At 43.9% G+C, this 576,716-nt stretch overlaps 1 protein-coding gene across 1 annotated transcript; it reads right to left on the reverse strand.

Moving 5' to 3' along the window:
• Positions 1–1,083: 1,083 nt before the first annotated feature.
• Positions 1,084–366,796, reverse strand: ADARB2 (adenosine deaminase RNA specific B2 (inactive)). The gene is made up of 10 exons (XM_036910803.2): positions 366,188–366,796; positions 125,127–125,213; positions 113,329–114,236; positions 57,578–57,692; positions 38,874–39,042; positions 36,647–36,798; positions 29,190–29,358; positions 14,432–14,613; positions 3,102–3,280; positions 1,084–1,392 (listed from the first exon to the last, which is right to left on the reverse strand). Exons 1-10 carry the CDS (start codon positions 366,285–366,287, stop codon positions 1,216–1,218), a joined length of 2,238 nt encoding a protein of 745 aa, XP_036766698.2. The 5' UTR covers positions 366,288–366,796; the 3' UTR covers positions 1,084–1,215.
• Positions 366,797–576,716: the final 209,920 nt, after the last annotated feature.

The following is a 576,716-nucleotide window of genomic DNA, read 5'->3' on the forward strand; positions in this document are numbered from 1 at the left end:
GGTGAGCCTGTGTGCCCGTCAGGACATATGCCCAGGCAGTCAGCAAGTGTCGTGTCAGGAGACCATAGTGAGCCAGCTGCTCCTGAGCCTTCTGTGGAGCAAATGACTTCCAGATATGGATCTTTCAGTGGGAGAAACTGGAGCCCTGCTACCTGGCATTATGGGTTAGGAGCAAGCTCTCAGTGGTGAGAGTCACATGATCCAGGTTGTGGATGGCCCAAGGGCCCTGCCCGTGTGAAGAGGATGCATGGAACAACGCATGGTGTGCGTGAACCAGGCCTGTGTCCAGCGAGCCCTGGAGCCTGGCTGCCTGGTGCCTGTGCAGGTGACAGAGACCTGCCTCCTGCATTCCTGCAGCTGTTATTTTGTCATGCAAGATGAGACTGAGAACGTGAAAGAATGGAGGGCTGGTGGCTTGAGCCCAAAGTGAAGGTTATTTTGGATGTTTTTTGTGCTTGCTTTCTAATAAAATAACCTTTTCTTTTTTTCCAAAAAGTCAGAATTTTGTATAGGACTCGGTTTCCTTGTTCCCTGTTGGGGAGGTTGTAGGGTCTTGCTCAGACTTCCTCAGTGGCTGTGGTTGTCGGCTGCTGGGCAGGTAGGTGGGCGGAGAACCTGGGCCCTGGAGTCTGAGACAGCCTCTGCATGTGGCACCTAGCTCATCCCAGCTCTTCCAGCTGCCCCTTTGTGCTGCAAGAGCGGCCTTCATTTCTCTGGTTCTTTGATGCTGTACATCTTAAGTCCCTTTGAAAGGAGGTGGAATAAAAACTTAAAAATATGATGAAAACAGTAGAGCATTCTTACCGGCCTCTTTGGGGAAGAGCCCATGGCTTTTCTCCTCACTCATGGCTCATCTGACATATATGAGCTTGTGCTAGGGAGAACCGAATGCATCACTTGAGAGCACGGGCTGCAGGGACACTCAGGGGATGCGTAGGCTGCAAGGACCCTCTAGCCTGAGTGACTCCCCTTTGGCCTGGGGAGAGAGAGCTGCTGCAGGTACCAGCGTGTCCTTGCAGCCGGCCACCTGGGAGCTGCTATCTGGGACGCGGTGCATGCTCAAGTCTAACTGCTCACCTGAACATTGAACACGCGTGCATTTCTGAAACACCAAAGGAAAATGAACGCAGAGCGCCCTGCCACATCCCTGCACACACACACACTCCACCCGCCTGCCGGGTGCTTCACTTCGGTCCATGAGCAGAGTCTGGTGACTCATAGAGTTAGTGGAAACTGGTCTTGCTCAGGGGGCTTCCTCACCCAGGTGCCCAGACCAGCCTTCTGAAACGCTTTGAACAGCTGCTGTTTGACAGACTGGTAGGTGCGTGCCCCCAGCTTGGCCTCACAATACAGGGATGGTGTGTCTCCCAGGCGTGGTATCCGTGGGCTCAGCTGTGGGACAGGAATGAAAAAGAATGTGAGCATGGCAGACGGGCAGGGCCGCTGTGAGAGCACAGGCATGGCGAGCTCCTGCCACTTTCTGCTTTCCTTGAAACAAGGGCACCTGGAGGGGACTGGTGTCCTGGGAAAGCACCAGGAGCACTCCTAACAGGGCTCTCACCAACATGCAGCAAGAGCAGGGTGCGGTGGGGGAGATGGGCACTCAGGATGCATGTTTTGCTGATCAGTGTGTACTTTGTGCAGTCCAACTGTGTGCACTTAGTGTGTGCAGTCCTTAGTGTGTGCAGTCCTTAGCATGTACAGTCCTTGGCATGTACAGTCCTTGGTGTGTGCAGTCTTTAGTGTGTGCACTTACTATGTGCAGTGTGTACATACTGATTTACAGCAGTAAGACTGGTATCTAAAGAGAAATATCTATTCTCTGTGAAATTGACCTATTGATAAAATAAAGCCTCATATAAAATTAGAAGACAAGGGATGAGACAGCTGCAGCCCTGAGCTTTCATGGCAGGCAGTTCTGTAATTCCAAGGGGACTCTGGCTGTGGGGGAACTGCTTCACAAGAGGAGTAAGTAGTGAACAAAGTGAACATATAAGGAGCTTACTGGTAAAAATATAAACACTGTGTTTTTTTTCTTTGGAGGAGGATTGGGACTCAAACGGGGATGTCGTGGGGGCCAGGGTGACAGTGGGGCTGAAGCCTCATCCTGGGAGGCAGGACCCAGAGGGTGGAGTTTACTGCTAGCCAACCAGATGACGGAGGTGGGTGTTCCCTCTGCCCGGGGTCTGGCCATACCAGGCAAAGCAGGCTGGACCAGCCCGGCTTCACTGCTCCCCTCAGTGGGAGGTAGGGGTGGCAGGTCTGAATCTCACTGCAGGGCCTCTTGCAGACCAATCTGCCCACTTGCTGGCTGGCATTACCTTGCCTGTGTGTGGAGGGCCCCTTCTGTTCAGCAGGACAAAAAGGGTGTTGTGCTCTGACTGTGCAGTCTCAGTGTGGCCCACACTGTGTGGGAGCAAGAAGCGTAGGAAGTGCCCTGGCACAGGTGGGAAGGGATTGGGGCCTCACAGAGCAGCCCCAGGCCCTGTACCTGGCTGCTGGCTGGGCAGAAGTCACTGCCAGCCAGGAGCACGATGTGAAGCTACTGGTGTCCTCTCAGTTGACATGTGTTTATTCTAAGCATTGGTATGTCTATCCTGTTCTACTGCCTGCTGAATGAACCACATCATTCCTACTCCTGCCTGCATAAAGCATGGGGAAATGGGCGTGGCAGCGTTAAGGTCTTTCTTTGTTTTTCTGTTTCTGTTATGGTGGTGTTTTTTTTTTTTTGGTCACGACTGCTATGGTTTAGAAACATGGAAATGTATATCAAGTTAAAATCTGAGTTATTATGCCTATTTATAGAGGAGAAAGTAAGCTCAGACTCGTGGTAGAATGAACCAAACCCTCTTGACATTCACTACCTGTGTCATTCAGGGAATCACTCAGTTTCCTTATGTCTAAACTGGGGTAACCCACTCCAGGAGGTGCCTGGACTTTGCTCCACGTATCACTGTTGGTGCCCCGCCCAAGCCTTGTGGAGCCGCTGCTGTCCTGGGCCCTGCTTGGTGTAGCCACAGCTGGTCTGTGGGGAGTTGGGAACAGGAGACAGAGGGGCACTGCCGCATGGCTCAGATCAACCCAATGCAGGGTCTTGTTACCTTCTCATAAAGCCGTGCCCACCGCGCTGACAGCATGTGCTTGCAGAGCCTGGAGGGGCGCCCGCAGCTCCTCTTCCCGGTTGTGGCATCGATGACCTCCACGTCTGCACTGCCCAAGACCCAGTTCAAGCTGAAGTGGGGAGGCTTCCCAGGCTGGCGCGCCTCCATATGACTCACGCCTGCCACAAGAGAAAGGGAAGCCGGCAGACATCAGTGTTTCTGGCCCCTAGCATCCAGGGTCCTGTGAGACCAGCTGGTGGGCCCTGGAGAGGGCAGGCCTGTCCTTCCTCCCATCTCCACGTTCACGCGTTGGCCAGACCCCCCCAACCTCAGGGATGGAGAAAGTGAAGCACCTTCTTCCTGGAAGCCTTGCAGGAGGGGGCCTGAGGCTTGTTTTCACCTTTTAATTGGAAGCATTTTTATTGAAGGCAGTGTTGTAATAATAAAGCTCTGCTCACATTGTTTTTCTCTTTCTACAAACATTTGTTGAGTGGGTTATGAACAAATGTGACCTTGTGAAAGCCATCTGACAATGTGCATTTATTGGGTACCTGCTGCATGCCCAGCTCTGCACAAGAGAAGACATCAGCAGATAGTCTGATGCGGACAGCCTGTTCCATGTGCTATGGGCTCCCATGGCACCAGACAGGCCCTGAGGTTTATAGTTCGGCTAATGAGATAAAAAGCAATGAAAATGAGAGAACTGAGAGTGTAGGATACCTAATCAAGCGATGTGGTCCAGAAACAGCTCTGGCTACAGAATTTTCCAGACATAGTGCTTGGTGGCTTAAGGAAAACAACAGAAAGGCATTCCCTGTAGCTGTGTAGTCCTTAAGACTGCGGCCGAAGCCCATGCCGTGGGCAGGGCCATCCCCTCCTGAGGTGCTAAGGGGGGAACTGCCTTGTCCCCTCTCCCTCTGGGCCCAGCATTCTGGGATCCTAGGTGCATCCCTCCCACCATCTCAGCCTCCTTCCTGTGGCTACTTGTGTTTCCATGCCATGCCGCCTCCACCTCATCTGTTTTTCTCTCCCTTTCTGTCTCTCTATCTCTGTCTTTCTGTGTCTCTTTCTTTTTGTCTGCTTCTGTCTCCCTGTCTCTCTGTCTGTACTTCTGTCTGTCTCCCTCTCTCTCTCTGTTTCTCTCTGTCTCCCTTTCTGTCTCTGTCTCCGCCTCAGCCTCTCTCTTGTAAGGACACTTGTGATGCATATGGGACTCACTGACATAATGCAGTATCATCTCCTCATCTCAAATCCTTAATCACACCTACAAGGACCCTTTTTCCAAACAAGGTAATGCACAGGCTTCAGAGATTAGGATTTGGTATCTTGGTGGCCATTATCAGCCTACTACCAGAACTAATTTTGAATTTTGGAAGTGGTCTATAAACCAAGTGGTAAGACTTTCTGGGGAGGGTGTGATCTGACCCTCAGTGGCACATGCACACACACATCACACACACATACCATGTACACACCCACACCACACACACACCCCTAACGGAATTGGAACTAGTGATTTTTATGTGGACTTGTGGATTTGGAGTAAATACTAAGGCTGCATTAATGTCGTTTTATTCATTTTCATTAGCATGAACATCATTATAATTGACAGTAATTTTATAGCTACTGTCTTGTGTTAATAGAACACATTCCAGGGAGAGTGTGTGGAATATACCAGAGGTGGGAGCTGGTGTATGAGAAGTTAGTGCTCTGCGGGGAGGGGAGGGATTCATGGCATGTCCCATGGGTCGTACAAGCCCATGGGAGCCCATAGCACATGGAACAGGCTGTCCGCATCAGACTGGGTTATGGTGGCCGCACCATCCTCGGTGCTCTGTGAGGCGCAGGGGATGGTGGCAGCATCGCCAGCGTGCGTGGGGGCAGGAGGCCTCCCTTCCAGGGAGTGTTTCCCTGGGCCTGCCTTCCTAGAGTCATAGGAACGAGACCTCACTTGTGACCATAATGACTGGGGTTTGTAGTCCTCATGGTTTAAAATGTACGGGATCACAGGACTCCCCTAAAGATGTGAAATCTCCATGGCAGGAAGAAACTGGAATATTTCATTTTATAACCTGGTAGTTCTAGGTTCTGGTAAAGATTGTCATTATTTCAGAAGATATGGGACAAAGGAACAGTGGCAGGATATGGTCATTTTTGCTTTAAATTATGTGTTTTTCACTGGCATAGTGTTCAAACTGTAGTAATAAGCTGAGTTTTACACTGGGTAAAAATATGGGTGATTGCCACTGCTTTTTGTTCTGCCTATCCACCTTGGTCATTTTTCTAGTGCCCAGATGGCACAGGTAGTGCCCCTTTCGTGTGAGTCTGCTGGAGTCAATTAGCCCATGTCTTTCTCTTTGGGATGCTGTGTTGACCTCATTTTTAAAGGATACTTTTCCTGGATCTAAGTTTTAGGTCGAGATTAATTTTCTATCATCATTTTAAAGATATTGTTTCTTTGTTTTCTGTCTTCCAAAAATCAGCTATCAGTCTGATTTGGCTCCTTTTAAGTTGCTCTGTTTTTTATTTTCTGACTGCTTTTAGTATTTTCTTTCTTTGTTTCTTTGTCTTCTCTTTTTGGCAATTTTACCAATAAAAACTCTGCTCCAGATTCTGTCCTCCATTCCCCTCTGTCTACCCCCTTTGCACATCACTGTTTTCCTTCAGGATTTTGCTCTGACACCACCCTTTCAGTGAGGTCTTTCCTGATCCTCTGATTTAGAATTGAAGGTCCCTTTTAAATCCCTTCTTTGCTTTGTTTTTCTACAAAGCATTTATATTTTGTCTGTCTTCCCATTGCAGGTAGTCCCTGGGGTATGGATTTTTTCACTGCTCTTTTCCCAGTGCAGAATTATCCCTGGCATTGTAAGTAATCAATACACATTTGTTGAATGATTAAACATGCACCTGGATTATGTGGGCCAACTTTCATGATGTTTGGTTAAATGAAATGTATTGACAATAAAGTATTTTCCTTAAATGGTAAAATTTCAAGAGCAATGTAATAAAGTTTGCTGTTCAAATCCTTTTGTGAAACAATTCCTTAAAATCATGGTAGCAAATAAAGGAAACCTAACTAATATGCAAGTATTTTTAGAAGCACTCCCAGAAGAATAAAACAAGGTTTTTCTATAATTAAAAACTATAAAAATTTTTTTAAATTAAGGTATGATTGATATACACTCTTCTGAAGGTTTCACATGAAAAAACAATGTGGTTACTACATTTACCCATATTATCAAGTCCCCGCCCATACCCCAATGCAGTCACTGTCCATCAGTGCAGCAAGTTGCCAGAGATCGACTATGTCCCTTCTCTGTGATACACTGTTCTCCCTGTGATCCCCGACACCATGTGTACTAAACATAGTACCCCTCAATCCCCTTCTCCCTCCCTCCCCACCCACCCTCCCACACCCCTCCCCTTTGGTAACCACTAGTTCATTCTTGGAGTCTCTGAGTCTGCTGCCATTTTGTTTCTTCAATTTTGCTTCATTGTTATACTCCACAAATAAGGGAAATCATTTGGCATTTGTCTTTCTCCACCTGGCTTATTTCACTGAGCATAATATCCTCCAGCTCCATCCATGTTGTTGCAAATGGTAGGATTTGTTTCTTTCTTATGGTGGAATAGTATTCCATTGTGTATATGTACCACATCTTCTTTATCCATTCATCTACTGATGGACATTTAGGTTACTTCCATATCTTGGCTATTGTAAAAAATGCTGCGATAAACATAGGGGTGCATATGTCTTTTTGAATCTGAGTAGTTGTGTTCTTTGGGTAATTCCAAGGAGTGGGATTCTGGGTCAAATGGTATTTCTATTTTTAGTTTTTTGAGGAACCTCCATATTGCTTTCCACAATGGTTGAACTAGCTTACATTCCCACCAGCAGTGTAGGAGGGTTCCCCTTTCTCCGCATTCTTGCCAGCATTTGTTGTTCTTAGTCTTTTCCATGCTGGTCATCCTTACTGGTGTGAGGTGATATCTCATTGTGGTTTTAATTTGCATTTCCCTGATGATTAGTGACGAGGAACATCTTTTCATGTGTCTGTTGGCCATGTGAATTTCTTCTTTGGAGAACTGTCTCTTCATATCCTCTGCCCATTTGTTAATCGGGTTATTTGCTTTTTGGGTGTTGAGGCACCTAAGTTCTTTATATATTTTGGATGTTAACCCCTTGTCAGATATGTCATTTACAAATATATTCTCCCATACTGTAGGATGCCTTTTTGTTCTGTTGATGGTGTCCTTTGCCCTACAGAAACTTTTTAGTTTGATGTAGTCTCATGAGTTCATTTTTGCTTTTGTTTCCCTTACTCGAGGCAATGCGTTCAGGAAGAAGCTGCTCATGCTTACATTCAGGAGATGTTTGCCTCTGTTGTCTTCTAAGAGTTTTATGGTTTCATGACTTACATTTAAGTCTTTAATCCATTTTGAGTTTACTTTTGTGTATGGGGTTAAACAATAATCCAGTTTCATTCTCTTGCATGTAGCTGTCCAGTTTTGCCAACACCAGCTGTTGAAGAGGCTGTCATTTCCCTGTTGGCTCCCTTATTGTATATTAATTGACCATATATGGTTGGATTTATATCAGGGCTCTCTAGTCTGTTCCATTGGTCTGTTCTTGTACCAGTGCCAAATTGTCTTGATTACTGTGGCTTTGTAGTAGAGCTTGAAGTCGGGGAGTGTAATGCCACCAGCTTTATTCTTCCTTCTCAGGATTGCTTTGGCCATTTGAGGTCTTTTGTGGTTCCATATGAATTTTAGAATGATTTTCTCTACTTTGTTGAAGAATGCTGTTGGTATTTTGATAGGAATTGCATTGAATCTATAGATTGCTTTAGGCAGGATGGCCATTTTGACAATATTAATTCTTCCTATCCATGAGCATGGGATGTGTTTCCATTTATTGGTATCTTCTTTAATTTCTCTTAGGAGTGTCTTGTAGTTTTCAAGGTATAGGTCTTTCACATCCTTGGTTAGGTTTATTCCTAGGTATTTTACTCTTTTTGATGCAACTGTGAATGGAATTGTTTTCCTGATTTCTCTCTCTGCTAGTTCATTGTTAGTGTATAGGAAAGGAACAGATTTCTGTGTATTAATTTTGTATCCTGCAACTTCGCTGAATTCAGATATTAGATCTAGTAGTTTTGGAGTGGATTCTTTAGGGTTTTTTTAATGTACAGTATCATGTAATTTGCAAACAGGGCCAGATTAACTTCTTCCTTGCCAATCTGGATGCCTTTTATTTCTGTGTGTTGTCTGATTGCCATGGCTAGGACCTCCAGTACTATGTTGAACAGAAGTGGGGAAAGTGGGCATCCTTGTCTTGTTCCCAATCTTAAAGGAAAAGCGTTCAGCTTCTCCCTGTTAAGTATGATATTGGCCGTGGGTTTGTCATATATGGCCTTTATTATGTTGAGGTACTTGCCCTGTATACCCATTTTGTTGAGAATTTTTACCATGAATGGATGTTGTATTTTGTCGAATGCTTTTTCAGAATCTATGGAGATGATCATGTGGCTTTTGTCCTTCTTTTTGTTGATGTGATGGTTGATGTTGATGGATTTTCGAATGTTGTACCATCCTTGCATCCCTGGAATAAATCCTACTTGATCATGATGGATGACCTTTTTGATGTATTTCTGAATTTGGTTTGCTAATATTTTGTTGGCTATTTTTGCATCTATGTTCATCAGGGATATTGGTCTGTAATTTTCTTTTTTTGTGTGTGTGTTGTCTTTGCCTGGTTTTGGTTTTAGAGTGATGCTGGCCTCATAGAATGAGTTTGGAAGTATTCCCTCTTCTTCTACTCTTTGGAAAACTTTAAGGAGGATCGGTGTTAGGTATTCACTAAATACTTGATAAAATTCAGTGGTGAAGCCATCTGGTCCAGGGCTTTTGTTCTTGAGTAGTTTCTTGATTACCAGTTCAATTTTGTTGCTGGTATTTGGTCTGTTCAGATTTTCTGTTTCTTCCTGGGTCAGCCTTGGAAGGTTGTATTTTTCTAGAAAGTTGTCCATTTCTTCTGAGTTATCCAGTTTGTTAGCATATAATTTTTCATAGTATTCTCTAATAATTCTTTGTATTTCTGTGGTGTCCGTAGTGATTTTTCCTTTCTCATTTCTGATTCTGTTTATGTGTGTAGAGTTTCTTTTTTTCTTGATAAGTCTGGCTAGGGGTTTATCTATTTTATTTTCTCAAAGAACCTGCTCTTGCTTTCACTGATTCTTTCTATTGTTTTACTCTTCTCAATTTTATTTATTTCTGTTCTAATCTTTATTATGTCCCTTCTTCTACTGACTTTGGGCCTCATTTGTTCTTCTTTTTCTAGTTTCGTTAATTGTGAGTTTAGACTGCTTATATGGGATTTCTCTTCTTTCCTGAGGTAGGCCTGTATTGCAATACATTTTCCTCTTAGCATGGCCTTGGCTGCATCCCACAGATTTTGTGGTGTTGAATTATTGTTGTTATTTGTCTCCATATATTGCTTGATCTCTGTTTTTATTTGGTCATTGATCCATTGGTTATTTAGGAGCATATTGCAAAACCTCCATGTGTTTATGGGATTTTTCATTTTCTTTGAGTAATTTATTTCTAGTTTCATACCTTTGTGGTCTGAGAAACTGGTTGGTACAATTTCAATCTTTTTAAATTTACTGAGGCTCTTTTTGTGGCCTAGTATATGATCTATTCTTGGAAATGTTCCATGTACACTTGAGAAGAATGTATTTTGCTGCTTTTGGGTGTATAGTTCTGTAGATGCCTGTTAAGTCCATCTGTTCTAATGTGTTGTTCAATGCCTCTGTCTCCTTACTTATTTTCTGTCTGGTTGTCCTGAGTGAGTGGAGTGTTGAAGTCTCCTAGAATGAATGCATTGCATTCTATTTCCCCTTTTAATTCAGTTAGTATTTGTTTCACATATGTAGGTGCTCCTGTGTTGGGAGCATAGATATTTATCATGGTTATATTTTCTTGTTGGATTGACCCCTTTATCATTATGTAATGTCCTTCTTTGTCTCTTGTGACTTTCTTTGTTTTGAAGTCTATTTTGTCTGATACAAGTACTATAACTCCTGCTTTTTTCTCTTTTAGTTGTATGAAATATCTTTTTCCATCCCTTCACTTTTAGTCTGTGTATGTCTTTGGGTTTAAAGTGAGTCCCTTGTAGGCAGTATATAGATGGGTCTTGTTTTTTTATCCATTCAGTGAGTCTATGTCTTTTGATTGGTGCATTCAGTCCATTTACATTTCGTGTGATTATTGATAGGTATGTACTTATTGCCATTGGAGACTTTAGATTCGTCGTTACCAAAGGTTCAAGGTTAACTTCCTTACTATCTAAGAGTCTAACTTAACTCACTTAATATACTATTACAAACACAATCTAAGGGTTCTTTTCTTTTACTCCTCCTTTTTCTTCCTCCTCCATTCTTTATATATTAGGTATCATATTCTGTACTCTTTGTCTATCCCTTGATTGACTTTGGGGATAGTTAATGTAATTTTGCATTTGCTTAGTAATTAGCTGTTCTACTTTCTTTACTGTGGTTTTATTACCTCTGGTGATGGCTCTTAAACCTTAGGAACATGTCCATCTATAGCAGTCCCTCCAAAATCGACTGAGATGGTTTGTGGGAGGTAAATTATCTCAGCTTTTGCTTATTTGGAAATTGTTTAATCCTTCCTTCAAATTTGAATGAAAATCTTGCCAGATAAAGTAATCTTGGTTCCAGGCCCTTCTACTTCATTGCATTAAATACATTATGCCACTCCCTTCTGGCCTGTAAGGTTTCTGCTGAGAAGTCTGATGTTAGCCTGATGGGCTTTCCTTTGTATGTGATCTTATTTCTCTCCCTGGCTGCTTTTAATAGTCTGTCCTTATCCTTGATCTTTGCCATTTTAATTGCTATATGTCTTGGTTTTGTCTTCCTTGGGTCCCTTGTGTTCTGAGATCTGTGGATCTCTATGGCCTGAGAGACTATCTTCTTCCCCAGACTGGGGAAGTTTTCAGCAATTACCTCCTCAAAGACACTTTCTATCCCTTTCTCTCTCTCTTCTTCTTCTGGTACCCCTATAATGCGAATATTGTTCCATTTCGATTGGTCACAGTTTTCTCAATATTCTTTCATTCTTAGAGATCCTTTTTTCTCTCTGTGCCGCAGCTTCTTTGTATTCCTCTTCTCTAGTTTCTGTTTCATTTTTCATCTCCTCCACCATATTCAATCTGGTTCTAATACCCTCCATTGTACTCTTCAATGATTGGATCTCCGACTGGAATTCATTTCTAAGTTTTTGAATATCTTTCCTTACCTCTATTAGCATGTTAATGATTTTTATTTTGAACTCCCTTTCAGGAAGAGTCATGAGGTCCATGTCATCTTTCTCAGGAGTTTTATTAATTTTACTCTGTACCAGGTCCCTTTGGCGTTTCATATTTGTGTATGGCGCCCTCTAGTGTCCAGAAGCTCTACTCTCTGGAGCTGCTCAGCCCCTGAAGCAGGGGAGTGGAATTCGTTCTGGGGGGAGGAAAAAGCTGTTCCCTGCCTCCCAGCTGCTGTGCCTGTCTCCACTGCCTGAACCAGTGGGCCGATCACACAGGTATAAACTTTTGTCCCAGAGCATCTGGATATGGATCCCTGCTTTCCACAAGTGACTAGAATCTCAGTCTCTCCAAGAATTCTGCCTGTCTTAGCTTTCCAACCCTGTAATCACAAAATAGTTTTCCAATCACGTAATCATGAAATTACCATGAAGTGCAGGTTTGTGCTCCCAGAGCAGATCTCGGGAGTTAGGTATTCAGCAGTCCCAGGCCTCCATTCCTTACCTGCTCCATTTCTCTTCCTCTTGCCTGTGAGCTGGGGTGGGGGAAGGACTTGGGTCTGACCGGGCCACAGCTTTGGTACATTACCCTGTTCCGTGAGGTCTGTTCTTTTCTCCAGGTATATGCAGTCTGGTGCAGTCCTCTTTCCTGTTGCTCTCTCAGAATTAGTTGTATTAATTATATTTTCATATTATATGTGGTTTTAGGAGGAAGCCTCTGTCTCACCTCTCATGCTGCCATCTTTAATCCTTCTATAATTTTAAATTTACCATAAGCTATGTGCCATCTAATTTGCTTAAGGAGATCAGTGCTAATCTATAGAAATGTCTTATTAAATATTTCATTTTGTATTTAACCTAACTTTTTTGATCTTCATGCAAAATTTAGGGTTATTTTTAGATATTATTCTAGCAGGATTTATAATAATTTTTTTCTACCAAAAATTCATTCAAGAGCACAGGAGGATAAATTCCTACTTAATGACTCCAGGACAAAGACCCAGGTCAGATATTTTTTTTGAAGCTCATGTGTGTTCTTAAAATCTGTGAGAATTTTATACGTTACACATTTGTCATGAGGAGAATGCACTAGTCATTGGTGCGATGGGACAACGTGCCATGTACCTGACAAGGAGACACTGTCAGCGTCATTTGCTTCTCCAGGTGATAAGCTGTGCATTGTGTAACCTCTGTACCATGCAGAGGAGCCCCTGGGTGCACATGCCCAGGAAGACCACCTCAGGCCATTTGCTGCCCACAGTCTGTTATGGTTTAGTTACAGGCCCTGCACAGTTTTAGGCTAGGTCACCAGGCAGCATTCACAGTGGAGTTGGTGGTACAAAGATCCTGTCTGCTGTTTTACTAGCTCAGCCCTTAGGATTGTGGTAAAGAATTGATCAGCCCTGGGTAACAGTAAAGAAAGGTGAAATCGTAGCAAGATAATGGGTATTTTGTGTTCCTGGACAGACTCTTTGACATGCCCCTGCAACCAGGATAGCCTTGATGAGGCTAACTAGCTTTTATGCTGCCTTGACTAGACATAGGAAGCCTCCAGAGTCTAAGCTGGCCATGGATGTGAGGGTGGGGAAAAGCAGGTCCTGCAGGCAAGTAGGTTCTGGATCATCATCTGTGTGCCACAGATGTCCCTCCTGAAGAGGAAAGGGCTGTTCTTGGCACACGGTCCTAGGATCTTAGCAACAGGGTCTCAAGTGTATAAAATAAATTCGGGAATGTAGCATTTAAAGGGCAGGGTTGAGAGGGCCCTCTGCTGGCCTGTTTGTGCCATTGGGCCTGTGATGTGTCCAGTCCACCTGGAAGGCGGTCAGTCTGTAGGTGGTGAATCCAGAGGATTGAGAGTGAGGTGTCTTCTGTTGAATACTTGCTTAGCGCCTTAAGTGCTTTTCATGGATTTCTTCTGGCTGTCATTACCCTCTGGGGCACTATTATTACCCCTCATTCTGTAATTTAGGACAATTTTAGATCCTGGGAATAAATCTTCAGCCACAACACTAAGGAGCACCATGTCTTATTTTCTTTCAGATGATCTGGAGGAAGACCTAAACCAGTCAGCTGCTGAAGCTGGGAGGCACAGACGCTCTGAGGGGGCCTGTGCCGTGGGGCCCCTCCTGCCATCCCCAGGGAGAGAGAACCTACTGGAGCAAGGAGACGCCTCTCATGGTAGGTTTTTCTCCAGGCCCCTGGATGAGGCTCATGGGATGTAATTAAAGCCTACATGCTCCTTCCCTTTGCTTCTGGTTCGTTCCCAGAAATGGGAAAGGGCCACAGTGTGGAAGACCGTGGCCACTAGGTAGGTATTACCATCCATGGCTCAGGATTTAGGACTCAATCCTTCCCATGTGCGTGGAACTTGGCTGCTTCCAGAGCGCTTCGAGGCCACATGACTTGGTCCCCACTATGGGGTGTGCCAGGCAGCCTCAGGCCGTCGCCTTGGCTCATTGGCGCTTGCCTAAGGACACGGCTTGGAAAGTGAGGAGCAGATTCAGGAGCATGCTCCTGGCTCAGTGCTCACTGAGTGGCTTCATTGTCCCCTAAATGTGCTTCCTGAGTGTGTGCTCACCTCTGAGCCCTGCACAGAGCCCAGATTCCTGAGTCCCACCCCATCTTGCTCCTCTTCATCCACCTGGGCCTCCCTCAAAACCGCCTACGGAGCAGCCATGGGCTGGTAAGTTGTCCTGTGGACAAGCGCATGATTATTACCCTTTCTATCCTGAGCCCTATAGACCCTACAGCTACAGTGACTCCATGAAGTGCTGATGTCCATGTCCTGTGATGCTTTTGCTCTAAAATGTTACTGTTCCTATCTTCAGAGATGCACTGTGACCTTTGCTCTTTTTTTTTAAGCCTTGGATTGCTGTAATTTTGTTCGCTAAGTCTTAAGTAACCACTGGCCAAAATGGGTGAAATCTGCCCTGAGTTGGTACGTTTGGGTCCCGCTGACAGGAGCAGGGCCTGAGCATGTGTCTTGGGTGGAGCTGTCTTACCGCTGAGGAGGGGCCGGTTGTGCCGGTAGGATGTCGGCAGCTGGCCTATGTCCTCGGTCCTGTGGCTCATTACCCGGGAGAGGTGGCCTGTGTGGTGCAGGCTGCCCACGATGATACTGTGCAGGTACACGGGCTCAATGAAATGGCAGAGGAGGGCACCCTGCAGGCCCAGCACGTTCCACCTGGAAGGAGAGGGGAGGAGTCAACACTCACCTGGGTGGAGGGCAGGGGGCAGCCTCAGGTGCCCAGTAGGCTCTGCCTGGACTTGTGCAGAGGACTCAAGCCCCTTCCCTCTACTGCCAGCTGCAGTGTCACTGTCCCCAGCATGCAGACTGATGGGGTGGGTGTGGCTGGGTGCTGCAGACACAAAGAGCTGTCACCAGTTTGGCTGCTGCTGGTTCTGAGCCCCTGACTGCTCATGCTGAGTGGATAGTGGATGCACGTTTGAATAAACATGACTTCCTTTCCTGTGAAATGAGCTACATATTCTCTCAGGAACTTGAAATTAGATTAAAAAAAACCCTGTCACCAATGCGAATATGAATTTTTCTTTATATTGGCTGGGAAATATCAGAAATCAAATTTGTTAATTTCAGTTTGGGGAAAAATACTTTCTTCCCTCCCTTTGTCCTCTGCAGTCAGGACGACCTGTTGTGTGGAAATTAAATGACATTAATGAATGACCCTGTTTTGCTCTGGGGAAGAGTTTGATCTTAGAAGCCTAGATTAGGAATGAAGGACAAACCTGTTTTTTTTTTCTGAAATAAAGAAATAAAGATCTCTCTGGGTGAGTGTTTTTGCTTCTGCAAGCAAAGATGCTGCAAGCAAAGAGCAGTATGAGATTGTCCCCCAACATTTGGGTGGTACAAGGTTGCATTTGTCTGTCACTTAAGGCAAATCTTGTGGTTTCCACTCCTAAGTAGCATGTTTAAAATCCAAGCTCCATGGGTATGAGCATTATGATGCCAATTTCTGTATCATTGTTCTTTTCATTAATCAACATTTCTCCACTGCTGAGGCAGTCATTGTCCTGCCTCCGCGCTGTACACTACTTTTCATGATTAATAAGGAGTCATTATATTTCCGTTTTCGGAAGCAGTCAATTAACACAGAATTCTTTCCATTAATTACCGAATGTTTAAAGCCAGCATGCTCTACCTGGAGAGCAATCTGCCCTGAGAACCTGTGACACCAATTGCTTTAAAAAGTTCTCTTTAAATTTTATTCCAAAAACACAAGCAATTTAGCTGGCGATATTAATTTGCCTCAGAAGCATCGCTGTGAATGAGAAACATCTTTTAATCTCATGCAAGAAAAGGCAGCCATCTGGCTGGTGAGCATCGAGAGAGCCTCTCTCCTCTCTCCCTCCATAAATGCAGGTCATTAAAGTAATGTGTTCATCTACATAAAACTCAGATGGAATATAAAAGGTAATATTTATATACAAACAGTTTAGTCCTACAATTTAAACAGTCATTGGTTTTATGAAACATTTGCTTTACTCTATCAGATCTGCATAACTTCACTTAAAAAAAAATAACCATGGTCATTTCTGTAAGTCACATAGTTTCTCTCAGAATGGAATGAAAAGGCTGTCCTTTGCAGTATAGCTCAGAGAAGACAAATAGGGACTTTGTGGCATCTTACTACACTGATGGATAGTGACTGCAGTGGGATATGTGTGAGGGGACGCGATAATAAGGGTGAATGTAATAACCACGTTGTTTTTCTTGTGAAACCTTCATAAGAGTGTATATCAATGATAACTTAGTAAAAAAAAGAATAAAAAAAAAACCTAAAAAAAAAAGAAAAGAAAAGGCTGTCCTTTGGAGATATATAATTTTACAAAGGAGTGGATGTCAAGAAGTTATAAGGAGACCTTTCTGAAAGCAGTGCAGATACTGGTCTTGGATTTTTGGGGACCCGCTTGCTGGCCCAGAGCTGTTTCCACCTGACAAGCCAACATGGAGCTCATGGGCAGTGGGATTTCCTCACATTTCCCTGACAAAATTTCAACAATGTCACAAAGTATTTTAGTATCTGAGCTCGTCCTGCAAGGAACCCCAATGTTGCTGAGTGGTGTTCAGGGCTTGGGCTCCCTCTCTTCAGTCTGAGACCAGTATTTCCAGTTAGTACAAAAGACAGACCAAAAACTTAGGAAGAATTCCATAAAATCACCACAAAGTCATTCAGTATTTGAACACCTTTTCGGATTTGAAGAAGCTGGAAGGTTTGTGAAGGAAAATTAAGGACAAAGTTATCAATATGTCTGTTTCACTGTAAAAGTTCTTGGTGTTTGTTTTTTAAGTGTACACTTTATTCTCAACCCAAATACAAGCTTTACTGTGTTTGCATGTCTCGATGAGAGGAGGTTTTCTTGCGTGAAGGGTCTCGCTGTAACAGAATTGCAGGTGATCAGTTACCATTCATGGCCAAGGATTCTGGGAGGCAGACAACCTAAGTGGCATCTGTTACTTCTCTGACCATTAGTGAAGTTTTAACATTACTTATCAGTTAGAAGCAGGGAAATAGACACTTTCCCCATTGATAGAAGAACACCTTCTTGAAGGAACTTAGTTGTGAAGAATAAAGTGGTCTTCCCAGCAGAGACATCACTGTGTTTCAGGCTGTCCAAGTATTGGCTTTGCACAAAACTTCTGGAATATACTTGAGTGGTTCTGAGTCTATGGGATTGTCTAAAGACTAATAACCTCTATATCTGGTTTCTTCTTAATAACCTTTACAATGAAGAGAAAAATCAACCTTCTCCTTGCCTGGCTATAGGAGTTTAAACTTACTCAGCTTTCATGATCGATAAAACCAAATGTTTTCTTGAATATAAACCAAAGAATTTTCAGCATTCAGGATTGAATGGAAAAATACCTCTCCTTTTTGTTCAAACAGCTGATATTACTGCTATGTTGACAGAGAAAAAAATCCCATGTCTAGTTTTCAATATAGATAATCCCTAAATAAATATGTTTTTGTCTGTTTGTCAGTCACTGAAATACCAAAGATAAGTGGAGCAGAGATCTTAGAAAAAAGCTGCTGTTCTTTAGCCAACAGATAAAATCTCCTAGCTCAGTTCAAATCTTGGCCTCCAGGTATCAGTGGGAGCAATCACAGGGATGGGCCCTGTCTGAGATGGTCAATACTGGTGTACACCTGAGACAAAACAATAGCACTTACCGGTGTATGTTTTGGACAGTTGGGGTTCTGGCCTATTGTTTTTGCCACCTTGATGTGGCCGCAAAGGAAGATGTAATTCTCTAAAATGACAGTGAAGTCTGTGGTGCAGTCTTCAGTGCCATCAAAAATACACACTTACTTGTCATAAAAACAGCCACATAGTTCAGTGAAACAGAATAGAGAGCCCAGAAATAAACCCACACATGTGTGGTCAATTAGTTTATGACAGAGGGGCAAAGAATATACAGGGGGGAAAGGACGGTCTCACCAATAAGTGGTACTGGGAAAACTGGACCATTATGTTACACTATTCACAAAAATCAACTCAAAATACATTAAAGACTTAATTGTATGACCTGCAGCCATAAAACTCCTAGAAGAAAACCTAAGGGGTAAACTTGACATCAGTCTTAGCAAAGATTTTTTTGGATTTGACATTAAATCACAGGCAACAAAAGCAAAAATAAGCAAATGGATCACATCAAACTAAGAGCTTCTGCCCAGCAAAGGAGCCATCAGCAAAATGAACAAGCAGCCTGTGGAGTGGGAGAAAAAATTGCAGATCATACATTAGAGAAGGGATTAATATCCACAATATAGAAAGAAGCCACACAACTCAATAGCAAAAAACCAAGCAATATGATGAAAAATGGGCAGAGGACCTGAATTGACATTTTTCCAAAGAAGATGCCCAAATGGCCAATCGGTACATGAAAAGGGACTCAGCATCACTAATCCTCAGGGAAACATAAATCAAAACCAGTGAGGCATCACCTCCCACCAGTCAGAATGGTCGCCACCAAAAGACAAGAAATAACAGGTGTTGGTGAGGATGTGGGGGAAAGAGAGCCCTTGTGCACTGTTGGTGCTGTTAGTATGGACAGCAGTATGGTGGCTCCTCAAAAAATTAAAAATGCAACTACCATTATGAACCAGCAATTGCAATAGCCAAAGGAAAAGAAATCTAGGAGATATCTCTACTCCAGTGGTCTCTGCAGCATTACTCGCAGTAGCCAAGACATGGAAACAAATGTCTGTGGAGGGATGAGTGGATGAAGAAGGATCGGATGGTACATATGTAGTGGAACTCAGCCATGGCAAAGAAGGAAATCCTGCCACGTGTGGCAACAGGATGGACCTGGAGGGCCTCATGCTAAGTGAAATAAGTCAGACAGAGAACAAGAAATACTGTGTGATCTCACTTATTTGTGGAATATAGAAAAGCTGAGCTCATGGAACTAGAGAGAAGAAACAGGCTGGGGAGTGAGGAAAATGGGGTCAGACAGCACACAGTTTCAGTTATGAGACTGGGGATCTAGTTCTGGGGATCTAGTGTGTGGCATGGCGACTCTAGTGAACAACACTCTATTATGTACTTGAAATTGCCAGGAGAGTCATCTTAAATGTTCCCACGTCAAAAAAGAAATAATAATATGTGACATGATGGGTGTGTTAGCTATGGCTATGTGGTAATTATATTGCAATATGTAAGTGTATCAAATCAACAGGTTCTACACCTTAAGCTTACACAGTTATATCTCAGTAAATCTGGGAAAAAATACATACTTACTTCACTCTCTTCTTCATTTTGGGCAGATTTGCCCATTATCTAAAAGTAAAACCATACAAACTGGGAAAAGCCCTAGGCTATGGGCAGACCCATGAAGTCCAAATAGAGGGGCGGGCAGCGTGATAAGGACCCAGGGCTCTGTGTGCACCAGCTTTGGCCCACATTGGTCTCTTTTGGGTAGTGTGGGCAATCTGTGGAGCTGGGTGCCCCCAAAGACTGGTCTCATTGGTCTGGGCAGCCCAGGCATCAGCTTTCCCAGTGCTCCAGGTAATTCTGATGTGAGTGGGGCTGAGAATTTTGGCAGCAAAGCTGTGAGCACAGATGTTGGAGTCAAAACAGGTCAAATTCAAGTTCCACCACCAGTGAGCTGGGTAGCATTTGACCCTGTGGCTGCCTGAGCAGCAGCTATGGCAGTGGTCAGTCAGGCATGATGCCCGTACCAGCTGTGCCAGCATCACTGGACCTTGACAGGAATGCACTGGCAGGCCTGCCTGAGATCCCTGAGCTGGAAAATCAAGTGGGGCCGCCTCCTCCAACATGGGCGTGGTCACAAGCCCTCTAGGCAACTCTGCTGGTAATAAGGTCCTAAAAGTAATACCTACTTCTCAGCTCCTTGCAAAGCCTTCAGGAGAGCATTTGATCTACCTGGGGGCTGACAGTTCTCCTCCAGGCCCCCCACCCCAGTCTCACACTATCTTCCTCCTGCGTACAGGTAGTGATGCCAAGTTGTGGACATTTGTGCATGAATGCCTGCCTGTTTCCAATCTGCCTTTCTAAGCAAGAGGACGGGGGGCCCTCAGCCTCAGTAATGTTGCTGTCACTCCACCCCAGGATATACACTCCATAGGACAACAAGGTGTCTGTGCAAGCTCAAGTCATGAGAGGACTCTGCAGCTGTGCAGCAAACAAGCAAAACAAAGAGCTGGAAATAATCAAATAGCGTCTTAGTGGGGATTCTTAAGTAGGTTACACACACACATGGAGTGTGATGACAGCCAAGTTCCCAGTGCACCCACTGCCCTCCTGACCCTGAGCTGGACCCTCTCCCATCTGGACTGCTTCTCTGGCCCGATTGTGGCCTCTCCTTTTCATAGGCCAAGAGCTTAGGATTCTGGGTATGCCGTAGAAACATGCTGTGCCTCCCCTTGGTCCCTGTCACCCAGGAAGGGGACCCTGTTCTGAGCCCACAGCCTGTCCATGCTCCCAGCTGATGGTCAGCACCACCTGCTCACCATGTGATGCCACTTGCATGCCATGTGACACCATGTGCCTGGCTTGTGAATGCGCTGTCCTGAGGGCAGCTGTGTTCCTGGGACTGTCGGCTGGGCTGGCGTGGGGCAGCTCCGTCAAGCCTGCACACTTTGGGATGTACAAGCAGATAAGGACTGTTTCAGGCTGCTAGTCCTGGGGTGGTCTGTGGCACACATGGTAGAGGGTGTGGAGCCCACTGCATTTTCTGAGGGGACCCACGGCTCTGAGGAATGTGTTCATGTCACTGAAAGCAAGGCTGTCTGAGTGCAGGAAGGAGTGGAGGCTGTCAGGTGGAGTCAGGCAGGTTGGCTACTTTGAGCTGAATGAACTTCCTTCTCCTTGCACAGAGGCCTGCCCAGCAATGTGCTTCCTCCTGACGAGCATCTAGGGCTTGGTCTGCCCCCGAGCTACGTGGTGGGAGGTGAACGCCTGAAGGCCAGCAGCTGCCCTGTGACTTGATGGCTGCCAGCCCTCCTCTCTACCCTAGGTTCTCACAGCACCTGCTGCTTGCAGGTGTATCGTTGGCTGAGGACAGCACCTCGGGGAGTCAGAAAGGGTGTTTGCTGCCAGCCCACATGTGCAAGTCCCAGGACGGGCTCCTCCCGCCATCCACATCCCTGCCAAGATGTTATGCTGGGCCTTTTGGTTCTGGTGAATGAAGGGCAACTTTCACTTGCTCTGGGGAACACCCACCCTTTCTTCCTTCTGTGACGATGGGACCCCCAAAGTGAGGTCTTGGCCATTGTGTGTGTGCCGCATGCACCAGGCTCTCTGCTGCATTCTGGGTGTCCATAGCTGGTCTTCCCCACGACCAGGCACCATGGCGCACCCGTCTGTTGGCACCCGTACTGCTGCAAAGCGTCCAGGGCCTTGTCCCGTGTTGTCACTGAGCTTCACGTCTGTCCTCCTTTGGCCATGGTGTCTTGCTCCCCTAGTGGGATGCATGGCTTGTTTGCAGACTTGGCGCTTGTCAGCCCTCTGCAGGGCCTGGAGTTGGGTGAGGGCTGCTGCCTGCTGGCAGTGTGATGTCACGGTGGTGTTGTGAGGTAGCAGAGGAGCAGGGAGGTGAACTGGCCATTGTTGCTACTTTTATATTGATAAGTATTGAGTTTCTCACTCACTGCTTCCGTCATCAGATATTACGTAGGATTTCACCTAAAAGCTGTGGTAAGATCGCCAGCAGCCCTCAGTGGAGGAGCTCACTCTGTGAACACTGCACGGTGTCAGGAAGAGCAGTTACTTTAAAAGGACCTATATCCCAAGATTGGAAAAATTAGCAACAGTCTCCCTTGGTTACTCTAGAGCTGGTAACACCTTAGAGATGAGGTGACTGCCAGCAAGTTGGGGAGGAAAGGTGTCAGAGTTCCCCAGGCTGGCTGGGCAGCAGAGAGGAGGGGAGACCACTTTGAGGGGACGCTGAGCAGCAGCCTGTCCAATCGGGAGACACTCTTCCCTTAAAGTCTGGAATCTAAGGTTAGAAATCACACAGCCCTTATCCCCAGAGAGCAGCTGTAGTTTTTTTACAGTTCATTTTTACGGGGAAAGTCTTAATCTGTTCATTTAAAGACACACTGCAATCAATAATCAAGCTCAGGTACTTAAAATTAGAAACCATATCTAAAGGAACATTAGTTCCAGGAGATTTAGATTTTTATATGCCGCTCAACTTTCAATTCTCAGAGGCAAAGGCAAAAGGCACTTCTGTGGTTTCCCCGTTCTTTCAGGAGAGTGGAGTCTGCCTGTTCGCACCGATCAGGGCCGCACAGTAAAAAAACAGGCTGGTCACACGGACAGGATCAGGCTTTGACAAGTGTACTCACTGTCCTGTCTCCTGTCTGGCAGGGGTGTGGGATCCCGTCTATGTTATAAGGAAAACGCACCTACCCTCTGGTGCGGGATTTGTGGTTCTGAAGGTCGCTTTTCTCTGAGGGGGTGAAGCTCTGCCTTCCATCTCTGTCACCCTTCACGGGGCCATGCTAACACTGGTATCTTAGGATAGATTTTACCATGACTGTGTCTAGTTCTGTAATTTCCTGGAGGCCAAATGAGTGGAACTGGATGAGTAACCTCTCACCTAGCTATACTGGTTTCCCTGGGCTGCAGGATGCCACAGATACCACAAACAGGGCTGAAAACAACAGAAACCTGCCCTCTCAGTCCTAGAGGCCACACGTCTGAAATCCAGGTGCCATCACACCATGCTTCCCTGGGAGGCTCTGGGAATATATGGTCCTGGCCTCTCCCATCGTCTAGGCTGCCAGCCATCAGGAGCACCCCCTGCAGCCTCTGCCTCTGTGTCCATGTCCACATGGCCTTCCCCTGTGGTGTGTCTCCTCCTGCCGCCTGTGGCCAAGCCCCCTGACACCCCCACCCTGGAATGTTGTAAGGACATGTGAAATTGCATTTAGAGCCCACCTGAACCATCTGGGATAAAGCACTTCTGTCAGCATCGTTAACTGAGCCCCACCATGTGAGGGCATGTTCACAGGTTCTGGGTGGGAAGATATGGACTTATCTTTTGGGGGCCCCTGTTCAGAGCAGTCCACCGCTGTGGCCTATCTGGAGATCCCACCCCGCCTCTCGTTTATGAGAACTTAGCATTTACCCCTACCATGGGCAGGCCCCACGCTGCACTTAGGAAGCATGTCCTGAGAATGTACTTGGAGATTTGGACGAAAGGTTTTGTAGAAAGACGTGATGGGAAATGTTTCCCCGTGTGGCAATCACTGGGAAGCACCCCTGGTGTCTGGGGACAGGGAGTGATGCTGATAGCACAGCTGTGAGACGTGACACTGTACCTGCATCAAGGTGCTTGCTGCTTAAAGGGGCTGTGACTATAGTGTTGCATCGTGGATTGGCAACTGCCATAGCAGCAAAACGAACTATGGGACAAAATGTAAGTCAGGAAAAAAGAGTAATGAAAGGGTGACTGCTATTTCCTGCACCTCTCAGGACATTGCGTAGTTGTTTCTTTTCGCCTTTTCACCCATTTCTGATCTTTCTTGAGCCCAGGATGTTCTGATTCGCATGGTGTTGGGCCCTCCTGCTTTGGGTGGTGGTCCGTCAGATGCCTCCAGCCTCCCACTGCGTGGTGTCGGCCCAACATTGCTTCCGGCGGAGCCAAGGCATGCTCAGGCTGGGGCCCACGTGCACCCTGCAGGAAGCCTTCAAGGAGGTGGGCTCACTAGCTGTGCTAAGGTTTCTGAACTCTGGTCCCGTGTCCTTGAAATGAGTTTAATAACGGTGACATTAACATAACAGCAGCTGCCTTCCTCACCTCCGAGGGTCTGTGGGAACACTGGACTTAATTAGGGAGACTGAAAACCCTGACAAGGTCTGAGTCTGCAGGTGTGGCCTTGGTCCACGCTCGTGGTGTCTGGTCAGGCAGCCAGCGCGCTGTGAGGCCTGTGTGATTTCTGCTCCCTCAGCATGGCCAGGCACCTGCCACCCATCTCAGTCCAGGAAAGCCCAACCACCAGTGCTGTGAGCCATCACTCCCACTCCCCATACAGGCACCTTCTCAGAAGAAGATCTCGTGATCCTTCTGCCAGGCGTGTCCCTCAGCCCCACTTGGGCTTTGCCCAGACATTTGCGTCCTTTCCTTGGTCTGCCTTTGGCTGTTCTGATGGGCATGGGTGAGTGAGGGAGTCAGCTCCACTCCTGGGGGAGTGGGGGGCCTCTCGGCACCCAAATCATAGGTGTACGTCAGGCCATTGCTTTGGGGATGAGCTCTCAGCTGGCACCCCTTCTTGCTAAATGCCCCTTTGTGTCTCAGCATGGTTATGTGAGTGACTCTTGGGGCAAATGCCAGCCCTGCAGTGTGTTCAGAGCCTGGGAAGGGTGCACACAATTCCTGCTCTTCCTCAGAGCAGGTGGCTGTTAGCGGCCAAGAGGTGAAACAGGAGCACAAGTGAAGACAAGATTCAGTGAGGTGGGATGGTCCTCGTGGCCTGCAAGCACCCTGTGCAGGGTGTGCCATCCACAGCATGCTGGTCCTGGATCCCAGCATTTCAGGTGGATCAGGGGAACAGCTCAGAGCTCTCCTGAGGGGGGAACAAAAGTTGCCTGAGGATAGATGGAGGTATACAAGAATCCCCCATCTCCACAGGGACTGAGCCTCTTATGGAGAGAGTTCATTCTGTGAGAGCCAAAGAAGCATAAAGGTCCCAAGAGCAGTGACAGCACATGTCCCTTCGCTGTGAGGGTCCTTGGAGAACCAGGGCGGAGGGAGACCAGCGTACCCCCACCCCTCCTTGCACACCTGCTCCATGGGCTCAGTGCCACCCTCAGGGTTAGGGAAGGTCCAGCCACCACAGAGCATCAGCAGTGTTCAAGGAGGTGTGAGCAACCGCCTGCAGCTGGAGCGCTGGTGAGTCTGCCCTGTTTGTGGCTTATTTTAAACCAATGTGAAAATGAGCTTCCTCTGACGGTTTGCTGTGAACCATCTTGCCACTGAGGCTGCGAAGTGCTCTCAGTGATTACTCAGAGAACTCACACTCGGAAGAACGCCGCCAAGGCCTAATTATGGCCTTACTTAGATATCGCTGCCCCAAAAGTGACCCTGTGCCCAGCTGTGGTCATGCAACTGTTGGTTGTTTATGTCTTTTCATATAATGGCTCCATTCATTTTTCACTGATATCAAAGGGTTTTTGCAAAGAGAAGATAAATTTGTCTAGTGGATGCATTTTCACTACCTTAATTAAAGATTCAATTTTATTATTTATTTCACTTTAATACATAAAAGGCACATGAAATAGGGGATGAAAGAAGTCAGCGAACAAATAAAGCCTCCCTTTTACAGAAATTTCTGAGTTACTGAGTAGATAAGGCTGTGGTGCCAAGTGGCCTCTGGGGTAAGACTCCCTTGGAAAGAAAACCAGTAGTTGTAGTTGGGTATGGACACATCCCCAAGGTTTATGGGTGCCACAGGTCGCTTCAGCTCTTGCACCTTAGAGGAGAGAACTTGGGGCGGGGGTGGGCAGATGACGTCATCATCTTTCCGTGTCACATGTGGGGCTGGAAAGATGCAGCCTCAGGATTCAGCTTCTAGACGGGTGCTGTGGTGCCGCCACTCACCGTCACTCAGTGGCCATTCTGACAGAGCAGAATGTGCTTCTTGCCTGCCACCTCTGTGTCCAGAACAGCCAGTGCTCTGGCAGGCAGGTGGTGGCCCAGTCTTAGGTGACCTCTTGCTTTCCCCAGTCTCCCCATGGTGACCGGCCCGAGTTTTCCATGTGGGTCTCTGTTTTGTGTATCCACTAGTTCTTGAGTCCGTGAAGGTGGTGTTGTGAGCAACCTGGAGTGCTCAGCAGCTGCTCATGTGTCACCCAGCTGACGGTCCCTCCTTGGGTGTCCTCCTGCCTGGGGACAGTGAGGTGGTGGTCGCTGGGGGAGAATCCCCAGTGGAAAGTGGGGTGGGGCTGTGGCCATCGGCAGGGAGGTCCAGCGAGAGCAGGGCTCCACGCAGACACAACAGTGTAAGAGAGCGGTGGAGTGGGCAGGGAGTTCCAAATGTTCGCTGCGTTTATTTTAACATGACTTACTTAGGGGTAAGTTTATGTAATTTGACTTTTGGCAACAACTGTGTTTGGCTACAATCAGCTCTCATGGGCTGTGCTGGCCCAGCAGGCCATGACCTGCATGCCAGGTGTCACAGTTAGAGGTTTCAGCGCTGAGAGCATCCTGCCACCATTGCACAGACTCCTTGAAAGAGGATGGTGTCCACCACTCCTTTGTGTCCTCAGAGCTGCCTTCCCCACAGAGCTTGATCCTGTCATCCATTCTCTGAGTGAGAGTGTTTTGTCCGTATCTGTAGGCAAAGGGTCCAAACTTTGAGTGTCATGTATGCCCCTGGTTTAGTTTTGTTTCTGTGCAGGATAGAGAAGAGCACACGCCTTCTCAGATGGTCTCTTCACAAAGCCTTTGCACAAACAATGCGTGTTGTAGATGCTCACAATCTTGAATTGTTACATAACATATGCTCCCACTCAAAAAGGCAACTGTGGCTCCCGTGTAAACCAGCTCATGCCTTCGCGCCAATGCCCTCATCCTGTGTGTGGGTGGGTGATGGTGGGCACACAGACACTTTCCCACCCCGGCCTGTGTGGGCCAGCTGCCTTGGCCTGACCCAGGCAGAGCGTGCAAGGCTGGGGCTGTTCCTTCTTCACCACAGGTATCATTGTCCCCCCATCCTCATCACCAAGCATAATTTATCAAGAGCTACATAGGCAACTCCCATGACAGAAATAACTCCTGAGGTCAGACCTTAGATGCAGAAGCAAACACAGCCCTGAGGAGACAGGACAGAGGGCAGGACAGAAGGGGATCATGAGCAGGACAGGACAGGAGGAGACAGGGTGGCAGGCCTGACAGGAGAGAAGGAAATGGGGTAGGAGACAGGACCAAAGAATGAAGAGACCGGATGGGACAGGATGGGACAGGAGGGGAGAGGGTGGTGGGCAGGACAGGAGGGGAGGCAGGATGGCAGGCATGCCCAGAGATGGAATGGGGCAGGGGGCAGGGACGGAGAGACAGAGATAGAGAAGCAAAGAGAGAGACAGACAGAGAAAGAGATAGAGAGACAAGGAGAGACAGAGAGGGAGGGAGAGGCAGACACTGTGAGGGAGAGAGGAAGAGGGAGAGGAGACAGGGAGAAGTGACAGCAAGTGCCCAGGAAGCCGTAGGGGCAGGGGTAGCTTGGGGTTGATTGGCCGGGGATTTGGCATCCATGCCCTTTGCAGGGCTCCTCCCTGAGCTACTGTGCCCCTCAGAGGCCTCACCACCAGGTTTGGGAACCAGAGTGTGGTGAATGAGAAAGACCCATTGATCTGAGGTCTGCCTGGCTCTTGTGGATCCACTGCAGGATCCAGTCAAGGAGAGAGCCAGGCAGATCTCAGGATCCCCGAATGCACCCTCTGGTCCTCTGAAGCAGCCCAGATTCCATCTCCATCCCAGACACTCTCTGAAGTGGAGAGAGATGCGTGTTGTGTTGAGCTTTTGTTATTTACAGTAGATTTTATTAGAGCGATGCCTGATCTGTGGCAGCCATGGTACCACTGGCAGACTGTCAACACAGGCGACCCTGGGTCATGGCTTGCCTTGAAACTGCTGTCTGTTTGGGTGTGCGATCCCTGAGACAATGAGGTTTCAGTTCTGCTGTGTTAATTCCCTTCCTTTGTCCAGGGAGTCAGTTACTTTAGAGACGCCCTGTGATCTCAGGGCACCAGAGAATTTTGATTAATTAAAATTGCTCCTGTTTTCCCTGCTTCATAGATAGGTGGAAATATGCTAAGGCAGAGTATGTTTTCTTCTGTAAGGTGAGCTGATGGGAGACTCCAGAAGTCCCTGATTTGGCTTATTGTCCTAGGCCGTGGCTGTGTCTGCTGATCCAGGAGCAATCTCAGAGAGGAAGCAAGTGGCCCCACGCCTCTGCAGACTTGGGTGATTCCCTGGGAGAGTTCCGCTGTGCTGCTGAGCACAGAGATGGACCACAGGCCCTGAGGAGCCTGGGAGGCGGGGCCCTGTGCACAGGCTCCCACCGTCCTGGCCCCAGGCCCCTGAGGGCCGCCTCCTGGGACTCCACCCTTCCACCCTTGCCTTCCCTGCTGGTTGCCCACTCCAGGGAGAGAGGCCAGTGTTGCATCCTTTGAGTCATGTGGTCAGCAAGAATGCAGAGCAGCGGGATGTGCCAAGTGGTTGGCGCTGCTTGGGCTGCACTCAAGCAGAGCTGGGAACTGCATCCTCTGTGGCGGGTGTGGGTACTGTGTGCCGGCCCACCCTCTGGTTCCCACAGCATGTGCGGACTCGCACCCTCTCCACAGCTGTGAGAACAGCCTTGTCCCATCCTGACCGATGGGTTTCAGCCCCAAACTCCACGTGGAGGATCTCGGGGCAACCTGGTGGCTGGAATGGGGGGTGGGTGGGCTGCCCCAGAGAGACACTGCTTTCACTTGTTCATAGATTATGGGTTAATAAATATAGCCAAGTTTCCAAAAGACACTCTGATTGACCCTTCGTTCAGGTTTTCACGGACACCTGTTCTGGCTATTGCCACTGGTGGCTGTGGGGCCATTTTCACCTGTTAGAATTCAGGCTGCTTGCCAGCAAGCCCTTTTTTTCCCAGCTGCAGTCGTGGATGCTTCCCAGGGGGGACTGCCGCTGTGGGCATGGGGAGGGGGTGGGGAAAGGGTCCCTCTCTGAGGACCAGGCACCTTTCAGGGACATTGGGGCACCCTTTCCACACACCCTCTTTCTCCTGCACCCTGAGGAGGACCCTCAGGTAGGGACCGTTGAGGTCCTCAGAGGAGACTGTCCTATGGTGTGGGGGGCTTCTGCCTGGCCAGCACCATGGGGAACGTGTTCTGGGAAGCTTGTCAGGTGTCGGGAGGAGGAAGGGGCCTGTAGGGGCACCCACACCGTGAAGGTCAGGTGTGGGGCCCAGGATGGCTGCCGTGTGTGGGAGCGGGTGGCCCCGGGGGCAGTGCCATGTGGGAGGCACAGTTCCCTCCCAGTCAATCCCGAGTCAGCCAGCAGTGCCCACACCCTGAATGGTAGACCCAAACCAGTGCTCTGCCTGTTGCAGGCAGTTTAGAATTGCCAGGTATTTTAAGCACATGAAACCGAGTGTGATCTGGGAAGTGGGGAAGGCACAAGGCCTGCCCAGAGGATGTTTTCCTGGTTCCCGCTCTCACTGGGAGCCAACAGAAAGCCTGCTGAGGGAGATGGGACTGGGGGACGGGGGCCCTTACCTGGCGATCTTATCCGTGCAGGACATGGTGACAAGCTGCTCACCCAGCAGGATGCCGTCCCACGTCTGTTCTGAGCTTGGGCCCCGGACGGGGACAGTCCCCTCCCTGGATTCAATCTTGGTGCGCAGGTGCCCACGGAACTTCCTGATGATGTGCTTGCTGCTGCTCACTAGGAGATAAGAGGCAGCCGTGAGAGGCAGCTGGGGCCTGCCTGTCCAGAGATACATGGTTCTCCAGCTTGGTGGGGGAGCCCAGAAGCCTCTCCAGGACCTGTGCCATGGCCGGTGGGCTGGGACAGGAAGTGTGAATCAGGGCCAAGGCAGGAAGGACCGTCACTTCTTCAGCAGAGTGGTGGTGGTGAAACGGGCACCACTTCCAGACCGTGGTCAGCCAATGGCTCATCAAGAGCAGGTTGTAAATATTTAACCTCTGCAGCCATTTGGTCTCTGTCACAGCCACTCAACAGCCAGTAGCACAGAGCAGCGCAGGACTGTGGTTGGGTTCCCTAATACTTTGTGGACAGTCAAATTGAATTCCATATAACTTTCATGTGACATGAAATGCTCATTTTTTCACTTTTTTCAGCCATCTAAAAATGTAAAAATCATGCTTAGTTTGCGGGCTATACAGAAACAAGTAGTGGGTGGATTGGCCCAAGAACCCCCTCTTGATTTTAATCCTGACTATATCATTTCCTAGCTTCATAACAACTTCCTTTGGCAAGTTACTCAAAACCACTGTGACACAGTTATTGCATCTTAAAGTAGGGACAGTAATGGTGCCTCCCTCCTAGGCTTGGGGACCAGATAAGGCCCTGTGAGTGGTGCACAGTGTGGTGTTGCTGAGGGCCTGCATGAAGCAGTCACCCTGCTATGCCCAGAAATGACATGGCCTATGGGTAGGTCCCCATGGGTCCCTGAACACCTCCGTTCCATTCTCCTTTCCTGTCCAGAGCCCTCTGGACGCAGGTGCACACAGGCATGCTCACACACACACTGCACACCAACATGGTTATTTGGAGAACTAGCATGAACAAAGAGAAGTTCAGTTTTTCTTTCTTTAAAACAGTTCTGTACATCAAGTCTGGATTATATTATAATATGGAAATGGTTAACTGCTTTGCATACAAATTATATATAAAATAGCACAGTGATTCCAACATTACATACATATGATGACATGGATGGATATTAGACGCTTTTCTTTAAAGTTTCTATTTAAGTTTTAGAAATTGTCGAAATGGGATTTCTCTCTCATTTACCCTTTCTGAAAGTAGTAAATAATAAATAACAGGTGGGTTTGCCGTGTTATTTATTGCTCTACTCCTAGGAGAAAGTAAGCTTTTGAGAGGTTTCAGATGCTTTTTGATCCTGCTCCTAACCAGGTACTTGAAGAGATCCAGTTTGAACTGGTGTTTAAATCATCCACAGAAGGAAGAACCATGGCGAGAAGCTGAGCCTGGGTGGGCAGAGGCAAGGAACGCCTAGCCCTCTCCCAGGTGGAGTGTGAATTGCTTTGTAGCTCTAAATGGCACCACGAATCAGATGACAATGATGGTGATTGATGATAATGATGGTGGTGGTGGTGATGATGGGGATGGTAGGGATGGTGGGGATGATGGTGGGGATGGTGATGATAGTGGGGATGATGGTGATGATGGTGATGATGATAGGGATGGTGGGGCTGATGGGGCTGGTAGGGCTGGTGGGGCTGGTGGGGATGATGGGGATGGTGGGGATGGTGGGCCTGATGGGGATGGTGAGGATGATGATGGTGGTGGTGGGGATGGTGGGGATGGTGGGGTGATGGGATGGTGAGGATGATGATGGTGGTGGTGGGGATGGTGGGGATGATGATGGTGGTCGTGGGGCTGGTGGGAATGGTGGGGATGGTGGGGATGATGATGGGGATGGTGGGGATGATGGTGATGGTGGTGGTGGTGGTGGGGATGGTGTAATGATGGTGATGATGATAAATTGAACATAATAACATGGTTCATATGACTCAAAAACACTTGAGCAAACCCTTAGTTTGACTTGACTTTGTGCATTGTCCTGCTGGGGTCTTCATCACATCAACTTCCTATGGTAGGGCTAGCATACCTCATTTCTGCAGTTTACCCCAATCTTAGAGACTTGACTCTTCTGTGGGGTTACTTTTTCAGGAAATGAGGTACTTGCTTCCCCTTTCTGGTAATTACAGTACCCTCATTCTTTCAGTGCCCTGACAATTATGTCATTTTTCCAGAACTTGGAAGTTGCCTATTATACGGTAAGGCTTTGCTAAATTCTTACCTACTGCTTCTGCACAACTAACTCTCCATGAGGTAAACTTCATAGTCTGTTAATGCCATCACAACAGGGAGGCCTGGCTTGTATTAACAACTGGTTTCTAGGAGTTAACCAACCCAGAGTTTTCAGGTAGATTAATTTTGCCTGCAGAGCCAGGTGCACGAGATACTCCTGAGAAGTGTTTACTTTGTGTGGTGTTAAATCTTAGGCTCCCTTTTCTAGCTTGCTCCCTGATGAGCTTGATCAGTCCTGGGGGTTCTGAGTGTCAGCTATCTTGTTGAGCCCCTTCTTCTGGTTCTTTCTTGCCTAATTGCATGTGGCAGGAGCGAGTTGAAGATGCCACTTCAAGCAGAACAAAATGTCAATCCAACCAGAAACTGCAGGGAGCTGAACTCAGAAAATCCATCATGGAGACACTGGAGGTGTGAAATGTTCGAGTCCTGCCTGCCCTGTACTCATAACACTGCAAATCATGAGACTATTCTAATTCTGATATTCCACATCATCAGACTCTTCATTATAGTGTTTATAAATCCAGAACCCTTACCTCTGAAGATTGATGTCAATATAAAGTTGAAGTGGTAATATGGTTTAGAAAATTGTTCAAGTTAATACTCTACTCTTAGGAGAGAATCAGAAGGAGATGGAGATAAATGGCAATTGAGAAGTCCACCTAGGGAGCAAAGACCTACCTAAAAAGTGATCTGTGATTGCTGCAGTGCTGCAGGAGAGAGAAAGAGCCAGAAATGGGAGGAAAAGGGATAGGAAAGGAAGACAATGTTTTTAAACACCAAATAAACTTTTAATTTGCAGGCATCTTCAGAAGGTATACCCCAGAAGGCACACCATCTTTTCATTGTAATCATCCCTGCCATTTGCCAGGTGGCCATGAGAGGGTCCTTTGTCTTGAGGAAGGCAGCATGAGTGACAATGGGATACATGAGGCCACTCAATCCCGTGGACCCTGCAACCTGAGACTGCACCCTTCTGTCACTCAGCAGGCAGGTCTGAAGGCAGGGACCTCAGGAAGTGGTTTTGAATTCCTTGGTCTCCTTGATGAATTTGGTGCCTCTTCTGAACTGGCTTGCTGTGCAGTGAGTGGACCTGGCCTGAAACTTGCCTTCAGATTTGACATAGTCACACTATTTCCTGTCTGGTGGAAGATGGATCAGAGAAGTTAACCAAGATGTTAAATTCTTGGGAAAGATTAGTAAGAACCAAATTTGCCAGGTTATTTAAAGAGCAGGCCAAGGAGCAGAAATTTGTGTTAAGGATGCTGGTGAGGTAGGGTGGTGCTGCCCAGCTATGGTGTGGTGTTATATATCTTTTCATTACTCTAGCCATTTAGGTTCTTATCAGAGCCACCTTGTGTCTGGCCCAGGTCCAGTCCAGAGCCACTCATGAAGTGGAATCATCCCTGTGGGTCTGGCCTCCTCCCACAGAGCAGTTAAGGGCAGGTAAGTGCCAAGCCTTGGTTTGCAGAGCCTATGGCTTGAGTGGCTCCTTTGCTGTAGCACAGGCTCCAGCCCTACCTGCTCACTGTGGCTGCCTGGCCCCTGCAGAGGCTTACTGGACCCTCCTCAGCCCACACTCCTTCCCATGACACCAGCAAGGAGATACATCCCCAACATGGGCAGGAGACAGTTTAGGGGCGTTCGAATTGGGTGGCTCAACGCATGGCTGACCCTTGGAATCCCTGGGGAAGTTTGAGAGTACAGATCCTTGGAGCCACTCTGTCCCAGAAGCATTAGCAGCAGAACCTCCATGTAGGAGCTTCCTGAGGTGAGCAATGCCTCCTGGACGTCTCAGACCAATTGGGTTCATTTTTAATGGCTCCAGGGAGGGAGAATTTACCATCTGCCCAGATGAGCATTTTTGAGGAAAGCAATAAAATTGAGGCATTTAGAATTTTTTGAGCCACTAATGTCCCTGGGAGGTGGGCGGTCCCAGCCAGGGCTGTGTTCTTTCTGCAGCTGGGGAATTCGCTGTGCCTCTAGAGCTGCTGGGAGGGCCTGCTGTAGCGCTCTGCAGCCTGGGGAATGTGGGCCTTGTTCCTAGAAGTCCCACCAGGCCCTCTATTGTGTGATCTTGGTTTTAGTGATTGTTCAGACCTGTTTGCCAGAATTTCTTGCTCTTCTGTGTGTTCCTCTTCTCTTTAAGGGATGGGACAATCTGGGCAACTCTCCAGAACAGGTCAAATGATAGGCATGATTGCAGATCCTGATGGCAGCACACAGCTGCAGGGGTATGCACACTCGTGTGTGTACCTGTGTGTATGTGCATATGCTCTTGTGCATGTGTGTGCATGTGTGTGACAGGGAGAAGATGCAGGAAAGGGGGCAGTGTCCTGACACACCTGCAGGCCAGGGGGAGATGCATAGCAGCTCCTTGGGGACAAACGAATGAGAACAAATGAACCACAGTGACAGCAGAGACCCTTAAGGCAAAATGCTGGCAGGGGAGTGGCATAGGGGCTTCGCCCTGGTGCTGAGCTCCTGGATCCTCAGAGTCAAGTACAACATGGGAGTGGACTGGCCTGGCTGCTGCCATATACTTTTGTAGACACGGTGATGTCACTGTGACCTTTGGGGTCATTCTCCCTGGCACCATCCAGGACAGCTTGAGGCTGTGCTGCAGTGAGGCTTGTCTTTCCACGGGTTTCCTCATGGGAGAGCGGCCAATGGCAAATGGTCTCTTTCCATTCCAGGATTTCCCTCGGGCTGGTTGCCGTTGGCTCTGCCTGGTAGGAGCTGCTCAGAGCAGAGGTCCTGCAGCCGTCCCACAGCCCAGCCCTCAGCAAAGTACAGCAGCTCCTGTGGAGGCATCTGCCTGGAAGCTGAGGTCCCTCTAAAATGGAGACATCCTGAGTGCCAACCCTTCCTCGGGAGCATGGGGAACAAACGCAGCAAGAGTCTCTGGGAGGCCCTTCCAGGCAGGAGCTTGGGATTCTTGCCCTTCCTGTGTGACTCAGGGCAAGGTGGTGTGTGATCTGTGCTGACAAGTGCAGAGCACACACTCGCGGTCCTGGGGAGTTACTGGGTGAAACCAGCCCAAGCCTCTTGGTGCATCTAGGCTCTGCCTGGTAAATCTGCAGCAATAATGTGAGGAAAATACCTTACATTTTCCCCACCAGCACCTGCCACTTCTTAAAAGCATTGTGAAACAGAAGACATCTGTGTCTGGAAGTGAGCCCCAAATATCTGAGAATGTATTTGTATTTCTAAACCACCAGCTTTGCAAGTTGGAATCCAGGGCTGGGAGGTGGCAATGGTACCCACTGAGCTTGAACTGCTCCTCTGGAGAGGCCAGGGGTCTCTGGCACGACTGAGACTCCTACCTGGCTCACTCAGTGGCCCAGCTCTTGCCAGGAGAAGTTGGGCAAGTTAGGGCAGCCAGGGTGTCCCACAAAACTTCTTCTAGGCCTGAGGGCTCCTGGTCTGGGTCTTCATGGTGCCAAGCTTTGGAGGGGAGATGGAAAGGCAGTTTCCATAGCTGTCTAACGGGCTGCATCTCAGTCCCGAGTAGGAAGTGGGGATCGTGTGGGTTCAGCTTGATGAGTAACTCCATGGTGTTTACTGCATGCCAGTGAAGAGAGTCCCTGTATGGCCCATGCCCTCCTGCCATGAGCCCTTCCCTCCCAGCGGGGTGTGCCCTCTGCTGGGTCCACCCCAGCCCTCCTGCTCCTGGGGCAGCTCCCTGAAAGGCCTGGTGTTCAGGGGTTACCCCTCTGACTCAGTTTGACTTGATTCTTCCATTTTCTCTAGTGGGGGGGTGTTATGCGCAGAATTTGTCCCGCAGATTCAGTGCTGATACTGACTGCCAGGTGATTGTCAGGAGGCGTGCTTTGGGGGTGATGAGGTCATGAGGGTGGAGCCCCCTGATGGGATCAGTGTCCTCATGAAGGAGGACCCAGAGGCCCTCCCTCTCCCAGGTGAGGACTCAGTGAGGAGATGCATCTGTGAACCAGGAAGTGGCCTCAGCAGAGTCACCTATGCAGTCCTTTGGGCCCTGGCCCTCCAGCCCCTGAGCTGAGGTGAGGGGTGAATGTCTGTTGTTTAGAAGCTGTGTCTATTCTAGTGCTGGGCCGACTGGAACAGTGATGAAAATAGTACTCGGAAACTCGCAGTGGTGGGTTCTGTCCAGTCACCCTCCAGGGGGAGGGCAGGAAAGAGTGAATTTCTGGGCCAGCCTGCAATATGAGTCTTAGAGAAATGGGTTAAATAAGGCTAGAGTTTTCAGAAGATGCCAGTTTCCCCTGCACCTTCCTTATCTTCGGTGGAGGCCATTGGCATAAGCCTGGGCCATAGCAGGCAGTCAGCAAATGCTCATATTCCCTCTGTTGGTGATCAGAGCACAAATGTAGCTCTCATGGTGGGAAATATGGAGGCCAGAAATAAGCCTTCCTAGGTGTACAACTGTAGTGTTTCTACTGTAGGGTCTTTGGTGCTCCAATCACTTTATTAGGACCCAGTCCCTTGTCATATGGATGCGGTTTCACAGCCTACATGGGAAAACGTGCCTCCTACTTCTGGGAAGGGTTTGCGTGTGTGTGCATGTGTGGTATGTACACAGGTGCATGCATGACACACACATTAGTAATAGGATGGCTCAATGACTGCTTCTCTTTCATCTCAGGGACACTGACACCATCACATCATCACTCAGGAAAGCCGCTGGTGTCCATCACTTGGGCATGCCCACTTTGCTTTGATGGTGGGGACACAGAGGGTGAAGGCAGCCCTCTGAGGTGTGCAGCACAACCTCTGAGGTGGCGCCAGTTCTGGGAGGTGTGTGCTGGGTGCCCCTGCCCCGGTGGCTTAGTTATGAAGCTGAGTTCTCTGCTCCCAGAGCTGCAAATGAAGGCAAGCAAAGCCTGAGCCTGCTCCCCTGTTCTCCATTCTGCCCTGGACAGATGGACTGGTTGCCTGTGAAGATGAAGTGCAGAACCCTGGAGGTTAAGTAGCTAATTCCAGGTCTCAAGCTACTCTGCTCCCAGAGACCTGGACATTCCAGATTAGGATTTTAGAAGGCCAATTGTCCAGGTAACTGCAGACATAGCCCACACCTAAGGCCTGGCTGCCACACACGTTGGACCGGGGGACAGTCCCAGGGGAGGAGGAGGGTGAGGGCTGTTGGCATGAAATGGCTAAAAGCGTGGTGTCTTACGGTCTGTTGTGATTTCGTAGGGTGAGTTGAGACGCGCATCTCCGCAGGGGGATGCGCTCACGTAGAGATGGAATAGGATGTTGTCCCTCAGCCGGTAGCCTCCGTCCTTTGACTGCATGAATATCGACCGTTCTGTATCCTCGCGCTGCTTGCTAGGGCCAGAAAGGGGTGCCAGTCACTCATTGGGTCAACTACACATCCTCTGACCCGCTGCACATTTGCCTTGCCTGGGTGGTATCCCCTCCCCTGTGTCTGGAGATATTTACATTCTGTTTCCCCACTCCCAGCTCTGGCTGCCCCTTCATGAGGCCTGGACGCATGACCCATGAGGGGCTGTGTGTCTGGCTGCTGCTCATGCTGGGGCTCAGATGAATCTAACTGAGTGTGTTAGGTGTTGCTTGTAGGTGGCATGTGTGAGCCGCTCCTTGAGCCCTGAGGTCTGATTACTAGCAGCTGAAGGAACACAACTGGATGATGTGATGGCCATTTCTGGCAAAGACACTCAGTCAAGTCACTGTGACCAAGCACTCGCATCCACCCGTGGTCCTGCACCTATTTAGCATGTGGTAGAGACAAACGCCTGTGCAGTGACACTGGCATCCTGACTGCCCAGGACACCAGGCCTGCCAGCATCAGAGCACACTGTTCTGGGCTCAGTGGCCCTTTGGTGACAGAATGCCCCCCATTGTTTGCTTGGAGGGGGTGCAGGAAATCTCCAAGCCCATCATTGGCCACTGGGGTCAGGGCACTGGGGTCAAGGCCTGGAAGTGGGACACATTTGGGAACCTGGACAGGGTCCTCTCCTGCTCAGAGGAGGGGACTGAGGCCCACCCAGCTGTGCTTTAGGTTTGCTGAGAGCTGCTGACTGTGAAGAGAAGCCAGCAGCTGGGGATTGCCCCAGTCACTGGAGCCCAGTGCCCAAGACAAGGGAAACTAAGCAGCAGGCTGTTCCAGCCCATGTCTGGGAGTGGGCCGTGTGTCTTGCAGAACTTGTGCCTGTGAGGATTTTCCACGGCTGGAGGTTCAGGACCAGGTTTGCACAGGGAGAGGAGGCAACCAGGATCAGATGCTCCCAGCCTGGCAGAAATGCAGTCCTGATCCCTTTGAAAGGCCATAACCTTACCAGAGTTGAGCAGAGGTGTCAGTGGGACAGAGTTCACCAGGCAGCAGGGACTCTGGTGTGGTCACACCACACTGTCTCAACCCCTCTCAGCTCCCAGTGCCATGGGGTGTTTGGAGGGATGGTCCCCTGGGGGCCAGAGGGGCTCCTTGGCTCAGCCTGTTTCTTTAATTTGAAAAACTGAGGCTGGTTCTGGGATTAACAGCAGAGACCTGGCTGTGGAGACTGTGGCCTTCACCTGGCCCCCAGGAGAGGGGCAGTTTGAGCCTGTGCTGGGTGGGCGGCCCTCATCCCAGACCTGAGCCGGGAGTGGGAGAAACAGTGAGAGGGTTCAGTGTGAGCCGCGGACCACCACCCTCCTTGTGAATGGGCCCCCGCCTCGGGAACAGAGCACTGCCCAGCTGCTCTGACCTTGTTTCTGGGGTGCCAGTCTCAGGAGGGCTGTCCTTTAGTGACCCCCTTTATGGGCTGAGTGTCTTTGTCCCCAAATTCACATGCTGACACCTGACCTCCAGGTGATGGTGTCAGGAGGTTGGGGGATGGGAAGCAATGAGGTCATGGGGGTAGAGCTCTTGTGATGGGATCGGTGTCCTTATAAAGGACACCCCAGAGTGCCCTCCTGCCCTGAGGTGAGGACACAGGAGATGTATCTGACCCAGGAAGTGGCCTCACTGGACGTGGGATCTGCCAGCACCTTGACCCTGGACTCCAGCCCTCAGAGCTGTGAGGACTCGGGACCTGTGGTTGAAGCCCCCATCGTGGTATCTCTTAGGGCTGCCTGAACTGAGACACCCCCGAGCGTCCCACAGAACCGTTATCAGATGGAATAGGCACATGACAAGGCATGTCCACATATGTGGGCAGGTGGGAAGGGGATGGATGCATGCACATTGGAAACCATCTGCCTGGTCAGTCCTGGAGGGAGGCCTGAGGGTACGGGGAAGATGCCTGGAATTTCAGTGCTTGACCAGCCCTTACAGCAACATGGCCAGTGCTCAAAGGTGCCACTGTCTGAGCAAGAGCATATGCCTTCAGCAGCAAGACTGCCAGCTCACGAGGGGCTCTGCCGCTTGAACCACCTGTTCTGGAGCCTGGGGCCCCACTCACCTAGCATGCAGCTCCAGCTGCACGTACAGGAAGTGCAGCAGCGCCCTCCTAGCCACGACCTCTGCATGGCAGTCATTAACCACCAGACCCTGGTCACTGATGTACTCGCCGCTGATACACCTGGTGCCTGAGGACAGGACGATGACCTGTGCTTGCCTGGCATCCAAACCTGAGGGACAGAGAAAGTTTCAGAGCTGCTGTCCCCCTTTGTGAGTGTGCCCGCCTGCCCACTCCCCCTATAGCGACTCTAAGGTCACCTTCAAAGGGACAGGGAAGGCACAGGGCCCCCCACAGCTCACTGCACTGGGGCCCCTTGACGCAGGTACTTGGAGACCTCCCTGCCCCCCTTTGTGGGGACTGTGCTGCCAGGGACGGGGGGACCTCATCTGCAGATCTCTACTTCTCAGAGCCAAGATGAGCAGGGCACCCAAGGGTCCACAAGCCGAGTCACTCCTTGAGAGCACGGGACTTCATGCAGTAGAGTCCTGGGAGAGGTGGGTGTGGTGGAGGCCATGTGAGCCTGCTGCCAAATGAGGCCTGCCTCCAGATGTCCCAAAGTGGGAGAGCCCTTAGCCTGGCTGCACCACAACTGGCCAGCTAGCCCCAGATCCTGCCACTGCCTCCCCCATCCTTCAGGATGAGAACTGCTTCATAACTGAAAGGCTCACTACTGGGAACATGTTGTGCAGGATGGGGTGGGGGCCTGAACCAGGTGGGTACTCCCTTGACAGCAGCTCCCATGGGCACCTCCATCATGTTGGCCATCGAGGCAGTGCTCTGAATGGGGCACACAAGGTTGGAACCGTCCTGCAAAGTGCCAGCTGTCCCTCAGAGCCACTGTATGTGGGGGCAGGCTGGGCCAGCTGCCTCCACATCACCTGGGGCTGGTCCATTACCCTACATGCAGACTACTGCCCAGGGCTTTGCCCCTTGTGGAAGGCAGGCCCAGCAGCCTTGGGGGGCTGTGATCTGGGGCCAAGAGCATGTGTGAGTCATGCAACCTGGCCACTGGGGTTGCCGTCAGGGCAGCTGACCCCATGGTAGAGCCAGCCCCACTGAGTGGCAGCCTGGACCAGTGCATCCCCTTCCAGGATTGCATTTCACGTGTGAATGGGTGCAGGGACACACAGGAATCTCTGGTGGGGTGCTGCCCCTTCCCCTGGGCTCCACATGGGAGTACAGGACCTGGCCTCGCCCTGTCCCTATTTCTGGGACCACAGTTCAGAGGTGACATCTACACTATGGATTGTCCGCTTCCAGAGACTTATACACAACCAGAACAATGCACATTGCAAATTGAAACCAGCAGTGAAAAGGTGCTGTGCTTTCTGATTCTGCCACATGGCTTTCCATTTTCCCTAAAGAGCCCCTACAGATGGGAGATGGCAGCAGGTAGTCATGCCTCTGTTCCATCCCGCATGGCCCGTTTCCACGCGGCCGGCCCCTTACAGCTCCACGGGGAGCACAGAAGGAGTGCCCGCGCCATTTCCTCCCTGTCTTTGGGGTTGTGCGGCGTCTGTTTCCAGGAATCAGCACACCCGCCACATGTTTTCTTGGGTTCGTGGTGGCCACCAGCAAGGAAAACAACTTGATTTTTCTGAGACTCTCCCCGTCCAGATTTGGCCCTCAGGAGAGGACCTGAGCTTTCCCTGGGGTGCCTTTTAAATGATCACTTAGAGCTGAAAGGTCAGTGACCATGCCCAACCCCCTTGTAACAGACGCCACTGTGTGCTCTAGCGCTGGGGTGGGGGGCTACCCTTCCCAGCTCACTGCGCCCCATTTCTGCAAGTAATAAGCCTTGTGACTCACTTCCTACAGGGACACTGAAACTGTGTCTCTGATCAAAACAACCCTGGGGTTTTCACTCCCCCAGGGGCAGCTGCCTGCTGGGTGGCTGTGCCTCCTTCAGGCTCATGTCTGTTTATTCTTAATACACCTGCTCCAGCTTCTCGACACAGTGACCCAGTGGGCCTGTGGGTCTGGGAGCATAGCTGTACTGTCTCCTCGTATAGACTGTGAGTTCCTCAGGGGCAGGAATGAGAATTCCCACAGATATTCTGGGAAGGGGCTCATGGAGAGCCCGTGTAATCAGATGCATCGCCTGAGATCCTGCCAGTGGTCCTGGGTCACTATGGCAACTGGAAGTCAAGAGGATGGTGTTGCGGGTCCTTAGCGCGGCTGGACCATGACACTCCTGTGGCCCCTGGGTTGTGGAACCAATGCTGCGTGTGGTTGTATGTTCGCCACTCCGCTGAGATCTCCAGGAATGTTCCTGTGGTCACTTTTCTAAAGAGATGATGTGCAGGTTGAGGGACCACTGGAGGGAACCTTATGATTTCAATGACATTCACCCCCCAGCACCAGGTGCTGGCATGTGGTAAGTTCTCTATGCATGTGCATCACTCTGATGTGGGACTGTCCATCTAGAGGACTAGTCTAAGGCCTGACCACCTCCACGCCTGCTCCACACACAGCTGGGCCTTTCTAGTGAGACAAAACAGAGGAGCAGAGAGGAGGGAAGTGAGCAGGGGAGACCCGCAGGACCAACTGTCCTCAGCCCTCCTTCCTCCCTGTTTCTGTGGCCTGACAACTGCCCGGGTCTGGCCTGGTTAGGCATCACTGTCCCCCTCTGCTGAGATTTGACTGCATGAAGATCCTAGGAAAGGACTAGACACTGTCTTACATTGTGGTCACAACACCAGCAGCTACACCACTTTAAGAAATGAGAAAAAACCCACAACTAACCCCCTTGTGGTTTCTTCCCCAGGACCGACCAAAACACTTAAAAGCTGCTCAAGGTGCAGCTGCTCCCCTTTCACAGGGTCCCTGGAATGCTCACTGGGATGTTTCTGTGGGGTGTGGGTTTCCAGCCCAGCCTGAGAAAGGCTATGAGCAGGACCTCACTGCACTGGGGGAGCCACGCTGGCCGCTGGGGACCACGAGCTAACTTGTCATCAGGTGGCAGGCAGTGTAGAGAAACAGCTTGAGAGGGAGCCATTGGGGTTGAGACGTTATTTTGTAGATCTCAGCTTAATTAAAGCAGGTATTTAGAGTAAAGTAAAATAACATTTATAATTGTTTCATATGGTTCTTCGATATTCAGATGCCTGGTGCACAGCGATGCAGCATAGCAACAATTATTTGACTGCTGGCACTGCTTCTCCTGAGGCTGGTCTGGTGGTCTTTTTTGATTCCATGGAAATTAGAGCTGTGGAAAAGAGAAACTGCTTTCCTTTACCCCTCATTACTTCTAAGCCCCACTTGGACCCAGGCTCTGCCATATTCAGTACAATTATGTGGCCCCAGAAATGCATGATTTGCTGATTCACTTTTTGTTACTTCCACTTCCTGTGTGTCAGTGCCATGCTAAGTGACGGGACACTAAGACAGCCAAGACACAGTGCTATACTTCAAAGGGTTTATCATGAATTTAGGGAGATGACACAGAAATGTCCACAAAATAAGGTACTGAGAGATAAATGTCATGTGAGGGCTCACAGGTTGTTACTAGAATGGGGTGAGGTGGGGGGTAGCATTCCAGATGCAGGCTTCCAGGAGCAGCCACTGAGTCAGGGGTCCTTGGGGACTGATTTATGGAGAGAGTTCCCTCAGGAGGAACTTGGAAGAAAGTCATGGAAATGGGCTTGGATGGGAAGAAGCCAGGCAAAGGGCAGTCCCTCTTGAGTCTCGTCTTGGGCTGATCTGATACAAGACTGAAAAATGTAGGGTGCTGGAGAGCCAGTCTGCTTGGAGGGAAGGAGCTGAGCTGCTCCCCCAGCTGGGGAGAGGGGCCACTGGTGGGCATTCTGAGGAGCCTGGGTGTGGCATCACTAGCATCCATTGCAATGACACCAATGAGTACACACCAGTGTAGATGCCCGGCTCAGTCCACACTGCCTCCTGGTCATGTCCTTTCCCATAAAGTGGCTATCAAGAGTGAAACCATTATGCCATGTCATAGAAAATATAAACGCACGAATTCTATGGAATAAATAGCAAAAGTGATCAAAATGTACCCCAGAGCACCAAACCCAGTTAGATTTTCAGGAGAATTCTACGAACCTTTAAATAGCAGATGATTTTAAGGCTATTTAAAATGCATCTGGAGGTAAAGAAAACCCTCACAGTGCCTTTATTATGAAATACCTGTATTATTGATCTATCTACCAGAAACTGTGTAGAAAGACTACAGATGCCCTCAGTTGTGGATATTAAAAATTCTAAATAAAATATAACCACAAAGCATCAGAGGAAAATAGCAATATAGTAATCATTACAGTGGGTTTATTCCAGAAAAGCAAAAATGGATTATATTAAAAATTTAAACTATGATTATAAGCATAGACAGTAAGAAGCCACCTGACAAAATCCAGCAACTTCTTTTGATAAAAACTCAGTAAATGGCTTCAATCTGTTGTTTTAATATGATTATGATTATGTATATATATGCACATACATATATGTATGTGTGTGTGTACACATAATATACAGGTACACACATAAATGTTAGAGGTATGCACACATATACATACACACATGCACACACACATATATAGATGTATATACATGTACATATGTATTACAGAGAAATATATATACATACAAACACACACACCAAGCATCATGCTTTGTGGGAAAACACTGGTGGGATTTCTAGTGTACTCAGGAACATGACAAGAATGCCCACTCTAGCCCCATTATTTAACATCTACTGAAGTTTTTGGCCAACACAAGCGAAAAATGAGAGAAAGAAATGAAATAAACAGTGATTAGGAGGGAGCAGGGACACTGCTGTCTGAGTTTCCTACGAATGCATATGTGGAAACTTCCAGAGAATCCAGGTGCAATACCTCTGGAAACAATAAGACAGTCACTAAGGTGGCAGGGCAAAGTTAATACACTGAAATCAATAGCTTTCATATATACGCACCATAACCAGTGAGAAACTATAATGGAGAAATGACTCCATTTATAGCAGCAGCAAATGAGATAATAGGAGTAAGTCTAACAATAATGAATAAAATATTAAAACCCTACTGAAAAATACTGACAAAGTTTGAACAAATAGGAAGACATGTCACACTTTTGGACAGAAGACCTGATGTCATGCATGCTCTCCAGGGATTGTTCAGGTCATTGTGATTCCAGTAGGACCAGAAAAGAGCTTTGTTTTTGGCAAGGGCAACCTGGTTCAAAAGCATAGTTTTATTTTGTAATTTATTTTTGAACCATACCAGTTGATTCTAATAGTAGCCCAAGAGATTCTGAAACAGAAGGCCAGTGCTAGGAGACAAACCCTGCAGACGTCCAGCAGATCATAAAGGCTCAGCAGGAGTCGCCACGGTACTGATGCATGACATCTGACAAGCAAACAAAGCAAGAGTCCGATTGTTCCAGCTGCTTCAAACTCATGCAGGAATTCAGTGCAGGATAAAGGCAACATCACCTCAACCCTGTGGGGCTAAGAGACTCTTACATTAGGGAATCTAGCCAAAGAGCCATCTGAACAGTCGAGTCTTTACCACGCACCAGGATAGATTTCAAGTCAACCACATATTTAGGAGCAAAAAAATGGAGACCCGCACACAGAGGTTTATAGCAACTTCATTCGTAACTGCCAAAACTTGGAGGTAACCAAGGAGTTCTGCAGCAGGTGGTGGGTAAGCAAACTCTGGCCCATCCCGACCACGGGGTGTCATTCAGCACTAAGAGGAAATGAGCCACCAGTCAAGAAAAGGCATGGAGGGACCTTGAATGCACATCCCTGGAAAGAAGCCAATCTGTGAAGGCACACACTGTGTGATTCCATCTATGACACTGGAAAAGGCACAACTGTGGGGACAGTGAGCAGATCAGTGGCTGTGGGTGTGGGGGAGGGGTGAGCAGGGGCACACACCGAGGACTCTAGGGCTGTGATCTACTCTGTGTCACACTGTAATGGTGGATCCGTGTCCTTACTCATTTGTTGAAAGCCACAGAATCACCACCAAGAGTGACCCTAATGTCAACTGTGGACTCTGGGTGATTTTTTAAAAAGGTATAAATGTTCTAGAAGAAAAGATAGGATAATCCCTTTATCAATTTGGCAGGTGGAAGACCTCTTATAAACCAAAGTCCCAAAGCAGTGAAAATTGTTAAATTCAAATGCATAAAAATTAAAAAACTCTGAATGGAAAGACATCCTAAGGGTAGTAAAAAGACAATCAAAACTGGGAAAAATTGCAACTAATAGAACAAGCAAAGTACTATCTCTAGTACTATTAAGGACTTTTAGAAAAAGAAAAACCTCAATAGAATAATGGAAAAGGTTAAGTAAAAAGTTCACAGAAAATATAAAGGTTCTTAAATATATGGAAAAATATTCAAGTTCACTGATAAAGATATATAATCAAAAATACAGTGAAACTCAATTCATCTATCAGGCTGGTAAACATTCAAAAGTTTATTAATGTACAGTTGCAAGGCTGTGGGGAGACAGCTGCTATTAGAAATAGTGGGATGGAATCTACACGGATAGAGAACATTTGAAGGGTAATTTAACAATACCAGATCACAAATGCATATGCCCTTTGACCCAGCAATTTTATTTCTGGGAATTTATCTCACCCAGATATCTGCACATGTGTGAAATGATGTATGTATAAAGCTATTTACTGCAGCAGTGTTTGTAATAGCAAAATAATGTGAGTGAGCTAAGTGTCCATCCATAGAGGACTGGTTGCGGTACAGCACACACGCACACTGGGCCCTGCGGAGCCATCAGGCGGTGGAGAGAAACCCTTCTCAGATGTAGGAAGATGTACATGAGAAAAGCGAGGTGCAGAGCAATGTGTGTAATCCCCGACCTTTTGTGTTGAAAGGGGGAGGTAAGAACACAAGTGCATTCCCTTGCACATGTGTAAGGAAACTGGAGGTTCTGTCACGGTCTGCAACTCTATCGCACGTGCACGTTGCTTCCTCGGCCTGTGTCTGTTTCATGGATCCAGGTGGGTCAGAATCAAGGGCGTCAGCGTGAGGGCCACTGTTTTTGCATTGGTGCTCTGTCTCATGCAGTGTGTGCAGGAGTCCTGGGGGTGCTGCACATGCAGTAGGTTTCATTTGCAGCTGTTGAGTTCTGTTAATTATAGGTGGGAAGCAAGCATGCCTGCAGGGACTTCATCCCTCAGCTGCTGCGTGACCCTAGCAAAAACTGTGTCCCTGGGGAGAGCTGGTCTGCATTGCCCTCCTCAGCCCTGAAAGAGCTCGCTTGTTCTCCCTCCAGAGGAATCAGGCCCCCACCCAGCCTCACCCACCTGGCTGCTGCTTAGGAGGTGTGGGAGTGGCTGGGCTGGCTTGCTCATGTCAGCTGCCTGCATCTGATGCACCAACCCCAAGTCAGTGGGCTTCTCCCCAGGGCTCCTGCCCCCAGCTCTAGGCAATCTTGGGAATCTACTGTCATTTGTTTAACTGGGACTGAGCAATTCTTAGTCTGTTGAAACACTCTGAGTAGATTTTTCACAATACTACATATGATTTTGGAGGAAAATGATTACCAAATTTCTAAGAATAAAACTGCAGGTAAAACATACCAACCAGCATCAAAGACATAAATACCAAGACTGTTGAAATTAGAGAACGGAATGGTGTTTTTCCCACATGCAGACTGCCCACGGGTATGGTGTATAATCAGCTGTGACTCCCTGTTTTCTAGCATTTAATCACTCTAGGAATTAGGTCTGCACACTCCCCCTGAGGAAGGCTGTCTCTTCCAGGACATATGAGTGCAGTGTCAGGAAGCCCTTTTCCACAGTTGGCCCAAACTGACATGATCTCCTTCCCTCATGCAGGTTATAAACTTAAGGCCCCCAGCCTCCTTGTGGTTGGCATCCTGGGATGTTTGCAGAACACCTATTCTCAAGATGTTTGCAGAATACCCTGTGGTCCGTGTCCAGTCATTATTTGGTTAAAGTTCATGTTGGACTCTCAGTCTTTTTTTTTTCTGTGAATTACATTTCTATTTCTGTTCTCTAAATTTCCTTTGATTAGTCTGGAATCAAGTGGATGTAAATATGCCAACTCAGGCATATCTGGTCTGGGAGGGACATAACAGGGTTCAGATGGAAGGAAGATGTTTTTACTTTTGATGGAGGTTTTTCTCCCACTCAGGTCTTGATTCACAGCCATCTGCACAAATTGGAGGACACCCCAGGATATCCTCTAAATATTGCAAATTCATTGACTTCAGGAGAAAATAGGTTGTGTGTAAGTTTTGTGTGTTGCCTTACAAAAGGACACTTTCAGGGTTATGGTGCTGGCTGTCAGTCTCTCCTGCTCCAGGGCTCACATTCTGGCTTCAAGAGAATCCCCCACCTTTGCTCCTTACTTGAGACTTTGGTCAAGTGAGTTTATCTGTTACCTCATCTGGAAAATGGGGATAAAACTAGTGCTATCAAGTTCTTGAGGGTTAAAGAAAATGGTATAAAGTATTTAACAGAAAGGTGCTTTTCCGAATCTCATAAAAATGCCGTAATTTCTAGCTATAGTGTTATGTATATTTGTTTCTCTTATCTGCAGCCAGACCTTTTTCTATGACTTCCATTGCTGGAATGACACTGAAAACCACATGACTTTATTGACTGCAAAGCATGGGCTGTTTGTGTGAGAACAAGAGCCTTGTCTGGAGCAGCCAATAAACAGCGTGTTTGAGGACATCCTAAAAGTAAAACTGGCCACGGCACTGGGCAAAGGGAAAACCAGCTTTCACCACTGACACAAAGTAAAACTCCTGCCTCATACTCTCAAGGGCACACCTTGATCGAGTTCATCCATCCATTCAATGTGTACTGAGCATCTAGCTTATTGAAGGGAGTGGGGATGCCACACTGTGATGTCACCTTGTCCTGATGGTGGGACAGGAGGTGGACATGCTACAAGGGCATCCCCACCCTGGGATGGAGGCTGCTGGATGTTGGGATACCCGAGGCCACAGGGTGGTGAAGAAGTCGTGGCGGAACTTGGTACACCTGGGAACCAGAGGTGGTCTGAAGGTCTCTGAATGACCAAGTGGAGTTGGAGGATGACCTGGGTGTCTGCCTGTCTCCCAGCATCTCCACCCTGTGAGGAGGCTATGGGAGCCCGTCCTGAGTCTGCCTTCATGGCGCTGAAACCCGCTCTGTGTGTGAGACACAGAGCCAGTCATTGGCTGTGTTTCTAAATTTACCTGATAGAGGAATCTGCTGGATGCTGTTAGAAACTTGGGCATGGACACCAGCCCTTAGCCACACAAACTCCAGGGCTTTTGAATGGAAACCTTTTGGGAAGTTCCTGAAAATCTGTCTTCAAACATGATTCTAGGTCATTCTTAGGACCAGATAAATTTGGGTGCTTGGCTTTGTGAAAAAGCAGGTGGGGAATGTTCATTCTGTCGACTGGAGGGTGACATCCTGTGGCCACAGTCTGGGGATAGGTAGTCTCAACTGAAGGGAGAGTCTTTGGTTAAGCAGTTTGAGAGGAGAAACCACTGGCCATCAGTCAGTTTCTGGTTTGCAGATGTGGCCCAGTGTGTTGGCCACCTTTGGGGTGCCTGCCCGAGGCCTCACTGTGTGGGCACTGTGCCCACTGTTGTGCATGCTGCAGGGGCAGAAGGCACATTGGTCAGTGAGCCCACGGCAGCTGTGAGTTCTGCGTGTGAGCCATGCAGCCCTGGCTCTGAGCGCCAGCTCTGGGTGGTGAGCAAACAGGGATTGCATGCTCAGAAGCATCCTTCAGAGACGCTCTCAATTGGCCTGCTTCACTTTGCTTGGATTGCCTGACTGTGGTGTCACATCAGCTGGAGCGGCCCTGGCAAGGTAGGAGGGTGGACCACTTCCTAGGCCTTATTGGGGTCAGAACAAGGTGGGACTTGGCTCTGCTTAAGGCTAAAACAAGTGATTCAGCGGTTTCAGCACCATTCACCCTTTTCCCTCCCAGAGATGATGCAGGCTTGCTTGTGGACATTCACGGGGAAGCCTGATGGGGAATGGTGGCTGCTGAATGGCACCTGTGAGGCTCAGTGGGCACTGGCCAAGAGTGCTGGGACTGGGTGAGGCTGGAGCTCCTAGAGGAAGAGCTGGCAGCAGGGACTGAGATGGCCCCCCGGGGTGGGGATGAGACCCCAGAGAAGCCCCCTGGCTCAGTGGCCACAGGCAGGCTGGAGGGGAGCCTGGAGGAGGCATGAGGGCAGGTGGCCCAGCAGGGGGGCACCACTGTCCTGGGTTTCAGGGCAGACCACCCTACAACACGCATGTGTCCATGACTCACGGGGTCACGTGCTCAGCCTGGTGGCAGGGCAGGTGAGGTGGAGTGAGGATGTGGGGTGTGAGCCAGCATGGTGCATGTGAGGACGTCCAGCCATCCAGTGACACCGATCCTGACACCTCTTCCCAGATAGACTTCCTCAACTTGCCCAGATTTGACTTGGGGCTGGGCTAGGGCAGGCCCGTGTTGTTTCCTGCCCCTCAGGAGCCTCTGCTCCCCATCCCAGCGGGTCAGGCAGGCCCTGCTGAGCCCCTGATGCATAGTAAGGGATCTGAGGGTGGAGTGGGCCAGTGCCTGGAGGCTGGAAGGTGGAGTCCTGACCAGCAAGGGTCTGTGCTGCCTCCTCTCCTGCCCTGGTTCTGTGAGGGCAGCACAATGGGATTTGCTGAGAACTGCCTATCAGCTGTCTTGTTTCTAACTGATAAACTAGGGGTGCATGATACCCAGGTATGAGATGCACATCACAGATATCAAGTGGCAGGCTCGCTTCCAGGGAGGCTGTTGGCCATGTCCCCGAATGCCCAGATCACTCATGATGTGAACATTTAGGGAGCCTCATGCTGCCCCTGGAGCCAGAGGATGGGGACCTTCCCAGTCACTAGACTCTCACTGCCCGTTGGGTGGGCCACTCGCCGCTATTCTTCTAGATCAAAGAACCAAATACAAATACTGGATCTGAGCTATGGTCAATCTTTCTTGTTTCTCTGATGGTGATGGACACCATGTCCTCAAGTCAAGGCCAAGCTTGCTTGATTCAGGGCTGCGCCCAGGCCATGCTAGCCAGTCTGGAGCCTGCCTGGAGCCTTGGGGGCGCACTGGCCTGTGTCTCCCTCCCTGCTTCAGAGAGCAGGATGTGGGGCTTATGGGACGTTTCAGAGGGGAAGTCTCAGGCCTGCGAATTTGGCTGCCTCTTTGCTAGCCTGCCCTCATGCTCGACCCTCCCTGACCCACGTGGGTTCATTTGGCTCATGGCTGCTGGCCTCTGGTGGGCTAATATCCCATTACACAGGTGGCCCCTGAGGTCCAGACCTTTGTGACTCCATGGCCCCTTCAGTGAACTTGGGAGCGACTGGAAAGAGTGCCCAGGTGGCCGAGACATTGCTTCCGTTCTCGCCTCCAGCCCCAGGGATGTGGACCTGGGAGCAAGGCCCCTGCTGCGTCCCCCTGCCCACCCAGGGTGCCCTTCCTATCCTATGCTCCTGTCCCTCCTGGAGGCTGTCAGAAGCCAGCCACAATGGGAGGAGGGGACAGAGACTGGGAGCGGTGTGGGGAAGCCAAAGCTGCTGCTAAAGGTGCGGGTGAGCAGCCCGAATACCTGTTTCTCCTTTAAACCAGGGCCCCTGCATCTCCTTAGTGTGTCACCCCCATTCCCTTGAGCAGGTGTCAATGCCCAGAGCAGAGCTGCCTGACCACAGGCAGATGGGTACACCTTGAAAATTTGATGATAGGGTCAGCTGGACAGAAGGGAACACACACCATGGCCCAAGTGCACGTCTGAAAACCCAGAGTACTTCACGTGGTTAATTAGCACAGACCCTTGAGAATGTTTTCATTACACCTCCAGCCAAGCAGGGGGCCGATCAGAGAAACTAACTCCTGCTAGCAGGCCCATCCCTCCCTCCCTCCTGGCTTCCTGCTTTTTTTTCTCCTTGTTCCTTGCTCTCCCTCTTTCTGTCTCCAACTCTGTCCCTCCCTCCCTCTCTCTCTCACAAGTTAGGCATAGTCAGTGTGTACAACCCGGTGCTCACAATTAGGGAGAACATAGCTTAAACACCCCAAACCATCCCTACCACATAGATAGTCACTGGACATCAGGACCCTTTCTTTCTATTGTAACACCAACAAGCTTAATCTATGTTTCCATTAAAAAAAAGATAGTGGTTTAAGAGACTAGAATAAGATGAGGTTGGTTTTATTGCCATGAGATAAAATGCAGTGTTTCCCCAGTGAACTCTACTGGGCAGTTAAATGCTGGGTTACGACATAATAATGGGAAAAATGCAGAAGTATTGAACAACTTTGGGTACCTGATCTGAAAGAGCATGCGAAGTAGCACCTTGTTGCTCTGTGTGTGTCTTTTCCGGCTTCTCCTTCCTGAGGAGCAGGGTGTCCTGTGAGGAGCTGCCCACCTGATGGATGCTTGGGATCCGCCTCCCACTGGAGCCAGGAGGGGCCCAGTGTATGATCAGAGGCTGATTTCTTTGCTCTCCATTTTAAGGAGGGATGTTCAGTATAAACTAGTCACATTCCTGCCCCACGGGTCAGGGGAAAAGCCATCATGCTCTTGTGGTTTAAGCCTAACAGTTGAAAACAAAGATTTGAAGTCAACTGTCTATCATATGCCTTATTGTGCAAGATCTTGCCCCCGTGAATCTAAATGTGCCTGAACACATCACGGGGATGTTTCTTCATGACCACTTAGCAGTTCTGAAGGTCAGGTCCTGAAATCCAGATGATAATTTGCTTGAGGTTTCTGTTCAGGGGTTTTGTCCAGTTCCTCTGTTCCCTCTGTCTCCCATGCCCCCCTGGGTCCAGATGAAAAGACTCTGCTTTTAATTTTACGATCAGAGTAACTGCCAGTCTTTTGGGGGGAGCGAGCTCCTGGTGCTCCATCTGTGAAGCCTCTGGGCTGGTGAACTTTCACAAGCACTGAGGCTGGATTGAGTCCTCATTCCCATACACTGCCGGGAACTGTCAAGAGCAAATGAGAGTGTGGTGGAATACCTGCTTTCTCCGGCTTGACACAATGGCACAATTCTGTGCTTCAGACAAGCATGGTGCCCACAGCAAAGGCAGGTATCTGTTCCTTGTGGAGCCGCCTTAGGCTCAGAGCAAAATGGGTATAGAAAATTCAGACTGCAAGTCACAATTTGGGACTGTTTGCTGATATTCCACTGTTGAATTAATTGGTACTTTGAGATTTTTTTCCCAACATGACAGGCCTTTCCATTTTGCCCAGAAGGGTCTGACATTCTGATCTGAGTTTTTCGAGGCTGGTTTTGCCTCCCACCTTATCTTGAAGAGATGTTCATTTTTTCCGGGCAGTTAGAAGCCCCAGACATTTGTGGAGAGATTAAAGCTGCACGTTAGCTTAAATGGGAAAGAATGTTGTCAAAGCCATAGCTTCTGAGGATGTTTTGCAGGCCTCACTAGCAAAAGATGGGTTTAAATGTAAACTTCTGAAAATAAAGCAGGAACTCTTCTTCTGATTATTTAATAAGCAGAAATAATGTTACATACAAAGATCAGGTGTCTTCAGTGCCATGCCTTGATCACACTTCTAAAGGGCATGGGAGCCAGAAGGAATCTGTGACCTGTATTTTAGCCCTCCTCCCCACCCTTGACTGCAGGAGCCCCCTGGCCTCTTAACCCTGGTGTTTTTATTTCTTAAAAGTGATAATAGAGACCCCTACTGTTCCCCCTTCCAGGGTTGTAGCAATTAAGATGACTAGTGTATGTGAAGGCTATCAAAATTACAAATGTGCATATCAAATGAAAGTCGCCATTACTAACAGCCCCTTCAAAAATTGCTCTTTCTTGGAAACACCAGACTTTCCTAATAAAGGAGAAGACACAGCCATCACTAGACAACAATGCTCAATAATGTGCAGACCCCACAGAAGCAGAAGGCTCTGGGCGGTGGTGTAGACATGGAGAGATGGGGCAGAGTGGGCCCCAGGCCTAGTGCTGTTGGGAAGGGCTGCCACCTCCAGGCTGAACCCCAGAACATGGCCCCAGTCAGCAGCACTGAGAAGTGAGCCGCAAGCCCCGTGGGGTCATTCGATTCCTCCTTAGCTGAGTGGCCTGCCATAGCACCCCCCTGCTTCAGGAGAGACCAGCTGTGAAGGAGGCCTGTCAGGACAAGGGTCTCAGCTGTCGGGCTGGAGTCACTGCCTGAGGGGCTCAGGGCCAGGTCAGAGCAGGGAGCGACCAGCAGTCTGTGCTTCTGAGAGCAGTGGCCCGCCCAGCGCCCACAGGGAATCGGGGCTCAGCACCCACTACCGCCCCCAGTACTTTACACAGAGGTGAATGTCCAGGCACAAATTGAAGCCAGATAAACAGACAGGCTGGGAATAAAAAGAGAGCCTTGGCTGTGGAGGAGGCCCCCCAGCAGGTGCAGAAGGCTCAGGAATTTGTGGGTGAGTTGCCCAGAGAAACTTGAGGAGATGCCACTTCTGTAAAACAAGAGAAAGCAGGGACCTCAGGACATGGGGGACGTCCCAACAGTGGAACAACTGTGAAGGTAAGAGGGCAGGCGACGAGACACGCTGCGAGCCCGGGTCTCCAAGAAACAGGGGAAGACCCACCAGTGTGTGTGAAGGGCTGATTCGCAGAGGGAGGGCGCCAGCATGTCTGAAGGTGCATGGCCTCAGCGTGGTGGGCTGGCTACACCTAAGCATGTTCTTAGGAAACCACACAACATTGTGGTCTAAAAGCTCCTTCCCCTCTTCGGGCAGCTGGAGCTGGTCCTGCTGAGAAAACAGCTGGAGGAGACATTAGATGAGAGGGAATGGAAACCCCTCAGAAGGCTGGGCAGCATCACCAGCCTGGAACAGGCCCTGCAGGACCACTGCAGTGCATGGGACCAGTGGAGACACTGGTTTCCATCCCATGTGCTCTGCCACTTTTCCTGAGAAGGCACCGTCAGACTAGGGGGCAAGGAGAAGGTTGCGTCCAGGTGTGGGTCTGGGTCTCTGCTGGGTTGTGGGGCACATAGGCCAGGGTCAGAACTCCATGGGAAGGGAGAGGCTGCGCTGTAGACAGGATGATTCAGAGGCTCCACAAATCGGCATGATGCCCAAGCACATTCCTCTTTTTATCAGGAACACGAAGATTGGGTATTCTGGAAAACATACAGAGTATGCTCAAAGCTATCTGAGAGCATCTAGCTACCGCTTTGCATCAGCCTGATGTGCCTTGGTTTGAGCTAGGATGGGACATGTGGCCCTGGCTCTGGGGCCTCTGCAGGGAGGCATGGTGTCAATGGGATTCCCGGGAGCCGGCTGCCGCTCCCCTCGGTGATAGTGATAGTTAGGGGGTCCTGCCCATGTGGTGCTGGTTGGTGGCTGTCAACCTTCAGATTCACCGGATGGACAAATGTAGAAGACTTAATTAGGGCAGGGATAGGATGATCATACCGGAATAACTTTATAGTAGCTGGATGTTGGTGGGGGGATGAGGCTGAGGGCACCGCCTTACAGGATGGGAGGTGAGGGTGCAGCACCGCACTTGGTCATGTAGAAGATATTACCTAAAGTTACAAACACTTCAAGTACAACAAAGAAAAATAAAAAAAATTCACATCTGAACAGTGTGACTCCATAGGTATTGTTTAGGATTGGAAATACAGAAATACAGAACCAATGTAGTATTTATTGTCAGAACAAAAAAGTGACGGGAGGTGGCTGCATCTGAGGAACAAAGGGAAGCAAGGAAGTAGTTTTCATTTGTAAGTTCTTTTGTGCTTTTTACCGGAGACTGCGTTATTTTGACAAAAGTAAGACCTGTTCATGAGCATTTATTTTTCTGTCATATATCTTGTAATGGTTACAAAACAGCCTTTGCCTCATAAATGAAAAGACTTCATCAGAGCTACTTGATGTGGATGAACTGGCACCCCACCTAAGATGGGGGGCCATGAATCAGGGCTCACTTTAAGACCTGTTTGACCTCATCACCTGTGATATAGGTAGCAATTGGAATAAGGCACATCCTTCCCTCTTAGAGTTTCTTGGGCATTTATAACTGAACCAGAATTAAGATTAGATGGCACATCAACTGTAAGGGAACGAACATTTAAAAATATTTCTATTAGTAATTTCGCACTTTTCTCCCTAATCTCTTTTTAATCAACATGTTTATTAAATCTCCTCTTTGTAACAGGAAGGTAAATTTCAGCAATTTTTCTCTGATGTTTGTAAGTTACTAACAAGTGAACTTGCCTGCATGTAAATCTGTGCCTTCCCTGGCTGCTTTTAAGTACCATTTCTCCACAAGTCTTTGTTAAACACTCCTGTTTTCCAGGGAAAGTCTGAGGGTAGCTTTCAAGATTTCCCAGAATTGAGTTTCCCAGGAAAGAGGAGAGGTATTAGGTAATCACAGCTCTGGAGCTGAGAAATGCTGGCGAACCACTCACCAAATCATACTGTCTATAGTCTTGGGGAGGGAATACATTGCACAGTGAAGAAGAAACATGGGGTCCCCCTACCCAGTCCTACCAGTCATGGGTCAGACCAAGACACTAACTTAAATACAATATCCTGGAATCTGTGGCAGAAAAATCCTTGTGACACTCCAAATTTTAAAGTTTGCTGAAGTTCTGCTTATGTGATCCTTCAGCTCTGCAGGCAACTCTTTGTAGTTCTGCTCACATTGGATTTAAGTTGGTCTCTATGGCCTCTTCCTCTCTGGGCATAAGGTCCACACAGGCAGGCACCTGGTCTGTTTTGTGGCCTGCTCTTTTGCCAGAACCTGGGTGGGCTCTAGGATGTGGAAGGCGTTGGGTGAATAGTTCATGAATAAGGCGGCTGTTATGAAGGAGAGCACTTGTGTGGCACATCCTGTGGGCATGGCATCTCCCAGAGTGTTGCTTGTGCACATTTAACCTTGACCCTCCTTGGTGGGCTTGGCTGTTATTCCCATTTTAAAGGTGGGAAACGGAGTCCTGGAGAAGCTGGTTGGCCTGAGATCACACTGCTTACTGCAGGCAGAGCTGGGATGCCAACCTGCATGGTTATTCCCACCATACCACCTGGCATGTGTCCTTGATTGTTACATCCTCTGGTGGGAGCTGCATTTTTCTTGGCACCCTCATGGAATGGTACCAGAATGGTGGTGTCTTGCCAATAGGTTTCAGCCCCGGGCAAGTTCACTATGGATTCAATGTAACCAAAGAAATGACAGTAGAACATTCTTGGGGAGAAAGGGTTATACCCAACTTTATTTCCATGGTGGCAGGTCAGTCACTAGAATCCCGTTCACTCAGAGCGAGTCTGCATGCAGCAAGCCGGTCTCTGCCTCTGGGCCTCTCTGCCCACATAGCTGTCCCAGTCTCTGTCCTCAGCACTGCCACCACTTCAGCCTCTGTTCTGCTCTCCTGCAGCCTTGCAGCTATGCCACTGTGTCACCCAAAGCACTGGGTGGAGCTCTTTATATAGAGTCAATAACAATGTATTGCCCACACCTGTGTAGTGAGCTAGCCAACCAGGGTCAGGTGAGAATCCTGGCCACAGGAACCTTCATTTTATACACAGGTGGCCAATGTGAGGACATGTCCAAGTCGTTGCTGCTGGCTGGCTGGGTAGAGGAAAGCCACATCCTGTGGTAAGGATCTTGGTTGAGGTGAATTCAGCCGTCATTTTAGAATATTTCATACCCTACAGAGAGCTGGATGTTCTCGAATGTGTGAGGCATGCCCACAAACAGCCATGTCATTGATGAAATTGAATTACCTCTGACCTAGGACATTATCCTTATGAAGTAATTTTTGCCTTCCCGAGCATTTCATACACTTTATCCTTCTCAGGATTACACAGGGGAAAGCATTTCCATTTTACTAAGGTGCCAAATATGGAAAGTTTAGGTGACAGATCCCAATGCTAAACCCAAGACAGTGCCCTGAGCGGTTTTGCTGGAGGGGACCCCTGGAGCCTAAAATGATGCAAAAGTGTGCCTGTTGTCTGGTTTTTAACTGATTTTAACATAAATATGTTTGGACATCAGATGCTCTTCTTCAGGTCTTAGACTTTGTCTGCATGTGTAGAGCAAAGTCTGTGTGGGAACTTAAATAACCCAAAGCCAATTATTTTTCACAACTCTTCTCCAGTGCATCATTACCAACTCATACCAAATGCTGGAGACAGTTGAATTCGAATAGCCAGCTAGTTAGTTATTAGTACTAGGTTTGTAATGAGATGTTTTCACCAAAACCATCCACTTGAAATTGACCACCATTTCCCCCAATCTGGCTCATAACAGGCCTGGCCTGGGCTATGGGCACCCTGCGGACCTCAGGTCTGGGCCAGAACTCTGTGTCTGCAGCAGCTGGGCATGCAGGGAGGAGCCCCTGGTCCCCTAAGCCCCGCTCACTGCGGAAGTGCAGGGGAACAGGGGGAGGGCAGGAGGCCTCGCCTGCCACCAGCTGCAGCTGATCAGTGGCCAGCCAACATGGATTCCAGCTTTTACAAACACTGGCTGTGCAACGTCCTTCCTGACGGCAGGGTGGGGATGGAGAGAGGGGCACAATTACACAACTAGGTCAGTGTGGCTTCGCTGATGGTCTACTTTGGTCACTGACCTCTCTGTGTCCTGCTTTTGTTTTCCTCGTCACATCTTCGTACCAAGGAGAGATTCCTTTGGTCCCCAAGATCAAACACTAAATTTCCTCTCCTTGTAGATGAGATTCCCATGGAAACACAAGAGGCAGTTACCTTTGGTCATGATGACCCCTGCCAGTGCTTTGTGGCGGGTGTGCACGGACGTCAGGCCCACGGTCAGCTCGCGGAACTTCTGCGTGACCAGCTGGGACACAGCATCTGCGAATTCCTGAAAGACACAAGCACCAGGCCTCTTTGATGCTGAGCAGTCAGCTCAGGGCCTCTTCCCCTGCACAGTGTGCTGAAGTCACCCTGTCACAGCACCTTCCAGCACGTGCACAATCCCCAGGCTCCATGGCCTCATTCTGAAGAGGTCTTCTGTTGCCCCTGCCCAGCCTCTTCCAGGGGCAACTGGCAGACCCCAGGGCTGGGGTTTACATGTCAACATCAGCTCCCACATCCCCCTAGATATTGAGGACCCCCTTCTAAAACCCCGGGTGTGTCCTATGGCTCACCCCCCACCACCTCCTGCCTTCATGTGTCCACACACACGTGCATGCACATGGACACGCAGAGATATATATACACATGTGCATGTGCACACAGCGCACACACAATGCACATGTGTACACACACATGCATGCCCACATAAAGACACATATGCACATGCACACACATCAAGTTGATGTAAGCCCGGGTGTTGCATTTCCCTGGCATGCCAGGTGTCTGTCAGAGCAGTGTGTGAAGTAACAAGGTCGCATGGCCTAGAGGTGTCACCATCTCCATTCCTGGTTGGAGGCGGACCAAGCTTGCTCTAGCTTTTTGCTGGGAGGCAGGCTGGTGGCAGTGACCCTTACAGGCCTTGGAGTCAGCTCAGCCCGTTTTCCTAACTTTTAAGGTAATCCTCTTTATTTCCACCTGGCAACGGTGCTTTGTGAGGACTGAACACACTGATACGTCTTACATGCTTGAGCATGTGCCTGCTTCTTTCATTACTGTCACTGTTTTTCCCTGTCGCTGCAGCACCAACTGCATCTTTCTATTGCCAGATCAAAACGTCCACTTATCCACAGGGTGAGCAGGTGGGTCCTTCTTGTGTTGGAATGGATTTCCACTTTCCCACAAGGTGTTTGGATTTTGTGCCACAGATGAGAACAGGTCTCAGATAAGGGAGGCAGTTTCTAAAACGACAGCTCTTGGAGGCAGCCCACCAGACAGCAGGACGGAGAGAGTGGGCCAACTACGCGGGACTGCTGGGGTGCGGTTGCTGTGGGTGGTCCCCGCTCAGCCCAGAGGAACCCACGCTACCTGGTGAGATGCCTTGCCTCCAGGAGGAGCTATGGAGTCATGGAGTGGAGGTGGATCCTGGAGGCAGCCCTGTCCTTTTGTGACCTGGAGGCTGAGGTCCCAAGAGAATGGGCATGTGTTCCTGGGTGTGCCGTGAATGAGTTTCCTGGGGCTGCCGAACAAGCAGCCCACACCAGGGTGGACATTGGAGCTCCCTTCTCTCATGGGCTCAGATGGGGCAGGGCCGTACTCCCTCTCCAGGCTCCAGGGGAGGCTCCTTCCAACCTCTTTGTAGCTTTTGGAGGCTCCAGGTGGACCTAGGCTTGTGGCTGTGTCTCTCCCATCTCTGCCTCCATCTCTGCATGGCTGCTTCTTTGTGTCTCTCCTCCTGTGTCTCTTACAAGGACACCTGTCATTGCATTTAGGGCCACTTCAATCCAGGATGAGCTCCTCTCAATCCTTAACTTTATTAATCTACAAAGACCTCTTCCTGGCTGGGAAAGGGCCCCCTGGGCATGCACCCAGGGCTCCCACCAGGCAGAGGACCTTATCAGAGCTGATGCCTGAGATGGGCCAGGAGGAACGTGGGGCTCAGGGTCTCTTTCTTAAGCCCTCAGGCCTGCTGCACTCCCTGTCTCCTATGACCCTGGGGACCCATTTGTTTTGTTGCACGCTTACTAACCATTTTATGTTTTTAAGGACATGACTATTCTGGTAGGGGCAAGGCTGGTATTTGCTATGCGTCTCCCTGGTCCTGCGCGGCATTTTGTGTGACCCCACATGGAAGTGGGGCACGTCTCCTTGTCTGGCCTGGAGGTGCAGCCCGCTGTGCTGGTTCTGAGACCCACCCTCCTGCCATCTGCTGGTGACTGGGCACAGAGCATGCGGCTCTCCGGCCTCCTGTCAGGCAGGCTTTTTGGCTTTGGGGAGGCCAGAGACACCTGGGCTTGGGGCTGGCCTGCTCTGCAACCTCCTGCCTCCTCAGCAAAGCCCCTCACGGCACCTCCGCCCCACAGCCACGGCACATGACTGCGTTTAAATTAAATCACATATGTGATTGCAGCCATCTGTAGCTGCTCACAGTTGAATTTGTGTATGTTAATGACACTGTTGATTACACAGGGTGGTAGCTAGACAGGAGCTTAGAACTCACGTGGGGAGGCATGCTTACCGTCTAATTTAACAGTAGGGATTTTTATGTTTTAATCACTCGGGATTTAATATGTACAGTCAACTTTGGTTACTGCAAACCCAACTAATCAGGCCCTACTGTAATCTGATTTTCCTCCCCACCTGGTCCCTGGTTTGCTGTGGAAGCTCAGAAACAACTCACATTGCTGGTTGTTTCATAAACTCAAATTCCATGGTGTGGATGTGGGGCTGCCAGGAGTACACAACCCTGCCAGGGGAAGAGTATCCAGAGTGACAGCTCACTGCTTAACTGAAGAGCCTGTTTGGGCATGTGAGCCAGGCTATGTTGTATGACTGCTTTGTAAATCGGTGTAAGACATTTGCCTTGGCCAGGAGCACACGGACAGCTCATTGTATGTATGAGCAACCACATCCTCACTTAACGCGGGGCCTGTGCCCTGGGCTTGGTGGTAGTGACCATGGAGCTGACCAGCTCGTGTCTCTCGCCTTTGTCCCCTGGGGCATCGCAGCAGGTGGACAGGAGCACCTGCTCCCTTCTGTACAGTGCTCCAGTTCCTGGAGAGGCACATGGTGATCACATCTTTCCTCAAGACCCCAGAAGCTCTTAGGAGCTGTGTCCTTGTTTAGCACAACTGAAAAAGTAGTTTTTCTTCCTCCTGTATGTGTCATACATGGACAGTATACTTTAGCTCTCCTTGTGGACAAGAGGTCAATATTTTTATTGACGTCACTGGTAATGGTAACTAGCTAGTGTTGGTCACTACTTGTCAAGTACTTTCTAAATGCTTTAAGTGTTTTATTATGGTTGATCTTCACAGACTGCTCCATGGTTAAGGGGCTGTCATGTTGCTGTCTTTGTTAATGATCATGTGAATTACTTACAGTGTAGACAGCTTGTGATAAGTATCCTCCAAGTGGCTCAAGGTGGAGTTGTATGGACATTTATGGGAGGGAGAGGCCACACCTAGGCAGTGAGTGACTGGAGTGGGGCAGTCAGGGAAGGCTCCCTGGAAGAGACAGGCTTGATCTCCTGTCTATTACAGACTGAAGGCATCATGTAATTAAATTATCAGGGTCAGAGAGCAGGAAAGTCTTAGGAAGTCATGGCTGGAGAAATTCAGGGGTGGAATAATCCATTTCTGGTGGTAAGGATGAGTAGTTCAGTCTGGCCTGGGTGAGGGATTTGTGCAGGGTTGAGGAATTAAACTAACCAAAGGTGGAACAGAGACCTGGATTCTGGACCAAGAAGTCCATCCAAATTCTGCCGGATGCTGCCTCAGCCTGGGCACAGCCAGGCAGTGGGGATGCCTGGTGCAGGGAGGCCCGTGCCCTGCATGTGGGGTTCATGCCACCAGCAATGCAACCAGGCTGGCACGGAGCCCAGGTCTTAGCACTGGGGGGTCCATCCTGAGATGGGGGACAGAGCCTGGCTGGAAACTGCTATAGCCCAGTGCAGTGGATGACTCCTCAGGGCCTGTGGTGTGCTGTGAACTTGCTTCGTTTCACGGCTGCAGAGACAGAGGCTCACCTAGAAGGACTTGGGAACTTGGCCACAGTTTTAAAGCAAGCAGGGGTTTGGGCATGCCACGGTGTGAGCACAGTGAGTGACCTGGTGGAGAGGCCCCATCCAGACAGCCTCAGGTCAGCTGGTGTGGCCATCCAGACACCATCTCCTGCCGTGGATGGTGAGGGTCTGGGTGGGACCAGGGAGGCTGGGCCCAGGGACTGGAGGCCAGCTTTGCCAGTAGAGAGCCCACACAGAGAGGCTCCAAAGACCTACTCCAAAAACCCTGGGTAATGAACCAAAATTCTGAGAATCAAGAAAAGGACAACCCAGTGTCCTCGATTTTTGGTGATTCAGCAGCACAGAAAGTGCCTGGGAAGGTCCCTTGGTAGAGCCGGGAGAGGCTCAGTCATGGCCTCTGGGGGCACGTTCATGGTGGGAGGATGGTCCTGCAAGGCTGCTCCCCCAGGAAGTCTCCTTCAGTCAGCTGGGGTGGAGGGCTGCAGAATATGAAGGGAGGCCCGGTCCCTTGTAAAGCCCCTGAGGCCCTGCCTGGGATCCATGGCTGCTGCCAGCAGGGCTTGGGTCAGCTGGGCTAGGCTTTGGAACAGAAATGACTGGAGGGGCGGATTCAGCTTCTGGCTAAATGATAGTGACAATCAGGTGCTTCTGGTCCCAAAGGGCACACGGATGGACGTCAGCCCCATGTCTAATGAGCTGTGTGTTAGTTACAGTACTTAAAGAAAAGCAGAGGCCAAGTGCTGCCTTAGCGCCTGCTCAGGGCTGTCCACACTTTGCCTGTTGGCCCTGATTAGCATGGTGAATTACCAGCGTAGGAAAAACAGACTTTAAATAGAAACACCAGAAGACTCAGTCCTTACTCATTGCCAACACTAGTATTTTGAATGCCATAAATAAATAAAATGTGTTCACATTTGCAATAGCAGCCCTCAGGGTAACACTGGCATTCAACTAAGTGGTAAGGGTATTGAGACTGGAGAGATTATGAAGGAGAGAGCCCTAAGTAAACACTTCTCTGTTGAAATCCTGTCTTCGGGTTTATGATGCTGGAATATCAAAAAGGTTAAATTTGCATATGGGTGGGCAAGGTAGACTCTGGTCTCCAGCACCAACTGTGGCCCCTGTCCCTTCCTTGGACGTGGGCTTACAGCACATGGTGGTGTCTGTGATGGTGTGCCTGATGAGATGGGGCGGCACACAGTGGGTTCACATGCCACACTTGTCGGAATCCATCCCCCAGGACATGCAGGGGACAAGGGGCTGCAGCCAGCATCAGCCAGCTGCCGGGAAGGCCTTGGCCTCAGACTTATCTCAGGAGAGGGGTGGCCCTCTGGCGCCCATCCATCATCCATCTGTTTCTGCAGGTCTTGGTATGGATTCCCACCTGCCATCAATGGCAATGAATCTTCATTAATTCCAAGGCCAGGACTGGTGGAAATCACTGTCTAACCAAGTAATTCAAATTATCTGACTATTCAGTTATACTGTATCTCAAATTATGTAGAGGCCAATATCAAATTTGAAGGAAGGCATGAAAGATTAAAGTCCCCTCACTGTGGCCACAGCACAGTAGGAAAGCTGAACTCTGGACCAGGTGAGCTGGGCTTGCATTCTGCTGTCATCTTCTCCTGACCACATAGCTGCCAGCGGGCAGTTAGCATCCTTCGCCTGTAAAGGAGGTGTGATAGTATCTCCCTATAGGCCATGGCTGATTCCCAGCACAGGGACATCTGCCTGTGGCATCCAAAGAACGTTCTGGATAATACACTTCTGGTAAGGGGCAGAGTCTGCAATCCCCAGGAGCAACTGTGTGCCCAGGGGCTGCATGCAAGGAGCAGACGGGTACGGAAGGGCCTTGCTTTGGGTTAGCACTTTGGTCTAGTGACAGGGAACTCAGTGATGGACACCCCTAGATCCAGGGGTGCATTGAGGCTTGGAAAGTGATGACAGTCCAGCTGTGATTGATGGCACCGGTATGAAGCTGACAGCCGGAGGCTTCTCAAAGGTCTTCCTGTGGCTGTGGTCCAGGCTCTGGTATTTCACTGGGTGTGGCACAGGCCCCAAGGCCAGCAGTTGCTGCATTTTGACAGATTGCATTTTCTCAGCACCGCTGTGCCAACCTCACCCATCCTATTGCCTCCTCTCACCAGAGCCTCCACATGCCTCCCATCCAGTGGCTGGCTTGTGTCCTCTCCTCAGAGACTGTCCTCACTGGCAGAGCAAGGAGGGGATGGTGGTGTGACCTCTGAGCCGTCCTAAGTGCCACACACCTGGGTCTTGTGTCTGGGGTGCTCCTCCTTGGAACCCCGCTGGGAGGAATCCCCTGGAGAGGAGTTGAAGTCCAGAGAGGGGTTCTTTACCCACAGCCAGGCTGCCCACCCTGCCCCTCTGAGCCTGCCCAAACAGCAGGCGTGAACAATGATTCTGTGCTGTTTTGAGCCAGGGTTTTGTGTGATGCATTGCACAGTAGTAGGGGCTGCCACAGGTGGAGCTAGGGAGTGACCAGCCCACAAGGGCTTATGAGGCGAGGGCCTACACATGGGTGCCTGAAGTCACACTGACCCAGATGCCAGTCCTGGCATTGCTACATAACAGTGGTGCGGCTCTGTGAATGTTATTGAGGTCTCGGTTTCCTCTGAGACAGGAGCATCCTAGGTTTACTGTGGAGAGCTATGAGGTAGTGGTCAGAAGGTACTCAGCAGTCCACCTGGCATGGAACCCTCAGTATCTAGGACTCGGTAGGAAGTGTTGTCATTATTATCATCCAAACTTCTGCAAACACAAACCTTCTCAGAAATAATATAGAAATACTTCCCATTGCCTGTGCCATTAGCAAAATCAGTTTTCTCAGCGGTTAGCTGTTTAGGGGGTATATTTTGATATAGTTAGAAAGCACATGCAGTGTTCGGGGGTGTATGTTATATTTCTGAATTAATGTCTCTGAAGTTGAGTGGTGTCTGAGCCCTCCGACCCCCAGCCTGGCTAACTGATCACGTTGGACATACCACCTGGCAGCTGTTTTCACAGTGCTATGTGCTTTTAAGGAAACTGGCAGCCAGCTGTGGTGACCTCAGAAAGCTCATATTTGACTTTAGATCTACACCTCTGAGCACAGGTGCTGATATTCTGAATGCAAAGCTGACCTTAAGGAGAGACCACCTGCAGGTCAATTATTTGGTGTGGTCATTTTTGGTGAAAACATCAGTCAGTCTGGGGCAAGGAAATGCTCACCAGTTAAACTCTTTGCTGGATCTTTTATCACCTTTAAATTTATTACTGTTTTGTAATATGGAAGATAGTATCTTTGGCAACAATGGGTTCGAGCATTAATAAGTGCTTGGAGTTACACTGACCTAGCTCATGTATACATGGTTCTGATATCAGAGCCTTCCGCTCTGATTTCATCCTTAGGCTACATTATTCTGCAGATATTGACATGAATGTCACCCTCATTAGCCTGGACGCCTGGGGACAAAAGCTACACCTCATTCACCTTGGCAACTGAAGTGTCAGTGCACATGCAGTGTGCCCTAAAGTGTGCAGTTGCCTTTGCAGAGTCTTTCAAAGTGCACATGCCCAGACGTACCCCCGTGGGTAAGTTGGAACAGAATTGGGAAGGTGTTTGTCGGAGCTGTTGCTGCGGTGGACTTGGTGTATGCAGAATGGCCTAGAGACAGTTTCTCAAGCATTTCCACTTTTATTTCACCCCTGTGCCTGTCTCTGGGAGAAAAGAATCAATCAAAATTTATTGGGCAAGACACTAGTGAAATACAGAGGCCAGTAAGACAAGGTTTTCTATATACAAATGCCCATAATACAGAGCAGGAAATACAGAATGTAGTGTGGTAGCTGGCCACCCACGTTTCTCAGGGCTTAGTGTGTGCCAGGAGCTAGTGCCCAGTGTGCCCTGCCCCCTTCCTGCCTTATCCCAGGAGGAGGTTACCACCACCTCTGCCTTACAGACAAGAAGCCAAGACTTCAAGAAGGAAGCCCCCTCGCTGGGGTGCATGGGGACTAAGCTGGGGGCCCAGGGCCCACATGAGTCTGCTGAGGGGGCATGTGCTCACCCACTGTCTGCCTCGAGAGGGGCACTGAAGGGAGCAAGGACAGTGAGCATTACAGGAGTGTTATACTCACAGATCCCACAGGCATGGCCAGCCTGATGCATACAAATGCAGCCACAGGGACAAGAGGCAGAGATGGGAGTTCTGCCTCTCACACAAGCCTGGGTTTTATGACTGTCTTCACAGTAGAAATTGGGGCAGTATGTGACCCCTGGTAATTGGAGACTGAGGACTTCCTTGTGGAGACAGGTGAATAACTCCTAGCAGGAGAGCCACCTGTGGACTGTCTGTAAGCCCCTTCCCAGATCCCCTGAGTCAGAATTCTGGCTGTGTAGCTTGCATTGGTTTGTCCCCCAAGCTGCTCAGGTAACTCTAACACACACAGAGGTTTGACAGCTATAGTGACCAAGATTTTCTCCTTGGCCAGACTCTACTTGGGCTCCCCTGAACTGTTTTCAGCGGGCCTGTCTTTTGGACTTCAGTGTTTCTCTCTGCATTGTCCAGTTTTAGCAAGAATGCAGAACCTCCACCTGACCAAGCCCTGATCTGCACCACCTGGGAGAAACCTGACCACCTGGCCTGCTTCTGTATGAGTCCTGTCAGGAGACCCCGGTGTTTCCACAGAAGCTGGGGAAGTTAATATTCCTTTGTGGAGCAACTACTTTAATCCATTGGGAATCTTTTTCTCTTGATACTGAAAGGGTTCTTCTTTATGTCTCTTAAAACCCAGATGAACTCAAACAACCATGAATCAACTTCAAACAGAGGACCATGTCATCTATTGGCACCTTCATTTTAGCACACTAATGATAATTTAAAGATTATAAATAAACACAGATGCAAAATATCTCATGGAGTATATCAGAAAACACCAGTTTAACAAAGACAGAAATATTACATTTTTCCAATGCAGTTTTTGTTTATTTTCTACCTATTTATTGCATTCAGATTTGAAGTTGATTGTTAAAGCAATAACTTCAATATGGTAAACAGATTTGTAGATATATAACAATTTAGGTACTTTTGAATAAGTTAAAATTTAATTAATCAATAGATAGATATATAGATATCTGTGCACATAACTCAATTCTCAGTTATTGAAGATAATGAACATGGATCTTTCATTTTGGGTTTTTCTGAAATCCTCAATTAGTAAAAAGGGCTGGGAAGGCCCTTCTCACATTGTGGTCAAGAGGCCAGATGTTGGAGCTAGAATTCAAACATTTGGATTCAAATTCTAATCCCATCACCAATTGGCTGGGTCAACTTTGGTGAGGCAGTTTGCGTCTCAGCCTTGGTGCCTCAACATAAATGCTGATCTCACTGGTGCCCAGGGTCATTCTCCTTCCCACCTGTAAGACTTGCCTTATAAGAAATGCTTGAGAATTCTTCAAATTGAAATGAAAACACTCTAAACATAAAGCTTATGAAGAATAAATCTCACTTGTGAAGGTAAATATATAGACAAATACAGAATAATCTAACACTGTGATGGTGGTTTAAAAGATAAAAATTTGTTAATGGATATATAATATAATAAAAGGAAACTCAGACTGCAAGAACATAATGTGTCTGGGAAGGTGCAAAACTAGTTTTTTGTGGTTGAGGTTAAATTGTTATCAACTTAAAATGGATGGATATTATGACAAGATATTTTATGTAGGCCTTGAGGTAACCACAAAAATATCTATAATAGACATACAAAAGATAAAGGGGAAGTAAAGCATACCACTACAAAAAAAGTCATCAAGTAACAAAGGCCAACTGCAAGAGAGGAAGAAAACAGACTGAAAACAAGAAAATGGCTACAGTAAGCTCTGAGCTACCAATAATTACCTTAAATGTAAATGGATTAAATTCCCCAAACAAAAGGTGTAGAGTGGCTGCATGGATTAAACAAACTATTAAAATCTGGTGATATGCTACCAATAAGAGACTCACCTTAGATTTAAGAACACAGATAGGCAGAAAGGGGAAAAAGATAGTCCATGCAAATGGTGTCCAAAGGAAAAAAAGGAGAGGTGGTTATACGTACATTAGACAAAATAATGGTAAACTACTAAAAAGCATAGCAAGAGACAAGATCATTACTGAATAATAAAGGAGTCAACTTAATAGAAGGATGTAACAATTATATATACCTAAATATGTAAATCAAATATTGACAGATCTGAAAGAGGAAATCGACAGCAAATTCATAAAAATGTGAAGACTGAACAACACACTCTTGAACAACCATTGGGTAAAAGAGGAAATCAAAACAATTAAAAAATTATTTCAAGACAAATGAAAACAAAAACAGCATACCAAAGTTTATGGGATGCAGCAAAACCTGTTCTAAGAGAGAAGTTTCTAGCAATAAACACCAACACTGAAAAAGAAGAAAGATCTCAAGTATGTAACCTAAATGTACACCACAAGGATCTAGGATGGAAGAGATGAAGCCCGAAGTCATGCTCAATGGCAAAAACCTGAATGCTGTTCCTTTAAGAGCAGGACAAGGGGAGGATGTCTACTCTTTTTCTTTCCGTTTTATTGAGATATAATTGACCTATGAGGATGACCACTCACCTCTCCTATTCAACATGGTGCTTAAAGTCCCAGAGAGAACAATTATACAAGAAAGAGAAATAAAAGCCATCCCAACTGGGAAGGAGGAAGTAAGATTGTCTCTAGCTGACACGATTGCATGTCAAAAACCTCAGAGGTTTTCCTGCTGTCTCTTTATTTATATTGTGTCTGTACCAGATGGCCCCTTTGGAGTGGAAGCCCCTGGGGGTCTGCAGTTTGTCTCTGGGCCCCTGGACCTAGCAGCAGGCTGCCGGGTCTTAGAGCTGCATGTATAACTGCTAAAGTTGGAGGCCTTGTCTGTTCAGTTGGGCAATATCTCAAATTTGTTTGGAACAGATCTAAGTTAAGATGGTTGCTTTGGTGTGCTCTGGTGGAGGCATGAGATAAACTCTTTGGAGTGAATGGTGAGTAGGATTTTATTAGGTTTAGGTCTGGAGGTGAAAGGTGAAGGGGGCAGCAACCAGGGGCTGGTGCTTGCTGGGGGGTGAAGAAGAGGAACACCATGGGGCAGACCCCCTCCCTGTGGCTGTGCCTGATCCTGCCGCCTCCCCAGCGAGCAGCCTGGGCATCCCTTGTGTTACAAATGCAGGCTGTGACCCCTGGCACCCTCCTTGTGTCTGCCCAAGGCTCGGGTGTGGTCCACACTCTCAAGAAACATTTTGTGGTCACAGGTGCCCAGGTGTTAAATTGACCTGAATATATCTGCATTAGGCAACATGTGTCCAGCAGGTTAGTTGAGGGGAACGGAGGGGGTGACATCCTAGAGCCCTGTGACCTTTCTTGTGATGGTTGTTTTAAGGTGATCAGCTCAGCTGCCTCTGGCACGGCTGTCCTGCCGGGTGCCGGGGGTGCTGGCTCCCCCTTAGGAAAGCTCTGTGACAGAGACACCTGGTGCCTGAGGCAAAGTCTGAGTTAGCATTACCACCAGGGCCTTTTATCTGTAGCTGGAAGAGTTGTTTTGTCCCCTCAGACGTGGTGCCTCACGTCCCCTTGCTTCCCGGCAGGCAGTTGCGAATATTCTTCAGGACTGGGGGAGGAATGCAGCACCCTTGTGCAGATAACACACCACTTTCTCCTTCGGGCTCTGAGCAGCACAGACAGGCTTGGAGCTGCTCCGGAAAAACATGCCAAGGGGCACACACCCCAGGCCCCAACCCCGGTCCCCGGGCCCCTGGTCACTGGTGTCCTGCTCCCAGGATGCCCTGTCTACCGACAGCCTTTCCAAACACTCCCCTGGGAATGGCGCCTCCTTGCAAAATGTGCCAAAGCACTGGGTGTCTGTGCCACATGTTAGGAAGTGAGGCCACGTTCAGCTTCTACACTGATATGCGAGATCTGTCCTGTGATTTCCACTCTGTCCGAAAGGGACTTTCAGCTGCATAAAGGGAAGGTTGAGGGCCGGGGGCATTTGGTTTTAGTTCCCACAGAGCACAGGTGCTGAGTAGACACAAAATGAATATTTGTTGATGTGAAATGTTTAGAAAGATGGAAAACATTCTCTAAATCACTCTTTTCAGGATCAGTAACCATCACTGTACTATGAGGCCTGCTTATCCCCATAATTAGATAAAATGCCTTTGATCTGAGGCCTAGCTGTGAAGACATCTTCTTCCCAAGTCATGGCACACTTAGAGAGCCATAGTTTTTTCTCTGGTACGATTCGTAGGTATTTTGTTTGCACAACTTTGCATGGGGGTCGAAGCTGGCTCATGTGGCTGTCCTGTGGCCTCTTTGCCTGCTACCCTGTGATTGCTCCACAGGCAGTGGAATTGTCTCGATAGGGATGCTGTGCTTCCAGGGATGGAGGGAGTACTTAGCTTGAGGCTTGCAGCCATCGCCTTCTCTCCACCCACTGCAGCAAGTCTGCAACCCGCGGGCAGCAGGCAGTCACTGAGCCACCCAGGCGCATGCCGACATCGTCACCTGTCCTCCAACAGGAACACACACCAGCTTTCCCTCCATAACTTGTGGGATAGAAAACCAAAGCCTTGTGGCAGGAACTGAATGGCTAAGATACCAACATTCTTTGACTGAAAAAGTTGAACCTTTTTAGAAAATTCTGTGTCACATCCAGAGAGTGAGAGAGATTTCAAAGTAGTTTTATTCTCTCCCCGCTCTCTCTTCTTGTGTGCATTTTAAAACTGTTAATAGGTTTCTGGAAAGCAAATCTTGCCTTTGTTGTGAGCATCTCAGATTTTCCTTTGCATTTTAAGGGCACTCCATGGGAAGGCTTAGAACTGCCAGACAAACTATTATACTGATGGAAGTCTGTCCAGTTTCTGATAAAACCACAGTTAATTTATTTTTGCTTACACTCCACTACTTTGACAAAGCTTCCTCTGAGAGGTATGTCTTCATTCTCAGCCCCTTGGGTTTGTCATCTTTTCTTGCTTTGTTTTGCAACTGACAAGGAAAAAGAAAATCTGACATCAGCTTTGGAAGGTGGCAATGCATTTAAGACTGTCTTTTCCTCTCAGAGCTGATAAAAATCTTGCCTAAAACCATGTCCAACCTTTTTTAGCAGGAAGTCCAGATGGATTTGCAGCCTGTATAACAGACTTTACTCACTGATGCTTCTTAGAGTGTCAGCAGGGCAATGTCTTTCTCACAACATAAATGCAAAGCAAAAGACAGCATCTGTGTGATTTAGGCAGGGTTGGGGGCTGTCTGGAGAAGGAAGTGCAAAAGAAAAAGCCATGGAGCTCCCTCAAAAGACAGTCTCACCAATGAGAATTCCATCAGGTGGGATGGTGGGGTGGAGGCTGGCTTGCAATTAACCGCAGTAGTTCAAAACGGATTCTTTGAGATGAGGAGGAATTTAATTGTCCTACAGGTGTTTGCCACCCCTCGATCCCGTGTTCTCACAGCCTCTGTTGCAGGAGACATCACCTGATGCATTGTGAAACTTGCTCAGCAGTGTGTGCAAGCAAGGACAAAGCCCAGGAACTGCAGAAGTGGCCGCGGGAGCTCGCAGGAATGTAGCCCTGACCACTTGTTCTCACTCATTATCAGAATGGCCAAAACCCTTGTTACTCCTTTGCTAGCCATAGCTGGGTGGATGAGACCATTTGCAAACATAGCTGATGAGGCCTTCAGCTTTCTGGAGAGATGTGTGTGTAGACTGACATTCTATTTTACAGCCATAGAAGTTGGGGCTCAAAGGTGGCTGCAGCCTCCACAAGTTGCTCCCATGGATGGCCAGATGCTCCCATGGCTGGCTGGCTACTCCCGTGGATGGTCAGCTGCTTCCATGGATGGCCAGCTGCTCCCACCAGTGGCCAGGTCCCTGGGTACTTTATCCTGGGGTCATTCCCCAGTCTCCATGCTCCTCTTTCCATGAGTTGCACTCTATGCATCCAGAGATGGCATCACAGGATAAAGCCTCCAGCCTTCCCTTCTCCCACTCCCACTCCCGAAGTGCTGTTGGACTTGCTGTCGTATCTTGATGGATCCCAGGCAAGCCAAACCTTTTGCTTGGTCAGGCTGTTCCTCTCCGATACAGCCATCTCTAATTAGCTCGACCCATTTCTGACCACTGTGTGTCATGTGTGAAGGAGGGGGTCTCAACACTGTCTGCAGATTATATTGTCCTGGGGAGATTTAAGGACATCCCAGTGCCAAGGCCCCAGCCTGGGCCAATGATAACTGGATGCAGGGTGGGGGGCGGGAGGTTTCACCCTCTGTGCAGCGAGAGTGGGGTCACTGTGTGGAGGTGAGTAGCTAGCTCTTGCTGGAATAGCCTTCACTCTCTTCTGGTGAAAACATTGCGAACGTGTTCTTTATCTGTGCTCTTAACACCTGTGTTCCTGGAAGGCAGCCTCTTCCTATTTGGGGTTATGCCATAGTGTGTAGAGCTCTGCACAGTGATGTTGCTCTATGTTACTGGCTGCTGGGAACATATGTGACATGGCAGTGACAAAAGTCAGAAGAGTGACAAGACACGAGCTTTAAGTGTCTGCAAAGCCTTGGCATGAAGTGAGGCAGCATGGTCCAGGAAGAGCTGGAGACTCACGTTCACAGACACCAGTCAGACCAGATCAATGCCAAGTTGGTGTGCACTGTTTGGCCTCTTAAAGCCATTTGGGTAACAAATGGCACAATTTCATGAAAACAATACGGACGATAGCATAGCTCTCTGATGCAATTTTGGAGGCAGAAGAGCCCAAGGATCGGGGAAGAGAGGATTTTCAACTCAGTTTCACTAGTGCGGGGTGGCTGCTGCCTCTGTTCCTCCACCTACTCAGTGTGCCCAGGGGACTGGCTCAGTCTGCAGTTTGGGATAACAGAGTATATGAAGGAATACATGAAGAATTTTTGATTTTTAGCATTATCTAAATCTGAAATATGGAATAATGGTAAGTGGTTTCTTCTTGTACTTGCTTCAAAATATTCTTCAGAGAAATAATCTCCAGGATCATCTAATATGGGAGAATAGAAGTTTCTTTGAAACTGCTAGCTCACAGACTGTAGAGTGTGGCCTTTCCTGTGGTGCGTCAGTGAGCACTTTGTGTGACAGGCTGTCCCAAGCCAGCAGCTAACCGATAGGCATTTTTGCTGCAGCATCTTTAGTCTGGCCGATGGAGCTGGGCTCTGGTAGGTCTGGCTTCACTCGGTTAGGCATCGGGTCTGACTCACCCGAACCGTGTCTGCCTCGGATGAGCAGCTCGAGACATGTCTTGTCGCCCTGGTGGCTGGTGAGCTGGAGTCCAGTGCAGCTGCCTAAGCACAAATGAGCTTCAGGCCGCACCTGTCAGGCCCCCTCCATCCCGCTGGCCTCGGCAACACCCGTAACACAAGGCCAGCATGTGGAGTGAGAAAGCACATTCCTTCCGTGGTCGGAGGGGTCGGAGCAGGTGGTCACCGACATGTCACGCAGTGCATCTCACAGTACCCAGCACAGCATGAGGGCAGGCAGAAGCTCTGGAATGGCAGGCTCCGCACCTTCCATCCTGTGGCTGGTCTCTGGTTGCAAATGTTGGCTCATTTGTTGATTGGAAGTGTACAGTCATCTCCACCTGAAACCACTGGCTCCCAGGTCCCGGGAAGCACTGGTAGTTGGTGGAAAGCCCCTCACCCCCCATGGGAGAGACAGGAGGGGTCAGAGGCCATGGACGCCTCACAGGTGGCAGATTTATGGGTGCTGCACAGACGTTAAAGAGAGGACAAATGTGCTGAGCTATTTATTTAATTGCATTAGAAATCTAGCAGAGAGGAATTATGCACATTTGTAGAGATGAACAAAACTAAGTGGCCAAGCAGCAGTTATGTGCTCTGGCTCCCACCAAGACAGTGATGGTAGTTAGAAGTGAGTGGATGGATTTCAGAAATAAACTGGTGATAAATAGAAGAGCTTTGGTATGTTACCAAAAACAAAACCCACTAGAATACAGAATGCTAGCATCTACACAAAATCGTCAGAACAGGAACCCTAGAACATCTTTTCTTGATGTGTCTCTGTCTCTGTCTCTATCTGGTCCCGTCTCTGACCCTGTCTCTGTCTCTCCCCCTCTCTCTTCCCAGAGCTCATTGCTTTGGCTGATTATATACCAGGATAACTAATTAGAATCTAGAGTGAATAATATCACGTGTCTCTAAAATCAATTTATGATCCTTGTGGCTTATTTCCTGTCATTGAGTTTTGTGCTGACAGCTCTAGTATAATCCTGTCAGATAACTAATATTTTTTTAATGGACTTCATTTTTCAGAGAAGTTTTAAGGGCAAAGCAATATTGAGGAGAAGGGACAGAGATTCCCACGTCCCCCATGCCCCATAGCCTTCCCCATCAGCACCCCCACTGCGTGGTATGTTTGTTACAGTTGAAGAACCACAGGGACACGTCACCATTGTCAGAGTCCAGTCCACATCAGGGTCGCTCTTGCTGGTGCACGTTCTGTGGTCTTGGATAAATGGACAAGGACATGTGTGCACCACTGTGGGGTCCCACAGCAGCTTCACAGCCCTAGACTCCTCTGGGCTCCCCTGTTCATCCCTCCCCCAACCCCCTGGCAACCACTGATCTGCTCACTGTCCCCACAGCTGTACTTTTTCCACAGTGCCACTGAGTTGGAATCACACAGTGTGTGCCTTTCCAGACTGGCTTCTTTCACTCAGTGATGTGCGTTCAAGGTCCCTCCATGTCCCTCCATGGCTGGTGGCTCATTTCCTCTTAGTGCTGAATGACACCCCATGGTCAGGCTGCACCAGAGTTTGTTTATCCATCACCTACTGAAGGGCATCTTGGTTGTTTCCAAGTTTTGTCAATTATGGATAAAGCTGCTGTAAACCTCCGTGTGCAGGTTTCTGGATGGAGGTAAATTTTCAGCTCCTCTCAATGAGCAGAAATTCTGGATCACGTGGTAAGAGTGTGTTTAGTTCTGGGAGAAACACCCAAGCTGTCTGTCTCCCACAGCAGCTGCCCCAGCTGCACCCCCACCAGCGGTGACGCGAGCTCCTGCTGCTCCATGTCCTCGCCAGCATGTGGCATCAGTGTTCTGGCTTTTGGCCACCTCAGGTGTGCAGTAGAATCTCAGTGTTCTGATTTGTATTTCCAGGACACTAATTTTTGATCAACAGTTTACTTTTGTGGGTGAGTGGCAGATCAGGGGACTCTTGTTAAGTCCAGATTGCCTCCTTTTAATTTTCTCTTTGGAAAGAGCAGGAGGAGAGAGCATGGAATGCACATCTTTTCCACCATTTTATTTCTTGGCATCAGATAGTCATAAGGTAGTCTTCTAGGATAAGTAGATGTGATTTCTTCTAAGTTGATTTGGCAAGGAGCATATTTATGAGACCCATGACTGAAATTTCCTGTGGGAAAACAAACAGGCAATGATTCTTCCATAAAACTGGGCTCTCCCTGACAGAGACTTATGCTGGCTTACACCCGTTGCCCTCAGCAAACACTGGTGTTCCATGTAGGAGTTTGCACTGGAGACTGTGGTGCTTTGGGGAATCTCTGAAGTCCTCCAGGAAGTTCAGTGCTCTATGCCCAGAGGTAGTCCATCAACTCAACCGTTACTTTGAAGGTTTCTGAGCAATGAGCTTGAGGAGAAATGGCGCTGTTGCTCAAACACCCTGTGGCCCATTGCTGCTGGACCCCAACTGTCCACCTTCTCTCTGCCCACAGACCACCTGCCTTTCCATATGTATGACCACCAACATATGCTTATCTGGTGCTCGCTAGCAGGATCTCTGTGGGCACAAGGCCCCTTTGGGGGCCAGGGTCTGCTTGTGTCTGGTTGGTAAGACTTGTGGTTGTTGCCCTGGGGTCAGTGGTACATTGAGCTGCAATTAGTGGTGATTATTTGTTTGTTTCTGGCTTAGTGTTAAGATTTGAGAAGTTCGATGACTGTCACTCCAGCCTCACATGCATTCACACGCACGATGTGTGTGGCAGGGCAGGTAGAGTGGCTGGTCCTAGTCTCCTGGCAGACTGTGTCCCAGAAGTGACCTTGGGGTTTGCACAGCTGGGGCCCTTGGCCGCTGTCCCTTGTCTGCAGTTCTCATGGCCCTCCATGGACCCGCCATGCTCCGCAGTCATCCTCTGGCGTCTGCCTCCCCAAGAGGTGTGGACGTTCCTACTGGTCTCACTTAAGGTCTGCTGTCACCTGGCATTTCGAGTGTTGGCATCCCCTGTCCTCTGCATTCTGGCTTGACTGCTGCCCTTCTGTCTTGTTTTGTCATGACTCGGACCCCTTGGTTAGCTTCCACTCTTCATTCTCTATTTTTACTGCTTCTCATCCTTGACCTGCTAACCCTCTGTGATTTCTTGCTGCTTTATTTCATTCTTTCAGCAGATGTTTGTTGGGGCCGTTTTGGACCAAGTGTTATTCCAGGTACAAAGAGAAATAAAGTGACATTTACTTCACAGGCAGAATGACCTTCTGATGTCTGCCACAGCTGCAGTGAGAAGCCGCCAGTGGGGCCTGGTCAGCTGTGGGGGAGGGGCACTGATGTTGCAGGAGAAGAAACTCCTCTGTGGCCCTTGGGTGGCCCCTAATGACTCTCCTTGAAAGAAAGAGAAGAAGAAGGAGAAAAGAACCAACCTAAATCCCCCTGCAAACCTCCAGGCCACAGAAATAAGACGACCCATTGCCAACCTAATAATGTAATTGGCAGATTTGACTGAGGGCCCCAGATGCCAGATGTCCTGGCCGGGGGAAAAAGTGATGCTGCACACGGATGGGCTTTCTCTGTGTCCTTTGGGACTAGGTCTCCTGGGCTCCTGGGTATGTGCCTTGTGGTAGGAAGGTGGGAAGGGGAGCTGGGGAAGACGAGGATGCGGTGGGGGGGCCCTCCAAGCCCCAGCTCTCCTTTTCCCTTGACCCTGCCTCTTCCTTTCTCTGAAGGAAGTGGCAGGGAAATGGAGAAACAGGGTCATAAAGACTGTGAACAGAGTTCGGTCACTTGGATTTAAAATATGGAAGTTAAAGGTTGAATTTATTTAGTGTTAAGTTGAACCACATGAAATTGCCATATTCTGACTTAAAGAATGGCAATTTCATGTATTCCAAACTAACAGCTCAAATGAGTGCCTTGGAGTAAATGTGGATTTTAGTTACTCAGGTGGTGTCTACATGGGTTGCTAACAGTTTTGGCGTGGCTGTACACAAAGCAAATGGAAAGTGAGGCAATTGTCCTAGAACCTGATCAAGGCGGCGTGGCCATCTTGGGACTAGTCAGGGGAACCCAGCTTAAATCTAGGCTTGTCCTTTATGCTGTGTGAGCTTGTGAAAAAATTAAATGTCATTGAAGAGACAGTGTTGGCAATGCCAAGCATTCAGGCGGTGGATGGTGGCACCACTTTGTTTCTGGTGTCCATGCGATTTGGCTTTGCGGCAGACACAGCGGTGTGGGACTCCTGGTGGGGAATGGCATTGGGATTCCCCCTGGGTCTCTGGTCCTGCCTCCAGGGGTGCAGGGGTGCTGGGGTGACCTCATCCTTTAGCTGCTCCCCAAAAGCATGTCTTTTGGAAAATGAAGAAAATGACATTTTTGTTCTGTAATGAAGGTCTCACCTTCTGAGCACAGCACACCTTCCACACTGGGGTACATGGAGCTGAGTGCTTGTGGTACCTGTCTGTACCACCTGCCCTGCCCCTGATCCCAGTGGGTGAATGCTGATGGAGAGCCCCAGCCTGGTGCTTCGTGATGCTGCCTACTCCCCAACAGCCCCGGAGTTCAGGCCTCTGCCAGAAATAGGCACTGATGCTCACGGGCAAGCCCCCAGGTGGGGTGGGGGCCCATCTGGGTTCCTGCTGGGTAGATCGAGCTGTAAGCCAACACCCACGGGAGCCAATGTCTGTGAGGCCCACATGGACACCCCTCAGGCAGGGGTCAGCCTGAGCACCTCCCTGAAAGCTGAGGAAGCAGGGAGCTGTGCAGCCAGGTCAGCCACTCAGTGGGAAAGGGAATGGGCCCTCTCCTCTCCCCCGCCCTTCCCCAGCACTCACAGGGCCCTGCAAGGGACTGGCTCTTCAGGCGCCCAGGCCCCCGGCCCCGCTCTGAAATGATGGAAGCGTTGTTAAATGAATTTCTTTCTGGAACCAATGGGCCGGATCTTAAGCCTTCCTGAGAATTGAAGTGTAATTTAAGGAACTGGAAGAAATTATCGAGTCAGTGTCCTAATCCCCTGAGAGTCTTGTGCGCACTCTGGTGAGCAGCTAATCCAGCAGCCGGGACCCGGGGTGGAATCCTTAATTACCAGAGTTGCATTTCTTCTCTGTAGGCGCCACCTGAGTAGCATCTGTCGCTCAAATAAACTCACGTGAAAATAGAGTGTTAGGATCAATAATTCAACTTGCAGGTGAAATAGAACAGAAAAATAGCTCCTGTTTGCCTGCTCTGCATTTCTGGGCAGCTGGTTTTTGCTGATGTGCTAATCTCCACTTTCTGGGGCACAAAGCGCATCAAGGCCGCGGTGTGCAGGGGCACACTCAGCCCCCAGGTGTGGGGTCTGCATTCCAGCTTCTGTGCCCTGTGGAGAGGAGGGCAAGAGCCCTGCTAACTACAGAAGCCAGGCTGCTCTCACCGCCGGGTTGACATGCAGCTTTGTGCTCACATTCCTGTCCCTTCCTGGTGGGGTTTAAAAGCTCAGCTGAAGTCCGGCCGCCTCCAGTGCATCTTCCGAAGCAGGCATTTCCCTGGTGGTCGTGAAGCATTCTGCTGCTGCTGTTTTGTTTTGAGCCCCTTTGCCCTGCGATGGACCCCCATGGAGTGTGATGCACCCAGCAGCCTTCCTGCCTTCCCGCTGACGGAGGCGAGGATCGCCCAGAGTCAGGGCCCAACCCAGGCACCTGCCCTTCCGCCTTCGTCTGAAGCCTTAAGCAAAGCCTCCAGCAGCGTCCTGGGTGCAGCTGGGCCTGTTCCCGCCTGCCTGGATGCGTGGGCGGGGCGTCTCCAGGGTCCCCTGAGTGCCACTGGCCGGCGCTGGGACGGTCCTGGCTCGTCCTAAAAGGCGCCACCTGCAGAGGGAGGAACTGTTGCGGCTTAGGCACCTCCGTCTGGGACCGCGTGAGAAAGGAAACATGACTGGCGAGAGCTGCCCCGACAGCGGCAACACCCTGGTGGGGAAGCAGCAGCCGGCTCCATCCAGGCCTCCGTTGTGCAGGCCAGGCCTCCACACTCGTCACTGTCGTTCAGCCGTACCAGGATTTGTCGGTATTCCAGGGTGTTCCCGGTTGCCTCCCAACCCTTCTCCACCCAGCTGGTTGCAGTGGGGCTGGGGCATGCCTGGAAAGCCGTCTTGGGATTGTCCCGCGAGCGGCTCTGGCGTCAGGTTGTGACAGGAGACAGTCTGGTTGCCCGCGCGGAGGGGTGGGAGGAGAGGCAGGGTCACCAGGTCTTCACATTGGGCCCTGCCAGGCAGTTCTCCTTGCCGCCCCCTGTAACATCGCACCAAGGCCGCCCTCGCAGGTGTCCACGTGACTCCCTCCCCAGTGCAGCTGAGAAACTGCCTGAGCAAGGATGCCTCCCCTCCACAGTTCTGCCTCTGCCTGCAGCTGGGCCCCCTTCCTGAGGGGAGGCGTTATACTGAGGAAGAAGCAGCTGCTGTTGTCCCACTGCACTGCCCAGCCTCCCACCAGGCTCCCCGCCATGCCCCGCCATGCCCCACAGGCCTCCTGTTGGCTCCTGTGCCTCTGGGGCCCCTCCCCAGCCCGCCTAGCCAGGCCCCCAGTCAGGCCTGTAACTTCTGTGCAGCCAGTGGTGGGCGATTGCCCCTTATTTGATCTGAGGTTCCACCTGCCCCAAAACCTTTGCGACCACAAACAAAAAGGGGAATGGTGGAAATTCCTTCCATATATTTGAAAGCCAGCCTCATGGGCCGCCTTTGCCCCAGGCCTGCTGCTGGCACAACCTCTACTGGAACAGGTTTCATCCTCTTGGTGATGACAGCAGGGGAAAGAAATGTCCCCCAAGGAAAGCCTGGGCAGGCAGGGGCCTCAGAATACCTGGGTTCCTTAGAGGGCGAGGTCCTGCCTGTCAAGATCACCTTCCCTGGGAGAAACAGCCTCTGCCACATGGAATATCCCAGAGCCGCCCTCTCAGCCATACCACGCGCACATGCAGCTTCTGCCCAGAGGCCTTCTGGGGCTCAGGGAGGCCTCTGTAGTGGGTACTAGTACCTGAGCACAGCAGGTGAGCTGGCCATAGCAGTTGTGGAGGAAAACCTGCAGGGCCGGGTGCCTGTGTCCAGCCCAGCTGGAGTGAGGCTTCCACGGGATCCACGTTCAAGGGCTGTTGCACCGGCCCAGCATGACTGAGTGAGTGCAAAGCACCCCGCATGCCACCACTGACATATGGTCCTGCTGGCGTCATGGAGGACTGACATGGGTCTGCTAGGCTTCTGCACCTGGCATTCAGTTTATAGCTTTAGGTGTTCCATTCTAATTCTCAACAGTCATGGCAGATCAAAGGAAAGGTCACATTTGCACGTTCAAGCCCAGAGTGACACTGCAAAAGCTGGGAAGGGGGTTGCCCCAGGTGGCTCCCACCAATAGTCTCTTCCATGTCTGCCGTGGGTACAGCTCAGAGGGACCATGGCCCCCACATCTCAAATATTTATCACATTAAATATCAACCTCCAGAATATTGCCTTCCTTTAAGCTGTTCACATCCCAATGATTTTTTTATTATTTCCATCGACCAAAATAAATGAAGAAATGTTTTAGACTCCACTTGAAAGCATGTAAAAATCAATAACTGGATTTTAAAAGATTTAAAATGTCTTGTATACATTCATTTTCAAACATTGTCCTCTGATCTTTAAATAGCTTTTCTTGGAGCATAACATTTTTTTGAGAAGTCAAATATGGAGCATTAAGGGTATAATTACCATTTTAATTATAACTCAATCATCCTATCTGCTTTGCATAGAAATTAAAGCTTTTATGCCAGGATTTTGGGCACTCACAAATGTTCAGGAGCAATTAATGTTAAAAGTTTAATTTTTTAAATCTGGTATGAACTTTTTATAGTCTTAATTTTATTCTTGCCCAGACTGAAAAGCATTGATGCCCCCATTTATCTTTTATTTTTAAAGTAAATCTATTTCCCCTCATGAGTTAGTTCCCATATCCCCTTGAGAGGTTAAGGAATCCTGGAGCCAGGCTTCTGGGTTGAATCCCAGCTCTGCCCCTGGGCTAAGGGATGTGCCCTCTGACCTCGAGTCCTCACCCGTGAAATGCACCCCAGCCACCCTTGTCATGTAGGATTGCAGTAATGCATTCATGAGGGACATAGGCAGTGCTGAGGATAGCCAGGTGTCACCATTCTTGGGATCCTCCCTTGGCTAGTCTAATCTAATCTTAATCCAAACCATTCTGAGAATTATTGATTTTCCTCCTACCCCAAATGAGACTGTTTAAAAAGTGGTAGTACCTTGGTTTAGATTAAAGATGGCGGCGTGAGAGGAGAGACAGAGGCTTCCTCCTAAAACTGGATAGAACTAGAAAATTTAATTGGTGCAACTAATCCTGAGAGAGCAACAGGAAAGAGGACGTGTCAGACTGCACACACCTGGAGAAAAGAGCAGACCTCAGGGAACGGGGTAACGTACCAGAGCTGTGGCTCCGTGGGACCCGAGCCCCTCCCCCACCCCAGCTCACCAGCGGGAGGAAGACAAATGGAGCAGGGAGGGAGTGGAAGGCTTGGGACTGCTGAATATCTATCTCCGGAGATCTGCTCTGGGAGCACAAACCTACATTTCATGGTGCTTTCATGAGACTCGCATGACTACCGGGTTGGAAAGTTAATACAGGCAGAGTTCCTGGGGAGACTGGGATTCTGGCTGCTTGTGGAAAGCAGGGATCCATACCTGGCTGCTCTGGGACAAAAACTTATACCTGTGTGCCCGGCCCACTGGCTCAGGCACTGGAGACAGGCACAGCAGCCAGGAGGCTGGGAACAGCTCTTTCCTCCCCCCAGTACTGCTCCCCTGTGACCCCTGGCATTGCTTCAGGGGCTCAGCAGCTCCAGAGACTACAGCTTCTGGACACTACAGGGCGCCATATACAAATATGAAACGCCAAAGGAACCTTGTCCAGAGTAAAAATATTAATACAACTCCCAAGAAAGATTTAAATGATATGGACCTCGTGACTCTTCCTGAAAGGGAGTTCAAAATAAAAATAATCAACATCCTAATGGAGGTAAGGAAAGACATCCAAGAACTCAGGAATGAATTCAGGTCAGAGATGCAATCATTAAAGAAAACGATGGAGGGTATTAAAAGCAGGTTGGATACGGTGGAGGAGACAATAAATGAAATAGAAACTAGAGAAGAGGAATACAAAGGTGCTGAGGCACGGAGAGTAAAAAGGATCTCTAAAAATGAAAGAATATTGAGAGAACTGTGTGACCAACCAAGCGGAACAATATTCGCATTATAGGGATACCAGAAGAAGAAGAGAGAGGGAAAGGGATTGAAAGTGTCTTTGAGGAGGTAGTTGCTGAAAACTTGCCCAATCTGGGGAAGGAGATAGTCTCTCAGGCCGTGGAGATCCACAGATCCCCCTACACAAGGGACCCAAGGAAGACAACAGCAAGACACATAGTAATTAAAATGGGAAAGATCAAGGATAAGGACAGACTGTTAAAAGCAGCCAGAGGCAGAAATAAGATCACGTACAAAGGAAAACCCATCAGACTAACAACAGACTTCTCAGCAGAAACCTTACAGGCCAGAAGGCAGTGGCACGATATATTTAATGCCATGAAGCAGAAGGGCCTGGAACCAAGATTACTTTATCCAGCGAGATTATCATTTAAATTTGAAGGAGGAATTAAACAATTTCCAGATAAGCAAAAGCTGAGAGAATTTACCTCCCACAAACCATCTCTGCAGTCTATTTTGGAAGGACTGCTATAGATGGAAGTGTTCCTAGGGTGGGATAGCTGTCACCAGAGGTAGTAAAATCATGGTAGGGAGGGTGGAGCAGCTGATTGCGAGGCAAATGCAAAATAAAATTGACTATCCCAAAAGCCAATCAAGGGATAGAGAAAAAGTATAGAATCTGATACCTAATATATAAAGAATGAAGGAGGAAGAAAAAGGAGGAGAAATAGAAAAGAACCTTTAGATTGTGTTTGTAACAGCATATTAAGTGAGTTAAATTAGACTCTTAGATAGTAAGGAAAGTAACCTGGAACCTTTGGTAACCACGAATTTAAAGCCTGAAATGGCAATAAGTACATACCTATCGATAATCACCCTAAATGTAAATGGACTGAATGTACCAATCAAAAGACATAAAGTCACTGAATGTATAAAAAAACAAGACCCATTTTATCTGCTGCTTACAAGAGACTCACCTCAAACCCAAAGACATGCACAAACTAAAATTCAAGGGATGGAAAAAGATATTTCATGCGAACAATAGGGAGAAAAAAGCAGGAGTTGCAGTACTAGTATCAGACAAAATAGACTTCAAAACAAAGAAAGTAACAAGAGATAAAGAAGGACATTACATAATGATAAAGGGCTCAGTCAAACAAGAGGAAATAACCATTATAAATATATATGCACCCAACACAGGAGCACCAGCATATGTGAAACAAATACTAACAGAACTAAAGGAGGAAATAGACTGCAATGCATTCATTTTAGGAGACTTCAACACACTATTCACTACAAAGGACAGATCCAGCAGACAGAAAATAAGTAAGGACACAGAGGCACTGAACAACACACTAGAACAGATGGACCTAATAGACATCTATAGAACTCTACACCCAAAAGCAACAGGATACACATTCTTCTCAAGTGCACATGGAACATTCACCAGAATAGACCACATACTAGGCCAAAAAAAGAGCCTCAGTAAATTCCAAAAGATTGAAATCCTGCCAACCGACTTTTCAGACCACAAAGGTATAAAACTAGAAATAAATTGTACCAAGAAAGCAAAAAGGCTCACAAACACATGGAGGCTTAACAACACACTTCTAAATAGTCAATGGATCAATGACCAAATTAAAATGGAGATCCAGCAATATATGGAAATAAATGACAACAACACAAAGTGCCAACTTCTGTGGGATGCAGAGAAAGCAGTCTTAAGAGGAAAGTATGTAGCAATCCAGGCATATTTAAAGAAGGAAGAACAGACCCAAATGAATAGTCTAACATCACAGTTATCAAAATTGGAAAAAGAAGAACAAATGAGTCCTAAAGTCAGCAGAAGGAGGGACATAATAAAGATCAGAGAAGAAATAGACAAAATTGAGAAGAATAAAACAATAGAAAAAAAATCAATGAAACCAAGAGCTGGTTCTTTGAGAAAATAAACAAAATAGATAAGCCTCTAGCCAGACTTATTAAGAGAAAAAGAGAATCAACACACATCAACAGAATCAGAAATGAGAAAGGAAACATCATGACAGACCCAACAGAAATACAAAGAATTATTAGAGAATACTATGAAAACCTATATGCTAAGAAGCTGGAAAACCTAGAAGAAATGGACAACTTCCTAGAAAAATAAAACCTTCCAAAAAAACTGACCAAGGAAGAAACACAAAATCTAAACAAACCAATTACCAGCAAAGAAATTGAAGTGGTAATCAAAAAACTACCTAAGAACAAAACCCCTGGGCCAGGTGGATTTACCTTGGAATTTTATCAGACATACAGAGAAGACATAATACCCATTCTCCTTAAAGTTTTCCAAAATATAGAAGAGGAGGGAATACTCCCAAACTCATTCTATGAAGCCAACATCACCCTAATACCAAAACCAGGCAAAGACCCCACCAAAAAAGAAAATTACAGACCAATATCTCTGATGAATGTAGATGCAAAAATACTCAGTAAAATATTAGCAAACCGAATTGAAAAATGTATCAAAAGGATCGTACACCATGACCAAGTGGGATCCATCCCAGGGATGCAAGGATGGTACAACATTCAAAAATCCATCAACATCATCCACCACATCAACAAAATGAAAGACAAAAACCACATGATAATCTCCATAGATGCTGAAAAAGCATTCGACAAAATTCAACATCCATTCATGATAAAAACTCTCAGCAAAATGGGTATAGAGGGCAAGTACCTCAACATAATAAAGGCCATATACGATAAACCCGCAGCCAACATCATACTTAACAGCAAGAAGCTGAAAGCTTTTCCTCTGAGATCAGGAACAAGACAGGGATGCCCACTCTCCCCACTGTTATTTAACATAGTACTGGAGGTCCTAGCCACTGCAATTAGACAAAACAAAGAAATACAAGGAATCCAGATTGGTAAAGAAGAAGTTAAACTGTCACTATTTGCAGATGACATGATATTGTACTTAAAAACCCCTAAAGACTCCACTCCAAAACTACTAGAACTGATATCGGAATACAGCAAAGTTGCAGGATACAAAATTAACACACAGAAATCTGTGGCTTTCCTATACACTAACAATGAGCCAATAGAAAGAGAAACCAGGAAAACAATTCCATTCACAATTGCATCAAAAAGAATAAAATACCTAGGAATAAACCTAACCAAAGGAGTGAAAGACCTATACCCTGAAATCTATAAGACACTCTTAAGAGAAATTAAAGAGGACACTAACAAATGGAAACTCATCCCATGCTCCTGGCTAGGAAGAATTAATATTGTCAAAATGGCCATCCTGCCCAAAGCAATATACAGATTTGATGCAATCCCTATCAAATTACCAACAACATTCTTCAATGAACTGGAACAAATAGTTCAAAAAATTCATATGGAAACACCAAAGACCCCGAATAGCCAAAGCAATCCTGAGAAAGAAGAATAAAGTGGTGGGGATCTCACTCCCCAACTTCAAGCTCTACTACAAAGGCATAGTAATCAAGACAATTTTGTACTGGCACAAGAACAGAGCCACAGACCAGTGGAATAGATCAGAGACTCCAGACATTAACCCAAACATATATGGTCAATTAATATTCAATAAAGGAGCCATGGACATACAATGGGGAAATGACAGTCTCTTCAACAGATGGTGCTGGCAAAACTGGACAGCTACATGTAAGAGAATGAAACTGGATCACTGTCTAACCCATACACAAAAGTAAATTCAAAATGGATCAAAGACCTGAATGTAAGTCATGAAACCATAAAACTCTTAGGAAAAAACATAGGCAAAAATCTCTTGGATGTGAACATTAGCGACTTCTTCATGAATATATCTCCCCAGGCAAGGAAAACAAAAGCAAAAATGAACAAGTGGGACTATATCAAGCTGAAAAGCTTCTGTACATCAAAGGACACCATCAATAGAACAAAAAGGTACCCTACAGTATGGGAGAATATTTTTGTAAATGACAGATCCGATAAAGGCTTGACATACAAAATATATAAAGAACTCATGCTCCTCAACAAACAAAAAGCAAATAATCCAATTAAAAAATGGGCAAAGGAGCTGAACAGACAGTTCTCCAAAAAAGAAATTCAGATGACCAACAGACACATGAAAAGATGCTCCACATCGCTAGTTATCAGAGAAATGCAAATTAAAACCACAATGAGATATCCCCTCACACCAGTACGGATGGCCACCATCCAAAAGACAAACAACAACAAATGTTGGCGAGGTTGTGGAGAAAGGGGAACCCTCCTACACTGCTGGTGGGGATGTAAATTAGTTCAACCATTGTGGAAAGCAGTATGGAGGTTCCTCAAAATGATCAAAATAGAAATACCATTTGACCCAGGAATTCCACTTCTAGGAATTTACTCTAAGGATGCAGCACCCAGTTTGAAAAAGACAGATGCAGCCAAGAAATGGAAGCAACCTAAGTGTCCATCAGTAGATGAATGGATAAAGAAGATGTGGTACATATACACAATGGAATATTATTCAGCCATAAGAAGAAAACAGATCCTACCATTTGCAACAACATGGATGGAGCTAGAGGGTATTATGCTCAGTGAAATAAGCAAAGCGGAGAAAAACAAATACCAAATGATTTCACTCATCTGTGGAGTACAAGAACAAAAGAAGAACTGAAGGAACAAAGCAGCAGCTGAATCACAGAACCCAAGAATGGACTAACAGTTACCAAAGGGAAAGAGACTGGGGAGAATGGGAGGGTAGGGAGGGATAAGGGCGGGGAAGAAGAAAGGGCATATTATGATTAGAATGTATAATGTGGGGGTGGGGGAAAGGGGAGAGCTTTGCAACAGAGAAGACAAGTAGTGATTCTACAACATCTTACTATGCTGGTGGACAGTGACTGTAATGGGGTTTGTGGGGGGGACTTGGGGTAGGGGAGAGCCTAGTAAACATAAATATAATAAAAAAAAGTGGTAGTACCTTTAAATCCTTCATGTTCAAGACGTAGAGAGAGAGCTCCATTTATTAAATAACAGAACAGTTCAAAGCCCGATGACCTTGTGACCGGTGGCACCCCAGTGTTCTTCCTGTTTGCTTCCCCGTGGGTGCTGATCTCACAGAGGGTGATGGGTGGGAGTTTATTGTGCAGCCATGAAAACATTGTTTGGCTAAAACTCAGATTTTTATTGCATTTAGCCCTGAAAACAAAATATTAAAATGATAGATTTCCCATCATTTTGCTGCAAATGAGTGATGCATTCTGCTCCTTGCCTCTGGAGCCCAGGGTGCAAATGTGTGTGTGTGTTTGTGTGCCTGTGTGTGCATGTGGGCATGTCTGTGTGTTCCTGTGTGTGCATGTTTCTGTGTGTGCATGTGAGTGCCAAATGCAGCCTCCCCCTTTTTTTCCTAGTTAAGTCCCCAGCCTGGATTTGGTCCGTTTCCTCCTTTGCTGCAGCTGCCCAGGCTCGAAGGAAAATCATTCCTGTGGGCATTGCTGTGCAAAACGAAATCTGTCCATTTTTAGCAAGTCTGTGGAACAGGCCCCCTTCTTCCAGCATTTTTTGCTGCCTGCTTATCTCCATTTTACTTTTTATTGTAGCCTATTTTTGTGGTTTGCAGTTTTCTTCTTTGATACTTTGTAAAAGTATCTTACTTTTCTGCTTCATTAGGAAAAATGAAGATGGAGGCAGGCAGACATAATTCTAAAATGATTGTACTGTGTCTTCTGCACCTTGACTGAGGTGACCCTATCTGAGACTGTCCCTGAGCCCCTGACTGTCACATCCACACCCACGTAGCCCCATCATGGTCACGGGACACACATGATCACTCCCAGCTAGACATGGGGCATCAGCCTGTTTTGTAAGGGGTCACATAGCCAGATTCTTCCAGGGTAGTTGGGATTTCACACAATTTTACTATTTCTGGGGAAGGAAAACTTTGAAAATCTGAGTAAATATGACTTAGGTTTAACTGCTCTGAAAGTTCACCCCTCAGAAATGTCCCTTTCTTGGCTGTGTGTTGGGACTGGCCTGATACAGTGTTTTTTGGGTAAGTCGAGTCCGAGAGCATATTACCTGGGCTTCAGGATGTGCTTCCTGCCCTTCCCCAGACTTGGCTGCTCTGGGCGAGGGCCCCGCACCCCAAGCTCCTTCACCAGCCGGTGTGGGAGTGTGGGGCTCCTGCTACCCCAACCCGCGGAACAGTACTGGAGAGCCCACCCCATCTGGGTGGGTTGGGGATGTCTGCTGCTGTGTATCCACATTCCGCCTGGCTGGCTGGTCTAAGACGGTGGAGAAAGTCCTGTAAGTTGGATAAAGTAAAATGTGTGCCACCTGCCATGATATGAGTGTCATAGAACACAGACACAGAACAGAAACGAAACCCACAGAGAAGGCGTCATTGGTGATGCACGTGGTAGCATTGGCCCAGCGCAGCATGTGCAGCCCCTCCCCGGGGGACATAGGTGTTCCCTGCCCAGCTCCAGAGCCACCCCCAGCGGAGGAGGGTGACCATACTGCTGGGGTGCCGTGGGAGGGGCCTCTCTCTGGGAAGCAGCAGCCCATGTGCGCCCCCTGGGGGAGCTTTCAGTGGAGAGCTGGGTCCCGCCAGCTTGTTCATCCATTCACTTAGCAATGTATCCACTCCACACAGTCATCAGGTGCTGAATCCGGCTGTGGGGACCTGCCAGGTGAGCCCTTGCTCCAGGGAGCCCATCTGAGAACCAGTCTGCTCTCTTTTATGATGGGGTAACAATGCTTGCTCATCCGATGCAGTCTACTGGAGGTTTGGGGATACTAACGTGTTGTCAAGTGTAATTTGTCTTCGTCAGAAAAAATAACTGAATGGGATCCTCATGTTACTGTGTCAGTGACTGACATGAGAGGACAAGCCAGCTCCCCCCCTGATCACAGAAGAGTGTCCCCTTGGTCACACACTGCAAATTCCAGTGGGGTCTAAGGGCACTACAGTCTCCAACAAATGTCTGTTTCATAGAAAGTTATTCGCAATGGACAGGACCACTTCCAACAGCTTATAAAAATGGCTAGTGACCCTGACTTGTGATGTCTACCATATGGCTCCTTCCAAAACCTTGGCTGAAGAATATATTTTAAAAAATCTTAGAAACTGAGAAGAAAGAGGGAATCTAACCTGCTCAGATATTGGTACACCCCATAAATTACCAGCTATTAAAACACTGTGTAGTTGGTACCATAAGCCCAGAATTAGTAAGACAGGACTGTTTTCCCAGAGCCAAATGCCATCTATGATGTGGGAGGGCGCATCCTAAAACAGGAAGGAGATGACCATTTGGTAAAGGTCTTTAGCATGACTGGTAAGCAAGCATAATGTTGCCTTGGATTGCACCTCAAAATATATTACGGGGGGGTGGAGCAAAATATAAAAATAGCAGAAGAAAACCAAAAGGAATGTTTACAAAGCTTCCTGGGGGTGGGTGGAGATCTTTCAAAGCATATAAGCAGAAGAAAAGATCATATATTCAAAGGATTGATTATTGATTACATAGAAATTAAAAATTTCCCTGTATTAAAAGCCTCCATCATAATCAAGATGCATGCAGCCAGCAGTGATGAGTCAGCAGGTTCCAGAAGGATGGTGACAGTTTCTGTCTGCGTCCCTCCCATGCCTGAATTGATGAGTGGGTGATGAGCATTTTCCTTCTCAGGGAGCCCCAGGGATTGCCTGGCTCACATTTCCCTCTTTGCCTTAAATGCCAGGGCGCTCCATGCTGGAATGTACCACCTGTCTTTAGCTTGTTGTCCTTCCTGGGTGGACAGGAAACATCCCTCTGGGAACCAGACTGTGAACACATCAAGCAGTTGGATTCCTGGTGAGCTAGACAGACACCACCTTTCCTCGCCAGCACACACTATTTCCTTTGGTAGGATTCCTAGAGGGTGGTTGCTACATGATGTGTGTGGGTCTTCCTGCAGTTGTCAGTGTGTGCTGACCACACAGCCTCTTACCCTTAGGAGGCTTGGCCTCTTTTTGGCCTCCATATGCCTTTCTCACCATCTCAGACCCTCCACTCACTCAGAATGTGAACTGTGTGTGGAGGCGCCACTCGTCCCAATCTTGGGTGCCACGAGTGTGTCCTGGGGCTCCGGCGTCTGGCAGTGTGCCGTGGGGATCAGAGCAGGTTTCACTTACTGTTGTTAATGCAGCAAAGTGGGGCTCCTGAGAGTATTTGAGCTTTTTGAGAGAGAAGGCAGTGTCCAACAAATAGATCAGCCAGAACTGGTCTGGAGCCTGCATCTCTCAGTGACAGCTTACTGGTGTTGTTTTAATGTGGGGTGAGCTGGCCTCATGAGGAGGCCCAGCAGAGCCCAGAAAAGGCTGACCTTTCATCTGCAATACCCCCTTAGGGAAGGCAGGGAGCCCTTTCTCAGGCTGAGAAAAATGGCCACCCCTGGTATAGCTCTTAGTTGCAATATTCACAGTTTAACCACTGTCTGCAAAGAGGGAGTTTTCTCAGTGAGTTATTTAGGCACTTTGGTGTTGACTTAATAACTGTCATTCTTCCAGATAAGATGACATTTGCTGACAGGCTGCTGGGTCCTATAAATTCATTCATTTTTCCATAATGGGAGTAGATGATATGGTCAACTATAAAATAAGAGACAGATGATAACACAGTTCCCTAAGGAAAAACATCAGGACAGAAGGGCTGGCAGGCAAATGATGAAATGTGTGTTTTCTGGTCTTGCGCACTCTGATAGAACATTCCGGAGGGCGGGCAGAGCAAATGTGAGGTGTGGTATTGCAACCATAAACAGAATGGAACTGGCCTGAAACTGAAACTCCATGACAGTGTAGGATTATTGAGGTTAGTTCTTCGGTGGGGACATAGTTTATTATTAAATATGTTGATTACACCAAAAAATATAGAATTCCCATTCCCTAGACAACAGGTTTCATTTTGACTTCCATCTGTCAGACTGATGTGTCATATGACTTTGTGGTTAAAAACCAGTGTAAGTCATTTGGAACGGAAATCCATCCCATTGACGTTTTATAGGGGCCCCGCGTGATGGTGTGCATGCGGGGCAGGGTCCAATGCCTCCTGCTGCATAGTTGGCTTGGTCGTATGGTGAACAAGCCTGGGGACATTTCCTTATTTCAGACACACCCCCAGCTGCACTGTGAAAAAGTCCCATTGTGAGCAGAGACTGTCATCCGCCGCCATTCTCAGATGCAGGATAAACTACACTTTTCATGCCTCCTTGTAAATAAAAACATAATGCTCTGTTCTCTGGAGAATTTCCTGGCTACAAGGGTTGAAGCAGTGCAGAGCCAGGAGCCCCTGAATCCAGCATGAGGGGAAGCAGGTCAAGGATACACCATGGACCCCAGCACTAACTGTGGGGAGGACATCTGGCATGGGGGGCGTGGGGAGAGCACATGTGGTGGGAACAGGGAGGTGCCGAGTCCTCTTAGCAGTGGGATGAAAGCTTGGAGCAGAAACAGACCCCCTGCCTTGTTTTTCTGCCATCCTGTCCTCAGAGCGGCCCGAGCATGAGGCTCAGGAGATACAGATTGGTCCCTGGTGACATTTCTAAATAACTCAGCACCAGAGAAAAGTGCAGGTCTCAACATTCCTCACTATCTCCTTAATGAAAGTCTCTGAAGCTTGGTGAGAGGCAATGGGAGAGATGGAAATCATTAAGGATGGGCCATAAACTTGATTTCCTGAGTTTGGTGCTAAATCTCACTTTCTGTTGGTAGAAAGAACTCAAACCCAATTGATAAAAACTTTGGTAGGCACTGCTTATGTTGGAAACTATTTTGTCTTTTTCAGAAATTTAAAACATGTAGCCATATTTGGGACCATTTAATGAAGGGACTATAGAAAATGGTCAAGCAGATCATAACAGCCTTTGAGAGTTTCACCCTACTGTAATAGAATATAATCTTCTAAGTCCAAAATAAGGGAAGACCTAGGAAAAATATACTTGGTACACTCTCTTTAAGAAGAAAAGGCATTGTATTTATAATGATTCTATCTGAATTAACGAAAAATGGCATTAAAAATATAATTTAAACTATTTCAAAATTCAGTTTTAAATTCATCCATTTCGTTTTTCATAATATAGTTAAATAAGTGGCATAAGTAGCATGGAACTGAGGGAGACTTGATTCAAGTCTGCTTACCACATTGGTCCCAAGGAGAAAGAGTTAAAAGTGGCTGAACTCATTACAACAGTGCCAGAAGCAAGAAAATAATGTGTCTGCAGTTTTTATAAAGTAAGTCAGGGCTTCAAAACGTATTGGAGGTCACTAAAGGAAGAATGTCCTATTGCAGAAGCTCTGTTTTTTTCAAATGAATTAATTAATACACTGATACATTTACAACAGTGCTTAGCACCTAGTGAGTGCCCTATAAACTTCAGTTAATATGGTCAGCTGCATCTTCATCATGCTTCTCAGATTCTTTTCGATATTTTGAATTTGTGAAAATACACTGTTAGGATCTGTATGTTGAAAATTACAAAGTGCTAAAGAAAGAAATCAGGGAAAATCTAAATTAATGGAGAGACACACTGTGTTCACAGAATGGAAGACTTAGGTGGTGAAAAGTATAAATTCTCATGAAACTGGCCTATAGTTTAATGCAATTCTTATCAAAATACCAACAAACATTTTTGTAGTTATACACAAACTTATTCTAAAATTTATGGGTAAAGGCACAAGTTCTTGGATGATTAAAACATCCATTTCATGAAAAGTGGAAAGAATCACTCTATCCAATATTGAGGTTTACTAGGAAGCTAGTAATCAAGACTGCGCAGAAACAGAAGATCAGTGGAGAAGAACAGAGAGCCCAGAAACAGACCCCTGCAAATATGCCTGACTGCTTTTTGAGGAAAGTGCAAGAGCGATTTAGTGAGGAACAACCGTCTATTCAACAAATTGTGCTGGGGCACCTGGGCCTCTGTGGGCAACCCCCTCACCACAAAACCCCCACAAAACCCATCAGTGTAGATCGCACATCTTACATAAAAAAACCAACAAACCTAAAAGTAGATCATAGATTTAAACTTTTAGAAAAAATACAGGAGAAAATTTTCAGGGTCTCACCGCAAGGCAAATAACACTTAGAGTTGACACCAAAGGCACAATCCATAAAAGGAAAAATGGAAGACTTACATTTCATCAAAGTCGAAAGCCTTTGTCCTGTGAGAGACCCTCCTGAGAGGATGGAACACAATATAATATCATATATCAAGTATACTTCAATAAAATAAAAGGACGGAGGACAAGCTACAGAGAAAATATTTGCAAATGAGTATCTGTGAGGACTTGTATTCAGTTTACAAAGGACTCTCAGGCCATTGGTAAAGATCAATGACTGAGTTAGAAAATGGGCAGAAGACACGGGAGACATTTCTGCGAAGAGGGTGTGCACACTGGGGAACGCAGACTGAACCACAGGAGGCGTGGCACACCTAACCTAAAAAACGATGGCACCACACAATGCTAGGAGGCCAGGTAGAGGCTGCTCACACTGCAAGTGCAGACAGCACGGCCCCTCTGAGAAGCAGTTTGGCAGCTTCTCATTAAGCTAAGTGTGTGATTACCGTGTGACCCAGGAGGTGCATTCTCGGGCATGAGTTACGAGTTAGCGCAGCTAAGGAGATGAGAAAGGGCAGACCCGCCAATGGCGCTGGCCTTGAAGAGGCTCTGAGTGGGGGTACGTGGAGTCCAGAGGTCATAGCACGGGTCTGCATGTTCCTGATCCTTTCATACCCTTTCAGTAGTTGGATAAACTGAGCCACCTGCGCTACAAACGCTAGCTCGAAATAAACCAAGGAAGGTCAGCTGTCCAACCCAAGCCCACTGAAGGTTGGTCTGTTGAGTAGTTCAAACATTATGGCATATGTCAGTTACTATTACTGCTGTGCTTTGCAGATATGGCTCCCCAATTGTTTAGAAAGTGGAGGGGAACATCCTGCCACCTTCTCCTGGGTTATGTCTGTGTCAAGACCACTCCATAGGGCTGTGGCACCTAAAACTCTTATTTCGCTTTGCATAGTAGGAAACAATGCAAGAGAAAGGGACTGCTGACGTTTGTCACTGTGCTAACTTATGATACATCGAGTTCAAACACGTTGCTCTGATTCAGTGCAAAGTTCACACTCTACCGCACGCAGCCTGTGGCAGCTATGTAGATAAAGGGTTTAACAAAAAACTGCAATATTACACTTCAGCATGACAGAGAGCTTCATGGCAGCTCTCTCATATTTTGTGCCTGCCGCCAGTTCTAATGTAAAAATTGTCAGACTGCTTATTTTTAAATGAAAATCCTGGCATGAACAATAATGAAAATGTGAATAAAATTACAAGAAAAACCTCTGCTATTAAATTTGTTCCAGTGAATCCTAAGAGTTTGAATAATTAAATCTGTTAAAATCTATCACTTGTTCAAAATCTTTCAGACTGGAAACAGAATGCCCTGACATTTTAAAATGTTAAAGTGATGTCTGTCTGGTGAGGGTGGCCAGGCCTGGTTGGCATCCTTTCTAGCACCTTTGGTGACTACACCCCAGGCACCAGGATTTTATATGAAGGTTCCCAGGGCTGACCATTGCCAGCTTGTTCCCTCCCCACTTTCTACTTCACACCTTTAATTTCCCTCTGGTCATGGTTTCTGCCCCATTAGCTTCCACCTGATTTTGCTGCTCTGCACAGTTGCTTCAGAAGCTGAACGTGCTTATGGACAGCCTGCCTAGACATCTTATTAACTGCTCTCTGAAACACTGCCTCTTTGCCCTTTTAAGATCCATGTACGGCAACTTGGGGCAAACAGCATCTTAGCCACACACTGGCCCCAGACTCCGAGGGCCCTGGACCATCCTGGGCACTGGATCTGCCCCCAGGGAGCAGGACCCGCAGAAGTGGCCCTACGTGCTGTGCAGCAGGGTGCTGGCAAGGGCTGGGTATTTGGTTCGCAGCTGCTTGTTGGGAAGCTCCAGAATGGATGACTGCTTCAGCATCCTGGCTTGGTGCAGCCAAGTAGAAGAAATGACTTTTTTCTTTTGCTCTTCCTAATACATGGTGGAAGCACATTCCCAGACTGAAGAAACATGTTCAGTGTTCAAAGGTCTCTTCCCTTGAGTGGTACTTTTTTTGGATTTTTCCATGAAATTAGGGAATAGCTGAATAACTATTGGATTTTATCCATGTTCCTTTAGGCATCTAAAGCTGGGAATAGGGACTCTTTCAGCAAGAGGGATATTAGGGTCATTTAGCCACACACTCACTTGGTTTCCTCTCAGGCATTTGAACAGAAGTCACAGGGCCCACAGTGTGTTGTGTGACTGTGACGTGGCCTTCCTGTTATGGGCTTGTCATGGTCCTGGCCTTGAAGATGCCATGCTTGAATCCAGGGGCCTTCAGACTTTTTGATTGAATGCTATTATGCCTAAAAGGAGCTTGGAGCATTCATTCCACATGTGCATAATATTTCATTTGCAGATGAAATAAACCACTTTACTCATGCAATTTGTAGAACATTCCCCAAAGTAGAAATTAGAAAATAATGAGACCCACTCCACAAATGAGGGTTAGAAGGGAACATCTTCAACTTGATCAATAATATCTACCAAAACCTGCAGCTGACATTGTCCTCAGTGGTGAAAGGCTGAGAGCATCCTTGTAAGACCAGGAACATCAAGGTTCCTACAACCCTATTCATTATACTGGAGGGTCCAGCCAAAGTTATAAAACCCTAGAAGAAAACAGGGATAAATCTCCATGACCTTGGTTAGGCAATGATTTAACTCTGACACCAAAAGCACAAATCACAAAATGAAAAACAGAGAAATTGGGCTTCATTAAGATTAAAAGATTTCTGTACTTGAAAGGACATCATCAGGAAAGTGAAAAGACAATCATCAGAATGAGAGAAAATATTTTTAAGTCATACATTTGATAAGGGGCTTGTATCCAGAATCTATAGAAGAATCTTATAACTCAGAAGGAAAAGACCCAAATAAAAACAGTCCAAGAATCTGAGTAGGTATTTCTCCAAAGAAGAAATACACATTCAAATGGTACATTAAAACATGCTCAACATCATTAGTCATTAGGGAAATGCAAGTCAAAATGACTGAGGTGCCATTTCACACCTACTAGGATGGCTGAAGCAAAGAAGACATAATAACAGGTGTTGACAAGGATGTTGAGAAATTGGAGCCCTCAGACATTTCTGGTGGGATTGTAAAACAATGCACTCATTTTGGGTAAGAGTTTGGGAGTTTGTCAAGATATTAAATACATTTTGAAACAGCAATTCCACTGCTAGGCATATACCCAGGAGAAATGAAAGCAGGCTTCCACACAGCATGTGTACTCAAATGTTCACAGCAGCATTATTCATAATAGCCAAAAGTGGGAGAAACCCAAATGGTGAATGGATCATCTAACAAATGGTTAAATAAAATGTGATATATCCTTAAAAATGGTATGTTATTTGGCCATAAAATGAAGGAGAAATACTGATGCCCTCTACAACGTAGACAGACCTTGAGGACACTCTGCTAAGTGAAAGAAGCCAGACACAAAGGTCATATATTGTGTGATTCCATTTCAATGAAATAGGCAGAATAAGTGAATTCTTAGACACAGAAAACTGATGAGCGGTTGCCAATGTCTGGGAGAGGGGAAAATACTAATAGGTTTTTCTAAGGGTGATGAAAATATTCTGAATTTAGCTAGTGGTGATGGTTGTACAACTCTGAAGACACTAAAACCATTGAATTATACACTTTAAAAAGAAGGTATCTGATTTACATCTCAATATAGTTATTATAAAAATAATGAGACTAAAACACAAAGTCTAGGTTTTCTCCTTTCACCCAGATGAATCATCTACTCACTCCACACTTTGGAGAGTTTAACACACTAGGCCAGTTTTGGACCCGCGCATTTGGAATTCCTAGCAAGCTTGTAGGTTTTTTTTTCAGAAATCTCTGTGACCCATGATGTGGTGGTAGTTCCTTGTGCATTTGGGAAAGCTTTCAGAAAAGCTGCTTTTAAAACTGTCAGGCTACAAGATGTGGGTGTTATTGGGTTTGATTTGACTGAGTTACCTGCTGTTTTCTCTGGTTATGTATGTTTGAACATTAGGCTTAGTGAGACTGAGAATTAAAATCCTAAATCTGCAAACAAACAAGACTGGAATTGCTTGTTAACCAGCATAGTTTTTTTTTTTTTCCCTTGGGGGTTATCTAATAGATGTTACATATTTTTTGCTGATCAGTGAAAAACATTCCAATGAAGAATGGGTATTTTTGATACTTTGACATGAGAATTCAAAGGACTTCGGTACTACAGAAGTTTACCACCTGAGTGGAGGACAGATGCCAGAGGGAACTCTCCAAGTTAGGGGAATGCCTCCCCCCACCCCTGCCCCTCTTTTATGAAGCTTTGTAAGTTTGGCTTTTTGATGATACTGGTTTAATATGGAAACAACTAACCGGTTAATTCAGACACCATGTATCAATATATTTGGTCAAAGATCCCAATTTTCAAAATGATTTGTTTGACTAAATGGAATAATTCATTAAGCAAAAGGAATGTACCTGACTACAATGGGAAGCACCATCACTGTTTCCATCTCTCTAGATTTTAGGTGACCCACTCTCCCTGTCCTTAGAGAAAGACAGAAGACAAGCCCATGAGTTCAACCAGCAGACCTGCTCGTTGACAGCAGCAGCCATCGCCTGCACTTGCCTGTTTTTCGTGTCTCGAGCCCATTTTGTGATTCCTAGCTTCAGCTACAAGTGACCGTCTCGGAACACAGTCCCAAAGCTCATTAAAGGAAGGCGCCTGATCACTTCTCATTTGACTGCTAAGCTCATTAGCACTGCCCCAGAATTAGCTGAGTTTACTCAATTTTTGCCAGCTTTCCCCTTGCTTCTGATTAACTTTGGTGCCATAATTTCTTCCTTTGGAGTCACCCTATGTCACACAATACTTAGGTGACCAGCATTGTGCTGCTGGGAGGGACGTGGTATCTAGCCTGTGCCTGGCACTGTATTATCCTTGTCACGGCCCCATAAAGTGGGGACTCCTGTTTCCCGATTTGATGGAATGGGGTGAGCAGGCAGTGTGCCCAAAGGCATGTGGAGCATTACAGGGCAGAGCCAAGATTCAGGCTGGGTCCATGGTCTTTACCACCACACTAACCTACCTCTGCAGGGGTCTGTTGAGACCAGAGTAATTTTTATGACCTTAATAGATGAATCCTCAAAATCTCAGGGTGGATTTTCTGTGATTTTGAAGCTTTCCTTTTATAAGAAAAGTTATTTCACAAAGCCAAATGTACTTGTATAGAGTTAAAATTAACTTCTTATTTTACTGTTTGATTTTATGGGAGTTTCTCTGTGCAGCCCCTGAGGGCTGTCGCCAACAGTCTTTACTTCATGGGATCCGAGTTTGCCCTCCTTCCTCAGCTTCTACCAAATCCCTAGCACATCTTTACAACAGCACAGTAAAAGGTATTACAATTATTTGTTCTCATTAAAACCCTTCTCTGAGTTTAGTTCTGAAGTTTTAGCATGACTAAGAATCGTTTGGGTACTTGTTGAAAATACAGCCAAGATACTCTGATATGTGAAGTGCACGGTGGGTGCCCAGTAGCCTCATTTTCAAGTGTGACATCCAGGCAGATCTTATGCTGGGAGTTACTGGGCCACAATTTGGGAAATGCATCCACCAGCTGTGAGCAATCCTCAGGGGCTGGGGCTTTGTCTGCTCCCCTCTGTTTCCTCCTTGCACCTGGCACATTGCCTGGGGCAGAGTATTGCTAAATATGTAATGAGCACATTAGATATTTGTGAAATGGTTGGACAGATAAATGGATGGATGGATGCATGGGTGGGTGAATAGATGGATGGGTGGATGGAGGATGGGTGGTGGGTGAATGGATGGAGGATTGGGTGGGTGGGTGAATGGATGGATGGATGGATGTGTAGGTAGATGGACAGAGGGGTGAATGGGTTGATGGGTGGATGGACAGATGGGTGAGTGAATGGATGGATGGATGGAGGGGTGGGTGGGTGGATGGATAGAAGGGTGGGCAGTTTGATGGGTGGATGGACAGATGGAATGGGTGAATGAATGGATGGATGGATGCATAGAAACCCATTTGCTAGTTGGCTAGTTGGGCTAAACCTTGGCAGTCATTTATGGCTTTTCTAAACCTTAAGGAGCATTTTGATATGTCTTAAATAAGAATAAGTAAGTCACTGCCTGAATAGGATATACTCTATAATTTTTCTCTAATTTCAAAAGTCACCCAAGCAGAATTTGCACAGCCTGATTATCTCATTGTTTTTGCAACCAGCTTGTGGCTTGTTTTATCTATTTAGTGCATACAAGTCAGAGATATGTTTGCATCACAAATAAACTGCCTTCCAAATGCCTTAACACTGAATTTGGATTTGAATAGTGCTAAATGGGTCTCCACATTTGGCTGTTGTGGTTAATATGACCATTCATAGCATGTTTCCATCTATCTTCATAACAAATGTAAACATAATTAGTGCTTATTCAAAAATAATTTGGTTGTGAAATCCAGTGATTTCTAAATGTGTCCCCCATTTTAAGAAACTCCAGTACACAAACATTCAAGTTTGTGGAATGCATAAATTCAGTGCCAATTCATTTCAGAGTTACTCTTTGCTTTACCATGCGAATCAGGATTCCCTAACCCATTTAAAGTGGTACTCATTTGGCGGTAATGCCCCGACCCTGCAGAAGGCAGCGCACTTCCGTTAAGGCAGTTAACTTGTGTGGTTATTTTGTGTCTGTCTCTCATGCTCACTGTGACCCTCTTGATGCATTTATCATATTTACTGTTGTTTCCTTGGTGTCTTAAATTCTGGGTGCCTAATCAATATTCTAAGCATTTGGACACTCTTGGATTTTTGCACATCTCTTTACCCCTGGAGATTCCTAATACACTGTAGGACCCTCCAAAATAGTCATTGAAGGATGTCCTTGATGTCACACAGATAATTCTGTGTTATGACATATGAGCACCACATGCCTGTGGAAGGAAAAAGAAGGATTTGCAGGATCTTTGGCAATTTCTTCTTGTTACAAAATAAGAATGACCTTTGCAACTCCATTTAGGTCCAGCTGCTTATGAATTATGAGGTGTTCCTTGAGGAAAAGACATTTCCTATAGCCTGTTCTCCTGCCGAAGACCACAAATTTCTCTGTAGAAAAAAATCACACTTTCTTAGTCCACCGAGGGCTCCCCATGTCAGTGAAGGTCTATGATTGTCCTCAGTGCAGAGGAATGACTTCCCGGGAGTTGCAGCTCATCACTCCAGCCCTCGCTGGCTCTACTCGGTGGCCGTGGCCTTTATTCTGTGTGCGCGGTCTTGCTCTCTGCTGGCTTCCCTCCCATGGCAAAGAGCCTGTCAGCAGAGACTGATTCCAGACACCCAGAAATCTGCAGACAGGACATTATGGGACTGTGCCATTTTAGAATTAAAGAGAAGTTTCCTCTCTTTTTAATTTAAAGATTTGTTGGTGAGTTTTATATATAAAACCAAGGATTGAGTTTTACAAAGTCAGTTAAGAGAGAAATGTAGAGTAGACCCATAGAGAACATGTTTATGAGCAGGCGGTGTAGGGCTGTGTGTATGACCTTGTTTCCAAATTAAATTCCAACACTCCACCAAATTGCCAAGTATTGGGAAAGACAAGATGCCCAGAGTGATTTCCACTCACACGCAGGCTCTAACTTTAACTGTAATGGCCCAGCCGTGTCCACCAAAGTGACACTTTATAGACTTGTTTCATGTGACAGGGGATCTAGGTGTCTGGTAATGAATTTCCCAGGGTTTGGTGAGTGCTTTGGGTCCTTTGAACTATAAGTTTAGGCAGGCTGCTGGACTGTGCATGCCTGCTGGGGTTTACTGCCCCCCTCCCAGGCCCTCCCAGACATGCCTGCTGATGAGTGCTGGGTGGGACACCACCTCAGCCGCTCAGCCTGAAGTCCAGCTGGCCCAGGCTCTCCCAGTTGGCTGCTGGGCTCTCTGATAACTGCATTGCAGATAAACTTCACTCTGTCCTTCTTCACCCATTTCCAACTTCTGTTCTTTAGATCCTTGTCAAATGGAATGTTCAGTTGAAGCCATTACCTCCTTCCTGCTACCTCCCCCAAAAACCCTACACTGGGAAAGTACCGAAAACAAGAAAATCAGGTCCAACCAGTCATCTTAGATATCGTCTAGACTGATGCAGAATTTTAAAATCACGTTAATTTTCCATTTGAATGGCCCACCATGGAAGTGGCTCCTCCTGAGAGCCAGCTGCCTGCCTCTGTGGGGGGCTCTCCAGGGTTTGCTTCCTTTCCTCCAGCTCTGAAGGGGTGTGATGGATCCTGTCCACAGGGTTTGGGGCTCCCCTGCCTGTCCCCCGGATGCCTACCTGGACCCTCACCCATCTCTACATTCTCGTTACCAGCCGTGTCTGCAGGATTCCACATTCATCTCCCCGTGGAGGTCCTTCTCGACCCTGGGTTGGGGCGCCCATGACTGCCCTTGTCCACTGAAGCCTCTCTTCCTGGCAGCCCCGATGCCAGCCCACAGCGGCCTCTCTTCAAGGCTGACCATGGGGGTCCCCCCAGATCCACCAGGGTTGGCTGTGTGGTGATGGGGCTTTCATGCCTGCGGGGCACCCACCTGCACCTTCTGCTGACCCCACTGGAGGAGTAGATGGACGACACGCTTTTGGGTCCCCGTGCTGCTGCCTTTCCTACGGGGGTGTCTCACAGCCTTCTTCATTTGTTCATCAGCCTGTGCTGATGCTCTTCCAGGGCCCACGCTTACTCTTCCCTCTCTTCCCTGCTTGCCATTCCCTCCCTTTGTTTTGATTTCAAAAGGGATTAAAAACAGACAAAACTAAGCAAAGCAAAAATATCCATCAGCCCAGGTATAGTGGGTTTGTGCCAAACTTTAAATATTTTCCAAGTTGGTACTTCCATTAAGAGAGTGCCCTTCTGGCACTGGGCAACTGAGCAAGTGCTGCCTGCAGAGGTTGTCCTGGTGCCCGCCCGCACAGGGGAGGCACCTGTCCCCGAGATCAGGCGCAGACTGGAAGAAGGTTCCTAACAATAAAATGCAAAGGTTTGCAGTGATCCGCTTTCTGTAGGGACTGTGGCTGTTCCGAAGTTACTCTTACAGCATCCCTTTGCTGTCACACATGTTGGTGTGGTTTCCTGGGAGAGTGGGGATGTCATTGGCCAAGGAGAAAGGGAACACATCACATGTGTGATCACCGACCTTCATGTGTTCTGTGGCCCAAAACGGGTTGAGAACCGCATTGGTCTGGAATTCAGTCAGCATGAACCAGAAAGAACTTGGCTTGCTGCACTGTTTCCCTCGGGCTAAATATCACTCTTCCACGACCATTTTCCCTGTGACCCTTTTACCCTCTAGTTGTTCTTGCTGAGGTTTACATCCTAGACCCTATTGGTCAAGGTGGTCCTACACATTTCTGTTAGCTGGAGTTCAGCTCAAGTTTAGCCGGAACTACACCACCAGCCATCAGGAAGGTGCTATTTGCCAAGGATGCCACACAGCCTGGGGGCTGCCCACTGGGCCCTGCTCACTGCGTGCCTTCTCTCCTTCTCACTCTCAAATACAGTCATTAGAGCAAAATTATAGAGTCACTGTCTACCATGTCATGCATGTTCCCCTTTGGCAGCATGTCTCATTTAACCATTAAATGGCCCTATGATGTCGCCCTTTATCTACCTGCCCCCATCACAGAAAGGTCAAGGGACTTGTTCTGTCATACGAATGTTCCCTGCAGGATCAGGCCTGGAACTCATGACTTCAGGGCTCCTGCTTGTCCCCACACTGCCTTACTCCATGTCCTGCTCATCAAATATTGTGGCATTAAAGGGTTTCAAGGCCTGATTGCTCCTGGTTTCTCCTCGTGGTGGGGCTGCACTGTTAAAGCTGACGCCCTCCAGCGAAGGAGACATCTGGTCGGGGGTCTTAGTGGCCGGTTGTCCGAGATGCCAGCCCTGCAGACACCAGTGCTGCCAGCTGCCCTAGGACCTGGGCTGGGCTGGTGGAAGGGCACCTGCATTGCCCAGCCCAGCTGGGGTCTGGCAGGCACCTGGGGAAGGCCTCAGCCTAGGCTCCACATGGGAAGCCATGCTGTCCATCAGCAACCAGTGACCATCCCACCTCTGTCTCCCTGGCTCCCCATCTAGCTGGGTGAGAAGTTGTTTGGAAAAGAGGTCTTTGCCATTAGTAATCCCTTCCTCCCACCATTATTCTGACTTTTCAGTTAGGTTATTTTTATCTTTTCTTAAACTCTATATCAATAACAGGAGTTTTGGCTGTGTTCATGAAAGGGAATGATCTCCAATTCAGGGAATCCACAAAGCTATACATTCCAATAGAGGAGGAAATATCAGAACTTTAAAAGGTGTGTGTGATTTAAAACATTGTTTTTCAGTTTTTGCAAACAAAGATTTCAGTTGGATGTGTTCTCATCATGGGCCAGAGTTTTGTTTTATTTTATATATCTTGGGCTGGACAGAGAAGTTACGTGCTCGGTCTGCATGGCGTCCAAAGCCAGGGTGCAGTCATGGTCCCCCTGGAGCCCGGCAGTACTAAGAAAGATACTTCTGGGATGGACAGACATGATAGCTGCACACAAGACACGAGGCTGGCTCAGAGCTTTCCTTACCACAGGCCATCAGAAGCCACCTTCGAAGACCTCACTTCCAGGCCCCCATCATGACCCACCGCCCAAGCTAGCTTGAGTCCTGGGGCAGTTCTCACTTCTGCAGCATCTGGTGGCCATTTCTATAAAATAAGGGCTGGTTAGTGCTTCTAAATTCTACAGTCATCTGATTTACTGGACAAACCAAAGACCAAGCATGAGACACAGAAATGGTTCAGCACTTAGAGGGTTCAGCTGGAGTCATGAGGAACTCTGGGACCTGGGGGCTTGCAAGGGCCTGGAATGCATCCTATGGTGCATGGCCCCAGGCTCCCGGAGGAGGAGGATGGATGTGAGGGGGGTCTTCATGGGTTCACATAGGACTTCTCAGGAGGTGTGGCATGGAGGGCCCCTTCTACAGATGGGGAAACTCAGAGATTTTGAGCGAGTTTCCCAAGGCACCCAGCTGTGAAGGGTGGACCTGACTTAAATTCAAGGCTGCCAACCCCAGTGGGCTCTGGGGACAGCAGGAAGCCCCACAGTGTCCCATAGGTGCCTCTGATCGCCTCAAACCAATACCTGCTGCTCATGTGGCTCTCCTCCTTTGCACATGAGCCCTCAGGGCCCGCACAGCCTCGAGACGCCTGTTGTCTGCCACCCCCCACTGCACACAGCAAGGTCAGCCTTTTGGCTACAACACACGCTTTCCTCAGCCTTCCTAGACTGCTCCCCTCTTCTGCAGGGGGTTTCCAGACCTGGAAGCCAAAACCTCCCTCTGTGAAAGCTTTCCTTCCGGATTCGGCAGAATTAATCTACCGTTGGTTGGTTCAACACTCCATTTCCAGGTCCTTTGCATCGGGGCTCAGAGCCAGGCCATTGTAGCTACTGCCACGCTATCCTGAGGGGTGCTTGTTCCCAGCCTGGGGTTGTTCCCAGCATGGAGATCCTAATCTGACAGCCTCCAGTGGCCGGTCGCTTGGACACCCCATGGGAGCTGCCTTCCTTTTCTAGGAAGACAGCTGGGGGTGGGTGGTGTGTTTCCCATGGGGGACACGAGTTTATGGCTGGTTAGGAGGCCACTGCCTCACATCTCTGTGCCTTTAGCACTTCAAACCCATCTGTTGTCACTGAAACCCAAAACAGTGTTCCACAGATGCTACAGGCCAACGTGTGTGTTTTATGGAAGCACAGTCACCCCAGTTTCTCAGCTTAGGTAACTGAATAAACCTCTACCCAAAACCATGTGACCTGGGAGTCATTTCACTGAGTACTTTTCCTTTCCTGACACTGTAACAAAGGGAACATGATAAGACATGGGGACATCGCAGGGTAGCAGAAGACAGCTTTCACTGTGTTTATTACTATCACCACCAGAGGGAAAATGCCCTGTCATAAAAAGTCTCTCACACCTGGTGTTCATACAGTATTTTTGTTCTGTAGGCTTATAATTTTGAGTACTTGAGTGAATTCCCAATTCCATTGAGTACATGAATTAAGAAAAATGCATTTAAAAATGTTTAATTATGGTGCTCCTGTTACAAATTACTGTTCCATTTTCCATGCATGGTTGAGCTCAGACAGGCGCAGTTGAGGGATGAGGGGAAGGGGTGGGTGGGCACTTGCGAAAATGAGCTTGTCTGTTCCCAGCCAAGAGGCTCTGTCCACCTCATTGTGAGCACAGTGTTCGCTCCTGCCCTGGAGAACTGGGGCAGACACTGCAGTTTACTAAAAACACGGCCACGTGAGGAAGGAGTTGGTCATAAGGGGCGTAGGCTGGATGGGACGGCAGTCCTGGCTCCGGGCGCCCACTGGAGCCCAGCCTGCGCTCTGCAGCACTGTCACTGGACGCTGTTGGCTGGGCTACAGGCAACACCCCAGGAAGCCCGCAGGGCAGAGGGGCTTCCCCTCCATCCTGGCGTCTCTGCCTGTGCATGAGCCCTGGGGCTGCGGGAGAGCTAATCTGGCACAGATGGAAGCAGCGAGGGTGCCTGCCTGAGCAGACAGCACGGTCGTGGCCACAGCGGGGCTCCTCCCAGCGTTGTTGGGCAGCAGAGGGATACAGAAGCCGAAGACCCTCGCTCCCTCCGTCTGCCCCAGCTCCTCTTCACGGAGACTGCTGTGCTCCCTGGAGACTCCTCTGGGCCTTCTCCGGCTCATGTACAGCTGGTGCACTCCCACGGGCTGTCTCCTTCCACTGTCCTGTCCTTCCCACTGCAACAGTGCATCCCACAGCGGGGCGCAGGCTCTCTGCCCGCCAGGGTGGTCTTCTGTGAGTTTCCCAGGGCGAGCTCCTGGCGTCCCACCAACAGGTATCTCCCTGCTGGGCCCTGAGCACCTGGCCAGCTACGGCCACACGCCACAGTGGGCTGGGGAGTGGGGGTGGCTCCCTCGCCCTGGGAGTCCCTTTCCCTCTGTGGCCGAGCCCCACTGTCCCTCCCGCTTCGTGCCCACAAGGAATGAACAATGTGCACCCTTGTATCATTGCCACTGAGCTCTCACACCGCCGCCTTTGACTGAGTGTGCTGGGGCTCACAGGGGAGGCGGGCTGGTGCCTGATGGCTTCTTCTCATTCTGGGGAGGGTCTCTGCCCTTTCTGGGGTCCTCCTCACAGCTGCACCACTCACCAGCCAGACTTTGGGCGAGGGAGTGCACTCTCCTGGGCCCTCAGTGCCTTCGTCTGTACAAGGAGGACACAAACAGCACCACCTGCACAGGCTCATGCCACCCAATGTGCTGTCATACATACCATGGTGAGGACAATACATGACATGGAGCAACTGCCTGGTGCCACCACCAGGTCATTGTCACCACTGCTAATCGCGGTGTGGAATAATGAGGCACGCAGGAAGCCTGGCTGACAGACTCTGCTTAATTGATCAACAGTCCTATAAACGATTTTTGAAAATGCCAAACACATTATTGGGAACAAATAGGCTTAAAAATATATTTAACTCTTACTTAAATTGCACCAAACTTGTTTTGGTAGGAAGTGAGATGGCAGTGGCTGTTGGGTCAGTGTATATTGTACATTGTAGCACATCTGTGAGAGGATATTTAAAGTGCAGTTGTCTGTCCTTTGAACATTGCATACACATTGTATAAATGCATGCACATATTGTTAAGCTTCTGCAAAGGCTTCAGCACTCTCCCTGAAGAGGGATTCTCAGATTTTTCATGTGTAATGACAGTGCAGTGACCCGTCACTGGGCTTCTGGCCATCAGTGCCTCTTCTGTGAGCACAAGGAAATGCAGAAGGTCTGGGGAGGTTCAGGGTCACCAGGACATACAGGGGGTGTCTTCCTTCCATAAAAGGCCGCCTTTCTCTCCTAGTGAACCACAAGAGTGTGTGTGGTCACAAAACCCAGGTGGAGTGGAGCTGTTGAGAGGAAGAGGCCACTTGAATAATTTTGACTTCGGCCTGGGCAGAGTGGTTACAGGCCAGAGCGAGGCAGGCAGGCGTCCTGGAGGGCAGAGCACCCCGAGGACCCTGACTGCTGGAGGTTTAGATCCAGAGCTGCAGTTCTGATCAGTGCTGGGCATACTGGTGGAAAACAGCAGCTTCACACAGATGTGTGCTGAGCGGGGACCTGAGCGCAGGAATCTCAGCCTGAACGAGGTGTTTGCAGCATCTGCCCAGGGCATCCACCTGAGCCAGGGGGTCAGCCAGGGAGAGTCGGGGCTTGACTGTGTTTTGGGGGGACTCTTAGGTGGTCTGCTCCTAGGAAGGCACCAGCATGGTTCTGGATAAAACAGCCACGTGCTTTCCCTCCTCTTTCTTCCCCCAGCCCTTCCCAAACAACGTACTGACAAAATGACCTTCCATAGTTCCTGAGCAGGGAGAATTGACTTCAGACAAGCCACTTCCACCAATCGGGAGAATTTTCTCCCTCTCTCCCTTAGAATTATTGGGCAGGGACTAGTTCCTGTGTGACTCTTTCCCCATGTTACATACTGAGGTCATTGTGGCCAGATAAACCTCATACTTTTTCCCTGTGCAGTTTTATGCAAGTGACACTGGGCAGCAAATGTTAGCACATATGAGTAAAGGAGTTGGTGGCAGCAATGGACAGGGGACCCTGCAGTACTCTCTCAAGGCCTACCCCACTTCACCACTGGTCACCTGCTGGACGTCCTCACAGCAATGGGCTTGCACAGCTGGTTCTTGGTGGAGGGCATCATGGCGCCCATGGTGTCTGGGGGCCAATGGAAGTGTCTCCTGCCCAGGACATTGGCATACTGGGACTTGTGTGCTCTGAGGACAAGGGGGCTGTAAGATAGCAGCCAGTCACAGACCTGCCCTCTGCCCATCGTGAGCCCGTTTTCACAACACTGCTATAGACCGTGACTTCCTGATGCATCTCCAGATGGACCAAATCTCAAATAATGGAATTTGACACAGACATGGCCATCATTTCTGCCTGACCCTTATCCCTTCCTTTCCTGGAATCTGGAGTTGGGGGTGAGAGAGTGAATCATGCCTGCAGATGAAATGACAGTTTGATCAGTTGATGACTAAAAGGGTCCTGTGTAGGGGCTCTTGCTCAGACGGAGCCCGCACGAACACGGAAAAGCACTCTTGCATTTCGTGACAATACAGAGTATTTCTGACCTATGCAAAGGCTCCAGAGGAGTCCAGAGCTGCTCCTTACTGCTTGTAGTCTGCAGACCCCTAGGTGTCTGCCCAGACGTGGTTCTGGAATTGCCCTCGGCTGGATATGTGGCTCACTGCAGTCAGCACTGGCTGTCCCTTCCTGTGTCTGGGAAGAGTGACAGGTAACCCCCAGAGCTAAGTAAGGAGGACGTGTCGGCATTTGCTGCTGTTTCAGGGTGCCCTGGGGTAAACCAGTATCTTCGTCAGTGTTCAGCCCTTTCAAAGCCGAGTGAATGTGATTTCCATAGCTATTTGTTTTTATTTTAAGCCTATTTAAAATCTGAGGACCCCTATATTGCTAATTATCGACAATATTAATTAAGTTTTAGGTTACAATAGTTAGGACACTGCCTCTGTTGAGTAAGATAGATTAGAAGTAGTGTGAGATGGCCAGAGGCAGCTGGGGATCACCTTGGCATTTGGGAGGACAGTGCCTTTGCGCAAACATCCCATTAGTATCCCATGGTGCAGCTGTTGAGAAAGCAGTCAGTCAGTCCCCCTGGTCTAATTCTGCAGCTAATTCTGTGGGCAGATTCCATGAAATGGGATCATGTATGGGAGCTCTGATCCAAATTTACTACAAAATGCTGAGACTTTAAAAAAATTCTTCATTTCCATTATGCCGTATTCCCATGGATATCCCCTCCTTGTGCTGCCTGCATAAACAGGGAGCAGAGCAGGAAGTGGGCCAGCCGCTCTCTGGGCTGTGGCAAATGCCAGGACCAAGGCTGGGGGCGTCAGTTCCCTTGAGGACCTCGGAAAGGCTGGGTGAAGTGCTAATTTCTATGGGTTTGAAGGTTTCCTTTCTTACTCCAAGGGATGGAAGTGCTCTGATCACTTTGACTTACATCTGTGAGACACTGTTAATAACCACTGCAGCCTGGGATGAAAAGTTAAGAGAACAAAACAAAAAACATGATAAAGTGGATAACCGAGTGAAAGATGCAAACAAGTCAGCAGATGTGCTTGCTTCAGACGAGGGCCGCGATAGCATGCCCTCTGCAGGGTGCCCCAGCATCCCCCTTTACCCTGGCGGCACCTGGCGCGGTGTTCTCTTCTCAGCCAGCTTCCATGGGAAGGAAATGTTGGCAGATATGCCCTCCTGGGTGAATGTAATGCTTTTATGAATTCATGTCATTTCACACTGTGGGTGGGAAGTGAGGACCGAAGGGAGATGGAGGTGCTGCGGTTTCGGCATGCGCTACGATGATGCTTCCACGTGATGAGAATTCTTCCTCTGCACGTGAGGTGAGGCATCAAATCTCAATAAACCATCCGTGTAGAAAATACTGTACGTTACAGCACATTTAGTACACGTAACCTTTTGCACATCATAGACTAGCCTAGCCACCTAAGCTGTGCTCAGAACACTCACATGAGTTTACATTTGGGCAAAGTCACTTAACACAAAGCCTATTTGAAAATCAAGTTGACTGTCATGTAATGCGTTGAATACTGTGCTGAAGTGAAAACAGAATAGTTGTCTGGGTGCAGAATTGTGGTCAGTGTATTGCCTGTTGACCCTTGTGATTTCAGGGCTGACTGGAAGCTGCCTCGCTGCCCTGCCCAGCATCACAAAAGGGAATCAGATCACATATCTAGCCAGGAAAAACTCAAAATCCAAGTGCAGTTTCTACTCAATGCGCATCACTTTCACACAGTTGTAAAATCAAAAAATCTCAAATCAAACCATTGTTAAGTCAGGACTGTCTGCATATTCTGACATGGCCTTGTTAGTGCCTTCAAGTATCTTGTTACCCTAGAGGAGTCCCACACCAGAGCATGTGCCAACCACAGGCCAAGAGAGCATGCCAGGGGCTGGGTCTCCCAGCACCTCTTGGTCTGCACTGGTAACCCTCATCCCTAGGAGCTGCCTGTAGACTCTCCTCATTAGGTCTGTGCTATGTTTCAAAGAATTTAATAAAGTCTTGGTCTCAGCATTTTGGTTAAGAGAACTGATGTCCAATTTTCTGAAACTGAAGGAATGAAACTAGCCTGATTCTGAGGAACACTGTAGGTATAGTAAAGGGTGAAAATGACACCTGTGATTTTAATTTTTATTGAGAACATTATTCTTCAGAGCTTAATCTTTCAAAGTCAGGGCTGGAAACAGGTCTCTTCTACTCTACCTTTCCTGTTGGAAGAAGACACTGGTGTGGAGTAGAGACTCTGCCCTTTCAGCACAGTTGGTGTTTGAGTGACGCATGCCATGGTAGCGGTCACTGGGGACATGTCCTCAGCTGGTCTGAGGACATGGTGCTTACCCAGAATGTCTGGCAGCTGTGTAGACATCCAGCTGGGCTTTGGTCCTGCTGTGGAACTGCTCTCTAGGCTGAGGCAAAGAGCAGAGCCGCCTCATGCAAATCAGAACACAGGTCACGGTCCTCATCCAGCATCAACTGGGTTTCTGGAGCAGGACTCTGGAGCAGGACCCACACAGCATTTTAACCTGCTCCCCATGACCCTACACACTGTTCTTTTAAGCTACTCTGGAGAGGTTCTGAAGCTTCCTTCATACAAGACCAAGCCTTTAGTTAAGAGCATTGAATAGACACCGCCTCTCAGTTCACCTCTGCAGAAGTGACCTGACGTGTGTTTTAGAACTAGACTCTTGGCTTGTTATGTCACACACCTAAGATTGCTCTGTGCAGGTGGCCACTGGGACTTTGGGCAGAGAACATTCGGTGCTGATGTTGGTGCCCACATTGCAGAGACTGTGGTGCTCTGGCATTGGGTGCTGTGGCCACCCTCCCCAAGGACTCAGCAGGGTCTCCATACTCAGTGGTGGGGGAACCTGCCTTTCCCAGGAGCATGGATGGGGGCTCTGGGCACCCTGGCTGGGGCAGAGTTTGCCTGTCTGCTCTTCCAGAACAGGTCCTGATGGCACAGCTAGGATGTGAAGGGCCCTGTCTTTGGGGGCTTAGTGCTCTGAGGCCTGGTGCCAAGGGGACCAGGCATCTGTGTGAGTGTGAAATGTGCCGTATGCACAAGGCCTGGGGCAGAGAGGAAAGCAGAGCATTACAAGGAACCTTGGAGTCTTTTTAACAGATGGGTGCCTGAATCCAGATGTGCAATTTAAGAAGGTCACTGGTGGTGCCTGGTCCAGAGCCCCTGACCTGGTGGGCCTCAGCCAGCCCTGGGGACAGGGGCGAGGAGACCAGGCAGGGAGCCCTCAGGACGGCACGGCCTTGGTGTAATGGATGGCCTGCAGCCCTCGCGCTGCTCAGCACCCTCCATCATCCAGCCAGGTGGTTAGCTGGCTGTCAGAGAGAAATAATTTAGCGGCCATTGCTTAACTGATGCTCTCCCTTCTGGGGTCAAATGACTGCTCCAAAGCTGAGGTGCTGGCTTGCTCTCCATTGTGAGAGCTCAGGACTGACAACATGAGAGGACAAGGCCTCATGGCCGGGACCCACTGACACCCCTGGCTCTCAGCAAGGCGTGTGGGGAGGGCGGGGCAGAAGGGGCTGTCCTCACTGCCCAGGCCTGGTGGAAGGCCTGCCAAGGGGCAGTCAGGCTGGAAGACAAGACACAGCCCCGGGGAGGGGACCTCAGGGAAGACATGGGTGACTTTGAGGGCTGTGGTTGGCCTGGGAGCCCATCAAGCTGCAGAGGCCCCACTGGCTCCTTGGTTCATTGGCACAACAAGATAATGGAGGAAAGGACAGGAAGGAGGGAAACGAAGTGAGGGGGCGGTATCAGAGAAGGCTGACTGTGGGGTAGCTGGGAGGTGCTCAGGGACCCATGTGCACCTGGATCTGCTTTGCAAACCTGTTTTCACTTGGCTTGTGTGTTATTTGAAGACCTGTCCAAAGGCAAGATGGATGGATATTATACATAAACCCTTCCACACACAACTTAAAAGATTCAGCAAATGTTTAAAAACAAATAAAGGAGTTGGGGGCAGAGAGAGAGAGAAAGGGATCCTCTGCTCAGATGCCCCTCCTGCCTGGCCACTGTCTGCCCTGCCCATCCTGTGCTCTGCACCTGCTATCTACCGAGTGAATGGAGGCTCGTGCCCAGTGGTGACCCAGCGCCAGGGCCCATCCTTGTGTGTTTTGTTTGCACGGCTGCAGAGGTCAGTGGCACCCATGCTCTTTAGCAGATGCTGATTGCCGAGGCAATAGTTGATTCTGTTCTAGGTGCAGTGTGGAGTCTGTGGTGATCCTGGCAAACACCGACAAGCCCTGGAGCCCTGAGAGTTCATCAACCACACCACCCACCTCTCCTCAACTGATGCCAGAAGTGTATAAACATACTGTCCTGTATCTAACATGTTAGGGAGCCTTCAAATCATTCTCAGAATGGCAAGAGAAGAGGTAACTACTTGCATAAATAAGCATTTTCAAGACTGGAAGGATGAGGCTTTTTCAAATGGTAGAAAAATTGCTGACACACAGGCAGAGCTACAGAAATGTTTCCTAAATGAGCGAAGGTGAATGGCCATGAGAAACCAGCCCATTGTCATGCATGTAAAGACCCGAGGGGTCATGCTTAAGCCAGGCCCCTTCCCCTGCTCCCATTTCTGATCCTATGCTTCCAGACAAATGCTCTCCCTGGCCCTCCACCTCCATGCAGCCCAGCGCGACGACACCTGGGCCCCACATAGTCACCTCCCTCCAGCTGAAATCACTGACATGGAAGGAGGCACATTCACAGGCTCTCTGCAGCCTCCCTAGCTAGACACCACCCAAGCCGTTAGCTGGCAGGCATAACCTGTCTGGTTTGCAGGATGCTCAGTGACCGAGTCACCATCAGGCCTGGTGCAGGGAGCTGCCCACCTGTACCCCTCTCTTCAGGATCAGGCCCCTGCAGCTTGCTAAGTCAGAGTGTTGATGCTTTCTTTACATTCACATGGGTCTCTCTGAAATCCTAAAAGCCCCTGGTGATCTGGGCAGGGGCCTTGCCTGGGTGTCGGGCAGAGCTTGGCTTTTCTGGGAGGGGTGCAAGGGGGCTGCTCCCTACTTACAGTGATGGGAGTAGAGGGGCCAGCCTGCTGCCCCATCATTGTGCTCGGGTCAGTCTAGCATCCTGAGGAATGCCACCTGCCAGCAGCTACCTGGGGAGTCTCACCTGGGACAAGAGGTGACTTCTATTCCTGCTGGGGGTGTGACCAGGCAGCCGGATGCCGAAGAGGGCCTGCAGGGCAGCCTGTGCAGCCTGGCTCTTGGCCAGCTTCTTGCTGCGTCCTGAGCCCTCAAACGTCCTGCCATCCACGCACACAGCCATGATGAAGCTCCTGGCCCGCCGCTTCTCAGCTTGCTCTGCAAGGCAAACGTACCGCAGGCCGGAGCGCAGCTGGTTCAGCACCACCACGGGGTTCCTGTCGCCTGGGGCTGCAGGGACCGACCTGGGCCTGTCCGGCCGCGCCTGACCCACCAGGTCCAGTGTGTGGCAAAGCAGCCGCCCGTGCCGGCAGGCTGAGGAAAGCAGCTCGGGGTCGGCAGGGCGGCGGCCTGGGAAGCCTCCACTGGGTGCCGCTGGCTCAAACTCCTTGAACAGCGTGTCGGGGAAGTCAGCCTGGTCAGAGGTGAAGTCCGTGGATGGGCTGGCACAGCTGCCCATGGCCAGGTGGGCCTGGCAGGCGTTGGGGAACTGCACAAAGGACCTCAGGGCCAGCTCAGCCGCCCGCATCTTGGCTTTCTTCTTGGTGGGCCCTGTTCCCTCAAACGTGAGCCCGTTCACCTCCACAGCCACAGAGAAGACAGGGGCATGCACAGGGCCAGTCTGGGACACCATGCGGTACTGCAGGCCTGGCCGCAACTCGTGCAGCTGGACCAGTGCATTCTTGGGTGTCACAGACCACGACAGCCTCCTCCAGACCAGCTGCAGCTTGCAGACATGGCCCCCATTGCCCTCCTCCAGGGGCCTTTTCCTCTTCACACCAGGTGTGCCACCTCGGGCCCTGCTGCCCGGGGACAGGGGCCTGGCCTCCAGGTTGCTCACGTTGCGGTTTTCCTTCACGTCTGTGCTGCTGGAACCTGGAGATGAGAACAGACAGCCATGACCCAGGGCACCAGCAGCCATGATGGCAGATGGGCTGCCCGGGACTGCCCTGTGCCTTGAGCTCTGTACCATGGGCCCAGGCACCAGCACGCAAGCCAGGCCTGGGAGATCCATGGAAAGGGCCTGCAGGGGCACCTGTGAAGCAGTGCCTGCCTCTAGCTGACCAGGGTGAGCATGTGCCCCTGAGAATGGGGTTGGAGGCCTGGAGGAGCAGGTGTGAGAAGTAAGTGGGCATGGACGTGGGCAAGGAGCGTGGCCAAGCTCATGGCTGCTGCATGTGGGCTCTGACATGCAGGGCTGAGATCTGCCACTGGCTCCATGCACAGCACGCTCCCTCTGCCCCTCAAAGTGGCCCCCAAAACTGAATGAACATAATACTCTTCCTTTCTGTTAGCATGGGGTCTGTTAGCAATGCTGAGGGTTGGGGGTACTTTCCTGTAGTGTGGAATGTAAATGCATGTGGATCTTGCGTGGTCTGCAGCGTGGCACCATTTAATGAACTAGGTCCACATTCAACGAGATGGTCTCAGACATATAATGTTAGATAAGAGCAACTTGCAAAATAACACATGGGCTGGGATGTCCTTACTACAAATGAGGAGGCAGATTGTGCCATCACACAGAAGGCAGGAAGCTTAGGTCCCAGCTTCCTGGGGAGACAGGAGGAAGAAGCAGTGCTGGCTCAGAGGGTGGCTTCATCTGTGTCTGTGATGTTTTATTTCTTTTGCAAGAAGTGATATGAAGTAAATTTGGCAAAGCCATCATTTCTGGCTGTAGGTGGTGGATATATAGCATATAACCCAACTTCCCTGGACTGGCCGCCTTCAACCATCCTTTGCCAATAAAGCCATTCCATTTAGAGAATCTCAGCTGTGTGTTGCCACAGGGCCACAGGACGAGTCCCTTTCACCTCTGCTGGAACATATACTTCTGATCTCAAAACCACAGGTTTCCTGGGAAGTACCCTGGAACTGGCAATGGTAGGTGGGTACCTGTCACTGTCACCGAGGCTTCCTCAAGCCTCTCATGCTCAAGTCCTCTCCTGGCATCACAGCTGTGTCCCAGGAGAGTGATCTGAGACTCATGAGAGGCGCAGCCCTGGGCCCTGTGGCCGGCTCACTGGTGGGGATGAGACTGCATCTTGCTGCTGTTCATGTAGGAGTTCATGGTAAGAGAGTCTTGGACCCTCCAGGGGATGCCCTTTCCTGGGCTCTGCAGGGCCATGAGGATGCTGAGCATCACCAGCCTTCAGCTTGGACAGCTCAGAGTGACTATGCAGGGCAGGCCCCATGCAGGGCAGGCCACACACAGATGTCCTTCTGTGTCCTTGGATTTTTCCCATAGGAGCCATAAGTTGTGAATGAGTTTATTCTCACTTAGTGAGTGGGGATAAGTATTTCTCCAGCCAGACCCCAGTTATCAACAGATGTTGAGAATTGTTTTTGAACTGTGTCCTAGAAGCGGGTCCTAATGGCCATGTGCTTTCTCTGTGAAATCTCTGCTGTGAGTAGGAGGCCCCTCTCTCCTGCCTTGGAAGCTGAGCAGCTATGAGACCCTCTGACTCAGTGGCCCGTGTTCTGGCCCTGCAGTTGGAGCGTAATGAGAAGAGTCCAGTTGAACAGGTACAGAAGCTGCCTTTGAAGAGCAGGTGTCTCTGAGAGGTGCCCCCACACTGGGGATGCTCCGTCAGGTCCTGCACTGTGTGCACCCCTGTGAAGGAGCGAGCCTGTTTGCTAAGACCTCAACTGCCCATGAGCTTAGTTTCCTAAGTCATGAGGTGTTTCTATTAGTATTTTCTCCAGTGGTTTCCCCCTATAAAATACTAGGTTGTAGAGGTAATCTGTTCAGAGGAGGGAGCCAGAGCATTTCTAAGTCAGAGGGGGATGATGTTCACTACAGTCTGTTTCTGTGGAAGTGATTGCCATCCAGACAGCAAGCCCAGAACCCCAGCCCCTTCTGTTAGGCATTATGCACCTTGGGTGTCATGCAGAAGGACCTCTGCCAGCTGGGCATCTCTGTCCAGGGGAGAGTAGACTGGATTGGCTACGCAGTTTCCCCAGTTGAATGAAAAGATGGAACGTCAAGCACACCACCAAAAAGCTCCATGAGCACTCTAATTTCTTATATTTCTCACAAGCAGGATCCAGTGAGATGGTTAGTGTGATTAGAGGGGTTGGCATATCAGATGACCTCTGCTGCCTCGTGAGGTACAAAGGCTTCCCTTGAAGTGACAGCCCTGAGATGGGCACTTCCCTCCACCTGTGCTGAACTGCTGAACTGGTCCCATACTCAGCTCCATGGCATGAAGTGTCTATGACCTTGTAACTATCATTATTAAAGTTTCCTGTGGTGAACGAGGGGCGGAGCCAAGATGGCGGCGTGAGTAGGACAGTGGGAATCTCCTCCCAAAAACATATATATTTTTGAAAATACAACAAATACAGCTATCCTTAAAAGAGAGCCCAGAAGACACAGGACAACAGCCAGACTACATCCATACCTGCGAGAACCCAGCGCCTGGTGAAAGGGGTAAGATACAAGCCCCGGCCCGGTGGGACCCGAGCACCCCACATCCCAGCTCCCGGCGGGAGGAGAGGAGTCGGATCAGGGAGGGAGAGGGAGCCCAGGACTGCTGAACACCCAGCCCCAGCCACCCCCACCAGAGCGCAGACACAGTGCGTGCATGGGGTGCTGGATACTAGGGAAACAGGACAGCAAGACCTGTGAGAGGGTCCCGAAGCCAGTGCCCCTGTGACAAAGAAAAGCGAGTGCTTTTTGAAAGTCTTAAAGGGACAGGGATGCCACAGCTGGACAGAAGCTTCCCAGGTCACAGTCCAACAGCTGGAAATTCCAGGGCACCCCTGGCACACTAACCCCCTGGGCAACAGCTCTGAGACCCCTCATGGAGGTAAACAGCCAAACAGCCCCCCGTCCATTACCCCTACAGGGCCCCGCCATAGCAGAGCAGCCGCCTGAGGCTGGCCACACCCACAGCAATGGAGCTTCCTCCATAGTGGCCGGGCAAGATACAGAGAACCAGTCTACACAAAATTGCCCAACACAAGCCACTAGGAGTCGCAGTTGTCCCAGTAAAGAAAGGCCAGGAGCTAGTGGAAAGCCTTGGCCCTCCCAGCTGACAGAAAGTAAATAGCTCACCATTGCACCTATCAACATGAAAAGGCAAAAAAATTTGATCCAGACAAGACTAACCCAGACAGCTTTGACATCTGCTACATCTTCCCCTGAGAAGGAACCTGGGGAGATAGATTTAACTGGTCTTCCTGAAAAAGAATTCAAAACAAAAGTCATAACCATGCTGATGGACTTGCGGAGAAATATGCAAGAACTAAGGAGGGAGAATACAGAAATAAAACAAGCTCTGGAAGGACTTCAAAGCAGAATGGACGAGATGCAAGACACCATTAATGGACTAGAAAACAGAGAACAGGAACGCAGAGAAGCTGATGCAGAGAGAGATAAAAGGATCTCCAGGAATGAAAGAATTTTAAGAGAACTGAGTGACCAATCGAAATGGAACAATATCCGCATTATAGGGGTACCAGAAGAAGAGAGAGAAAAAGGGATAGAAAGTGTCTTTGAAGAAATAATTGCTTAAAACTTCCCCAAACTAGGGGAGGAAATGGCCTCTCAGACCACAGAGGTACGCAGAACTCTCATGACAAGGGATCTAAGGAGGGCAACACCAAGACACATAATAATTAAAATGGCAAAGATCAAAGACAAGGACAAAGTATTAAAGGAAGCCAGAGAGAAAAAAAAGGTCACCTACAAAGGAAAACCCATCAGGTTATCATCAGACTTTTCAACAGAAACCCTACAGGCCAGAAGAGAATGGCATGATATACTTAATGCAATGAAACAGAAGGGCCTCGAACCAAGATTACTGTATCCAGCATGATTATCATTTAAATATGAAGGAGGGATTAAACAATTCCCAGACAAGCAAAAGTTGAGGGAATTTGCCTCCCACAAACCACCTCAACAGGGCATCTTACAGGGACTGCTCTAGATGGGAGCACTCCTAAAAAGAGCACAGAACAAAACACCCAACATATGAAGAACGGAGGAGGAGGGATAAGAAGGGAGAGAAAGAATCATCAGACAGTGTTTATTATAGCTCAATAAGCGAATTAAGTTAGACAGTAAGATAGTAAAGAAGCTAACCTTGAACCTTTGGTAACCACAAACTTAAAGCCTGCAATGGCAATAAGTACATACCTTTCAATAATCACCCTAAATGTAAATGGACTGAATGCACCAATCAAAAGACACAGAGTAATAGAATGGATAAAAAAGCAAGACCAATCCATATGCTGCTTACAAGAGACTCACCTCAAACCCAAAGACATGCACAGACTTAAAGTCAAGGGATGGAAAAAGATATTTCATGCAAACAACAGAGAGAAAAAAGCAGGTGTTGCAATACTAGTATCAGACAAAATAGACTTCAAAATAAAGAAAGTAATAAAGTTTCCTGTGGCAAAGGCCACAATTATCAGCCTGTGGCATGAAAACACCTTCCATAACAATCAATAATTAATAATAATTGATAGAAACCCAGGCTTCTGGGACCTAGCCTGGGTGTGCTAGCTAGACTCTCTGGGGTGCTGTCACCTGCTGGCTTTTGTGAAGGAGCAGATGAGGGATTTGGCTCCCTTCAATGAGGCCCAGACACTCTGTTCAGCAGGCTGGCTGAGTCCAAGGTGCAGGAACCTGGTTGGGACAGGTGGATCCACAGGATCCACAGTCAAGCAGACGAGACAGCAAAGTCCCTTCCGCCCTCTGGGTGTGACCTTGGGCAAGTCCCTCAACCTGTCTGAGCCTCATACCCTTAAGATAGAAGACATGGGTTTGAACAGCACCAGATCTGAGATTCTTCTGAGATTGAGCTAAAGATTGAGTAGGCCCCACTAGAACCCGGACCCCCAGGAACCTCCAGTACATTTTTTGACAGTACCAGGAAAGAAGGAGAGAAGCTGCTAAGCTCTTCGTGAGGGATTTCCCAGGAAATCAGGCCCTCGGGGGAGCAGTCCTCCCTGCACAGTGTGCCTGGCCCAAGGCCCAGGACCCTCTGAGGGGGCTGGGCACCTCCTGCTGCGCCGTGGAAGCTGGCCTCAGCAGTTCACACAAAATGCGCCCCGTTGAGCCTTTGGCTGGTGAGGCAAACTAGCTCTTAGAGACTCACCAGGACTCACTGGTGTCAGTGGGCTTCAGTTCCTGAGGCGAGGGGACAACAGCTTTGCCTTGTGGGTCGCTTGGTCCAGTGGGAGAGGCAGGCAGACCCTGTGATGCCCACGTGGCCAGGGCAGAGGGAGGCAGCCTTGCAGGGACACTCTATCTGCTGGTTCCAGGCTGGGAAGGCTGAGCCCAGAAGCAGGGTCCCTGAAGAATTTGTGCAGCTATTCCCTGTGCACCTCCTGTGGGACGCCAGTGCCGATTCCATGAATCCATGTTTCTTTCTACCACATGAAGAGGTCACATACATTGCAGTGCCCTCCCTGACCCACAAAATGAGTCTCATTTTCTTCTCAATTTGTTAATGAGTTTCACAGACAGAATAACCCAGAGATGAAGAGTCAGGAGGCCAAGAGAGCTCTTGTCCCTAACATGGACGTGGTCTGGCTGCCTGCTTCCCGGGTCTGGGCACACGGGCTCCTTCCCCAGCCCAGGGCTCTGCACCCTGGCCCCGTGGGCCTGGAGCCTTGGGTCACCCCTAAGGTGGGAGATGAGGCATCGTCTCCTCCAAGAGGAGCAGGGCCTGGTCTCTGAATGTGCTCCTGTCCAGGCCGCCCTGTGGCAATTCCCCCCTTAACCTTTAACCCTGTACATTTGGGGACCCGGCGCTGATTTGGTGTCTATTCAGCCAACGCAGAAGGGAATTGGATGCAGCTTTACCCACCAGGTTAGACCAACAGACCTGTGCTTTCTCATGTACATATGGGTGACAGGCTCACTTCCTGGGCTTTTGCGATAATGCACGAGAATGCTTAACAGCTGTCCGTGTCACAGGCTCCCAGACTGTGTTTTTTGTTGTTTGGTGATGACTGATCACAGCACCAAAGAGGTGACAGTTGCCATTGCCTCAGGGCAGGAGAGAAGCATGGTGGCCCACTGCTGGGGTTCTCACGGGGTTCTGGGGTACAGGACTTGGTTATACAATGTTTATTATGTGAGAAAAGCGACTGGATTCTGAAATGTATTTTTTGTACACTTGGAACAGTTCAAATGGTTGGTTCACACTAGGATGTGAGAATTAGTGTGTCCTTTAACTCTGCTCTGGAATTCACTCTCCCAAATAATTGCTTTTCTTGCCAGTCATGACTCAGAGATGTGCCGTGTGTTAGAGCTGGGGTAACTCTGCAAGAAACTCCTTCACTATGAGGGGGAGGCAGGGGAGTCATCTGCCGAAAGCCTGCTGAACACTGAGGGTCGTGCAAGGGCTGCCCTGTCCCCCGTGTGTGTATGCCAGCTCGGGGGTGGGGGACGTCTGCCTTGTAGAAGGATGCAGAGGCAGAGATGGGGGGCATGTGGTCGACAGACCTTGGGCTGGGGCATCTCCTATCACCCATCCTGGGTCTCACACCACTTGCTCTCCTCCTTGGGAAATTTCTGACTCGGATTCCCTCCACAAAGCCTACCCACTCCCATGTGCGAGCATCCCAGGTGCCCTCGCTGGTGTGTTACTACAGCAGGACACATGCATATTCTCTCACCCTTGAGCATCTGACACGAACCCTGTGAACTGAGGCACTGCATGGTCTTCGTGGGGGGCGGGCATCGTATTTTCAGATAGCTCCGTGTCCTTCCATTGCGGAAGTTAGAGGGGAAGTGGGCAGATAACTCTGACGGACAAGAGGCAGGCCCAGAGCAATCGCCACAGTCTGGAGACTGCGAGGCACTAAAGGAGGTGTCTGAGCCAGGGGGACTCATAGGGAAGGCATGGAGTGAAGTGCTCCTCACACACACACCATCTCCTGAGCCCTGCAAGTATATTCTCTTTTTGACAAAAGTGTCAGCAATGCAGTGCTACTTCTAAAGGTCCATCACATCAAATAATTGCATTTTGGGGAGAAAGAGCAGAATTTCACATTGGCATACCTGTAGCTAAACTTCTTTTCCAGGTGAAATACATTCTCCCAGAGTTAAGTGCAACACCAGGCTGCATCTGGACATTGGCTGCGTCTGGGCACTGGCTGCCTTTCTTCACATGTGGACAGGCCGTGTGGAGGGTGAGGTCCTCGGCTGCCATCTCGAGGCACTTAGCTCTCCGTGTGACTGTGGCACCTGTCTGTTTTCCTTGTACTATATTGCCCCCTCCCTCTTCCACTGTCCCTTCTGGATCGCATCTGTCTGCCTGTTATGCAGGCCAGATTCTCGGGTAGGAACATCACTGGGAGCGTTTCCATGCCACATCACTAATAATGACACTGCTGGGACTGTGGGTGGGAAGCTGCTAGAGAACCAGCCATCGTGTCCGCCCTGCCTCTATCAGACAGCATGGCTGCCAGGAGCGAGTCCTGAGGCCAGAAGTCTGCAACCTCACTGGAAGGAGGTCCTGGTGTTTTTGGGGTGAGAAGATGTGTGAACTGGGGTGCACAGTGGCACATCCATGTGCTGGGCCTACTGACTTGGGTTCTGGAATGTGCCCAGTTCTGGTGTCGCCAGCTGTGCATGGGCCTGACACTGATGGCTCCTGGGTCAGGCTAGGCAGCAGGCAGAAGATGGCCTTTCAAGGCCTTGTCACATGTGCCCTGAAAGCTGCCTGACACACATCTGGGTGAGGACTAGATATGTGGTGGCTCACCCCTCTCCAGACTCCAGGGCACAGAGTATGGACTTTGCAATCCTATGACTCTGGCCAGGAGTGGGCATTGCAGCCCCTCCATGTGGGACCCAGGCAGTCACCCCCCAATGACTGTGGTAGGCATGGAGGTGATGGGGCCAAGAGCAGTGATTTGCTGCTTCTCAGTGTTCAGAGAAGAGAGCTTTCAGTTACCCATGTAGGCAAGAAGTCTTAAAAATGTGGCATCTAAGCCAAAACCAACCTTGATGGCTGGCCTCCGTCTCCCGGGCTTGAGGGTTCACCACTGACCCACAACTCCAGCTTGACCCATGACATTGGAACTCAAGCTGCAGGGAACAGTGGAGGTGACTGCCAGGGCACCAGGGACAGAGGGGACATGGGAAGTATGCAGGGTGGTCCTGAGTGGTGAAAGGGCACAGATGGGAGGTGGGTACCTTGCCCTATGTTAAGCCAACTCAGACATGCCACTCATGGCCTTTAAAGTGAAGCAGGAGAGCCGGAGCAAGTCAGAGAAAGTTTGTGTTTGCTGCACGGCCCCCACTTCATCCCTGCACACACACGTACATGGGCTACACCCATGGAAAGCATACTCCACACATACCACACATGGGGAATACATGCCACACACACGACATACCACACACTCCAAGGCACACTCCCCCCCCACACCGCCGACTCACACAGCCCTCTGGGGTCTGCCTCCCTCTGGCGTTTGGATGGCAAGCTGGTAAGACTGTGTTGGCAGAGCTGGCAGGAGCATGAACACAGTGCATTAATTTGGAAGTTTGCCTTGATCAGTGTGTGAAAACAGGGTTTTCTAAGTAAATTAACAGCATATGTTACAAATGGGATGACTGGTCCACTGATAGAAATAAAATTTTCCAAGCTTTTGAAAGGCATTTTACATTATAAACAAATACCTTTTTATCTATCAGTTCCTGGCTGATGGGGAGCATCAGGCAAATGGCCTCAGCTACCATGTCAGCCAACTTCAACGGCACATCTCCCAAGTTCTGGGTCCTGCCTAAGACATCTTCATGCAGTATCTCACTCACACTGCCTCCCTCCATGACTCCGGTCATGTTCCTACTCCATCTTACGAACAGGCCCTGAGGCTCTCAGCGGTAAACTCACAGCCCAGGTCCATGTGGCAGTGATTAAAGAGCGCAAGATGGCACTGGGGGCCTTGCCCTCACTCTGGGCTTATTTTCCTAACTGTCCTGAATCGTCATCAGAGGTCATGAGGCTGCCAAGCTCCCACATGGAGAATAGATGGGCCATCCCACAGCTGGACACGAGGAGGGGCAGGAGACAGAGCTCTTCCTGAGGTGTTCATCCCACACATGCCATCCAGCAGCTGTGTGCACATGTCAGTGCAGCTGTGTGTGTGTGTGTGTGTGTGCTTGTGCATGCTTCAAATGTGCTTTGGCATACATGTATGCACACATGTGGGTATAGGTGTCTATGTACACACACATTATATGTACTTGCATGCACACATATTGGTTGTATATGCATGTGCATATGTACACACAGGTGTCAGTATATGCACATGCACACACAAACAGATGTGTTGTATGTGCAATGTATGTGTGTATGCACACATGCATGTGTATATGTATGTGTCTATATATGCATGTGTATGCACACGTGTGTACGTGTATATGTATTTGTGTATGCATTTGTATGTGTGTGCATATACATGTGTATGTATGCACATATATGTGTATGTGTATGTATTCCAAATTTCTGAAGTAACTTGATTATGTCCTAGGAATTTTCCAACTTAGACCATGAGAGAACAGAAATGGCCATTTTATCAAAGTGTTGCTTGGATCCGTGTGTTCCGCTCAGGCGCTTGCGAGCCCTGACCAGGAGTCAGAGTTCTGATCTGCGTGGTGCTTCCCCAATCCTCTGTGTGTGCTTTACTCCTCATCCAGAAAATGTAAAGGTCAAGCTGGGTCCCAGTAAAACTCGTCTGGTCCTGCCATGTGGTGGCTCTGTGACTTTGCCTCTGTGGAATAATCCATGGCAACAAACTCAGTTTCCCGTCTTGCTGGTAATGTTTTTTCTGGGAAAATGGTTCTTGTGCAAAGTGTTGTTTCTAAAAGGATGATGGCAAAATGGACAACATTTCCATGCAAGTCCTTCCTGCTGTTGCTTCGAGGTCAGATTTATAACGTAGCAGTCACCTGTAAGCATCCCACCTCCTCCCCACCCCGTGACAACAAGCATGCTCTTGACTCTTTATGGCAGAGGAGGTAACCCATCTGTTAGGTAATATTGAAATGCAAGAGCTGTTCATACGGTTTGGAACATTTCATCCCCTTATTTAAATGCCTGCCAATATGCTACAAACGAGGACAGCATTCTGCATGCCTGGCATGCCCGGCATGCCCGGGGCTCTCCCTCCCTCATGTGTTCCCCCACGTGCACACGCACCAGCCCTGTTTCTGCTGTCTCCTCAGTGGTCTGAGCGGGGAGACTCAGATCCTGCCGCACACATGCTGGGGTGTCTCTCCAGGTTCACGTGCCTGAGTGGTTCACAGGCAGGCCTCCCTCTAGCTCTTTCCCTGTTAAGTCATTGTACAAACTGTGCTCAAAGACACTGCATTCATTTTTCTTTCCCATTTTTGGTTTGGAGGAGCAAAACAAAGGAAAGAGAGGAAGGATGGTCCAAAATAACTGTTTTTTCCCTATAATTCCCAGAGTTCTCAATCACATGGTCACTGCTATTATTTTCTTACCATGCAGGTGGGGATGGGATTCTGGGTGCGGATGGAACCAGGTGGGGACAAGATTCCCAATGGGGATGGAACCAGGTGGCAATGGGATTCCAGGTGTGGAGGGAATCCAGGTGGGGATGTGGTTCCAGCTGAAGATGGATTTTCTGGTGGGGACTGGAACAGGGCCTCCTGCTCCAGGAAGCCTAGACAGTGCCCCCACCCCACACCAAGGGCCCCAGCCTTTCAAGACCATGGCAGACCCCCTCTGCACATCGGCCGGGGCCCCTGCATTCTTTAGGAAGGGAGCTGCTTACTCAGATTGTCGTCATCCTCCTTGTTTGCGGCCCCAGGACTTAGGTGCTTGAAGGGAGTCATGAAGGCTGATGACATGCTTACTTTGTCTGGAAAGAAAAGAACAGGAAAGGCACTTTGACATCCCATGTCAGAAAAAACCCGTATTTTGTGTTCTTATTACTGAGGGTTTAGACAAAAGAGGTTGACAATGCGTTTGGTTTCAGCCACTTCATTCTAGCTCAGTCTTATATTGAATTTCTGACAACATTTTATCAAATTCCTCTCTCCATTCAATTTTTTTTTTTTAGATAATTATTTTTAATTGAAGGGTAGCTGACGCACAGTATTACATTACATTAGTTTCAAGTGTACAACACAGTGATAAAACATTTATATACATAATTCTAGGTTCCAGCTATCACCCTACCAAGCTGTTACAATATCTTGACTATATTCCTTATGCTATACATTACATCCCGGTTACTTATTTATTTTACCATTGGAAGTCTGTCCTTTTTTTTTTTTTTTTTGTGAGGGCATCTCTCATATTTATTGATCAAATGGTTGTTAACGACAGTAAAATTCTGTATAGGGGAGTCAATGCTCAATGCACAATCATTAATCCACCCCAAGCCTAATTTTCGTCAGTCTCCAATCTTCTGAGGCATAACAAACAAGTTCTTACATGGAGAACAAATTCTTACATAATGAATAAGTTACATAGTGAACAGTACAAGGGCAGTCATCACAGAAACTTTCGGTTTTGCTCATGCATTATGAACTATAAACAGTCAGTTCAAATATGAATACTGATTTGGTTTTTATACTTGATTTATATGTGGATACCACATTTCTCTCTTTATTATTATTATTTTTAATAGAATGCTGAAGTGGTAGGTAGCTACAAGATAAAGGTAGAAAACATAGTTTAGTGTTGTAAGAGAGCAAATGTAGATGATCAGGTGTGTGCCTGTAGACTATGTGTTAATCCAAGCTAGACAAGGGCAATAAAACATCCACGTATGCAGAAGATTTCTCTCAGAACGGGGGGGTGAGGTTCTAAGCCTCACCTCTGTTGATCCACAATTTCTCACCTGATGACCCCCCTGCGACTGTGCCTGTCTTAGGTTGTTCCTCCCTTGAGGAATCTTACCCGTCTCTGGCTAACCAGTCATCTTCCGGGGCCATACAGGGAAATGTAAAGTTGGTAAGTGAGAGAGAAGCCTTATTGTTTGAAATGGTTAGCTTTTTATTTCTTTGCATATTTATGCCCTGTAGCTTCTATGCCCAGCATTTGTCTTGAGGTATCTTTACCACTTGGAAGAATTATGATACTCGGTAAATTTGATATGAGGCACAAATTCTATTTAAGGGTTGTAATTAGGAAGGAAGAAGAAAAGCTATAGAAGTAGCAGGCGGAAGAAAACATGGGAAGATTGATTATTTCTTTGACATATCTTCTTGTAGAGTAACTTCAGCATGTATAGGTTTTAAGCTACTACTTAAATTGCGCACAAACATTAACATAATAGGAGTATAGTTACATAACCAAAGCAGACCTGTAATCTCTTCAACAGATGGTGCTGGCAGCCATCTCCAGTGAAACCAAGAAAACCAGTTAGGCACCTTAGGCATTTGTAAAAACTTATCTATGATATGGTGGATATTGTCCAACTGAACTTGAACAGTCTGAGAGAAATCAGACAAATTAAAACAACCCATTCCTGGGGAATGTTCACATCCCTTATGTTCTTTTAACAGTAAATAGTCTGTAGTTGTAAGATTTTGGAGCGCTACAATTTGCACTTCTCCTAATTCTTGGTTGAGTTCCAACAGTATAGATCCAGTCAAATTTGTTGTTTTACTGTATGCACAGGCCAGCTTAGATATCTCCTTCATTCCCATGGCAAGTCCAGGAGCTGGTGGGATGAGTGCATCTACAGCTGTAGCAGTGCGTGGATCTTTGTTGGGGTTTTTTGATGATCATCTTCTGGCATGAGTCTTCCTGAGAGTGCTGATGTTGGAAGTTCTCTTTCATATCGTATCTTAGTTCATTTTCGGGGTAGCCCAATTAGGCTTTGATCTTCTGTATAAACGCAAACAGACCCTTTGCCTACACTTTTATATGCCCTTTATACCCTTGTGTAGAACTCATTGGAGGTTACCACACAGGAACTGCCCTTTCTTTTTTGTTATGTTTCATTTTGTTTTGTTTTTGGTATCACTAATCTACACTTACATGACAAATATTATGTTTACTAGGCTCTCCCCTATACCAGGTCTCCCCCGTAAACCCCTTTACAGTCACTGTCCATCAGCATAGCAAAATGTTGTAGAATCACTACTTGCCTTCTCTGTGTTGTACAGCCCTCCCTTTTCTCCTACCCCCCATGCATGTTAATCTTAATACCCCCCCACTTCTCCCCCCCTTATCCCTCCCCACCCACCTATCCTCCCCAGTCCCTTTCCCTTTGGTACCTGTTAGTCCATTCTTGAGATCTGTGATTCTGCTGCTGTTTTGTTCCTTCAGTTTTTCCTTTGTTCTTATATTCCACAGATAAGTGAAATCATTTGGTATTTCTCTTTCTCCGCTTGGCTTGTTTCACTGAGCATAATACCCTCCAGCTCCATCCATGTTGCTGCAAATGATTGGATTTGCCCTTTTCTTATGGCTGAATAGTATTCCATTGTGTATATGTACCACATCTTCTTTATCCATTCATCTATCGATGGACATTTAGGTTGCTTCCAATTCTTGGCTATTGTAAATAGTGCTGCGATAAACATAGGGGTGCACTGATCTTTCTCATACTTGATTGCTGCATTCTTAGGGTAAATTCCTAGGAGTGCAATTCCTGGGTCAAATGGTAGGTCTGTTTTGAGCATTTTGATGTACCTCCATACTGCTTTCCACAATGGTTGAACTAACTTACATTCGCACCAGCAGTGTAGGAGGGTTCCCCTTTCTCCACAGCCTTGCCAACATTTGTTGTTGTTTGTCTTTTGGATGGCAGCCATCCTTACTGGTGTGAGGTGATACCTCATTGTAGTTTTAATTTGCATTTCTCTGATAATTAGCGATGTGGAGCATCTTTTCATGTGTCTGTTGGCCATCTGTATTTCTTTTTTGGAGAACTGTCTGTTCAGTTCCTCTGCCCATTTTTTAATTGGGTTATTTGTTTTTTGTTTGTTGAGGCGTGTGAGCTCTTTATATATTCTGGACGTCAAGCCTTTATCGGATGTGTCATTTTCAAATATATTCTCCCATACTGTAGGGTTCCTTTTTGTTCTATTGATGGTGTCTTTTGCTGTACAGAAGCTTTTCAGCTTAATATAGTCCCACTTACTCATTTTTGCTGTTGTTTTCCTTGCCCGGGGAGATATGTTCAAGAAGAGGTCACTCATGTTTATGTCTAAGAGGTTTTCGCCTATGTTTTCTTCCAAGAGTTTAATGGTTTCATGACTTACATTCAGGTCTTTGATCCATTTTGAGTTTACTTTTGTATATGGGGTTAGACAATGGTCCAGTTTCATTCTCCTACATGTAGCTGTCCAGTTTTGCCAGCACCACCTGTTGAAGAGACTGTCATTTCGCCATTGTATGTCCATGGCTCCTTTATCAAATATTAATTGACCATATATGTCTGGGTTAATGTCTGGATTCTCTAGTCTGTTCCATTGGTCTGTGGCTCTGCTCTTGTGCCAGTACCAAATTGTCTTGATTACTATGGCTTTATAGTAGAGCTTGAAGTTGGGGAGTGAGATCCCCCCTACTTTATTCTTCTTTCTCAGGATTGCTTTGGCTATTCGGGGTCTTTGGTGTTTCCATATGAATTTTTGAATTATTTGTTCCAGTTCATTGAAGAATGTTGCTGGTAGTTTCATAGGGATTGCATCAAATCTGTATATTGCTTTGGGCAGGATGGCCATTTTGACGATATTAATTCTTCCTAGCCACGAGCATGGGATGAGTTTCCATCTGTTAGTGTCCCCTTTAATTTCTCTTAAGAGTGACTTGTAGTTTTCAGAGTATAAGTCTTTCACTTCTTTGGTTAGGTATATTCCTAGGTATTTTATTTTTTTTGATGCAATTGTGAATGGAGTTGTTTTCCTGATTTCTCTTTCTGTTGGTTCATTGTTAGTATATAGGAAAGCCACAGATTTCTGTGTGTTGATTTTGTATCCTGCAACTTTGCTGTATTCCAATATCAGTTCTAGTAGTTTTGGGGTGGAGTCTTTAGGGTTTTTTATGTACAGTATCATGTCATCTGCAAATAGTGACAGTTTAACTTCTTCTTTACCAATCTGGATTCCTTGTATTTCTTTATTTTGTCTGATTGCCATGGCTAGGACCTCCAGTACTATGTTAAATAACAGTGGAGAGAGTGGGCATCCCTGTCTAGTTCCCGATCTCAGAGGAAATGCTTTCAGCTTCTCGCTGTTCAATATAATGTTGGCTGTGGGTTTATCATAGATGGCCTTTATTATGTTGAGGTACTTGCCCTCTATTCCCATTTTGCTGAGAGTTTTTATCATGAATGGATGTTGAACTTTGTCAAATGCTTTTTCAGCATCTATGGAGATGATCATGTGGTTTTTGTCTTTTTTTTTGTTGATGTGGTGGATGATGTTGATGGACTTTCGAATGTTGTACCATCCTTGCATCCCTGGGATGAATCCCACTTGGTCATGGTGTATGATCCTTTTGATGTATTTTTGAATTCGGTTTGCTAATATTTTGTTGAGTATTTTTGCATCTACGTTCATCAGGGATATTGGTCTGTAGTTTTCTTTTTTGGTGGGGTCTTTGCCTGGTTTTGGTATTAGGGTGATGTTAGCTTCATAGAATGAGTTTGGAAGTATTGCTCCTCCTCTATTTTTTGGAAAACTTTAAGGAGAATGGGTATTATGTCTTCCCTGTATGTCTGATAAAATTCTGAGGTAAATCCATCTGGCCCGGGGGTTTTGTTATTGGGTACTTTTTTGATTACCGCTTCAATTTCGTTGCTGGTATTTGGTCTGTTTAGATTTTCTGTTTCTTCCTGGGTCAATCTTGGAAGGTTGTATTTTTCTAGGAAGTTGTCCATTTCTCCTAGGTTTTCCAGCTTGTTAGCATATAGGTTTTCATAGTATTCTCTAATAATTCTTTGTATTTCTGTGGGGTCCGTCGTAATTTTTCCTTTCTCGTTTCTGATACTGTTGATTTGTGTTGACTCTCTTTTCTTCTTAATAAGTCTGGCTAGAGGCTTATCTATTTTGTTTATTTTCTCAAAGAACCAGCTCTTGGTTTCATTGATTTTTGCTATTGTTTTATTCTTCTCAATTTTATTTATTTCTTCTCTGATCTTTATTATGTCCCTCCTTCTGCTGACCTTAGGCCTCATCTGTTCTTCTTTTTCCAATTTCGATAATTGTGACATTAGACCATTCATTTGGGATTGTTCTTCCTTTTTTAAATATGCCTGGATTGCTATATACTTTCCTCTTAAGACTGCTTTTGCTGTGTCCCATAGTAGTTGGGGCTTTGTGTTGTTGTTGTCATTTGTTTCCATATATTGCTGGATCTCCATTTTGATTTGGTCATTGATCCATTGATTATTTAGGAGCGTGTTGTTAAGCCTCCATGTGTTTGTGAGCCTTTTTGCTTTCTTTATACAGTTTATTTCTAGTTTTATGCCTTTGTGGTCTGAAAAGTTGGTTGGTAGGATTTCAATCTTTTGGAATTTTCTGAGGCTCTTTTTGTGGCCTAGTATGTGGTCTATTCTGGAGAATGTTCCATGTGCACTTGAGAAGAATGTATATCCTGTTGCTTTTGGATGTAGAGTTCTATAGATGTCTATTAGGTCCATCTGCTCTACTGTGTTGTTCAGTGCTTCCGTGTCCTTACTTATTTTCTGCCCAGTGGATCTATCCTTTGGGGTGAGTGGTGTGTTGAAGTCTCCTAGAATGAATGCATTGCAGTCTATATCCCCCTTTAGTTCTGTTAGTATTTGTTTCACATATGCTGGTGCTCCTGTGTTGGGTGCATATATATTTAGAATGGTTATATCCTCTTGTTTGACTGAGCCCTTTATCATTATGTAATGTCCTTCTCTATCTCTTGTTACTTTCTTTGTTTTGAAGTCTATTTTGTCTGATATTAGTACTGCAACCCCTGCTTTCTTCTCACTGTTGTTTGCTTGAAATATGTTTTTCCATCCCTTGACTTTTAGTCTGTACATGTCTTTGGGTTTGAGGTGAGTTTCTTGTAAGCAGCATATAGATGGGTCTTGCTTTTTTATCCATTCTGTTACTCTGTGTCTTTTGATTGGTGCATTCAACCCATTAACATTTAGGTTGACTATTGAAAGATATGTACTTATTGCCATTGCAGGCTTTAGATTCGTGGTTACCAAAGGTTCTAGGTTAGCCTCTTTAGTATCTTACTGCCTAACTTAGCTTGCTTATTGAGCTGTTATATACACTGTCTGGAGATTCTTTTCTCCTCTCCCTTCTTGTTCCTCCTCCTCGATTCTTCATATGTTGGGTGTTTTGTGCTGTGCTCTTTCTAGGAGTGCTCCCATCTAGAGCAGTCCCTGTAAGATGTTCTGTAGAGGTGGTTTGTGGAAAGCAAATTCCCTCAGCTTTTGTTTGTCTGGGAATTGTTTAATCCCACCGTCATATTTGAATGATAGTCGTGCTGGATACAGTATCCTTGGTTCAAGGCCCTTCTGTTTCATTGTATTAAATATATCATGCCATTCTCTTCTGGCCTGTAGGATTTCTGTTGAGAAATCTGATGTTAGCCTGATGGGTTTCCCTTTATAGGTGACCTTTTTCTCTCTAGCTGCCTTTAACACTCTTTCCTTGTCCTTGATCTTTGCCATTTTAAGTATTATGTGTCTTGGTGTTGTCCTTCTTGGATCCTTTCTGTTGGGGGTTCTGTGTATTTCCGTGGTCTGTTCGATTATTTCCTCCCCCAGCTTGGGGAAGTTTTCAGCAATTATTTCTTCTAAGATACTTTCCAACTCTTTTCCTCTCTCTTCTTCTTCTGGGACCCCTATAATACGGATATTGTTCCTTTTGGATTGGTCACACAGTTCTCTTAATATTGTTTCATTCCTGGAGATCCTTTTGTCTCTCTCTATGTCAGCTTCTATGCGTTCCTGTTCTCTGATTTCAATTCCATCAATGGCCTCTTGCATTCTATCCATTCTGCTTATAAACCCTTCCAGAGTTTGTTTCATTTCTGTGATCTCCTTTCTGGCATCTGTGATCTCCCTCCGGACTTCATCCCATTTCTCTTGCGTATTTCTCTGCATCTCTGTCAGCATGTTTATGATTCTTATTTTGAATTCTTTGTCAGGAAGACTGGTTAGGTCTGTCTCCTTCTCTGGTGTTGTCTCTGTGATCTTTGTCTGCCTGTAGCTTTGCGTTTTCATGGTGATAGGAATAGTTTGCAGAGCTGGGACGAGTGACGGCTGGAAGGACTTCCTTTCTTGTTGGTTTGTGGCCCTCCTCTCCTGGGAGAACAGCGGCCTCTAGTGGCTTGTGCTGCGCAGCTGCGCGCAGACAGGGCTTCTGCTTCCTGCCCGGCTGCTATGGAGTTAATCTCCGCTGTTGCTGTGGGCGTGGCCTGGCTCGGGCAGCTACTCCAAAATGGTGGAGTCGCGTTGGAGCAGGAGCTGCTGGGAGGCTATTTATCTCCGTAAGGGGCCTCCCTGCTCCCTGCAGCCCAGGGGTTAGGGTGCCCAGAGATCCCTCGATTCCCTACCACTGGATTAAGTGTCCCGCCCTGCCCCTTTAAGACTTCCATAAAGCCCCCGCCAAAACAAAACAACGACCACCGAAAAAAAAAAAAAAAAAAGAAAAAATTTTTAAATTAAAAAAAAAAAATTTTTTTTTAATTAAAAAAAAAAGGTGGTCACTCGGTTTTCTTTATTCTCCGGTGCCAGCCTCGGACCTCTGCTCACTGGTCTTGCTGCCCTGTTTCCCTAGTATTGGGGTCCCTATCCCTTTAAGACTTCCAAAAAGCGCTCGCCAAAACAAAACAGCAAAAAAACAAAACAAAACAACAAAAAAAAATGGTCGCGCGCTTTTCTTATGTCCTCCAACACCCGGCCTCCAGTGCCTGCTCACTGTTCTTGCTGCCCTGTTTTCCTAGTATCGAGCGCCCTGCACTCTGGCCCGGATGGCTGGGGCTGGGTGTTCGGCAGCCCTGGGCTTCGTCTCCCTCCCGCTCTGCCTATTCTTCTCCCGCCGGGAGCTGGGGGGAGGGGCGCTCGGCTCCCGCCGGGTCGGGGCTTGTATCTTACCCCCTTCATGAGGCGCTGGGTTCTCGCAGGTGTGGATGTGGTCTGGATATTGTCCTGTGTCCTCTGGTCTTTATTCTAGGAAGAGTTGTCTTTGTTATATTTTCATAGATATACGTTGTTTTGGGAGGAGATTTCCGCTGTTCTACTCACGCCGCCATCTTCCACCCCTCTCCACGTCCAATACCCTCTCCATTCAATTTTAAACTTTCCAAGTTCCCTCCTTCTTGTCTTTGGCCTCTCTGCCCCTCTTGTGCATTGCCCCTCAGGCTTTGCTGGAGCGTCCCCGTGGCGGTGCCCTTGCGAGCCTGCGGGCTGCTGGGTGGCCTGGGAGCAGGTGGGGAGGCTGCGGGGCAGCAAGACTCAGGTGGGTAAGCACGCTGCTGCCCTCCTGGTGGAGAGCTGCTCCGTGGGCCTGGAGTGCGTGAACAGAGGGGACTCTGAGCAGCTGGACATTTGGCTGTTCTCCGTGCATTTGGGCAGGTGGAGCAGGAGTCCTCTCAGGAATGCATGATCCCTGGATGCCCACAGCCTGCAGTCCGGGGGTACCTGAGGGCCAGACCCAGACGTGTCTTGGGCCCCAGACACCCCCCAGCCCAGCACAGCGGGGACCTACTGCTCAGGACCTCTCCTGCATAATTGCTGCCTCTAGTCTCAGCAATTTCTCCCTCACACAGAGCAGTTAAGGTGATTAGAGGTTGGAAGTACAATTGGGAGGAATGGAAAGTTGACTAGTGAAGGTGCAGAGGAGCAGCTCCTGATTTTAGCGGGCCCACCAGTGAAGTCAGGGTGCCTGTCCACAGAGGGGCCTCTCAGGGCAGGACGGGTGGCTGGACACCCAGGAGCCTGCCTCCGCCCACACTCCTGCCTTCACAGTCCCTCCTGCCACCTGGCGGTGAGTCCCCATGAACTGATCACGTTAGGGTGCTGTCACCACCACTGACTGAGGGTGCTGCAAGGGGCCACGGCCCTTTCCTGCTCCCCCTCTTGGCGGGCCCAGTGCCCTGCTCCTTGGGTGCTGAGTTTCCTTGCTGTGCAGGGTCTCCCCATCTCCCAAGGGCAGCGTTTTAGTGTGCTCTCTGCCTCTGCTGCCTCTTGTTGGCATCTGCTGCCAGTCAGCAGAGCTGTTCCCACCCTCGAAGGTGACTTCCCACAGGAACATTAATGAGTGGCTGAACATGCCCTTCGCTTTCGGGTGTCCAGACCTGGGCGGGAGGCTTGCTCTTTCCCTTCCAGTTCTGAGCCTCTGCTCTCTTTAGCCTACCTTCCCAGAGGCCAGCGGAGTTCACACTAAAATTCATTCAGGTGCCTGTTAACAGCATAACGATGTAATGTTCTTTGAAAGAGAACAATAAATAACTCAAATGTAAAGCATCTGCCCCTTCTTCATTCTGCTGTGCAAGAAAATCAGGCCAGGGAAGGCAAGGCTCTCCCAGATACTTTCAGCCCAAGCTAATTCACTACAAGACAGTGACATCTCCTGCTTGAGCTGTGATTTCATTAAGGGAGCCCCAAAACACCACACAGAGTGTGGGGCTCAGATGATTTAGTTTGGAGCATCTCAAAATGAAATTACAGTTTTCCAATAAAGCAGGGTTACCAGCCATTGTTTACTCACAAAAATACACTAAACCATTTTAGACCTCACCTTAGCAAAACTGTGAAATATTTAAAGATTGTTTAGATTCATCAAAAGTCTTGTCTTCTGGGGTTGCCAGATTTATCACATAAAAACACAAGACACCAAGTTAAAATTGGGTTGCAGATAAACAACAGACATTAAAAACATATATATATATATATATATATATATATATATATATATATATATATATATATAAACCTCCAATATTGTGTGGGACATACATATACTGAAAAAATTATTCATTGTTTATCTGAAATTCAGATTTAAGGCAAAGGACCTGAATAGACATTTCTCCAAAGAAGACACGCAGATGGCCAACAGACACATGAAAAGACGCTCAACATCCTTAATCCTCAGGGAAATGCAAATCAAAACCACAGTGAGATAAGCCTCACACCCATTAGGATGGATATTGTTGAAAAAAGACAACTAGAAAATAACAAGTACTGTGAGATGTAGAGCAACTGGGCCCCTTGTGCACTGCTGGTGGGAATGCAAAATCATGCTTCACGATGAAACCATCAATCCTGCTTCTGGGTACACACCCAAAAGAATTGGAATGAGAGACTCAAAGAGACATTTGCACACCATGTGCAGAGTAGCAATGTTCACAATGGCCGAAAGCTGGGAGCAACCAGGGTGTCCAATAGATGAATGGATAGACAAAATGTGGTCCATCCACATGGTGGAATATTATTCAGCTGTAAGAAGGAAGGAACTTCTGCAATATACTCCAACATGGATGAACCTTGAGGACATTATGTTAAGTGAAATAAGCAAAAGACAAATACTGTGTGATTCCACTTATGTGAGGTCCCTGGGGAGTCAGAATCATAGAGGCAGGAGGTAGCATGGTGGGGACCAGGCTGGGGTCAGGTGGGGAGTTGGTGTTTTATGGGGACAGTTTCAGTTTGGGAAAATAAAGTTCTGGAGGTGGGTGAACATGGAAAGCAAGTGAAATCCATGTGAGAAACAGCTGTTCCAGACAAAGCATGGACAGTGTGCTTAGAGTGTTGTCAGAGAGGGTGGGGGCTACATCTCTTGTGTAGGATGGTCACCATGACAGTCATGCCTTTCCTCACATTGCTTCCCCAGAGTCTGTCAGCTGGCGTCTCTGTTCAGTTGGTTCAGTATGAGCAGGACTCTGATGTCTGGCTGGTTTTACTGTGGCCATTACAGCTGCCTTCTCAACATCTGGCTTCATACAGGTTACTGATGTGAAATGGAGGCCACTCTTTCATTTTGCTCAGTTCTGGACAATTTGGGCCCTCCGAGAGAAGCTGGTGAAGGGAATTCCCATACTTGGGCTGCCTCCCCACCTCCCACTGCAAAATCTGCAAGAAGGAGAAGGAAGGCGGCTGGCAGGGGTGGCCGGGCAGTCCCACAGTTCAGCCATTCGTGCCTTTGGCTGCCCAGCTCAGGCCCAGGGCGTCTGATGTCAACCAACTGGAAATCAACCTGAGAGCAATGCAGCCACCAGGATTGGCCCTGGTGTAGAGTGCCTGGTACAGACAGTGCCTAATATAGATAGCACCTAGTGTAGACAGCATCTGGTGCTGTCCTCCAATCAAGGACCATTCTGGGGGGAAGGCCTAGTCATTGTTAGTTATCTTCCAGCTGTTTTTAATGCATTACTTCAAATGACCCAGGACATTTGCATAATAAACCATGTTACTCATTGCAAAATAAATGGCTTTGTTGAAATGATTTCATATATTTTAGGTCATGTGGGGAAGCATTTTCAGAAGGCAGAAGCCCTTTCCTGGAGCCATATGAGGTCAGTTTGGTTGAGAATATTGATAATGAAGAGCAAATAAAAAGTGGTAATGGCCTAGAGACAGATACATAGGCCAAGACAAGAAAACAGAGAATTAGGAAATAGAGTCACACCTATATGATCAATTGATTTCCAGCAAAGATCTCAAAGTAGTTCAATGGGGTGGAGAAGTCTTTTTAATAAGTTGTGCTGAAAATCCGTGCATCATGTGGGAAAAAATGAACTTTGAGCTCTCATACCATATATGAAAATTATCACAAAATGGATCATAAATCCTAAATGTGAAATCTAAAACTATAAAGCTTGCAGAAGAAAATATAGGAGATTGCTTTCATGGTTTTCATGTGGGCAGATTTCTTAGGACATAGAAAGCACTAATCATAAAAAGATTGTTTTCATCAAAATAAAAAGTTTCAGCTTATTGAAATACACTGTTGAGAAAAGAAAAAGCAAGCCACAGATTGGGATAATATATTTACAATCAAGACAGCTGATTTGTACCCAGAATATAAGAACTCTTGTAATTTAGTAATAAAGGACAAAAAAAAAAATCCAAGTTTTAAAAAATTGGGCAAAATACTCGAAGAGAAACTCGATAATGGAAAATATACAAATAGCCAATAGCCATATCGAAACATGCTCAACAGGGAGACACAAATTAAAACCAAAAAGAGATATCAATACGCAACCATTAGAACGGCTAAAATTAGGAAGACTGATGATGCAAAAAGTGGGCTAAGATGCAGGAAATCAGAGCTCTCATCCACTAGGACAGTAGTTTTGGACAATGTTTTGGCTATTAATATATACCAGTTCCACTTCTAGATAATTACCCAAGATAAATGAAATATGTATGTTCAAGAAAAGAGATTAGGTCAAGAATGTCTAGAGGAATGTCATTCATACAGCTCAGAATCAGAAACGTACAGATGCCCATTGCCAGCAGAATGGATAGTCGGGTTTTGCCCCACGTGTACAATAGGAGAGAATCGGCAATGGACAGCTGAAGTGTTAAAATGCATTATGATCTGGACGAATCTCTGAAACACTTAGTTGAGCAAAAAAATCTAGGCAGAAAGGAGAATGTGCTGTATGATCCCATTTATATGAGGGTCCAGGACAGGCAGCAGAGCTCTGGTGGGGGAAGACAGACAGTGAACTGCCCTGGGATTGGTGCAGATTGGCAGGGAAGGGATTCAGGGACTCTGCCTTGATGACAAAGTGTGTGGAGTGTGCACAGTGGCATGCATGTCACACGTGTGGATGAATTTGTTATGAAACGTAACACATGCAGTTTGTGCACTTCTCCATATGTAAATTCTAGTTCAATCATTTAGATATACTAAAAGGTGAAAAACATAACTGGCAGGAAAAAATAAATGATGTAAGCAAACACCCAACTATTATTTAGCTTGGAAAGGGGATGTGGAAGGTGCAGGCATGAAAGGAAGGTGTCGCCAGGAAGCATTGACCTGCTTACATAGTCACACTCCTCACAAGGAACTTGGAGTGGTTTTTCCCACTTTTTAAAAAGAGATTTGAAAGCATCAGTGTATTAAAAGGGCTTTTGTGTTGCAACAAGAAAAACGACCACCTCAAAGATAAACCCTTTGGAGCCACCCCAGGATTCACATGAAGACGATCGCGTGTATGAGAACCATGGGGGAAACAGCCAGTGGAGGTCGCAGAGAGATGAGTGGGTACTATGAACATCAGGACCAGCCGCGCAGCCCAAGACTCAGTTTACCCATGAAAACCAGGAAGTGTGAGAAGGGCTCCTTTTTTGGAGGCTGCTCTGTGGAAGTAATGTTTACTTTCACAAGCTGATTGGTATATGAACAATTTATGAAACAATTTTTACCAAGTAAGGTGAAAAAATTTAAAAGCCCTCTGGTGCCTGAGCACATCAGTTACTGGGAAAAATCCACTCATGTGAAACAGCTAACACATTTGCTGGAACTTTCAATAAATCTGTCATGCTGAAATATCTAAGGATTCCATCTTACACTCTGCCTCCTGGAAAGCACTAAATATTTCATGGTGTAGGTTATTTTTAAAAGACACATAAACTGAGCACATTGGTTCTGCTCTTCTGTCAACAATTTAAAGTGAGGCCTGCACTGGTGTCCTCGGCTTTTGTAGGCCATGGCACCCCGATCTCGCTGAGCTCAGCTGTCTTGGACAATCGGGTGCCCACAGAAGAAAGTGGCAGTTGGAAGTCACAGAACTCTGTCAGTGCCTTTGGGCTACAAACCTCAGCCTCTTCCAAGTCCCCTTCTTCTGTGTTCTTGTTGCCAAAACACACTCTGACAGATGGCCTGCCTCAAGCCTGACCCACTTTCCTTCATAACTGTGTATCCTAATTGAATACAGGTACATCCTAATGGATGCTGCTTCTGTCTAAACACAAACGCAAATCAGTTTGAGCAGGTGGGCTACCCCGGGAAGCAAGAAAATAATTAACCTCCGTGCAGGCAGGAGAAAGGAAACACATTTCAGAATAGAAGCAAAGCCTTTCTCACAGATTTTCAGGAACATGTATCTTAAAACACCATTTTCAAGCTGCCATCCTATGACCAACACAAGGGAATTCAGGCAACATTTTTTTTTAAGAGAAGATACTGGGTCTGCGCTGAGTTTTGTGACACATAGAAGGTTTGAACTCAAGAGAGCGTGGAGTGTCTTCTAGTAACTTCCAGATGGATAAAGTCATGAGTGGCCTTGAATGGGTCCACGTGAACTGGTGGCTGGCCCCACAGTGACTCATTCACTGCATGACTGGACTGTGTCCTCCCCCAGAATTTATGTTGGAGTCCTAACCCCAGGGCTTCAGAATGGGCTGTGATCCGAGGTGGGGTCTTTACAGAGGTGAGCAGGGTACCCTGAGGTCATGGGGCGGGCCCTGTCCCCAGCTGACTGGTGTCCTCATAGAGGAGGAGATCAGCACACAGACACATACACACACTGTGATGACTGACTGAGGTCACAGGAGGAGACGGTGTCTACATGCCTAAGAGGGAGGCTCAGGAGAGCAGCCCTGCACACACCTGGATCCCAGATCAGCCAGCAAATCTTTATAGTATCAAATAGTTGCACACCTAATCAATAATTTCAAATATGATGTTGAGAAGGAACAATGCCTAAAGACCTGGCCTGGTGGGGGTCTAATGGAGGCCTACTCAGGAGGTACTTGGTCAGCTGGGCCCTACAAGCCAGTTACCATGTGCACTGTGTCCTCACCCATGAGTCAGTTACAATGTCCACCATGTACTAGGCACAGGGACAGCACTTGAGCAGGGGCCTGGCTCCAAGCACACCCTCTGGAAGGATGAGTCAGGCCTTAGCCAAGTTAAGGGGGAGCCGCTCCGGGCAGAAGGAGGCACACGTGGGGCTCTGAGTTGTAGGCCAGGGTGCCACTAGGTGTCCAGAACCTGGTGGCTCTGTGTGGGTGGCTCCCCATTGCCATGGGCACGGGGCCTTGATTCTGCCTTGGGGGCCCCGGGGACTAGGGCCAGCAAAGTGAAGTTCTGGGTTGTGAGAGATCAGCAGAGGGGCATGAGGGATGGGAGAGAGAGAGAGAACAGAGAGACAGAGATAAAGGGAGGAGAGGCAGGGACAGGGAACAAGAACCCTCCTTCAGGATGAGTCTGAAACCTGACATGGGTCCTTGGGTGGCCCTGCACTTGTCCCACATGATAACCATCATTTGGATGCCTGTCCCTGAAGGGTGGGATGGCTTCCTGGTGGCCTGGGCTGGCTGGTTCACATACTGACTGTGACTAGAGCTGTGGCTCTGTGGGGGACTCTAAGGGATAGAGGGGCAGGGAGCAGGGGTGGTGAAAGGGAACGTAGGAAAGCACAAAACCACATATGTTTCTACTGGAGCCGGAACTTCTGCGTGAGGACACAGGTGTGGTCCCCTGTGGGAACTGGAAAGAAGCTGGAGTGTGTGGTTGTGGGGAGTGGAGCCCTTTCACCCTTTAGGGTCTCAAAAGAAGTCAGAGGGTAAATGTCAGCCCCAAATGTTGATCCTAAAAGAACATCTCCCTGTGTCATTATGTCCACCGACACCATAGCAGCCATCCCACAGCCAGCTGTTTGTGGGAGGCGACAGTGCTCTCGGCCAGAGGGGGTAGGTGACCGAGGGCTCCAGCGGTAGGTTAAGTCGAGGGCAGGGTGGAGCTGAGATCAGGTGCCTGTGTGGCTCACCAGCTCCGAGAGCCAGGGAGTGGGGGGAAGTCTACACGGGTGATCGGGCGAGGCTCCAGTCGGCAGTCCTATCAGATGATTACCTTCAACCTGGGAATCCTCACAAACAACCCCACAGGTTTACATTGGCACCCCAAGGACTCTAGTGACCCCCAGAGATAATCTATTATTCTGCTGGTTCTCTTTCTCTGAAGAACCCTGAGTGAACAGTGTTCATATCCTGAAATACGGTTGTTTTCTATATGGGCCATCATAGATTAGTAGAACCCAAATTAGCAGCCATATCTGTTTCCTACCTCCTCATAACTGGTCCTGCCCCCACCCCACAGAGGTGCAATACCGTCCAGGTCCAGGAACTTGCAGACTCGCTTTCTCAGATGGTGGCTGGTATCTTTAAGTTTTTCTCAGAATGTAGTGCGGGGCTCACGCTTCCTCATTTGGGTGTGGATTTCAGGCTGGGATTTCACAGTGAGAATGAGGTGGTGGTGAACATTTCCATGATATTTCTGTTGACTTGTCTGGGTTTACAATCCTCTGCCAGTCTGCCCTGGTATGCCCTGGGCTGTTGTCCAGTGTAATTATTAGCAGCATTTGCTCACTCACAGGAGTGTCCAGGTTTGGATGACATAGCCTAAGGTCATCCTGCTTACGAAGCTCTCCTCCAGAGGTGGGCAGCCTGAAGGCAGCTGAGCTTCCTTCTGATTCTAAAACAAATTGCTCACTTCCTACTGGACGTTATACCCAATTGTTTTACAGGCATTTCTGAGTCCATCTGCTCAAAACTGGTAAGGAAAGTAGCATTCCCAGTGTTCCTCTGGCCCATTTTGTACTATCCATCCAGGGTCCAAACTAGAGACTCCGAGTCACTCCGACCTCTGTCCTTACCCCATGTGTCAATGGGTTTCCCAGCTCCTCAGACTGCATCTTCTGGCATTTCTTGTTTCTCACCCCTGCTCTCGCCACATCTGCTCTTACCTGGGTTCCTGCAATGATCTCCCCTCTATCACGTTTACCCTTTAAAAGTTGTTGCCAAAACATCTTTTCTGGGATGTAAGTGTGCAAAGGTCCAGGAAGTAAAAGCATGGGACCTCTTGGAGTCACACGGTCTGCATGGCCAGAGTGCAGCCCCGGGGCAGGTGAGAGAGTGTAGGGTGGGCGGCAAGTGGGAGAAACAGGACCAGCCCACAGGCTCCATTTGCTACCAATGCTGCTGAGAACTACCCTGGAGGCATGGTACTTCTGAGGGTGAGGCCAGGTGCTGTGACGAGACTGTGTTCTACAGAGACCACCATACGGGGCTCACAAGGGGATGGTGCCCACGTGAACAGAGGTCTTCACTCTCTGAGACAGAGTTCCACTGAACCCACTGCTCAGAGGTCTCAAACAACAGCCAATGGAAGCTGACACAGAAGATGGATGTAAACCCCACTGTGGTGAGTGTGTGACCTTGTCTACGCCAAATGCCTCCTACCTGATGCCCTTTGATGATCCTCAGTGCACTTTGTTGCAGTCTGCATGTCATGGGGAGTTGCTTGGTGACAGCGGCAAGGTCAGAACTCGCCTCATTTGCTGCCTCCCCTGTGCACCCTTTCCTGCATGGCTGGGCCCCTGTCCTCTGCCTGCCTCCAGTACTTACCACCCCTGCCCCACGCGTGACTGTCATCATGCATCTCCAGTAGAGCCCCTTCTTTACCTATGCATGCTTATCTCACCAGCTGGACTGCCACCTCCCTGGCAGAGCCCGATTGTCCAAGACAGCTGCCTTGTCAGGATCCACCTACAAGCTGTGGGATCCTCTTCCAATGCCAGCCATTCTTGGGCATCTGTTTCCTCTTCTCTGAAATGTGTATCATTATCGACATCATCACCTATGTTATGCGGCTGTCATGAGAATTAAATGAGAAGGGAGCTGACACGAGGCACACCCAATACATGCGAGCCATGGTTAGTTTAAACATGGTGACCACATCAGTCTGTCAAGTAGGATACAGTCTCTATCAGCTTTCAGTACATACTTAATGACTCTTGCATTCCTGAGGTCAGTTGGATCTAGTATTATTTTTATTTTCTAATGTTACTTTTATTAATTAAGGCATTGACCTGAGCTCATTTGAAAACTAGAAATAAGATATTAAGACACCTCCCAGCAGGTCACCCTCTCCTCCACTGACTTTGTTTAGCCCCACTGTCAACACTAAGGTCTACCTCAACACTTCGAAATGTGGCTAATTTCTCATCTCTTATATGAATTACATATTCTAAAAATGGAAAATAGAACACTGAGTACATAAGTAATTGTTTAGAGAGTGGGTCAAAGTGTTAGTATCGGGATTTGCAAGTCTAAATTTATTTCCGTTTAGACTGGAGAACCTGGGTAATGTATGAAAATGATATTTATTATTTTTAAGTTCCCCAATGGACTTGTCCTTTCATGCAGCCCATCTTAGGCTAAGTGCATGCTGCTAAATTGTCATTCCAGAGGCTGGCCTAGCATGCCCACAAGATCAAAGCAGGCTTTTTCTGTTTGACATGTGATAATCTATGACACCCACATGTCCTATGGAGTGTCGTGGTGACTCTCTCACTCTTGCTCAGATCCACCTCGCCTCTGTGCCACACTGTCCTTCACATCAAGTACTGTCCCTGGTGAGTCAAGGCTACTTGAACCCAGGGGGCACAGAGCCTGCCATTCATTGACTCCATCATTTGTTTAGTCCACAAAGTTGAATGGCACACTTACATGTCCCAGGATCTAGAATACTCTGGAACAGTCTAGAATAATCCAGAGCTTCCTGTTCTTGCTTTGTTTTCTGCAGAGCCTTTATTGCCCTCTTCAGTACTATGTAACATACTTGCCTAACTGTCTCTCTCCCAACTAGAATGCACACTTCCTGTGGGCAGGCAGTTCCATCTGTCTTCATGATAAGACCCTGCAATTTGCAGACAAGCCCTTTTTAAGGGATGGGTGGGCACTAGCCAGTGGGATTTGAACAGAATTTTGGCCACAATGTCCTTTCTCTTTGTCCCTGTTTTCATTACACTGTGGCATTTCCTTCCTTTCAGACTGAATTCCACTGATGGCAAGGTCACCAAACCCATTACTTGGGTCTCTGCCTCTCAGCCTCTTGCTAATGAAGGCCCAGAAGTCACAGGAGGCATGTTACAGACATTCTGCAGGAATCACCATGTGGTTTGGAAAATCTTGCCCTGAGATTATTCTGTAAGATGGACTCTCGTATGTTTGGAGGTTTTCTGGTATTGTCTGAAGATCCCGTCATGGAGAGGGATGCTGGGGAATAACCGACCAGATGAGAATGTTCCCACATCATGTAATCAGAACAATGACAGCTCAGTGATAATGTGGCACAGAGACAGAACTGGACAGTTACCTGCCCTCAGGGAGGGCAGGCAAGGAGGCACACTGCAGGACGCTGGGTGGGGCAGCTCTGGGTGACGTGTCACGTTCTGTGGCAGGCCTGGACCTGCCCGTGTTTGCAGCAGGCCTGGATAAAGGAGGAAGGAATGGAGGAGAGCATGTGGTGGACAGCATGCGGAGCCTGAGCGTGGACAGCAGGAGCCGACTCAGGGTCCCCACGCTCTCCAGGAAGAGCCACGCGGCAGCATTCACACTGTCAGAGCCACCAGTTGTCTGTGCACACCCACTATGAGGCGCTGCCCGCTCAGCTGTCCAGGTGCCTTAAGAAAAGGCCGTTTACAGAGAGAAGCATGCTGCCTTGTGAAGTCTTGGGTTCTTATTACTGCCAGTGAGCAGCAAAGTAAGTCGAAGGCTGTGCGGGAGATGGATTTTCTGTTGGATGGGCAACATGTGTGTTCTTCGCTATTAGATTCCATGAAAATCACTCTGCAACCTAGTTCAGCCTGGTAAAATTAGATCTGAGACTATTTAATTTTGTTTCAAGAGTGTTTTTCCCATCTGATGCCTAGCCTGAGGACACACCGTGATAAAATACCTTGAGTTATTACCAGCTCTGAGCACCTCTGTCTAGGCGAGACTCACACAGTATTATGTATTTTCTCAGTGGTCTGGTGCCTGGGATAAAACGCAAGCCTGCCCATTACTGAGAGGCTCATTTTTTATGCTCCTAGTTTGCATTCCACATGGTTTGGTAATCAGATGTGGCAAATGGATGTTTTTAATTTGCCTGAGTGTGTGTTTCATGCATTTTGGAGTCAGAGCCTCTGAACGACCGAATGCTCTAGGGAGTAACTGGGCGGGCAGGCGGCTGAGTGGGTCAGGCCCAGGGGTGACTTAAAAGCAGGAGGCAGGGGTTTGAATTGTTTCATCTTTGCCTGGAAGCCTCTCCATTTCGGAGCTCTGATGAGAACTGAAGAATTGGAGTGTTCCAAGCACCCCTTGCACGGCCACCAACCACAGCAACAAACACCTCTATTTACTCACCTTCCTGCTGAGGTTAACGCCATCCTGCTGGGGTCCTGTGCTTCCCGGGGCTTTGGTATCTCACCAGCAGGGGGCTCAGCAGCCCTGATGCTCCCCTCCTACAGGTGAGGCCCAAGCCGGCCTCGGGCCCATGGTGTCAGCTTCCCGAGGAGGAAGGAGGCATGGGAGCACCGAGCTGGGGCACTGAGCCCTGTGGGGGCCTCAGCTCTAACAGTGGGACTGTGGAGGCGAGACTCCCACCTGCACAGCTGCGAGGCTGGCGCTGACGTACTCACGATGCGAGTTCACTCTTGTTTGTTCCGAGGAGAGGCGGTGCACAGAGGCGGCAAGACTGGGGTTGCGTGGTTGACAGTGGGCCACCACTTCTTCAGCGCTGACCGACGGTGGGTGCCTGCCATCCTGGGTGCCCTCACTAATTGCCACAGTGTCCTTTCTGTGCAGCCTCAGAATCTTCAACACAAGGGCTTGCAGAGCCAACACCAACTGGCTGGAGCTGGCATGGGGTTCAGACCATGTCAGGAAACAGACTGTTATTTAGCTTTGGGTCCCCAGCTTCTACCTAGGTAGAAGTTTCGTAATGATTTGCAGGACTGGCTGGGGCCATCCCAGATGCAACCTGCTCTGCTCCTTATCTCTCTTTACTTGTCCACCTGCTCTTAGAGCTGAGAGATCCACTCAGTCCAGTTGGGTTTTCTTGTCTGTCTTTAGAAACTGCAGAAGACCTGGGACAGCAGTTCCACCAAACCAAGAGAGGTGTCATTGCCAAAAAGTTTCCATGAGCAAACACTCTTGGGGGAATGCTACTATGCTCTAGAAAATCAGGCAGATTTCTCTTCTGCAGGCTTATAAACTTGGGGTCTCCCAGACAGGGTAAGCACAAACCCTGTAGCTCGTTTTCATGGGCATCTCATGGAACTTCTGCTCCTCAAGGTGTGGCTTGAGGAGTGCAGACCAAAGAGGCATCTTGGCATTCCCTGCAGGTGTTTCCTGCATCAGCTGAGCATCTATGGCAGGGATGGGATGCCTAAGTTTTATTTGGCATGAAAGCCTGTGCATGTATGTAGGCCAGTGTCTCATTAGGGCATGGGGGCATCTCAACTCTTATTTCCCAGTGCTTCATTCATCAACGTTCCAGTGTGTTTCTTGAGAGCCTGCTATGTGCTAGACGTTGTTCTGCACAGTGGAGGGTCAGCAGAGAACTTAGACGCCTCTCTGTCTAAGCTCCAGGCACATTTCCCTTCATGACCGAGCAGTGCAGATTTTGGTCCAAAGTAAGTCACCCACACAACCTGGAAAGTTATCCTAATTTGGTGAAGTCCATCACATCTAACCCTTAGTGTAAAATAGTCATTCCTAGACATCTGCTGAAATGGGATAAATCAGAGGCGCCCACCCAGGAGTCAGATGTGGGCCCCTGAGTGGGGGCTTATTGCCATGGGGCCCCCATTTTCCTCCCAGTGCCTAGAAGCCCCACTTCCTGACTCCCAGATGGCTGAGTGAGGCTGACCCCCTCAGCTCTGTGGGAGGCCCAAGTGGCCCCATCAGCCTAACCCACTCTCCTGGCCAGGTGGACCCCAGGATTTATGTGGCCCACAGCAAAATGAAATCATGGGGTTCCTTATCCAAAGAGCACAAGGAATTTCCAGGGGAGACCGTGCAGTGGTGAGCCAAGGAGAAGCTGCTTTGTGGGTGGGCCCCTGGCTCCACTCAGAGATGAGAGCTGTGCCTGGAACTCTGGGCTCTTTGACGGCCAGAGCAGCTCCCTCCCCGAGTTCTGAGGTAAGATTGTGAGTTGGGAGCTGATGCCTCACTGTCCTAGGAGTGCCTGGCCTTCCAGGCCACTGGCGCAGCTCACATGGGAAGAAGGCCTGGGATGGAGGGATGCGCGTCCTGTTCGGTGTGCGGTGCTGGGTCCAGCCCTTGGCAGCCCATGAACCACCAAATACATTTTCTGACACTTGCAATCAAATGCCTCCCAACTTCCATAACCACTCATTACTACAAACCTGCACCTTTCCTGTCAGCTGTGCATTCCTTATTCGAATGGGAATTATAGCATGTCCCTGGGCCACTGTAGTTTCCCAATGACAAGCACATTGAAAGAGCTCTAAATCAGGTTAAGTGGCACCATGTCCACCCGGTTATCATCACCCAGGAGCATTGGCCTCACTGTATCTGAGCCTAGCCATCACTCCCCACCTGTTCTGGGTGAGGGCAGGAACCCCAAATGACACTCAGGAGTAATTGCTAGGCCCAGCTACCACCCTTGAAATTGCGAGGTAATTTTTGAAGAAGTTCCTGCTACAACAGTCAGTAAGAGGCATGATCCTTCATTCCCACCATCTCTGGGAGCTCCTTTGAGCCAGTGAGGAGACAGGCAGCAATGGGGGCAGAGCACCCCTGAAATCCACGTAGGACTGAATGGCTGCCTCGGGCATGAACCAGTCTGGAGATGGCGGGTACTGTGTTCAGATGGCCCCCAGTGCTTCCTCTCTGATCCCCACATACCTCTTCACACGGCGCAGCCTTTGGGAGTGTGTCCCTGCCCCAGCTCCTGCCACATACACATGTCGGTGGGCTTGTTGTGGCATCTGTGTTGCAGAGATGACTTGGGCCAGCTCACTGTGATCCCAGTGCCCTGGCAGGGGGAGGCTGATGCCTGCGTGGGTCTGGGTGTTAGCACAGCCATCCCAGTGATATTAATCAGAGACAGTGTCTCGGCCCCAGTTGCTTGTGAGTCGGGGTGCTCACAGAGAACCAGAGCTGCCATCCTCCTTCCAAAGCTGGGCAGCTGCCAGATGAGCAGAAGTACCTGCCAGTCACAAGCTCATGTCCATCAGTGTCATCTCAGTGACAGCCTCTAGAGTGCCCTGTGTCTTTAAATTAAAACATAAGCTTTGTGGTCCAGAAGGAGGAGGAGTGGGAGGCAAATCCTTTCTCTGAGAAGAAAGTGTTCCAGGAGCTGCCTGTGAGGATGGCCGAGCATCTCGGGAGGGCGGTGGAGGTTCATGGGGAGAGCTCGGCTACAGAGCCTTCCTTGAGCTGCCAAGCTTCTGGGGGAGCATTTCCGAGTGTATCTCCTGGCCCTGCCTCTCTGTGATGCCCACTAGAAGCAGCAAGGAGGCCATGTGGATGGGTCCCCAGCAGTGAGCTGAACAGCTCGGCCAGTAACTCTGTGTAGCTGGGGCTGTCATTGCTTTGCTGTTGTTTATTGGCATGGGTGCTGTTGGTACCATGCATGGGTGTCAGAGTAGCCAGGCCAAGGACAGCCGCATGTGGGCAATTTGGGAGGTTCATATGTTTGAGAGCACAGACTGCTCCTGCTGCCTGGGCACCTGGTCAATCACACACCTCAGCCGTCTGTTCCTTACGCACCCCAGGGCAGGGCTTTGCAGGCAGCAAGGTCACTCTGCACACCCACTCGGGCCTGATTGTGGTTACTCGGTACTGCCCAGAACCCAGCCTGGCCCCAGCCACTGAGAAAGCCTTGCATTGCTCAGTGAAATCTGTGGGCTAAATGGGTGCTGACCAGACCCCCAAAGGCAGAGTGAGGAAAAGCTGCTTTGAAATCCCCAAAATGTGTACTGTAACAAAATGTGCTAGGACTGTGTTTCTCAACCCCATGGAAATAGTAGGTCTGTTTCTCTTCAGCTTTTGGTTGAATTAAGGACACATAGCTTGCTTAAGCAGCAGACACCCCGCCCTCTTTGCCCACATTAAGTCTCAGGTAGAAGCCTTGCACAGGCAATCCCGGGTGTCGAAGCCAAGGAGGCCTGAGCCTCCACCCAGAGCCCCGAGGTGACACCGACAGGGGTGAGTGGAGTGGGGAGAGGGAGAGACCCATCCCTGCGGGTGAGTGGAGAGCCATTGGCAGGGGTGAGTGGAGTGGGGAGAGGGAGAGACCCATCCCTGCGGACACATTTCTACCATGCTCCATGCCTGTGAAGCTTGGTGTGGTGTGCCGGTAATAGGTGGTTATGCATTATGGACTGTGTACCAAGAAGAAAGTGTAAATGCATAACCTCAACAAACCTCACAACAGCTGTACCTTAACTGCTTGCGGTCAGTGATGTGGGTGGGGGTGAGGGGTACTTAGCAACTTGCTCAAATGCCAGCTGTCTGAGTCCTGGGTCTCGTAGAGAAAGCCGCTCTGCAGAGATGCACCCTGACCAGGAGTCTGTGTGCCAGGGAAACACAGTGCCCCACATGCATGTGCTCACGGTGCTGACTGGCACTCAGTGCCTCTGAGAAGCCTCATACCCAAATGAACCTGTTTAGCAAACTCTCTGATTACTACTGTACTGTTCAGAATTGCTGCCTTGATGCAGGCACAGGTGTTTATCTTGATGAATGGACTGAGCATGCCGGCTGGACCCCGGTCCTCCTCTGCATTTCAGCCCCTTCCTCATTGCAGGGCTGGGTAGCCAGCTGCCCGCTGCAATTGACCTCTCACCCCACCTCCTTCAGCTACTGGGACCTGGGACGGACAGATGCCCTTGCCTCAGGACACACCTTCTTTCCATTTAGCCCTGTGGCTGCAAGTACAGCTGCCTGGGGTGGACAGGGGCAAGAGGGACCACTTGGCAAGTGTGGTGAGGGTGATGGAAGTGACAGGTAATTGTGCTCCTCCAGGGTCTGCTTTCCTCCTCTCTGCCACTTCCTTATGTCAACCCCATGGGCTCCTAGAAGTAGACATGCCTTGACTTTTTCCCGATGGATTGGGCCAGTTCATGCTCCTGCCACTAGGGTACACCTCCACTGGCTGCTCCTCCACCTGCAGAGGTGGTGCTCAGCTTAGAGCTCCCCACAGCAGGACTGATGCCCACCTGTGCCATGCAGGCATCAGTGAGAGGCCTGCTGGGGCCTCAGTGGCTCTTCCTTCACTGGCCTTGGTCAGGCCGTTCCTGACTGGCCATGCCTGCCTTTCCACTCCCAGCCACCCAGGCGACTGAGCACAGTGTCTGGGAGGCCCCTCGTGGGCAGAGCACCTGCTCCTGCAGGCATACTGGGGCTCCAGTACCAGCTGGCCTCTATCTACCAGCCTAGCAGGACCAGGGCCCTAACAATACCAGCTCCGTCTCTAGGCCAGCAGATGACAGGGGGTGGTCAAGCAAAATCCTCCCTGCCTTTTGCCTGGGCCCAAGAACTTTTTTAACCTAGAGCCAAGAATTTGGTGCTGTTCCTCCTCTCGTAACTGTCTGTTGGTGTCCCCAAAGACAGGACAGCTTCCCAAAGCTACAGGTACCGTGGATCTGATCCTAGGCTGAAGGATAGGTCAGTGCCACCCCGCCACACTGTGTTCATCATTGGTAAGATTGGAGTACAGTCTGACTTACAGCTGCTGTGTGTGGCGAGGACCTCTGCCAGGCCCCCCCACCCTCCTGGCCCTGCCTGGGCTGACTTATACATTGGCACAGCTGAGCAGGGGTCCTGAAAGGGAAAGGTGGCTGTCCAGGACCCTGGACAGACACCACCCCACCACTTGTGCTGGGACCCAGTTCCTGCAGAGAGGAAACTCCCTCCTCAGCTCATGTGCCCTGGTGGTGGGCCAGGCAGAGAGCCACAGGGTGGGCCTCACCAAGGCCTGTGGCAGTCCCAGGGTTCACTGAAGAATAACCATGTGGGCCCAGTGCAGGGTGGGGACTGAGCTCCATGCCCTGCTTAGCAGACATCCACCAGCTGCCCCCTTGGGGACCCATCCCTGGCCCTTCCACAGGGTGGTGGTAAATAAAAAGAGATGCCACCAGGGAGCAGAGTGACACCCACAGGCACTGGTGGACAACTGATGGCTGGCTTGCCACCAGCCAATTCAAGGACTTGGGGGGGCTTCCTTAGACAGTGTCAGCAATATGGCCCCAGTCTTGGTTGGGGAGGACCCTCAGATTCTCCAGGTCTGCATGAGAGTCACTAAGCTTCAGGAAAACTTCTAGACGCAGACCCAGGGCTCACATTTTAAAATAAATCAAGGCCTTTATAGTTTGTTCTTATCCCATTCCAGCTGGATCTGCCTTTCTTGGATGCATGGGAGCCAGCTCGCCTGTGGAACCCTCAGCCAGTGGCCCCCTCCCTCGGGCCATGACCCTGCATGGCGTTCGGCACTGGGAAGAACTGCCATGCCATTGGCCACCTCTCCAGGGTGTTGGCAGGACCAGTGAAGGAGTGCCTAGAAGGAAAAAGCCATTGTCGGCGGTAAAAGGCAGTCCTCTAAAGCATCTGCTGCCTCGAGGAAGTCATCTCCATGCTGTGCTGCATTTGGACCTGAGAATGTAGGGTCTGTGTCCAGGGAGAGCAGCTGCAGTGTGGTTCCACGAATGCCCATGGCTTCCCCCTTGGGAAGGCGAAACAACACTATCAAATAGTTTGGGAGAAAGCACACCGAGCATCCTACCTTTCTGTAAATATATCAAGTCTTCCAAATATATGTAAGTATATATGTGTACATTGTATACAAATATACTATATATGAATCTGGCAAGTTTCTGAAAACACTGTAAAACCTGACAGGATGCTGGCATTGTGAAGCAGTGCATCATTTCAGTCATTTTATTTTCCAGTATAATTTGGACACTGGGGCAAAATCCATGCCTCAATTTTTTAATTTTCTTGGAAATATTAGAATTGGGGAAATGGCCCTGCAGACGAAGCTGGTTGTAAGAAAATAAGACAGAAGCAGGGGCTTATCTGTACACAGATGTGAGGTGCCATGCCATTTGGCTCTTGGCCATTCAGCTTTTTGGTGTCTAGGAATCTACTCTGGATTTAACACATAATTTGAATTTGAATCTAGGATATGGAGAGTAGAACCTCACCATTACACACTTAAGAAAACCAAGTGGGAGTCAGGATACAAGAGGCTTATCTTGCTGAGACCTGAGGGGGCTGAGTCCCTGGGAGACACAGCTTCGCCACATGAAGGTGCTGCGGCACATGCAGGGGAGTGGGGGCTGCCGGCCAGGCTTTATTAACTTCTCGTCATGCCTCTAAGCAGCTCTCGTTACATAACCCAGTGAGTCATACTGTCCAAGTTCATTGCTCAGATAACCTAAGGAAAATGGTGGTTTTATTCTTTTGTGGCGTGGACTGAAATGTTAAATAAGTGTCGTCAGCATTTTATATGTCAGAGGGACTCATCTGCCCTCATGTTACCCAGTGCATGCTGTGAAGGTCTTCAGATTAAAGATGAATCAAAGTGAGCCAGTTCTGTAAGTTTTGGACTAGAAATCAGTGTCTCTCTGGACATCATCCAAGTGCAAAATGTAGCACAAATTGCCTTTAAAAATTAATAAGTCACAAAATCTATGGGCTAAGCCTACGCTGCCTTGAGAAGATAAGTAATATAAATATTGTAGAGTCAATTTTTAATAATCTGTGGTGTGGGATTTAAGCACAAGAGAAAACATTTAGCAATTAGGGCAGGAGCATTTGGTGCATGATTAAATGTGAATAATAATATTTAAAGGCCTAGAACCTTACATGCTGGCAGGAAACATCATCTTAGGTTCTAATCTCACACATGGCACTGCTCACACCATTTCTTTGTCTAATGAGCTGCTGCCTTGAGATGTTCATGTCTGAGCAGTTACTTTTATAAGTGTTCTTACATTGACAGCTATGTGTAAGGCTGACAAAAGGTAGCAGACAGATGTTTGATGAGGGATTGTCAGACCAGCACAGTCATGGAAAATAATATAATTAGACCCGTCACTAGGCTGGTAACCAGCAGTCGGGCATATTTATCTCATTATTGAAACAGCACATTTACATCTGAGGGGATTTTATTATAAGAGGTTTGTAAGATTTGGAGTTAAGGCTAATCTCATGACTCTATCTACCAAATAGAAGCCAGCCTCTGGGCTATGGTTTTTCACGATGAAGAATAAAATCACTGATGGTTGATGGCAGGTCCTCATCTTCCAGAAAGCGGCATCAACATAAAAGGCAGGGGTAATGAAATAGTCTGACTGAAAAACAGAGAGGACACTGGGTTCTCAGATGCGAGGGTCGGCCACTGCAGAGAACAGATGCTCAGCACCTAGGATGGGGATTCTGCAAAGGGAAGATGCCCAAGGCGAAGCAATTCTGGAGGATTGTGCCAGTTAGCAGCAGCCAGGGCCAAAGGCCAAGGAGAATCCAGTCCTGCAGACCAGGATCCGAGTGTTCTTCCCCGTGTGGACATCGAAGTTAAAGTTTTCCCTGGAGTTTGCATTATGCCTCTGCGCGAGTGAGTCTGTCCGTAGAGAAGAGGTGGAGATGGAAGACTCACAGTCTCTGGATTACCCAGCTCTCCTGTCTCCAACCTGAGCTTGTTTCTAGCCCCAGCTTAGGGGAGGCCCTGGCCTCCAGGAGGAGCAGAGATGTCCCCACCCCCCACCTCCCATCAGAGTGCTGAAGCCATGGTGCCTGGTCCCTAGGGCAGGGGGGCACTGGGTACTGGGCTCAGAGAAACTTCTTTGGACCTGCCCTGATTAATCCTGACAAAGGGAACCTTCCACATTGGGGTGGGAGCCAAAGTTTCTGCTAGGTCTGAATGTGTGTATCCCCCAAATCTGTGTGCTGTCACCTGACCCCTGTGTGATGGTGTCAGAATGTGGGGCTTTGGCGAGGAGATTAGGTCATGAGGGTGGGGCCCCTATAGTGGGATCAATGTCCATATATTTGAGACCACATGGATGCCCTTGTCCCTTCCCTGAGGTGAAGACACAGCAAAAGACACTGCCCATTAACTAGGAAGCTCTCACTAGATACCAGATCTCCTGGCGTTTTGGGCTTGGACTTCCCAGCCTCCAGACAGCAAGAAATCAGTGCTGCTGTTTGTGCCCCCGTGTTTTGTTCTACTACAACAGCTTCAGCAGCCGAAGACCACTTCACAGTCAGACACGGCTCACGCCTGCCTTGAGTGCACGCCGTATTCGGTCTCCCTCAGATTCCTGAGCGATGCCAGCTGCCAGGCTGGTTTGCTTCTTAGGATGTAGGGCTTGGAACCCCAGCTGCACTCAACACAGCTAAGATAGCGGATCTCAGGTGATCCGGGCTCTAGTGTCAGGGCTGCTTCCTTGGGGTGGCACAGAAGCCACTGAATCCTGCTGGGTAACAGCTGGCAATTTCTGAAAGCTGTGGGAGTTTGGGGTCAGAGAGGGGTTTGAACTTAGCTTCTCTAGGTTCTTTGTTACTATAGAATTTTATTCACTTGTTGAATACATATTTATTGACATCCACTATTCCAGGCCCTGTGCACACAGCAATGAACAAAATGGGCAAAGTTCCTCCATGTGAGCTCATCCACCAGCCCAGGCACGGACACACTGAGAGTGAGGACGTGTGATGTCCAGGTAGGAGAGCTTGTGGCTGGGACGCAGGCTCCAGAGCAGCCCTGCCCACCACTCAGTGCTGGTTGAGGGCTTGTTTTCTCTTCCTCCCCACTGTCAGACCCACCTGACTGCCACTGAAAGTGAACCCAGGACAGGGGTCTGTTGATGGAAGTGGTCGGAGGGCAGGGGGTCACTGCCTAACCCTAAATCCAGTCAGAGCGCCCCTCTTGGGATGTGGGGGGTGAGGCACAGGAGAGTTCCTAGGCTGGCAAGGGGGAGTGAGGGTTTTGTGTAACTACATGTCCCTGGCTCTGCTGCTGTCATTGGTCTGCCCAGATGGGTGGGTGTTCTGGACATTGGCTTTCCTTAAGTTATGTAGGAACAATACCATTGAGGAGGGAACCTGGGGCATTATGTGCTAAACATGGAGTTTCAGGCTCCAGGCATCTGGATTGACAGGTCTTCTGAGTTAAGTAACACCCTAGTCAAGAAGCCTGGTGAGTGGCTGGCTCTCCCACCAAAGCTCTGGGCCATTTCACGGAAACAAACGCTAGGTTCCCGACCTGCAGTCTTGACAGCCAAGGTCAGCAGGAGTGGAACATGGATATCAGGGCGCACAGAAGAGTGATAGAAGATCCATGGGGTCGTTAGAACAGGAAGGATGGCCTCCATCTGCTTCTCCACACGGCCAGCTGTCAGAGGTGCTCTGACACTCACACTCACTCACAACCGCCTCCTGCCATCGTGAGTGCTTGTGGCGAGGTGGGAGCCACTGTGCTCCTTCAGGCCGAACGAGCACAGATGCTTCAGGGTAGGAGCTTCAGCCCTGCGGCACCTGCAGACTAGACCCAACCCAGGGCAGTCCCTGGAGCTGGCATGTGCCTGACCTGTAGGCGGGCATCTGGGGACACAGAGCCTCCCACACTGTGCTTGTGATGCTGGTGAGGAGGCCAGTGCAGCTGCAAGCCGCTGAACACATATACCTCCTACAAGTGGCATAATTCACCTGTTATCTGGTTAAAGATGACCAGTGACCCCTGACAGACTGCAATAACAGTGACACTAACCCATCAATGTGCACCAAAGGACACAGGCTACACGGTCAGGCAGACTGGGAAGAACACCAGGCTTTCCTGAGGCTTCAAATCCAGGCGGTACCTGGAGGACAAAGGGCATTGGTACACATTCCATGGCCAGACACCAAGCTCTGCCTGTACTCCATCCCCTTAGTCTGTCCACAGCGGAAAACGACTGAGACTTCCCAGAAATGACCACTGGCACATGGAAACAGGAACACGCCCCTTTCTGCTGTACAGCTGGCCAGCCCTGGAGCTGAGCCACCCTGGGAGATGGGCAGAGTAAGTGTGTTCCCCTCTCACAGGGCCTCAGGGAGGCTCCGGGAGTGTCAGTTTGTTCTGGAGCCCCCAGCCAGCAAAGGGACATGAGGACAAGCCCCCTTTCTGCTCACAGTCCCTGCATCCGGCTCTGGCTCACCTCTTCAGCTATGACCCCGCCGTCTCCTCTGGTCTCCACCAAAGTTAGAGTTCCCAGTGCGCAGCCACGGGCTCCCAGCTTCACTCTGTGGTGCACATCCTGGTCTCCTCCCCTCCAAGGACTGCTGCCTTCCTTCTCTTCTCCTCTAATCTGAACCCCCTCACCCTCAAACCTGTCCAATTCCTGCGTGCCCCCGTGAGGAACCCCAGGAGCTTTACAGCTACCTCTCCATCCTCTCCACTCCTGGAACACTCACGGTCTGCAGCCCCAAGCCAGCCTCACGTGGCGCTCCGAGATGGTGGCATCTCACGGGCGCTCACTGTACTCAAGGTGACACTGCTTCTTGAGGGGAGTCTGGCTCTTCTTGACTTGCCTTTACCTCCTTCCTTGGGCTGGGTGGGGTCCTAAGTATACAGTAGGTCCTCAAAGGCTTTGTTGATTGATCTTAACTGAGAAGTGCATCAGAATAATGAACGTTTCCATGTGACTTTAAGAGTAAGAGGAGACTAGGAGGTAGCTGAACACCTTGTCCACCTAGTGGACACCATTGTCTGTCCAGGACAAGTATAAATGCCATGCATCCCAAATGGGAGTCTATGTTAGAGCCGTGCTTCCAAAGCTCAGGAGAGGCAGAGCTCCCTGCAGCCTCTTCCTGGGGTGCACTGGCTTGTGACAAAGCTCCAGGTTCTAGTGGGGTGTTTACAAATGACCTTCATGTGCCACTGGGGAGTTCCACCAAGGTTGGTCTGATTTTCCTGGATCATATCCTAGAAAGTTCCAGACGTCCCAATGAGGCCAGCTCCTCAACTTGTTCACTTAGTGCATATGGAGCTCAGCGCTTTATATTTCATAGCAGTGCATCAGGAGATTGAAAACAAGAGAGAGATACAAAAATAAATAAATAAATAAATAAACAAAAGGCACAGATGGGGCATGGACAGTTTCTCATTGCTTGTTCCATATGATAGAACTCAACACATCTGGTCTGCTACGAAAAGCATCTTTCTACTAATTTGTTTGTCAGTATCCATTGAGAGGACGATCTGTCATCCTGTCATATTTCGGTCGCCCCGAGATGTTTGAAGACAAGGCTAGCCACAAATTGGAACTGTGGCTGCCCGGGAGATGGTGGTGGAAATCACCAGCTGTTCTGAGTAACATCAACTGTGATATTTTTAAAGCTGAGATTTCCACCTAACCTCTCCAAAGGCATACCAGCGGCATGAAGAAAGCTAATCACTGTAGCAGGAGAATGAATCTGCTCCTCCTCTGTCCTGGTATGTGAGTGTGCACGTGTGCGTGACTGTGCACGTGCATGTCTAACCCTTATTACTGGCTGGAAAAACAACAGAATGGGAGGCAGACAGCAAAGAGAATGGGACTCCTGTCTTGCTCCTGGGTACCATAAGGCTTTCTGGTCAAGGGGAACAGTGTCACTCTGTCATTTGTCTTGGTTTGCAGAGGCAAGAATTGAGATTTCACTGTGTCGCTTCATTTGCTCTCATGACAGTGGGTGATGTGGTCACAGCTGCCCCTCCTCCACCTCCTTTGTACCTCGTTCACCACCTGCTTCATTTATTACACTAAATGCCATTCATTTGTTAACATTTCCATCTTCCTGAATAAGTTCCGATCTTCCCAGAGACTTTGCTGTGGACACAATAGATGCTCAAAAAATGTTATTTGGATTGAATTAATTTAACTTCATATCTTCTGAAGCAATGTGTGAAGTATGCCAGTCTGTTAAGCCTAATGTGCTGCCCCTCAGTGTTCCGAGCCTGTTGCGTGTCCCTGTCTGCTGACTTACCCAGTAGGCCATGCAGCAGCCAGCATGGGCAATCCTAAGTTCTTTCTCCTGTGTGTCTCCTGTGAACGATCAGGGTCTCTTAGAAGGACAGCCTCCTGTGTTGGCCTCTTCTGAGGTCCGGTAAGTTGTTGACCAGTGGAGGTTCACTTTGCTCTTGATTTGGTGCCCATTCACTGCCTCCGTCTCCCCTACTTCTCCACTTGTGGGTGGATTTTTCTGTAACCCGAGTTGTGTGACTAAGCTGGATATTTCAGTGTCCACGAAGACCTCATGGGCATGTAGCATGCATGTTGGCATAGACTAGCAAGTACTGACTGCTGCCCAAATCAGAGCCTTCCGACACAACTCAGCTCTCAGCGAAAGGTGTGTAAAGGAGCAAAGGGGGCAGCGAGGGTGCAGGCGAACCCCTGGACTGGTGCTACTTGGAAGTGCTGAAGCAGGGCTTAAAGCCACTACATGTTCCTTCCCCATGTTCCAGTCCTTTTGAGTGGTGCTGATTTTTCAGAAGGTTGTGTTGATGTTTTGTACTTGGTCCAAAATGACAATCAAAACTAATACAGAGAATGGGAGTCAAGATCTGATGTGTAGAAGTCTGTGGCTTACAAAAGGGTGGCATTTGGGACCCCGGGTCAGTGGTACAAGGTCAAGCCCTGGGCAGGCCATGACCACCACTGGCCATGGATCTCCAGGATGTGGTCATCAGGAGCGACTGCATAATTCCCTGGAATGTGCGCTCCCTCATCTCTAATGAAGGAGGAGTTTTCACAGCAGAAAATAAACAAGGAAAAATCTACCATACTCTGGGCATCCGCCTTTTAAAATCCTTTCCTTGTTCATTTTATTTCTATTTGCCATTCTTCTCCTACAGGATGATTGAGGGAACTGATAAGATCAACAGGCACACGTACTCATTCTTACAGGTTGGGATGAAGATGGAGGTTGTCTCCTGCCCCCAAACCCTGAGAGTCCTTCAATTTGTCTTGCTCTCCAATTGCAGGGGCTCAGCTCCACGCCGACACCCAAGCAGGAGGGGCACTTTGTTAAATTTAATACATGGAGGCAGGATGAGCTCACGGGCCCTCGGTGCTGAGGCTGGGGGCCCAGTGCACTGGCTATCAGGGTGGGAAGCCACCGGAAGCAGCGAGGCAGGGTGTGCAGATACGTCGTTCCTGGCTGACACTCGTCTGCCCGTACTGTGCCCACCTGTACTTGACACATCCTGGTTCTCCCAGAAGACGAGAGCAGAATCTTAAGTAGGTGGTTTGGTATGGACAACATACAGAGGTGGCCAGCAATCTAAGGCACTGCTCAGTCCTCCAGCTCTCCTGTCCCCATACCCTGCATTCCCAGGAGGCCTCTCACAACGGTGCCACCTCTGCTCTCCCATGCACACAGTCAGTCATTCACTGTTGCGGGTTCCAGAAGCCCAGCCCCACTGGGGATGTCCACACATGTAATAGCAATAAGGGGGACCAGCAAGCAGAGAAATGCTCCTAGCAACCCTGCGGGGGAGGCACTGTTACTCCCATTTTGCAGATGAGACACTGAGACGGTGTTATTTGCTGAGTGCTGCCCAGCTACCAGCTGCCTGCTGGGAGAAAAACCAGGCTGCTTGAATCCAAAGCCTGTTCTTTGTCTATTGTACCTCACTCACTCTAACATAAAGGGTATTCTGACCCTTACTTGAATTTTCTTCTAGAAATGAAGTTCTGTCCTGTACAGAGCTCCTAATTTCTGCATTCTTCTTCAGCATGCCATGGCTCACATTTGCCACGGAAGCTAAGACCCTATCCTGGGGTGTTGTCTGTGTCTTTGTGTGTAGTCAGAGGGGTGTGTTTTGTGGATGACGATTTGCTTATGGCCTTATTTCATCAAAAAAAAAAAATAACTTTTTGCTTACCCTGATATGGTCCTTTCTCTATAGAGGTGGAGCCCAGGTCAGTTATAATGGAATCATAATAAAATAGCAGATCTAAGTCCCAACATATCAATAATTACCTTAAGTGTAAATGGCCTAAAACATAACTTAAACACAGTGACTGACAGAGTGGATTTAAATGCAAAATAAAACTGTGACCTAACACTATGCTGTTTATATGAAATTCACTTAAATCACAATGGCATAGACAGGTTAAAAGTAAGAGGATAGGAAGAGGCACCATGTGACTATTAATTACAATATAAGGAGTGGCTAGAGTAAGATCAGATAAAGTAGACTCCATAGCAAAGAAAGTCACTAGAGACAGAGGGAAATTACATGACGGTAATGCGATCAGTCCCCTGGGAGGTTGTGATTATCCCAGATGTGTGTATGCCAAATGCAAAGTATCAAGATATATGAAGTAAAAACGAATAGATAGACTTGAAGTGAGAAATAGACAAATTCAGTTACAGCTGGGGACTTCCATACTCCATTGTCGGCTATTGATGGAACTACCAGCCTGAAAGTCATCAAGGACACAGGAGGGCTGAACCGCACCATCGGCCAAGAAGAGCTGATTGACATTTCTACACTTCACCCAACAGCACAGAACATGCGTATTTTTCAAGTGTCCATGGAACAATCACAATAGACCATAAAACAAATCTGAACAAATTTCAAAGAGTTGAAATCAAAGAAGAGTGTGTTTTCTGATCATAATGAAATTGAGTTAGAAATCAGTAACATAAAGACACCAGGGAACTCTGCAAATACATGGAAATTAAACAGCACATGTTTTAGCAATCCATGCATAAAAGGGGAAGTCTTGAAGGAAATACATTGAACTAAATAAAAATGAAAATATGACATAGGCTTCAGCTAGAGCCATGCTAACAGGGAACTTTTTAGTCCTAAATGCTTACATTAGAAACGAAGGAAGGTCTCAGATCAATAGTTAGGTTCCTATTTTAATAAACCAGAAAAAGAAGAGAAGAATAAACCCAAAGCAGAAGGAATGAAATAATAAACAGAAGAAATTGGTACAATTAAAAATAAAACAATCTATGAAACAAAATGGTTCTTCAAAACATATATGTAAAACTGATAAACATCATGCAACACTGAGAGATAAAAAGAGAGAAAATGCAAATCACCAATCTCAGTTGGATTTTGTTAATTGATTATTGGCCTTACTGAGTTGTCTGGGGTGGAGGCCCGGGCCCACCAGGCAGACCCTTGAGGGCAAGGATGGGTCTTTATGCTCACTCTCTTTATCAGAACCCAGCCCAGCAATAGGGTGTCCATAGCAATTTTTTGAATGAATGAAGAAATGGTTGAGTGAACAATTTTAAAGATGGTTCTAGGTAGAGATGAACCTGGAAACAAAGAAACAGGCAAACGCCCCCAAGTCCCTGCCATCTGAGGACTTCTACATATTCAGCACAACCTTAACAGTGTATTATTTATCCTCCATCTGGTCCATAAAGAATTCAAGTCGGCATTTCAACTACAAGGTAAGCTTTTGAGACAGCAATTAGCCTAGTCAAAGAGGGAATAAAACAGGAGACAGGCGGTGTGAGAGAGGCGGGCGCCAGCCGGGGCGCAGCAGGTGACCACGTACGGCTCTCTTGAGTTGCCGCAGTTTGAGCTGCGATGGGCCGTGTCTCAGGTACCCTGGCATGTCTTCCACAGAGGGCAGTGCAGGACTTGAAAACATCTAAAACACCTGCTCTTATTGCTCAGTGAGCCCAGCTGGAGACCATGTGGTTTGTGATTGGTTTTAAAGAGGGAAGGGCAGCAACTAATGTTCCCCGGATGTGGATTAAAATACTACTGCATCTAGGACTCTCTTCAAGAACCTCATCCAGATTCTTATAACGATGCTGTGTGGAAAATTATTCCTGCTTTCCAGATGTGGAAACTGAGGCAACAGCGAGGTTCATTTGACCAAGTTCACATGGCTAGGTAGCTGGTAAGGTGAGGGTCCTGATCCAGCTTTGTCCACCTCTATGGCTCAGGACCTTTCCCCAGGACCATCTCCCACCAACCGTGAGTTGGGGTTAGTACAGCTGCCCCATCACACCAATGGGGAATTTTCCAGAAGAAGAGTCCAGAAAGCTTGAAATACAGCATAGACATAATTTAAAGGATGGGTAGTGGGCAGCTGTATTACCATGTACAGAATGTCTGAACAATTTAAATGATCCTTTGGGAACTTTAATAAGTCTATAAATACATGTGTAAGTGCATTTGGAAAATGCATAGCATTTCCACACAGATGGGCCTCGGTCTACCTACATTACAACTAACTGTTATTCTGGTTGTTGTTTTCTTGACTGAATGTGCAGTTATTTAACACTTGATAGGTTGGTGCATGTTGGACAGATATTAACGGGTGTAGCTGTTTTACTATTTAGGTACTGATGTTTTTGTAGTCAGAAGGAAAACAATGTTAAGAAGATGTTGGGTTTGGATTAAACTTTGGTTGAAAGCTGATAATGAGAGAAATTTTAAGATGACATAAGCAGGTGAGTTAACAGAGACTGGTATCAGAAACTCCCACTTAAGTGTAGTTTGGAAATATTTTACTTGTTGCTATTTTTATCTTTTTGAATGAATATATTCTGCAATTGTTCACCCCAGGTTTGCTCTGTGCCAGGGTTCTGCTCCTGCTGCAGGCAAGGGAGACACAGCTCTGCCTGCTGGGCTTGTGGCCAGATAGGGGTGACAGTGAGGACAGTGTCCCATGCTCCTGGAGTCATGGGGAGGAATTGAGAGTACAGAGGGTTGGTGGGCGGCATGTAAGCCCCCCTGGCTGGAGGACCAGGGGTGCCTCCCACAGGAGGGGTGTCCTGAGGGGTGGAAGGGCAGGGCCGGCAGCGCTGGCTGGGAGCAGAGGCCCTGGAGGGACCAACGAGAGGGGGCATCCAAGTCATGGCCCTCACGTGAAAGTGATTTGAGGAGCTTTCGAAACTTTGATGTTCTCAGGTTATTTCTGCCAAAAAAAGCTCAGTAAAGGGAACAGAATCTCTGCAGAGAGCTCCCTGCATCTCTGAGCTCTTCCTCAGCCGACTGTGGAGCTGCTCATGCACCTGCACTTGCGAGCTGCCTTCCTCTGGTCTGGCCACAGCACTGCCTTCACTCAGGAGTGATCCAGTCTCCCTGCTTCCAGCACAGATGTGGAGACACACCACAAGGATGGGCTTTGGAGAAGGTTCACAGTAGGAACTGTAGTAAAATATGCAATAATGTCTTGAAGAAATGCCATTTCATAGGAAGGGGAGGAAGAGCCTTTATACTGAACCCACTCCAGCCAGGGCATGCTGCTAATGATGACACCGCTGTCTCCCCTTGGCGATGTGACTTAATAGCAGACAGATGTTAGCCGAGTTGAACACAATTATCTACAAACTAGAGATGTCAGGAGGGTATTTTAGGTTCAAATCCCAGTCATCACCTTTTGTGATATAACTTCATTTTATAATAGAAACGACTCTTCTAGGGTTCCCACTGTGTGCATGTGCTCACAACGAATAACAGTGCATATACAGCAACTCCTCAGAGCAATGCTTTCATTTTTTTCAACTGCTATTCATTTTCTAAAATTTTATAATACAGAGACTAATAATATGGCAAACCAGTGATTTCCTGACAGCTATTATTTTTTTAGTCCTTTGTAATTAGTCCAGATCACTTTTTGTCTTAAAGGAACCCTTTACTGATATTTAGCAGTCACATTTATTTCTTGTGCTCTAAAGCTGGTAATGTTGGCTTAAAAGGCAATTATGTCTGGGTTTTCATTCAAAAGCTACTTGATATCACAAAAGATAGTATGTGACAACGTTAGTATTGGAGCTAGTTTATTCTTAATAGAATACTTTGTAGTAGCATAAATAACTTTAAAATAAAAAAGAGCACTTACATTTTGAACACTTAATTTTTGTTTTCTAAAATTGCCACCTTCCAAAGCTTTTAGGGAATAGAACATTAAAAGGTGTTAATGCACACAGATGCAACTAAATTTCCCTTGGAGAGAAGCTACTCTAACTGCCATTTCAAGTTTTACATTTCTCCAAGTGAATGATTTCATTTAAATAGAAAGGTCTTATTTTCCATGATGAAAATTCATCTGCTTCATGTAACTCTGGAGCACCTTGATTTATTATTGACTCTGTTCTCTTTCAATGAGAATATTCTTCTAAAGGCATTATGCAAGAATCCTTGTATTTCTTACTCTTTGGCATTTTCTATTAATCTTACTATACCTGTGTTCATGCTATTTGATTAAAACATTAGAAATATATAGTACTTACATATTTGTATAAATACAATTGCCAGAATTAATACATTCTGTTCACCTGGGTGAGCTGTCTATCTCATGCCATTAGCTGTGTTAGGGACCCTTAGAGGGTGGAGAAGCATTTTTTGCTGGAGCAAAGGAGGATACTGGGAAAATTCTTTGTCAGTTCTCAAGGAAAAATGCATAAAGCTTGTTAAAATAAATTTTAGAAATTGTTTTTGTAAAAGATTAAGGAAGGACAATTTTTACTGTATATGCACCATATATGTATATCTAGTTGTAATTTATATATATATACATAGTGGGGGTTTATATACAGGGCAGCACACATATATTTATGGTACATATCTATATGGTTATAGCTCATATTTACATTTACAGTGCACATGCTGTACTTCAGAATTTGCCCTCAAGCAAAGACATTTATAGACAGACACACAGCCACCGGTTTATAAGCAACAGAAATCTGACAGTCTCCTCTGAACATCATTTGTGTGCCCGGCATTGGGATGATGTAAAAGATGCTGATCTAAAATATGTGTTGAAATAAAGAGCTGTGCCTGCCTGGGGTGCCTTGTCAGCAGGTGGAAACTTAGATACTTTCGTGTCCCTGTGAATCTCTGCATGGCTAGAAGCACAGTCTGCCAAGTCAACATGTCCCCAAACACCAAGCCAGCTCTCGCTTCTCACCTAGATAAGGGTGACAGTGGCTTCAGTCAACTGGATATTTTCTATCGGTCTCTTCCTTGTTCTTTATTCTTCATCCTATAAAAGCTTCCTGCCTCTGGCCCCATTATGTTCTCCAAATGGAAACCATCCACTTCATGAAATGTTCAGTTTGTATCACCTGAATTGTTTTCTTCAATCATTTTTTCAACAGATTTATGAAATATCTCCTGCCTTTAAGAAATTTGAACTTGGAAAGAAGATGACTCAGTTGAGCAAGTTGGAAAATTGCTAATGGCAAGAGAAATGTGAAGAAGCAGGAGATCTGAGTGCACTGAGCACTGGGAAAGACGTCAGAGAGGCCGTGGGGGAGGCAGGAGGTTTGGACAAAGGCGGTGTGTCCTGTGGGCAGGCAGGCAGCATTTCAGGCCCAAGCAGAACCAGGAACAAAGACTTGGGGGCAGAAATTGACATGGAATGTGCAGGGAAATGGAAAAAGATTAAAATGGACCAAAGGTAAGATGCATGCTTTGATTTGAATAAAAAAGAACCAAAATAATCCTATTTAGCTATCCTGAACAAAATTTCTTTCCTTACTTTTTAATGTGAGATTTTTGACTTGAGACCTTCTTTCTTATACATTTATGTGTCAATAGCCTAGGGAAATCCAACTCACTCATGAGACCAGATTTCCATGTTTATAGAAATGGATTGGATTTTGGTAAAATTATGCACTTTAACTTTCAATTTTAACTTTTAGTTTCCCACAGCCTAACTTATTTGTAGCCCATCCTAGGGGGGCTGCTCTGTAGTAGTTTCCTAAGAAATGGCTAACGTCTAATGTGAATCAACCAAGATCATGCAGCACTCCAGCCCTAGGCAAACCATGAACCACATACTAATGGCAAAACAATCCCTGGTGAGTTTTCCAGAGTCCAATAGAAGAAATAGGTGGAATACCAGGGAATGGGAGTCTCTTTTAAACCAAGAAATGGGGTCTTCAGGGGAACAGGAGCTGAGAGGATCAGGTGTCACACTGTTTCTCGTGCTGCAGTTGGCCACGGAAGACCCAGCAATGAAGGTTCCTGTGCGCACCCTGCAGAGGCGCTCTGTGATCACCTTTCTGCATACGGTCAGTGGCAGACCAGTTTTCAGCTCTCTTGACACTATCAGCTGAATCATGTCCCTACGCACAGCTGTCAGATAGACCAGATGCCAGCTTTTGGATCTGTGCATTAGATGCCTGGTTTCATTTGCTGATGAGTAAGTAGTTAATCACTTCTGCCTCTGACTTGCCTTTTTTCATTCTGTTAGAGAAGAATACTTAGGGGAAAAACAGTAGGAAAAGAAATATATCTAGAAAATCTTTTTCCTCCAATAAGCTAAGTGGTCTGAAAAAAAATTGTTTTCTGGGAAAGCAATGTTCCTCTTTGCTACTTTCATTATTTCTCTTCATATGCCCTCCCTGTAACATGTACTTTCAGCATGTGAAAAACAGAAGCATTTGTGGGATTAATCTTTCAAAATAAAGAAGTAATGCTCCCAAGACAGGTGGTTCAGAGAGTTCATTGTTTTCATGCAGCTCTTATTTTTGAGGACAATTCTATGAATGACCATAATAGCTGACATCGTTTTCCTAAGACCTGTGCCCAGATCTCAGTGAGCTCTTCATTCAGTCCTTGTTATCTGGTGTTACTCCTCATGTGTGCAAAATCACACAGGAAGTAAAGCCAGTCATTTTTATTTATTTCCATGAAATTTTAGGTTGTACTTTTCCCCTCCAATCTATTACTGTTGTAATAATCAAAAACGATTTTAATATTTGCTGGGGTGTTGATGCTTCATTAATACTAAGTAACTTATATGGATGGTTTTCTTTAACTTTCAGAGTTGACACTGATAACAGCATTTTATTCTCTGCTTTATGCAAATGAGGGAATTGAGCTCAGAGAAATTAAGTATCTTGTGCTAATTCTGTTATTCTGAATTCCCTTTTTATACTGTGGAAATAACAAGATACATTCCTTTGACTTTTTGTTGTGACTCAGTTCATCAGTGAATGGCTTGGATACTCAACATATTGTCCCTGGTTAATGGTGCAAAAACAAGAACAAGCAAGAATAAATGGCAGGTTGAGTTTTAAGCAACGCATGCTAAAAAAATTCTTGAAATAGGATCTTTCTATAGCTTTCTCCTAACTATGTAGTTAAGTACTCCATGGAGATATGTTACACTGATGAAATTTAAATCATACAATTGAAAAATATCTAGGTTATTTAAATTTTCTGGAACAGCTTTTCTCCTTACTGTTGTGACCACCAGGTTCTCCTGTCTTCCACGAAGCCTTGGGTGATCAGAAAAGGGCTGAGCGCTCCTCTCTCGGCAGGTGAGGTCTCCTAATACCCTCCCGTCAGATTTCATCCCAGGAGCATGTTGTCTGCACCACCCCAGCCAAGCACTGCCTGGTGGTTTCATGGTTTACTCTAAATTTTAGCATTTCTCCATGTCAGTGTGTGTTAACATTTCTTGTTTTAGTACTAAGCTCATAGCATAGGGCTGGGGAAGAGGGCCTGGCAGTGCTTGAGGCTGATCTGAAAAAAGAACACAGAAAACCAACCATTTCCATCTAATAGCTGCTCTGTCGGTTCAAATAATGACAGTATTATTCTGGGCTTCCGCCTTTGCTGGCCTACTGACAATAAACATTTTCATAAAATGAAAGACTCAGTAGCTACCCTTTTGAGAATAAGGCCTCCTGCTTATGAAATTAAATGAAAAGATCAATAAGAACCCAGTCAAACATTATATTGTATGTGATAAAAACAGAAAGTAGAAAAAGTTCAATTTAACACTTTATTTTTTTTTCTTACAAAACTTGGAAGGGTAACAGAATTCTGACCTCACATAAAATAGAAATGGACCAAGAGAGGCCCAAGGGGGCATCTTCATGAACTGAGTGGGCAGCCATGAGGAAAACAGATGGGAACGTGGGCCAGTGCCACCAGCCGGCTGAACAGCACTTTGACGGTGCTGAGATAGCGGTACACAGGGGGCAGCGCCTGAAGCTGGGCAGGCGGTGGGCAGGCGGGGAGGTGTGGGGAGCCGAGAAAGGAGCCCTTCCTAGGGGAAGCCAGTGAGGATGGATCCGGGGTTCCCTGAGGAAGTGGAGGCCAAGGGCAGGCATCCCCTGCTGAGTTCCCTGGGCCCTGCTTGGGACGCACCTTTGTGAATGGGAGACTGTCCCCAGAGCTGGTAGGGCACTGGTGCTGCTGAGCCTTCTTGCCATTTGGTGTCCCTCTAACCTGCCTGCCATGCTCCTTCCCTAGGGCAAGAGCTAGTCAGTCCCTGTGTGTTCACGGTATACTCCATTTGTCAGCCCAGCACCCTCTCTGGTCTGCCATAGGTAGCCGCTCCTTAGGGTCCTCTGGCACACAGACTCTGCATTTGTTCCGCATCCTGCAGGACGTGCTGTCCAGCTCTCGGAGGAACTTTGTGTGGCAGAGAGAAATAAGGCTGGCTGTTGGATGGGACAGTGTGGAACATGACTGACATGACTCCACAGTGGGTGTTTGGTGCTGGAGGGGAAAGATAACACAGGTGATGACTCTCATTAGCCTTTTTTGGATACCAGCCCCAGGTCAACCGTGCCATGCCTCTTGTCACACGTGGCCTGTGCATAGGAAGGCCAGTTTTTCAGTGGACATTGTCCCTGCGCTTCTGGCTCCTCCATGCTGTTCACCAAGAGTTTGACTGTAGGATGGGGTGACAGGGGCAAATGTGAAACACTAAACTAATAACGCCTCCTGCTGTCCTGGAGCAGGACAAGAGGCCAAGAATAAGGCTGTGGCCTGCTCTCCCACATCCTGGACAGAATTCCTTGGCTGAGTCATTTAATCTTTTTGAGGCTTTGGTTTTCCATTTCTGGAATGGAAATATTATTATTGTTATTAATTTTATTGTTATTATTGCTTCTGATGGTTGTGAGGATGACTTTTACAACTGTCCAGGTAGTACACACATGCGGTACCGTTGTGACAAGAACGCGTGGGCAGGGCCGGCAGCAGCCAGAGGAAGACCCGTGCCTTCACTGGGCACTTATGCAGTCGGAGCTGCTGCTGCAAGCCTGTCGCATGTCTTTATGTGAGGTGGATGTTGCTGCTATTACCCCACTTTACAAATGAACAAACAAGCAAACAAAACACTTTACAAAAGCCAGAAGTGAGTGATGCGCCCAAGGTCACACAGCTAGTGAGTGGCACCGGGTGGCCTGGCCCTGGCCTTCCTGGAAGCCTGCGGGACTTGGGGGTGTGGCAGCGGAAGATCCCGGCTCCCTCCTGCTATCAGTTAATAGTTGTAACTCCAGGGAACATAACTTAGCTGGGCTAGAGTTTGTCCATTTGTTTAAAAAAAAACATATTTTCTGTCTTACAGCGTTCTCCTGAGGGTTAAGCATTACTGTGTGTGAGTTCACCTCTCTGTGCCCAGTATCAGTAGATTTTGGTGAATGGAGCTTTCTCCTGTGTTACGCCCTCATTTTTGTTCACTCCCTAATACTCCATCAGAGTACTTGACTGACACCCAGGGAGGGTTGTTTGTCTTGGAATAGTTTCCACCTATGCAATTGTAAGTGTTCTGTTTCATTCCTCCCTTTAATTTCATTATAACACTTGGTTTCTTGAACCTTATGATTTCATTAAGGAAATATTTGAAAATTGATTATTTAATCACTAAATTGTAAAACTCAAATGGAACTTCTTAGTTAATTAAAGCTAGTGGGCAAGAGTTTAATTACAATTTTATGTGCCAGCTTGACTCGGAGCACGTTGATGGTGGAACTGAAGCAGATGCCTTTGGGGGAGCAGGCAGGTCAAAGGGCACAGGGCAGAGCGCAGTGTGGAGCAAGCCAGAAGCCAGGCGGTGCAGAGGGGATGCCTCATCTCATCTTAGAGGACAGCAGGGCACCTGTTCTCTCCCTGTGTATTGAGGTTATCCTGGAAAAAGTAATGGAGACTGTCTGGGAGTTAATCTTCTCTTCTATAAAATGGGATTTTTACACCTCTTTCCAGAAGGTGTTGAGAATCCAAGGATTTTCTCTGAGGTGACTCACAGGCAATAATCAACCCAGCCCTCAGAGGCTACAGATGTGCTGCAGGCCACTTGTGCCCCAAATTTAGGTGCTCACACCTGATCCCAGAGTGATGGGAGTGAGCTAGGCTTTAGGGAGGGAGGGAGAGGGCCTGAGGGTGGGGCTCCGAGAGCAGGACTAGTGCCCTTATAGACACACAGACCTCTCTCTTTGCTCCTTCCTAGGTGAGAACACAGCGAGGAGAAGCCATCTGTGAGCAGGAAGTGGCCTCACCAGACACCGGCCAAGCTGCCGGTGCCTCAGTCCCAGGCTCCAGCCTGCAGAGCTGTGAGCGAAGCCCAGCCGAGACAAGGCAGGATGTCACCACTGTCCCAACAGAGCAGGGCAAGAATGTGCATGCCCAGTTGTGCAGCTTCCACATTTTGAATAAAAAGAAGTCATGTTAGTTTGCTTTAAAGAGAGTGAAAGTTAAGAAAATGCAGGCTAAAAGTGATGTTCTCCATCTGTCAGAGGGGAAAGGTGATCATATGCTCTCTGACATTGGATGCAGAAAATATAGATGTTTGAAGCAAACATGAGCTGTGTTGCAGAACATGTATGAACATGTATGACATTCCCTGGGAAGAGGTGAGGGAAGGCCAGCTCGGGGTTGACACTCTACCTCTGTAACACAACTGTGAACAGGACATGGGGCATGGCTCCCTTTGATTTAAGTGATTGGGGATGGGAAAGAATCGAGGTCTCTGGTTGCTACTGAGCCACCCAGGGTCCCTGGAACCAGGAGAGCAAATGCTGGCGGCAGGTCCCAAGCCCAGAGCAGTGCCAGCTGAAGGGTCTGCACAGAATCCCTGGGGAGCCACAGTGGCAGCACCTGGTCATCCAGGCATTTCAGGGGAACTAAGAACCACTGTGAGGGATAAAGGAGAGCTTTTGATTGAACTTTCTGGGGCTATATAAGGTGTAGTGTTCCAATTAAGTAGCTGGAATGTGTAAGACATACAAACAGCACAACCGGGCTTTCCAGTTTCCGTCTGCTGGAGCAGGGATGTTAAACGTGGGAAGCTGTTGGAGACTAGCTTGTCTCAACCCCCGTGACCATGCTGGTGGTCTGTGCAAACTTTCACACGAAAATACCCAGTGGAGGCATTTGCTCAGGTAGAATGAAAAAGAGGCTGTGGTTGTCTTGATGACACGTGTACCATGTATATCAGTATTTATAAATTGTGCTATTACAGATGTGCTGCATTATCATAGGTCATCAGACCTCAGTTCAGCTCTTGAATGCACACACATTATAGAATGAGATAACACATTGACTCACTGGAGTGGCCAAAGAAGGAAAGAATGAATGAGTTGACCAGGAGAAGAGCAGTGGGCATCCTCAGTCTGGCAGGTGCCTGGGAAGCCACTTAGGAAGAGAGTCATGGCCCTGCCAGTCCACATGTCACTTGAGTATGTCCTCTACAGAGTCTCTCATTTCTGTGGTGGGGTATTCTGAATATTAACATAAAACTGGATGCAATATAAATATCCATCATATGTAGAAGGGATACACAAGCTTCCACATAATTTGGGGTCTATTATCTACCATCTGTATGAAATAATTCCATGTATATATAGGTCAAAACCATGTGAAACTAAAGATGCCCTTTAGGGCAGTGGTGGTCAGAGCACTGACCCTGGAGATGTGCTGAGGCTCAGGTCATGGATTGCGTCCCCAGGGTTTCTGACTCAGTAGGCCTGGGGTGAAGCCCAAGGATTGCCTTTCATATAAAAAAATTATCAGGTGATTTTGATGACTCAGGTCTGAGGACCACAGTTTGAGAAGTTCTGGCATAGGAACAGATAAAATAAGCAGCAGAAATATTAGCCCGAATTCAAGATAGTGCTCATCTCTGGGGCGAAAGAAGTCGTGTTATCGGGATGGGCAAGCAAGGCAGAAGCCAGTGTTCTGTTTCTCAACCTAGTGGCAGGTTTCCTCTGTATTAATTTTTAAGGGAAAATATTCTTTCGCAAACTCTATTGCACCAACGTTTTACTTCTCAATTAAGATTAAAAGTTGACTAAGTAGATACTGCAAAAGATAGGAAAATTAGTAATATATTAGAAAGGAGGAAGCAGGGCCAGAAAAGCATTCACTTAATTTTATTATCCCATTCTTCATTTTATTTATCTATTATTGCCTCTAATAGAATGTGTACTTTCACAGGTGGGAATTTTTTTTTAAGCACCTTAAAATGATCAGTAAAATTTAATCAGAAGGCAGCTTGTCAAAGTAAGTGGAAAACGGAATAAACAGAAACAGCTTAAATTGATAAAAGAACGTACACCAAGTGCTGTCAATGTTGACTCTGGGTGCGTTGTGTACACTTGAACATGTATGACCGTAATTGCCTTTTCTGCGACAAACCTTCTGGGAACCCAGATGAGAAGACACCTGGAAACAGAAGGTAGAACCACGGAATTGGAAGGGTGTGGACCAAGAACGAAGCTGCTCTTTGAGGTAGCTCCACCTGGTGCTGCCTGGCTGGGACCAGCGCCCCCACCCCCCGCCTGGGTGCAGGGTGGTCGGGCTGACGTGTGTCTGGTGATGCCCAGGAGAGGCTAAGTCACCTTCCTGAAGGGCACATTCCACCCAAATATTTGGAAAGTGTGTCTTGAGTAATTTAACTACTATGGAATTTAAAATCTTAGCTGGATAATACAATCAATATGGATGTAACATGGAGTGGAATGAAAAATTCACATGGATTTTTAGGAGGCAGCATGAGATCTCAAGGAAACTTTACATTTGCAGCCACCTGGTTGTGGCCCTGGCTCCAGTTCAGGAGAGTTCTGAACTTGCTTTCCTCTGCTGTTCAGAGTCCTTAAATGGAGGATCCCCACAGACGGAGGACCCAGACGTGCACCAGCCGGGCCGCTGGGCACTGTCTTAGCTCTTGGGAGCTCCTGCCTGATGGGTGAAAGGGAGGGCCTGCCTTCTACCTGGTCGCATTTGGGCTTAAGGATGTGACTGGCAGACGGCAACAATATTTTGTTGAGATGGGGGACCATGAATCGACCTGGGCAGCCTCAAAGATGACAGTGAGGTAATTCTCATTTCCTACCAGAAAGATTCACTAATGTTATGTTACTGGCAACTCTACAGGCTCAATTTTTAAGCCCAGTTGGTGACAAAGATTGTTTTTTAGTGAAGATGACAGCAAATAGTAAAGACTAAGAACTGAACTATTCTGTGATCACATGGCTTTTTACTTTCTTTCTCTATTTTAAGAATCTAGAGCCTGTCCTTAGAGTTCTGAAAATTAAGATTAACACAATGGAAATATAATTTGTCAAGTGACAGAGTATCATGAGACACAATGTGGTCTCTGTGTATCCTTATTGGTTAGACTTACTTTCCAGGTGAACTTTACACACCCCTGGACCAGCATGAGCAATTATCAGCCTCGTGGGGGTAGCTACATGCTTTACTTACAAACAAAACAACAATGGGAAAGAAGAACATAAAAAGCAAGCAGGAAAAAAATGGTGGTACCCCCAGCATACAAGTAAATTGCATCCCAGTAAAGCACGCAAACCTCATCTTTCCCACAGTCCTCCCAGGAGAGGGTGCTCCTGCAAGAAGAAAGCTTTGGATGTGTGCTGTCCCTCACGATGGGCAAGGCAGGGGGCTTTCAGGCCTTGATAGCTGGCTCTGGTCTGGATAAGACAGAGCCTGTCTGTGTCATCTGAAGTGACCTCCCCTTGGCTTTGTTTCCAAGGACAATTAGCCCCATATGTTGTTATGAGGATCAGTTGCTTCCCACACTTGACGAGCTCTCTGCCCTTACTCATCATTTCCTTCTGGCCAGTATTCCTTAAATTCTTAATTTTCATACTGGGATCCTGTGCCCCTTCAGACATTGGCATCTTTCCTTTACAATCTACATTATACAGCTATCTGGATATCTACATTATCCAGCCTCCTTCACATGTTTAAGCACACTCAATTTATCCTTAAAGTAAAAATTTAAAGTCACATATCCATGGATCTTATCCACTGTCTCCCTACCTATGACAAACTCCTCCTGAGACCACTTTTCTTCTCATTTAACTCCTTCCATGATTCTCTCCCGCAGCAGATCATACAGCTTTATGAAGAATTCTTAGAGCAGAAATCAGATTCTTATCCCAAGAGAATTCCCAAAGGAGAAGCCTAATGGAGCATAAATAAAATAGGTCATTGTTAGCAAAAATTAAAGATATTATGTAGAAAGAGAAGATTTCTTAGTCACTTAGATATGTGTGCTTTGTGAAAAGTAGTTCCTGCAAGATTGAAATATGGTCAGCATCTCCAGGTCCAATTTCATTTCTATTAGGCACTCAGCAGCTAAATTAAGAACTTTATGGGTACCTAATTTAGATAAACCCTTAACTGTTAATCTCCAATAATGTCATCATTTCACTGAGTAGGAAAGAAAACATCTGGGTGCGATCAATTAGCCAAGGGCGTGGATGTGGAGCCCTCTGCATTCTAATTGTGTCTCACTGACCTTGATGGACCACTTCAACCAGGAAGGAGGGCTCACGGTTGTAATGTCCATTGTGGAATGGATGGAGCCCTGCCTTTCTGGAGAGCTTTGTGAGAACCTCTGTACTGAGTGCATAGGAGAGCAGAGAGCCCTGCTCTTCACTGAGAGGGAGGAATTCTTTACGCATAGCCTCCATCCTCAGCTATGAGCCCATTTCTTTTTCTGCTAACTTACATAAAAGACTTAACACAAGCTCTGGGGAATTAGTATTAAGGTTTCTGACCTCTTTTTTCCTGCTTAACTGGTGCCCCTTTCTTAATAGCTGCACTTGCATTTTGGTGCAGGAGGCATGGAAACGGTGTATTGGATCTCTGCCTCCAATGCTCCTGCCTTGGTAATTATTTGACACCAATGGACTCGTCTGGCCCCTCAGAGCATGCCTCACATGCTGGCTGGGTGCCCCTGCCCAGTCTTCTTGGACCTGTCTTTGACACTGATTTTCTTGGGTACTTCTGGCTTTCCCCCATTTGAATTTGATCACAAAGAGAACTGAACAAGAATGGGCTATCTTAAATATTTTTCTCCAAAAGCAAATTCTGAGATGAGTATCTGAGTGCAGGTGGGTTTATTCTGAGGTAATGTCAGGAGGCTTTGATGGGAAGATGGAGGAGAGACAGAGCCGATACCTGGATGTGACCCCCGGGGCTCAGCTCACTGGGACCCCTGGCAGGTGGCACAGAACTTGCCTCAGAAGTCCCACCTGGCAGACCAGGAAGTGGGGTGGTCATCTGCCACTCCAGCCATCATTGGTTGAGGGCAGCTGCCAGGGGGCAGTCTGATTATCTAGCTGGTCTGTCCGAAGTTGCCAGGTCAGGTTCATACAGAGTCAGAAGTTTTTATAGAGGGAGGCTCCTGAGCACCGAGCAGGAGGCAGGACTGATGACGTCTGCTAGGTTTCTCCTAAGACTCTTCAAGAAAAAAGATTTGTGTTCAAATAAAATTTGGAAAATGACTGTATTCTCCCTTCTCAGATAGTCTCAACATTTTCTTATTAAATAAGACTCTGAGAAGTCCTATAGTGAAGAAAGAGAAGCCTCACCTGTTTAACTTTATTTAACTAACATTTTCTAGAAAAAGTTCATGTTAAAACACACTTTCCACAGGTAAAACCTAGTAATATTATAAAACACTTTATGAAATGATAACCTAGTGATACAGGTAGGTATCTACCTCCTACCTGTACCTACCCCCACTCTCTTTGTGCAAAAGATGGCAGAGCACATCTCACCTGGGGTGTGTTAGGAATATTCATCCTCCGGGAATGGAGAAAAGCAAATGTGGGCTTTACTTGGTACTCAACATCACCTGTCACCCTGATGTCCTGGAAGTCACTATTCACAGGACCACATGCAGTTCACAGTCTGACTAGAAATGGAGTGGACTCCTAGGTCCATACACATGGAGGCTGGGATCCATGATTGTGCCTGGAGAGGATGCACATGCTGGAAGAGGGAGCTGCAGATGTGGATGGATGGCCCCTTGGGACATACGGTCATCACAGGAGGACACGCTGCAGAACCAGTGCTCATTCCTCTTCCATGGCTGGTAGGGATGGGCATTTGGGCATTTTGCTTGCACACTGATGGAAAAGAATGACTCTGGATTTTTTATTTTTCAGAGAGAGATCACAGATGATCTCAGCTATTTCATAAAGGACAGAAACATGAAAAATTTAACGAAATAATAAGTCTGGCATGGTAGACAATGGGGGACCTGAGGTCCAGGCTCCCCCTGTTGGATGTTGGCCCCTGGCTGTTTGAGGCAGCACCTGGCCTGCAGGCGATGAGTCTTCTTCAAAGTCAGAATCTCTGCCTCTGTCAGACAACAAGGTTTGCTTTAATCTGTGATGATAACTTTTCAGCTGCAGAAATATGATGGTATGATGACTTAGCATATCCAGGCAGAGAGTAAATTTGAAAGCACTGGTCCATAGTGACACATATTATAAATCTAAGTTCTTGGTTCAGAGAAATCATGTCTGTGTTCCATGTTTGAATAATTGGGAAAAAAAAGGTCTGGCTTTCTAGTTCTTTTTTTCTACCAAAAGAATAGCTCAGAAGTGAAAGTTGATAACAGTGGTTCTTAAATGTTAACCTGCTTCAGAATCACAAGGAAGGTTTGCTTACCTCCCCCAGAGTATCTGAATCAGTAGGGCTGAGGTGTATCTGAGAATATGCATTTCTACAAGTCCAGGTGATGCTGATATTGATGTTCAGGACCACACCTTGAGAAATACTGGTCTTACTATCTTGGCCCTTTCCCTGGAGGAATAATGTCAGCACAATAGTGGACCAAGTGGATGGATGGACAGACATGGAAGGATGGCCCTGTGGGGCATGTAATCATCACAGGAGGTCACACACAGAACTGGTGCTCTTTTCTCTTCCATGGCTGATGGGGATGGACATTTGGGCATTTTGCTTACACACTTATGGAGAAGAATGACTCTGGATTTTTTATTTTTCAGAGAGAGAGTTCACAGATAATCTCAGCTGTTTGATAAAGGACAAAAGCATGAAAAATAGTATGAAATAATAAGCCTGACATTGTAGACAGTGGGGGAGCTGAGGTCGAGGCACAGCTTGTTTCCCCACAGAAACACCAAGTAAACAATGGTGACCTGACTGAAACAGCTCTGTGGGAGCCCTAGAAAGCAATTAAGGTCCACAACAACCAGAAAATGTCCAATCCAGAAAAAGCCACACTCACAGAAGTAGGAAATTTTGTGGTGGTTTTGTTCACCGTCATCCCTCCCCACCCTGGTGCAGCATGGCAGGGATGGGAAGAAGCAACTCAACTCCTAGTTCCTCCTTCAGACAGAAGAAACAGAATGGAGCTTGACTGCAATGTTTGAGCCTGTATGGGGGCTGCCCAAGATTAATTTCTGTCTCACCTGAACCAGAACAACTGTCAACCAGTAATTCTATATCCAGCAAAATTGTCCTTCAAAAAGAGGGAGAAGATAAGATGTTTTCAGATAAACAAATGCTGATAGAGTTCTTTATCACTAGGCCTGCCCTGCATAAATGGTGAAAGGAGTTCTTTCAAGTTCAAATAAAAAGATGCTAGACATAGAAAAAAACATAGGCAAAAATCTCTTGGACATAAACATGAGCAACTTCTTCGTGAACATATCTCCCTGGGCAAGGGAAACAAAAGCAAAAATGAACAAGTGGGACTATTATGAAACTAAAAACCTTCTGTACAGCAAAGGACACCATCAGTCAAACCAAAAGACATCCTACAGTATGGGGGAATATATTCATAAATGATATATCTGGTAAGGAATTGACATCCAAAATATATAAACAGCTCATGCACCTCAACAAAAAAAAAAGCAAATAATCCAATTAAAAAATGGGCAGAGGATCTGAACAGATATTTCTGCAAAGAAGAAATTCAGATGGCCAACAGACACATGAAAAGATGCTCCACATCCCTAATCATTAGAGAAATGCAAATTAAAACCACAATGAGATATCACCTCACACCAGTTAGGATGGCCACCATCCAAAAGACAAACAACAACAAATGTTGGCGAGGGTGTGAAGAAAGGGGAACCCTTCTACACTGCTGGTGGGAATGTAAATTAGTTCAACCATTGTGGAAAGCAGTATGGAGGTTCCTCAAAAAACTCAAAATAGAAATACCATTTGACCCAGGAATTCCACTTGTAGGAATTTACCCTAAGAATGCAGCAGCCCAGTTTGAAAAAGACATATGCACCCCCATGTTTATCACAGCACTATTTACAATAGCCAAGTAACGGAAGCAACCTAAGCGTCCATCAGTAGATGAATAGATAAAGAAGAGGTGGTACATAGACACAATGAAATATTATTAAGCCATAACAAGAAAACAAATCCTACCCTTTGCAACAACATGGATGGAGCTAGAGGGTATTATGCTCAGTGAAATAAGCTAGATGGAGAAAGACAAGTATCAAATGATTTCACTCATCTGTGGAGTATAAGAACAAAGGAAAAACTGAAGGAATAAACAGCATCAGACTCACAGAACCCAAGAAGAGACTAATAGTTACCAAAGGGAAAGGGACTGGGGAGGATGGGTGGGAAAGGAGGGATAAGGGGGAAAAAGGGGCATTATGATTAGCACACATAATGTAGGGGGGGCGCACAAGGAGGGCAGTACAACACAGAGAAGAGAAGTAGTGATTCTATAGCATCTTACTATGCTGATGGACAGGAACTGTAATGGGGTATGTGGTGGGAACATGGGGGGAGTCTAGTAATTGTAATGTTGCTCATGTAATTGTACATTATTAATGATACCAAAAAAAAAAGATGCTAGACAGTAACTTAAAGTCATATGGAAAATATAAATTTCCCTACTAAAGATAACTATGTGAACAAATATAAAACTCAGAATTATGTAATTTTGGTTTGTTAAGTCCACTTTTTATTCTTTCACAGGATTTAATTTATTGTAATGGATACACAATGAATAAAGATGTAATTTGTGGCATTAATAACATATATAATATGTGGAGGTGGAGCAATAAGGGTAGAGTTTTTGTATGCTATTGAGGCTGAGTTGTTATTAGCTTAAAATACATTGTTACTACTTTAGGATGTTATATGTAATCCCCATGGTAACCACAAAGAAAGTATTTGTAAAATATAAAATACAGTAAAGGAAGTGCACAGGGAATCCAAACATGTCACCAAAAAAAAGTCAACTGAGCACAAAGGAATGTAGTAAAGTAGGAAATGAGGAAAAAAAAAGTAAAAGATATACAGAAAACAAATACAAAATAGCAGAAATAACTTCCCTATAAGTACTTTAATGTAAATGGATTAAACTTCCCAATTAAAAGACACAGATTAGCTTAATGGATTAAAGAAACAGGATTCAACTATATTCTGTCTTCAAGAGACTCTCATTAGATTTGAGGACACAAATAAGCTAAAAGTAAAATAACTGGAGGAGATATTCCATGCCAAAAGTAAAAGAAATAAAAGAGATACTCCCTTTCAAGAATGGATAGAACAACCAGACAGAAGATCAATAAGGAAAAAGAGGACTTGCATAATCTTCTTGACTAATTGGACCTAACAGACATGTTCAGAAACTCCAACCCAACAATAATAACCTCAACACTTCCAGGATAGATCATATGTTAGACCACAAAACAAATATTATTAAATTTAAAAGATTGAAATCATGAAAAGTTCTTTTTTGATCACAAAGGTATGAAACTAGAAGTCAATAGCAGATGGAAACTGGAAAATTCACAAATATATGGAAGTTAAACAACATGCTATAAAAACAACCAAGGGTCAAAAAGGAAGTCACAAGGGAAATTAGAATTATTAGAGATAAGTGAAAATAAAACACAGCATAGCAACAAGTATGGGATGCTGAGAAAGCAGTACTAGGAGGGAAATGGATAGCTGCAAACATGCACATTAAAAAGGGGAAAGCTCTCAAATTAACAATCTAACTTTACACCATAAGGAATGGAAAAAGAACAAACTAAACTCAAGGGTAGCAGAAAGAAGGAAATAAATGAAGATTGGAGCAAGATAAAATAGAGAAATAAAAAAATCAGTAAAGAAAATCAACAAAACCAAGAGTTGGTTCTTCTAAAAGATCAAAAAAATTGACAAGTATTTAGCTAGACTGCCTAGAAAAAAGATAGAAGAATGCAATAACTAAGATCAGGAATGGAAAGGGGACATTATTACTGATTTTACAGAAATAAAAGAGATTATGAACCAAGTACCATGAACAATACCAACAGTTTGGAAAATCTATATGAAATGGGAAAATTCCTAGAAACACCTAACCTACCAAGACCAAATTATGAAGAAATAGAAAGTTTGAGCAGATCTATAATTAGTAAGGAGATTAAATCTGTAATCAAAAACCTACCAACAAAGAAAACTCCAGGACCAAATGGTTTCACTGTTGAATTCTACCAAACATTTAAAGAAAAAATAGTACTAGTCCTTCTCAAACTCTTCCAAAAAATTAAAGAGCAGGGAATATTTCTTTAATCCATCGTATGAGGCCAGTATCATCCTGACACCAAAGCCAGATAATGACACCACAAGAAAAGAAAACTACAGATCAATATTGCTGATGGATATTAATGTAAACATCCTCAACAAAATACTAGGGAACACAATTCAATCACACATTAAAAAGATAGGATACCGTGACCAAGTGGAATTTATTACTGGAATACAGTGATGATTCCGTGTTGAAAATCAATTGGTAAAATATACCACATCAGCAAGTGAAGGTAGAAAAAACATTATCATTTCAATTGATGCAGAAAAATCATTTGACAAAACCTCTTCCTGATAAAAACACTTAGTAAACTAGGAATAGAAGGAAACTACATAAAATAATAAAGGCCACATATAGGCCCCCAGCTAACATCATACTCTATGGTGAAAGACTGAAAGCTTTTCCTCTAATATTAGAAACAAGACAATGATACCTGCTTTCGCCACATCTATTCTACATAGTACTAGAAGTCCTAGCTAGAGCAATTAGGTAAGACAAGCAAATAAAAGTCATCTATACTGGAAGGGAAAAAGTGAAATACTTCTGTTCATAGATGACATTTTACATGCAGTGAAGCTACATATGCAGGTGTCTACAAACGCAGATGGTCTTACGTGTAGAAAACTCCAATGATTGCACAAACACTGTTAGAACTAAAAGTGAATTTAGCAAAGTTGCAGGAAACAAAATCAGTACTTTAAAATTCAGTTGCATTTATATAAACTAATAAGAAACAATCCAAAAAGGAGAAAACAACTCAATTTACAATAGCAGCAAACAGAATAAAATACATAGGATAAACTAAGCAAGGAGCAAACACTTGTACACTAAAAACTATAAAACATTGTTGAAAGAAATTAAAGAAGATGACATAAATGGAATGATATCCCATATTGTGGATTGGAAAACTTAATGCTGTTAAGAGGTTAATACTGCCAAAAACAATTAAAAGATTCAATGCAATCCCTATCTAAATTCCACAGACATATATATTTTTTGCACAATTAGGAAAATTCATCCTAAAATTCATATGGAATCTCAAGGGGCTCTAATATTCAAAACAATCCTGAAAAAGAGCAAAGGTGGAAGTCTCACACTTACTGAATTCAAAACTTCTGACAAAGCTATAGTAATCAAAATAGTGCAGAAAAGGCATAAAGACAAACATATAGACTAATGGAATAGACAAGAGAGCCCAGAAATAAGCCTTCAAATATATGGTCAAGTTATTTTCAACAAGAGTGTCAAGACTGTTCAGTGGGGAGACAACTGTCTTTTTAAATAAATGGTGTTGGGAAAATTGTATGTTGACATGCCAGAGAATGAAGTTGAACCCTTACCTCACACCACATACAAAATCAACTCAATATGGATCAGTGACCTAAATATAAGAGCTAACACTATTATACTCTTGGGAGAAAAAATATGGGGAAAGCTTCATTATATGGGATGGACAATGATTTCCTGGGTATGACACCAAACGTGCAGGAAACAAAAGAAAAAAGCAGATAAATTGAACTCAATCAAAATTAGAATCTTGTACATCAAAAGACAAATAACCGAGTGAAAGCTAATAGAATGGGAGAAAACACCTGCAAATCATACATGTGGCTAGGAGCTAATATCCAAAATATATAAAGAACTCCTATAACTGAGCACCAAAAAAACCAAAGAATCAGATTCATGTAAAGGACATGAACAAACATTTCTCCAAGCAGGAGATACAAATGGCCATTTAGCACATGAAAGGATGCTCAACATCACTGCTCATCAGGGAAACGCAAACCAAAACCACAGTGAGATATCACCTCATATCTGTTAAAATGGTTACTATCAAACAAAGAAAGTAAACAGTGTTGGTGAGGATGTAGGAAATTGGAACCCTTGTGCACCCCTGGCAGGAATGTAAGACAGTGCAACTACTGTGGAAAATGATAAGGCTGTTCCTCAAGAAAAGAAAGAATCACCATATGACCCAGCAATTCCACTTTCGGGTATATACTCAGCAGAACTAAAAGCCGGACTTTAAGAGATATTTGCACACCCATGTTCACAGCAGCATTATTTGCACTAGCCAAAGCTGAAAGCTACCCTTATATCCATCAGTAGATAAATACATAAATGAAATGTGGTATGTGCATACATGGAATGTTATTCAACCTTAAAATGGAAGGGAATTCTGACATACAGTACACAGATGGACCCAAGGACATTATGTGAAATGAAAAAAGCTGTAACAAAAAGATAAATGCTGTATGGGTCCACTCCTATGAGGACCCTAGAGTAGTCACATTCATAGGGAGAGAAAGAATGGTGGTGGCCAAGGGCTAAGGAGAGGGTGGGGAGTTACTGTTTAATGGGGACAGAGTTTCAGTTTGAGAAGATGAGAAAGTTCTGATAATGGATGTTGGGGGTGGCTGCACAACCAGGAAAGTACTTAATGCCATGGAACTGCACACTTAAAGATGGTTAAGATGGTAAATTTCATTTTGTATTTTACTACAATTTAAAAAAAAGAGAAAAGAGTGCAGACCCTTGTAAAGCCAAGTTTAAGGGCCTGGCTTTAAATATTCTTTGTCTTCTTGTCTTTGAATATTTTATAGGAATTTAGATTTTTCTATGTTCCTGTTTTAGTCTCAACCAGCTATAGAGGAAGTTCTAAATGAATTTATTCACATGGTAGAAATTTACTTACAAAACCCAGTACTGGAATTAGCTTCCTCAAGGGCTTTTTCCCTCCATGCAGAGAGCAAGTACATTGTCACTGAACTATGTGATTTTTGCAGGCACACTTTATTGACAAGCAAACGCTGAGTCCTTCCTCCAATCACAAGCAGGCAGCAGATGTTTGCTGCAAGGGTGGCAGGTGAGAGGAGGGCAGTGTCTTAGGGAGCAGATGCTCCCTGTTTTTTCTCCAGATGCAAGCCAAACACCACCTGGAAGTTTAATCATTTGATAAGTATTTTAAAATAGTCGCTCTGAATTTAAAATGTTAATTTATAATGATTATGATGAGCAAAATAATTAGGAAATACAGATTTACTAACTGAGGGTGCCAGGCCAATTCAGACTATGGTAATATTGAATAGTTGTGTGTCTGGATTAAGCAGCTAGACCTAAGTAAACACACAAACAAAAACAACTTAAAAAAAAAAACGAAAACAGAAGCAATGATTGAATAATAATGCACAGACAGAAGCAATTTGACATTTTTTAATGGAAATTTAAGCTCTGGTCAGAGCTAACACTATGTTTGGGGTCTTAACTTTTTATTCTCAAAAAAGGCTTAACGTGTCAAATTCAACTTTTCCATAGCATCAGAGAAGCTCTCTTGTTGGGATTATTAATGTTTTAAAAAAATCAACATTCTTACTACTACCATTTTCAAGGGAACTCACTCATTTATGATTGTCAATTTCTGAATTTCTTAATGGATACAAACCCACCTCATTCATATAACTACAGACATTTTTTATGGTAAAAAGTTTACCAAAAAGAAAGAAGTTTTTGTATACAAGTTACTCCCTATAGCTGTCACCACGTAAATGTGTTTACATCAAAGCAAATGAGATAACACATACCTCTTAAACTAGAAGAATTCTTTTCTTGAGTATGTGCCATCTAAGGGATTATACCAGTTCACAAGCTGAACAAATCTTTCATAAATGAGTGGTTGCAGTTTCCTTCATAATAGGACATTTAGGACAAATAATTTGGTCATACTTTTTTGTACGCCTTTTCTGGGCAAATTAACAACTGAGCTGAACTAAATATATAATTACACGCATAACTAAATATTTCAAATCAGTGGGACATACCCTTTATCTAATTTCCCCTAGGGACATCAACTGGAGAGAAAGCGTAGAGACCTTTTTAGATCCTATCTACTGGTGAGACCAGAAGCCAATCTAATTTCTGGTCCCCATGTTAAACAATACCTGGACGAGCACAGCTAACCTTTCTGCCTCCTCCAGGAAATATCTGATCCTGAAGGATAAGCCTCAAACCAACTAAATAGTTTGCTTATCAGTACCGACAGCTCGAGACTCATTTCCAGACCATCACCTCTCAGTGCCACCGGTCTAAAGTCATGTCATGAACTCTGCCTCTTTACACGAGTTCTCTGCCTGCAGGCCCTGCTTGAAAAGTGTCTCCCATCCCAGACCCAAACTCCACAAATGCCCTGCCCTGATTTTCCACCCTGAGACAGAGTTGGGGCTCTGTGGAGGAGGCATCCTTCCCTGCAGCACCAAGCCTAACAAACCAGGCTTCGCTGGATCACAGAGCACCTGTCTTTCTGGGGCATTGACACTTGGTGCTGTTAGTCAGCAGGTGACCTCAAGACACACAGAAGTGGTAAAAAGGTCACTAGTGCCTTTTCCTGCCCCACCCTCAACACGAACTGATTTAATAATTTACTTTGGGTGAATGGAAATTGAGACTTTTTTTTTAAGGAAAAATAGCACCTTTTGATTGGCTGAGAAGACTCAATTCCTTTTCCTAAAAAGAGATGGCATCTCATTGTCTCCTAGGGCAGCTTTCCCCCCCAAACAATGTATTTTGCCGGAATAACATAAAACCAATCAAAACCACAAAAGAATCTTAAGAGAATAATTTTCTGGCAACTGAAATAGAAAACAAATTTAGAGAGATGTAAGACTTATCTTTGTTGCAGAAGGTTGATAACCAAAAGGACTGGTTAGAGTTGTGGAAATAAATGACCATTATGAGTGTTGCACCCACAAACCCAATTCTAGAGGTTTTGAGTTAGTTAGGATGAGCAATCATGGCTTTGAGCTGACTGCTCATGTCAGGTTCTTTTCTGAGGCTGCCACTGTGAAGCTTCCTCCAGTCAGGGTGGAAGATACACTTCATTAAGCCACACACATTAAAGCATCTTGCTGCCTCTTGGGGGTCTGTTCTGCCTCATATACATAGTATGTATCCGAATCTCGGCAGATCTCCACAGGAAGAATGGCTCACATCTACATTAAATTTTTTGCAAATACTTTCCGTCTGCAGAGCATGCACTCTAGCTCCGACTTGGAGTTGCCACACACATTCTGGCAGCAGTGACTTGCTAAGTAAAGGAATAAAAGTCCCTCTGGAGAACAAGCCTGCAGAGACTCCACAGACCCATCTCCTCCCTGATTTAAGAATGAGTCTAGAAATTATGGTTCTCTGCTTTTTGGTATTATATGCACATCTTTATTAATTACTGGAAGCAGTGAAAAAAAAAGCCACAAAGCCAGTCCTGCTCAGGACCGATGGTGGCTCTTTGTTATCCCATGTCCCCAAGAGAAACCCTCCCACTCAGGGGAGAGGGCTCTGCTGTGACACCTGCTGTGCGGAATGGGCTGCCCTCCTTCCCTGGCGCCAGCAGCTTTCCAGGGCGCTGGGTCACAGTGGTGCTCTGGTCCCCTCCTCAGGCTGAGGCTCGGTTCCGCCTGCTTGCTTTATGACCTCATTTTATTCCAGATCATGGAATGAATTGTATTCGTCCCAGATTTTATGCTGTGGTCTCAGCTCCTGGCACCTCACAATGTACTTGAGGTGGGGTGTTTACCGGGGTGATTAGGGTGCCCTGAGGTTATGGGGTGGGCCCTGACACCAGCTGACTGGTTCCTCCTAAGGAGAGATCAGGACACAGACCTGCACACACAGGGACAATCGTGTGAGGTCACAGGAGGAGATGGCATCTACACCTGAGAGGGCCAGCTCACCAGCTCTGCCCACACCTGGATCTCGACTTCCTGCCACCAGAAGATAAGCCACCCCATCTGCAGTATTTGTTACTGCCGAGCTGACAAAGGTACTGCAGGAAAACTTTCTGATGCATGGTCCTGGCGGCCAGCCTTCTGCAAACATTTTCTGAATGATTCTTCCCCATTTGCCACCGCACAGAACTTCCTCTGTGCTCAGAGTACTTGGCCCATCGGAGTGACAGCAGCCACTCATCTCCTGCCTGCCTGAAAATCCTCAACCGCCCTGCCACCCACTTGCATCCCAGCCTTGGGGACATGTCATCTCCATGCTTGCTCCGACTGGGGGGTGTCTGTGTTGTCTATCTCCTGCCTGCCTTGGCCCAGCAGCTGATAACCTATGAATCCCTAAATGACTGGGTAGTTCCCACCTGAAGGACCTCATGGTGAAAGCTTCTGTGAAGTGAAGAGCAACCCTAATGTACATAACTGCTCCTTAACGTGCAGTTTTTTAAATTTGATACCAGATTTGCTTAAAGTGGGATAGACTGGTGCTCAGTGGGCCAGACTTGTGGAAGGCATTTGTGAGCAGTGTACTGGCAGGTTTTATGGCCAAATTTAAGGCTAATTTGGACATTATATATTCTGTTAGATATCCCTATCTCTATCTCTATCTCTATCTGTCATCTATCTATCTATCTATCTATCTATCTATCTATCTATCTATCTATCTATCTATATCTCTTTCTTTCTATCTATCGTCTGTCTGTCTGTCTGTCTATTTATCTATATATCTATCTACTAAGACAGAGAAAAGTGGTTATTTTTGGCTCCAGTGAACGAACTCTTTTAAAGCCAGAATCTTCTGCGTGTCTTGGAGGGGATATGAGGGGATCATTTCTGCAGCAATTTTACACTTCAAACAGGGACAAAGAAATGCTGCGTCAATGACATCATGAAAAACACCTCAAAACCAAATTGTTTCTGTGTTAGTTCTGCTCATTACAGCTCTGGCTTTTTCGTGGGCCATTTTCCATTGCAAATATCTCGTCTCATTGTCTTATAAGTACACGTGTACTTGTCAGGGTTGCTGCCTTGATGTTTGGTTCAGAAAATATGGTCACTGTAATTACAGCTCTTTCCAGGGTGAGGAAATGAGGATCAACTCATAATCCTTTTATCTTGGAGCTGGAGGATTTATTTCTCACCAAATGAGAATGGAGAAATTTCAAGGGTAATTTATCTAATTCTTTCCCTGCTTTAAATTTTTTAAAAAGAAATTTGCCCCAATGAGAAAAGGTATATTTTTAAGAGGGTTCTTTAAAGATATTGATTTCTTGTGCATTCCCTGGCCTCTGATAGACTTTAAATAATTGTCTCAATTAAGCTACAAGGTGAGTTTCCAAATCTTTTTCCCTTGAAGCAGCACAGATGATTCTTAAATTAATTTAGTAATTATGTTGCCATTTGTTTCTGTTCTCAGAGCAAAACTGTGAAGGCTTCCTTTCAGGGCTCCTGCCCCACATGTGCTCATGCACAGGCCCCCTTTCTCTTTTGTGCTGTGCCCTTCAGGCTCCCTGGCTGCAGCCTCAGCCAGGGCCCCCTGCACTGTTCCCCTGGGGCTCTGCTTGCTCGACTGTGCGAGTGCCAACGTTATGTGTCAGTGTTTCATGTGAGCTAGGTGTTCCCAGGAAGACTTTGGTAGGTGAGAGCTGTGAGGGAGAAGTAAAATAGTGGGTGCTATGGACTGAGTGTGGCCCCCAAATCCATGTGCTGATACCTGAGCCCCAGGTGATGGTGTCAGGAGGGGGCCTCTGGGGGTGATGAGGTCATGAGGGCGGAGCCCCCAATGGGACCAGTGTCCTCATGAAGGAGCCCCCGGAGCCCCCTCCCTCCCCCAGGTGAGGAAACTGTGAGGAGACATATCTGTGGCTCAGGAAGCAGCCTCAAGGGCCTTGACTCTGGGCTCCAGCCCAAGGGTCCAAGTGGACCAAGATGGTTGTGCCGTTCAAAGGATTACAGGTGACAGACGCCAGGGTGACCACAGACTCTGCACATCTGCCTGTAGCTCTGGCCACGTCCTAACCAGAGAGACTCAGGGGGATGTGGTGATTTTCAGACTGGGATTTGGGTTTGTGGGACTGGGATGAAGGTTTGTTCTGTTTTTATAACAGGCCCAAATCAATCTGTGTGCACTTGACTGGCTGAAACACTTTTTGGCACAGACCCACTATTTAAACTTAAATAAATTGGACTTCATAAAAATTAGAACTTGGGCTCTTTGGAATGTGCTTTTAAGAGAATGAAAAAGACAAGCAACAGACCAGGAGAAAAATACGTGCAAATCTCATATCCAAAAGAGGACCAGTATACAGAATATATAAAGAGGTATATCACAGTCAATCATAAGAGAACGAATAGAATAACCCAATAGAAAATGGAGAGAGAATGTGAACAGATGCTTCACTAAAGAAGATTGGTACAGGAGATGCTCAGCGTCACGGTCGTCCGGGAAATGCAGACTGAAACCACCTTGCGACATCTCTACAGCTAGCACAGTAACGGAAAGTCAACAAGGCCTGACAATGGCAGGTGCCGACCAGGGCGCCGACTGCCCGGATCTCCACACGGTGCCCTTGCAGATCCAAAGGGCACAGCACGTGGGCAGAGAGTCGGGTAGCTTCTTTGTAAGTCACACCCAGCGAGGCAAATTTCAGCAGTTACCCAGAGGAAGTGAGCGCTTGTGTGCACAGAAACCCGTTTACAGTAGCAGCTTTACTCCTAATGGCCCCAAACTGGATGCAGTTCGGATGTGCTTGGATGGGCGAGCATGAACAGGGCAGCTCGGCAACCAGGGAGAGAGTGGCGCTGACCCCCGCTTGCCTTGTGCTGGGGAGGAAGCGGGGCTGGGACGCGCAGGGTATTCCACTTAACGAGGGGAGACAGGTGCGCGGTGGGGCTTGGGCTGGAGCGAGGCAATTTACGCCCCGTATTCCTCAGTCAGCCGGCGTGTGGCTTGTAAAAAACTTGGCTAGGGCAGCGTGCTCTTTTAGTTTGGAAGTGTCAGAACAGAACTGGAAGCGCCCAGGTCGGGCCTGCGTGCCTGTCTCTCTCCTGATGAGCCGGCGCTCAGGCCCTCAAGCTTCCCGTCTGTTGTGCTGATGTTTTTCACGCTGACTCAACAGTACCAGTGCTACTCCCACAGCCTCGGACAAGCAGGGGCCCCTACTTAACAAGAAGGCCCTGGGGAAACTCACAAAACTAACGTTTTGTAGACACAGATGGAGAGAGATTGGGAAACGCAGCCTTAGTTATTTTCTGTTAATTTCTAATAAGGGAATAACCAGGATGAGCCTTGAGGACCTGATGCCGAGTGAGAGGAGTCGGCCCGCAGGGCAGCCGTGTGGCTCCGGTGCGCGGGGCGGAGGAGGCGGCTTCCCGGGGCCACGGGCTGGAGAGGGTGCTGGGGGTTAGCGCCCACCCCTCCCCAACCCCCCGGGACCGAGTTGCCATTCGGGGAGGTTATTGTGATGTGGTGTTTGCACAGCGATGGGAATGAACTTAATACCCAGAGTGGACACTTAAGCAGTAAACTTTATGTCATGTACAAGAAAAGAAAGAGAGAAAGAAAGGAGAAGAGAGAGAGAGAGAGAGAGAGAGAGAGAGAGAGAGAGAGAGAGAGAGAGAGAGAGAGAGAGAGAGAGAAGGAAGGAAGGGAGGGAGAGAGGGAGGGAGGGAGAAAAGAGGGCCAACCCAGGACCTCACCGGGCCCCCAGCAGAAGGGCCGAAGGCCACCGTGGTGGTCTGGGAGCACCAGCGGCACTGGAGCCTGCGGGGAGCCTGCAGGAAGTCTGAGCTGTGGTTTGACCCTCGCTGGGCCATCCTGTCCTGCCAGCCCAACCCATCCCAGCCTCGAGGCAGTGACAGCTGCGCCCACAGAAGCATGAGAAGGGTTCTGGTATCCATTGCCTGCTGTCTGTGGAGCAGGTGAGAGGTGGTAGGCTCATAGGCCCGGCGCTTAAGCTTTTCCTCTCTCATGTGGGGTCAGACTGAAAACCCAGGAGGCGTGGATTGAACTGGAACTCATGTTCACCTGGCTCATGGGCTGAGGGGGCAGCAGACTCAGGACTGCTCCCGGGAGGGGCTGCTGGCGAGACCCTCTCTCAGGTGAGGCCGGGAGCCACCTGCAGCCTGCAGCCTCCCAGCCCAGCCCTCTGTGCACCTGGGGAGGGCTCCAGACTCCGGACCTCTGCATCGATGTCTCCTAAAGTCCCCTCCCTCTGCTGCTCCGGCCCTCTCCTGGACTTCAGAGAGAGCCCAAGGTTGGATTGTTCCCTGACAACTTGCCCCTGATGGCCTCAGATAAATGAGAAAAGAAATTTAGGACAGTTTCCCCCTCCCTCCAAGGTGTATGTAGGTCAGGAAATTCTGGGTGGCCCAAGGCGATGTTGTCGGAAGCAATTTCACATTTTCACCCAGGTGTTTACCAGTATGTAAACTTCCTCTAAATAGGCCGAGAGTCTTTGAAAGTGCCACATATGCAGATGAATGTGACAGCATTTGTCTGTTCCCCTCAGGACCCTTGAGGTGGCAGTTGTGCCTCAGCGGTGAAGTTCATTTATCCAAGGTCATGCACAGTGGATAGATTCAGGCCCCCTCTTCTCCATGGAGTAGCCATGCTCAGAGGACATGGGGGCCTGCTGGGAGATCAGTCTGCCCAGAAGTATTTTCCTAAGGTTGTGCCATAGTGCCGACAATTCCCAGCCCTTGAATTCATTACACTTTTCTGGTGCTGTATCCCTGGAAGGCCCAACATAAAATTGGAATTTGTCCCTGGAGGACGAGTACTTCCCACCACGATGTGTGGTTCATCAGCCAAGTTGTCTGAGGCCCCTGCTCTTTGGCATAGACTTGAATTTAATTTGAACTGGAGTCTGGCAAAGACAGATGTAGGTATGGTCCTGAGCACTGGGCACAGAATGTGGCAGGCTCTGCAGAGGTGAGGGACGGTGGGGTGGGTGGAGAGAGGGTCCGTTTGCACTGTGGGCCTTGACTCTCTACTGTGGTTTCAAGTTTGTGTACTGCTTTCCTCTCTGTCTCTCCTTCCTGCATGCTAGGACCCATCCTCATAAACCAGGAGAGCTGCTTCTTGGTTGACATCTACCACATAAAGGTTAGGGTACTTCTGTCTGCATGTGGCAGTTACTTTGCCTACATCTTTAACACTGTGTGTGCTTGTCAGTTCATCCCTTGACCACTAATTGGAGACACACAGTCAGGAAGAAGGTCTGTGTAAAAGACAGTACTGGTTTCTAAGCTTCTGCTGATTCTTCAGAGCAAGTGTCTTCCTGAAGGAACCCCCCAAAAATTGGGATCTGGAGAGTTAAAGGACAGCACAGCTTCGGGAACAGCTGCTTCATCCTTCTACATGCCTTCTCAGAGCCTTGAAGCAGCCGAGGTCAGAAAGCACAGCAGAGGGTGTTTCATCTGTGTTTTGCTTGGGCTGAGTTGACACATTAAAGCCACATTGCTTTCATCACTGGCTCTGGAGCGAGCTGGAGGCTGATGTGACAAATAAGAAGGCTCCAAGCCACGGCCGTGTGAGGATTAAACACGCCACTGAGACCTGCTCAGCAAGGCCATGTACACTGGCTATTAACAGGTCAGCCCAGTTCCCGGGGGCATGGCAAGCAGAACCCCAAATGAGTAGCATGAGCATTCCGGAAACCCTCTTGCACTCCATGCTTTGGGCAAACAAAAATAAATGTTTATGCTGGCGAACTGTGAAATCTCCTACTACTTCCTTTATTCCATCCTCTGCTTTTAAATAGAGCACATTAAGCTCACCGGGGGTAGCTGGCTCTGACACCGCGCTGTGTCCCTCTTCATGAAATGAAAGCAATCTGTTTGACTAGGACATTGAGGACCAGTAATTTACTGGCTCAGCTGTAATTTTAAATGCTCCCCCACTGCTGGGTTGAAGCTTTCTTTCTATAATTATAGTGGGATCAAAAGCCTCGCACACTAATGTACTGAGCTATCATGCCAGCTGTTATAATAGTCGCTTCTCAGCCAATATGTTTTTAATATGTCATCCAGGCAAGGTTGTCAGCATTAATCCTGTCCTTTTTCTCTGGGTTTTTCCCTCCAAAATAGTATTATCACCTGAAAATTCATATATTTGTAAACCTGGAAGGTGAAAGAAAAACAATAGTCAACATTTAAAATAAAGTCAAGCCCTGCTGCTAACATAGAACAATGCTTTCAGATAGAGACCAAGATGGAAGGCCAATGACCACCAGAAATTGAACAGAAAGCCGGTCCACCTCTGAGCCTCCTTTCCAGGTCTGTGGTGGGAGCCGCCTGCTTTCTTCCTGTGAAAGTCCTGCCAGTGTTGTAGCGCCTGCCAGGGCGGCTCTCTCGCTGATCTCTATGCCACGTAACTTTCTCCAGCTCGCCCACACCCTTTATCTTGATGGAGCCACAGAGCTTGACTGCCTCATAGCATGCAGTATTATTCAATGTCCAATTCCCTAAATACTCTACCAGATACTTCACAGAGGGCAAGGTAGCAATCAGCGCATGGTGGAATGGAGCAGAGGCGCCTGCAGAGCGAGAGTAGTGGGCCCTCTGGACAGGAGGCTCTTCCCTGCCACCTGCTGGCCTTGTCACAGGGCTGTGGGGCTCTTCCTTCTGGCCACAAACCAAGTGGCTGTCATGTATACAGTAGGTCTGACACCAAAAATGAGCCATGAGGATCACAGGAGATAGAGCACTTTGCACTGGAATTGCTGAGTATGAGATCCAGAAGAAACCTGCAAGGTCTTATTGGCCAATTTTGTTATTTCACAGGTGAGAAGATGCCACCAGGACAGTAGACACTACCGGCCAGAGGCACAGCAGGCTGATGTCTCCTGATTGCCACCACATTCTCACATCACAGTGACTTCCTGCTGCTTAGGCTGGTGTGACAGCCTGCTAGGAATCACAGTGGCCCCAGCTGTGTTTGTCTTCTCTTCCCCACAAAGTGTGCTGGTCACAGATCCAGAGTCATGTCCACTGGCAACGGGAACACAGGTGGGGCTGAATCGGGTGCTTCCTCAGCAGAAGTGCCCCTGCTGCTCTCATAGAAAACATGTTGCAAACTGCCTGAGGTTTCTAATGATTATGACCTTAGTTTTGTTGGCAAAATGCTGAGTTTTCAGGGAATATTTAGTGGTTACATCTTGACTTAACGCCATCTTTATTCCCTTGCTTGACTTGGAATTATTATGATGATTTAGTATTCTGATCTTTAAATTTGTCTTAAACATGTAAAAAAGTTTTGAAAGCCATTAGACAATGCAAATTTCACTTAAGTTATCTGGTAGTGATTGCCAATTTTTAATACTACATTTATCCTCTTATACAAGTTAAATTTGGGAGCTTATTGAGAAGTCTCAAATAATGACAATTTCTAGAATAGATTGGTACAGCAAGGAAGGGATGATCAGATAGGGTAAAAATCAGCTCAGAAACTTGATACCAACTTGTTGAATTGATTGGTTTGACAGTAGTCTTCTTAATTAATAATTTATTCATTCCTACATGTATCATGTATTTGCAAAACAGCTTTACTGAGGTCTAATTGATATATAAGAAACTGGACATATCTAATGTATACAGTTTGATGAGTTTGGAGATGTGCACACACCCATGAAACCATCACCTCCATCAAGATAATAAGCATCTCCATGGCCTCCAAAAGCTGCCTCCTGCACCTCACTTTTTTGTGACAAAAACACATAGCATGAGATCTACTCTCAAAACAAAAGTTTAAGTACACATGGTCATATCATTAAGGGTAGAAGCTATGTTGTACAGCAGAGCTCTAGAACCTGCTCATTTTGCAAAATGGGAGCTTTATGCCCATTGAACAGCATCTCCCCATTTCTCCCTCTCTCAGTCCCAACAACATGATTTCACTCTGTTTCCATGAGCTTGTCTTTTAGACACCTCATGTAAGTGGAATCATGCAATATGTGTCTTTCTGTGGCTGGTTTATGCCACTTAGCATAATGATTCAAGTTTCATTCATGTTGCTGCACATGGTAGGATTTCCTACTTTTTAAAGGCTGCATAATATCCCACTATAAGAGGTTACACATTTTCTTTACCCATTCATATGTCAGGAACATTTAGATTGTTTCCATAATCTTGGCTATTGTGAATAACGCTCCAAAATAACCTTAAACTCTTCCAAAAAATTGACAAAGGAAACTTCCAAATGAATTTTATGAGGCCAGCATTACCTGGATACCAGAAGCCAGTCACTACAAGATAAGAAAACTCCAGTACAGTTTTCCGGATGAATATAGATGTAAAAACTTCAAAAAATGCTAATAAACTGAATTCAAAAGCATATTAAAAGAATCATACACTGTGACCAAGTGGAATTTATCCCTGGGATGCAAGGATGGTTCAATATATACAAATCAATAGATGTGTTAGCCCACAGCTAACATTATATTCAAAGATGAAAAGTTGACAGCTTTTTCCCTAAGATCAGGAATAAGGTAAGGATGGTCCACTCTTGCCATTCTATTCAGCATAGTACTGGAAGTCCTTGCCAGAACAATTAGGCAAGAAAAAGGGAGTAAAATTATCTCTGTAGATGACATGATCTTATATGTGAAGACTCCATGAAAAAACTTACTAGAAGTAATAAATTCAGAGTAGTTGTAGGATACAAAGTCAACATGCATATATCAGTTATGTTTCTGTACACTGACAACAAACTAACCAAGAAAGAAATTAAGAAACCAACCTCATTTACATCAGAAAGAATAAAATACTTAGGAGCAAACTTATCAAAGGATATAAGAGACTTGTACATTGAAAACTCCAAATCACTGATGAAAGAAATTAAGGAAGACAAAAATACATGGAAAGACATCCCATGTTCATGGATTGGAATACTTAATATTGTTAAAATGTCCATACTACTCAAAGTAATCTACAGAGTCAGTGTAACCCCTATCAAAATTCCAATTCTGTGGAAATTAGAATAAAACCCCAAAGTTCATTTGGAACCACAAAACATCTCAGATAACCAAAACAGTCTTGAGAATAAAGAAGAAAGCTGGAGGCATCACACTTCCTGATTTCAAAGTATATTATAAAGCTACAGTAATTATATCAGTATGGTACTGACATAAAAAGACATATAGACCACTAGAACTGAATAAAGAGCTCAGAAAAAACTCCACACATTCATGGTCAACTGATCTTTGATAACAGTGCCAAAGATGCATGATTGGTAAAGGACAGTCTTCAATAAATGATTTTGGGAAAACTGGACAACCACATGGAGAAGAATGAAATAGAATCATTATCTTACAACATGTACAAAAAACAACTCAAAATGAATAATTAAAAATTGAAATGTAAGACCTGAAACTATAAAATTAGAAGTAAACATGGGGGAAAAGCTTTAAGACATTGATCTTGGCAACAGTTTCTTGGATCTGACCCTGAAAGCACAGGAAACAAAAGCAAAGTTAGACAAATAAGACCACATGAGACTAAGAACCTGTGCACAGCAAATGAGACAATCAGCAGAACAAAAAGACAACCTACAGAATGGGAGAAAATATTCATAAATGATATATGTATCTGATAAAGGATTAATATCCAAAAAATATAAGGGACTCCTACAAATCAATAGCAAAAGCCCAAATAACCTGATTAAAAAGTAATCAAAGCAGACAGAAAAATGGTCAACAGATATAGGAGGAGATGCTCAACATCACTAATCATCAGATAAATGCAAAAGAAAACTACAATGAGATATCACCTCACACCTGTTACACGGGCTATTATAAAAAGACAAAACAAAACAAAGATAAGTATTGAGGAGGGTGTGGAACAGCAGAGACCTGCAGACTCTTAACACCAGAGGTCCTTCCAGGTTACCTAGTCTCACTAGTCTCTAATGCATAAATCCTGTCTCAAACTGTCTCAGCCATAGCCCATTAGCAGGGTGAGAGGTGTCCCAGGCCACCTGACAAACTCATCCTGTTTGTCTGCAGCAAAATAACTCAGACACAATAACAACTGTTTCCTATACAAGTACCTGAAAGCTATTATCTGCTTATCTACCTTATCAAAACGTGTACTCATTACTCTCATGTGAACTGCAATACATGTATTTATCCAAACCTAGCTATTGGAAATTATAAGACAAAATGTTTTTTGATGCCAGTATGCATTGCTATTCACTGCAGGCACTCCAGGGTTAACCAATGACACATAACAAAGGTAACTTAACATGTTGAAGTTAAATTAACAAAACTTAACACTTGAGAGTGAAAGCAGCAACTTAAAATCATGACAGACTCAAAATAGCACTGAAGATGTATTTCCAACAAACGCCCCTTGCACAAGGTGCAGGAATCCCACTCATCTGTGTGTGCGTGTTTATCAGAGCTTTGCAACAGCCAGGATTTATTGTAAATGCACAATTTCAGCCTTTATTAACACTAGAGCACCAATTTTTAGTAAATTTTATGACTCAGGGGGTGGATTATATGTGTTAAACGACCTTTAGATGTAAATACAGATAAAAATCTATGGAGTCAACTGCTTATAGGAACCAAAGAAAAGAGAACCCAAGACACCCTCAGTTTCTTTACAGCCCAGTGCCTGCTGCGGAGGGACCCAGAGGAGCTGCTCAGCCTCCAGAGGACGGGAATGTGTATCTCACAAAGGCTCCCATAGTCAGAGCCGCCCAGAAAGGTCCTGTATGTTTCAGTGTCACCTCTTTGTGAACCCTACCCCTGTCCTTCTGAAGCCCCACACGGTCAGCAGGACTCTATTTCTGTGTGTCTTCAACTACCAGAAGAAAACTAATTGTGCTTATTCTGTTTTTTATTTTCTGGGCGGGATGGGTGAAACCAAATGCTGTTTTCTTGTGAAACCTTAGGTGGGGGCGTGTGTGTGTTACCGCCTCCCGGTGGGATGGTTTCTCATTCTGATGCTCACGTCCCTGTGGTTCGTGGGCCCCGCCAGCCTCTGAGCTGTCTGTCACACCTGAACACTGCACAGGACAGCCCTCATCACACAGTCACCACCCCTCCCCCCTACTCTGTGCTTCTGTCCTGTTGGTTGTGGCATCTGCATTCTTGTGCTGAGATCTAGAGGCACTTTTTTAGCACCTGGGTGGGGACTCATGGCTCCAGCCTTTCTTCTGCCCATTTAGAGACATCTTCTCTGCAGACACTCTGCTCTTGCATCCTGAGCTCTAAGCATCCGTGCAAGTTTCAGGGAAACACAGGGTGTAGATCATGACTTCCACCTGTGGGAGGTGACAGTCTGGGGGCACACATGGCGCTGGCTGGCCACAGCTGCCCCCTAGGATGTCATTCGGTGACGGGAGCATATGTGGACAAAATAGAGGGCAGAGGGATGGCCATCTGCCCTGGAGGCCAGGGGAGTGCGAGAAGGGGTGGCAGAAATGTGAACCTGAGTCACATGTTCGTAGAGAACAGAAGGCATAGCTGGGGGAAGGTGCAGCTGGAGAGTTGTGGCAACTCCTGCTGCTCTGTGTGCACCCAGACCCAGTACAGTTGGGTCGCGCGCATCCAGGCCCTGGGAGTGTGTGGTGTGTTCTGCAGTGGGATGTAGGGCTGGTGTGGGGAAATGGCCTGGGGCAGACACTTCCCCAAGGGAGTGGGTGGAGGGATGCCTTCCATGACATCAGGTGCCTGTTCCTGAAGTGGGATTTGCTATGTGTCCATGAGTGAGGAGCTTATAAGCAAGAAGGGGAGAGCTTCCAGAAGTCAAGAGTGATCAATAGTGTCACATGTCACAGAGGGCCCCTGGCATGGGCAGCACGCAGGCATGGTTGTCGTGCGGGTAGCAGTTCTGTGAGCAGGAACCTCTTGCTGTACCATCCCAACAAGGTGCTGGCCCACTGACATGCTTAGTGGGTATTTGTGGGATAAATGCATTGATGTGTTGATTTTATAGAACAGCAAGAAGGAATCTGCATCTCCCTCCCTGGGGTGGGGTGGGTGGGATGGAGTGCTGGGGGCAGGAGGGCAGGAGGGCAGGAGGGCCTCTCCTGGCCATGGAGGGCCATCTCTCACCTCTACGGCTGGGCAGGTCCAAAAAACTAATGTGGGGAGTAAGAGGCATACCCGCACTGGTTTTATGAGTTCATCTGAGCCATTTTCCTTGGGGTTCCCTGACTTACTTTCTTTCATATTTATTTAAGGCTCTCTGATAGAAGGCAGGGGACTTTTGTTCCAATCTCTGACTCACTGTCCCCAAACTACAAACTGCCTGTCTCTAGGCCTCAACTGTCTTATCTGTGAAATGGTGAACTAATATTTCACCTGCTTGGCTGATGGGTATCGGGCAATGTGGTTGCCGGGCAACACTTGACAGGATAAGAAATCTTTAAATATCCCTCAGTTGCCCCACAGCCTAAACATTTGAAAAGGAGAGGGAGACACACATTAAAAACAGAAACAAAGAGTGTGAAGCCTTATTTTCTTCACCTGGCAAGTTCTTAGATACATTTTTTCAAGCTCCAGTTGTGTGAAAGAGACTTGATTATGGGAATCTTTGTTTTGATTCTTGTATGAATGTTTTATACTTGATAGATATTCTGCATAAATTTGGAACTGAAGTTTGAAGAATTGAGGCTGACCAATGGAAAGAAAAATGTGTAAATCAATTAACCTTTTGTGTCTGTCTTTATCTCAAGATGGAAAGGCCACTGGGAAGGAGGCCGAGGAGGAGGTAAATTGCATGCATTTTCCAGGCAGAAGAGAATGGTATCTATTCACTCTAAAACACACTTTTGTTTCCCCCCAAGTCTAGGCGAATGATCATTTGTCTTAGAGGCAGTTAAACATGACTTTGAGAAAATTCTCAACTGCTTTGAAAACAGTGAAAATGCTTTGCATTTCCAACAAAAGAAACTGCATTTTGAAGGTAAGAAATTGTAACTTTTGATTAAAGACAAACCCTTGCAGAAGTAAGCTGCCCTTTGGAGAGGAGAGGGGAAGGGAGGGACAGGGAGGGAGAGGGAGAGACTGGAGAGTGACTCAGACCCACCAGAAAGCTCTGTGGGGCAGGCTGGGGAGCATCCGTGGTCAGCAGAACAGGGGTGGCCTCTCCGGGGAGGGAGTCCCAGGCCCAGGCTGGCTCTTGGCTAGGCTGCAGTCAATCCAGGGGGCGGAGGGAGGAAGGAGCCTCCCTCCAGCACCACCCTGGAGAGGCCAGGGTTTTCAGGGTCCTGCATAGGGAAGGCCTCCTAATCTCCCAGCTCTTAGGTTTGGGGCAAATGTGGTGCTCCTGCCTGACTGACAGCCCTGGCTGAGGCCTCTGAGTGTGGCCAGTGGCTATTGCTTCTGCTTCCATGGAAACACCAGGATTGGGGGCGACAAGGTAAGGGTTTTAAAGGCAGCCTTCTTTTTATAACTTCTACCTTATCCTCTTCCATCTGGCCACCGTTCCCATGGCAACCAGATCAGAAAGGCCATCAGCAGCGAGAACTACAGTTTGCACAGCAGATTTTGCCAAGCGCAAGGCCCACCCTAAGCCAGCCAGTGTAAACCGCTGGAGGGTCCTGGGTGCCACCACCCTCGGTCCTGTAAGGAAACTTCCGAAGCCACAGTGGGGTCCGGTGCATGTGCTGGCCACACTAACCCACACACTGTGGCTGCCTTGTAGCCTGTGGTAATTTTCGTCTTAACAATCAGAGGTTTTTACCCAGCAGCCTGCATGTTGCAGAGTGGTCACCATGGGGCAAATGGCAGTGGCCCTCCTCAGAAGGCTGGGGAGTGGGGGCACTCAGCCTACAGGCCTTCCACTGCCCTGGAGCACAGAGCCTCGCGGTGGGCCCCCTCTCCCTGCCCCAGACACCAGCGGCAGGCACACTCACACAGGCCTTGGCTGCCCCTCTGGCCAAGGGCTCACCATCCTTGTTACGCAAAGCCCGTCACCCTGCCCACGTGGTCATGGACCTAACAAGGAGAAGAAGCACATCCTTGTGAGGCTGTTGTCTTTAAACAGAAACATGCAGACCCAGAGGAGGCACTGCCTGTGTGGAGCAGAGCCTGGTGCTGAGTTTCCAAGGACCTACATGTAGACCAGAGCCACGTTAACTGTGTGCTGATTTAAACCTAATTTGGGTTTAGGTGGGCCACACATGTGTTGGCCACTCTGAAGGCAGGTGTGGCGCTGCTCCCAGCTCACTTGCCCTCCATCATTCATGCCCTGGAGGGCGCTCCTGCCCGAAGCCTCTCTAGGAGGACAACCCCTCCTCCAAAGGACTTACAAATGGCCTGTGCAGGTGCACTGCTGTGTGTCTGTGTTCAATTCTCTGTTATGTGAAGAATCCCAGTTCTACAAACCTTCATAATCCCTTACTGAGCCCATGAGTAACAGTCTGGGGATGCCGAGAGAAATAAGATCCTGGTGGTCTCTGCGTGGGTCTACTCTCTGGTAGTGAATTCTACTGAACCTTCCCACCCTAAAATACCAGACGTGTAACATTTAATTTTAACACGATTATTTTTACTTTCTCAGTGAAATGTGGAGCTTCATAAACAACGTCTAGGAAATGATGGCCTGACTTCAGACGGGATGCACTTCCCTCTTTCTCCCTGACTTTCAACACAGGGAATGAAGGCTTCAGTGTCCAAATGTGAGTAGAATTACAAGAGTCTCTCCTGTGTCCCCTGCTTTCCCAGTACCTGTTTAGGTAGCTTCGTACCCTGGGTCTAACTGCTAGTCTGCAGGGTGGAATGTCTGATCGCTGTGCTCTGCATTACTGTCTGAAAGATTCTGACTTTATGACATGACCGTGAGCACCTCTGCCAGCCAGCTGGGAGTTTTGATTCCTGCTGTGTTGGCCATCAGACCTGAGAGACCAGCATAGGGAGCCTTGGAGCAGCAACAGGACTATAAGCAGGTGGGGCTGGCAGGCTGCCCAGGGGACAGGCTAGCTGCAGGCTGAAAGGCAGTGCCTGAGGGCATAGGCGAGTCCGCCCTCGGGAGCATTTGCTGTGTGGGTGTGGTCGCATCTCAGCGTCCAGCTGCAGGACATTCGGCTGGGGCCCCCCAGAACTCATCTGCAGCTGGGGGTGCACAGCCCTATCCTCATAGCAGGAGTTAGGCAGGATGCTGGGACCCCAGGAGGCACTGGGTTCTGGGCAGGGATTTGAGATCCAGACTGGAGCCCAGGCAAGCTGCCTGCCAGGTGGGCCCAGGTGGGATTGTGAAGAAACTCTGACATAGGATAGGTGGGCTGGAATCTTTGCAGTGGTGATCACCCATGACACGTGGGATAAAAAATGAGCAACAGTGGCTCCTTTCAGACTCTTGTCCTGGGCAGGCAAGCTCCTCACACTGTGGCGTGTGCTGTGCTCAGGGCCTGGCTGTGCAGACTCAGAGGTGGAGAGGTGCGAGTGGGTGCGCAGGGGGGCTCAGGCTGGATCAAAGCCCCATTCCCGGGAGGGACAATAGCATGGTGGGCTGGAGCGAGCACTGCTTCTGGGTTCCCCTGCCTCCGTCACTATCATCTGAGCTGGGCAAATGACCACTGCCTCTGGCCTGACCTGTGAGCGGTGAGGACCACCCCCTCACTCCCAAAGGAGCATGGGGATGGAAAAGAATGGTGTGTGAGTGTTTTCCATGTAGCACGTGACTGTTTTTGGGAGTATAGAGTTAGCTCTCAGAAATGCATTTAGTGGACAGTTGATACCCGACATTCCCCCACCTGCCTCCTACACTAGGGCTCTCACTCCAGGCTTTCTTGACCATCAGATAGCCTGTGATCATCCACCTGCCATGGCTTGCCCTATGAGGGGGCTGCCCTGTAATCTCAAACTTTGAAGTTTTCTGCCTGCCCGGCTGCTGTAGGTAAATATGTAAATGGATATGTAAGCATGTATGTGTGTAGGTAGATATGCCCACAGGTAGGTCCTGCCCATTATATGATACTGTTTCTGATCACTCAATGGTATTCTTTCCAAAGCACCCAGAAAGTCAGTTTGACTGTTACACGATGCCAACAAAATTTCTTAGAAGTGACCTGCCTTCTTTCACCTCCAGTGTGGGAACTAATGAAAAACAGATCAAACAACAAGAACAGAAATGCGCCCGGAGCTGGCTGAGTCCAGCCATGTTCTTTGACCTGTGACTCTTGAAAACCCTCTTCTGTCTCTGCTGCTCAGTCAGGCCTGGCCCCTGTGTTGCCTCCCTTGACAGACTTAAGCATTTATGTGTTTTAAAAGGTAGGAAATACATCAACGCCATAGTATGATGTCACTTGATCAGGTTAGAACTGAGCTGGTACAACCGTTCTCTCTTCAGCCTTATTTACAGATGAATGGTGCTGGAATTATTTACCCTTCCAGTTGCAAACATGACATGGAAATGACTTAAATGCAAACATCCCTTCTTATTCCACCAGACATCAAGGGACTTTTCTTTTCCTGAGTGAAAGAGTTGGCCTGTCATTTATTAATGACACAGTTAGAGCCACGCTTGGATCTGTCTCTCCCCATTTATTTTGCCTTCCTCTTTCTACACCCTATAGTTCTTGTTTAACAAATTGTTCTTGATGTGACGTATTCACAATCAGCCATAAGCACAGCTGAAACACAATTTCCTGCTAGCTTCAGTCGAAATACATTAATCCTGTGGATATTTCCCCAGGACAATTCTATCTCTAGTGTGCAGACTATTTCTCTCATTCAGCAGCAAAGGAAACAAATCCTTGAAAATTGGTTTGGAAAGTGACACAAAAAATTTCAGCACTAAAATTCTGGGTGTGCACACTTTTCTTTAGCCATGCATGTTTTCATGACACACATTTGTTAGACACTAGCATGTGAGGGACATGTAGGCACAGGTGCAGGTGGGAAGGTGGGCATATATGCACACATGTAGGCACAGATGTGGGGGTGTAACAGTGATGTTATCTCACCCATCTCCAGCTCCACGGGTGTTGTGCTGAGAGCGGGGAGAGCCCTGTCATCTGGTCCACAGGTGCCACCCTGCCTTGCTCTCTGCAGCCCTGCCATCTTGTCATGACATACCCTTCACAGGGAAGACGAGGCTTTACACAACCGTGTGATGTGATGTAAGGTGGCCGTAGTCAACTTTGTTCTTTCAGGCCTGCCCTCCTTTCATGTCCTGGGGCTGCATGTGCACTGGGACGGGAACCCACGCAGTTCCAGCCCTGCAGTGTGACACACAGGGTGAAGCGTCGGCGAAGGCTGGGAGCACTCACTTCCATCCAACCAGAAATAAAACACGTGCTGGTCCCTCCCTCCTGTGGCTGGGTCGGTAGACTGCAGTAGTGGAAAGTTTGAGAGGGCCTGGCTGGGACTTAAAATCTATTTTGGCTCATGAGAACACAGGGCTGTATTACTGGTGCATCTAAGAAAGGCCTTACTTGTGGGACAAAAGGCACAGTTCCTAGAGGTGCCATGCCAACTGACCACTCATCCCAAACTTTGTCGTGGGGCCGGTTATCTCAAGCTACAGTTGAAAGCCTTATGAGTGAAACAATGCGTGTGTATGTGTGTGTGTTTACTAAGATTAATAACATCTCATTGAATCTGTGACTGTTTATCTTTTGGGAGATGAGGAGTAGAATTCTTGAATATTACAATATTCTCCCTAAATTCCCTGAAGCATTAATATTGCACATAGGTAACTCTAGATGGACACCTGAGTAAGTCATCTGGTGAAGTGAACAGCATAGGCAAAAAGTCTGAAAAGTTTAGGCTAGAGATTAAAAACATGACCGTGTCTGGGGCTGGTGAGGGGCTGTGTGGGGCTGAACGAGCAGGGTCTGGAGTTCATCATCTGGGGCTGCTCATTGAACAGTGAGGGCTGTCCTGCATTTCCTTGGTCCATGTTTTGTTTTCTTGTTTGGACAGAGATGGGCATAAGAAGTCATTACCTACCTCCAGGAGAAGTAACCGTATAGAAGTAATGATGAATAGCAGTTAATGTGGGGCCTCAGCTCTGCAGAGGGCAGAGGCAGTGAGGGCAGGCAGAGAACGCATGGTGCCCATGGGAATGTGGGTGCAGAACTGCTAGGTGCTTCAAGGGAGGCTAGAGATCTAGATTTACATGTGGGATTCTCAAATCCAAAATGCCAGGAAAATAGGCCCATGAAAGTACATGTATTGGTTTGGGCTCAGAAGAAGAGGAAGCAGAGAACATGTGCAACTTGTTCCCTTAGTTCTCAGCTGAGCCCTGCCAAGTGGTGTCAGTGCCTCGGTCCTCAGGATGTACCCCAGCCCCCTGCAGGAGTGTAAGGACAGCAGCCTGGGCCCCTGCCAAGAGCCCCCAGGTCAGAGTGGTGGTGTCCTAGTGGAGGCAGTGGGAGGGCACTAGATTTTCCTGCTCCCTTTGGCCAGGGCCTTGGGTCCTAAACCTCTAAGATCAAGCAGGGTAAGTGAGTGGGACCCAGGCAAAAAGTTTGAAAAGCCCCAGGTTGATTCTGATGCAAAGCAAAGGGTGGTAAAGATTGTCATATTTAAATTGCTTGAGCTATTTGGTTGCAAATGATTTGAACAAGCAACAAAAAAACAAAATAAACATTTTTCACACACCCAATTCAATATTACAGCATCCTTTGGTGTTTCCACAGGAGCAAGGAGAGAGTCTAGCTCAGCAGCTGGAATGTTACAACTCTCCTGAGGAAGGGCCAAGGGTCTACCAGTCGGAACACCGGCAGCCTGGGCTGGGCCATGACCTCTGACCTCCAGGCCCTGACAGACACTTAACTTGGCGAGAGGAAGGCCAAGAACTCTCTGGTCTGGCCATCAGGCTTATTCCTAAGACACAGCCAGACTTACAGAAGAAAGGATGTATGTGTACTGTGACAGAGAAACACTGAAGAATATAAAATGTACAAAAAATGTTGTTGATTTGTGTTTTCAGGCTGTATTAACTAAGTCCAGATTCACATCCCTACAGAATCAGGGATGGTCAGAAAAACAGACATGTTGGCAGCACTTCCCCACCTCCTGTGGAGTAGCAGGAACTGCCCTTACATGAGCAAGGACTGCGGTGCTTCCAGAGAGGAGGGCAGGAAGATCAGAAGAACAGATGGAGGGGGTTAGCTGGATTCAGAGCGGACTGGAGTCCTTCCATTGTACTAATTTAAATATTAACATATTGACTAATTTTTAGAAATTGTTGAAATTGTAAGAGGTCATATTTTTGTTCCTTGATTTGCTTCATGAAAGCATTCAGTCTAACATATCCATTGTATTATTTTTATATATATTAAAATCCCTCTTAATGTGACTATTCCATAATTCTGTAATTCCAAATATATTATAGACTTTTCAGGCAAATCCTTTATCTAAAAAATATCTCAGATTTGGTGAAAAAAATGGATGTATAAAATTCCTACAGTTGGCACAGCCTTTTTAATCATATTCAAAAATGACCCACAGCAAAATGAAAATGGTAATATTTGTTCACAGCACATGAGTAGGTCTGAGTAGCCAATGATCTGTGTCTGGGTTGCTACAGTGTGATGTATTGCGGTTCCTACAATTTGCTGCAGGCAGAAATCTTAATTAAGGGCTCTCCTGTGGAGTGCCCTTCAGGGAGTGCATTACCAAATTGGTGTAAAAATAGACAAATGCCCAAACGTCAGCCCTGAAACTGTGGGATCCCGCTGAATATATATTTTCCTCCAAAGATTGTGTTGTCATTGACATGGTCAGGCTGCAGGACCCTTCAGTGATCAATTAGCCTTAACCCCTGGGGAAGAAGACCTTAATATGGGGAGAATTTCAAGATGTCACCATCTTACTGCAAACCCGTCTTGTTCACTGCCTTGCCAAGGTCCTAATGTGAACACATGGCCCCTGAACCTCTTCTCCTAATGGGGTACATTCATCTGCTTCCCACCAAGTGGGGCAGAGTGTTTCTGAGGTTCTTCCTGGCAACAAACTGGGATGGGCCTGGAGCACATTTTGGGTCTGGGCATGCTGGGTTGGCACTCTCCCCTGAGAAAAATGGAAAGGTACCCTCTGCTAGTTACAGGTGATTGCTCTGCTTTGCGGCATGTAGACCTGTGGCAGTGGCTCTGGTCAGTTAGCTTGCTTCCCTCCAGATTTCTTAGGGCCATGTGAGGTATTGTGGCCAAATGTTTCCCAATCTGCTCATTCCTAAACCAGAATTATTCCCAGATATTTTAACTCGAAGGCATTTAACCAGCATCTCATTTACCCATGGAGACCCACAAGTTCATCTGATCTTGTGTCTTTTGGTGGGATATGATTGTGTGTTTCTGGAAGCTCCTATCTATAAGGGCATAGATCTGGCCACATCAACTGATGGCATATGCCCATTGATCCACCTTTCACATTTCTGTCTCATTTTTCTGATTCCAGAGGAACAAATATCTTTGCAGCTCCAACTGAATGTATTTGCTCAGTGGTAGTAAATGTACAAGTTCAGGTCTCTCTGTTTGCGTTAACAGAAGGGACACAACAACATTGATCCCAGAGGCATTTCCACCACAAGGAAAACATAAAGATGGAAAATGTTTCTGAATAATGATTTCTGGGTAAAACCCATGTCAGTTATTTCTACTGGACCAGTCTCTAAGTAAGATGAACTCTAAACTCCAAACAAGTACTTTTCAAAGCCCAGAATATGCATTTTTAGGGAAGAACAGACTACAACATGATGCTAATGTGGGAAAAGCATTGGATGCTTGAGTATTAGGATGTAAGGCAATGAGCATGTGATTGACATTATTTTTCTCTCTTGCATTCTCTTTCTTGAGTGAGATGCTTTGTGATAAAGAAAGAGAGAGAAAAGGTAGGATATTTAACTAAAAAAAAAAATCACCTCATATAATGAGGGTCTTTCTATGCACGCAGCTGCAGTGAATGCAAAGATAACTAAGACATGGCCCTTCCTTAGCTAGTCAACAGGCTAAAGAATGAGAAACTGAACCACATGTCTGTGACAAGTGCTATTATCAGAGCCCCAGGGAGCTAGGAACCCTTCTGTGGGGGCCTCAGGAGGGCTGCTCCCAGGACTTGCAATGGGAACTACAGGAGGATGGGGCTTTGTCAACAAGAAAGGCAAAAATAGGGCAGTAATAGCAGGTAATAGTATTTTGTAGATTACATGGAAATAGTAATAAGGAACAATAAGTTAAATGCTAAAGTAATCTTAGAAGTGCTTCATTGTTTACAGGGCATGGTCAAATCCTTTAATTCAAATGATCCATGTAAAAGTCCTGCAAGGTAGCTATTATTCCTCTTTCATGGCTGGTTAAATGGCTCACCACAGGTTGCATGGGAACTGAAATCAAATACCCAGGAGATGAAGTTGATTTTGTTTCCAAAGTCAAAACCTCCTCCAATCAATTGAAGTAGACCTACAGTAAGCTGGGAGATGGGATGCCAAGTTTAAAATGAAACATTTGCAGTGATTAAGGAACAGGAGCTTGAAGCCTAAATTATGACTTAATGCTTAAGACTGGCTAGAAACAATGAGAAAGTACTGGCTAAATTGTGTAGTCCTTACAATTTAACTATTTTGCGTCCTTTTAAAAAACTGAGATACCATTGACATGTAACATTGTTTAAGTTTAAGGTGTATGATGTTGACTTGCTACAAGTATGTACTGTGATATAATCACCTCTGAACATTGGCTACACCTCTATCTCATCACAGCCTGGTGGAAAATGGGCAGAGAAGCCAAAGAGAATTTTCCAAAGACATCCAAATGGCCAATGGGCACATGAAAAGATGCTCGATATCACTCATCATCAGGGAAATACAGATCAAAACTGTGATGAGATAGCACCTCACACCAGTCAGAATGGCCGCCACCCAAAAGACAAGAAACAAGTGTCAGTGAGGATGTGGAGAGAAGGGAGCCCTCCTGCATTGTTGGTGGGATTGTAAATTGGTGTAGTCACTATGGAAAGCAGTGTGGAGGACCCCCAAGAAACCAAAAATAGAACTACTTTATGCCCAACAATTCCTCTTCTGGGGATTTATCCAAAGGAAATGCATCCTTTTGATTTAACCAGCTTTGCAATCTAGTTGACACCCGGCATTCCCGAGCTGCACCACGAATTGTTAAGAAACTACTAATTACCGGTGAAAAAGGAAAGCCTTCAGTGGAAGCCCACCCTTTGTTCAGCATCCTTTCATCTCAGTTGTCATTCTGCCCAACAATTAACAGGGCCAAGTGGGAAAAAATTCCAAACTGAAATGCACTATTTCTATGCAGAATGAAAAGGAACGAACAGACTCAGAGTGAACAGTGGCACAGCCTCAAGGGCGACTGCCCCGGGCCTCACACCTGTGTACACCCGGCCCCTCCCCAAGGTGACGCGTGGCTGCCGTCACAGTTCAGGAGAGAGAAGAGAAGCTGGCACAGACCCTCTCAGCCCTGCCTGTGCTGTGCAAGGCACTTGCCTCTCTGAGCCTCGGCTTTGTGTGTTACAAGTGGTGACATGTCCCTTGCTCCTCTAGCTGGACTGTTGTTAAAGTCAAAGGTGGTGAGATACAAGAAAGCTATTTTCAATTTGTAAAATGCCACAAAAATGAGGGTTATTGTTATATCTGTGCAAATGGCCAGTATCGCACATCACTGGCCCTTTGGGGTCGGTGATGAGTTTATTTGGTGATGTAAGCATCACCCGTTCATTCTACAAGTACTCACAGAGTCTCTGCCTTTTTATTTAGGGAACTGAGCAGAGAGCAGGACAGCAAATGTTCTCACTGTCATGGAGCTCACAGCGGCTCCAGACAGGATTGGAATTTTTGGCAGCCAAGAGTATTTTCATAGTGCTTTGTTTTTGCTCTTTGGTAATGGAAGTGTCTGTGCTGTTTCTGAACTATTAGATAGTGGTGCAGGGTAGAGGAAAAAATTAAATTCCTTATTTTTTGCTAATTCATGGATGGTAGGTTAATTTTATCTTTAAAAAACTTTATCTGGGTGTATTTTTGCATTAAGTCTGCATAGTCTAGAAACGCGGATACAACAGACCATGATAATGAGCATGTGAGCACCCAGAGAAGACCCCACCCACACGTTCTGCACCTGTGAGCTTCATAGAGAGAGCGGAATGGAGCACCTGGTTCATTTTTACCAGCATCTCCTGGGGACCTGCTTATGGTCCTCACAGAGGCCCATCAGGAACTATTCCCTCTTTTGTTAATTACTTTGTTCATTAATTTACCAGCCATTTATCAGGTGCTGGGTGCTTGGAGTAAAATGCCACAAGATGGGGTGGTCCTGCCCTCTGCCAGCACTTTACTCCATTTACTTATTTCCCTGTAATTAGACTTGAACAGCTTGAAGGAGTGAGCATATCTTTCTAGACAGTATCCATGTCTCCTGAAAATCAGCTTTGGGGCTGAGGTTAATCAGCTGCCTTTGATCGAGATACTAGTGTCCTGCCTGGATTTCTGCCTCTTGTTTACTTTTAAATACGGGCATATTTCTGTGTTGTGGTAAATGAAAAGCTGCATGTGTTAGTGAACCTCTGCTCGATTACCAAAGCCGCAGTAATAACACCACCAGCTATGAATGCTAAGGGAAAATAACCCTTTGTTCTAATTTTTTACATCTGTGGACTAAAACAGCACTCATGGGGACAATAACCCATGCAGTAGATTAAAAGCCTGTTAAATGTTATTTTCAGCTTGGCAGAACACCAACTGCTAGGTACTCTTTAGCTCCACTTCCTTTGAAATATGGCAGACGTACCGCTGCCAGGTGACAACACCAGTGTCACTTTAGAGTGGTTCCAGTGACTGTGTAAACCAATAGGGTCAGGCTCTCTCCCTAACTCCTAAATATAAAATGCAGGCTGACCCAAAGGGTGACTTGGGGGCTTTGACCTTCCAAATGTCCACCATGTGTCCCAAATCACCCTAAGTAATTTTATAATCTAGTAAAAAGTATTCTTGGTGGGTTAGTTCTGCTTTAAGGTAAACCACTTCCCTCCCCACGCCCCTGCCTGAATACCGACCTCCCCTGCACCTCAGTGCTTGAGTTACTTCCAGTTAAAACCTAGAAGCTTTCACTGGTTTAGTACTTTTCTAGTCTTTCTCTTTTTTCTTATTTTAAGTTCTCAACCAAAGCACAGGTATAATTTGTATTTTTCTGTGTAGAAAGCCTTGGATCATCCACTAATTTTAAATAGTTTGATTCTGATTAAAATAGTTTTTAGACCACAGTCCACATGATATGGCTGATTAGAAAATTGCTTTTCAGCATAAATAATGGAAATTGGTCATCTGAATTGCTGCAAGTCTTGATACAAAATCAGTCTTGCAAAGATCTTCCTCAATTACAATGTGGCTTTAAGAGAGTTACCAGTTAAAGGCAACCAGTTGGAAGATCCAGGCCGCAGGAAATAAACCAAGCTGTATGTCAAATGTGTAAAATTCATACAAGTTCACCTTTACTTTTATTTATAAAACCCCTCAGAGAATTTCTACCTTGCCAAGGATGAAAAGAGAGCTCATAATTTCTGAATTCGATGGAAAATGTCCCAGACGTTATGCTGCCAAGTAAAAATAAATACAACCTGGGCCACTGTGCAATGGATTTAAACATGTAAATGTAAACTGGAAACAGAATTCCAGCTCCAAAACTACATTTGGGCAGAACACAGCCTTCTAAGAGGTTTGGAGCCACTGTCTGTCTTAAGATGTGTGAGGTTTAGAAATGGTCTATGTCATTGATTAGAATGGAGACTGGATGTTCATCATCTTGTCTAGGTCTGAAGAAGAGTCATCATCACCATCGTCCATACCATCTCCACCACTATCTCCATCATCCCCACCATCCCCACCATCACCACCATCATCCCCATCATCCCCACCATCCCCATCATCCCTGCCATCCCCACCATCCCCAACATCATCCCCATCATTGTACTCATCACCATCAGCCTCCTTACCACCACCCTCAACACCATGTGACCTATGAGGGCAGTAAACCCTGGCTGTAAGCATGGGTAGGGGACATTATTGTGAGCTTTGGCTTGTTGGGCTGAGACATGAAGTAGAAACACGTCAAAGAGTTTCAGAATAGTTAGGAGACCCAGTGGCAAAGACTAAGTGGCAGAGAACCTCAGGTGCAGTCATTAGCTTTTGATCTAAGGCATGTCCCTTAGGTGTGTGAACCTAAGATGTCTCATGGATGAAATGGGCTAATAATAACACTTGCCTCAGAAGTTCTGAGCTATTTCAGTGTCCTTATCAAAATGCCCATTGTACAAGGAGAACACCAAGCTCATTACCGTTAAGTGACTTACACAATGATGCAATGAACAACTGATTCAGGAAATCATATAACACCATATTTTAATATCCAAAAAATGAACTACTATTCTTGATGGGAAATGACTGTGTTCATTCATCACTCACTTACCAACGTCTCTCTTCTACATGAAGAAGTGACTTCTATGTTCCTTTAACCCACCTCCAGTAGATATTTAAAATGACACCTATAGGCTATAGGTGGCCCACATGACGCATTTATTTTGCATCATATTCTCTATTTGGATATTTTTACCTAAACATGCTAGATTTTTGTCTCTTTTGAAAAAGTGGAATTATTTCAAGCCTGTGTGTCTACTTCTTAATAGTGACCCCTCCTGAATCGACCTTGGAGAGTCCGTTCCCTGCAGCACCCCCCAACCCTGTGTATGAATTCACACCCCTCATCAGTGTCCTGCTTGCCCTGTTGTCTGCCAGTTCCTCTTGTATATTGGTTTCTGCCTGTGCTCTAAAGCGTTTTTAATGTAACTTGGTGTTACACAAATCAAAGTCCCATGTATTTGTCTCTGTTCAGGAAGTTATCGTGACCAAAACTGACATTACTATGCAGCTGAAATTCCATTTCCATAGCAATCAAGTGCTGCATGACACAAACAATGGAGACTCCCAGACCCAGGCTCAACGCTTCTGGATTGGTTTAAATGTTAACTTAATTGCTAATTCAAAATAATAATTAATTACATCTTTCCTCATTCATACACACAACACAAAAGGATAAAAAACATTGTTGGGGTGAATTGTAGCAAAGTAAATTTTGATCAGGTCAATAAAAAAAGTGAAGCAAGCATGCCGCAGTAATACTGTAACGCTGTGGGCTGCACAGTTAGATAAGACCCTCTTCATTGCCAATGCAAAGAAACTGATCTCTGACAAGATTCACAATAATCACAAAATAAAAATAAACTACTTCATTTGGCAAAGCACTGGATCTGCTGACCCTGAAACCTGGAAACAAATTCTGGAGTGTGTTTTAAAGAGGTGATGGGTGATGTGTTTGGACAGTTCAAACATGTCTGCACAAAGGGGTTTTAAATTTTGATTTGATATGTGTGGAAATCCTTTTGATTTTCTTGGAATCACATGCAGAAGTTGCTCTACATATGCACATACATTTTCTAGTGTTAAGTTTTCAATTTTCTCCAGGTTCTCAAAGGCACTTGTCTTCAAAAAATGTATTGCACACACCACTTGCCTCAGAATCACTAGGTAGCTTGATAAAATGCAGGTTTCTGGATCCACTCAAACAAAACCACAGAAGGTGGAACCTAGGACCCTGCATTTTAAACAACGGCCCATAGGAGTTCTGCCCCAGACATTAAGACTTACTTTCTCTTCACACGCACACGAACACAAACATACCCAAACCAACGCATGAATCTGCTTTTTGCAACTATCCTTAATTCAATTAAAAACAAAAATGGTGAACAACAATTTACAAAGAAGCAATTCCACAGAGGGCTCCAATCAAGACAGCTCAAATATATCGCCCTCCAGCAGTCTGTTCGGATCCAAGGGTAAAATGTAAACTAGCCCGGGGGATTTATGGTCTTCATGTCCTTCAGACAATCCTCCATAAATATTATTTCTCCCCACTGGGCATTTCAGGAGGATTAGAAAACAGAATTCAAGGTTTTCCTCACTGACAAGAACCTGGAGGGCAGAAATTCAGTGTCTCAACTAAGGACAAAGCCACTTGATTTGCTCACCAGCTGGACCGACGGCAGGATTAAGATTTTGTTCTCTTTCTAAGCACTGCTGGAATGAACAGTCGCCTCTTTCCCTGATACCAGAGTAGGCCAGTGATAAACGCTATACTTCGGGAACAGCCTGGTGAGATCTGAAATTAAAACCACAAAAGTGGGAGTTCTGGAACACTGAGGCCGATGACTGGCAGCCAGACCAATGGGCAGGAAGGGGTGCCAATAGCACCCACTTGGGAGTCCTCAGCAACTGACCCAGTATCTATTATTGACACAAAGAAAGACTGCTGCTCACTGGCAGCCCCAATCCCAGTCCTTGCTTCAGCCCCTGCCTCCCAGCTGGGTCCCTGGATGCAGCAACTGCAGCTGCTGCCCAGGTCATGCCACAGACATTCATTTTCTGAAACATGTCACAATGCGTTTTTTATTTTGTATTTCATGCATCCACACCAGGAAAGAAGATTGGATTCTGTACTATGGAGAAACATGTATGTGTGCATGCACACACACACACACACACACACACACACACACACACACACACACACACCTTGTGTCTCTCCCTCCAGAGAAAGAAAGTGTGGTTTTATAACCAACATGCCTCCTTCAAGATGCTGAGCTCTCTCCAAGCCTTCCTGTTGCCTCCTCCCAATTCTAAGAATCAGATATAGCAGCCCATGGAAGAAATAAATCTACTAAATTCATTTGTCTCCGAAAAGGAGCTCACCTACAGCATACCACCCTGAAACTGTGAGCCTGTGTTGGTGTGCTGGGGAACCTCCCCGCCTGGCCTCCAGTTGGCACCGTCACGCCTATAGACACCAGAAGTCTGAATTGGCTTCACTTCAGTGAGCTCCACCCAGGGCTCCAGGCACAGGCTGGGCGGCTTAAATCATCCATTTCCAACCTGTATAAACTTAACATTTATTTTTTCCTCACAACCCCTGTCAAATAAGAAAAGAAATGGGATCGCAGTGTCTGATTATTGCATAAAAACAATCGTTATGCATGCAAGAAGGAATTACTGTTCAATAAATTTTGTTAAACTGTCTGTAGTTTGGATAGATCTTGGTAATAGCCTAACCATATGGTGCCATTTCTTTTCTCTTACCATTTTATTCATTTCCTGTTTTCTTTCTGTTACAGTTGAGCATATTATCTTAATTATGTTTTAAATAACTTTTGGAAAAACATTAGGAAATGCAGTTAGATTTCATCTAAGTGCATACATGACAGACACATTCTACAACAAAACTTAGAAGAAAATACTAAATTCTGCCTCCACTATTAGGGCTTTGTTTATTACATTATCCACCCCCTGGAATAATGCAATTAAATTGTTAAGAAGAAACATTTATGTTGCAACATAAGGCTTTGATCAGATATTTATTAAAGAATAAAAACCAATGGTTCCTGTAACTGTTGGTAAATACGTTTTTACTCATATCCTGCATATAATCTGTATGACCACACTCTGAGAATTTGTACTTCTGTTTATACAGTGATAATCTGTATTCAAATGCAGAATTATCAGGCAGGACAATAGCCCTCCAAGTCAAAAACTAGGTAAGTACATTCAGTGTACTTATATTTTATTTGTCCTTACGGATCCAGAAGAATGTCTCGGTCAGCTCTTGCACACCGGGACAGCTCAGGGTCGACTCTAAACAAGAAGGTAGCAGTGTCCTTACAGCAGGAATCAGAGCTTTGTCCTGACACAGACCCAGACAACACTAGCTTAACTCGGACCCTGTCCCAACTCCTCACAGTTTGGTAAATCTAAACTCCGCCTGGCCTCACCTGCCTCATGCCCCTGCCTCTCTGTCTGGACCTCTGAGCCTGGTTTACCGTGTCACCCATGGTCGTGCCCTTCCCTCCCTCCTCTCTGCAGGAAGGTTGCTTCTAGGAGTGGGACACTGCTACTAAAGGGACACTCGCCTCCTTCTGCCCCTTCCAGAGATCGCCCAGTGCAGTCAAAGCTGCTATCAGGGCACTGAAGCAGGACCTCTATTCAGCATGAACTTGAGGACCGGCGGGTATTCTGTGTGAGCCGTTGCATTCCGTTTGCCTGGCATGCTTCGATCCGGGTGGCAAACATGTGCGGTAAAGGCTGGAGGTAGGCATTTTGGGCACAAAGGTGGCAGGCAGGGGCAAGGGCGAGTGAGTGGCGCGGCCGTGGGAGAATGACCTGGGGTCTCTCCTCGGGTCCACACCGGGGTGTCGGATCTGCTCTGTTGCCTCTAAACTCTTCAAAAGCAGGCTGGTTAACTGCCTGGTCCGGGATCTCCTGAAATCCTTCAAGAGCACTCTCCTTGGAACGCCCGTTCCCCTTTCAGGAGGAGGGAGTGTAGGGATTTACCCTAAGAATCAAAATCACAGCGGGACCTGCGCCTCGCCCTCGCTCGCTGTGGGGACCCCACCGAGCCCCGCCGGCCCCCGGAGCGCCCTGCCTCCCAGCCCCGCCCAGCCGCCCCTCCCCTTGGCCTCCCCGCGGCGGGACAGGGCCCAGCGGCTCGGCCTCTGGTGGCACCTGCGTGTGTCCGTGAGCACCTGCGAATGTGCCCTTCGCTGCCTGAGCCCCGCTGGGGCATCTCACCTCCCTCCTCAGGCAGGCTGACCGCGCTGGGCACCGCCCTGCGCGTGTGGCAGCCACGGCCTGGCTCACGCGCTCACGAAGGAGCATCATGAAGGGCCCTTCAGCGCCAGTGCAGCGTGGGCTGCCTCCGGTCCCGGCCGCCAACGAGTAGTCCATCCTCCCTGACGAGGGGGAAGCAGGGGCACCGGGAGGTTTAAGAAAGCTATGTATTTTTCAGTATCTGAAAGTGTCCTTAAAACATTTTTACTATTTACTGTTGCTACTCAGAAGATATTAATACAGCACAGTCTCATAGTGTGCCCAACATTTATTTTGGTTATTCTGAAATTCTGCTGGGCTGTGCAATCCCGAAATCTGGGAGCTGCCTTCTACAAATGCACACACATGAGGCACCACCAGTAATGTCACTGTGCAGATTGTTTCCCACCTAGTTCCATTTAACCGGTGTTCTGCATAGTCAGAAAGTCTGCAAACGAAGATAAAGCCCGGAAGGTCCCCAGCCGTGAAGGAAGGCACCAGCAGGTAAAGAAGTGGGTCTTCCTGCCCTACCTCTCTCCTTCACTCGTCTCTGTCTTTCAGGAATAACTCAGATGCAGTGTCCCTTCCAGGGAGGGTAGCTGAGTTGCAGGGAGACTGAGCAGTCTCCCTATGGCATCTTCTCACACAGGCCCCTTCCCGCTGGAAAGCTTATCTGCTTGAATCAGAACCCACCCTCCTATCTGCCCTGACCCTGAGTTGTCTGCTCTGACTGGCAAACCAGGGAGCCCTCCCCTGCCCCCACCACCTGTGTGTCAGCAGACATCTTCTTTTACCAAGTGGATTCCAAACTCATCTTTTGACTTTCTGTGTGAATGTATGGCATGTTAACAAAGATAATTTTTCAGTTTTGTTCTTTTTCATGGCTTTTCTCATCCTTGATATCAAAATCAGGACACAGTCTGATAATTACCTAATTATTATAGGTTATATCTTTACTCCTTTGACACTACTGTGTCTCTAGGTAAAATAATGCACATCTAAACTATAAGGAATGCTTCTTTTTGCTGTGAGGATCCTTTAGAATATTTTTCACATAAAAATGAATGCTATGGTGGCCTTGGTCAGGAAGCAATTTAATGACACATGAATTTGTCTATAAAAGTTTGAATTTGGCCATCAGGCTCATTTCAAGTTCACCTCCTGCAACCTTTCTGGAATAGAGGATGTCTGTCTATGGTATTTATGATTTCTGGGGGAAAATGCTAGAATGCCTTGTGGAAGCTCCCCAAATGATGGAGTCTCAGGTCTAGAAGGAGCCGGTTCAGTTCCTTTGCTGCTGTGTGAACCTCAGCCATGGCATCTGCACATCTGAGACCAGATGTGAGATACTCTCCTGGGCTCATCAGGCCCTTCTGCTCGTTTCAACAACTGTCTATGTAAGGGTGCTCTTCCAGAGAGACAGCAATGCCAGTAATGATGGGTGCCAATTGCAGTGCATCTGCTGTGTGCTCACATGGTTCCACAGGGGCAGGGGGCTCATTGCCCCTGTCCATGTGCAGAAGAGGGAAGCCATGCTCAGTAGTAGAGCACTGCTGTGAAGTCACTGAGGCTGAACTGTTATTCGCACCCAAAGCTGAAGCACTGCCGGCTCCTTCAAGTAGTCGCTGAGTGATGACCGGAAATATGGGCAGCAGGTGATAAAGGGACACAGGATAAATGAAGTGGCATGTGAGGTGGTGGGCAGGTTGGGTGTTGAGCGGAGCGATCCCTGTTTTAGGTGAGAAGACGGTGAAGAGCCCCAGACTCAGGAAGGAGGCAGGCAAGACTAGCTGGGAGGGATGCACAAGCCCGGGCACCAGGCAGGGTGCGGACCACCTTCCTGGGGCTGCACAGGAGCATGGCCTTCTCCCTTCTCCCTGAGCCCTTGGTCCCTTCCTCCTGCACCCTCCTCTGGGGCACTGATGAGAATCTGCTCGCAGTGGCTCTCCTCATAATGCTAATCTGACAGCTGCACTACATTGGGCTTGAGTCTGCCATGGGGTCCACCCTCTATCAGGGTGGCAGTGTTCAACAGCATGGATTACAGTCCACTGATGGGTTTGCATTTCATCGTTGGCTCCTCAGGGAAGGAGACCAAGATACTTGCGAGTCTTTCCTGAGCTGCCTGGAGCACTGGGGAGGGAATAGGATGTTCTTTGCAGGGGTTTCTCAGACTCAGTGTGAATAATCTGTGTGGATACAAGGCACGCAGAGAAAGTGGAGCTCATGTCCTTGGTGTTCATGCGGTTTTCCTGGCGCAAACATGCAGGGCCAGTGAGCCAAGCTGGAGCTGTCCTTGCAGGGCCTGCCTCTGCCTGCAGCACTGTCCTGCCATTGTCACTGGCTGGGCAGGTAGAGGACATGGGGCCTTACAGCTTCTTGCTAGCTCACCGTAGTGCAGCTAGAGCTTTTCTTTAGTGTGGGGGCTGCCTGATCAGGCCCCGTGATTTGCTTAATGTGTGACCACAGGCAACCCACTGAATGTTCTAGACCGTTCCCAGTTGCACGATGGAGACAAGCACACATGCCTGACTCATGTGTTCATCAAGGCACACATGTAAATTCTCTATCACAGCACAAGGCCAGCGAGCCCTCAAGAAAGTTGGTGGCTTCTGATGTTAGATACAGGGCCAGGGAGCCATCACTGGTGGCTTCACTTCCTTCACCTCTAGGACTGGCATCCTGCAGGACCTCAGTCAACATCCCTTCTGATGACGGAGCTGGCCAAGATGGTGTGCTCCATCAGAGGCTGCATGAATCCTGATTTGCATAAGTCACTGAATGTCCTGCCCTAGTCCCTTGGCTGTAAATGAGAAGACTCAGCAAGCCTCCCACCTAAGCTTGTTTTGAGATATACGTGACACCTGGCCCAGTGTGTGGCATCATTGCAGATGCATGGTGTTGTTTAGTGCTGGTCTCTAAAGAGGCTACATTCATTCTGTCAGTTGCTGAGAAATCAACCTTGACTTTTGAGGATGTCTGAAGTCTGGGGAGTTCCTCTAAGTGCACCATAGACCCAAGCTCGGCTAAGGGCTACTCTCTCTCTTCCGTCTTCAGGTGATGAAGCCCTCTGATCCAATCACCAGAGCCTGGGAGGAGTACAGGCTTCTCTAGAAGAGCAATCTATACATATACTGCACTCAGAGCATCCCACAGGGAGCCAGGTCTATAAAGACCCCAATAATTGCACTTGTTTCCTGATTTTACTGTGTGCCATGCATTAGATGATTAGTGTGTTTTTCGGGCTAATGGCAACAGTATGTTGAACTGAAATGCCATTTCTGGATAAAATGATCAATCTCTTTGACTTCACCAGTAAACACATCCCATCAGGGTGTCACTAATATGCTTTTATGACTCCCTGTCAGAGAGGGTACCATCACCATGCTTGACAAACTATCCTTTGGGGGCTTTCTTTTAATTTTATTTTTTATGCAATCATGGGAAACCATAACCAATAAATTTAGCCTGATGCTTCCTCCTATTAACTAATCCTGAAGAAGCCCTCTGGGGTCCACCAGGCACAAACCCTTCAAAGAATTTGGGCAGGATATTGGAAATGATATTCACTCTGGGACTGGCTGCAGGTTTATCACCCCGGGAGGCAGGTTTAAGAACTGAGCTGCTACTGTGTTCTTTGCTGTTAGAGTTACAACGTGGCTAAATGTCAGGGAGTCTGATCGCTGGATTCCGCAGGATTTGCAGACAGGACTGACTATTTGTCTTTAATAAATTCATTGGCTCACAGATGAGGCCTTAGATTATTTGTTTGGGGAAAGGATGTGTAAAGACTGCTGATGCGGCTTTCTCATCAGGGCTGTGCAGGCTCCTAAGTGCTCAAGTTCAAATTAAGCTCTGGAGTCTTTTTGGAAAGCATTTTAACAGCTGTGGAATGGGAAGGGGATTCAAATAAGAGTCCTGCCCAGGGACCTGAGGGTTGTCATCTCCAGGCCTTTCTCTGATCTGGACCCACAGCCATGGTGATCTTGCTCTCTCCTTAAGTCAAGGCTGGGCCTTTTCAAAATGTGTCTAAATGTGTGAATTCCCTCTGAGGTTCTGCCATCGGAGAACCCCACTGGCTGAAGCTGTTTCTGACTTGCTTTCAACCACTGAGGACACTTACTGGCAAATGAATTTTTTCAAACTAAAACTCAATTTTAAGAGACATCTTATACTAACTGTGGGACTAGTTTCTCTTTTGGTTTTCATGTTAATAAATCTAGTTGGAGATCTTGGAAGGTAAGGGATATAATTCATGGCACCATGAAGTCCCTTATGCTTCTGAAATAATTACTGTTGATGTGGGATCAATACCTCTCCTCTGCTGCAGCCACTTCTTCACTAGGGTCTAACCTAGACCCATAAGACCAGTAATAATCAAACATCATTACGGAAGGAACTCTCAATTCCCAGGTATCTGTTCCACTGGCTTGTGTGTGTTTCCTGGGGTTTGGGCGGGGATATTGGCAAGGTGCATTCAAAATACTGATGAATACCAAGCTGAGTACCCAATTTTAGCACAGAGATTATTTATAAGAGTGGTTGTTATTAATTCAACAACTATCTACTAAGCACCTATCATCTGGTAGGGTAGGGAATGACAGTGAACCAAACAGCCCCCATCTCTTTCCTCAGTTGGCTACATTCCAGTTAGAGGATGCAGGCTGCATGTGTGCATGTGTGTGCGTGCTTGTGTCATAGGAAAGCAAAGCCAGCAGGACAGGGAGTGTGGGGCCTAGGTGTGCACAGCACTGTTCCTCAGGCTTCTGAGCAAAGTCCCCAAAGATGTGAGAAGTGAAGACAAGAGGGATTGCTGGGCTAAGGCCCAGCGGAGGGGCCGCCCTCCATGCGGGACCAGACCACTCTCCTACACTCGCCATCAAACCGTGCTGCGAATGATATGGAGGCAACTTGTCCACCTCATAGATGAGAAGTCTGAAGTCCAAATAGTGGACACCATTTCTGAAGAAAGTGAGGTCATGTGACATCCAGGAGCCAGATTGGGGTCTACCTGCAGGAGCAGGTGACACAAAACCGTTGTCCTCCAAGTTGCTGCTCTCGTAGGCTGATGACACTTTCTCCCAGGCCACACCCCAGCCACGGATGAGGGCAGGCTGTCCTGGGGGAGCAGGCATCCTTGTGCCCTCAGTGGTGGAGGAGGCTGGTGCTGACTTCATGTGACTGGAAAGTGCCCCGTCGCTGCTGCATTCACACCATGCCCACAAAGGTGGGCATCTGACAGATTGGTTGAATTGAAGGGAGTCTGCTGAACTGAATCCCACACATGTACCTTACAGTTTCCTTGGAAGTTCTAAGAGACCTGTTTCATCTTGAGAAACCCACTGATTAATGATGCATGGGCCTGAAAATGCTCCCCAGTGTGCTTGATGGTAGGGCTTGTTCTGTGATTGGTGTGGGTCCCTGTAGGTCACCCTGGCACCAATAAGGTGGTGTTTTTTCTCCATCTTGATTCTCTTGCTGCCTAGGGAGACCTTGGCTGCTCCAGGTATGGTTTCTGAGGAAATGGAGTCTTCCACTGTGAAGCAGCTTCCAGGTGGGATGAGGCAGGCAGCTGCTGTGATTTTGGGGCAGCTCCATCAAGAAAGGAACATGGTGATTTTGCAGTGCCTCACTGAGCATGCACATTGAGAAGCTCAGTGACTGTCTGCAGAGACTCAGGAAAGAGCAGTCGATGGGTTTGCTTGGTAAGGAAGATGGTTTTGTTTTATTGCATTGGCACAGAGATCATAGCTGTTCAAATGTCCCTCTCCACTTTGGTTTGCTGGGAAGCTTTGAATTTGTAGCTACAGCTCTTGACTGGAGTACACTGTTCTGTCCTTCCAGTTCTCTGGCTTCCCCCTCACGCCTTGCCCTCAATTACCTGCTTCTTTTCATCTTATTACATCCACCTGAGTTAGCCATTTGGGGTTTGAATGAGATAGTGTGTAAACGAATGAGCAAAGCTATATGACTGTATAGAAATATATCTGATATTGCCAAGACAGAGGGCTCCTGAATATTCAGAAGGATGGGCTTAACATTTTGGGACAGTTGTCAGGGAATTAGTCTAATATACATCTGTACATCCCTCTAATTCAGTGTAATAGCCATTAATTCTCAATTGCTTTTCAATTATTTGAATAAGCAATGAATTTGGAATTTTAATGTCTCTCAACCATGTGATACTGAGTATTTTTCTTAATGCTTGTTATCTGGAAAGCATTTTCCACCTAATGTCTGTCCTTTGGTAGAATACTGTTGCAGCCAAGCCAGTACTGCTAATAGACTTTTCTGCAATGATGGGAATGTTCTGAGTGTGTGCCATCCAATACAGCAGCCACCAGCCTCATGTGGGTGCTGCACACTTGAGATGTGGCCGGAGAGACCAAGAAACTGAATTTAAAATTTTATTATTTAGTTTTGGTTAAATCTGAGTAGTCACATGTGGCTAATAGCAACTGCATTAGAGCAGGTCTTAAGAGTAATGTATAAGCCTGCTACCCGAGGAGCTTCAAATTCCAGCGTGCTCACATTTTTGGTGGGTTTTATGTTGTGAGAACAAGAAATCCTTTATGAAAAGGTGTTTATACCTTGCCAAGTATATTGAAAATTATGGAATTCAGCCATGTTGCTAGAATGGTGACACTGCTGTGCTCACAGCAAGGCCAGGAGTAAAGTACAGGGCTTTACCTTGCTCGAAAACCAGGGACATGACCATGTGGAGGAGAAGGAAACGCAAGGGATGAAGGTGCGAACACGAGTGTGCAGGCACTGATGGTGGACCAGCACCTGGAGCCTCTGTTTATGGCTCAGGAACAAATCTGTTAGCCATGTTCAAGCCCAGTTTTAGCTGGAGGCTTGCAGAAAATGCTAGCAGCATTGATAATTCCGTTTCATAAAAGAGAAGGAAATAGGAGCAGAATTACACAGTGAGAAGCAGCCTGAGTTGTGGTCTTGGCCAGCATGAAGCAGCCTGGATGCACCCAGCCTTTTCCAGAGGGCAGGGGACAGCCTGGAATCCGGACCCTCCAGGCTACTGCACGGTGCATTGGACGGGTCCTGGGTGCCAACCAAATGAGCCTGCAGCCCAGCAAGCATGAGCTCATGTCACACAGCTTCAGTGGCTCCAGGTGGGAAATTCTATCTTTCCACTGCCACCAGGACCTATTCCACACCAGCTCACACTTGTTCTGGCTTTCTGGCTAGTGAGGGGAAAACTTGTGTCATGGAGCAGTGAGGGCATGCCCCCAAGGTCACCTTGTAGCCATGACACAAATTAATACCAACCCCGCCCCCTGGGAAGCTTGAGGCAGTGAGAATTTTCAACTGGGGGTGTCCCCTGGCAGCCACTCCCTTGCTGTGGGCACACTGGCTGTCTCCACATGGAAGCACAGCTCTCTCACTGCTATGCCTGGACCTGAGTGCCCATCCCCTGCAGCTAGGGTCACCAGGGCCCACGGAAAAAGTGACCAGTGATCCCCAAGTACTGTCTGGACCCCAAGAAGATGAGGCAGCCACCAGGGCTGGCTGGGGGCCTGCACGGGAATGCTGCAGTTCTCACGTGGCACTTCTGTGAGCAGACTTCTGCAAGAGGCGAGGAAGGCCTGTGTGTATCTCTCCTCACTCTTGCTCTCCATCCACTGTCTGCACTGAAAACACAATCCTGTGACTTTTCCCACCCCCGTGCTTGATTTTGTGTCCATGGGGAGGGTCTACCAGCCAGCCTCAGAGCAGGCAGGTGAAAGCCACGTGGACTCCACTGGGTTTGGAGGGTGCCACTGGCTCTGCCTGGGGCCCTCATCTGCCCACCCTGGGACCTGTCACCGGTGCCTGCATTTCTCTGCCTGCAGCTTCCACTGTGTCAGGGCCCACTTGGGCACTGTGGCCCCAGGAGCATGGGGTGGCCTGGAGGCAGAGTGGGGCACAGCTGGTGTGGGCACTTGGCTGAGGGATGTGGGGTTGGCTCTGAAGCCTGGCATTCTTCCCTGAACCTCCAGCTCCCCTAGAAGGCTTAACTTAGCTACCTACTGGGGCACCTGGCTTGAGGATGGTTCCTCATCGGCTGACCTTCCATCCTCACCTCATCCCCACATCCCAAATAAGCTATCCCACCCCAACCCTTGCCTGAGAAGCTGCACTGTCTCAGGAAGAAGAAGGCAGCCCGTGAGTTCTCTGACTGACTGATGATTCACAGAGGCAGCTCTTCCTTCCCCTCTCTCCTTTGCACGAGGTTCACATGTCCAGCCGGTGCATTGCCCAAGCCTGATGCCTGTGCTTTGTACTGCTCAGTTTCCTTGTTGTGGCTCTCCCACACTTCAGAGTGCGGGCCAGCACCATTTCCTGTGACAGTGTCATCTATTCACACCATGACAAGGACGAGAAAGGAAACACTTCACTGGAGTTGCATGCTAGCTTCATTTAACCTGGGCCCCTCCACGAGTGCCTCTAGCTGCAAAGTGGCAGAAATAAAGGAAACGAGATGCATGTGAGGATAGTTTGAAGGGGAGAATGACAAAGGGGTGGCAAATGGCCTCTGGAGTTTAAGGTCTCAGTGATGGCAGCAAATGGAGCTTTGCCAGGTACTTTATTTTAAACCCATTTGTTTGTGGTTCAGCCTTACATGTGCTCAGCTTGAGGAGTCATTATTCATCTCAAGTAGCAGCAAAGATCAGGCATCTCCTCCACACTGGCTGGTCAGCACCTTCCTGGGCCCATCTGAGTGCTTGCTGTGACGAGCAGCGCTTGATTGCAGCATCCTGGCTGCCAGGCTGCCTGCCCCCGGAGGGAGGGTTTCTGTTAGGAAATTTCAGATGCAAAGTTGGAGGCAACTGCACCGAGTGAGGGAGACACAGTGTCACTCAGACGCTGCCCCTGGAAGCGACTCTGCCACCCTTTATTAGAAAATGGCAGTATGTGCTTAAATGGTGAGTCAGGCATGAATCAGTTCTAATTCACTTTTTTCCTTCATATCATTTAAGCAAATTAATATCAAAAAGCAAATTTTACTTGTCCTTCTCTACATTGTCACTAAAAGCAGAGGGAGGTAGAGAAATCCTGGGATGCTGTGATGTTCTTTGGGGAGAAGCAATTATGGAGGCTGGTATTATCAGTAACAACTAGGGTAAATCAACTCTCCGTATGAGTGGGAAAGGATAGGGACCCACTTGTTTTTTTCTCATACTGGAATTTATGTGTTTGTATTTATTATTTTATTCTCCTGGTCGGTTTACCTACTGGCTGTGGGAATCCCGATACCCCCTGGGTTTCTAAGGAGAAGTTTTGTGAGGATGCCTGCACACAGCCCCTTTCCCAGGATAGCATGGGTCCAAGGCCACATACACAGATGGTGATGAGCATCATCAAGAATCGTGAGACTGACCCTGGCTCTGAGACTAGCTAGCCAGGAAATTATTTAATTTCATTAAGCCTCTGGTTCCTCATCTCAATAACCAGAATATAAGCTCCACGAGGGTGTAGTTTTCCCCCACAATACTGCTCCAGAGAGGAGGACAGACCCATCGCAGAGGAGGAACTCAGGCAATGCTCCTTGAGTGGATGAAGAAGGACATAATTCACAGCCCTGTCAGTCCTAAGTCACCAAGAAGTAGACCTTAGTGAGAAGGTAAAATTGATTCAAGGAAAGAACAGATAAAACATAGCAGACAATATTCAGTTTGTGTGCAAAGGACCAACCCATTTAAAAAAGCATTCTGACAATGACAATAATGGATATAGGATCCTTCCCATTGCATCAGAACTATCATGCTGACTCACTTTGGAACTTCAGCTTCCCCTCAGTAGAAGCAGTGGTTAGGAAAGATGTATCACAAGCTGGTTGCTTTTTCATACTACATTTTACCACTGTTCTTACTCCAAACACGCACACACGAAACCAAAACAAAACCCTAGATGATTTCGTTCTATTCCAAGACAAGTGGTGTCTTTTAAAGTTATTTAATGACTGTTTTTTAAGTTTGTAGCCTTTGGTATGTCTTATGCCACGGAACCCCTGCAACATCTAAAAAGTTGTTTGTTCAGTGTTTCAGCATGTATCCTGTTAACACTGTTCTCCACACTTCATGTCTTCTGGGGAGAAATACATATTCCTGCATGAAATGAGTAGCATCTTCAGGTTCAGACCTGTGCATCTTTGTGGCTGAAAGGCCCATGGAGGAGCCATCTCATGCTGAGCCAGGAGAGAACCACCATTTCCCCAGTGTCCCCTCTGGACCCCTCTGCCTGCCCACGGTCTACTCCTGTCGTCTCTGTTAGTCCCTCTTGCTCTGTTGTGCTATTTGTACTATTAGCCCATGAAAATGCCATGTTGCTCAGAATGTGCAGCTTTCCATAGCATGTTACCAAAACCACAGACCCTATGATGTTTCCCTCTTACAGATATTTTGTAACTCTTTTCTCCCTTTGGTCTCTTGAAAAAGAAATTGTAGAATATGCAAATAATTGCCAGCTAGGCTACATTCTACCATCAGGAATGTCTCTGCTGAGGACTAAATGTTATTTAGTACCAGTGCCCATGATGTCCTAAACCTCTGAATTTCACTTTAGAATTTATCCTAAGAAAGCAGTTGGCTAAATTCATACTGGTATGTGTATGTGATTTTTCATGCTAGTATTTCTCATAAGATCAAAAAGTATAATAAGCAGTACAACCAACAAATTAAATTAGGTTGTATTCATACCAAGGGGCATATCCAACCTTTTACCTTAATGACATATTTACTTAGGAATTTTTATGTACTACAGTATATTGTTAGGTTAAAAACTTGGTTACTCAATGGCATCCATTGTGTAATCCTATTTTTGTAATAACTTGGTACATATATTTATACCATAAGCTAAAATTATATGGTTTGGTATGGACATAAACCTAAATTATAAAAACATGTGTATGTGGTGGTGGGATTGTGAGGGACTTTTCGCTTTTGTTTTTAATATCTGTATGAACTTTCTGGATTTTCACTGTGGGCATAGATTATGTTTTTAAAAACAAACAAACAGACAGATAAAAAGGTAAATTTAGAGAACAAAGAACAGCGGCCTTACTCTCCTCTCCTCCAGCCTAAAAACGGATGTGGAGAGCATTTGCCAGTCACTATGCCTGGTCACTGGTGTCCCCACGTGTGTGATAAGGGCCGCCTCTTGCGGGTGCCTATTGTTTGGTTGTGTAGTTAGACTAAAAAGTTGAGTTCGTGTCACCTAGTCTCATTTTCGCTTGATATTGGTCACTTCCTAAAGGAAGAAAATTTGGGAAAAATTACTTCACACACTCCTGGGAGATGGGTTCTCAGGGATTTCAGGGAAGGACACCATTGTCCACATAATGATGACATCAAACAGTATTTAAGTATTTACTATACATGACACTAAGATGCAAACTTTTCAGATGGTTCTTGGACTTTTCCCATTCCTGAGGATGGAGTCACACTGACTCTTTACCTTTCCCCATGGTGCTGAGAACATCTCAGTAATGTCCAACGGGTTCATCCAGGTCAAGCTGGCTGTCTTCCCTGATTTTGATTCTGTTAGTTTAAAGCCAGTAGATGCTGTGACTCACCCGGTGGGTTCACCCAGTGGACACTGGCATTACTAGTGCTCAACAAATAGGGGTAGAGGGCCCTGCAGTCTGAGTTATGATGCCTGTGTAAGCCACACATGACACACAGAAACTGTATGTTTAGAGCTGCTGTGAGTTCTGTTTATTATGTACAGTGTTATTGTTTCTTCACGGCACATGAACTGGGCTTAAGGCCTGGGATGTCAGTGGGATGCAGTGCTTAAGAACAAGGTTTTGAAATCCAGCAGACTTTGTACAAATCCAGACATAGCTAATAATCTGTACAACCTTGATTAACTTTTCTAACTTCTATAATTCTCAGTTTTTCATACATGATCCTGTGTTTACAACGTCTACCCCATATGATTGTCCAGAAGAATCAAGGGAATTCCTGACAACCACATGGATGCCTGGGCCAATTACAGGCGGCAGTGACATATCATTCTTGCAGGCTGTGATGTTGCGAGCTGGCACGCTGAATGCCCGTTCCCTGCCTCCCAGTCTCACGTGTGAAATCACTGCTGGCAACAAGTTCATCTGCATCGGCCGGGTGGATGGTCAACCTGTGTCCTCACAAATGGCCAGAACCTGAAAGACAGTCACAGGTCCTTTCCTCTGGGATGAGGGCTTTAAATGGGCAGGGTGGTCAGGTCCGGGGTGCCTGACACCCGGCAGCACACGGGGTCAGTACAGTGGTTTGCCTAATGCCTGAGGCCTGTGCGGATCAGCTTCCATAAACGAGAGGGTCTGGAGGAGCATCCTGCCTACCCCATCCAGGCAGCTTGGCTCCCGCAAACGTGGAGGCTCAGGGCCCCCTCCCCCGTGACAGGGTAATGTCCGCGCTTTTGTGCCCTTGCGCTCTCCTCTCTCCCTCCTTGGTGCGTCCCCCTGTGTGACGGCGGGACCCGTACGCACTCGTGAGGACCCTACAATGATTTCCCTGCTGTCAGCAATCACACTTTCCTTCTTTGTCCAAACCTCTACACATCAGCTATTAAATGAGTGTGTTGTGACCAGTTTTCTGTAGCCCCGGCGGGTATTTCAGTTCCACTTCGCAGAACATTCACATGTTTTATCTGCTGGGGAGTGTGTGCCCGAAATGCACCGCGAGGCTCCTGTGTGCCGCTCTCAACTCATCGCCGACTCCCAGCCGCCTTTCCCCACGGTGCTAAGGACTCTCCTCTTACCAGGATGGGGATTAAGAGGTTATTGGCTATAAAGCCTTTAAGCTCTCTTTGCAGGCTTGTTTCGAATCCTGATCTCCCTATCTGCGGGCCCCAGCCAGCACCGACCAAGTGGACAGCGGCAGGGCAGACTTCCTCAGCCCCTCATCAGTAGAGCCGTGATTAGCGTCACTGTTAGCAAATCCACATGGGACGAAATCTGGGGTCAGCCGTAGTTGTGACTCATGGGTTTAGATTTGTGTTTTATTCTCAAGGGAAAGTATGGCAGTTATATGTGAGTCTGTTTAATCAGATGGCAGATTATTTAACAATGGTAACAAATGACTGTCCACTTAGATATCTAAGTTAGATGTTGAAAATAAAATTGTATCATAATTTCTGATGAGAACTACAAATTTTAGGTGTGTAAGCAGAAAGATGAGTAGTGTTAGCAACCCATGTTATAGATTTGAGTGTTAGATGCCAGCACAGCTAAGTGGCAGGAGGTCAACGGCTTTGTGCAGGAATGATGGGAGGGGTGTCTGACTTTTCTGAACTGTTTGTCCACTGTGAGCTGGTCTCCAGGACTTGAGTTAGGTTCCATCTAGTACATCCCCTCAGTCCTACTGGGCTATTATCACAAAGCCCCATGTTTTGACTGTACTTCAGTCCCAACATCCCAGAGCCCAGAGCTGTCTTACAGACACTACTCTTCAAAACATAGTTACTTTATTCCAGTCTCATATTTCCCACATCATGTGGCTTGTTCCTTCTTGGGAACAACCAATGACACCAATGATCTCAAGAATAAGTTCCAAACCCTTTATTCTGGGGCTCTGTCTGCTTTAAAACCTGGTTGGACCCTTGAATCCTTGTCTCATCAACCAATTAGCCTCAATCCTGAGTATTTCCACTTCTGGCTTGTTGTCCCTTTAATCTCCTCTGTCCTGTGTATTATAAGCCTTTATTGAATAACTTCTGTGTTGTTCCAATCAATTTCATTTACTTGTTCACTTAACCATCATTTGTTAATTCTTATTTTTTCTTTCATTTATTCCACACTCACTGTGTTCCAGGCGATTTCTGGGGAAAATGGAGATAGAAGATTGATGATGATGGATGGTAGATGACAGATACCTCATGGTCCCTATCTATGGTGCACACAACTTTGTAGGGTAGTCTAAGATATAACGAATTCTTGGGTACAATGGACATACTTGGAACAATGGACCGCAAACGAACTGGGCTTTGTGTCTACTGTGCACTCAATAAGGACAGATGTTTTCATGCTTATGAAATCACTAGTTCAAGTTCTTCTGAGGTAATGCCCATTCATTCCTAAAGCTCAGTAGCAAAGGTATAAGATAAAATGTGAATCCTCAGGGATGAGCCATCTCTTTTCCCACCACAAATGTGTCCATTTCCTTGGTCTCACAGGCAATATTTTGAACCTACTGGCATCACAATTTAGAGTTTTTGCCAAGCTCTTCAAACTAGACTGGATCACTGGTCCTTGAGAAAGCACTGCACCTGTGCCCAGAGCCCAAAGGCTGTGGAACAGTGGACCTAATAAAAAATGTAATATCACCACTTCTCTTTTCTATTGCCTTTTTGTTTGGTTTTCATGGGAATCTATTTCTGTGGGGTTTGCTGTAGGCAGATGCCTCTATTTTCTTAGCCTTTGATTAAAAGGATGGTGTAGCCAGGTGGCACCTGGGGGAGGGGACAGGAAGAGGTCAGAGTGCAGGTGTGTGTGTGGGCATGTATCTGTGTGTCTGTGTGCTGTGGGGCTTTGGGAACCACTGGCTGTGATGTGAGAGGGAGCACGAAGGTCTGTAATTCTAGGCTTAAAATAATATTTCTGGTCTTGGAACTTACAGTCTAGTGGAAATGAAGTGCACACACACACAAAATAGAACAATCTCTGTGTGGGCCTCTAGATATAAAGATAATTTCTGTCCACAAGTACCTAATACCGTCTCTTTTCACCCTTGCATTTCACAGCTAACTGCCAATTTAGGAAGCATCCCTACACTAGTGATGGGCTTTGGCAACAAAATAATAACAACTTCCCAACAAGGACTAGATTTTATAAACCCTGACCTCCACTTCAGGAGGCCACCTCAGGAAACATTTCTTTCGTTGACAGCTAAGAAGGGCCGTGACCTGGCTCAGTGGTTCCTTCCTCTTGGGCAGTTTTGGGGGAGGAAGTGTCTCAGGCTCCTTCTCATAATGTGTACATGTCACATTACAATCATTCATTTTTTACATAATCCATAACGCTGAAAATTTGAAATAAGCAAAATTTAAGTTGCAGGGTGAAATTACAAAATACTGCATTTTCTTCAGAAATCTCACAGTTCCGTCTGGGAAGAAGCCTTGAAGTCTGAAAACATTTATATCACTCACTGCAATGATCACTTTCAAGCTGTCTCTATTTTTTTCTCTGACCATTCTGAAACATTCTCGTCTTTGTTTTGCATAGTCTACCTAAAGGTGTAACCCCATAGAAGGCCTTTCAATTCAAACTACTTCCACAGCCTGTTGCAGCTGCCCTGGATTCAGTAGGGCCACTGGGGTGACCCTGGAGGGCGCACTCTGAGTATCATGGGAGAGGCGGCCTCCATCGCCCAGGAGCCTTTCATTGTCAGGTAACTGTCCTCTGCGCAGCTGGGTTTCTGTGGGCAGCGGGTGCTGGAGGACATCACCCAGGGCCCTGTCCAGGTGGAGCCACCTTGGGGACATAGGTTACAGGGAGCATAGGACAGTCTTGCGCCTGGAGTGGGTGCTCCTCAGCTTTGTCAGGGACCCAGACAGGAAGCTCGACTTATGGCCTGCAGTGAGGAGAAGAGCCTTACAGGACGCGGGGTGGCCATTGTGCCTCTGTCCTACTGGGAGGCATGTCCTGGTCAACTCAGAGCCTGGATCAGCAGGTGCCACTGCCTTCTGTACACCTGCACTTAGCCACAGCGAGCAAGCACACACTGCTGCTTTGCTGGTGATGCTGTCTTAGCTCACAATCTCAAGGCCAGAGCCCTGGAATAGGGCTTCTGGAACATTCTCATCTGCCTTCCTTAGTCATTGTGTAAAACAGAGAAACCTGCTCCTCTGCAGCTATCACTTCCAAAGCAAATCCTACTGAGGGTTTTGGAATGCTCAGCATTTGGGGATATCAACCCAGTGGCCACTGAAAGAGATGGTTACTGTTCAACTATTTAATCCAGGAAACTAATCAGATGGGCTTCATTTTTGTTGATTATGTTGTTTGTATGATTGATTTAAAATGACACTCAATGAGGAAGAAGTTTCCAAATACCGGCTAACTGTTAAGTGGCTGCCCCATAACATCACCAATAAGCAACGTTAGGCACCACCTGGCTTCATCCTTGAAAGAAACCAGCCTATATCAGAAGGACAGGCGACTGTGCATTTAATGTACAGGGTCATATAATACCCAAGTCTGTTAATGTACAAGAAGCATCAACTTAGTTTGTAGGTATCTGAAAACTACTGCATCATTCATTTTCATTTTAAATCAATCACACAAATGAAATAATCAACAGAAACTAAACACAGATCAGTACTTCTGACACAGCTGGCAAGGACACTATTTCCATTGTGAAGATTACTGGTAATAAGGCCCACTGATACACATGCAGGATGATTGCAGTTAAAACTATAATGTTGTGTGGTTGTATTTCGTTTGGTAAAATGGGAGTAAGTTATTGTATTAGAATAATTTTCCTTCTGTTTGGTCATGCATTTTATTAAAAGAGTAGGAAAATCTCCTTGCTTGAGATATTGAAAGCTGTATTGGTGAGAAGGCCAGATGGGTGATGGTGCAGAAAGTGATTTCCAGTGGCAGGGAGAAGAGGCATATGAGAGATGGGTCTTTGCTGTCACCAACATTCAAAAATCTATCATTCTGGATGCACAGATAAAAATTATTCACTAAGCAAAGATGCCACTGAACTGTACCTTATAGAATTCCTGGAGTAGAGAAGTGCCAGGCTGAGATCTCTGTGCAGTAAGAGACATATAATCATGCCACCATCAAGAGTGGCCCCATCTTTATGGACTCCACTTGTTGGGGGGCAGCCGTGAATAACCAAATGCACACACAACATTTGCCCAATCCATGGTAGTAGATTGTGTACAGCGCGAAACACCATGGGACCCGGTCTGGAGCAATTAGAAGATCCGTCACACAGATTGGAGGCTTGCTTTGCTAACATTGTGGCAAGAGAGATGGATTTAGGTGTTCATTCCTTAAAGCACTGGCCTGGCCAGAGTTCTCAATTGATACCCAATAATATGTCTTCATTTCTGGTTCCTTGTAAATAACTTTGGAATCTATTTTTTATAAAGCCAGGCCAAATTTCAAAGTTTTCTTTATAGAATGGATCCAACCCATAGTGCACAGCAGGGCATTATTGATAACCATTAAGTAAATGGTTATCTTTTTGAGAGAACATAGGTCATTTTACAAATTTGTCCTTATGGCACAAAGCTAACCAGTGGGTACTGTATATCACATGCCCTTCCTGCTGGGGCCCTTTGGTGAGAAGTAACCAACAGCCCAGAAAACACGTTAAGTGCTTCCTGTGTTACTGGCTGTTCACAGTTCCTAGATGAAAAATCCTATGTCTAGCCCCTAAATGAACTACAGACCTCCAAAATTCTACACAGACTGCAAGTCAGTTAAGCCATTCATGCACCGAGGTGACAACTTTGCTAGATGGTGATTGTTACTGTCACATAGGGCCAGCACCTTTGAAACCCCAGCTTCCTTCCTGAGAGAATATGTGCTCATGCTCTGTGTCTGATTTCCAGTATCCTTCAATTCCCTTCAAGCACTCTATGCATTTTCTGTGTGCTGTTTTCAAAAAACATCACATAGTGCCTCAGGTTGCAAACTTACATCAAATACTCCCATGCCTGCAATTTGAATTGCAGCAAAATACCCCTGGGCCCTGTCCCCAAAGAGTTATTAAAGCTCCTGCCATTCACTTTCTGCAGGCGTTTTTCTGCATCGCCACTGAATCTTACTGAAGACAAATCATCCTTTGAGCAGTGTAGACATGGTTTCCTCCTTGCAAGGCACCATGTCCATCTCTAATTCCCTGCGCTGTTTTCTGTTTTTTTCCCCCTCCTTTTAAGAAGCCAACAAAATCAGTATTAAAACCATCTTTATTCTGATGGTCCTAAAGCACAATGGACAGGTCTTTCTGTTGTGATCCTGGGTGATCAATGGTCCTTTGTCCCATCAAAAAGGCCGTAGCCACATCTCCACACTGTGGCTGGTCCCTCCCTCGGATCTCTTACATAAAGCCTATCTTAGGGATGAATAAACCCAGGAAACTCCCTGTGCTGATGTCCTCCTCTTCCTAAGGCACATATGGGCTCTTGAGAAACCATATGTATGGTTGCTGTAAGGACTGGCTTCCGCAATTATGCAGGCTGAGAAGTCCAAGGCCTGCAGCCTGCCTTGGAGGCCCAGAGAGCTGATGGCTCAGTTCCAGCCTGAGTCTGAGTGTGAAGGCAGGAGACCCGTGTCTTGGCTCAAAGGCAGGCAGGCCAAGAGAGCTCCCCTTCTTCCCCTCTTGGTTCCATTCAGGCCCTTAACTGATTGGACAAGTCCCACCCACACTGGGGAGGGCGATCAGCTTTACTTAGTCCACCAGTTCCAGTGCTCATCTCATTGGTCAGCACCCTCACAGACACTTCCAGAAATGCTTAACCACAAAGTCCAGAGCCATGCTGTGTATACATGCAACCCTTCAGAGGGAAGGAAGCTTGAGTGCTCTGCATTTTGCCAATGGAGAAGTGGGCCTAAGGTGAGGAGGAGGAGCATGTCCCAGGTGAGGAGGGAGCTTTTACAGCCACGTGCCCTTGTGGAAGTTGTGGGTAAGTCCTTGGCCTTCAGCTCCCTGGATGACTCAGCCAAGTCCCAGCCCAAGTCCTCCCATGCCTTGCCATGTCCACTGTGGCATGGCAAATGTGGACAAGTAAGTGGCCTCAGTTGGGGTGCACAGCAGAGAAATAGGGAGTGTATTCCCAGCATGCCCACCTTCCTGAGGGTCCCGAGGCTTTGGGCCATGGGTTTGGCACTAGCTGCTTGGGAATTGTCCCAGATGGGTTTGGCAAGGACCCCCAGGCCACCCTTCCATCTTCCTCATCTGGGTTCTGGGATCCTGATGAGACTCCAACAGAGCTGCATATAATTGCAAGGAGGCACCTGTTTACACATTCTTCTATAACCACGAGCAGTGCATAGCTGTGGGTCTGAGTGCATCTCCCGCAGCAGCCAGAGGCCAGTGCTAGCTCATTCCTGTTACTGGGGCCATCCTGTGTGGTACAGGGCCACTTTAGAGGTACTTGGTCACCAGAGAGCACTTACTGATGATCGACTGATTGATCAAGTTTAATCTCTGCTGATAACCTTGGATTTACTCTTGAGTTGAAAGCTTCAGGTTCCTGGGGTGCCAAGGGCAATTCAAGTTTTCACCAAACTCCCAGAGTGAATTGCATGAACACCAAATGCCAATGCTTACTGATGTTTTCAGCATCCAGAACTGGCCTAGAACCACCCAGAAGGCACACCAGTCTTCTAGAAAGAGCTATGAGGCTAAGTAGGGCTCCCAAAGCCATTCTGCACTGCTATAATCACCACACACAGGCCCCTGGTCCCCCAGAGCTGTGGGCTCCCACGACTTGTGGGAGGACCAGGGCACCAGGGCTTCAAACGCAGCGATGGGGCAGCCCACGCTCTCACACGCCTCGACACCCAGATGGTCTGCAAAGCATTCCAGCTATGATGGCTGTTTTTTCTATTTTTACAGCTGCTTTACTTGGCAAACTCCCTCTGGTTTGAAGGAGGGGTGGCACACAGTTGTTTCCTCCATGTTTAAGTAACTTCACTGTTGAAGCTGAGCAGGAGCAACTCTTGTGTGTTCTTTCTTTTTGTGCGTGTTGGGCAGCACAGGCAGAGGGATCGGACTGGCATGGTTCCCTTGGGCAGGCCAGCTGACTCCTCACCTCCAGTGCCAAGGTGGAGTCCTGCTCTGGCGGGGTGGAGTCTCTATGGGAGCCGACTGTGATCACTCTGCACTACTGCCTCCCTCCCTGGTGCCTGGCTCCCTCCTGGGCTGGGAGGACCCCACCTTAGGTCACAGAACCAACAGTGCCCAAGGTCAATCCCTGCTGCACCAGGCGCTCACCTCAAGGATTGTCGCTGTGTGTGCAGTCTGTGGTGTGTGGTGTTGGCAGTGGGAGCTGGAGCAGAGGAGGCTGATGAGCAGGTGACATGAAGGGAGCCGTGTCTGTGTGGTGCAGGGGTGGTGAGCTAGCTGGATCCTGCCCAAGCCTCTCCTCCTCCTCCTGCCCCTTCCACCTTGCCTGGCGCCTGGGGAATCACAGGTCCCATGCTGTTCCGGGGACCAGAGGAGCCAGGGGGTCCCTCCCCGGCATGTGCATGCACAGGGCCTGGGACAGTCCCTGCCAGCTGCTCACAAGGTCTCTGCACAGACCGCCGTGTGTGGGTGTGATGAGCATGCATGGGGCATGCCCTCCCCTTGGCATCTAAGTTCTGGGTGAACATGGCAGGGAGGCTGGCAATATGCTGCATCCTCAGGTTAAATATATCTTGTGCTCAGATTTATGCTGGCACTTTATGGCTTCTGCAAGTGACTGCCTCAGCGCCACAAAGTAATTCCACCCCGTCATATTTGTCTTTGGAAAGTGTAACAAATTACGGTGATTTATAACATCAAACCCAATGCTCCCATCTCTCCCCAGATGGCAATGTTGCTGATGGCGAGATTCTGGGCCATCCATTTTTCTCTGTGGAGGTGACAGTGAGGCATGTGTCATCTCCCTGGCGTGACACCTGCTTTTCCTTTGAGGGGAGCTGTCAGCATAACTCAAGCTGTCACTGCACCTTTGTAAGAGGTCCTCAGCTGTGGCCCAGGCCTGGCACACCTGCAGCTTCCTCATGAGGTGCGGCCTTCATGGGCTTTCCTGTCTCTGACTCTTTCCACCACGTCCGTCCTGGTCTGAAGTTCAGCCCTGGCCCACCCGGCAGGAGGACAGCATGGGACAGGGCCTTGGGTGTGAGCAGCTATGCTGCTAAGGGCATGTTTCTGGGCTCCCAGGTGGCCTTTTCCATCTCTATTTTGTAGCTGTCATTGAGGGAGGGACAGAAGGTCACAGGAGTAGCTGATGCCACTGCATCTTGAATGGGAGTAGTACCAAAGTCCACTTCAGGGCCCAACAGACCAAACCAGACAGCCCACTGGCTTGCTTGTCCACACCCTCCGCTTGGTGGGATGCAGCTGGTCACATGCAGAAGAGGCACAGGCTGCGCTCAAGGGACCCGCTTAGCCCCACACCGCTGAGCCGGGGGAGCATGGGCTTTTGCATCTTGAGGCCAGAGTTTCCTCTGGAAAGTTACAGCAAAGGGACAACAACATTAGCAAGAGGAATCTGACCGGCACCAGGCAGGCGCATCTGGCTTTGGGAGGTAGCTGCTCATGACCTCAGCACACCACTTATAATTTCCTGAACTCAGTCTTGAAAAAAAATTAATTGCTGTTTAGCATTGCAACAGATATACCACAGTGCATGCTGGCAGCCTCAGACTTGTGCAGGTCCCATTCCAAGATGATGGGATGGTCCAGCCTGTTTATCTAAACCCGAGGGGCAGACACCCATGGACAGGCAAAGAACAGGCCGGGTGGGAGCTGCCTCTAGAGCTGCCTATGGCCTGTGCCTCACAGAGACTTAAGGTAATGCACTCCTGTGTGACAATCTTGCTTTTATTTACAGGGGCTGGATCATATGTATGTTTTATGTGATAAGTGGGAAGTGTCAAATTGAGCTACATAAAAAGTGGTGACAAAAGAAATCATTTCAATGAAATTACATAATATAAAACAAATCATTGAAACAGACACATTAAATACGATTTGCATGCAACATAGCATTATACAATTTTTGACACTCTGCAGAGAGATATTAGGTCTGAAGTAACTACGCTGAAAAAGCAATTTACAGCATTTCTGTTCTTTTAGCGGGTTTGAAAGTGGTGAAATTTTTTTTTTGGTAGCTGACAAGTGAACAAAAAACAATAATTGAATAGTACCATTTTACCCAGAAGGCAGACTGATAATTAGGGGTGTAGCAGACAGTTGGGATTTTATCTGAACAGTGGCAGCTCTGACTTTTTTAAAGCTGGGAACCAATCAAGGCCCCTGTTTTCAACAACAATAAAAGAAGAAAACAGATTGTGTTTCCAGTTACTCATTTCCGGCTGACATATGTTTTCTCATCCCTGAAGGAAGGCTGATGGCTCTACCTTGGGAACTGTGTGTCCATAATAACCTGGGAAACAAAGGCAAGTTCTCGGTAGCCAGTGGGGTCAGAAACATAATGTGAATGAAATAGGCTTACGCCTCCAGGGAGCTCTGGGAGGCTGGCCACTGGCCACTGGCCTGGCTGCCTCAGGAAATAGCCCTGCAGGACGGGCTGCTCCTGTGCATCTTAGACTCCACATGGTTCAGACCTGCCCTCACAGCCCTTTGTGTGAGCAGACTGTCGCCCACATCATTTGAACCTGGAGTTTGGTTGCTGGACTACTGCTGCTGTGGTGACATGTTGACACTGAGCACTGTGAGGTCCTGGTCCTGCTGGGGCTGGAACAGAGGGATCCACACAGGACACCGGGCACATACCCCTTCACCTGCCAGGGAACTGGAGGCAGACTCACAGCTGGCAGATTGAGCTGCATGGGGCGGTGTAGAGCTGGAGAGGGATCTGGTCCCTCATCCCCTACTTGGGTCACCACTGGGGCTTGCCTGGGAGGAGCAGGAGTTCATTGGAGACGGGGTCCAGTGGCCTCGGGTGTGAATGCCATTGAGGTTGCATTGTAACAAGGAAGGGATGTCCTGCAAAGTTGGGGCTGGGGTTGTAATGTGAAGACCCCACTCTGTCCCCATTATGCGTACAGCTGGCTGGAGTCCAGCACTGGCGGGCTTGCAGGAGCTGCCCTGAGGCCCTGAGGCCATCCAGACGCACCCTTTCAGGGACTTTGTGGGACAAGTTGGTGCTCAGGCCTGACGGCAGCACTTCGTGGGACTGGGACCTCTGTTGCTTTTTTTTACAAAGCACAGCGCAGCTGCCCGCCAGCCTGCCCTCCCGACGGCCTTGGAGGTCCTTGGCAACTGGATTTCCATGGAGAGGAGAATCCCCTCCCAGCTAAAAGCAGCCATCCTTGTAAGGGGACGGAGAAGGACAGAGCCTAGGGAAACAGCAGCCAGGGGACAAAACTCATATGGAGCCGCCAGTGCATCCACTCTGACTCCTGCAGGGGCCCGTGTGGATGGAAACCTGTTCCTCCCATTAGACTTGACCTCCATCTGCTTTCCTTTGGTCACATCCCAGAATTTCTCTCAGGGAGTGGGAAATACCCACCAATGTCCTTTAAACGTATAAGAAGTGGGAAGAGGAGGAGGCCCGACACATATAGGACCTTGTGAGGCAGCGCGGTGGCTTTGAGGCCAGGGGAGATCAGAGGCGCCCCTCTTGGAGGATCACTAAGTGCCCAGGGTGAGGAGTGGGGGCGTGCCCTCTAGCATGCTTTCTAGTGGACTGCATGCTGAAAACAGGCACGTGGTTTGAAGGCAAGCAGCTGAGAGATGGCTGGATGCACAGGGCTGGGTTGTCAACTCCTGCAACTGGGTTTCACTAAGAGTGGATTTGCCCCACCTCTGGACTTCCTAGGTACCACTCAGGTTCCTGCTCTAAAGTATGTGCTTGTGCATGTCCTTGCATATGTGCATATACAGACTGTACACGTGTGCATACATGCAAACACACAGACCACATGTGAGCACACATATCACCACACATGTGCATACAGACCCACATAATATTGCATACATGCAAACACAAGACTACATGTGTGCACACATGGTATCACACACAGGTGATACACATGAATGCACACAAATACTGCATACATGTAAACACAGACTATATGTGTGTGCACACACAGAGTGTACATGTGTATGTACACATATACTCTGTGTGTGACACCCTCTGTACTTGTGCTCCCTTTGCAAACCGTGCACACCGGTGGTGGGCAGGTGTGCATGCATGCATCTCTGGGTCCCCACCAACACAGTCATGTCTGCCCACCTTGTGGCCTCTGCCCTCCTTGTCCCAGGGCTTAGGCAAGTCCACAGAAGCCCCTGAAGTGAGGCTGATCGCATGGCAAAGCCATGGCTGCCTATGCTGGTGAATGGTAATCTCTGTGCCTCAGTGTCCCCAGAAGCTCCCCCAAGAAGCCTGGGCCCACCCTGGGTGCACAGTGGAGATGTATCCCCTGTGACCCTGGAGGGCCCCATGCTGGGCGGTCCCAGGGGCTGTCCCAGGGCATGTGGGTGGGAAGCTTCCCAGCTGGGCCGGCATGTTTGCCCTGGATCCTACATCATGTGGGACGTGTCTGTCTCTGCATGGAGTGGCCTGACACCCAGTCACCACTGCACACTCCTGCTTCACACACGAGTCTTGCTTTCAATGGGAGTGATTCTTGGGCTCCTCCTCAGAAACACTGCAAAGCCCCATTTGCTAGAGATAAATTCTTAAAATGAAGACCAAGTCTAGTTGAATGGGGTGGATGTGAGCTTTCTGATCAGAGTTTTCCTGCCCCAGCAGAGAAGCTATAACCTTTATACCTCTCAGTTTGCACTAATGGAACCGAGAGCCCCTCCTCACAAAATACAGATAATGAATAAAGGATCCTGACTATTCAGAATATGGGCACAAATATTTCCATCACATCGTTTGTCAGAGATACTTTTGATTTCAAAAGCTCTGTTGAAGAGTATAGTTGGTGACAATTTATCTTTCTCCTGAAGCTCATGCCTATTTTCCAGAGCCAGGCCTGTCCATCCGCAGAGGGCTTGCATGTGGCTGAATAAATAGAATGATGGTTACAACATCTGTTTGTGGCTGTGACATCTAGTTAAGTTTGTGAGGTGCATGAGAGTATTAATCGTTCCCTTGTTGGGTACAGTGAGTGATAAAAAATGGGGACATGCATAACAGGCTCTTTTGTCTGTGTGCTACTAAAAGGAGTAGGAAGCTATTTTAAACTGTGTTTCCAGCATATTGATTGCTGCAGGCCCTTGAAGGTCTCACAGACCCACCTGGAGAACATCCCTCACTGGTGTGTCTTGTAGTTCGGAAGACCTGTGGTCTTCCTCCTAGAAAGGACCAGACAAAAAAGCGGGAGGCCTGAGATTCTGCTCTCAGAGTCCATGGCCCTCAACCCAAGTCCCTGGAGGAAATGCAGTACCTGCTCTGCACCCTCCTAAAGTAGAAGGGTGATCCCTTACAGGCATCTCTCTGCCCCTCAAGGTAGATGCCGAAATCTCTGCAGAGGCCCCTTACAGCCCGAGAAAGGTAATGGATCTGGAGGGCCTGCAGCCAGGTTCAGGGCAGAAACAATGCCACGAGGTCAAGGAGGTCAGAACCCATTGCCTTGTGCTGCTAACCATTTCCAGGGAAGACGCCTGACAAACTGCTCCCACAAAGGCAGATAAGCCCTCAGTATGCAACACCATAAGCTGTTCCCCAAATGGGGCTGCATGGCTGCCACAGAAGGGAGCTGCACAGGGCCACAGAGGGTGAGGGCCACCCCATAGGCACTGTAGCAGGAACACAGATGCCTGCAGGTAATCTTGTGGGGCCGGGTGATGAGGCAGATGGGCCGGCAGAGCAAGTGGGCTCTGTGTGTGCCAAAGGCCTGGGCTCCAGAACAGCAAGATGAGCCGAGAGAGCCACGCCGTCTACACCGGCCATGCCAGCCATGCCACTGCATGTGTGCAGATACAGGGGGTCCCTGTCACTTCTGAGGTAGCCGGAGCTGGGCAGCATGACCTATAAGGCTGGCACCGTGGATCATGGGTGCTGTGGTCCATGATGTGCCTTCACCCATGCATGGATCCCACCCCTGCATGGCAGGGAGAGGCATGGGGCATACCACTGAGTCTGGAGCCTGGCTCACTGGCAGAGTGCCAGCCGAGTGTATCCCTGCCCTCAGGGTCCCCCTCATTGGCACCACCCTTGTCCTGCTGTAGGTCTGGTCTGTGGCAGAGTAGGTGGAGCCCATGGGCCCATGGGCTGCTGCCCTTCCTGGTGTGGAGAGACCAGGCAACACTTTCAGGAGGCACGACTATAATCTAAAGTCTGAAGAACAGATTTTTCCAAGGAAAGAAAAGACAGAAATTGACCCAGATGCAGGATAAGACAAGCCCTGCTCCAAGCCTCAGCTGCTTAGGAATCCTGGCCTCTTGTTAAGACACAGACTCTGGTGCAGGGCCGTGGGTTGGTGGCAGAGTTCCTAAGTATGGGGGTGCCCAGTGCCGGCCTCCTGGGTGTACCCCAGCAGCAACATCCAGAGCTTGGAGATCCTGAGCTGATGCTGAGATTGGAGGCCATGGGGGACCTTTACATCAAATGAATGAGCTTGGCTTTTGTCCTGAGGGTCATGGGAAGGCTTTTAAAGGGTTTAGGACAAGAGACCCAGTCAGCTTTTTGTGGAGGGGCACCATTCTGGCTGTAATTTAGAGGTTGGAATAGAGGGGCAGGCAGGAGGGTTTCCCAGGGAGACTGCTGCCTGGGTGCCACAGGATCAGGGGCAGAGTAGAGCGGGGGCTGAGCTGGTGACTGGGCAAGAGCCACAGGGCTGAGCGGCCAGACCCAGGTGCTGGAGAGAGGGGGTCAAGAAAGAGTCCAGTTCCCATCAGATGGGTTAGCCTCCAAGCAGGAAAGGTTGAGCTCAGCAGAGGTCAACCTTCTCACTCTCAAGACAGGCCTGGCCTCCTGGAATGTCCTGCCTGGGACAGTGCTGTGTGAGCCCCAGGCTTCAGGCCATGAGGCGCTAGTGTGCCAGCCAGAGCCCACATGGCCATCTGTGTTCATGCTGCGTTTGCTCTGGGCAGTGGTCGAGTGGCTGAGGGCGCTGAATGGAACTGCATGACCAACCCTGATGGCAGCCCTGGACCCCAAGGCCTGGAGAGCTTGGCTGGTGGGCAGCGTACACTGCCACCTGCTGCTGCGAGAACCAAGTGCACCTGCCACCTCAGCCAGAGAGGACATGGGAGCTGGGTCTGGGTCCCCGGCTGAGACCCACAGGCCTTTGCTGGTCTGACCTGCAGCCTGCCCCTGTGATGCTCCACAGTCATGAGTGTGACAGTCCCATGTGCCCTGGGTCTAGCAGGTTGTGATCCTGGGGTGTTCTTACAGATCCCGACAGTCAGATCTGTCACTGTGATGGTGACTATACATAGTAGGTCTGGAAAAGTGTGATGGGTTCTGTTTCGTAGACTGACTTGGGTGATGTTCATGAGACATCTGCGAAAAGGTGCCAGTCAGGTGCAGGGGATGCAGCGGTCTTACCAAGGGCAGATTGGAAAGTATTGCCATAGGGATGATGACAAAGTCCTAGGTGTGAGTGAAATCCCCAGAAGTGCACAGTGAGCAAAGTTCAGGACAAGAAGGGTAAGTGTGTGAGGAGATGCAGGCAAGCCTTATCACAGGAGCCACGGCATCTGGGAGGAGATGGAACAGTGGCACCGCAGGTGTCAAGAAGCTGAGTAAATTCCACTGCACTGATGAAGGGGACAACAGGGCTGAGTGGCACTTATTTGTGGTTTTAAAGGAAGCCCATGCAGATGCTGATGGGGGGCTCTGGAGGTTCCAGATGGGAGGTTGCCAGGGTCTGTGCAGGTGAGAGTCAAAGCCCTGGTGGGAGACTGCTGCTTGTGGAGAGAGGCAACAACAGCCAGCAACATGCATGTCCTCAGCAAATTCTATTTCTCTTTTTAGCAGGGACAAAGTTACCTCTTGAAGGGTCTTGGAGTGAAGGGGTTGCCATTTGTTCTTGTCACCACCATGGTTGGGCACATGTCATGCACCCAACAACACCTGATTACTGCAGAAGAATATTTGGGGACGAACAAGAAACAAGGAGTAGGGAGTTGGAGAAGGAGGTCCCACTGCATCACATTGGTTTGTCCTGATTGATACATGACGCTTTCTACTGTTCCTCCGAGACCCATCTGGGTTAAATGGGTTAGAAAGGGCAGCGAGCATAGTAACTCCCCTCTCACCTGGACCTCCTTGTGGGGGTTCTGCCCACCATCCCACCCCTGACACTGGAGCCAGAGCCGGGGAGAGGGAACTGATGACAGGAGCTCAGTTTGGGGCAGGGAGACACCCATATGCTGGCTGCACGTCTGCACCATCTGAGAAGCTGATGGTTCTGAGAAGTGGCAGAGTGTGGGGAGTCACCACCTGGCCTCCTGAATGCTGAGCCAGCCACATGGGATCAGATTCAGGCAGGAAAAAGTGTTTAAAAGTCAACATGGAATTTATTTTAATGTTTGTCTCCTAGTGATTTCACAGTGAAAATGATGGCCACCCTCAGTCTTCTGTTTTCTGTACATTTTAAACACTCTACACTTCCTGAACACAGGCTATCATGTAAATGTGGGTGGTGGGAGGTGGGGAGAGGCTAGAAGCCCTCTCCATTCTCCTATCTGGTAGGTTTATTCTAATCAAAATGAGCAGTGTAACAGGGGGCACTGGAGAGCACCCACCAGCCATTTGGCGCAGCTGGCCAGAAGCACTTAGAGGGGTGCCTGTGGCCCCCGTTCGGTTTCTTGGGGCTCTTGATGCATCCTCTGTGCTCCAGCTTTTCTTAATAACATGAGAGGGCACTATTACAGTAGTCTCCTCCAAAACAACACATTTTTATAAGGGGCTAGAAGGGGCTTTAAGGTGAACACACACATACGCCATCAAAGCCCCTGACTTGCTGGGCCCCCGAGCTTGTTCCCAGAGCCCCCTGAGAAGCCCTGGCCGCCTCGTCCAGGCCTCTCTGCGAGTCCAGCTGACCGAGCAGCCCCCTCTGTGCTCAGCAAACACATACCGCGTTCGCTCTGTTTTCCACTTCTTACCTCTGATCACATTTTCAAGCACCTCTCCTCGTTGCTTTGTTCTCTTGAATTTCGTGAAGCGCTGACCTCAAAGTACGGTAGAAAATGCCTTCCTTGCTGTACCTTTGGCCTGACAATGGAAAGTAGCAGCTATTTTCTAAGAAGCTCATTCTTTCTAGAGTTTTAACGCTATTGTGCTGATTTTTGCTGCCTCTGGAAACCTCCGAGGCACTGCAGGTCTTTGAAAACCAAGAAAAATACGACAAAACATTTTTGCAGCTAATGATTTTATGAAAGGGTGCATCACTATCTGGTTGATTAAAGCCAAACAGCGGAAATGGGCAAATGTACCACTATTTACTAGACATCTAAAGGTCACAAGCCTCAGGGTCCCATTGGGGTTGTCACTGTCACACAGGCTCACATGGAAGCAATCTTAATAGAATTGCACTTGAGGTTATCATGTGGCTCAAAATTAAATGGTTTGAAGAAGAATTTGGTCACAAAGTGCTCAGAACCAGTCAACACTTTGGAGAACATCTAATATATGCTCTAATTTATAAATGAGGAAAGTGACACCCCAAGGGGGTGACCATCTGGCCAGAATAAAATTGAGAATGCATGTCACATGCACTATACTTTCTTGACCACACCTTTCTCTGCCCCCACCCATCGACTGGCTGTCACTAGCTGAGTTTTGAAAAACAGGAAGGGAAGTCCAACTATCTGGATGGAATTGGTTGAGTCATGTTTCATATTAATGAATCTGTTTGGAAGATGTTGCCCTGTCCACTGAAGGGTGTTAGGGTAGGCTACACGCTGACCATGTGAGGGGAGGGGGCTCACACCAGAGCATCATAGGATGTGTGGACCCCTCGGATCTGCCTGGACACCCTCCTGAGAGAGAAGCAGGCAGAGAGCACAGCCAGAAGTCCCCACACACCCCACATAGACCTCTCAGGAACAGTAGGCACTCCATGGGGTGATCAGTGAAAGTCCCATGGGAAGGATCAAGAACATCTTTCTTGTATCACTGAATCTGTGAAGGAGATAGGAAGCAGGAAAGAAAGGCTCTACGACCTGCCCTGCTCCAGGCTGACATCACCTCCAGGGGAAGGGCCCATGTAGTCTTTGCTGAAACCATTTACTGGTCTACATTTTCTGTTGGCTTTGGGTTTTGCTTCCTACGGAATTGAACCATTCACTAATTCAATTACTTAGTCACTCATTTAACAAACAGTTGTGATGTTTGATGCAGAAACTACAGAAGCCCATCCACTCTGGAATATTCTGGGCAGAGACGGGAACTGTGAAGCCTAGAGCCCAGAGCTGGGGACACCCTGAGTGACGGGGCTCAGGCCCTCCTGGCCTTGCTGAGAGCCCCTTCTCTAGCCACCACCAGACACCAGGTGGCTGGCAACATTGTGAAATTACTGTTTTAATCATTAATTACCAAATGAATGTCACTTTGCTGGTACAATATATGCAGTGATTTCTGTCATAAATTGACATCTGTAAGTCATAAATTGCTTAGTTTTAGCTGCTTTTAATTGCTCTGCATTTTCCCAGGCTCCATGGTGCATGCATTTTGGATGTGGTTCAAACTTCCCTGGCACATAGTGGCTTCTGAGCACTGGCAATCATCTGTGCAAATGCTGGATTCTGTGGGTATCAGCAGGAAAAGAGGTGCCATTTCCCTCACCCTTGCAGCCTGATCCCAGGAAAGGGGGCTGGGGGAGCAGGAAGCATGTCTTTAATCAGAGGAGATTTCAGCTGGTCTCAGGGCATGGATGGGTTCCTGCTGTGGAAAACCGACATCAGACGGACATGATCTGTAAGGGGCATCAGGCACCCACAAGGCGCCTGTGCTGTGCAGGAAGTCCCATTTCTTCTGTTAAATTTCAAACAGTCTCTTCCAGGAGGGACCCATGGTCCTTTCCACCCAGAGGCTAAAAATACATGTGTTTGAGGGCATGGCTGAAGTAGTTGGAATGAAGCAGGCATTTGGAGCAGAAAAACTCGCTCTTTTCTCAAAAGCACAGATGGGATCACAGCCATGAGGAGCCCCAGTCTGCAGGGGTCCAGGGCACCACTGCTCCAGCTCCAGGAGCCTGAGTCCAGAAGGGAGGCCCTGGCGGGACTGAGTGGTGGGAGGGCCCCTGTCTATCTCCCTGCTTCTCTCTTCTCAGATGCCTCTGCCAGGCGGCCCAGGCTCTGGTCTTCCCCCCTGCTCTCCTCTGCCCCCTGCCCAAGTGGTGGCCTGGCTCGGCTTTGCGGGGGGTCCTTGGTCCTTCCTTGTCTGGGTGACCCCCTCTCTGTGAGTCACTCAGTGGGTGCTCTCCTGCTGGGACCCTGCAGGAGCCATCCAAGCTCTCCTCCTATGTATGCCAGAGATTAAAGGCCCATTAAAACCAAAGCCCAGAACCCCAGCCTTGCCTCCCTACTGGCCACCTTATCACAGGACGCAGCGAGAGTGAGGGGCTACAGGACCCTGAAGGCATCGGCCTCTACCTGGAGCTCATCCCTCTCAGCTGGCCCCTGAAATCCAGCCACCGCTTCTGAGGAAGCCCAGCCAGCATGGCCCTGAGAAGTGCAGTGAGCCAGCCTTCCAGTCCTGCCTGCCGTGGGGACAAAGCAGCTGCCTGGAAGCCCTGCTCAGGATCCCCCAGGGCTCCAGCCCTCCCTCCATCCAGGTTTGTGCTCCAGCACTCAGAAAGGTGGCCTGAGCGCCCCATCCAAACTAGCCTCCAAACCGTGCCCAGGCATGCGTACTCCCTGTCCTACTCTGCTAAAGTTCAAGTCCACTGAGAACCAATACTTTGCTGTTTCACTTGAGTACTGTGCCTGACACATGTGCTGATGTTTTTTTAAGGTGAACCCCTGACAGCATGCTCTGAGACCTCAAGGGGCTCTCAACACCCACATGAGATGGATTTGTGCAGCTGATTCTCTGTGCAGCCCAGTGCTGACAGCTAATAATATTGTAGCTGAGAGATCTCATCTGAGTGTTTTTGTCACAAAACATTAATATTAACACATGAATTGGGAACTTTTAATAGATGTATCTGTGGTCTTAATGGTGGTGATCATTTCTTGGGTGGACACTTATCCCAAACTCATAGAGTCATAGCTATTAAATATATACAGTTTTTTTTTTACATGTTAGTAATACCTCAATAAAATTAAAAAATTAAAAAATGAGATAAAATGCCATAATATCACATTAAAGTCCAGAAAAGGAAGATAAGGGTTTCAGAGATAAATACAAATATTCTCTCCTTCTGCTGGGTTTGGTGCTTTTTACAGAAATACAGCTATTGTGGGAAGGAAAATGCTGAATAAATATGTCCAAGAGGGATACAGGCTTCACTACTGAATCTTGAGAATGCTTGTGCATGGGGCTGGTCCTCATATGGGCCGAATCACCTTCTCTGGAAATGCCAATGAGCACCACGAGGTCAAATATTCCCTGAGACTCTGCAAGTGACTGGGGGGTTGAGGCACCAGCAGAGGGCCACTGGGTGGCAAAGCGTGCACCTGAGACAGAGGAGGCACTGCTGGCCTGCCCCAGAGCACAAATTCCCTCCAGGATGTGGCAAGTGCATTTACTTAAATTGCCTGTCACCTGGGGATGTGGATGCTGAACTAAAGATTTTAGTCCAGAACTTGCTAGAAGGAGGACAGGACGGCCTGAGGTCAGGATGTGGAGGAAAGCAAAGAAGGCCACCAGGACAAAGGGCTCACTCAGTGGTTTTGCGATCGGTCAACTGTGGGTGATTTTGGAAACTTTAAGACAGTTTATGAGATTATAAATTTGACAGATCTTTTTATCTTGAGGCAGGGAATAAAAATTACAGGCCCAAGAAAGGGAAAAACAATGGACGAAGAGCAGCACCGGCTGGTCTGCCATACAGCTTAACGTTGCGGGCCATTGGGGCCTGTGCAGGGCCCAGCAGCTTCCACAGCACACTCTCCTCTGTGTCCCCACGTCCCCGCTGCCTGTGCTTTCATGTCCCCTGACGTCCTTGGAACCCCTTCAGCGTGACTGGATGTGTCTACAGGGCAGCCAGTGGAAGACGGGGACTCAGAGCACAGAGGTACAGAGCATTTTTGAGAGACACCTACCACCCAGAGCAGGCGAGGATTTGGGCAAATGGTTTGGATGTCTGAGCTAATCTGACCCCGCTGTGCAGTCTGTCTGCTGAAGGCGCTGCTTGGTTTTGTTTTTTTTTTCCTCCATTTTCTAGGTTTCAGCCAGGCTAATTATAGATTGTATTTGTGGGGTACCAAAGGCACTTATTTCCTCGAAGTGTTAAAAATTAGTATTTTATCTTATGAAGGTTCCAGGAGAGAAAAGCGTGTTCTAGCCTTTTGTCTTGGAAAGCTGTAAAGTTTAAAAATATTCTACATGGCTTGGGGTGGGTTAATTCTTAGAGCCCTGGAGACTCTACAATCCTAATTCTGACCTTTCCATCTTTGCCTAACTCAGTCCTAGAGAAGAAAACTGTGACTGCAGACCTCTCTGTGTAGGCTGGTCCAAGGAAGGCAGAGTTAAAGAATATCAAAATTTTCGGTTTAGATTAGTCTGGCAAACAAAAAGAAAACCCAAAAAACTCTGTGCATGTGTGTGTGTATCATTGGCAAAAATGTAGTACTAATTTGAGAGATTGATTTAGTTCATTCAGAGCTCTCGTTCTTACTCCATATACGCAGGGTGATCAGTGGTCTCAGGGACAGACCTGGTCCAGTCCCCTCCTGCCAGGGTTTAATGTTTAATTTTTACTAGCATCCCCTTGGCCCCTTGAAAGAGTCCTAGTTTGGGCAACAAATTTTGTTTTCATTTTAGACAAAGGTCTCTTTTAAAGGACAGTACTAAGAAATTGTTCTCTTTTTGTTTTTGCCTTTTTTTTTTTTTCAATCCTAATTCCTTGTCCCCAGTTGCTACTCTAAAGACCAGGTACGATGAGTCCTAGTTGCTTTCCCTCCCCAGCTCTGTGCACAGGACAAGGTGGTGGGGGTCATGGGCACAGATTAGCAGTTCATGGTGCTGTAGGGAGGAAAAGAACATTCATTTTGGTAAACCAGTTGTCATGTGCCTCAGATGTTTACTTTCCCATAGCAGGTGGCTGACTCACCTGGAGGAGGCACAGCTGTAGTCATTACCTAAAGACTAGCATCACTTTGTTAGGCAGGGCAGTTTGTGTTCTCAGGTGCAGGCTGAAAGTCATATTCTTTACAGAACCACCCTATACATAGGGCCATCCCATATATTCTATATGCAAACACTTCATCTGCTAAGTCTCAGATTACATTAAAGCTGTATGGACTTTTCTCAAAAAATGTGCTATATAAGACTAGTAAGACTATATTCTTTTAAATTCTGAGACCCAGGTAAAGCAATTTTTATGAACACATAATGATGTGATTATGATTGACTCAAAAGCAGTAAGAAAGCTAGAAATGAAGATACATAAATATAAAACACTCACATCAGGAAAGAAAAGAACCCCCCCAGGGACAGGAGGCATTCAGTGTAAGAATTATCTGTGCTTTAGGCTTTAGAGCAGACACACAGAGTGGTAGAATTTTACAAAGTGGAGGCTGTGCACTACCATCAAATCCAGCAACTGTAAGAATTGGTGATTAAGGACCCTAGGTGGTCCATGGACTCCATGGCTCCCTCCCTAGAGGAACAAACTGCTCACAGTTTTGTGTATGTTGGAAATGATAGTTTGGTCCCCTGAAAGCCCACTTGTGGACTTTGGAATTCTCTTGTAAGGAGACCTGCTGTCACCCAGGGTGTTCTCGACTTTCTTTCTCCTGATGTCCGCTAAACTGGACACGTCAGCTCCCCCACAGCACAACGGAATCGCGTCAACCTCTGCTGTGGTGGTGGCTGTGGGTCCCCAGGACGTACCATCCATCAGCCCTGGCCTGGTGCCCGGGTTTCCCTCGCTTCCACTGCTCGTCCATGGCTCTCACTGATGGCTGTGGTGACACTTGTGCCATCTGTCAACTGCCTCTCCTGGACACCCACCCCACTCTGGAAGGACAAGTGAGCCCCTCTTGGCTGGGCACAGGTGCTCACAATGGTACAATGTCTAGCCCTGCCTGAGCACCCCAAGGCCCCGACATGAGCACGTTTAACATGGACAGGGTAATGATGTCACAGGTCAGTTGCACACCTGAGTGCTGAGCATCGTGGAAAGTGGCCCCTCATCCTTGCCCCCACAGCTTGCTCTTTTCCAGGACTAAAAGGGTGGCCTGTGCATGGCAGGGCTCAGAGAGCATTTTCTGAAGGATGGCAGCTCTCGGATGAGGAAAGATTGAACACCTCATCTGACGGTGAGCCAGTTAGCAGCCCACAGACCTATGTTGGGGTTCCCTAGCCCATAGAGGACCTGGCTTTTAATCACCTGCAGATATCAATCAGAGGCACTAACCACTTAGCATAAATGTTGTCTATGAAGCAGCCTTCTTAAGGGGAACCAGGTCACAACCAGTGGTGTGGCACCCACTCTGAATTAGTGGGAATCTATCATGCGAAGGAGAAACCCACCTGGGGGTTGTCCATCACATCTCAGTGACCGGATCACCTGGGGCCAGCCTGAGCCCATCGCTGGGGAGCAGTGCACACAAAGCAGGAAGCGTTTCTGCAGGGCTTGAGCCTGGGACTAATGGGAGGCCTGTCCTGACTCTGTGTGGCATTATTCCAGGAGGAACAGAGAAAAGATAGAGAGAGACAGAGACAGACTTGGACAGAGAGACAGATGACTTGATTTGGAATTTATTTACTGACTGGTTTGACTCACCTCTTGTGGGCTCTGTACCCATGGCCTCTCTGGTGAAGCCCTGGCTTTGCAAAGTCAATTGTGGCTGCATGCAGGCAGCCGTGCCGCTCAGGAACAACACTGTTTAATTCCTGGTGGGCTGCTCTGCCTAACATCTGTAATACAGAACAAGGCCAACAAAGGTTGCCTCTGAGTTCTCATAGTCTATTTTTCAGTTTCAAATTTCATTCTTAAATTCCATTCCAATGAGCTGCAGAGGAGGAAGCCTTAGGAAACGAGTATTTTTATGTTAGTACCTGTCTCCCATTTAGAAATCAGATGCATCTATTTGCCGTATCTTCAGATCAGTTAAGGCTTGAATTGCCTATAAATCTGATCATGTTCTAGACACACAGAAAGCATTTTTTGGGGATACCAATTTTTTCTTATGATGCACTATGATGCTGGTTTTAGAATACATACACTCAGACTTTCTTGTCAATGACTGAAAGAATGACAGAGTGGGGTCTGCTTGTATGTTCACATTTCCATATACTGCCTTGGGACACTGGCAATGATGATTTAAATCAAAGGAAACTAAGAATAATTTACATCATTCATCATTGTTTCCTTCCTTGAATAAATTACTAAATCTCTGCTGGGAACTCCAATTTGGAAAAAGCAGTTTATTCTATGCATGAAAACTACATATATTTTTAGTAGCAAGAACAAGTGTTCTTGTTGTGGGAATATGACAAATGTAAATATCTTAACATTACCATTACCCACTAGTACAACTTACAGACTTTTAGGTGAGCACTGCTATGATATGTTTGTTTGGGAGGTCTTGCTTTTAATGGTATTTTCTGACTGAGTGTGCCACCATCGGAATAGGCTTAAGGTGCAGTGGGCTCAGATTGGGATTTGGCTCAAGACTGACCTTCAGGGAGGAGGCATTAAACATGCTCGTCTCTGAGCTCCCCTCCTCCAGGGACTGCTCTCTCTGGGCCTGATTACCCAGGATGTCCCACCTCAGGGCTCTGGGCCATTCCGTACCAGCAGAGCAGCAGCTGGCACACAGTGGGTGCTCCATGAGATTTTCCGTGATGTGGAGAGGCAGGAAGGTGGAGTGGGAGACTTGCTCACCTGCAGGCCCTGCCCCCTCCCTGCCCCCTCCTTGCCCCCTGTGTCTCTTTGGCTGATATTTGTATCTTGGTCTGTTTCCCCCTAAAGACATCTGAAGACTACAGCCTTGGATGACCTGACACGCAGCATCATTTCTTAGCGCTCACAGTTCAGCCTTGGAAGAGAATGCTGGAAAAGACAGACTTTGATAGCGGGAAGCTCAAACTGAGGCCAACTAATACAGGAAGCGGGGTGGAGATGCAAAGACACAGGGAGGTGGGGGACATGGGGATGGGCGCACTCTTATTCTACAGTGTTACCTGTATGTGATGCGGTGACAGACATGGAGACTACGATATTCTGATCATATAATTAAAAATATACTGTAACAATGATTCTGGCCCCATAACTCATGAGGAACATCCAAGGAGTTTTTTTTTTGGGAAATCTGCTTCCCAGAGGAAACTGGTTCTGGGTCCTCTTGGTTTAATGGAATTAAATTAATTCCATTTATTTATTCCAGTAAATAAGTATTGAATAATGAGAAAGAATCCAAGTTTCTAAGAATAACTTTAAAAGTGCCCCAAATTAAGGTACGTTTAAGACAAAGAACATGTCCCTGGTCTTCCTCATGGGCCTGCCCCTGGACATCTGCCTTCGCTGAGTAAATATACTTGTTTGCACAGCATGGGAGGCCGAGTGATTGCCACTTACATAAAATAGTGTGCTTTCAGAAGTGCAGCTTTTGATTTTTCTATTTTTCAAGCCAGTTTAACAGGTTTTGCTTATGGTATCTTGAAAACATTTACAGAGGGCTTGCTTTCTCAGATATATTCTCTTTATAAATTTAGGAAGCAAAACAAAGAAAGAATGTTTTCCATCCAAAGCAGACGACACTGGAATTTGAAATGTGTTCTTGCTGAGTGTCACTGGGAGCATGGACATGCCAGCCGAGAACATCGCCTGAGAAGCTACGAGGCCAGGGAGTCCCTACCTGCTCTGCAGGGTCCCTCACTAGAGCCCGGCAAGCCCTGACAGAGTGCCAAGCAGCCTCAGTCAAGGTGACCAGAAATCTCAGATGTGTCCCAGAGGTGGACTTGGATGGGAAGCTTTGGGTACAGGAGCCAGCGGGCCTTGTGGGCAGGTGGGGCTCTGGGAGAAGGAAACCTCCTGGCCTGGAGCAGAGGAGAGCATGAGCCACAGGGGCTGTATGCCAAGGTGGGGGGCAGTCAGGGACACGGGGGTCAAGTGATCACCTCCTGCAGTGTTCTGTGTGTGCAAATATCTCCTGGGAAACAGGGGGTGTTCGCTAATGACAGCAGAGATGGAAGAGAGCAGCTCGGGCTGGGGTACCTGTGGGGGCATGATCTGATTCTGCCTCACAACGTGCCTCCTGTGAGGGGCTTGGGAAGTCCCAGGTGACAGAAATCTCAGCTGAGCGAGGATAGGGATCGAGACTCCATGTACGCAAAACAAAGGGTTTTCAGGAGGACAGTAGCCACAGGGCTGGGCAGCTGAGGGGGCATCAGGGCAGCAGGCTCTTGCCAATGGGTTTCAGCCCTGGGCAAGTTTGCTATGGATTCAGTGTGACCAAAGAAATCGACAGCAAAATGTTCTTGGGGTGAAAGGGTTATACCCAACTTTATTTCCAGGTGTCAGGTCAGTCACTAAAATCCCGTTCACTCAGAGCGAGTCTGCAGACAGCAAGCCAGTCTCTGCCTCTGGGCCCCTCTGTCCGTACAGCCATCCTCCAGGCCTCTCTGCACAGTCGTCCTGCACCCCCCCCCCTGGGTCTCTGTCCTCCGTGCTGCCACCACTCCAACCTCTTCTCTGCTCTCCTACAGCCTTGCAGCCCTGCCACCATGTCACCCAGAGCACTGGGCGGAGCTCTTTTTATAGAGTCAACAGTCATGTATTGCCCACAGGTGTGCAGTGAGCTAGTCAACCACAGCCAGATGAGAATCCTGGCCACAGGAACTCTCATTTTATCCACAGATGGGATGCCTGGCAGTCCCAAGTTGGGGAGCACAGTGATGTGAACAGTTTAACAAAGGGAGGTGGTAGAGTAGATTCAGAGGGGAGAGATGGGAAGCAAGAAGGCAGAAAGAGGTCAGGGTTGCAAGAGCTCCCCAGACAGGGGCTCAGGCAGCAGATACTCACTGTCTCCCAGTCTGGAGGTGGGAAATCGAGATTCAGGTGTGAGCAGGGCTGGTCTCCTCCTGTGACTTCAACTCCAAATACAGTCACATGGAGGTCCTGGGATTAGTTAGCACTTCACATGTGAATTTAAGGGGATGTGGGCCAGCCTATCACAGGCTATTTCATTACCCAGGATGAGGTTGGAGGGCCCCTGCAGGCAGCCTGGAAAGGGAGTGAGGATTCAGGATGTTTTCTGGGGTATGTGGCAGCACTAAGACCCAGGACTGCATCCACAGATGGAGAACAGAGCTCAAACGGGGGAGCTCTGGGAAGACAACTCGATTCCCAGCTTCTGTTTACAAGGTATTAAACTGAACTGGTTTTGTGTATGAACTGAGGTTATTGATAGAGCAGAATGAATCGACAGCAGTAAAACCCTAATAAGTAGCATTAATTAATTCACCCTTCAAGGAGCGGCTTGCCTGGGGCTGGGATTTATGAGCAGAGTAATTCTGCTGTTTTTGTTTCTTAAAAAAAAAAAATTAAAACTAATATAGTTCCCTGGCTGCTTAAGAAGCTACTTTAAATTAATGGCCAGGCTGCTCAGCTCATTAAAAAAGTAGTGGTTTGATTCTATACTGTCACTGCTGATTATTTCTCTGGTCAGGAGAAATGTATGACTCGTTAGTGCTAGCTCACAGGTGGTAATCATGAGGAATGCTAGGTCTTAAGGATGCCAGAGACATGCAGCAGAGAAACGTGCAAGTGAGGAAGTGGAGTTTTGGGGTGAACACCTGCTGATCATGGTGTCATGAAGCACCCTGTTCCCAACTTCTTCCCATCTGTATGTCAGCTCACACACACTCAGACACCATGCGCAGCTGCACAGGCTAGCCACCTGGTCTCACGTGTCCTTTCTTACTAAAACTTCTAGCCCTGTCCAGGTGACTGCGGCAACCACCCCCCTTGGAAGCACTCCCTGGTCAACTGACATTTCTTCTTCCCTGTTTATGAAAACATCATCTCCTCTCCCAAAGGAGTTACAATGTGTCATATAAGACTGAGGAGCAAATCGTCTATTAGGAATGATGCTCTCATGGTCTGAATTATTGCCCAGTTTCCAAAACAACGGATGCGTTTCCATCTGGTATTGCTACCTCTTCCCTGGTCTTCCTTCTTGAGATGGAAGGAAACTTGGTCTTAAAGCTTTTTTTAGACTATTTTTTAGAGCAGTTTTAGGTTCCCAGTAAAACTGAGAGGGGGGTACAGACATATCCAATATCCCCACATTTCCAGGCCCTTGTACTTCCACTGGAAGAGGGGTGTCACCCACCTCCCAGAGTGTGGGAGCCTGAGAGCAGGAAGGAGTGCGGCCCGGGCTCCTGGCCTGCCTCCATGAGCAGCCGTGACCTTGGACGGGGTAATAGCCTCAGTGCATGTCTGTAGAATGGAACAGCAGTGCTTCCTGCATAGAGTATTTGGTAGTACTTCCTCGTGGGGTTATGTTTCTGAGTATTCAATGAGTGTGTGTACATATATTCACATTTCTGCATCTATACAGATCTAGATAGAGACACACCCACACATGTAAAGATGAAAGTGTACATCTATATATAGACACACATGCACATGGAATAGACTGCTTTCTGTGCAGTTTCAGGACAATGCCATAGGGATAGGCACCATACAGCCCTTAGCTGCCCTTACAGCTCTGAAGTAGCATGCTGCCTCTCTCCTATGCTGGCCCACCTACTTGGTTGGCACTCAAATGGTACCAGGGCACTAGAATCGAGGACAGAGCTGACCTTCCTCATCAGCCAGCCTGAGACTCTTGCTGTGGTGGCCAATAGCCTCCTGAAGCCTGGCCCTCATTCTGTCTTTATGCCCTGCAGTGCACACACTGATGAAGGGCTGGGTCAGCACTGGGCAATGGGCACCCATCTTGCACTGTCCAGCCCAGCCACGTAGGCCATAAAGGGAAGTGGCAAGGCCATATCATAGAGCCGCTCTTGGCGGGAGGGGGCCACTTGGCATCCTGCTTGGTTAGATGGCACCACCAGCCACAGTGGGGGCTTGCCCATCACTGACCAACAGGGACCGACCCTTGCCCAGCCCCACCTGCCGTGCATGGGAAGCCAACCGGCTGCTCTGCTGCCCTGAGGCTCTGCATATGGTGGTTCTTCAGGGCATCTGGTCAAGTCAGAACTTACAACCACAGCCAGCTACTGGGGACCACAAAGGGCCATTTAAAACCCATGAACTTGTCCCTTCTAATACATTTTCCACCTTTACTTGAGAATAGGGACAGTAACAGTTACTAAACTGACTGCCATGCCTGCATTGGAGTGAGCTGAGGGGTTCATGGCCCAGCCCCTGACCCTTAGGCAGGGTTTTCCCATGTGGCATTGCTCTTAATAAACTGCCCTAAATCCAGGCTTACCGGGGAGCCCAGCATTCATAAAGACCAGCTTTGATCAGACCATTCTCATCATCCCTGATGCCCCTTCACAGTGTGCTTCATAATCGTGATGTCTCTGGTCTGATGGAGCAAACTGTAAGGGCCCTCCAGCTGTGCTGAACTTACTAATTCTATGAAAGACCAGCTGTGCACCCCTGCGAATGTATGCCACAGCCCACAGTTGGAGCCACGGCCCACGGTCGGAGCCACAGCCCATAGTCAGAGCCACGGCCCATGGTTGGAGCCACGGCCTATGGTCAGAGCTGTTGTTGCACTTATTCCCAGAGGCACCCACTTTGTACTTATATAATCAATATCACTCTTTCTCCTGGTGGCTTTTGATACTGTCTCTCATCATGAAGCAACTGTTGGGTTGTGTTTTAATAAAAGGCTGAATAATTCGCTAGAATTACAACTGTGGCTCCCTACCTTAGATCACCACCGAGCAAGCCTACTTCCATAGAGGCCACATTTAAACATTAAATGCTCCAAAAAGTTTGTCTCCAGGAGGGGAGTGAAAAATGTGGCGCAATAGGACGGTACCAGAGGTGAGAGAATTTCATATACAGGACCTTTCATAATACAGACACGAGCCTAAGCATCTACAGAGCTTTACCTTTTACTAAGGACTTACAAATTTTATCTATTATTTGTTCTTTACAACTGCTCGGCATAGTGGATACAGCAGCATCTTTTAGATGAGGATGTATAGGCGTAAAGAAATAAAAATTAAGTAAAAAAGGTCTCCTGTCCCCAGGATTGTCCACTCCTGCAGCAGCTCTGAGAAGTGCCAGCAAAGAGCACTGGCCCGAGGGGCTGGAGGGAGCTCGGCCACCTGGTGTGACAGCTGCCGAGTCTAGGACTTAAGACACTTAGACAGGTTGGGAGGACAGTCAGGATGGTCCTGCTCATGTCCTCTGACCCCGTTTCTCTCACCTTACTCTTCCAGGAGCGAGGGGAGGCCTTTTGAGTGCACAGACCAACCTAGGCCAATTCTTCAAAGTGCTTTTAGAAGGGGGCCTCACCCTGATTTCCCTTTCCTGAACCGTCCCCTGGCCTGGTCCCCGGGGTTAACCCACTTGCGTGCGTGATCGGTGGAGACTAGAAACTTTTCAGGACCTTCATCTTTCAAGGGAAAACTGGTTTCGATTTTGCCTGGAAATGGACTCCCTCCCAAACAAATGGTGGGTTCCTGGCTTCTCCTTGATTACTTAACTTTAAACAACATCGTTATTATTTTAGTGGAAGAAAAAAAACGTGTTGTTAAAATGTGACTTCTATTCAAAAAGTGGTTTGGGTTTTTAAGTAGCAGAAAGGAGTGCACATAAAGGCACTTATATTAACTCATTAAAATGTGGAACAATAAACAGAAATGACATACAATGTAATGAAATCAGTATATAAGCTAGGGTTGTTTTTAATTATAACTTAAATTAACCAGCATATCTTTATTGTAGAAGAATTAATTTCCAAAACAAAAATGAAGTCTGTAAAAGTATCCTCAATCACACTGGAGAATTGCACAATTTCTGTCTTTCAGCACCCAAAAGAGTCTTCTTAAATTCTGGTTGAAATTATTATAGCTACTTGTATACTCACTTCCCCCACTAAGGGTTCTCATCTCCTTTCTTGTTTACATGTAATTTGGCTGTAAAATTGGTTTCCCCCTAAGAAATGGTTTTGATCTAAAAAAAAAGATTTCTGGTATGAAAAAAAATGAGTTCCTGGGACCCTCAGGGGTCTCTTTGGCAGGAATGGGAAATGCTGAAGCTTCACCCTCATCCAGAAAACAGAAGAGCTCAGTTTTATTTGTTTTAAGTATATTACTTTCTAGTTTATCTTGAAAAAAAAAGAAAAGAAACACTACTTGAAAAACATTACAGGGCTAACGACCTTCACATAGGTTAGGTTTCTGCCAGAAGAGAAAGTGAAGGTGGTTCTGGGTGAACGTGGTCATACTTGGGGCATTTGATGGTTGGTTTTGATTCGGGTTCTGCTTTTTAGCTACTTTTTACCTGGGTACCTGCACAACAATGCAGGTCAACACTAGGAGTTAGTGTGGGTTCACTGCTGGTGCAAATGAATGAGAGCTGGTACCACTGTCTTTCTTGTCCCTCAGCTAAACAATTTGGAACCAAGCATATTTGTCCTAAACACTATTAGGATAAGGAAAAATTAACTTAGCTCCAGGAAATACATGCTTCTGAATGGTAAGACTGAGCCAATTACAATAGCCACTTACCAAGACCGCACTGGCTCACCAAGGCTCTCACCCGTATGCCAACTAATTCTAAGCTCTCAGGTCATAAACTCTGGTCACTCCTGACCAGTTGGCTGCCTTGCAGTACCTGTGTTACAATCAGCCAACCCAGGTCCTTAAAATCCTCAAATTACCCCATTTTGTGACCCTGCAGATACCATGTCAAGGTGGTGTTCTCCTGTTCTGCATCAGGTCCAGTACACTCAGCTTTACTTGATAAACAAGTCCTCTTGTAGCTTTTTTCAGGGAGTTGGCAATCCATATGAGAAACCTGATAGGTCAAACACCGGGTGCCCTGTGTGTAGGATGACTTGGCAAGATGGAGGTAGGAAGGCGGGGTGGTGGTGCTGTAGGAGGGCATGTGGCCTTGGCCAGGCGATGGCATGTCCCTGAGACATCCTGCTGAGGTGCCAATATCACTGCGATGGAGGCTCTAAATCAGCACAACGTTAGGGGTTTCATCTCTCTTCCTGCCACGGGACCCATTCTTTGTGGCCAACTCCAAGCAGATGGGAAACCACATCCCTCCAGGAGGGGCGGCCCAGGGGGTTCTCTCCAATGCCAGTGTCCAGGCCTCCTGAGATGATGGGACCCCAGGGAGGGGCAGCAGGCGAGTGTTCTGCCCCGGCCTTTGTGAGCCCTGTCTGGGGCCATGCGTCATGGACAGCAGTATGGGGCAAGGTCAGCCCCAGGTGAGCAGTCTGGTCAGTATGGGGGGGGCTTCTTACTGGGGACAAAGGAGCCCCGAGAAGGTGGGTTTGGGGAGAAATAAAATCACCTCTAGAGGAAAGGGCTTAGTAGACTCAGCACCAGAAATAAATTCTCAGCCCTAAGTTCTTTTGATGTGGGACATCACACATGCCTCTGATTCACGTAACTCTTCTGGCCACAAAACCTGAGTGAGAGCCACACAAGGCTATTTGTATTCATTGTTTGTCCCACTTAATCTGAACAGTCACATGTCCTAATACAGACATTATTAGTACAGTTCTATAAACTCCACTGGGGGATTATTTGGCCTACACTATCTTACATTCTTTCAAATCTGAAAATCTCCTGAGTTCTGGCTTTTGAAACAAGTTCAGAGCAGGATGGTGGACTGTGTCTCAGGATGTGTAGCCTCTGATACCACTGACTGTCTGCCTCAACGAAAGGAGCAGGGCTGGAATGTGTTATAAAAGGTCTGACTCACACCAGCAGATCTGACCCCCATCAGATGCTCCCTCTAAGGCTTGAACCCCTGCGGATTCCTGCTCTTCTGCCCACACTCACTGACTGGCTTCCCCTCCATCTGTGTCTTCTCGTCTCCCCACCTGACTGAGAAGACTCTTTACCCTCCTGCCTGGATTGGGAAATGGAGAACCTGGTTCTCTAAGGCCCTATGGATTCAGACTGAGTCACAGAGGTGGGGGGACTGAGCCCTGTGGGGGACAGCATGGTGGTTAAAGCCACCATCCTGAGGTCTAGTACTGAGGTCTAGGCCCAAGCTATGTGAGGACAGGGACCTCAGACTCCCATGTTAGGGCTGTGCATCCAGGGCTGCACTTGGGGGTCCCAGTACAGTGGGCTCTAGCACTCCCATCCCCTTACTTCTTTCTTCCATCCTAAAAATGCCTCATCCCCCAACAGATGTGCTCTTCCATCCAGCTGCTAGTGTGGTAGCTGATTGTCATTGGCCATTTGCATTCCTTGGTGAATTTCAGAACCCAAGGTGCTCGGGGCTCCCAGGCAGGGGCTCTGCTGGGCCCTCCTGGGGTCATTCCTTATCCTTGCAGGGTGGTGCTCCTCCTTGTCTTCAGCGCCTGAGCACTGGCAAAACACAGCCTCCTTGCTGCGTTCTCTCCTATACTAAATGGACCTCCAAGCTGTCTCCCTCTCCATCTCAGTCTCCCTCTCTGTCTCTTGTCTCCCTGTCTCTGTCTCTCCGTCTCCCTCTGTCACACACATGCTCACCAGGAATCCCACCCACCCTGCTTGATGGGGCAGCTGGGTACTGTTATGCTTGTCAGACATGATTCCAGGTATGGTTCTACAAGGAAGAGTCCTTAGGGCAGAAACTTGGTTCAGCACAATTTCATCTATTATTCAGCAATCACTGTGTAGCTCTGGTATCTTGGAAGTGATAAATTATTATAATGAAAGAAAATCTGCTCACCAATTAGTCCTGGAAAATGCAAGATCAACTTCTTCCAGTTGAGGGTATCAACCTCGTTTATGTGTCTGGGAATGAGGGGCCCCTGGGAGGGCCCTTCTATCCTGTCCATGCATGATGTCACTCCCTGCCGTCCCCAGAGTCCACTGAGTGGTGGGATCACTCATGGTGAATTTGAGATCCTGCTCAGGAAGGCTCGGGGAAGATGCTGAGCGCATCAGACATAGGAGAGGGATACAATCCTCTACAACGAGATGGTCAGAATACAGTCATTGCCCCTTGCACCCCTCCCTGGTCCAGCCGCTGCCTCCACAGCTTCCGTCCACTGTGTTGCACGGCCTCGCCTGGCACAGCATGGGCACTCAATGGTCCTGGACTTACTCAATTCATATTAGACATGCTTAAGGTGACTTGCAATTAGAAATATAAGTAGTGAGGCTAACTTAAAAATTATAATTCCAAACCTGCAACATTGTATACTGCTTCTGTGGAGTATTAGTGAGACCTTAAAAAGGGAGGATAGATTTTGTCCTCATAAGAGTTGGGAAAAGGCTTCTCTAAATTGGTGGGCTGGCTGATTATTCATTTGCTTAGTGCTGTGGGGGCCTCTTCAGAGATGTCAACATACAAATATGGGTGAACTCACAAGAAAGCTGGTGTGTGCCTGTTTTCCACTTTGTTTGACTTGCCCACCTCCATTTTCCATATAGTGCTGGTGGGATAGTTTGGGAAGAATCAGTAATATTTTGCCTTGCCTGAGAATAGCCTTTGACAATATGCAAAGTGCATCTGCACATGTCCCAAATGCAGCCCCTCCTCACTGAGACCCAGAAACCACAGGGCAGGGTGTGTGGCAGGCCTAGGCACGAACCTGGCCTATCGAAGGCACAGTTAGTACTGCATGTCTGTTCACTTACAAGCACATTTTGTATGACACACAATATGCCAAGGCATCACACTCCTGTCTGCAGAGCCACAACTTCCATCTCTTCTTTCTTCTGCTAAAGTCTTCTGGGATGGGGCCATTTACATCTCAGCCTCCAAAAGCTGGAGTGTCCTATCAAGTTCTGTTGGAAAGGATTTTGGCATGGATGCTGCTATGAGACGATGTCTCTAATTAGTTGTCAAATGGCCCAATCATTCTGCAGGGGCCCAACACTATACCATCCAGGCCCTGAGAATTTGTCAACATCCTGGTGTGCCAGCACAGGACTGTAAAAAAATACTTAATAATGCATTTAATGCTACTGGAAACATTTGCTCATTTTCTTCATTGACCACAAGACTCCATTCCAAAAATTACCATTTCAAGTAGCTTAAGCCACTGGAGCGAGATAAAGCAGAAGTGGTGGGAAATGAATAAAGAGCTTCTGCTATTTTGAAGCCAGCTGTATGAGTTTAGAGCCTCAGAACCCTGTAAAGGAGGCTTGCAGAATGATAAAATCAGAGATCTGTCACTTGACTCCTTTACTATACTGGGGGGAGCCCAAGCCTGCGTGTCACTTGTCTGTGGCAAGGCCAGCCACCCACCCATCCATCCACTCATTCAGAAGGTATTTGGGCATCTGTCACCTGTTTCACATTGGCTGGGGGCAGGGTTGTGGGGAGAATGCGGGGATGGATAAGAAACAGTCTTTCCTTAGGGAGCTGGTGGCTGTGGCAAATCACCCATAGACACCCAGCATGAGTGACACATGGAGCCACGTGGGGTCTGGATGCTGCAGAGGGGCTAAGGCTCAGGGAGCCCAGTACCTGCGCACAGTTGGGAAGGCTCCTGGGCAGAGAACCTCTCAGCTGGTTTTCTGAAAATGAGCAGAAGTTTGCAAACTGGAGAAGAGGGGAACTTTGCATCAGAGGAAAGATGATATTTAAAGTCAAGAAAAGCTCTCAAGAACAGGGGTCCACCCTGACCCATTGTGGTGTGATCTGTGCTGAGAGGTCTGTGCTATAGGGAAGGAGCCTGGGAGTCAGGCAGGATCAAGGCACAGAGCGTGGAGGGGCTTGGGATGACATCCAGGACTCTGAGAAGGCAGGAGGCATCAACACTATTCGATCTGTGCTAGACGAAATTGTCAGGGGTGGGCTTAGTCAGAGGCCATCGGTGCAGCCAGGGTGGGAGGTGGAGGGTCCCCAGTTGCTGTTACTACAAGAAGCAAGTCTATACCTCCCCACCACCTCCTCAGACATCCAATGGCTCTGTGAGGGCTGCAGAGGGGACAGGGAAGGGCTCGGGTTGGTGGCCTCCTTGCATTTCAACGCTTGGGCCCTGACAGTAGCTGACATCAGCGCTGGCTGCTGGGCGTGCCCACAGAGGCTGGAGTAACTGGCACTGGAGGCCTTCCTGCATGGAGTGACCCACGTCCCTGGACAATTCATTGTCTGTGTGACCACTGCCCTCTGTGATGTTCTCTGAAGTCCCCGATAGTCCGCGCTGTTAGGGCCTTTCTGCCTTAGCTTTGTGGTCTGTTTGCATAGGCACTCGTGTCTTCCTTGGAATCCCTTTAAGGTTTGTCCAGAGAAATAGGAAGGAATGCTTAATTTGTGCAGGAACTCTGCCAGGAACAAGGCCATTCAGATTATTAGATGTGTGGACTGCTGAGTTTATTTGTAGGCCTTTTGCCTTCTAAGAGTTCATACTCAAAATGACAACATGAGATGGTGCTCAATGACAATGATGTTCTCAGACCAGAAACAGAAGCAATAGCCAAGGATTCAAATATCATAACTGTTTTTCTTATATCTCATGTTCTTGAAAAAGTTAAAACAAAGCTAATCTTGTTTGGGGGAAAAACGGCTCAAGTACAAAGATATTAACCATATAGAAAGAGAGGTTTTTGCCTCCCTGCAAGTATTACTGCTCTAGAAATGATTTAATGACACTTATCACTGCATGAGCAGGGACAAGGCTAAAATCCGACACCAGGAAACAAGTGTTGTTCATGAGCTAAGGACGGAGCAGAAGTGGGAGGAGAAGCCTCAGAAGAGAGCTGGTGTTTCCTGGCAGACGGGGAGCCTGCAGCACGGAAGCCTGCCCAGGTCGGCCCTCTGAGTCGCGTGGTGGCCCAGGACAGCTAATATGACACTGGGTAGCTGGTGATGTGGAATGTCAGCCTCGCTTGTGGCCAGGCTGAGGGGAGGGAGAGGTCGGCCAGCTCCAGAGCAGTGCACTTGGCCAGAGGCCCCAGAAGGCCTGTCAGCATCCAGGTAGTTCAGGGGCAGAGGGAGTGGCTCAATGGCAGAGGGAGCCTGGATCTGGAACCCAAGGCTGGGAGCTCGGCCCTTCCATAGTCAGTGTCCCACCTTTGGTGTCCACAGGGTCTTCTCAGGCCTAACGGCTGGGGCACGACACTGCCTTCTGGCCAAGACAACCTGAGCCCTCTGCCTGGAGCTGCTGGACCATGAAAGTTCACAGGAACCACCCCCCACGGTAATAGGGAATCATGATTATACAAGCAAAGAGCATAAAATGATTACACGTTATGCTGATGGTGACTTTCTTTTGAAGGGCTGTAAGCCTTCATTAAAATCCTGCAACTGACAGTAATGAAATGAAAATAAAATCCTGCAAGTCAAGCCCTGAGGGTTTGGTTTTTTTTTTTTTTTGGTTATGTGTATGTAGCACAAATGAAGTAGATGTTGAGGCAACTGTGCTGAAGTTTTAAAAAATTCACCCTAAAAGAATTCCCTGTTACCTGATCTTGCTCAAAAGCCCACAAGTAGACAAAGAATCCATCTGGGAACAAGTGGTAAAAGCGGAGAATCTTTCGGAGCTGCAGTGCTGGGACACACGTGGTCCTGGGAGGGCCCATGAGCTCTGTGCCGAGCAATGAGGGCGCTGCTCTGGGCAGCGGGGGTTCCATGGAGGGTGGAGCAGATGACCCTGGAGCAGGGAAGGGAGTGGGCACCACTGTCAGGCTACCAGGAGCTGGCTGCTTGGGGCTGGGTGTTGAGTGGTCCCTGTGGGCATGCCTCCCAGGGCCAAAGCCAGTAAGTGCTCCCCGCTGGGCCATGCTCCCCACGGGTGGTGGGCCTGGTCAGGAGGCAGCTCCGGGGCAGGGGAACCTGCTTTATGGGATGGAAAGTAGACATAGTGTGGGGAGCCTCGCTGGGGCATCAGACCCTGGAATGGTCCCACGGAGCCAGTGCCCCTCCTGGGGCCACGCTGCCATGGCTGTGTCTGATGCAGGGAAGCGTGCAGGTGCCCAGGGGCAGAGCTTAACCTGGAGGGTGAAGGCTGGGCTCCAGGAAGAAGCACACGGTTCAAGCAGTGACATTGCCCACATGTGGGGACACATTTCAAAGGAAAGAACAAAATTTGTGGGGATTAATAGGACTGGAAGGAGATTTTGTTGGTAAATATGGAAAATGTGTTTTGTGGGTGGGCAGTACATCTTAAACCTGAAATCCTACCTTCTCACTTGTTGACTTGGCACTGATGACCCCCCAACTCTGGCTTGCTTGGTTAAAGGTCTCAGGATAGGTGGACGTGGGAAATGGCCTGCAAAGGCCGCTGATAATCTTATCAGCTGTTAGCGGGCTTTTATGATGTGCCTCACTTTGCTGGTCTGCAGAATGAGGATGAGAGTAAGTTCATATTCATGATGCCATTGTGGAGATTCAGTGAGAAAAAATACAGAGTGCTCAGTGCATTATCTGCCTATAAGGACACTACAGCTTTCCATACTGTTCCTGATACTGCTATTATTTGATTACCCTACAGCCTCACTTACAAGCCTACACATGGTGCCGCACACAACTCACATATTGTGGTTGAGGTGGAAGGCCTCGGACAGTGTGGCTCTGTGCTCCCGGGGTGACTCGATCAACACCCTAACACACACCAGGGTTCTATGAAGACGCTGTGCTTGCTGAGGTGTGGCCCTCCCAACTGACCCTAAACTCACAGCAGAAATGTGGCAGACTCACCAGGCTGTCTTGTTGAGTTGCACGTAATTGATAACAATGACCACTGTCGTAATGACAACGTAATCAGAAACCAGCTTGCTCTACTTTTTCTCCAAGTGGATAAAGACATCGGCAGCACAAACAGCTGCTGTCTCCACCTACCACTGAAGAGGATGCTAGATGTGGGACAAATTGTGCCCCCATTTCTAGTTAATAACTTGATTTTCTGAATAGATACTGACCCACAAAATTTATAGGATATGATTTATTTACTTATTCACCATTTATATACATATACATGTGTGTCTGGCCTACATGCACATCTCACAGATTTCACAGTCCCAACCCACGTGGGGCTGAGGGTCCTGTGGAGTCAGGGGAAGGAAGGGGCCTCTGTGAAGACCAGTGAGAAAGGTTGTATCCAATTGCTGGCAGAGCAGCTCAGAGATAGAAACTGTGGGAAATGTACCTGTCCATGGGGAGAAGGCGCCCAGGTAGGACCTGCCAGGTAGTGGCTGATTTTGGATTAGTTGCTGACTCATAGCAATGCTCACAGGAATCAGCACTGGCGACATCTCATGACTGAAGGCTGCTGTTCTGTTTCTACATCCAGCGTCATCGTAAACCCCTAGTATATGACAGGTATTAGGGTCTGAGCAGGAAACTCACGGCTGCAAACTGGCAGACATCTGGCTTGAATGAGTAAGTTTATTTCTACTTTTACAGTCGACGTGTTTTGTACTTCTACTTTAAACCACCAGTCTTTGGGCAAATCCATAATCCCATGCATGGGTTCCTCATCTGCATCATGGTGATAGCAGGCAGCAACAGGCCTTAGAGTCAGCAACAGTGGCAGGGCCTTATCCAGTCACAGATGGGTGACCCTCGGAGCAGTGCATTAGAGAACATGATCTCTGGAAGCAAGCCACCTGCATTATTTGGAGCAAAATGAGGCAGGTGTTTATGGGTCTGCTGGCTGGCTGCTAAAAGCAGGAAGCCAGTGTCTGTGGCCTTCCTCCTTGATGTTCTTAATGTAGTTTTGGACTTCACAGACACACACAAACACGGCTCTCAACCTGAGAAAGGGGCCTGCAGGTTTTCTTTACATGTGAACCTGAGCTCAAGGCATCAGTGGCCATGTGGAGAATGCTGTCACATGACAGGCAGGTATCACATGGGACTAAGTGCTATTTTGTTAGCTCTGCCACCCTTTTGATTTATGCACTAGAATTAGAAACATTTTAGCACATTTTAGGAGAAGAAACACAAAAGCACAGGTTTGCAGTGTTTTGAATTCTATATCTGCCATTTATTTGTGTGTACTTTGGTGCATCTCAGTCTTCTGTGGGACTCAGAGCCCTCTGTGCCCAGCTTACCAGCCTCACATTCGATCCTGGTGAGAACTGAATCTAAGGTCATGCTTTAGTATCCTCGTGACAGTGAGTGCTCTTCAGCAGCCACTGTGTGCTCTTTGTTTTGGGAGGGTCACAATCATTCAAAGGTGGAAATCAAATTTGGAAATGATCCTTCAATTGATACCTGCGAGTTTCACCAGATAGTCCAATGGCTGGGCTAAGTTGATTTGGGTTTGACCCTTGTGGGCCTTTGAAAACCCTCCTTATAAGTCAGGTAAACAGGGAAGTGGCATATTATTTGAACCCTGGGGGAAATTTTGGTGCCAAAAGTGCAGAAAGAACCATCTGAAATCTGGACCACAGTGTGACTCACCCCTCTGAAGTTTTTACAGCTTTAGAAAACCAGTTTGCTTCAGTCAGCTTAATTAATTAAGTGTTAGGCTCTCTGTTTGCTCTGGACACCTTCAGTGCCCTGCAGAAATGCATCCGGGGTCTCTCTGAGTTGGGTACTGGGGGCTGGGTCTTGGCTTGTCCGTGTCCGTAAGAATGAGACGTCAGGCGGTGGGACTTCAGATAACACAGAACTGCTTCTCACCAGCGACATTCTGTGATGTTCTTTAGAGCAGCTGCCTGGTAGCTCATGCAGAAGGATTTACATACAATTGTACAGATGGAACGACTGAATCTTGTAGTGAGTGTGAGCATGCACATGTGTATACACATGTGTAACAGCCTTTCCCAGAAACCTGTTTACCCTCTGGGCATCCTGCTCAGGGAAGCAGTGGACTGAGTGTTGGGGAGAAACTGCAGAGGCAATGCTCTCTTCAGCCTTGACAGCAAGGAAGAAACAGCAGGCTTCACTTAAAGAATCTGAGGCAGGACTATTGCTGGAATTAAGGAGACACATACCTATTCCTGTACATGTATACACACATGTGCATACACACATATACATTCTTGTGTGTACAAATACATGCATATATGTTGTAGGAGGCCAGAAGTGGCACTCCAAAGTGTGCTTCTTGGCCTAAGGAGTATTTTGAGAAATGCAGATGCAGGCAAAACCATGAAGACAGAGGAGAGGTTACTCTTTTGTGAGAGAGACATTTCATTTGTAGAGGAAATCTCCACTGGAAGCTCTCTCTCCCTTGATGGGAGGAGGTGCCCAATCACCAGAACTTCCTACCAACGGAGAAGGCACGCAAGCCTTGAGTCTGCATGGCAACCCTTAGCCTCGCTCCCTGGCTTTTCCCGGCCGTCTCAGGATGGGCCCAGCGCCCCCCCTCTGTGTCAGCTGAGGACAGCACTGAGGCTTGGCTCCCACACCCCTTTGAGTCACTCCCCCTGATCTCCCCCTTGAAATGTGGGGCACGGCAGTTAATAAACCTCTGCTTGCTTCTTCCTCATTAATCTGTCTTTTGTTACAGGGTCTGCAGCTGAGAACCTACAGGGATGGAAGGCAGAGCTTTCTCCTCTGCTACAGTACATACACACATGCACACACGTGTGTATGCACACTCTCACACTTCTTTAACAGTAAAGGAGTTTACAGTGGTGATGGAAATCATCTTAGTGCCCCCAGGGGAGGCATGTGAAGAGGGAAAGCAATGAGGCTGGGCCCTGGGAAGCCCACAGGTGGGGTGCCTGCACCGTGTGGCATCCTGTTGGCAGGGCACCCCATGCCCTCTCTGGGATAGCTTCGGGGTGGCAGGTGAACAATTGTGACCAAAGATATTAATTTTTAAGCAGTTGGTTAGCAAAACTCTTTCTCCCCATGGAATCACATAGTGTATTCCCTTTATTGTTAACATCAAAAGGAAATAACCCAAATGAATCTAGTATTTATAAATTTATCCTTCCCTCTTGCTAGTCTATTGTCCTTTTGGGCCTAGTCCTCCTTAATAAGTGAGAATATAATACTAAATTAATGTACCAACTGTAGTATATGGTGTTTTATTTGGTTCTAGATTCAGAGGTCGTCCAACCACTTCTAGTAATAAATTTGCTGAGATAGTTTGTGTGCATCAAGCTCAGACCAAATGTATGCTCTCCTCTGAATTTTATCATTTGCACTAAGCTGAGGAAGCATGCTGTTTTTATCTGCTCATTCTGCCATGCCCCTAATATTGCAGCTAAAACTCACAAGACTGAGATAAGAAAAAGGTCCGAATATTATGGTCAGTGGATTCTGAAGGCATATTTTTGGTGCAATTATTTTTGTAATAGCAGAATAAACCCATTTATATAATGGAGTTATACTAATAAATAGTGTATTAAGTTCTCCTATTGGGAAAATAACTAAGTGATGATGGAAATCTCATCTGTCTAAAACAAGGCTGAATAAGCTGCTCCCAAACAGATTTCCAGGGAAAAATAATCAGCTCTTCAGATTCATCCTCCCATTTTTTAATTCTCGACAAATCCAACATTGTCCCTGTGACCTCGTGGGTCCCTGGCTGCCTCATTCCTATCAGTGAATGATTTAGGGGAATTGTCGGAGGTTTACTGACAACTAATTCAATCAGGATTTTTGATTACATGCAGCTTCTACTTTAACGATGTCATTTCCCTTTTATTAGAGCTATTGCTGGTTGAAGGGGTTGGGGGTCCAGGTGTCTCTTGGTGGTCCTTTCTTCCATGTACATCTCTGGTTCCGGTTTTGGAGGTAATGAGTGGTCTTTCCGAGGAAGCTGGGTTCTGCAGAATATCTAGGGCAATAATTTCCCATGTGTGGTCTGGCCCCCAAGGAGCACCCATGCCCTGTGCTGGTCAAGAAAGAGTTCTTGCTGCTGGAATTAGTAGTAAGTCCTTTCTCTACTTGTAATTTAATTTTAATATATGCAGGTTCTACTACGATAAAGAAAATATATTTTATTTATTAAAGTCATAGTTACTTTTGGTTACCATATAGATTTTTTTTACACAACCTAAACTAATGCACAGCATGGTGACAGTAGTAATACTGTATTATATACTTGAAATTTGCTAAGAGAGCAGATCTTAAGTGTTCTCATCACTTATTAAAGTAATGAAAAAGGCAACCATGTGAGGTGCTGGGATGGTAATTCGCTTGATTGTGGTGATCATTTCACAGTGTATGTGTAGTAATACCAAGCTGTCGTGATATATACTCCCTCAATATTTACAATTATTATTTGTCAACTAAGCCTCAATAAAGCTGGAAAAAATAACAATGAATAACCTAACATGCAGGCACTGCCATGTGAGGATCCAAGAGATTTCTGACATTAAAGGGACAGCCACCTGAAAAGGGTGGAGTCTCTGCCCTGGGGACGCCTCAGTAACAGGAGCAATGATGCTTATGGACTGTGGGGAAAAGGACCTGGACTGGGAATTTATGGACAATTGGAGAACATTTAGAGGAAAGCAGTGCATCACCTGCCAAGTTTATCCTATGTGGGTACAGAGTCCTCCTCACTCAGAGGGCAGGCTCGCAAGGGTCTTTGGGGAGCCCATTAGAAAGGCAAGTTCCTGCCCCTTCCCCTCAACAACCTGGGGGCCAGCCCTCCAGCGGATGGGAGGCTGGATGCGGGGCACTTCCCAGCACTGGGGCCTTCCAGCCCTTGGGAGGGTGGGCAGGAGATGCTTTGGGGCTGGTGAGAAAATGCTGCTCTGAACCAGGAACTGTTCATGTGAGAGGGCCTCTAGCTTGCAGCCCCAGTCAGAGAGATGGAGCGAGTGGCAGCCCCTGCCCACACCGTTCAAGTGAAAAGTGGCAGAGACGGGAAATATCTTCTCTCCAAATCTAAGAGGTGGTGAGGGGACTCCATGGAGGGAGGGTGAGGACAGGAGCTCATTTAGTCCCAGAGCTAGCAGGGAGGGGGGTTGACAGCCAGGACCCACCCCACTTGGGGGGAGGGGAAGGGGAACCAGGGCTCCCTGGGGGGCATTTCATCACCAGCATATGTGCGAGGGTATGTGTTCTTCTGCCATGTGTACCATTTTTATCTGTGTGTGACAGAGTGTGGGGCCAAAGGGCCACGATGATGACAGTGGTCCCAGTGGAGGGAAATGTGCCTCATCTACCTGGTTAGAGTAGCTTCTAAGGGGTGGTGGGGATCCTCAACTTAAAAACAAAAATCAGAGCAAAGCAACAAAAAAATGTGTCACAGTCAGGTAAGTGCTAGCATGTGCTATTTTTAGCTTGTATAATCCAGCTCATGGCAGAAGTCAGGCCTTTGAAGCTTTGGTGAAGAAAAGTGGGGTCCCGTGGGCTCTGTCTCACCCCCTGGGAGACATTTGGTCCCTAAGCCCCCGCTAGCTGACCTCTGTGCAGGGCTAATGACAGTCTCTCCAGGGTCGGGGAGATTTATGTGGGAAAGTGGCTTCTACTAGGGAGCCAGGGCCATTTTTAGCTCAGTCACCAGGCTTGACAGCACTGAACACTGTCGCCTCCTAGTCATGCCTGACACTGAGCGTCCTGCCAGTGTGAGACGGCCCACTCAGCTCCTGAGGCGGTCATCCTGCCACGCTGGAGGTCTAGTCCCCAGGTATTTATTGAAAACTGACCTCAGTGCCGAGGGAGTTCTGAAAGAGGATGAAACGCTCTGCCATCAAGTCCCATCCACGAGCCCATGAGGAGACCTGGGCAGATGAAGGGGGTCTGGCAGCGGATGTCATAAAAGCAGGGCTGAGGTCCAAGCGGTTGCCCGAAGTGTGGGAAGTCACAGGACAAAGTCCACTGTAGTAGGATGTTTCCTATGTGTCTCATAGTTTATGTCATAGAGTTATGCTAACAGGTCTTAGAGCTAATGAAGAGTCAGCTCACCATGCTCAGGCTTCAACATTTGTCCACGAGAATTTAAATTGCAATTACCAGCAGGAAATATTGAATGGGAGGTGAAAAAAGTGCCCCCTTAGGGTCTCTGTGGTTATCCTTGGCCTAGGGAAGGAAGGAGGGAGGGAGGAGGGAAGAAGAGGGAGCAGAGGAGGGAGGCAGGGGGGAGATAGGGGGGAAGAGGGGGGATGAGAGGGGAGGAGGAGAAAGGTGGGGGCAGGAGGAGAAGAAGGGGAGGGGAGGGAGGTGGGGAGGGGCCTTGTCTTGGCCTGTCGGGGGTGGTGGTGCCAGTCCTTTGTTGCATATGTAACTTTCAGAGAGCAGCTGAGGAACAGGTCTTCCCTTTGCTGTTCGTTTGGGTTGCACATGGCTGTACAGGAGGCGTGCAAGGAGGACCAAACACCCCAGCAGACTGTAAATTAGGGCGCAGACCTTGGAAACTGCTAGGAGGGACGCAGGCGGGGAAGGCATCTGCACTCTGCACTGCCCTGGCACAGACCCTGACCCTCTCCCAGAAAAGCACATCTTGGATTTGTGCAGGTCACAAGCCGGATGGAAATGAGCTTCTGTGTGGCTGCTTCACACATCCGGATTTAATAGACTTTTTTTCCACTGATAAAAGCCCACTAATGAGTTCATTTTCAAGCTATTAAACTGGCTGTAATAGCTGGTTCTACTGATGATTTCGGGGACCTGCTGGTCACACTGGGCTTTGTCGCCTTAGTTAACTGTTTGCGGCCCTGGTGCTGGTGTCACAGCAAGCTCGGGAAGGCTGCCAGCTGGGGAGGGGTGCCCGCCCTGCCCTGGGTCTCTGCAGCTACCTTCTGCCATCTGGGAAGCTTGCACACAGGGCCCCATGCTGTCTCACTTGTCTTGCAGTGGTAAAACTGCTAAAGCATCTCACCCCTTCTTAGACTCCCTTAGACTCAAGCCCGAGCTTTAGCTTACTCTGGTGGCACAGAGGAGAGCTCCACATTCACATTTAATATGCCAGGATTGCATGCCCTCTGACCAGTGTGCTTAAAAAGACAAACCGATGGGATTTTGTCTATAAGCATGAAAAGGGCCTGAAAAGGACCTCCACTTGGTGCTGGTCAACTTTGTCAGCATGCTAGAGCCCACAGGTGTGGCTGGAGTCCTTACATTAGGCTTGTGAGGGGGAGGCCTTTTGGTACCTGAAGTGTGTGCTCGCCACACACGTCTGTCTCATTACGATGTGTGCAATTAGTGTGTGGCCTCTGCAGGTGTCTGGCTTAAATACATTTCTTGAGTATTTAAAGGCAAGTAATTAATAGCAGGCCCGCCTGGAGCCTCAGACTGCCCTTTCCATTATGAGTGTGGAAGGATGCCTTTGGATCATTGCGAAATGCATCCACTCATTGTAATTTTCTTTTTAGCTATTTAAGCAAAGGTGCCTGGAGACCTTCCAGCTTGGGTGGCCACCAGCTGAACTAGGTTGTTGAATTTTTTTTTTATTATTATTACTGCCTGTTTTTCTTTTTAAGTCTGTTTTATTAGGTGGGGCCAACAGGTCAGAGCTGTTAAATTGCAGTGATAAACTGCAATGTGCTGTGATTAGTGGCTGCAGGCTCATCCTCTACTGGCTGTGGCTGGGATCGCCTAGGGGCACCTGGCGGGTGGGTAGGCTGCATGGGTATCTCCTGGAGCTGGGCACTTCTGATGTAGGATTCACGAAGGACACCCTAAAATAAGGTCCCCTTCATTCAGCACCACTCCTCCTGCCACCCAGGCTGGAACAGACACGTCGGTGAAGGCACCGTAGTTCCCAGCTTTCAGCCTCTCGTTTCCACTGTTAGGGTGGCAGCACTGCTCATGTTAGAAGGTGGCAGCATTAGGCTGTTCTGAGCAGCCTTCGGGCCTGGGCATCGGGTGACTCTGAATGTAGGGGATGGGTAAGGAGATATTCTGGCCTCCAGCCCCCCTCTGGTGGCGGTTCTACCTCTCCCAGACCCTTTCCAGACTCCTCCCTGCAGCCCCCAGCTGCACGCTTTCTCCAACTCAACTGCACACATGGCCCATGCAGAGCCAGGGCTCAGGCCTTGTCAGGCATATGTGCACGTTTCCCTCTTCCCCGACCACGTGTGGCTCTAGGACGGGGCCAGAAACTTGCTCCACCTACCTCCTCCCACACCCAGATCAGTACAGGCTTCTCAGGACATGGAGCACACATCTTGTAAACGGGAAGGAGGCCATTTTCAGAAATCCATGCTGCTTTTCTTGGTAAAACAAATGACACAAAGAAGGGATCAGGACATCGGGGCTTTGAAATCAGAACAGATTCTTTGGTGAGATTTACTCCTGGTTCTCATCAGCTGTGCCCGACCTGCTCATCAGGGTGTGCCCGGCGGAGGGGTCATGGCTTTGCTTCACAGCCACCCACCTTCCGATGATCATCTGACTCTGGGAAAGAGCACCTGCTCCCTGTGTCCTCATATCAACCAGACCCCTGGACACACTGCATGGTCATCAATTTGTAAATATTTCCTCCAACCTTATAATAAAGATTCAAAGATAAAAGCACCAACTATAGTAAAGCTGTGCAAGAATCCTTCAAGCATGAAATCACTACCATCAAGGCCATAGATGTACCCATCACCTCCCAAAGTTCTCAATTAATGTATTAATATTTTGTGATTAAAAACACTCAGAATAAAACCTAGTCTCTTAGCAAATTTCAAGTATACAATACAGTATTAGTAATAAAGGGACCATGCTAGGCATCAGATCCCCAGAATTCAGTCATCTTGCGTAACTTCTTTTATGCCCTTTGACCATCTCCCCAGTTCTGCCATCACCCAATCCCTGGTAATGACCATCTTGCTTTCTGCTTCTGTAGGTTTGACTATTTTATATTTCACATATAAGGGACACCATGCAGTATTCGTGTCTCTGACTTATTTTAGCACAGTGCCCTCAAGATTCATCCTTGTTGTCATAAATGTCAGGATTTCTTTCTTTTTTATGACTGAATAATATTCCCTTATATATAGATATATACACATGCACACATTTTCTTTATCCACTCATCTATCAATAGACACACACTTAGGTTGTTTCCGTATTTTGGTTATTGTGGTAAGGCTGCCATGAACACAGGGATGCAGCTATCTGTCTGAGGTTCTGATTTAAATTCTCTTGTAAATGCCCAGAAGTGGGATTGTATGGTTTCGTGGATGTATACTTATTCCCAGACTCACTGAGTTGTACATATTAAATGTGTACAGCTTTTTATATGTTAAAATACAAGAATACAATCTTTTATTTACTTGTGAAGTTGTAAAATTGTAAAACCTATGAGAAAATGACCAAAAACAGGCAGAGTAGGGAAGCCGATCTTTCTCCACGGGTGCGCTTTTCTCCTAAAAGGCTGAAAAAGCCCCACATCAGTCTTCTCGCTTAGTACACCCGGAGCCCAGACGAAGCGGCTGTATGGTGAGTGCAGCTGACCTTTCCTTTCCTCTTCGGACCTTCAGAGTGCCAGAGGCCCGGGACTCAGCCGGCGCGCCCAGGCGCGGCCAAATCTGCACTGCTTGCTTCCCCTTTCAACTCCCTCTCAGAGCAATCATTTAGGACGCTAGACAGTAGCAGTGTATTTGATCCAGGGGGAAACCTGCCCCTGTTCCTGTGGAAATCGCCTGTCTAGATGAAATTCTCCCTCCAATAGTGCTTTTCTCCCCTTGCAGCTTCGCTAATCAAGGCCCTCATCGCTTGAGCTTCTGGTTCTCTGCATGCTGCTCAGATGGAGGCTCCCAGGATGGGGACCCTGCGCCTTACGCGTCTTCACTGTGCCTGTCCTAACCACACCCCTGTCCTCTTCCTCTGTCCTTGGAAACAAGACTCTGTCCTCCTGCGACATTCTTAAGACAGGAATGTGACATGTACATTAGGCTGAAGGAAGGAAGAAAAAAAAATTTGCCTTTGGTGTAATTTCAGCCCAGAAGTACAGCATTCATTCCAGATGACCTTAGCTCAAGGTGACTTGATATATTTTCCCAGCAATGAGAATTTTTTGTTAACTCTCTCATCCACCCTTTCCATTCTGGGAAAAATTTTTGTAGGAGTAAAAAAAAATCAATCAATTAATTTAAAAGTAAATAAAAAAATAAATAGAAAAGACAGCCTGGGAAAGGCCCTGGCCTTCTGAATTCAGGATCTGGTGTGGCCCTTGTAAAAGGGAAGGAGGCCATTTTCAGAAATCTATGCTGCTTTTCTTGGTAAAACAAACTGACACAAAGAAGGGATCAGGACGTCGGGGCTTTGAAATCAGAACAGATTCCTCAGTGGAGATTTACTCCTGGTTCTCATCAGCTGTGCCCGACCTGCTCATCAGGGTGTGCCCGGTGGAGGGGTCATGGCTTTGCTTCACAGCCACCCACCTTCCAATGATTGTCTGACTCTGGGACAGAGCACCTGCTCTCTGTGTCCTCGTACCAACCAGGCCCCTGGACACACTGCATGGTCATCAATTTGTAAATATTTCCTCCAACCTTATAATAAAGATTCAAAGATAAAAGCACCAACTATAGTAAAGCTGTGCAAGAATCCTCTTTTCCCTGTGCTGAGTGATGTTTGTCTGTAACATCACGGAATTAAGGTCACATGTCAAGGCCTGCTGAGATTCCTCAGACCCAGCTTGTTAGAATCAGAATGATCTTTTCAGTACTTAGCTTCAGCACCCTGTCCCTCCTGACCGTCATGGCAGTACTCTTACAGAATTTCCACCTGGTCAGTGGGCTCTGTGGGGTTATCTGGAGCTCCTGTTATGGGCTGGGTTCCACAAGACAGGCTCTGAGACTCAGATCTGCATGTGGGTGGGTCCTGGAAGGCTCTGGGCAGGACAGGGCAGTGGGTAGAGGAACATGGGATGGGGGTTGACTAGTGCAGCCCACAGGGAGCCACAGAGTCCTGAATTGGGGTGAAGGGCTACAGCTCCCTGTTTCTGCATCAACTCCTCTGTCTTCAGGCAAGGCACTGCTCAGTCAATCCCGAGCTTTAAGCCCCCAACCCCTCTGGCAGCTGGGGGCACACCAGTCATCCACCAGAATAGCCATTGGTCCAATCCCATAACAAAGAAGATGGTGCTTGTTCAGTTTTGTTGAAACAGACTTGAGAATGGTGCTGGCCACTGTTCAGTAGATTCAGCTGGTTTAATATTACTCATCTTCACAACCTGGAGTTAGCACTGTGATTGTCATTTATAGATGAGAAAATCAGAGCTGAAAGATATTGAGTGATTAGTTCGTGTCCTGAACCAATATTGCAGTCCCATTGATGTGAACTTAGAGGTCATAGTATTAACCCTCGATTCTCCTGCCCAAGGCTCTGCCCTTCAGCCAGATGTCAGCACACTACCACCCTGGGGCTGGATCCATCCAGCAGCCTGTTTTTTTGTTTTGATTTGAGTGTGTGTGTTTTTTTATGTATTTGTTTTATTTCCCATAAGGTGACAATGGTTTTTACATTTTTAAGTGGCTGCATTTAAATGGTTATAGAAATGCCTACATAATATCCTGATTTTGACTCTTGATCTGCTAAGCCTAAGCCATCTGACCTTGAGGAAAAGTTTGCTGATTGCTCTTGGAGCTATCGGGTTGTAGTGGTTGACAGTTGAAAGAAGTTTTGTTCTAAATTAAAGGAGTTTCTGAAGCTTGATGAAAGCCACTGATAACTTGGTGTGAACTCATTAACACTGTTTTAACTTTAGAATGCTAAGAGTTAGCCTATCACAAAATGACTGTTAAGCATTACAGTTTTTAGAATTATTAAAGGTCTAATGCACAGCGCATGAGAATGTGTATGCCAGAGATAAAAATAATTTTGATATTATACTGATATCTCAAGAGTAAGGATGTGTGGAAAGAGAAAATGCAAGGAAGAATAATTACAATTAGCCTAAAGAATGCAACATAGTGCTTGGAACTCTTTGGGACAAAATGATCATACTGAAATACGTGTCGTATGTATTGGTCAGCTGAGTTACCTAAAACCATTTGATGAAAAGTTTTTTAAGCAAAATTGAGAATTTCCTTATGGTTCAACAGGATATCTTTCTAAATGTTTTCTATTCTTCTCATTACTATTTTGATGCTGATATCCACAAAGGCATTCTTCAAAACTAAGAGTTACTTGTCATTTCAAAGTGAGACTTGAAAATCTGTTGCAGCAATTCTCTGGAGCAATTTGTTTAGAATTTCAAGGACCACAATGCAGCCACCTAAAATAAAAGTGTCTTTTAAAGCAGGTGTTCACTTTAATTAGTGCTGATTTGAGTAACATATTCACACTTACATGTATCCATGTTTACATGCCGTAATCTTGTTTGTCCATGAGCTGAAGTTTGGTTCTTATCTTTGGGTACAGTCTTCAAATGTAGAGCTGAGCAGACATGTTTCCTATTAGCTGGTTTCTGCCATTTTATTATCAGAGCATGATGCCTTCACATTAAAGGCGAACAGCGAGTGTGGCTGTCGCAGTACATTGCACTATGCCTCGGTATGGCACGCCAGTGGTTAACCATGCTGAGAAGCACTGTAAGATTCAAGGAGTTTATTTCTCCAGGCTTACAAATTTGATTACTATAGAGTACAAAGCTATTAAAAATATGACCTTTCTATTTTTCATACCTTGGCAAAAAGCCAGATAATAACTTTGTTTGACTTGGTTAGTATGATGGAGTGCTTATTCAGATGGAAATAAAATGACTTTTCTTTACTGGAAATTATACCTTGAAGCCTAAATGTCCATCATCCATGTAACACATAGACAGACATGTTAATTCAGGCCTGAAAATAACTGAAGCTGTTAAAGAGAGAAGTATAGTGTTTCCATCTTCTCAAGGGGTAAAATGTATATTTTTGTACTGATGTCATCAACTTAAACTCGTGAGAGGTCAAACTGTTGTTTTAGGGCAAATAAAGTAAAAAAGTTGATTATACTTTATTATCAGTATATCAAAATATCAAAACGAGACTTTATTACAGCCTTAAAAGTGAAACACATAATATTTCTCCTTAAACCACTGTTTTCTTCTTGGGATTTTTAAACCAGGCAAAGCAAACACGTTTGGATATATCAGTCCAGATTTTATTCACAGTGTTATAAAAAATAAAAAAAAAAGCCATCAGTGATCTTTTTTTCTTAAATGATGGATAAATTTTTCAAAGTTAATAAAACCTGGAAAAGTGCTACTAGTGTTTACAATGAGAGAAATAAATATCGGGATTGTGTTATCTAGCGTTATCACCAGGGATATGAAAATGGTTCCCTCAATGCATGCACCCTCCTCCGAATCCACTGTTTTTCTGGATGGTGCTTCTACCTTGAGGACAGAGCTCTCTGAGTTCAGGTAACAGGGCCTCCCTTTCCCCGAAGCAGGGGCTTCTGTGTACTACGTGTTCCGGGGAGCTCCTCCCCTCACCCCCGCAGTTCCCCCAGCATTTTCAACACCCTTGAGAATGGGCCTTCATGACGTTCTCTCATTCATCTCCTTAGGCATGCTGTCTATGTCCTGCCCAAACTTGCACATGGAAGTTCTAGTCTTTGTTCTGATATGCCCATAGGTCAGTCATATAATTGTTTGGAAAATATGAAGAAAAATAAGGCTTATAGATCACCTTTTTCTCATTTAAGATTGTATGATACTGGTTTTATTTAAAGACTATCGACACCCATTACCATAATCCCTTTATTGCCATTCAACTACTAAAAGTTATAATTGTCTGGTGGATAATATAATATTTATTGTTTATCACTATTCCAACAGCCCTCTAATAGCAACAAACTTAAGAGGAAATGAGAAGATTCTGTCTATCCTGAAAATTCATATTCTTACAGAAAATGCTGACATATTCAATCATAGAAAAATGTCATTTCTCAAAGTAATTTTTACCTCTAACAAGTCAGTTTTTTAAGGTATCAATGCCACTAAGTTTTAAAATTAGGTCTTAAATAACATCACCTACTGAGGTGGAGGTAGTTGGTGATTGACAGCAATTCAGTGAATTAAATAAACAGGAAAAGGCCTTTGTTTTAGTAGAGAGAACATTGCAGCAGCCCCAACAACAGCAAAAAATTAAAACCACTGATAATAAATTACTTCTGGCAAACAGGTGAGACCATCAGACCCTCTCCTCAGAGGGCAGCTGTAAGACTGAACAAGTTTTCTCCTCCATCCCTGCAGCTGGCAGAGGGTCTGCCAAGCTAAGACAGGTTATGAGAACCTATAGCCTACTGGTGTGCTCAGATGCTCACTTGATTTGGAGCAACGAATGATGAGAAATAGTCAAGAAAAGATTTAAAGCAGCATTCAATCATTCAGAGATCTGAGAAACAAGTCAGGAGACAGATGGAAAACAGATATCAAAAGGGCAAATTAAATCCAGCCATAGCAATACTTTCATTAAATATAAATGGTCTAAATATCCAAATAAAAAATGAATAGCTAACTCAATTAGATAAATAAGGAAGATTTAATTGTAAGCTGTCTACAAGATATACACTATAGACTGAGATAAATTAACAGTAAAAAGAATGAATACATACCGTGCAAATAGTAACTATAAGAAAGTTACATTAGCTATTTTACTGATAGAACAATTTGATGAAAGATTAGCAAGTATATAGAAGGCTTGAACAATGGTTCAACCAATTCAACCTAACCTAAATGACAAATATAGACATTTTATGTAGTAATTGCAGAGCACACATTCTTTTCAAGTACAAATGGAATGTTTTACAGCACAGATAATATATTATGTTGTAAGACAAATCTCAATAAATTTAGTAGGACTGAAATCATACAAAATATGTTCTCTGACCACAACAGAATTAAATTAGAAATCGACAAATGAAAGATACATAAGAAATCCCCAAGTATTTACAAGTTAAGCAATGTACTTCTACATAACATAACCCATGGATCAATGATGAAATCACAAGGGAAACTAGAAAATATTTTGAAGTGAATGAAAGCAAAAATAAATATCAAAATTTGAGGAATGCAGCTAAAACACTACTTAGTGAGCAATTCATAGCTTTGAACACTTCTGTCAGAAAAGAAGAATGGTCTCAAATCTTTAACTAAGCTAAGGAAGTAGAAAAGGAGAGTGAAATAAATGAAAGTAAGACATAATAAGATTAGAGCAGATATCAATGAAATAGAAGATAAAAACCAAACAAAATGGACAAATTATTAGGTAGGCTGGCCAAAAAAAAGACAAAATCCACAAATTACCAAAATCAGGAATGAAAGAAAGAACATTAACACCAACACACAGAAATGAACATTTTTATGCTTCAAAATGAGAAAACTTAGATGGAATTGGGTATTCTGGAAATGCACACATTTCGAAAAGTGACTAAACAAAGAATAGAAAATCTGAATAGCTCTATGACAAGTAACAAAACTAACAATTAAAGATCTTTCCACAAAGAAAAACCCAGATCCAAATGGTATCACTTGTGAATGTATTAAATATTTAAAGAAGAAATACTAGCAATTTTTCACAAACTCTTTCAGAAGCAGAGAAGGGGAAAACAACTACCATCCCATTCAACAGTTCCAATGTTATACTGACACCAAACATAGATATGACAAAAAATAAAACTATAGACCAACATCCCTCATGAATACGGATGCAAAAACTATGAATGAAACATTAGCAAACTAAATCTGGTGCCATATAAAAAGGGTATATATATCAAGACCAAGTAACATTTATGCCTGTAATGCAAAGTTGGCTTAAAATATTAAAATCAATTAATGTAATGCATCATATTAATCAAATAGAGGTCAATAAATGATCATGCAGTAAATGCAGAAAAAAGTATTTGACTAAATCTAATACCCATTCATGAGAAAAATCTCTCAGTAACTATGAGTAGAAAAGAACTTTCTTAATCTGAAAAAGGGTGTATATGAAACCCAGAAATAATGTCACAATTAGTCATGAACAGCTGAATGCTTTCCCATGAGATCAAAACCAAGGAAAGGATGTGCACATTCCCAAGTCAATTCAGTGTTAACTTGCTGGTTTCTAGATAGTGTGATAATAAACAAACAATCAAGCGAGTAAATAAAGGCACCCAGAACCCAGAATGGAAAGAAAGAAATAAAACTATGCTTATTTGCAGATAACATTATTGTCTGCATAGAAGACTTGATTGAATTGATGGCAAAGATGCTAGAACTAGTAGTGATTTTAGCAAGATTTGTAGGATACAAGATTAATATAATCAATATCAATTGTGTTTTATATACTGGTAACAAACAATCTGAAAAGGAAAATAAGAAAATAGTTCCATTCTTAAGAGCATCAGAAACTAAATAATTAGTATTAAAATTGACAAAAGAAGTGCAAGACTTGAATACTGTAAGCTACAAAACATTGCAAGAGAAATTAAAAAATCCAAGTAAATGAAGAGACATTTCATCTTTGTGGTTTTAAAGATTCATTGTCAAGATAGCAATTTTGACTGTTGACAGATTGACAGTCAAAAAATTGATCTGTTGACTCAATGCAATTCTGTCAAATTTCAGAACACTTTTTTTTCAGTAGAAAATAACAAGCTGATCCTAAAATGTATATGGAAATGCAAAGGACCTAATAACCAAAAGAATTGTGCAAAATAACAGACTTGAAAACTTACACTTATTTCAAACTTACTGTAACAACACAGTAATATAGATTAATTGAACAGTATGAGAGTTCAGAAATAAATGTTTACATTTATGGGTATACTAATTTCCACAAAGGTGCCAAGACAATTCAATGGAGAAAAGATAATCTTTTCAACAAATGGTTCTGGGACAACTGTATAATCACATGCAAAGAAAGACCCTTACCTCACACCATACACAATTATCTACTCAGGTTAGATCATAGGCCTAAAGGTAATAGCTAAAAATTTAAAACTTCTAGAAGGAAACATAGGAGAAAATCTTCATTAGCTTGAATTTGGCAAAAAAATTCTTAGATATAAAACAGAAAGTACTACCCCAAAAAAGGAAAAATTGAAAAATTAGACTTCATCAAAATTTGAAACTTCTGGAGCTTCAAAAAAACACCATTAAGGAAATGAAAAGATAAGCCTCAAACTGGAGGGAAATATTTCCAAATCATATATCTGATAAAGGACTTTTATCCAGAACACAGGAATCTACCTAAGGGGAAAGAAAATACATGCCGTCTGTGGACATGGAAGGGAATGTTCATAGCAACATTATTCATATCAGACAAGAGCGAGAGTCAACCTTGTGGGATAAAAAAAAGGTGGTATATCCATACCATGAAATATTATTCAGCCAATAAAAGGAGGGGACTTCTGATAGTGCTACAACCTAGATGAGTCTCAAAGCTGTGCTGAGTGACAGAAGTTAGAAGTAAAGCCCCACATATCACCTGATTCTATTTATTGGGAATGTGCAGAAGTTCCTAGGCAAACACAGACAGTAAGTGGATTGGTGGCTGCCTGGGGCTGAAGTGGGGTTGGGATTTACTGCGCTGGGTACAAAGGAACTGCTGGGTGTGGAGAAAATGCTCTAAAATTAGGTGGTGATTGTGGCTCAACTCCATACATTTTCCAAAATAATTGAATTGTACATACAACAGGGGTGAATTCCAATGGTATGTGAACTGTAACTCTCTGAGCCCATAGCAAATAAATTAAGATTATTTTGTGGTTGTATTGTGCTACTTGAATGCCACCTACTCTATTTCACTTGAGCAGAAATAAAAACAATGTTATTTTGGGAATTTTTTTTGCAGAACAAGATTTCACATAGCCTACTCGAGCCCTTATTTTTGTCCTAACCACAGAACTCACTGTTGGCACAAAATCCCACCTCCTCCCTAGGCTTCTCCCTGGTGTGTAGTCCGTGGCTTCGGCTTGTGACCTCTGTACGTGAGAGGTCCTGTTCCCTGTGGCCCCGTGTCTCCTTGAGTGGGTGGAAGGTCCCCTGTGCTCAGAACCAGGGCCTGTGCTTGAAGGGCAGACAGTGCAGGGTGAAACCTCACCCTAACATGAGCTAATATTCACACACATTTACTCCCCTATTGACCTGTGAGACTAACTCTGTTGTGCCCCTCATATCATGGTGCAAATGAGGGGTGGCAAGGTGATGTGGTTTGCCCACCAAAACTCAGCTGGTCGAAAATGGATTCAGGTAAGATCCCAAAATGTCTCCATTCTTAACCATTAGCAATCATTTCAGGTTTTCCCCATGATTTCTGATGGGACCATGGGCACCATCTCCTTTTCTGCAGCGTGGCTTTCAACAGGTGTCTCGAATCACACCAGGTCTAGGTTACAGGCTGTCCTGTCCTCTCCCTTCAGATGCAGGCCCAGGACAGATAGGAACTGGTGCTTTTCCAGACACTGCTGACGGTCCTCTGGCAGCGAAGCACACATACTGGCGACGTCTATAATCACAAACGGAGTGAATCTCCACGAGACTATGACAATTCTCCACCTCAGAAAATAACATTGATTGATATGTTTTTAAGAGACTGACATATGTAACTCTTTATTAAAAAGCTATTAAATAACTCCTTTAAATAAAAAGGCAGTCATGTAATTAATAGTTATGCACTGCATGACAGCGTAATTATTCATTATCAAAATGCGGGAGCAAACTGACTTCTAATTTCATCATCAGAGTCCTTAAAGGTAAAAAAGTACTTTACAAGCAAGTAAACTAGGAAGGGAAAATGGTTTTTGCAAGTGCTTGAGATTTTTTTCTTGATTTGGAATGAAAAAAATCTAAAGATTACATGTCAGATGATGTCGTGTTACAAATATGTATGGACAGGCAAGTGACTAAGAAAATGTGTATACCCCAATAAAAATAAATTTCAATATATACATGTAGAGGGGTTTCTAGTACTTTATTCCCACTGTTGTTTTTGCTAAAGATAATTTTTTTGAGCTCTCTGGAAAAATGTGCATTTATCTGTACCCATTTAGAATTGGCAAAATGCCTTCATAAATTATTCAGAATTAATCATGAGTCCTGAGACCCGTGTCCCATGAGGCATTTTTCTAGCTTGCTTTCTGTGACACTAAAGATGGCCAGCTTGCTGGCTTCACTGAGGCATTGAGTTCCTGCACTGGAGTGAGCAGTCACATCAAGACCCAGTCATCTCTTTAACCTCTCTTCAAGGAAAACACCCTTTCCTGTGGGTAACTGAGATGTAGGCAGTCAATGTAAAAATTCATACCAAATGACCCATCACAATCAGGTGGCTTAGCTTTGGGCTGGGGCCAGGGAGGACCTGCTGTTGGGGGCTTTGGTTAGGCCACAGGCCATGGGTTGGACTGATGGGCCAAAGGTTAGGAGGCATGCCTCAGTGAGAAAATGGGACTCGAGAGGGTTGGGTTTATGTTCTGAGTTTGAACTTATATTGTGGGAATGGCACCTGGGGGACCTCTACTTTCTTCTTTAAGAATCAGGAAGTCATGAAGAATTTTGGAGCACAAACTGGCAATTAGGGAGGCTGAGCTGGTGGCAAGATCCAGGATTAGGAACTGTGTTCCTATAATCAGACAGCAGAAATGATCTGGGATGACAGCCTTCTGTGGTTTGGGCCCAGGTGGCCCAGTTCTAATATATTAAGTGTCTCAAAGGTCTGTGCTCAACCTCTCTGCCCATTCTCTCTGCTGTCCGGCCACTGGCTGCCTTGTTCCTCACCTCAGCCCTGGTTGCCTCCTGACCTCTTGGTTCATGTGTATGGTCTTGATTGGACTCCCAACACCACTCTGCTGGCCTATTGTCTTCAGTTTGTCTCAACCTTCAGATATGGCCTCCACTGAGAGTCCCTGTGTATCCCCTGTCTGACCCTCCTCCACTGGGGAGCTCTTCTCTGGGTACTGCACAAGGCTAGCTCCAGAAGGAGGAGTTTGTAGCCATCATTTGTGGCAGACTGACTTCCACTGCAACTTAGAGTGACTGCCTATCTTTTGTAATAGTTGACAGTCAAACCTGGGCTCAACAGGGAAGGGTGACCTAAATGATTTGTTGGGGCCACAGGGAGGCCGGCTGGCATCGCCAGGGCCATCCTAGAGTGACTGAAAGTTATCTGCTCAGTAACTCACATATTCTGAACATGCCCACTTTTATATTTTATATAACCAGATTCAAATGCATGCCTGGTTCTTTATCTCCATTCGGCATCCAAGTCGGCCACATGTCCTCATGTCCTCATCAATCCCTTTCTGCTGTGTCCTGCTTCTCTCTCCTTCCTGCACGTCTGGCTCAGGCACCACCTGTGTCTGCACACCTGGCTGGCATCTCCCCGGGCAGGCCCTTAGCTCCCACAGGGTGCAAGCTGATCTTACACAGTTTAGCAACCCATTCTGCCCAAGAAAGGGTCAATGAGTGATGAGTTCTGGATTCATTTACTGATTCAGAGGTTGCTTTTCCAGCTAAAATTATGAAGACTAGAATCCTGGAAGATTGCATCATATAATCTGAGGCATGAAAAAGACTCTGGTGGCCATGAGGCACTTGGTTCCATCTTGAAAGCAGGGTGGATATGCACATTCAAGGTTGCCTTGTGAAAGGGTGAAATCCCTGCCCGTGCTTTCTCCTGGCTGCCTTCTTGCCTCAGTTCTTTGTTGCATGTCACCACTGCCTCACGGCTGCTGGAGGTTAAAAGGCACAGCCCAGTCTAATAACCCACCTTTGACGTTAAACCTAAATCTCAGTGTTGGTGCAGACGCCTTAGTCAAGGTACAAAACCATAAGCTATGAAAATTCTATAGAGGTTTAGCCACATATATAACACTGGGGCCATATGATTCTTGGATTTCTGCTGGAATTAACTGTCTGGTTCGTTTGTCACAGATGAAGATGTAAAGATGTGTGTTTGATAAAACAGGCACAGTGCAGGGGGAGGGCTGTTTCTGGCACAGCTGTTCTCGTCATCCTGTGTCTGCTTGTGGCTTCTCTCCTTTCTGCTAACCCCCTGTTCTCTGATACCTAAATCAATACACTGAATAAATTAAAGCTGTAGAAATCAGCTGTCTTTTTTTTTTTATCACGTTTCTCTTGAACACAGCACACTGGGATGCTCACTGTGGCCTAAGTGTCCAGCCTCTGAGGCTCCCTAGGCTCCCTGATTCGATCCCACTGCATATCTATGTTTCTCCCACTCTCCATTTACTTCTGTTTGGCCCTCATCACATTGTGCTTTTAATATTATGTTTTATGTTTTATGTGATATATATATTAATAGACAACATATAATGGAATTATAATAACACACATCTATCTCCTTCCACTACTGTGACCACCTAGAAGAGGGGATGTCTGACCCCACACTGCTTCCTCCATGGCCTGGTGGTGCTGTGTGGGGGTTTACTCGTCCATCTGCATCCGCATGAGAAGGGGGCGTGGGTGTGGAGCTGACAAGTCTGGAATGCATTTAATGGGATATTAATTTACTGTCATGCTATTTTTCATAAATTACCAATAGTCGACAGTACACTATCCTGTTGAAAGAAAAAAAAAGTGAATCGTGCAAGATCACACATCATGAGGCACTAGTCGGTTCTATTTCCAGTGCTTCCTGGTTACAGGTAGGGATTCTGATCAGCTGTGTATGGCAAGGACCCGTACTTCTTGATAACACTCTCTGGAGTGACTCGTATCTACCATTTTACCTGGTAGGAATTCATCTGGGTGCTTAGTTTAAAGAGTCTGTAAGGTGCCATGAGGCTTGCAGCAGGGAGACCAGGTGGGAATCCTGCCATCCTCCCCACATGGGGCCGGCAGACCCATCGCCTCCCTAAGCCAGCACAGATATTTCCTTCTTTTGGGCTCCAGGCCTGGGAAGGTCAGCAGCCGAGGGTGGGCTTCTGTTTGTCCCTCTGGGATGGGGTCTGTCATCCATGTGTGGAAAGATGAGTGGAGCTGCTGATTCCCTGAGATGTGGCCGTCTTGGGAGGCTGGCCAGTGACACATTAGGGGAGAAGAGTGGACGTTAGGAGGCCTGGTCTCAGAGCCTTCTCTCTGCTTTCTTCGGCAGAGAAGGACTTCGGGGAAGGATGCGCTTAACACATACATCGTAAAGGGCCAGCGGGGCCTCATCAGCGCTTTATGATAACTGAGCGTAAATCCTCAGCGCAATGGGTAGTTCCATGATTAATCGTGTACTGTCGACATTAGGCTGCGTTATTATCAGCTGCTTGCTGTTCAGCACTTGCTAGGCTGTTAATTATTGTTGTGTGGCTCTAAGGAATGTTTTCAAAACATGTTAGAATTCTGTTACAGTGGTGGCATGGGGAGGGATTTAATAAGCCAGTATGCTATAGCTATATAAGAAAGACAAAATATATTTTAAAACCTGAAAATAATTTGATTATGCCTTTTTCTTCCCAAGCGATTGCTGACATAAAAGTATTTCTGCCATCTCACTGAATGTTGGTGGTGGCTCTCAGCCATGGGATTCCAGGTTCCCTGCACACAGGTGGCATGGAGTCCCCTGGCACTGTGGATGTAGGCAGGTTGAAGGGGATGCACTCAAGTCCTGGGTGCTTCCGCATGGACTTTTACACGTCTATTCACATCCTTAGTTTCGACCCCTCTGTGAACTGTGGTGGGTGCGGAAGGGCTTTGCTTCTCTGCTGTAGACAGCGGGGAAAATAAAATTCCCTCCATTCCCTTTTCTGCCTGACTCGGTGCCTAGGTCATTGAGGCCTGGGGATGCTGTTCACCTTGCAGCTTGCTTCGTCGGTATTTCTGGAGACTGGGGCTTTCATTCGCGGTCAGTCTGTGCTTCTTTGTTCCATGACAGCTCTGTGCAAGTAGCTAGAATTTTGTTTTGCTTCATGAGGGACTTGTAGACTTGGAATAGTACAAAATACAAGAGCAAAGTGCAGGCCTCCGGCTCCCCAGGTGTCCCTGTGAGCCAGGTGGACGTGGTCACTGTTGAAATGGGGATTCCTTCCTGAGGAAACCTACTCTGAGCCTGCCCAAGCTGTTCACAAGTATTTCTTCCAAATGTCCCCAGTTGAGGTGGAGTCCAAGAGGAATGTATTCCTTTGTACTCGGCAAGTTTTTTTTTTTTAATTTTTTGTTTTTCTTTTTAGACATTTGCAGTTACTTGATTGATGCATCCTCTTTATTTACACAAGACCCCAACTCTAAAGCTGGTCAGTAACATGCCTGGGCCCAGAACACAGAGTTTCTATCTTTCTGTGGGGTTTTACATTTTCTTGAAAAACATTGTGGATTTATTCCTCCCAGCACTATTCATGTAGAATTGGTAAGAGCCACTCCCCTACACCTGGTGTCCACGACCTGGGTGGACTTTAATCCACTCATACCCCTTCCTGCTCAGCCCCTCATTGGGCCCGGTGCCCTCTCAAGGAGCTACAGACATCTGCTATTTCCCTTCCCGGTTCTCTCCCTGCCACCTGTGCTTCTGGACCCTTTCTGGGGCTAGCTCTTCCCTACAAGCTACTCCAAACTGTTCTGTCCCCAGCTCCTGTCTCCTCTTTTCTAAAGCCCCCTGGGCCTGTGATGTGAGACACACAGTTAACCACAAAACAACAAATAGGCTTGTTCTTTCAGTGACTCAGGATTGGAGGGCTGGGGAAACACTGCTGGGTCGTGCTTCCCTTCTTGCTGGAGACCCTGGGAGGCAGACAGAGCAGGTGCTGTTTGCAGGATGCAGCCTGGCTGCTTTCCAGGGGTTGTTTTGTGAATCCCAGAGCTCAGCACAGCAGCCTTGCTCATGGCACTCAGCGACTATCTACCCAATAAAGCACACTAACATAAAGTAAATTTAATGGAGGGAGTGGGTGTAAGAGAGCCACTGAGATGAGCACATAACACAAGAGGAAGGGGACTTGGGGAGGGGCTGGCCTTGTGCAGCTCACAGTTCATCCCTGTGCAGCACACGCATCTTGTGTTCAACCTCTGTTGCCACCCTGCCGTCATCTGTGTGACACTTTGCTGCTCTGGGTCACCTAGCTGACAGCCTGAGATCTCACTCGCTGGAGTTCTAGGTCATTTGTATAGAAATAACTGATCACTAGTTAGTTTGACTTTTGGAGGTGCTCATTCTTCAAACATTTAGCAGATACTCATGAAGTGCCTACTGTGGGCCACAGACCATTCTAGGCTGTTGAATACTACAGACCAGGGTCTTCCAGGAAGCCACATTCTGGTGGGGGTGACGTAGTTAGTGCACATGAACGCAGAAATACCCCCATATGTGGTGACTGCTGTGCGGAGCTGGCTGGAGCTTGTGGAGGGCAGTGGGGGCACCTTCACTGGCAGCACTGTTCCCTGGTGCATTCGTGTGTCCTGGGAACAGGGTGCAGGAAGGCGTCTTACAGCTTGCACTGGTTAGCATAGGCCCCATCTTGGGAGATGGGTCATTTACCCCTCAGGTCTAAGAAGCAACCTGTTTTCACCTGTCCAGCCATTTGGGTGGCATCTGTGACAGCAGCTCTGAGCTAGGCAGGGAGGGGAGTGCTTTATCCTGTGTGCAGAAGCTTCAGTTTTGGAAGAGGAAAGTTATTGTCAAAAGGCATGTGCCTGTATGTTTGCACAGAGTGTTGTGTTTATGTGTTTAGAGTTTATATGCATTTTAGATTTCTGAATTACAGAACTATAAGACAATTGCCTACATCTTGGGAAGGCACTTCCCCACCATAAAACATGACAGGACAGTGGGCTGCTAATCTGGTCTCCAATGCTGGGGATGAGGGTGAGAGGCTGCAAGCCCAGTCTCCATCTGGGAGCCTCTAGCTTCTGAGGAGCAAGAAGTCACTAAGATTTGTGCTGCACTCAATCTTCCAGTACTTTACGGGGGGCCTTGGGCCCACTGGGAAGTGCCTGCCCTTCTTCCTTCCTTCATCTGCATGTCTGTTGAGCACCCACTGTCATTGGGCACTGGGCTAGAACCTAGGGACACAGCAGAGGCAAATCACTCTGGCTGCCTGCCTCCAATGCACCCATCAGGCTGCCCCTCTCCCGGCCGCCAGGTCACATTCCCAGTGACCTGGTTGGCCTGGACTCAGAGCTAGCTGGTCTTATTCTAACATCGCATAGCCTTTCCAATGTGCCATGTTACGAGACAGAAAAATATGCCACAGAACCACAAGGAATGGAACAAGTAGGGCTGGAAAGATGGGTGAATGGACAGACAGAGGTAGATAAATCTGCTTATTTGATGTCTTTTTGATGGGGATTTTGAATAACATATAACACAAGATGGAGACACAGAGTAGTAAACACTTTCCATTTTCCTCTGGCCACTAATCTGGGAAATGTGACAATGCTTTACATCTTTATAAAGGAGAATATGTGGTTTTAAACAGTGACTTGTAAAAGCAACTGTGAGAATTTAATCAGATTATTGTACTTATTTTGGAAGTGTATTATGTCACAGAAATTCTAAATAACAATTATTCTCTCCCTTAAAATTATCACATTCCTCTTTGGAAGCTGCTCCCCAAAGGGGTGAATGAGCAAGATGCGGGAGGGACTCACTACACGCTGCCCCAGAGGGACACATCTATTACTTGCAGAGAGTGAAATTGTGGTGGTGGGGCTGAGATGCTTTAATGAAATTTACTGATTTTCAAAGTTATAAATCTTAGGAACTTAATCATTTTTAGCCAATATCTAAGCTGTTCCTAGAACCATAAAGAAATGTAAATTGGATGATAAAACATCATTATATTAAATGGGAAGAAACAACACAGCTTTCCGATCACATAAACACACAAAACCTGTGTGTACACTCACACCCGCACACTCACACGCACACCAGGGACAGTGCAGAGCACAGAACTGGTGGTTATGCAGTGCTCATGTGATTGGTGCCACTGGGGATCATTGGGCAGAGTCTGGCCCTCCCTGCTGGAGGTGGGTGCCCTTGGTTCTCCAAGGCTGGGGGGAAAGGGAAATGGCCAACCTAGAACCCCGACAGTCAAGGCTGAAGCAAACGCCATATAATCTCTCTACACACCCAATGTGTGGAGACCCCCTTTTCCGTTCGCTCGTAAGATGGTTTGAGTGGCGTTTTAGTGAACAGACACCTCACAGACTAGCCATCACCAAGAAACAGTTTCACCTGGTTGCTAGTGTGAGGCAGATATTATACTGTAGAATCTGCAGCGATTTCCAAAATAGTTTCATGGAAAGTTCTATCATTTGGCACCCATGATGGACTGGCCTGCAAGCCCTCCTGGGGGCCTGGCTGTCCTGGGTTACATGGTGGCAGCTCTGGACCATGGTCAGGACATCTACCTCCAGCCAGCGTGCCTCTGCATGCCCAGTGCTCCTCCAGCAAGATCTTGGCCTGAAGGCAGAGGGAGCTTCGTGTGTCAGGGCCACACCATCAGCTACGAGCCTCCCGGGTGTTTTGGGGCAGCTCTGATGGGGCTTCTGGCCAGCAAGGAGTAACAAACCTCCCCATGCTCTGCCTATGTTGCCCCAACCAGGGCATCCCCACCTCTTATACCTCTGTCTGGCTTTGAGTGCCACTCAGAGCCCATGCTGCAGCATCCTGGTGCCACATGTGCATGTCATGCCCTGACTTGCTTCCTTCCAGCTGCTGACTCCCTCCCTGTCCCACCCCAACCACCAGGCATGGTCTCCAAAGACATGTCTCCTATTCCCTCCACACTGGTGTTTATGAGCACACAGGGGGCCAGTCTGCTGTAGATCAGAGGTCGAGCTACCAATTACTTTAGCAGGAGCTGCCCTCAACATGCTAGTTTAAATTTTAGCCCAATTGTGACAACATTTGACTTCAGTGTGTTTTATTTTCAAATCAGGGCACAGATACAACACATTAGAGATGTTGTTTGATAAAAGAAAAACAACAGGGACTCTTGTGACATTCTGTGTACCCAATCTAATTCAGGCAGGTAACAAAGGGGTCTGTACACCTGGCTATGCCTAACCGTGTTCCTTTTAGACAATGGACTGACCCCCAGTTACCATCCAAGATCAGCCAATGCCAAGCCTGCTGATCCCAAACCAAAAAGGTTCTTCCTTCTGGCTGAGTCCTTCCTGGGTGGTAGGACTATCCTCTGAAGTCTACAGATGATGACTCCAGTTGGAAAATGTGGCTGGAAGTCAATCTGCCATGTATTGTCATACATGCAGCAATATTTCTGCACTTAATTTATGTTTATTATATTTACAATTACTTCAAGAGCTTTAGAAGCAATACAATATCCACACAAGTCTTCCAGTTGATACTCTGAAGAGGTGTTATGTACATGTAATAAAAATACTTTAGTTGAATTCATTTCATTACCAGAACAACCAATACTGGTTAACTGAAAGTAATATAAATGTGCAATTATTAATTAATAATCCAGCTTTAACTAGCTCTAATAAGCTTTTCATAAAAACCAGTAGTTACTTTCCAAAACAAACACTTCTTAATTTTTTTGCTTAATTTTCATTCTAGTCAATTTGCTGTCACAGCTGGGTGCAGTTAGGCAAACAAATCTGTATTTATAGGAGCCTATTTTCATTTAAGCCCTTCACGGCGGGTGTAAACTTAAACATTTCTCCACATAGTAACTAAACTGAGTGCATCTGTGAAACTGAAAAGATGATAATGCACACTGAAAGAGTTTTAGCATTTTTATAGTTTTACATTTATCTTACATTAATGCCTGATGCTTATATCACCTGTGTTTGCTAAGATTTAAAAATATACATAATTTTAGTAGGTTATCTTGAGAAGGATCATTGCCGATCATTATTTAAGCCACTTCTCAGGGTGAAATGTTCATCTGTGAATTCCTTCAGTAAAGAAATTCTGGAATCCATCACCCTGCAAAGTGCCTGGGATGGTGAACAGCAGGGGCCGTGCTGGAATATGATCCAGTCAGAGCTTGGCAAGGGTGTATCAAAAACAGCTTGTAAATCACCTGAAGGATCTTCATCTTAGATGGTGGAGGGCCCCTGGGTCACAGCACTCCATGCTTACTGAAAAGCCCTATGTCAATCTTGCCCTTGGGGAGAACCTGGTATAAAAGGTCCAACTCAGATGTCCCTACCTATAGTTTTGCAAAGATCTCCAAATAGAAAGCCTCTATCTATGTCTTGTCTGCTGAACCCCACTCCCACACTGGCATCCCTCTCAGGAAATCCTCACATTTAATCTGAAGCCACCCCACCCTATGTCTGCAAGCCGTGACCTCCTGCACAGATACGCTGCCCACAGTTCTCTCACAGAACAGGGTCCTCACTAGGTCACCATCCATGTCCCTCTGTTTCATGTGGGGCGATACTGCTCTCTCTGCCCTCCTTAAACTTCCCCCAAAATCAGCTTTGGCTTTTCTCTGACCCTCTCCCATCTTCTCTCTGGACTATTCTTGGTGTGGCTGTCAAGGTGGGCTGCTTATTAGCGTCCTGAGCTCTCAAGAACATTGTGAAGAGACCTGAAGTTAGGAAGAAGCATACGCAATGGCTGGAGGAGTGTAAAAATCGTGGTTACAATGTCCACGCGTGGGAATTCACACACCGCCCTGGGGGACTCAAACGTGTATTTGGAGGACTGTTGCTCCTTTCCTAAATACGATTCTGTATCAGGGTCTGGCTTTCCAGCACAAATGATACGAGAAAGGGGAAGCATGGCAAGCAAGCTGAGCCAGGTAGGAGGGTGGCGGCAAGGCTGAGGGAACCTGAAAAGGAAATTGGAGGTACTGGAAAAGCACAAGAGAAAATGTGCCTGCTGAGTGCGGGGAATCCGTGATCCGCCAACAGCCGCTGGAGATGCCACTCCCAGTACTGTGGCTGCCGCAGATATGAGGCTGGAGGGGAGACCCTGAATGAGATTTTTGAACTTGTTCAGCTTGAATACATCATGATTTAATGCTCTTTCATTATTGAAACACTACTGTTTGAAATCTGCAAGTAAGGTGTTCCCCCACATGGCTGAGCCGAGCAGCTGCACTGCTGACTTAGCCCTTTTATTTTAAAATATTGAGATTCTCCTGCAGATGCCATCAGGCACACCAATGAAGACTTGAGTCCTCTTTCTATGGAACCCTTTAAGGTCTAGCTTTTGCTAATTGAGGGCAGGAAAGAGTGAGTAGGAGCTCCACCAACCGGACTTCTACTTGTGTTGCTTGTCAGCCACAGTGTCCTTCAGAGACAGCGCTCTGTCTTGGCTAGAGGTACGATCCCACGGTGCTTTCTAAATCTTGATTTCTGGTGAAACGCGCAAGTCTAATGGAAACTAACACACTCTTGAAAAGCAAAATCTTTTAGTAGATGGTGAAGAGTTTTTCTTAAATAATTGTATTTAGAGTCTTAAAGTTTTTAAATGCTTTTACATAAAGGAACTCATTTGTTCCTTCATGCTAACAAGTTTAACAGAATCCATGGCAGGAAGTAAGGAAAATATTCTGATAAGATAATTCCTCATCCTCTGTCAGGGTACTCCTCTGATAAGTGGGCGCTCTGTCCCTGGCATATGAGTATGACTAAAGTGGGGACGTTATTGAACTGTGTTTTCCTATGATAATGTGCTAACGGTACTCTCACCAGTTTACCTTCCTGCCGAGTTGACCGGTCAGCAGAGGTCAGTCCGATGCGCAAGCAAAGCAAGCCTGCTTCAGGATGCTTCCTAACGCACTGGTGCTGTTTCTCTGTGATACTTGTGCTAGAGGTGCCAGATGGAAAGACAGAAATCACAATGGCAAATTAATGTGTCTGGGTTTGAAATAAGACCAGCAAACACTTTTATGTGAGCGGGGAGTTGGAGCTTCTCCTACCAGCAGATAGAGCCTTTGAGGTTTGTCTAAGGACAGTGGGGCTCTTTCAGCTGGAGAAAGCATTTCAACAACGGGCAGTTTCCCTTCCAACTCCTATCAGTTGTTATTATATTTCTTGAATTACTCTGTCAAATTCAACACCCAATACAAATGAAGCAACTTTTAATCATTCCAGGAGAGACTGGGGACAGATGGAGATACTGCAACTTCAATATATGGAAATAGCCTCGAAATGTCATTAACTTTTGAATTAACAATGAGCCTTGATTGTTGGAGAAAAGGTGACATATTTCCCCATTTAGAGTTTAGGACAAGAAGTTAATTTAACTGCCAGAAGTACATATATTTGAGTAACTTGATGTCAAATAAATCTTTCAGCATTAATATAAAAATGGCATTTATAAAAGCTATAATGGATGTAGCTAAAGGCATGCTTTCTTAAACAGTTTTATTCAGTTGAGATCTTACAAAGCTTTCACTTTCATTAGTATTATTTTCAGGCCAATCATAGTAAAGGATATACATTTCAAGTTAACATTTAGAGAGTACTGACTGTGGGATAAACACTGTTCTTTATACCTTAGGGACACTGCACAGTTCCTCTCACACAGCCCCTGAGGAGGGTCATTTTATTATCATCATTTTCCAGGTGAGGAAATGGGACTTCAGAGTATTTTGTCTGTGGCCACACATCTAGCCCTCAGTGGCGCTGGTCTAGCCAGCTCTCCTGGAAGGTGCCTGAGCCAGAGCACGGCCCCCCTGTTGACAGGTCTATACAGTGAAGTGGTCAGGCCTGCACTACACCAAGAGAAAGGAAAGCATTCACTGAGTGTCTGTGTCCTTAACACAGTCCCACGAACAACGTGCTCTCCCGTCCCTCTGCCCACAAACACTGTTCCCCTGGGCTGGCCGTTCAGGGCAGCTCAGAGCCTATGCTGCGGACACTGGTGTTCTCAGAAACGCCTCAGCTGTGGCGTAAGCTAAAATCTTTTCTGTTTTTTCTCCCCCTTTGCCTCCCTGGACCCTTTGAGGAAATATTTGCTCCACACTAAGAAGAAAGAGCTGGGCACCACCTCTGACTACTGTCCAAGCTCCCACATTATGAAACACGTGGTGCCAGAGGAGCAGCTTCCAATCCTCAGACTTGCTCTGGAGCAGAGGAGCCTTTGGGTGACTTCCTCAGCAGAAGAACCAGAGCCCATGGGGCGCCAGGGTGGAGAGTCAGAGGAGTATTTTAGCCCCCTGTTCACACATGCTCAGATGCCAGGGGTACCTAAGCTATGCTTACCCACCTCCAGTGTTGGGAAACTCACTGTCTCCAAGTGTTTCTTATTTTGCCTAAGGAAAATATCCTGTGGCAGTTTGTTAGAAATTGTCGCTTTGTAGAAATTCAGCTGTCTCTTGATTTTACATTTGATTGTCACAGTCTAACTCCTTAGATGGATTGGTTGAGTTTAAGCTCTGTCCTTCTAAATGCCCGGCTGTTTGATGGGGACAAGCTGGAGGGGAGCGGCGCAATATGGCTTTTCCTGTCAGCGTGATATCCCCCAGTGACACGTAAAGGAAAGTGGGTGAAAAGTGACAGATGAGCAGAAACAATGTTACCTTTTAGGAAAGGTTAAAAGTACAGCCAGGACTTGCAGCTCATCATAGCTAATGGGAATCCAGTGGCCCATTAACATTTTGACTTGACTGTGAGAAAAACACAATTGAGAGAGAAACACTAAAAAACTGCAGATGCTCTAAACTAAATGTGTAAGTTGAGCTAAGCATTTCACAGATATGGGACCATCCTAAAGTATGTCCTGTTGTAGCCTGGGAGACTTATATGGCTGTGCAATATATTATGTGTATATATAGAATATATATATATATATTCTATATGTACACACACATACACACACATACATATTCATATAGAAGCAATAAATATTTGCATGGGAGGTCCTCTGAAACCTGTTAAGCTATAAAAAGAAGTATTTTCTGCCTTTGTATGTCAGTTGAAAACATGCTAGTGACAAATTACCTTTTACAAAGAGACTAATGGTAAATAATGAATTTTAGTAATAGAAAGTAAAGAATGTAAGAGGAAGTCCAAATGAAAAACATACAGACAGGGCAAAAGCTGGCTTTTATTCCTACTTGGCAAAAAAAGCAAGATCCTAAAATCTAGTCCTAATACTAAAGTTAATGTATGCTATGAAGCCAGAAAGAGTTTAGCTTCTAGGAGACAATTGTTTCTATCCTCATGCATAGCTGATCTTGCTGAAAGGTAGAATCAGATGAATTCAAGAAAAGTGCAAAAAATAGTAGATACATGTTCAAAGAAAAAAGTTCTGTAGTTAATTTGGAAGCTATGAGTTACCAATGTTAGCACTCATTGTGTGAATTGACACCTGCATCAAGTGATTCAACAAAATAATCTGAGGGTGCTTAAGTCTAGATCTTGCACTGGCAAGGGATTAGTCATCCTCAAAAGATGGATAAAGCTAAAATTGCAATAAGAACAGTACTATGAAGGTTTTTTTCATATTTTTGACCTGACATTTGCAAACTTAGAGTCACTGAGTTCAGTTGTTTGTTGTAATTTTACAGTGAGTGATGGGAACAATGTCAGTCCTTCATACTGCAGTGTTATTTAGGCCACAGTGTATTTCTCTAAAGGGAAGAAAAGGTCTGCATTTCTTTCTAGAACATAGGAGCTGTTGGGTTTTAAACTGAAAATCATCTACAGTTTAAAAAGTAGCATGAACTACATTTTATTAGCTCTCGGGAAGTGTGTGTCTTGCAATGGGGGAGTTTCTTGATGTTCTTTATATCTTTTTTTCGAAAGTAATGCCAGGAAGAACTCTGGCACCAAATGCATCTAAGAATCCTGCTAATTAATCAGCCAAGGACCCAGCTCATTCTGCTTCCCTGATCAGGCCGCTAAGATGATTTCTCAATAAATCTTTTAAAAAATCTGCTTTGAATGGTTATAAATCATTATACACTTCACCTTCACACAGGTAAATTTGACATTTAGTATGATTCATTTTTTTATTTCTTATACCATAAGTCTTATTCTTGATTTTTGTGTCTTTAATGACATTTACTTGAGAATTTGGCTCTAAAGCTCAGAAATCAAAATCACAACTTGTATGAGACCGTAAACTCCTAACAGACACAGATTTTTGTCTATATTAATTAAAAAACAACTAAGAACAATGCTTGGTACATGAAAGGGGCTAAATATTATTTGCTGAATGAACAACCAGTTCATATCTTTTCACTCTGAGTCTCCTTGAACCCAGTGAGCTGGCCTTCAGGACAAGAACACAGGCCACCTTTCATTTCCACTTCTGTGTGAGGTGAGGTCAGTGTCGGTAAAAATGGTCAATGGCTAAAGGTAGCCACATACACGTTTTGGCAAACTTATTTAAGTATTTATCTATTATAATTAAACATTTCTCAGTTCTCAGTTCATATGTTAGTGCCAATCATACATTTGATCAAAAAAACACCACATTGATGTAATTTATATAAAGTAAACAAAAGCAAGACAACACATATTTATCAAAGTTGGCCTACTACCAATAAATACAGTTTATCTGGGAGTTTTCCAAATATCAAATGAGCTCAAAGCATCCCCTGTAAACACACTCACACACCCCTCAGTCCCGTGGCTGGCAGCCATAGCTGTGCTCCAGGGAGAGGCGAGGGCAGAAGGCAGCATCACCAAATTTACTGAATCTAAGAAATGCCACCCTGTTTTGGCCCTCCATTTATTTAATTATCAATAACACCAGGATTAAGCAAGTCCAGTGCAAAGGGGCTTCCTGGCATTATTCCATGTAATCCTCCAGATTAACAAGGGTATGGGAATTATTCTCCATTTACAGATGGGAAAATAAGGTGTGGACATACCAAGGCCACAGAGCTGGAATTTAAAACTCAGCTCCAGCAAACTCCAGTATGTCTGCTTTATCTAATATGCAGCATCTTAGGTAAAAACATGCCCTAAAATACAGCAGGAAATGGAGTAAACCAAAATCTTGCATGCAGGACATTAATGGTTTTTTAAGTGGAAGTACTGAAATCTCCCTTTTGCAGAGTTTTTAATAGAAAGCCTTTGTATCACCAAACATAGCCATCTGGAGATTCAAGGTTAGTAACTCTATCCCACCTTCCACCCCTTGAGTCACGTACTACAATTGTCTTATACTTAAATGTGTTAAATTCTCCTAGACCAGAAAGGATCTGGTTATTCTCAGGGCTGGGGTGTGGCTCATAGTGGAACCTTGAATTATGTCATGATTTCATTTTTTAAAAAAAAGTGGTGTATACTTCACAGAAGATGAGGAAGTATGTTAATGAGGTAGAGAGGTGGCACCATGACCTATGACCTCACAGACAGATAAAGGCCCCCCAAGCATGGAGATAATGGGTTCAGGACCATGGACAGCTCTCCCAGCCTTGCCGGGCTCATCCTTGCGTGGCCTGGCCCGGCCCATTTCTGCTAAACAGAGGCACTCTGACTTGCCTCTTCTGCAGAGACCCAACCTCAGGTCTCTAAGCCCAATTCTAAGAATTATTAGGAACTTGGGAAGTAACAGCAATGGGTCGCTTGACAGACTCGACCAGTTGCCTGAAAACTTTCCCTTCAAGAGCTGGATACTACATTAGGTCAGTAATGGGAAGCCAGAGGCAGCCTGGCTCTTCCTGTGCTTTATCATAGAAGCACCATCACAGAACCATATGCAGCCCACTCGGCGCCCAGCCCCCCATAGCTCGGGGGGCACACACACAGTCTGGGTTATCTCAAAGGCAGGGGTGGAAACAGTGAATGCAGGGAGATGTGGCATTCATTGTGCCATCTACAAGGGCTGAGGATAGATGATGAGATTCTCTTTGTCAACCACAAAGAGCTCAAGTTGATTTTTAAATGCAGGGAGTATTTCTCTGGGGCCTGGCACTCCTTCCTCCGGGCTGTGCAGCATTTGCAAGCATGCCAAGCTACACCACCGTTGATTTACTGTGCTGGGAGCAGTGCTCCATCAGCCTCCCTTAGCTGCTACTGCCACCAAGCTCTCTCTGTCCCCGGGCATTGTGCTTACAGAAGAAAATCATTCACTTGCTTGTATGTTACATGCAAAACAAACTATTTTTAGCTGGATACATCTATCACCTCACTTGGCTATCGGCTTGCTTGGTTGGGGGAGCAGAAAGGAGAAGGACAAAGAAGCAGGAAAGCTTAGCTTTCCTGAAAAAGCAAAATGAGCACATGCTGGCAGTGACACAGGTTATCATAGGCAGTGACAGAGAAATGTGCAGCCTGTTCCAGCTGCTGTCACAAGAGCTTTGTCTTGTCCTGCTTGCGGCAGCCCAGAGTGGACAGTCAATGATAGCGCGGGCGTGCATGCAATTTTTCTTGTCTGCTCAGGAGGGGCTCCTTGGAGTCTCCTGCTGCTGCTAGTCACACACTTCTAGGAAGGGCAGAAGCCTTTTAAATGACTTTTTCGATGAAGTGATAGATTGCATTGACATCAAATTCCTCCTTTTGAGGTTTTGGATTTTCATTTTATTTTGTTAATGTTTAAATTTATGACCTGAGATTTCACTCATGAAGATGACGCCTAGAGAGTCTTCAAGTGTAACTTCGTCACTCTAAATTTTCACAGGCACTTCAAAAAATGCATGCAATGTTTTTGCAAATACATATACAGAAGACTGAGGCAGAATAGGGGATTCTGGTTTCTGGTCAAGAAGGATCTTCACATGGTTGCTAGATGTAAAAGAAATAGATATTTGGCAAAAACCTCAACACATGGAAACTGCTTCTGAGAAGAGAGTCTGCAGGATGCTTGCAGGGGGCTAAAGACAATGACTGATGGCAGTTCTTAGCTCAGGCTAAGTGGCCGCACTGCTTACCTAAGTCTCTTATAGCATGGCTGGCTGCACTGCTTCTAAAGTGTCAGGTAGGCTGGAACAACAGTGTTTGGGCTAGTCCCTACTGAGGGACAAGGTGCACCTAGGCAGGAGATGCATGCAGACCCACAGGACTTGGAGAACACAGGGCTAGACCCCACTCAAGGACATTAGGGAGCCGTAGATGGTGGAATACACCAACATAATCACTTCCTAACACACACCTCACACTTGAGTTCTTGGAATTAGCAAGAAGATAAAATGTACTTAAAGAGCAAATCAGATTATAGCAGCTTCCTAACCTGGCCTAAGGATATTCTCAAATAAAACTAAAACTCAAGCACTGATTGTGTGCATGTTATGTATGTTATGTGACCATTTTAGCAAGCCACTGGGCACCTTGCCACTCCCGCTCTAGCTGCTTCTGGGCTGTGACCTGCCTCTTCTTGCCTGGGTCTCATGGTGTTCACTCTCCAGCCCTCTTTAAAGACTCAGGAAGTCGCACCCTCTCTCCCCTCCCCCAGGCCATTCTCATTGGTGCCCATGGGCCTACGGTAACAATCATCCTATGTTTGAAACAGTTTCCCCAAGCCTCACTCCTTCACACATTGAGGTTTGTTTGTGCACAAAAGCAGCCATTCAGATCATGTGCTGTGCATGGTGAGGTCACTCTTCCCTGCCTCTGGGAAGCATACCACCTAGTAGGAATGGTGGACAGAAGCCAGGCAAATGATTATGCCCATGAGGAGCATCAGGAAGGGTGCCACAGGGTCAGGAGGCGAGGCACCCAGCCCTGTGCAGGACGTCCAGGAAGACCCCTAGGGACACAATGTTCATGCTGATTTGGCGAAGATGCATAAGGGTTTGCCAGGCTTAGTTTAAAACTCATACGGATTTCCATTAGAATAGATCCAAGTTTACTGATGGGGCCTAAATACTCTGTAACTTACAAGTCCTATGTTCCAGCCTGCATGGGCTTCCTGTTACTGCTGCCACGTTAGCTACACTGGGCTGGGTCACAGGACCTCTGGCCCTCCGTGTGCATCCAGAATGTTTGCATCCTGACAGACATTCTCTAGCTTGGCTCTTCCCTGTGTTTGTGTGTCACTCATGTCCAAAACCAATGAATTTTGGTCTTGATGCATGAGAAGAAGGAAACAGATGTTCAAGGAAAAGCCCTGACAGTTCTGGGTGGGCGTTGGAGAAGTGGCTGAACTTTGGGTCGGTGCTGGTGCCTGGCATGTGGCCTGTGAACTCTCATGTTGTGATAGTGGGGTTCCAGGAAACTCTGCCTTAAATCTATCAGCAGGAAAACAAACCTTTAGTCACAAGGGGAGCGCACTCAGCCATTGGGGGCGTTGCAGGTGCCGGAATTCATGGAGGCCACCGGTTCCTCCCGATTCTAACTGGGAATGTCCCTCTGTTTCTAAATTCCCAACTGTTACCACATATCTTGCTCAGCAACCCACCTTCCTATTAATCTGCCTTAATGTTTGTGGGGGTGTGTCGCATTCTTTGAGGTGCTGTAAACTCCATATAGACTCTGGAGATGTGCCAAGGTATGACTGCTCTGTATTCCCTGAACTGGTGGCCACGTGCCCACCCCTGCATCATTCTGCCCCCATCTGGTGCCTGTGCCAGCAGCAATTGCATGCCCTTGATTCTGGAAATGCAGCAGCCATGCAGCTATCAGAGTCAGCACTGGACAGGGGGTGCAAAGCCCGTCAATCTTTGGGAGGATGAAAGTCAGAGAAGAATACCGCACTCCATGTTACCGTTAGCATCCTACACTCTCTGTTGTCACTGCCAGTGTTATTGATTGCAGCTTCATGGTCCTTTTGAGGCATAATTAAAAAATATAAATAACTGTAGAGACCCTCCTCGAGACAAATGAATAGTCTGAGGCTTCTCATTTCGATGCCTTTTCCAGGAACATTAGAAAGGGTTTCAGATTTCTTTGTAGAAACTTTCTAGAAAGAGATGGCAAGATTGCATGAACTGGGGTTTCTTCTTGGCCCCATGTGAAGACAAAAAAGAGACATTTCGTTTTATTTTTTAGGGTGCATTAGTGCTGGAAGTTCTAATTTGTGAGTCTGAAATGCCATGAAGTGGATGCAGCAAATTCAAAATGCTTATCATATGAGAGGAATAATTTTGGGGCGTCCAACAAGATCAGGGGTTGAAGGCATAGAGGCGTGTTAGCAGAAAGATTAGGAAACAAAAAATATTTTTTACAGTTTTAAAAATCTTCTGCTTCCTCTCCCCCTCCTTTTTTTTTTTTTTTTTTTAACGAAGTGTAACATTTCTCTGGCCTTTTGAGCTTCTGAGGATTGGTATATGAGGTTTATGCCGTATCTGGCCTGCCCTCCCTCCTTTGCTTCCTAAAATAATTCCTCTGCCTCAGTAACGTTCTCTTCAAAGGAGGATTTATCTCTAACCCTCTCTCACAAACCAGGCATGAAGAGGCTTTCTTTAACTGGGAGCTTCCAGACATGAGGTGGAGGGGCCCAGCTCACCGCCTTCACCTGCTCCTCAGCCAACACCAGGACCTGGCATAAACTGAATTCATGCAGACTGGCCTGGAGACACACCAGAAATCAGTGAACAGTTTGTTTTAAAAGTATATTTTTCTAGGAAATATCTGTTCAGCATTTTTCTTGTGCTACTTCCATGGTTTTACAAAATAAGTGCATTTTGCTTAGAATCATTGCTGCATCCCTCCATGATCTATTAACTTTGGAAATAAGTGTGTGCCCAACATGGTCCATATTGACCTTCAACCTGGAGATTTGGACCTTCAAGAGAACACCCCTTCACGTGACCAACCTGGATACTGTTGGAGAAGTCTCTGTTCTACATGCATATGCACCAGATAAATTTGTAACAAAATCTAATAGTAGTTATGCCAATATCTCAGTAGCACAAATGATGACCATTTACTGAGTGCTGCTTATATGCTATGTATGCCAACAGCATCTTCTGTGGACTGGACCATGTGGTGGGCTCCGTGCCATAAGGAGGGCACTATTATATTCCTGCTCACAGAGGAAACTAAGGCCCTGGGGGTTTACGTAGCTTACGAGTGTGCGTGGTGGGAGGGGTCGGCTGACAGGCCGGTGTCAGCCTGACCTCCAGAATCTCTCCCCCTGGTGGAGGTCATCTCAAGGCCGTCGCAGAGCTGTGGTTTCTCCTTAGTGCCGAGGCCAACCACACACGCAGCTGCCACTAGCTTTCCCTGAGGGAACAAGCTGCTCGTGTATCCTGGTTGGGGTGCCCGTGTGGGTTCACTAGCTGTAGGGTGACAAATCACCTCTCACCACATCAGAGCTGTGACAGTCCCCTCTGCGGCCCTTCCAGACAGGCCTGATTAAACTGTTAGCCAATGAGCTAGCCTGATGGCTCTGTCAGGAGCCCTCCGGCACTCAAGCAAACAGCTTGGATGAATGCCTCTCTGGAGCTAGTCCGGGCTCACCCTGTGTGCAGCCAGCTAGCCAGCTTGCAGGGCCAGCCGAGCGCCGGCCACCAGGGCTCCCTCCCACAGTTCCTGAGTCCCCTGTGCAGCTGTGGGCCATGTGGGAGATGGCAGCCACCATCCTCATGGCTTAGTTCACCTGTGGTGGCTGCCAGGGCCGCTTTCACCGTTAGCCCATCAACAAAGCTGCTTCTCCTGGCTTGCTGGCGCTTCCTTCTGGCACCATCTCATGAATCCAGGATATCATTCCCTTGTTAGCTAAATGCACTTCTCCCAGATTATGAAAACTGTAGACAGATACTGTTTGTCATTTGTAATTATTGCCACAGTAGAGACACATTTTCCACATAGTGAATGAAAATGCTAAGCAGTAAAATGGGCATGTTTGCTGGAGCTCCCTGGGCCCAGGCCTTCGTTCAGCTGAAGAGGAATGTGTGCTGGCCTCACCTTTATGAGGAATCTACACTAGCCAGCCCCGTGGCAGCAGAGGGCCTGGTGGTTGCAGGGACTGGGAGGGGACCGCGTGGCATGCCATCCCACGCTCCCGCCTCCCTCCTGCTCTCAGGACAGCATGTCTCTGTCCTTTTGTTTGGACCTTTCCAGTCCTTGAGAGACTGAGCTATCCCCAGGCCGGCCCTCCTAGCCCTGGGGGCATCCCCCAGTTCCTGGTTGTGATGACAACTAGATGCTGGTAGACATGACTGCGTGTTTTTGCCCTCTGGGAACCTGCCTCATTTCTTCCTGCTCAGTCCTGGATCCAGTACCTTACCAATAATAACAGGTTTGTTTGCGATACAAAATGCCCTCCACCTCTTCTTTGCCTGACTTGGTCCAACCCATCTTTCAAGACCCACATCCTCCAGGAAGTGTCCCCCAACTTGCAGTGATGGGACTTCCCTCCTCCTACAGCAGGAGGTGGTGGTCCTTGTTCCCATTGCCCAGTCACCCTGTGCTTGAGTGCTGGCTGGTGCTCCCCTGCCACCTGGGCTTGCTCATGGGGCTGAGAGGCTGAGGAGCAGATGGCACAGGGCGTCCCGGGGATCCTCGGCTGGCCTGGAGGTGTCAGGAAGGTGGTGAGGAGGGTGGTGACTGGCTGCCTGCCCCGGGGGGTGGGGGGTGTTGGCAGGGACAAGGGGACAGGTGCTGGGGACTGCTGTGGCTCTGCCAGGGTCCTGGGAGCAACCTCCATGCTCAGCCTTACCTGGCACCCCAGTGTCTCCAGAACCTGGTCTTGTGTTCAACACAGTACTGTTGAATGTCTCCAAATTCTTGCAGGAAACCCTCACCAGGTGGCCCTGCTGTTCCTCCCACTCCCACACATCCTGCCTCTCTGGGGTGGGTCTGGGGCCAAACCCTGCAGCTCTTGGGGTGACACTTGCCAGTCCACTTGGTCTCCTGCAGTGGACTTCAGGGGTCATGATGGCGTTGCAGGCCCATGAGCTGATGTGGCAGCATGATAGTAGCCTTCACTGTCCTTTATCCAAACACAGGGTGAAGCAGGGAGCAGGGGGCATCAGGGGCCCAAAGGAACTTTCCTTGTCCTTGGTGAGGAGAGGCAGGACATGGATAGTGGGGGGTGTGGGGCCCAGTAGTGTGTGTCTGCAGCCTTCTGGGGGACACAGCAGCTGCCAGCTGGCTACTCAATCTGCAGTCATCCTTGTCCTGAGAGATATGCATCAAGAGACCTGGAGTGTTCAGTGCTGCAGACAAGGGGTGCCCATTGGAAACCCCTGGACCAAGGGGCCTTGCCAAGTCCACTCACCAATGGACTGAATGAAGCAGGGAATTCTAGATGTGGGCCTAAGGCTGTTCTCAGATGCATCTGGGGCCGGGTTTCCACAAGGCTCATTGGCCTTAGAAGGCAGCACTTAATTGGAAGCTGCAAACATCTCTGCAGCATCTACTTAGTTATAACTAATTTGCTATTGATCAGCCAATTATTCTAAGAGAACCCCTTGTAAAAATGTCCTGAGTGTTTAACCATCAAAGTGAAGGGCACCAACATCTTTCTATCTTAAACATCCGAACGTCCGCACCAGAGCATGCCCACATTTGAAGATTTTACACAGCATCTCTGCTCCCAGGTAGTCCTGTCAATGTTGAACTGCCTCTTGGTGGGAGGGAAGAGACTGTTTTTCATGTTTACATTGTGTATGAGTTTATACATTAGCGAGTTTCAATAACCTCGTTTTGAAGTGAGCTGTGAGCTCTCTGCTCAGGTGTGAGTCACACACACAGCGTGTGTCTCATTTACCTACTTCATCTCTATAAAGTAACACGTGGATTTAATTTTTCAGATAACCGAAATGAGACGCATTTAAGAGTAAAGTCTGTATACAATTTTAGGCATTTTTATTAATGTGTTTCTGGAACATTTTACTTACTCCCCTTCTCCCCTTCCTAAAAAGGGGAGCACACATAATGGTCTAACCTTAAGGCATGTGATCATCTATATGGGTATCAATTAATATCCTGGGAAGTAATTTTAAAATAATTTCCTTTGGGTTAATAAAGTGCTCAGAACAATTTACACAGATCTGAGGGTCCCAAATGCCCTCAAACCCTGAGATTCTGTCACCTTCTGCCACCCTCTGTGGCTCCAAAGAGAGAGAAGGGCTCGATCTCACAAAGCTCTAGGCCTCCCTGCGTTATAAAGTATACAGCTTTGTGAATGACACATTCTTGCCTTCATAAAAGGCTTTACAATTAATACTGGGTTCTGACGATTTGGAAAGGGGCTGTTACTGCCTGTGGGATGAGTATAGAATTGTGTACTAGAACCACATAAACTCAAATTAGATACTGGATTAAATTAATTGTAATAATTGTAACAGATTATTTTAAAGTAATGTATCATCATGTGGGAATATTTTAATGCCATTCTTCATGCGGAATTCTGCAGTGCAGAGAAGGCGAGGGTTTCTCCTGCGCCAGAAGTGGAAGCACCAGGAGAGGCCAGAGAAGCACAGAGCAAACTTGGTAAAAAGCGGGATGGCTGAAGGTTGGAAGTTAGAAGCTGTCTCTCCTTAAAGCAACATTTTTGCGCTTTTGTTTTTGGATAAAAATGCTTGTGAAGCTGAGGATCCCTGTCTAATTCGGGGTGCCACGCCTGACAGTGTCATGTCCTTTCGTGATGTCACCACAGAGAGTGTCGACTAGTGAGCAGTTCAAAGGGGGCCTTCAGATTTGGCATCCCCAGGTGGCAAATTACTTCAGATCTAGATTTTCAAAAGCATATGAAAGCAGTGAAATGTTATTAATCAAAGCTCAGTGGTACAGCTCAGCCTCAACCAGCTGTTTCTGTAGTACCGCGGATTTTAATTAATGGCCTACTCGCTGCAAACAGGAAGCACAATTTAGCCCTGGGAAAAGAAAGCAAGGAATAACTCACGGACTTTGAAAAATCCATATTCTTTTGTGCTTAGAAATTCATTCTTCTTTTTACCACCACAAAAAAAGTAACGCTTTCTCTTCATCCTATCGAACATTTTCAAATGATTTCTTCTCTCCTGTTGTGGCCCTGACAGAGTGGGGACCTCATGCCATATGCTCTCATCTCACCTCCAAAACTACAACTCCTGGGGCAGATGTCTTTATCCAAAGTCTTTTGGGGCCCTCACAATGGTGCCAACTCCTTTGCCAGAAGCAGTTACCAAGTAACACATCTCAGAAGATCTCTGAGAATTCAAGCGCTGTTTCCTGTACACTGAGTGGAGTTTGTTAGCGTTCCAGTATCAGAGTCTCCTCAAAAGTTTTCTTTGATTGGAAGAGACTCATGGAAAGATAGAAAAGCTGAGGGTTCCCTGGAAACCCAGGGATGCCATCTGTGTCTCTCTGTCTCTGTCTCTCTGTTTCTGTCTCTGTATGTCTCTGTCTCTCTTTCTCTCTCTGTTTCTGGCTCTCTCTCTTTCCCTCTGGCTCCACCAACACAGCACATGTGGGGAGGAGGGTCCCGGACCTGCTTGGTTCTCAGGCAGCCCTGAGGGGAACCAGCCACCAACCCGCCAAGGTTTGCACGTAGTCCCGCCTCCACACTGGGTGAGCTGCTCTGTGCTGGGTTCTTTGAGCTTCGTCTCATCACAGACCATCTATAATTTCAGCTTCAGCCAGTATGGTTAGTGTTGTGATCTTGTGAAACCACATTGAATTCCCACTTCTTTGTCTGAAGTGCCACGATGCTAGCCAAGTGGGGAGAAAAGGTTCTTCTGAGATTGATTTTTTTCAGACACCGTTGTTCTGTTCAATTGAATTCACTCAAGTTGTGGTTAACATAAACACTACAGAGAGTAGGACATGTCAAATTAGCAGCTTTGCAAATCTCCTGTTAATTGTCAGCCTAATTAAAAAATTGCTAATTATAGTGTTTATAACTTCAAATAACTGCTCAGCTATAAAGTACGGTCTGTCAGGTGTAAATAGGGGATTGGAGGGGAAAAATCAATCGACATCTGTTAATTTATCAACGACAGTATACCAAATTGGAAAATGGATCACCTATTGCAGGGCGAATCTGCTTGGTGATAAAAAGACCAATTCATTCAACACCTGCTTAACAAATGATAATGGCCATCTTTACTGGCTTGTTCAGGTTGTCTCTGCTTATCAAACTCTCACCCTGTCTAGGAGTTGAAGCAAGGCGTGTGCCAGCACAGGAGCAGATCTCCTGGGAGGAGGAGCCATAGATAAGACGTTGGCCCACTTATCAGAGAGCAGGGACCCTACAATTTGACTAAGAAAATGTTTTTTTTTAATGTTTGGTGCAAAATTAAAAATAAAAAAACCCAGAACACGCACAGATGCACACATTCAGACAGTAAGAGTGGGGGAACCTCTGCCCCCTGAAGAATTCCAGAGCCCCAAGGCCCTCATTCGTTCCTGTTTGTCTGAATTCCCATTTGCCCAGAGCGTCCCTCCCTGCCGAGTGCCAGGGAGCAAGGGAGCTGGAATCCAGCCACAGCGTCTGCGACCTCTGCACTTGGGTCCACTCTGCCGTCCTTTGTAAACCGCCTACGTACACGGGATCGCGGGTGCTGGTGCTTCATGGGGCGCTGCCCTGCATGGCGCCCTAAGAGCACAGCTGCTCCCTGATTCACTAGCATCCCCTCGGCCTCTGCCAGTGTCTTGGGGACTTCCAAGAGAGGGGCCTACTGCTCTACGGGCCCTTCCCTGTGCCCATCATGACCTGCAGGGAAGGACACAAGACTCGTTGTCCGCTCATGGGCTCCTCCTCATCCTCTGGACAAAGCGCACAGAGCACTCACTCAGTTTCCCACAGGAAAGGGGGTTGGTGAACTATCAATAAGCACTAATAAGCACTGGGGTGTTTGTCTACCCTTCACTCAGCAGACACTTGCAGAGAATTTTATTCTAAGCCAGGAATTATATTCAGACAGAAGGAACAAAGATGGCCGTAGGCTGTTTTTGGATCAGTGGGATCACGTGGGAAAGGAATGGTGGCCAGTGTGTGGGCACGTGAAGAGCAGTGAGGACTTAGAAGTGCCTCCCCAGGCTTGTGCCTCGTCTCCTGTGGCCAGTGGGGCAGTGGTGGAGGGCCTGGGAGCAGGCCCCAGAAACAGGCTTGCTTTGTCTCCTAGTTACTGCTCCACACCTTGGATTTGAACTTGGGACCTCCAGACATGTTTTGCCTACCTTACACTGTGTTCCCCTGGCCCTGCTGAGTCACAGCTTTGGGTCACGACTTGGCACCTTCCCTCTGGTTCTGTGCCACTGGGGAGGGTTTCTGCTATGTGCAGGTGGCCCGTGTTGTAAGGTGTCCCTTCCCACCCGATAATCCTCTCACCTCACCCCTCATCACAGCAGAGGGGGATAGAGAGAGGTTGGCTGCCTGGGGCGCAGCTTCTTACCTTCTCCCTCACCTGACTGGCTGCCTTGGTGTCTGTCCCTACCGGCTTAAGAGGCACCTTGGGTTCAGGGCTCTCGAGGAACAGAGACAGCAAAGACGCTAGAGGGGCAGGGACCCCACCGGGGGAGGCAGAGCCTCGTGGGGAGCTGGCAGACACTGCATGTTTGAGAGGCGTTCACAAGGAGGAAGGGTCCCATGCAGGAGTTTACATATAGTGAGAAAACACCTGCCAACACAGTGCGCTCATAATCACTTCTCGAAGCATCTGAGTGATGACATTACAGCTACTCCCACTTACAGATGAGACACTTAAGGCTTGAGCATTCAAGACTTGCTCCAGCTCCTCAAGCAGAAGGGACAGGGACCACGCAGACTCAAGTCTTGGACCCCAGGGTCTTCCTGCTACTTCCATTAGCTGTATCAGTACTGGGGAAGAGAGGGGAACTTGCTGGTACAGGAGAACCACAGATTCTTCAACAAACAAAGCCATCACTGTGGTGCTGTCACAGTGCTCCTGTGATAAGCCAGAGGTACCCACACCCAAGATGTGATTGAGGTCAATGACCCTAAAGAGGGAGGCAACTGGATCAGGCATGAGACCACATCCAATCACCTACTAGCAAAGCAGACAACATTCTTCGGCTACAGCCAGAGATGCAGCCAAGAGGACTTCCAGAGTGATCCAGGGGGCAGGCTCTCCACCCACTGCTGCTGCAGGGCTCTTGAGAATCATAAGCACTCATTCCACAGCCTCTGGGTACAAACACTGGCCCCCGCTGACAGCTAGCCAGGGCCTGGGGCCTCGAGGAACTGAATTCAGCAAGGAGTGAGAAGGGGCCGGAGCCTCTGGGGACCCAGCTGGCTGAGCCATGCCTGACTTCTGACCCAGGGACTGTGTGGTAAAAATGGGCTTGTTCAAAGCCACCAAGTGGGAGAAAAGTTTGCCACAGTGACAGGGAACTAAAGTCAGTTTCTTGCTCAAGGAACTGTCAAATCTGGGTGGCAGCCCCTCTCAGAGATCTGGGCTTTGTGGGCAGCTACAGCCCTTGAAATCCATGGCTTTCAGTGGATGAAAGAAAATAGAAAAGACTTCCAAAATGCCCTGGCCTGGAGGGGCTTCTCATTGTCCTGCTCAGTTCCCTTGAGGAGCCACAGGAGCACGTGAGGACCCAGGGCTGGGAACCATCCCGGCTGCACAGTCACCTCTGGCAGGAACTGCTTGGGGGGAGAGCACGCCCTCCTCAGCGGATACCTGCCTCTGTGCCTCACCTTGGACAGAGGCGTCCAGGCTGTCTGCCTAGTGGACGACTTGAACTGTGTACACCCGAGCATCAGCAGGCCCCAAGCGGTGACCTGGAAGAGTTGCTGATCCAGCCAGAGGGAGTAGACCGGGAAGCGGCCAGACGACGGTCAGCATCTCTGTATCAGCAAGGACCTGGGCAAAGCGGAGCGTCAGCTCAAGCGGCATGTGTGTGATCAGGTGTAGTGTTCATTCGAATTGTTGAATAAATTCAGTTAACAAGTTATTATAGGGTATAAGGAAAGCATTTTTTATCAATAGACTATTTTTAGAGCAGCACTAGCTTTATAGAAAAAGTAAGCAGAAAGTAGGGGTTCCTGTATGCTCCATGTTCCCCCTCAGTTTCCCCTGTTACTTACACATTGTCAGTTGACAGTTGATGAAGCAGCACTGATGCATTATTGTCAACTACACTTACATTTGGGGTCACTCTTGGTGGTGTTCAGGTCTAAGGGGTTGTGATAAGCATATCTGCCATGAGCGTATCATCCACAGCAGCTTCACCGCCCTAGACTCCTCTGGGCTCCCTGTTCATCCCTCCCCCGGCCCCCTGGCAACCACTGACCTGCTCACTGTCCCCACAGCTCTGCCTTTTCCACAATGTCATAGATGGAACCATGCAGTATGTGCCTGTCCAGACTGGCTTCTTTCACTCAGTGGTGTGCGTTCAAGGTCCCTCCGTGTCCCTCCATGGCTGGTGGCCCATTTCCTCTTAGTGCTGAATGACACCCCGTGGTCGGGCTGCACCAGAGTTTGTTTATCCATCGCCTGCTGAAGGGCGTCTTGGTTGTTTCCAAGTTTGGTCAATTATGGATAAAGCTGCTGTAAACCTCTGTGTGCAGGTTTCTGGATGGGGGTAAATTTTCAGCTTCTCTGGGGAAATACCAAGGAGCAGTATTTCCGGATCACATGGTAGGAGCATGTTTAGTTTTGGGAGAAACCCCCAAGCTATCTCCCACAGTGGCTGCCCCAGCTGCATCCGCACCAGCGGTGACACGAGCTTCCGCTGCCCCGTGTCCTTCAAAGACAGGGCTCAGAGACCTGCACAGAGACGGTGTCAGGGCCACCCTCCTATGAGGCCTCATGACTCAGAGAATAGCATCCCCAATAAATGCCACATGGTTCAGTGTGCACCACATGCAGGTATTTTATGGCCACCACGTCACTTAGTCATTTCAATGACCTTCTGGGCACATACTACTCCTTCCTGATTAGGGATAAGAAACACAAGACTGGGAAGTTATGTGGCTTTACAAAGACCACAGCCAGTGAAGATTGGAGTTAAGCCCAGGTGGGGCTGGCTTGAGCCCATGCTCTTCCCACCAGACAGTTTTTTGCTATGTTAGAATCACACATGTCTGAAGGACTTTTTGGAGCCCAGCCCAGGGCAACTCGGTGCCCAGCAGGCTGTGTCGGGGGAACTGCTTAGAATGAGACAGGGAAGAAAGAGGGAGAAGGAAAATGAAGCAGAAAGATCACGTGTAGGAGGCCACAGAGCTAAAGAACCAAGCACAGGGCTCAGGGCTTATCATGTGGACACCTGGGCAAGGTGGACGGCACCCTGTGTTTTGGTATTAAAAGCACTGGAGGTGCCAGGACTTCCTGTGTGGAGCCCCACACTCCCATGGAAAACAGTGGAATCCTAATTAAAAAAATAAAGCATAGGTCATTGCTGACTTCTGAGCTGATTGTGGTTAATTCTGCTTATGTCCCCTGGCTCTGGGGCTCATTGCCCTACATGTGTCCTTAATATCAGAGCTCTGCATCACAGCTTGCACCAAGCTTCATCCAAGGCTTCGATGGCGGGCAGGGATCTGCGCAGAGGCGCTTGGTCACTGCAGAGAGCTGGGGTCCTGGGATGCGCCTGCTGTGAGGAGCTCATAGGACTGCTGTGGGAGCCAGAACAAGCCTAAGAGAATACTTGTCTGACACCCCCTGGAGTTCAATGGCTGGGAGCTTGGCTGGCTCCTCATCTGGCACCTGGCTACCTGCACACCCCTGCCGAGTGACCATCCACAATGGGGGAAGGTGGCAGCAGGAGTGGAATGGCCTGGGTAGATCCAACTCTGAGGCCCCGAGGAAACCCAGAGTAGAGAAGCATGGAGTGCTTGCTGCGGGGGAGGATGGGAGGGGATGCCATCTCTCTGGGCAGCTCCCCACAGAGGAGATAATTCCATGGGGCCCTGCTTCCTGGGGAGGGGCGATCCTCAGAGTGGCTTTGGACGCCCCTGGGCCTGCTGGGTTTGCAGATTCCCAGGGCTTGTGGCAGACCTCTGCTCCTGGAACCATGGCAGGGTGCACAGGTGGGGAACATTCCAGGACAGAGCAGATGCCCCCAAGTCCAAACCAAAATGGGGGGGGGCAGGATCTGTTGGTGTAGGGGATAGCCAGCGGGAACGTGTGACCCCAGCCTGGACAGTTCTGGCCCAGGGTGGCAGAGGTGTGTGTCTAGGGTGAGTGCTGAGCCAGGCGGATGAGTCGGGCAGCCCAAACCTTGGAACCAAACAGCAGTTTCTGAGGTTCTCAAGATCTATGTGCAGAGGTGGTCCCTGAAACACCAGGAGGAGACAGGACAGTGTGGAGCAAAGAGGGCGAGAAAGGGCTGGCAGGAGGGACCTGGGCAAGCATGGCTCAGGCCAGCCTGCTGCACCCAGGCCTATTCACCCAGAGCAACCCTGAGGCTGCATGGTAACCTTCTTCACCAGGTTCTCAGAACAAGGTGACCTTCGCTCTGCCATGTGGATGGAAGACTGGGGAAACCTGGCAGCTCTCAGATTTCCAGCAACATCAACACCCTCCTTTCTGTCTTTCCCCACTGTCTGTCCCAGATCACCGTGACACCTTCCCATGGTGGAACACACACCTTCACTCTAAGGATCGTTTCACATGTGCCAGCTACAGGCTCACCCATACTCAGTTTTTTAACGGTTATTCCAAGTCTTCTTTTTAGCTTATTGCTTTGTTTTGCTTTGCAAAAGGCACCTGAGCATTGAGAACGTATGAATCCACAAAGATGTTAAGTGTCAATAAGCTTCAATCATTTTGAACTGATAATTTAAAGAATCAGATAATTCCATGGGGCCCTGCTTCCTGGGGAGGGGCGATCCTCAGAGTGGCTTTGGACGCTCCTGGGTCTGCTGGGTTTGCAGATTCCCAGGGCTTATGGCAGACCTCTGCTCCTGGAACCATGGCAGGGTGCACAGGCGGGGAACATCCCAGGACAGAGCAGATGCCCCCGAGTCCAAACCAAAATGGGGTGGGGGGGGCAGCATTTAATTATACCAGGTTTGACCAAAACTATTGTGATTTTTGGTGTTCAATCAAAAGCATGGTAGACCAATTTGCTCAAGGATCACATAGGCACTTTTGCAAAGATGAATGAGTTTTAGGAATTTTTGTAGACTCTGAAATGGGCCCTGTTGTAATCTACTAAAAACAGAAGGTTTAAAAAATTTTTTTTGGTTATTGTTACAGACTTGTCTGCACTAGCAGTTGAATTAGGCAATGATTTTGCATTTACAGTAGGTAAATTTGTGAGAGAAATTATTTGCATACACTGTGCCATGTAGAATTTAATTTGAAACCATAGATTTCATGATCTTCTCTCACTGAGAAGTCCAGGATAAATCAAACATCAAATTAAATGTCACATGATAATTAGGTGATGTGAGCTTAGACCTAAGATCCTAAGATTCTCTTTTCTTTAAGTAATCAGGCCTGGAGCACATGTTTTATGAGGGTGATAAAACATGGGAACATTTCATTTAGCTATTTTTAAGGACTATAAGACATTTGAATTTGGTATGTTCAAGTTGGACTCATATATCATACAGTGTAAGTAAAATTGCATACCAAATTACAAATGGGGTTCTTTGTAAACATCTTTGGTAATAAAAACATTTTCATTTCATAGATAATACCAGAGATAGTCCCAGGAAAATAAAGCATGCATTTATAAACAGAAATTGCTTAAAAGAAGCAAACTAAGCAATTTTCTGATCTTCACTGGAACTGAGCGAGCCTTGTTTGCACAGCTGAATATTCAAAGGGTTGTTTACCATAATTGGGAGATACTTGACAGTTTAAGTAGCCTGCATTTAGCGGGCTTCAAAATAGGTCCTAAATTATTTGTTGCAAGCCCTTTAGATAAACACACCAGAGTGCTGCTCAATTGTCCTAAAAAGCCACAAATTAGAGGCATTTCTGGGTTATCCTGAGTGATACGTGAATGTGATGATAGAATTCATTATGTATCAATCCTCTTCTTGAACTCACAAGACCTATCTTTCCAGTTCAATAATGTTTCATCAGAGCAACCCTGCAACTGTAGATAGAAAATTCCAAGCTGCCAAAATGGATGGAGGCCTGTTGATAACACAGCTGACTGAAACGCAAGGTGGTTCCCCTGCTGAAGAGGGCCCAGTCTTACCAGGAATCCTGCTAAGCCAGTTTTTAGAGGATCCCTGATCCCACTGTGAAGTCAAGAAGGCTGCCCATCTGGGACCCCTGATACCTGACCAAGTCTCTCCTGGGGATTTTCCATTAGCTTCTGGATCACAGTTGTGCTGGGGTAAGTTCAACCTCTCTCCCCATTCTCTCCAGTTCAGCCAGTGGTCTTGAATGACGTATCTGTGGCCTGTTTCCTGGGCCTGCTGTAATTGTTCTTCTACACTTGTTCTAGCTTATTAGAACTCAGCATTATGACAGTGACTTAGTTTATCCCCAGATGAAGGGTGAAGGACATTGGAATTATCAAAATAAACTCAAAATGTAGATACATGTGTGCTGCTATTTCAGTGGAAAGCTCCTCAGGTTTATATCTGGAGACTATTTACCTATACTTTAGGCAGACGTCTAAAAAGCTTGAATTCTTGGTCCAAGCTCTCATTACATTCAAATTCACAATTAGAAGTAGCAGCACATCTATAAGGCGCACTGATAGCAGGAAAGAGTGTCAATTCACTACTGACAGCAGAAAAATGTAACAGCTTAGGAAAAGCCAGGCCAAGAACTCAGACAGCAAATAGCAATTTGGCACACATAAGGAAGAGTATCTTCATACATTTAATATCTTAATAAATTTATACATTTCAAGGGCCAGTTTTGGCTCTTCTGCATCTTATGGTTGCTGATGTTTATATGGGTAAGCCTCGTTCTCCAAGAAAGACTGATTTATGTCTCATATTACTTATGTAGGTAAAAAGGTATGCTAATCTCTTAGATTTTTTTAAATAAAAAAATCTCCCCCACTTGGCTGCATATGGGGTGACACCATGAACATCGTAGGACATTTCTGTTTTATTCAGGAAGATGTGTCTTCTGAGAGTTCCTGAGAGCAGGGTGTCACTTTGGTGAAGTTGGAGAAGAAGGTGACACTATGTCACAGGAGGCAGGGAGATTGCCTCAGGAGGTGGTGGGTGGGCCATGGTCCTGGGCACAGTCCCTTCCACAACCTAATGAGATAAAACCCCACACTTGGGTTTTTCAAGTTCCTCCAGCATGTTCTCAGCCCATGTAGGCCACACAGCCATGGGGTTTTCAGTGCAGCAGTGCTCAGAGCACTGCAGCCTGCAGAGGCTGTGGGAGGCCCTCAGTGGCAGTGGCACGCATCCTAGAGGAGTGAACGTCCATTCCAGCAGGATAGGCAGGTCCCAATCTGATGTCAAGAACTTGTGAAGCCATGGGAGGCCTGTCACCCATCCCCTCTGGGGGAAACACATGTTTCACAGACACACACAGACAGAAAGAGAGGCACAGGGCGTCTGGCAATATTCAGCCCTGGAGACGTCTCTGAGATTCCAGCAGGCATGGCACAGCCATGGGTCTCAGCCCTGGAGATGCAGCAAAGTTGGGAAATGTCTTGCAGCCAGTACATACCAAGTTCCCATTTTACTTCTGTCAGCATGCAGTACAATGTTAGATGGGTTGCATCATTGTAAGTTAAATAGGTGACATTAGGAAGGTTTTGCATAGCCGGTTATTAATCAAGACTCCCCTTATGGCAAATGGAATTTTAGAAAGTAACATGACGTTTATTATTTTTCCCAGACTTTGCACACAGGTCTTCAGGGAGTTGAATCCACCAATAGTTGGATTTTCCTTAGGTCAAATATGTAAAGGTTTAAATTATTTCTCAGTTTGAAATCAGTAAATTTTATGTTAGGTTGGGGTCATCTGCATTATTGAAGGAAGGACTGGAGAGCCTGTGCCCCTGCAGCCATGCCTGCCCCCACCCCACTTGGCCACCCATGTCTCTCTGCCCCTGCTGCACTCTGCACCCCACTGGGACACAGGGGGCTCCAGATGCTGGAGAAGTTCAAGACCTGTCCTTGTAGCTGAGGGCCCAGAAAGGCTGTGACGTAACAAACGTCACAGACCCTCAGTAAAGAGCTGAGGTCAGACTCCGGGCTTCCTGAACTCGCCCACAGATTTTGCTTCTTGCCACTGCCCAACTGATTCTAGGAGGGAATGGCTCAGGCAGGTGGGTAGGATGTATGAGCAGGAGCTATGCAGAAAAGCCACAAAACAATTTTCAGACAATAGGAAACTCAGACGTCTGGGAGGGGGCTCATGAGCCACGGGTAAATGTGAATTCCGTCACGCATTCACTGAATGAGTCAGCTGCACGCCTCAGCCTTTCACCGACTTTGATTTTTAAATGGAATTTCAAACTCTTTACAAGGAACAAAAAGAAATGTCAAATGCAGGTAATTGCATCTTCCCACAGTGGGTCCCCTTTCCGAATGTACTTTTCCAGACTCACTGTCTGTTCCCACGTTTCCCTTTCATTTCTCCTCTTCTCGGATATGAGCCTGTTCCTGGGGTGACGAGGACCCTGCAAAGGCCACTGGCTGCCCCTCATCCTCAATTTCATCTTGGAAGCCTGAGGACTTCCCATCTCAGATCCCACCTGAGGGGCTTTCAGAGCTGCCCTGGGAGAGGGGACACATGTGGTTGGCCTTCCTTGTGCATGAAGCTGATGATGCTGGTCAACTCCAGCCTGGGTGGGGCAGAGGCTGAATCTGCTGCCAAACGGAGAATATTTAGAAAGAGTCACCCACTGCTCACACACGCCTGGGTAAAGCAGGTGGAACCCATTTACCCCTTGGGAAGAGCCACACATGAGCTTCTCTGGGGGTCCTGGCACCTTTGCCAACCATATGCTGAGGGGGGCCCTTCTTTTGCTCCCTAACTAGACAGAACGTTTTAGCCTTTCTGAGCTTTAGTGCCCTGCCCAGACACCTGCAGTCCAGGGCTGCTCCGCAGATCTGTGTCAAGCTGGAATGGGTGCTTCTTTGCCCAGATACTGACCTCATTTTGCAATAAGACGCCAACGCCGACCAGGCAAGAGGAGTGCAAGGCAGCACTGCACACTTGCATTTCCTTCCTCCTCTACGGGGAGGCAGACAGCACCCCAATCAGGATGCCGGCGCCCTAGCTCCCTCCTCGTGCCACAGGCGGGCAGGGGGCCGTGGCCAGGTCAGCCTGCCCCCTTTGCAATTTTGCTGCCCCATGCCCTGATGTGCACAGCCTGACCCCACTGCCTCCTCACTTCCTCCTGGTCCTGTGGCTCGGGTGACATGGTGGTAAGGGGGAGTGGGATGCAGAGGAGAGGGAAAGAGGCCCCGAGGAAGGCCGTCCTGGGACAACCCTGTGCTCCTGGCCTCAGGCCTGAGCTCTAGTGTAAAGACTGAAGCTCCCAAGTTTGAAGATGGAAGCCCAATTTTGGGGTTGATGCAGCAGAAAAATGGGCACTTAGTCTGAATGACATGATAGATTTCTGGCTCTGGCTGCCCCCTCTGCCCCTGCTATGTGAGTAAGAAATAGATTCTTTCCTGCTAAGTCACTTCTATCTTATTCTGTTATACTCAGTGAGATGAATCCTACATGATTCAGGTTTTTAATTCACATTACTATTTCTTGGATGAAGCTGTTGGTTGCTTACGCATTATCCATGAGCGCCTCCCAGTAGGTGAGCTGGAAGGGAGAGGGAACCGTGTTGGGAGGGTTTACCTCCCACGGATGCCACTCCTGCTGCCCCCCTGCTAACGCACATTCAGCCGCTTCTAGTCTGCTTTTCTTGATGGAGTAAGTGACAAATCACTCTATGGGTGCCACTGCTGACGACCGATGAGTTGTGCAGACTGACCACTCAGGCTGGGGCACCAGACAGCCAGGGGCCCACTGTCCACCTGGAGGGACAGATGCCACTAAAACCTTGCAAAATGCCACCCACTGCTGGCCTGTCAGGTGCTGCCAACATCCTGCATGGGGTGTTGGGTAGACTGAGTGACCCAGTGTTGTCACTGTCCAAACATCTCATGTCACTTCTCCAGGGCTTATAGCACGGATCCTGGAGTCAATCAGTACCTTTAAATTGTCTATAATCCTGGCATTAGAGCCCCCAGCCCAAATTCTAAAAACACAAATTCCATTACAATGAAAAAGTGAGTGTCTTTCAGTGACTAATTATGCTTCACATAATTGTAGATTAATGATAAAAAAAAAAAGAAAGAAAGAAAGAAAAGGGGGATTACTCCTTGAAAGGATAAAACTAACTGCAAATCACCAATTAGTACATGCTTTAAATATCCCTAATTTTGATCATTTAAAGGGTGTCAGATGATCAGCTATGGAAGTACATTTTTCTGATAATGTTCCTTTCTCTTAAAAAAAAGAAAAAGAAAAAAAGGCAGTTCCTGTGTGGTGATCTCCAATAGGTTCTTCACAATGGCATAAAGGGCATATCAAAGTGAGGGCAGGGGGTTTGTTTGTGTTTATACAGAGGATCAAAGCCTAATTTGGCTACCCCGAAAATCAACTAAGATACGATATGAAGAAGAACTTCCAACATCAACATTCTCTGGAAGAGTCATTCCAGAAGATGATTATCAAAAAACTTCAACAAAGATCCTGGCTCTGTTGCAGTTGTAGCTGCATTCATCCCACCAGTTCCTGGACTTACCATTGGAATGAAGAAGGAGATATCTAAGCTGGCCTGTGCATACAGTAAAACAACAAATTTGACTGGATCTATACTGTTGGAACTCAACCAAGAATTAGGAGAAGTGCAAGTTGCAGTGCTTCAAAATCTTGTGACTATAGACTATCTACTGTTAAAAGAACACATGGGATGTGAACAGTTCCCAGGAATGTGTTGTTTTAATTTGTCTGATTTTTCTCAAAATATTCAAATTCAGTTGGACAATATCCATCATATCATTGCTAAGTTTTCATAAATGCCTAGGGTGCCTAACTGGTTTTCTTGGTTTCACTGGAGATGGCTGGTAATTGTAGGTCTGCTTTGGTTATGTAGCTGTATTCCTATTATATTAATGTGTGCACGCAATTTAATTAGTAATTTAAAACCTATACAGATGATCATCTGTATGGCCCCGGAAGATGACTGGTTAGCCAGAGACGGGTAAGATTCCTCAAGGGAGGAACAACCTAAGACAGGTACAGTTGCAGGGGGGCCATCAGGTGAGAAATTGGGGATCAACAGAGGTGAGGCTTAGAACCTCACCCCCCCTGTTTTGAGAGAAATCTTCTGCATCCGTGGATGTTTTGTTGCCCTTGTCTAGCTTGGATTAATACTTAGTCTATAGGTACACACCTGATCATCTACATTTGCCCTCTTACAGCACCAAACTATGTTTTCTACCTTTATCTTGCATCTACCTACCACTTCAGCATTTTATTAAAAAAAATAATAATAATAAAAGGGAGAAATGTGGGATTCACATATAAATCAAGTATAAAAATCAAACGAATAATCATAATTGACCTGATTGTTTATAGTTCATGATGCGTGATCAAAACCGAAAGTTTCTGTGATATGTCTGCCCTTGCACTGTTCACCATGTAAGAAATTATTCACTATGTAAGAACTTGTTCACCATGTAAAAACTTGTTCGTTATGCTTCAGAAGATTGGAGACTGTTGAGAATTAGGCATGGGGTTGATTAATGATTGTGCATTGAGTCCCCTATACAGAATTTTATTGTTGTTAACATCCATATGATCAATAAATATGAGAGACACCCTCTCAAAAAAAAAAAGTATGTTGAGTGTTGGTGGCCTAAAAAAATGTATTTTCTGTTGGCATATAAACAATAAATGGTCACACGCAAAATTGTGCAGAACCAAGATACCTATTTTCCAATGAACGATATGTACTAATTCAAAAATCTACTTACATATTAATGGATTTTTTTCCAAACTGGATAGCTTTTCAGAACAATCATACTTTAAAAATTGAGATTTAAGGTGCCAATGTTTGCAGTCATTCTTGGAGTGGATATTGGCATTTTTTTCCTGAAATTCCTGTGAATTCTGTAATTTCTGTAAATTACTAAGTATATTATAACTTCGTAGAGATTTGGTGTCCTTTTTTCATCCTCATTTAGAAATCCATATAATAGTAAATAATATTTTACAATTTGGTCGATGTTTCTCTACTTGTTTTATTCTTCAAAATAAAGCAGGAAAAATATCTTGGAAAAAATACCTATGAAAAGTCATAATACACAGGAATCCTTGGAAAGGTGATTTTTCTTTAAAATTTTGTGCTTTGCCCTTTTCTTTTACTTTTGCAATGAACCTTTTAGTTTGATTGAAGAAATTTAATTCATGATTTTTATGTTTTTCTTTCTTGTATTTGGCTTATTATTGAGAAATAGTAGTCCATTGTGCTGTATTTGAAATTGATAGCATAAAATAAAAACTATTTAATGAGGATAAAAAATATCTGTTTATATATTTGTAAAATATATAGGTTTTATATATATATATATATGTATATATATATATACACACACACACACTAAATTACTAACTCTATGCTGACTAAAATACTTATTGTAAGTAGCAATTCACTAGCAAAGTCTGGGACTTAGAAGATCCTAAGAATCCGTAGATTATCATGATTTTTTTTTCTTACGGGAATATTTGTGAAACTCATTGAAACAAGCAAAAGCACGAAATGATGAGTGTTTCAGTTATTTCTTTACTTCTTAGTAGCAGTCAAGGAAAGGAAGACATAGCATACCTTAGTGCCCAGGCCGGGTCTGCTCATTATGATAAGGTCTCTGCTATGAGGAGCACCAAACTCCATCAGCCACCACAGGATAAGCGGCGTGACCCTGCTGCCACTCACTGAGCACCACGGGTGCACCAGGACTAGGAGTCTGGCCGCAGCATGGCGCGCCGGCACCAGGGTCTCCTGTGTTGTGTCCTCACTCGGCAGCTCCTTGGGATATGATCTGAGGCAGTGTCCTGACCTCCGCGGGCCTTCCTTTCCACATTTGTAAAGAAAGTCAGCAAGTGTTTCTACTTCTTAGGGTTACTGTGTGGCTGAGTCAGTGTTTGTAGGCAAAAAGGTGTGTTAATAAGTTATCAGAATAAGGTTTCATAGGAGAGATTTCAGCCCTTGCAGCTGTGTTGGGTGAATATTGGGTGGGAGGGAGGCGAGAATGCACTTAGGAGCGGCTGTGTTGAATGGGGGCCCAGAAACTATCCCTTCTGTGTGAGCACTTTCCACGTCTTCTCTTTATCTGCATTGGAACAAACAATTCTTTGAAAGATCCATTTTCTAAATCCCCCATGTTAGAAAACTGGTGAGGGGTCTTCAAATGCACAAATCCAAGTTTCTCAATTGAGAGTGACTTTTATGCTGAATTTCAGTGTTTCAGCTGCCTGCATTTGCGCAGGTTGCACCTGGCTTTGTGGATTTCCCTGGTTGGCGTTCTGACAGGTTTTAGTGGCATTCTGCTTTCAGTGGGTGGCACCTGTCATCATATGCATTTGACCAATATTGAGCTGGCTTGCCATTAAAGTTTGGGCCAAAAGTTTATAAGCTTCACATGGAACTGTGACATGTGTGATTTGATAAACTGCACAAATACCACTGGCCCGAACCCTCAAGTTATTTGCTGCAAGCCCTTTGCCCCAGTGTCAGTTGGAAAGCTCAAGAAGTCCCTGCTGGCCATGATTTCTGGTCTCCAGGTCATTCCATGGCATACGTCCTGGACAAAGATACCACCCCACAACATGACCAGCCCCAGGACACTGATCACTGCAAACATATCAAAGAGGCAACCAGGAGCCGGAGGAGGTCTGGTACATCAATGCACTGGGAAGACGAAAGTCCTCCAGATCTCTCCAGAATTTTCTGCTTTCTCTACGTAATGATATCACAGGCAAAGGGTGGGCTTTGGATTCAAGGACATGGACTGATTCTCACCCAAATCCCCTGACCTCATGCTCATTGTAGCTTGCTGAGCCAGGCTCTTGCTCTAGAGCTGAGATGACAACAGTGCCATTTCAAAGGACCATCGTGAACAATACTTAGTGCGACAACTTGCACTCAGTAGGAGCTCATTAAATGGGCCCTGCTGCCTCTCTCTCCCAGACAGCGGGTTGTCAAAGGCAGTAGACAGCCTGACTGCACTCTCAACAGCCACGCAGAGGCAAAGGGGCCTCTGACTTATTAGGGTCAGACAGTTCTAAGTCCTTATAGACTTGGAACAAGTCTTGGCACATCTGTGAGAGCCTGAGGACCAGCCGGTTAGGTGGGGCCGTACATGGGGGTCTGGGTGGAGCCACTCACTGTTGGCGGAAGGCTGGGTGTCCGTGTGGCCTTCTGACCCTCTGGATCATCTGGGTGGCAGATGCTTCTGGTTAGGGGGTCCCGGCCTGCGTGGTAGGGCATATGCCAAGCTGAGGCCCAGGAGAGGCATGATATCAAATGACTTCTACACACTCGGGTGTTTTCTTGAAAAGCTTGGGGGAAATTTTATGTCTTTTCTTTGCAGCACACTCTGACACTACTTTTAAAGAAAATAGTTCATTTTAATGATGTATCAGTGTACCACATAGGATGATATTATTGACCATGATCCCTGCAATATCATACTATCCCGTGTGCTGAGGTGGTGACGTGGTAGCCACCCTCACTGTGGGGAGCATTTAGGACTGTAGGTAACTGTCAAATCACTACATTGTATACCTGAAGCAAATATAATATTGTATATCAACCATATTTAACAAAAAAAAGAAATTGCTGCAAAAAGAAAAAGTATCTCAGAATGGCACATAACTGCATTACCCATTACAGCCCGTGGGCTTTTTCTCCTTTTACTTCAATTGTTCAGGAGTTTATGGGAACAGAATGGAAGGTCTTAGAAATATTACTTAAACATTTTGATTATTTAAAACAGCCCCACCCCCCTGGTTTTTATTCTTTATTATTAGTTTTCAGATGAAAAGAATATTTGCTAAGTGAGGGGTAATAGTCGCAGAGGTGCCACAGAGGAGGGGGTGTTGGGTGACCCTGCCATTCTTCTAGTGCTCTTTTCTGAGAAAGACCCTCACCTGGTCCAGGAATGTCCTTGGGCATGGGTGGGTACATCTCTCCACCCTTGGTCCCTGGGCAACCCTGGGACAGCCCAGGCAGGGGCCTCACCATGGAGGTCCTGGCTGCCCCACACCCCATCTCTCACACACACACACACACACACACACACACACACACACACACACACACACACGGTCACACAGTGCAGGAGGAGGGCCATCAACAACCCAGGAAGCAGGAACTCTCCCTGCAGGCCCAGCCCTCCCAGGTCACCCTCTGTGCCCTGAACATAGGAGATTTCAGTCTTCTTGTAAATTGACATTTTATTAAAGTCTTTGAATAACACATCCCATTTTTTCAATAGAACAAGGGAGGTAATTCCAGGGACTTCCTGAGCTATTTCCAAAGGATACCCATGTCACCCAGGTTCATTCTGTGTCTCCCCAGAAAATGTGAGCATCCATCCACTTCCTGTCCACATCCAGTGTGACAGCACCACCAGGCTCGCCATATGGTGCTCACCTCTGGGTGACTGCAGTGATTGGGTGGAGTCACCCCTCCCTTCACTTCCCCCTTTGGGTTCAGTTTTCTTCCCTCTGCATCTTCTTGCAAACTTGGAGCATAACCCAGACCTAGCGGTTACTTGCCCATTGCTAACCCTTCCAGGCTCCAGCACAGTCCAAGACCAAGTTTCACTTATTCCATGGCAAGGAGCCACTGACATTTCAAAACTTCTACTCACCTCCTCTTCTCAGCTAAGCCCCCCAGGATTGGCCCCTAGAACTGGCCTCACTGAGCAGGGTGTCCGCTTAGTGGGACCAAAGAAGCAAGGGAGGAGGGTTTTCTGTATCTCTGGCTCCTACCACCCCTGAACTTGGACACGGTTTAATTCTACCCATTTTCCTGCAAGCTTCTAACAGTCACGATTTGGGGCAGTTCTAACAATAAGGAACAGATGCCCTGTGCTGCGTTTCTGCAGAGGCAGCTTTCAACAACAAATATGGGGCACTTGCTTTTCATCTTTTCAAGGAGGTCAGGCCACTGAAAAATGAAAGGCAGACAGGGGTGGTCCTTGTCATTTATCTGGAGGCAGGGTGGCCATCTGGCCCGGGCTGCCTGGGACAGTCCTCGTTTATGCCTATTGTCCTGGCGTCATTATTAATAACGCCCTTGTTCTCTAAGAGTGTCCTGGTTTGGATGATGAATTACGTGAGCACCCTACTTAGAAGAGGCCTGTGTGGTGCACCCCTAGAGCGAAGGTGTATTTATTCCCTGGCCCATCCTGTCATCAGGCACATCTTTCCAAGCAGAGCTAGTTGGAATTTTGCATATGAGGAATTATTAATGAGAGACTCTCCTTTGTGCTGTTAGTTTGGCTTGAAATCTGTCCAATCAAAGGCTGATTATAGTTAAGGTAACTGGACAGCACTCGGTGCAGCTCCTGGAGCCTTAAAATCTCATTTTGTGTGACCTGGGCTAATTGAGGCATTTCAGGTTGATGCCTCAACACAGGATGGCTGTGGGTGGGGAGAGTTTCAGTTATGATATTTAGATCACTCTGCACCCACCACTCTGAATTCCAGATCTTAGAGTCACAGATTGTTCTGCTTACATTCAGCATGTAAGCCATGTTCCATTATGTAGTGAGAGAATGCTCAGACCCTCCATCAACTGGCTGTGCACTGTGAAATCAAACTCAGGAGACACCTGCTCCGCCACAGCTGGACGGTTCCATTTCGGACGAGTGTCTGGCACATTTTACTTGGCATCCCTTACCAGCTCACTTTCCTGCCACTTGCACAGGGTAAGACTTTCCCCTATGCCTATGCCACCTAAAGCAGGTGTGCCCAGAGGGCTGTCCAGCTAAAGGAAGAATGCGGGGCACAGCCCAGGGCTTCCTCACACTCCAGGTTCTGCACTTCAGCCTCTCTGTCTTCTTAAAACTCATTTTCCTATGCCTTCTTTCCTGCACAGCAGCCGTAATTCATACTAACTGGTGGGGGTCCTGGTCACTCTGGGGAACACTTTGCTGTCCACTTTGTGCTACAGCAACTTTAACCTCCCTCATCCTCCCATCTCCATCCTTGCCTGTTGAAATCTCCTGGACATGAGGGACCAGCCCAGCTGCCTCCACGACTTCACTGATTGTCTCAGCCAGGGTTGGTCCCTTGGACTTGGCAGGGTTTGTTAAATCACTCAGAGGGCATTTATTTCACCCAGTGCTCTACTCTGTGTATATGTGCAATTCCAAAGCAAGGATGGTGCCTACTGTAGGGCATTATATGCAAAGGAGCTCCTGAATGAGGCAGTAGATGGGGGACAGAGGACGAGTGGGCGCCTTTGGGCTGCATTAGAGGAAGCTCACATTCCATCTGTGACCTCCTCCCAAAGCTCCAGCGTGATTTTGCTGTAATAGTTCCCCACGGGCATCAAGGGTAAAGTGACCAGTGCAGGTCTCCCGTGGGAATCCTGGATAAAGTGACCAGTGCTTTGCTGGAGGTAACTCAATATCCCAAGTGCCTCTGGTTGTGCCAGGCATGTGTGAGTTTTCAGGGTGAACAATGTAGTTTAAAAATAAACACTCTTCTATTTTATGAACTCCATAACCAGGGACATGTGCATCGATCATACAATGATCTTAATGCTTTTGTCAGAAGAGCACAGTATTCCCATGCAGATGGTGATGGTGGGGTGAGACCCCCCCGACTCACGACTGATGCCGCAGGGGAGGTGGGAAACACATCGCTTGACCGAAGCAGCCCCATCTCATGAATAAAGTGTGATCTTCTAACCATCCTGACTTACATAAATAAATCAGAAATGTGTTTTCCTCAGGGAAGAAAGGATTACCTTGAGTAACAATGAGATAACTTTTATGTCCTAGTCAGGCAGACCTGAACAAATTACTCTCCAATTCATTTCCTCAGAGCAGCCATTCTAAGGACACGTGCCCCACAGCTCTCCATGCTCCTTCCCCACAACCTGCATGAGAAAATCCCTGAGAAATATCATCACACCTGTTACTGTTTCTTGTCTCTCTGTTACAGCAGCGTCCAGAACTTGAAGAGGCAGAGTAATACAGTTAGAAAAATAAAAAACCCTAAAACAGGAATTAGGACACAGATTCTAGTCCTGGGTCTGAATAAATTATCTGTGTCTTTGGACAAATTGTCTCCAGGGTCATCACATCCACACCTGAAAAATGAGGTGATCAAACCGGACTGTCCCAAGGTTTCCGAGAACTCCACTATCCTGCAGTTGTCTAGGGAGGTGACACTCTTCCGAGACCCCACAGCTCCACGGCAAACATACCCCACCACCCTCATGATGGTGCCCAGTCATGTTTGTGCAATGCAAATATGTCCCCCACAAGGGGCTTTCAAGTCTGCTCTTATTCCCTGCAAACACTGCTCCCAGCACCATATCCTAAGTGAAAGGGCAGCAGATGGAAGCTGCAAGGCAGGGGTATGGATACCTTGTGGGTGCAAAGCAGCATCAGAATGGTCAGGTGAAGGGCTAGCCCGGGATGGACGGTGCCGTGGCGGGGAGCAGCAGGTGAGGTGTCCTGAGCACCATGCCCCTGCCAGAGTGCAGCATTCTCCTTTCCCAGAGACACTAGTTATGTGACATGTGGTACATGATGCCAGCATGCAGAGAGATTGAGTAGTCCTTAGGCACCTTCTGCCATAGTACCATTCACCTGACTCATGGAGAACGAGATGGAATTAGGGGCAAGCTAGACAGACAGGAGCCCCATCAGGAGGGAGAAACAGGAATGTGAGCATGGGGCCCCTGGTCGGTGGGCACCTGGTTTCCGTCCATCAGCATGGACAGGTGCTAAGGACCGGCTGTGTGGCACCTGTCATGACAACAATGTGCTGAAGAGGGAAGGTGTCATGTTAAGTGTTCTTCCTACAGTAAAGTTAAATTAAATTGAAATAAATGAAGAGCACAGGGCATCAAAGGCCCACAGAGGCCTCCATTCGCAGCTCATCATGAGCTGACAGGGCAGAGACAAGAATGCAGGATGAGGACTGGTGGGCTTGTGCCCGGGGGTCTCGTTACCCCTGTGTTTTCTGGGATCCACCAAGCAATAGGCAGGTAATTTGCCAAATGAGTGATCAGTAAAGAGAGCAGGCTGGCCTGCAATTAATATTTTAAGGGGAAAAGTATATACAGAAGGTGTCACCTTAAAGGCCTGTCTTAAAATCCAACCAATCACACAAACAAACACAAATGACCCAAAAGCAAAACACCACAAATCACCTGGCCTCCTTGTCCCTGGGCAGTTGTTGCCTTTCATGTCGCCTGGTGCTGAGTGTGGTCAGTGATAATTCCCGAGCATTAACACTTGTCCTGACCCAGGTCATTTCAGCTGGTTGCTTCTGAATGTTCACAAGCTGGGGTGTTCCCAGCCTGTCCGTGCAGACCCTCCACCCAGTGCACGACTATGGGGTTGACAGTCTCAGACGAGACTGTAGGAAATTCAATGGCTTGTGTTCACTAACATGGGAGAACATTCAGACCAGCAGGTAATGAAGACACCCCGAGGTTGACTGGTGTTCCTTTTATTCAGAGTGAACATGGAAGGGACCAAAGATGGAAGAAGCTGGCGACAGTGTGTCACCAACTGGAGAGCTCACTACATCTGTTTGGGGCACAGAGGGTCGTGCTGCTGCATTTAAGGAGCACATGGTGACTGAATGTTGTGATGAGTCACAGGTATATTCGAGCTGGAACAGAGGTGGTTGATGCTCTATACATAATTTTGTGCTTTCACAATTTTCTTATGAGACACACATCACTCCCAGTTCACAGATGAGGAGAGCAGATTTGTTCAAGGTCACATAACTAAGAATAGGAAGCACTAGAATTCACACTGAGATTTCTGCCCCCAAATACAGCTCATGACTCACACATTGCTTGGTTCCAAATTAAACTTATTTCTGAGAACATTAAAGTTGTTTCTCATATAGATTCCACGTTGACCAGGCTGATGACATGTATTAGGGATTCGAGATGGAGAAAGCAGGACAGGAAAACGAGGAAACCATGCATGACCCATAGTAGCTATTTCTAATTTGTCTCCAAGAAAGGAAAGGAGATGCACTCAGAGTTTCCTGCCTTCCCTGGAGTGTGGCTAAAATTGTTCTCAGTTATGAATGTGAAGGACTCTCAGCTCCTGGATGTGGTCCTTGATGCTGGCTGCCACACACAGAGCCTGTGGGGTCAGAAGCGAGAAGTGTAATGGGCTTATTCACAGGTCACTTGTGTCTTTGGGCCCAGGATGGGCACTGGGGCAAAGTGCTTGGCTTCACCAGTTCTTTAGCATGGAGTTAAAACAGACCATAACACATTTTCCTGGGCCAACCCTGTTCACCATCACACTTTAAACAGAGAAGGGTAGGAGAAAAAGCTATCATGACCAGCCCCAATGAATTTGCTGCATGAAACAGTAGCTTGGTTTGGATGAGCAGAGAAATGCAGTTCAAAAACTAGAAAAAGGTGGGGAAATGTCCCAGGCAGCAGGTGATTAATGGGTTCTGCAGACAGCACACTGAGAGGTAAGAAGACACTGCTCTCTGAACAGGCCTATTTTAAAAGGATTATATAAACAGTGAGCTAGGTCAGTGTGGAAAGCCTGCGTCCGTGTCAGGATCCTGGAACTTCATGTGTTATGGATGTTTGTGTGCTATGATAGAGACAAGAAGCTAATAATCAAGCCCTACTCTAAGGGGAACAAGCACATTGTAAGACTATAAGGAACATAACTTTATGAATTTAAATATGAGAAGTAAACTTCTAAACGATGCTCCAAAGCACAGGAGTGAACTCCCTTTATGGTGCTCTAAGGCCTTGAGTCCAAAAATATGGCCTCTTGAAATCTGATGGAAAAACTGCTCTCTTTCTGAGAGCAGTTTTCTTTGAGAAGACAGAGGACAACTGAACGCATCTTTCTCAGCTACAGAGATTTTTTAAAGAAACTTCCAGGACATCTAACAAACGCTACAAATATTTTTCAGACCTCAGAGAAAGAGCAAATGCAAAGTTTTTGTCATAAGACTCAAAGCAGAATTTTGTACTGCCAAAGTATATGTATGTACATATTTGTATACATGTGTGTAAAGGAAAGAGTGGGATATAATAACATGACTGAGGGACACGTTCCACAAGACATTTTAGTTTCAGACATCACCAGAAATAAGCAGAGAACATCAGAGCTGGTCTGCACAAAGGAAGTTCTAAATTTCCCTTCCCTTGTCCCTTAACTGAAGGCTTATATATTTGTCCAAATGGTAATGGCTTTCTACCACTTTTTAACCACTCTTCCACCAAACACTCTTGATTATTTTATAAACTCTAAACTGTTGTTTTGTTTTGTTGTAACTATGAAACAGTGTTGGGTCAGGTCAGGTTTTGGCAAAGAGTGAAAAGTGATTTCTCTGAATAGGTTTTCCAATCTGAGAAATTGGGAAGGAGATTCTTTAAAATTGAGCAGTAGAGCTGAGCCAGAAGCCAATGAAAGCAGGTAGTTCTAAGTTAGGTTCCTTTTCTGTGAGGTTGTAGGGATGTCAGCAGAGTAAAGGGCATCGGACAACTCAAGCCATGTGAACCAGAAATGAGGTGGTTTGAGGAACCCAATCAGGTGAGTTCTAAACACGTAAGGACCAAAGAAATCCCAGAGTAAAAAAGGTGTATTTATCTTCAAGTGCCTAATCCTTGAGAAGATGTAGAATTTTCTCTGGAACAAATTTCAATAAATTAGCATCTCCTTATAAAATCAAACCCAGTAAGTAACTCAAAGCATTTGTTACATATTTGCTTTCTATTCTAAAATGTGGGCTACCCTGTTCACCTCTGTGTGCAGCAGAAACTCAGCAGAGGAATGAAAGGTGACTCAGGAGGAAGGTTTTGCAGTTTTTAAAACTATAAATACCAGCACCTCTTTAGAAAACGCACACATCTGCAGAGCCCTGCCCAGACCTCTGCCAGTGAGAACAGGCTTCAGACAGAAATCTTATGTAAAACACGGCAAGTCCTGGACACCCTGGAGATGGCTGGGGGCCCTGCAGTGATGGGCTGACAAGCCTGCCCACCTTGGCACTGACCAGCGGGGCTTGACATTCCCTGAACCACGTGAGGCTCTCACCCTCACAGAAGTACTTCTCTGAGGCTTTTTCCCATTTTAATGGAAGATAAACACCTCTAGTGAAATGACCTCCGTGTTTGAGAGTGATTAGACATCACCTATCTCTTAAAGTAGTCTCTGCAAAAACAAAAACAGAAACCAATGACAGCCAGCCAGAGGGAGGAGCATTATTTTGAGGGCTGAGCTGGTGGCTGGTCATTCATCCGCCCTCCAGTGTGGGTAGTGAGACGGGATGTTTTTGTGGGCTGTGCAGGTAGTTAAGTGAAATGAATGGCTTGGTTATAAACTGGTTGGAATGAATCAATTGAGTCGAACAAAGGGAGGAGCATGTGCAGAGAAGTTAGGACCAAATAGGTTTAAAGTAATCATAGTTTGAGAGGTACAGCTGCTGCGAGCTTCTGCAATCATGGAACTGATGAGCAGTTAATTTGCGTGAAACTAGAAAAAGGTCTAATGGTGGTGAGGTGATAAGAGACAAAAGCTGCAGGCACTGAGGACTCCATCAATCTTCTGTGAATAGCTGAGCGCTCGACATGCGGCTGAGCGGGTGCCCAGACTGGGAACGGGTGGGCTTCAGCTACACAGTCAGCAGACACGCTTGGTACTACGTTTGTCCTCTCACGTCTGGGTTGTTTTGCTATTAAGTTGCTATGCTTTGGGCACAGTAACAATGTTATAACATTAACTGTTATCACTGAGATTCTGTTATTATGTAATATTAGCTTGAATACATGCTTATTTTTGATCATTCTCCCAAATAATGACAATCCAAAACAATAAATACACTGAACCTCCACAGTTGAAAGTTCCAGCTAATTAACCACGATGAAAGTCTGAAATGGAGAAATGATTATTTTTTACATGTATTTGTGTCCTACCGTCTATTTCTCATGTGCATTACACACACTTTAAACCAAGGCCTGACTCCGCCTCCTCCCAGTTACTCCTGCGTGGTTCCCAAATGAGGCTTCTCCTCCCACAGACAGGTAAAGGAAGAGTTTCCTGACATATTACCTAGAAACCACAATCATCCTGTGCGTCTTTTCACAGCTGTCTGTTGGAATCAATATCCTCTCTGTAGCAGGAGTGGAGGGGGTAAAACAAGTTGGCAAACCCATGGGATCTCAAAGTCCATATAACAAAGCTGCTCAGTAATAATTATAACAAAGTGGCTAAAATTCTCAGATACAAATTTTTTTTGCCACAAAAACACATGAATCCTTCTCTTTCTAGATTTTATAAGACAGGCAAGTTATAAATTTGCCTCATAAAATGAGTTTATAATAATAAATATGTATTAAATAATTTAAACAATTGTATCATTCCCTTTGTAAAAGAACACGTTCGTCACAAGGATGTTCCTGCCAAGAGCTTAAAGCCTCCGGGGTTCACAGCTGGACTCTGGGGAGCAGCTGACAGTCAGGAGTTGTGACGGGGACCCGGTGGAGGTGGCAGGGTATTCAGACACTTGGTGACTAGAAAACCACCCTGCATTTGCCTCCACTGTTTTCCAGATTAATGACATTTGAATAAGAAAATATTAAAGCTATTAGTGCGTATAAAGTGACAGTCCTAAGCAGAAGGCCTTAAATGTTTATGTGTCACATATGTCATTTAGATTCACAGCCCACTTTTAAAGAGGCTCTGAGCAGATGGCACTTTGCTTATAATATCATGGTTATCCTTCAAATACATCATAGAAGAATGTCTCAAAGACAAAATTATTTTAAACAAAATGCTGTAACTTACTGCCCCTACCACAAAAGCTTAGGATGTCAGGCTGTCTGACTATGTGGCCATGGGCTGGAAGAAGTGGTGGCTGTGGCTGGGACTCTGGGGTGGACGTGGCCAGTGGAGAAGCTGGAGGGGAGCAGAGGTGAGAGGATGTGGCCTTGCCCTGCTGTGCTTCGCCTGTGTCCCCTTGGACTGGCTGGACAGTCCCACAGGGGTGGTCTGCCCTCCCTTAGCGAACCCTGAAGAGGCTGCCCACAGCCTCAGGGGCGGGTTCAGGTAGCATCTGATTCTGAGCCCAGAACCTTTGGTGGGCCCACAGGGCTGTCCAAGCCCCCATGAAGCCTGGGCCTTTCTGAGGTGACACTCAGATGCTGAGCTCCAGGCAGAGGGACTCTCTGTGAAGATATGGAAACAGTGGCCCACCCGGGGACTTTCAACCACTGTCTCTTCCTCCGGGCACTCGCTTTTCATCTGCCCTGCTCCCTCTGTGCACCCCTATTCCTGTACAAATGAAAAATAGAAAAAGAACAGAGGGCGATTACTCATTAAACTAAGGTGCTTAGAGATAAAAGGTAACTTCTAATTCACTAGTTCATAGAGAGAAATTGTGGCCTAAATTAGCATTGACTCAATTTAGCCTTGCTGCTGCACTGGATCCCAAGCCCTCTCTGACATTACGTGTTTTTATAAACCTTCACATTATTTCTACTCCTTTACCAAAAATGAGGAATGGAGAACTCTCTAAAATTATTTTAAAGTCAGGAAATACAGCAATTGCAAATTGAAAACATGCCCACAAAGAGTTTCTGTAGGGAAGTAAGTTGTCTACTCAGTGTCCCTCACCCTAGAACTAATATTGATAGTGTCTGGTGTACCCACCCCACCAGTTCTCTGTGCACATGAGGTCATGTCAATTCACAAGAACATGACATAAAGAGGTGCCCCTGCAGGACACTGGGCACTGCATCTTGGAGAAGCTCTGGGTGAGCACAGAAAGGCTGGTCCCCCAGTCCGCCTGGACACATGGACTCACTGAGCTGTCCCTTCCTGATGGGAGTCTTCCTCAGGTTTTGCAGTAAACATCCTCATCAAACTTTGTGGTAGGTGGAGGACTCGGAATGGACAGGTGGGAGTCCCAGCAGCTTTCAGAGCTGATCCTCTGGTGTCAGTGTGAAGGCTTTCATAATGCTCCAGTTACAACGGGCAACAGTGGGTAAAGGATAGGAGTTAGTTACCCTTCTAGGACCTAGAATTCAAAAGCGTCACAAACAAGGCACTGTGTCAACTTTTAGGATTCCTAGTGGAGTCTTTCTTACCAATGACACATTATCAAGTTTGACATTAGATTATTTTGTGCACCCCTCTCCCCCTCACATTTGTTCCATGACTGCCCTAGAAACTAGAAGGTAGAGAGTCTTTTCACACCAATATGAGCAGGTTTGGCTGGACAGGCAAATGCGGATGTGCTCCATGTGCAGCGTCCCCTGCCTTGGATAACCTCCGAGCTGGCAGATGCTTCCACACAACTGTGTGGTGGGGATCGTTCTGGAGTCAGGTAGGGGAATCTCGATAGACACACTGACAGGTAATGGGTAGGTATGCCTCGTATCCAACACAGTGAGAACATGGAACAGGGAGGCCAGGACAGAGTCTGCAACGGACTTTCTACCAGGGTTCCCCAAAGTAGCTGCTTCCTCTGCTTGGCTGCTGGGGGGCTACAGATGTTTTTTTCTTACCACTATGAATAAATACACAAGCAAACAAATGAGATGGGTAACATTCTGAAGTGGACCCTTCAGATAAGCATGGCCACCGTACTCTCCATGGCACAGCCGTAATGGAACTGAGATGCTGTTGTCTCCAGATTCTGACACCCGCCTGCCCCACTTCCCAAAAGAGCTGAAGGCTATGGTAGTGGGCGCCCACTGACACTGGCCGGCTCACAGCTTGCTGAGTGCAGGAGATGGTTCCTGGTGCCTCCTCCTCCTCTCTCCGCTTGCTTGCCTGTCTCACTGTCCCTACCCCCACCCCTGGAGCCCCAGAGTGCTCTGTCTCTGGAAGACTCTGCTAGCAGCAAAGCAGGATTGGTCGCCTTGGAGGCATGGCTGAGACTCAACAGCACCAGAGGCTGAGCTCCCCAGGCATGGCTGAGCCTTTATCTCTAATTAGGGAGCAAATGGCTTTGTCTGCTGTGGAGGGCTGTGAGGAGCTAGGGGAGCAGGGACACCTTGCATTTCTAACCTGTAAGGGGCCTTGGAAACAATCCATGCCCACCAGCTTCTCACTTTCCAGAGGAAGAGTGGGAGGCCGTGGAGATAAGCGGCTTGTTGAGGCTTTGAGGCCTCTCCCCAGGGCAAAGCTGCTGGGGTTTACCTGGTGCAGCGGAAGGACCTACAGGAGCCGAAACCACCCCCACCACATTCTTCCGTTCCTCCTCTCTCATTTTTGTCACCTTTCCCATGTGGCAAAACCATAAAAATATAACTCAAAACAGTAAGTTAGCATAAACAAATTAATTAAAAAAATTTTCTTCTTGGGTTCCACTGGATATCCACTCATTTTAAAACAATGTACAGTACTATTTCGAAATAAAAAATTGGTAGAATCACAGGTGATAAAATTCTTATAAATTACACTGAAATTCATCCCTTTCCTAACATATTTGACTTTGGTGCCATGGAATAAATGTATTCCACTCAGTGTGCTAATATGATAGCTTCCTTTGGCAATACTGACCAGAGATATCACAGAAGATGAAAAATAGATAAAAACTTGAATTAAAAGGGAGATCATCTTAAATTCTCATATAGTTTTATTGAGAAAATAGAAGAAAAACAATACATTTCTTCAAATTCCCTTTTAAGAATGGATTGTGGGCAATGTGTCGTGTCTCTTTATGCGAAAAATAGTTTTTTAAAGAGTCGCTATTCAGCTGTGGTTCTCCTGAAATCAGGCTGGTAATACAGTGATCCCAGCCCACTCAAGAGGTTTTCCCAAAGTATGTGTCACGGGACACTAGTGCTGCACAGAGAAATGACCTTTTGGGAAGATGTAAGCCCTCCCTTAGTGGTGGACTTCTTGGAGACTTTACTATTTTCATCTAATGTTGTATTTCTTGTTGGGGTATATGGCATGCACATACCTCATATTTATTTGATTATTTTTAGAACAGTTATATTTTTGTTCAGGTTTAACTTCAAATAGTATTTCTTTAAAATATTCTGTATACTTGTATTTCATGCACTATCTACAAGGCAATATTGATTGAGGTTCCCTTCTTGGTGTGAGAATAAAGCTTTTGAAATCCGTAAGTACTTGTGAATAGCAAACCATTTCACATATTAATTAGAGTAACATGATATTTAGCTAATTCATTGTCTTGCAAACTGCCAGGTAGAATACACAATTAATCTTTTGAGAGGGTCAGTGGAGGATAAATAATGTATATCCTTATTTTGTCTTCTGGATGCCAATTTTTAACTCTTATTTGGTCTTTAATGAACACAAATCGGGTCTTAATGAACTCTGCATAGACTACTCACAAAAGTTAATTGCACTTTCTTGTCACTGAGAATTTATCTGAGAAACAAGTGCAGTGGTGGCATCTGGCGGGGAAGCTGCCAATTGCCTCTGGAGTGGCTCTCCCAGTGCACCTAAGGTTGCTCTATGGCACCTGAAGTGGTAGGCAGGCAGGTGCTCTGGCTGAGAATGTCCAATGCCCCTGAAATTGAGCCACTTTCTCTTGGTGTTCAGAGTCCCCCTGAAACAGACTGCTGGAGCCACTCCACCAGGGTGCCTGTTCTTCTGGGTCTACTTCTCTTCACACCTTCCCACTAGATCCCTCTTAAAGGCAGCCGGGACCTCTTTTCATCTCATGACGTGGCCCAAAGCAGCTGGGCTGGCCTGAGAGGTCTGTGACGGTGTGAGTTGTATCTCGAAAAGGATGTGAATCCTGCTTCTCTGTACTGTACACACATGTGCTGATGATACAGGGAGCCCTCCAACACCCACAGATATGTGGTGTACTGGTCTTTCAGAGTATTTCAGTTGTGTGTGGGTTTGCATGCTGCAGTACAAGTCCCAAAGTTTGGAAACATGGCTCTGGGATCCCAACACACTCCTCGCACAAGTCCTGCCATCTGTGTCCCTCAGATGTTCACAGATGCCAAACCGCTCGGTGTCTACACCTACTGACCACAGAGTCCTGTTCTTCAAGGCTCATGACAACTACAAATTTCTCTTGCCCTGTTATTTGGTGTCTTCAAAACAAAACCAAAGACTCTTAATAGAGTTTTTATTTATCTATTTCCTTTTATCTCCTCTGAGATATCACAATCTGAAGGCAGCATTGCACTTTGAGGTGGGGAGGTAGCACAAAGTGTAGGGGAAAAACAAATCTTTGTTCAATTAAATATGTAGATTTGAAATAATCACCCGTCAGAGTTTAGAATATTTTTATTCAAAAATATTCATCTGTTGCTTCTTTCTTTTATGAAAAGCCCAAGTCACTTCTTTTCCCCAACGCCAAAGACATGCCTATAGGCAGGTGGGGGGGTGGGTGGGGAGGGAAGAGACTGGTAAGAGCTCCCAGGGGCAGGGAGAGGGGGCTTGGGGACTCAGAACCACCCACTTTCATCCTCAGTCTCTCCACAAAAAGCCTCGTGGCCACCTGAGCTGGTCCTGCAGCCTCAGGTGCAATTGTGAGCTCAGAAAACAGAGATTCAGCTTCATCTTCCTGCCTCCCAGGGACACGCAGACCCCGTTCCTTGTCAGAATCATGCCATGCTGTTGGCTGCAGGCGGCAGGATGGAGATGCTTCCATCCTTGCCTAGAACAGCCCTGTGTTAGCATTACAGTTGGGATGGGGACTGTGCACAGTAACCACTTGATGTGAGTGCATTTTTCATGCTGGCAAAAGGCACAACTGTGTGTCCTACAAAAGGAAATAGATTGGAAGATAGGTTTAACTGTGGTTAGGTAGTGAAACTAAGAATCATTTAAGGGGAAAAGGACCTTTCCCCCTTTGGTCAAGGATGACACTGGGCTGTGACCCAAAGCACAGGATGTGGCAGTTGAGGTGGCTGACAGGGCCACTTTTTCCCAACATTCTTTGTTAGGTGATTTCACACCTGTCACTACCCACAGCCATTCCTGCAAACAAAGGAGTGTTTCCTGCTTCTTTCTCTCAGGATTTCCCAAAGTTTCCAGTAAGCAATGAGCCATAATATCAGTATCTTGGGGACAAATAGATGAGAAGACAAGAGTTTGTTTGGAAGTCAATTGTGAGATCAAATTTTGGTTTGATTTTCTTTCTTTTAAAAATATCTTCCCTGAGTATTATAGGAACAGAAGTTTGCAAAACACTTCCCAGGAGTATTTCAATGGTTCAAGGCCTGATTTTAAATGTATATTCACCACTTTATGTTATGCTACATTCTTTACCTGAGGTTCTGGTCTACACAATGCTTACTCAACCATTAGCTTTTATTAGTGGATGACACCAATGCGAGCAGCATAAAATGTTGGCCTACTTTTATTAGGTAAAAGAAGAGAACTTATGGGGACAGCTAGCTTTTCAACTTTGTCTTTTCAGGTAGGTTATTTACTTTGTCTGCAAAAATGTGGGTGTTATCCCAGCCTGCTCTGCAAGCACAGGCAGCACTTTCATGTCCTAAATGGGGCCACTGCCTAATGTCTGCAGCGTGCTTACTGCATTGCTGATGTCATCTGACCTGCCACTCAGAATCAGTTGAATTCTGTGTGTTAGCAACACAGGTGAGAAGTGGATCACAGGCAGCAGGAGGATGGGGAACGGCCTAATGGGGCAAAAGGGGTTAGGTCCCACCTCCCACGTCTGACCTTCCTTGTCTGCATTTCTCATGGGCTTGTTCTGAAGCCAGGAGAAGGCAACCTAACAATATTTATATATGTAGATAATAAGCTTTACTGTGACTTTTTTTCTCCTTCTCAAAACAAAGAATCCACATGATGCTCCTGTACAAGTATTTCCGGCTCCTTTTGGGTCCCGCACATACTTTGATTTTTAAGAAAAGGCCCTATTTTTCTGCAAACTGAGAGCCATGTCACCAGGCTCTGCTGTGTGACTGAACAGCTTTGGGAGTAGTCTGCAGACCCCAGTTCCTGGGGTGTTGTTCCTCCTGCCCCTGAGGTCACAGCTCAGACCCCATTAAATTAACACAATTTATGTATATGCTTGCCAGAGAGGCCACACTTCTCAGAATGCTGTCAAGGACGTCCCAGAAGGGGAGAACCTCGCCTGCCCACTGGAAACAGCTGGTGGGGGGGCCCCAGAGTAAACACTGTGGCCCAGCAGTTCTTCTCCCCACACACCTAGCTGGAAAACAGCTACATTCAGCAAGGAAGAGTTTAGGGCTTGTCTTCTTTCATTAAATGGATATCAAATTATTTCCATCATAACAACAATCATTTCCAAAGGCAAGCTCCCCTTCTTGAGGCTTCCTTCTCACAGCACCCTGATTCGTGTGGATTCCTGGAAGGTTCGGGGTCAGCGTTCAGGGCCCATGCTGTACCTTCCACATGACACCCTCAGTGCTTCCTTGGAAGCCAGCTCATCTGGGGCTTGCAGGAAGGGGGAGGTAGATGGGCACTGTGATGCTTCTCGTCAGTCTGTGCCCTAGAATCTTCTTCCTCTGTGAGCATTTACCCAGAGATGCTGCTTTTCACATTCTGACCTCCAATGTGCCAGCTTTGTCATACCTTCTTCACATCTATATTTTTTCCCACAGCATCATTTTGATTCAGTTTACTACTACCATTTTCTTTTGGCTTCAAATCTCCCTGATTTGGGTCATGAACATTAATATTTTATTGAAATGACAGTTGGACCCAGTTCCTGGGCTTGGCCAGTTAGCAGAGGCACCTGGAGGCTCAGAGCTGTGTCTTGCCTTTGGGTGCAGAGGGGTGTCAACCTGCATGCAGAGGCCGGGGGGCTTGGTTTGCCCACCTCAAGCCTTCAAAATGAGGCGTTTTGTCCTCTGGTGCTAAAGTAGCCCTATGCCTGGGGCCCAAGTCTGGTTTCCTGAGCTGCTAGCAAGAGTCAGGCTTTTCCTGGACTCTGCCTGGAGGGGCCCAGGCTGTCCTTTTGCAGAGGCAGGGGCTCTGACCTCTTCCACATTCCACAGTGTGCTCAGCTTAGGACTCGTGTCTGTAGGAAAAGTGACACATTGACTCCGAGGAGCTCACCTCTGGGACATGTGGCAGATATGTGAACAGGAAACCACTGCTCTTGCGACCCTGTCTGGGATTCCGTGCAGCATGGGCTTTCTTGGGCCCCTGGCAGAGATTCCAATTTAACTACTTATCATTCCAGAGCCTTAACTAAGGTGAAGATTATAGAAACTAAGTGATAACCCTGTGTGTTAGAGGTGATGTGAGAAAATTAAAGGGGCAGAGAGAAGGGAACTTGCACTCAAAGCCAAACCACTTATTTGCAATTTACCCAGAGCAGACATTAGACCAGGTGTGCAGCTAGGCAGCACCATCTGTCCCACAGAGGTGATGAGGTGACATGTTCAGTGAGGTAGTAGTGGTGAACAAATTGGCATGGACCATGTGAGGGTAGATTTACCTGGAAGGGAAGATTGATTGTGTTTGTGTTTGCTTCCTTTCTGCTCAGACCCTACAGTGAGGCTGGTGCTGACAAATACTGAGGCTCAAGACCCATTTATTTTTCCAAGGGGACCAAGAAAATTCATGGTTCTGCTTCTCCCTAAGTTTCTGAAACACTTTTTTGCAGTTTTATTGAAGTAATATAAGAAGAAAGTCACATCTTCAGTGTGTAGAGTTTGATAAATTTGTTCATATGTAAACACCTGTGATGGCATCGCCACAATCAGGGGTAGACAGTGCCAGCAACTCCCGAAGTTCCATTTGTCCCTCTGGCTATTTAGAGAAGGAGAGAGTATGTGTGTGTGTGTGTGTGTGTGTGTGTGTGTGTGTGTGTGGCAAGAACACAACATGAGATCTACCCTACTAACAAAGCTGTAAGTGCAAAAAAATCATTTTGTTAATTATGGGTTCTATGCTGAACAGAACTCTGAAACTTTCTCATCTCGCTGAGACCTTGTACCCATTGAATGAAACCCCCCATTTCCCACACCCTCAGTCTCTCAAAACCATTATGGTCATCTTTGATCTTATGCATTTGACTATGCATTTAGATTCTTCATGTAAGTGGGATTATGCAACATTTTTCCTTCTTTGACTGGCTTGTTTAACTAGGCATAATGTCCTCTAGGTTCATCCATATTGTCAAAAATGGCAGGATTTCCTTTTTTCTTTTAAGGCTGAATAATATTTCAACCCATTCTAGGATATGGGTCATTTTCATATCTTGGTTAACATCTGCAAAGGTGCAATACACATGAGAGTGCAGGGCTTCTTAAGATCCTGATTTCACTTCTTTTGGATAAAAAGTGGTATTGCTAACATACTCAAGGTGAAAAATTGAAATTGAACAAATTTCCTCTAAAATCAAGAACAAGGCAAGGATGCCCAGTCTTATCACTTCTATTCACCACAGTGCTAGAAGTGCCAGCCAGAGCAATTAAGCAAGAGAGAGAAACAAAAGGAATCCAAATGAGAAAGGAAAAAGAAAATGGTCTATATTTGCAGATGATATGATTCCATATTTAGAAAACCCTAAAGATGCCACAAAATAATAAATAAATTCAGTGAAGTTAGAGCATACAGAATCAACATACAAAAAATCAGTTGGATTTCTATACACAAGCAATAAATTAACTGAAAATGAAATTAAGAAAACGAGCTCATTTTCTATAACATCACAAATAATAAAATATTTAGAAATAAACTTAACTAAGGAGGTGAAAGGCTTGTGAACTGAAAACTACAAAAGATTGTTGAAAGAACTTAAAGGAAATATAAAAAAATGGAAAGATATCCCAGGTTCATAGATTGGAAGATTTAATATTGTTAAAATGCCCATATTACCCAAAGCAATCTATAGATTCAGTGCTATCTCCATCAAAAGTCTCAATATCATTTTTTATAGAAATAGTAAAAACAATCCTAAAATTCAGGTGGAACCATGAGAGACCCTGAATAGCCAAATCAATATTGAGAAAAATTAACATAGCTGGAGGCATCACACGTCTGGATTTCAAAATATACTACAAAGCTATAGTTGTTAACACAGCATGGCACTGAACTAAAGACAGACATATGGACCAATGGCACAGAATAGAGAGACCACGGATAAACCCCCCATATATAGCCAGCTGATATTTGACAAAGGTACCAAAGATTCACAATGGAGAAAGGACAGTTTCTTCAATAAATGGGTTTGGGAAAACTAGATACTCTCATTAAAAAAAAGCAAAGTTGAACTCATTTACATCAAAAGCACAGACAAAAAAAGTAAAAATAAATAACTGGGACTACATCAAACTCAAAACCTTCTGCACAACAAAGGAAACCATCAACAAAATGAAAAGGTGACCTGTAGAATAGGAGAAAATATTTGCAAACCACATATCTGAGAAGGAGCTAATTTCCAAAATAAATAAGGAACTCCTACAAGTCAATAACAATAATTAACTAAATAACTTGATTTAAAGATGGGTAAAAAACTTGGACAGACATTTCTCCAAAGAAGGCAGACAAATGGCTAACATGTTTATGAGAAGATGCTCAACATCACTAATCATCAGGGAAACATAAATCAAAAGCACAATGCAATATCACCTCACATCTATTAGAATGACTATCTAAAAATGTGAAAAAGAAAAATAACAAGTGTGGGTGAGGATGTAGAGAGAAGGAGCCCTTGTGCATTGTTGGTGGGAATGTTGATTGGTGCAGCCACTGTGAAAAACAGTATGGAGAATCCCTCAGGAAACAGAGCTGCTAAAATGTTGCCTGGTATCTCAGGAAGAGGGCATGAGCTCTGGGAGGCAGTGTGGTGTCATGAGAAGAGTTTAGGTTCAAGTCCTCTTTTTGCCATATTCTATAGCATCTTAGGACCTGATTTTCCTTTCCTGCAAAATGGAAATAACGATTACCTCCTTGAGTTACTGTGAGGATTCAATGAGATGGTATGCATGAAAGCATGTGCTGCACAGTAAGTGATCATCAAAGATTAAATTCTTTCTTCCTTCTTTCTTCTCCCAAGAGTCACTGGGCCACCCAGCCCAAAAGCCAAACTGAAGACCAAACACTGGGAGCTCATCTGGGTGTGGGGCCAGGGAGTGTTGCATAGGAGTGACCCCATCGGATTAACTAATCAATCACATAAGGTGATAGTGTAGACTTTCTACAAATCACTATAGTGCAAAAATCAAGTGCAGTTAAATAATAACAAAAAGTTGTTTTGACAAGTTGCATAGTGTTCCTCACCCAGGCTAAAGAAAGATGCTGTTCAGTCACTTAACATTTTAAATATGTCTCTCTATGTCCTGCCAAGCCCATTTTTATAAGAAATAGAATCCATCTGTTTCCTTGCCATAGACTCTAACCTTCCAGGTTATTAGCCCTTTGCTGTCTATGAATCTTATTTGGATTTGAATTCAATAAGCAAATAGGAAGGTGTGTGCAAGATTTGTTAGCTGCTGACTATGACATTGATGCTGTTTGTTTTTCTTATTTTTTTTCTTTTTCATACTATATATTGGACAGACTTTTGATCTAAGGGAAGCTATATTATGTTTCATTAGATGGAATGGCTCTCAATACCTCACTGGTAACACAGGCTCCCCAGGGAGGAAAAACTCTTAAAGTATCTTCAAAGACAGAAAGAGAGCCCAGGAAGCTTTCAAGTGATGCTACATATCCTTTGGTGCTTTCTGTCAAAATATGTAGGATTGCATACCTGGTTCCTACAGGGAAGAACCTCATGCGTACTTCTGCTCATCTCCTTCCCTGTACCTCAACCGGACGATTGCCTCGGCAACTCAGCTGTGTTATTGAGACATTTCAGCGTGAAATTTGTTTTTCCTCACTGAACTTTAAGCAGAATTTCAAGTGCCAAGTCTCCAAAGCCAAGTGGGGCTATTAAGAGATAATTACTAATTATGCTAATTTGAGAAGGAGCTGCCTCTTCCTTCCCCGGTCATTTTACGTGCAGCTCTCCTGAGAGAGATGTCCCCTCCAAGTGTTAATGGCCTTCCCTGTGAGGTGTTTTGTGGAGGACAGCTTGTCCTGAGCCTCCATTCTGTATCTGGGAAGGTTTCTAGGCCATCAGAAAGGACAGCAAGACTGGAGGTCTTCCAGGGCAAGGTCCTCATCATCAGTGATTGATACTAATTATCAATTTATTCCATGACAACAATATTTATTGTCCTTCCTACTCAGACCAGGAGAGTACATTTAATTTCTCACATATCTGTGTTTTTCCTCATCATCTCTGAATCTTAATGATAAATCTCAGAGCTCTCCACAGTATTCTGCGGCAATGAAATGGCACCATGAGCTTTGTGGGTCTTGGGTAATTATTAACCTTTCTTCTAGAAAGTTACTATTTAGAAGAACAAAAGCGATAACTTTCTGTTTGATATTGATCACATAACACATTGTATCTGGAGTTGGTATGTGTGCACCTGGCAGGGAAGTTGGATTTGTAAGAATGAGCTGATATTTGGGAAGTTTAACCTTCAAATGTGTGCTGGAGGGACCCTTCACCCTTGTTCACTTCACCCACAAGGACGTGGAGGGACTTGCCTACCTGGTGAATTCGGGAGGATGGTGGCTGTCAGCACACTCCTTTGGGGAGGACTCTGGGCTGCCCACTGGTCACCTGCCCCACAGCCTGTGGCTACCACTCTGGTGTTCACACTGTGCTGTTACTTTCAGCCTCGTCTTCACTGGCTGTGAAGACCATTTAGGACTTCAGCTTTGCTCCTTATACTTCTTCTCAGCCTTTCAGACAAGCATGGAGAGGAGCAGGGCTTTAAACATGCTCCTGAAATGCTTCCAAGTGGGTGCAGGTTTCCTTAGTTTGCTCTTTGACAGAGAATGTCTTCTCAGAGGGAATTCCTTCCCAGGACGTTTTCCTGCATGTGATTAAGATGGGGAATGATGACAACAAATTCAGAGATGTTTGGAGTTGGTTTACCAGCTGGGTGATCTCAGGGAGCTACTCCCTCTCTCAGTAACTCAGTTTGTATGGTAGATCTTGCATCTTGCATGGTAGCTTCCAATAAAGGGGGCTGTGGCTGTTCCTATGGGTGGCATCCCTCTCCATGAAGACAGCTGATGGAAGTGTTCCCTCTCCGCCTGCTTTACTGTAGATTTGCATGAGTAGCTCCCTCCTTCACAAGGAATAGAAAGAATGTTGACTCTGACATTTCTAAGTTATTACAGATAGCAGTGGACCTCTTACCATGGCCTAGAATTTAATACATCTCTAAGCTGTTCTTTCATGCCCCCAAAAGGCATCCTGATAAGAGATTAAAGCTTAGACACCTTCTCTGGGAATTTTACCCATTAACCATTAGACTGGTGCTTAGCTTAGGATATCTGGAACTCCCAAACTGCCCATTATATTTGTTGCTCAAAATTCACCCATTAAAAAAAATTTCCAAATTATGTGTGCTTAAGCTCCATTAAGACAATTCACAAAACAATAATGTTGTAAGCTGTATCTAACACAGATATTTCAAATTAGTGTTCCTACATTCCTCCAGGCCAAGTGACAATGACTGTTTTCTTATTTATAACTGAATCTTTGCACAGCTCCTGACACACGATAGATGCTCAAAACTGTTGCTTTCTAGACAGAAATTTAACAGTTTCTCATCTTGTAAAAACTAATGTTTTTGGAAAGAATGCACACAGCTCTTATGCAGGCAAAACTTACTGGTGTTTGATGGGCTCTGTTTAATACAAAGGTAAGAGATTACTAGGTGTGTTCTGTTATTCATTCCTTTCGTTTCTTTTCCTTTGCTTGTGCTTTGCATGAAGAAATAGGTATGGAAAAACACCTGTGGGGGCACACTGGGTGGTCTCACATGTAGAGCTGGTGGCTGCATACAGGATGTGACTTGAGGGACAGAAGGAAGACTTCTTTTATCCTTTCCACAAAGATCTCTCTCAGCCTCAATCTTGATGACTAAAACTACATTACTGCAAAAGTTGGGCAAAAGCTGCTTTCCTACTAAATAGCAAAGTCCTCAGTTGTAATGACATGTTTTTAATCCTTTCTTTATACTTTACTGTGAAAGAGTTTTGTCGTTTGGAATGTCAAACAGGTGATACCAGATTTTAAAGGTGACCTGTTGGAGAAAAAAGTCTAGCTGGAAGGAGACAGGTGAGCATCGGGGCAAGGAGAACTCAGAGTGAGGATGCCGATACCTGTGAGGAGAACACATCTGAAGAGGCTGGAAGGTGGCATCAGATGGTGATGGGAACTGCAGAGTCAATGGTGGCTGATTGATTTCAGCAAAGGTTTCAGCTGAATGGCCTGGAGTCCCCAGCAAGTCAGTATCCTTGGCCAGCACTCACCTTAGGTGAAAACTGTGCTAGCTATGTGAAGAAGTAAGAAGGAAAATTAGGCCTGCCTGTGCTGTTCTAGAACTTTGTGTTTTGGCGAGCAGATAGCAGGACACTGAGTTTGGTGAAGGAAACTTATGCTAGACAGGATAAATACAAACAGAATCCTTCGTGTGTGTAAATATTCAGTGGGACTGTGCTGCAAGGTTATTCTCAAAAGGTTTCTTGTGGGTTTTAAGGAGCATTTTTAAGGTCCAAATCCCCTTTTATTTGGCCAGGAAGAAATGGGAATTAAGCATTTCAGGCGAGGCACTGTGTGAAGATATTGTAGGTCAACGTAAGTGTCTCATGGGCAGGAGTACGTGGGCCAGGATTCGATCTGCATGCGCTAACTAGATACCTGCTGTAGGGGGAGCTCCAGATCTCCCAGGATGTGAGAGACAAGTCATGCTCTTTGTCACTTTCAAGTTAGCTGTCAATATAGTTTATTTCCTTGCTTCCATAAGGAAGTGGAGAAAGCCAAGCTCCGGGCATGGATGGGTTGTACTGTAAAAGATAACTACAACGCATGTTTGATCAGGGTCCAGTGCTCGGTCAACCAATGGATTATAAAATGTGTTCCTCAGAGTTCTAAGAGTTTGCAAAATTGGTTCTTTCTTTTGCACAAGAAGACTTCATATGATTTCAATTTAAAAACGTCCCATTGTTTTAAAAAAATTGACCAAAATTGGTGGGATGATATGTTTAGGCTAGAATGGTAGTTAAACAAAGAAAGAAAATTTAAGCAGCTTCTATACAAGATTGGAGGCCAGGATTGGAAAGCATAAGAGGTCAATGTCTCAGGTCAGTGTTGCTCTGGGAGAAGGGGATGGTTGGTTTGTGACTGACACTGTGAAACATGTCAACACAGCATCTCAGTGTAGAAGCTGGCATGATGAGCAAACAGAACTGAGGCACACTTTTTTAAGGCTAATTGCTATCTTTGTTTCATTTATTAAAGACCAAAGCTAAAATAATTCACCTAATAAGCATTTCTAATCTGTGTGGAGGCTTCAGTTTATTGGCTGATGCTCGCTTACTGGCTTGCATTTGGTTCTGTCAACACCCATTTAATGCCTTTCAGAATCTGTGCATGCATTCAGAATGTAAAAATGATATCCTCAAAATTAAGGCTTAAATAGTAAAATCTAGGTCTTGGTCCTAACCCACTTTTTATATTTTATATTTAAATAACTTGAGTTGGTTTTTATTATTTTGGGTCCATATCTTCCTTCCATAGGAAGATTTATACCTGCCTTATGGTGCTGCCATAACCATCCTAGCCTTAATTGTATGAAGTGACCCCATGGAGATGGTGGGCTCTTTCTGCACATTTTAGAGTTGGCTTTGCCTGGACAGTCCACCAAAACCAGCTACTTAAAAACCAGGTGCTTTATTGAAAGCTTAATGAGGTTTATTTTAACCATAATATCTAATTAGTCATATTTCCCTGAATCAGATAACCTAATTTTTTTCTTCCTGTGGTTTGACATCCTGGTTTGATTGCTTTTATTGAAAAACAGTAAGTCTATAACTCTTTGTTTCCCTCTTTGCCTTGGCTACCAGGAAGCTCAGCACTTTATCTAATGCTCAATAGTCATATTATGCCCCCAAGATTTTTCCATTCAGTCTGGAAGTTTATTTTCACTTGCAAAGGGTTCACTGTATCTCTGCCTTTTATGATAGCCATATAATATTCTTTTTGAAAGCAAGTAGGGTTTAAGGATAAACTAAAAGCACCAAATGCATTTTTAGGGTATCTTTTACTATATGAATAATATATTTGTATTAACTGAGAAACTTTCAGGGTTAGTTCACATTAAGTGTAATGATGTAATTCTTTGTTAAGTTGTAGATGAAAATTGACCCCAGAGATCTAGGAAATGTAAGAATGTGTAAGTAGTGTGGTGAGGAGTAGTCTCCCACAAGATGAAGAACAGGAGTAGAACTGCTAAGCTGCAGCACTTGCTCAGTAGGGATGCATCGACTTGGAAGTTTATCAGGAAGATTAAGGTATCCACTGCTTTTCCTTAAATGAGCCTAAATTGAACATTATCCATTTGATCTTCCCATTGCTTTGTTGAGAATGATTCCAAAAGTATAAAACCATTGAGAAGCTTTATAAGGAGTAGAATTATCATCTCTGAAAGCAAAATGAAGGTGGGAGGGAGATTAATGAACAAACATAATTTCAAACTCAAGATTTTCCCTTCTTCAATATGGAGGGACTTCATCAGAAAGACTGACTGAACAGTGTAGTAACTGATTCATTATTATGCAACTTGGCTAAAGAATTAAATTCACTTAAAGAAAAGGCAACAAAGAGAGGGAAATGAGCCGGAATATTGCAAGAGGTGAAAGTTTACTATGTGTTTTAAGACCAAACAAATGCTAATGTTGATATAAAATAATTCAGAAAGACTAAGTATTACAAATAAACTTTGAAAACAAAAGCTTATGATCAGAGCATTTCCAAAATTTTCCAGTGCATTTTTTAATCTGGGAAAGACTATATTTACACTAAGTGACCTGGCTCTGCTGTTTGCACAGTTTTAATATGGAGTGCAAAGACACACAATTGCACACACGAGTACACACTTTAAGTCATTCAGATTAGGAACAACTTCTATTTTAAGTCAACTGGGAGTTGGAAGACGTTTTTACAAATACTTTTATGCATTAGTATTATGCCAGCAGGGAAGTTTACAAGAGCCCATTTAAGCCATATGTGACTTCATGTGTAACCTGAGTCCCACTTATATTGAGATGCTGCCTCCCTATCAGACTGGCTCTGGATCCCAGGCTCCAGAACCTTCTGTGGTTTGCAATCTGTGCTTTCTCAGCCCCTAGCTCTGGGTTTGCAGCTGCCCTCCATCCATGTAACTGATGGGGAACGGTGTAAAGAAATGTGTGCTCAGCCCACTCTGTCCTCAACATGCCGGGTAGGAGGGAGCCTCCCATTATGTCTGGAGATATGGGACCGAGATTCACTGGCTCACTATGAATAAAATGTCACCAAGAAGTGGTGATTTGCTTACAAAAGAATTGAAAAGAACCCAGAACCCTACCTGTGTGTGTTTATGTAAAATGAATTTATAAGCAAGATTTTGAGCAGATGGGACCAGCAATCTCAACAGATTTGCATGTGGTGGAGTTGCACACATTTGCCTTGGTGTGCAGCTCCTGGTTAGACAGCAGGAGTGGGGTGTGCTTTCCTATGAGGGTCTCAGGTATTAGCTGTTTTGTTTTGAAGTGAACACGTCCAGGATCAATCTTCATGTGGTGAGTTTAGATTCCTATTTGACTATTCTGTACACAAATTTGTTTCTGTAATCCACTTTTCATTCCTTTACCCAGTGAATTTAAAACAGAACCTTTATGTTTACCTATGGCTTCAATTTGATTTTAACTTTCTATCACCAGTATAGCATCTGAGCCAGTTTAATCTAGCAAACTAGAACAGCAAACGTATCCTTTATGCATGAAAGTGGATGAAAGATATCCTGTACACAAACGCACAGAGATGCACACAGAAGGTAATGCAGAATGTTTCTATTTTAAATCCAGATGCACGATAACCAAAAAAGTGTATTTAAATCTGATGAGTACATTTTATAATATTCAAATTATAATATTCAAATTACAGCATTTTAGTGAATGAATACTATTTTTTATTTTCACTGCAAAATAGTAACCAACTTGAAAGTCACAACAAACAATGTGCTCATCTAGACTCATCTTCTTGTGTATGTGGCTGTTGTGCACGTGGGTGTTGTGTATGTGCAGCACACTGGCTGCCTTTACTTCTATTTTTTTTCAGAAATAGAATGTAAAATATCTTCCCTTCTAATTTTAATTCAATGTATTCATTAAATATTTTTACATTGTATAATTAATATTTATTTTGGAATTTAATATACCAGTTATATAGATAGCTAAAAAATGAAAGATGTTGAATGAGTTTGTTCAATCACTAAGGTTTCCTTTAACCTCCAAGGCAGAAAGCTGTTACTCATGTTACTTAGTAAATAAAAGCACAGTGAAGCATAAATGAGTATATATAGGTATTTGCATATACATGTATTTACATATATACAAATACAGCTACACACATACATTCATTAAGACACTATGAGCTGGTTTCATGCTTTCCAGTATGTCCTGAAAATGGAAGGGACAGCCCTCTCTTTGGCGCCGTGGGTGTCAGCTCCGTGTCTTCTTTACAGGGCACTGGTAACATGGCTGTTGAGCTGTTTTGACAGGAGTCTCCCAAGCGGCAGTGAGCTCGCACTGCCCGGAGGATGGCTGCTCTTGTGTCTTATGCATCCTCACCTCGAGAGTCCCCTCATTGGGGACTGTGCCCCCACGACAGCCTTGTGGTACCTATATGTCCAATTCACACTGATGATGTTTCCTTCTCACCGAGAGCATCTGCTTGGACACCAAAGTTTCTGGATTTGAACTGAGGCTCTTTCACCATCCGGCTTTCTGAAGTAGCCTCTTCTGTTTTTGGGTCCTACTTCCCTCACCCCTAAAAGGAAGATGATGTTGAGTTAATCATCTCCTAGGATCCTTCATCTCCCAGTAGGAAAGATATTTGGCTCATTTTATCAAGTTGGAGAAAGAGCGGTCGGGGAGGTGGAAGCGTGTTCCGCTTCTCCCCCTTACGCTGTGGGCAGGGGCCCTCCTTGGAACCCTGGAGGTCACATCGTCTCTGACTAGGACAGGAGGAAACACAGGAGGACAACACTTTCATGGAGGCTCACACCAGCACGGCAGTCGGACGGCAGCACCCGTGACAGCATCAAGAAAAATACGCTGGACATTTAATCAAATATGCTTTGAGTCTAATTCTATGAGTATTTATCATCCACTGGTGATATGATGGTTTATACGGACAGGCTCTGCGGTGATGAATGGAGCTGATGAGTTTCTGGGCCATCACTGAAGTAGGGGTGATGTTTCTTAGACGAGGGAGCTGATAACCTAACGATGTACTTTAGCTTCCAGGAAATGTCTCTGGAGGGGGACAGAATTGTGCCTTTCTGTTTGTATGGGCTGAGTTGTGACCCTCAAACTCATATATTGAAGTCCTAATGCTCAGGACTTCAGAAGGGGACTGTACTTGGAGGTGGGGTCTCTAAAGAGGTGATTACAGTACCTCGAGGTCATGGGATGGGCCCTTGTCCCATCTGACTGACTGGAGTCCTTATAAGAGGAGATAAGGACACAGACACACAGAGAGGGATGACCACGTGTGGATATAGGAAGAGACGGCATCTACATGCCCAGGAGACTGGCCCTGCTCACACCTGGATCTTGAACTTCCAGCCTCCAGGACTGGGAGAAATGAATGTCTGTTGTTTAAGCCACCCAGGCTGTTACTTTGTGGGGGCAGCCCTAGTACACTAATACACTGTCCAGAGTATTTGTATAGCTAATTTAGATCAATGAATACAAAAACCTCCTCCTGTTCTAAATTTTATCTTAAAGCTTCACTTATAGGTCTTTAAATATGACAGACATTTGGCTATTCACTGTCTGAATATATACACACACACACACACACACACACATACATATGAAATGCATGAAATCTTATAACTCAGGACTATTATGCAATCTGATATTTAAAATTCTCTTCCTATTTTATAGGTAAGGAAATGGTGCAGCAGAGAGGAATTTCCGGAGTAGAACAGTCTAAGTGCTCAATAAATATTAGTCATTAATTTTTAGTTCTTATTGCCTGTGGGCCAAATAGGCAGTCAGCTGAACAGTCCCCATCATTGCTGATTTACACTTGACTGAGCGGGGAATCTTGTTGAAAACACTAAAGCAAAGTCTCAACTAAATGAATCTTTCAGGATTTGTCCCCCCTTGTGTTTTGCTAACCTTTCGGGTTAGGCTAACATTCTGTAAAACAGACATGTCCAATCCCCAAATGCCTACTCACCCACTTGCGCCTGTGATGTGAGTCAACTCAACATGCCTGTTTGGGACCAGTGTGCCCAGCGATGTCACTGGGGGAGTGCCACACAATGTTCCCATTTATTTTTTCTCCATCAAGTGTTGGGGCTTGTTTTTTTGTGAACCCAGACTAGAAAGTCATTCGTTCTTGCAAACTATAGCAGGATAAATCACATAGCATTGCTTCCAAGTCATATAGGACACATCCACAGGTCAGGGGAAGATAAATGGCATTGCCAGGGCAACACCAAGAGGGAATGCTGGAGAACAGAAACTTGCTCAAAATACAGTAGATAATGTCTCTAGATTCATACATGAAATAAGAATATTTTCACATACAGAGGTGGTTTTGATATTAGTAGTAAGAACCCCATTAGGAGGAAATACCATTTTGGATGAGAAAAACATGGGTCAAGTCCATCTTTTGAGAGCCATTGAAGGGTCAGCTCAGCCTGAACACTGGAAGAGCCCTGATGAGGCCAGAGGGAAGGCAACTGCTGACCCACACAGAATTAAGGATAAACAGTCCCTTGGTGTGGCAGGATGGATGCTACTGTCAGACTTCGGTTGTGTAGAACTATAATATGTTATGCTAAATATATACAAATGGTATGTAGCCTTCAATCCATTGTGTAGTTTTATCAACTCACTCTTTTATTATTTCCCTAATGTCAAATTTGGAAACCTTCCTGAGTATCATTACAGATAAATATCCAGACTGAGAAATGCAGCCAGGATCGCTGTTGCCAAAGTGAGCAGACCAAGCAAGTCAGTGGTGGCCCTGGAGACTTTATATCCCAGGGCTGCACTAGGGGCAGCTCTACACATGTCTTGCTTAATTAATGGGTGTGAGTGAAAGAGACAGCGACAGAGAGAATTTCAAAGTCATCTTATAGGCAAGAGGTAAGGAAGACCGAGTATGCTGTCCACAAAGAAGCAAGGGACACACACACACACATAAGACTCGTCTTTTCCATGGCGTATTCTGTGTGTGCAGTGTTGAGTGCACGTGGCTGTGGGGAGCACCTTCTACGACTAGTCGGGGAGCCCTACATCCTACTCTGTGTGACCACCAGGCAGAGATGCCGCCCTTGGTCACAAAGAGTGTTTAGCTACATCACAGGTCAGATGCTGTGTTTACCTGCTTTCTTCGGCTTGGTGCTAGGCTTTTGTGTTACATAGACACACACAGTGCTTGCCCTCAGTGCTGAGGAGAGAGTTGAATTCTTGAGAACCAAGAAGCAAGATGGTGGCTGAGTTCTTAGGCAGGGCCTGGCTCTTCTTAGAAGGAAGAGCCTGGAATCAAGTACAGGTGTGGGAGATTCAAGGACAGGTGTGCACACACAGGGCAGGAGGAGGTGTATGACCTTTACGCCCAATCAGCAGGCACAGGAGGGAGAGGCTGAGAGCTCTTGGGTCCAGAGGCAGGGCGCTGGGCTCCAGAGGCTTGCTCACTGCACAGCACCTGCGGGATCTGTTTGGATCTGAGGAATTCATCGCATCCCATCCTTACAAACACCCGTGAGTGTGCCAGTCACCAGCATGGCTGGCTTGACAAACAGCAGCGTGCCTTCTGAGCTTTCTGAGGGGATCTGTAAACTCTCTCTTCAGCATAAACTACAGAGAAGCCACCGCCAAGCTGAGATGTGCTTTCTGACTCTTTTGGAGCATTTTCAGAGCTTTGTCTCTGCTTAATCCTTGCCATTTAGCACAGTGGCTGATACAACGGTGCTCCACAAATGTTTGCTGAACGAATAAATTCTAATTTATGTAGCAATGACTTAAAAGTATATTAGACAGTGTCCTTTCTAAATCTGCAATCTAAATCTGATCATTAATTCTACAACAACCACTTACTGATGGTGTACAATGAGGCAGCCACCATGCTAATTTCTGGGAGCAAAGAAGCCGCATCTTGGCCCACCCTTGAGAAGTCACCGTGCATGCAGGGCAATGCCTGCCATTCAAACCTGCAGCTAATTCTACAAAACAAGGGGTGAAAAAAGCACCTGCTACCCTACTGCCATCACCCCCAAGGTGGCTTAGGAGTATCACCCTATACACCATCTCTCGTTGTTTGTTCCCTTATGGAAACTGCTCTTCTGATCTACAAAATCTCCTTAGAAAATGTTCCTTTCAACTATATTGTTCTGATTATTTCTTTAAGCAATTCTTATTTCAAAACAAAATCAATTTTCTCAGTGGGTTTTAATTGAGTAGCTATTATGTTTTGACATTGTGGAAGGAATAAAAATGTTCAAATCTAGAGAAATTTATATTTTTAATGATTTAGCTTTTATACAGGAGTTTCACTTGAAATAAATAAAAGAAATACAATAGAAATAAATTTTGTAAAAACTATAATATTTTGTGTTAAAAAATATATATCCCTAGACTTTAATGCTGTGTTGGGTCAGATAGTTTATTTTGGTTCCCTGTTTTGATTTTATGTTTGTATCATCCCCGTGTACAATATGAGCTCAGACAGAAGGACATATCAACTTATTTTTCTTGTCTTTTTAGTTCCCAGCTCCTTGCTTAGCCCATAGTGGGCACCTGAGGGAATATATCTGCAAATGAATAAATGTACTTACACATATCAAACACAGCCCTTGCCTGTATGTAATGTTTAAGGAAAATTACAAACAGAGCAGAATTGGATAGCATGTCCCATACATCAAGGCCATTTTTTCACTCTTTTTCAAGGAGTCTGTGCTCTCAGAAGTTGATTCAATATTTTTTTCTACATGTAACTTTTTAAATGTTCATTTAACAATGTGTATGTATTAGACCTGCTGTTTCAGAGTTGGAGACTCTTAATATTTCAGCATTTATTATTTTGATAAATGCTTCTAGTATTTCAAATCTTGAGTTTGTCATCTCTGTATATTATATGTGTATATTAGGAATCTACAGAAAACCTGCAAGTGCCATTTTTTAATGACTTGAATTCTATTCATCATCTACAAACAAAAGCCCAAATTACAATGGAAATTCCCTAAAACTCCGGTTTAAAAAACTCAGGTGAGAACCTAAAACCACGTGAACTCTCAAATTTGTTAGATCTAAAATGAATAACCTTATCATCCTAAATGCTTAATAAGTAAATATTTCCCTGAATTTCCATCAGAATTGACTAGATGCCTGTCAGCAGGGCCCGATCATGGGAGGTGTGCTTGTCAGAGCTGCTTCAAAGCCCCCTTCAGAGGACACTGTGGTCGCTCGTAGTTCATACCTTTCAAGGGCTGTCAAAGTTAGTGTAATTTCCCATTCTACTCTCTCGCATGTTTTTAAAAGCTTCTGTTTATCTTAGTATTTTTCCTAGAGATGTAGCAATGATTTTTATGTCAAATTTATTTCTTCTTTAGAAAGGAAATTTAGCAGCATGAACTCATTTGAATTTTAAAAATTTCTCCTTGAACTGTATGTTCTGAATTAAAAAATCACTGTCTATTAGAATCTGTTCGAATCTGGATAGTCTTTTAAAAACTTTCATCTACAGTATTAATTTTTAGAGTCAAAATGGAAACACAGTATCTTAATGTCTATGGTTACATTTGGCCTTCCATGTTTTTTATCCACCTAAGGAAGAGTAAAGGGCATTATTTAAAAATATTATTTTGCTCAACATCCAAATTTATAAAACAGTCCGTTTTTAAAATGTGCATGCCGGATAATGTCTGAGCTTGTGCAAATTTTATGTTTCAGCACTCAGGCCTGAACACAGTCTAATAAAAAGAGAGCACATGTTTCCTTTAAGGACACATCTATTTTCAAAGCCGTAAGCCAAATGCGAGTGGAGCATCTGTTATAGACAGGCTTGAGTGAACCCAGCCAGACTTGGGGAGCTGAGGAGGTCAAAATCTATTTTGCTGATGTTTCTGTCATGTTTATTAAATTGCACTTTTCCAAAAGCAATTAAACTTTTAGGAAATATTGCAGCAATTTTAGTGAGGGTAAAATCTGTGTACTTCCAATGGAGTCAGACTGATAAAAGCTGTATTAATCAGTTATTGGTGTCCTAGGTATGTGCTTGGTGCTAGTTTGATTTGACTCCCAAGTGCTGCTTCTTAGAAACAGTAGCATCCCCACTTTCTATCTGTTTTAAACCATAGAAGGGATTTGCCTTGCATTAGCATTTCAACTAGTGACAAGTTCTCTGAACTGGGTTCCCCTTGTCTTATTTAAATACCACATTTGGGAAGACATATTTGAGAAATCATGTTAAGACTTTACAAACGATGAAGCAGAGCCTCTATCACTTGGCTGTAGGAAACAAGAATTAGAGATTTCATCTGAAATAAATGGAGCAGCAAAGATTAATTAAATCTATAAAATTCTCCAAAGCACATCCTGGTGTCAAGGCACTTAAAGGAACACTTTGCATTACATGCAAATCACCTGAAATTATTGAGCTCTCATTTGGGTGTAAGGTTCACTTCTGGATAGTAGAGACTCCAGAAAAGTGGACTTACTAGCATATTCTGAGCAACATTCATTTTACTTATTGTCCAAACTGTGAGGCAACAGCAACTGATAGAAACCTTTGTCACCTTTGCAAGTAAGTTCTCTCTGGGCACAGTTCTAAAGAGCTCAGCAGAGTTAATGCAAACGGCTGTAGCTGACATGAACAGGTGCTCACACTAGCGGTGACGGCCGCCCTACTGCACTTTGTCTCACTGCTGGACTTCTCTTCCTAGTCCCTGGGAGATTTTGAATGTACTAACAGTGGGACCAGATCTGGACCTTTCTGGGTTGAGACCAGCTTCTGGTATATTCATGTTGGAACTGAATTAGCAGGTGCACACATGGACACCCACATATACACACACGACTGCCCTGCCCTCTCTGTATCAAAGCAGCTTGGGGAAGCCACCTTCAGTGCTGTCATTTTAAGTGGACACAGCTAAAAAAAAAGCTCTTAAGATTTTTCATCTTTTAGGGATTCAAAAGAAATGATCTTAAAATCTAAAAAGCACCTGAGCACTTAAATACATAGCTCTTCCATCTTACACATAAATACTGCTTTTCTTTGTTTCTATAAATACTACATTTACTGGACACTATTTCTTAATCAAGCATAAAATCTCCTCTTTAAGAGAAACATAAAATTTATATTACCTAACTGTTATTTTTTGAGATTAAAAATTTTTAACAGTAACTATTGGTAATTTTTATTATTTAAAACAGATGGTAGTAAATTCATATATATGTATACGTAGATGTATGTGTTGGTGTGTGTATATTTTACAACACAAAGAGGACATTTACAGACTCTTTCTCCCCAGAAACCAGATACTAATTATATTCATTTCCTATCAATAAAGTAATAAAACAAGGTTATTTTTCTGCCCTTCATACTCAACACCTGTAACTAGAACAAAAGATGACTAAATATCCATAGCATATAGAGGGGACCCAAGCACTCAAATTAACTCTTTACTTTCAAATATTTACCATACTTCAGAAAAAAATTCTCTGTCTTTGCAAGTGACCAAGTTTATTTTTGGGGGAAACTACAGATCTCTTAAAAAGGAAACATATCCGATTTTAGGTTGTAATTCTTTAAAGTGCTTCCTGGAAACTGGACTCCCCCTACATTTGCAGGCGGAGACTGAGGGCTCTAGGAGATGCGCTTAGTATCGTGTTGCTTAAACAGAATCAGTCAAGAAATCAGACGCAATACCCTGTCCCTGTTCCTTTGAAATAAGATAAGCACGTAAATAAGAGTTTAATCACCCAGGGGAGATGTTTTGGAATCGAGGGAGTCACCTATTCAAGTATAAGAGTCTATGTTTCAAAATTTCTAAATGTTCGCTCCCTTTTTGTTCCCTAAAGTCTCCCAGGAACCGATCAGGTTTACATGTGGCTCAGGAATTGAACTGATGTTTTCCCCTTCTTTTGAAAGCAGTGTCCCTTGATTTGATAGTGATACATTCCCAAGTGAATTATGACATATTAACAGCTAGGAGCAAACAATTGTCTTTGCACAATCAAGTATTTAATGGCACACACGTCTGTATTTCAGTGGAAGAAAAACACTTAATTGAAAAGTAGGGGTTAATTTAGGTTCACTCTATTTACAGACATCTAACGTATGAACCAGGGTTCTTCGGCTCTTCAGCCAGTGCATTGCTATGTTGCTTTTTCTTATAGTAGGTAACCACCACATGGTTAGTGCTAACACTGAATAGTTACAATATTTTCATATTTCACTAGGCATTCACCTATTTTTTTCAGTTTTGAAATGGCTCTAATAAGTGTTTTTAAAATCTTGCTGACCATGTGAAGATTCAGCCTTCTAGAAATCTTGTTTATTAGTAATTAAGAGCCCAATCCCCCAATACAGCATCTATTTAGAAAAAATATTTTAAGTGATGAAGAGCAGAATGGTATAATTACTTTTGGTTTTATGAGCTGTTCAAACTGTTCATATTAAAAAAAATCATTTTCAAACATTTTAGGAAAAGAAACAGGCAGATATAAAAATGCTCAAATGTTTCAACTGTCTTTACTGTGTGTGTATATACACACATACACACACAACAAATACATATCTTGCTATTAGTATATATGTATATATACACACACACAACAAATACATATCTTGCTATTAGTGTATATATATATATATATATATATATGCATATTTATATCTTTTAAACTGAACATTGGATGCTTTCAGAACATGTTTTCTTTTCATGCCTAAAAAAGAGAACTACAATTTTCTACTCTGCATTCCCTTACATTATGCTCTTTTGGGACAGCACTCTGCAAATAAACAAATCACCACTATTTAGGTATGGATACATGAACCTCCTATTTTTATTCTAAAGTCGAATTCACTCATCATAGCTAGTGTCCTCAAAGCATCCTCAAATTATTGCTGTTACACGGTCCCTAGAAACCAGAGGTACGAATACAAATTTTAAAAAGAGAAAGGAAAAAAGCCCTATACAATTAGATGACAGTGAAAGGTTTAATCAGTTTAATTTCATCACTAAACCCAGCCCTTCCTCACGAGCCGTAGGAGAGTGAGGTGAATGAGGGCACGGGGGGCGGGGTGCAGCTGTGGTGCAGAGTAGCGTGTCCCCAACCGGCCAGGATGAAGCACAGCCAGGTGTCACCTGGGTGTGCAGGGGGTGAGGAGCCACATGGTCGCTACTTCCTCCTCAGCACAGTCTTTCCATTCATTAATGTTTCACGAAATTCCATTTCACAACAAGCCTGGCCTCTCATCCATCTGCTCTACTTATTCTGCTCCTTTGCCAACTTTTTATGTGAATTTCATAGTGTTTGGCAGCTGGACATGCTCCTACCTCCCTTGGTTTGTCCAAAATTCATCATCAATTTTCTAAAACTGTGTGATCGGTCACCCTGCAGCAATATCTAAATCACAAGTCTTAACTTATTTTGCTGTCAAATACCTCAAAAAATAAAAATAAAACAAAGGTCATGTACTGATGACTGAATTCAATTCAACTGACTTAACAAAAGCTATTTTCAAAGCACCTTAAATAATTCTCCAAAGTTCCTTCCCTTCCTCCATTTAACAACTGACTCACCATGGAAAACCCTACCCTGATTAACTGCATGGAACTGCTGAGTTTGTATTCGTTCCCAGTCCATCTCTAAATATGTCTATGTTCAAAGAGCAATTAAAAAAAATTTCCAGAAACTTCATTTTACACATTGTATATACGAATGGGTCAAATACCAAAAATACTTTACAAAATGCATTCCATGCTAATGCGTAGTTTCTTTTAGGAAAACTACTCTCACAAAAGAAAGAACAACACATATACAGAACAGAATGTATTTACTATTTTAATAGTTGAAAATACATCTGTGAAATTCCTCAGACATATTACCTTGAAGGAATCCAATGGCTCTGAGATATGAAGCGATCTGTCTTTATATACAAGCTGTTAGGCTCCTGTGATGCATGCTGCCCCTTATTCTACCTGGCGGAGCTGATACTAATTTTAAATATCTTAAACCTTTACCTTTAATATTTTGGGTTAAAATAGACACCTTTTATAATATTGACACATTCAGTTCTTTTCTAACACAGGCATACATTAATACAACCACAGAATATAGATTTGATTGTTTAATCACCTTGCATCATTCCACACAGAACTATAAAATAAAGTGCGTCTCTTAGAATTGGTGAGCAATGAACTGAATGGATATTTAATGAGGGCAGGTAGCAGATACTGCCTCTGCAAAACTACAAGTGCCCCCAGGATTTCCTGAAAGTCTTTGAACAAAACCGAAGCAGAATCAACCTATGTATCTCTCACGTGCCACAGAGGATGTGAACATTCCTTGATCACATGTACAAAAACTAGATGGTTTCCTTGTCCTTTGCACAGTTTTTTAGCTGCCCATTTTTCTCCCTTACAAATGTCATATTTTGACATTTTTCATCTGTACCCAAAGTGTAAATTATTCATAAATAATTTCTAAGAGAAACTTAGTCCTGACTAAAAATGCCACACAGAGCAAATGTACAAATGTACAGCACGGGGTACTGATAAAATAACAGAAAAGGTCTTCAGGGCTGGGAGGTTACTCTGAGCATCTTCTCTAAAGTTTATCTGAGAGGGAAAGGCAGGTCCTGGGTAGTTAATACCTGAAAGTCATATTCTGTGGGTACATTATTTTTATTTTTGTTTTTTTTTGATTCTTAAAGATGCGTAACTTCCATGTGGTATGGAGACTAAAAATACCTAGTACAGGAAAATATTTCATTTCTGAGGTTCTGCATCACATTTAATAATAAAAGTATTGTATAAATTTCACACTAAAGCTGTGGCTACTGAGTTTTATTTCAGAGCCCATAGATTATTTTGACCATAAAAAGTGTAATAAAAAAATCAGAGTAAAGCCACTCTTGGAGTATACATTTAGAAATCCTGTAGCATCTCACAGCACTGGAAACTATAAAGTTACGATGCATCTTCAAAGATGACTCCTGCTCATTTGAATGGGCGGAAAAACCCGTACCATTGGCAAAAAAGGTTAACCTTCATTGTAATGTATTTATTCACATATGAGAAGAGCCCTGACTTGGTGCTCAGAAATAGAGGCTTCAGTTAATACTTGGTAGGGCCTTACTAAGGTTCCATAACAACCATCAATACACATGTGGATTTTAAACTGCGGCAAATACAGAGTTTTTAATGCTAGATAAGCTTAAAAGCTGAGGCTTTTCTATTCAGTTACTGCTGTTAAGATTCTAGTATGGATATTAGGACATAATTTAAGTTTACCATTTTTCTTAATAGAAGAGAATAACAAGCATTTGTAATAACTAGGAATTATACAAAAACTGGTTTGCTCCCAGAAAAAGCAAATAATGATTTATCATGTCTCATAATTGTTGTTTTCTTTTACTTTGATCACCTACATTTACATTATTAACTTTCCCTTGAAAAGTGAATATTTAGTAGTTTGATCTGACTCTTGGCTGTCGGCAGATGCCACAGGAAATTTCACCCCCACACGTAAGTCTACACATAATAGGAATTAACAGACACAACCTGATGACTCTTTCCCACTTCACTTTTTGACTATGAAAATTAAGAGTCTCGGTATGTTTAAAATAATCGAAGCATGGAAATATTTCATATAAATTTTATTTTTAATTGTTAGAGTTCAGTTTATAGCAAATGAAATCTTCCTTCTGATTTCTTGTTTTTCTTCCCAAAATTGAATGCCTTTTAAGATAGCATGACTGGCCTTTAAAAGTATGAAAAATGAATTTGAGAAAGGCACCAATATCCATTGGCTTATATTTTGTTTCTATAGATTGCTTTATTGTGAAATATTATTCCATACTCAATATTCTAAATATTTAAATAGTCTAAACAAAATTGCTTGGAGACATGAACACTTGTAGTATACAAGGTGCTTTCTTTTTTCTCTTTTATAAGTTATGCTCATATTAAATTCTGTGATCTTTTTCAATATCGTTGCCACTTTTTGTTAGCATTAACAGATCTGTTTCAAAAAGAAATTTCCAGATAATAGAGTAAACAGCTGCACTTGGAGCAGCTCTGTGAGTTAAACTAGAATCACGAAATTACCCCATTCAGAAGGCTCTGAAATCTTTCAAGGAAGTTGTCAGGCTACCTTTGGTCCCTGCGGTCCTGAACTGCCATCATAATTAATCTATTTGATATTGGCATTTGTGTCTTCACTCTCTCTGGTAATTTCTATTACTGGAAGGAGTCACGAAGGACTTGGGCCGTGTGTGAGGGCAGCTGGGAAAAGATGTGGCAGAAACTTGTCTCAGGCTAGTGTAAGGATGAAAATCCCCAGGAGGGTGGACAACCTCAACTCTATTGACAGGGTGTCCTGTGTCAGAAAAACTGGAAAATCTGACACATTTCAGTCCTGCTGCCAACTGTTCATATAGCTCTGTATTCACTTTTTAAAATCAACACATTTTAAATAAGGGTGAGAGCCGAACTTTCTCCTGCAGACTCATCTTAGGAGCTGCTGATAACAAGTTCTTCCATGGGAAAGAGCAGGCATATCGGGAGGGTCTTTCCTTCCTCCCGTGGACTCTGTGCAGGTGAGGTGGCATGTTAGGACCTTGCCTCTCACCTTGGGGCAGGGTCTGGTTTTACACCAGCCCCACTGGGGGAGCCCTGGGCTGGTGATGAAACAGGCTGACTTCAGGGCGGCTGCTCCCCAGAATCTCAGTAACAAGACACAGACATGACAGTGTGTCAGCAGCAACCTGTCAGCCAGCTTGCTTTTTCTCCTTTTCTGGTGTGCAAGGGTTTTTTTTGCCACTAACAAGCTAAAATGCCTATTTCTCTTTTCACGTATTAATTTCTGCTTGTTCTGCCAGGACAAGCCTGCACTCTCTGGAGGTCCGGGTGTTTACAAAACAACAGACACCATACTAAATACAAACTGTCAGGCAATTTGGGGAGGTGACTGCCTGCTTTCTCCAAGGCAATTTGGATGGAAAAGCTGGCACGAGGTCTTGCCCCGGGTTTATAGGGATGCTGGCTTAAATGAATGTTTCCTTTGGCACCGTGTGCTAATGTCTCCTCTGTGAGAGTCAGAAGCAGTGCAGGCGCCATGGAGTGAGTCCTGGAGGGAGCTGTCCTCCAGGCAGAAGGACGACGGGGTCCCGTTCCTGCCCTCTCCTCCCCCTACTGCTGCCCAGCCTCCTCGCACAGCTGCCCGGCCGCTGCTCTGTGAACCATCCCCTCGGGGCTCCCAAAGCCCCAGACATTTACAAACGCATCTGAACTCCACAGGGCTCTGCTTTGTGCTGACATACCCCTAACCCAAAGTGAAGCTTCTGGACACAAGCCGACCCCCCAGACAAGAGGACGGCGGAGAGGCGCGGAGAGTTCGCGGGAGGCGGCACAGAAAGCCAGGTCCTTACCTTTCCGCTTGGACCTCCTCCTCCTCCTCCGCTTAGACTTGCATTTGAGTTGACTGCTCAGCCCTCCGGACCCTCTGCTGGTCCCCAAGACCGATGCCATGGCTGAGACTCAGGAAGTAGAGCAGGAGAGGAATCCTTTCTGAAACAGTCTCCCCTTTCCTGCTCCGTAGCCGCCGCTGCTAAATGCTTCGCAACCGGAGAGACTCACTTTTGGGGACTGAGAATTGGCGCTCCCCGCCCTTCGCTCTCTAATTGTTCTGTCCCTGCCGCCGGGCTGAAGCCTGGGATGGAGCCGAGCGCCAGCTTCCAGGGTTGCACAGGCAGGAGAGGTGCGCCTGGCGCGCTCAGCCCTCCTCGCGGCCTCTCTTGAGCTGGGCTCCAAGCGCACGGCTTGGACTTTGGCACCTCCGCTAGTTGTTGGGCACCAGCCACTTTGAAGCCAATCACGCAGGGAGCTTGTCTATTTGCCGCTGCAAAGTCTAATTAGATCCAATCGCAGCTGTCTTCTGGCTCTGACATCAGCACCTCCAGCTCTCTGCATCCCTGTCAGCTTGCAAACTCAGCTCCCATTTGGACGGATGGAGCTGCCCAGGACCCGGTGGAAAGCCAAGGAGGCTGCTGGAGGGAGGGAACAGCTCCTTGGCAGCCAGCTCATCTGGGTGAAGCCTGTGTCTGGGCAGGAGGGTTCGCCCCTGGGTCCAGCTACCTGCTTCAGACCCTCGAACAGCACACTATGTTTCTGCAGGCTCAGAGAGATGCAGTGACTGTTTTCCAACCACTTTCTAACTCGCGAATTCATTATAATGCTTGTTGTGTGCAGGGGGAAAGTAGCTAAGAATTATGGAGACTTCGTGACCTCAGAAAGGGACTAAGGTCTGCGATCCACCAGAAGACAGCCTCTTAGGGTGCTCATCGCTCAGACGTGGCATGTTTGCCTGTCAGCTTGTTTGTTTTGTTTTGTTTTTCCCTTCATATCCCTTGGCTGTTCCCTTTGTAAAAGAGAAATTGCGTAAAGACAGAAGTGTTTGGATCTGATTTTAAGGAGAGGGATTTCAACTGGTTGCTTTACTTAGGGAACAATGAAATAAAAACTGGGAGGGCTTCCATCTGATACTTTTATTGCCAAATGTAACATTTAGATGAAAAATATTTACCAAGAGGTGGACTGAGAATGCTAGTCGCTTTGACTGATTTTTTTTCTCAGGGCTATCCTATTTTTGGGAAGGCTACATATCTAATGTAACATATAAGGGGAACAATCCAGCTATAATCATAGCATTTTGCTTTTAAATCACATATGCTATTCATTACAGTAGCAATGGTTTGGGGAAAAAAAATCCACTCTAAAAGTCATTAGCAAGCATTATGATGTTGATATGAAAATGACACATAAATATTTCTGTTATTCACAACTTTATATATACCCTTCTCAAGCTCCCTATGGGCCTAGAAATATCCAGATAATTTTCTTTATGTAAGAAAAAATATTCCTCCAGGGAGCGTTGGAAACAATTTAGATGTTCAGCTGTGCTGGTATACAGTGAGCTCACTTTTCATGGATGAGAGAGAGGAGGATGTCTGATTTCAAATCCCAGCTCTGCCTGACCATGGGAACTGATGCACCCTAGGCCTCAGTTTGCTCATTTGTGAATGGGACTGATGACGGTGGCTGCCTCAGGTGTATCCTCACTTGAGAATCACTGTGAACACTGCCTGGTCCATGTTAACCAACTACACTATTGTTCAGTAAATTGATCCAGTAAATACTTTTGAAAGAATGAGTGTGCATTACAGGTGAGCCTCCTGCGAAGGGACGTTTAACTGTCTGGCTAGTTTCTGACTGACAAATGCAATCAAGCCAGGTTCCTCTTTTTGGCTGCCTCCAACAATTTCATTCCACCGAGAGCACAGCATAAAGATGCTGCTAATTTCTCAAGCATGTTGGCAAAGTGTGTGATCACTCACTACTCTCTGTAAAGGGTATTGGAGAGCATAAGCTCTACCTGGAAATGCGGTGCAGGCCCTTGCCGGCGGAACTTCCTGTTACACACCTGCTTAACCCTAGGCTGCCCTGCTCAGGCTTTTGCAGAAATCTGGTCCCTGAGCTGGGAAACCAAGTGAAGATGTTTGAGGCAAGCACCACCACAAATGCAAGGTCACCTTCAGGGCTGCTGGCATCTCTTAGCCCTGTTCACGGCCCTGTCATTGTACAGGGCAGAATGCTGCCTCAGAGGGGCACGTAATTGCTGTTCACTTTACAGGAGCGTGGGTGCACCCAGCACAGAGCACAACTTCCGCCTATGTGTTGCTTCCAATTTTGCGGTTAGGGAACAAAACTGGAATCTGGAGTTCAACATATAGGTTAGATCCTGATTTGAAAGTCAGTTAAAATCAAAATCTTGGCCAGTCTTTACCTTTCTTGAAGTTCCTCCAATTGGTGTAATTTCTGCCAACATGACTTTAGCATACACATGCCATTCTCTGTATTTTACTTATTTTGATGGAATAAAGCACACTGGATGGACTGATGACGGTGGCTGCCTCAGGTGTATCCTCACTTGAGAATCACTGTGAACACTGCCTGGTCCATGTTAACCAACTACACTATTGTTCAGTAAATTGATCCAGTAAATACTTTTGAAAGAATGAGTGTGCATTACAGGTGAGCCTCCTGCGAAGGGACGTTTAACTGTCTGGCTAGTTTCTGACTGACAAATGCAATCAAGCCAGGTTCCTCTTTTTGGCTGCCTCCAACAATTTCATTCCACCGAGAGCACAGCATAAAGATGCTGCTCATTTCTCAAGCATGTTGGCAAAGTGTGTGATCACTCACTACTCTCTGTAAAGGGTATTGGAGAGCATAAGCTCTACCTGGAAATGCGGTGCAGGCCCTTGCCGGCGGAACTTCCTGTTACACACCTGCCTAACCCTAGGCTGCTCTGCTCAGGCTTTTGCAGAAACCTGGTCCCTGAGCTGGGAAACCAAGTGAAGATGTTTGAGGCAAGCACCACCACAAATGCAAGGTCACCACAAGGGGGATGGCGCGGCAGCAGGATCTCAGTGTCCCAGGAGGAAAGGCTTCAGGACAGGCTGGGCTCACAAACACCCAAGCTCCAGGATGGCGGGGAGCAAGCAGCACTCACACCCTACCCCCTGCCTCCACTAGCCTCTCTGCCTCCTCACCTGTCCAGATCCTTCAGCGTGGCAGCCTGAACCGAGAGCAGCAGTTGGAAGAAGCATCAGGTACCAACAGCACCCGACACCATCAGGAGATGCGGCTGGTGGGCGTCTTGAGCCCGTCTGGGCCTGTGCCCAATCTGCCCCTGGAATAAAGAACAGCCCCTTGGTGGGGGCTGCCCAGAGGCCCATTGGGTCAGCTTGTTAGCTGGGAGCTGGCCAAGGGACAGAACAAGGGGCAGCTGAGCCTGGACACAGGTGCTCCTGAGTCCAGAGACAGCCCTTGTGCCCAGGAGGCACTGCTTCAGGAAAGGCTGCAGGGGCCCTGGGGCCCATTCACAGCACCCTGGCTTTGGCCAGGACTCTGGCTGTCCAGGTATTTGTGTGGGGGTCTTGCTCATTTCTTTGATGCCCTCTGTCCACAGACCATCAGCACCATGGTGCTGAACCAGCATAGATGTGCTTTTGCAGGATTAACAAGAATATTTGCCTTTTGTTTGAGGTACTGGACTAGGCCTACATTGTGCACTGAATCTCGTCTGATGTTCACACAAGCTCTATGGAGCAGAACTGAAGTGGAATTCCTTACACAGGTGAGGACACAGGGCCCAGGGGATTTAGGGAACCTGCCCAGAGTTACAAGGTCACAGTGAGGGGTCACATTTGTGTCATTCTCACTGTCCAGCCTGTGAAGTCGACCCCTTTGCCTGACTTGCTTTTATTCTAGAGTCTGAAACTGCTTACTTTTGTGGGCCTCTACAAGCCTTCTCTGAAATGGGTAAAAATCGATTAAATGGTGACTCTGAGCTCCAGTGTTTACATGTGTGTGTATAATTCATAAATACATACAAATGCATAAAGTACATAGATAACTCATGCCCATGCCAGTAGCTCTGTCTCAATATCTGCATCAAGATGTGTGTCCTATGTCCCTGGAGACCTACAGAGATGCAGTTGTAAAATGCACACGATGGGTAAGAAGCAGGCTGTCTCCTGGCTAACCCCACATCACTAGATCAGCCACAGATTACCGCATGCCCCCATCCCCCAAGCACTCCGAATTTACCTTTCTTTCTCAGAACAAACCTACCATGTGGACAGGAAAGGCCTTATCATTTTCCCACTGAGGATACGCAGGGTGGGAGTGTTAGTGGGTCTGGACCAATGTTGATTGCTAGAGGGAGGCAGAGCCAATATCTGGCTAGATGGCCCCAGTGCATCCCTATCAGAATTTGCATCCAAAATCTCATATGCTCACCCAGCTGACCTGAACGTGTTTCTGAAAAAGGAGCCCGGAGTCTGCCCTGGGACATGCAGTCACAGCTATTGCACCTTCCGAAAAGGCAAGTCCTTTTAGGACCATTCTTGCCCCTTATCCTCTAGGCTCCTCGACCAAATGGCTAACACCTACTTAAAACGAATGCATTCTTTAATTCCCAAAGTTTGAATTAAGAATGAACGCCACAATCACAATGTCTGTATTTTCAGTCAGTTATAAGTATGGTGAACTTGGTTTCTCAGAGGTTTCCAAAAACAAATGAGAACACCCACAGAAACTAACATGACTTATTTAGAATCCAACTTTTGGTTGGTACCCCTCCCCCCATCAGACAATCTCCATGAGGTGGAAAATAGCAGAACAAAGGGTTCCCTGGAGATATTTATGTTTGCTGACTTACGACATCACCACATATGATGCTAAATTATTACTTTTCACAGACAGAGAAAAAGCATAAGCGGGCTTTTTTTGCTCTTTCATCTTCAGACATTGTTCTTAAATTTAAATAACTCACATCAAAGAACTTGGACATGAGACCTAAAAGTATTGGAAAATAATATATCAAGATAACATTTGCTATGACACACACATTCTTATTGACATTCTCATACCAGGGTCTGGAGGTGGTGTGGCTGGGCGGGGGTAGGGGGTGACAACAGCAGAGAGGTCCAGAGGTGCAGAGGAGAGTTTGAATGTGAAAAAGCACTTTGTACGGTGCTATTATAAGGGCTACTTTCCCTCTGTTCTTTTTCTTCCTCCCAGGCAGGCCTGTGGTTTGAGAGAACACCAAATGCATGCCTACCAGTTTCCTGAATGAACAGCTGACCACAGCACAGTGGCAAAGTTTCTTTTCCAAAGTTCCATGTGGAGCTGATTGCTGATTTATATAATGTGCAACACACATACATGTATATGAGCTGTTCGGTCAAATGATTTTGGCATACAGTTTTCTTTATTGGCCAGTACCACAGATTTTAATTTGCCAATGTACAGCTGCCAAAGCACATGTTCAAGCTAAAACTTACTTGAGTTCTGCATAAATGTTTAGAGAAACACTACTTGGAGAATAGAAGTAAAGAGAAAAGACATCCAAAGTTTGTTATCACAAGACACAACTTCAAATTCTACTTATATATTACACTATGTTGGTTTTGGGAAATGCATTGAGCTCTTCTGAGCCTCTTCTGTGAAATAAGGGGTCCAGTTGCTAGGAACCTCAGCTGAGGACAAGTGTGCCACCATGTTTGTGCATGGACCTTGAAATGCTTGTCACTTAACACATTCATTGTTGTCTTTGACACACAGTGTGTTGACTGTAATCATAAGTCAGTAGTAGTCCCCAAGATCAGGAAGAAGCATTCAAATAGAGATGGTCTTGGCCATGAACAGAACCCGTGAGAAGATGGCCTGTAACCGCATGGGTCCTGGGGCACCACAGCCCCATCTGTCATGCAACCCCAGTGACCTTGAGTCATCCATGTTTTCTCCAGGCTAATTGTAACATCTGATTCCATTTCCTTCTACGGATACAGGTTGTTCTCAAGACAGGCCTGGCAGCCGCAGGACAGTGTCCAGAATCAGTGTTTTATGCTCTCTGCAACCTTTTAATAGACTAAAGTATGGCATTTTATTACTTAATATTTGTGCAGGATATGAGACATAATGACTTGAAATAATCATTTTCAACATTGTAAATCCCATTACTTACATTTACATTTAAAATGCCCTTGGTTGCTAGTTTCTGAAATGTGAAGCCTTAATATTTTATTGAACTATACAGACTTATCACTATTTAAAACTTCCTTAATGCACACCCTATCCTAGATTTTCCCTTGTGTCTTAAACCAGTGCAGTTCAAAGTTAATTTTTTTTTTAATGATCCAAATCTTCTCTTGGAATCAGTGATTTTCAAGATGAACAATGTCATATCCCCAGAGTGCCGTGTGACAGCATGCAGGGAGAAGGTGAAACACAAGTGGGGCTGATGGTTTGGGTGTTAATCAAGGTAAGAGATTGAAAGCAAGGATGGGAGCTTGTCAGGAGTACATTTTTGTTGTTCGCACTGGGAAGGCTGATGGAACACATTACATTTAATTCTCTATCTGGATGTTTAAAGGCTACACTTCACTTCTTCCTCTGGCTTCCTGGGTTCCCCTATGATCTGAGATGTAGGCACATGTTTTGAAACAATTTTTTATTTACCAGGCCTTTTCTTTACTTCTGCCCATAGCAAGCACAAGCAGAGAAAGGGGGTGGATAGTCACTTGTTCTGTTGCTCAAATGGCTTGAACCAGGATCTCTTGACCATTTATGAAAGTAATTTTTTAAAACTGGCATCACAATTCCCAACTTTTGGTCAAGACAGAGCTAGGAAAATGTTAGAAAGAATATAGGAGTGGTTTCCTTATTGGATTCTGAATTCAATGGGGGTGCTGGATGGCTCTGTGTTGCTATTCCCAGAAACCCCCACACCTGATCTCACCTACCTTGTTTCTGTGGGAGGTCCATGAAGACAGACGGGGCTGTGGTGCCCTGGGACCCATGAGGTGGCAGGCCGTCTTCTCATGGATCTGGTAATGGCCAAGACCATCTCTATTTGAATGCTCAGCACAGGTACCTCCTCCAAATTAGTCCTTCAGAGCTGGCATAAAAGTAACATTGGCATTCACAGCAGACAGGCTCAGCAGTGATGGGGTGTCACTTCAAGCAAAACCACCTACTATGGTCCTATTGCAGATGTGGTCCTCATGAAGGGTAACTGGACACATTAGCAAGAAATGCAATCTGTTTAGAAGAGATTTGTGCAAATAGCATGTGACAACCTTGCCTTCCTCAGCTAGTTGGCCTTTCATCTGTCAATGCAAAGTGCATATTTGCAGGTCGTTTGTCTAAATTCCCTGAGGTGCCATATTATTCTCTTATTAATCAAAACCCTAGGCCTTCACAGAATAGTCCTTGCTCTTGGGACTATCAGGAAAATAATGCTTCCCCACTCATTTCTGTGGAAAATGCACCCCCCAGCCCACCATCAGCGCATCACAGTGGGGGTGCAGAGAGCAGGAGGAAGGTGGAGTGGGAACTAACCAGGGGAGCGTGTGTGCACAGACTGGTCAGCCGAGCGTGGAGGGTTGACACACCCTGAGAGTATTCCCTCTCTTGTTCCAAAATGAATGAAAGAAAGAAAACTTATCAAAATCTTCTGAGGAAGCCTTTTTTGAGCCTACTTCTGAAAATCCGCAGTTGTTTTTCTGGTCTTCCAGCTTTATAATTGTCTCAGACGTCTTGGGGGTGCCTCTAACAGCTTCTGAGCATGAAGCTACCCTTCTAGGGTGCAGCATGTCCTTCCAGCAATGTGTTTCCAGGCTTCCTTCTTTGTGTCTTTATAAGTCAATCCATGGCACCCACATCTTGCCTGGGGGACATTCCTACTGACCAGTGAGTTGGTGACCTGGACCTCCCTTTGCCAGGGAAGAGTGCTTTCTCCAGAGCATCACAGGGAAGTTATGGGATAACAGAAGCTGTATGCAAACACAAGAAAACATCATCAATGACTTGAACCAGCACTTGGCTCACAGAACACTTTGGGTTCATGGACAATGGGGCATGAAGAGTTTGGGACCAGGAAAGTACTGAGCATTGTGGCCGGACTCCCATCCTGGTCCTGCCCACCACTGCCTGGTGCTTGGCTTCAGTCTTGTCACCAGCAAAAGGCAAAGCACAAAGTGCCCACCCACAGGTTACTGTGAAGCCAGAATAGCAGTGTTTGTAAAGTATGCAGGCCTGTAAAGCACAATGCGCTGAATGATGTGTTCTTGATTGCTGATAATGAAGGAAGCTACAGCCACCTCTCAGTGTTGCTTAGGTGGTCATGCTGGAGGTTGACTTTTCACCTCCACTTTGTGACCTTGGGAAGGTGTCAGCAGCATTCTTTGGCCACAGAGGCTAAGTGACTGAACTCCCTTCCCTCTTCCAGGGTGAGGTGGGCATGAGAAAATGTTATTACTTCCTTGATTCCTACATGCACTCCCTACAAGATTCTTCTCTTCACCATGAAGTGCTATTAAAAGTTATTTGGAAATGTAATGGGAGAGGTAGTTTTGAAGAAGAAAGAATGGAGAAAGAAAAGGGGATCAACCAGAAGAAATGACTGAGTCCCTGGGAGGCTTAAAGCAGAGCAGAAACATAGCAGGTCCTTGGGATGGGAGGCCCTGAGGCCCATCATGGGGTAGATGGGGCACAGGGGCAGAAGGACAGAGGGTGTACTTTGAGGCAAGCAGACCTGAGCTCAAATCTCACTTGAGCCAGTGGTCAGCTGCGGAGCTGGTAGACCACAGGAAGCCCGTCGGCCTCACTTTCCTCATTTGCAGAACAAGGACATAAGTATGAATCACATAGCTGTGGTTACAAGATGTGACAGTTTATGTGAAGTGTGTATACTCACAGGAACCCATTAGGAATGCTTGTGTGACCTTTGTATATGCCTGTGGCTACACAAAAACATGGGGGTTATTTTTGATGGCACATACTTCCCTGTGAGTAATGACGTATTGTACTATTAGGGCAAGCAGGAAGTGCAACCCTGCATACTTCATGACCTGGGTAAGACTTTGTGGTGTCCTAAGCTGCACCCAGGCCTAAGGGCACTTTGCATTTATGATGCTTAGGAGCAGCCTGGCTGTCCTCTGTTAGTGGCCACAAGGCTGTTCATAATCATCACACTGGTTTCCATCAGATACTCAGTGAAGGCCTCTGCCCTTGCCAGTCAGCTGCCCGCTCTTCAGAGGAGATGGGATTTTCTCAGGAGCATGAAAGCAATCCATGCCAGCTGCAGTTTCAGTGCAATCAATAGATGTGACAACAGCCATTGCAAGGCTGGAGACATAATGGTGGTGTGACTATAAGCGCAGGCAGATAGCAATGCGGGGAGATTGCGGGGCAGGGCCGTACTGAGTAAGTGAACTGCAAAATGAGCTGCCACGGTGGGGTCAGGATCCCCTGTGCTTTGCTCTCATCCCTGGTAATTGTTAGTGGCAGCCGAGCTCCGAGGGGCCAGGGCAGGTCTTCAGCCTCCTGGGAGCTGCATATCAGTGCAGGCTGGCTTCTCACCCGCTCCATCAACTACCGCCTCCCAGTGGACAAGATGCCGCGGAAAACACCAGGCTTCCTGGCCTGGAGTTAAGAGGCCCATCATTAAGGCAATAATGCAAATCACTCTGGGCTATTATTAAAACGTTTTCAATTTCTTTGGTATCCAGGAAACAGTTTGTGACAAATGAAGGGAAATATGCTAATATGGTATTTCTTTTAAAAAGGGAAAATTTGAGAGATGCAATTTGAAAAATTTAATCTTCCACCTACAGCCTACATGTACAATGGTATTTCAGTTATTTCAATAATGAATTTTAGTAATTTTGATATGTGGGTTTTGGTGACTTCTATCATTTATGAGTATATTTCTATTTTCCCAAAACTATGTTTCAAAAAAAAATGCAGTAGAATATTACTAGGCACTGCCATAATTGTATTTTTACCACAGACTCACAATTTGATGTCTGAGACCATTTTTATCTCTCTAAAGCTTTCTATATTAATAATTAGTTATATTGGTTTTTAGATTCTTAAAATTTTTAGTTTAAATGTAACGGAAGGCTAATTTGTTCGATGATTGTGTCATTATATATAGGTATCAACATTTTTTAAGCACCAAAATGAATTGCTGAGGTCCCTATCCTCAAGTTGATCTTATTCTTATGCCATATAGTTGTGAATTGGATGGCAATTGGGATAAACACAGGTTTCCCACTTTAGAAAATGGGCTTCCTAATCCCTATAAGAAAGAAGCCAGAACCCCCTGTCTTGCACTTGGGGGACCAGGATGGTGTGTGAGAGCTCTGAATGCTCGTATTTGTTCTTTTCCAACTACAATAATTCTAATCCACATATTCTGCTGTTTGTCTTGGCTTTTCAAGTAACAATTGTTGTTAATAATCTTGCATATTCTTGCATATTTCTCCAAACATTGATTTTCCCACATAATTAAGAAAAATATTTCAGTGAGGCACATAGCATAATGCTCATTAATGAGCATTAATTTCTTCAGGGTTTATAGGCACAGAGAAGTGTTCATTGGAACAAAGCAAATCCTTGATGAAAACTATTTTCTTTGGTAAACAATGCATTTAATTTTAATATTTATAATAAAAGACATTGTATAAAGACTTGTAAACCATGCTCTTTATTTATTATGACTATTACAATGCTACATGAATCATGTAACATTGACTTGAGTTGTTTTGCCTCTGGGAGCATCTCCAGGTCCTCAGATAAATATTGGAGGGAAATCCCTTAGGCTCCCAGCAGGGAGGGGAAAGGAACCCCCTGAGAGAGGAAGGAGCACTCTATTCTCCTCAATAAGAGCTGCCTCATTGGGGGGGGGGGAAGCTAGTTAACCTGAGCTAAACTGCTGGGGTTTTATCAGAGCCTAACTGGCTGGGGGAAGGGAAGTACCTGACTGCAGAGCACTCTAGACATCCTGTCCCCAGGTGGGAAAAATACTTGAGAAGCACCGTGAAGGTCATGCCCCAGGGCGCAGGCTCACAAAAATACAGGGCATTCCCTCCCCCTGCCCGTGCCACCATATCAGTAGGGCTCCAGAATAATAACAGTGGACAACCAAAAGAAGCACATGTCTCAGGTCTTATTTAAAAAGAAGTCTTCAGGGAAACTCAAAGACAGCAGAAGAGACAAAACATCAAGGGAAATTTTAGCCTCTGACAGCAACAATAAGCAGTAAACCTCTGAGCTAGGAAACATGAGCTTTCACACTAAAGCCTATTCACCTCAGCTCTTTTTACTTAGTACATCACACCAGCTTTAGACAACAAAACATATGAAACACACTGAAAAACAAAATAAAAAATGCTACAGTTTAAAGAGACAGAGCAAACATCAGAACCAGACTCACTTGGCAGAGTTGATGGAGTCAAACAGAATCTAAAACAACCATGGTTCACATGCTAAGGGTGTTAATGGAAAAAGTGGATGTCCTGCAAGAACAGGTAAGTAAGGTAAACAGAAAGAGTGAAACTCTAAGAAAGAATCAAAGGGGAGGCTGGAAAGCAAGATACCACAACAGAAATGGAGCAGGCCTAAGACGGGCTCATGAGCAGCCTGGACAGGGCCCAGGAAAGTGCCAGTGAGCTTCAAGAACCACCAAGGGAAATTTCCAAAACTGAAACATAGAGAAAAAAACGGAAAAAAAATCACCAGAGAAGATCCAAGATCTGTGGGACAATGATTTAAGGTGTAATAGGAATATCAGAAGGAAAAAATAAATAAATATGTGTAGTAACAATGACTGGGAATTTCCGCAAATCAATGTCAGACACCAAATCACAGATTTAGGAAGCACAGGGAACACCAAGCAGGTAAATATATATAAAAAATCTACACCTAAGCTTATACTTAAACTACAGAAAATCAAAGACAAAGTTTTATAAGAAGATGAGAAGGAAACCACCTTACCTTCAGAGGTGCAAAGATATGAATTACATCAGACTTTTCTTCAGAAACCATGAGAGCAAGAAGAGAGGAGAATGAAATATTTAGAGTGTAGAAAGACAAACCCACCAAACCTTTCATAACCAGAAGATCTATCCTTGAAAAGTGAAGAAGACAAACCACATACTGGGAGAAAACATTTGTAAAACACACACCCGATAAAGGACTGGTATCCAAAATAATTTACAAAGAACTCTTAAAATGCCAAAATAAAAAAAAATGACCAATTAAGAAGTGGGTAAAATATCTGAAACAAACACCTTGCCAAAGATGATATTCATATGGTAAATAAATGCATGAAGAAAGCTCAATATCATACATCACTAGGGAAATGAAAATTCAAACAACAGGGCGGTTCTGCTCCACACCTGTGACAGTGGCCAAAATCCAGAACTCTGACATCAACAAGTACTGATGAGGATGTGGAGCAGCAGGAACTCCTGTTCACTGCTGGTGGGAATGCAGATGGTGCAGTCACTTTGGAAGGTAGTTTGCTGGTTTCATACAAATCCAAACACACTCTTACTATGTGATCCAGCAATTGTGCTCCTTGGAATTTACTCAAATGAGTTGAAAATCATATCCACACAAAAACCTGCACACAGAAATTTATAGCAGCTTTACTTATAATTGTCAAAACTTGGAAGCAACCAAGACTTCAGTAGGTGATGGATAAATAAACTGTGGTCCATCCTGACAATGGGATGTTATTCAGCACTAAGAAGAAATGAGCTATTGAGCCATGAAAGGACATGGAGGAAACTTGAATGCACATCACTAAGTGAAAGAAGCCACTCTGAAAAGGCTACAATGCTGTGTGGCTCCAACTACGATGTCATGGAAAGGCAAAACTATAGAGACAGAGAGCAGATCAATGCTTGACAGGGGTTGTGGGAGAAGGAATGCATAGGCAGAGCACAGAGGATTTTTAGGGCAGTGAAATTATTCTGTATGATACTATAGTGATGTTATATGTTATATTTGTTCAAATCCATTGAATGTGCAACACCAAGAGTGGATCCTAAAGCAAACTGTGGAATTCAGTTAACAGTAATTAATCATCAATGAGTTAATAATATTAGCAAATCTATCTTGACAAATGTTCCACACTAACGCAAGATGTTAATAATGGGACACTGTGGTAGGGGAGGGATTACAGGGGAACTCAATAGAGAAAAGCTTTTCTGTAAAGGTAAAACTTCTCTAAAATATGTCTACTAACTACAATTATAAAAAATAAAAAAATATATAGGTAAATAAAACTCATTCTAGATCTGTTAAATGGATGTCTGTACAGTGACTATTCCTGTTTCAGGGATACTAAAACGCAGGTAAAACATGTGAGCAAATAACATGGGGTTAAAAATAGGACACCTTTATAAAAAACGGACATCTTTCAAAACATGCCCAAGTTATATGACAAGGAACATAATTCTCTAAGTTCTCTTTTTAAAGAGTAATTCTGCTTATGATGAGACCTATTATTTTGTGATACTCAACAGTGAGTCCTTTTGAAAATGAAAGTATATTTAAAAATATTATGTAACACTAATTATCTTGACTGCTGGTGGATAACACTACCTACCTAGGAAGAGCCATAGGTCCTGAGTGGTGAAGTTAAATACAGTTCACTGATGCATCACAACTCAAATTCATTGATCAGAAGCTCCATCCAGAAAAGCCTTCAGTTAGCTACATAATTTTCAGTACTTAGGGACTGGAAACCAGAGAAAATGGCAAGAAAACAAACTGGGGCCAGAGATTTATTAAAATTCAAAACATCTTTCAGGGAAGTGAGAACCACTCTCCACACCATCTAGGGGAAGGGAAGACCATTGTACTCCATCATCTGGCAGGTCAACTTGCTTCTGAACAACTATAATCATAGAGTTATCAAACTGGAAAAGAAAGTGTCATAACAGTTTTAGCACACTGTGCCTGGGGAGTTGACTAGCACTTCTAGAATCATTTTCAGTTTTTCAACTGGAAAATCAAAATAATGCCAGCTCAATTAAACCGTATCTGAATGAACCAGCACAACTATTACAAAAGCATCTGGTCAGTTAAGCTGTTTAGGATTCATCACTCTCCCCACTTCCTGTCTCCTCTAAATCTCATGGTCTGGACACAAGAGCTAGCAGAAATTATCCATTTCAGCATTAATGGCACCACTGGCTGTATCACATGTATGGACACGTTGGCCCTCTTGCAATGGGAATCATTCATTCATTCTACAGGTATGCATTTAGTAAACCTGAAGTGCTAGATACTCTTAATTCGGGATACATATCAACTTGACATACCATGATATTTAGCTTAAAGGTCTGTCTGGTAGTGAAAGCAAATAATGATTTTAGCAGAATGAAGTAAGTGAAAGAGATGTGTGTTTTCAGAGTATGAGAAGTCCATAGAAGAGAGTGGGGTTAGAGTCATTGCTGGGCAAGGCCTTCTGCACACAGTTTGTATTTGTGTGTCTGTGGAGGAGGTACAAGCTTAAGTTATTGACATGAAAGAGAAAAACACTGTGTATTTAAATTGCCTATTAAGACAAATGCTGAGGACAGATGGTGTCATCAAGCTTACCCTTGGGGCATAGATGGTTAAGGAGAAATGCTTTGGCTACTAAGCAGGTCACTTGAGTCCCCTTCCACTCGGCTCTGCTTTCTAATGCATCTGAGTCTTTTTCCTTAGGAGAGGCTCATGATGTGACAGCCACAATACCTCTTGACATGATGTCCCAGAGGACTAGGAAGAGGAGGCAGCTTTCTAAAAATGGCAGTGAAGAGAAACTATAAATCCACATCTCTATAAAAACCAAATGCTTCCAACCAATACTATTATATGTTACAATTTCTACAGGTTGTGAAAAAACACCCCTAGGATTTTGTTTCACTTATACCTGGGTGTGGATATTAAGCACATTATTCTAAATACATTCGCCATAACTCAAAATAGAAAATTTTCATGACTTGCACATCTAATAGGATATGGCTTGTTTTTAAAGCTCAATTAACACCCAAGGGGTCAATTCCTAAGTGGTCTACTTCATATTTGTGTTATGTTTTTAGTATTTTCTGTTTTTAAAAGTTTTTTTTGTAAAAATGGGAAAAAATTGCTAGATAGAGAACTTTCAAATCTCTCCATATTTAATAGTAATTCAAATCTTCAAACTTAAAGAAATGATTTCTATAAATTTTGCTCTGGGCTTCATACGTATTTACTTTAGGTATATAACATGTTTTATTTTCTAATCTTTGTTGTTGTTTTTCCTTGCAGGCTATCAATCCAAATGTTCTCTAGAAAAAAAACAAAGATTAAAAATGAAATTCAGATGTCTGGTTAGAGATATCTCATTGCACAAGAATTTTGATATGTTAGCTATCAAATCTGTAATAAACAATGATTAAGTCAAAAGTATACCTCAGTGTATGTTTGTACATGTGCTAAGCAAATATATTCAAAGACACTTTTTAGCTCTTTACCCTCATGCATAGTCAGGTAATGATGACACAGAATTTTTCTGAATTCTTCTGTCATCTGTGTCTCAGTGGATCATTTGGTAAGTTGTCAGAAATTACACTCTTAAAAAGGATACTTAATTTAAAAACTTTAAGTGTATCTGTTGGGTAGCAGAAGGTGTGCAATGCCGTTCATCTCAGCCCTATTAAACTGCTAAAAGCAAAGTCACAGAGTAAAGATGATTTTCTTTCCCATGTCACAAATGCAGGGCCAACACTGACGCTATTTAACATCTTATACACTGAACTAGAGAAGAGACATTCCCCTTTGGAGTTGGAGGCAGAGGCCACGCAGCTGACGCTGACCTCTGCCAAGCATAAGGCATGGGATAGGAGGCAGCGACAATTATGGTTCTACTGTATTTTGCAGAACACAGGGGTCATAACAACGGGATCGTTATGCTGTATGAGAGCAGTAAGTCAAGCCCTGCTTGCTTGTGCTGAGCTGCAGAGAGCTGCCCAGGTCACATGGGGTTATCCTGTCAGGATGAAATGAACATGGGTGGAAGCAAACACCCAGAGCAGACTTTGGCTGGGGAGGGGGCTGCACCAAGGTTGTAACAACCCTCAGAGTTCCCATTAACTCCTTATTTGCCAAAGAGTGAGATGGATCAGTCTTTTATCTCTGAAACACAGATTTCAGTGAAGACCTGAGTAGGCACAGGAGAGGCAGCAGTTCTGATCTCTGCTTCTCCTGCTGCCCTTCTCCAGAGGTCTCATTGCGGTCCTAATCACCTGCCAGCGTGCAGGGAGCGAGTCACCTCTGCCCCTTCCAGAATTGCCCTATGCATGGGATTTAAAGATGCTGCAGCCTTTGAGATTGAACTCAGATGCCAGAGTTTTAAGGAAGAGGGACACACACAAGAACACAAGCACAGCTGAAAACAGCAGCAAAACAGAGGAAGCAGCTGGACCTTATAGGGCCTGTTCTCATGTGTCAGGAATGATCTGCATTGCCCAGGCCATGGGGTTAATTGTAATATGCATCGACATGCATTCAGGAATTAATGAGTTCTCACTGTTGAAGACACAATTTTCTCTTCTTTGTCCTCGGAGTAACTATGAGGTGTTTTCACAAATGCACCCCAGTGTTTCAATGCTCATGATCCTAAGTACCAAAGGGTGCCTAGTTTCTATTGTTGGGTTCTGGGAAGGAAGCACTATCAATTTTTAAAAAGCCATATTTTTCATGTTTGTGTAACTAATAAAATCTGTTTTCTACTTATTTTCTGCAAACTCTCTCATGGAATGCATGTATAAACACACACACAAGCACACACACACACACACGCAATTTAGGTGCACAGAATGCTCGGAAATGGAGCCGAGTCCATACAAGCAGCCACAGGGGGTCACTGCCGAGCAACCCAGGTCCAGCAGAAGAAGGGTGCCTCCTCCGAAGATTTTATACAGGCAATGAGATAACAGATAAAATGGCAGTTGGGGGCTGGGTGCCCAGAAGTTGAGATCCCAAAATATGGCTGAGAAAAAGTGCCAAAGAACTTTTTAAAAAAATGGTCTTAGTATATGCTCAAAGAAGCATTAAAAAAGAAAAAGGAAAAAGTCCACACAAATGAATGGAAATAACACCACAGTGTTTAGAAAATAAATTTGAAAATTGTCATAGTAACTCTTGTGCCTGGTCTAGTTAAAAGGAGATTGAAAATTGACATATCTGATTGAAAACCTCAAGTGGGAGAGAAAATTGTGTCTTATTCCATTCTTTGGTATAATCTACTGAGTCACAATGAATGGGTAGAGCTCACCAATTTGATAGGTATGGTTAATCTTGGATAACCAAATTCCTGAAAAATTAAAAAAATACACATATATAATCACAGTAATAAATAAAGTTTAAGAGAGAGAGAGAGAGAGAGAGAGAGAGAAAGAGAGAGAAAGAACTCAACCTGGGGTTAGAAAGGCAGAATAAATCATGTAAATCTGGATTATGAAGGAAAGAGACAAAAGAGAAACAGCTGTGTGTTGGCTGTAGAGGAGTCACAGACGAGGTGCTTTGTGGGGAATATGAGCACCAGGATTGCTCAACAAGAAGTCGGTTGGCCCAGCAAGGAAGATAAGATGTCTAGATATGGAAAGCTAACTAATCACTCATGAAAACTTTAGAGTAGGCTCTGAGAATTTTGACATAAACAAGAGAAGATTATGAATTAAGAACAGATACAATTCGAAGAGTCTGAACATTCTCTGTTTAGTGGGTGAGTTTTCATTAATCCAGTAAACATCACTGAGCATAATAAGCTTCTTTTGGACAAATGGTTCACTCTATGTTGCAGATTTATGTGTTTGGAGCTGGAGAGATATTTCAGGCAGGCAGGGCGGGGATGGTCTTGTGTGTTCAGGGATTCTGATGTCTTACATGTACAATACATAAGAAATAGTAGGAGGGTAGCTATGTGGGCTGGGAGGAGTTTGAAAGGCTTTTAATAGAAGCATATGATTTTGTATTTTATTTTGTATGGAAGCAATAGGAAATGTTCCAGGAGAAGAACGGTTGGCTTTTGTGACACAGAAGTGACCATCTGGTTCAAAATTCTGTCTTGACACTCCTTTTATTTTAAGGAATCTTTTTCTACCCACCTCCCATTTTCCTGGCTCTACCATGTGCTCTGCCTGGCAGATCCCTGGAATGGGCAATGAGCTGAAGCACACGCTGGGCCAGCCTGTCTGCCAGCTCTCAGTCAGCTTTTGCGAGCTATAGTGCAGTAACAAACAGTCCCGGAGTCTAAATGTTTACCGGTAAAGGCCTACCTTGGTCTCTGCATGTATTGGCTGTGTGGCTCTCCCCAGAGGTCTTCCTCAGTCTCAAATTTAGGGTCATGATGACTTCTACCCAGGGCATGGCTGCATTCATGGATGAAGGAAAAGAACAATGTCCAGATTCTGACACGGCTGTGAGACCCTCTACTCAGACCTGGCATGTGTCACTTCCCACACTGTCCTAATGGCCAGAGCAAGCAATGCTGCCGAGCCTGAGATCCACGGGGTGGGCACACCATCTGGTCACAGGCAGGGTGGCCAGCAATAGGGGCAGGAGTGTACATCTAGCTACCTAGACAGAAGGACTGATGCAGGACAGACAGACCAAAGTGAATTAGAATGTGTCCCCAGATTTTTTAAAAAAATCTTTTCATTCTCGGGCAGTGCTGGGACTTGTAGAGAAGGCAGGGCCTCCTGTTGGGCAGCTGGGAAGGCATGGTGTGAGAGGCCATCAGAGGCATACCTTGTCTGTCTGCCCATGGTGTCTGAGAGCCTTGAACTTGATTTCCTTCAAGATGGGACATGGACTTTCCAGTTTGCCATAAATCATGGTTGCACATTATTAGCTGATTTATGACTTGGGCCCCTTTCTCCTTGCTTAATTTAAGGGCGGGCATGACCCCTAAATCCCCTAAAGGGAGGGGTCTCTGAGTTTGTAACTCAGCCTCAAGGAAATACGAAAATTCAGAAGAAAGTAAGAAGTCCATAACTTAATGATAAAAAGCATTGGAATTCACATGTTCTGTGCAGTGGTAAATGCAGCCTGAAATCTAAGATTTGAAGAGAAAGGTATGGTATGTCTTCAAATATAATGGTAACACTGATTATGGAAAATAATACCTATCAAAATAATCTTTTCTAATTTTTTTTATGGCAGTTTCATGGCTGCATTGGCAACCAGCCATATCCAGGAAAGTATAAAAGTTTTGTGCCACAATAGTTTTGAATTTTACTAATGTCTAAAATAATTCTCTTTAATTGAGGGTAATTTGATTCAACGTGAACAGCCCAATAATACAGAAAGGTAGTTTTCATCTGGTTTGAAGTTATAGGGACTGTTTATTGATAACATAAGACAACATTATGAGATGGTGGTGCATTTTACTATTAAACATTGACCAACAAATTAGTATTATGAAAAATATACACGCTGTAGAGTGATTCCTGTGTAGTGCACCATGTAAGTCCTTGCAAGATAATCTACAAAAGCTTTATATTTTACACATATTTTCAAAGTTGTGGAAAATTAAAAGAACTATTTCATAAAAACATATGTTTTTTCTGTTGTTGTTTGTTTGTTTTCCCTGACTCCAGTGAAGAATGTAACGTGATTACTAAAGGCAATGAATGAATTATTTCCAAACCCAGGTGCAGGAATATATTGAATTTGAATGTATTGAGTAGGAATTTCTCACCTCAATCTTCTCTTACAAAAACTCAGAATTAAATTTATCAAGGTTTTTTTTTTAGTGGGCACACAAAATCATGATATGTTGTTTATTCCTTTAAAAATGTCTTTAATCTTTCACAGGTTGCTCAAGTAAAATGAATTTCAGAAACAGAAACATGTCTCCTCATTGCCTGAGATTAAAGTAAGAGAAAAAAGAAAGTATAGTAAATCAGAACCATGAGAGGCTATCTTCTGTCACAAAGGTAATCATTTCAAAGAGCAATATGAACTTTTAGGTCAATAATTCACAAATACTACCCTGAACTTGGAAAGAATTTAGGTGATTTTCTAGCGTGTCGATTGTTCATCAATTTTACAATAGTCAGTACACATAGACAGGAAGGAACTCATGTTATTGGGCCCACTCTGCCATGTCGGATTTACTTATCACAAGAGGCATTACATTCTTAATAGTTTTTAATATAAGGAACAGGAAGAACTCCAGTCAAAGTAATATAAATCAAAATATTTACACATATACATTCACAAAATTCTTACATAGGAGAGCTACTGGGACAATTTTGTTGTTTAAAAGCTCAGAAAAGTTTGAACAAAGTGCAAATATCTTAAAACATGATTTTTAAGAGTGAAATAAGTCTTTGAAAGAATGATTCAGTGGTGCATAAATTAACATTGCCTGTTCACCCATCGGCTCAGGGCTGGTGGAGGGAGGGCAGGGGTCAGTAAGGGCTGGAAGGGTACCAGAGCATCACTGTGCTGTGATGGGTTATAGTTGGAACCGGGGCTGCAGTGCCCTTTTAGTGTCTACAATGGTTACAGGTGGGCACAGTGAGGCAGTCCCACCACCAGCCCTCTCATGGCTTCATGTACCCCTCCTAAGAGGTGGCTGCTATGAAATCACAAGACAAAGAGCAGTCTGTCTCCAGAAGGAAGAGACAGTTCGGCTGGGGATGGTACGGTGATAAACTAAGTGGAGGAGGGATGGGGAGGCAAAGACTCCCCCAAAATAAGAGGTGTTTTATTGAGGCAAGAGAAACACTTTGTAAGGCTGTGTTCCTAGAACAGAAGGGGTGGGCCATTGCTGCCTTTATTTAAAGACCAGGGAGAGACTCAGAAAGAGAAGCCCCTTGCAGGTCGCAGGTTCATGCAGGGGCAGGGTAGGTCCCTGGGGTTAAGGGTCGATAGCCTTTTGACAGAAACTCCTGATGTATGCGCTTCAATCCCCACTTTCCTCCAAACCCCTCCATCAGTGACTTTCCGGTTGAGTGGTGTTTCCTGCATTTCCCAAGGGAGAGTAATGGCTTCTTTTTGAAATCTTAGTTCCTCTGTTCCAAGAAAACTAGGACCTGACCCTCATCTTAAGAGACCAACAAAGGCACCCTCCTGCCTGTCAGGCTTAAATTTCCAGAAAACCTCATGAATGAATAGCATTCTGTATCATTAACCTTGAGGTCAGACTAGGCCAGCACCAGTAAAGGCTGATGTCCAAAAGATTGAAATGGTAGGAAAGTGGTCTAGGAAACTTTAAGAAAAACTTATATTTATAGCAACATTAAGCCCCCAAACTTAGGACTTTGAAAACACCCAGAGACCTGATTTGTTTAGAAATTGCCTCCTATACATATGTGTGTGTATATATTTATAGAAGCCTATGTGTGTGTATCTATACAGTCATATATATTTTCACACACATGTTTCCACCCTCTGCTTGTAGAAACATACTCTCAGGAGTTCATTTACTGCAGCAACAGATTCTTTTGTTGTTATTGATGTGGCTGTTTGTTCTTTCATTGGCCTTTTGTTAGACAATAGTATGAGTTACAAAGGCTTGTATAAGTCCAGTAAATCAATGCATGTGTCATGTCACAAAACCCCCATATCGCCAATTCTAAGTATAAAAATTGAGTTTCACTGGCTGGCCTCAGAGCTACTGCAATTTGTGGGGGAAGTGGATTTTCCTGAACTGCTCTGCTATTAAATCCTTGCTTACAGACTAATTTTCTACATGCACTGGTCCCTTTCAGTTCTGTGATCTGCTATCCTCACTTCAACTGCAAGTAAAATACGCTGATGTGCTTCTGTTTATGGTTCTGCTGTGTTTGTGTTCACACAGAGGGAAGCAATGGTTTCAGGTGGTATGTGCTATGCTGGGTTCCCTCTAGAGGCCTTGTGAATCCTCCTGATTCTGAACGAGATGTTTTCTTCTATGGTGTAACTCAATAGATACCCAGAAAACTCCTTGCCCAAACTCTGAGAACTCTCCTGTGGAGTACAGAATCTGCATCAGGCCAGGTAAAGGACAGCCGTAGTGCGTGAACCTTTAAAGTGCTTTCTATGGTACTCTGGTCCAAGTCCCACCCCTGCTGCCAGAGGACAGCTGGACATCACTTCTCCAGCCAGCTGTGCAACAGAATGTGGTCCCTTATCCAATTTTCCCTGGTGCAGATTATAACTCCAAGACTTACCAGAAGGACAGATGCTGCGGACAGCAGAGCAGAAAGGTGCACAAAGGCAGGCCCATGGTGACTCTGTGAGCAGGCATTCCTTGAGTCTGATTTGTGATAATGAAGCCTTTCTGTTTCATAGATGCACACATTGTCCTTGCAGCTGAGTTCAACTCTTGATTCATTGTGGAAAATACTGTCATACCTTTTGGAGGTGAATGAATGGGAAGATTCAGGGCCTTCTTGGGGACAGCCTGCTGCCTCATCTAAAGGCCTGACTGGCAGACAACCTGCTTCCAAACTCACTTAGGTGGTGTTGGCTGCAGGTCCTTGCTGGCTGTTGGGTGGAGACTTGGTTTTGCACCACGTTAACCTTGCCATAGGCTGCCAGAGTGCCCCTACCTCATGGCAGCTGGTCCCCAGAACAGATGATGGGTAGGGAGGCATGCAGGGAGACACAGAAAGTGAGAGAGAGACAGCGAGGGCCCCAGACAGAAGCAGCAGTCTTTATCACTTAACCTCCCAGGTGACATTCCATATGTCTTGCCACTGCTCCTGGTGCCCTTGGTCACACCTGGTACAGGTGTGAGCCCCAGGAAGTAGTAGTATTTAGGACAGTCTTGGAGGCTGCCTAGCATAGTCTCCAAAAGATGCTCAATTGCAAACTAGATGAATTCACTTACAGCAATAAGAAACAGGAACGAAACTGATACTGTGTTCATAGGAATTTCTACATTACCACAGCCTAGACCAGTGCCAACCAACAGAAACAAAGTGGGACACAAATGTGAGCCATGCATAGAATTTCAAACTTTCTAGCAGCCACATAAAAAGTCATGGCCCTGGATTTAGTGTCTTCAAATATAAATGCGAAAGTCTTCAGCACCCTTCCTGTGGCTGTTGTGGCATCTGAAGAGTCATCAGGGAGAAGGCCCCACTGCAGAGCTCCCCAGATGTTAGGCACAAGGAGTTCTGAAGCCATAGAGTCACTCTGGTGTGTATCTTTTTACTCACTGTGAGGGGTGCAAAGGAAATGACCTGGGAATGAGTCAGTCTGATGGTGAGCTGAGCTACTGACCTAATAAGGCTCCTCAAAAAGTTAAATGTATAATTGTCATAGCTTTTCAACCATTGTCACAAACAGGAATTTTATTGACAAAGTTTATCCCCAAAACAGCACTTAAAAAAAAACATCCTGTTCTCTAAAACCGTGTCTTCCTTGCTATGATTACATAAATCACCCAACGCATAAGGTTACTGAAATGACAGAGGCAGAATCACGACTCTATTGTTATCATTCATTTGATATTCAAGAGATTGTAATTACACAAAATACTGGTCTCTTGGATGCCAGTCACCACTGAGAGCATATGAATTTGAAAGTATTATCAATTTCTTGTAATGTTAAAAATGCAGTTTTATGACACTTTTTACTGGTTAACTGTATGCGTGTCTGTAAGAGATAGAGTATTTTAATAGAGGGCAGTAATATTAATCTTCCTTTTCATCAAGTGAGTTTTCAAAATACATTTAAAATTCTCACCTCTCCACTTTCTTTATGGCATATTTGGTTTTGTGCTAAACTGAATTCAGAAGATTCTATTAATGAAGATGGTTTAATGCCTATGTATTATTATAATGGACTCCTTTGTTCTACAGTTTCTCCCTGTGACATAGACTAAGTCATTAATCAGTGGGTGCTGAAAAATAATTGTCTAGTTCTTAACAATTGTCTATTGTTGAAACATTTGGAATTTTAAGATAAAGATGTACAGGCTGTTCTGAAAAATGGTTCAAGATTACCCTTCATGGAATTGTGGACATATTGTTGGAAATGCAGCACAGCTGACCTGGTTTTAATGCATTTTTGAGTCCCGTTGTTCAACTGCCTATTCAAATTGTGTTGGAAAAGTTGACTTCATTAATGTCAGAAAATAAAGATTGCGTATTTTTTCTTGAGCTGACACCATTATTAAATGCAGAAATATCATAGGATTCTTTAGCCTTTTAAAATAGAGGTTCAGCATGTTAGAAATCATGATGGCAACTTTTCATCTATTTAACATCATTTTTTGTCCCTGGCACTGCCCTCCTGGATACCTGCCATACATACGAAACCTCCATCTCTGAGTAATAACTATTCAGCAAGAAATATATGACTACACCATGCTGTTTTAGTAGCTCAAAATTAGATACCTTTCTCATTGAAAATGCTGTAATTTGAAATGTCAATAAATACATTTAATATCACCTCATACTATAACAGATTGCCACTTAAAGCTGTCAAGGTGGAAGTCTAACTCACAGCCTGAAAGAAGTGTGAATTCTAAACTGGGGAAAATGTGTAAGTCATCTTTACGTAAATATCTGCATCACTGCACATTTGTTTGATGGTAAGTCTGTCTTCAGACAGAGAATTCTCATGAAAGTCTCCAATCATATTTATATTTGGTAGTCTTTATTTAATAGTTATCCAGTGGCTTTTGTTTGATAGGAGCTGTACTATTTCTTAATCAGAGAAGAAATAACTTTTTTTATTTCTTTCAGTACCTCCCTCCAATGGGACTGACTATAACTAATCTCTCTTGTCCCTGACAATTCACTCAAAGTGAGGAGCGCTCTTCTGTTTGGTGTGTATCCAGCTAGTCTTCATACTGTGTTTGACTGGGTGTGGACAGTTACCATCAGCAGGTTCAGAAGAAGACCCACACATAGACGCAACTTATTTTTGACTAAGGTGCAAAGGCAATTCAGTGTCAGGTGACCAGCATTTTCACCAAATGGTGCTGGAACAACTGGATATCCACAGGCAAAAACCCAAAACGTTGACTTCTACTTCACACTATATACTAAAGTAACTCAAAATGGGTATAAATCCAAACGTCACACTTAGTAGGGTTAAAGTAAAACATCTTTGTGACCTTGGGGTAGGCAAACATTTCTTAGCTATAAGTCATGGTCCTCTGTTCTGTGTTTTGGGTCACTCTTTGTGCAAACATACTTCAGTTCGGGTCCCCTAGCACACAAAGCAGAAGGTGCCCTGCTGTGGGTGTGACCCCAGGACGTCAGTGTGAGGGGGAGTCAGAGGTGGAGGGAAGGAGAGAAGCCAAATGTAGAGCTGGCAACTCTCACAAGGCCCACACAGCTGGCCATTCAGTGACCACAAAAGTCTGGAAAGTCTGGAGTGATGGTGCCATGGAGCAACTTTTGGAGGAGGAGGTGGAGAAGTGCAGGGTTAGCTTGTCTCTCTCCTGTCCCTCAGTGGGTGCCTCCACCAGGTCCCTGTGATTTTACTCAGCATCACCCTCCAGACAGCCCTGGGGAGGCTGAAGTGATCAGAATAGGAGGAGGTGCAGCAGTGCCCAGGGCTCTCCATTGAGAGGATGTGGACCCCGTGAGGCTGGCTTGGGCAAAGGGCTCTGGGGCAAGCTCGCAAACTGGGTGGCGACACAGGACATCAAGAGTGGGCTGGGGAAGTGTGTGGCAAGACCATCTGGACAAATATATAGAAAACCCATTATTGCCTGCAGGTGGATTTTGACCTGGATGTTATAAATACTTATGGTATGGAAGACTGCATGTTTTTAAATGGTGAAAATCAGTAAGGACATATATTATAAGGTCCCTCATAAGCCCAAGAAATGATGTGATGTAGTTCTTTCAGTCCCACAACAGAATTGGTGCTGAAGCTTGCTCTTTCTCTGGTGAACGCCCACCCACACCGAGGGGCACAGCACCCTCGGCCAAGCCTCTGAAGGTCGTGCTCATTTATACCTGCTGGGCTGTTTTGGAAAGTGGGAAAATTCTTATGGGTAGAAATGGACCATTTCAGAATGCCTTTCTGTATGAATATAATAAGTAGCTGTAGGCTTTCATGCCTGCTGATGCATTTCTTCCACATAAATATCATTCATTCTTTCTTCAGTTAAATGGCTTAGATCTAGTCTATGCTTACACACTCACGTCATCAAGGTTGACTGTACTTTACTGAGTTCAATTTTCTTCTGACTGTGTGTTCTGTGCATTGAGTGATTTCCTGTAAGTTTTACTATCTACAAATTTGCTACTTAATCACCCATCTTTATTCAGCAAGAAAATGGGCAAAAATCAGTATTTCCAAGAAAATGATATGGATGGATTTAGATGAAATCAGAATTCAGTGGTTATTCCACATTTTGTCCACATTACAGTACACTACCGTCCTCCCTAAAGCTTGTTAAACTTTCTTTTGGCTTCACCCACCTGTCTATATTTTTATAGGATTGCCCATATTCTGGGCAAGGACTGGTACCAGGCAGGCCCCACCTCAGGGTGGACCCACCCAAGAGCATGGTACTTCACAGGCTGCGTGCATACAATGCCAGCTGGCAGGGACACTGAATAGAACAAGTTTTGCAGATAAGGACCCTTTGCTCCTAGGAGATGGTTAATTCAAACTCTTCAGGGTGAGAGCTGGGGACAGGACCCTCAATAAGGCCACTGTTCTTTTGAATTCTGCTGTCTCATTTGAGAGCTTTTGGCATCCTCCCAGGGCAATGTGGCTTCTCATACACCCTGGACCGAGGAGCCATCCTTTACTCTTTAGGAAGGTAGTCTTATGGAATAGAGCTCACAGCTGTGGAACAGACACCATGTAAGGAAAAAAGAAAAAAAAATCCCTACCTGGTTACCCAAATCAGCTCAGTTAACACTAGCAAAACTGGATGACAGACATTTGCTGCAGTTAAAACACCCTCATAACCAGATCATTAAATAACAAGTGTGCACTGACACTGAGTTAAGAAACTGACATGTTAATTGCCAGAAGTAAAAGCTCAAGCCTTGCAGGCTGTCTGCATCAAGGGAATGAGCAGGAAGTTACCTAGATAGGTTTTGTATCAAACAAAAAATTGCACTACTGAAAGGTGGCACATGAGGATACCCATGCTGTTTCTTCTAGGTAAAATCCTATTGCTTGCAGATCTTGGGTTTATCAAGTGGGAGTCAGTTCTGATAAATTTAAATAGAGAAGTCTGCCCTAGGAAGAAGGTTTTTTAAACTCTTCTGCTTAATGATTGACAAGAAGGAAATCAGAGAGTATTTAATGTGGTTTTTATCAAAAATTCTGTTTTCATTCAAGTGAATTAATGTCAAAAATCATATTGCTCCATGCAGTATATTTATTTATTTAAATGGTCTTAGAAGGTAGGGTTTGGCGTTTGTCACTGTGATCCAAATTTTGTAGAACTGAGAGTCGATTTGCTCTCAATAAGCATATACATTCTGCCATAAATCATGACATTTTGGAGTCCTGCATTTATAAGGGATTGTGCTAATGGCACTGGTGTTTGGCTTACCGTCAGAGACAAAACAGTTCTGGGCGCTGACCTGTCAGGACTTGTGTATGAGAGTCTTCAATTCTGAATGTTCCCAGAAGGGTTTGGCTGTAGTCACAGATGGAGCTGCTAACAAGGGAATGCTAGATTCCTTTACTCCTTAACATTCTTCCATTTTGGGATGATTTGGAAACCTAAATTAAAGCTGTACTTAAAATAATGAGATGAATAAACAATAAGAAAAACCAAATGAGCAATGAAGGAAAGCAAGCCCAGGACCCTGTTTCAGCTCCCAGACCCTGAGTTGGGGGCTATTTCTTTAAACACAAAGGGGTGGTCTGCTGTTAATGCATTTTAGTGTAGTGATAGTCTAAGCTTACTCAAATTGTGCTTAGAAAGAAGACTGTATTCATGTCTTGGAATGGTGATTTTTTTTCTCCTGTCCCTTTATTGGGCAGGGACATTCATGAAATGGAAAATCCCCTTAGACTTATGTGAAATTTAAAAATAGAAACATAAAAATTTATAGTAATAATAATGACCGAAATCTAATAATTTTTAGTCTACTCTACTGTTTAAGAATTTTATGTATTTTGTACTCCTTTCCTAGATGCATGTCATAAATAAAGGGTTTGAAAGTGATTATCGGCCAGCTGGGAATATGTGGAAACATAATTCAGCTTTAGTGTCTAGTACGGGACAGAGAACACGTTCAGATCAGTTTATTTTTATGTTCCCCTCTACTTGACTGGCATATCTAAAGTGACTGAAAAATCCATATTGCAGTCTTGAAAGAGACAAATGGTTTTGCAGAGATATTCTGCTTTAACAATGGATGTTTCTGGTGTTTTTGTCTTGAACAACTAACTGGACAAAGCTGCAGGAGCTGACTCCTGCCCACTCACCCTCTTGGTTGTTCAGCTCATGTGACTTAACTGTTGACCCTCCCCACTTATTTTGGGGCCTCTTCATTTTGCACTCATGTCACTTGGATTTCTTTGCAGTGCTCACCTCCTTTTGGCACTGCAATCTCTCTTTCTCTTCCTCAGGAATCCTGACAGGTTGCAGTGCTGGGCCATGGCTAAGGAAATGAGGTCTGGCAGGGCCCTCTGTGAGACTTGGGTTTAGAGAAAGCAACAAGAGAGATCAACTGGTGAATCTACATCTGGAGAGCCCTCAGTGGGCCCAACCCAGCAATGAAGGTTGGGGGTTTGGGTTGAACAGAAGCTTACAGGAGTCTACGGTGATGGGCTGAGGGTTGTAAGGCTGGTGGAAACAAAACAGAGTGTGTGTCTGGGGCCACTTTAAGGAAATGGCATGGATCATTTATAATCTACCCAGAGAAGGGTGATCAGATAATCTGGAGTATCAATCAGTAGCTACTATTGTCAGTCTACTGCGCCTGACCCACAGTGCTGGACCACTCTTGGGGAGATGGGTGCTCTGCTCCATGTGGGCCTGAGGGGCTGGACTAAGATTGGTGTTTCAACACTCACACAGAACCTGTTTTGGTATACAATGTAGGACCTTCTTAACTAAGGGGACCATCTCCCAGACATGGGGATTTCTTGGACAGAAGGGAAGACATGCAGTCTGCTGTGTGGCTTGCACGGGAATATGGGATGGTAGAGTCCTTGGTGGGCAGGAAGAGCATGGTTTAGAGACAGGCAGGGAACCTAGTAGCCTTTCTTGGTTACCTCTTGTAGTTTTTGCTACAAGCCTATGAAGTAGGTGCTTGTGTTGTGCCTACTTTCACATCGATGACTCAGAGGCACAGGATGCTGCCCAGGATCCTTCCTCCAGAGGCAGAGATGGGCTGTGGCCTCCAGGCTCCGCCAGATCTGCATGCAGGCCTGTGAGTTTGAGGGTGCTCGTGGGGAAGGGGGATGGGCAGGGGCAGAGGAGTGCAGGCGCAACTGGCAAGAATTCACTGTGCCCACACACAAGATTCTTCCTGCTGATACTCAGTGTTGCCTCTTCCTCTAGGCGCCCTCTGAGTGGATCTTTTCTGTGGAAAACCTGCAGTGTCCAGGCCCACAGAGTGGCAAGAGAGCTTCAGTTCAGTGTAGCCACAGGAGGGTCTGGTGCTAAGCCTTAGTGGCCTGGGAGCGTCAGTAACAACAGAGCTGCCTCCTTTCAAGAAGGGGGCTGACATTTGCCCTTCCCATCACTCCTGCATGGTGGCTACCCTGGAAAGGTGGCTTTTGTTGGCTAAGGCATTCTGAAACTTGCAGGAGATCCATGACCAGCTCACACTCAGAACATTCAGGGAATTGCTTACCTGCCCAGGTGAGAGTGCCTGGATGGGGCCCTTGCCAGCAAGATGGATGGGAATCAACTTCCCAGGGTCTCTTGTTGACAAACATGCTGGTGTGATATTTGGGTTGAATTATCATTACATTATGGGACTCCTTTTCTGTAATTAGGTGGCTAGTTCCCAGCTTGATGCAGAGCTAAGCATGTGTGATATATATGGTGACAGCACAGTCTACAGTGCTTCAGTGTAGAAACTGCACTGGACCATCAGGACCCAGGAGTAGACGTGTTTATAAATCAGTAGGTTCAGTTTATGTCCCTACATCATTTTTTGGTGTAAGCCACACTGGTATCTGCAGTCCTTACAGAGGATATTCTATTCAGGAGGGGTTTTGGAGTCAGACAGATAGATGGAGGTTCAAACACTTGTTAGCGCTTTATCGCTTGGCAATCAAGTCAGTCAGCACCCTAGTGTCTCCTTGAGTTAATGGAACAGACATCACCATGAGAAGTAAAGGAGACAATGTGTGGTCATAGTGCCCACCAGGTAAGAGGTGCCTGATACAGGTGGCTGTTATGGCTGTTACTCCTACCACTTTCTTAATGAGGATACCATTTCCTGTTTGCCAAGATACACCCTTCTGGCCAGGTATTCCTCCTCCAGGCAGCCTCCCCTGCTTAATCCACAATGGACTACCACAGTGTCACCAAAACACTTAGTACCTGGTCATTTTTTGTTTCAGGTATAATGATCTCCTCTCCCCATCTTAACTATGAATATTTGAAAGCTGTATCCATGCCATGCATGTGTGTATATATGGCCCTTCATAAATTTTTGATCATCAAAGAGGAAGTAATCTCTGCTGAGGTGTCCAGGTATTTCCCTTTGATGTGAATTGTCGATCATGCAGCCCCTTCCTTTTCCTGACAATTGGCTAAGAAGCAACAGGACAGTAACATACTCCAGGAACTTTATTTCTCAGGCTATTTAAAAAATAAATAAAATGATGTGGAAAGGGTTGAATCTGTAATTGTAGATATTAAGTAGAAAGATTTGATATTTTTAACAATAATAACTATATTTTGCTAATACAAGTTATTTGTAAGTAATAACATGGCTGCCTATGAATAAACCCTTAAAATAGGGATTTCCCACCTTTTTGTAAAGTGGATATACATTCTACAGTCAAAATCAAGTGAATGAAAATGAACAGAAAAACTCGTTCTGACCCCAGAATGATTTTCATTGTGAAGTGAATTTGAAAGTTGTTTGTCCTGAAAAGATCCCAGATAAAAAAGACACATTTTGTATTCTAAAATCAATCATAGAAGTTCTTTTCTCTGAATTATGCCTTCAGAATAAAAGTTCAAAATATGGTCAAATATCAGATAAGAATTTCAACAGCACTGTTTCTACAATATTTAGATATAATTATAATTTTTCAATATTTTATTAACAACAAAGTCATATTATGATAGTGAGACATATTAGCATATTTATAATTTTACCCTCTGTGACCAGCCAGTAACTCGCATGCTCCCTGATGTGAACAATCTTTTGTTTAAATGTAACCACCTTCCATTGCTAACAGCACCACTGACCCCATGTCAGGCAACATTATCTACTCAGTAATTTGCACCAATAGTCTCATTGTATTTCATTTAGCAGAATGCTTATCAGGGAAAGACAGGAAGAGAGAAATCCACAATTCTTTGTAAAATAAATAGAAGTAATAATAATAGAAAGATAGGAGTTGGGAGGCCGACTGGGAGAGCCAAGGGCAGGTGGCAGAGAGACCCAGTATTGAGCCATTTGACGGCAGTGACTGGACCAGGGACGTGTCTTGGCTGCTGCCCCACTGGGCTGGGGGTTTGAAGGCCACAACTGATTCCTTGTTCTAAATTTAAGGTACCTGGTGAACCCCACTTCTGGCTTTTGGGGTTTGAAATGAAACAAACACAGTTGCTTAACTCACCCATCAGTATGGAGTGGATGGGAAGTAGTTACAGCCTCTGAAGCCTCTCCCGGGGCTCCTGAGATGCAGAGGGCTCCGTTGTGTCTCGTTTGTGTCTGACCCTGGGCAGCGCCTGCTCTCGTGACCTCCAGACTACGCTTGGTGGAATCTTACATCAAACTCAGTTCTTTTTATGGCATGATCCTGTCACAGCCAGAAGGCTGGCTCTGGAGTGAGGCTGTCTGTGTTTAAATCCTGATTCTCCCCTTCCTGGCTGAGTGGCCTCACAGCAGTTACTGGGTCTCTTGGTGCCTCAGCTTCCCCATTTATAAAATGGGCAAACACTGGTGAGAGACTGAATGTACAAATGGACGACAGCCAGATCACGTAGACGGTAAACACGTGACCCACGGCTGGCAGTCACCTGCCAGAGAGGTCAACCGCAGCCTCAGTGGTCCCCGACGGTCAGGACTCAACAACAACTGGAAGCTCCTCTGAGTTCCTGCTCCCAACCTAGGGCCTGCTGGAGAAAGCTCCCTGAGCATCACCTGGGAGGCCCTGTGCTGGGCAGCAGCCTCCACCACAGCTCACCCGGATCCTTCCAGTGTTCCTAGGAGCTCTCCACTCTGCCTGCCTTGGCATCACTGGTGGTCGCTGACCCCCTTGCCCTCACAAGCTCTGGAGGAAGAGCCTTTGTGTGCCCTCATTTCCAAATTACTGGTATGTTGTGCACCACATACCTTCCTGTGCATTATTCTGTTCAGAAGATGGTGGACTCCAACCATTAAATTACAAACAGATGTGAGAGGAAGCAGACAGGAAAAAGTGCTTTTTAAAACTTCACATGGTTCTAGCTGATCCTGTGCCTAAGACACTCCTGCCTAAATTGTCATTTTTTTTTTAGTAACATACTATTAACTGAATTTTGGATGAGAGCTTGTAAAGAAGCAGGGCAATCAAACTCTGACAAAACTAATTTAAAAATCACTGAACAGCTCCTCATGGCAAAATAAGAGACCATGGCCATTTGGGTAGCATCCATAGCAAAGGGAGCTGGCATGACTGTCAGGCCATGCAGGCCGGGCCGAGGGGTGGAAGTCAGCCAGCGAGAAATTCCCAGGTTCTTCACTGCTTTACACCAAAAGCACCACCTCTCTTTGGGCTTTCAGGACTCCATGAAGTTTACAACACCCCATGTGCTTGGCATTCCTACAAACTCACATAAAAGGGGCCTTGTCTCTTATCAGGACATCTTTGCCAAGAAAAGAGAGAAGTGAGATGTGAGGTTGAAAAATTCCGCAGGGAGAGAGCTAGAGAGGGGAGGTTCCAGGATGTGCAGGTGGGGAATCACACCTGTGAATCTCCTTGGATGGAAGATTTGATCCAACTCTACGTAAATCTCAGAAGACAATGTGATCCCACTGACATTCAGCTAAGTGTTAAAATTAAAAACTATAATGAAAAAGAAAACTAGGTCATATATGATTATCTTACAAATGAAAATCAAAGCTTACAGGTTTCAAGTGGTTTATATTGTGGGTCTTTAAAGCTATTGTGATATTCAATTGCTGGTTGTTATTTCTCTATAGCATTCAAACCACAGAACTCACTGTGGTTAGAGTTGCTGTTGGGCATTATTGATTGATTATGCCTATGAGAGTTACTAATCAGCACATACATCCTGCGGCCCACACCACAGCCACCTACCAACTACCATGTGACTGAGGGTACCCAGGCCAAGAAAAAGGATTTTAAAAAAATCACACAGCTAATAACAGTCTGTAGTAGAGTTAGAACAGGAAGCCAGGTCTCCTGGCGACTATTCCAGGCTCACACCTTCCAAAACAGGGCAGGCGGTGGGGCTTGTTAGTATTATAGTAGGCATTATAGCGGCCTTTTCTGCTGGATCAAGAAATACGATATAACAAAAGTTAATTACACACAGCCAGCAAAGTAGAAAAAAATCTCAAACTGTAATTCACGGTAGAATCTTTGTGGTTTCCATGGTAATGGAAGGTTTCAAGTTTTCAAATAGAGCAATCTTGCGCAAAAAATGTATTTGGTGATTTTCCCGACATCTCATAAGTGGTTAATCAGGCTGGATCCATCATGATGTTCCTGGGAGCTGGATGTTGGGGAGAAATGCAAACTCCATTTCAGTTCAATGCACCCTGCTGCACCCTCAGCCCCTCCTGTGAGCTCAGTGCTGCTCCAGGCAGCGTTGTAAAAAAATGGGGAGAGGGAGTGCCTTCTGGGCGCCCACAGCCAGGGGTGAGGAGTACTCCGAGAATTTTTTAAATATGCAAGACTTTGCACAGCAGATCCCTAGGTTATGCTATGTACTGAATTGCAGACAGAAACCAAAACAAGAAACTTGTTGTTATGTCAGAGCATAACAACAGCAAAATGCATGTGTTGTTTTTCTATTATGAGGCCAACAATTTAATTACCTTATTACACTGACACAGGGAGTTTTGCTCCTGGTTGAAGCTGGGTCATAGGTCCATGAATTGCTTACACTGTTTCTTCACTCTCATACTTAATAACAACAGTAACAACAGGTCAAGGTAATAAAATATATGAGAGAGTTTCAAATTACAAAACGTCCTCCAAAATAAACTGGTAGAGGGCGTATATTAGAAGGATGGTGGGTAGTTCCCAGAATTAAAGAGCTAAACACTTTTCCTTAGGAATGATGTGGACCAGGGCAGCTCATGGGGCACCCAGCAGTGCAGGATTTTAGACTGTTAAGAACATCAGGATGAAATGCTCCAGTTCAGCCATCTTCTCCTCTGCTCAAGATACATTCTTGATGAGACTGGCTTGGAAAATCTGTTTCCAGGACCAGGGTGTGATTTTTAAGGACTATTACTAGGCATGAGTAATGAAGATTGAAAAAAATGCACAGAATTTATCTGTGAAGAACTCACGAAATGAAAAGACAGATGCGGGAAATGTTAACAAATTGGAATAAATGCAGGGAAAGGACAGAAGGGAGGTGGAGTGGGGCGAAAGGCACCACCCCTCTGGAGGGAAATGAAGTGTGTCTGCAGGAGGCTCCGGGGGATTGGACTGTGTGGCAGGTCATCTGAGAGAGAGATTTTCACATGATGTGCATGTTCTGAGTGAGAATTCAGGCCAGGTACCCACCTGAGGCTGTCCAGCAGAGGATGTGTGGGGAATTCTGTTTGTGTCTCTGTCCCTGGGCGGAGGGCAGGTCTCCTGGCCACGCCTTGCATGCAGGATGCCTGCATTTCAGCCTCCACCCCTTTGACTGAGGACACACTCAGACTCCTGGCTTCAGAGTCTTTTGTCATTTCAGTCATCTGAAACCACTTATTTTACAGTCTCTCCTGCATTGACATCTTACCTGGGACACTGACTTTCCTGTTTAAATTTTAAGTTATCTCTCTCATACTAGATCATTTTCTTGAGTGGTTTCCATTTTTAAATTGCAAATTCATCTTCAGTGGAAATTTTTTTGTTCTGTAGGAGTCTTATATGTCTGTGGGCTTTAGTTTTGAAATTTCCTAATATTTGATTCTGTAATGAATTATGAATTTCACTGTCTTAGAAAAATTTCACATTTCATTTAGCCATATGTTTGCTGTGCTTTTTTCTGTGTTATAATTTATAAATAAAATGTTGATGGCTGGATGGACAGGAGGATGGACAGGTGGATGGATTGCTGGATGTGGATGGGTGGACAGATGGATTGATGATGGACAGATGGATAGACAGATGGACTGATGGGTTTTTATCTTTAGAATCCTGGTTTCTAGAAAAAACAGGCAACTCAAAAACTCAAAGACACAACAGTAAGGGACACAACTTGTTGTCTTGGTTCAGGATTTACACATGCCACGAATAGCAGAAACACAGACTGCTCCCCTGATGGCTGTATAGCTTTGCTGTTTGCATTTGTCACAGGAGAATGGCCCAGACCTCCAGGCAGAAGACTTGGGCTGGGGGACAGGGCTTTTTCTTGTCCCTTTACAGTACGGCTTTCAGATGTAGCAAGTAAGAGTAGAGGATGCATTTGGGACACACTTACACTAAAAAAATTACTTGTGGACTATCTCAAATACAAATTTAACTAAGTGTCCTATATTTTATCTGTAAACCTACCTTAGGGGGTCCCAGGTACGCATCTGTATTTCCTGTCGAGAACATCCATCATTTTAAAATGAAGAGCCATCTACTTAGAATACAGCATTTGAGGAATAGATCAAATTTTTTTTCCTCTTTCTCTTCCTTTCTTTTCCACTTTCCATCATAGTTTAATCTCTTCCATCATATCTTCCAAATGGATTTTGTTGTATATCTATAAAGGCTATTATCTTTGTATGTTGATTTTAAAACATGCTACTTAATAGATTAACTTATTTTTTTGGTAACAAATTTCTATCAATTCCTCTGTTTTACTTGATGTATAATTATATCATCTGCAAATAAAAACAGCTTTACCTCTTTCTTTCTAGTTTTGTCCCTTGTGTAATTGTGTGATTGCATTGTCTGACATCTCTAACATAATGTTAAAGAAAAGTGAATTGAGGACCTATTTGTCTTTTTCCTGCATTTGGACTGAAGAAAATTGTAATCACAATGAGCAGGCATCTCAGATTAACAATGTAAAACTGTAGCCACATTTATTGGAAATGGTCATACATATACATGAATTCTAAGTATATTCTTATTATGTGGCATCTGTCAGTTTCTATCTTATTGAGTGCTTTTAATGTGGTAAGTGAAATGTACTGATTTTGCCAACTGCATTTTCTGAATTCTCGGAGATGATCATGTGATTTTCCTCCATTTAAATGTAGTAAGATATGTAAGATAGTTAAAAGTGTTAATACTTAGACTTAAAGTTAAAAGTTAATAGACTTCCTCCTGCATTCCTAAAATAAAGCTAACTTCATCAAATGGGTTAGTTTCTAATGGGATGTTACATTCAGTTTGCTAGTATGTTATATAAGATACATGCATTTATATTAATAAGTGAAAATGTCCTATAGTTTTATTTATTTATTTTTGTGCTTTCTTTGTAGGTTTGGGGATCAGTATTTTCTTTCTGTATATAGCAAAATTTGAGGTTTTGCTTCTTTATTTATGCTCTGGAATAATTAAAGTGACATAGGAATTTTCTGACATTTGAAAACTTGATAGAGTAACTCTGCCTAGGCTGGGTGATTTGTTTTTTAAATGGAATTGTCTTTATTTTTTCTCTTTCTTATAGTAGTATATCTGTTAGACTTTCTCTTATGGCATCTAATTTTGTTAAACTGTAATGCAAAATTATTAAAGTTTTCAAAAATGCTTTGATAGTGTACAGTAGTCTCATGATTTTACAAGTCTATTTTAGTGATTATTTCTTTGGTTGTCTTTTCTGTTCTTGATAATTAGTGCTTTCTTACTTTCCCTCTCTTTATTAGGTTATTAATCCTGCTTTTCGTTGAGTTTTTCACATATTTGTTTAATTATTATACTGTTTGGCAATTACTATTTTTTTCTTTTTCTTGTTATTGTTCTTTGCTCACAATTCTCTCCTTTTGCTTTTTGTCTTCTTTTAAGTTTTATCTGAATTTTCTGAATTCTCAGAGATGATTATATGATTTTCCTTCCTTTAAATGTAGTAAGATATGTAAGATAGTTAAAAGAGTTAATATTTAGAATTAAGTTAAAGTTAAAAGTTAATTGACTTCCTCCTGCATTCCTAAAATAAAGGTACATCCATAAAATAAAGGTACATTCATTCATTCTCTTTTTGTTAGAGTGGTTCTAGGTGGATCCTATGGGCTCTGATATGTCATGATTTTGAATTATTTTCAAGTTTCTGACTTTTTTTGTGGATTTCTGCTTTCACTCTAGGGCGCACTTGTATGCCCATGTGTGTATTCACTTCTACCCTCCCCCAGTGGTTTTTTAAAATTTTTTTAAAAAATTAAGGTATCATCCTTCTCAGTCGTTTTTAACTTCACAGTAAAAGGAAGCTAAAGAAGGTCTTTTTGCTTTTGATCTTACTCTTAATTTTAATTTCAGTGTTTCTGCATAATGGACGGAAAATGTTGTTGTTATTTTTATTCCGGGATGTACTGAAGGTCTGTTTACAGCCTAAATTATTCCAAGTTTGAGAATGTTCCACATGCATTGAAATGCTCTTAAAATACAATGCATTATCTATTTAGAATTTGAAAGAAGAGAGGGGATGCAAACTCAACAATCCAAGCAGGTTTATTGCTGAACCTGAGAGGGCCCCCTATGTCCTGGCCAGCAGAACAAAGGAAAGAGGGTCTCTAACAGGTCAAGAGGCTTTTTATGGCCAGGGCTTTGGCGGGCTCTTTGAGGGGAGGGTTGGGGAAAGGTGGGCTTGTGGCTTGCTGACGTGTCCTCTGGAGGATGTTTGTAGCCTAAGTAAGATGAAACCTAGGTCTCTCTGAGACGGTGGGTGGGTTTATTCAAATGGTGGTATTCAGGTCTGGATTCTACCAGGCTTAGTGTATGATTTATAGCAATTAGATCTGCCTTATTGGTTTGCTCTTTATGTATTCTCTACTCTTTTTGTCTCCTTCTGTGTTTTGGATTGAGGGAATATATGGAAGTCTTTTATTATTACAATGTCTGTGTAACTGTGCTGCCTGTAGTTTCTGCATTATAAACATTGCGGCTGTTTTATCTGGTGTGTTATCTATTAATGACTGTTAAATCTTCATTGTTAATTGTATCCTTCAGCATCATGAAGTAAGTGCTCTTTTTCTCACATTAAATGACTTACCATCTGGGCTTTTCTGCATTCATCAAACATCAAGGGTGTGGCACTGTCTCAGTTTTCAGCTGAGTTTACTTGGCATATCTATGTTCATCTTTTTTCTTACTTATAATTTTCTAGAATATTCTTATTCATTTGTTTTCTGTGTAAGCTTAGTTTTGTATAACCAATACCAGAAATGAAAGAGGAAATTTTATGAAGGGTTTAATAAACACAAGGGGAAAAAAATCTTCTGACTAAATTAATGCCACCAGACATAAGGGGCGCATTCCCTGAAAAATAAAATTAATGAAAATTAAATCAAGATGAGACAGCAAATATAAATAGCCTTATGCAAATTAAATAAATTTAATTAATTATCAAAAACATCCCCAAAAGACAGCTCCAGGTCCACGTGGTTTCACTGTGAAATTTCTCAAACATCTAAGGAAGAAAGAACAAAAATCTTACATCACGTATCTCAAAAATTACAGCAAGAGGAACATTTCCCAATCAAACAGCAGCAACCACAAAAAAGGAAAATAAATTTAAGTATATTCCCATGAACATTAAATTACTTAAAACCAAAAATCACTCATGAGCATAGATACAAATATCATAAATGATTTAATACCAAGCTAAATCCAGTCACAGGTAAAATACAATAGACTAATGGAGTTAGTTCAGGAATACAAGTTTATTTTAACATTTTGAATTTAAATAATAAAATTTACTGTTAAAAGAATGATGGGGAAAAGCCATATAATCATTTCAATAGCTGCAGGAAACACATTTGACAAAATTCAACACCCATTAATGTCAAAAATAAGACTGAGCAAAATTCTCATGGAATTTACTCAACCTGCCAAAGGTATCTGAAAAATCTGTTGCTAGTCTCACTTGTAATGGTGAAATATTGAATGATTTCTCCCTAAAATCAGGAATAAAGAAGATATTCACTCTTACCACTTCTATTAATCATTTACTAGAAGTCCTACATAATAGTGCATTAAATAACAAAAAATACATAAAAGACATATTATGTGAACAGAAATATTAACCCTATTTTTGAGTATTTTTAAATGCCAAGAGAAAACATTAAATAATCTACAATAAGCCTGATCAGTAACTTAATTCAGGAGACTGTAGGATACAAAGTCAGTATAAAAAAGCCAATTGTATTTTTTACACGAGCAGCAAAAGACTGAAAATTGAAATTAAAAATAACATCCCATTTACAATGCTTTCTATAGGCATAAAATACTTGGGAATAAATTTAACAAAAGGTGGGCAAGATCTTTACACTTAAAATTATAAAATCTTAATAAGATGTATCAAAGAAGACCTAAATAAATGTTGGATTTACCATGTTCATGAATTAGAAGACTAAATATTAGGTTTTCAGTTCTCCACATATTGAACATAGGCTCAATGCACTTCAAGTCAAAAATCACAGACTTTTTTTTGATGAATGAGTGAAATGTCTGTAAAATCTATATGGAAATAGAAGGGGTGGAGTTTATTCAAAGCAATCATGAAAAATAATAACCTTGAGTACTTGTATTACTTAGTGTCTAGACTTGTATTAGCTCATCCAGACCATGAGTACCCTAATCAAGACAGTGAAGCACTGGCACACGTATTGGCAGATAGATAGCATAGCAGAATGGAGAAGAGAGAGCCCAGAAACAGACCTGCATTTGAACAAATGATTGATTTTTAACAAAACACCAAAGTCATGTGATTGGCAAATTAAAGTCTCCTCCATAAACGGTGCTGGAACAGTGCACCCTCGTGTACACATAAATAGTCTTCACCTTCTAGGCTTCACATTGTACACAGCAATCAATTTGAGATGCATTAGGGATATAAACATAAAAGATATATCTTTAAGTCTTCAGAAATGAGTATCTTCATGACTAGGGAAGATGTTCCTTAGAAAGATGACCTAAAACAGCAATCATAAAAGAAATCATTGATAAATTGGTTTTCATGAAAATCTTGGAAATGTCTTCCAAAAGACATCATTAGGAAAATAGAAAGTAAGGTGTATATTGAGAATAAATATTCATAGAACATATATTAAGGAAAAGGACCGGTATCTAGCATATAAAAAGTTCTCAGTCACAAAATTACAAGCAATTCAATAAAAATGGGTAAGAGATGGGATGAGACCCCTCACAAAGGAAGACAGATACACATAGGGAGAGTGAGCTCAGGAATAGGGTCTATGGCTACTGCATATCAACTAAACAGCTGCAATTGGAAAGCCTTCAAATACCAAGTATTGGTGAGGTTAAGAAGCACCCAGCTCCTACACACTTTCGGTGGGAGTGTAAAATGTTACAACCATTTTGGAGCAATATACAGAAATTTCTTGTAAAAATAAACATGTGACTACCAACTGAGACAGTAATTTGACTTCTGGGTTATTTACTTGAGAAGTGAAAATGTTAAGTTCACAAAAAGAACTGTCCAAGGATATTCATAGAAGCTCTATTTTAAGAAACAAAACTAGAAACAGCTCAGGTGACCATCAATAATAGAATATATAAACAAACTAGAACATATCCAGACAATACTAGTGAACAATTAGAAAAATTACTGGTACATGCAATAACATTGATGAATCTCAAAAACAAATGAGCTGGGTGAAATACACCTGAATAAAAAGATCACATATAGCAGGCAATTTATTTTATGCTGAAAAAAAAATACCAGCAATGTTTACATTGGTGGTAGTTGGGGTGGGATGATGGACGCAGAGGGAAGATTTCTGGGCAATGGCAGTGTTTTGCACCTTGAACAGTTTGGGTTGCATAATTCTACTTATGTGATGGATTCAGGACCTCAAGATTTCAGAAATGGGGAATATCAAAAAAATTATATTTTAAGAGAACTAAATATGAGATATTTAAAGAATTAGAGATTGCTGTACCAAAAATGAGCAAACAGCGAGACAATTAGAGACAGGCAGCCATGTTTAAAAACAAGTGGAATGTATATAGATGAAAATTATAATGGTTGAACTCAGAAAGCCAATGAACAAATTTAAGAATCAGATTCAACTCACATGAAAGGAGAATTCATGAAGCACAAAATTAAGCTGAAGAGATTACTCAGAATGTAAGGGAGAGAAAACTGGAGAGAAGTTGAGGCAGGTGTTACAAGACTGTTCAACATAAATGTGAAGGAAGTGCCCAGTGGGAGGAATGAGGCAGAGGGCAGAGTGTCACTTGCATCGCAGAGGGACGCCCATCACACATACAGGAAGGACAAGCAGTGCCATGGAGAAAAAGTAACACGGACATTGTACTATGTCATAATGACACTGCTGAACAAAGAAAAAAAATAAGGTTTTTAAATGCAGCCAGAAAGGCGCATCATCTACTAGAGAACTGTTTGACTGACAGCCAACTGCTCAACTACAAACGTGGAAACCAGAAGTTAGAGGGAAAAATACCTTCAAAGTGTGAAAGAAAATAAACTAAACTTAGATTTGAAACATCTTTCAAGAAGAAGAATAAATAAAGATATCCTCAGATAAACAGATACCGAGAGCTCTCCACAGCAGATGTATGCCAAAGAAACTTATAACCAATGGGCTTCAGAGGGGAGAAAATCTCAGCTGGAAGGAAGGTTGGAGACGGACAGAGAAATGTCAGGAAAAGAGATCCTAAACTTCAGTCTAAACTCTGTTTATAAAATACCACTGTCTCATTTTTGTGGAACTTTAAAAAAATAACAAAACTAAAATATGGCATAAAAATAGTAGGCTAGTTCGGAGGATTGTAATTAAAGCTAAAATAAAATGTTCCTTTGTCTTTTTTTTTGCGGGAGATACAATATTTACAGCATACACTGTTAATTATGTGTAGAAAATTTCAATGTAAACCATAAGCAGAACAGAAATAAGTTGAAGAAGTTATAAATTAATAGAAAACATAAAGAAAAACAGAATACACAAAAAATCAGTAACATGGACTGAAAAGGAAAAACGGAACATAAAAAAACAGGGCAAAACGAAAGCAAAAGAAGAGATGTAGGAAAAGTCTGTGTCAGTAATCCTAGTAAGTGAATAAAATGCTCCAGTTAACAAAAATGTTAATTAAATGAAAAAGCTCAAACCTTCTAATGTTTAGAAGAGGGAAGTTGGAACCCAGAAAAATGGAAAGTAAATAAATGGAAAGGGGTTAACCGGGCAAAACTCACAGCAGCAACACAACAAAGCCCTGATATGCATGTGGGCAAAACAGACCTGGAGACGGAGGCAATAGTAACTGTAGAGCTAATTGCTAAGCTATCATGTGTGTCATATCAGGAGGAAGATAAAAGTTTTAAACGTGCACACAAAAGTAAAGGAATTGTCAGGAGAAATGTAGGAACTGACAATTCCACCATCTCTGACAGTTGTTAGATCAATCAAATAAAAAGTTAAGGCAACACTTGCACATATGTGTGCGCACACACACACACACACACACACTCCCTAAGTATTTAAGCAGCCTAACAGGGAAAATAATAAAATTTTAACAAAGTTAATATTTGTTTGTTGGAGGAAGAGCTTCTTGTGTTCCCACTATTATTTATATGTTTTGTTAATTAATTCATCACCTGTGTAAGACGACATCTCTGGGTGCTGCGTAGTGGAGTAAAGACCTTCTGTTATAGGGAAATGTGTCTTTTTCTAAATGAAATCTGAGACAGTGACAACTGGAGAAAGGGCTTCCATTTTTTGTATTTATTTAAAAGTTTAAAGAAAATAATCCACAACATATTTTTTATTTATAATAAGGAAAAAATGATCAAAAAATGCACCTGAGTATCTGGTTAGGCTCACAGAATTTTGTCTTTCTCAGTAGGAAAAATAAAGGCACAGCATTCTATCATTCATGTTGAACATCACAGAATTATAGTCTGGGAAGAACTTGAAAATGTGTGTAGCCAGTTACAATTCCAATAAAAAGTGAAAGAATGGGATCTTTGGAGGAGGGAACAATTAGTTTATTGTTGATTCAAGGGTTAGGTATGAGATCTCTTAATAATTTATTAAATTTCATTCTAGTATACCTATCACTGTCTATCTACCTACCTACCTATTATTAATCATCTAAAAACTTTAGTAGAAGGTTTTGAAGTTCTTCAGCATGAATATAAAGCACACATAATCTTCAAACAAAAGGAAGTTAAGCAAGTGGTGAACTATTTTTTTCTTTCCACAGTATAATCATATTTTAGCAAAATGATATGCAGATATTGGAGAAACCTAAGCTATATAGACTATATACACAATCTATTTCATCTGTTTCCCACAGAAAGGAGAAGTTACAAGGAATATTGGGGCACATTAGCAGTATTTTACTAAGCCTGTCCCAGAACAAGTCTTCTTAATATGTATCATAATTCAGCTAACTACATGCTACTACTACATGTTTAGGCTGTTTATACCCTTGTAAATGATGCTATCACAAGCATACCTGCACACGCATCTTTGCATGAATCTCTGACTAGGAAGGTGAAGTCGATTAGTAATACAAAAATGTTGAGTAGAAGAATTTGAATTTCAAGATTTTTGATAGACTAACCTAAAGAAATTTATAGTATTCTAATGTCTGTATTCCATAAACAGTAGATGAAAGCTCTCTTTTCACTTAGCTTTTGCCAGAATTTAGTATTCTTATTTGGATATATTTTATGCTTTTGATATATAAATTATGGCATCTGATATGTTTTGTATTTGTTATTTATTATTCACATTGCCTACATTTTTATGTATTTATTGAGCTGTTTTTCTCTTTAGATATTTGCATTTATTCCTATCTTTGTGTTCATATTTAACTTATGTGTAAGGCTCTTTATATATTAAGAATAACTCTTTAATATCTGAAGCAAATAATTTTCTAAGTTTGTTTCTGAGAGAGAGAGAGAGAGAAAGGTTTAATATGATTTGCCTTTTTTTGTTAAGCTTCCTAATAGAATTATACATAGGCCAATGCTCAATGGGCCCTATTTTAAGTGTACTTACTCAGAGTGGATAATTTGGTCATATTTACCCAGAATTTTAGTTTGCTATTGTTGGCTATTTAATCAAGAGCCATACATGGTTACATTTGCAGTGGTTTACCTGTATCTAATAATTTATCCAAAGATTGAACATAGATATTTCTGATCATGATGCAAAAGGAAAAGAGTGTATCAATCCTTTTTTTTTTTTGAATGCGTAGAATGATTCACTGACAGAACTGGTCCATATACTGGTCCTCCTGCATCATCAGGAGGTTTTTAGGGAGGAAACATTATGGCATGAAACTCTACTTACCTTTCCAGAGCTCTATAAATCTATGGGCTCATGTCAGACCTCTTCTTTCTAAGGAAACTGTGTTCCCTAAGAAGCTGAAGCGGCACCATGGATGGGGTGCTAAGTGACTGTGAGGTAATGGGGGCTGATGTCACCTACTGCCAAGAAAGCTGACTACATAGAAAATTCAAGTACATCGTGGATCAACTTCAGATGCCCTTAACTTCTCAGGTAATGATTACATCAAAAAGGGCAAAAAATAAGCAAAAGGCACAAATGGAACTGAGATTCCAGGGAACTGCTACTGTGAGGCTGATCTAAGGTCTGGGAGCAGACACCTGTGGACCTCGGCATTTCAGGGAAGATGGTTCTTTAAGGTGAGACCTGACACTTAAAACGTTGGCAACAATGCCCTGTTGTGTTGAATTAGCATGTAATGATAAGGTGGTTTTGGATTTGTAGTGTGATCTATTTCTTTTCAGAGCTTGCATGGTCTCTTCATTTTGGGAGATATATATATATTTTTCTTTCCTAAGAGTGTGTTAATTTAGGCTAAAATGCCATCCTTGTTGACTAGGGCAACACTTGTCTGTTGTGCCGCTTAGTATCTATTGATTTGTATGGGATTGATTGTCTGATGGTTAATTTCACCTGTCAACTTGACTGGGCCATGAGGACCCTTCATATTTGGTCAAACAATATTCTGGGTGCATCTGCAAGGTGTTCCTGGATGAGATGAACAGTTGAGTCAGCAGACTGAGTAAATCCTCTGTGGATGGGCCTCACTGAACCAGCTGAAGGTCTGAACAGGACAAAGTCTAACCCTCTCCCAGGTAAGAGAATTCCTCCTGCCTGGCAGCCTTGAGCTGGGACTGGGGTTCTTTGTGGTTCTACAGAAGCTTCTGGCCTTCAGGCTTGAACTGGGACCTTGGCTCTGCAGATTGTGGATTTACCAGCCTCAATACTTGTGTGAGCCAAGTTCTTACAAATCTCTTAGATTGATAGACAGATATGGTTAAGGAGATAGCTATAGATAAAAATATATGTCCTACTGATTCTGTTTCTCTGTGAGTGTGCATGTGTGACTGTGTGGTTCTGAGGACAGCAGTAAGGATGTAAGCCTCCAGGGAATGGTGGGTCTACCACGTAGTTAAAAACTAGGAAGTCTTCTTTCAAAAGTTGCAGGTATGTGGTTTAGATTCTGAAAGAACACAGACTCACCATTCATGCATACGCTTGTAGAGGAAAGGAACCCCTGGAGGGCTTCACAACATGAAGTACTGAATGGGGTGGGCTTGAGAATGTGGTCACCATCTGGAGATGAGACATTCACTCACTGCCATTTTCATGCTCACATCTTGGAGGAATCCTCAGCAGGTAAAATATAAATTAATATGTTTTGTGAAAACCCAGAGAAACTCTATTGTGATTCTTTCATACGATGATAAGCTTTATTCATCTGTTTCAAGTTCTCATTTTCTTAATAGTTATTCTGTGCTTAAAAGTTAAATTATATCATGAAAAATGACAAACGCCTCACTAAGTCATAACTGGGTTCAACAAGATAACAGTTGCATAGATGAACTTTTAGCCCTTTTTTTTTCATAGTGGTTATACTTAAGCAGACATATTTTTTCAATCCAATACTAATGAAAATTAAAATGACCCTTTCATTTTACTTTTCAGCAGTACCTACAATTTTTTATTTCACTCTATTTGTAGAATGGGTAAGTTAGAAAAATCTCACATTAAAAATTTATAGGCAATACAATAGATATGTTAACTGCAAAAAAAATTCAAATTGACAAGAATATAAAGGAAATTATATTAAATTATCCTTATGATATTTGCTTCCTGATAATTCCATAATAAATGGAGATGAGATATTTTTAGTATAGAACATTTTCAAATATTTTTTAATATCTGTAAATCATGCTTTAAAACTACAGCTTCATATTTTTTATTCAGAATATAAAGATAATGTGGTTTTACTTTAAATGAAATTCTGAAACAATCTATGTTTCTCTTAAGTCTTCCAAAGTGAGATACGAGGTATGCTAACAGAAGGATGCTCCACTAGAAGTCAGGGGTCCCGTGTCTGGTCCTGGCTCTGGGTGACTCAGGATGAAAGGTTAACCTTTCTGAGCCTCCATGATGGGATCTGTATGATCAGGGCTTTTGGGCCGTACAGTCTCTTAGATTTCTTCTGACTGAAATGATCAGGTTTCTCTGTGTGTCTAGGAGTCAAGGAATTTGTGAGCTGTTTGATAGTTTTTGTGAAAATATGTCCTCAAAGTGTGCAATATAGTCATTTGGTTTATGTGCTACAGTTGGAAAGAAGACAATGAGTAAGATAGCATTACTGTCAGCAATCAACTCTCTTTGCACTCAGTTTTTCTCGGAAGTCAGCAATTTTGATGAACAGACAGGTGAAGGCATTTTAGGTACAGTTATCATTGTATTAAGGTAAGAAAGAGTTTACTTCTTCTGAGGAAGAGACTGTATCAGATGAGCAGCAGAACACTTGTTTAAAATGGCAAGATAATTTCTACCGGGATAATATAAATGACTGAGCAGATATTTTTTGACCGCATTTGTTGGTCTAGGGTCTGTTTTCAGCACTCTAGGTAGCTGTTTTAACCATAAAACCTATAACATTCTTCCCTGTGACAACGAGGAATGCTTCTCTAGCCTCATTTATTGACCCAAGGGAACCTCATGTCTCTCGATAAGGTGGGGATGAGGAGGTGTCTAGGAGGCAGTCTGGGACTGTGTCTTTCTGAGGAGGAGTTGATGAAATTGGGGATTAACTAGTGATCAGGTGCTGCCATGAGGCCAAGGGAGTTTAAGAATCGAGTATCCAATTTTTAGGTGGAAACAGGCAAGTGGCTCTAGAGTGTTACTGGACAGAAGCAATAACCACTCCATGGCGGTATCATCATGGCATTTGACAGCTGCTCCGTGACTGCGGAAGGAAGAGGCCTCCTTCAGGCCTGCAGCGGCTCACTCTATGTCTGTCCTCCAAGCCTGATCAATGACAGAGCTGCTCATTTTGGTTTTTATTTTCTTTTTCTCAGTCTAGTTGATTTTTACCCTTTTAGCCCCAGACAAGTTTTTAAACTCTTTCAAAATATAAAAGGGAGACACATTATTTGATATGTTAGTATGTTTATGCATGTTATGGAATAACAGTTCAGGGGTGGATTGATAGTCCTGCTGAAGGGTGCTGAAACTTCAGAGGGCGATGGCTGGTTCAGTCCAATGGCACAATGACCCACGAGTCACTAAGGGTCACCCTGCAGCTGCACAACTAGCTGAGGGGCGGCTCTTGATCTTCAGTTAACTGACTTTTTCACTTGCAAATATCTACAGTTATACTACATGCAGGCTGTGATGGACACAAGATGTGTAATGATGTGAAAGGTTCCCGGTGTATGGTACACAGTAGGTGTGTGATACCCCTTATCCTTTTTAAAATAATTCTTTCTGTGATTCTTTCCTGTGGTTATGGTTCCAGATGGAAACAAACATAGGAAAATGTTTAAAAGGATTTGCTTGCCTCATGCAAGAGAATGTCCGATGATCAGAATATCAGTTTAAGATGGTTTATACTGTTCATAGAGTTGTGTTGATGGGCCTGGATCATAGGCCTTTCCAGGGTCTTGTTCCCACCTGCACACAGGCTGTGGCCATTTGCTAGCAGACAGCCTGCCACTTCCTTTGCTGGTCTCTCAACACTGTGACTGTCTCGGCTTTCCTGGGGGGGATCGCCAGCTTTGTGCCTTCTGGTGTTTCACCCAGGCCTAAAACACTGGAGTCATGCCACTCCCACTCATCCTTACTCAGGTGAGGTTTTGTGACCAGAGAGTGGAGTTGGCCATCTTAGTCGGAAAGTGTGCTGGAATCAATACCCATGGGATGTCCTTCGACTGAAGGCAGATCATAAACCATCCATCTTCCCTGCAGTGGTGTGTTCCAAGGGGTGGAGGTCTGGCAGAACTGTGGGAAAGCAGTCTGCATGACTGATCACAGGCTATTTTCTTTGAGCCTGTCCCCACCTTGGTGACTGACCACCTTGACTTTCTCTCCCTTTTCTTGTCTCACTTCCTTTTTCCCAGTCTTGCTGTGCTGGAATTGTATTCCTAATAAACTGTGAGCATGAAAACTTTGCCTGATCCTCTGTTCTCTAAGAAAGAGAGAGAGCTAAGGAATCTGCTACCCTGATTTACTCTGTAGGGAAGATCCACAGATGGTGATTGGGAGGACTGCACCAGTCCTCAGCACCTCCTGATGACAGCAGGAACCCTATGTCAGGAGGAAACACCTGTCCCAGAGGTCAGTTTTGATATACTCCCATTGAATAATTCACTGGATAAAGTTATTTTCTTGACCCAGTGCTGGTAATGCAACATTTAGCTAATGCTCCCTGTGTCACAATGGCCCATCCACAGGTACTGCATCGTATCTTTGTTGGGAAAGTTAAAGACTCTTCATCAAAATGTGCTCATTAGCCAGGAAGTCCATAGATATAATTCCTGTCACATTTTTTTTACATATGTATTAGTATAACTGACACGCAATAATTTAAAAGGTAGAAATTCAATTAAGTTTTGGTGGGTGTGTATACCCAAGAACTACCACCATGATCAAGAGAATGAGCATACACACTACCCTCCAAATTTTCTGTCTTCCCTACCTTATCTCCAGGTAACAATTTCTGTCATTTTTTTCTAATTTTCTAATTTATAATTTTATTAAATATTTTCCTTTCTTCCCAGCAGGACCGACTCAACTGTCAATAACTTAGATATTGTTTGGAGAGTCAGTTATCCTGCAAAGAGCTTGTTCCACAGATACAACATTTTACTCTCGGGAAAGGGTTGAGTGTGCACGACTTAGCTGATTCCTATGCCTGTTCCAAATGGTGGAGTGTGAACATATGAGGCCACATACGTTCTTCTCTTCGATGAAGTTGACTTCACTAGATGTTGAAGGTCTGGTGTGCAGATGTGAACATAAAGTCAAAAATATAAGTATTGGAAAATTGGTTGATGGCTTTTCTAGTATGTCAGAAAAGGGCAATATAATGTTTCTAATATATGTTGATTTGCCTGCTCAGAAATAAAAACAGAGTAAAATAGCCTGAAGTTTTTCTTTGAATATTTTTCAAATAGAAGTTTCATATATTAAAGATGTGTATATAAATTAAGGGTGCAAAATGGGTTGAATGCCACAGGCCTCCTAAGTCCTTTGACTGCTAGTCACTAAGAATCCAATTTTAATTATAAACAGGTTGACTTTCTTTTCATCAGAATCTCCTCTTGTCCACATCTTAGCTATAATTAGGACTGAGTATCAGATAGTAGATTCTGGGTTAGCCTGGTCTCTTGGCAACTGATTATTCCACTGGCATGATTTTTCAGGCCTGGTTCTTTTATGTCTGTGGAACACCCTTTGTAACTGACTCAGTCAGTTTTAAGACACTAAAACCAATGATATTTTCTCCAAGGTGTGTCTCATAGTCCTGAGTCATCCTTTACTACATGTATTCATTTTTTAAAAATGAAAATGCTCTACAGTTACAAGTACTCCCTTTACATATCAATAGATTCCAAGGCTTGTGTAAGAACAATACTCACTAGGAAGTTATAGGAATGTGGACTCAGGACGACGGGGATGGGAACAGAGTGGATAAAAGGAACAGAAGGTGGTATGGGAATAGTCAGAGAGCTGTGATGTACAGAGGGAACAGACACTGGCAATGAGAGACAAACCAGAGATGCTTCTTACCTGATTAAGTGTAAGCATGAGTTCCTTCAATGACCTTCTTTGATGGCATACAGTCCCTTCATTCAGGATGAATTAGCTCCTATTACAAATACAAGAAACATTCCTAATATTGGCTTTTCTAATTATTCAGTGACTTGAAATCCCATCAACATTGAACATATGTGGAGTTCACATTTACTCTAAATAAAAGATTAAGACTCGTATAATATTTGAAGTCAGAAATACAATGCTTACTATTTATGAGTAGACATTTATTTCCCATGCTTTTCCATCATATATGAGTGTTTTAAGTCCTCCTGAATTATATTTTGCTGATAGTGAAAGTAATTAATGTGCCTTATTGTGAAATGAAGTTTTTTTTTGAGAGTGAACTGGAAATGCCTTTCTTGGTTAAAATGTAGAAATGGGAGTTCATTTCAGCGATTTTACATGTTTGGTTATATTCTTCCCTACTGTGCATACTCAAACATATCTGCTGAATTAAAATTTTTACAATCAGTTGTTGTTTGTTTCCTGGCAGGATTACTGATGAATTGCATTTTCTCTTGATTCTTGCTGCTTATCCTTGACATACCTCGACTCCTTCACATGTACATGTATCTCTTTGTAACTTAGTTATCAATATTTTCACTCCCTTTTTATTTTTCTTTGTAATGATCTAGGAAAGTGTAGCTACTCCATTGTTCCCAACATTTCTATGTCATTTAAAAATATGTATATCCCTGAAGAAGCATATGATTGAAAGATGCTTTTAAAATTATTTGAGATTATTTTAGTAGGAGAATATAACTCATTTACATTTATTGTCAAAATGGAAATTTTTTATATTAACCTAGCCACAATATATTACATTTTCTCTTTCTTATACATTGTGATTCTCTCATATTTATCACTGCCTACTTATAAAATAGTGTTGCTTCTCATATCAATTCCTAATAATACTAGTGGGTTCCTCTACATTTGTACTAGTACATTTAAAGTTTATGTTTATCAACATCACTAGTATGAGAAACTTTTACAGCTTCCACAGATATAAACATGCCTTTATTTTTCTCCTAACTATACTCTAATTACTCATGAATATCTGTGGTTTATTCTTTAAATGGTCTTTAATTTTAGATTAGTTTTAATTTTTTTATTTTTCTTCTTTGATATTATCTCTAAAATTGCATTAAGCATCTTTAGTTTTAAGAAAAATGTAACATTACATTAAATTTATAAAAACATTATCAACATTTTGACCTAACTCTGAATTTTACTAGAGTTAATAATGGGTATTACCATTTCTTTCACTTTATATTTTTTTCTTTTTAATGTTCCTTATTTTTATGTTTTGCTTCTCTGATGCATATATAACTTGAGCATGAATAGATGTTTTCAGGATCATATTAATATACACCTATCTTCAGTTGCACATACTTTTATTTAAATTGATTTTTTATTGAAGTATCACTGAGATACAATCTTATATTGGTTTCAAATGTATATGTGAAATTATATACAGTTACCCATATAATTAAATACTCGTCCCCACTAGTGTAGTTACTATCTGTCAATGGAATATGCCCATATTTTTTGGTAAACTTGATTTTTGGTTTTTGAGCCACTGATGTTCTTGTTAATCTAATTACGCTCAATGGGTAAATGTCTAGTGCAACTGTATGATGCATGTGGACTCTGCTAACAATTGGGAATCACTGTATGATTTCCTTAGTGGCCTCCTCTGAGCACACTGGGTGCCATTCAGTTCCATGGGAGGACCCCATTCTGAGTGCTTTCTTGGTGGGGGGAGGCTTTGTGTCCCACATGTGGGCACAGTCAATCATTGGTGCAAGCCCTTTGAGAAAGAGAAACTCTGCACTCTTCCCTGCCTTCTTCCTAGAGCTCCCTGTGGATGAGCTGACTCTTCACAGGATGCAGCGAATGAGCAGAAATTTGGACAGCAGCCACCCTGAAGCAGCTTTCCAGAGGGCAGCACAGGATCCCCTGCTCCATAATTGACATCAGTATGCCATTAATTCATGAATATGCAAAACAAGGAAAACAGGTCACTGGGAAGACTGGCCTTCAAAAGGAAGAAGGGTGCAAGTTGGGCCTTTTTAATTGTGAGGCCTGGAGGTGAAGAACGTGGAAGAAGGTACCATTCTGAAGAGGAAGTTGTCAGATGAGAATAAATAACCGTCTTTTTTTTTGCTGCATTTGCCTCATGGATGCATAGGCCAGAGGAAAGTCACAAACTATGTGTGTGGGACTGCAGTCCTGGCCAGACATGTCACCACCAAGGAAAACCAGCCGATGTGCTTCACTCTTATGGCTCACTCCTCTGCTATAAATCAGAGTGAAATTTCCCATAAACCTATTGCCTTCTATCGTGGCTATTTTAGGAGCTTCTGGGATTGGTTAATGTGCATATGTTGCATTATTTCTCCTCAAAGACTTGTGGTCCTCATGTGTGCACAGAACATGCCCTCACAAACATGCACACACCCTACCTTCCTGGTTTACACAAACTGTTACTAATCCATCTCCTTCTGAGCTTCTGCAATACAGCCTGCCACAAAACACCTATAACCTCATAGCCCACTGTGAAGCTTATGTAAATTTTAGGACTGCGATATTATGTAATTTTGCATGAGGTCATGTCTTATATATATCATTATTTGTCCCAGGGTATCAAGTACAGGGCTCTGTACAGGGCTATGTTCTCAGTAATTGTTTTCCGATGGATTGAGTGTGACTGATATTTTAGGAACTCTTTGAGGAACATAGCACAACCATAGCACCTGGGGAAAGGAGAGGGCATGCCCTCTGGATGATTTCTCAGTGCCAGGTATGGGTTTGTATTTTTTCATAGCATTCTTATATAATGAAGTAAGATGCTTGCTAAAAATACATGTTTCAGAGGTTTTTTTCCACTTGGATTGGAGCTGAATTGCTTTACACATTCTTTGGAAAGAAGGCTGAAATCCTGTTAGTTAGCATTATGAGTCAGCTGTCTATATTTATGACATAGGTTTATGGACTGCATATATTTATTAGGGAATGGTACCTGCATGAATAAGAAAATCAAGACAGATGTCTTAAGTCGCCTCTATGTGATACCCAAGTAACTTACATGCTCTGCCAAATCAGGAAAAAAATGATGAAAACTTGAGAGTTAATTGCTGGAATTTTGAGTGTAGAAAATCTGAAAGAATGAATTTTTCATTTTTCTTTACTTTTGCTTAGTGTAGACATCATTCAAATACTAAGAATTGCAATGTAGTTCTAAATTAGCTGCACAAAAACTTTGCACTATTTGACATTCTTCATCTTGCACACTTATTTGTGAGGTGGTAGATATATTTTGTTTTTGCATTAGACATCGGAATCTAGGGAGGAAACCATTGTTTGGAAAAATCTTTTGCATCTTCAGTGCAGCTCAAGGAGAGACCTGGGTGTCAGTGCCCCCCGGGAGTCAGGCTAAGGGATGTTTCTCGGCATAACAGATCAACTTGAATGTATTTAGTGCTCTGCAGGAAGGAAGAAGAAAAGGGTGAGAGAGAGAGTGCATGGTTAACCATGGAGCCAGCAAAAACTCGTGTGATATGACACGGCCGAGGGGCAGGCAAGGAAAGAAGCGGAGTGGTTATTATGAAGTTTGGTATCTAGGAGCATTTAACATGGATTGGCTTCTTGTGACCACAGCCTGATGCCCATGGCTGTGGGTGTCCCACGAACACACTTTCTGCAGGTCCACCTCGTGAACCACAGGAAGAGGTCTGGGCTGACACAGGACCCCTGGAGCATGTGCATGCAAGCAGAGGCTGGATCTCCTGACCTGGTCCACACTAAGCACTCATGTACCACCTGTCCTGAAGGGCCTCCACACCCACAGCCCCACAGCACTTCCAGCCCTGGAACCCCGTTGTGTCTACCTGGAGCATTCCCTGGTCTGGGCAAGGCTCCTTCCCCTCTCTGAGGTTGTCTGAGGGCCACCTTCTCAGAGGCCATGGGTGACCACCCCTTTGGAAGTCAGTCCATATTCCTGTCATCTGTCACCACCCTGCACCCTGGGCACTGTGCTGGTTGGTTTATGTTGGGTCCTTTCTCAGAGCCATGCTCCTCAAGGAGGGAGATTTCTCTTGCTTGGTTTCCTGCTCCAGCTTCAGAACCTAGAACAGCTCCTGGCACAGAGACTCCCCATGGCTCATCAATGCATGAATGATGGAGTCTGTTTATGTGTTTTCTGAGCAAGCTCTTTAGAAACAGGGAGGAATAATAGCTCTTTACCCAGTGTACGTGGGTGGAGAGATAGCTTCATCCTTGGTCAGTCTGGGCACTTCTGAATCTGAATTGACCAGTCTGCAAGGAAAAGGTGAATGCATTCCAGTATTCATGCCCAAGTCCAAAGATACCTTATTACATAGATAGACTCAATTGAATGGTCTTTGACATTTAAGTAAAAGATTCCATATAAATCCAAATGATTATTAGCCTGTGACATGGCTTCTCTTTCTGTGCTTGGAGATTGCAAATGAAAGTATCTATTGACACAACTCATTATTCTAAATTGGCACATTGACAGGTTGGGATTTTACAGGGAATAAAAGCTACAAAAGGAAAACAGCAATATTTACAAGTTCATTTTCTTTGGACATAATTGGTAAAATATAATTTTCTACCAGTGCAACACTGCATTTTCCCCCTATTTTTAGGGTGGTGTTTGGAAGCAAGTGTTCAGTCTCTGTGCCTTACACAACTGTCTGCCTGTGCTGACAGGCTGGCTGAGTACAACAGGCGGCAGAACCTTGAAAATGGAAATGTGAGGGGTGGGGAAGGAACAGGGGTTGAAGTGGAAAGCAGATGTCTTGTAGGACTGCTTCTCTATGACTCCTGCTGCTGTTCTGGAGTAAGAAGTAAATGCTCTCTCAAATAGCATGTAAAACTCATCTCTGCAGGAGAGGACAGGCTGATCTTCTGGAAGAAGAACCTGGAAGTTTTCTTCATGTGGAAATTTCTTAACAGCCATTCTGGATAAATACATTCTTAGGCAAATGTTTCTTTTGTGCCTAATGATACCTGCATGACAGTGCTGGGGATCTCTGCATGCCTGCTTTGATGGGTTATTTTATTCGTTAAAGGAGCAGAGCTTTGGTTTTATCAATAGGTGTGTATATTAACTTTAGAGAAATGAACCCATGACTCACACTCTAGATGAACTTTCTATGGCTGAACACTGAACACATTTTTATCTTTATTCTGAATCTTGACCGCTTTGAAAAAGAAACTGATCATGAGCAAAATTTGATGAATACTTGGCTCAGCTGCAGCAATCAGAATCAGTCATGGATATGGCACAATGAACCAATCAGGTCAGTGAGTTACATGTGAACTTTTGAACAAAGCTAAATCACCAAACAAATGTTTTAAACAGCACTTATCATTTACAAACAAAATTATCCTTACACATGTGCAAGAGGTACATGTAAAGTCTGCTGCTCTGTCACATTATGTTGAGCAAACAGCCAGTATATTATCCATGTTTGGAGGCTTATGAATGGTCTAAATACAGGGTTGATTTTGGTAAAGGCCCTTAGAAGATAGTAGGCCTTTTAGTATTTAATGCAATTGGAGGTCATTATATTTTATTAATCACATATTTATTTTATGAGTTCTAAGTTCTTTTATTTGTTGTATCAAGGCTGATGTGGCTCTAAATACTCTTCTCCCAATAGATTTCTGTTACTTGTTGCCTGTTTTCCCCACTGTTTGTTTCATGTATTTTGGTGATATTTCAAATATTTTTAAAACCCAGTATGAATTTCATTGTATTTTAGGAAATTACTGTTTTCTCTTCCTATGTGTTTGTTTATTGTGTCTGATCTTCTTTGTTGTTTATTTTTCTGTTTACCTATGCTGATAATGGGAAGAAAATAATATAAAATGATTCTTTTAACTATTCATGTTTTCACTTATATAATTCTCAAAACCAAGAAATGACCACATTTTGGCTTCTGGATTTATTGGGTGGATTTATTACCCTTTCTCATTTTCTGGCTCATTGCCACAACGAAAACCCCTGATCCCCACAGAAAGGCTCTATTTCCATTTGAAATGGCTATTTTGTGTTGTAGGGTGCAGTGAGGGTTCCTGGGGGGCGAGTTAGGTGGCTGTACTCACTTCATCTTCTTGTCCTTTGTCCCTAAGGAGGCTGAATAAACAACCTCTCATGCTGCAGTCGGTGGCAGGTCTAGACACCCTGCATAATAAAGTGGGGCTTCCCACTCGTGTGGTGCTGTGTACTTTGTATTTTGTGCTTTGTGTGCTCTGTGCCCTTTCACAAAGCTCTCTGAAGATGCAAAGAGAAAAGCTGCTCCTCTTTGGAGGCCCAGCAGGGTCGCCTCCAGGGAGCTGATTCAGCCACCCCGGAACAGGACTGTGTTCCCAGAATAATCTTCCTGAGCCCATGGAACCTGGCAATGGTCAGTTTGGGATTATGTAATGAAGGACCATAGGCTGGGGGCTCAAACGACATTCATTATCCCACATCCTGGAGACAGCACATCTGGGATCCAGGTGTGGGGAGGGCTGGTCTCCTAAGCCTCTCTCCTGGGATGCCGTCTCCTCCTGTGACCTCATGAAGTCATCTGTATGTGTGTGTGTGTGTGTCTGTATCCTAATCTGCTCCTCTTATGAGGACACTGGTCAGCTGGGATCAAGGCCCTACCTGGTGTCCTCATGTTACTGTAATCACTCTGCAAAGACCCCACCTCCAATCACAGTCACATCTTGAAGTTCCTGGGGTGTGAGTTCTTCACATGTGGATTTTGGGGGACACAATCCAGCCCACAGCAGTGTCTGTTATGTATCCAAAGAAACAACAACCCTGTTCTCTTGCATAATCTTTGAACTGGTGGGTCTTTGTGACTTCAGGCTCACGCTGATCCTGGTTTATCGGCCCAACCCCCACTCAGGTTTACAGACCTGTTCATGATGAATTTGAACAAATAGGAGCTATTACGATCTTTCCACTGTTTCTCCACCATCTCTCTAGACTGCCAATTCCAGAATGTATAAATTTATGATAAAATCATTTCCATTGTCAGGAAGAGGATGGGTCCTGAGTGTCTTAATCTGGTTCATGGAGCAGATACACATTTGGTGTGAAATGGCACATGGATGCAAAGACAGCTATCTTCAGCAAAGTCATGCAGATGCACAGTGAGCTGGCATTTCTTTAAAAAGTCATACATTTCTTACATTGGTGTAACTGATGATAAACATTGGTAAAAATAATCTGAGTTTTCTAGCAACAAACATTGGACAAGGAGGCATAACCAATATACTATTCAATCTAACTCTTCTTTTAAAAGATGAAGTATCTTGCTTTTTAAATATAAAACCAAAGCCAAGGTGGGTAAGGAGAATTAATTTATAGAGGAAAAAATTACTTACTGAGAATATCTATAACTCGGAAAAATGTATCTGTTCGCAGTGACATATGGGCTTCACTCTAAAAGCATAAGCTTTTTTAGATCCTATTAGGCATGCATTTTTCTAAATAATTACTTTTAAACTTCATAAACAAGCCAAACAACATATGGAATGATTATGATTTGCATAAAATATGATGTGGGAAATGTCCCATAAATTCTTCCTAAGTTTGCTGCACACTTTTTTTTGGAAACAACAAGACCCAAAGGAAAATAATGGCTTCATTTTACGATTAACTGCTGTTTTAGTTGACACACCCCCCTCCCCCGCTTCTGGTAAACACCTGTTTTTTTAAGACTGCTGCTCTAATGAAGCACTGCTCATCATTTGTAGGAGTGGAGGGAATCGTTTTTGGTCACAAACAGTATTTCTTGGTATATTTCTTCTGACCCCAGCGCTTCCAACTATGGGTTTTATATGTATGCATATAATTTATATATTTATTACTGTATTTTTTTTACTAAGTTACTTAGATAATCAGAAGAAAACACAAGAAGAAGCCACAATGTTTGTGAAATAAGAATGGGTATATATAATATGATTCAATTATAATTCACTGGAGGGCATACACTGTATTTTCTCTATCATTGTATTCTGTAAAATGTCAGGCTGCATACTTTTACATATACCTTTAGTAAATATTTTTGAATGACCAATCCTGAGATCAAAAGATGTTAAATATTATCCACAACAAGAAATTTATTCCCATGAAATATGTGTAAAATAAATCGATGCCGATCAAAATAACAAACAGCAGTTTTATAGAAAAAAAAAATCAACGTAAAGAAAAATTTAAAAAGTGTTAAATTTTTTCTTGGGATGGGATAAGAAGAAGCAATCACTCTTTGCAAAGTTCCAACTTTTTGATAGAAACATATATTTTAACATACTACAATATTGTTTTTATCTTATCACTGTTTCTATGTACAGTTATTCAAAACAACTTCTCCAAATATGTCAAAGTAACCTGTGTGGACTATATGAGGGTCTCTTATTGCTTCAAGTCTGGTGTGAGGAGTGATGGTGGGTGCAGGGCTGTGGCTCTTTCTGGAGGAAGTGGTGACACGTGCTTGTCTATATGTTTATTTAAATCCAGCCATGTCAGGAATTGCCTAGCAACACAGTACAGGGACAGGATTCAAGATGAGTGGCAGAATTTATGACATGGTGAAGAGAAAACACTGCATAAATGAGTGTCATAACTGCTGATTTTTTTTTTTGGAAAAAAATAAAAGATTAACTTTCAAACTATGTTTGCTGTGTAAGCTCAGAGGCCCCAACCAGCAGCAGCATATGCATCACATTCTAGGGCTGGGTGCCACAGTTTCACTGCTCCATTTAGTCATCCCATGTCTCTATTGATAACTCCAGCAGTTATCCTTCTTATACCAGCACGGAATGGAGGGAGCTCTGCTCTGAACCACTACAGGGTCTGTATCTTGTGTGTGTGTGTGTGTGTGTGTGTGTGTGTGTGTGTGTGTGTGTGATATGTATACTTGTGTATGTATTTGCACAGTGTATACATTCATATTATGTACACACACATATATGGAGTGGATAGATAGATTTATTGTAAGGAATTGGCTCCTAGGATTACGCAGGCTGAGAAGTCCCAGGATCTGCTGTTTGTAAGATGGAGGCCCAGGTGAGCCGATGCTTTGGTTTCAGTCTGAATCTGAGTCCAAAAGCAGGAAAAGGATGAACGACCCAGTGCAAAGACAATCAGAAGGACAGAATTATTCTCACTCAACCTTTTTGTTTTATTCAGGCCTCCAGCAGCTTGGATGAGGCCTGCTGCATGAGGAGGGCCATGTGCTTTACTCCATCTACTGATTCAAAAGCTCAACTTACCCAGAGGCATCTTTCACCAGATCATGTTTCACCAAATGCCTGGGTACTCCACAGTCTCATCAGGTTGAAACATAAAATTAGCCATAAATATAGATATAAATATGGGTTTATAGATTATGGATATATGTGGATAAATATGGACAGAGAGATATGGATAAATATGAATAGGTAGAGAGGACTGTATAAGCTGCCCTAGAATTATAGATACACTCTATTAATGGCCACTCTATAAAAGTTAGAAATTCATTAATCTTTTAGGGTTATATCTTCAAAATTGCACATAGAAAGGTATTTGGACTCATCCACAGAAATCTGAATAAAGCAATTTAAGCCAATATGTATATGCACAATACAGCAAACTAAAATTTCTAAAATATGTGACAACTTGAAGCAAGCAAAAGACAGTTACTTTTCTCTAGTTTTGCCTGACTTTAAACTTAATTTTCATGTTTCTCTCTTAACACTAGGATAATCATAATGATTTTGTGAATTAGGATTATATTATCAGTTTCAGTACACAGAAATTCAAGAGCAGGCCACGTGATTTTCCAAGCTTATCATTTCAGAGTTTGTTAGAACATTCATTTAAAACACATTTCTAGTCCAGCATTCCATTTTGAGAAGACATTCATTTAAATTAGCTACATAGAAACATTCAAATTTACAGATCAAAATTTTCTTGCCATATACAGTAGGAAATCTAAGAAATGCTGTGAACTTTTTATATACAAATAATATATGTTAAGTGCTATATAGTTAACATATATCTGTAGTATGTATATACATGTAAAAATACAGTATGAAAACTGGGACATCTAGAATTTCTTGAGTTTATAAAGCAAATGTAATGAATTTTACATTTTAGAAACCACATTGCTTCTTTACTTCAAATATATGTGAATTCAAGGAAAAATAAAACCTTAATTTGGATTCAAAGACATTCAATCTGTCTAAAATGGATAAGGCCTATGTTCATCCATAAGGTTATGCATTTCTAAACTTGTCGATAAATATGTGGTGTGATTATTTCAGTTAGCAACCAATTTGTTCTTTACAAATGGATTCACCACCAGTTCTGTTAATTTGTTCATTAGGGCTCCATATGGGGCATGTGGTGTTGAGAGACAAATAGAAACAATTTGGGATGAATCTGTTATGTAAATCAGGGCATGTAGATGAGAAGGAGAATCCAAGATTTTGTGGCTTTTATTGCCTTTAGCTAATAAAGTCACACAGTTCACCTGGGCAATGTTTCGATAGCCCCATCTAAAAAGTAAGTAACACAGGGACATTAGTTTACAAATGGACATTTGTAAATGGTCAAACAAAGATGGACATTTTGGAGTTCTCTGTTTTGGAATTGTCCAAAAAAGGGACATATTAAATTGAATCATGTGAAATTAATGTGTTTGCATGTCCAAAGCAGTTATTGGTGGTTTCCTAGCATTCAACCTAAACAGCTATTCGAAAGGATCATTGCCAATGGATTTAAGGGAATATGAGAAAGTATGTGGGCATTCACTTGGACCAAAAGTGGAACTTGAGCTTTTTAACAGTGTTATTTAAAGCCTAATGGCCTTTGAGGTCATGTAGGTAATATTCACCCTTAGAAGTTTTAAAATAAATTAAGCATTATCCAGACAAATGTAAATGAAGGCATGAGAAAGAAGGTAGGAGTCAAAATGTGGTGCCAAAAAGCCAACAGTGATTAGCAGGAGTGTAGGTCCACCAACTTATTGAACCAGCAATCTCTGTCACCCAGTTTTTCCTCTGTTTCTAAATTATCTGTGTATCCTTCCTCCACCACTTTTACTTTTTATTCCCATTGCAACTGCTAACTCTTTGTCTCTAATTCTCAACCTTGATTTGTACTAACCACACTGTAAGCCCTTTTTTAATGATTCACAGTCAATTCCTTCTTTGAAACTCAGCAAATCCTAACTGTATTTCATGACCAAAGCACTATTCTCCTAAAATCTTCCCTGCTGCAAATGACATTTCTCAATTTATCAGATACTTCTAAACATTTATTTTCTCTTCTCATAATTTATAAAATAAATATTATCTTTTGTTACACATCAATTTCTCATGTATCTTACTTCTTCAGTTGGAGATTATAAACTCTTTGAAGTTTGGGTCCAGCTGTCACTATCATTACCCTCAGAGACACATAAGAGCTTAATAATTAATAATAATTTACTAGTTACCAACACTATCTAGCAGACACCTATATAGAAAACCCTGCTTAACAATCATAGACTATGCATTATTTTCAAGGACAGATGATAACAGGACATAAAACCAACTTTAGTAAATTTAAAAGATTGAAATTTTTTAAAAGTATGTTCTCTGACCATAATGGCATGAAATTAGAAGTCAATAACAGAAAGAAATTTGGAAAATTTATACATTTGTGGGTATTAACAACACATTCTTAAATACCAATCCAATGGCATATGAATCACAAGAGAAATTTCAAAATACTTTGAAATTAATGAAATGAGCACACACCATTCTAAAAATTATGGGATACAATCACAGCAGCAGGTGAAGAGAGAACTACAGATACATGTCTACATTAAGAAAAAAGGAGGATCTCATATTGGTAAGCTAACCTTTTATCTTGAGACACTGGACAATGACAAGCAAACTAAACCGAAAGCCATCAGAAGGAAGGAAATAATAAAGAGGAGAAAAAAATGAATGAAATAGAGAACAGATAAACAACAGAGAAAATCAACAAAACCAAAAGCTACTTATTTGAAAAGGACAATAAAATCAACAGATTTTAGCTGGACTGAACAAGCAAAAAGGAGAGAAGGCTCAGTACTAAAATCAGGAATGAGAGAAGGCCTTACTACAGATCTTATGGAAATCAAGCATATTGTAAGAAATGCTATGAAAAACTGCATGCCAACAAATTAGATGAAATTGATAAATTTCTATAAAGACACAAACTACCAAAACTGACACAAGAGGAAATAGAAAATCTGAAATCTGAACAGAAATAATAAGGACATGGAATTAAAAAAAAACAAAACAAAAAGAAAACTCAGACCCAGTTTATTGGGTCTGAGTTATCAATTATCACTGATAAATTCTCCCAGATATTTAGTAAAAATAACAATTTTTGTCAAACTCTTCCAAAAAACAGAGGAAGAGGAAACACCTTGCAACTCATTCTGTGAGGCCAAAATTAATTTAATCACAACACCAAAGACATTATAAGAAAATCAAACCACAGACCAATACGTATTTGAGCATAGACTCAAAATCCTTAAGAAAAGAGTAACAAGCAGAACAACTAGTCATGTATAAACGGATCACGTAATAGGAATAAGAGGGATTTACCCCAGCAATGCAAGATTGGATTAGCATCCTAAAATCAAGCAATGTAGTACATCATATCAACAGAATAAAATATAAATGAAAACCTCATAATCATCTCAATAGACAAATACAAAAGAAAAATATGTTAACAAAATTCAATATCCTTCACTCTGAAACAGTTAATGACATAGTAATGGAACTAATAAATGTCATCTGTGTATGAGTGGCCAATAAGCAGGTGAAAAGATGTTCAGAAAAATGCAATTAACTTAAATGACATCAGCTTGGTATCCACTAGGATGGTTAGAGAAAAAAAAGACAGGTATTAGCAAGTGTTGTTTAGGATTTGGAAAAACTGGAACCCTCCTACTGTGCTGGTGGGAATGTAAAAGGAAAAAGATCCTTTGTGAAACAGCCTGGCAGTTACTTCAAAGGAAGTAATACACTAGTGGCCATGCGACTTAGCGATTCCACTCCTAAGTACACACTCAAGAGAATGAAAAAAACATATACCCAGACAGAAACCTGTAGGTGAATGTTGACAGCAGCAGTTCAAATGTGGAAACAGCCCAAATTTCTATGACTGATGATCAGAAAAATGAAATGTAATGTATCTGTACAACGAATTTTAGATTCATTCAACGTTAAAAACAATTGAAGTGCTGATACAAACTACAACATGAATAAACGTTGAAAACGTTATGCTAAATGAAAGAAGTCACAAAATACCACCTATTATATGGTTAAATTTATATTAAATGCCTAGCAGAAGCAAATCTATACAGATGATAGACCAGTGTTTGCCTAGAGATGGGAGGGGGAGCTTGGGGAAGGTGACTCCTGATGGGCACAGAGCTTCTTTATGGGATAAGGAAAATATTCTAACATTGTAATGGTTGAACACATCAGTGTTGACACAACCATTGACTTGTACCCTGAAATGGGTGAATTGTTGGGTAGATGAATTATATCTCAATAAGCCATTGAAAAAACCCTAGTGATGAATGTTGAAAGATTCTGGAATACATGTGTTGGTGTGTTTGGTGTAGTTTTTAACTGTCATCTGGGTAAGCAGCCTGCCCAGGAGTAACTGAGCCTTTCTCTTTTATTTTTTGTGAGTTGGGAGGGGATCACAGATTACCTTATATATATATTGATTGCTAAAAGTTGCTATAGATTAAATGTTTGTGTTCCCCACAAATTCCCTGAAACCTAACCCCATGTGATGGTGTCAGGAGGCAGGGCTTCTGGGGGTGATGGGGTCAGTGCCCTTATAAAGGAGACCCTAGAGAGCTTCCTCCTCTTCCTCTAGGTGAGGAGGCAGGGAGAAGACGGCCCTCTGCACCTCAAATAGCTCTGTGTATAACTAGACCCCCTGTGGGTGGAGGACAAGTTGCCCTCAGGGTGATTCTGAAGGCACACTACAGAGGGGTATCAGAGCAGTCCCCTCGTGGTGGCAAGGAGGCCTGAGTGTCTATCCAGAGGTGTGTATACAGGGGACCCTGAACCTGGAAAACAAAAGGCACACCACTGCAAATAAAGATGGATTTGGGGTTTAGATCTGAGAATGTGAGACTGCATGCCCAGAATGAAAAGTGGGAAGAGAAGGTCAGGTCCCGGTGGACAGCTGTTGGGCAGTGGGGAGGCTGGGTCCCACATGGAGGGGTGTGGGCAGCCTGATGCTCTTAGGCGCCCAGGGTGATGTGGGAATAGCCAGTCCTCAAAAGTCCAGAGACTTTGGAAGGTGTCCAGACTTCTCGTGAAGCCGGTCATCTCTGATTGTTCTGGGATTTCATATACTCGATCTATACTTGACCCAGAGCCCCTACCCTGTGGGCCGGCCCTCCTTCTTGGAGGAGACCATTTGAAAGGAACCACAAGCTTCCCACTGGGCTGGCTGTGCAGCACTCATCATTGACCAAGTGGCACATTCAAATGCAAGTCTAGAGAGACACCTGCTTAGATGAAGCTGCTTTTGAAAGCTTAAACCAAGTCCCCTATCATTGTCTCTAACTTTCTGCCTTGGTAGCATGCTATTTTTGCCTTGTGTACATATGTAAGTTACCTCTTAAACATTTCCAGGTAAAATGTTTATACAGTCTCCCCCTGCCTGGCTCACATTCTCTCTGAGTCTTTTTCCAAATCCTGTTTAACCCGCCAGCACTGCAGCTTTGCTCCCTTGTCAGTGTGCAGCCCCAGTTACCGGCTGTGTCTGGTGCACAGTGTTGGCTCACCCCACCTGGGCTCACCCACCATTGGTTCAGTTCAAAGTCTCCATGGTGCCTCTTGCAGCTCTCAGTCCTTTTACTCTCATCAGAATCACCTTCCCTATCATTTCATCTTCATGTTTGTCTGATACTTTGTATCAGTTTCTCCATTCAGACTGAAATTGTTACTTCCTCACATCATCGCCCAACAGGAGGTATCAACTATTTCTCTCTCTTTCCTAAACAACCCTGAGTTTCACCTTCAGTGGAGATTCAGAGAGATGGTAACACCTGTGCTAATTCTGACCAGGCACTTGCCAACCTCATCGAGAGTCTATGCTTGGAGCTGTGAGGTATATACCCATAATCACTGATTTCTGCTCTCAAGCAGTTAACTACCACCACTGATTGTCACAGGAATGCCAATGTCTTTTTTACCTAATGGAGAAAAACAGGCAGTGGCATGCTGGCAGCGCTGTTGCTGGGGGTCTGCAGATTGAAGTCAGGATCACAGTTTGCTAAGATCGTATAAGGAAGTGGTGGCAACCAGGCATTGATAGGTTGGGGTGTGGGATGGCAGAGGACAGACTTCAATCAGGGAGGTGTACCAGGGAACTGTTCTAACAATCTACCATGATAAGCATCATGTTTTGTAGAGGTTTAATATTTAAATATGGTGGGAAAATGTTTTCTGCCATCAGAGGAGGTTTAGAGATCCTCAACTTCATTTATTGTTAGTGAATAGAATTCCCAGGCACCTGCACGTGATTTTATTTTATGTAAGTTGGACTTTTGGACTCTGCAGCCCTTCTTGCCATGACATGAAGGCACCCACCCTCCTTGACTAATGTTAGCACCATCCAACTTGGAAACTTCAGGGCAACATGGAGGTCTTAGTTCCAGAAAATCTTGAATTCTGATGCCCAGAGGACTTTTTCCCATGAATGTGGAAGAGAAAATATGGCTTTGGGCTTGTGTTGGATAGCAGGTGTTCCTTCTATATGCTGAGAAGACATTTCTCAGGGCTCCATTCCACATTCAAAATATCCACATGTCTCTTAAATGTCCTTTGTTCTCTCCTGTGGTGTATAGGTTTCCTGTATTTATTTTATTAGAATAGGAAGATTTCCCTGGTGACTCAAAACTGGCTTGGTCCATGTCTTTTTCTAGGCCATTCTAGAAGCCAGAACTGCTGTTAAGGGCCCCACGACACAATTCAGACAGGAGGGAATCCAGAGGCAGGTGGTCAAAGACGGAATTAGACTGAATGTTTGGTTGATGGCTTATAAAACCACATGGAGAGTCTGTGAATATGAGACTCCCAAAATACAGTTAATTCACAGGAAATAATGTTAGGTCTTCAAGACCAAAAAGAGTTATAAATGCTTTGTCATGCTCTCTACTCTTGGATAATTTTAGAGACATGATATTTGCTTCTTCTTGGGATAATAATGGTTTGCAAGTTTTTGGCTCAGTGAATCACTAATAATAATAGCAATACTTACGTAGGGCTTAGTAAGTGCCACAAATTATGCTAAGTGCTTCAAGTATTTCCTCCACATCATTTTCACAGGAACCTTGTGATACAGATACAATCACTATCCCTATTTTGTGAATGAGGAAACTGAAGAACAGAGGAGTTGAGTAAGTTGCCTGTGGCCACACAGTTGGTGAGTGGTGGAGCCTGGAGCAGACGCAGACATCTGATGCTATATTTGTGCTCTTAGCCACAGGTTATACTGATAGGAACTTATCACCTATTCATAACTAATCCTGCCACTAACAGCTTCAGTTCACAATGTAATGAATACATCTGTGGGCATGTAATGACTATATTGGGTTTTTACATAATATACTTTAATATGCCCTTTTCAAATTTGTCATTAAATTCATAACTGATTTGAAGTGACCCCACAGAACAAATTTACAGCACTTAGAACAAATACAGATTAGAGCAAAGAGATGTCCCTCTCCTGTGAGGGCATCGCTCATTGGAAAGTTTAAGCTTTCTGAACTCTTGGTCTTGGCTGTATTAGGAAATCTGGACAACTCTAGTGTAGGTCTGCCAAGCAACTATTCAAGGAGAGACTACTGAAAATCTTTTGTTACCTTAAAAATAGTCCTGAAGTATGTCACATATATTTGAGTGTGCCTATATGAACTGACACATTTGATTGTATAATCTCTGGAGAATTAACATTTAATGAAGAGTTTTGAAATGAGTAAATTGTTCCATCTCAAATTGAATTCCAATTTGTACTGGGAATCTCATGAGAAAACAAGCAGACATTTCTTAGGAAACAAATGTACTGTTAATTTAATAGAAAATAGAAAGTTATGCCTTTGGTTTTGTATAAAGCAATAAAACTTTTTTCATATCTGCATAAGCAGTATTATAATTAGTACAGAAGAAGAGGCCAGGTGCAATCAGTGGAGTCATGTTATAATTTGTTTATACAGAAAAAGTTTTATTCTTTTTCTTGAGACAAGGGTTCAATGAACTAACATGAAACTAAGTGTGAATAATATGCAAAAATGAACTTTGCCCCTTGAGATAAGAATTTGAAATATAAAAAATTGAAAATGTGTCCAAAGACGACATATATACATACAAATGATTTCTTGGAAATGCTTTTAAATTTCAAGAAAAGGGTATTTTAAACACTTGCACAGAATAGTGTACTTCCCTGATCGACATTCTACCCACCACAGGAAAGTGCTCTGTTAGGATGCTGAGTGTGGCTTGCACAAGTAGAATATGACCTAACAAATTCTGAAGAGTACCATAAATTCTTTAGAATACACTACCTCACTTTAGCCTAGGGCCATTATAACTGCTGAATCACCGCGGAATTCATGCCAGGTCTATTCTTCACAACCTGTCGCTCTCCTGTGGCACTGCCTGTGCTGAGCTGAACTGCAGAACCCCTCTTGGTTTGCAGTGCACCCCCACAGCCTGCTCTACCAGAACCCCAGGAACTCATGGTGAGCTATTATTTTTATCCTGTCACTCAAACTTTCTACCCAGTAACCACCATTCCAGTGATAACGGCAGTGTGTTAACCAGATGTGTGCCACACAGCAGACTCACCCATCTTGAAAATATAAATACTAAAAATAATAACAGAACAGAGGACCCAAAGTGTTAAGTATGTCTTGCTATTCTGAATCATTTATCATAAATAGTGTGATATTCAGATATTTTGTAAAAATATATAATTAAGATGTTTTTAATGCCCCATAGGCCTGTTTTTCTGTAATTAATAGATCCACTTTTTTAGAATGAAAAGAAATAACTAAACATTATTCCTTTTGAATGTCAAGTCTTGCCATAAATGCCTTAAGAGTGCCAGTCTCTTTTATTGGAAAGTGTACAAGGTCAGGAAGCAGGAAGTTTTAGACTTTTGTGTCAGCTAAACAAACTCATTTGTCTTCCTTGATCTCCATTTTTCCATATGAACATTAAAAAAAATTAAATAGTATTATCTGTAGTGCCTCATTCAGCTGGGAGATTTTATAACTTTTTAAGCTTCTATGTGTTGCTATTACTAATATCCAAGCCTGAGACCCTTTCAACATTGCTAAGTACTGATGTTGTGTGAAAGTGTGTATGATAGTTTTGAGGGGATAAGAAGGTAAGAATACAGTTCATACACTCTAAGAACTGTTTTTGAGAAGACAAAAATAAATGAAGGTAAACAGCAGAGCCCAGATGGTACAATGATGAATGCCACTTGAGCTGTGGAGATGAGGACCCCTCTCCGAGCTGAGGCTGGGCACAGTGTGATTGTGTCCAGGGAGATCAGGAGCTCTGGGGCAGCCTGGGCCCACCTGCTGCATCCCCAAAGCTGCATGGCCTCCTGCAAATGTTAGTTATATAGCATAATAACAAACAGAGTATGGTTGGCCAGGCCACTGGAGTAACTCCAAGTCTTTCTAGTAAGGAGAATTTAGCAGGAGACTGGTTAAGCAGGTGATAGAACCTCTGGCAAGCTAGATCTGGCATGTAGAAGAGACCCCAGCAGCATGGAGACAGGCTCCCACAGCAGGAGGGGCAGAGGCCAGGGTGAGGCACAGAGCCAATGGGCCCCCTGTCCCTGTGGTGCTGAAGCCTCCCCGCCTGTTCCTCCATCTCCCACCTGTGCGCCTTTCTCTGGGAGCCATATGAAAGGAAGCAGGTACAGGGCTGGCGATAGACTGTCTACGATGTACTGGGCATAGTGCATTACACAAACTGCAAGAGTCGTCATGCTCCACATTCTTGGCATAGGTTTTAAAGATCAGAAAATGGAAGTGTAGAAAGGCTAAGGAACTTTGATATGGGTGTGACACTACTAACTGGAAGATGAAATTGTGAATTGTCTGATTCCCTGTAATTTTTTTCTGCAGCAGGTGTGAGAGATGCCCCAAAGAGCAGGCTCACACACATTGCAATGACTACTGGCAAACCACTTGTTGCTGGACCAGAATATCTGGCAGAGCCTGGCACAGGCTAACATACTGGGGGAGTTTTGTAAAGACTTTGGGCTTAAATATGAACAAACCTGGCTGTTCTAGTGACTCCTAAAACTTTCATGGATGTTTAAGCTATGTTTTTTTCCAGTAGCCAGATGTGTACAGCTGTATGCCAAAACATCAGAGAGAATTTCACAGGGCTGGACACATTTAAAAGTTATGATGGAATATTCTAGAAGGGAAGAAATCAATAAGAAAATCAGGGTTTGCAAAAATGATTTATTATGTGGTTGCTGTGCAAGAATCTTACAGCAACTTATATTAATTGTTTGGAATGATATTACCAAATTTGGTTGCAATCAAAAAGATCGATTTCAGTTAATCTTTATAGATGAATTCCTCTTTCAAATGAGTTGGTAAGCTCTTGTTATTGTATGCCTAGTTCATCGCTTGACTCCTATCACAGGCCACACAGATGTACTCCTTCTACATGCTCTTGCTTTCTCTTCTTTGAGGATGGTATCTATAGCATGCCTTGAAGGACATGTTTATTATTCAGGGCACATTTGAAAAACACAGGGAATTTCTAGTAGTCTGCGTTGCATATATGTATCAAATACAAGAAATGTTTAAAGTTTGTATGATGGGCTTTGTGTCAGCCCTGATCTCATCATGTTAATCCCCAGGCTGGATTCAGAACTCCAGGTCCTGCCTGGGCATGGGAATAGGGGAAAAGGGGTCTCCCTCAGCTCTCCAGGTGGTGAGTGCTGATGATACTCAGGGATTACTACTATATCCAAAGTCCTTATTATATACATGCACACACACATACATGTACATACATAGAGAAGGAGACATAGATCAGTTTATCCTTAAGGCTGGTTTTGATTCAGAGCTGTGCATTGGGGAGCACTGGACAGGAGCATTCAATTAATATGGGCAGAAAAGACTAAGAATAAGAAAGGTAATGGGCTGCCTTGGACAAGAAGGTGGCTGCTGCTCGCCCTGTCTCCTGTGAGTAACTCAGCTCAAATGGGCCTTTATACACATCCACCGAGAGCTTCAGATTCTCGAGCTGTGCGATTAGACCCCATATGTCAGGATGCCTTTTGTATATTTCTCTGCAACTGCTTTTTAGAACCAAGAATTAGCATTTCAGGACAGGGTTTAGATACTAACCAATGGAAGTGACTTGTGTATGTTATGTGTACTATTAAATTTATGGACTTTTTTTTAGCTTCTCAGAAATGCTCTCATTAAACATAAGATCATAACATGAATCAGCTCATCAAAAGTACACACTTTACACCAGGGGTTTACTAATCCCTGTTCTTCATCTTTATACACCGGACAGTCTATCATAGGCTTATTGGCTAAAGAATGATGATGTTTACTTATTGGATTACAGAATGCTGTCCGGTTAAAGGGAGATTCTAAGTTCAAGTGGGGCATACAGATCTTCAAAGTGTTTTAAAAATGCTTATCTGGAATCGCTAGTTAACTGATAGCTTTTATTCAAAGAAACGAAATAAGAGAAAAACAACTTCATTTAATGTGGGTATCTAAGATCATTAAATGCTACAGAGTGTGCCATACTCGATTAGTGAAGGGTCTGGCACTTCACCACATGCACCGCTATAAAGCCGTTCTATGATGACAGTTGGGGCTACATGGTCTACAGTTATCAAACATGTTTTAAATTCTTTCCATGGTAACCAGAACTTTTGGAAATATTTTCGTCAAGGACACATGCACTTTTCCTGGAGCTTGGAGATCTTCAGATTTTAATCCTAGCTTTGTAACCACCGACCAACATAAACTCAGGAGATGGCCCTTAAGTACCTGTAGCACAGTATTACCAACTGCAAAATGAAAAGTTTAGTGAACATTTAGGTTCCCTTTCTTTTTTAAGCCTGATACCACTGCCTTCTCTAAGGACCTGTGCTTTCCCCCTTTAGGGGAGCATATCTGCCGTTGCTTTGGCCACATAATTTAAATGAGAGTACCAGACTCTGGGGACCCACTCCTCATGACCATCTTAGCTAGTGAAAGGATGGATATTCTACCTAGGTTTCATCTAAGTTGATTTCTTTTAATCTGGAAGTGAGAAAAGAATGTCTCTTTTATGCTTACAAGATCTTAAGATTAGGAGCCCAGGAGTTTAGAAGCCATCTCCCCATTTCATCCTGAAGGTTGGGCTAAGAGGAAGATGCTCACCATAGAAGAGGCAGAAACAAGGGGCAGAGTCCCAGATCTCAGCCCACCCAGGAAAATCCCACCCTTGTTTTTTCTGCAGTACATAATGGAAGATGTACCACAGTCAAGCGAAGTTCAAGTTGGGCCCCTGACACTGCAAACCAAAGATTTCTAAGGGTATGAAACTAAATAGACCTTGAAATCCCTTCCATCTCCATTATTCCATTATTTTTATGGTCTACCAAAGGAGAGTTAAAATAAAAAAAAAGATTTTTAGGTAAACTTTACTTAATCAGAAAACTGTATTAACCAGAAGACACAGTTTCACAAACATTTCAAGAGTCTAGAATAGAATAGTGCCTGACACACAGCAGGACCCATATAAATATTTGTTAACTGGTAAAACGATTCTAAATGATTCATACGTTGCAGATATGATGTATTTATTGGCAGAATTATACCTTTAAGGGTGCATACTGGGTTGTCAATGACAGTGACTGAATCCTGCAGGTCTGTGCTGGGCACAGTATAGTGATTTGGAGGAGTGTGGGACATAAAATGTCTATACTCATGTCATAGATGGTGTTTGATAGTTTCCATAAAGGCAGCTCTCACAAGGACTAGATTTCTGTCCAAATGGAACACTTGTTCCAGCTGAGACCAGAAGTTCTGTGAAAGAAGGAGAGTATAGCTTTCCCTGTCACCACAGTGAATAGAGTAAAATAAAACAAGGCTAGGGTGGAAGCTGGCAGGAGGGATCAGAACACCAATTAGCAGAAAAAGAAGACAATTTCTAGAGTAACAACAAAAGAATGTAAAGGTATTGTGTAAAATCTCTATAGAGATCCACTGATAAGCTTGTACTTAAGATAAACCTACAGAAAGTTTATAAATAGAGGCTGAGGGTCAGGGCCTGGAAACTAAATAAGTGACACCACAATGTAGCTCAAGCAGGATACAATCATGTAGAATGCACAGATCAACACATCCCATATAAAGAAAGGAAGTGGGACACAGAAAAGGACCCTAAGAACTTCCACCAGTCCTTTAGTTAAGAGGAAATGAAAACAGGACCCTTTTTACACCTCTTATTCTTTGTTCTATGAAAATATACATGAGCTAGTTGGAGAATGAAGGGTGTATTGTTTTTATCTCTTGGCAAAGGCATAATCACTCTCTAGTGACTCATTTTATGTATTTATTTGTCTATGTGTGTTAAAGAGTCTTGTAACTAGAATCCAGTTCATACACAGATTGATTTTTGTATAAAGCCTGAGAACTTCAGTCATTATTATGGTTCCAGGGGGAATAAAACATTCGATGCCCTCATTAACACTATTGCATTAATAATGTCTTATCTTCATAGAAAATGCTATTATCACCACCATCTTCAAAGAATTGTACCCTGAACGGCTGCCTCTGAATTACACCATAGGGATGCACGTTCCAGCTGCATGGTTTCTGGCTGCGTCAACTGGTCCTACTCAGCCTCTCCAAGTATTGGTTCTGCATTAATAGTGTAAGAAACCTACTGTAGTCACTTCACAGTTGTTAAGTAGAATAAGCTGTTTAATGATAGACAGAGATGATGGAGAATAAACCTACAATAGACACCCTCCCTCCAAAGCAGAGACTTAAATAAGCATGATTCATATGATCAGTATTTTAGGGGAAAAGTCACAGGGGATACGTAAGAAGATGAAAACTCCACTAGATCTGTTTTTCTTGATGTCTCAGAACCCCATTGGGAAACTAGGGCACTTTGTTTTGTCTCATGGGAATGAATTTCCTGGGTTGAAAGCAAGGACATTGGTTACTGTCTTCAGCATGTGGATAATAAACTGATGCCTTATTCAAGTTCTCAGTCTCTGCTGGCCTTTGTTTTCATGTCTCTAAGTGGGGATTAAATAGTTCATGGGAGCAGATAATGTTTCTGCTTGTCCCCACTATTCCCCTAGTTCCAAGAGTTGTGTGCTGGAATAGTTCCTGGTTTCTTCAAGATATCAACTATTTGTCAAGTAACAGAATGAATGATTAACAAGAACACATATATAAGCATCTAGTCAGTGTCTGCTGCATTTCAAATGTGCAGAAAATGGTGAATTGATACAAAGCTGTGATTTGATCTGTTTGAATAGAGTTGATGAAATTTGTTTCAGTGCATTTTGTGAAATTAATGAAATTCTTGCTATAGAATTGCAGAGTGTTGGTGTTTGGTGAGAAGAGAGAGCCCCATGGGGGGCTGGTTGTGGCATTCTGCTTTCTTCTGAGCCATGCAGAGAAAGGTCATGCATGCTGGGTAGAGGACTCTGGTCTTGAATGATTAATGACACATGGGTGCATATTTATTCCAGCTTTGGTGACCATGAGAGAACATGTGGAGAAATATAAAAAATATATGTAGATGTGTATATTATATATGCATAAACATATATCAAAAATAAAGTATATGTAAGTAAAATTATATGTTTCCTCATAGAGTTGATCTGGGATACATTCTTCAAATTTAGGGCACAATAGTCTAGAAGTTTGCTTAAAAGATACCTGGAATTTAATGGTTATAGTAGTAATGACATAAGAAGATCTAATATTTATTGATGGCATTAGTGTAACTTAGTAGATATCTACCTATTCCCCATCACTTGCTATCCATCATCATGTATTTATCTGTGCTTCTATCATCTATCTATCTTTAAATATTCAAAGCATGCAGGTAGATTCTATTAACACCTGGTCTGATGGGAGGAATCTGAGGCACAGATCATAAGTACAGCAGGTTCCCAGAGCCCTTATGGTGAAGTCTTACTGAATCCAGTCAGTTCAACTGTGGAGCCTGGATATTTTATGTGAAAACCAAACAAAGCAAAATTCCTAAGTTGGTGAATTGTGTATATGGATTATCAAAGCGTGTGTACATGTCAGTCAGTGATAATTAGAAAATGATATCTACTAAATTTTGGTATGTTAAAGCACTTAACCAGGTGATGAGATACACTTGGTTCCCAGTCTCACTAAGTCCCCCACACCTTAAATGAGCAGCTATCAGTCACAGCTATAGGAAGCTTCTGACTCAGTATCTGCACAGGCCAGAGTCTATTCGGGAGCAAACTCAGTATTTGCCTAGAAAGTGGGAAGCACAGAGCTGGAGAGTGGATAACAGTACGATTATCATTTAAAATATAAATATGAATTTCAGATCAGAATAGCTAAAGTAGGGTTTTTGTACGTGTACATGTAGGCACAGACATACGTGAATATACACTCACAATGTGTCTATATATTTCTGAGATTATTTAAATCTTCCTTTCACAGATATAATTTGAATAAACACAGACCACATCATATTAAAATAATCTAATTGTCACAGCCTTCACTTCTCTAAATGGCTTTTGAAAACACACTAACTTGACAATTTATACAAAGCTTCCTGATAAGACAGACTTTTCATAAGTGAGTGAATTAAATATGCTGGAGCTTTCTAAACTGCATTTCAAAGGCATCGTAAATCTGTAAACAATTTAAAAAAACGATATCACATTTCATCATTGACTAACAATTTGTGGGGTCTGAATAGTTTAATCCACTCTAGAATTTGTAAAACCTTTGTAGAAATAAAAAAAAGGTAAATCTTAACCCTATAGTGAATGACTTTTGTGATTCATTTAGGGGTCATTTCTTTTCTGGTGAATGTATTGTAGATTATAAGCATAAAAAATGAGTGGAAAATTTGTATTATTCATTTTGAAGCCTCTTTTTATTGAGAGAAGAAATGAAATTCAATGAAAATCATTTTGCTGATAATTACAATGAAATATGAAGTACTCTGAATATATTCTATTGCAAGCAATATAGAAGAAATGGCTCTATCTGCTCAGTGTCTGATTTAATGGAGTGGCTCCAAGAAGCTTGGTCCTGGCTCATTTCTACATGCAACCATTAGAGTGACAGTTAGTTAGTTGCTTTCAAAGGGGAGTTTGGTTAGAAAGATCAGGAGAATCATGGACAACCTTGTGTAAATTCCCAGTGGGGTAGCTGTTTATGAGTTGGTATTTACTGAACAGTGTTAGTTAGCAACTATGGCTCAGCCGGTGATATGGTCTAGGTGGACCATCTTGGCAGCCACATGGAGCAGAGAAAAATCATAATTAGGAGTAAATCAGAAACTGGGCTGAGGTCAGGGCTGCAGCCATGGGCTAGGTTTTCAGGGAAGAAGCAAGTACGGGTGGGTCAAATGTAACTGTAGTCAAACTTTACTCATGTTATTGAGTTCCAATTTTAGTCTGTCCTTTTTTCTAATTTACCTAATACAATTCTGCACTTTTCTGTTTTTTAAAGAAATTAACAATGATGCCAAACTAGGTATAAAGAGATGATAATATTAGTACATTAGAAGGATCTTTAAGAAAACACTTTGCTCAGTGCTTTTCAGACACACACAATGTCTGAAATCAGGTAGTGACTCAGAAGGACCCTGGGCCACAGGTTCCTCCATTTGTCCTGAGCTGTGTTTATTGATGCTTGGTGCCTGGGTGTGCGGGGTCCAGCTTTCGTTATATGGCAGAGTAGAGAGAGGCCCAGCTAAGGACTTTCAGAAATGGTTAGAATTCAGGTGCAGTTTTTGTGCTTTAGAATCCAACTGATTGATTTTAATTGTTAGTAATGGAACTAAGGATGTTTTGATGAAAAATTAAAACCCAGAATGCACATTTCTAAAGCCAACATAACTTTCAGAGGATTTAGAGGGCTACAGATCACATACAAGCTATCACTTACATATGTTTTATCTACATAGTTTTAAAGTGATATTTAAAATTCAGAACAATAATCTAAAGGCCCAAAAGAACTTTTTTAAAAAAATGGATTTTATTGTTTTCATTAGATTCCATTTAAACTTTCCATGGAACATACCTTAAAGTTAAAAAGTAAACTTTTACATTAATATATGAAAAACTATAAACAACAGAAATCAAGCCCAGAAACCTAATTGATGATAATATTTGGATTTTATACCCAGCAATCCTGAATGTGATCCCTAGATGTTTTTAGTTATGCCACTGAGGTAAATGGGCTTCAATCCCATTTACTACATTGTCAACAGACCATTCATTAGATGTGGCTCCTGAGCATGTTACTTCCTATCTTGCCAATGGGTTTCAGCCCTGGGCAAGTTCGCTATGCATTCAATGTGACCAAAGAAATTGACAGCAAAACGTTCTTTGGGGTAAAAGGGTTTATTACCCAGCTTGCTCTCCCAGTCGTAAGTAGAGCACTAGCGTCTCTGCCTCCGCCCAGGGCACTGGGCTGAGCTCTCTATTTAGCGCAATAATAGCTTAGTGCCTAAAGGTGTGGAAGCGGCAGCCTAGCAACAGGCCAGTTACATCATCAGGTGGTTTAAGTTCAGTGAGGATCCTGGCCATAGGAACCCCAACTTCCCTACACTTTCTTTTCCTGGCCTCAACATTTTATTATCTTTAAAGTGGGGATAATGATACACCATGGAGTGTGCAGGTTCTATGAACAGAACACTAATAGACCAGTTTGCTTGGTGCCAGGCACACCTGTGAGTGCTCATCAGCTGTGAACCATTATTATGAAAAACAGTGGTAGAGAAGAATCCGAATAACTTAATGAAACACGAATACACACAGTGTATAAGTGTGTGCTTTCATAATTAAATTGTTCAGGCTTACTTATATTATAGGCTACCTACTGATACTACCTGGAGATGCCTAATCAGTATGTGTATATGGGTTGTCACCGAATTCCACTAAATCTAAAATGCTTTCATCAGAGGGAAACTTGAAACTCAGGAAGTCCTAAAGGCAAGGTAATAAGTCTCCATGGTCAAAAATTTTCAAAGTAATTTATACATCAAGAGAAACAATACAATGAAAACTCCATGTTAGCTTGCAGGAACAAATTACCATTATACATTCTTACAACAGTAGTTTGGTCTGTGGCAATGCCTCAAACAAGTTGTAATTTATTGGATTTGTTTTATGTGTTCAGGAATCCCTGATTGTCACCTCAACCCTTTCTGATATACTTTAATGAAGATAAAAAGGTTGGAATATCTGGGATGGAAAGACTGTTAGTTTTATAACCAGGAAAGTGCAAGCCATTCAGCTTACTAGGCACTCACATGATTTACAACACATGAATGTTAGAGCACTTCTGTTTGATTTGAAAAATGTCAAATCAAAATCAAAATCATCACTTTTGTGTATCTTCAGACAATTGAAAAAATCAGAGAGATCCTTCTTGAATTAGTTTAGTATTTAAAACATGAAGCAAACTCCCAAGAACATGAAGTTACTAATTACCTATCAATATATTCAATACCTGGTCAAGGTTTTGGAGGTGTCTATACCAGTGAGCCATGAAATTCTCTTTGCTTGGAAGTAATCAGCACATCTTTTTCTTACTTATATATGAAACCAGTTTTATATGGTTGAAAATGAGATTGAACTCAGAAAAGACAGGGAGATACAGTTGAAAGTTCTCAATATGAATCTAAGTCAAATTTGGATAAGACAGCATTAAATAAATGTCTTATCCATCCTTTAAATTCCAGTGTGAAGTGAAGAAAAAAGAAATGTGTGGAAAAGCAAATGGCATCAACTTTGTACAGTAACTTGAAGTATGTTTTAATTTCATTGCTGTGAACACATTTCACTGTTTTGCCATCTAAACCCCTCTAGTCTGTTCTATGTAACTGATTTAAAACAGTTGAGGCACCAGGACTTGATCAAGGTAGGAAGTGATTAAAACTTGTTCTCTTCTTGCATTTTAACTGGAAAATAAGATTTCATGCATTTCAAACCTTATTACTTTGTCTGGTAGAAGTGACCTTCCCAATAACCTTTTTCCAGTATATAATACTGAGCTGTGTTAATCACTGCAGATAGAGCTGTGCCAAACATGACTTTTAAACCTATTTTCTGAGTCAAATTTAGTAGATCTAATGAAAAAAAAATACCTTAGGCTTTGCAGCTGCATCCATTTGTACATGCAAATTAGGTAATTGCTTATATAAATTGAGTAAACTATACATGAAAACAAGCTGTTAAATGTTCAATTAATCAGTTTGCAAAAATCTCCTGATGTTCTTGCCACCAGACAACTCCTTCACAGACCATTCTTAGGGGCTGGGCAACAGTCACCTATTTCACCTGCACATGCACCAAGGTTTCCTCATTTCCTGTTAGCTGGGTCCGCTCCATTCATCCAGCACCGTTCTCTATACCTGAGTGTCAGGCACAGTGCCCTGTGCATCTGACCTGTGTTTATTTCTAATACCAAGTAAAAAGAGTGGACACAGAGACAAATGTTTCTTATCTTTGTTTCTTTGAGCTTCTTTCTTCCCTGTGGCCCTCAAAGGCAGGCAGGATGACGGAATGGAAATAATGCAGCTTTGAGATGCAGTTCTCACTTTCAAGGATGGAATCTGTGGAAAATAATTTCAGTGTTTTTGACAATCTCCTCATGTGCAAAATGAGGGGTTTAGATACATTTCACTATGCGCCCTCACTTCCACTGCTCTGAGTCTGCATTATGTTCCTGCTCTATCACCCCCTTCCAAGGCCCTGTGAGATGGGCCAGCACTGCTGCTCAGACTGGATGTGCACTGAACCCCTTGGGTTCCAACTGGGCAGGTCTGGGAGGGGATGCCTAGTCCCTGTTTTCAACAGGTGCCCAGTGGACTCATGTTCTGGATGTACTTCAGTGGCCAGGGCACTGATGAGGCTGCACTCCACATTTGCCCATCCTGGTTTCTCCTTCTGGGTGTTTGTGAAAAAAATAATAGTTCATTCAGAGAGAGGCAGGAGCTCTCATGAAGGTAAACACAGGTGACCTGGTGCACAAACAATGAGGGAGGCAGGGGTTACAGAACTGCTCTTTGAACTTCCCAGTGTTTCTTCAGTTACTCTGTGGTGGGTCACAGAGATTAGGCTCAGAGGATGAGCATTTAGCCATTGTCTGCCTTAGAGGGAATGACAGCAGCCCCCTGTGCTGCTTACTGGTGACAGAATCTCTCCAAGTATGTTTCTGTGTCATTACAGCTATCCTTCCTCTGCCCATGTCTGACAAGAAAACTGAGTCCTAAAGCAGTTAAGTAATCTCCCAATTTCATACAATGAGTAAATGGTGGAGCTGCAATTCTGAGGCAGTTCTGTGCACCTCAGAGTTACGCTATGCAAAATTCCCCCATTATCCTTCAGCAACTATCTCCTTCCATGTCTCGATACAATTACTGGTTTGGTGCTAGAAGGCACATTATGCAGAGAAATGAAAGAACATTGATTTTTATCAACTGATATTATTTAAAACATCAACATTTCACATAATTCATGTTTCTGGAAATGATGACCTATTCAATAATTTAGGTTTTTACATTTCCCAGGTTTAATGAAGATATAATTTAATGGATATAGCACTCTGAAAATTCTTATTAATATGTATGTGTAATAGTAATGTGCATTTGGATATGTGATTTTTAAAATACTTTCTAAAGTAAAGAAATAATCTATTTATAGCATTTGGGCCAAAAAGATCTAAGAATTATTTTGTTATCTACTTCCTTTGGGAATTGAATAAACTTTATTTTCTTAAAAGTAAAATGTAAGAGTATGAAAATAAAATGGTTACCTAATTTTTGGACATTTTCTTCCTCTCCTATGCATGTAACGTTTTTGAAGCAGATGAAGAGCTTTGTGTCTGGAATTCTTCCAGAAATGCAGGGAAATCTAATCCTGTTAGTCATGGGATCCAATGTGATGAGGTGCCGTGACCTCCAGAGCAAACAACAATGCTGTTTCTGGGAGCATAGTTTGGGAAGAGACCCAGCCCCCTTCTCCGAGCCTTTGCAGGCAATATCGGAAAAAGTAGCCTTAGTTTTCAACTTCGCACATTGGGAAGGACATAGACAAAGTGGAATATGTTTAATAGTGCCAGATGATGAGATGTTTTTTGAGTAACTGTTGAAAGAATTGGAAATGCTAGTGGAGAGGGGAAGTTGGCACAGATGCAATGAATTTTATTGAGCACATGAAGGACTTACTGTGGAAGAGGCAGGCAACTCATTGTATTTGATCTACTTTCAGCTAACTCCAACATGTGACGTGACAAACAGAGTAACAACCAAATACATTGCTGAATTTTCAGAATTCAGGTTTTTTGACTCCATGTTAATATTTTCTGAATCGTTGCAGGTTTATCCTTGTCAATTGACTTTTAACTTATTAAGTGATCTCTTAGTTATAGTTTCTCAAATAACTGCAGTGCACAAATTTTCCATTATGCATTTGCTGACACATGACCTAGTTTGGGGAATCATGTAAAAGAACGTTTCATTCTAATGTGTACCTTGCTATAGTACTTGAGTTACACAAAGTTTTCATTTTTATATTTATATCATAAACTTCCTTTAAATTGTATGAAATGTATGCTTACATTTATGTATTTGTATTCTGTATTTGAAGACTAATTAAAATTATGAAGTATTTTTAGAAGATTTAGATATGTACATGTAAAGCAAATGTATGTTAATTATTAATTAGTTATTAATATCTGGTAGACTTCATGATGAGGAATATTACCAGGTATTAAGAGAGACATTACATAATAACAAAGAGGCAAATTCATCAAGAAGAAATACCATTCCTAAACATGTATACAACTAATCACAGAGATTCCACATAAACATGGTAACTAAAGGAGACACAGTGAATCCAGTGTTATTTTTGGAGTGTTGCACACCCCCTTAGCAACTAATGGAATGAGAGCACAGAGCCCTGAACAATACTGAAACCCCAACTTTGCCTAACTGACATTTGCAGAATGCTCCCCCAACACAATGTTCAAGGCAAAAAATGAAAGACACCCATTTCCAGTATCAGGAAAGAAAGAGTGAATCTCCATAGGCCCTGATGGCATTACAAAATACAAGAATATTGAAATGACTGTAAGGCACTATATCTGATGAATCAAATAGAAAGAGATAGGTAACCAGAATCACCATGAAAGCAATTAAATTCCAGTCCCAGATGTCTTCCCTGCAATAATCTTCTAAAGAATTTATGGAAGAAATAAGAGCTCAATACAGTCTTCTAGAAAATAAAAGAGGAGACAACAAATCTCAACTCATTTGATGAGACCAAAACTATTCTGAGAGCAAAACCATATGAAAACATTACAAGAAAAAAATTCCACAGAACAATGCTGCCCATAAACACAGACATAGCACTCATTAACAAAATTTTGAAAAAACAAATCCCAATCTGAAAAAAAATGTATGATGACCCATCAAAACACATTCTAGGAATGTAAGGTTGTATCAATATTTGAACATTAATCACTGTATTTCCCTATATCAATGGATTAAAAAAGAAAAATTATATGATTCTATTATGTGATTTTGGACAAAAAACATTTTTCTGATAAAAACCTATCAAAGTAGTAAGAGAAAGAGACTTCTTCAACCTGATAACAAAACTTCCTCTATCTATGGGAAACATCATACTTAATAGTGAGGGGATTTCCCCTAAGATTGGGAACTAGGTAAGGAGGACCTCTCCTACTTAACATTGAACATGTAAGCAAAGCAATAAGGCAAGATAAAGTTTTTTTTTAGGAATAGATACTGGAAAGGCAACACAAGTGTCTTTATTGGAAGATAAAGTAATTTTCAAAGAAAATCCAAAAGATTCTGCAAAAATGCTACCAGGACACATGAGTTTAGCAAATTATCAGGGAAACAAGCTCAAACTACAGAAACCAATGGTTTTCCTATATATTGCCCCCAAAATTGGAAATTAAAATTAACAAAAGCATCAGAAGTATGGATAGGTATGGATTAAGCTATATTTATATAGATAACTTTTTCTAAGGATAAAAATATTTGTGTAAGATTTCTCTGCTTAAATCTACAAAATTAGTTGAGATAAATTAAGAAATCCTAAATGAATTTCTTAAAGGAGAAATGTATACCATGTTTGTGGATGTAAAAACTCAATAATGTAAAATGATCAGTTCTCCCAAAACTGATTTAGAGATCCAACATAATCAAAACTGCAACAGGGTGCACTGACATTTACAAACTCTTTCTAATATTTATGGAAAATGAATGACCTAGAATTGCTAAAACGATTTTGGAAAAAAGAACTCCCTAATTTTGGCATTTTCTATAAAGGTATTATAATCAGGATGGTGACTTTGAGCATAATGGACATATGAGTCAGTAAAACAGAATAGAAATAACATTCACTGATTCTTGATGGTTGAGCAAAGGCTGTTTAATGAGAAAGGTTCATCTCTTGAATGGTGCTGTGGCAATTCGGCATCCTTACATACAAACAAGAACTATAATTTATAACTCACACATGAAGTCATGAAAGAAAACTTGATACACTGTAATTCATTAAATTAAAAAGTGTGCTTTTTGAAAGAGTTAAATAAATGAAAAGAGTTGAATAAATGGCACACCCTAGGAGAAATCATTGAAAAACCGATCTGATAAGGGACTAGTAACAAAAATATATAAAGAATTTTCCAAACTCCATAATAAAAAGGTAAACGATCCAATAAGTAACGGGCAAAAGATTTGAATCCTTAATCAAGGAAATATGAATGTTCAATAAGCATATAGCAAGATATTCAATCTCATAATTACAGTGAATACAAATGAAAACTACAATGTGATACCACTGAACAATAGATACACCAGGACTGATGTGTGTGCCAGCCCGTGGCACAGTGGGTGCTGATGTGCATGTAAAATGGTGTTACCTGTTAAGAAAGCAGTTCAGTAATTTCCCATACAATTTAACACGCACTCACCACAAGGCCCAGCAATTACACTGTAGGTCATTACTCAAGTGACTGAAACACAGTGGCACACACCTGCGCAGAATGTTTACAACTGCTCTAGTCATAATTGCCAGAATAGGGGAAAAAAGGCACACACCCATTAGTGTTTGAATAAATGAGCAGATCATGGCACAGCCATACAACTGAGTAAGACTCAACGTGAAAATCACATGATGCATGCAACAGCATTGATAGACCCTGAAGCACTATGCTTAGTTAAAGAAACCACTCACTGGAGACTACTGTGTACAATTTTGGTTGGAGGTCTTTCTGAAAAAGGCAAATTGCAGGAAGAGGAATCAGACCAGTGTTTTTCAGGGGCTGGGAGTGGGATTGCCGACTGACCGCTAAGCTGAATAAAGACACATTTAAGGAGATGGGTGTATCCCCCACTCATGAACAGATGACTATACAGAAGATATATTGGAGCTGGATTCAGGCTTGAGGGAAGAGCCATGGCTGCAGTCACCACATGACAGAGGAAAGCCTGCCTAGGGAGGCCTTCCAACTCCTTCGTTCTCACTCTGTACAAAAGAGAATGTTTTTTTGTCCCTATGGCACTGTCTCCAGGGCTGAAGGCATAGGTGTGCTGACCTCTTCCTGCCCATGGAGGTTTTTAGATACTTTTGATAATGGACTTAAAAGAATGTACTTTCATAGGGTGACTTGATTTTCACCCCTTTCCCAGTTTAACTCAGAGTTGTTTTACATAAAATATTTTCATGAGCCAGTGTCCTTTATCAAGTTTGTTTATTCACTCCGAAGTCCCTGAGGACCTTGGAATATTCCCCACCCTTTCTTCAACTATGACCTAACATGCCCCCTGCTGATGATGCTACCCACCCCTGACGGTGCTGCATCCCATGCAAGAGAAGGTGTGACAGGTAACATGGCTAATGGGAATTTATATGCTCACGGTTGCTTTTTTCCTCCCAGGAGCCCTGAGTTATTTATGAATAACCTCCTATCTCTCTTAGCAAAAAAACAGCTTGGCCAATGAGCCAGCACAAGAGCAGCATCCTAGCCAGCCTGGGAGACACGTGCGGAGTACACAAACCCCTGCTCCAGGGCTGCTCCTTCCTTGTGGACAATCATGCTTCCCCAAACTTGGGCAAAGAAAACCTCTGCTCCACCTCCAGCCTTGCGGTCTTGCTATTCCACTAACAGAATGCACATACCCACACACACCCACACCCCCCCCCCCCACACACACGTCTTGCCTTGGCCCAGCATCTGTTCATACATTTGAAGAACCATGAAACCATAGGAGCTTGTGGCCCCTTACCAGTGTGATGCCAAGGGAACCACATCTTAGATGCTGTCGTTGCCCAAGGTGGATGTCCCTTGGTTCCGTGGGGAGGGACCCTTGGTGTGCCAGGCACACTGGGTGGATGGTGCCTCCAATCTTCCGGAATGCTGTGTGCCTCCTGTGGATTTAGCCTTGCTCACCTGGTACACATCAAGGAAACTTAAGCTGTGGAGAGAATTTGGCTTTAAACCTAGAAGCAGCAGATTTGAATCCCAGCTCTTAACTTAGACGATAACCTGTCTGCTTTTCTATAAAACAGACCATGACTCTAATTACCATACAGGGCTATTGTGAAGATTTGAGAAAATTTTTCTCAAGTTGCTAGCATAGTGGTGTACATGTAGACAATACCTAATAAATAGTAGCTACTGCTATTTGTCATATTATGTGTGGATACTTTAAAATGATATTTACATGATATTTATCATATCTTAACAAAAGTACAACAAGAGGAAAGCAAATGCCAATTCATTATTCTTCTTTGAGCGGAGGTGGGGCCAGGACCCATGTAGACTTTGTTGAGGCATCAAAATTTCTTTACTATTTCAGGAAGCTGACAAATATCTATGAGGCATAGAGCCCTGAGTGTGGGGACTTGTCTGTGTGCAGAGCATCTCTCCTGGCCACATTCAGGGTTCCCTCATCTACTGAAGAGAGCAGGCTGGGACCAGGTGCCAGTGAGTGCATAGTGACTGCTTTGCTCAGCCAGGTTGCGTTCCTTTATTGGCTGCTGGTTGTTTCCTCCTGTGAAGTGGATCGAGTCACAACTCATGAATATCAGAGACCATAGATCTATTACTGCAGGACTAGGGCTTCTTTGGACAGTATCAAGTTGAAAGAATGGAGCATGATCTTTGTCCTATTGTTTGGGCTTCTCTAACAAAATACCTGGGGGCCTATCAGCCACAGGCCCTCAGTCCTCATGACTCTGGGAACTGGAGCCCAGGGTCAAGGTCCTGGCACATCCCATGTCTGGTGAGGCTGCTTCTTGGTTCGCAGACACATCTCCTCACTGTGTCCTCACCTGGGGGAGGGAAGGGATTCTGGGGTCTCCTTTATGAGGACACTGATCCAATTACATGGGCTCCACCCTCATGACCTGATCACCTCCCATTGCTCCACCTACTGATACCATCACTGGGGGTAGGTTTCAACACATGAATTTTGGAGACATAAACATTCATTCAAGCCATAGCAACCTGGATCCAGAGAAGTTTCAAAAACTGAATCAGAATGAAGACATGTGAAAAAATTGTTTAATATATTTGTTTTAAAATCTTTTCATGCTCCTTTTGAATGTAACACAACCTTTGAATAATAAATTAAAAAAAATATCAGCCTTACTCTTATTGAAGACATGCATGCCTATGGCCTTCTTACTGCTTCTGAGCTGCACAGGCTAGGAAAACAAGCAGCACAGAGACCGTGTTCTTGGTGAGTCTTAGTACTTCATTTTATTTTATTCTTTTAATTTTTTATTAAGGTATGATTGATATACACTCTTATGAAGGTTTCACATGAAAAAACAATGTGGTTACTACATTTACCTGTATTATCAAGTCCCCACCCATACCCCAAAGTAGTCACTGTCCATCAGTGCAGCAAGTTGCCAGAGATCCACTATGTCCGTTCTCTGTGATACACTATCCTCCCTGTGATCCCCCACACCATATGTACTAAACATAATACCCCTCAGTCCACTTTTCCCTCTCTCCCCACCCGCCCTCCCACACCCCTCCCCTTTGGTAACCACTAGTTCATTCTTGGAGTCTGTGAGTCTGCTGCCATTTTGTTCCTTCAGTTTTACCTCATTGTTATACTCCACAAATGAGGGAAATCATTTGGCATTTGTCTTTCTCTGCCTGGCTTATTTCACTGAGCACAATGTCCTCCAGCTCCATCCATGTTGTTGTAAATGGTAGGATTTGTTTCTTTCTTATGGCTGTATAGTATTCCATTGTATATATGTACCACATCTTCTTTATCCATTCATCTACAGATGGACACTTAAGTTGCTTCCATATCTTGGCTATTGTAAAAAGTGCTGTGATAAACATAGGGGTGCATATGTCTTTTTGAATCTGAGAAGTTGTATTCTTTGGGTATATTCCAAGGAGTGGGATTCCAGGGTCAAATGGTATTTCTATTTTTAGTTTTTTGAGGAACCTCCATATTGCTTTCCACAATGGTTCAACTAGCTTACATTCCCACCAGCAGTGTAGGAGGGTTCTCCTTTTTCCGCATCCTCGCCAGCATTTGTTGTTCTTAGTCTTTTCGATGCTGGCCATCATTACTGGTGTGAGGTGATATCTCATTGTGGTTTTAAATTGCATTTCCCCGATGATTAGTAATGTAGAGCATCTTCTCATGTGTCTGTTGGCCATGTGAATTTCTTCTTTGGAGTACTGTCTCTTCATATCCTCTGCCCATTTGTTAATTGGGTTATTTGCATTTTGGGTGTTGAGGCATGTAAGTTCTTTATATATTTTGGATGTTAACCCCTTGTCAGATATGTCATTTACAAATATATTCTCCCATACTGTAGGATGACTTTTTGTTCTGTTGATGGTGTCCTTTGCTGTACAGAAACTTTTTAGTTTGATGTAGTCCCATGAGTTCATTTTTACTTTTGTTTCCCTTGCTTGAGGAGATGTGTTCAGGAAGAAGCTTCTCATGCTTATATTCAGGAGATGTTTGCCTATGTTGTCTTCTAAAAGTTTTATGGTTTCATGACTTACATTCAAGTCTTTGATCCATTTTGAGTTTACTTTGTGTATGGGTTTAAACAATTATCCAGTTTCATTCTCTTGCATGTAGCTGTCCAGTTTTGCCAACACCAGCTGTTGAAGAGGCTGTCATTTCCCCATTGTATGTTCATGGCTCCTTTATCATATATTAGTTGACCATATATGGTTGGGTTTGTATCTGTGTTCTCTAGTCTGTTCCATTGGTCTATGGGTCTGTTCTTGTGCCAGCACCAAATTCTCTTGACTACTGTGGCTTTGTAGTAGAGCTTGAAGTTGGGAAGCATAATTCCCCCTGCTTTATTCTTCCTTCTCAGGATTGCTTTGGCTCTTCTGGGTCTTTTGTGGTTTCATATGAATTTTAGGACTATTTTCTCTAGTTCGTTGAAGAATGCTGTTGGTATTTTGATAGGAATTGCATTGAATCTATAGATTGCTTTAGGCAGGATGGCCATTTTGACAGTATTAATTCTTCCTATCCATGAGCACAGGATGTGTTTCCATTTATTGGTATCTTTTCAAATTTCTCTCCTGAGTGTCTTGTAGTTTTCAGAGTAGAGGTCTTTCACTTCCTTGGTTAGGTTTATTCCTAGGTATTTTATTCTTTTTGATGGAATTGTTTTCCTGATTTCTCTCTCTGCTAGTTCATTGTTAGTTTATAGGAATACCACAGATTTCTGTATATTAATTTTGTATCCTGCAACTTTACTGAATTCAGATATTAGATCTAGTAGTTTTGGAGTGGATTCTTTAGGGTTTTTTTTTTAATGTACAATATCATGTCATCTGCAAATAGGGACAGTTTAACTTCTTCCCTGCCAATCTGGATGCCTTTTATTTCTTTGTGTTGTCTGATTGCCGTGGCTAGGACCTCCAATACTATGTTGAATAGAAGGTGGGGAGGGGGCATCCTTGTCTTGTTCCCAGTCTTAAAGGAAAAGCTTTCAGCTTCTCGTTGTTAAATATAATGTTGGCTGTGGGTTTGTCATATATGACCTTTATTATGTTGAGATACTTACCCTCTATACCCATTTTATTGAGAGTTTTTATCATGAATGGATGTTGAATTTTGTCAAATGCTTTTTCAGCATCTATGGAGATGATCATGTGGTTTTTGTCCTTTTTGTTGATGTGGTGGATGATGTTGATGGATTTTCGAATGTTGTACCATCCTTGCATCCCTGGCATAAATCCTACTTGATCATGATGGATGATCTTTTTGATGTATTTTTGAATTCGGTTTGCTAATATTTTGTTGAGTATTTTTGCATCTATGCTTATCAGGGATATTGGTCTGTAATTTTCTTTTTTTGTGGTGTCAAGTCTTATTACTTTAAACACTTGGTGTGACTTTTAAATTTGGTAGAAAACTTGGTTCTTTAGGTTCCTTGCAATAAAAGTGAAAATGCTCCTGAATGCCAATTAGAAACCACACTTAGGAAAATGCCCAAGGCTATCTTTTTTATTTGGTGGATGTTTCTACAAGCAGGATTTTCTGGATAGAACATCTGAACATGCCTGCAGCTGGCACACTGAATATTTTTAACCCTTAGGCAAGCCGGAAACAGTTTAAAATTCGAAGGAAGTTTTTCCAGTAAAGAATTTTTCTTTTCTTCAAAAAGGGGAGGTCAATACTTTATCAAAAGTTGTAGGGAATACTTTCCATGTCAGCACAAATCTTTGTGAGTGAGCTATCATGCCTAAGACTTTTGGAGAAGAAACCACAGGCTCTTTGAAGAAGTCCCCATCACAAAGCAAATCTAATTATGCTGATCCTCCCATTCATTTACTACAAACTGTGTGCCCTGAAAAGTGGGCACTGTATGAGGTTTTAGGCTGTGGCACCCACCTGGAAGACCTTGCCTTTGTCTTGGAGGAATTAACCAGTTAAAGGGGGAAGTCAGGCACATGAAAAAATAACTTGAGAAAGTGATGTGTCAGTGAGAGGCATTTACCCAATATGATAGAGATATGTGATCAGCAGCATCTGTGGGGGTATTCAGGTAACTCTATAGCACAGGTAATATTTGAACCAGATCTGGACGGATCAGCAGGAATCTAACAAGTGCAAAGGGCTGATCTGCACAGAGGAGGCTGCGTGTGCCAGAGTCAGTAATATGACTTCTGCTGGTCCTTAGTCCTAACAAGGCACAGCAGGGTGCAGGCCACTTGCTGTTCTCAGGACCCAAGGACTGTGGCCAATGGGGCAAGTGGCCAGGGAGCCACTCCAGGATCCAACAAGATGCAGATCTAAGATGAAAGCTGAAAAGCATTTCAGTGACACCATTCTGGGATACTGGCTCCGCCCTCCCAGGAAATCAGCGGATGTGGGTTTCCTCTGAGAGCCTCCTAATTGCTTTGCAGGTCTAAATATCCCACCGGGTGTTGTCAGTGGTTGCTATGGATAGCCAACTTCATTCTGCTGAACAAAACCAGTGATTTGGAAAAATTACAGCCCTAGATGCCACTGCTGGCACCACAAGGACGCTCTCCTGGATTATGTGTAAAAAAGGGAAAATATTGGCTGGAGCACCAAACCAAGGAAGGCCTCTTTGTCAGTGTAGAACAAGATAATCCTCTGGGAAGGAAGCAAAATAGAACAGTCAGTAAATTGTGGATGATTTAACTGAGGATAGTGGCATCTCAGAAGGTTGTGGCTGTTTCCTTTTCAATGGTTATTTTGAAACAAAATGACACATTCCACTCTGCAGTGCTAACTAACCCAGTGTAAGTACTGTTTGGCTCCTTGTCTGTAATGACAACTCCCTCTGAGGGGAGGGTAAGGCCTACATCATAGCATAGTGTGGGGCCCTCTTGTTAGGGACTCGTGTAAACACAGGTGTGAGGAAGGCTGAGTTATCAAGTCTAAAGTGGGACACGAGTGCCACTTTGTTCTGTGTTCTTGTCTCCCTCTCTGCACCTGGCCTGAGATTCTAAGACTTGGAAAGGAGGCATCTTAACTCAAAAGTGATTCTCTCAGCTCTTTATTAATATTCCATATCCAGGGAAAGGAGTATGTATAGCTCAAGCCTTTTCTCCCTCAGACATACCCAGGGCCATGAATTTAACTGATAAGCAGATCAGTGACTGCTTCCTAATGAATACATTGCAGACAGTGAGCTCTGGCTTCCTGCCAGAGGTAGAGGAGAATGAACAGAACAAAAATCTTACAAAGCCTTTCATTTCTTTCCTAACACATGTACTTTAAAATGATGATGATGATGATGATGATGATACAAGATGCCTTGTCTCTCCCTCCAACTCTAAGGGTGCCTGACTATGAGCAGGTCTCTCAATGTTACTCGGTTTCTCCTATGAGTGTTTAAGCAAACGTGCTCGTGACATAGGTGAGGAGCAGTCTCGTGAGAGAAGCAGCCCTGGAGTATCAGACCAAGTATCTGTTGCTGGACGGTAAGTCATGGGCCTGGTTTTCCCTGTGTGGGTGCCACTCCCACATCTCAGGTCAGGAGTGTGTCTCTCTCAACATCTAATTTTCATGTGTTTTTTCCCACATGCTTCAAGCAGCATCTACTGGCCCTATATCCCGACTGCAGGCTGCTCCTGTCTTACTCTGGAGCCTTCCGTAGTACCATCGTTCCTCTTCTCAAGGCTTGGGGTGAACAGACCACCACTGTACTTCAGGTTAGGCTTCTGCCATATTCTGTATGTTTACTGAGTTCGCTGGATTTCTTTCTGATTTCTTATAGCTCATTGTGCTTCATTAAAACAACTATTTTGAGTTGTTAGTAGGTTAATTGCAGATCTCCATTTCTGGGGGGTGGATTGCTGGGCAATCGTTGAATCGCTTTGGGATGCTGTTTCCTGATTTGTCTGGTCCTTGAGGCTTGGTTATTGGCTTCACGTTTGAAGGTGCACCCACCCCTCCTGACTTTACTGCCTCACTTCCAGAGACAAATCCCTCATATCAGCCATGCTTGGGGTTAGGAGGCTCTCTTAGGCCTTCTATGACACGCCTGCTTCATACTTCTTATTCCCGCTCAGGGGCATTTCTTAAGGTTGGTTGTATGCCTTCCCTCCATCCTGCAACATTTGAGGTCAAGAGCTGACATACTCTCCTTTGCTTTCCCAAGGGTGATGCACAATGTTCCAGTTTTTGTGCTTTGTCCCAGTCCTGCAGCTCTGGGCTGGCTCTCTGCTGGGCTCCCTAGCTTTCTGCAAAGGCTTGCTCTCGCTGCAGTCAGGGGTGTGCACCAGGAGCTGACTATGGGCAGGTGGAGTGGGGGCAGGTTGTGGGTGAGGAATGCAGTGTTGGGGTGCTTTGGTCCAGCCGGGCTGATAAATGGTTTCTATGTGCACATTGAGCAGTGTGTGTGTCATGGTGGCTTTTCCCTTGGATCATTTCTCCTGCCCCTTGGCTCCATGAATTTCTCCCCAGTTACACTTTCACACAACCACTTCTACTGCTGCTATCATGCTGAAATATTAATGTATATTGGGTTCTTGATTACTTTCTATCAGCCAATGATAAGCAAATGAGGCAGAGAATATTACTTTGCTCATTTCACAGGGGATAAAACTGAATACCAGGTGTAAGTTAGTTGCCAAAGGCACCTAACTTTAAGTCCAATAGAGTGTACATTCAGAGCCAAGTCTGATCCCAGAACTCTTAACTGTTTTGCTATTCTGCCTTCCTGATAGACGTGTTCCCTGGCTTCTTGGCAATAGCCAAGCATCTAAATATAATGGACAAGCACACAAAGCCACCTGCCTGATGCCAGAACTCTGGCCCACCTGCAATGACTGTGTCTGCACACAGGCAGTACTTGCTTCCGGTGAAGCACCGGGCCATCTCGCACAGAACCTGATGTGCAAATGTGCAATGTTTACTAATGAAGTTGGAAGCTACTGTGTCTTTAGGGCACAATGTATACAACTGGGCTAACAAGTAAGAATTTATCTGATTCATAAACTTGGCACCTGCAGCCTCAGTGCCCCAGGCTGGTCTTACATAAATGTTCTTCAAACAGTAAAACTCATGAAGCACCAAAACATTCCAGTGAGTTACAGCCCTGGTTCCTGAGCCCCTGCAGGTCCCTATCAGCTTGTCTCATAGTCCCTCAGGGCATGGGCACAACCAGGTGGGCCAGGTGACAGGGAAGGCCTGGCCTGGGTCCAGGGAGGCTCTGTAGACATGGGAGCCAAGGAGCCAGGGGACTGGGAGCTGGCCTCTTTGCCTTCCCCTTCCCTACAGGTGGGGTGAAGGGATGGGGTGGTGCCCTCAAGGCAATGCCAGCTCAGAATTAGGTGCTAGATATGGGGAGGGTTGCCTCTTTCTCAGATTAATTTTACTTCAAGATCATTTTGGTAGAAACAGAACATCCACTATTGGTTGATTACATGTGTCAACCCCATTAAGTTATCATGTTAAAATTTTGACCTCATCTTCATTCTCTAAAGACTCTTTCTTGAAGGTAAGCAGGTTTATGGGGCCCCATGAGAAAGGACTTCTGCAGCACTACACAATCCTAGCTGACCCCTGTCCTTTTGTTAAAACTCTTGTTTCCAGTTTGTTTATGTGGATGTATGTGTTGAGCCTCTAGGAATAAATACCAGTATGGGTGAAGTAATTGCTGCTCTTAACTGAGTATCATTTTTACCCTTATCAGTACCCTTCCCTGTGGTTGAATATCTCCCCCATAGGACACATGATGCAGAACTTCCTGGTGGAATGCTGACATGAAGGGGAAGGAAAACTCCTTTCTTCCAGGAAAAGCTCCTTCTTTGTGGGCAGTAGATGAAACTTCTCAGTTCTGAGTGAACATGAAAAAGCTAAATTGTCCTGCAGAATAATTAGGTTTGTTTAAAAATTGGAGAATGTTTGATAATTACAAAAAAAAGTGAAAGGAATAACATCATAAACAGCTAAATGTCTACAACCCAGAAAGGACAACTGTTAATACATTTGTCTTATGGTTTTAATAAAAGACATAAAATATACAGATAAGGCTAGATTCTTCAGTATGTCATAGGACAGCCCCCAAAATAGAGGAAATTCTCTCTAATCCATATGTAGGCTATGGATGCACTGTCTCCCTTTATCATCTACTGTCAATCTACCATGGATCTATCATCTACCTGTATATTAATAGACCTTGGCACATATTTATCAGCTATATTAAGATGACTTAGATTAGAGAATAAAACTTCCACAGCAAAACAATTCAGATGTTTTAAAATTCCACAAGCAGAGAGTTTGGAATTACATCACACTCAGGAGGTGGGTAACAAAATAGTGAAAAAATATACTTGTTGCTCAGGTGTGTGGAGGTCCCTTATTAAGAAGGGTGAAGGGTCATCTCCACACTGTCTCCACAATCCCCTGCAGATTAGAGCTGTCCAATAAACATTTGTTGATTGAATGAAGAAGGGAGTGACAGATGACTGGGAATGACGTGGACAAATGCCACATGGAGCCTGAGTCATTTTTGCTAGACTACTGAGTCAGAAAGGTCTCAGGAATTGTACTTAGAGACAGACTATGAGGGAATACATTTCCACAGAATTTATTAGAAAGAGTGCAGCCCTGGATTCCTGTGTCCCTCCTTAGCTCAAATGCTGGGCTTTTTGCTCAAATAGTTCTGCAGCTCATGGTAGCCTTCTGCTAATTGTCTCCCTCCATGAGGTACCTCCTAATCCCTGCACTTCAAAGAATACTGACTGGTCTTGCTAACCTTTCTGAGGAGCTAGGAGGATTTTAGAGTGACAGTGTGGTGTTCCTTCCCTCTGCAGTGCAAATCCCATTTTGATAATATCAAGTGAGAAATAAAACCTGCATTATATTGTTAAGTATTGGACATGCCTTCACAGCATGGTGATCGGTTACTTTGGCAATATGTTTGTCTGAAAGAAAATGCTTTATGCTCTTGTTATATAACAGACTTCACTGTTTTTATTTTCACATGTTTTCACTGTTTCATGTTTGGTGTTCCTGAATAAAAGCGAATTTTTTCCTCTGCTTCTTTTCCTACTTTCATATCATTGTTCCTACATGCACCATAGGGAGTAGTAGAAACACAAGGTCACTATGCAAAATATACCAAACAAACACAAATATGAGGCCTTTCTGCTCCTTTTGCAGGCAATACAATTGGTATCTGAATCCTATGACTTACCATGTGAAGTTTAAAAAGTGCCAGTTTCTTTTGTGTTAATCAATAGTTAAAAAGTTGTGTTAGGATATCTATCCCAAACTTAGCAAGAATGAATAGTTACTTTTGCATGTAACCCACCATTTTATATACATAATCACTTTATTCTGGCTTGCTACCTCCAATCATTACATACAGTGTCTCCATCACCTTAATCATTGAATCCTTGCTAAGACTATATGAGTTATCTGATTAGTTTATCTTGCAATTGTTTAATACTTTTACCACATTTCATTGCATATGATTCAGTTACATTAAAACTGCAATGGACTAAATATGAATTATCCAGACCTAATTTTATTTCTGAGTTTGGATTTTTGAAAATCCAGACTAAGTCAGAAACAAATTATACCACATATATGATCACAGGAACAAATTTCTACAGTTTTTGAAGTTGAATCTAAGAAATCATGTTTTATTTCAAATAATCAAATACACATTTAGCTTAGTCATTAATTACCTCCTAAGGAAGAAAAATTTACTCACATGATTTGAGCAATACAATAAATATTTATGTTACATGGAAAGTTCACTTCATCCTAACCACTAGACACTAAGCATAGAAGTTTGCAAATAAGCAGAGGACTTTTGGTGACTAATCACTTCTTGGTAATAAATTGTAAAGATGACAGGGTATTTAATCTGATTCAATCTGAGGGAAGGTTGCTTTGAAGAAGGAACATTCACTTTGGGTCTGGATCAGCAAAGTTACAGTAGAAAGCAGCCCCGGTTTCTTGGTGGGTCTTGGCAACATCTGCCCTGCATCTTGCTGCCCTCACTTGGATGGGGGCTGACAAGGAGGAAGCCTTCAAATGCTCTGAAAGCTGCCAGCCAGGAGTGACACTTGGGTCCACTCCGAGCTGTTGGGCCAAACACTGAGAATCACTGTGAGTGCTCCTCTCCCCACTCTGGGCCCATGTCGTTGTCTCCCCAGCCAGCGCGAAGGTACACATTAATCTGATGAACACAGCTCATGCTCAATTACAAATGGTTGATGACTTGCTAAAACCCGTTATGCCCTTGACCCAGGAGAGAGAGCAATCTGGCATCTGCAACAGCAAAGGAGGTGGTACAGCCTTTATGCCCCTGACAGCTGCCCATACACAGCTTCCTTCCAGTATCCTCAACCCCTGAGACCTGTGCCATCACAGCCACACCTGCGTTTTATCAGGTTGGGAGGTGCACGACCAAGAAATGCATCACTGAGGCTGAGCTTTTCTGAACAGCTAGCCTACAGGGACCAATCTCCCCAAATTGGATTTTTCTTTTTTATTGACAAACAATAAAATGGACAGTTAAAAATCAATTGGCTGTTTGACCCACATGTAAATGAAATAGGCCTTGGTCCCCTCCTGTGGGACCCATGCCCTCAGGTTGGGCGGAAATTGCTTCATCACAATGTGGACAATCTCCTGTGATAAAATCTCATTCCGATTCTCCACAGAGACACTGGGAATCATTGGTCTGTACTCTCCTGTGGGATTGATCTCAATTTGTTGTTCCCCTTCTGCCTTGATATCATTCTTGTTCATGATTTACAATTCAGAAGCCAGACACACTTTAGAGTCTGCAGGTGATATCCAGGCAAATAATGAAGGGGCCTGATGCTAACGTCAGCTGGCCTGCCTTAGCTCTGCGCTATGTCCTTCCTGGTGGTGGTGTCAACGTGGACCCCAGAAAGCTGAGTCCCTATGCATGGCCTATATTGCCCAATTTACAATAATTAGGTCTATGTGTGAGGTTTTGAGGGAAAGGAAAGCAAGGAGGGAGGTAGGGAAAGGAGAGAAAGAGAGACAGAGAAAGAGACAGAGAGATGGAGACAGAAAGAGAGAAACAGTGGAGACAGAGACAGAGAGAGAGCAGGAGAAACTCTGAGAGAGACTGAGACCATTCAAGTCAAGTTATCAATACTCTTATTTGTTCACCCAGCTCAAGTTCCTGACAATTCTGAAGCACACCCACACTTTGATTTGTTAGCTGATCCACTGTGACAACACTGACCCCACTATTTAGCACAGGTGTGGGGCATTTTCACCTTGGCTGTCTCCCAGGAGGAAAGGAGGTGCCAGTGTGCTTGACAAAGAGCCAGCTGTGGGGGTCATACAGGGAGGGATGGGTGCCCATTCTGGCAGGGCAGGGGCCGTGTACAGCTCAGCCTGAGGACAGTCAGGATGAACAAGGACCCTCGCTCTTAGAGCTCAGCATGTGGTGGGAACCCAGAAGCACAGACAGCAGTCAGGCAACGGCAGAGAGCAGGGCTGGATGTGTCAACCCCACAGGTGGTGCAGCGGGGGCAGAGGGGGAGGAGATGACCCTGGCTGGGTAGCTGGAGGACCCCCAGGGAGATGCACACAGGAGCCTGTGTGGCCTGTCCCAAGGCCCTGGAGGTGGCGGTGCTGGCACGCTGAGGCTGGTAAGGCATCCCCCTGGGGGGACAGCATGTCAGGAAGCCTTGGAGAGCAGTGGCAGACTTGGCATCTGATGGGCCGTGGAGTTGCTTCTAGACGTCCCAGGACATGGCCGGAACAGTGAGCAAAACCCATATGCACAGTTGTACTTCACTTATTTCCTTTTCTTTGTCCAAACTATAGTAGCTGAGAGAATTATTTTTCTCCAGAATATAGTTCCCTAAAAAATGTGGGCAGAAGAAGAGTGAATTTTGGGGGATACTTGAGTAATTCTTTGTGTTTCCATAAGAGCAGCCTGTTTCTGGTCAGGTGGTAAACTCAGGTCCGCATCTGGGATTCTTAGGAAAACAATGAAACCAGCAGCATGTTTAAACTTGAAAAGAGACAGTTTACTATGCATAAAACAAACAAACTTAGACATGTTTCTCAGAATAAAGAAGCCATTCCTGTCCGGTATGCTCCTCTTCCAGGATGTGGCTGGTGGCTGCTGGTGCTTCACACAAAGGTGGAGCCGCATTTCCTCCACAGAATCGTGTGGTTAGCCAGTGGTCAGGTGCGTTGCTTCAAGTACACAGGAGCCTGTGGCCATTCTGGCTGAGTGGCGCTCGCAGTGGAGGTCATCACTGAGGCCAATAGGAAGGAAATCATCTCTCAGGCAACACCCTGTACCTTTGGCTTTCAGTACACTCGTAGGTCACAGGTCATCTGGCCCACCTCAGCCGAAGCAGCCCTTGCGTGTCCCCAGGCGGCTCCTTCCCAACCTGAGGGCCGTGTCATGTTGTTGCATCATGGGATGTGGGCAGAGGAAGGGCCTGGCTGGTGGGGAGACTTGTCAGCTGCTTTAGTGGTTACGTCTGGCCTACGTGACATCTGGAGGGACACTTCTGGTGAACTTTTTCCAGGCAGTGATGAGCAGCTGGTTTGTTTTCCTTCTCTCACCTCTGCTCAGGCCGGATGGAGCTCAAGTCATGCAGAGATGAGGAGACTGACTCTGCAGCTGGGTACAAGGGGCATCCTGCAAGCGTCCACAACCCAGGTGACTCCTCCTGCTTGCTGCACATCTGTCTGAAACCCTTTGCATCATTGGGACTTTTTAACATGTTAAAAAACAAGTGTTCTAGTCAGTCCACCACATTCCAGGTGGGTGAGGAACAGTAGCTCTGCCTGGTGGAGCTAAAGAACCACCAGTGAGCCTTTGGCTCCTTCGGTTTCACTAAGACTTCAGGATGAACTGAACTTGAACTTCAGGAAAGAGATAAGAGATCACATAATTAAAAAACCACTGGCCCAACACAAATATGATTCAGAATAAAATGTGTTCCAAGGGAATTCTGAGTGTCCAAGACCCAGACCACCCACTGAACCCAGACAACATGGCTGTGCCCAGGATCTCAGCAGCCCCGTGCTTGCTGCAATAAGCCCGAGACAGTGATCTTCAGGGCCTCTGAAGATCAATGAGATGCATTGGTTTCTGCTGCTGTAAACTGTATCTCAAAGCTTGACAAATGATCTTGATGGCTGATATGCAAAGGCAGATTGCAGTGGTGTATGTAGTAATCTAGACAGATGTCAGGAGGGCCATGGGGATGAAGGGACAGGGCCACAGAACACCGGCTTTGGTGAACTGATTCAAAGGCACTGTATGTAGATACAAAATATACACTGATTGCCTATGCTAAATCTCTTAAATTAAAATGGGACTCAGCCTTTTGCCTTGTCTTAATCTTATGTAATTCTGCTAATTTTTTGTTTTTTAAGTTTGGCTTTTAGAATCATTTCGTTTCTTTTTCTTCATTTTATTGTCATCAACTTAGCCATTCTAGTATTCTCAGTAGTTTAGTAAGATGCGAGTAAGCATTAATTTGGTATTTAAACATTGAGTTGTTTTACATAAAACCAAATGAGTTAATAAGCTAAAGATATGGAAAATTTATTCATGAAACTTTATTAGGGAAGTATTGCATCTTTATAAGCTATACCACTTTGCTACCTTGTCAGTCACAAAAATTGTGTTACCACAACTGCACATAATAGGAGAGTATGAAGGAGAAACAAAGACTTACTTTTAGGACATGACCCTCCCATGTCCAGCAATGATGGGATTTCATTACTTTAACAATGTTAGCAGCAGGCCATGGACTCAGAGTCACACTTTTTTTGCCCAATGGGACTGAATTGTAGTAAAAGTTGGTGTAGAAATGAGAAAAATAATATACAGAAGATCAACACTTGAAAGATGGACAGGGGAAATGAAGCACGTGTCAAATTCAAATCCATCAACAGCTGTCCTAAGGGACCCATTTTCCAGTGGAATTTGTTTGAAATATGCCCCAAAACTCTGTGTGTCCCAAAAACAACTAATATTTTTGAGCCAACATGTACTGTTGGTTATAATCGATTATACAGCCATTAGAGATAAGTATTAAATTAAAAAATCTAATCAAATTACTATTTTCACCTGATTCAGAGTATCTCTTAAAAATACATCTAGAATATCTCTTAGAAATACTTCTCTGAAACAAATATTAAACATTCTAACTCTTACCAGGCAATGAATACTTAATCACATCATTTAAACAGATGAGCTTTAAAATAAATGCTTGTGTGCCCTAAGCCATGATAATCTATAGAGGGCAAAGTTGAGAGTTTCTTATGGTTCATGAAGGAACAAGCAAGTTGCTTAAATTTCTCTCTCTCTCCCTACATCCTGACCTTCTCAATGCTTCCAGATTTTTCTCACCTGTGTGGTGGGGTAGAGAAGAGAGAATACAGGAAAGCTAAGTGTTAAGAAAGATGCAGAAAGATATGGTGATGATTGTTCAAAGGTGTTTCCATAGAAATTCAAAAACAGAACCTCCTAGGCCTCCTTTGGTCCACAGGGCCTAGCTGACGTGCACAATGCCGACATGTTGAGGATCGCCACAGAGAAAGAGTGTCCAGCTGAGCACCATCCCCGCTGAATTCAGAGTCGTTATAAACCACTAAGTTATGAGATGGTTTGTAGTGAAGTGGTTCATAGCAAAAGTGACCTGAGTCGGGTCCCTGGAGGCAGCAAACAGCTAACACATGATTCAGGCTTTGGGACAAGGCAGGGGGGAAGACTGGGGGAGAAGGCTGGAAAAACAAGAGCAAACTAACAGGGAGGGTTGTTTAGAAAACTGCACAAAGCTGGAGAAATGGTGGCCCATGTTATGGAGAGGCAAAAGGGGCTGGGGAAATGTCTCCTCTCACAATTCAGATGGAAGAAAGGTGGAGACCAGGCAAAATCTGGGCAGTGCACATGGCTTCTCAGCTATCTGCGGTAAGAACTATATTCTGTGTAAAGGGTGGGACTGCAGAGTAATAATCTATGTGTCTTTAACTTGTAATGTGGTGAGAGATACTGTCCCTTCTCTTTGTCTCTAGAACTTTTTGGGTAAAGATGCCATTGAGGTGTATGATATTTGAAACAGACAATTGGAAGAATGTGTCTATTGGCAGCTCTTGAGCAGAATCTCCAGTATTGTTTCATTCATAATGTTAGGTCTGACTCATGGGAAGAACAAGGATTGGCTTTAATTCTGTCTCCATTCCTTCCTTAAAGTTGTAATATTTCTTTACCCTTATCTACACAGAGACAAAATCTATGTTTGAATAAAATGTGCTATTTGTTGAGGCATTGGCTAGTAAGTTTAAGTACGACCAGGTGTTTATGACCCTGTCTTTTTAAAGGTCTTCTTCTCAGATTCTGCAGATGCATGGATGTCAAGTCACCAAGCAGTGTTGTGTCAAGGGGACCTGACATGTCTGGCCATGCTCCCTCTCACAGAGCCTACACCACCTGGACTTTCATCTTGTCCTCTGAATGCTGTTATTCTGAGGTGATTTTATCATCTTGGAAACAGGGCGCCATGCACCCTTATGGTAGCTGCAGACATCCTGAAGTGTGTAGTTTTAAATATTCGCGAGCTTCCCGTGCCTTGGCATTGGCGTGGTTTCTTGAGCTGTCAGAGTTCTGGCAGAGCGCTCGCAGCAGCAGATGTTCCTGGGACTCTCCACACGAACTGTGAAAGCTACATTGCGTGGGACAGATGTGCTGGTTGTATTGTTTTCTGTTTTTTTTTTAACCATAATATAGAAACATCACACTTACTGGGAGAAATAGCATTTCTCTTGTGAAGTATCCCTTCACTTTGAAGGTACACAAAGACAGATCTGACTTTGCTTCCAGCAAGGATGGAGTCCCTGGTAGAGGGCTGGCTCCTCCCACTCTGGACGACCATGAACCTGGACGAAATAGATGAGGCCATTGTTTTCAGGCTTCAGACAAAGACTGCCATCCCTTTGATGGCATTTGTTTTAGAAAAGGGAAGCCCCCAGGTGAGTGCCACAATCACCCTGGTTCTCAGTCTAGGGAACTGATTTCTCACAGGACAAAATCTGGAGTCTAAGCAGAATGCCACGGTCCCACTGGGCTGAGAGGCAGAGCTCAGAGTTTGGGGCAGATGAGGGGGTTGATTTGTGGGGGGTTGACCACAGGGGATAAGTGGCTGCACAGGGCAGGGCTCAGAGTCTTGGGCTCTTCACTCAGGGTGAGGGACAATGAATTCTGTCAGAAAAAAGGTTGCTCTGAGGTTGGGAATCAAACTGAGATACAGGTCAAGTTGGGGTCTTAGCCAAGCCAGAGTAGACAAAACTCAGCATTTCACTGAAAATACGGACACAAGAAATGCCACTGTAAGGATGATGTCCATTGAGAGCACCATTCCACTGCCAGGCAGCAACTGGTGGCAGACGACACAACAGAGCCTATGGTAACTAGATAAAGTAAAAGCAGGGCACTCAAAAATGTGTAGGACTTTGCCAAATTTATAGCAATAAATGCTTATTTTAGGAAAGGAAAGTTTTGATGTCAACCAATGAGAAAAGTGCACCTTAAAAAACTAGCATGAGGGAGGGGACAGTAAAGATAAGAGCAGAAACCAACACAACTGAAATAAGAAAAAACAACAGAATCCAAAAGCTGGTTCTTATAAAATGGGCAGTGAAACTGATACATCTGAATGTATAATGATTATTAAACTAAGAAAAGAAGAATAAGTAGATTACTAATACCGGGAATGAGAGTGGGGACATCAGGTGCCATGGACAATAAAGAAGAGCAAAGGGCAAGAAAAATTCTACACCAACAAAACACAAATCCCCTGGAAGGCACAAATATCAAAGCTTGTTTCGGAAAAGAAAGCATGAATAACCCTGTATCTATTAAAGAAATTAAACTTTCAGTTAAATATGCAACACAAGGTAAACCTTGGTCTATAGTTTCAATGATGAATTCCATCAAACATACAGGAAAAAAATAATACCAATTTATACAAACCCTTCATCTTATAATGCTAGCATTTACCTGACATTAAGTCACAAGAAGACATTATAAGAAAATGAAATCACAAAGCATTATCCTTCCTAAATATAGACCCAATAACTTGAATAGATTTATTTTTTAGAGCAGTTTAAGGTTTACAGCAAAATTGAGGGGAAGGTACAAAGACTCCCCATTGTACTCCAGTGCCCTGCTCCCTCAGCCTCTCCCACTGTGGATACCTCCCATCAGATGGTGAATTTGTTAAAACCGATGAACCTACATGGACACGTCATCATCACTCACAGTCCATAGTTTACATCAGGGGTCACTCTTAGTGCTGCACATTCTGTTTGGACAAATATATAAGGACATATGTCCACTATTACAGTGTCACACAGAGTAGGTCAATGTCCTAAAATCTCCTGTGTTACACCTATTCATCCTTTCCCCTGGCCCCTGGCAACCACTGATCTGTTTACTCTCTCCATAGTTGTGCCTTTTCTAGAATGTCTTAGAGCCAAATCACACAGTATATAGCCTTTTCAGGTTGGTTTCTTTCACTTAGTGATATGCATTTAAAGTTTCCTCATGACTTTTTATGGCTTGATGGCTCATTTCTTTTAAGTTCTGAATAACATCCCATTGTCTGGATTTACCACAGTTTATTTATCTTAGACTCAACAATTTTGAGGAAACACTAGCATATTTAGAATCCCCCAATATGCAAAATATGTCCTGACCAAGTGGAGTTGATCCCAGGAATGGAAGGTTATTTCATATTTTGAAACTCAATCAATATAATTTACCCTATTAGCAGATTTTGAAAGTAATGTTACATAATGATATTAAAATATCTAGAGAAAAAACATTAACAAAATTCAATATCCAGTCATTAAAAATTCTCTTAGAAAACTAGTAATATAAGGGACCTACGTTTGCCTCAAAAACCTACAGCTACATCATACTAGGTGGTGAAAGACTGAATTATTTCCTCAGAGCAGGAACAAGACAAAGATATCTTCTCATACCAATTCTATTGTGTTGTACTGAATGCTTTGGAAAGTACAGTAAGGCAGGAAAGAATGTAAAAAGGGACAAACCTGATTTAATTCACAGATGGCACAATCTTCTCAATAGAAAATCTCCAGGATTCTATCAATATAATAATTAAAAAAACATTCAGAGCCAACAATCAAGCTTGGCAATATTATAGGTTCCAATATCAATATCCAATATCCAATATCAATATTGTATTCCAATATATTTGTTTTGAAAAAATGGAAATCTAAATTCATTACACAAAAGCCTTTATGAAGATATCTAAGCATGAAATTCATAGTGATAAATCTATCAATATTTATGCAGTGTGTAATACTGAGAAACACCAAATATCGTGGAAATTCAAAATTCAAACATATTTAGAGATATAGCATATTTATGGATCAGAAAACTCAATAATGTTAATTATGTTAAGTCTCCACAGATTAATAGATTCAATGTAATTCCAATTAAAATTACAGCAGGCTTTTAATTTAGAAAATTATAAACTGACTCTAAAATGTGTGTGATATTTTAGAGGATCTAAATACAAAAGATCCAGAAATAGTCAAATTTTAAGCAGAAGACCAAAGTTGGACAATTTATATTAAATAATTTATAGACATAGTATGAAAATCCATTAATAAAGACACTTTTTAAAATATAAAGACAGATGTATATATTAAAGAAGCAGAAAAGGGAATCCAGAAATAAACTCGAACACCTATGGCCAGTTGATAATCAACAAAAGTACCATTGTAGTTCGAATGATCTCAAAAAAATTATATATATCTATGTATATGTGTGTATGTATATATTTATCAATATTTACTTCATATCATTAAAATAATTAAAAAAGATCATAGATCTACATGTAAGAACTAAAGAACTAAATCAGGAAGATTTTCAAAAAATACACAGGAGAAAATCTTCATGGTTTTGCATGAGGCTATAAAAGATTTTTGGTTTCATATAAAAAGCAAAACCCACAAAAGAAAATTCAATGTAAAAGAAAAAATTTTAAAACACAAAATGCTCTTCAAAATTCATTTTTAAAAGAAAAGAAATGGCAAGTCACAATATGGGAGATAATATTTTCAAAAAAATAATCTGATTAAGAACTTGTAGCTAGAATTTATAAAGGACCTTATCAATTCAATAACAAGAAGGGATACAACATAATGTTTTCAACAGGCAAAAATTGGAGTAGATACTTCAGAAAACATACTGATTGTAAATAAATAAGCACATGAAGCAAACATTCAATATCACTGTGGCCATACAATATGAAGTACACTCTGTAATCCTTACCATTCTAAAGACTGCACCAAATCTTAGAGAATATGTGGAATAACTGGAAATCACATCAACTGTGGCTTGGAGTGCAAAATAGCACTCCAGCCACTTTGGAATATAATTTGGCAAGTTCTTTCAAAGTTAAACATACATTTAACATATGATTTAGTTATTGGTTAATGAAAACAATATAAAAAACATTAATGACAAAGACTTGTATTTGAGTATTCAGGACAGCTCTGTTCATAAGAGACAAAATTTGTAAAGAAATCCATTATCTACCAAGCTGGTAAATTGATGAATGAATTGTGGTTATATACACAGAAAAGAATACTATTTGTGAAAAAAGAAACAAACAACTAATGCATGCAACAACCTGGAAAAATTTCAAATGTATGATGCGAAATGAAAGGTCAGACACAAAAGTTATATACAATATGGTTTCATGTACATGACATTTTGTACTGTACAAAAATTATGGTCATACAAAGCCAATAAAAGATTGTTTAGGGCCAAGTAGGATGAGAGAGACTACAAAAGAGCAGGATGGAAATTTGGGGGTGTTTAAAATGTTCGATACTATGACTGTGGTTACATGGCTGTGTATGTTGTCAAAACTCTCATCACATTGTAAAGTTAAAATTAATGAATTTTATTATATGTACATTATACACCAATAAATCATGTATAAAGATGAATAGAAATAAAAACTTTGTCAGAAAAACAGAAGCTGAGAGAAAACATTGACAGCAGTCATGCACTATAAGAATTGCTAAAATAAGTTACTCAATGCAGTAGGAAAATTGCACCAGATGGAACCCTGTATCAACAGAAAGGAATGAAGAGTACCAGAAACTGTAAATATGGGCAGATATAGAAAAGATACTTTTTCCTATCTTTTTCAACTTTTTCATCTTTTAAAATGATCATTGGCTCTTTAATTAAAATAAGAGTGCATTGTTGAGTTTATAACAAATCTGGATTTTAAATGTGTGACAGCAATAGAAGAAAAACAGGAGTGGGAAAATAGTAGTACACTGTCAAAATGTTCCTATACTATATGTAAGGGCCACCTGAGATAAAATTATATGCTGCAAACTCAAGAGATACCACTAAAATGTAAGGAGGTAGAGCAGTTAAGCTACTCAAAGGGGCAAGATTAAATATCAACTAACTCAAATATAGGCAGGGTAAAATAAACAATGATCAGGTAGAGAGAAATAGAAAACATATTTTTGTGACTATGGACATAAAAATCCTTAAGAAGAATTTGATCATCAAATCCAGCAATATATAAAAATGATTATACATTATGAACAAGTTTATCTGAATTATGCAATTCTGATTTACCATTTGAAAAAAACCATTGAATGTAATCTACATATTAAAAAACTCTTAAAGAAGATCAACAAGATTTTCTCAATAGTTTGCATAAAAAGCATTTGACAAAATCAAAACTGATTCATGATAAAAACTCTCAACAAATTAGAAATTCAAGGTTATTTCCTTAACTGATAAATGACATCTATGAATAACCTACAGCTAATATCAGGCAGAGTTGCATTTCTCTTAAGTTTTGATATAGAACGGGATTATAAATTCTATTTCAATTCAGTACAGAAAAGAAGTTCTTATCCAATGCAATATATCAAGAATAAGGAATGATTTTTATAAAAATTAGAAAGGAAGAAGTAACTTTGTTTATACATTGCCTAACTCTGAATGTGAGAAATTATTGCAAAAGTTACAAACTATAAGATGTAATAAGTGAATTTAGCAAAGTTTCAGCATACAAAATTACTATATAAAGATTAATTATATTTCTTTGCATTAGATATGAACAATGGGAAAATGTCAATAAAAACAGAACTTAAAACAGTAGCAAAAACACCAAATACTTAAGGTAAATTGTTTAATAAAATCTAAAGCATATTACACTAAAAAAAGCTACAAAATATTGCTAAAGGGAAGTTAAAAAGACCTTAAATATTGGAGAGTTATACCATGTTCATGAATTGGAAGAATCAGCATTGTTAAGATGTCAATTTCCACCACTCAGTGTTTATGTTCAGTGCAATCTAAGTCAAAATTTCAGTATGGTTTATTTTGCAGAAACTGATTCTAAAATTTATATGGAAATTCAGAGCACTGAGAATAGCCAAGACAAGCCTAAATAAAAATAATACAATGGGAGGACATACACTATAGAGATAGAAAATTAGACCAAGGGAATAAATATGGAGTCCAAAAACATACTGATGCTAATTTGGCGATGTGATTTACAACAAAGGCTCCAAAATGATTCAATAACTAATAGTAAGTCCTTTCAAGAAATGTTGTCACTGAAATAACAGTATATCGATCTGGAAAAAAATTAACTTGGACCCCTACCACACAGACAAGCACTTTAGGCCCCAAAATAAACACCTCAAACTATCAATTTTCTAGAAGAGAAGACAGGAAAATACCTTCATGAATTTTAGTTTGGAATATATTTTTAAAAAAACAGGACAGACAACAAAAGCATGTGACATCTACAAACAGAAAAGGCAATTTTAACTTAATCATAATTCAACATTTCTGTTCATCCAAAGAGACTGTAAAAATGGAATTGTAAACCATAGATATATGCGATTCAGATGTAGGTCAAAGGACTTTAATTCATGATGCATGAGGAAATGTACTAATCAGAAATAAAAAGATAACCAATCCATAAAAATTAAAGACTTGAATAGAGACATCACAAAAATAAATATATAAGTGATTAATGAGCAAATAAAAAATATTCAGCATCATTAATCATCAGAAAATTGAAAACTAAAATAACAAGATAGCACTATAAATACACTAGAGAGCTAAAGGTAAAAAGGCTGAGAATACATGTTTTTTATGTTTCAAGAGCATTCTGAAACATTAATGAATATATTATATAATTTTTTGGAGAAACACGGGAAATATTTGTTTTCTCTGACATATAACATTGGCAAAACTGTAAGTTATGATGCTTCCTCACTTATACTCTTTCCCTGTAATTTTATATTTATATAATTCCCATTGCTGAATGCTTAGCAAGTATTTCCATTCACCAATACTTGCTCACTATATTCAGAGATTGTAAATAGAAATGCAATCCAAGTGGGATTTTCATGCAGTTTGCAGCACCTACTGCCCTCCCTCCATGTGAAGCTGCCAGACAGAAGTCCTGTCCCAGCTTAGATTTATGTTCCTTTCTCTGCAAGAGATTGCATAGGCACCACTCCACCCCCCTGACCTTACACTAATGGTATAATTCGTACTGTAATATAAAGTCTCTGAGTTAACATGACTTCCCTCATGACATGATTAACTCTAGGGATTCTGAACAACAGGAGCCAGTCACAAAGTGCAAACTAATTAACGATGGAGGACAAGCATGAGGACAAGGGAGGTCAAGCAGCCAGCCAAGTGCAACAGAAATAAACGTCCAGCTAAACAGGAGAAATGGGAACTTTCAAAAACTAAATTTTGTGATTTCCTCTTGAGTTTCCTTATCATTTTTTCTCGATGTTATGTAGATGTAGTGGTGGTGGTGGGGGTCCATCCAGGACAGAAAGGAATTGCTATAGTTATGCAAGCACAAAGAGTATACACAGAGAGAATGACTGCAGTCTGAAACTTGCAGTAGGTAAGTGCTGGCTGCTTTGACACTTGGAGGGACCCTGCCATGGGGAAGCTTCCCAATTATAGGAAGCACAGTGGATATGAGTCCATATGCAAAGGAATTGCTTTTTTTTGGCAATGTTACAATCAACCCCTTAATATATGACACATGGGAAGATTAAAAAGATAAACACAAACAACAAAAAGGCAATAAAGATAGCTGATAAAAAATAATCATGCCATTCCTACAGTTTATGGAACTGGGTGCAGAAAAAGACTTTTGTAAAATCAAAAAACGGTCCTTCAAGATTCTCCTAATTAACCCTACCATAGGCAAATCTGGGAAAAAAAGTTCCTTGGTTGTTTGTGGCTTTTTATTGACTTTTATTGTGAACTATTGCTAACTGGATGTCAGTTGAATAACTGACATCCAAAATAAACCTACTTGGAGTACTTAGTAACTGTGTGTGATAGCTGAAGATGGCATCAGAAAAGCCTACAGCACACGTATGGAATGCAACACTTCTGCAGGTTCACAATAAACATTAGCATATTATAGAATCTGGAAACATGGAGCAAAAAGATACCTCTTGTACTTTGTTAAACCCACAGGTTTCTGCTTTTTGTTTAATCCACAGGATCCCATTTCAAGTGTCATTTTTAAATGGAAAAATTTTTAACCTATTTGGTGTATGGTGTACATAGAGAATGACATATCTCTTCAAATGGTGCCAATGACTATTGACAACATGTTGTTTTCTTAAAATATTTGCCAGTGTGGGTTCAGCAGCACCAAGTCAACTGGAAGTCTGTGAAAGTGGTCAGTGAATTCAGAAAGGACCTTTTGTTCCGATTTTTCCTACGAGCCCTCTTTGTCCCTGTCCCCATCCCATCTGAAAGCTAGCTGAAGAAGTCACCTGGTGGTTCCTCCTCCTGAAAGAACAGGCGTCACAACGCTGGCAACTGGCTTTTCTGCCAACTTTGGTCCGCTCACGAGGGCAGAGCAGATGGGCAGATGTGTGCCTTCTTGGCCAGCGCTTTGTTTGCCATCTTAGGTTACTTGTAATTTTTAGGACATTGTTGGCACATTAGTGGGCTGCCCCAAGTCCCAGTTTAAGACTCAAACATTCTTTACCAACCTTGACCTGGAAATAAAAGCAGAGCTTTGCTGGATTAAGTTGTTAACGATTCACTGATCCAAAGAGATTATGATGGCAGTCAAACCAAATTTCTTGTTTGGGAAGTAAGAAGTGACATTGAACTACTTTCTAATGTAGCAGGAAAAAATCCTGTTGCCACAAGCCCTAAAGTGATACATTGGAAAGCGTTCCCTACTTTCAATGCTATTGTTTTTTGTACCTATATTTTGATTTTTCTTTCCTTCAGCTTTCTCTATTCTCAGCAAACCCATTTATCTAGCTCAATATGCCCACTGAGCCCATAAAAACACTATGCATTTATCTCCAATTTTGGTTGATACATTGTGTATGTATCTTAATATCTTAAGCCTGCCATTCTTTTATATTTATATTAAAATATTGAAGCAAAGCCTGATTTTATGATCACTTTGTTTTTTACTTATTTATTTTTCACGTTAGATGCTGAATATCTTTTTGAGCAGCCCATGCCTGGTTACATCAATGCCGCCTGCAAGAAGACTCACTCCTGGAGTCAGATCTTTAGAGGAGCTTTAATGCTTTAGGACAATTTTTCAATACTGTTTACACCAGGGACATTCTTGTACAAATCCTCTTTACACAGACAAGAATAACATAGGAAGGAACTATTTGTCTCTGATCTCTGCGAAGAATAAGCAAAAATGGGAACCCATAGGGAGTTTTCCATCTTTTCAACCTACCAGAAGGAGATTAATCAAAGATCTCTATGCTGCCCGATGTACAATCAGTTACATAGCTGCAGTGCCATTGATCAAGTTATGGCAGAATAGCAGGATCACAGCACCCACAACAGTGCACTGCCGGAGCACAAACAGAGCAGGTATGTGCTCACAAGGAAACATCTGGACTGTTGTTCACTACTTCTCCCAAACAGTGTCAAACACAGTGCCCATGTGATTTTTGTCTTCACACAAGCTTCACTTTAAGATCATGAAAATATCCCAATCCATGACTGCAGGTATTTCTCCATCTTAGCATTGATTTGCTTATGATGTACCTGATGTTTCTACTGTACACTGAACATACACAGGACACTCACCCATGGGACCTCATTCAATGCCCATGGTAAACATATGAAATAAACCTGGATGTTGGAGTGAAAATTGAGGTTGTTGCCCTGTCTACAGCCCTTTAAATGACATGTCAAAATATAAAATGCAATATTATAAGGACTTTTCAGCTCTCATGGTAATCAAAGTCTAAAATACATGTTCAAATCGTTCAATTCATATAAATGCAGAGCAAAAATCTTTTGGGTAGAGGGCTCAGGAAATGAGGGAGACCAATGATCAGGCTATGCCATGAACTTGTTTTTCCAAGTTTCTTTCAATTTTCTGGGGTCTGTTCCCTCAATTATAATTAAAAAAATTTTTCTCTTTAGTGTCTTAGTCCAGTTTTTCTGGTTCTTTTCTCATTTAAAGATATAATCACATGCTCCAGTTAAGGTAAATGTGAAACAGATGGACTCTATTTTTATTAGAAGTTCCTCACATTTAAGTATGATGGTAGCTATAGGATTTTGTAGATGTTCTTTATCAAGCTGAGGAAGTTTCCCTTTTTTACGAGTTTGCAAAGAATTTTTACCCTGAACGGGTATAGAATTTAGTCAAAAGCTTTTTCTGCATCTATTGATGTGATCATATGTTATTTTTCTTCAGCCTTTGGATGTGATGGATTACATTAATTGTTTTTGAATGTTGAACCAGACTTGCATACCTGGAATATGAAAACTGCCAACATGAAATATTTAAAATAATAGTAACTTCATTACTAGTGAGGACAAACTTTTTAAATATACTTATTGGTTATTTTGCAAATGTACTCCCTATATACCTTAACCATACTATATTGTCATGATTTTCTTGTAGCAAGTACAATTTATAAGTTAAGGATAGCAAAGATTTTGTTTTTGACAAAAAGGTGTTCCTATTTTATTTTTATTTAATTGAACATAAGTGGTTTCCTTGACATGTAGTTCTAATTTCTTTTAAATTTCATCAGATGTGTTAATATTTCTACTGTGATTCTATAACTAATTGTGTAATGCTCAACAAGTCCGTAACAAATTCTATACAGACTTCAGTTCTTCCATCTGTGAAATAAAGCAACTGGAACAAACTCTGAAACTCATTTCATTGCTGAACCACTAGAATTTTCTGCCTCATATCTGTTCTAACTGAAATTTGAGTATAGCTGGGGTTCTTGCTTTTTCAAAGATTCTGTCAGAAGGTAACTTTGCATCACCTTTCTAGGTGTACAGGATGAAACTATGCTTGGTTTGGAGATGGCAGAAGAGAAGGTCATCAAGACTTCCTCAGAAAATAAGCTTTTTCCAGTTAAAAGAGAATGACAGGGGTCTTAAGCAACCCTTATTCTTCATTCATTCTTTATTTTTATTTATTTATATATTTTACTGGTAGGAGTGAATAATGCTTTTTTATAAAGAAAATACTATAAATGCAATTGTTCTCAAAGTTAAGCAGAACACATATAAAATCCTCAACAATATTCATAGCCATTGGAATAGCAATTTCATTTCCAAGAACTATCCTAAAGAAATAGTGGTGTGTACACATATATAAAAAATCATGGTTTGCCATTATTTGTAACAGTGAAAGTCAAAAGCAACATAATACATATTATCAAGGGAGTAGTTACATTTTATCAAGCTATCTGATGAGATTTTGTGCAGGTACTTTCAAAGCATAGCTAAGAATATGACAAAATTCTGAAGACAGAATGTTAAGTAAACTAAAATATTAAAAAAATATTTGCATTGTTATTGTCATTCTTTTATTTTCACAAGAACACTACTTTTTTAACTTACATTTTTACCTGTTTTCATTTATTCCTAATTATATCATGGAATTCTAAACTTAATAGAAAATTTGAAATCATCTTCTATACAAATAATGGTTGGGTGGGTGTGGAGAAAATGGGTATCTGCTGAGATCATAGGAAATTTTGAATTTAACGGCATTTTACTGGATTCATGACTGACAACACCTGCTGTTACTGTCATCTACAGTGCATGGGCAATAGGGTGAAAATCCCATGCCTCTTAAAATAAATCTAAAGCATGCATATTATATATGACAATATTTTCGTGGTGATGCAATCCCTTGAGTCACCTAGCATCACTTGAATCAGGAAGCATCTTTTTGGGAAAGAAATATTTTTTGTCCTAAAGATAAACATATACCTGTAAATGACCTCCGAACCCCCCTCCCGGGTCTCCCCATGTTTTCATGATGCATGCCAGTCAAGCAACCACAGATGCCCTGCTCTTGCTGTCTACTTGCAACACTCACAAATTTCTGGTTCAAAACTCATTTTCCATACACTTTAGTGTATAAAGCAAGGCCAGTCCCACTCATATCCCCCACTTTACACTTGATGATTTAAATTTAATACACAAGATGGTCTGTTTCTACAGAAGATTCCAGAGTCAGGTCAACTGTCTTGAACAATCACAGAATCTCATAAACCTCTTGACAGCTACTAGGAGCACATAAATAAACTTAGCACTGAATACCCACAAGAAAGAGGAGAGAAAGGTAAAGCATTATAGGATGAGCACACACACACACACACTTGTGTGTGCACACATGCACACACACTGAGACAAGAACTAATTGGAAAATGATGAGCAGGAGTTTACTGAAATCTGTGCATCTGCCATTTCATTTAAATGGTTCTTTTCCTAGGCAACAATTTATGGATAATGAATTCATTTTTAAAATCACAGAACTTCATTCTGGGGGTGTACACACTTTTGAGAAGCTACCAAAGGCAGTGAGGTCATGGAAAAAAAAAAAAGACAGCACTTAGGTGTCGATTTGAATGCAATTATAGCCTATATGCATTAAGTAGGAAACAAATCAAGCCAGAACTTAAAACCCTCCCATGCTTTTGATAGGTAAATTACATAATGAAGAGGAATACTCTGATTGGAGTATTGTTTTTCTTTTAGAAGACTGAAGAAACTGAAGGCAACTTATTTATATTATGAATAAAATAAAGGAGGCTTTTGTGCAAAGCATCTTTCCTGTGTCAGACTGTGCAGTGAGCAAGTTTTTCCATTGAGGGGAGTGCCAATTAAAAAATCCAAACCCCCAAACAAGAAGGCCAGTAGCCCTTACGGCATTTATCTAATGACGTGACTAGCTGATAGGTGATGAGAGACCAGATAAACCTGGAAGGTCCCTTTTTCTTTTAACTGCTAAGAGATGCCCCAGGTGGTAAGGGACTGATCCAAAGTCCCAGGCTGTTATACAAAAGTCAGAGATTAGGCCAGAGCTCAGGGCTGCAGTCTCTACAAGGTATTTCACTGGCGTTCATTGGGAGTTTGTCTACTTATCTGATAATTTATTTTGTGGAGTAAGTTAGACACAGATTTTACAGAGGAACAGAGCGCAGGGGGTGACAAGTGCGGACCCTTGGTCTCTGTCGATCTAATGTTCTACTTTAGAAGGAGTAAATTTTTCTAAATACCCTTTTTTCCCCCATTTACAAACACATATGCATAGACTCACATCATTACTTCTACTCAGTATTTCTTAGCTGTCTTTCTATTTAAGCATATACACAGTTGCCTCTTTTTCTTAAATGCTCCCCATAGGGTCCTCTATTTTACTGATGTACATAACTTATGTAACAAGTCTTCCACTAATGGGTGCTTACGTCTTAATCCAATTTGTTTGTGTAAGCCACGCTGCAGCAAGCTGCAAATGCCTCATCTCCCACAAGTGGGAGGGTATCCACAAAATAAACGCTAGACCGGAGCTGTTGGCATGAACATACCAAGTATTGTAAAATTCCCTTCCGCTGGGCTCCACTGATTTATCCTTCCTGGACAAGCCGCGAGAGTCTGTTTTCCTGTGCTCTGTTGGGATGTCTATCTGCTCGTCCGTCTATCAATCATCCATCCATCCATTGTCTATCATCTTTACCAGTCAACGAGGTGAAATATTGCTTAATTGACTTTTTCTTTCTGTTATTAAAAGGGAGTTTGAGTATCCTTTATATGTTTACGAAAGAACGAGTTTACTTTTCTGTTAAATATGTATGCTTAGCACAGTGACTATATGTCCACACCCAGCCTTAGTATGTGGATTACGTTTCTACACTGTGCACAAACAATGCAGCAAGAGGCCGGCCCACAGCTGCGGCTTCGGGGAGTCCTTCAGGAGGACCCACCTGGCACTGGCCGCGCCCTTTGGGAACTTTCTCCACCGTTAAGGTTCTGTGGGGCCCACGAGGGCCAGACTTGGAACAGCGGGCGCTGAGGCTGCTGCAGGCACCGGCCCAGCCAGAAAACAGGGCTGAGACGGGAATGGGCTTCAGATGGAAAACTGCACAGAGACGGAAAACCAACCTGTGACAAAAAAACCTGAGCCCTGCTGGAAAACCCAGCCTGAGGCACAAAGCCCGGCAGAGACAGAAAACCTGGCCCAGACGGAGTACCGGCCCTTGACAGAAAACCCTGCCTCCGACACTGGCCCAGACCGAAAACCAGGCCTCAGGCGGAAAAACCTGACCCCTGATGGAAAAACCAGGCCTCCGGCGCGACCGGCTGGGTCAGAACCGAGGGCACGCGCTCCGGGGCGGGAAGACCGCGGGCGCGACAGCACAGAGGTGGGGGCGCGACGCTGTGGAGCCCCGGGAGCTGTGCCTCGGGCTGATGGCCCCAGGCCCAGGTGAGCCGCGGTGTCCATCACCTCCGGTCTGGGGGAGGGGGACCTGGCCGGGGGCTTCAAGGCTGCGGGTCGGGGGCTGTCCCTCAAGGGCAGGTCCTACAGGCTGGGGCCCGAGGACTTTGTGTGTAGGGGCGTGGACTGGCGGCGTCTGCAACATTATGAAGTGTTCCTGGACGACAGTCTCAGCTTGCAGATGCCACTAGGTCTCCTATAATTTTATTTACTTACTTTATACTTTCTTTTTCAACTCAAGACTAATTTTAAGATATGAAGCAATTATCCAGATGTATTATTTTTTTTACCAGTTGGCTGCATAACACTACTTGTCAAATTACTAATCATTTCCCACCAATTTACCACTGAGTCTGCTTTCAGTGATTGGGGTACATACCTACGGTGGACTGGCTGGGCCATGTGGTCTTGCTGTATTTAACTTTGAGGTTATTTATCTTTTTGCGATTGAGTTGTAAGGGTCTTTTGTACATTTTGAATATAAGTCCCTTTTAAATATGTTGTCCGCAAATATATCCTCCCATTCTCTGGTTGTCTTTTCACTTTCTGGACCTTGTCCTTTAAAGCACAAAGGTTTTAAATTTTGAAGTCCAATTTTTAAAAACTTGTTCTTTTGTAGAAAACAAGTCCTACCATTTGCAACAACATGGATGGAGCTAGAGGGCTCAGTGAAATAAGCCAGGCAGAGAAAGATTGGTATCAAATGATTTTACTCAATTGTGGAGTATAACAACAAGGCCAAAGTGAAGGAACAAAACAGCAGCAGACTCACAGACTCCAAGAAGGGACTAGCGGTTACCAAAGGGGAGGGATGTGGGAGAGTGGATGGGGAGGGAGGGAGAAGGGGATTGATGGGTATTATGATTAGTTCACATGGGGAAGACAGCGTAGCACAGAGAAGACAAGTAGTGACTCTATAGCATCTTACTACCCTGATGGACAGTGACTGCAATGGGGTTATGGGGTGGGGACTTGATAATATGGGTAAATGTAGCGACCACATTGTTTTTCTTGTGAAACCTTCGTGAGATCGTATGTCAATGATACCTTAATTTCAAAAAAAAGAATACTTAATGACAAAAAAAAAAATCTTTCCAAAGATCACTCTTTTCATTAAAACATTTTTTTAAACAAAGAAAAAAATTATTTTATCTTTTGTTAGTCGTGCTCTGGCTGTCCTGAGTCTCCATTGCCAAATCCAAGGTCATGAAGATTGACTCCCTAAGTTTTCTTCTAAGTCTGATAGTTTTATCTCATTGATTTTGAGTTAATTTTATATATGGCTGAGATGGGGTCCACCTTCCTTCTTTTGCATGTGGCCATCAGTTACCACAGCACCATTTGTGAAAGATACCCATTGGATAGTATTGCCATCCTTGTCAAAATAATTGGCCACAGATGTATTTGTTTAGTTTTGTATTCTTGAACAGGAAGCCGAAGTCTATTCTTATGTCAACACCATACCAGTTTTTATTATTGTAGGGGACTTTGATGAATTTCCACAGTTCTGAAAATGGTGGTGAGGAGAATTTTTGCCATTTTTTTGTTGCTTTTACGGAGGTGCAAACTTTCAGAGATCATTATACTTCTATTTTCATGAATGATCAATTTGTTATTTTTTGCATATATATGCAAAATTGTTAGATATTCACTCTGTATTTCAAACTTTTGTTGTAAGAGTATTCGACTCTTCTCCTTGCTCTCATTTTCTCTTTCTGTCCTAAAAAAAAGATTGTCTGATACTCGGGTTGCAGCCCTGGCTTTTTTGTTGTCATTGAAATGGGCTATGATGCCTTTTATCATTATTTTATTGCATTTTAATTATGAACTTGGAAATTAACTGCAGTTGGAGACATTCCATCCTATTTGTAAAATTTTTTATTTTGCAGTATAGTATACATAGAAGGTAAGTGTCATAGAAGTGTACATTTCAAAGAACTTTCACGATCTTGACATATTTGTGTAAATAGCATCTTGCTCAAGGAACGGAACTTTACCCAAACCTTAAAAATCTGCTCATATTTCTCCTCAATTTTTGCCAACTTTAAAGGTAAGCTTTATCTTGACTTACAAGTTAGTTTTGCCTGTTTTTTTTTTTTTTGGTTACTGTGTGTAAATTATATACTAATAAGTGTTTTGTGTGATTTATTTTTGTTGAACTGTTCATTTGGGATGTTTATCTCATTGTGGAATGATGTGGATTGTTCACTCTCATCCTGAATATTAATTATTCTGTTATGTAAATGTACCACAACTCATCCATCTTCTGTTGAAGGGCAATGGGTAGTTTACATTTTATGGATCTTAGCAGTTGTGCTGCTCGGAAAGTGCTAGTCTATCATATGGTGCATATGTGTTTGGGTCTATATTTATTAGACGGAACCTAGGAATATGATCACTATGAGTATGACATTTTCAGTTTTGGAAGGCATTGACAAGTACTTTTCCAACTGTGTGTTTGTTTCTGGTTCATTCATGTGCTGTATAATACATAGCATTTTATCTTGTTCTAAATTTTAGCCACCCTGGTGAGTATTGTTATATATTTTTTGTGTTTTTCATCTGTATTCCTCTGATTTTGTTTGTGTGAGCACTTTTCAAGTGCTTATTTGCCATTTGCATGTTTTTTCGTTTGTATGTACAAGTCTTTGCCCAGCGTACCAGTGAATTTTCTGTGTTTCCCATCGTGATTTGCAAGAGTTCTTTACATATTGTGGCTGTGAGCCTTTGTTGGTTGTTTTCTCACACTTTGCAAGTGTCTTCTAAGACTGTGGGTTTGCCTTTTATATTATGTTTATCAAGTTTTAATAAATAAAAGTTCTTGATTTTGAAATAGTCCAATTTATCATTTTTGTTAGTATTTGTTTCCATTTTAAGAGATATTTGCCTGAACTAGGGTGCTAAGATACTGTCCTGCATTTTTGTTAAAGCATTATTTTCTCTTTGACACTTAAGTCTGCAATTCCTTGACTTCTGTTTATAGGATAAGATGAGAATTGAGTTTGTTTATAGGGTGAAGTAGGAATTTAGCTGCCTTTCATCCCTGTGGACATGCAGCTACGGTGGTGGGAATGCTGAGATGCCCTCTGAGATACCTGCCCTGCTATCTGGGATTATCTCCTTCCCTGGAGCATCTGAAGAATTAACGTATGGTGGATTTCACTCTTGATTAGGTTATTGTATAGAAGGTAATTTTTCAGATGTCCTTATGGCCCCAAATCAGTCGACTCTGATTTAATTAAAAGGGGATTATCCTGAGTGGATCTGATCTAATCAGATGAGCCCTTCAAAGGGATTTGGCCCTTTGGCAGAGAGAGATTTAATGCATGAGAGAAATTCTCCTGCTAGCTCTGAATGAGTGAACTGCCATTTTGGAGAGGGGCCCACGGGTGACAGAAGGGCAGATGGTCTCATCAGCTGAGGGCCTGAGCCCAACAACCATAAGGAAGTGAATTCTGCCAAGATGTGTGTCCAGAAGAGGACCCAGAGCCTCCCACCCTACTGGCACCTCCCACCTTGTCAGGCTTTGAGCAGGGGTTTCAGCTAACCTGTATGTTGCCCACAGAAACAGTGAGCCATACATTTGGATTGCTTTAAGCCACTGAATGTGTGATGATTTCTTATGGTACCACAGAAAACTAGTGCCCCAGTTGATATAAGACTGCTAATTGCATAAATCTGCAAAGAAGTAAAAAGCTAACCTTTTCAAACAATATGGCTTCTCTCTCACTTACCAACTTTACATTTCCCTGTATGGCCCCGGAAGATGACTGGTTAGCCAGAGATGGGTAAGATTCCTCAAGGGAGGAACAACCTAAGACAGGCACAGTCGCAGGGGGGCCATCAGATGAGAAATTGGGGATCAACAGAGGTGAGGCTTAGAACCTCACCCCCCCTGTTTTGAGAGAAATCTTCTGCATCCGTGGATGTTTTATTGCCCTTGTCTAGCTTGGATTAACACATAGTCTACAGGCACACACCTAATCATCTACATTTGCTCTCTTAGAACACTAAACTATGTTTTCTACCTTTATCTTGCATCTACCTACCACTTCAGCATTTTATTAAAATAATAATAATAATAATAATAAAGGGAGAAATGTGGGATCCACATATAAATCAAGTATAAAAATCAAACGAATATTCATATTTGACCTGATTGTTTATAGTTCATAATGCGTGATCAAAACCGAAAGTTTCTGTGATGACTGCCCTTGCACTGCTCACCATGTAAGAACTTATTCACTATGTAAGAATTTGTTCACCATGTAAGAATTTGTTTGTTATGCTTCAGAAGATTGGAGACTGACGAGAATTAGGCTTGGGGTGGATTAATGATTGTGCATTGAGCATTGACTCCCCTATACAGAATTTTATTGTTGTTAACAACCATTTGATCAATAAATATGAGAGATGCCCTCTCAAAAAAAAAAGACTGCTAATTGAACACTGTGCTATCTCCTCCTGCAGTGTAGCCATCAAGCACTCAGGGATGGATCTGGTTCAGGACCCCTATCAGGTCCCACTGGCCAACTGGCTAAGTGTGCTTGGGCTGCTACCACATCATGTCTTCATATTAAGACATCATATCTGGGAGTGTTAAGTCTTTTAGGTCTGTTATTGTGCTTTATAATTTCCTTGGCGGTTCCTTTGAGTTTCTATGAATTTTAGAATAAAGCTGGAATTTCCTGAAAAAAATAAATGCTGAAACTGATGGGGATTGCATTAACCCTACATAAATACCTCTAATTTTGTATCTTACCCACAATTCCCTATTTTTATGTAGCATTAGTTGATTTCACACTACATGCAAGAATGTAATAAATCTATTTCTATTCCCTCAATGATACTTTCTTAATTTCACTACCTAATTTCAATACGTAGAACATTTTTATTATTCTTTGCCATTATGGCCATGTTTACTTATATCCTTCTCATCATCTTTAATTTGTACCATTCATCTCCTTGCTGTAGAACATGATGAAATTAGTGTGTTCACACTATCTTCCACTTTCCTTATGTCTTTCCTCAAAAATTTTTGTATTATTCAGGCTTATGATATGGACATTCTATTTTATGCCTATAAATGACATATTTGTTTTAGGTTGCCCTACAGTAAAAGAAATTCCATGACCTTGCCAATCAGTGGGTTTTCCAGTCATCTTCTGGTTAGTTAAATTTTGTGGTTTTGTCCTCCAGTGTTTTTTTTTTTTTAAGGGAGGACTTATAGACTGCTGAACTTTAATTTCTTTTCATTTTACTGCTTTTAATTTGAACTACAGTTTTGCTGTTTATGAAATTCTTGTTTCACATATTCTTTCTCTGCATACTTTGTATTGGAGCTCCTCTCTTTCCTGGAATTTAATTTTGCTCTGGAGATATTAGAGGCCAGACCAATTTTTACTCCTGGTCACCACTCCTTGGATAACTCTTCTCTGTTGTATTTGCTGAGCTTTGCAGCTAGCCTCAGATATTGCAGTGATGCAGTTGTCTTTAACCTTCATTGAGTTAAGATTTTGTATTTCTGATTTTCCTTGTTAGTTTGGGTACTACCCAAGTCTAGAAGGTACAAATACAGCTGCACTCTGTCACATTTAAGCTAAGAAGTATCTCTGCTATAGTGCTTCCCTGGTTTGTTCTCATGGGTTATAAATGTGTCTTCAGATATATATCACATTTCTTCTAGTAGTTTTACAACTTTACACTTGAAACAGCAAAATGGATAGCATCTCATAGATGGTTAACTCAGAGAATGTTCTTTTTCACCATTTACTAAACCCCTTACTTAGAAAAATAGATAGACAATTTCCTTTGGTTAAAAATATCTAGGCTTCAACAATAAACAATAACGCCAAAAGCAGAAACACTTAAAAGATACTGAGTAATTACTATCTATAGACATGTATTAATCACTTCATGTGGCTTGCCACACCTAATTCTTGGAACAGTGCTGTTCTTAGGTAAGTACTAAGGTCTAGTGAGTAAACTAACTTGAGAGAAGTTACTGCATTGGCAAGTGATAGAGCAGTGATGGCCTCGGACTTCAGTTTTCACTACCTTTGTGTAGGTACTGCTCAGCTGGCATGCATTTTCTTTCTTTTTCATGTCAGAATTTAGCATTGTTTTCTGTGACTCTCCAGCTCACATGGAATGGTGGTTCCTTTTTGAGAGTCAAGCACCATCTTTATAAAAGAGCCAGTACCTGCTGTGGTTCACAGCTGAGAATAGCCTTCCCTTTTTCTCCCATCTATTCCATGCATCCTCTTTTTCAGAAGCATAGAAAATAATGGAATCTGCTCAAAGATCACCTTTGGAATTTGGGAACTCGAATGTCTTATTTAAAGTGGAGTGGGATTTGAGAAAATAGCTCTGTGATTATGGGAAGCTTTTTAATTACTCTCCTCCTGTGTGGAATGGGGAAGCCTATGGGTATTTTTTCTCCAATCCAGGTATCTGTGCTTCACTGTACTCCACATGCCTCCCTAGAAGTGACATTATCAAAGTTACCCCCAGCCAGGGAACTGTGCTATTTGTCTCCAATGTTTCTTTCAAGTGGTGAAGAAACATGTTTCCTATTATGATAGACTTGGGCTCTATTTCCTCTTCTGGCCTTTAGCTCAAGGTCCTTCAGTGTTCTTGTGAGGGTGATACAATTTCCAGGGATTACAATCTCTGGAAAAGGATTACTGTAATTATTACTATTACTGTTATGCCCTGTTTGGCAGTGGGACAATACAGTTATAGGGAAATACTTAGAGAAAGCACTATTGGTCCATATGATAGTTCTCATGAATGGCCAGTTTTCTTTAGCAAGTTGAAAGACCAAATCATAGTATGTGAGTCCATTGCATTGGTGTGTGGAAGACACTTTAGGATGCAAGGAAGAGGACTAATAAGGAAATCTGATATTTGAACATCGTCTTCAATAACCAAAAAAATTGATTTAGCTTAGGAAGGACACATTGCATGAAATACATCCAAACAGCTATCTAGTGATAAAACCAATGAAAGAATGGACTTCCAAATAAGAAACAAAAGACTGGTTTAATTAAAAGGTTTTGACTAATGATACCAGAAAATATTCTAGCAAAAGTTTCTGCGCAGAAGGAGTCAAGGGTTTAAGAATGGATTTTTTCTAAGCACATCTTGCTCAAAATCAGGTCTCATGGGAATAATTATTCAGACTTAATCAATAGATTGTTGCTCATTGTGCCCTAAACTGGCATTATGATGTCCGCATAGAATTCTAATTTATGATTGAATTTATGATGTAATTTATGATTTATGATACTGCAGTGATAAAATGCAGTTATTTGAGTTTTACTCTTCAGAAATGGCAGTGTCCTCAATTATTCATTTGTGCTGGTTACAATGTGTTCTGTACCAATGGCTAGTCATTTTTAGGGCCATTTGCCCTACTCACTTACCATGTTATCCTGGATTTGAATCAAGAACAAGAAATGGCAGGCAGTGATGTGGTGTGTCTCCATAGAAGGATGCTGCAAGCCTTCCGACATTTTTGGAGGAGAAATCAGACTGAGGGTCACCCTGATGGGTAACAGCCTTTGGCAGTCTCCCTTTGGCTCTGAAAAATTGTTCCTACAATGAGTTGGTTCCTCTTATTGACTACTCCATTTTAAATAAAATCTTATCATTTATAATGACCAAACTCAGTAATCATGATCAACCAAAGCACATCTTTCATTTTAACTATTCAATAGAGACTCAAAGGGAAAAGGCTTCGAAACAAATAAGCAAACAAAAACAGCTAAAAATCAATAATAAGCTAGAGGAGCTATTACAAAGGGACTAGTAGATATTGGGGTAGGGGAGGCACATGATGCAAAATCTGTGTCCAGGTGCCTGTGGAATTACTGGGTTTTACCATGAGAGAGAATGTTATTCAAACAATATTAACCGAAGACTTAAATGTGCAGATAAGAGATTAGGCTGTGCCAGCATATAAAGTGGCAAATGTTTCTGAAAGCACTTTAATTGACATCATCAAGTCTCTCCAGCCTTCCCTAACCACATATTGTGCCCCCTGAGAATTATGAACTCTTCCAAGTGGCATTTGTATCTGCCATACAAAACTTCATTAATCCGTAACATGTTCTGGGATTCTTCTACAATGCACATCTAGATGATGACTCTCTTTAGCATACTCAGAGTGGATCTCCAAATCTGGACTTCATCACAAAGCACTTAGCCACAGGCTTTGGTGGGTTTCCAGTTTTCAAAGGGCAGATTATGCAACATCCCAGTTTCTGTAATTGCATGAGCCAGTCCCTCTTTCTTTGTCTCTGTCTCTATCTCTATCTCTCTATCTCTCTATCAAGAATGCTCACTTGAAGTGTGTGATCATGGCTGTAAAGTGAGTCATAGATTTGTATTTTTCACACCTGCTTTAGTGTTGGTGTTGCCTAGATTTAGAATAAGATGTAAAAGTGTCTTTGAAAATGTTTTCCAGCCATCCTGGCAAAAGGAAGCAGGAGCAAAAGAGTTGAACACGTATCAAAAGGAGAGTTGATACTCATGGTTCTTTCAGTCTGCTATAAAACTGGAAATATTGTTAAAAATAACCATTTGAAGACCTGAGAAAATGACAAAAGGCATACTATCAATTGAAATTGTTTACTCATGAGAAATGGCTACCTCTTCGGGGAAGAATGATATCGTCTGACTTTGTTTTCTGGGAGTACTTGAATACTTCCACTGAATCTTGGACAGAATAACATAGAGCCTCAGCTGCATGGGTTGGAAATTCAGTTTGTGGCTGGCAGAGAAATCCAAACAGCTTTGCCAGCAAGAGGTAATGGATTCTATTTGGGTGGGAAGCAAAATCCCAAAGCATTTGTTTTTCTAAGGTGGAGGTGGGAGAGGCTCACCACAGCATTACCAGCTGGTGTTAACAGACTGGGTTCAGGCATGCAACAATACACCGGTTTTTCTGGATGAATTCTAAGGTCTTCAGTGGGACCTGCCAGCAGATGTAAAATGCAACTGCGAGGTCTTGGAAGTAAGAGAACCCTGGAAGGGCTGAGATGAGCCTTTGAATGAGTTGCTCATTCCACACACAGTTCAGGTGGCAGAGGGTGGATGCCTTCCAAGTTCTGGATGTCTAAGTATAACTCTGCCCAAATCACTAGCCCTAAAATACACTGTCAAAAAGAAGGCTTCCAGGGAGCCAGGGGGGAAAAAAAGAATGGAAAAACCAAGACATCATAGTATCATATTCTAGAAGCTATACTCAAGGTCAAGCAGAGTTTATAGTTAAGCTAAAGAATATTCCTTAAATGAAGAAGCAAAACACTCAGAAAAATGAAACAGAATCCAAAGTTATCTAATGTATTATTTATAATGTTAGATTTGCAATCAACATTCCTAAGATTTGCAAAGAAACAGAAATGTGTGACTTTTACCTAAGAAAAAAGTCAGTCAGTGGAAACTGAACCCAAGTGGACATAGAAATTGGGGTTAGCAGATGAAGACTTCAGAGAGGATGTTATAAATATGTTCAAGGAGTTAAAAGAAAATCTGTTCACATAATTAAAGGAAAAAAATGCTAATAGTTAATCAACAATTAGAAAAATAAAAAGAAAAGTGGAATCTATAAAAAAGAACCAATGTTAACTCTAGAACTGAAAATTACATGGAAATAAAAAATTAATTGATGTCAGTGATAAGTTTGAGATAGCAGAAGAATTAGTGAATTTGAGGACATATAAATAGAAAATACATAACCAAAGAACAGTGAAAACAAGATTGGGAAAATACCAAAAATTTGAAATGCTTGTAAGTGAAACACCAGAGAAGAGAGAAGAGGAGATAGAAAAAGTATTTGAGGACATAATGGCTGAAAATTAAAACATTACTTTATATATCAGAGACGTTCAATAGATTCTAAGTAGAATAAGCCCAATGAACCATATCTAGACTCATCTTACTCAAATGACTGAAAGACAAAAACAAAGAGAAAACTTAAAAGCAAGGACACATCATATTTGGGGATAATAAGGTTAGCATTAATTTCTCATCCTAAATGGAGGCTAGGAGTTAGCAGAAGAACTTATTCAACATATTGAAAGAAAATATTAAAATGTTCCACCAAGATTTTATATCATATGAAACTATCATCAAAAATTAAGGCAAAATTAAGGTATTTCCACATAATTAACAACTGAAGAACGATTGGTAACAGTCTTGCATTATCAAAGAATAAAAAGAATAAATCAGAGCAAGTGACAGTGGCAGAGCTGAATGAATGCAATATTAAATAGAATGGTCACAATAGACATTACTGAGTGGATAACATACAAAACAAAACAAAACAAATTCATGAAAGGGATTGAGCCATAGAAATGTCTGAGGGGAAGTCCAACATATGAAAACTATCAATCTAATATACTAGATTAACAGGCTGAAGGAACAAAACCACATGATTATCTCAACTGATACAGAAATAGCACTTGATAAAATGAAAGTCATTGCCATGACAAAAACACCCAACAAACTAGAAATAAAAGGAAATCACCTCAAAATAATAAAGGTCATATTTGAAAAATTGACAGCTAACATCATACTCAATGGTGAAAGACTGAATGCTTCTCTTCTAAGATCAGAAAGAAGGCAAAGGTGCCCACTTCTAACACTTCTGTTCAGCACATTGGGACAGTATTGGGAGTTCTAGCCAGTGCAAATAGGCAAGAAAAAGAAATAGAAGATATCCAAATTGAAAAGAAAGAGGTACAGTGATGTCTTTTTGTAAAAGACATAATCATATGTAGTAAACACTAAACATTCCACCAAAAATTCTTAGAACTGATAAACAAATTCAACAAACTTGCAGGAAACAAAATTACATGTAAAAATCTGTTGTGTTTCTATAGCCTAACAGTAAAATATCTGAAAAGGAAGTGAAGAATTAAGCCAGAAATTCAATTTCTAATGGTATCAAAAAGAATAAAATAGTAATAAAGTTAACCAAGGAGGCTTAAACACTACAAGGAAAGCCTTGTACACTGAAAATTGCTATAAAATTTTGCTGAAAGAAATTTGAAAAAGCACAAAGAAATGGAAGGAATCCTGTGTTGATAGCTTGGGAGAATTAATATCATTAAGATGTTAATGCTATCCAAACTGATCTACAGATTCAAAGCAATCCCTATCAAAATCCCAATGATATTTTTGCAGAAATAGAAAAAAATAATTTTAAACTTAATCTGAAATCTCAAGGAACCTCAAATAGCCAAAACAATCTTAAAAAAGAAAAAAGTTGGAGGTCTCACACTTCCTGATTGCAAAACCTACTGCAAAGCTATAGTAATCAAAACAGTGTGGGTCTGGCAGAAAAAGGACATTTAACCAATGGACTAGAATAGGAAGCACCAAAATAAACCCTCACATATTTGGTCAAATGATTTTCAACAAGGGTGCCAAGATTATTCAAAGGCAAAAGGAGAGTCTTTTTAAAAAATGGTGCTGGAAAAATTGGGTATTCATGTGCAGAAGAGTTAAGTTGGACTCTTACTTTATATTGTATATAAAAATTAACTCAAAATGTGTCAAAGGCCTAAACCTTAGCTAAAACTATAAAACTTTTAGAAGTAAACATAGAGGTAAATCTTTATGACATCGAATTTGACAATGAATTCTTGTATGTTATATCCAAAACACAGGCAACAAAGGAAAAAAACAAAAATTGGATTTCATCAAAATTAAAACTGATTGTGCATCAAAGGACACTATCAGCTAAGCAAAAAGATAGCCTGCAGGTGAGAAAATATTTACAAATCACATATATATCTGATGAGAAACTAATATCCAGAATAAATAAAGAATTCCTACAACTGAACAACAACCCAACTCAAAATGAGCAAAAGACTTGAATAGACATCTCTCCAGAGAACATGTACAAATGGCCAATAAAAACATGAAATGTTGTGCAGCATCACTAATCATTAGGGAAATGCAAGTTGAAACCACCATCAGATGCCACTTTGCAACCATTAAGATGGCTGTTGTATTAAGAAAGCCTACAATAAGTGTTTGTGAAGGTATGGAGAAACAGAAACCCTTGTGGGTTGCTGATAGGATTGTAAACTGGTGCAGCCACTGTGGAAAACAGCATGGCTGCAGGCTCCAGAGTTAATTAGTAACTGAGACATTTTGCCTTTTGGTTTCTTCTTTCTTTGTAATTTCTGTAACAGAGAATGGTAGTGTGAAGGTGCCCAGGTAGTAAATAGCACCAACAGAGAATGACAAGGGGATTACAAGACCAATGTCGTAGTGCAGGTTTGTTCAATGAGTGGGAAAATATTAGACACAGCATCATGTGTCCCTGTTATTACAGTTTTTACTCATGAAAACAGGAACATGTGGCAGAGGGTTTACTGCACTGTGTAAAAAAGCATGCTTGAAGTAATATATATGTATACAGCTCAGTAAATTATCAGAAAACAGCAAGTCTTATGTAACCACACTTCCCATATTCTGCCCCCAAGAAAACCCTCAAATGTGTCCTCCTAATATTAGGAACTTCCTCCAGAAGTTAATATCATGTTTATGGCAATACTGTATTTCAGGTGTATGTTTTTTCAAAACTACACATAAATGAATTATGATAGAATAATTTTACCTGGATCTTTTTATTCAAGAGTGTGGTTGTGGTATTCATATATATGGATGCCTGTGGCTGTAATGTATTCATTCCCTTTATATAGTATTCCATTTCATGAGGAGGATTATGTGATTTGCAGAGTGGTCAGAGAGTATATTCTGTAGGACTTCAAACCTTTGAAAGGTATTGAGCCTTGTCTGATGTTTTTGGAAGCAGAAAAACCTACTGATATATTTGCAGATGATTTGTTCATTAAAAAATGTAAGTATTAAATATATAGGAATAAATGCTTTTAAAACTATTTCTGGTATATAAAAGTTTATGGATATTATAGAAATAGAAATAGGTAAGTGAAATACAGACATTTAAATAACAGAAAACTGAGTGGTAAAGTAAAATATTGTTATAATTTGACTAAATATCAAATTTTGTAAGTTTGTGGGATAAATGCACAGTATTTTATAAATGTCTAATATCTTAATTTTTTTCTGATAGTTAAGTGTATATAGTCAATCAGAGCTGAAATATTGGGAATTTGTTGTACAAACATAGGCCATGTCTTTTTAAAAGATCCAGTATGTAATGCTTTTAAAAAGTGTGGAAAATAGCTTTTTTGGGGGTTTTGATTAGGTTTTATAATGTTAAAGTACACAATGATCCCTTCATTCCTGATAAATAACTTAGAGAAATTCGTTAGGCAGCAGGTTATTCTTGGCACATTCTAAGCGGGAGGAGGCAGGGATGAAATGTGACTGTGAGAGGCAATTTGAGAGATAGTGATCAGAAATCCTACAGCTTAGGATTCTAAGGGAGGAGGAGAAGGAAAGTATTGGGAAAGAAAATGGACAAAAGGTAAGATTTCATGTTTACCACCCCTCTCCTTTATGCAGTGGACTAGTTGAAAATTAATCATGAAGCAATTAGGTTATTTTCCTATTTTTATATATTACAAAAAAATTTCTTCCTCCTCATTTATTTTATACTTTATAAACAATCAGATATGAAAACCCAACTAGGGAGGAAAGATTAACAGAATAATACAGAAGAAATACACCGTTGCTAAGAACTTAGAAAACTGATACAATCTAACTAAATTTACGAAGTTTAAAATGGTATGCAGATAGACAATAGGACACTGGTCACTTGGGACTGCGTCACTCCAGAATCTAAATGTAATGTTTTTATTAACTGTACTGCTGTCTTCTTGGTGATTAGGGACATCTTAGACAGGACTGGTGACAGGAAACAGTAATTCTTAAAGGGCAGTAAGGAGACACTGTCCACAGTGTATGTGGAATTGGATAGGAAAATAACTTTCGGAAAATAGAGGTGCAAGAGAATAGTTTGGTTTTGTTTGGGTTCTTTTTTTTTTTAATCATTTGCCTAAAGATTTTGCAAAGGACAGCAGGAACATGAATATTTGGGAAAAAGGAGGAAATTACAGATTCCAGTTAGTTCAGCTTTGCTCGCAAATCGTGGGTCTCCTTAGGGTTCCTTGGGCTTTTTTAAATTCTGTGAAAATATACTGTTTTTTTACAACTCCCCAAAAAGATGAAAATTTACCATGAATTTATCAAAGATTGATCTTTTACTGAATACTTCATGGAAATACAGAAAAAAAAATTTCATTGCACAAAACATGGAGCTCTTCACTTTTATTCTCTTTAACCATCTCTGTCCCAAAGTTACTCTTCAGTTGCCAGAGGTCTTACTTCTTTCTCTTTATTTCACATGGCATTTAAAATCTCCAGTGTGGTCACAGGTAAATTGGCTCTGGGTATCAAGTGGAAAAAACTCCAGTAATTAGCAGAATCTATAAATATTCCCATGTAGAAAGAATTATAAGACCATTTATTTTGCCGTGTCATGGCTCTGGGGATCCTCATCCATGATTCTAGGGGTATTAGCAGATATTTATTCAAGAAAACTAGTATCTTTTACTGGAGGAGAGTTCTGCTTGCAATAAAATATTTTTCCACAGCCTTGGGTCATTTATAACTTCTACTTATTTTACTTTGTTTCTGACTTACCCAAGCTTGAACAGCAGGATAAAATCAATTTTTTCCATATAGGAGCAAATAGTGGCAATCAGGGACAGAATATAAATCAGCTTCTCTGAGAAAGGGCGGGTCAAGATAATATCCAAATGCCTCAAGTCACTCTATCCCTGTTCAAGTTACACATGTTTATAAGGTCTGAGAACCATCACATTTTAAATTGACCAGAACAAAGGAAGAAAACTGGAACAAAATACAACCATCTACAAGATACACACAAACACCATTTGAATAATTAGATCTATGTCCAAAATAATTGTTTTTAACTGACGTTTTTTTTTCTGATATATTTGAGAAAGGACAACATTGGTTTAGCTCAAGTCAATGGGATGAAAAAAATGATGGAAATTTTTACCTCCACAATATTACATGCAACTTTTCATGAACATCTGTGCTGTTCCAAGTGAGGTCCATGCATTTTGCATGATATTCATGTTGCGTGTGGTGTTACTTATTATTTGGGCCATTACAGGAAGCCGTGTAGCTGGACACTGCACAAGCTCTGGGGCTGCTGTTCTGTGACCCACAGCAGGGCTGGGCAGGTTAGGTCCTGAAGGACAGCACACTGGCATCAGCTCTGCTCACTGCCACACTCTCTCTCTCCCACCTTGGCAAATAGTTGATGATGCTTGTCTTGTAACAGAAATAGTAATAACAAGAAACTGTGTGTGAGTCACACTTAACAACGGACATGCATGATTTTACAAAATGTGTGCAGTTCTATCGCATTTCAGTACTTGAGCTTCTGTCCTACAAATTGCAAAGATATAAGGATGCCCCAGTAGTATCTGGGGGCAGGGGCCTCCTCTTTGTGTTGCTCATGCATGAATTAACATTTTGAATTTAAAAGAAGAGGTACTATACAAATCTTTCTCTACAACTCTTGTTTATCTAGAAGAAAATGCTCTAATCAGTGTTCTTACAGAATGTAAGAGAAAACACAAATATTAATGTTCATCATATTATTAATAGCAGCATAATAAAATAATTTTACAACACTCCAGAGACACAAAATAGTGAAATAGTTTAGCCTTCAACTGTGAGATTAGTCAAAGATATTACCAAGTGGGGCACTTGGTTATATTTAAACACAAAACTCTGAAGAGAGTCCCATACTGTTTTATAAATTAATTAGTTTTTGTTTCTTTACAAAAATATGTTTGTAAAGAGCATTTCCCTATATGGAAAAAAACCCTATGACTGAGAACTCCTCTGCCCTGGACTTATCCAAGTAGACTTAGTAGGTGGCAGCTTCTCAGGATGACCTCTTCTTAATTTTCACCCTCATTTGCTTCGATTTTTCTCTGAGAAATATTCTTTGAATAGTAGTGCTGGGGAATTGTGACTCTTAAGACTTGGATTCCTTGTGTTCAAACACTTGGTTTGTTTATTAAATAATAAACCATATCTGTCAATACCTTTAGGCTCTTTGGAATTCAAGGGTGACATACAATTAAAATCTTTGCATCTTCAATATATCTGTTAAAGGAATGACATTTCAGTTAGTCAATACAAGTAAGTTTGCCATGAAAATAATTTCTCTTCACATACTGGATAGCTAAGTCACGTGCTTCTTGTTTCTGTAAGAATCTGATTTTTTATATAGCCTTTTATGAAGATTTACTTTTAATGAGATGTAATTGATGTATAGCATTGTATAAGTTTAAGGTATAGAATGTGTTGATTTGATACACTTATATATTGCAATATGATTACCACCATAGCATTTGCTAACACCTCTGTTATGTCATATCATCATCATTTTTTTTTTTGATGGAAACAGTTAAGATCTGGTCTCTTAGCAGCTTTGAAGTGTATAATACAATGGTGTTGTCTATAATCACTATGCTGTGCACTAGACCTCCAGAGCTTATTTATCTGCTGGTTCTGAGTTTGTACTCTTACACGTTCTCTCCAATCAGAAGTCATATTATATTAGACTATTTAAAGTCGAAGGGGATAGTTAAATAGATATGAGAATGATCTATTTATTTATTTGTAATGTTTGTTTAGGTTTAATTTTACCTCTTAATAAGACCAGCTCATTTCAAACCTGCACTCAGTCTGGATACCTGGGCTCTAACATGCTGTTTGCCAGTGGAGTTGATCAAAAGCACTGGCTAAGGAGGGTGTCACCCACTTAGTGGACCCATCACACTTTTGCAGATATGAATATATGGGTTTAAAAATTCCCTCTTAAGCCTCGCATGAAAGGGTTTCATTGCAAAGAATTAATATACTTATGTGGTTCTTATGCTAAAATTGGACAATAAGAGAGATTTTTCTTCCTGTCCTTTAACTGTCAGAAAAGAGCTCTAGTATCACTCCTTCAAGGAAATTGTTCCAATCCTACCCATTTATTATATGATGTCACAGAATTATTAGGCCTCTTCTAGACCACAAAGTTCTTAAATATGCATTCTTTATATAATTATTTAGTTTTCTGTAACCCAACATAGTGTGAACTATAAAGGCCCACATATCTATTTTTACCCACCATTAGTTTTCTAATGACCAAAACAGTCCCAGAATGCAGGTAGCACTTAAAGAAGAAAATATTGCCAAATGGACCAATATATCAATTTTAGTATCAATAAAAATGTGCTATTTTTCAAAGATAGAATTCTTACCCTTCCCTTTTCTTCATTTTTCTCACTGGCCTCTTTAAAAAACTCCTTTCAAAGAGAAATATTCCCTCTTTCCCCCCCACTTCTCCTTATCTATCAGCCATTTAACTATCTGTCATTTATCAACTATCTTCCTATATACCTAGATATATCATTACCTACATCGCTACTAAAACTATTTACTGAGTTTTAATGATTGTAGTATTATAGATTATGAAATCATCCTAATACTTTCTAATCATTTGCTATTTTTAAATAAATGTCTGAATTTCTGTTTGATGTTGTCCTTATTTTTCTGTCCAGATCATATCTGAAATTGCACTGATGCCAAACTCTTCCTTTAGTTTTCCACATGTTTTAATAGCCAAGATATTATTTATGACATTGAATTGCCTTTTAGTTGATAGTGAAGTAAAAGAAATTGCATTAAAATTACACTTACAATTATAATACTGTTGATATTATAAAACATGTCTGTATTATTGACCAATAAGAGATTTAATGACAAGACATTTAATGAGAGGTCCTATTTAATCAGTAGGCTTAATTTTGTTAATTCCAGTTCAGTTTTTGACCATGGAGAGTTAATGACATTTGTCAATGTTTCAATATTTGATAAACTGTAAAAGAATACATTAATTCTACATTTTTCATCAAACAGCATTGACTTTTCCTATAACAGCTGCACAGTCTAACAGTGGTACTCTTAGCGCACACTATTTTTCTGCTTCTGTTGTTTACTGGTGCTTCATTTTTATGATTTCACCATCTCTGTAAAAGTTCTTTAATTTAATTATATCAGATACCTTTAATGAAATCAATCCTCTTGGTTTAGTAATTGAATGATTTCTTTTAAAAACAAAAGAAAATAATGATGTATGTTAGAATATATTTTACTGAAGTTAAATCACTGCAGTAATTGCATTCTTAAAAAGATTATTCTTTGTTCATTGATTTCTATTAGAATCAATTTCTTTCAAGTCTTCATATTTAATTTTCTGAGAAATTTATTTGACATATGGTTGAAAACATTAAAAATAACTACATTTTTTATTGCATCAGTCAGAAATAATTTCCTATGATGAATCAATTCCAAATTAAAACTTGATACTTTCCTGAGATTTTGGACCAAACTATGGATTTTCTTCCTGTAGTCTTACTGATATGAGCTGTACTAAAATCCAGTTATATTTTTAAGTAACTATTTTCCTGGGAAACTCTTAAGGCACAAATATTTGATACGCATTTCATATATTATTCCTTCCATCTTCTTGAGATAAAAAATGAAGTTATTGTAAGGCCTGGATTTTATATTTTAAGGAAATTATTTAAACACATTCTTGTCAGCACTTAGGGTTGTCATGTTCCAAATTTAGACTATTCTGATTGGTATGTAGTAGTATCTCATTGTTTTAATTTGCATTTCCCTGATGATATATGATGTGGAGTATCTTTTCATGTGCTTGATTGCTACCTATTTATCTTATTTAGTGAGGGGTCTATTAAAAACACTGGTTCATTTTTAATTGTGTTGTATTCTTACTGTTAAACTTTTAGGAGCTCTTTGTATATTTTAGATAGCAATCCTTCATCAGACGTATATTTTGCAAACATTTTCTCCTGGTCTGTGGCTTATCTTCTCATTCTCTTGACCTTGTATTTTGCAGAGCAATTTTTAGTTTATGAAGTCCAGCTTATCAATTATTTACTTCATGGACTAGGCCTTGGAACTGTATCTAAAGATCATAACCATATGTCCAAGGTCATCTAGGTCTTCTCCTATGTTATCTTCTAGGAGTTTTATAGTTTTGCACTTTACATTTAGGTCTGTGATCCTTTGTGAGTTGATTTTTGTGAAAGGTGTAAAGTCTTTGCATGTGTTCATTTTTTTTAAGTCTTTGTATGTGTTTATTTATTTTTTTGCTCGTGTACGTCCATTTGTACCAGAAAAGACTATACTGCTTTACTGCATTGCCTTGGTCCTTTGTTTTCCTCATACAGATATTGTACATACTTTGTAAGTGACCTCAACTCTTACATTAAAGAAAACCCCAGATTCACATGGAAATGTTATTTTTATTGTTACAGATGTTTATCTAAGCAACCCAGAAAATAATAAACCCAGCAGATGGAAACCAATGTAAACATATAGAAAATTAGATAGAACAAGCAGTAACAAGTTTGATCTAATACATGTGTAAAACACCCAACAGATAAGAAATCACAATTTCTCACATGCAATAGAAGTATTTTGTAAAGTTAGTGTGTACTGAGTTCTAAATCAAAACTCATAATGTGAAAAAAAAAATAACACTAAAAGTAAACAGAATGGTTTCACTGAGTTAGGCATTTTAGTGGAACGAACCTGGTCCTTGAAACCACAGGTTTCTTTGAAGACCTAGATTAGAACTTTGTTCAATTGCTTATGTGTTACTTAACTTCCATGAGTCTGGATATCTTTTTCAGTAGAACAGAAATGATATATACCAGGCCAGTTTGCTGTGGGGATTTGAACTAACATGTGAAGCATAAGCATGTTTCTGGCACACACTAAGTGCTGAGAGTGGGTTCTTTAAGCACTCATTGCATGGGAGCGTAAAGATTTGACATATGAATAAATTCTTTCCTAGAGAAATTAAAGATCTTGCAGACCTTAAATTGTGGAATCATTACTAGGTCTGTAGACTTTTAATACTTATTCAATCAGTGTTCATTCAAATATTCTGCTAAATCAACTATTTCTAAATGAAAATACTTTAACCTCCCATATCCTCACCTATAGTCATTCTCCAAATTGCTCTGTTAATCTATTTCCTCTCTACCCTTTAAAGCTAAATTTAAGTCCCGTGTCTTTCATAAAATGTACATTGTTGTATTAGTTGCAGTGACAAATAATTCCACAAATCACAGCATGGGCTGGGTGGCTCCATGCAGTGACAGCAGGGTTGTACCACTGTGCAGCTGGGCCGTGTGGGACGTTTGCCTGCCAAAGTCCCAGAGGAAGGCAGTAAAAAAGCACCAGGGGCTTTCTGGCTCAACGTGGAAGCAGTCCATGTCACTTCCACCATGCCACACAGGAAATTACTCAGTCACATGTCCGACTCCAACTGTAAGAGAAGTTGTAGAAGCAGTGGGAGTTTATGAGCCCATGAATGGTGTCGCTGTGGCAAATGCTGTTCTTGCATGTCAAAGTGTGGTGCTCGCTTCGGACGCTGCTGGGATAATTTGCTGCTTGTCTGCTATGTTGGACGTTCATGTAGTCACTCCTGCTTTCTTCTGATAGTAAAGTTTGCATGTCATTCATGACGCTATGCTGGCAAAGGGTGGTGATCGTCAGAAAGCGTTTAGTCTTTGAAATTGCTACTTTTCTATGGTGCTGGCAAAAGAGAGCTGGCTTTTCTTGGGGCTTAAACAAATCTGGCCCTGATGGTATTTCTGGGTTGTAGGCTTCCCAGCATCCAATCCAGGAAGGAGAGGAAGCAAAAGGAAACTCATGGAGCTCAGCACCCCGTTACTCCTTGAGTCTGACATTTCCTATCCAGCCTACCTACTTTTCTCCACCTTTGGAGTTGTCTGTTCGTTTTATGTACAGTGTTCATGGTTTTAGCTGTAGTGGTGGGAGTAATATGGAGAAAGGTGTTTTTTTTTCCCCTGGATTGGGAAGTCTCTTCATTACATTTTCTGATTGGCTATTTGTGATGTATAGGAAAGCTGCTGACTCCATTTCTTTCTGAAAAGAAGTAGAGTCAAAAATTTATAATGTAAATTAATATTTATAAGCATATGCTCATGATACACCAAAAATAAAATACTTCCTATTCATTATTTTAGTCCTGGCCCAAATGTCACCTCCTTCAGAAAGGTTTCTATTATGATTTTCACCAGATTTGTTTTCTTCCATCAAAGCCATACTTTTGGTAGTGTGTTTCTTACTATATAGTGTGATTGACATTTAATTATACTCATTTTATATTCTGATTATAAGGTTTTTGGAATTGTTCTTACCGCTGAACATGGTTGGGTCGTTTTTCTCTGTGTATGTTTCTTTAGAACAGGTAATTAGCTTAGTTGATCTCTTTACATCCTTCCAGAACCTACCCACTATGAGCACAGGGTAGTTGCTCTTTGTGGGTGTCTGCAAACAACAGACAGGTCCCACCTAACATTCATAAAGTTACCCAACTACTCTGCCCTCTCATACAATATTAGGAAAGCACATATATACAAACATGTTTTTTTTCTTGGATTACTCCCAATATTATAAAGCTCCTGATGTAGCCCTCCTTCTATAAACAGATAAGATTCTTGTTTTCATGGCAGGGATAGGAGTTATATGCATATATTACATACAGCAGGGCAAGAGGTTGCCTGGATGTGGTCAGAAAATGGGAGCAAATAATTGGACAAAAATCAGTAAAGTGGCTCTGAAACCTTCTCCCTACAACTTCCTTCCTTTCACCCAAATATGGGGCCATCCTTTCCATATTTATCCTTTTCCCTATTTAGAGACATTTTCATATGTCCTGGTATAATTTTGTACTTCATGTTTCTGAAATTTTTGGAAAAAATAAGGGTGGTTCCCCTGCATGAAAGGTCATCAGTCAGAAAACTTGAGAAGCTCAAAAGATTGATATCATGTATTTTGTTTATATACCTTTATTTTATTTAAATTCTTGACCTGTCAGTTTTTACAGAAACCACAAGGCTAGGAAAGCAGTCAAGAGTTAAATTATATGGAAATTCACTTAAGATGATTTCCTAGTTTTAAGCTCTTGCTCCTTTTTCTGGATGGGCATGAGAAAAGGGTGTGGAAATTAGCTTTTGGATGGCATGGGATTGAGAAAGATCAGCTTAGTGAGCAAAGCTTGAAAAGCAAACTTCTGTCTGCCGGGACGTTCGCACTAAAGGCTGTGGCTTTTCCTAATCCTCTATCCTGCATGAGCAATAAAGCAATATCCACCAGGAAATTAAAGCTTTAAAATGACAGTTATAAATTATATTGATGGATGGTAAAGATGATGACGAAAAGCTGCATTTCTGAAAATTATTTTGCAAAGTCTCTTGATCAGGTTCTACAGAAAATGATTTGTGAATGGTAATTACAACTGGGCAAATGCACTGGTTCTGTGGTTTGGGACTGTCAGGATACACAAGCTAAGCACTTAGCAAATTAAAGATACTCACATTTAAGAGCTGCTGATACTGAAGAAACCTTCACAGTTTGACATTTTAAGGCTTATTGAATATATTAAAATTCTTAGACTGCATCATCAAAAAATTCACTGTGGATGCAGTAGTCAAAATGGCATAAAGTTGCCGTGTTTTGAGAGATAACAAAATAATTCCTTACCAGTCACTCTAAATGCAATAAAAATAAAAGTAAGGTAGTTTATAAGGCCAGCATATAGCTCAGTCCTACACCTACCCAAAAGTGCATCTGCCTGAAGGAAAATTAGTGTTAGGGAGCATGAAATTTTAATGATTGGTTTTCAAACTGATCGTTCATTTGTACACTGAACACTTTCATCCAAATTCATAAACTTGGTAATATTAGAATAATTTTTAATAAGGTGAATAAAACGTGACCTTCCCTAATAAAAATAATTATGACTCTGATAGACATCCTGAAAAATCAACTTTATTAAATGCCACTGGTTCTTAATTGGCTTTTTACAGACAATAACCTATTAGCTCTTTCTAATCCAGCAGCTTGACACTGTTGTTTAATAAAATTATACATGTAGTTAGTAATTTTTTAAAATGTGCTTTGGTTGTCAAAGTCCATTTTGTCTGTCTCTCCTGCTGCCAGTCCCACAGGATATATGAATTGAATAAAGTAACACTTTTATCATTATACCATTGCTCCACCACCAAAATAAAGTCCCTCCGGGATGGAAACCTTAGATTTTTAGTCAGTCCATCAGAGACTGCACTGCCATAAGGGAAGCAGGCACTGAGCACTTCAAGGTGCTGAAAACAGCTGTATGGACTAAACAGCCAAGCTAATTATTTGTGCTGAAACAGTAATTTAATAAGAATTTACACATGCACACAGAAAAAAACTATCTAACGTGCCCATGCAATGATGATTAAGATTTCAGAATTAATCACAACATTTGGTCAGTTAGCAAATGTCTTATTTCATCCTTAGTCCTAAAGCACCAATGAAAATAAGATAAATTTTTATTTATAGTTCTGAACTTCAAAATATAAAATGCAGCAAGGTTATGTAATTGATGAGTTACATATCCCCTGGTGTCTTTGGGTTTTAAATTCTTTCGACAACATCTATGCAAATAGCTACTTCCTCCTTAGAAGATTTATGCCCGTTGATAAAGGAAGTGTGCTGAGTTCATTTGCTGCATTATGCACGGCTCTTACATTTCTCCTTTCTCACACATCACGTGCCCTCCCCTGTGTGTGTCTGCCTGCTCTTTAAAAATGTCATCCTTCACTGGCTTCAGGGTGGCACACTTCCTCACGTCCATCATATTTCCTCAGTGAGCACTTTGAGGCAGAATACGTTATTGCCTTCTTTCCATTGTGTTTATTTTGTGATGGGTATTGTTCTTTCAGGTTACAGGTCATGGAGGTTTGAGGCTGTGGTTCTTATCTCTTCTCATTTTCTAAAATTTACCAAGTGGTCTGCACCCCTATGGGAGTTAATATATGAGCTCTCTTCAAAATGCTTATAAATGGGCTTGCAATGAAAAAAAGAAAGGAAAAGATCATGTTTTCTAGGGTCTTAATTGCTCAGAAATGGGGAGATTTTTTCATATTTATCCTTCAGATTTAAGTGGCTATGTAAATCAGTCCTGTGACATGAACTTTTAGAAGAATCATATGTATTTTGGATGATCTTCTAAGAACAGGCCAGGGTTTCTTGGTCACCCTAAAGCTGATTCTACAAATCATCATGATTCCTGTTATCTCGAGAGCATCTAAGAGCCCAGGAGAAGCTGCTCTACCCACCGCCCAGAGCACCTGCAGGGTCTGTGCCTCTTGGCTAAGATGTCGTTGTTGTTGAAGGCAACTACTGTTGATTCAAAATTCAATGGTTTTGAAGGCAAAGGCTTTATGGGGAGAGAGCTCTGTGTCTGCAAATTCCTATAGGCTAATCCTGCAGAGGGACACCTGAGGTGCTCCCTGCAAGCGACCTGCCCTCAGGCTTCCCGGCATGCACCAGGTAGAAGCTGCTGTTTAGATAGGTTTCTTCTGAAAAACTAAGAAGAGGCTGGTCGAAAGGGTGGCACACGTAACAGACACTGTAGCAGGTAGATTAGTGGGACATGTGGGAGCCAGAATTTTGGAGGCATCTCATGATATTTTCACAACACATTATTCTGGGCATTGTCACCACAGTGCATCTTGTAGTTTTGGGGTATCTTATGGTTTTGGTTAGAAACCAAACCTAAATTGTGGTAGAGGGACTGTAACTGATTTCTATTTTGCTTACAGTTTTAAAAGAATGTCACCTCTATTGTAAAACATAAGAAAAAAATACATATTTCTAATATATTATGGCATAATAACTTATAATTATAATATGCATATTCCTAATATAGTAAAACAAAATAAAATATATAATCATATACAATATATAATACATAGCATTATATACAAAATATTATGTAAATTATAATATATAATATATGTATATTATATATTATATATAATATTATATATTACAAATATAATACATAATCTATTCACCATCTATTCTATGACATCTATTGAGAGATCATTCTATAATTGATTCATACCGTACAACAATAGTTTTTAACTGTTATTCAAGGAATTGGTCCATTTCCTCAAAGTGGTAACATTTATGCACATGAACGTGTTTATAGTATTCCCTTATGCTCCCTTTAATTAGCTGCAGGATCTGTTGTGATAGTCTCTATTTCATTCTTGTAGTTAGTGTTGTATCTTCTTTCCTTTTATCTTTGCTTGTCTTGATAGTTACTGACTTTTTATAAACAAGCCTTTTGTTCTGTTGATTTTATCAATTATTTGTCTATTTTAATTTCAGTTGATTTCTACTTTACAAATTCCTCTTTTCTGCTTCTTTTGTGGGAATTTTGCTGTCCTTTTTTTAGTTTCTTGAGTTAGATAATTGATTTGAGACCTCCCAAAACTTATTGTAAACATTTCTTGCTGTAAATAAATTTCCCTCTCAATAGTGTTTTAGATGTCTTCAACTTATTTTTATTTTGAATTTTCATTTTCATTTAGTTCTATGAATTTTTACATTTTTTGAGACTCCTTGTATGACTTACAGATTACATAAAAGTGTGTTATTAATATTTGGGTGATTATGGAAATTTTATTTCTGTTATTAATTTCTAATTTGACTTCATTGATGTCAGAGAACATACTCTGTATGATTTCAATGTTTTAAATATTTGAGGTTTTTTTTTTTTTTTATAATCAAGATATAACCTGCTTTGGTATTTGTTACTGGGTACATGAACAAATACTGATTTGTTTCAATTGGGTGGGGTGTTGAAAAATGTCAGTTATATGCTGTTGGTTGATTGTTTTGTTTAGTTATTACTAGTTACTAGTTGTGATTGTTTCTCTGGGCCGATGGGCCCATAAATTTCCTGACACTGTGGTTACAAAGATGGCGCACCCACTAATGAGCTTTTGAAGCAATATTTCCTGTCTTCCATTTGCTAATGTCAATCTTTTAAACTCCTCCTGATATTTTTTCTTAATTTGCAGATGCTTTGGTTTGATGGGTGTTCTGTTTGTTTCATTTGAAATCTGAGGTTTCACATTTGTGTATTGTGTTACAACTGTTATTAGTCATACTGAAAGAATTCATATTAATATTCTACAAAAATGTAAAGCCGTTCTGGTCTGTTTCCAGGATATTGCCAAAACTCATATAAACATAGTTTAATTGATTAGAAATATTCTGTATGGAATAAAGAGATAGCACTTTTGGATATTTCAGAATATTCTCTCCTACAATGCTTGCCCCTCTACCAAGGTGTCCTTGAACCCTGCTGCCCATGCTTTGCAAGTTTCCTGGCCTCTAGTGCCCCTTCTGCCCCCCACTGGTTCACTTGTCACAAGGCATGTTGTAGTCAGAGGTCTAGTCAGTCCGATAATGAATCTGATCTGCTTGTGACTGAATGGTACATTTTACTTTCCTTTATTCTTTCTTAGGCCAGGTGAGATATTTACATTTTAATTTAATGATCATTGTCAAACTAGGAGACAAGCTTGAGGTTACTTAGGACAGTTCACACCAAGAATACTCTGAACGGCTGTCTGAAATATTAGAAAGGATTTTGTAACTGTCTCTCAAGGCCCACATACTTTTCCAAAGCTCCTTTCCTCAGTCAACAGGCATTAAGTGAGCTCCTGTTCAGTCTGAGGCACAGCACTGGGCACTGGGAATGAATGAATGAATGAATGAATGAACAACAAAATGTGGTCATGGACTTTTAGGGTCTCGAAAAGTCAAGTCTCATGAGTTTACAGAAGAAAATATGTTGCATAATAAATACTGGTTTGATTGATTTAAACTAGAACTTCATCCAGCTGACATTTGTTTAAAATCATCTACTGAAATGAAACAACGTTAATCAAGTTAATGGGAATCTGAACTTGTCAATCTTTGAATATAATTCTCCTAGTGTCCTCTATAGAAAAAAATAGGATTAACTAATGTTTGAAAAATGAATGAAAGAATAACCCAATTGTGATATGTAGGAGAAATCTTATCCTGATACTAGAATAGTTATCTGTAATACATACATTGTATAGTAGGGTTCCAGAAAGAGTCACCCTCAAGATGTGCCACTTTGGCATGTAAAATATTTGGAGCTGAAAACAATCAAGGCCCAAAAGACTCAGGAAAAAACTTTGGGTTTCCTCCCTTTCCCCCAACTTCCTGAAAGAATTTGAGGACCTGCTGCAGGCAGGAAGCTGTCACCAGAGATACCTAGAGTATAATAGGAGTACTGGTGGTAGACAGGCCTGTTTGCTCAAAGTTCTCTCTGTGTCCCATTGTTTCCGATGGCCCAGCAAACATTTGTTTACCAAATGCCTGCTCTTCCTCATCTTCCTGTGGATTGCTTTCCTTCCCTTTGGAGTCTTGGACCTCTACCAACTCTCCTTAGTTCAGGGTGACATACATACCCTCATTTTGCTGGACTGTCTTTGAAATCTCATGTTTGTGTAGATTCCCCGTATGTACAAAATTCAATTTATTTCTCCCTTTAATCTGCCTCTCACCAATTTAATTCTTAGACCAACCATGAGGACCTTGGAGGGTAGAGGAAAATTTTTCCTCCCCAACACTATCAAAGCATATGACACATATATATGTATGTATGACAAGAGCTAAAATAAAATTAATCATTTTCCCTTCAACAGAAGGATTTTCTTTTCAAATGGTATGATAACTCTGCATTTCTTGTCTAGGTATTTATAAATAGGAATACTAAAAAAGTTATCTCTGATGACTCAAAGGAGAAAATCCGAGGAGAAGTAGCATAGGAATTGATTTTGAAATAACTACTATTTTATTATTGTGAAGCTTCTCACTTGAACTAATCACTAAAACACCTCTTTAAAAGAGGTAGTGGATGTCTATTTCAAGATAGAAGAAAGGGAACACATCTTCATATACTTTTCCTTATGTAACTCTACTTAAATCATCCTACATGAATTACCAAAAAAATGGCACAATAAACTCACCACAACCCTGAAACCTATGGTAGGACCATCAGCACACAGAGTATTTCAACAAATTTCTGAATTAAAGTTAATGTGTCAGTGTTGCCTGGCAAAGTGGAGTTGAATAGGCTACAGCTAAATACATATTCAGGGGAGGAGTGTGGAACTGACCTCTGGCAAAACAACCCCAAGACCCTAACCCCTGAAAGTGCAAAGTTAGAGTGAAATGTAGTATGAAGACCAAGAGGGAGAGGTTACCTCTAGGTGTACATAGGTACCTGTCAACCTCCAACCTCTCTGTTCCAATTTTACAAACAATATGCTGCTGTCAGTGCATTTACAACTCACAGTCCCATCCCAGTCAACAAAGCAGAGGCTTATTAACTGAGACACTGATCTGAGCCTCTGGGTGACTCAGAGAGGAATGCTGGAGTGGTGTCCACATCCTAGAACTAGGCTATGATCTGGGTTGTGGGGCCCCCCTCCACAGAGTCTGCCCCAGAAATAGTGCAGGGCAACTGCACAGCCATCAGTCAGCCTCCCTATCACCTCATCTGAAAATATAAATGAATGATCCAGTACTTGGGAACATGTGCTTGAGGATATCTTAATATACAATTTAAAAGTCAAGTTGAAAACTCAAAATTGTGCATAGGTGGTACAGTGGAACAAAACTTTTTAATTTCTGTAATGAGAGGGATTCAAGAAGATACTGTATCCTGTAAAGGAGAACTGGATTTTAAGAACAAGAAACAATTAGGAAATGGTAGGGCCTTTTTAAAAAAGGAAATTATGATTGTTAAATTTTTTTAAATATTGGAAAATAGAATTGAGAATGTGTCACAAAAAATACAAAATCAAAATACAATATTGAGGACATGTGAGAGAAAATTTGAGACAGAAACCAGTTGAGGGGTCCAACATTTGACTAATAGGATTTCAAGAAAGAGAATAGAGAGAAAATAAAAAAAATATCAAATTACAGGAGAGTCCTCAGAGATCCACTAATATTTTAAGAGAAAGGACATAATGAGTGTTAAATAAGATTTAGAAGAAAAAAAAACATCTCAACACTAAAGATGACAGTGTGAGGAGACAGAGACCTCCTCCTAAAACCACATATAACACAAAAATATAATTAATACAACTAATCCTGAAAGAGCAACAGGAAAGAAGGCTGTGCAAGACTACATACACCAGGAGAAAAGAACAGACCTCATGGAACAGGGTAATGTACCAAAGCCATGACCCGGAAGGACCTAAGCCCTTCTACCACCACAGCGCACTGGTGGGAGGAAGAGAAATAGAGCGGGGAGAGAGTGGAGGCCTGGGACTACTGAACACCTAGCCCAGATTTGCTCTAGGAGCATGGACCTATGTTGCATGGTGTTCTGGTGATTAGTGGGGTTGGAAAGCTAAAATAGGCAGAATACCTGGAGAGATGGAGATTCCAGTTGCTTGTGGAAAACAGGGATCCACATCCAGCTGCTCTGGGACAAAACAAAGGTGGGCAGTCTGAGAGACTTCCATACAGTGAGAGGGCTGCTAAAGGGGCAAGGATTACACAGAGCTTACTGCTCAGGAAAAAGAACAAGTAGACAAAATTGTCCAAGTGCACTCTGTGCAGCAGGTTGGGAGCTTTCACGATCTTCAGGAGCTCCATCCCCCTAGCTGGCTATATGGATCCAAGGCCCCCCACTGTGATATGCAGAGTGCTGCACCTTCCTCCCGGCCAGCCTGCACATGGCTCGCAAAATGGCAAACCCTGCCCTGGCATCAGACCAGCCAGAGCTACAAACGCAAAGCATAGAGGCTTACACCTGTGTGTTCACCCACTGGTTCTGAAAGTGGAGACAGACCTAGAAGCCAGGAAGTAGGAAACAACTCTTCCTCCCCCAGGCATCAGCATCACTCCCCTGTGACACCTGACATCACTCCAGGGGATGAGTAGCTCCAGAGAGGAGAGTTTCTTGGCATTAGAGGGCACCACATACAAATATGAAACATCAAAGGAACCTGGTTCAAAGCAAAATCTCAACAACCCCAGAAAAAGGATTGAGTGAAACTGAACTAATTAATCTTCCTGAAAGAGATTTCAAAATAAAAATCATAAACATGCTCATGGAGGTACAGAAAAATATTCAAGAACTCAGGAATGAATTTAGGATGGAGATCCAATCATTGAGGAAAATAATGGAGGTATTAAAAGCAGATTAGATATGGTGGAGGAGATGATAAATGAAATAGAAATTGGAGAAGAGGAATACAAAGAAGCAGAGGCACAGAGAGAAGAAAGGATCTCTAGGAATGAAAGAACACTGAGAGAACTGTATGATGAATCCAAATGGAACAATATTCATATTATAGGGGTTCCAGAAGAAGTAGAAAGAGAAAAAGGGATAGAAAGTGTCTTTGAGGAAGTAATGGCTGAAAACTTCCCTGTTCTGGGGAAGGAGATAGTCTCTCAGGCCATGGAGGTGCACAGATCTCCCAACACAAGGGCACAAGGACGAAAACACCAAGACATATAATAATTAAAGTGGCAAAAATCAAGGACAAGGACAGACTATTAAAAGCATCTAGAGAGAGAAAAAAGATCACATACAAAGGAAAACCCATCAGGCTATAATCAGATTTCTCAGCAGAAACCTTACAGGCCAGAAGGGAGTGGCATGATATATTTAATGCAATGAAGCAGAAGGGCCTCAAACCAAGAATACTTAACCAGCAAGATTATCATTTAAATTTGAAGAAGGGATTAAACAATTCCCAGATAAGCAAAAGCTGAGAGAATTTACCCCCCACAAATACTCTCTACAGTGTATTTTGTAGGGACTGCTATAAATGGTTGTGTTCCTAAGTTAAAGAGCTTCCACCAGAGGTAATAAAAAGGATAGACAAAGAGTACAGAATATGATACCTAATAAATAAAAAATGGAGGAGGAACAGAAGGAGGGAAAAAAAAGAACCTTTAGATTGTGTTTGTACTAGCATACTAAGTGACTTAAGTTAGACTCTTAGATAATAAGGAAGTTACCTTTGAACCTTTGGTAACCATAAATCTAAAGCCTGCAATGGCAATAAGTACATACCTGTCGATAATCATCCTAAATATAAATGGTCAGAATGCACCAACCAAAAGACATAGAGTCACTGAATGGATAAAAACACAAGACCCAACTATATGCTGCCTACAACAGACTCACTTCAGACCCAAAGACATACACAGACTAAAAGTGAAGGGTTGGAAAAAGATATTTCATGAAAATCATAGGGAGAAAAAGCAGGTGTGACAGTACTTGTATCAGACAACATAGACTTCAAAACAAAGAAAGTAACAAGAGACAAAGAAGGACATTACATAATAATAGAGGAGTCAATCCAACAAGAGGATATAATCATTCTAAATACCTATGCACCCAACACAGGAGCACCTACATATGTGAAACAAATACTAACAGAATTAAAAGGGGAAATAGAATGGAATTCATTCATTCTAGGAGACTTCAACACTCCACTCACTCTGAAGGACAGATCAACCAGACAGAAAATAAGTAAGGAGACAGAGGCACTGAACAACACATTCAAACAGATGGACCTAACAGACATCTACAGAATTCTACACACAAAAGCAGCAGAATACACATTCTTCTCAAGTGCACATAGAATATTCTCAAAAATAGATCATATAGTAGGCCACAAAAAGAGCCTTGGTAAATTAAAAAAGATTGAAATTGTACCAACCAGTTTCTCAGACCACAAAGGTGTGAAACTAGAAATAAATTACACAAAGAAAATGAAAGATCCCACAAACACATGGAGGCTTCACAACATGCTCCTAAATAACCAGTGGATCAATGACCAAATAAAAACAGAGATCAAGCAATATATGGAAACAAATGACAACAATAATTCAACACTGCCAAACCTATGGGATGCAGCAAAGACCATGCTGAAGGGAAGTATACTGCAATACAGGCCTACCTCAGGAAAGAATAACAATCCCATATGAACAGTCCGAACTCACAATTAATGTAACTAGAAAAATAAGAACAAATGAGGCCCGAAGTCAGCAGAAGGAGGGGCATAGTAAAGATCAGAGCAGAAATAAATAAAATTGAGAAAGAAAAGCAATAGAAAGAATCAATGAAAGCAAGAGCTGGTTCTTTGAGAAAATAAACAAAATAGAAAAACCCCTAGCCAGACTTATCAAGAAAAAAAGAGAGTCTACACACATTAAACAGAATCAGAAATGAGAAATGATAAATCACTAGACACCACAGTAATTCAAAGAATTATGAGAGAATACTATGAGAAATTATATGCTAACAAACTGGATAACCTAGGAGAAATGGACAACTTTCTAGAAAAATACAACCTTCCAAGTGACCCTGAAAGAAACAGAAAATTTGAACAGTTCAATAACTAGCAACTAAATTGAATTTGTAATAAAAAACTACCTAAGAACAAAACTCCTGGACCAAATGGCTTCACTGCTGAATTCTATCAAACATTTAGTGAAGACCTAATACCCATTCTCCTTAAAGTTTTCCAAAAAGTAGAAGAGAAGGAAATACTTCCAAACTCATTCTATGAGGCCAGTGTCACCCTAATACCAAAACCAGGCAAAGATACCACAAAGAAAGAAAATTACAGACCAATATCCCTGATGAACATAGATGCAAAAATTCTCAATAATATATTAGCAAACTGAATAAAAAAATACATCAAAATGATCATCTATCATGATCAAGCAGGATTTATTCCAGGGATGCAAGGATGGTACAATATTAGAAAATCCATCAACATCATCCACCACATCAACAAAAAGAAGGACAAAAACCACATAATCATCTCCATAGATGCTGAAAAAGCAGTCAACAAAATTCAACATTCATTCATGATAAAAACTCTCAACAAAATGGGTATAGAGGGCAAATACCTCAACATAATAAAGGCCACATATGACAAATCCACAGCCAACATCATACTGAACAGTGAGAAGCTGAAAGCCTTTCCTTTAAGATCAGGAACAAGACAAGGATGCCCACGCTCTACACTTTTATTTTAGTTCTGGAGGTCCTAGCCATGGCAATCAGACAACACAAAGAAATAAAATGCATCCAGAATGGTAAAGAAGAAGTTAAACTGTCCCTGTTTGCAGATGACATGATATTGTACATTAAAAACCCTGAGAACTGCACTCCAAAATGACTAGATCTAATAACTGAATTCAGAAATTTGCAGGATACAAAATTAATAACACAGAAATCTGTTGCATTCCTATATACTGATGATGAACTAGCAGAAAGTGAAATCAGGAAAAAAAATTCCATTCACAATTACATCAAAAAGAATAAAATACCTAGAAATAAACCTAACCAAGAAGTGAAAGACCTATACTCTGAAAACTACAAAACACTCATGAGAGAAATTAAAGAAGATACCAATAAATGGAACACATCTCATGCTCATGGATAGGAAGAATTAATATTGCCAAAGTGGCCATCCTGCCTAAAGCAATCTACAGATTCATTGCAATTCCTGACAAATACCAACAGCATTCTTCAATCAACTAGAGCAAATAGTTCTAAAATACATATGGAACCACAAAAGACCCCAAATGGCCAAAGCAATCCTGAGAAGGAAGAATAAAGCTGGGGGGATTATGCTACCTGACTTCAAGCTCTACTACAAAGCCACAGTAATCAAGACAATTTGGTACTGGCACAAGAACAGACCCATAGACCAATGGAACAGACTGGAGAGCCCAGATATAAACCAAAGCATATATGGTCAATTAATATACATTAAGGGAGCCATGGTCATACAATGGGGAAATGACAGCCTCTTTAATGGCTGGTGTTGGCACAACTGGACAGCTATATGCTAGAGAATGAACCTGGATTATTGTGTATCCCCATACACAAAAGTAAACTTGAAATGGATCAAAGACCTGAATGTAAGTAATGAAACCACAAAACTCTTAGAAGACAACATAGGCAAAAATCTCCTGAACATAAATATGAGCAACTTTTTTTTGAATGCATCTCCTTGAGCAAGGGAAACAAAAGCAAAAATGAACACATGGGACTACATCAAACTAAAAAGCTTCTGTACAGCAAAGGACACCATCAACAGAACAAAAAGGCATCCTATAGTATGGGAGAATGTATTTGTAAGCAACGTATCTGACAAGGGGTTAACATCTGAAATATATAAAGAACTCACATGCCTCAACACCCAAAAAGCAAGTAACTCGATTAAAAAGTTGGTGGGGAATATAAACAGACAATTCTCCAAAGAAGAGATTAAAATGGTCAACAGGCACATGAAAAGATGCTCCACATTGCTAATTATCAGGGAAATGCAAATAAAAACCACAATGATTTATCACCTCATACCAGTTAGGATGGCCAGTATCTAAAAGACTAAGAAGAACAAATGCTGGTGAGGATGTACACTGCTGGTGGGAATGTAAGCTCGTTTAACCATTGTGGAAAGCAATTTGGAGGTTCCTCAAAAAACTAAAAATAGAAATACCATTTGACCCAGGAATTCCACTCCTAGGAATTTACCCAAAGAATATAATTTCTCAGATTCAAAAAGACATATGCACCCCTATGTTTATTGAAGCACTATTTACAATAGCCAAGATATGGAAGTAACCTAAGTGTCCATCAGTAGATGAATGGATAAAGAAGATGTGTGGTACAGATACACAATGGAATACTATTCAGCCATAAGTGAGAAAGAAATGCTATCATTTGCAACAATATGGATGGATCTGGAGGATGTTATGCTCAGTGAAATAAGCCAGGTGGAGAAAGACAAGTACCAAATGATTTTCCTCATTTGTGGAGCATAATAACGAAGCAAAAATGAAAGAACAAAACAGCAACAGACTATTGGGACTAGTGGTTACCCAAGGGGAGGGGTGGGGGAAGGCAGTTGGGGAGGGAGGGAGATGGAGATCGAGGGTTATTATGATTGGCACACATGGTGTGGGCAGGTCATGGGGAAGACAGTGTAGCACAGAGAAGGCAAATAGTGACTCAGTGGCATCTTACTATACTGATGGGTAATGACTGCAATGGAGTATGGGGGGGACACGATAATATCGGTGAATATAGTAAGCACATTGTTTTTCACGTGAAACCTTCATAAGAGTGTTTATCAATAATACATTAATAAAAAAAATAATAGTAGCCAAAAAAAACCCCCCAAAAAACAAAAACACTAAGGTTAAAGTAGCTTAAAACAGTATATATTTATTATCTCACAATTTCCAAGGGTGAAGAGAGTCCAGCTGTAGCTTAACTGGATGCTTTATTGAGAGTATACATGCTGGAATCGAGGTGCCAGTGTGGGCTGTGGCCTCATCTGCAGATTGGGATACTTTGCCATGCTGATGTAATTGTTCATTTTGGCTCCTTGCAGCCAGAGGGCTGAGGCCAGCAGTTCCCTTCCTGGCTCTCTCCATTGTCAGGTCACAACAAGGCCACTTAATTCTTCATAGGCCAGTAAGAGTGTCTCTGGTGTGTTTGTAAGACTGAGTTGTACATGCAGGCAGTTCTCTCTTTGCATGGTATTGTGGGAATATAAAAATGATGGTACAAGATGAAACCATGCAGAACAATCTTAATCAAAGAGAAATTACAATTTTCATTACTGAGTTTTCTGTAACTTAAAACTTCTTATCAATATATTAAAATTTATCTTACTATAGGTCAAGAATATATAGAAAAAATCAAATGGTAAAACTAATATATATTTAGAACTATAATTTCAAACAGTAGAAACATAGTGTTTGATTTCTTAACAAAAAATAACATCACACACACACAAAAACATCTCTATGGATTTTTAGAACAACAAGGATAAACAAAACACCATAAAAATCCCACAAAGGAAAATGAGATAATCTTGATAGAAATGAAGAGCAAACTGGTTGGTGCTCCACTTCTCACAAGCAGTATTGGGTGATGGCATAAAATGAAATAATTTCATCAATGCCTTTTAAGGAAATGGTTCTGATTCTTTTAGACCCCTTCAAGAATATGAAGAGTGGTGTGTGTAACCACATTTCTCATATTCCCTGGCTTGTGAGATTTGAGAATATCCAGGGATTCATACTCTTCATCTTCCAGCAGATACTCTGTAGACATGATTGGAGGTTGTTCTCCAGTCAGGCAGGTGCTGAATCCCCTAAAGAAATACTGGGGTCTAAGAACTAATGGTTGTGACTCACCTCAGCTCTTCAGGCAGAGACCAGCTATTTTCTAGAAGCAAAGAAAGGATGGATCCAGAGACCAGACTGTGTTGGAGATGTCAGAAGAAATTAAGTGTATGAAAAATGTGCAGAAGGAAAAGAGTCTTCAGAGAGAAAAATCATGTCCCTTTGAAAGTCAAGGAACATTTAAGAATGTTTCTCAGGAAAAAGACTCTCATCCTAGAAGACTATTTAATCATTATTCTAAACTGTGGACAAAACTCATACATAAAGCATTTTCAGCAATTAGAATCAAGGGACAGATAAACCAGGTGATGGCAAGGGTTAAGACTGTAAGTGAATGTTACCAAACTCAACAATGTAAAGGTATTGAGGATAGAGCCACAGAACAGCAGAGGGAAGAACTCAGGGTAGGGACATTCACATCATTTTACAAAATGAGGACTCAAGAGGGGGACACCGTCCTTGTGGAGAGAAAGAAAAATAGAAGTAGTTTAGGTATAAGCCATTAAAGTCACCAATTAACCGATGGGTGTTAGTCTATACTCAGGGATCAGTGGACTTGGGGTGTGAATAAATCAGGTCATCCCATGCAATGATAAACCAATAAAATTTAAAGCAGATAATCAAGGAATAGCAGTCTACTTATGACTGGGAAATATGGAGCAACCTCTAGAACAACCTAAAACAGGAAGGGTCATAACTCTTCTATATTTGGAAGAGCTGTGTTGGTTATACTGGGGTAGGGAGCTTTGTGGTTGTGCAGTAAACAAGTATGTTTTCTTAACAATCCCTTAATGCAGTTTGATTTTTATGCTACATATTATTTCTAAAATGTTTTAACTTACAAGTTAAAGATGGTAGTGGCAGTATAATTTTTGGTTTGTAGACAGGAAAACAGCCCCACAGTGCTTGTTTGGTTTTGCCCATGACCTGTGCATTGATGGGGTGAGGATCCAGTAAAGGAGGGTGTGGGGTAGATGTTTCCATGAAGGCACAGGTCACCCTTCCAAGTATCTGTAAGGATATTCTGGGAAAACATCCAAGACTAACAAAATAGTGGAAAATCCAAGCACACATTGACTCTTCCCTGAGGTTAGGCTGGATAAATTGAGATAAAAGCCACCTGGCATAACTTTCTTTACACATGGCTTGGGGATTGCTCCCACTTTTTTTTTTTTTTAAAAAAGCTCTCTGCTCCTTACTGAGAATTGAAATAGTTATTGTTTTTCCCTTTCCTGTTGGAGTGGAGGAACAATTGTTCTGGACAAGAGTCTACTATTCATTTTAAGTACCATATAAAAGACCTGTATATGTACTCGAAGTGCCAGCCAGAGGGAGGAAATTAGAAACCCAGGAAATATTTGAACACAGGTTTGAGGTTATTTGAACTAAAAACGACATTTATTACTAATGAGACTGAAGATATGATTAGACTTTCTTTGTGAGCAAGCAGAGTATTTCCTGGCAACCACTGATTTTATTTAAAAAAAAGAGGGCCTTTACTTCATCACACACAGTTTATCTGACCATGGGACCCAGTTGCTGGGATATTGATGTATTGTGACTTATTGTAGTCTAGTCTGCATGCAATTTTCTCTGTAAAATACTGTAAAATACTTGTAAGCTTCCACTGTGCTGAACAAAATGCTTTCTAATAAAGAAAAACCAGGTTAAATACAGGAAAATTTCACTAGATTCTAAGATAAGTTTTTTATTGGTAACAATGTAACATGTAGAAAATTTCACGAGAATTTAAATCTGGCTGATGCAAAATCAATTACTCTTTTTTATTATAAGAGATAACCTAATACTCATAAAATTAGTACTGCTAGGAAAGACACTTGAACTTCAGTAATATGTAATTTATATGTATATTCTTTTTCTGACTATCTTTAAAAAAATACAGATTACAGGGAAGGGGGAATGGCCATAAATGTACAAATGGTTGGACATTGTTCTCTTTCCTTGGGTTAACTGGTTATGCATTCCATAAGCATAAATTTCTGTATGTGAAATTGAGGGTTGGTCATAAGAAGATGAAGTATAAATAAATTACATGACTTTTTTTTGAGGAACATTAAGTTTACAAGACTCCCCCCATCACCAAGTCCCCCCCACATACCCCATTACAGTCTCTGGCCATCAGCATAGTAAGATGCTATAGAGTCACTACTTGTCTTCTCTGTGTTGTACAGCCCCCCCCATGCCACTCCCTCATTATACATGCTAATCATAATGCCCCCTTTCTTCCCTCTCCCCTTATCCCTTCCCACCCATCCTCCCCAGTCCCTTTCTCTTTGGTAACTGTTAATCCATTCTTGGGTTCTGTGAGTCTGCTGCTGTTCTGCTCCTTTAGTTTCTTCTTTGCTCTTATACTCCACATATGAGTGAGATCATTTGGTACTTGTCTTTCTCCACCTGGCTTATTTCACTGAGCATAATACCCTCTAGCTCAATCCATGTTGTTGCAAATGGTAGGATTTGTTTTCTTATTATGGCTGAATAATATTCCACTGTGTATATGTACCACATCTTCTTTATCCATTCATCTACTGATGGACACTTAGGTTGCTTCCAATTCTTGGCTATTTTAAATAGTGCTGTGATAAACATAGGGGTGCATCTGCCTTTTTCAAACTGGGTTGCTGCATTCTTAGGGTAAATTCCTAGAAGTGGAATTCCTGGGTCAAATGGTATTTCTATTTTTAGTTTTTTGAGGAACCTCCATACTGCTTTCCACAATGGTCGAACTAATTTACATTTCAACCAGCAGCGTAGGAGGGTTCCCCTTTATCCACAACCTCGCCAACATTTGTTGTTGTTTGTCTTTTGGATGGTGGAGATCCTTACTGGTGTGAAGTGATATCTCATTGCGGTTTTAATTTGCATTTCTCTGATGACTAGCGATATGAAGCGTCTTTTCATATGTCTGTTGGTCATCTGAATTTCGTCCTTGGAGAACTGTCTGTTCAGCTCCTCTGACCATTTTTTAATTGGATTATTTGCTTTTTGTTTGTTGAGGTGCATGAGCTCTTTATATATTTTGGATGTCAACCCTTTATTGGATCTGTCATTTATGAATATATTCTCCCATACTGTAGGATGCCTTTTTGTTCTCTTGAGGGTGTCCTTTGCTGTACAGAAGCTTTTCAGCTTGATATAGTCCCACTTGTTCATTTTTGCTTTTGTTTCCCTTGCCTGGGGAGATATGTTCATGAAGAAGTTGTTCATTTTTATGTCCAAGTGATTTTTGCCTATGTTTCTTTATAAGAGTTTTATGGTTTCATGACTTACATTCAGGTCTTTGATCCATTTGGAGTTTACTTTTGTGTATGGGTTGAGACAATAATCCAGTTTCATTCTCTTACATGTAGCTGTCCAGTTTTGCCAAAACCAACTGTTGAAGAGGCTGTCATTTCCCCATTGTATGTCCATGGCTCCTTTATCATATATTAATTGACCATAGATTTTTGGGTTAATATCTGGACTCTCTATCCTGTTCCACTGGTCTGTGGGTCTGTTCTTGTGCCAGCACCAAATGGTCTTGATTACTGTGGCTTTGTAGTAGAGTTTGAAGTTGGGAAGTGAGATCCCCCTTGTTTTATTCTTCCCTCAGAATTGCTTTAGCTATTCAGCGTCTTTTGTTTGGTTCCATATGAATTTTAAAACTATTTGTTACAGGTTGTTGAAGAATGCTGTTGGTATTTTGATAGGGATTGCATTAAATCTGTTGATTGCTTTAGGTAGGATGGCCATTTTGACAATATTAATTCTTCCTAGCCAAGAGCATGGGATGAGTTTCCATTTGTTAGTGTCCTTTTCAACTTCTCTTAAGAGTGTCTTGTAGTTTTCAGGGTATAGGTCTTTCGCTTCCTTGGTTAGGTTTATTCCTAGGTATTTTATTCTTTTTGAAGCAATTGTGAATGGAATTGTTTTCCTGATTTCTCTTTCTGCTAGTTCATTGTTAGTGTATAGGAAAGCCACAGATTTCTGTGTATTAATTTTGTATCCTGCAACTTTGCTGTATTCCGATATCAGTTCTAGTAGTTTTGGAGTGGAGTCTTTAGGGTTTTTTATGTACAATATCATGTCATCTGCAAATAATGACAGTTTAACTTCTTCTTTACCAATCTGGATTCCTTGTATTTCTTTGTTTTGTCTAATTGCTGTGGCTAGGACCTCCAGTACAATGTTAAATAACAGTGGGGAGAGTGGGCATCCCTGTCTTGTTCCCAATCTCAGAGGAAAAGCTTTCAGCTTCTTGCTATTCAGTATGATGTTGGCTGTGGGTTTGTCATATATGGCCTTTATTATGTTGAGGTACTTGCCCTCTATACCCATTTTGTTGAGAGTTTTTATCATGAATGGATGTTGAATTTTGTAAAATGCTTTTTCAGCATCTATGGAGATGATCATGTGGTTTTTGTCCTTCTTTTTGTTGATGTGGTCGATGATGTTGATGGATTTTCGAATGATGTACCATCCTTGCATCTCTGGATGAATCCTGCTTGATTGTGGTGTATGAGCTTCTTGATGTATTTTTGAATTCGGTTTGCTAATATTTTGTTGAGTGTTTTTGCATCTATGTTCATCAGGGATATTGGTCTTTAATTTTTTTTTTTTGGTGAGGTCTTTGCCTGGTTTTGGTATTAGAGTGATGCTGGCTTCATAAAATGAGTTTGGAAGTATTCCGTCCTCTTCTATTTTTTGGAAAACTTTAAGGAGAATGGGCATTATGTCTTCTCTATATGTTTGATAAAATTCAGCGGTAAATCTATCTTGCCCGGGGGTTTAGTTCTTGGGTAGTTTTTTGATTACCAATTCAATTTCATTGCTTGTAATTCATCTGTTTATATTTTCTGTTTCCTCCTTGGTCAGTCTCGAAAGGTTGTTTTTTTCTAGGAAGCTGTTCATTTCTTTAAGATTATCCAGTTTGTTAGCATATAGATTCTTGTAGTATTCTCTAATAATTCTTTGTATTTCTGTGGGGTGTGTCATGATTTTTCCTTTCTCATTTCTGATTCTCTTTATTTGTGTAGATTCTCTTTTCTCTTAATAAGTCTGGCTAGAGGCTTATCTATTTTGTTTATTTTTTCAAAGAACCAGCTCATGGTTTCATTAATTTTTTTCTATTGTTTTATTCTTTTCAATTTTATTTATTTATTCTCTGATTTTTATTATGTCTCTCCTTCTGCTGACTTTGGGCCTCATTTGTTCTTCTTTTTCCAATCTCAATAATTGTAACTTTTGACTATTCATTTGGAACTGTTCTTCCTACTTTATGCAGGCCTGGGTTGCTATATAGTTTCCTCTTAGAACTGCCTTCGCTGCATCCCACAGAAGTTGGGGCTTTGTGCTGTTCTTGTCATTTGTCTCCATATATTGCTTGATCTCTGTTTTAATTTGGTCACTGATCCATTGATTATTTAGGAGCATGTCGGTAAGCCTCCATGTGTTTGTGAGCCTTTTTGTTTTCTTTGTACAATTTATTTCTAATTTTATACCTTTTTGGTGTGAGAAGTTGGTTGGTAGAATTTCAATCTTTCTGAATTTACTGAGACTCTTTTTGTGGCCTAGTATGTGGTCTATTTTTGAATATGTTCCATGTGCACTTGAGAAGAATGTGTATCCTGCTGCTTTTGGGTGTAGAGTTCTGTAGATGTCTATTATGTCCATCTGTTCTATTGTGTTGTTCCGTGCCTCTGTGTCCTTACTTATTTTCTGTCTGGTGGATCTGTCCTTTGAAGTGAGTGGTGTGTTGAAGTCTCCTAGAATGAATGCATTGCATTCTGTTTCCTCCTTTAATTCTGTTAGTATTTGTTTCACATATGTTGGTGCTCCTGTATTGGCTGCATATATATTTATAATGATTATATCCTCGTGTTGGACTGACCCCTTTATCATTTAGTAATGTCTTTCTTTATCTCTTGTTAATTTCTTTGTTTTGAAGTCTATTTTGTCTGATACAAGTACTGCAACACCTGCTTTTTTCTCCCTATTGTTTGCATGAAATAATTTTTTCTATCCCTTGACTTTTAGTCTGTGTGTGTCTTTGGGTTTGAGGTGAGTCTCATGTAACCAGCATATAGATGTGTCTTCCTTTTTTATCCATTCTGTTACTCTGTGTCATTTGATTGGTGCATTCAGTCCACTTACATTTAGGCTGATTATTGAAAGATATGTACTCATTGCCATTGCAGGCTTTAGATTCATGGTTACCAAAGGTTCAAGGGTAGCTTCTTTGCTATCTAACTGTCTAACTTGACTCACTTATTAAGCTATTATAAACACAGTCTGATGATTCTTTATTTCTCTCCCTTTTTATTCCTCCTCCTCCATTCTTTATATGTTAAGTGTTTTAATCTGTACTCTTTTATGTTTCCTTTGACTGCTTTTGTGGGTAGTTGATTTTATTTTTTGCCTTTAGTTAGTGTTTGGTTGGTCTACTTTCTTTGGTGTGATTTTATTTTCTCTGGTGACATCTTTTTGGCCTTAGGAGTTCTTCCGTCTAGAGCAGTCCCTTTAAAATATCCTGTGGAAGTGGTTTGTGGGAGGCAAATTCCCTCAACTTTTGCTTGTCTCAGAATTGTTTAATCTCTCTTTCTTATTTAAATGATAATCATGCTGGATACAGTATTCTTGGTTCAAGGCCCTTCTGTTTCATTATATTAAATATATCATGCCATTCTCTTCTGGCCTGTAAGGTTTCTGTTGAGAAGTCTGATGATAGCCTGATGGGTTTTCCTTTGTAGGTGACCTTTTTTCTCTTTGGCTGCCTTTAATACTCTGTCTTTGTGTTTGAGCTTTGCCATTTTAATTATTATATGTCTTGGTGCTGTCCTCCTTGGGTCCCTTGTGTTGGGAGATCTGTGGGCTTCCATGATCTGAGAGACTATTTCCTTCCCCAGTTTTGGGAACTTTTCAGCCATTATTTCTTTAAAGACACTTTCTATCCCTTTCTCTCTCTCTTCTTCTTCTGGTACCCCTTTAATGCAAATATTGTTCCATTTGGATTGGTCACATAGTTCTCTTAATATTCTTTCATTTCTGGAGATCCTTTTATCTCTCTCTGCCTCAGCTTCTCTGTATTCCTGTTCTCTGATTTCTATTCCATTAATGGCCTCTTGCACCTCATGCAGTCTGCTCTTAAGTCCTTCCAGAGATTGTTTTATTTTTGTATTCTCCCTCCCAACTTGATCCTTTAGCTTTTGCATATTTCTCTGAAGGTCCATCAGCATGGTTATTACCTTTATTTTGAATTATTTTTCAGGAAGATTTGTTAAATCTATCTCCCCAGGCCCTCTCTCAGGGGTTGTCTGGTGATTTTGTACTGGACGAAATTCTTCTGCCTTCTCATGGCAATAGAGGTAGTCATAGGCAAGTGGTGCATGTGTTAGCTGGGAGAACAAAGTCCCTTCCTGCTTTCTGGTCACCTTGTCCTTCTCCGCTGCCTGTGCTGGTTACCCGCACAACGGGAGCAGACTCCGGGTTAATTTCCTAAGCTGCGGTGGGCAGGGCAACCCAGAGCCCTGTGGGGAGAGGCAGGTGTGCCGGGTGTGCTCTCCTGCGAGAACAGTGCCCCTTTGCGCCTTGGCCCAGCTTCCTCTGCCTACTCTAGGCAGCTGCACACCGGCAGTGGCTTTTGGATCTGGCCTGAGTGGCTGCGCGCTGGGAGGAGGCTCTGGGTGGAGCCACACAGGAGGGGCAATGAACGGCAGGCTGTTTATTTCCGTGAGGGACTTCAGAGCTGCGTTGCCACCCATTGAGTAGGGCGCCTGAAGTTCCCTGGGATTCCCAGCTGCTGGAATGAGTGTGCCGGGATGATTCCATCCAGCTGTGAAACCCCTGTAAATGACATGATTTTTTAAGTTAAAGTGTAATAAACACTCTATTAGTACAAACATAAACTAACAATAAAATCAGTGTTCAAATTAAAGAGGATAACAGTTGAGATATTTGGTCAGTATTTATAGATGAATTAATATATTATTTCTATTATTTTTATAATTACAAAGTTATGTTTTTTTTTTAAAAACACAAAGAGCACATAAATGTTTGGAAGGCCTTGTGATCACTTTCCACCTTATTGAGAAATAACTACTGTTGTCAGTTTGGGGCATGGCTGTCCAGATATCCTTTCTGCATTACAGTAAATAATACATAGATTTTTAGTATATGTGTCCTTCCGTGACTTTGGCCATTTCACACCTGAGCACTGTACACCATGAGCATCTTTTCAAGTGTTCTTTCAATAGATGTTGCCATTTGATAGTCTTTAACTGTTTTCAAAATGATCATTTTTATTAAAGTTTTCAAGATAAAAAAAAATTACCGTGCTCTTCAAAATATAATAGAGACTATTTAAGTGTGGTTCTGTTCTTGGGATCATAAAAAAATGGAACATGCGTTGTGTGTTAAGGAAGTGTGAGTAAGAGATACAAGTTGTACTAAGATTAAAGGAATATTTTGAAGATGCCAAAGTCAACCTGTGCCCCTGCTTGGGAGTCTTGAGGAATGTTAGCGTTATGCATTTAAAAAACAAGGTAACTCTTTTATTAGAATCGGTCCATTAACTACAGGGTGGCCTTTAGGGAGGTGCTACATCCTTGCCTCCTTCCACTTCTGGCACAAAATATCTCCAGTGGCCCAGAGGTCAAAACTGGGCAAGGAGGATTTCTGGAGATGCAGTCCCGACAGCCAGCCTGACTGTGTACAAAGCAGCCACTGAGAAAAGCTGAGAAGTGGTGGTGACCTGGAAGCTAAGTAAGTAGAAGTAAGCACAGCAACTTAAGGAAGAGAAAATGACCATGTTCTTCAAGTTTTCCTGATAAGTGAGCTGAAGGTGGAGCAGGTGCCATCCAGCTGGCGTTGTAAATGCTGTTGTTAAATTCCATATAATGGTCTGGGGGTTTGGGGGAGGGGAGCAATATGGAGTCAAGTGGATTTGGAAGACAGCAGGGCAGAGGACGTGGAGAGAAGTAGGGATGGCACCCTGTGTAAGTCAATGCCAATAAAGAGTAAGGGAGTGTGGAAATAGGATCAGTATTTTTTTTAAAGAAGTGTGGAAGAGCAATATTTTGAAAGTTGATGGAATAAACTAGAAACATGAAGAACACATAAATAAAAAATAGAAGGGTTGATGTGTTATAATTTCTGGGTAATTTCCTCCAGCAGGCAAGAAGGGGTGTGGTTTGGTGCACAATGATGGGTCCGTTTTACAGGAGCAGGGCCACCTCTCCACAGTGGTGGGATGGCATAACGTGGCATATAGGTGAGGACAGCAGAGTGATGTGCCCTTGATTGTCTGGATGACATCTCATTGGATTGCTCCAAGTGGAAGCAGGAAGCAAAGACATCAGCTAAGAGAGAGGGTGGTGTGGGGAAGGTGTTGGTTTGAAGGCAAGGTATGGTGTGAAATAACTACCCAGAGTTTGGGGGACCAGGATTGGGCACAACTGCCTGGCAACTTGAAAGACCCACTTAGGGTTCATGGCTGTGGTCTACAAAATAAATAGTTGTAATTAGCTTCATTTTTAATTACAGAGAAATGAAGTGTTACTCTCCAGCAGATTTGCATCTCTTTACACTTCCAGGTTGCATCGGCAGCAGAGAGCCCTGCAAGGCAGGCAGAGGCCACAGCCCCTGGCGGCTATTTACATTGAGGCTGTGTGGCAGCAGTTCACATTTAATAATATGCCCCTAATAAAACCCATAACTTAAATTTGAAAGACTCTCAGAAACACTTAGTAAGGTGGAAATATAAGTGCAATTCTAATTATAAGCTATGTAGACAGATTAGTGTACCTCAGCAAATGATTTTTCTGTGTTAAGTGAAAACCAGAGCCTTTGTCCACAGGTTGTCCTGTCCATGGCCTCTTTATTGCCGCTCCAGGGCTGGCGTAGTTGGGGGTTTATATACTCATTAAGCAGCTTGCAAAGAGAAGCACTTCAACACATAATGAGAACTGGGGTGAGTCGGTTACTGGCACAGGCTGCCACAGCCATATGCAGCACATTTTTAAAATTTATTTCTTGTATTTCTCCAGCCCACCTACTCAATTTTATTCTTGCCAAGTTGCACCCTGATTCTTGCTTTAGAAACAAGACACAATATTATACTTCTGTTTTCACTCTTGAAGCACAGATAATAACATTGATTTCTGATTTCTCTTCAATTATATTTTTAGGAGCAAATAATTTGAAAATAGAGAAACGTCTGAAAGAATGAGATAGTAGACTCTTCAAATGGATATGCTCAGTTCCACAAGGTGTGAGGAGAACACATAGGTATATCCAGGGACCTTGATTTGGCTGCTGGCTCCAGCGTCTTGACTGTAAAATGGTAGCACTTTTCTTTGCGGTGGGGACATGGAAAGGGCAAGAAAAGTCTAGTGCTAATGTGCCTTGAGGCTAGCAGGTGAGAGCCGTGTAAGCTAAGACACTGGAACATTGTACTTTGAGAACAGTTCTCCAGAAAGTAAATTGTGCAGAGAACCCCAATGACTTCCCAAGAAGGGTGAACCCATTTGGAAATATCCCAGGGACTCTGTAGACAACTGGTAGCCCCACTGTCTGTTTCTGGCCCATAAGTTTACTTGGAATTCCAGAAAATTGAAAGTAACATTCATCTTCTAATTGATGCCTTCTGCATTGATACGCTTTTAATTTGTAAGTGTGTGACAAAAATTATAATATTTGACTCAGTGTTATAAAAATTAAGGTAGGCCTACAAGTATGATTTTGAATCTTAGTTCAAATAGTTCCCCCATTTACTTTTTCAAATATGAGGTTCCTGTCCCACTCACCTTGCAGTATGGAATATGCAGTGTATGAAGCACCATAACAGACACGTACTCTTAGGCTCTCTTTCCTCTTGGGAGAGATTGAAGAATGGAAGTAACAGTTTCCTGAGAAACATTAGTGCCACCCTCACTGCCTGCTGATAAAGGCCATCCTAGCAGTGACTTAACCCCGGGTGTGACAGCCTTCCCTTCTGAAGGCCAGGAACCTCCAGGTAATAAAAGGACCAACAGCAAGTGTAAATAAAAAACGAAAGAGGCATGTGTGAAATGGTCACTTCTGAAAAGAGCAGGACAGTAAGGGACACTGGAAGAAGGAATGAGAAGAAGATGCCCATGCAGCTGGTCTTGCTGCTCCACCAGCTGCAGTTCCTCTCAAGTCCTTGTGCCCCAATACCGAATAACTGCACTCAGCAAGAGAGAGGCAGGCATCAGGCAGAGAAACTGGAGACAAAGCAGAATATGGCAGCCCTTATTCTCAGGAATTTAGCCCTATAAATGGGCGGACCACCTTTTTCTCTGGTCCTGTCAGTTTCTTGGCATGAGGGATCCATACCTTAATTGCTTCAATATACATCACATTTGTTTGTCAGTAAATGTTTACTTTATAGTGTTAATGATTAAGCAGGGGCTCAGGGCCCCGTGAGAGGGTAAATCCCTTAAGTGACAGACGTCAGATAGTTGCATCCCCAGCAGAAAGACCTGCATGGTAGATGATTAACATTTGGTATAATTAGCATAAAGTTATAACTCTCAAGTTTAGGAGATCCAGTCAGGTGAGGTCTTGATCTGTGTGGATACCTTCTGAACTCTCTGGGCTACATAGAGTACAGGGAGCTGGAGGCCAGGCAGCAGTGTTTGTAGGTGTCCTCAACTACTTATGCTCAGATCCACTCAGGTTTGCCTATGCCCATGCCTGTGGCAAAGCAGAATGCAGGGGCAACTCAGTGTTATTTAATCAGGGGATAAGCATCCAACGCTAGTGTGGTTAAGATGATTCCCACCTACTCTGCCCAAGCCCCAACTCAAATCGCTGACAGTCACTGTGATCTTGAGATCTGGGGCCTCTGAATCAGGACCACATCCCAGAAAGAACTTGTTCTGAGCCAAGCTCTCACATTGCTAAGGGATGAGCAGATTCCAAGTTAAGAAGAAACTAATCTCTGAACACTGTGAGTTTATTATGCAACCAAAGAGACATCAGTAATTAATTTCTCTTGTGACTAATGATTATGGCTTTTGCTGAACTAATTCACGTTGATCTTTAGAGTTCAGTGTAATCCATTATTTTTTAAATGTGAAAGGGTCTCTTATTAAACATTTATTTACTTACTTCATACAGCCATGAATCCCAGTGAGGTGCTAATAGTCTGCACACTGCCTTGTGGTATTTCCATACCTATAATGTCCTTTCAATTGCCAAGAATAACAAATGAAGAAACCATTGCCACAGGGCAAACTTGTACTCTGTCTCACTGAACTCGCCTGGTTTAATGAGTAGGGACATGAGTGTTACATGCCAAAAAGCGGGAAGAACCACTCAAGAACATGGACATGCTCCAGCTGCTGTGAATGTTCTAGAACTTCTTTCCACTCCTTATAGATCTCATGTTTCTTTAGCTTTCAGCTGACATCAAGGATTAGGCGAAGACTATTTGGGATATAAACAGATGTCCCATTGGCCAATAAGTACAAATCTGTTATATGTTTTATATATATTAATACCCCAAATACCACCCTTCCTACTTGACTAGACTTCAGTCATGGAAATGTGTTCAGAACCAATCCCCATATGTACATTTGGGTGCACGTGTGGCCCCTCCTGGCTGTTTACCACCTTCTGCAGGGAAAGCCTGGAGTCACTAATTCAGATTCTATAATGAGTGCTGAGACAGGACACCAGAGAAGGCTCCTGCCACGTCATTACCACCTTAGATCCAAGATTGCCTTTCTCTCCTCACTGTGGCAGTCTTGTCACCTGTCATGTGAGGAGGGGAATGGCTCTTCCCTCTGTCCCTACTCAAAGAGAAACCTAAACCCTAACATGTTAAAAACAAACAAACATATAACAACAATAAGAAAAGTAAGCTCACCTTTACCCATTTCCCCTGACACTCACCCTGACAACAGGAGGGTGGACTCGCCTCTGCTCTGCTGTGTATTGTCCACGGACTCACCCTCACCCGAGATCTACAGTGCTGGGGTTGCATCCAAGCTGCTCACTATTCTGTTTAACAGCAGTTACTGTGTGCTGTCCTTTACTACAAGCTATGCTTGTTGAGAACATGCATTGAGAGTCTGAACGTCAATGGTGGTCAAAATCCCAATGCTGCTTCTGTTTTCTGGTGAGTTTATATATGAAATTAGTCATGTGGGAGTGGGCTTAGGTGATGCCTTGGTGGTTATCCAAACCCCATGGCCAAGGCAGAAGGCAGTAGACCTGTCTTCTGTCACACAGCAACATCTGATTAGAATCTGAGAGACTTCAGCTATCATGTATTATGTATTAATTATATATTGCATATCATGTTGAGTTTTTCTTCTCTTGCTATTATAAAGGTATGACACATGCCTTTTGCTATGCTATTTAAAGGTGATGCATTGCTGTAACAATGGTCTGGGACTTTGATTCACTATAATAAGTAAGTGCCTTCATACAGAGGGGTGGTAATGTAATTGTCATGGGAAGATGAGAAAAGAACAGAGGGAAAATTAATAAGGCTCTCAGGTCCAGAAGAAAACCGTAGCAAGTCATGACACACTTTGAATAAAGGTTTCAAAGTAGTTAAAATAAATTTAAGAGTTGTAAGAATGCAGTCAACTGCTCAGGACTCCTGTGTGGGCCTCAAAGAACAGACTGTATGACATCCACATTCTTGCTGCAGTGGACACACCTCTGTGAGCATTGCATGTGAGCTGACCCAGTGGCCAATGCTATTAGCATTAAGCCCAGCATAAAATGTTTAGGAGAAGTTCCATTGCCAATATGTTTAGTATATTATGTCAGGTAGCAACATCAAATAACTGATTACTCTCTATTGCATAAATTACATCCACTAAGTAAAACTAAGTAACCATAAATGTAGGTCAGATCTGGAGCAAGACCTAGAGGGTGTTTGTTTTCTTCCCTTTGTAAGTTGCCATCACAGTAGTTGGACGGACTCTCACCTAGTATGAAGTCCTGTCTCAGCCCCCAACTTGCTGACCCAAATTCCAACTTGTGTCTGCAGAGTCAGCTCTGCTGACATTGCGTCTTCAGGGAGGAAATGAGGAAAGGAGTGCTTTTATTACATACCAGTTAACAGACATGCACAGCAAAGTAATCAGAGCACCTCCTCAGAGGCAGGAAAGATGCTGTCCCACAAAATCCTTGATCAGGTCACACTTCCCAAGCTGCAGGTGAGAGGCAGTATGTATTTCCCAGAACTCTCTACCTTCCAGAAATTTCTAGTAACTACAGGAAACAAATGTTCAATACCCTCATTCCACAATTATCTTTAAGTAGAGGAGTATCATATACTAACATATTGCACATTTCAAAAGAGGTATGTTTGTGGTTTTATTCCATAACCTTATTGAAACTGTGCAAAAGATGCCTTTTTTGTTGGTTTTGATTTGGTTTCACTGTGTTTTGAAGGGCTTCTGGATTTAGATGAAATGCATCTCAATTACATGAAAACATTTCTTACTGAAATGTCAAGTATCCATTCTTCTAGCGAAATTGCCTTCATTTTGCCAGATTATTCTAAGGGTTGACTGTGTGTAGTAATATATGTACATGTATGTGCCTCCTGCTCTTTTTTGAGACCTCATGGTTCTTCCTTGTTCTATCTCATTCCTGGATTATTATTTCTACCTCACTCTAAGGAATTAATTCACTTTTTTTGTTGGAGACAAGCGAGTCCTGAAGATACTGTTTTTTCATGCTTACAACAATTCTGCATCCACTTGTAGTTCTGTGTGTAAAGTTTAATTAATTCTTTAATCCTGCTGCCGCTTTTGTTTCACTAGCTAATATCTTGAACTGTTTTTAAATGGGTGTAAATGTACTCTGCTTGTTGACATGCTTAAGTGCCTCTTCTAAGCTGTTCTTACAAGCTGCTGACAATTTTAAGACATTATTAGACTAGAAAAAAGTAAATAATAATACTTTTCCTGAGAAATCCAAGTGCCTTTTAACATAGCTGTAAAGTGTTCACACATTTTGTTTGAAAGGAGTATAGGGAAAATGATATCCATAATTTATGGGGAAAAACATTTATGCTATCAGGTGGTAAGACTTCTATTTTAAATTCACCAAATGGCCTCAGTTGATAAAGGAGTTTCTAAAATATTATTCTAGTAGGAATCAATTTGAAATGATAGAGTAACAAGCAAGTGATGTGGATAGAGTTGAGTTTATGATACTTAACTTCTCATAAAGAAAGGAATTCAGATAGAATTGTGTGAAATTATTTATGCCATAAATCACTGGTCCTGCTGTGGCTACATTTTTCTCCAGAGATGAAGGCAGCAGAGGACTCCAGAGGTCATGATTTTGGAAAATCAGGAAGAGGTTTCCTGGGACTGCCATAATTCATGGTATCAGAGTTGGAGTCAGGATTGTAGGTATTCCACCTGATATTCTTGGGTGGACAGATGAACACGAGGCATGTGCTTTATCACATGAAGCATGTTTCCTGGAATAAGCTGACAGCTCAGAAACAAGAGGAGGGGCCAAGAGAAAAAAGAAGCAAGCCAGGGACAAATGGAGGTAATATTTAGTGCCAAGGTCAAGGTGGTCTTGGCCAGTGAGCAGGTATTGAAATTCTTTCTATCCCAGCTCACGTAGTAACTGGCCATGTTGGGTTAGGGAGCAGAGACTATGGTTGATTAGCTAGCAGCTGATTGATCGACAGTTTTTATGAAGAGAAGATAAGGTGAACATACAACTTTACTTTGAGAGAAAAACAGAGGCTGAAAAGTAGAATAAAAGTCCCTCTTCAGTTCTATTTTGCCTTAATATTTTCTCAACATAAGATAATTACAGGAGAATTGAAGTTACTTATTTATAGAAATATTCATGAGTTTCTTAACTGCTAGTGAGACCACAAGTATGATGCCCGAGTGAACAGTCCTTTTAAAAACCCTTAGCAACAACAGTATCTCAAGGTTAAACCCTGTCCTGTTTTTCCCCTTTATGTCATTTGTAACAACTATGGTCTCTGACATTTAGTTAATTAAATGTGCTCACAGTATCTGACTTGGTTGTGCAGTTCCTCTGAGGATGTAATTTTTAAAGGTGGCAAGAAGAATGGTTAACCTTGATGAGCTGGTTAGCAACGGCAGCATGCTATTCAAAAGGAAGGGAGAAAAATTAGGATGCATGTGTGATGTGTAGAAAGCCCCTAGACGCAGTATGGCTGTGGAATGCTTATGACCCCTATGATGCTTTGGGAAGCAGACAGCAAAAGAAATCCAATGATTGCCCAGTCACAAAAGCTGCCCATGCCAGCCAGGGATCTCTAAAATATCAATTACATGATTCTGTTGTAATGATGGCTTTTTGAATAGTGTCCTTGGACATCACATCGAATTTATTTTTCAACTTGAAATGGTGATTTTTAAAATGATTTTATAGAACTGAGGCAATGCCTAGTAGTTTATCATTATTTATATCCAACATATGGATCAAACTAGGAAACATTTGTGGAAGATAAGAAGCAGTACCAGCTTGCTGAGGTGCAGATGGAAGCTGGTAGCACCTGTGGCATAGCAGGGAGACATTAATTTACTGATGTGAGAGGTGGAGAGGCAGAGGCCCGTCTTGGTAAGCCAAACCACTGTGTATCGATTCCTCATATGCCAGTTCTGTTAACATCTATGATGTTGCTGACAAAGGTCCCTCTGTCTGAAATCTCATCTGCTCTTCCATGTTCCCAGCCTTACAAACTCTCAGAGGATGAGAGGCCACAGTCACCACCCATGGCCTTATTTCATCATTTATTTTATTGCATTTCTGCTATGCATTGGTGATTTCCATCTGCCTTGATTGTGCAGGCCCTATAAGGAGGGATAAGTGTGGCATATCCTTCCAGCATAACATTGGGCTGCTCAGAGTAAGTGTGGGACAAATGAAGCACTGGCTAATCATTGTTTTTAATTGCAAGGTTAAAAAGATGGTCTGTTTTCTGTCAGCATGTAGAAGGGGGCAGTCTAAAATGGGGTGTGGGATTCTCACTGAGGTGGTTGTTACAATCTGAAATATGTACAGAAACCAGAGTCAGTAGGGTAGGTAGAGCCTTAAAGAACCTGTGCATCTGACCCGATGGAGAGTCACTGGAAATTTCAGGCCAGAGGTGATTTTGTGGGATATCTGACTGATGGAGCTGGAGAAGGTACACAGCATGGGAACAAGACAGCCTCGTGAGTCCAGGCTAGAGTGAAGCTGGCTTCCATTAGGATTTGGAGAGATCAAGAGAGTATTTTGGATGTAGGGAAAATAGAATCTTTCAGTAGACAGGGTGGGAGAGCAAGGAATGTGTGAATGTCACCCAAATTTTTGACTCAAACAGTTGAAAAGGACTTTCTAACCACTGAAATGGGTGGGATGGGGTGCACCAGGTTTGGTATGGTGGGGTAGGGGAGGTGCCCACTCTTGTTATGATAAGTTCCCTGTGTCTATTCTAGTCAAGTGAGGAACCTCTCACCTCCCTCACCCTGTCATCTAAAACTGCAGGGCCCTACTGGCTCCTTCTGCACAGACACATCTGACTTCACTCTGAGCCACTCTGTGGGAAAATGGAGTAGGGAAGGGAGCAAGGCTTCTGGGGTTTAGCCTCATGCTGATACTGCCCAGCAACTGCATACAGGCTGCACTTTTCTCCCACTGTGGTCTGTTGTCTTAATCAGCTTCTCCGACACCCGATAGCTCCGCTTGCTCTGGACGAGGTGACATCACAGTCTGGGGACTGAACGACTGTCTTCAGGGAGGGAAAAGTGGAGGGTTGGGCACTTAGCATGGCAGCACCAGGGGGCTTGGGCGTGGAGCAGGCTCTGTTCCTGAGTGAACGTGGGGCACCCTGCGGGGAGTCTTGGATGATGACTGAGGAACTTGCCCTGAGGAGGTGACAGTTACCTGTGCACAGGCTGGGGGATGGGCAGAGGCATGAAGGTTTGCTGCTGGCACAGTCATAGGGCATCACCCTGACCGGAAGGGCTCTCTCCCTGGATGGGGTGACACTATGGGAAGGCAGATTGGAGTGGGCTTAGCAGCGGACCAAAGCAGATAAATCACAAGCAGCTGGGTCAGGCTGCTCAGAGCTTTCTGCACAGCAGAGCCAAGAAACAGGGTCAGAGCTGGTGGGCGAAGTGAACTCAAGACTTTTTCTAAGAATGAAAAAATAACTTCATGTTGTATACTGGGGTGGATGAACGGTGGAGGTGGAGGAAGGTGGAAGAGGAAACAGGCAGTGTTCTCAGTAGGCAGGCCAGCCAGACCCCTCGGCGTGATCCTAGAGCCCTGCCATCGCTCTCACTTTGGTTGGTAATGTTTCTGTCTTTATGCTCACTGGCAGAGACTAAGGAACATAACAAAGTTGAATCTATATTATGTATTCACTGCTAATGTGACACTAACATCCATGATAACACAGAACACTATGTACAGAAACCCTAAAAAGTGGCCTCAAATAATGTGTTTAGTGAGCAACAGGATGAAAGAACAAAAGGGAAAACACAGAGAACACATTCCTCAAGTAAAATTCCCTAAAGAGATCTGATAAAAGGAAGTTTATTTTAAAAGCAAAATTTGTGCCCATATGTTATCTCAATCATCCGGATGGCCATCTCAGAAAATCACAGATTTCAAATGTGTTGTTTTGTTCTGTGAAGGACTGAATCTAAATGATGCATTAGAATATTTCTTTAAATCTGTTAGTGCTTCAAAGGCAAAACTTGCCCTGAAATTATTATTTCGGGATCAGAGCCTTAACAGAGCACTGGATGTTGCATGGGTGCTTAGCGCACACTTACTGAATTTTATCACTTATTCTTGTGAAAGAAACATGACCCAATGATTTTTGGACAATGACCATGTGCCTGGTGAGTTATGAAAAATACGTTTTAGACTAGCAATGATGACTGCTGGCGGGAGGGGAGCTGCACTGCTGGGATTGGGGAGTGCTGAGGGAGAAGATGCCCAAGCCAGAGAAGAAGTCTCCTAAAAGCAGTGGAGTAACCTGAGCAGGGCGAGGCGTGGCGAGACCTGCACTGCCAGCCCCGGTGATCCGTGCTGGTGGATGAGGATGCACAGCCCGTGTAGTCCAGCTCTACTCCAGCATGCTGGAAATGGGAACTGACCGCTTTGTGTCTCACAGAGGGAGACCAAGTGGACGCTTTTGTTGGAGGCAGTGTGTTGAGAACTGTAACAAAGTAAAATGGAAATGAAGGTAATAAAACAACTATATTGATTTTAAAACTCAATTGGGAGAGATTCCCGTTCCCAGCAATAGGCAGAGGAGTGTTCTGGAAGGAATACCTGCAGCAGTCATTCCCTGCCATGCACACCCTGAAGCATCGTCTGAAATTTGGGAAGTCAGGGACACAGAAAGCTGGTACTGCCTTGTGGGGAAGTCTTGGTAACAGAAGGACATTTAAGATACCTGATCCGAAGAATCAGATTTAAACCTTGGACTCAACTCCGACGGGGTAGGTGCGGGGGCGGGAGGTGCTGGGTCAGGGACCCTTAGTTTAAGCTGAGACACTGGAAGTGCTCCACTTCCTCAGTGCGAGGAGAAGCTGGAACCATCCTGCCGACAAGGGGCACCTGGGGAGAAATATGCTGTCGTTTTTGGGTCTGGGCCAAGATGAATAATAATGATGATAATGCTATTATACAGAGCCTACGTTTATTTCTGAAAACCTGACATTTGGCAAGAAAATGCCAGAAGCCTTTTTCCTATGATTTTATAGCGAAATTACAACATAGTGCATGTAGACCAAACCCCTATCCATTGCCCCAAAATATCATGAAAATTCAGTAGATCACCCATACAATAGGTGGTAAAATGCTTACATTTTTTTCATGATCGATTAAAAAATATTTTGTTAGCAAGCAGCTATTTTTTGGGCAGCAATGTGATCTAACTTGAGAAGAACTCAGAGGCATGCTTCTGTGTGGACAGTCAATAGCTTCTCCAATGTCTACACATGGGTGTCATGTCCAGCCAGTTTTATTTTTTATATGACCCAAGATATTTCCCACATTGTATCATGTAGATACTATACTGAGTTTAGGAGAGTAATGTTAGTGAGGGATCACAGTCCTCGTGAGGGGACACCACATGCAAAGAAATCTGCACACAGTTTTACAAATTGGAAACTATTCAAAGGCACAAAGAGCAAAACAAGGAAGGCTAGAAAGGAATGAAATGGCCTGTTAAGGAAAGTGTGTTTTGAGAGGAAAAGATCATACAGAAAGGGTATATTTGAAAGACCGATACGCATTACGAAGACTCTGCTACAGATGGAATTAAGGGAAACACACACATCATAACTTGTCTAAACGTGTGTTAGTTTTACTTTTAGATGAAGAGATATTTTGTTACCTTTGATTTGGGTGCAGCAGGTTTTCCTGAGCTCAGAGAAGGCTGACGCCCATGGAAATTCCACATTGCATCTGACTGCTCCAGCACAAACATACAGTAACTTATAAACTGGACCATCCTTAATGCTGCCTGTTACCCTACTAGACCTCTTGTTTTTATGTTTAAAACTTTCTTATTGTCTCAAGTAGTTTTCCAGCACTTGGCTATTATTTTTGCTTTTGGATTAACTATATCCCAAGGAGATCATTCAGAAGCCAGTCCTTTAGCTTGATAAGCCTACTTTATCTGAAAGCTCACCATGCCCTCATGTCTAAGTGATTGTTCTCAGCTTCATCTGTGGAGCATGTGGAATGTGCTTTTACATGACTAATGCACATAGTCCTCCTGAGATGGCACGGTGGCGGGAATCCATTAAAACATGCTCTCCACTTAATACTGTGCATTAACTCCACCTGCTTAGATATCTGTTGCACTTTGCAATATTAATTCTTATGAGTTCATAATTAAGTATCTTATTAATGGCAACACCATGAGAGAAGAAGCCTATGTCTGCAATTCCAGAGGGAATAGGTATTGGGGGAGATTAAGGGGTGCAATTCTGACTGTGTGCAGCTGCACTGAGAATGTGATTTTTTTCAAAGTGCATCTGTGGAAAATGAACTTTATCAATCGTGAAGTTATAGAAAACATTGTGTTTTGCTACTAACCTATTAGTTATGAGGAATGGGGACCCCAAGTGTCATTTAAATTGCTTACTAAAGATTAGAATTATATACCAAAATAGCTTCTGACTTTTGTGGCAAAGAAATGCAAAAAAGGTTATATATTTCAAACAATGCAAAATTTAATTATTTCATCCATGGGAATGGTTAGCTTATTGTTAGTTTTCTAATAAGCCTAAATTTTCCAGACTGAACTTTGTGTTATGGCACAGTCAAACACTAGGGAAGGCACATACAATTGATGAGATTATATGAACATATTAAAAATCCTATAATCTGTTCTGGTTTTCCTTTAATGGATACCAAAGAACATCGTGCAAATCTCAGAACAGATCTTGAGATTCCATGTTGGAATGGAGTATCACTTTGCATCAAAGTGAATGATATTGGTGTTTGGTGCATTGTTATCCTACCATGAAGAATAGTGTACCCCATTTTTCTCATAATGTGACATTTCTAGAAAATTTGCATGCAATATTTGTGGATGGCTCAGTATTAGATGTCAGAAACCACATAGCCACTGTCCCCTTTTATGCAAATAAGTGTGTCTGTAACAATTAATAGCAATACTAATGGGGCATTTCTGTTGAGCATTTACTATATTACAGTGCATTTTCTAATATTAAATATTTTAATTTACTCAGTCCTGAAAATAATCCTATGAAGCAGCAATTATTATTATTTTCATTTTGTAAATGAGGAAAAAGAAACAGCAAGACATTAAGTAACTTGCCAAGTTTAGAAGTGTGGAGGGGCCCTAGGCCAGAATGCCACAGATAGTTAGGGTCTGAGGCTGGAGCACCTGCCGCACTATGTCCTGCCTCTCTCTGCGCCACTACCTGGGCCCAGAAATACTCAGTGACAGTCAAAGTCAAATAGTTTTTCCAAAGCCAACCAAATACTGGCATTTACTCTCTCTGCCCCAGACCTGTTTCTACTGTGTCTCAGCTAATTAAAACCCCTCCCCAGATTCTGAACACTTAACTATTAATAAGTAGGTGGACATTTCTCAACCCAATTTCCAGTATTGGTTTGCATATTTATTAGACTTGGTGCCAGAACTGTCCTGCGTATTTTGATTTCTTTGGATGCTTCTGTTTCCCCACGTGGCACTGGCCTACCCCTGCAGGTATGGAGCCACAGAGGAAAGGATTTCATTTCACCAAGCTCGTGATTCCCCACACCTGGGCCTTCTCTTTTTGTCCTCCTTTTTGTTGGCTTTATAGATGGAGCTTTGGCAGTGTTTCTATGTCCTGTGGGTCAAATTATTATTTTGAACAGATTTTCCAGGTATCTTTTAAGAAAAGACAGCATTTTGTAAGTCCCATATCTATGAAAAAAATCCACTTCTACTTTAATCACTCCCTATAAAAATTTTAATGACCATACATCAGCCAAGCTACAGGAGAGTTATTAAAAGAGTGCCATGAATAATCCCCAAAGTCCTTTCTACTTCCTAAGAACTAATGATGGCAACAGATAATAATAATTTAATACATCTCCCAGCATTAGCCAGCACAGTAAGAAGCTGGCCCATTTGGCATGCAGTCACTTCTTCAATCACACTTGGGAGGAAACCACAGAGAGCCGGCTCCATGCACCTCATCTCATTAAACCATGGAAGCGGCAGTGGGTCAGATTTGTGTGAGAGATATTAGAGGAGCAATTCTCACTGTGTTGTCAATCCTATGGAATAAACACCATTCCAGGTGGAGGGGGTGATTAAGTGAAATAAACCCAATAGGTGTCATTCTGCTTCTGCTGAGGTGTCTTCCTTCCTGCCACTAAAAATGGTGGCTTCATTAATGGCATGTTCTTAAAGTTTTTGCATGAAAGCACAGTTTTCCTAAGCAGTACAAGTTGTAGATTTTCATCTGGTTAATTTCTGTTTCACATACCTTCTCTAATTTAAAGGGGTTATACCGCTCATATGATCTCAGTTAAGGTTTCTGCCTTTTGTTTGACATCTAACATTTATCCGTTTAGGATTCAAAATATTTTGAAGAGAAAAAATAAAATTGGATGTGGGTGCAATGTAATGTAATTACAGTAGAAAAAGGGGAAAATGGGAAGACATACAACACAGAGAATACAACATTAATGATGACTCTGCGTCTGTGCGGTGCATTGGCTAGGGACCCTCCAGTGCTGTTTCCTGTTTGGTCATGACTTTCTTAGCAGAGACTCATGCTGCCCAGGTCCCATGAAAAAGGTTTGCCGAGTGGTGTGGGCGAGAGTCTTGGAGCTGACTCTTCTCTCCCGCTCTACATCTAGTGTTGAATTGCTTTGAGCAGATTGCTCTGGCAGTGATGTGCAGCAGGCATGGTGGGTGCTCAGCCTGGCTTCTCCAGACCCTGATTCTTCACTTCTGTGCTCCACCGCCTCTGTGTGCTCCCACTTCCAGTAGATGTCACCTGCTCCCCTGGAGCTGTTTTGTCTGCAGAACACAAGAGATGCCTGCAAGTCTCTGTCCCTGGGCAGCCCTGAGCCAGCACCTGGGTAGGACTGTGAGAGCCCAGATCTTCTCCTTCAGCTGAGGCACACATGGGGCATAGTTTATACCCAGAGTCCTGCGAGATCAGATGGAAGCTGTCTTCCATGGGGCAATGTCTCAGGGGGCTCCTGTGCCTGAATCCATCCCTGTTCTGTTCTCCACCTCTTCCTGTTCCTCCTGTATCACTTGCTCTGGGCTCCAGGTTAGTTCCTTACTGTCAGAATTCCCCCTACCAGGACAGTGAGTAAAGCACAGCTCCCTCAGGTCAGCCTCTCACACCTGAAAGTAAAGGCTGCTATTTAAAGTAAGTCCTATGGAGAAAACCAACTGGTGACCGAACAGTAGCGTCTGAATTGAAGAAGGATCCCCAGAGACCCACTTTGGAACCACGAATGACTAGGAATCACCTATTCCAGCTCCCCTGATTCCTGCGCAGGGCTGCTGAGGTCAAGACAATGAGTTGCCCACAACATTGCCCAATGAGAAGACATAAACTTGAAACTCAGACCTCAAGCTTCTGAATCCACACTTCTTTCTGCCTCTAATTGAAGTTCTCTGTGAACAAGCAGTGAATCAGGTCCTCATAGCCTAAAACACCCACAGTGATAGTTTCAGAAGAGAAGCTTCTATTCTGACATTCGTATATTATTACACAGCTTGATGGAGGCATACAGAGTGTTTCAGCTTTGCTAGACAACCCCAGACACTGGTAGAGTCTGGAGGCTAGAAAGTGGAGAGAAAAAGTAACTTCTGGTCTCTGCCTGTTATGACTGAATTGGATGGTCTGCTGTGTTAGGGTCACCAGCATTGTTCACTAGCTGTGTAGTTTAATCCTAAAATGAAAATACATGTGTACAAATATGTAGATATCTCTGTACATTTACTAAATTCTGCAAATTAGAAGTTATTTATCAACACCAGATAAAAATATATGTGGAAATATATATAATATGTATAAGTGCACATAATTGATTTTATCTTGTTGAGAAATAACCTCTGATTTTCAGCATCTTGTACATCTCTTATATTGTACCAAATTATTTAAATGTCTCCTTTCAACAAGGAAAAGTGCCATTTCCTTTTTCATGTGTGTTCCATCATGTGGCCCTGCCTCAAGGCAGGACTGACACATTCGTTTGCATTCATAGGACGAAGTTTTTGAGGACTTCCTCTTCTCTACGTGTCCATTGCTCACCACACATTGACCTTGCTCACCACACATTGACCTCTGCAGGTAAGCCTCATTTTAGAAAGACTTGTGATTATAAAACCATAATGCAGTTGCTAAATGGTAATTTCTTTCAGTGCAGCTGACAGACCAAAATCTTGACCCAAAATGATTTTCCCATTTGGCATTTGCTGGGCACCGGTTCCCAGGATAGCAGGGCTGCAAGAACAATAGAGCATCCTCATCACAGTTAAACCAGGTCTCATTTATTGCCAGATGATTGATGAAATAACCCTAATGATGCTCCATCACTTTTATATATCTGCCAATTTCCTGAAATTCAGTTGAAATTGGTGGAAACCTTTCCACTGGAATTGGTATCTGTTTATTATGTAGAGACAGTGCCTACAGAAAGTCACATAAATTGGTCTATTGATGCACTTTTTATCCTTTACTGTTAATGGCATCTCAATGATACAAGGGCATAAAGGATGAAGGGATGATGGAATCAATTCTAACTCATAGGAACATTAGCTCTTTGTGATCTACATCCCACCATAGATGCCTATTGTCTGGAGACAGATTAAGGATAGACTCCCGACAAGGATCTTATAGCATCGTATCTTCCCTCAGGGAGTTTACAGTTCTCTGGTGAAGATAGTTCAAGAATGCTATCTGGTGGTTGGTTGGAACTCACCTCGTAGTATACTTTTTCCAACATGTTGTACGTAATATGTACTCCAAAAGGTTACTTAAAACAATGGTTCTTTCATTCTTCATTTGTATGTTTTCTGCTTGTAAAGCTTGAGCAAAACTCTATTTGTTTGTATTTGCTTCCCCATGAAAGAGCTAAGATTGAAAAAAAGGCATAACCAGACAATGGAATATTATTTATCACTAAAAATAAATGAGCCACCAGCCATGAAAAGACATAGAGGACCTTAAAAGCACATCGCTAAGTGAAAGAAGCCAGTCTGGGCAGGCACATACTACATGGTTCCAACTGTGACATTTGGAAAAGGCACAGCTGTGGGGATAGTGACAGAGCAGCCAGGGGTTGAGGGGAGGGAAGCGTGAATGGGCAGACACAGAGAATTTTTAGTGAAAATACTCCGTGTGATGCTGTAATGGTGGATTTGTGTCATGTCCATCTGTCCAAACCCATGGAATTGTGCACCACCAAGAGTGAACCCAATATAAACTATGGACTCTGGAGGTTGACATGTCCATGTAGTCTCAGAATTCAGAAGCAGGTTAGCATTTAATGGCCAAGGAACTGCATGGTCCATCATGACATATGTGCCAGTCCACCAAGGAGAGGCCGATAAAGCCTGCTGCTGGCCTGTGCAGGAAAACTGGTCCAATAATTAGAGCACAGCCCAAAAGTAATAGGTCCTGGCTTTAGTTCCTGATTCCCCCACAGTTTATCCTGATGCCAGTGTTGATCAGTGAGACCACGTGGAGTCTGCCCACCTAGCTGTGTGACTCCTAGCTCTACCACTTTCTCATGGCATGCATGACCATGCACACATTTCTTAAGACCCCTGGGCCTCGGCTTCATCTATCAAATGAAGACATACTGTTTAACACTGTTAAATGAGCTGATATAGACAAAACGCCTGGGTGAGAACCTCATATTGAGGATAATCAACAAGTATCAACTTGCTATCTGTGCCTCCATTTCCTCACCAATCAGTGAGGGATGCTGTACTATTTATTGCTGCTTGGAGAGCCCCTCCCACTTGCACTTTATCTTGGATGCTAGGAGAATCTCGTTGATAGGCTCTATATTCTGCCTGGAAGTAACCTGAGCCAGATTCATAAGTTCATTAGCTATCTTGTTTGTCTTGTGTGATTATTACAGGCTCCAGTTTCACTAATTGCTCTGCCAGAGCAAAACCTGAGCCCTTCTCCCTCTGGCCTCTGATGATAATGCACACCGTTCCTCCAGGACCTCACAGACAGCCTCTGTAAGGACCTGCCCATGTTTGCCTGCCTGTTGGTTGCAGCCACATGTCCTCCTCATCCTCGCTTTCATAGTACTCCATTTCAAAGAACCACATAACTCTCTATTGCTACACAACAAGCCATCTCAAAGCTTGATGGCCTAACACAGCAGCCACATGCAGGTAACAGGCCTTGCTAAGTCCAGCTGGGCAGCTTTTGTCTGTGGCTCTCATGGTTGAAGTCAGACAGTGGCTGGGGTAGGAGGACTGAAGCTCAACTGATTGTACATCCAAGACAGTTTGTTGACTCCCAACTGACAAGTGATCTGGTCTGTCAGCTGAAGCTCAGCCTCTGGAGGTGGTCTGGCTTTCTGGTGCTGTGAACCCTGAGTTCCAGGATGGCATCCAAGACCAAGCTTTCCTGGAGGCAGATGCTTCCAGGCAAGTTAAGAGTGGAGCCACCTACCATGTTCTAGTCATCAGACCAGCTCAGGGCTCACACAGATGATAGGAGATAAAGACATGGACTGGTGGTTACCCTGAGGAGGGGTTGGGATGAGAGGGTGAAATAAGTGAAGGGCATAAAGAGGCCCAAAATCTCAATCATAAAACAAATTAGTCACAGGGATGAAAGTACAGCATAGAGAACATAGTCAATAGTTTTGTGACATCTTTCTATGTTGACTGATAGTAACTACACTAGTCGCGGTGAGTATTTAATAATGCAGATAACTGCGCAATCACTGTTGTATGTTTGAAACCAACATAATATTACATATCAACCAACCTGCAATACAAAATACAATAACAATAAGAAATGAACTCTCCCTCCTGATGGAGTTTAGGAGGAGCACGTCGACTGGGAAAATGTTCCTTTGCGCTTAGAAGATTCAGTCTGCTGTGGGATAGTGATAGTATGGCAGAGGATTGCTGTGAGGGTTTTCTGACTAGCACCTGGACTTGTTCTCAGTAGTTAATCAGCTGCAACTCTAGTTACTGCCTATTTTGTCCCCTCTTGGAACTTAAGTTGAGGATAAATGCATATTATCTTGTAACAGAAAGTATTTTAATTGCTTTCGGAGCCTAGAATGAAGCTTCCCCTGGCTTGTGCTCAATGCTTCCACCCTCCAGACCATGTTCCCAGAGCACAGCACTTTGCTTTTGAACCCTACTCACCCAGGCTTTCCATGAATTCAAATAATATTTGTTGATCAGTGAGTAAGGGCACCATAATGCTGACATTCCAGTTGGGGAAAGAGGTTGAATACACATGAACATGATCATTTCTGATAATGAAAATTGCTCTGAAAAAGTTCAAAACAGAACTGAAAATTGAGACACCTGGTAGTCAATGCAGATGTGAGAATGAGGCCTTTGAGGTCAGACTGAGGTGATTTGAGGTGAAGACAAGCCAAGCAGGTGTGACATCTGGGAGGAAACTCCAGATGTGAGATTCCAGAGGGAGGGACAATAGCCATTGAGAAGGACCTAAGGGAGAATGGGCTCAGGAACAAAGACAGTCACTGTGGTATGGAAACAACAAAATATCCTCCAGTAGGGGACAAAAATACATGTCCATTTGTATAATGGAATACTCTGCAGTTACTAAAAAGGACATGGAATATGTGCCAATAAAGAGTAACTCAGAAAGTCCTAACAGTGTACATGATGTGAAGGAATCAAGTAAAAAGGGAAATCACATTTACATGTACATACACATGCACACACACACGCACACACACACACACACACACACACACACACACCCTATGCTGACTGAGAAAGCATCTGCCATCCAGTGTGACAAGGCATGTGGACTAAAATATGGGCTGCCCAGCTAGGTGGCTGTCGGCCTGGTCTGATCTCCCATATTGGCCATTTTTTTATTTACCTTTGGGATTCATTTAAATCAAGTGTGCAACCAGTAGTGAGGTTGTTTCCAGTAAGATACATCACTGAGGAATACATTGTGCTATTAGAGCTCATCCTAAGCCTAGCCACACACAGAGCAGAGCAGCAGAACAGCCCTGGAGAGACATGATTCAAAATGTACCACATTACAAAGTGTGACAAATCAGAGGGAATATTTTCTGAGCAGCTGAAATATATTTTATAATTACATGGTTAAACTAAATACAGAACTGATGGTGTGCAGAAATGTTTAGCTGGAAAGCCTAAAGATATATCCAAAATAACTAAGATAAAAAGTGAAATCCCTTGTATATAATGATGAAACCTTTATCCCTTTGCTTTCCAGATGATTTTACATTCTTAGATCTTCCACAAACAGTGCTTTTTTTTTTAATGGAAGAGAGTCATGGTGAAAAATTGAATTTCTTTTCTATCCTGTCTCTTTGTTGCAAATTAAACATTTCAGCTGAGAAGCCTTCCCAGATCCCTGGAAAAATAACTCAGTCAATGCAGTAGGATACTAGGTAGTAGTAGGGTTTTGTGGGATAAGGTGATGAGGTAGAAATCATGTTTAGTATATTTAATGACTGTTATCAAATGACCACACATAGCTTGGAGAAAATGGAAAAATTCAAAGCAGAAATTGCAAATAATCAGTATAACAAAGTTTAGATATAAAAACTGCCAGTGTGAGTGGACTTCAATTATTATAATACATTGAGGCAGTCACTTTTATAGTTGCTCTTTAATTAGTGATTTGTAATGAACATTGCAGAACTCACAAAATTGTCTTCCACAATTTTTATGCACAGGGAAATGTTCCCTTTTCGGTTTGCACCATAACTCACTCAGCTATTCCACTTCCTGGGATTTATAGGTGGCTGCTCTAAGCAAACTTTGTGAGGAGTACTATTTTGATATTAACCCATGTATTTACATTAATCATCGTAGTTTTGTTGGTTCTATTGCCTTGACCCTGATTCAGTCTGAGGAAGTAGCAAGGGAATCCACACACATAACAAGAGAGAAGGATCAATGTTAATCTTCTGAATTTCAGAGTTGAATTTCAGAACTCCCAGAAGAGGTAATAGAAAGAAAAGGAGTTAGTTTCAGGATTCCAAAATCATGAATTTTAATTCTCAATGTCAAAATTTTGTCATAAACAAATAGAAAAAATGGATCAAATGTGTAATAAAGCTAAATATCAAGTTTTCCACCCTGGGTTTGGATAAAGTAATTAGGGGCTGGTTAGAGAAAGGAAGACATTTCAGAGGGTCTAGTCACACACCCCAGGAAAGGTGAGGTGGGGTGGTCATTCCAAACTAGGATAACCACTAACTGATTTTGGCATTTATGGTTTAATTAAGATTAAAATCCACAAGATAACAGGAGTGGAGATTACTATGCATGTTTCATTTGGTATAAAAATCATGCTTTGCCCACCTAAGATTTTAGCTTGTAAGACTCATACACATTTAAAGATAAAGATTATTTCACATATCAATAATTATTGTATTATAATAAATTCTTAGAAGTGGAATTTAAGGTTCATGATGGAGTGGACAGGTATTTAAATGTGATCCAGACTCCATGTGACAACGTAATTGAGAAGCTTTGGGAGTAAGATGTATGGCGCATTTGACACACATGGTGATGCCTCAAATGGTCACCATTGTTTTTGTTTTTGTGGTTAAGTTTGTTGCAATGTATTCCCCACTTAAGTGCTTATCTGAGTGGAGAGAAAAAAGTAGAAGCAACCACAGCACAGTGATTTTTCAGGACAGGGACACCCAAGAGTAAGTAGGTGGTGACAACTGGGAACAGGGTGGTTCGGGAACAAAAGACCCCTGTGGACTATAGGGAGATGGGCAGGGTCTAGGAAGAGAGGCTGTTCTTAAAATGCTCAGAGAGAGAAGTGTTTTAATGTTTCCTGAACTTATTTTTATGCCCATATAAGATTTCTATCTATATGAGTGTGTGTGTGTGTGTGTGTGTGTGTGTGTGTGTGTGTGTGTGTGTGTGCATGTATACACAGGTATACAACTTCCATTTTACTTTACACATGCACAAGCCTTGCAATAGAGTTTGTATTCTTATTGCTAATTTTTTTATTGTCCATCTGAGACTAGAATTCTCCTGCTGACTTTTAAGTCTGTCACAAAGCCAGCAATTGACAAACAGCGGGCATTCATAAAATATAAATGAATATATGAATTAATTACTTAGTTAATGCAGACTAACATGTCATTTCTTTGTGCTTGTTCTTGGATGCGATTTGGAGGACAAAACACAAAATAAAGTAAATTACAATTCATTTTTCCAAATCACATGGAATCATAGAGGTATTTTTGTTCTTTCATTTGCTTTCACAAAACCTTTATCAAGAGAGATTATCTATTACAATATATACTTAATTTTGATAGTCATATGTGGTTGTATCACTTATATGCACTAATGTGCTATATACGTTAATGCCCTTTTCATGGTCCAAGAGACCTATTTTGCTTGATTGTTTTGCACGCTACTAAAGTAAATCTTGGAAGAAAGAAGATTAAGTGATTTGATAGAAGATGCTATTATTCTGAGTATTTCTAAGTACATTCATACTAAAATTAAGTCAGGTTTCATGTGCTCACTTCTTCAGTGTCTTCTTGCATGTATGGAAACTGAATTCAATAATCATTTTATCAGTTTATTAATCCATGATATGAGGAGGCATCAGACTCAACTTCTCAGCAATGCCTCCATGCTCTGCAGTGCTCTCAGACTTGGAAACAGATGCAGAGTCAAGAAGAAGGAAGCCTGCAGTGGAATTTGCTCTCTAGAAAGCAATTCAATACCCCACCACTCCCCCAACACTGAGCAACACATCAGAAATACATGGAATGCAGTTTGAAATGGCCCCTCCTCTTTTCTCCCTGGCTCAGTGTGCTTCTAAACATTCTCTTTCTCTTTAAACATCTCCATCTCTCTACTATAGGCCATGTGATGTTTATTGTAGGGGCAGTGAGAAAATAGCAGTGTTTTCCTGGCAGATACATAACAAGTGAAGCTATTCTTGTAATTTGAGAGTGAATTGGACCAAGTCTATGGGTCATACTTGTTTTAATCTGAGTCTCAATGGATGAGACTAGAAGAAGCAGATTTGTTTATCACAAGTAGAGAACTATTGTTCCCATTCTTCCTTTTAACTGTATTGGTTATTGTGCTCTTATAAACCAGAAGGGCACATTAATCCATAAATACTAACCTTCTCAAAGCCTTTTCTAAGCCTAAAAAGTCTGTGTACTTGTGATCTTTTTTCCATTTCAAATAACAAGGTTTTTAATAAAACTGAGCATGAGCCTTCAGTTCTGGAGGTGACTGACATATCAGAATCCTGGGACACTCTCAGATGAGCTGTTTTCCATCTTCATGATAAATTCCTACACTCTGTATCAGGTCAAATATTTTTGAGCACTGATAAACTGACACATTTGTAATGAATTGGTTGTAATATTGAAGTTTTTAATGTTGAAATAAATCCATATACTTCTTTGTATAAATGTTGCCATGGAATTGAAATACTAATGCTTGGCTGAAGTGATAGTTCATAAGAGCCAGTGCTGAGAAAAGAATTATCTTTTTCCTGAAGTCACAATGGCATTGTTTTGGAGTTATAAAGTGAGGCAGGCTTGGATAAGTGTAACACATGCTTGTGTTAGTTGGTTCTCCAGAAAATTAAATGGCCATCTGTTTTGCATGGCCAGCAAGACAAGAGAGAAAGATGTCCTTTGAGGGTGACAGAATGGAAACTACCTGCAGAGGGGAGAAAACAGGCATGCTGAATGGCAGAACAAAATTCAGGAACATGTGAGAACCCCAGTGCTCTAAAAAGTCCTCAATGCCCCTGGTTTTTAAGCTCATATTTCTATGCCCACCTTGATTTTATGGCTCTCACATAAAAGTTTGACTCCCATTGGGGTTTGCTGGACTGGATGGACTAACCCATTAAACTATTTGTCAAGAAAAAAATCAACACTAAAATACAGAGGTGACATGAGTTCTTGGTATGAAATTTGGGATTCACTAACTAGCACTCAGTGTATTCACCCACAAAATAAGAAGCTGGTCATGTGGTTGACAGACCCTAAGACACCCGATGAGCCCCCCCCCCCCAATTGTCATGCACTTGGGGGATACCCTCCCCTTGAGAGGGCATGTGACTTGTTTCTAGCCAATGGAATTTGGCAAAGGTGACAGGATGTCACCTCCATGAATAGTTACATCAGACTGAAAGTCTGCTAGCAAGACTTTCCAGTTGCTAGCAAGTCTATCTATTGACTCCTAAGCTAACATCCTCTGATAGAGTAAGTCGTCATATTGGAAAGGTCCAAGTGGCAAGGAATTGGGGATGGCTGGTAGTCATGAGCCAGCTAGAGACTAAAGCCCTCAGTCTAACATCCTGCAAGGAACTGAATCCTGCCAACAGCCAGCATGCTATGAACAGACCCCAGTCAAGCCTCAGATGAGACCCCAGCCCCAGTCAATACCTTTTTGCAACTCAGGAAAGACCTGGAGCAAAACATTCAGCTCAGCCTGGATTTCTGACCCACAGAAACTGTGCTATAATAAGTGTGTGTTGTTTTAAGTCACATATTTATAGTAATTTGTTACTGAGCAGTAGATAATCAACATAGTTAATTTATATATATGTACTATTTCAGCCCTTTCCACTTTTAACAATTCTTAATTTCTAAGACAGAAAATCAAGAAACACAGTCATACTACTGTAAATAACAAAAATAATTTCACCTAAACTTGAGGTGAAAATTACTAATTTGGGAGTATGGGAAGAGAAAAATTAACTGTGTAGATTTATGGGAGAGGAAAGGCTGTGCAATCATAAATCTTCCACAGCATGACTCATCATATAATGGCTAAAATGGTACACCATACAAGATTTAGAAATCTGGCGGCAAGTACCAAAATACTTAAAAGAATCTGAGTCTAAAAATCAGTGCGTGATGTAGGAGAGACAAAGATGTGACATGAAACAGCTCACAGCTGTAACAATATTTGACACTTAAAACTATATATATCAATAGCTATATCATTTTTATACCTCTCATAAATACTTAAAATCTGCATGTTTAAAATTGTGGCAGTTTTCAAAAATGTGAAATATGTTATTTCCATGTTATTCTCCTAAACACCAGTAAAACAGGTATTTAATCACTACTTGTGGATGAGAAAATGGAGGCCTGATTTTCCTCTGGGTAACCCAGGAAGTAAATGGTGAAAATGGGGCTTATTTTGGTTTTTAAGTCCCAAATCCTTTGCTGGCTACAAGATGCTAAATAACAATTAATGCACTTTTGAAAATTTAGAATCATTACCAGTGAATCAGTTATAAATAACTTTCCTAAGATTGACAATAAATATATCTAATATATTTAATGACAGTGTTTAAGGTAGAAAAACATGGAATCTTACCAACATTCCCTGGTTTTTGTAATAGTAATAATAATAATAATAATAATAATAATACATTCATTAACAATATTTCTTATCAATCAAAATATGTGACATTCTTTTGCATATATCATCTTATATTTTCAATAGAGATATATGGAAACAATCATGGTGATTCACAACTGGACTCATTTTCTGCTTTGTCACTTACTGAATATGTAAGCTAGAGAAATTGGTCAAAATGTTTGTGTCTCAGTTTTCTCAAGTGTTACATAAAGTGGTCTCCTGAAATTGTTATAGAAATTAAATGCAAAATATTTAAATGATAAAGAATTAAATCAATTAAGTTGTTATTATATGCAATAATGTAGTAGTAGTTTATACAATTAATGTAAAAATATAGAAGCAATTATGTAGCAAACTCAGTCTAAGGAAAAATTATAAAATGATTATTCATAGTTTCTTACTGCCTTTGACAACATAATCTGTTCCACATATGTTGTTGCATACTCTTTATAAAACCCTTCATAAGATTATGGAAAGCTGATTTCTTATGTTTTCCTCCTGAATTTTGCAGTCAGGAAGATGGGAGGGTAGTATATGCTGTAGTACATTCCGTGAATTAAATGCAGTGCGAAAGTAAAGCACAGGCCCCATAACACATACAGCAGTGCTGAGTCAAAAATGTGTGTGGTGACCTTCCTCCAACCTCTACTGTGTTACACATGCTTACTAAAATATCTGTGATTTAACAACCTGCAAAGAGTGAGGAAAACCTGATGTAATTCTGAGAGTCATGAGAACATTGAAAAGAAAGTCCTGTTTTTAGGGAAAAACTGTGTAACAATATTTACAATATCTGTGAAAGACATGAAGGCATTGCTAGTACTTTACAGAGAAGGAAGCTTAGAATGAAATCAGGGCCTGTATGCAGCAGGTTCAAGCAGTGTACACAGATTCATGCAGATACCGCTGAAACAGACATATAGGAATAAGGGGCACTATAGACAGGATCCCACAGCTACCATCCCCTGATGTAAGGTCCCCCAGATTATAGCTGTCACTCTAAACAAGAGATCTCCTACCAGGAAGGAAGAACAAAGACTGAATGGAAATGAAATCATCTTCCTTTACCTTTACTGCTTATGGACACTTGCTCATGCTGGTGGAGATGTGAGATGCGGCAGCCTCTGTGGGGAGTCTGGAGGCTCCTCAAAAAGTCAAATGCTAAGTTGCTCCATGATCTGATAATCCTGTCATACATATCTACCCCAAATCATTGAAAACAGAGACTCAAACAGATACTGTCCTCTCGGTGTTTACTGCAACACTGTTCAAAATAACCAAAAGGTGGAAACAAAGGCAAAGTCCATCAACAGAAGAAGGGACCAAACAGCAGAAAGCGTATCTGTACTGTGGAATACTCTTGAGCTATAAGAAGATATTGACACAGGCAACAACATGAATGACCTTGGCATTATGCTGAGTGAGGTTAGCCAGATGAAAAAGGGCAGATTTTGTGTAGTTGCACATCTGTGAAGCACTAGAATAAGCAAACCCCTAGAGACAGAGAGTACATTAGTGGTTGCCAGGGGCTAGGGGGATGGAATTGTTTAACAGGTACAAGATTCTATTGGCAGTGATGTAAAAGCTTTGGAAATAGGTGGTGGTATTGGCTGCACATCATTGTGGATGCCACTGAATGCAGCCAGCCAGACTGTACTTCAAATGGGGTAACTTATGTGTTATTTATATTTTACCACAATATAATATTTTTAAAGTGTCTGTATGTAACACATTCAAATCATGTTCATACAATTTTGGGTATGTTTAAGTGAAAACAGGCTGGGGATAGGGAACACGAAAGAGGAAAACCCACCTTTGTTGCTTCCTGATAAACAGTTCATGCCAGTTTTTAGCTGTTATCTCTAAGAAAGGAGATTGCTGGCATCTTGAAGGAAAAACAAACCAACAGAATAAATGAATAGATGATTCTCCCAAGATGATTCTTGATGGGGGAAGGGAATCCTAGAACGTAGCTTTAAATAGGCCTGGAGAATGGGTCGGACACCCACAAGGTAGAGTACTCCAAGAGGGAAGTTTTCAATTAATTTTAAAAAATTTGTCCTCCATTTATCTACTTATCATTATCTATCTATCTATCATCTATCTATCTATCTATCTATCTATCTATCTATCTATCTATCTATCTATCTATCTATCTATCTATCTATCTATCTCCCTCACATTTGAATAACAGAGTGGTTTAAACATTTCTTATGGAGAGTCTGGGGATGAATTTGTGATAAATACATTATGAAAATCAAGCAATAAATATACCATGTCAGTACCTCCCCCAAAGCCATATTTAATTCCAGAGAAAAAAAGAAGTCGTTAAAGAAAGAAAATACAGTTAAAATACTGTACGTTGTTTATGACATTCATATTGAGAGTCCTGCTAATAAAGACACTGGAAAAAGAAAAAACAGCTGGGCCAATAATGGTAGTCATTTTAAAAGCCAATGGACTTTTAGTATCTTCAGAACCATAGACAGATGAATTTTGCCTTTTCAGTAGAAAAAGTAGCAACTCTTCATAATGAAGCTGAGGGACCACAGTACCTAGCATGCCAAGAAAATTATTTTGCAAACTGTGCCCAACTTAGCCAGTGAAAGAACAGTAATGTTGATTGAACCCACTGCTCTGTGCAATCCATTACATTTTTTTTGCAGGGGCCTGTATGAATGCAAAAGCTGTTACTGACAATATCCTGTGAAAATATTCAAATACTGTATAGCTTGGCTTTTAAGTCTGAGGGGTGAGTAATTGGGAATAAGGCATTATTGCAGTTACTGCTCTCCAAAGACTGACAACACAGTCCATGGCCGGGTTCTCACTTTTCTTCCTGCTAAGTCACTTCTCTCAGTGTCTGTATCTTTTTGCCGTAAGTGCTGATAACCTTGGCCTGCAGGGAAATCACACTGGCTCTACCTGCAGCTGTGTGAGTCTGAGGCCTGGTGCTGCAACCTGTGAGCCTTATCCATACCCCATCCCCTCTCTGGAGGAGTCTGGTATCTCCTCATCTTCCTATTACTGCCCCTCACCGACACCATGCATAGAGGACTCTGTCATTTCAGTCATGGTAAGTCCCTCCTTTCCTCAAAGCCCTGAAGTGAGTCTCTGCCCCTCAGAGTAAACTGGAGTCTTCACATAGCCCACCGGGATCTACCCCCAAATGTGGACATCCTTCCCCCTTGGACCTGCCCCTTCTACTCACCTTATCTCACTTTTCCTGAAAGCCCCATGTCCTCCTGGCTGTTCCCTGGTATGGCATGCTGCTCCACTGTGGGTGCTCTGATTTCTAGTCTCTGCTTGATGTGTATTTTCCTCCCAGATATTTTTTTCAATGACAGACCTCATGTTCCTAGACCAGTGTCTGATACATGGACATCAAGTCTAATGCAGGGACATTAGTTTCTTTTTTTTTTTTCCTGGATAATTATTTTTTATTGAAGGGTAGTTGACACACAGTATTACATTAGTTTCAGGTGTACAACACAGTGATTCAACATTTATATACATGATAATTCTAGGTACCAGCTATCACCATACCAAGTTGTTACAATATTTTGACTATATTCCTTATGCTATACATTACATTCCGGTTACTTATTTATTTTACAATTGGAAGTGTGTTTATATATATATATTTTGTGTGTGTGAGGGCATCTCTCATATTTATTGATCAAATGGTTGTTAACAACAATAAAATTCTGTATAGGGGAGTCAATGCTCAATGCACAATCATTAATCCACCCCAAGCCTAATTTCCGTCAGTCTCCAATCTTCTGATGCATAATGAACAAGTTCTTACATGGAGTACAAATTCTTACATAGTGAATAAGTTACATGGTGAACAGTGCAAGGGCAGTCATCACAGAAGCTTTCGGGTTTGTTCATGCATTATGAACTATAAACAGTCAGTTCAAATATGAATATTCATTTGATTTTTATACTTGATTTATATGTGGATACCACATTTCTCTCTTTATTATTATTATTTTTAATAAAATGCTGAAGTGGTAGGTAGATACAAGACAAAGGTAGAAAACATAATTAAGTGTTGTAAGAGAGCAAATGTAGATGATCAGGTGTGTGTCTGTAGACTATGTGTTAATCCGAGCTAGACCAGGGCAATAAAACATCCATGTATGCAGAAGATTTCTCTCAGAACAGGAGACGGGAGGTTCTAAGCCTCACCTCTGCTGATCCGCATTTTCTCACCTGATGGCCCCCCTGCGACTGTGCCTGTCTTAGGTTGTTCCTCCCTTGAGGAATCTTACCCGTCTCTGGCTAACCAGTCATCTTCCGGGGCCATACAGGGAAATGTAAAGTTGGTAAGTGAGAGAGAAGCCTTATTGTTTGAAAAGATTAGCTTTTTACTTCTTTGCATATTTATGCCCTGTGGCTTCTATGCCCAGCATTTGTCTTGAGGTATCTTTACCACTTGGAAGAATTATGATACTCGGTAAATTCAACATGTGGCACGAATTCTATTTAAGGGTTGTAATTAGGTAGGAAGAAGAAAAACTATAGAAGTAGCAGGTGGAAGAAAACATGGGAAGATTGATTATTTCTTTGACATATCTTCTTGTAGAGTAACTTCAGCATGTATAGGTTTTAAACTACTAACTAAATTGTGCACACACATTAACATAATAGGAGTACAGTTATGTAACCAAAGCATATCTGTAATTACCAGTCATCTCCAGTGAAACCAAGAAAACCAGTTAGGCACCTTAGGCATTTGTGAAAGCTTATCTATGATATGGTGGATATTGCCCAACTGAACTTGAACAGTCTGAGAGAATTCAAATAAATTAAAACAACCCATTCCTGGGGACTGTTCACATCCCTTATGTTCTTTTAACAGTAAATAGTCTGTGGTTGTAAGATTTTGGAGTGCTACAATTTGCACTTCTCCTAATTCTTGGTTGAGTTCCAACAGTATAGATCCAGTCAAATTTGTTGTTTTACTGTATGCACAGGCCAGCTTAGATATCTCCTTCTTCATTCCCATGGCAAGTCCAGGAATTGGTGGGATGAGTGCATCTACAGCTGTAGCAGTGCATGGATCTTTGTTGGGGTTTTTTGATGATCATCTTCTGGCATGAGTCTTCCAGAGAGTGCTGATGTTGGAAGTTCTTTTTCATATCGTATCTTAGTTCATTTTCGGGGTAGCCAAATTAGGCTTTGATCCTCTGTATAAACACAAACAGAACCTTTGCCTACACTTTTATATGCCCTTTATATCATTGTGTAGAACTCATTGGAGGTCACCACACAGGAACTGCTTTTTTTTTTTTTATCATTAATCTACACTTACATGATGAATACTTTGTTTACTAGGCTCTCCCCTATACCAGGTCCCCCCTATATACTCCTTTACAGTCACTGTCCATCAGTGTAGCAAAATGTTGTAGAATCACTACTTGTCTTCTCTGTGTTGTACAGCCCTCCCCTTTCTCCCACCCCCCTATGGATGCTAATCTTAATACCCCCCTTTTTCTCCCCCCCCTTATCCCTCCCTACCCTCCCATCCTCCCCAGTCCCTTTCCCTTTGGTACCTGTTAGTCCATTCTTGAGTTCTGTGATTCTGCTGCTGTTTTGTTCCTTCAGTTTTTCCTTTGTTCTTATACTCCACAGATGATTGAAATCATTTGGTATTTCTCTTTCTCTACTTGGCTTGTTTCACTGAGCATAATACCCTCCAGCTCCATCCATGTTGCTGCAAATGGTTGGATTTGCCCTTTTCTTATGGCTGAGTAGTATTCCATTGTGTATATGTACCACATCTTCTTTATCCATTCATCTATCGATGGACATTTAGGTTGCTTCCAATTCTTGGCTATTGTAAATAGTGCTGCGATAAACATAGGGGTGCATTGGTTTTTCTCATACTTGATTGCTGCATTCTTAGGGTAAATTCCTAGGAGTGCAATTCCTGGGTCAAATGGTATGTCTGTTTTGAGCATTTTGATGTACCTCAATACTGCTTTCCACAATGGTTGAACTAATTTACATTCCCACCAGCAGTGTAGGAGGGTTCCCCTTTCTCCACAGCCTTGCCAACATTTGTTGTTGTTTGTCTTTTGGATGGCAGCCATCCTTACTGGTGTGAGGTGATACCTCATTGTAGTTTTAATTTGCATTTCTCTGATAATTAGCGATGTGGAGCATCTTTTCATGTGTCTGTTGGCCATCTGTATTTCTTTTTTGGAGAACCGTCTGTTCAGTTCCTCTGCCCATTTTTTAATTGGGTTATTTGTTTTTTGTTTGTTGAGGCGTGTGAGCTCTTTATATATTCTGGATGTTAAGCCTTTATTGGATGTGTCATTTTCAAATATATTCTCCCATACTGTAGGGTTCCTTTTTGTTCTATTGCTGGTGTCTTTTACTGTACAGAAGCTTTTCAGCTTAATATAGTCCCACTTATTCATTTTTGCTGTTGTTTTCCTTGCCTGGGGAGATATGTTCAAGAAGAGGTCACTCATGTTTATGTCTAAGAGGTTTTTGCCTATGTTTTCTTCCAAGAGTTTAATGGTTTCATGACTTACATTCAGGTCTTTGATCCATTTTGAGTTTACTTTTGTATATGGGGTTAGACAATGGTCCAGTTTCATTCTCCTACATGTAGCTGTCCAGTTTTGCCAGCACCATCAGTTGAAGAGACTGTCATTTCGCCATTGTATGTCCATGGCTCCTTTATCAAATATTAATTGACCATATATGTCTGGGTTAATGTCTGGATTCTCTAGTCTGTTCCATTGGTCTGTGGCTCTGTTCTTGTGCCAGTACCAAATTGTCTTGATTACTATGGCTTTATAATAGAGCTTGAAGTTGGGGAGTGAGATCCCCCCTACTTTATTCTTCTTTCTCAGGATTGCTTTGGCTATTCAGGGTCTTTGGTGGTTCCATATGAATTTTTGAATTATTTGTTCCAGTTCATTGAAGAATGTTGCTGGTAGTTTCATAGGAATTGCATCAAATCTATTGCTTTGGGCAGGATGGCCATTTTTACGATATTAATTCTTCTTAGCCATGAGCATGGGATGCGTTTCCATCTGTTAGTGTCCCCTTTAATTTCTTTTAAGAGTGACTTGTAGTTTTCAGAGTATAAGTCTTTCACTTCTTTGGTTAGGTTTATTCCTAGGTATTTTATTTTTTTTTGATGCAATTGTGAATGGAGTTGTTTTCCTGATTTCTCTTTCTGTTGGTTCATTGTTAGTGTATAGGAAAGCCACAGATTTCTGTGTGTTGATTTTGTATCCTGCAACTTTGCTGTATTCCGATATCAGTTCTAGTCATTAGTTTCTTGTATGAGTGAATAAAAAGGGTGCTGCTTTTGGGTATGTTAGGAGGGTGCAGAGGAAGGGACTTTTTTTTGTCATTTTTAAGATGGTCCTTTTCGGTTAACCTCTTGAGCCATCCTGCTCATTTTTCATATTCTGCATGCTTTGCTACTCATTTTCTTTCTAAATTTACATGCATCAGAAAGAGATCAAAACAAAATTGTTTTAAGCATGCCTAGAATAAAATCCTTAGCTTAAACCCCAATTTCCAAATATGGGGAAAGCAGTAATAAAAGTGTTCCTGAAACAGAAGCTCTCAAATCTCAGATAAGCAGTACATAACACAAGACTGTAACTCCTGGTTCCAACATGCTTAGAGAATGATGGCATGGACCAGACAGACATAGGCTCTTTTCATAATGAAAATGTAAAGAAGAAAATCCAAACAGAATGTAGTGGACCAATTATGCTAACATGCCTACTATAAAAGTAGAATAAGTTATAAAACTCCTATTTTACAGATATTTGAGAATTGTGGAGGTGAGGAGTAGGTAAACTAAAATTTCAAGACAGAGGACTTCTTTCTAAGTTGGTAATTTCTGGACATTTTCTCCCTCGGGGGCATAGTCGATTCTGGGTGTGAGTTAATGATGAGTCTTACCCTGTACTGCAAAACACAATTAATCCCAAACAGAGTAGATTTAAAAGAAAACCCCATAAGGGAATGGAATAGGAAATGTACTGCAAAACAAAGAGAAAGAGAAAATTCTTAAAATGAATCCAAGTACTAATAAGACACACACACATACAACATACTATGTTCACAGGAATAATGATAAGAATAAATCTAAGTACTTCTTGAATCTGGTTATTGATGTCTTCCATTTATGTTAGAAAGTTCTTGGCTCTTATCTTTTTAAGTATTTCTTCTGTCCTATTTGATTATTTTTCTTTCTGGGACCCTGATTATGCACATTAATCCTTTTTTATTGTGTCCTGTATTTCTTTTGTCTTTTTTTCCCCCTGTACATTCCTTTTTTCCCCTCTGTCTGCCAGTTTGTAAATTTTCAATTCCTCTTTTTTCCAGCTCATGAATGTTGTCTTTCACAATATCTAATTTGCTATCAACCCTATTAAACTCATTGAATTCCTAATTTCAGATATTTTTCAGTTTGAGAATTTCAAGAATTATTTTTTAACTTATAAATTTTCTTTATTAAAACTCTAAGCTCAAATTACCTAATTTATAAATATATTATCCTTCTGTTTTTGAATATATTAATAATACTTTTTTTTTATCTGAGAATTCCTGTATGAATCCTTTGCTTTTCATGTGAAAATATTGCTTGAATACTCATTAATAAACTGTTTTCATGGGTGTTAATAACAGAAAATATGGATGGATAAGTAGTGATAAAGCTAATTCCTACTATGAAATAAATTATTATTTGGTAGAATTGTTCATTGTTTAATTTTAATTTAATTTAATTTAATTTTGTTTTCAAGAAGATTGTCTTTTTCTAATGCTTAAAGGAATTTCCAGAGGTTATACATAAAGGTTGTTCTTTACATGGACAAGGAGAGTACAAATAATGTCTTTCAAAAGTTATCAATATGCAAATATGGACCAATATTCTAGCAAAGTGTCATGGCACTGGCTTGGTGTTTGTAGAGAACCGCATGTGTGGAAGTTATCTAGTGTTTCCAGCTAGTGGCTAAATCAAAACTATTATATATATATATATATATATATATATATATATATATATATAATTACATTAAAATACGTGTGTGTGTGTGTATATATATATAATTTAAGATTATATAATTACATTATATATGTTATATATATTATATATAATTATATTAAAATATGTGTGAGTATATATATATATATAATTTAAAATACTTAAAACTTCCACTTGAAACTATTTTATGTTGCAGTTAATTTTTTTGTGGTGATGCATTTTATTTCCTTTATCATAAACTTGTCTGTCTCCTACATGTTTTCCCTTTGTGGTTACCATGAGGCTCACAAGAAGTATCTTAGTTATAATGCTACTTTAACATGGTAACAATATAACTTTAGCACCATACAGAACTGCCAAGCTTTTGTTTCTCTTCCATTCATACTTTAGATTATCAATGCTATAATTTGTGTCCTTTTCATGTTGCACATCTAATATCATATGTTTGTAGTCACAGTTACTTTCTTATGTTCGTTTTTAAACTTTTAAACTGGAGTTGAAGATGATTTATATACCACCATTACTACATTAGAGAATCTGGCTTCAAGTATGTATTTACCTTTACCAGTTGAGTCACACTATTGCTACAAATTTCATCAGCAAAAACAGCATATATAGGGGACATGAAGTTTTATTTCAGCATGTTTAGGAGAGGATGGTATTGCATGGCATATAATGCTAACTAATTGATAATGTGTAACAGGAAAAAGGAAGTATGTTCTAATAATCTGAGGGTTGGGGATTGAGCAGGCAGAGAAAAAAGGACTGTCTGTGTGAAAGACCATACCCTAGAGATGGGGGTGAAGGCCTAGGATGGGAGCTGGGGAGGATGAATGTGGGCATGCATAATACAAAGCAGGGGGCTCAGCTGTGGATCTTGACCCATGTGTGGTGACAGCTTCAGCAGGTATGAGCTGAAAACCCTACAGTCTCTGTTTAGACAGTTCTCCAGCAGCTTCTGCAAGATAGATTTGGGAAAGATGGAGTGAAGACTTGCATTTTAAGGAACAACCACATTTGGAAACAAAGGAGGAAAGGGCCCAGAACAAGTGAGTCACATTTATTGTCTGTTTATGTATCTGCCATTATTATCATCCTTACTTCATCATTTGGGGAAACTGAGCTTTAAAGAGGTTAATTAGGTTTCTCAGGTTGCACTCTAGAGACGGGAGCAGAGCAGGGGCTCAGTTTCAGTTGGTCAACTGCAAAGTGTGCATCTCAGCCTTGTTGTAACACTGGATCTTAGAAACATGTAGAGGAGGCAGAGAGACAGGTGTGGGGCAGGGGTTAATAGGCAACATGCAAGCTCTGTAACTGGTATCATGCTAGAAAGCCAAGAGAAGATTCTCAAGAAATATATTAATCATTGCTAAATTCAGAGGTTCATAGAACAGGTGCATCTCACTGCAGATCAATTTGAATTGCTTTCTGGTGTTGTTAACAAAAGGCGGGGCTTTCCATGAGAAAAAAGAAAGACAGGATTGTAAGATAAGTGGGGATACAGTTTTAAAGAATTAACTCTTTTTTCTAATACTACAGGGAGGAATAAGAGGATAGAGGTTAAGTTTGTTATCTGACTGCAGAAATCCTACTGATTGGTGTCCCATTTCAACTTTCCAGCTAATATCTGAAAAATCAAAGGGCAAATTGCAAGAGGATTATGTCTTTTTGTAAGGAGGTCTATTCCATAACTGCATGTCTGGAATATCTTATTTTCTTATTTTAATAAAAAATAACTATTTAATTATTTGCATGGTACCTTGGGCCAAAATTACTAAATTTGAACTCCAAGCATGCCTTGGTGTTTCCAGGTAAATGCTAACAAAGGTTAATATCAGTTACACAATTTTCTTTGCTTATAGGCAGGAAATTATCAAAGGGGGTGTTCTGACACTTGGGTCTGGAGAAAGTGGAGGGAGAATCTGGCAAGTCATCGATGATTAATGCATATTTCCATTCCCCCAAAGCTACTTTCATGGACTGATCAAATTAGATCCTCCCAACATCCAGCATTTAAAAAGGGAAAAGGCTACCGTTTTGTGGTGCAGATGATGGAGAAGGTATTCTGCTTATTTCCCAGCCTGAGCCTGGGCTGGGTGTTTTCCTTCCTGGGACCCTCCCTCTGGGATCCCTGCTAGGTCATGAGGGAAGCTGATGGTTATGGTCACCAGCTGAGAAGAGTGAGGAATGCAGAGCCTGTTCTCCTCACCTGCTGTCTTCTCCTTGGCCTGCTCAGAAGCAGAGTTTAATTATTGTTGACTCTGCTCTTTCTCTTACTTAGGGAAACACACTGTCCTGCTAAAACCTATAATCATCATCATTCACCTTAAAATAATACATTCTATCTTAAAACATGCATGTTATCTAAACCTAAATTATTTTCGGTTGTCATAAGGTTTGAACATAAGAATACTCTGAAGAAAAGTTCATAGTAGTCATTAAATTTTTTGATAAATATATCCAAAGATGTCTAGTTTTAGAGAATCTAACTTTGGGTAGGAATATAAAGCAGGATTTAAAGCTAGGAAGTCATGTAGAAATCTGAATGATCACCAAAAATATCTTCATGAGAAAGTACTTAAAAATAACACAATGGAGTTTTGATCTTATCAGTAACATACACTTTAAGCTTTTCTGTATAGCTCTCTCTCTTCTTACTCTTCTGTAGACAAAACTACTGTTAACAGATTATCACATGGAGAAGGTGTAGCGAAATCCATTTTTCACCTTAGTATCATATAATTCACTACTTCTGTAATTTGAATTTCAATAATTAAATGGAAAACTGAGGATCTAAATTTTCTAGGTGATTGCTTCAGTTTTTCATTTTATTTACAGAGCTTTAGACTGGGTCGTATTTGCTCCATTAGTTAAGGAAAGCAGGGGAGAACATAGAGGAGAGATACGGCAGTGTGCGTGTGTGTGTGTGTGTACTCTAAAGTGAGGTAATACTTAATAAAAGGTAGCCATATCTTCTTGCAGGCAACTAAACTAGTTGAAAGGTCACAAATACTCCAAACAGAAGTATTCAAAACTATTAATGCTGTTTCCAGATATACTCAGTTGTGCACAGGCAAGTCTTTAATATGAAAGCATAATAACATGAAGGAAAATGGCTCTCAGCTCATATGCATTGTGTATTTCCTATGGACTACTCTATGATCAATTAATCTGTAGCAGTTTTTACTCCTAAAAAAGGGCATAATTGTGATGTGGGTTGTTATAGTTCATGAAGAATAGTTTCCAGGGTTGGGCAGAGGAAACAGTAGAATTTACAATTTGTAAAATGAGTTAGCATGAGCCATAGCTTTGCAAAAAGTGTGAAAACAGCAAAACTCTTCAGAGACAAATGAAAACATGTTATTATTCCATTTCAGAATTGCTTGTTTAGCCCTCATTATCTTTAATGGTTCCCATGAACAGCTGAACAAAAACCTACAGGGGTATATTTAAGATATCTTGAGTGATAATTTCCTCAACTGCCTGTTGCATGACCTTCAAATCTGAATCGAAGTCCTCATTAAGCTATAGGGGGCAGCAAATAAGTAATAGTGTAATGGTTACTCTTGGCTCTGGCACAGGGAATGAAACATATGCCATTCTGTAAAGACTGAACTTTACAGAGCATATTTTAAGTACGATCAAAGATAAAGTAAAGTAATATTTAGGATTTAAATTTTCTCAAGAAATATAACTTTTTATTTTTCATTCCTGAATGAATTCATTTTGTTGAAGCAACGAAATTTTGTTCTAGAGAAATAACCTCATATCTTATCCAGACCTCATATTTCTTGAGGTGCAGAGATAGACTGCTGGCACCTGGCTTGTTGGGCCCTTGGTTTGTGGGCCCACCCCACATACTCTGGGGGTGATCAGATCCCTGCTTTCTGGCAAGCACCCCTGGCACCACCACTCATGCAGTAATCGTGACAAAGATGCAGCAGAGCAAACCTAAACACACTCACACATTTCCAAACATTACTAGGAAATACCTTGTCATAGTATATATTTTTATCTCATAAAAATATGTTTATATTTCCTTACAGGTTGTATCTACCTTTATCTTATCTAAAATAACTTATCTAATGTATTTTATCTTGCAAAAATATGTCTTTATGTTACATATTTTTATCACATCCTGCATTTTTTATGTGAGTATTTAAGCTATTACCTTCATTTTTTAGTGATCCTTGGTTTTATCCATAAACTCTCACATCCTGAAAGCCCCTGTTTAAACTTGTGAAACCTCTGCTAATGGCCAGTTAGAATAGTCTCTCTCCTGATTGCCAACCCTGTTGCCTTTGCTCTGGGCCGCTCACTCTTGAGTGTGTTTTTATGGCTTCAGATCCCATCACCAGTCTGGCTGATGAATGATCTTGGACAGTCCATTTAATCTGTGCATGTGGCAGTTCCTGTCTCTAAATGGGTTAATAATAGCATGGATATGGCAGTTTGTGGGAGGGAAAGGCGGCCACGCTTGTGAGCCCTGGGCACACGCCTAGCCCAAGAGACCAGCTAAGGAGGAAGCCACTGCTGGTGCCGTCGCTTTACCTGAGGACCTGGCAGCCTCCTGTGTCTGCCTGCTGGGTGAGTGAACGCCTCCTGCCTTTTCAGCACCGGGCCTGCCCGGACAGCTCCATCCAAGGCCTGGTGTGGGGAGAGCTTGTCTCCCTGCACGCCCCGCCTTCCCAGCTCCTTGCCTCCCCACTCTGACCGTAGGGAAACTGAGTTCACACAAGTTAGCATTCAATGACATGCTGTCACACACTTCCATTTGCATTATGTGTTATAATCCTCCTCTTAAATACATTGTTAACTCCGAGAGGGGATCACACTGTAAACTATTAAAACTGTCACAAAGCTTACTCATCTGTGGGTTCAGAGCCTCAGGAGAAATGCCAGAGGCTCTTCTCCTCCCTAGTGCAGCACTTAACAGAAACACACCATTCAAGGAGACTTGGCCGAAGGGAGGCTGCACAAGACTGTTGACATACAAAGCTCATGAAGAGAATGTTTACTGCAGTAAATAAGAAGGATGTGCTCCCAGAAAGCATCGTAGGAGCTGTAAGACAGGGGATGAATGGGAACCTGCATAAATCCCCTTGAATCTGCCAAGGAGCTGCAATTGAACAGGGGGTGGTTCCAGCTTCTGTTCCAGGAGAGGCTCCCATATCCCATCCTTTGTGGCCACAGTCCAAATGTCTCTTCTTGCTAGTGCCACCTGGGAAGTGATGGCCAGGGGCTTTCTCTGGGCGGTTCCTGTGAGGGTCCAGCCTGTGCTCCAGCCAGTGCAGCCGGCAGAGGCCTGCAGGCGTATGTGGCAGGTCTGGCCAGCCATGACGACTCTGTGAGCACCAGAACAACAGAAGCATAAAGGGTGACATATGTGCAGCAGGGCAGAACAGGACTAATGCCCTCAGGGAGCACTGTACACTCACAGACGTTTTCTCTGTGGAAAGTCGAGCTATTGGAAATGTAAGAGATGTGTGAACATCCCAGGCCTCCAGCAATGATCATATACATGCCAGGGTTTTAGTGAATTTTATATGTACAACTTTTTGATGCACTCCCAGAGCAACTTTTTAAACACAAAAACTGATTTTCACCCTTTGTGTCTGGTACTTATATTACAGACACCCTGACTATAAACAACTATGAACCGTATTAGAAAAAAACATATGTAGTATTTACTTCTTCCCAAATACTTTCTCAGATTACTGTTCACCAACAAAACCAAATGAAACCTTAGTTCACCATCCAAACTACATTGCAATGTGACTCCTTTGCTAAGAGAAGTGCACTTTGGAGTGCCATATCTTATTTTTAGTGCATCCCATTATGACAGGTTGTGATGCATTCCATTAAATTACAGAAAGTCTGAGCAGAGAAGGGTTAGTTTGTTGACCTATAAAATTCAGTATTGCATTTATTTGATCATTAGTTGAGTGATACATTCAAGAGACAGAGATAACAGAATTAAGCACAGTTTAACACACATATTATTAGCTCAATGCTATCTGTGCAATTTCAACTGTATTATATGGTATCAGATATAAATATATTTTTCACTGAACAGAAACATTTGAAATATGAAGTTTTTAAAAATATCAGAAATATTTTACTTTAAATGTGTAGCTGTTTTCCTAGATGGTATTTGTACTCATGAAAGTCCCTTTCAAATATAACTTAAATAATATAACATGTATTTAGTTTTAAGGATTCTAAACCAAGGTAGTTGAAATTACTTCATTATTTCATTTTTATAGAATGGAAATTATTTGGAATGCACTGGATATATAAATTTTTACTATAAACATTATCTCCTGTTATTTAGGAGTATTTTTATCATTGTTGACTACAACCTAACAAAAACACTAAACAGTGAGTGTTGGAGTTTTGATAATGTTGACAGTTAATACAGAGTTTTAATAATGTCTGACTTCAGCTAATCATCTCTGTGTACTGTTGTTATTGCCATGTTCTCTGCAACACAGTGTTCTACAGAGCTGCCCATGTGAGAAGCAGCTAGGAGGAAAAGCAATGCTTGTTCTTGTATTTTGCAGGTGTTCATGGCAAAACAAATGTTTAAACAAAACTGCAGGTATTTGATACAAAGGGGTATTTTGAAGAAATAAGAGGGATCCTAGCCATCAATAATGATTTCTCTTCATCCCATCTCATTCAAATGCTCTTAAAATTCTTTATGTCTGCTATTAGTCCCTGAATTATTATTTTAGCTGCTTTGCAGTCTCAGTAATTGGCACCAAAATAATATTACCTTTTGAATAGCATCTGTCTTTAGGCACATATTTCCATTTCAGTGCTCATCTCCAAAAACTTTCAATCAAACTTGCAGTCTCAGCATATTGCATTTTAGGGTCAAATTTAGAGTCACTTCTCTGTTCCTCTCCGGCTAAATCTTTGGTATGACATTTTGCTTCCAAGTCGCAGTCAGTGTTATGTAGTGGTGCTCTCTCTCTTTGACCTAAATTATTTTTTCAGGTTTGCTGCCCCCTGATGAAATTATGCCCCTTTGTCTTCTGCATAGCCCACTGCATTGGGAAAGACCATGTTTTATTATTGTATCAGAACTTTCCAGTTGGAGACAAACTTTCGATGATGTCCCTTGGTGGGCGTAACATGGGTTTTTCTAGCTCTCTGTGCAGTATCATTAGGCATCCTCACTGGAAGCTGCTAATATTTACTCATTTACCATTTCACATCTTTTGTGACTTTTAGCAGTTAACCACAGCTCCAAAATGGGCCAGCTGGTCCTGAGAGACAGGAATGTTTTTCTATTAAATCAGCTAGTTAGATCAGGGATGGTTTCTTTTTATCAAACCCCGAAACCCTTTATTATTCTCTAAGAAACTAGAGTGATCACCATTCTCCTTTGCCATCATCTCTCAAAGTAGATCCATAGAATATTGGAAAATAACTGTCCTGGAATAAGTCTGGGAAACACTAGGTTAATTTTTTTGTGTGTGTGTGAGGGCATCTCTCATATTTATTGATCAAATGGTTTTTAACGACAATAAAATTCTGTATAGGGGAGTCAATGCTCAATGCACAATCATTATTCCACCCCAAGCCTAATTTTCGTCAGTCTCCAATCTTCTGAGGCATAACAAACAAGTTCTTACATGGAGAACAAATTCTTACATAATGAATAAGTTACATAGTGAACAGTACAAGGGCAGTCATCACAGAAACTTTTGGTTTTGCTCATGCATTATGAACTCTAAACAGTCAGTTCAAATATGAATACTCATTTGGTTTTTATACTTGATTTATATGTGGATACCACATTTCTCTCTTTATTATTATTATTTTTAATAAAATGCTGAAGTGGTAGGTAGATACAAGATAAAGGTAGAAAACATAGTTTAGTGTTGTAAGAGAGCAAATGTAGATGATCAGGTGTGTGCCTGTAGACTATGTGTTAATCCAAGCTAGACAAGGGCAATAAAACATCCACGTATGCAGAAGATTTCTCTCAGAACAGGGGGGGTGAGGTTCTAAGCCTCACCTCTGTTGATCCCCAATTTCTCACCTGATGGCCCCCTGCGACTGTGCCTGTCTTAGGTTGTTCCTCCCTTGAGGAATCTTACCCGTCTCTGGCTAACCAGTCATCTTCCGGGGCCATACAGGGAAATGTGAAGTTGGTAAGTGAGAGGGAAGCCTTATTGTTTGAAAAGGTTAGCTTTTTACTTCTTTGCATATTTATGCCCTGTGGCTTCTATGCCCAGCATTTGTCTTGAGGTATCTTTACCACTTGGAAGAATTATGATACTCGGTAAATTTGATATGAGGCACGAATTCTACTTAAGGGTTGTAATTAGGAAGGAAGAAGAAAAGCTATAGAAGTAGCAGGCGGAAGAAAACATGGGAAGATTGATTATTTCTTTGACATATCTTCTTGTAGAGTAACTTCAGCATATATAGGTTTTAAGCTACTACTTAAATTGCACACACACATTAACATAATAGGAGTATAGTTACATAACCAAAGCATATCTGTAATTACCAGCCATCTCCAGTGAAACCAAGAAAACCAGTTAGGCACCTTAGGCATTTGTGAAAACTTATCTATGATATGGTGGATATTGTCCAACTGAACTTGAACAGTCTGAGAGAAATCAGACAAATTAAAACAACCCATTCCTGGGGACTGTTCACATCCCATATGTTCTTTTAACAGCAAATAGTCTGTAGTTACACTAGGTTAATTTTAAACATGAAAACAATAGCAGGACTTACCAGAAAACTTTAGTGCATTACCAGTTACCAAGAAGAGATTTCAATACAAAGGATTTTCATAAATTAGTTGACCAAGGATTCATTTTCACTGATCTCTAAGAATAGGAGCAAAACTATTACAGCATAAAGGGAGCACTAGTGGGTATTTCTAAATAATATGTGGCTATAGATAAAAGCCTTAACAGGTTGTCTGTATTTATATAACTCTATTGAAATTTTCAGAGATTGTTCTGTGCAGGTTAAGGACTTCAGCTTCAGAATTTTAAGATCAAATATAAAGATTACAGTATATCAGCACAGATCTCTCTAATTATCATCTTTTACTTGCTCAAAAATACTACATTGGTCTCACAGTTCTAACTAAGGTTTTGAAGTGACATAAACAGGCATTGATTTTTACAGAGATATTATTTTCCAGGCCCTATGATACTATTGAGAATGCAAATAAAAAATTTTGGCAAAGAGCAAAATATTAACTTGATTTACATTTATTCAAAATTTTGATTTGGGAGGATTTCCAATATTTTTTCCTCTTTTCAAACTGGGAGGGGGAGAATACTGTTCCCCAGTGTCATACTATAGAGAAGCTACCAGGTGGGATAGATTATCCATTGATAATATACGTCCTGGAAATGGGGGCTGTCAGGGTGGCTGAGGGTCTGGCCTCCATTCCACTGTGACCCAGGCTGACTTATTCTCACATACATCCCCTCTCTCCATGAAACCATTTTGCTCAATAATTGCCCAGATTTTAAAGGGGCCTCAGTCATAATGAATGAACATAAGTATACCTAAGTCCTACTTGGCACCTGATTCCCAGGGCTGATTCCCTGCTGCCTAAGATGAGCTCTTTAATAATGCCTTCATTTGCCTTTCTGACACCTGATACTGGCTCAACACATTCATTCCCGAACATGTTTTCTGAGGAGGAAAAGAGGAAATAAAGGAAATCTGAGTCTCAAAGGAAAGGGCCTGGGTGTAATCTTTTTCCAACTTTTTTCTCCTAGGACAGCAATGTCCCACAGAACTTCCTGTGATGAAGGAAATGTTCTATAGGTGTGCTACCCATGACACAGCCACTAGCCATGTGTGGATTTTGAGCACTTGAAGTGTAGTTAGTGCAACACAGGAACTAATTTTATTACTTCTAAATGTATATTTAATAAATTCAAATTTCAATAGCCACTTATATGGCTAATGGCTATGCTCTTGGGCAGCCCAAAATGAGATTTCTGTTCCTTTGTTAATGATGGGTATAAATAAGGGGTCAGTTTCTACCCGTATTCAACTCACAACACCCAACCCAAATGCTCGTATTCCTGTGGGAGGAGGGATCTTCCTAGCAGTAGTGTGGAAGCTGTCCATCAGAACTGAATCAGTCCTGTTACTGACATATCAATCTTTTCTGATAAGCATGCTATTTTAGAAATAGAACTTTGCTGTCACACTGTTGCTCTACAACTCTTTTCCCATGGATTTTAATCATCCTCAGGATTGCATGATGTTTGTTTTTCCTGTTCTTAATCCAAAGCAATCAATCCTGAATTTGATAACATTTTTAGGAAGGAAAGATGATTATTTGAAGAAACAAGGAAAAAAGCCATCATGTTTCAGTGTTTGAAGACACAAGCAAAATAAAACAAAAACAAACAATAAAACAATAAAAAAAGGAAAATCCAAGTGAGCTTTCGACAGATCAGTTCCAATGCAGAAGTTGATGTGTCTGCAAGTGCAAGAGTTAGATGCATTCCATGTGACAAGATGGAAACTAGAACGTGTGTGGGGCATGACTGGGAAATCTGACAATGCCTCAGCACCCATTGTTTTTTATATGCAGTATAATTAATCAGGCATTTTTGGGAGATGACAAGGTAAGGTAATCTTCAGTTCAATGATATCTACCTTAATATAATTATTTCCAACAGTGTGCCCTTCATTTTATGAGATCTATCTTTATTTCCTCCTTTTTTATGGCAGTTTCTCATCCGTGGTTACTTCAGCGAGAACTTTCTCCAAGATAAAAAGATGCTAATAGGACTGAAATGTGTTTCATATAATCTTTCTTTCCTTACCTATAAAATAAGCCACACATGATTGCCAGTTCAGCATTATACCTGCTCTCATCACCAAAACTCCCAAGATTTAGAGGCATCATCACAAATCAGTTTCCTGAGCAGATCTTGGGACATGGATTTTTGTGCAGGAGTTCATGGGGAGGGAGGGACTGTGGAAACCGGAGGGAACAGGGCTGGGCAGAGGGAGACAGGGAGGGAGACACAGGATCAAGAAAGGCCCCAGCGCTCTTCCAGTTAGCTGGAAGCCAGGATGGGCTTCGGAGTTGTTTTTCCTGAGACAGGGGTCCAGGCTTCATGTTCCACTTGGGTGAGTGATCAGTGGGTTGCACCTGGAAGGGAGCATGCCTTGGGCGAGCTGCCTCTCGTCAGGTGAGAGGATGTGAAGGGGGCTCCCCCAGAGCCAACTCCACATAATTCCCAGAAGTGGGGAAAAGAATGTTTACAGCAGGAGTGGAAATCTGAGGGTAGACCAGCTATCCCACCACAGGTGGGAGAATTTAGAAGCAAACCAGATTTTAACAGACTATGGGTGCTGACTGCTGAGGGATTGAAGCAGTTGCTGGTAAGAGCAGAGTTTGTAAGTATAAATCCAAGTTCTTGAGGTCAAAGCTGAGACCAGCAGGTCAGCTTGAAAAACAAAATCTACTAAAATGATGCTTGTTCAAATGAAGGCTTAGGAAACCAAAGGTTATAGGGTTGGAACAGGTAAAACAGTATTGAAAATCCATGTTACTTGATCATATCATTTAAAAATAATGATGTTTTGATTCAAAGAGATAGTAGCAATTATTTTGACTTCAGAATGAAGTGGAAAACACCACTATGGTGATGTGACTTGTATTCAAATAGAAATTTCCCTGAAAAAGAGGGTTATTATGTCTGAGCACACACCCTGAATTAACGAAAGCATCACTTTCTGTGAGGAAGTGTCCCACCAGGTTCTTGCTGCTCAAAAGGAGCACATTTGATAAGAAGATAGATTCATCAGTTTAGAGGATCATGGTATTTTCCTTACTTTCTATTGCACAGTTTGGTTATGTTTTCACCCACTATGACTTTAAAGTACTTAAATACTTTTCCAGTGTGAGAGCGTAAAAGGTCAAATAGTGCTCAGTTTGTTAAAATAAAAAAAGCTAGAACATCAACTCTTCCCACCTGTTTATTGAAAAGAAAGTACATATGGAGATGAATTTAGAAAAGGCCTATGGAAAATGTCTGTGCAGTTAAAGAACTTGTAATTTTATTTGTGATTTGAAATCTTACACTGCTTCATGAGCGTTCTTCTCTGTGTTAGAGTAGTTTGAAGGCAAGGACAGCCATTTGCTCTCATTCATTCTTGATTTACGTATTTTACCAATGAGGTTTTAGATTGCAGATCTGTGTTTAAGTATGGAGTAGTGGTCAACAAAATGGGCTCTGTTATAGAGATCATGGGGTGGGCCCTGATCCCAGCTGACTGGGGTCCTCAGAGAGGAGGCGATCAGGACACAGACCCACACCCAGGGATGACCGTGTGAGGATGCAGGAGGAGGCCGCGTCCCAGGAGGGAGGCTCAGGAGATCAGACCTGCCCACACCTGGATCTTGGACTTCCAGGCCCCAGACTATGAAAATAGGTTTCTGTCATTTAAACCATGCATTCTGGGCTCTTTGTTATGGCAGCCCAATCAAACTAATACAAATTGTGTCCCCCAATGTATTTTTAAGTCCTAATGTCTGACGTGCCAGAATGTGACTGTGTGAGAAATAGGGTCTTTCCAGAGGTAGAGTCAAAATGAGAGCATTAGTTGCGACCCAATCCAGTATGAGTGGTGTCTTTGTAAAAGGGGAAATTTGGACACATACAGAGACAGACACACACAGAGGGAAGAGAATGTGAAGGCCCAGGGAGACACCTGGACCATGTGAAGACAGAGGTGGAGATGGAGGGATGCAGCCCCAAGCCCAGGAGCACTAGGAGCCCTGGGGAGCTGGAAGAAGCAGGAAGGACCTCCCCTGGAGCCTTTGGGGTGCTTATCTCTCCTGTTACCAGTTTCATCCACACCTTCTGCTCAACCTTCCCTTGATACCAGCAATATTTCTTCCACCAGTGGCAAGCCACATGAAGGGTCATGGGAAAGAGGGCACACAGAGGAGCCTAACATTGGCTGTCCACATGTGGCCTCAGGAACACAGATCTTTCCTGGGCTTCAGGCTGGTGTCACTTCTCCTGGGATCATAACTCCTTGTCTTGTTATCATTCAGAATAAAAAGATTTGAGCCACAGGGCATATTTTATTGCTGTGCTGTGTTCTCTGTTTCCAGGATGAGCCTTTGTGTCACCTTGGTTTCCTCTTACCATTGGTGTGCTCGTGCTAATCTGCAAGGGGTACATATACAGTTCTGAGCTTTCTTCCTGAATATTTATGTGTATAGGCACAATTTGCATGTCTGCTCCAATTAAATGCATTTAAGTAACTATTGATAAAGTATTGACTATTGCAACTCAGTTACTGAATGAGGGATGTGTACTGAAGTACGCTGTAAGCTGTAAAGCACCCTATGATAATTAGCTGCTACTTCTGCTCTTTCTTCTAGATAGAGTAAGTGGTCACATTCCATTATTACACTTGAGGTTATTCAAATGGAGAAAAGTTGGTGAAAAAACTAAGTTGAGAAATTATTATGTTTGGATAAAATTACTTTTTCTCCAACCAGGCGCATTTCTCTGGGTTCATTCTAGTTTTCCTCCTAGATTGTAACCTACCTTCTTCATGCTTTTTCCAATCGATGCACATACACCTGTTGACACACAGAAAAAACTTACAGTCAAAATACTCACTTGGACATCCCAGTACCATCTGCTCTTCTGGCAGTGACCTGTATCTTCCAGGTCAGACTATCTAGTCAGACTCTGGACACCTGAGTGGCAATTTTCCTCCTGTTGCAGCTTGTCCCAGTATAAGAATAACATAAAGACACACAGAAACCATTGTTGGCAGACATTTTATTTCTTAATTATTATACAGTTTCCTTGTGCCATCCCATTATTAACTGACTTAGGTCAGCCCATACTAGCAAGTCATGGGAGACATCTTAACTAAACAATCAGTGTATATTAACAACTTAATAAATAGACTTAAAAGCAACTAAAGTGTTCCTCTTTTAATCATGCCTTCATTTTTCTAACGGAAGCTCTACTTGCAGGCTTATAATTGCAATGAGTTGGCTTTAATTAATAGAATAAATTTTAATGTAATTAATGAGTTGAAATCTTACTGGCATTCTCAGGTGATTATGTACTTTGAGTTGTAAAGATGCAATTTGCATGTTATTAAAACAATCAGAAGGACTTCAGCATTAGAAGTAAGGTAGCATTTAATTTTAGCTCACTTAAATCATTTTGTTACCCAAAGCAAAGTGCAGATAATCACATGATTTCTTAAGAAGTTCTGGAGTGTGCAACCTGTCAGTTTTTCACTTGAACTTCATGAACGGAACCAGTAGACGCACTGGGTAAGACCATCTTGCTCTTCAGCTGTTTACAAAGCTCTGAGTTTATCTTTCTCTTTGCAAACTTGTCCTCATTCCCAAATTATCCTCCCAAGTTATTTTGTTTTTAAAAATCCTGGCATGGACATGTATTATAGATGACAAACATGAGCTGCTGTGGCACATTGCCTTGCTTAGAGGTGATCCTGCAAAGCAAAAGTGTGAAGCAGTTCTCCACAGTGAGCAGAGCTATGAATAGTATCTCTGGTCCCAAAATTCTTGTGGGGGTTGAAGCCCATCTGCGGTGGGAATGTGTGTTGGCTCCAAGGTGGCAGTGAATGGTCTGGCTAGGTGGTCAGGGGCCTGGACAGTTTAAAAACTGTAAGACTGGAGGCAGTGAATCTGGGAGGAAAAGCATATAGGTGGAACCACCAGAATGAGCACAAAATGTGGGAATGTTTCACCACTGCATGAATCTTAGCACACAGGGAGGCCTGAAAAATGTATCCACACAGTGGGGTCAGTAGACTCCCCATGGCCACCCCAAGCTCACACCTGGGCCGTGATGAAGCAGCCAAGGCTACAGCAATGGGGGCTATGTGTGGCCCAGCTACGGGGGTCCCACACCCAAGGGTCACCTTACTACAGGAGAGGCTCAGGGAGAAACAAAACTTGGACACTCATGGGTCCTGGGGACAGGAGGCCTGGCTTTCAGGGCCGCCTGGGGACATGAGGTGGTCAGTAGGTAGACGGGAGGAGGCTGGTTCCCAGGCCATAGCCTTTACTGTGTTCTGAAGGGAAGGAGAGGTGAGGTGAGCAGTCAGGCCTGGCCAGCCTGAATAATTCAGCAGCCTTGGGCTGAGGGGGTTCCTGGTTGCCCTGCCCCTGGCCTGGGATGCTGAAGGCAGAGGTATATTGCCTCTCAGGCACAGGGCAGACCGAGGAGGCATGCCCTGGGTTAGTTTGCAGGTCACAGGTGTGCCCAGGCTGGGCTCTTTGCCTTCCCTGTGAGTGGACTGGCCCTGGGAGGGCAGTGTCCCCCACTGAAAGGTTCTTCAAGA

The sequence above is a fragment of the Manis pentadactyla genome, chromosome 3 (assembly GCF_030020395.1).
Source record: "Manis pentadactyla isolate mManPen7 chromosome 3, mManPen7.hap1, whole genome shotgun sequence".
In the NCBI taxonomy this organism is placed as follows: Eukaryota; Metazoa; Chordata; class Mammalia; order Pholidota; family Manidae; genus Manis; species Manis pentadactyla.

Coding starts and splice junctions, on each gene's coding strand:
- ADARB2 (XM_036910803.2), bottom strand. CDS start 366,287: ATGGCATCGGTCTTGGGGACCAGCAGAGGGTCCGGAGGGCTGAGCAGT. Junction 39,043..57,577: donor AGGGGTCATCATGACCAAAG/GTAACTGCCTCT, acceptor TCTGTCCCTCAG/GTTTGGATGCCAGGCAAGCA. Junction 29,359..36,646: donor CTACGAAATCACAACAGACC/GTAAGACACCAC, acceptor CTTATCTCCTAG/TGAGCAGCAGCAAGCACATC.